This window comes from Larimichthys crocea, chromosome XIII, assembly GCF_000972845.2.
Source record: "Larimichthys crocea isolate SSNF chromosome XIII, L_crocea_2.0, whole genome shotgun sequence".
Lineage (NCBI taxonomy): Eukaryota > Metazoa > Chordata > Actinopteri > Sciaenidae > Larimichthys > Larimichthys crocea.
The window spans coordinates 40,869,893-41,446,608 of NC_040023.1; the positions used below are offsets into that span (position 1 = coordinate 40,869,893).

Below are 576,716 nucleotides of genomic sequence, written 5' to 3' on the forward strand. Positions count from 1 at the left end.
GAGACTTTCCATCTTAGCACATTTAATATGGTTTTAACTTTAGATTCAACCTGAGGCCACTCTTATCGCAAATAGTGAAAAGTGGTAGATGCAGAGCTGAGTGAGATGATCAATATTGACAAAACTGAAAAAAATTAAATAAAAAATCGTATTCATTATGCCACGAATTTTGTACAGATATTCATGGTCTCCACAGGATGAAACCAACTTGGTTATCCAAGATTATGTAGATGTTGAGATATTTCACAGATTGAAAGTAGATGTATCTGCCATAATTTGTTTGTAAACCAGCTACTTTTGAAAAATCTTTTTTACCAACTTAAAGCATGAACTATTTTCCCCTACAACTCTATTTTGAAATGAACTCTCAAAAACCTATTAACCTCCAACTTTATTGAGAATAACCTTTTCAAAAAATTCAATTTTTACTGTATTTACACCTCCCTTCACATCTCGCTTGCCTTTGGGCAAAGCCTGCTCATTTCTCCACTGTATAGGAGTCAGGGTCACAGGGTGAAATATCTCAACATCTACATAATTGATTGGAACAGCATTTGGTGTGGACACTTGATTTGATTAAAATGTCTCAACAATAGACACATTTGTGTCCCCTCAAGATGACTTCTAATAACTTTGGCGATACACTTTTTCTCCAATGCCATCTAGGGCTGGGGCTGCCATCATTATTATTTTTTATTATCGATTGATTGGACCATAATTTTTTCAATTAATTGTTTGGTCCAAAAAATGTTTGGAAAATGGTGAAAAATGTTTGTTACTGGTTTCCAAAGTCCAAGGTGACAACTTCAAGTGTTGTTCAAGTATTTTGTCTATATATTTTTGTCCACAACCCAAAGATATTTAGTTTACTGTTATGCTAAAGAAACCAGAAAATATTAGAATCTGGACATTTTTCCAAACCATTAAGTGATTATCAAATAATCACTTAAATAATAGTTTTTGGATAGTTGGTGATTAATTGAAAAATAATTGATTAATCGACTAATTGTTGCAGCTTTCGTGCCATCATGAGGTAGAAACTTCAATTAGTCCAAAAACTTTGGTTTAATTTATGAAAACATTTCCACAAGCCTTAGTTGTACTTTTGTTTGTGTTAATTATTAAATGTTAGCATTATAACATGGTAAACTAAGATGGTGAACGTGGTTAACATTAGCATGTGGTTAACATTAGCATGTTAGCATCGTCCTTGTGAGCATGTTAGCATGTTGATGTTAGTATATAACTCAAAGCAGTGCTGTGCTAAAGTAGCCTCACAGAGCCGCTGGTGCTAGCTGTAGACTCTCAAGTTGTGTCTTAATTTGGATACTTCTGTTAGTTCTTAGTAGTACACCAAGTACAATATGTACTTTGAGTAGTGCCGTGGTGCGCTAATTTCAGCAGGATAGTGTCAATTGGGGTATGGCCTCTGTGCATGTGCATTAGAAATTATAATGCAAAATTTTGCTGCTTCTTCTTCTACGCCGGCAGAGCATTAGCACCAACATTTGCCAACTGATGTATAACTAGAAAACATGTGTACAACTTACATTTGTGTGTAGCAGTATTCAATATTCAGCTCTAGCAGCTTCCTTGCCTGCAATTTTACAATGCCAGCATCCCCTCCATTTCTGCCATGTGCCAAAAATGGCAACCACCAAGGGCGAGAAGTGTCCAGCTTTCCACTCTCAACTTTTTGACGTCTATGAGTGAAACTATCCGGGTACTCACAGTACTTTTCACACTTCTTTTGACATAACTGACAGTGTGAATGAACTTATGTACTCAAAAATAGTGGGAGTATGTGAATTGAGACACAGCAGTAGTCTTGTTGATGCATCTGTCACTTTTGTAACATGGTCAGAGGGAAAGTGTCAAAAATCATGACGATGTATTCCAAACACAGAAAAACAGTTGTCAAATATAACCCCAACAGTGACTGAAATCCATTTAGAGGGATTTTACCTAACAACACTGCAATCTATGATCTAAAAAAAAAAAGATTTAAAAGTTGAATCATCACCTCTGACAGTGCAACCCCTGTAGGTGAAGACAATAGAGGTTGAGTGCTTTCAGTTTATGTATTGATTTTTAAATGCCTGCAAAAATTGGCATGAAATTGTTTCACAGCTTAGTTGCAGTATGAGACGGGCTGTACAGGATGTAGATTTATAATATTTCTGCAATACATTTTTTCCTTTTGTAGGCCTGAGTCAAAATTAATCATCATTCTAATAATTTCTGTGTGTCTGACCTGATCTGAGTGAACACAATAGGCCTGGATATACAATGAAGAAATATTAAATTCAAACAGACACACACGAGCATAAGCACAATTTCCTGTCTAGTTTCTGTCACTCACACCCTCAGTTCAGTACTACCTACTGGATGTTAGAAATGATTAGGATATAGAGCGTAATATGAGTTTTCTACTATGAGTTATCTACTCCCTCTTTGGCTCCTCTTCTTATCAATTTCAACCCTAAATCAAGCAGTCTCAGAATAAAATCAACAGTACAAATCATATAGTAGTAAACACAAAGTATCCCCTCCTCCTTACTGTGAAAGCTGGCAGTCGGCTCTGATGCTGCCTTGTCATTTTTCAGATGGTGTTCCTGTGTGGACTGTACCAAAGTCGCCCTCAGGAGAACTGTTGAAGAACGGAGGTCTGACTCCTCTACGATCAGCCGAGCCCTCCCCGGCCCTCAGGAAAAGGAGTCTGTCCCATGGTGCTGAGGTGAGAAACGTTCCTTCACTTTTTTCAAATATCACCTCTGTCTTCAGTCTTGCTCTCGCTCCCTCCAAGATCTGAGTTTATAGTGTCTCAGATGTGGGACTGAGTTGACTGTAGGGCTGCAGAATCAATCCAGGAGATATTGAACCTGAAATATTGTCTACTGTGATCTCTAACTGGGAGAGTGTTTCTGTGTGGAACAGAGCAGAACAGGGATCATTTTGCATTTATTTACTTTGCTGGCCAAATCCAAGGTTGGAGTAAGGTATAAGTGTCTAGGTGAGTAGGACATGGAGATTTTTTTATTTTGCCTGGGAGGGACACTGGATATATATATATTTATTTATGTATGCCTCTTACTATAGGTATTAGTCTACCAGAATGCCTCCAAGAACATTTAATCACATTCAAAAAATATTTGTATTATTTCCAGTGTGTAGGATTCATTGTATCTTAGTGTAGTTACTGATTGCAACTGCCTTGCCTCATCCTCTTCTACCAATCGTGAAGGATAAACTATAGTGGCTGCAAACAAAGAGAAAAATGTGAAAGGTTGTCTGTTCTGGGCTACTGTAGAAACTCTGTGTCTGTGGACATAAAAGGCTCATTCTAAGGTAACAAAAACATAATGATTCTTATTTTCAGCTGATTCTACACTAATAAAAAACACAGTTATGCATATTATATTCCATTCTGCCATATTCTATAACACATTGGACCTTTAATCTCAGCTTTCTCAACAAACCTATGGATTGTTTGACCTCATCCACCTGAAATATGTATTATATACATGCTATACCTACTGCGAACATTTTTCAAAGTACATTTTTAGATTGATTTTCCATTTTCCGAGTAGTCAGTTCAAATAATGAAGCACATCAGGGAATTTTCAGGCTTGAATTTTGCTTGCATAAGATCCATTGCTGTTTCTTTGTTTGTACATTCAAAGAAACTGTCTTGTTTTCAGACAATTCTACCAAGAGAACAAACGTTAAGTAAATGTGGACATCATTTAAATTAGACTTAAGTGCACTGGTCATTTTCTTCCATTAAAGGATCAGATCAGCAGTGAAGTATTGGATGTCAGAGTTTCCAAAAGCCCTTGAAAACACCAACAAAGACATTTTTCAAACAGTGGCGATCTTAAAACAGTGAAGCTGACTAAACATTTACTGTGATGGATTACCTATCTTTTCAAAGACCTGTAAGTTGATTTTCTTGCTGTAGTGAAGAGAATTAAAAGCAAAGGGCTACTTGCGAGATGGGAAATGGTATGAAACATCAGATTCATTCATTCATTCCCAATCCTCAAACTTCCTGTGTGTGCCAGTGGACTGAAACAAATCTATACTAGTGATTATGTTGAATCAATTTCTGCTTTGTTTTTCTTTCATTCTCTTATGTTTGCCCTTGTTGCCCAGCAAGGGAAGCACTCTGCTTCTGAAAGTTTAAACAGAGCTGCTGTCCAAAAAGTGGGTCACACAGAATAGAGCTGGAACTGAGCTGATCCCAGGAGGGGGCTTCATGAATTTCTGCAGAGAGGGGCTGTCTGACTGTCTGACCACCCTGTATCAGGAAATGGAGGCCAGGTGACACTGACGTAAATGTGTGCCAGTCGGGTGGAAAGAGAGAGAGGGGCGGGTAAAAGTGTGAAGCTCAGAGGGCGAGACATTGGTGCTTTGCTTTCTGTCCTAAATGGAAAACAGATGTCTTTATGATTTAGTTGAAAAACTGACTTCAAACTATCCACCCTAAAGAAAAGGGTTTGTATATGAGGCACTTCATAAACTGCGACTGATTAAACGTATCATAAAATATATGATTGTTAAAAAGCAGCTAATCCCTGTGTCTTACATTTGGATTTTTTATATTGATGGTGTGTTTTCCTTGTTTCCATGGATACCTTAGGGACATAGATAAAACACTATGGTAGTTTTTTCCCAGCTATCTAACATCAGCATTAAATGTTTGGTTTATTTTTAGTCTCTTAGGATCAAACAGCAAGGATGTGTCTCCATACTCGCCCCACTGATGTTTAGTAGAAGTTTTTTATTTTCCATGTAGACCACAGTACTGTAACAACAGCAAATATGAGAATCATAATGTGTAGATGAAGTATGCAAGACAGGTTGGGAGTTTTGTGGTTCACAAAAAAACATATGGACCATCGTGTTGTGACAACTGTTCCTCTTTGGTGTGGCGCCAAAGTCCAGGGAGAGCGAGTGGCTCCCGTTCTCATAAATGTGCATGGCTATTTGCCGCTGCCTTTAGAGTTGATGATAGTTTTTTCCAACTTGTTTTGTGACCATGGTAACCACAGAAACCACACTGAAGGAAATGATACAGGAGCTGATTTTGCCGAGTTCATATCAACACCTCTTCAAAAGCAGAGAGCCAAAATTAATGAAGTGAAAATGTGTTGGAGCAACACCAGCATCAAAGTTTGATTTTCAGAGCCAATGAAATACTTGCTATATTAATCATGTCATATTCCTGAATATTTTCTTCTGTGTAAGCTGCAGCCGGTTCTTTTCAGTTACCTCATGATGAGTTTTCATCCATTGTGTAAACATAGATCACGTTTCTGAAACAGCTGTCATATTATTGATCTTGAATATTGATTAGATCAGCTTGGTCTCAGTTGGAAGTGTACATCACAGTCATACTAAACATAAACTGTACATCACAGAGTAAAATATAAAAACAGTAGCCTAAATATGGACTATACTATAACAGTTATTAGCCATAAGATAGTCATTTTAGGAGCTTTATAACTTAATATACTGTATTTCATATATTCATATTTAAAATTACCAACACAAAGTAGGTATAAGACAGCTATTTTATACCTACCTACAGATAATGATTCAACAGGGTGGATAAAACATTCTCATCAAAATGTTTTCACTCTAGGGCTGCAATTAATGATTCGTTTTATAATCTGAAATAATTTTCTTGATTCATCAAATAAATATCAATAAATGTCAGAATAGTCAGATAATTGCTTCTGTTATTCGACCATTGCAGAATAATGTCATCCTCAGCTGGGAATAACAAGATGAAGATTTGTGGGATAAATGTCATCTCAGCAGCATTCACTGCCACGCCCGCTCATAACAGGCCTTTTGTCAAATGTTAAACTTGTGTCAGTGCTGGCCATAACGCCCTGTTGTTTAACATAGAGGGAACAGCCTGTTAAACACTCATGTCAGAATTTATAATGGGCTGACACTCCTTTAAATCTAACCACAAAACAAGGTAAAGAGGACAGGGCGGGATATTTTACCCTTGATGGGAGCAGTTAATCGGCACCCTGCCTAACTGCCACATGGGACTGAGCTGTGCTGGCAGCGGTCTAATCTAGAGGCACAGAGATGTAATCTGTCACGTTAATGATCATTTTCTATTGACATATGAGTGTAAAATGGGTACTACAACGTTGCAGTGTCAACCCATTTACAGCTAATTGTCAGGCTGTTCAACATACTTCATGCCATTCAATTAAAAGCAGTAAAGGCAGGGCAGCTCGTAACTGTGATTTGGCACCTTTAAAGCTGTTTCAGACAGTATTATGACAGTTATGATTCAGAGGGCCTTGGCCAACCGTGTGCACTGCCACTGTCAGTATGTTTCTGCCCACCTCAGTGTGCTATTAGGATACTGTGCTCCACCAATGAGTAATGCCAAGTCATGCCTGTCATAAAATAAGATAGTTGAAGAAAATAAGACTTTGAGGAAACTATAAAAATGAGCACCTGGGACTTGGCATGATTAGATTTTTGGAAGACCTATTTTTTGCATTCTCACTTTTTTTTTTTTTTAAACCAGCAGCCATAACAATAAGACTTATGGCCCTTTCAAATGTTCCACTGCCCTCTGCCCCATTATTTCAAATGGAGTGTGCCTGTGCCACAATGTTTTTTCACTGCATTGAGCAAAGAGTACAGTATACAAGTCCAAAATTCAAAAAAGGATCAACTTTGGCTGCAGAGTGAGCTGAACCAGCTGTGAGTGCAGCACACATACCATTATTTTCTTCACACACAAAAAAAGCTGCATTTATGAATATTTTTAATAGTGGGAAAAATGACTGGGTAATGTTGAAGGTATTGCTTGCGGTAATGAACTAACAGCGAATCATCAAACCCGAAGTTTCACGTAGTGTTTCCAGTTGCTCTGCCTTAACTCTCAGATTTACTGAGTCTCCTGATGGACAGTAAAGTAAACTGCTGTCAACTGTAGGTGCTGTTAGCTAATTTTGGCACGTCTGTTCCCACTGTGAGTCCTCTTAGCACAAAGACTTTTTTAAAACCAGTAACCGTTTTGATTAGTTCTGCTGCCCGGTCAAGCACGCTAGTGTTAAAAGGGAGAGTGATTAGTTAAAAAGGCTGATAGACAGACACCAAGCTGGGCTTCTTGCTGTTGGACTAGTAAGTAGTATTAGCTGGCTTTATTATATTCTGAAACTGAGGGTGCTAAATCACCAAAGTACTATGTGTAGCTGTATTATCAGCATCTGCAATTAAAAATGACACACATTGTGTAGGTTTACTTGACACCTCAAAAGTGAACATTATGACCGATTGGTCGATTAACAGTTTTAGTCTTGATGTAAAAAGCTAAAATTGTAGTCTTCTTTGCAAAGCACACAGTACCATCAACTGTGATCAAAGAATAGAAGATCTGCGTAGGTGTCTTTTTGTTTTAAAGAAAAGCAGACATCTCATTGTGCAGTGACACATTAAAATTCAGACTTTTTACCAGACCCTGCCACTGCTCTGTAATATTTTGAACTGTCCTCCTGCCTGTTTCTTGGCTCTGCCCCGCAGCTTGAACCAGATTTCATTAAAGCCTTTAAAGATGCTCTGGCCTACGTTTGAAGAAGAACGGCAGAGAAACGGAGGAGATGCAGTACAGACTGCCATGGCGCATTAGTCCAGCTTGACACTGACATTTATTCATCTTTTAATGAGATTCAGCACCATCATCCATCTGATTATTCCTTGTCCAGTCCAGATTGATTGAAAGTTTTGTCTTGGCATGAAGGAGATGGGAAGGTTGAGGATGAGTTGAGAGATTATTCTTGACTTGATTGTCTTACACCTCTGCACACTAAAGGTGAAGTTTAAATAATGAGACTGGGGGTGTAATAACTTATCTAATGGGGATCATTTCACACAGTAAAGGTGGATCTGGTGAGGTGGTTATTTTGCCATCTTGTGGTAGGGAAACAAAGTGCAGATAGAGTTAACTGGAAAATGCTTTGGGTCACTGATTCAGGAGGGTTGGCATTTGATATTTTAGCATGCAACCAACACTGGATACATGAATGGTACCTGCATTATTAATGATTTTAATGAAATTTCAGTATTTGTGAGTCGGATGTCATCTCACTTTAAATGATGGTCAAAATTTCCACTTCCAGTACTGCTCAAGGTCAGTTCTTGATGTAATCTTCAATTTCTCATCTTGGTCCTTAGCCAGTTTACAATTTTCCCTGTAATGTTGGGAGTAGTCTTCCGTGCAAGGAGGAAAATACATTACCCCAGAATAATAAAGGTTTGCTGTTTGAATTATTTAACACCACAGTGGCGTTTGATATTCGGTATGCAGCCAACATGAAGAAGCACAGGGCCAGTGCGTGACTGTGGGAAAATTGAGGAAAAATTGCTAGTGCTTGCACAAATCAGGTTAATGCATTTGCAACAGCACCCGTGCACTTCCTTGCCACATATTAGACTTTGTCTGTTCAGTTACAGCATTTATAAGCTGCTGCTGGAGAACAGAAAGTTAATGACAGACCTTCAATCAGGTCTGCATTAGCAAAGAAAGGCAGAGTCGAGAGGAACTCTTCTTCTGAGTGACTGTTTCTGCTAAATTTCCTTTCTCTGATGTCATTTTGTGCGTTTTGAGCTAAAAACTCAATCTCTGAGTTATTTATTGTTTCTTTATTCCAGCAGAGGGCAGCACAGTCCTGTGTTTTGCAGCTCCTCTTCTGTATGAGAGTCAGTGTGTTGCACTGTTAGAGGGAGATTTACACAAGATGAATTGTAATACTTTAACAGCAGCAATAACATCAGTGTCTTATGTTATCTGTGTAGGTCAGTGTGCAAGTTCAACTTGCAACCTGCAATCAAATCATAAACTTAAATGTTTATCTGAGCTCAATCAATAGGATTTTGCTTCCAATCCTACGAACCACAGTTAGTCAATGAAACGAAACATGTTCACGTGATGTTGCTTCAAGTCTCATTGCCAGTATAAAGGTATTGTCCATCCCAGGGTGAAAGCATCAAATAAAGAGCTGCGTGTTCTCAGGTCTCAGTTCAGCGTGGATAATATCACCCCATGACTCACTGTCTGCTCTCTTCTCCACACTCTTATTGAACTCTAGATTTACTTAAAAATAACATCTGCCTGATGGAAAATGCTTTCTCCTTTGTCTCTCTCTGCACTTCTATTGGAGACATTACAAACTTCACTGTTAAATTAAAACTAATTGATGATTTTCAAAGCAATAATTTATTGTTCTTGATTAATTCATTAGTTTTTTTGGTCTATAAAAAGTCAGAAAATAATGGAAAATGGCATTACTTGATCCCAGAGCCTGAGCTGATGTCTTTACCTTGCATGTTTTAATTTACTATCATAATGACTATAAGACTAACAACATTAACCCATTCTGGGACCTATGAATCAGTGCCCTGTTTGCTTAAAAAATGATTTTAGCTCTCTGCTTTAAGGCAGATAATCAGCTCAATGGAGTGATCCTCACTCCTGCATTGATCTCTGCCAGTAAACAAAAGCAATGACACTGAGACACTTAATGCTAAACCTGCTGGATTAACAATCTGTGCAACACTCTGAACAAGGTGTTATTGCACTGCTCGTAAAACTACAGTCTTTGTTGCTTTAATCTTCATGTCAGAGGAAGAACACTTCTGCAGAGCCATTAACTCTGATTAAACACTGCAGTGTCTCAGTATATCTCCAGTGATTACCAGGTATTCTACAGATTAGTCTATAGACCATACGTCTGCTGTTTGTCAGCATTACTTGATATATCTTAATTATTCAGGCTGCAAACAAAAGCTGAGAAAATGAAAACAGATGTACTTTATTGTGCTGCTTATGTAGGGTTAATTAGCCAGTGTAAAGCAACATTATGCATATTTTCTATCATAAAATAACAGATCTGAGATCATTTCCATGCTACATTCACTTGTAATCAGGTGTGTCTGTCATTCCAACACTGTGCCCCCGTATGTCTGTTTCTGCACTATGTAACTTTGTGCTCCACAAGAAGTACGTAATGCTTACTTAAGTACTTACGTACACCACCAACTATTTCACTCATTTTGTTGAAACTGGATCATGTTTTCTGGGAGGACAGTAAAGCAATCTGCTGAAATAAGGGAACTGTAGCTGCTGTAAGCTAATGTTAGCTCAGTTTGTTAGCCCGGTTGCCTGGACTGTGAGCTCATGGCACAAAGGGAGTGTTGTACCACAGGCATTTTGGACCACCTAGAAGTTTTCCGGCCATGGACGCGGGGGAATGCTGATGGGGAGTAGAGCCAGTGTCGTGCCAGAACCGGAGCCGAGTAAGAGGGAGGGAGTTACCAACAAAAGGCTTTAAGTTTACCTGCAATGTGTTAATATAACAAAGGTTTGACCCCTGACAACAACAGCACTGTCCTATTGTTTTAGGCTGAGTGTCCCAAAATGTAGCTATGTTCTAATGTTAAATTACACTGGCCTCAGGATGACTCACCACCAAGTCTAATGGTGCACAGCTCCTTTTAAGGATGTGTGTGTGTGTGAGTGTGTGTGAGGCAGGACTGTACCCACTATGCCTGCACCCGCTGTATTTTACATCCTCTCATTAGATGCTGTTCTGATGAATCTGCTCATTATAATTTATACATGAGGCACTGAAACTCAACATCTCAACTCCACTTGCCTCATTTTTTTTTTTTGAAGAAGTGGGAGACTCTTGGGAGGTTAGATTCTGGCACAGTGTTGATTTGCTTCTTCATTCATAAGCATTCAGGTGGTACATTTCTTTGGTGCTTTATTTGTGGCAGTGCTGTGCTGTGTGTCGCACCTGGGCCACTTCCAACCTCTTTTTCTTTTTCATGCATTGTGTCTTCTGTTTTTAGTACCTGAGAAAAGACTTCAGTTCACAGGTTTACTTTAAAAGGTCCATTGTGTCAGATTTAGGGTGCTGCCGTATTTATACAATAGCCCAAAACGGACAAACCAAACACTCTAAATACGGGGTTTTTGTGTTTTTTATGGCCGCTGTAGTTTTTCTTTCACATTTACAACTAGGGGGTGAGGCGAGGCAGACACAGTCACCAACTACACCATTAGATGGCACTAAATCCTACACATTGGTCCTTTAACTCTGTGTTTTTATAGATACAGTATATGCAGAAACCCTGGGGTGATTCATCTCTGTTGTTTTACAATACAACCTCTTAGCACAAAATGCTCAAATAGCTTTACAACCTACTGTTAATCATTTGCTCACTGTAGTGTCTGTGCGGTCCTTCTGTGCACACATATTTTTAGACACTGATGTCCTAAATTAAGAGCAATAAATGCAGCACAGTCTGTTCAGACATCTGTTGCTGTTTAAATGCCTTTAAAGCTGCTAATGAATTTTCAGTTTTAGCGGGGTGAATAAAACTCTATTCACTTGCTAAATGTTGCTTTTTAAGTAACGTAACCTTGCCTAAAGTGAGCTTTAAAGCTTCCTTTCAAGGTAAAAATAACCGTAGCTTTGAGATAAAGTCAAACGGGACTCACACTGAAAGCCCTCAGAAGCTTTTCAGTATCTCCCTGGAAGTTGACATTCAAAATATACCTGACATTTAACAGAGGAAGTGGACACGGTTATTATAACGGTTGTGAAACCAGCAATTTATTCTAATTCAAATAAAGGATAAGTATAAAGCGCACAGACAGTGATTATGTAATGACTAAATGTCAAACTTGGCAGGAGGTGTTTTTAAGTGATTTTGAACAAGTTCTGATTGTTAGAGTTACACAAAGAGACATGACTGCCTGAGGGTGTACTCTGAAACAAAACACATCCAGTGAGCTACAGACCTGACAGTGAAAATGCTGTGTTGATAAGAGAGAGGTCAGAGGCTAACAGGCGGCACACAAATACTTTAGTAGCAGTGTAATGGTGTACAGAAAGTGGCGGGGTCCAGTCCTGTTATTACGGAAAGACAGACGCTCCATACCTCTGATGCATTTATGATGCTTTCCCTTCACCTTATTGTGAAAGAGTAAAAATACGAATGGGCAAAACAAAATATCACTTCCTGTCAAGGCTGCAAAAATATAAAATATAATAGTTTATTGTTTGTAGGCTTAGTAGTATAAGAAGCAATATCAATAAAAATATGCTTTAAACAGCATCTAGTAAATTCTATTGTGTAAAAATATTTGACAACAATTTTTTACAGTATATCACTGTAAATAGAATACTGTAACTCTAGATTTTGGACTGTTGGTCAGACAAAACAAGCTATAAAGATGCCATCATTTGTATTAAGCTCATTTACTAAATTATAAATCAAAACAAATCATTAATTTGCCCATGGTAACAAAAAATATTTACTGTTAACGACAGAGTGGCCGTTCAATCTACGCTGTAATCCTGCATGTAGTGTAGTTGGTGACTCTCCACTGTTAAAACACTAAGCACTTTGAGCTTGTTCACTAAGCAAGATATCATTTTTTTATGAAATTATTCAAAAGCTTGCATGAGCCTCTTTCAATCTCTTCATCTGCTGGCGCTCCATCACCCCTCAAACACTTGTCATCACTTCTGAACATATTGTACATGTAATAGCACTAGTTCAGAAAAGGTCAGAGCACACTTGATCAGATGGAAGGACATTTAAATATGCGGACAATAGCAAACATTTTCAGACAGTCTCATCTGGAAGTAATTCATGGTGTTTCACTCAGCTGTTCACGTGGAGTGTAACAGAAGGTTTTGTGTCAACACTGAAAAAAGATGTGATTGTAAGTAGGTGTGATTGTGGGTGTCAGAAAGATGTGGGGAGAGAGGGTTTTCGAAGCTATTGAACCTTCTGACAAGTAGGTCTGAAGAAGCATACTGACTCCTTGAGGAGCACTGGGTGGCACTGGACATTTGTTGCTACATTTCCTGACGTTAAAACAAAGTTATGTCGCTGGCTTTAAAAAGCAGACAGGAATGAAGTATGGCTATACACTATAATACATGCTAATTATTAGTGTGTACTGTTTGTATATGGCACACAATACATGCAAAGTTCAGATGTCAGTTAACGAGAGAGCAAAGAAAACATAACATTTATTAATTGTTGTTTTGTTTTTGGAGTTTCCGGAGCTATTCAACCATCTGACAAGCAAGACACATACTGGTCCCTGAAGACTTCAGGGTCAGGGTGAAGTTTAACAACTAAGCAGGTGGAAACACATCCAACTAATTAAAATCTAGTTTTGAAATGAGTGAAGATAAAAAAATGTAATTTGCACAATAAAGCCCTGATCCTCCTCCCTGGTGCTGATGATGACTAATAATACAGGTTACCATTTGACTTTTTCTCTGTTGACTATGCCCAAAGGAGCAGGAGGAGGAGAAATCCTTTTTACTCTCACACAGACACTTCAAAGGTAGAGCTAGAAAGAAAGAAGAAATAGGGCACTTCTATCAGGGAATGATTTCATAGCAAGAGGTTCAGGAGTTGAGCCTTATACACTCCACACTACCCCCTCCAAAAAACAAACATGGGATGAACAGGACAACTGGTGAAGGGGGGTCAGAGTCCCTCAAAGTTTAGTCTGTTCAAACCGAGAAGGAAGAGCAGTCTCTGAAGTGGGAGCACGAGCAGACTTGGTCTATGTAAGCCTTCTGCAGACGCCCACGCACTCCCCTGATGACTCGTAAGGGATAGATGCAGAGAGAGATGCAGGAAGAAACCGAGGGAGAGGGGAAAAGAGAACAGGAAGGTGGGGAGGCACCATGTGAATGGATGAGGAGACAGATAAGGAGGACGATGGTGATGAAACAGAATAGCGGATGTTGGCATGAATGAGGAGATGAGGGAAGGGAGGGTGAATGGGGGAGAAACAATGACAGAGATGACAGCTCGAGGGCGGAGGAAGAGAGAGGAAGAATGAATCAAACATGAGATTGGAGTCAATTAAAAGGAAGACTGTCAGGCTGGAACGAATTTAGAGGAGAAGACAGTTACTGTACCGAGAGACAGAAACGCAGAGTTTGAGATTGAAGAGGAAAAAAATTTGATCTAGGACAGTCAGACAGCCACCCATGAGTTCCCCCAGAAGGAGGTGACTGCTGTAGGTTTGCAGAACTGCCACACCAGTGGTAATTAACCAAGCCGATATACACACCGCTACCACATATATACAAGCAGGAAAGGTGGAGGTGTAGATAAAGGCGGGGAAGCCATGTCGGAGGAGGACAGGAAGGGAGGAGGAGGTAAAAATGGAAAGAGATGTAGGGAAACACGCAAGAGGGATGACGGGAGGTTGCAGTGGGAAACGTCACTGGGACTTTCCCTGTGCTTTCTTTTTTTTCTCCCTCTTTCTCCTCCCTCCTCCTCCCCTGTTTTTCAGAGTGGGTGGTGGGCAGAGAGGAGAGAGACTCTCTGCAAGTCACGCACAGCACAGCAGCTTCACCACCTTAACTCAGCCACATTGTGCGTCTCTCTAACAAGACCCAGGACTCCTTTAAGAAGGCTGCTCACTCAGTCAGCAGATTCAGTTGCAGAAGAGGAGTGTTTGTTTTTTGTCTGCGGTGCATATCAGAGCTGTAAAGCTTTCAACAACAACAACGAAAAAACTGTTTTTGACAGCTTTTCCGTTGAGAGTACAAAGTCTTTAATTGGATTTTACAGTGACTGGAGCCTTGTGCAGGGACTATCCTGTTTGTGGAGCAAGAAGCTTTAACTTCTCCTGGGTGGATTTTATTGTTGCTTGTGTTTACCTGAGGCCATTTCACATTTTCTTTTTTGGAGATGAGATCCAGCTTTATGCAGGTCAAGCCTGTAGCTACACAGCAGTGCAGCGTGAGTGTTTGTACATGTGTCCCTGCATGGTGCACAGTTTGTCTTTTACATCTGTTTTGGATAGAGGTGGGGGGGGGTGAATATTGAGGTTGCAGCCTCAGGGGTTACTCAGCGTGCACTGGGTAGCATTTTAGCAGTAAACATCATTTATCCAAACTGGGAAGCGTAGTTTTCCTCCAACACAGAGAGTCTTTGTCCATAAATTATAGAACAAACCAGCCAGCAGGGCTCACTCAGCTGGTAAACATTTAAATGAACAGAACAGCACTTCAGTTACTGAAATTGGTTTGAAATGGAAACACCTGTTCTTCTTCTCATGGATAAGATGTCTAACTGAGGTTATTAAATTAACTTTTCCAATAAAGCACCATTAATCAAGAGATGTAACTTATTAATGATTAATAAATATTTACTAATGTTTTCTAGATCGTTTGAATTGCCAACTTATTAAATAGCTCCCTAGCTGCTGTTTATCAGTTCAGTGATAATGCACCTTTAAATACAGTCATGGAATGTAAGTATGTTTACTCAAGTACTGCACTTAAATGCAATCTTGAGCTAATTTGACTTTATTGAGTATTTCTAATGCTGACTTAACTTGTACTCCACTACAGGGCAAATATTATGCTTTTGACTCTCATTTATTTTAGATTTATTTTTGGATTCAGATTAATATTACAAATATAGATCAATACATTCTGATGGCTTATTATGTGTCCAATAAATTATTACTGCAGGTTTAAGGATTTTTACACATCATGTGCTACTTTTACTTCAGTAAACGATCTGAATATAAATGTCTGTGCTCATGGGTTTATCACTTTCTAATTAACCACCAAGTCTTCAGTTGTAAATGTTAATGAACTGTTAATAAATTGATTTTGGTTCAAGTGAGAGGTCCAAACACATTAAGAGGTGGTTCTCACTAACTGAAACATAAATGTTATTCTCATAAATGACTTATAAGTGATCTATAAAAGATTACCATATCATTTATTAATCTTTAGTGGAAATATTTAGTCTTTATAAAGGGAGGCTTATTAATTGGTGGTATCAATTGGTATGGTATCAAAACCATGTATCCATAACTGTATCCACCAAATGTAGAGAGTTTAGCCATTAGCTAACCCTTTAACACCCTTATTTTAATGTTAAGACATTTTTTGACAACACTGACCCAAACTAGAGGTCTGTCTGCTGAAACATGTTAATGTGTTATTTAACTAGCAGTTTTTACTTACCTGTGCTAGCATGCTGCAGGCAGGGCAGTGGGTGGTAAAATGGTTAAATATTTGATACATACAAGCATACAGAATGATGTTGAAGATGGTTTGAGAGATATACTACAAGATAATGTCAAAAACAAAAGATTTTATAGTCCCTCTGTGCTACTCCTCATACTGTTAAATCATAAATCCAAACACTCTGTACTATTTATTATTCGACACACATTATTAGCTACTTCTGGACAAGTTAAACTGCATTAGAAAGTCTTTGCTAATGACAAGCACTAAGTCCACCAATATATCCACTCAAGGGCTTCCGCAGAGATGCTCTGACCTCCTCAGCAGTAATTTCCTGCTGCTGTCAAGAGCCTCTTTAATTAGTTAGAACTACTGGAATCATAACAGACCTCCTCCCCCTCCAGTACCTCCTCTTTTCCTTTTCACTTCTATATATATCACTCTGCTCCGAGAGCCAACCAGCTCCAGGGACTCCTGTACTTGTGTGTTCAAGCATGCCCTCTCATGCATGCATGTGTGCATATGTGTGTGTGTGTGTCTTTTGTGCAAAATGTTTTGGTGCAGAGTGTGTGCTCAGTGTGGAGTTAAAGTGTGAGTGGATGTGTGGAGCTTTTGGCATGCATACAGGGAATGAAATATTCAGGTGACAGGCAGGCACTCTGGTCCTGGAAATCTCTCTCTTTTTTTTTTCTCATCGTCCCCCCCTGTTCTGCAGGAGCATGCAATTATGCTGCCAGGACTTTGAGTTCACATTCCCTCAGTATTCTTGTGTATTTTCCAGGGCTAAAATGAGACCTATACCAGCTGGGAAAAGGACACATATGCGTTGAATGTTATTGCACAGAGACACAGATAGAAATGGAGGATAAAGAGCAGCAGGGCGGAGGGGGTGTGCAGAGAGCTGTTGTTGCCCACAGGCTCGAGAGCACTTTCTGCATTATACATCAGCTTCTTTCTTGTTTTTTTTTTTTTTCTTCCTTCCTGCCCCAAGTTACTGCAGGAGATATCCAAAGCATCAGCTCTTCTTTAACCTCAACTAGATCAGTTTCCAGTTGAATACTGGAACACAAATGAAGGGACATAACTTCTGTCTGCTTTGACCAGTGCATCCATATGCCCATGAGGGCATTGTGAGGGTCCGTGCTGAAGGCTGTTAGAAAAGAACAGGAAACACTCAGGGTAATCATAAGAAATGTAGTGTTCCTATTGCCTACATAAAACAAAGAGTGGCTTGAAAGGCGGGACGATATGGCTGAATGGAGTGTTAATGGGCTGCAGTGTGCAAAAGTAAATGAGGTTGTATGCTTTGGTATTGATAGGTTGCCTTTGTAGACAGGTCTCACATGAGTCTGAATGGTTGTGTGATCTTATCGTTGGTATTGACAGTTGAAATCTTTTATTCTATGATTGTCAACAAGTCTCTCAAAAGACACAAAAAACAGCAATGAATTAATCCTATCAGCATTAAATGTGTGTTGGGGAAGTAGAGGAGTCGAAAAGTATTGAGAGACCGTTTAACTTAATATATAACATTGCTTTTGGTCTTTTCATGGGATTATTTGACAACACGAAAACTACAGAATAACGCCAACCTCATCCTTTAATCGCCCTCAGATTTATTTTGAGAATCCTCAGGGTCAGGTGTTTTATCTGGTAATTTTTGCATTTAATATCTTATTGGATTGGTTAAATCGTTCATGTCACAGTGGTTAAATGGTGCAGAATTGTTATCATGATGCTATTGTTGTATCAGAATCTCCAAAACATGAATCTGTTTCCAGCAAAACTTTCACATTTTTTCCTGTATACTCTGTTTTCATTAATATTGAAAACAAGAAAATCATTCAAAGGTTCTCTTTTCTTGTTTTCATAGCACCACACAGGGCTTGAAGACATCAGCGCCACTGAAGAGGTGACAGATACGGAAGATAACGATGAGGAGGACCTGGGTGTCCTAGACGACCAGCGGAGCATCATTCTCCACCTACTCTCCCAGCTCAAACTGGGCATGGACCTTACACGGGTAAGGCACCAAAACTTAAAATTTTTCAAATTACATAAGACTCATGAGAACAAAGATTGTGTCATGAATTGTGTTTTTTTAGTTTAAAATAAACTTAAATAAATTTGAACTTCAGGACATTTCGTTTTTTCCAGGTGGTGCTGCCTACCTTCATTTTGGAAAAACGATCACTGCTGGAGATGTATGCCAACTTCATGGCCCACCCCGACATGTTCCTGTCAATCACAGCTGGGGCCACAGCTGAGGACAGAATAGTCCGCTTTGTCGAGTACTACCTGACCGCCTTCCACGAGGGGAGGAAAGGTGCCGTGGCCAAAAAGCCCTACAACCCCGTGCTCGGGGAGACCTTCCACTGTTCCTGGGAAGTGCCTCGGGAAAAAGTCAAACTTTTGGTCAGATCGAACCAGGGGTCTTCTTGGGAGCCAGGCAGGGGTCCCAACAACACACAGCAGGGTGATGATTCACCGGGAGGCTGCTACAGAGTCCGATTTGTGGCCGAGCAGGTGTCCCACCATCCACCAGTGTCAGGGTTTTACTGTGAGTGCCGGGAGAGGAGGATGTGCGTCAACGCCCATGTGTGGACCAAGAGCAAGTTCATGGGAATGTCTATAGGAGTGTCCATGGTGGGAGAAGGTGAGCCAGAGCACAACAATAGTCAAATCAGTCTCCATAAGCCCCCATGCTAAAATATCCAACTTCACAGCAGAAATAAACATGTTTACAGCCTGGTTAAACAGTTTTGGTCTCTGTAGCTAATTTCCCCGTTCATGACAACTGTGCTGAGGGTGAATTTCTATTTAACTCAACTGTTCAAATTATATTAAGGCTTAAAGTTATGCAGAATTAAGGGCGTGGGCAGGACTGACAACACGGTGATAGCTGGAGCAATTCAACTGAGCTTTACTATGGCTCCTTAGAAACCTATGGTTGACGTCATGGCAACCACATCCATGTTTTATACAGTCTTTGTTCACAGTTTGTGATATTTGCTGAACCATACAACAAACTACAGCTCCAAAAATTACCTTTGGGTTGAAACATTGCTGACAAACATTAAACAAGAACGCTGAGATGTACTTTAAGTTTTTTAGAAGGTCGAACTAAAAAAAGGACAAACTAAATATCTATGAAAATAGCATTTTTTTAAATTTTATTTTGGCAAATGTCTCACTTTGTAGGACCGTCACAGTGACCTGTCCTGTATGAAAGAGTATGAGACCTCTCCCATGGCAATCAATAAGCCAGTCCTCTCAGTCAGCACCATTACAACATGTACAGTAGACTGTTTGAGACGAGTCACCCTAACGCAGCCACAGGAAGTCCTTGAGCCCAATCGACTGAATCTGGATCCATGAGCTGATTTCTCTGTAGCTCTGTTGACCTGTCCGCAGGTTATGACGCAGCAGTTCATCATCATGTGCGGACAATGATGCTGCCGTCAGAGAACATAGTGACCGTCACCACAGGATGTATTGACTGAAATTTTTCTTTTTGCAATGTCTGCTTTCCTGAGAGCTTTTCTTATTGTATTTTTTATGAATGGCTCAGACATGACTTGATTGGCAGTGAGTCACAGCAAGAGGAAACAGCAGGTACAGCAGCTGATGCAGCCTGAGCAGGTTTTGCGTACATGCCGAGCTGGATTTGGATTTGAGCTGTGTGACATTGTGATGAGTGGTCGCTGAGATCAGCCTTAGTGACGTCAATGCTTTTTCCTCCGTCTCTAATATTAAAAAACTCAAACTCACAACATGAGATAAGGAACAGCAGCACACTTCTGACAGTTCTGTGTCATACTGTATATTTTTATTTTCAGGTACAGTTGAGTCACATTTCTGATGGCCTGTGTCAGAATTTGTGACCTTCATGGATGTTTTGATGTTACAAATCAGGTACAGCTCATTAGAAACAGTCCATCACAAACCTTACTGTATCTTGAAACTAGATTTTTTTTTAAATGCAGCATGCAAATATTAACATAACATTATTAACAACGACCACTGCTTTGAAGGAAAATCCAGACTCGGCTGCCGTGGGCCCCTTGCCGTGGTCAGACTTTGATGTGGCACTGAAACTACGTACTTCCTGGAGTCCCTGCTGGTTGCCTGGTGACTGGTAATGATCAAGAAATACTTGTTGATCATTACCAATTGTCGGTTTCACACTTTTTCTGTAGGGGTTAAATATAGATACAATGTGTTAATTAGTGATCTTTAGAGATGTTGAGAGGTAGATTTGTTATCTTTGAACGGAGCCAGGCTAGCTGGTTCCCCCTCTTTCCATTCTCTGTGTTGACCGAAGCACCGTTTTGAAGCTCAAAATATGCAGAGCTGACCGTCGCCATGTTGAATGTACTGCTTCTTCTGCCTCCTGGCTTATCTAAATATCTGCAAAGACGTGGATCATCTGATCTAAAGTAGGCCTAACACCTGGATGCTCTTATCAGCCATCTGTAATGGCATCTACCTGTCAATCAAAGGGACCGAGCTGTTAATTATGCACAACTTTGTGTCTTAATATCAGATGAATAGGTGAGGTTAAAGAAAAAATCATCCTCAGTACAGTTGTCATGAATGGAAAAATCAGCTATCGAGATGGAAATCGTTTTGAAATGTACTGTAAACATGTTTATTTCTGCTGCAAACATTTTAATATAGACACTTATGGACACTGACTTCTGGAGCCTGTCTTAAGTGGCCGTTTGAAGAAATACAGTTTTCAGCACTTGTGCATTGGCTTTATTTCCCAATCACAGAAGTTGGTGCTTGGTGCTGAGCTGTTAGCTTTCTGCTAGTGGTAGCTTCATTTATCATACAGATGTGAGAGCCATATCAGTCTTTAAGTTAACTCTAAATGAGAATGTTGGACATTTGAACCGTTTAAAAAGGATTTTTATTTCACTTCATTTATTTGTCAGCTATAGCTGCTAATTACTTTGATTTTACATACAAAACAGATGATAAACATATTAAATATGCTGCTCATGAAGCAGAGCGGGTTGTCCACTAATGATTGTTGGTTCGATTTTAAGCTCATTAACTCTGCAAAAAATGATGGCACCTTGCATGGCAGCCAGTGCCATCATTGTATGAATGTGTGTGTGAATGGGTGAAAAGTAGCTTGAGTGGTCAGAAGACTAGAAAGGCACTATATAACTACAGTCTATTTACTATTATAGATTATAGTCACACACAATTGTTTTTAGTTATTGTGGCTGATCAGACTTCAGAACATTAGAAGGAGAGAGATGTTTACTTATGTATGTCGACACTGTCCTGAGGAAGGAAAAGGTCTTATCAGGCAGGGACATTATACCCAACTGTTAAAAAAAAATGTGCAGATTCAGCTACACGTCAATAACTTAAATTATTTCAAGCTCCTAAAGTCTTTAAACAGATTTATTTCTTGAAGTTTAGATAAAATATGTCTAAAACTATTATGCATAATAAATATGTTTGATGATTAAAGTAAAACATTACTTTACATTTTACTCTCTGAATGCAGGACATCTTAGCGAAAGGCGTCTTTAAGTGAACTATCTGGATACTTTGTCCATCATGTGTTTAGGCTTACAGAGTGACCTGCCATTCATCATCTGTGCTAATCTCTAAACATGAGAACAAACTGAAAGCTATTCACAATCACATGATGGCTGAAGGCCATCCATCGCTGCGACTGGAAAATCAGTTTATCCCTCACTATGTCGACCCTCTCTGACCACAATGGTGGCACATGGAGTTTACCCCTGCCGGCATTTTAAACATGGCTGCACAAATGAGCTTGTGTGAGCATGTGATTGTGGTATAAGAACAGAAAGCCATTCATGGACATGTGACAGGCAGGTGTTGTTTACAGCCAAATAAATCTGGTTATGCACGGACTGAATGACGCAGATGATGATGGGTTACATATATGGTGAGTGTGGATGATGAGCTTTAAGTATAATGGCCTCTCTTGTGGGTCTCCCTGGACTCGAGACGCAAACACAAAGTGCTTAAAGGAGAAATGAGCTGCTTTATATAAACTTCTTCACAGTAGGTGTTCATTGTGCTGAATATTATGCATTATGTGTAATAGAAAACAATTATAGCTGCCTGCAGTCACATTCAACACTGTAATTACAACATTACTTAAAGGTTTTCAGACTGCTGCTGCTGTAAAGTGTGTAGTCTATTAGTTACATTTAATTTTATGTATATATAGAATATCTTCTCTCTGTGCCTATTGCTCTTATCTCTACACTGTCTGCTGTTTTACAAGCACATGTGTGAAAGCATGCCACATGTCAGGCCCATAGATTTGCTTATACGTGCAGACAAAGAGAGGCAGTGTGCAGGGAAGTCAGCTGATTTCAACTTTTGAATGAGCAGCGAATTGTTACCAAATCTCATTTGAGTTATTTTGAGTTCTGGATGTCAGCACTCAAAAAATATCTTCATTCCTAACACGAGAAGATTATTTTAATCCGTTTGTGTTCCCATCATGCATTTCCCCCTCTTCTCTTCCTCTCAGGAGTCCTCTGTCTCCTGGAGCACGACGAGGAGTATGTCTTCACATTGCCCTGTGCCTACGCCCGCTCCATCCTCACCGTGCCCTGGGTGGAGCTGGGAGGAAAAGTCTCCATCAACTGTGTCAAGAGCGGCTACTCTGCCACCGTCACCTTTCACACTAAGCCTTTCTATGGAGGGAAGGTGCACAGGTGAGGGGTTCTCACTTTCTATACACTCCATTCTCACTTTGACAGCAAACATCACGGGCAGCTTCGTCTTTTTTGTTTACTTTCATTCATAAAATTGTCTGCTGGGACACTATGATTAGGATAATAAATGTGACGGGTGTTGGCCATTTATTCGTCGTATATCAGGCAGATCTGGAGCTCCTGTGATAAAGGCTGCTCTCTGACAGCAGCTGCATTAAAACAGTCTAGAAATACTTTATTCACCCAGTTTTTTAAATTCCATTTAAGTGTCTTCATGTTTGTAAGTTTTACCACACATAACGTTCGGTTGCTTTTGTCATCATTGACAATTAAACACAAAATATTTTCAATAATTTCAGTTCAACACAAACACACTAACATACATTCACAAATATTCCATCAACCTTTTGCCTTTTCCTCCATCTGCAGCTAAAACACTCAAACTCAGCTGAGCGGCTGCACACTTCCTGACTTCTTCCTGGGTAAAAGAGTAAAAATGTCTATCAAAGCCTCAAATTTCAAATATTAAGGTTACAAAATTTGCACCACCAAATTTTGGTTCTCAATTTCAAAACAAACAAATGTCAATACATGTTATTAGAATAACTAAAATGAAACCCTGTCATGTAGAAATTATGTTTCTATATTAGTACTAACTTCAATAAACCAAAGTTCGTACACCCACCATCCGCCTCATGCCTAAAATGTTGCCACTGAACAAAATCTGTGAAATAATTCTGTTTCCTGCAAAGCCTTTTGGAGGAGACGGGCAATAATTATGTTCAAATAAAGTTCACAATATGCAGGTATAAACGTTCACAACAATCTGTTTGACATCTCAGAGTGACGGCCGAAGTCAAACACAACCCGACCAACACCATCGTGTGCAAAGCGCAGGGCGAGTGGAACGGCACGCTCGAGTTCACCTACAGCAGCGGGGAAACCAAAGTGATCGACACGGCCAAGCTCCCAGTCACCAGGAAGAAGCTGCGGCCGGTGGATAGACAGGGGAGGACAGAGTCCAGGTGGAGAACTCGTCAACACTGATTTCATGCAATTTTCTAATTAGTTAGAGCTCCAGATGTCAGAGAATTGCTTCTAAACTTCATTCTTGTGTGTTTTACCTGCACTTGTAGGCGGTTATGGCAATATGTGACCAAGTCTCTCAGAGAAGGGAACATCGACGAAGCCACAGAGCACAAACACAAGCTGGAGGAGCGTCAGAGGGGGGAGGAGAAGCAGAGGGCAGCTGATAACAAACCCTGGACACCCAAATACTTCACTAAAGAGGTACAGAGGAGGGAGATAAAGATACTGTGACACACGGATGGGCAGCAGAGTGGTGTGCTGATTCAGGAATATGATCCTCAAACTGCACTTCAGCTTGTAGCTAGCCAATCTTCTCATCTATTGCACCAATAAAACGTTGTCTTTTAACAATACCACAACACAATGTGTCAGCTGGATAGAAATGACACTTGTGACGCTAAACCCGAAGAGAAGAACGATGTAAAGTGTCTACATTTTTTTTAGATGACTGCTCACTGCGGAGTGGAGCATCGAGTGTGTGACTCAGTGATGCAGGACAACAAGAAACGTTTTGTCACTCACCTCTGGTGGTACACAGACACAGTTTGGTTCCCGGGTTTTCAGATATCAGTCTGAGATTTCTGCAGTAAATGGGATTTTGTTTGTGCTGCTCACAGTGCTGAAAAATAACATGAAAAAAGAAAACACAGTATCTCTGTCCAGACACAATGTTCTTGTTATTCTGGCTTAGTCTCTATGAAAACTGTTCACAGTGAGATCTGTAAACTACTTCTTTACAAAGTGTTTCTTTTTCCGATCAACAAAGTCTGGATTATCCAGAGAAACCAATACCCGAATGAAGTAATTAAACCATAACTGTGCATATTTTGAGAATGTTCACACTGAAAATAAAAACACAGTTTACACTGTAGTTTACATTTTACATTTTTTTTTATCTTAAATCTTTAGACATTTAGTCTCTTTGTGAAGATTAACTGGCATTATTTAATATTCGTCCCAAGTTTGACTGATGTCTGACGATGTGAATCTGTTGGCTCATGTCAGCATAACATTTTGGTGTCACTGCAAAGTTTATCCAGCAGAGTGTGCTGCGATTTAAACTGTGGTAAGCAGCACAGAGTGAGAGAAGCAGCAGCTCTGACAATGTATATGCTAAATTATGTAACATGATAAAGAATATTTCACGTAAATCAAGTTTATTATTGATTAGTATTTGTCTGTATACAGGTCATATTGATGGAAAACTCACATAGAAAAAGTTTATTTTCATTCCAACTCGCCACCGCTCGGCCACCGTATCAATAACTGTAAATTTAACCCTTCTCAAAACTTCGATATCATCTGTGCTTTGTACACAATACTTATCAAAACCAGGTCCAGTATGCTTCTTCAGAACTGCTGTCAGCTCTGTGAACAGTTTCAGAAGCCCAGAACACATTTCCAACATTGAATTAGGTGACTGTGTCAGACAATTTCTGTAACTCTGACAGTCAGGTCACACCACCTTTGGCCAGCTACTGTACACAGGGATAAAGAGGCTTTGACCGTCTCTCACCTGTTTTTTTTCTTCTTCTCTCCCCATTCTTGATGCAACTCACTTGTCACTTGTGCAACACTATGAATGTCATCCAGAAGAGTTTCTTTCCCAGTATTCAAACCCTTACTGTATTATCTGAGCTGGTTTGGCCATCATCACAGCAAACCAACCCAATAATGTCTGTGCCAACACAAAGAACTGACCCCAGAGCACCAGGAACCAGATGTAGTCTGTGGTTCCTTCAGGCAAAATACAGATAAGCTTACTGAAGTCAGTACTCGATGCTGTTGTGTTAGGATGGAGTAAAATATCTTGAATTTGTACGACTTTTGGTCATTTGGGTAAACTGATTTCTTTTTGTTTGCTTCAGATGATCAAAGTTTTTTTTTTCCTTTCTAAATCATCCATTTTTCTTCCTCACACATGCAGGGAGACGGTTGGATCTACAACAACCCGCTGTGGAAGTCCACCTGACAGCAGAAGTCTCTTCTCGTGGACAGTAACTGAGCTTCTACCTCTCCAACCTGAGGGGTAGAAGTCAGGAAGTCAAATATAAAAGGAGCAGAGACCTCCAGAGACCTTCAGACCAGAGCTAGAGACTCTCAAAGTGACACACACACACACACACACACACACACACAAAAACAGGAAACAAGCAAGGTGCCAAAGGGATCTCCACTGTTCAAACCAAAACTGTGGCTGGAGCTCTGCTGGGACAAAAGTACATTTTTATATACAGTTAATAGTATTACTATTCAAAGTAGAGTATTTCTATTTTTCACCTTGCCAAGGCCTTTTTTGCACACGCACAGTAATGACGTTTGCCACTGGTGTTTGCTTTTTTCTTTTTTCAAATGATCAATATGTGTTCTCAGACATTGTCGATGTTTGGTTCAGAGCTTTTAGTTTGTGAAGCAGCGTTAGAATGAGTCGATATGAGTTCCCTGTAACACATCATACTGTAGCTGTAAATGAGTTGTTTATAAGAGCACTTTTACCATAGAAATAAATGGAATATTTTATATCTATGGCTTTTACCAATCAGGGTGGTCTCTAAGAGCTTTATGGAAAATAAGAACACCTGAGCAGATTTTAAATGACGTCTAAATCAAGAGATGAAATGAAGAACTATACTACATTAGATTATGTGTTAGTATATATTATTATACAGTACATTACAGTGAGCTACTAGAAAGTAAAGGTCCTGATTGTTTGGTCTGCACTATGAATGTATTTTGGGCACATTTTAATAGTATGCTACTTCCATCTTGTACTGTTGCTACTACACATGCTTCCTGTGTTTTACCGTCGATCCATTTACACTATTTCACCCATTGAGTGAGACGCCTCCGCATCCCAAAACCTTTTACATTTCCATTACTACCTCTCTTATTCAGCTACTCCAGTCATTAGCCACTTTCTCTTCCAAAAACAAAACACTCCTGGGTTCTCTTTTTTGTCTATCTGTGCCCTTAAGATGGCACTTGTGTAAATTAGGAAGCCGCTGCTCACCCAGCTCGTGCCTCCTCGGGTTGCCCGTGGTGATGAATATGGATGAAGATACTTGTGGAAAACAAAAAATCATGTTCTCACATCTGGAAGGGAGGTAGGGAGGGGGGCTGGAAGGTTGCCTCTGAAGAGGATCAGCTACCAGAATAACAAATCACAGGGAAGTGAGATATCCGGCCTGGTGGAGAGAAAAGGAAATGTATTAGGTCACACTGTCCAGTCCATATTTGATAATGTGGCCAAGGTCTAAACTGAGCAGAGTAAAGAGTAATTAATATTCACTTCATGTTGTTCTTCACTTACCATGGCCTTTTGTTATTTTATTTGTCATGAAATGTTCAGACTCTTCACTGCTTGCTCTTTCAGTTGCTCCTTCACTTAAAATTTCAACCGGTATTTGAAGCCGGGTGATTTTACCAGATGCCTCTTTGTAGCCTGTGCATTGACAGTATAGAGAACAACCCTGCAACCCATCGAGAGAGCCCGTCACCTACAGCAAACCACCGTTCATTGCTGTTCATGACACTCGCCTTACATAAAACCAACAAGCAGTTTTGTTTTTATATCCAGACTCACTCAAGTAGATGGTGATTGTGGATGATGGAGGGATTGTTCATTAATAAAGAACTTCTACCTTTTTTTTAAATCAAACACGTCTTGTCGTGATGTCCTGCGTCGTGAACTGTTCTCTCCACAGGTAGACGACCAATGCAGGGTGTGATTCATCACAGCAGGTCCTGTTTCATGGACTCTTTCACCAGTGCCCAAACGATGAACTCTTGACTTTTCATCCAAAGCCGTCAGCAGAAACAAACCGCCGCCACCAAGAAGTCAGCTGTCCAGAAGGAAACCTCTAAAACTAATGACCAAATCCCCATCATCAACCTCAGCTCAAGATTAATGCCAACAAATATGCTAATAACAACACATGCACAAAGAAAATTTGCATGACAACATGGTGACAAGCTGAACATTACATAACATATCAGCATACAGACATGGCAACATCTGTGGGTTAACATGCTAAATGGGTCATGCTAAAAGTTAGCATGTGAATAATGATGATCCTGAGTACAGACATGCTCTCTGCAAATATTACAGACTGCAGTCTAGACTATCCTAGGTTATGATTTGGTGCTATAAATGCAATTGCAAAAATGCCAAAATGAGCACATCAGCATGAGCGGCTGAGCCTAAACACAGCTCGAGGAGGAGCAGGTTCGTCTTAAACCCATCACCAACCATCCTCACCGGTGTGAGAGTTCAGTCAGTCTTACTGCTGAGCATTCAGGAGCTTAATGTCTTCATCCAAAGGCTAATGCTGCCATCAAGTGGTTGGCTTTCTGCTCTAAAACATGAATACACTGAATGTATAATTCATAAAGTCTTAGAGGGGGGAGGGCACACTTCAATAACAACAACTTAGACAAATGTTTGATTTAGGTGTATATTTAAAGATGGCTGAACAGAACAAGAATGTAAAAATGTAAACTTTGAAGGCGAGGGAAGGATTCCAAACAAACGGTGCACTAAGCTAAGAAATGAGGAGACTCAGCAGAGGAAGGAAGGAGCCGTTCTGCCTCTCCCAAGTGACACAAAGTGTAAGAAAACTGAAAACATAAAGAGGGCAACAAACTGTACATCACATTAAGGCTTAGTCTGAACTCTCTCCTCTCTCGACAAATGAGAAATCAAAAGGAAGTGACACAGTTTTAGGCGTTGTGTGGCTGAATAACAATGTGGCGTCGTGTCGAAAGGTCTGAAGCCTGACACGGAGAGATCAAAGCAAGAAGAACAAAGTGATTCAGACATTTTTTTTTAAAGTGGAAAAGAAAAGAAGAAACAGGTGATACCAAAGTCACTGTCTGTGAGACGTGACAAAGAAAGTCCATCTGAATGATGTGTTAGTCTTTTCATGTGTCACTTACTGGATAAAAAAAAAAAAAAAAAGTTACTGAAGCATGCACATACAGAAACTCCTCTAGTGTTCAGACATCTCAAGAAGCAGACACACAAAGAACAGTGCAGTGCCCATTGAATAACAAGTCAAAGGTAACCGCTCAGAAGAGCTGCGGCCCAACTCCTTACTGAATACTGCAGCCGGAACAACGAGGCGATTAATCGATAAGTGAATTGACAAAAACAAATCAACCATTTAAAAAGTAATTTTTTTTCTTTTTCAATTTTCCAAATTTTATGGAATCAACTGATTAATCAAGAACAAAAATGAAAACGTTCACAGGACGGACTAATGTTGTAAAGAATGAGTTTTTCATGGAGTACATTCAGTCTCCATAAACACTCAAAGATCGATCTACCATTGAAGGCTCATTTGAGCCGTAATGGTTAAATCGATTGATGGAAAATTAAAGGGCCATTCCACCGATTTCACACATGGAGCAATTTATGATGTGTTTTATCATGGCGGTGTCTTACACACACTTTGAAAGATGTCAGCGTTTGCCAGAATTGGGTGCTGTAAGACATTATTTATGTGCATCATGGGATATGTAGGGTCCAGTATTTGTGTGACCAAAAGTTAAACATGATCTCCAGCCTCACTTTTAGAAAAAAAAATCTGTTTCATGAACAAAATCTCTAACTTGCAACTACACTGTTTATCACACCAGTACACTTCTTCAGTGTGAACATGCTGCTTCTCTCTGTTTTATGTCGATGTGAATTGAATATTTTGGGGGCTTTTGGTCAGACAGAGGAAAATATCTGAAGAGGTGACTCTGGGCTCTGGGGAACTGCCTGACATTTTAACTTTAATTAATGACATTTTACAGGCAAAACAACTACAATGAGAAAATTATCGGCAGATAAAATGATCCCCAGTGTTTACTAATGAAATCTGTGGTGTGGCTGTTAACTCCAGAGGTGAAAGTTAAGTTAATTAATCGATTAGTTGATAGGATTTTGAACATTTGCTTGTTTCAGCCACTCCAACATTTCTCTTTTTTTAAATACTGTGAAGTGAATGTTTTGGGTGTTTTTACTTCTGGTCAGACAAAAAAATGATAGATCACTGAGCTCTGAGAAACTGATTTTATCGACCAAACAAATAATTAATAACACAGTTGCAGCCTAATGCTTACGGACATATGTGAAAACAACGGTTACAGTGTGAATCAGCGAGACGCAGACTTGTATGCAGTATGGGATTAGGACACAGCTCTGTCGCAGCCTTATAATAGTCGTTAGTCCAGTCTGTCAGACAACGGTGGAAGTTCTTCTCTTTCCTGACCTCTGTTGTTTTTCTAGTTTCAGTGCCTGTGTATGAACCACCCCCCTTCACAGTTCAGTCGGTTTCCGGACACCCTGAAAATGTCCAATGCCTCAGTCTGGTCGAAGCACCCAACCCACTGCGTAAAACAGAAACAAAAAAAAACAAAAAACAAAACGCTGACAAAGTAGAGACGGTCACAAATGAATGAGGCGATGATGACCAGCGATGAGGCACTAGGCTTTGCACACTGAACTAGAGAGCTCCCTCTGCAGGGAGGGAGGCCTAATTTATTATCACTACTTTTTACACACAGTTGCTTGCTTCCGTCTTTAAAACCCTAGCAGCATAAATGTACAATCTATGCAATTTATGAAAAAGAGGGGGCCGTGGGGGGGAAGAACATTGTAAAAATTCACATTCATTCTTTCAACAAAATCCTGTCTGTACAAGAATTATTGCATTCACTGTTCTATTTGCTGTCATACAAAAACCCCAAAAACAATCACATAAAGAAACGAAGAGAGAACCGAAAACTGCATATTTAAAAATCACCACAATAATCCAATATATTATCATCCTTTTAGACATTTTCTTTACATAACATATTTACATATTATGCCAATTTTTTTCTCTAAAGAATTTGTTGAAAAAGAAGGTCGGGGAGCCAGGCAGACGTAGAGGAGATGACGATGGTAAAAAGGTTAATATTACAGGTGGGCTGTGCCTAGACGGTGGCGTTCCTCCATACCGCATACTGTCCTCTGTACACGTGTCAGGAACAAGTCCTCAGCTTTCACTCCTACGCTTCCTCACTCTCAGTAATGAGTTCACATGTGCCATGGAGCAAGGTTGATGGGTCTTTGGTGCAAATGTTCCTAGTCTTCTCTCATTTCCCCTCCGCCTCCTCTCCCCAGATCATCCCCGTACTGATAAGCAGTTAATTAACGTACCACAAAAATTAAATCAACGCCGAACCAAGTCGAGCAGCTCTATGCCTCGTCACACATTCAAGTAAAAAAACAAACAAACATACAAAAAAAACAGAAGAAGAACGGAAACAGGAGAAAATAAGCGAGACAAAGATCCTCAGGATAAGACGGACAGTTCTGGAGCTTGCCAGATATGACACTTCAACTTCCTCAACACACGGGGGCGCTCTAATGAGAAGCGCTTGAGACCAAGTGACAGGCAGACGGCCCCGGTGTTCTTCTTCATTGGTTGTTCGAGGTTTCTTCGCATTTGTTTGTTTTCCTAGAAGAGTTCATCGTCATCGTCGTCATCATTATTTTTTTTGGAGCTTCTTGCCTTTCCTCAGGGCGAGCTTGTTCTTGATGTGTCCTCGCTTCCTCTTGGCGGTCTGGACAGAAAATAAAGAAATCACATGACAAACCATCCGAGTAAAAGAACTCATCTTGAACTGATGGGATCTAATTGGATTTAAATGACTTACATATCACTTCTGGCTAATCAAACCTAATCTGTTCGTGACATCTAATGACTGAAAACTGAATATGATAAATTTAGTTTGACAGAAATTGTTTTAGAGAGCTTCAATATACTTCACACACTTTATATATATTATCATGTAAATTATCTATTTCATTATTAAATGAAAGTTTTTTTGTCTTTTTACAGTAATCAAAGTATTTACAGTAAACTAATATTGTATCAAAGTTTGAAAAACTGGAATCGTGACAACCTCAAGAAATACATATAAATACAGAAATCCACTGTAACAAGTGTGCAAGGTGCACAGTTAGAATATACAGAGAGAGCAAGCAAATGAGCAGCAGGAGAAATACTTCTTTCTTATAAGCTGTTAGTTTACAGTTGATGTGTGTAACAGTGTTTCTGGCAGCAGTTAGCAGCAGTTCAAACGGTTCAGTGAAGGTGGAGTAACTTTCTGCTTAACAAGCTGTGAAGCTGCTGGCAGCTGCTAGTTGAGAAGGGTTTCTCACCAATAACCAATGATGAACGAGTCAATGAAAAAAAAGTTTCTCCTTGTTTTTTGGTATTTTTTCTTCAACTATAAAACATCAATAAATCTCTGTAAGACTGAATAATGAACAACCCATTTCAAACTTTACTGGTACCTTTTTGGACGTGTACTTCTGCTTGGGCACTACACTGCGAAGCTTGTGGTCCAGCGGCTCTCTGTTGTCCAGGTTCTTGACTTTGTAGATCCTGACCAGCCAGTGCTCCGAGGTGAACGCCTCCTCCAGGTGCTTGAACTTGATGTCCTTGTTGCCGATCTCGGCGTTGCGCGTTCGGTCGAAGCCAGGAGGTGTCCGGAAGTCCAGCTGAAAGACGGATAAGGTTATCGTTAGACTAATTAGCCAGCAGATAACTGCAGTAGGAATAGTCTGAAATAAACAGTTAGATGAGAAGACTGACACCACACTAATGTAGGTAAATATGAAGCTACTGACAGCAGCTAGTTAGCTTAGCATAAAGACTGGAAACAAGGAGGTCTAAAGGCAAAACAATCTGAAACAGTTTGAAACATAACACCCAGTAAAGCCTCATTTTTACACTTTCAATGTAAATACGTATTTTAAAAATTAGGTATAACGTGTTAGTTCATTAGCCCTGTTCCCAGTTTTTATGCTAAGCTAAGCTAACCGGCTGCTCGCTGTAGCTTCATATTTACATACATTAAATATGGTGTCAAACTTCTCGTCTCAGTAAGAAAGCAAAGTGTATTTTCAAAACGCCAAAATGTTCCTTCAGAGAGAAGGCAAGTGGGAAACTTTTCCGACAATGAACTTCACAAGGACAAATAAACAGACTGTGTGCTGCACTTTTACTAACTCAAACATTAGTGCTGAATTAGATCAAACAGAACAAACACAATTATAAAAGCAAAACAAAGAGTTTGATCGCACTTTGATTACACAGCAGTGGCTGCCCTTTGGAGACGATTACACTCTGTATGAGACACTTGCAACCTCTTACTGGGCTCTAAAAGCCTTTGAAAGCTGCTTTCACAGAGTCCTCCTCACATTTGATTTGCCCTTGTCACCTGGATTCTCTCAAAGCTTCTCTATCTACGTTGCCTCTTGTATTTTTCTCTTGTTTCTTTCTCTTCAGTCTCCACTCTCACTCTCCTTTCAAGTTTCGCATCTACTGTACCTCAGTCTCTCATTCATGCCTGCGGCAGCTTTAGAGGCCACAGAGTGTGCAATATTAAATTATTATTTGACACAAATGTTTAGTCCGTCGATTAGCACGGCTCATCTTATATAAATGTTAAGAAAAAGAAATAAATTAGCAGGATTTTGAGGAGATATGAAGTCCATGATTTGGTTCTACTATTACTTTATGTTCACATGGATTATGCATCTTCAGTATATTCCTTTAATCTCCACTCACTGCTACCTGTATGCTTCAGCCCACTCTACTTATTGTCTATCTCCTGATGTCCTCTAAGCCTCCGTTTCACCTTGTCACATCCTGTTTCCGTAAACCTAATCTACCTCCTCCTTACTCTAACTCTTTCTGTCTTCTTCCTTCGCTGGCTTGGTCCCTCCTGTCCTCCATCTGCGCCTCATTTTCTCCGTCTCTTTACCTTGAAAACAGCTCTGTGAGCTACACACAGCTTTGGCTCTCTGTCTACGCATGGCGGCTGCATTGATTCTCCCATCTCAGCTGAGATGTTGGCCGGGTTGGATACAGCGGGATGGAAGCACCTGGCAAGAGGGATCCCTCTCATCTCTCCTCTGCTACATGCCAGAAGTAGCCGTGGCACATTTCAAAGCTTCCGCCAATCCTTCACATTCCTCCTCCATCCTTTCTTTCTTTCTCCCCCCACAACATCCACCACTCCGAACCTCCCCAAGGCATCTCCTTAAATCCTCTTCCGCCTGCCTGTCAGCCAGCTCTGCTTTTAAGATACAGGAGCAAGAAGTTTTACACCTTTGGTGGCAGCTGCTTGTTATTCTCCCGTAAAGCTGCATGCTGCATAATATACGGTAGCTGTACTTTTTATACTTTGGTGATAGCAGCTGCTTGTTACTTTCTGATATTGGCAGAGAGCTGGAACTCATTATTTGTACCTACGCAAGAGATCATAACCCCCACAAAAATCACTTTAAATTCTGAGCGAAGAGTTTTCTGTCAAGCCCTGACCTCACATCTGGAGATGAAAAGAAATGTATCAAAGCAGAATTGTAGAGCTTTCAGCCAGAAAGCAACATCAAGACTTTCTTCAGAAATGTTCTCCTCACCTGCATTTCACCAAATCGATAATAGGACATCTTGTACATGAGGCAGTTGAGCAGAGTTGGTGAACCGGCCTTGTCCACTCTGAACTCTCCCTGGGGGGTAAAATAGTCGCTCTCCTGAAAAAGGCAACGAGGAAAGTCAGCAGAGGTCCAGAAAATTAGTACATGGTGAAGTCATTGTTCTACAGAACAGGTGGATAAAACCTATCCACCCCTGAGAGTTTTGTCTAGAGGATGACAGGACCTGATGATGCAGACTGATCAATACTGGATTTGGGAACAATCAAATAAAACAACATAATTATGTCTGCTAATACTCTAATAGTTTGATCATTGACGTAAATATGATGTTTAAAATCAGAAAGGCCAAAGACCAAGCTGGTAGATACAGGCGCCTCGATATCGCCGTCTTGTGCACCCTCCAGCAGATTTCCACTTCAGCAGATGAAATGCCTTAGTCACTGTGCCAACAACACGGCCGCTGGGGGAAAACTGCAATTTTCTGTGTTTATGTGACACGGAGAAGTTGGCGCACGTCAGAGACTGTACAGTTGCTGAGAAACACGCATCCATGACGCACAGGAGGCGAGGAGTGCAGATTCATCTCCCCGGGAAGGAAACGCAGCGTCAGGTGGGCAAATGCATTCACATGTGATGTGTAATTGATCCCGTGTGTGTTGTGTAATGTGTAATTAAGGGGTAGGAAATGGCCCATAAAAGGATGCATAAAAGATGATGTTGCCTACTTGATAAGAAATGGCTGCTTTGCACTGCTGGAGGACATCGCTAATGGCAGAGTTCAGGGACCACGCTGATTTATTGCCTTTAGATGATGACTGGCTTATGAGCTGATTTAGATTGCCAAGAGTTGGAACTCTGTGCCGAGCTGAGCTCGGCTTTGGAAAGGCAGACGGTGAGGAATCATGTCCCTTTGCAAGTCCTCACCACACTCAGGTTCTTTGCATCGGGGGGCTTTCCAGACACAGCTGGCTGACTGGTCTGATATCTCCCAATGATCCCTGAGCTGCACTTATGCCAGCTGTACAGGGCGGTCTCACTGTATGACGCCCAGGTACATAAAAATTTCCTTACACAGTGGGTGAGCAGACCAACATTAAAGTTTAATTTACAGTGATGAGCTGATTTCCAACTGTAATCGGAGCGATCAGATCAGTGCTATAAAGAGCACCAGAGAATGAATATGCTTATGTCAACAGAAAGCATTTTCACTCCATCACTGTGAGAGTGCACAAAAATGCCGTGGCACGGTGGCCTGACTCTAACCGTGAGTCATTCATCCTGCAGAGTTGTAGTGTTGGGAAACACACTTGAAGCTGGGGCTGTGCTGTTATTGTTAGAGACAGCACTTCGATCTCACACTCAGTGGAGTTTTTCCTCTTGCTCTGCAGCAGGACTGGCCATTTTGACAGCAGATGACAGCGGCCCCCCTGCTGTCTATTTATAGTCATTTGCACAGTAATTTATGGGAGGAGGCAAAGCAGGGTAAGTGGCTCGTTCACATGCCGTCAGTTTCACATCGATTTGCATGTGTAAGAGAAAAGTTGTGTAGGAGCATTAGTATGCCAGGTTTCATACAAACATATATACACATTCTGTGCATACGTCTTTCAGTATGAAGTAAGTTCTGCTGGCTTTTGTACACAAGGTCCCTGGAGAACACAGATTTCTTGGCCATGTATGTGTCGGGTTTCTAAGACTTGATACTTGTAAAGTCGTGATGTGAGAGCAGAGATACTGCCTAAGACTGAAAACATTGCAAGTCCCCTCTGGAAGCAGTGTAATGCTTCAAAGATAAAGTCAAGGAGAAATCTGACTATTGACTTGCTGCATGCACATGCAGGTTTTAACTCAGAATATTCTGATTTGTGAGTCTACACCTACTGAATGTTTTTGTTGCTGTTATTCAGAGATACGTGTGGTGCAACAAACAAAAAAAAAAACAGGGACATCATGAACTTGAAAATGTGAATTTGATATACTCTGAGCTACAGTTCAGGATTTTCTTCAAAGTCACGGATATCGTGTCATGAATGCCTCACAGCGGGCTAAACAGAGTCTGTCCTTGAGCATCATTGTAAGAGTGAAGAGGAAACATTGATTTCACCGTTATGTGCTAACGTGATCTCCTGACGGATGCTGCTGTCCTACAGCAGGTGCTGCTGTCTCACACTCACCCTGATGTCCTTGGGGTGCTCTCCCTCCGCTATCCTCACCATCCACAGGAACTTGTTTATGTCGTCACCCGAGTAGCCGATTACGCCTCCGAAGATGATCAGCACGTAGTCCACGTCCAGCGACCTCATGATTTTGTAGGCTGCGCTCTCGTTGGACGACATGGCTTTCCCCACCTAGAAACGGTGATAAAGAATGACACGTGCTACTATAATTAGGGTGTTCAGTTTCACAAGACACGATGCTTCAATTACAGTGATGGCAAAAAAACAGGAATTATTAAACAGAGATATCTACAGTCCCTGTAATTACATTTCCTGTGGACAGATGCTGAAGAGACAACAGTCGGTGTGCAGGAAGCAAGAGAGATGAAAGCTAGAAGGCTTTAACAGAAAACACTCTACATTCTGCAGCAGAGTGAAAAAAAATAAATCAAACCCACAGAACCTGACAGCAATTAACTGAAATCCCCCTACAGTGGAAATTCAATGGGAGAAGTTTAAACAAACAAGATTATCTAGCTTGTTGGAGGGAGAGGGTTTTATACAATGTGGCAATTACATAAAAACCTCACTCAAGAGTCTGCTAATCAGCCAGAGTCTACAAAGTAGAAATCATTTGTTTCGCTCGATGTGCATGAATCCAGAGAGCACAACAACACAGACGCAAAGGCGAGAATCAGACAGCGGGGCCTCACCAGTGCTATATGACTGTTGTTCCACGTGTTATTATCCACCAGCGTGGTCCTGTTGGCCATGCCGGCTATTTGGTAGCCGTAGTCCCACCATGACATGACGCGCGCATGCTCATCCGTGTTCTGCCTCAGCCAATAGTAGGCCTCCCTGAAGTCGTCCAGGATGTTACGCGTTCTAGCAAGGAAAAGGAAGGTTGACAGGCATACAGCTATTAATATTTCAGTTTAGACTTTGAATCAGAAGGGAGCAACAATAGCTGAAAATAGAGCATCTATGCATAATAAACTTAGGGTTAAAAAAACAAACAAAAAAACAACATGTAACACTTTCAACGATTGTGCCCTAAATTTATCTTGAGGAGTGGGAGCACACATCAAATCCAGCCTACCAATTAACCGAAGGTATGGTAATCATTTTATGTCTGTGTGCGCATTTACGCACCAGTGTGGGGGTGCGTATGTATGAGAAAGAGAAAGAGCAGAGTGACAGCTCCCTGTAGCACGGCTAAATCATTGTCTGAGAAGTGCTGTGGTATCATAAATATATGTATGAGAACTTGCGTCTACCATTTAGTCTTGGCCTTCAATGTTTCCTCCCTAATGCATAAAGAGAATAATTATGGCTGTAAAGAATCTCACAGAGAATAATATATCAGCTTTTTGTAAATTCAGTTGGTCCACAGATGTTTTCTGTAACCTAGAAACAAGTCAGGCAATCATACCAACGCTTATAGGTGCACATATCAATATTTCCACAAACCTCTTATGAAATATACATATGTTCTTTCCCGCGCTGCTGTGTGTTCGTGCATATTCAAAGTGTGTGCTCATTAGCATGCAAGGTGGAGCAATCCGTCCTTCTGCATTATGAACTACTACTACTACAGTCGTTACTCGGCTCCTTGCGGTTATTTAACATCCATTAACGCGTTACAACTTAAGTGTGCGTGCATGTTTAATTCATACCCGTCGTGGTTGTACGAGGCGAGCACCACGCTGGGACTGGAGTAGGCGTTGCTGGTGACCCAGGTGCAGTGGACAGCAAACATCATCAGCAGCATCAACATGAGCATGGTGACGATGGACTTGATGTTTGGACCCAAACCCTCCTCGGCCTTCTCCTGCTCCGACACGTGCTTTCGCACCTTGCCGGCCTGCAGGGGGAGACAAACACTATTGTGACGGAGCGTAGAGTCTGCAGCTGTTCCGAGGGGAGATTATTATTTATTAAGTGTAATAAATTATTGAATGGACTAATTGTGGAAATGTATCTGAGAGCATCCTCTGCGTGACAAGTTAATATTATTTTATACGTGGGTGGCAGAGAACTGTTACGGCTGTGAAAACTCTGGTGAGGAGGAACAGTGTGGGGTTTCTTATTTGCCAGCACCTCTAATTACTCACGCCAACACCTGAACTGTGGCTAAAGATGAGCAGAGATGGCGGGAGATGTGAGGACATCATTTGAAATCTGCCAGAGAGTGAGATGTTAAGAATCACTGATGCCAATTACAAACTGAGGGACTGTACTTTGTATTGTTGTGATGTCATATTCATGCATTTGGTCTCAGATCTCTCTTGTAAAGAAGACCTCGATCTTAATGAGTCTTCCTGAATAATTAAAGGTTAATATCACTCATAAAAATGACAAAATCAGTCAGCAAACAAAGCCTAAACATGATGTGTTGTTCCTCCTACACCACAAATTCATGCTGACCCTTCATTCCCTTCCATTACTGACACTTTACTATATTTTTTTACATGTTTTTGCCAACTACCATCAGCAGAAATGTGCATTACAGTTTGTATCACACCGTGTGCAGTTTTCATGTTTAATAACATACATAGGCAGCAGCGTGCATTAACAGAAAAGCCTTCAAGCGTAGCTAAAAATGTCCATCACTGCATTTTTTTTTCTTCCCAGCAGTGCAGTGATGCAGGAACGTGCAACGGGCACTATCACCGTGAGCAGACTTTCAGCATCGAAGTCTTCGTGTTGGCTTAAAAAAAAACTGGCTTACACGTTTCAGAGCGTTTGTCAATTTTACAAAATGGTGACAGGAGCTAAAATGTCATTTCTGGATGGATGGTTGTGGGTAGCGCATGAAATGATGTGATTACAAGGTGGACTGAAATAGACAAAGACACAGTTTGGCTGAGCGGTGACAGCAGCCAGATCAACATTCAACAAAGTGGCACAGCTGAAATTAATGGAACTGCCTCAAACGGTAGCTCGCAGAAAAAAAGGTGAGTAAACATGCAAGTGATGAATATAAACTCCTGCACAAGGTGTGAAATGACACAAACTTTCCAACTAGACTTCAGGAATCATATGATCATGAAAAACATCTTTTTTTCTCCCGTCTTGACCTTGTCATAAAGATTCCCAGAATTCCTCTTGTCGTCCTCGTCGCTGCTGTCTTCAGCAGGGGGCTTCTCCCTCTTCGTGTCGTCTCCCATGTAATGCTCAAAGACACTGGAGAAAGCCACCGCAGACAGCATGCACACCACCGGAGTTAGTGTCAGCATCAGACGCACCATCACGCCGGCAAAGTAGACGGCGCTGATGGCGTACAGGGCCACTGGAAGGAAACAGAAAAAGAAGGTGGTGGTGGGTGGGAGGGAGATGGAAAACAAAGAACAGACAAAGGTCAGGCAAGGAGAAAGACGGTGTGAATATAAAGGAGAGAGGAAAATGGGGCAGAGAGTGAGAGAAGACGTGAAAAAGAGAAATTGAGTTGTTAGACTAACACAGCATAATCAGTCTCTATACAACTCAAACCCTAAATGGAGAGAGCGCTGGACGCTTTTCTGTCCTTGAAAAGTGCCGACCTGGCTCAACAGGTGCATGGCTAATCGATAGCTGTAATAGGCTGATTAACTGAGAGCAAAAAGCAGGCTGCTGAAGGACTGTTTCCAGCGCTCAAAGGTTCTCTGCCCTTGATCTGGGCTGTCTTTGCCTGTAAACTTAAAAGTTTGGAGTTGTTTTGTTTTTAAAGAAGTTCAGCCCCCCTCTGTGATTTTCTTCCAAGAAGGTGGGATGCTAAGAGCGCATCACAGTACTGCAGACACAGAGATGCTGAACTGATGAGTGCATCCTGAACCAGGAGGCATTCGCTCACATCCAAGGATAAGACTTCTGATTCACTCCGCTCATGATCCATCTCCTGTCACTGACTCATGATGGAATATTTCCAATTGAATGCATGTTAATCAGAGCTCACTGTTAATAAAGCGGATAAATGACTGCACCGCACCGCTTCAACTGACAAATAAGCACAGACAAAATGGAGTAGTGAAGTGGAATTCACATCCATTTTCTCTATAGAGCACATCTGACTGACAGCTGGAGCTCTTCCCAGGTTTGGTTGGACAGGAAACTGTCCAGGTTGAATCAGAACAAGAAATGATCAGCTGTGTTAGCAAACAAAAGCCTGTGTACATAAAACTCAGTCAGGAATGTAAACTACACCTCCCATGGTGCATATGGTAAGAAATATTCTACATACATTTCACTAAAAACCACAAATTTGAACCTCCTGGTGGTTCTAAATAAGAAGTCGGTGGATCACAGAAGTCAGTCAGATTCACTGAGGACCATTAATGTTAAAACTTTCATGGCAATCCATCCAGTAGTTGAGATATTTCAGTGGCTAAAAACATCATTTCTGTTTAAAGTTGAAATAATTCAAATCCAAAACAAACATCTGAAAGACTGGTACAGTATCTAAGAGGACGCTGTGTTTGTGTGTTAAGTATAACACTGAGGATATCATTAAAAGAAAGAAAATCAGAGTGGGAGAAATGCTTACAGAAGCAGCGGCTGTGTCAAAAAAACAAAACAAAAAAAAACACAACACAAAAACAAAACTGCAGAGCTGTGATTTAAATAAAACCTTCGTACCGAACACTCGTTCGTCGTTGATATTCTTGATACAGAACCAGAGGCCTGCTGGAAAGGTGCAGACCAGGATGTGGAGGTCGAAGAAGAAAGAGACCCACGTCGTTGGCTGGTGCTCCGACACGGAGGCTATGATGGGGATGTGGATCTTAGCATATCTGGGGATAGAGAGCGAGGAAAAGAGGGGGAGGGAGAGGAGACAGACAGCATGTAATTCATGTCGGGTTGAGCGCGTTGGGAATGTTGAGACAAATTATACGCTAGATCCTCCCGATTAACTCCAGAACTATGAGGGAAAAAAGATAATTTACCTCCAAAGCATGCTCATGGTGAAATATGAAGACATTTAGCATTAGACATGAGTAATGTTCTTTCTTTGCTGCTATTTTGTCAGATCTATGTGCGCCCTGTTTATTCATTATAAGCTTTTACACAGCAGTTTTTATACAATTTTAAATATTTCTCTCTAAAGTGTTTTGTGATTACAGCTGGGAAACAGAAAACACACAGCACATTAAGGAATTAGAATCAGCCTCCAGAGAAAGAGGGAAAAAGCCTCTCCCATACTGCCTCAGTCAGCAAACGGGGGGCCGGCGAGGGGAGGCAGTAGATTGGGTGTGCTGAAATATCAAACACGTTGCAGTGCATTTGGAGAACACAGGGTGCCTGGTGCTATTTGGACGCAAGATAATAGTTCAACACGAGGGCTGTGCTGTTTTCCCCTTTGGGATGGTGCACAGGGGGGGAAGAGGGGAGTTTATAGCCATCTTAGAACACACACACACACACTTGATTGAACAAGTGTTTCATCGACAGTGAGGGTGTGAAGGTCAGCAGAGCTTACCCGGTGTCCCAGAGAGAGTAGAAACGACCACTCCACGGAGCGATGTATCCTGGAGAAAGAGAAGACGATCAATAAGGAAATACATCACACTTTTCTGTTAATGCATTCCACTTCAGCCTTGGAATGCGAGGACTGTGGGCAGGTCTGCGGGTGGATGTGTTCATGTAGAGATGCAGAAGATGAAGGTCGATTATCACAGGGAAATATATTTAAACAACTTGGAAATAATCTCATTAGATTGTCTTTTGTTACAATTTAATGTAATCATTCATATGGCAAACAGTTCTGAATAAATTAAATGTTTAATCTGACCCACAGGCCTGCACAAAAGTGTAGCAGCAACTGCCTGAGGAAAATACAATGGACAAAAGCTGAACTATATTGTATAATATGATAATGTGCATCTATTTATTCAAAAGCGCCTGGAAACCTGATTTCTGTTGTTACTTATTTCTCTGCAATGATAAATATTCATAATAAGTAATAAGTTCAGAAAAAACACAGATCCTCAGTTTTTATTTATTAACAGTTTAAAGGAGGCCTATGGAGGTTTTGACCAATAACATGATAATGACACCAACGAGGAGATGCCTTGCTTTGTTTGTATTCTGCATGAAGACACCAAAGGATGGGGGTGAAGCAGCACTGTTGACATCCTGCCTTTAGTTTTCATTCAACAGTTGGTGACGGTCAATGCCCAAAAAAAAAAAAAAAAAATGCAGCCAGTCACAGTGGTAAAGAAGAAGACTGTTAAGCAGGCAAACTAATCGTGATTTACATCACAACAATCTGCTTTGCAAATGAGTCGCGAGAGGAGATGCTTCAAAGATATCACACAATGTGATGTGATCATAACACTAAAACAGAACTTTTGTTTGTTTATTAGAAAACTCCTCAGTGCGCCTTAAACACTCAAAACCAAGTGTAAAGTAAGAATAAATGTGTTCTGAGTTTGTCAGACCAAAGAAGAAAACCAGCCAGCCAAATTTAAATTATTTAAAATATCAACAAGTTTATGAAATTAGGTGTCAAAATCAGGTTAAAAAGAAGCAGTATTCTCAGCTCCAGGAGTATGAGCGTGTCCACTAAAGGAGCTGAAGCCACGCCCACTGATGGGAGCAGTCAAGCAGCAATTTTGAAGCAACTGAAATGTGTCAGATGAGTTCAGAAAATGACATGACTAACTTTAAAAAACTGAGCGAGATGAATTCATCTCTCAGGGTGGCCCCAGCGTGTCATCGAGCCACCCTTTAGGACCGCCCACAAAATCCTGGACTGAAAACTGGTGAAAAACTGTTTTAACCTCTAACTCCACATTTCAGTAACATATTGTTCAAAGTCTTATCACAGGTTTTCAGCAACTATTTTCCAACATATTTAATGTATTTTCAAAGAAATGTCAGAATTGCCTTTACATGGACTTCAAATAATCTGTTGCATCAGGACTGTGGGAGTTTGGTTTGATCACCAGCCACCAGACTGACATATGTTTGGTGCATAATTTCTTTCCAGCTAAGCCCAGAAAAAAAGACAAAAAACAAGCGATGAATTGAAGGTTTTTAGATTTTTTAAATAATGTTCTTATGAAGTCCAATGACTAAACTGTAGAAAGCACAACTTTCTCTAAACTGTGCAAGAAACCTAAGAAAACCCTCAGAAGATAATGTGTCAGTGCTGGAAATGGATTCTATTGATGGTACTTAATTACTGGAATCGACTTGTTTACAAATGTAACTGAAACCTTTTAAGCTGCAAATTAGACAGAGGGCATTTTATGTGTGCATGCAAATGTCTTATTCTAGTCAAGCTTTGATCTGGAATACATTTCAGCTCTCAAGTGTTGCCTCGGGCTCTCACAGCCACTCACACACACTCAGACAGCAAAAAAAAAAAAACACTGAAGCATTAGTATCATATTTTACGACATGTTTCACAAACATATAGCTGAGCCATGTCCTCTGATGCTCTTTAAAAGAGATTGCACCTAACTCAGATGATAATGGTAATTTAATCACCGTAATAAAAAAATAGAACACCTTTTAAATAAGATGTTACAAAGCACTGAACCAAAGCCGGCAGGAAAACGCAGTAAAAGTGAGATGAAGGAGATATGCTGAGAGACGATTTAAAGGATGACACTGATTTAGCCAATCAATAGTTGGCTCCATGTTCAAGATACTGAGGAAACCCACCAGGCAACTCTGTTGCAGAGATTCCTATGAGATGAACAAGTCTGACAGGCCAGACACAGACATGCGCACGTTCACTGCAAAACTGGCACGTCACCAAACGTTTAGCGACTCCCACTGCTCCATTCAGATGGCTGACAGATCACAACTAAACAGACGTCCAGCTGAAGCTGGCTTTCTCATGAGACTGGGTGTCTGCATCGACATGAGTCGCTAATGAGTTCTAAAGCAGGCGGGCAACCAATCTGAGGACACCAATATTGCTGTTAGATGTAATGTGCCACCATGTCTTTGCACTGTGTGAAATGCCTGGCTGCAGTGGAACGACAGAATGTTAGTTAAGGGGAGTAAATTATCTGCTGCCTTAAAAGAGGTGAGAAAACTAACATATGTGGAAAAAAAGCCATGTTACTCGTGTGAATAGGTCGGGACTCCAAGTATTCATCTTAAATCTGAGCACTTCAGCAGGAGACAAATAAAATCAATAAAAGCAAGGAGGCGACATATGAGAGGTTTTGAAACCTGGAGGCCTCCACTGTGGCCCCAAACGCAGGCAGAGCTGAAAATAATGGAGAAAAACATTAACAAGGACAAAGTTCAACCAGCTGCCTGTGCGCATCAGGGTTCAGCCAGGCCAGTCAAAAACAACACAACACCACCAGCTCGGAAAAAGACACTCAGAGGACTGGTCAGAGCAACCAACGCTCGACACCTCTCCAACTAGCACATGCTGCGGTATCCATGAGTTTGCATTTGTTTATCCTTTGCCTTCCAGGTTTAAAGCAAACGTTGATTAGCAGCCCACTGGAAGGGCTGCAGGTCACACCATCGGGTAACAAACTGTAAACCTTGAAAAAAATAAAAAAAATCTAAAATGGCTCCCATCCCAGATCTGGATCACCATCAAAATCTAATCTAGTTGATCCGGCACAAAAGGCTATTAGTCGAACAAATCACAGCCAAAGAGCGGGGTAATTTCTAACATACTGTTCTAATAAACACAGAAACAGACGGGGGCGAAAACATCTACTATCATCAGTTTCAATACTGTACTGTAAAACTATGATTAGAAAGTCGGATGTTATATTATGATGAGTGATTCTGATGTGAGATGTCAGTTTTTGTTGACAGCAGTTAGGCTTTAACATTCACATGAGATGATCTGATGATCTCGTCTTCACCAACTTTACTACCCAGTAGCACTTTGTTCATTCGTCTAGCATCTTTATTTTCTCAGACATTGTTGATTTCACGTGTTGACATTCGCAGAATATCATTGCTCTATTTGGGAGACAAAAACGTTATACTTCTTGGTTTGTGCAGGAATATCTCTGTTGTTGATAACCTCGACAAATTCATGTTGTAATGGTTTACACTTCCATGGAAAGATGTATATTGTGTTGTACTATATTGTATGTTATGCTTGCAGTCGTGTGGAGAGGAGAAATAATGACACTTGTAACATCAGCGTAAACATATCAAGACCTTCAGTAGCATAGCATTCATTAATACAGGTTACAACTTCTTTTCAATTAAAAACATTGTTTGTTTATGTTCATTAATATGTATACTGATTAATGAGAAGACTCTGCGTTTGCCAAGCCATGACACTGCTTGCAACTCGTGGTAATTGCTTACAACGACGGCTACAGCTAATGATTATTTTTTCTATTATAAATGAGTTATTATTTTTTCAATTAATTCAGCTCAGAAAATGTCATAATATTCCCTAGAGCCCACGGTGATGTCTTCAGTTTGATTGGTTTGTCAGTCTGAAGCCTGAAGACATTTGAAAACAGAAAAGCAGCAACTCCTAAAAATTATGAAGCAGAAACTTTTAAAAAAATTGTTGCCATATTTTGTCTGACAAATAACTTAATGGATTATTCTGCCCTGAGTAATATTCTGTCCAACAACTAATCAATTCATAAACTAATTGTTTCAGCTCTATTTAAAAGTGCAACAAAATAATAAAGACGGCTAAATGTTGCTCTCAAAGCATGTGAGCACATACAGACCTGTGTATGTGAGATAGATTACAGTGAGGAAGACAGCGCCGGCAGCGAGAGAAACCCCGAGGAAGAAGAGCGTCTGGAACTCCTGTCTGGTCAGCCTGTCCTTCAGATACTGCAGGAAGGCGTAGGCTTGGAGAAGTGCAAACACACCTGAGAGAAGCAGCACAGACAGAAATGAAGGAATGAGCAAATATACAAAAAGAAATCTGGCGCTGAATATGTTAGGAGGCCCTGATTCATGCCGCCTCCTGCAGGGTACGAGGCAGGTTTACGTGGTTGAGAAGCGCCGCCGTGAGTTTGGCAGGATTCTCGACAAAGTGTTTCATAAAAGCCCCCTTTGGCTGCTCATGCAGATGTCAAAGACAAATACTAGGCAACATATTTCAAATGCATGAGACAGATTTGTGTGAATAAGCCCTCGCCTTGTCTTTCCTTTAAGCAGCCCCCCCTCAGTCACACTTCCCTCTGTTATTTTGCTCTGTCACCGTCTCGGTGCCATTTTCACCACTGTGTCTCTTTGTTTGCACGGTGTATTCGATATAAAAAATTGAATAGCGGCCTGGTTTCCCTGCCTTTCGTCACCTCCCATTTCTTTGACAAACCTTGTGTGATATCGCCCTACTCTTCTGGTAGCCCACCACCGCTCACGGCATGTCTCACCCATTTCCAAGGTTAAGTCCCTGCCTGTCTCCTGGAGAGCCACCATGGTGCTAACACGCTTGTCACTCTATGCCACCCTGCCTGCCCGCCTGAGGTGCTGACATCTCAAGGGTACCGACCACGGCTCTGTCACTCTCTTCCTGTCTCCCACTGTGCTCCCTGAATGCTACCGCCAGATGTTCTGAGCAGCTGCTACCCTGGCGACATGAAAACACACTCGCTCTTTCAGAAAGAGAAGGCGGGGGGCCCAAAAACAGAGAGAGGCAGAGATGATTTTTTTTGGTGGTGGATTCTTCAAAGCCTCATAATGCTGTTTGTGTTGTAGACACCCTAGCCTTCTCAAAAAGAAAAAAAAGGTGCTGCTCAGTCTTCATAAAACTGCCAAAGACAGTCCTCACCCAATCTGGATGTAAATGAACACGAGAATCGCACACATACATACGCAGCCATCCGTGCTGTCGGGCAGCAGATGGGCCCAGTCTTGAGAGGCAAAACTGAACAAGCTTTAATAAAGTACCCACAAGCCAAAAATGAAAAGTACTTAAAGTGCTAAACCCATATGGGTGGCACGTGAAGCCGCTTACTTATTATTTTTATTTGGTAAATGTATTCTGAGAAGGTCCTGTGTTCTTCTGCATGCTGAGCATGACTAACGCTGTCGGCGCGAGAGGATTCAATTCGTGCTATAGCCGAACGATCTTAAAGTGTCCACTGTGCTGTAAGGTGCTTCGGATAACAAGTGAGTGGCTTATGTAAAAATCACACCTTTAATACGTGGACTGCAGCAGTCAGCCTGAACCGTTCTCCTGTGTTTTGCAGCATGAATTTGTTGGCAGGGACAGGGCAGGTAGGAAGTTGACATGAAAGGGCTGAAATAATAAAAAAATCGCTGCACTGAATCATTGTGTCCTTGTACGAAACTGTATAAAGTCCATACAGACTGTCTGCTCAGTCACTTTATTTAATTGTAAAAAGGAATGTTCCACGTAGTGTTCAAACGAGATGCAACATAACACAAGTCTGTTTTTAGCAAAAGCTAATTTTTGGCCAGATGTGAGCAGCTGTACACACTGATACAGTTAGCTCATTGTTAAACAGCTGTCTAATTGTTAACAATGAGCATGAGTTTAAGTCCAACACTAACTTTCTAACTCCTGAGGAAAAAGTTGAGCTGTTTACAAGAGAGTGACCCAAAACGACCTTTTTTCGACATGTGGTGGGAGCGCTGTGATAGAATCAAAACTTCGGGCTGCAACATTTTTCCAAGAAACGCTGACTTCATTATCACCCTCGGAGCAGCGTTCATGTTCAAAGTTTCTAAAGTGAGAACTTGTTCTTCTTAGAGGAATGCAGGGTCAGCCACTGTGGAGGTAGAGAGAGGGTTGGACTTACCGGCAGCGGCCATGTGCTCACTGGTCCTGATTGGCTGGAAGCCGACAAAAGGGATCTGCATCGACAGCACGAGACCCACGATGTAGAAAGTGCTGTAAGCTGTTGAAAGAAAAGAGAAGAGACGGAGGGGGCGGACCAGATAAGAAAGCAGACAATCAGAATAATTCAACTATTGCACTACTAAACTCCAGTTTGATTCCCACTAAGGGAAATCAACCTCAGTGGAGAGATTTAATGTCTATTGATTTTCACTGTCGCACATCAGAGGGAGTAAATACAAAATACTTGATCTAATATCATTAACTGAGAAAATGGAGCTGGCTCGGTGCAGTGTGTCGTGGAGGCCTGGAGTGAGACGATGGTGCTGAGAACGGTGCAGCTCCCACCTTTGTAGCTGTAGGGGGAACCGATTCGCTGACACACCAGCTTAATTAAGATTTCATACTCTTCCTGAAGAGTGTGCCTCATTTTTGAAGTAGTTGTGACCGCCCTCAGCAATCCCTTTCTCACACATCTGCTATTGACTCAAGACGGAGAGAGATGAATGTGAGGGAACATAGACTGAGAGTCATTTTATTAAAAAATGGGAGTTTTCTTTTTTTCCCTTTTTGGGGTGTTCACTTGTTGTGGCAGAGAGACACCTGGCTCTGAAAAGAGGAGCTGCAGGATGCAAAGAAGAGAAGGTGAGGGGTATCAGACATTTCTGTCAACAGAATATGCCTACCAATGTGTTCCTCCATCTCTCTTTTGCTGGATGACGCTCTGGCTGCACACATCCTTGAGGAACAATGAAGGTGGAGGGAAACAAAACCCTTCACCTAACAGCATTGTCAAGTAGAATTTCATAGTTTAAGAGCCGCGTGGAGACAGAGCAGACGTAGGTCAGATCCCTCTTACTGTGAGGAGGCCATCATTTATTTTCAAAGCTCTCAAATACTTAGCTTTGTGGTTACAGTGAGTACGACCTATAATCATATGTAAACGATACTTGACACGGCATCGTTTTTCTCAGCCACAACTGGAAGTGGCTGACGCGAGTTCACAGCTAAGCCGGCGACGTTCTGTGTGGATGGAGGAGACTCTGACAGAGTGAAATCGAGTTCTGAGTAGACGGATAATGTGCCATGTGCTCGGTGAAGCTGGGATGTTCTTGTGGAAAAACAAGCCTATCCTCCTCCCCGGTGCTCTGGTATTTGTGGGGAGGAAAAAAAAAAAAAAAAAAAAAAAAAAACATAAAAAAATAAAGAGGATCAGGTAGCAGGTGGCTGCATTTACTGTTAAGTGGTGTGTGGGTGTGCGGATGTCTGCACTGCCAGTGATGGAATGCTTACGGTTGTGAGAGATAAGCACAGGCGTGTCTGGGCATTTGAGTTAGTTTCAGGGTTAAATGCTCGGGCTGCCAGTAGCAGCAATAGTGTTTGAGTTTATTGCATACATTTCTATTCTAATGGGAAAAGATCTGCAAACAGGGTCAGCTTCTATTTCAGCTACTGTATGTGGGTGAGTTTCAAACATGGAGTCACGCGCATAGTTATTGTCTGCTTTAATTGCTCGTGCTTGAGTGTGTGTGTGTGTGTGTGTGTGTGTGTGTGTGTGTGGCTTACCGATGTAGACTCTTCTGCTGAAGCGTTGCATCAGCAGCAGCACAAACACATGCAGAGGAATCAGGTTGATAATAAACACATAACCGCCCCATGCTGAAACCTAGAACACACACACACACACACACACACACACACACACACACACACACACACACACAAAGACGTGTCAGTCAACCTACTAGAACATCATCCTTCCTGAAGCAGTCTTCATTTAGAAACGACTGACCCGTGTGATTATTTATTCCACATTTTGTTTGTCTGGTTCAGATGAGGCAACCCTGCTGAGCACAGGCTTTTCTGTTAAAATGCTACAAATTAGCTTTGCAGGAAAGATGTCAAGGTTTGCACTCGGTGATGGAAGCCACTCGAAACCAACTCCAGGTGTGACAATATGTTTCCCATATTGTCACATTTATTTTAGATAAACTGAAGGGTTACACGTTCCTTTATGTGCTCAGGACTTTCTTCGCTCTCTGTTTTCAACCTAAAAAAAAAAAAACATTGAAAATGTCACAAAAAACAAGAACGTGAGTTTAGTTTTGGAGATATGTGGTTATCACAGAATTTGTTGGGCCAGCAAACCACAAACAAGCCTGCGCATGCATAAATGGGTTTTGTTGTATTTATAAATTCTTGTTTTCAAAGCTCTGTAAGGAAATGGGATTCAAAGTGCAAATTAAAATGTCGGCCACAATGCTGCATTCATGTGCAACCGCAAGTAGCTGTAACTAGCTGAATTCAGTGCTGTTCGGAGACCTTTGCTCTCCCGAATTGTGACTGCCAAAATCGTTGTTTAACCTCTGGCAACACTGAAAATGTTGAGAGAAATCAGGCTTCAACGGTTTCTAATTAACTTCTGTTTTTGAAGGCAGAAGTAGAATAAGAAACCATACACACAAGGGATGTAGCTAATTATTTCCAGTATTGATTACTCTGCCAAGTAATTGTCTAGTCAAAGAAACACCCATCTCCATGTTCTCAGTGCTCCTGATAAATGTCCACACACTAGAATATTCAGGTTACAATGACACAAAAGCAGCACGTCATGAAATGTTTAGATCTGTACCCGCACCATGATGAACTCCAACATAAGTCTCATGTTTTATCCGTGTTTTTACCCTCAGTTTTAACGCCTTTCTTTGACATCTGTGATGCGAAAACATCAGATTTCCACACAGTCGGAGAAAGCGTGCGTTCCTGCTCATAGAGTTCCAGTTAGAGAACTGCAACACACCACGCACCCTCTCCCCTGCCAGGCTGCTGACAGCGCTGTCAGACTAGGAGTCAATCACAGTGGACAGAAGGAGGGGTTTTTCTTTTTTTAACCACCATCTGAATCAAAAGCGGTTTAGTCGACTTCCCTGACAGTCATCTGCGGAGCAGAGAGTGCCTGAGAAGCCAACAGAGTGGAGTCGTGCTGCCTTGCCTCACTCTGCCCTCCGTTTCTATCACTCTTCTCCCTTTCTGTCCATTAGCTTTGTGGTTTGTGGTCATTTTGAGATGAAGTTTACAGCTTGCCATGCTGTTGGTGCTGTGCTGCTGCGTGCCTACAATGACACAGCTAAAAAAACAACAACAAAAGTGCACTTATTCCAATGAGAAAATGCAAGTTCACCCAGGGTCTTCTCGAGTGATGACTCAAGTCATCCACTTTTAGGAGGCAGCACTAGACATGGTTAATTTTTAGTTAAAAATGACTGAAAAGACTAATAGACAGTTTTTGTTGATCAGCTGGTGACTAATTGATAATAACAGGAACAGCTCCACTTTCACACACAATCTAAATTAAATTAAAAGTAAACTAATCCATATAAGCAGCCTCCTTACCTGCACATACACCACCTCACACCCCTCCAACAGAATCGCTCGATAACGGCTGTAAAAACATCTTACTGTCTTCTTCACCATTAGACACAAGCACACAGCCATAAAAAAAAGACTTATATAGAATCTATAAAAAAACTGGGCAATCATACTTTACATGTTTGATGTAAAATGTGAGATGCACCAATAACTTTAAAAGCTCCACTAAAATTACACCTTTCTCCTGGTCCTGTAATATCAGCACGCTGGATGTGGGGGCAATAAAACGGACTCTACAAAAACATCACTGACAAGTTTTCAATTGCTCGTACTTGACTACAGCAAAGGGCAAATGGAAACCCGTGAGAGCTCTAGACAGAGAGGAGAGGAGTGCGAAAAGGGAAACGATGCAGAAAAGGCCACGGTGTTCAGAGAAAGAAAGCGAGACCGAAAAAGAGAAAGGAGAGTTGTAAAGTGCTGCAAAGTGAAACAAAAGAGTGAATTAAACAGGAGAAGGGTTTGCATATATGCAAATCATTTGATCCTGTGCTCAGCAGCTTGTCAGTAAGAGCTCCATTGCACCTGCTACATAAGATAAAAGGGGCATTCATTACACTTATGCAATCAGGAAAAATTAGCACATCATGTCTAATTGATAAAAGCATTAATATGCGACATTAAGGGAGAGGGTGAAAGAAATACGTTCCTTTGCTGAATGGTTAGGTTTAATTATCTTTTGGCAGCTGTTTTGCTTCTGTTCTTTTAGATGGTGACAGCCAATTAGTATCATGTGAACCGTAACTTGAATGAATACCAGAGATGACTTCAATTTAAGACTCATTTTCAGTGTTGACACGAGGGCAGGTGATCGAGCCTCTGATGCTGACTGCCTGGGAACTAATTGAAAACATGACAGCACGTGAAGCTATTGACGCGCCAATAAAGCTGAATATGACAGGTCTGCTATGGAGATTCTTTTTTTAGTCAAGTTTTAGTCAGGAAAACAAAGAGTGCATTGAGAAAATGTAACTCTGATTCCGCCTCTGCATTTGGCCAAAAGCCGACTGCAACCTACAGGATGCATCAAAAGTAACACCGACGCTGAGCAGTTTAGCTCAGTCCAAAAGGACACATCAGGACGAATGTCTGCAAAGAAACGCTGGGCAAGTCACCCGGTTGCTCTACTGTGAAGGTCTGTGAATCGATAGGCATATTTGTGATATCATGGCATGTGTTCATTCACAAAAACTATGTCGACTGCAACAGTGTTTCTCAGGGTAAACCTAATGAAAAACGCCTCTTTAAAATATTGATCTCTGCGAGTTAGACTCCCTGGTATCCATGAGGCGCATTATTGACTCAGAAAAGTCAAAGCCAACATTATTTTTAAAAGCTTGTTTTTCCCCTTTGGTTACTTAACTGGGCAAAAGCGTAGGAGGCTCAATGTCAGAGGGATGGAGGATAGTGATTGGAAAAATCCCCACGGTCGCTATCTGCAAGTGTTCCGGTCGACTCAAAAAGGAGTTTACCAGCAGGCCTAATAACAGCTGTAATTTACAGCAACATGAATAATTATCTACTATTATGTTACACTGTTGTTGATGTATAGCGGATACAATGTTTACCACGTTCACCACCCAAGCTGTTTTGCAGATAAGTATGCTAATATTTGCGAATAAGCTGTGAACACGGCCCAGCTGAGGCTGATAGGAAAGTCATTAGATATGCAAGTATTATGACAAATTACTGGACAGTAATACATTACAATGGTGCCAGAGAACAAGTCAGAGGATCACCAAAGCTATTACACACCATACTCTGTTATCTGTGTAATGACTATTTATAGCAAACAACCCTTTAGTTGTTGAGTTGACTTCACTAAAAGCTACAAATGTCAAACCACATATTGACAGAGAAGAAAAAGTCAGAGGATCCACAAAGTCTATAGGATTCATCCTCTGGGCACCATGAATGTCTGTACAACATTTTGTGCCAATCCACTGGGCAGATACTGGGATATTTCACAGAAGAGGAGGATACTTTGACTGGCTGTGGCATTACTCAGATGGGATCTAAGTGGTGGAATCGCCCAACATTGCCATCTTTAGAAACCACGTCGCGAAGATGATAAGATATGCAGTCGCAGACCCATATTGGCCTGAACAGCATTCACAAATCAGATCTGGTAACTTGAATTTGTTAGTAAGGTGCTATCTGCATCTGTTACACAGCAAACTCTACAATGCAACTTGATTTCAGAGTTACCTCTCGAGTCTTGAGAATAAAGTGTTGTGCCAGCAGTGGGCACAATCAACAGGAGGAAAAAAAAAGAACAGGTCAAACTGGCCATCTGGTAACATTAGAAGATCATGCAAAGATGAATGCCTATGTGACAAAAAAAAAAGAAGGCTGTGCGTGTGCACAACAAGCTCCATTTGAAAATGATGGTTCTAACAGGCAACCCTGTGCCCAAGCCACAGGCTAACAGCTGAGGGCGGGAAATCACAAAATGTTTGGAGCAGCCTTTTAGCCGTTATCATGCTCTGCATTTCATACCAGGCTTATCTGGTGACTTCAGGGCCACTCTGAAGAGGATATAGAGAACACAGCCGGGAGAAAGGGTTTACTCTGTGATTGTGCGTACACGTGGATGTGCTCTTGGTGGGTACTGTTCTGTTCATTAGGGAATATTAAAGTTGTTCTGTTTATGCGTGCACTTTAAGAGGAGATTAAAAACAAAAGACACTTAATGATCAAGGGTCAACAGAAACATGGAAAAGTGGATTCCACTGTTTGGTAGCACGTCTGTATGCCTGCACATGATGGTGATCACTGCAGACCTACAGCTTGGGCACAGGCCAGACTCCGGCTTACATTTTACTCTTACTGCAATGATATTCTAGACGTGAGCTGCAGCTTCATCACTTTGTTTTAATTAAACACAACTGACGGTCTACTGCCTTGCTGGCAGTTCTGTGAGGCTGTACTTGGGCACAGCTGTTCATGCTAACTGCAGCATGCTCACAACAACATATGACAGCAGTGTTAGCATGCTAATACGCTACTGCATTAACATTCATGGGAAACATTTTGTGGGAATGCGGCCAGTAGATGTTGAGTTTCACCCAACAGGTGAATCTTGACTGGCTGGTGGCATTACACCGGGACGTCTGTAAAAAATGTACAGTACAGCTTTTGATTAATTTCAATCTGAAGTGGTGGACCAACCGGCCAACCACTGACACCCTCAGAGCTGCGTCACTAACATGGCAACAAAGTAAAACATCTTTGAAACAGTGAAACAGTCACCTGAGAAGCCTTTTGTTCTGAGCATTTAATCAATACTTGATTAAGCAAAGGAGCTTTTGGCGTGCCCTGATGGTACAGGTAACGCTGCTGGAGGGGAGAGCAGATTGTTTAGAGAGAGAGAGGTAGGCCAAATGAACAGTGCAGTGGATCCATGTATCTTGCTCCACCCTAACCTCTGGGAGGGGTTAAACGGAGGATGTTGTGCTGTGAATCTGAAGGGTCCCTGTGACTCGTGTCCATCAGTAGGTCTCCTGCTGCCCCGATCCTCTTCTTAATCTTGTCCTTCTCTGTCCTCTCCTCTCTGATTATGCCTATATCCACGCCGGGGATCTCTCCCTCTCTGTCTCCATATCTGCTTTACGAGTGTCACATCCGATTAAGCCCTGAGGGAAAAACGTAGCCTTGGCTATATCCTGATTAAATTGACAGCGTAAGGTGATGGGGTGGTAAAAAAAAAAAAAGAAAAAGAAAAAAAGAAAGTAGGGATGGGTGAACAAGGGCATGCGGTACTTTGTGTGCAGGAGGCGGCGGTGGTCAGGTGGTCGGTGGTGTTGATGGAGAGATACAAGACTAGTTTGTTCCTCACTGCCAGGGGTCTCATCTGCAACAGTGGGTGGGCTGCAGATACAGTAGAGGGGAACATCAAATCACTGAGGAGAGGATGTGGAGGAGAGAAAGACTCAATGTTCCCATCGCTGCTGACTAGGACAGTGTGGAAGTTGCACATCACTATATATTCTCTTTCCTGTCTTATCATTCTGCATTTGTCTCCATCTCTCTGTCCCCTCTATCCCAATCCTTCCACACCTCGCCCTACTCTTATCTCCATCCTCGGTTTTGTCTCCTATTCTATTCATCTTTCCATCACTCCTCCCTCCCTACCTCCCTCCCTCCCTCCGGATGCTGTGGCCCAGGGTGATCGATGAAGCTGGATTTCGGTAATCTGTTTCATTTGATATCTGTCTCACTGCCGGCCGCAGAGATTAGGTCTGAAATGAGCAAGAAGCTGGAGATTTTCATAGGCGGTCACGCTCCCACACGCACGCACGCAAACAATCTGTCGCCGAGGCACTGTGCCTGGATCGTCTTTTTATCTCGTCTCTCTCATCAAACCCCTGATGGGCTTGTGCCTGAATTCACAAATAATGCAGAAAACATTGGCTCAACTGCTCCTCCCCTTTCCCCATGCATTGCTATGTCTACGCCGGACAGAAGAAAATCGCCTCAACAGCAAGGGTCGAAGAACCAGTTCTTCATTTGATCCAAATATAAAGTGCGATTTATTGAGAAAACTGCCTTGTGTTGACGCATGTGTTGTGTTGTAGTGTTTAAAAATTGACAGACCAGAAGCAGAGCTGGCACTTTACAGATGACAGTTTCAATACACGACAACAATGTTAAAGTAGAGGGGAGGTCTGACTAACATGACACAGCATTTCCTGCAGTCCTGTGTGATAATGCAGCCTTTCTGAAGTCCACTCTTGTAATCAAAGTGCTGCAGAATCACTTAGAGCCAATGTCGAGTACAGAAGTATAAAACTGTGAAGATTCTTTATGCGTGTGCAAACAGAATATTTATGATTCTTCTTATGATTTGCATTTGAACTTAAAAAGAGTCACTCTTGTAGGCTGTGATTATTTATGGCAGCACAAATCTAATGAGATTTCTACTTTAATATATTTTGGTGTCTTCTGACTCAAATCGTTGGACAAGAACTGGTTGATCAAGAGAATCAGTTAAAGTTAAGTCAAATAAGTTAAATCCAGCCGAAAGTAAGCAACTTGCTGCTCGAGTGTGTTTGTGTGAGAAGTATTCTTACCATGTAGAAATAGGAGAGACAGCAGCCAATGGTCCAGAATACTGAGCCTGTCTTCACTGATTTCACCTGCAAGAGACGAAGAGAGATCACAGCAGTGCGTTAGCCAACATCAAATGAGACATGTAGACCCACGGTTTGTGTTCCAGGAATACTAGAAAGAAGCCAAAGGCTGCGCCATTGGCTGTAAATAATAAGTAGACAGAGCTTCCAAGTCTGACAAGTCAAACACACACATCTCAAACCTGTATTCCTAATGGCCAGCAGGGGACAGATCAATTGGCTGTAAAGAAGAGTTCTTACTGTAGCGAGTGTTTGTGAGGGAAGATGATCCTACTCCTCACTTGATTTATTACCTCAGTAAACAGTTTCCTAATGAGTTTCTTAATCTCTACTTTCAAGTCTTCTTCATCACAGTATGATGTTCATTCAGTAAATTATGGAACCATTTAGAGGTAAACAGACGATAAAGCAGGGTATGCTTCAGGGTGTGGCTACCTTGTGATTGACAAGTCAACACAGGTATTTGAGCTGGACACACTGGGCTCACCAAACTAAGATCAAACTGTCAAACTAAGCAGTGCTGATCAAATATGAATCCACATTCTGTCACTGCACTGACTATTTCTCTCCCCAGATGTTTTCTTAAACAGATTTAAGTTACCGTTTAGCTGGAATATGAGATTCGTCCATGCAGACTAACATTTTGAAAAACTAAGCGCAGGTCACGGTGGGCTGTGATAAAGATGAGGTGTTCTCCCTTCAATTACAGTTAAAAAAAGATCTGACATGAGTGCAAGCTGTCCTCTCTATTAACGATTCACTTTATTCATTTTATCAACCCACACTGCTGTAACACTAGAGCCTTTCTAAAAGCTTAAGTAAATGCGTTAAGACGTGTATTTGGAAATGTGCAACATGTACATGTAGTTATGCTTGGAACAGGTTTTAAGGAGACAAAATACATATTTGGTGTATCTTTGAAAGTAGTTTAATGATCACAGCTTAATGATCATAGCAGGCACAGAACAGCCAGCTGTGGTCAGAGAGCAGATGAGGAGAGTGGTTTAGACTAGACCAACGAAAATATCTTATAAACAAGCTCTCTTTCCTCGCCACAGGCTGATAACACGGGCAAGTGTCCACATTAACATTTAAAAACGCACAGAGACGGTGAAAACTTACACACACACAGAATAAAAGATGCATTTCACAGTGACCTTTCACATTATCACACTCTGGAAGAGTACCAGTGACAAGGGGGATGTATGGTCGGTTGTCAAGAAGCTTGATTGAATCCAACAATGCTTGAGATTTCCTGATGAGGGGGAATCAGTGATCACTGGACCAAGGTGGTCTCGGGCCAAATACCTCGCTGACATGCCCCTGGATCAGCCACCAATCAATCAACTGCACAGATAGACACATGCATACAGACACAGCTTCATACTGCAGACGCATGCAGAAGTTCCTGAACATAAAAATAAACCTTCCTCAAGCAGCACCTTCCCTATATGTGTTGAGGTGGGCCACAGTAAGTAGGTCTGCGGTGACCTGATTATCTCTCCTATAAGAAGGTGGAACTTTTGTTTGTGGAAGGAGGAAATTACACCGTGTTAGGGGCCTTGCTGCACTCTTCAGGTTGGCATAAGATCAAGTTAGGTGATTGCAATATTACCTACGCTCGTGCCTGATTTTTATACTGCCTGGAGAGCATGTCTGATTTTTCACCCTATAGCACCAATTACCTTCAGTTGTTCAGAAAACTTGCCGATCCTTTGATTTAAGTCCAGTTCAGACACTTTACTTTTTAAAAAGAGTTCTTATAAAGAAAGATATTTACTGTTACTGGGCTTCATCAGCTCAGTGGAGAGTTTGACAAGTGAAGTACAATCAGGTTTCCTAACTTGACTAAGAAAGGAAAAACAAAACCCAACACACTCATCAAATGTGTATTGATGATTCTGTCTCTGCTGGTTAAACATAATATGAAGGCCACTGATGCTGCTCGATGTGGGTTTATTTGTCATGATCAGAAAACAACTTTATTTCTTTGATTCACTGACTTTCTCAATACTGGCTCTCTCTTACTCTCATTCACTGTCTGTCACTCAACCCACATACTCTTTCATATCAACTGACACAAACCAAAAGGAAACTTCTTTGCATCTCTATTTTGCAGCATAGACTGCCAGACAGACACAGACGAAGAAGCATAGTATATGAAATAAACACCTGGGACACAACAGGTAAAGTATAATAGTTTAGTCCACGAATCCACCTGGATGGCACAGAGTGTCAGTGACATTTCAGGCTGACTGGAGAGTTTGACCATCTTGTTGTCAAATTGACCACTGTAGTGGGACATCATGTTGCTTTTCTTGTTTTCAATAGTTGAATCTGGCTCAACTTCCTCCTTTTTTTGGGCCCCCTGCAGCATTCACTGCCTTAGCTCAAACAAATGGAAAACACTGTATTTGGTACCACTGATATGAATTATATAACTGAAACTCAATGCCAACACAAACTGCAGCCTCCAAAATGATAATACAGTTGAATTAACACCCCTCTAAAACATTTTAACAACAACATCATAACTGTCATGAAGGCAGGATTCATTGTTTCAGCTAGGTGTAAACTGGCAACTGAGTGCATATTGCCAAAGGCACAGGCACCAAAACGATTTTCCCATAAATGGCTCCATGTGGCGTCTTTTGTTTACAAGTGAAAACAAGCATAATAACGGATTAGGATGACAACAGTTACTGTACACGCTGGTGCGTTCTCCTCAGACAATATACCCTCACAAGCCTGCCCAAAGCTAGCGTGCAGCCTTGTGTCGTCTGCTGGGGGGCATGTGTAAACTGTGCTCAACTATTGCCACAACCCCTTCTTCCGACTGTCAGTCTTTGTGAGGAAACAGAGTGAAGTCACACAGTGTGGTACCAGTTGAGCTAATTAAATGTGAGCCAAGAGAAAGAGTGGAATTACTGATACAACAATGTAGGCATGGAGCACGGGGTTAGAGCAACGGAGGGAGGGAGTGCAACTGTGTATGTGTGTATATTCATGTTACGAAAGCCTGGTGGTGTTAAAAAGAGCAGCTCTCCTGGGTGTGAGAGGATTCAATTATAGATTATGGGAGGGTGCATGCATTGGGATGGGGGGGGGTAAACACAGATTAAGCGAGTGGAGTTGAATAGGTTATTAGCGGATAAAATGAAGGAGTCGGATAATGAAGATTGGGCTGAGGCTTGAGAGAGCGGCTTTGTGCATTTTTGCCTTGTGGAGGAGAGGACACGGGTAGACAAGGAAGAGAGCGGGAAGACCGAAATGAACATTAATGAGATATAGAAAGAGAGTAAGGCGGGGAGAACAAGAAAGAATAGACAAAGCAGAACACGGAAAGAGCAAAACAATGGCGGGGACAAAAGAACACAAAGACAATTAAAGGGAGACGAGATGGAGGAAAGACGAGAGGAGGGAAGGAAAACGCAAAGACAAATGTGAGTAAATGAGACTCATAATGGGACGCAATGGTGCGTGGCCTGGATGACTGCTTCTCAGGGCCCTTGCCAAATAGAACAGAGGACGCTGGAGGTGGTAGGTGAGTGGGGGGGGATTTTTTTTCCCCCTGACGGCACTGCTTCGCCGATGCCACATCACCCTAAGAGGCACTGATGGCTGCTGCGAGAACACCTGCCTCACTTGAAGATGTATTGATCATTGAGCACAAGACGACGAGGACATTATAATGGCGAGGAGACAAAGATGTCCCTGATACACATTTCCTGGCATGAGACAAATGATTATGGTAACAGTGTTGATGAGTCTTAGAAGTAAGAAAAAAAATCACTTTAGTTGGATACAGATTGTATTAGGGTGGAAACAGACAGGAAGAATAAAGATACACGCTCTCTGGTTAATGTTTTAAAGTGGCAAGTGTCCCATAGAAGGTTTTTAATACCTGCTGCATAATTATGATGATTTTCATGTATTATTTCAAACAACAATTGGAGGAAACTGATCATCAAGTATGAGTGGGACTAATTATTTTAAAATCTGACTGCAAACCGCAAGGAAACTTTCCTACTTTGCAGAGCATTGTGTCACACTGCAGTTCATCCAGATGTCAGTGTGGAGAGGCACAGTTCAACTGAAGTTCACCTTTTACACAGTTCACTTATCTGCAGCGCTGTGCAGAGTGTTGCCCGTCTCTCTCAATACGCCTCATGTCAACACAGTTTTGGGACTGCATTTCCTTGCTCTTTTAGTGGCAGTATGAATTGATTTGTTTTGGTAGTCGTGTGTGAGTAGTATCACACTTTGTTTTTGTTCAAATATTCAATGTGTGCACCTTTCTGACTGTAGAGACTAAATATCAGTGAATGTTTGTGACAGTCAGTGAAAGTCTTTGTTGGTTCCAGTAATCTTAAAATCCATTCGTAGATTTCTCTGTAATGCTGAAATATATCAAGACTCTTAAGTCTTTTAAATTCTGAGTGGTTTACCATATGTGTAAATGCCTGTATATACACATGTGTGCATATTACTGCCTAAAAATGTCTGGCTCCCAAATATGAATTGTATGTTTGAAGAGGTCAACTCTTCCAGTGAGTGACACCAGGAGCCGTTTCACTCTAATGAGCCGGTACAAAGACGGGGAGCCAGTCGTAGGACTTAAATTATGGACAGGTGTGTATTCAGGCAGCCACCTGGACACTAAACTGTAGGTCACTGCCAGATCAGTGACAGTGAGTGAGTTCAAAAAAGGGCCATAGAGCTGCCCGCAAGCGTGCTCGCACAGTGACTCACGCTATCTTTAAACCGCATGTAGAGATGTAGAGACGCATCCATGCATGATTTGACAAAGTGACATGAACTGGGATGGCTGAATCCTTGGACAGATAAAAAGGTCCTCTTCCAACCCGCTGGCCACTGCACTGCCAAGCCTGTTACACTGTGACAAACAGCGACGAGGCATGGTATGACGAAATACCTGCAACAACTACTTTCACCTGGATGAAAGCCTCCACTGCATGTCTTTATGCTCAAGCACAAAGGGGGATCAACAGCTTGGAGGCAGAATAAAAAAAATGGACAAATAGCCTATGAGATACGATTACCAGTCGCCTGTGGCTTGCATAATGAAAACTCTTTTCTGTTCACTTCTGAAACACCCTTGGATGAGGACAGTTATACCAGTTTTCCTGCCCACCAGGCCATCTAACGTGGGGTGCCGCTGCTATTCAGTAAATGTGTGTCTCTGTTGGACATTTCCACTGAGCATTCAAATGACTTCAAATTATAAATGCATGAAAAGGAAATTGGAGTGAACTTGGAAGTAAACTGAACTGCAAATTAAAAACTGAATCCAAAAGATATAAACTTCCAACTGTCTTTTTACAGCTTACTAATTGTATGTAGATCAAGCAGCATCTACAGCTACTCATTTAGAGCCCTTAATTAGACATCTTTATGCACTGACAGGCGATGTGAACGACATCAAGTGACAATCTCGATTTTTCATGTTCGCTCAGTAAACATCTGTGGCGATCATCGCCTTTGCATTTGTTGTGTGCATACTTCTGGCTCAACTATAGTTGAATGAATCTGTTGCTGTGTGCCGTGCAGTAATTGACTCACCAGCTATCAGTCAAGATTGAACATTTATCCTGAATGCTGATGAGCGGCGTTGCGTAGCCTGCATAAATGTGGGACTCCTGCGGGTCGTGCAATGTTTTTAGCAGAGAAGGTGTTTTGTAAGAGCTGCAGGCGGTGAGGTTTGAATGCAGCGAGTATAAGGAAAAAATAATCAATGTAGTTTAAATAAAACTGGGTTTCACTGATTTACAACTATTGTACACTTGATGTGAACCGGCCATGAATGATACATCTCCACATAAAATACGTTACGTAAGTAACGCACATGCGGCTTGTTTGTACGCCTCTCCTTCAGTTCTAATAGATTTCAGCATTCTTTCATGCAATAAGACGTTTTCACACAGGGTGGAGGAAAGTCCTGTAGGTGGAGGCAGCTGGCTCCTTGCAGGTTTGGTTTTAATAAATGAGAGCTGTGCGAGCCACTACTTGCAAATGACTTCTTTTACAATCAATTTAGTATTTTGCTTGATATTCATTTGGACGCTGTAAACTTCAATATTCATTTGACACCCACTCGAGCACAGGTTAACTGAAATTCTTCAACAGCGATGTCTGTAACTACTTCTCTGTAACCTTTTACCTTTATATCCTATCACTGCAGTCTACAGAAAACATGAGGTCATTTGGTTGATGGAAAAACATTTTATAGACTCCATTGATATAAAAAAGAAATATGCCCACAATGTAATGACACATTCGTATAGATGCATTTAGAGTATGTACAATCTCTCTTTGGTTTCAGCAGTAGAAATTACTTTTAGCAGTGATATCATAAACTGGCTCATCATCTTCTATCATATATCTATTTATTTGAATTCTATGGTAGATGTGTGTTATATAGTATGGGCTGCGAGCATGCACAGTGCCACATGTGGTCTACAACCAGCCAAGAACAGCTCACGCTACTCCACTTCTCATCACTCCCCCCTCGCTCCTTGTTGCTGGCCTACAGAGTAGACGCTAACATGGCACCCACCCACCTGAATTCCCTGAGCGTTCTTGTTCAATACCTTCACTTCGAATGACGACAAGCCACTGCAAGGCAGGAAATCTAAAATCTCTGGAACTCGATTCGGCCAGCGCTACTACTCACATGCTCTTTCTTTCTCTATCCTCAAAACAATTGTGTCTTATAATATAAAATGTAATATATTGACAGTTTTAGTAGAATGCAACAAGACCTACATAATTTATTCATTTATACATTCATTGTTTTCATTTTTTATTTCATTTTCTATCATTTCTGTTGCATCTTTTGGTGCCATTACATTCAATTCTATCTATCAATTCTATTCTACCGCAACAACAGTGTTCTTCATATGCGTATTCTGCGGCTCTTAAGCTGTTAATGATGCATATAAATCGTATTTGCAATCCCAACCCACCTTGCTGTCAGGAGGAAGCTGCTTTAACAGAAGAAGCTGATTACTTCCATTTGCATTTAGCTGGTTACGCTGAAATATTCTGTTCTTTTCTACCTTTTCCTGGATGTTCTGGGTTTTTAGTAGAAAAATAAAAGCATGTATTAGTGAGAAGAGAGTGCTCGATGCAGAATGGAAAATCTCTTCAATACTTTCAAGGTCAACTCCAATAACAAGAAAGAAGTGGATGCCAGAAAACTGTTTGCAAAACAGAGCGCTTCAATTTCATACAGACACACACACGATGAATTCATAGCAAGATCGCTGCAGGGCACTAAGGCTGCCGCTGATGCAACTGAAAAGAGTGGACAGACTGAGGTTCAGTGAAAAGTCCGGTTCAGGCAGCTTGAAAAGCTCCTTCCTTACACTTTCTGTGGAAAACCATTTCAAGAGTCCTTTACGCTGTCGTTCCTGTAAAGATCCAGCGACATTCATATTGGAATTTCTTTGATCTGTCAAGGTCTACCTTGACACGGCAAGGATAACCTAGACAAATCACTGAAAATATTTTTGCTAGGTACAAAATAATCTGGACTTGTTGAAACACATTTGATGGAGCAAATTCAACAAGGTCAGCTGGGTAGGGTAACTCGGAATCTGCTGCGTTCACTTTGTGTATTTTTATTAAATTCTTTAATTTACAGATTTTTTCACTTCTACTCTTATTGTGAAGGTTTTACAGTGCAGAAATGTGGCAAATATGCCCAGTGTGCCTTTCAAGGCTCTCAATAAATAATTCAACATCTGAGGCCAAGCCAGATTGAAAATAAGGTTATGTTTTGAGCCACATAAAGCCCATCACCTAAAAATTAACAAGAGACTAAGGCCTCAGTATTGGGACAGAGGTTTAAACTGTCACTTCATTATAATAACCATGAAACACAACATATACATGTACATCCAAATAATAATGTTTGCCTCTATTACTTATTCATATACAGTGTTTATTTTTAGAGTGCATACCCAGAGGAAGTAGGTGAACTGCAGGGCGAAGATGGCGATGCCCTCATTGTCGAAGGAGCCAGCGACAGAGCGGGAGATGTAGCCAGGGACGATGGCAATGAAGCAGGCCGCCAGCAGCCCTGCACCCTGGTTCCACAGCTCCCGTGTCAGCAGAAAGGTGGAGATGGCGGTCAGACCACTGAACACCGGCGCCAGAAAGACACACACGTCTCGGATGTGGACCGTGATGTGGAGCAGGTTGAGCACGTAGTGGATGAGGCCAGCGGTCACCATTAACCCCGGGTACACCTGAGTGAGGGAGCAGAGAGTGTGAAAGGGTCAGGACAAAGAAAAACATGAAGGAAGGGGGAAGTACTGACACTGCCACTAATTGTGGCAGTTTATTAAATATGATGATTTGTTATTTTTCTATGTCTTAACGTTATTGTAAGATGAATCTTGATACAATTCTCTCTCATCTATCTATTCCATGTGTGAAGCAGCTGGGATGAGAGTCAGCACCTCCAAGTCTGAGGTCATGGTTCTCTCCCAGAAAACAGTAGAATGCTTCCTCTGGGTTGGGAGCGAGTTGCTGCCCCAAGTGAAGGAGTTCAAGTATCTCGGGGTCTTGTGATGGGGAAAAAGAAGCATGAGATGGACTGGCAGGTTGGTGCATCTGCGGTACTGCGGACGAGGTCACAGATAAAAGCGGCAAGATGAAATGAGCTTCCACCTCCAGGTGACCATATTCAGCCTTAGAGATAGAGTAAGGAGCTAAACTGAACCCACTGGAGGGACTATATAACTCATGTAGTTCCAAAGGCTCCATGTCTCAAATGTTATTCTCAGTCATCATTTTACTGAAACTCAAGTGAAGTAAACCTGCCATGAGACAAACACTGGGCACTGTGGTATGGTACTGAAACTAACCATTTTCATTATAACTTCATCTGCTGATTATTTGTACACATAAGTGATTAATCCTTTGGCAATCTCCCAGAGCCAAAAGTAAACTTTTTTTGTCTTGTCTGACACCAATAAATAATAAATGACTTAAACAAGTAGTGTATTTTTAAAACTTGGTGCCATGTACGATGTTGGTCCAGGGTTATGTGTAAACCTTCCATGCTGTGGAAGCTGAAGGGTCGTGCCTCCGTCATGTCTATACGTGAAAGCAGATCCAATAAGGGCCCTGTGCAGTACGCTTTCTGTCAACGACGCTGTGTTTAACGTGTGAGTGATGTCCCTGATGTGTGTTCACCATAGCCGCAGTCCATGCACTTTGCCATGCCGCTAATAAACTCAGGTCTTCACGTCTCTAATTAGCCAGTGCCAGAGACCTAAGCTTCGTCAACTAATCTACTTCAATGAAAATCAGCCGTGTCTTGCCTCTTGGCTCCGAGGATTGGACTTTGTCTAATGGAGCGATATTCTGCCATTTACAAAAATACTTTTGTAATTATTAGCCATTCTGAACTCTGTGGCAGGTCTCAAGTCCCCAAAATGTTACAGAGATGATAGAAATGGTTCAGAGTCAGGCATGAGCTTTGACTTGATGAAAATAAATCCTTGTGCATAATAGTTTAATACTTTTCTCCAGATAGGCATAGCCTGGTTATCAGCTAGAACTGACAAAACCTGTTACCCGAAATGCAGCCGAGTCATTCTCCTTATGGCAACAAAGAGTGGTTTATTGGCTTGACAGGCCACTGTTGTTATGGACTGTCACATTAGAGAAGCCTCCCTCTCCTTATCTATGGCTCAGGAGAAAGAGCAACTGACAGTCGTCCTCTGGGGAACGGAGGGAGGGTGGGAGTGAAAAGGGGAATAAAAAAGGGAGAGGGCAGCTGGACCGGTCTAGGCAGAAAGGCACTGAAGTGTCACATTAACTGATATCGGCTCGTCTGTCTCCCAAACGTGTGACCCATCCAAGTGCTTAGAGATTTAACGCTATCATACACAATTAATGAGGACTGTCAGGATCATCGGTCTGATTTTGACTTTAAAAAAAAGGAGGCATGGGGTGAGGATAAGGATAAGAGCAAAGAACGGAGGCGTAGTGGAGGTGAGAGGAGACAGTGAGACAGAGAAAGGCAGAGGCAGACAGCAGAGGAGAGGTGATGAAAGATAAAGAAGTTGGACAGACAGAGGAGGAAAAGTGAACTACAGTGGCTGGAAGGAGAAAAAGGGGGATGTTAAACAAAGTGCAGGCGGACAAAAGGTTGAATGCAGCAGACAAGAGTCGCTGTCTGACAGAGCAAAGGTGGTTTTATGAATCCTGTTTTATGAATCCTGCCTGGAGCCAGAAGGGTCACAGACCACCACTCAGTACGAGAGAGGAGACGGATATGGTTGAAAATGTCAACAGAAGGGAACAGAACTTTACAATTCCTAAACTACTAAACATGCATGGTGACTGCACTGTGGGCTCCGAAACAGTCTGTACCAATCCGAGATGAACCCAGCACTTGTCCACACCCCTGCATATTTTAAAAGCATCAGCTTGATGCAAATAAGAGCTCTCACACACTCATTTTATGATTTCGAATGCAGTGTGGGAGTAAACTAAATGGCCTTCTTCCCTGAAGCCTGTCTATGTTCTCTCTCAGTCTTGCAAACAAGAGGGACTTAACAATTAGGCTTTCTGTTACTCTAGCAACTGCAATCATGCTGCCTTTGAGCAAGGCACCAGATTATTCAGGCAGCCAAATCCACCAGAAACTCTCAAAAAAAAGAAAAAGGTAAAATGGACATGGATCTATCAGTGAACCAGCTGGTTGAACATTTGCGGGAGCTCTGTCAGGTCTATGTGCCTCCCTTGCTGCATTTTGCATAGATCTGCATGATATAGAGAGACATTTGCATTTAGGATGGCCAACAGAATGACCCAGCCACCTGCTATCCAAGTGCCTGTGAACCCTGTAAGGCAGTATGTGACTCACCATCTGGCGATAAACCTATTCCAAGTAAAATGTGGGTTGTTAGCAGACCCAGCCTGGATGTAGTTTATTGTCAACAAATCCCATGAAAAGACCAAAACCGACAATGCTGTCGTCTGTGGCTCTCAGGCCCAAAACGACTGGATTCTAACAAGGATGTAAATCTTTAAGACTGTCCCAAATATATTATTTCATCTTGAAAAAACCCACAGTAATTCCCTCAGACAGCTGGGCATTGTAATTTTCAGCAAGTGTTGCACGAACACGGGTAAACAATGCATTTGGTGAGGACCATTTTGAGCCGCAGATTAATACAAAGCATTAGTGTTCTAGTTAGTGTTTACAACAGCAAGGCGTGCGTATCAATGTGCGTTCACATGCATGTGGGATCAACTGAAAATTACCCATGATTCCCTTGTTCGCAGTAATGAAGAAATGTGTCACCTGGTGTGGCTCATGACACGTTTTTGGACAAGACTGGAGCACAAAAGGCTCAGAGGATGAGCTATATCAAGCCTTGGCTGCAGTAATTGTTCCATCAGTGTTCTTTTTTGTCTCTTAATGGGATTATTTGAAAATAACAAAAAAAAAAACTGATTTTAACAATGGCTTCTGTCTGGTGCCACAAGATTTCTTACTGCAGTCAAATGACCTAAATTAGGTTAGGAAAGCGGCATGTAAAGCAACCCAGTGGCTCCACAACATTGTACATTAGTTTATTCCAACATGAATAAGCAGCGTCTCTTGGCATTTTTTAAAATGGCGAATAAATCAGGCGTATAGAAACATGTCTTGGAACTGGTGTGGACACAATCATCAAAAGACACTGTTCAAAATAAAAACACACGCTGCAAGGACAATACGACCACCATAATTGCTTAGAAACAGTGCAGGACATCAGCTCAATTTAACACTTAACATCAAGAGAAGGACATCAGAAATCATACCTGCGCTTTTACAGTTTTTGTTTTAAAGCCATTTTAGTAATTGTGTATTATTTTATTGTGTGTATTTTTATGTTATGTATTGTTTTGAAATGTTTACTTACCCTTGTAAGGGTAAGTTGTGAGACAAAGTGTATTCCGCGCTAGAGAGGAACCTGCATTACCCTGACGCTCATCACAGCGTCTATTGTTTTCCCATCTTGTGCAGAACCCCAGCTCTGATAAAGACGACGCTCTTGCATGCCCTCTATTTGCAGACTGGTCTAGCTTGAGGATAGTCTGCTGAGCAAATCAAAAATATATGAAGTCATGTTCAACTGGAAAATGTAATGACTTTTATGCAGAACTACGTTTGAGAAGAGAAGAGAGCACAACTCGCTATAGTCTTCCTCAAATTAACCATGTGTGAATTACTCTGTAGTTATTTGTGGTTTCTCTACAAGACAATGCATCATGCAGCTCAGGGATCTTGGAAATGTCGTGAAATTAACTTGAAGCTCCACGTCTTCCAGTTCTGATTACCCCTCTAGTCATGAGCATAAAATTCCACCCTATGGCAGCTCGGCCTAACCCAGGTATCCATGTACTGTAACATACCCAGCACATCCATTATTACAAGCTAGGCTTGTCATATGCAATTGCCGGTAGCGGATGGTAATTGCATATGACAGATCAACGCTGATGGATGGGCTTTGGATTCCAGTTCCTTTTTGTCTCTTGTGCCGCAGTGAATACTACATTCAAAAATCAGCATGTAACGTGGCTACATCTCCTGCCCTGCACCATCTGTTTGGTCTGTAATGATAACGGCATCTGATAGCAATGCACAACATTAACATGCCTCAATGTCTTAACTGTGCGGAGGAACTCTCCAATCAGCCTGCAGGGCTGAGTTTACAAGAAGACAGAGGGGTAGAAAGAGAGGGCAAGACACACTACAAGCTCCAAGAGCTCGACTCCATCTTAGCCTCTTGGGGAGACACTTTCACTTTTATTTGGCACAGAGGTCCTGGATTATGTGATCCTGATGCATCATTAGCTAGTGCAATTACAGCTCAGAGAGCAGACCTGGGGGATGCAGGGGAAAAAAGGAATTGGAGGCAGGTGGGATTGTTGGGGAGAAGAGGGAGATGGATAGGTCAATGGTATTTCACTCACAGCTCAGAGGGTGCAGGGCTGAGAGGATGAGGTTGGGGAAAGAGATGCACAGAGGAGGGGAGGTGGGGGGAAATGGGATACATTGCGTGGAATCGGCACGTTGCATTTTTCACTGAAAAGGGTCAATCTTTCACAGCGATTGTTGCTGCTGTGATAGTAAACAGGGAGGCCATGGCAGCCGAGGGGAAACCGTCAAGTTAACTGTTCACTGCGGCTACTGGATTGTGCCTTAAATCCATACTGTCCAGTGGAGGTTTATGCGTTCTCTGGTATTCCTGCACTGCCTAGCCCAACTCCAGAAATCCCTATGTGAAGGTTTCCCATCTTTTCTTGCACTGATGAGGACATAAATATTGACTGCGTATTAATATCTATGAGTAATCCTGATGTGCTTGTGAATTTTAACAGTGGCCACAGAAATTCATGCTGATTTTCTGCTCATACAATGTCCAATTGCTTCCGTACAGAAATGTATTGTTGGTTGCTTTTCTGGGACATGGCAGCCTTTGGTTCCTATCATTATATGATTAAGTATGACATTAAGCATAATTCGATGCTTGACTGTACTCACTGGATGGCTGACTGCAGCCGGTTTGGTGCTAAGGTTTTTTGATTATCCTTTAACGCCTCTGAAAATGTGGCTTGAAATAGTAAAAATGCAAATATGATGAAGTTGAAAGTCTGCTCATTTTGCTCTTCAGACCATTTCGCAACACCGTAGGCGTGACAGATCACTTTTTTGATTGACATCTTCCTTATAGGTACCAGCACAGAAGCAGAGCAGTGTAGTGCTAAGGACGGGGAAGCAGCAAAACGTTTTTAGCTACACTATGTCTGAATCCTGTACACTATTTGTAATATTGTTACTTTATTTTGCCACCAGAACCAGACTCCTAACAAAACCAATATTCTACCAAAATATTTTCACAGCTTGCTCTGTGAATTGAGGATTTGTGTCAACCAAACTAGAGTTGACAATTTGTTGGATCAATGGAAAGAAAGAAGACAAAGTGTGTTTTACGATGAGCTGGAAAAGGGAATTAAACTGATCTGAGTTCAGTTAAAAAAAGAAACTTGAATTCAGAAGGTTTACACTTGCATTTTTCAGTTTAATAAAGAAAAACATGTCAAAATATTTACTTTATTTATTTTTTTTTTTTTTTTTATTATTTATTTTAGTTTATTACACTAAAGTCATTCATGAGTCTTTGGGCTCCAGCTTGCTTTGAAGCAGATTGAGTGAGAGTGGAGAGGTTTTTTGTTTTGTTTTGGGACAACTGATGTAGGCTTTTCTATGACTGGATTGCAGAATGAATTATGCAATAAACGTCTGCATAGCTACCCCAAACTGACCTTTTTCACAGCAGCCATTTTGACATGAAATAGCAGGGTAAACACAGGTGTTTCCAATGATACTAATTAAGGTTCAGTTCCATTTAGTGCAGCAGTGAGCCGACATGCACAGCAGCACCCGGACTCTGCCTGATTTGAATGGAATGGAGCCTTAATTAGTATCATTGGAAACACCTGTGATTAAATGGCTGCTGAGAAAGAGGTCGTGGAACGCCAACATTTTGGGTTGGGAACACATAAACCAAAGTGGAAATAGCACTAAGCAATCTCTACTATAAATGATGCCAGTTTTAATAAAACAAATGTATTGAGAATGTAGATTTCCCCCCACAAATTCCTGTGTGTAATATAAAACTTGCTACTTAACTGGCTCACGGTCAAAATGGCAGCATGCTAAGCAATGTAGCCCAGACTTCCTTTTTCCCAGCACCTCCTGGAGGATCCCACAGTATTCCCAGGCCAGATGAAATGTGTAATCCTTGTAGCATGTTCTGGGTCTGCCTGGGATCTTTTCCCAGGTGGACAAGCCTGGACTGTCTTCATAGAACTCTGTAGGAAGCTTTCCTCAGATCAGATTCCCTAACCACCTCCACTGGCTCTTGTTAAAAAACGACAGAGAGCTGTGGTTCTACGCTAGGACACTTCTGTGTGTCTGAGCTCTCCACCCTATCCCAAAGGCTGAGCTGGGAAAACCCTTGGTAGGAAAAACTCATTAACGCAGCTTGAATCCGTGATCTCATTCTTTCAGTCTCTACCCAGAGCTCATGACTACAGGTGAGAGATCAACTCAGAAATCCACCGATTTGCCTTCGGGCTTAGCTCCCTCTATAGACAAGTACAAGATCCACTTGACTGGCAATGCTGTACCAATTTGCCTGTCAGTCTCATGCTCCATCTTATACTCAATCGTGAACACGATCCCTAGTTAGTTGTTCTTCACATTGACCAGCAACTTACTCCCAAGCAGAAAGAGGCAATGCAGCAGAGCAGTACAGCCGCAGACTTGGAGTTGCTGACTGTCATCCCACTGCTTAATAGTCTAGCGCAAAGCAAGCCAGTACACACCAGAGGTCAGGGTCTGATTAAGCCAACACCATCACATCTTCAGCAAAATGTAGCAATGCAATCTTGAGACAACCACAGTGGAAACTCGCTACACCTCTGCTGTGCCTTTAAGTTTTACCGTGAAAATAATGAGGGCACACCATTGGCAGAGAACACTGCCTTCTGAAAATAATTTGATTTACTGCTGTGGATACATACACTGCTCTCCTTATCGCAATCAAGTATTGTATCTGTGGCCTCTAGGGTAATTTGCTTCGGCATGCCGGCAAAGGTCATAAGTCACTTTCAATGACTGCTCCACGACCCCTTGAGATTAAAGAGGTTCCACGATCAGGACAGGAGCTCCTCCTCCTCAATTTGAAGGTCATCAATCTGCTGGAACATCCATTCCAGCACCCCTGAATAAGGCTCAATTGGAAAAGCTGAGCAGGGTGATAACCAAAGAGCTGGAGCACACAATTTTACAAGTGTGAACCAACACTCACTTCAATTCATTGTGTTTTCATCTTCAGAGTCTCCTACAGAGTCTCTAGGTTGTGTTTCGTTAAGCTTGCACCAGGAAACTACAAGAGGGGCCAGAGCACTGAAGTGCACATTAGTGTGTGTGCCTATGCCAGTCTATTCAAGCTTAAGAAATCTTAAAGGGTGAATTATATCAGCCATTTATACTCCTTTACTTTAATTCACAAGAACTCTGTAAGTAGATGTGCATTCCTCTAAAGATTGATGAACAATGAACCAAATGAGCAAACACGTAAAACATGGAGCTTGCATGAATTTGAAGAGAAACTTACTGTGCCCCCAACGATCCTACCCAAGGGGTACCAAGCCCTTTCATCAAACCAGTTGAGGAACTCGTAGAAGCCATTTGTGGTGAGGTGATGCGTTGATCTGTAGTTGAACCTGAAACAAAAAGAAAAAGAGAAAAGGGCTTGCTGAGTATGAGGTAAAATAACAACCACACAGCGAAGGAACATCTATTTCCATTTATAGACCATATTTTGCCGAAATGTTGCAGCTGTTGACAGGCCTAAAAACACTTAACTCGAGGAAAGAATTTTCATTTCCAGATTTTCTCGAGGCATGCTGAATGAGTTGGCTGCAGAGACTTTGCCTTGTTAGAATAGGGGCGATAAAGCCTCCATTCACTATGTGAGCCTTTGCGCGGATGCCAACAACTCTCAGGTCAGCCCCTGGTTAAAAAAATGGATAGATGAAGGGCTCTCACACATACTGTGTCATTTTCAGAACAGAGCCTGCTTATTGTACAGATAATTCCAACTCCAATCACTGGCATGTGCTCGGGTGACAAAAAGTGGGTCTAGTGTTGGAACAGAGAAATTGCTTCCAAAAATAAAATAAAAAAATAAACAACACAGAGAATAAATACAAGGAATATCACTGCAAAGAGGCCTTGATTCACAGTGTAGCTGTGGTAAGCCGAGGGGGTTGGAACACTGTCAAGCAGCAGAAAGAAAGGGCTGACACTGTTGGGAAGACTGCTGCCAAAGAGAACGAAGCAAGTGTTCTGTGCAGCAAACAAGGTGCTTCTGAAAATGTGCTGCTCATTAATGTGGGCTGCTTTATGGTATGTTCAGACACCCATATACATGATGTAAAACACTTCATGCATAGAGAACCTGTAGGGAGGCAGAGAGGTATGCAAAAGTACAATTCACAAGGTCTCTAATATCTCTAATGGAGACATACCAGAGAGAACATTGTCTGGGTGACTTATCAGCTCTTTGATGCAGAATATATCAAGCATAACAATATTGACACAGACTGTCAAGGTAAGGTACAGCGAGGAGGTGCCTTAAATGGCACACAACAGTGCAGGGCCATGTTTGTGTGTGATTTTGTTGTAATACAGTCGTACCTGGCTGAGAAGCTTCAAAATGCTGATGGTGTAAATTTGCACTTGTACATATTCAAATCATATGCATGATTAGGGTTGTACAACAGTATTTACAACAACACTGTATAGAGTTTGTTCGAGAACATTTCAAATCCATAAAATAAATGATTGGATCTGAACCTGAACATCCTGGTACCAGAACCCTACTTTATAGTGCCAACTATGAGTAAATAAATCACAGTGATGTTGTGGCAATTAAGCTTGTGTGCTGAGAAGAAACCTGAACACAAACACACAAGCAAAAAAAAAAAGAAAAGAAAAGAAAAAAAAAAAAGAAAAAGAAAAAAAAAGCTCAGGTAAGACAGGCCTGTCAACAACTCCAAACAATATCAACAGCATTTCCACACCTCCATCTACTCCACAGTTTGAGATTCAGTGGCACTTACTCGGTTTAACTTTGAGTGTGAGTGTGTGTGTGTGTGTGTGTGTGTGTGTGTGTGTGTGTGTGTGTGTGTGTGTGTGTACGAAGACAAGTGAGACGGGAGAGGGAGCCGCAGAGTTGTCACAAAGCTGCTGAAGTGTGTGTGCCGCTTGCTCTCATGATCAGGACAGCGTGTTTAAAATTGCTGGCATGAGGCGCAGCTCATTAATCATCACAAGGTGGCTGAGTTTTCTAGCTCCTTCGGCATCGCACCTGAAGCCAGAGCTCTCGTCTTCTCATGCAGGGCCCTCTGAGTCCAGGTTGCCACACATTAGTCATTTTAAACCCAATGCTGAGAACTGGACACTGCATGCATCTTGAGAACCATGTTTCATTTATAAAAACTATTTTTTATTCCCAAGTCTGTATCTGTTTTGAGACTACTTTTTGGAATACAGAACAATTTCAGACCCTGATCCTGTTTGCAACATGAGATATGTATGTTTTGGTCTTTTATATGCAGATATAGGGCAGCTCAGTTGATATGACAGGTTGCACTGTACAAAAACACATTTCTACATACTTATATTTTGATGTTCTATTGATTGTCCAGGAATGGAAAGCAATTTTTAAATTCCCTCTGACAGCTGTTACTCAGGACATTTGAGTAAAAAAAATATATATATATATAACTAATGAGTATACTACTGAACAACCTGAGCCCCTTGGCTTGAATCTGGGCACAAACAGTCACACAAAAGAAAACACTGCCATTGTACGGGCAGTGTTTTTTTGGCAAGCACTATCCACCATTCCAAATTCAGTCCTTCCATCACAGCGTTCACTTCCACCCTCTAAAAGTCATTTTACAGCACACAATTTGCAGTGTCCAGTTGAACTGGGGTTTTCTTTTCTTTCTTTTTTTTTTGAATTAGATGGTCTAGACAATGCTTTTGTTTTTCCATTCTGCGAGTCCATTTTCTTACACACTGAGGTGTGCAAAGAACCACGTTACAAAGTGCAGAGCTACAGAGGCAGCCAGGTGTGAGAGAGTTCGACCACAGTGGGATTTTGAATGCAGGTGGAAATGGCCGGCTGCTTCTGCCTCATTGTTCTGCAGCTGTCAAGGCGGCGAGGCAGAGACAAAGAGAATTCAGAGAAAGCATTCGAAAAGACAACTTTGTACGCTGCCAAAGCCACATCCACAAAAGCCATTTTCCAATGATCACATGGACAGCCGAGCACAGAGCTTTATCTCTGCCCTTGTCACTTTGATGGGACGCATAATGTAGCACTGCCAGGCACATTAGCAATTTAATGCATAGCTGCCAATATGGTCTCAGGCCACAGAGCACATGACTACTAGTGAAGCCACTGTAGCACCTTGAACCTCTAAGCAAGTGAGCTTAAAGCTGGGCAACATAAAAAACATCACTCCTAAATTGATAGCTAGGAGGATGAGGGGAAAATGGGCCCCTAAATCAACTCCTTAGATAATATCCCAAAGCAAAAATGAAAATTAGGAGTGGCATATTGTGCACTTTAGATCACTTGGGGCGCCCTGCAGGCGTCATGATTTATTTTAATCAAGGTCCGTTTCACTGATTATCAGTTTCCTGTTGAGACCGGGCCATCATCATCAGCATGACTAAGTGGGCAAGCGATGCTGTTTACAAGCCAGTAATGCCTCATTCAGTATTGACTTCATAATCAGATGCATCATTGCCTTTTTCCCCACTGGTTCACAATACGGTGAATGCCTAAATAGATTTTTGGTTGCAGGGGTGTAATCACCACCTTGACTAATTGGCCACCTCTGTCAAACTGTGAATGCATAACCTGCTAACGGGAGCCTGCTCAGAGACCCGCAAGATCAGAGAGCGACCGCACATAAGCTTCAGAACAGGCAGGCGATAGTTTTGTTGTGTGATGGGCAGGTTTGAGCATAGCCACTGACACCTCATCACACGAATGAAGGGGTCTTCGATAGATGACGGTGCAGGATATTTACCCTTTGGTCACTGTTTTCCAAGCAGTAAATTAGAGGGCTGGGCAAAGATCCACAGTCTAGTTTTAAGGAGGCAGGACAGATCTTCACTGGGACAGCGTATGAACCACTAGACCTACCTGCAACTGTAAATTTGACTCTGATTAGGCTTCTAGACAAGCTCTTCACTTACTGTTTTACAAGCACTTCAAAAGGATTACAACGATCTGCAGCCTACAGCATTTGCCTTTTAATAGTCTCCCAACAGGATTTTCTGGTTGGATTACCTGAGGATTGCATGATGGTTAGTTTTCAGGCACATTGCACACTTTCTCAGCCTGCCCCCAAAACTAATACCTCAGTGCTGGTGGAAAAGGTCACACTAACTGGCTCACTGGACAGCTGCCAAAGCTTAAATAGTGCTGAGTGTCCGGCGTGCCTGCCATCACCTGACAAGATGAGGCATCCTGGCATATCACCTAGTGGCTGTATTACTTAATTCAAAAGGGTTGTGTGCATGTGTGTGTGTTCCTGGCTGCTCAATGACCCAGTAAGGTAATTGCATTCTGTGGATGTGTGATGGCAATATTGTTCACATGCGACAAGACATGACTTTGTAAATGTGAAATTAAACATTGGCTGTAATTACAAGCCTGCCAGAATATGTAGCAGGTTCAATGAGGCGCTGTCTCAGTTGATCTAAGGTTGTTTTTAGAAACTGAAGCAGCAAAAACACCAACAGTATCGTTAGAAGATAAACACTAAATATGCAGCTAATTATTCTGCGGGGTCAACCATTTCCAAAAGACACAAACAGGCAAAAAGAAATATATAATTATCCTAATTTTAATGTGTGAACACTTGCTGACACTGCAGTGCGCATTCTTCTAATTGAATGTTGAGTGGAGAACTCATCTTTTGAGATAAAGAGGTCCAGGAAGAGTCATTTTATTCCATTTCCAGTGCTGTTGGAAATTAGGCATTCTATTAAAATCCAACTCCATTAAAAACATTTTTAATATTAAATCTTTCTCCCCCATACTAAACCAAGCTGGAAAACTTTCTCCATTACATTATTCACATTACCATGGCGGTCTTCGTCTTGAATTATTTATTGATAAATGATCCGTGCACCTGAATCCATTCTTATTACAATACAGTTTGGGAGAAACATGTTCGTCATAGTCCGACGTCCATTAAAAGTGGGTTTTGCTGTCAGGAAATTTCCACCACAGCTGAAAAAAACAAGACTGGCTGTCAGCTGGTGGGAGGCCTACTGGGGGCTCTTGTCTTTCTAGTTGGTCACGGTGCCTGCCCGAGTAAAAGCACGTCAACAGAAGTGAATAGTGTTATCATGTGTCATGAAGGAAGCATGTAGCCATCTATATCCTCACGGGGGCCTGCAAATTGTCTTCGTAGAGGACTGGCATTGAAAATAGGTCAAAAGTGAAGACAAAGGACATCCTGCAAGAAAACACCTCAGCACTTAACATTGGGTTGAAACCCAAAATAAAAGAAAATTTGTCCCTCTAGTCTAAACTTTTCTGTATGTACCAGCTGGCAGCAGCAACACAACCAGATGGTTTCTGATGTTGTGCTTGTCGGGGGTTAAGATCCTCATATCAATGTACAAACAGCCACGCGACTGCCTGTTGAAAACTAATGAACGGAAATTGAAAAACGACATTGCGCCTCGAGGTAAAGAGACACAATGGCATAAATATTGACTTGCCTACGGGAATAACTTCAATACACATTACTGCACTCCGGCTCTTACTAGGACTACCCATTAGACACAGAATAGCTATAAACTAGCGTTGTTTATTTGCTCCAGTGCCTCCACATTTTGACAGTCAAGATAAAGATTCACACATAAAACAGTTTGGGCTGTGAAAAAAAAAAAAAGCCGTTGGGAGTACTGTTATTCAATTCAGAAATGGAGCACAGTGATAAAGACTTGTCTGTGTCTAGGTGCTATTTTGTGAATGTGTCAGTGCTGTGTCTCTCACATTATCTGTCAAGAAGCTTGTGGATTCCTCAAATTTGCACATTTGTCCTCGAACATGCTGTTTTTTTGTATAAAATACTAAATCGGAGTTATATGAGGGCAATTGCCAATGAGCTCCATGTTTCCTGACAGCAGAGAACTGCCATTGACGTCCTAATTATCTATTCACAGACGCGCACGCTCATTATTCACACCTGTGTGAAAACATCTCGGCAATACCTATCACAATGACACAGACTTATAATGCCTTGTGAGTCTAATTGAACAATCGATGTAAAATTAGGCTATTTTCTTAGCCAGCATAGACAAGATGCTTACACAAGCTATAAGCAGACAAGGAGAGGCACTGAATAATACATAATCCAAACCGGGTGGAGAATACACAGTGGTCATGCATACAATAGTAGTTCTGAAGCAGTCTGAGGAGTCTGAAGTGAGAATGGAGAACATTGTCTGTCTGATTTATCGAGGTGGCTGAACAGGACTGGTTTCAGATTGGCTGCTGGTCAACCAAAAGCAACCAAAGGTCTCTTTTGATTGGCCTGGAAAAAAGGTCTGAAGGAAATACAGCTCTAATAATGGTGATTTAATCATTATACTGGCGAGACATGCTCCACTTGAAATGGCAGATGGTGGGTGTTCAGCAGAAAGTGATGAAACTTAAAATGTGCACAAAAGTTGAGAAAAAGAGAAAATTGTCGACATTTAACCTTGTGACGTTAGCACGCCACCTTCTGCTGCTGCAGCCAGAGGAGTGGCAATGGAGGTGGAGGTTTTGGTACACAGAATCATTTCACGCTCCATTGCTTCTTGCATTTTCAACTAAACACCAGCAAACGGATTAGTGATCTAAACAAAGCAGTTGCTCAGTGGGATCTAACTGCTCTCCATGATAGGTTCATGAAGAAGAATGGGCCTGGTCAACTGAGTCCAGCGCTACTACAAGCAGAACATTTCTACCTCCTATGTAGGAGGTGATACCAAAGGAAGATGTGAACAATAGCCTTGTTTTAACAGTGTTGTGTTCACTCTTGCCTGAGGTTAAACATTACACTGTCACTACCACAATAGTCTTTTTTCCCATGGAATTGTACTTTATTGGATAGTGATATTCGGAGAGAGACAGGAAAAGGGATGAGAGAGAGAGGGAGGGTGGGTAAAATGCAGCAAAAGCCCAGGCTTTGAATCAAACTCTGACTGCTGTGACCAGGTGACGACAACAGCAGACAAAAGAAACATTCAGTAGAATGTAGGACGCATCACATTTGGTTTTGTGTTAGTAATGCAGCGCAAAGTGTTTTTTCCCAACGTGCAATACAAATAGAACTTATTTTGATGCTTATATTTTCTGTATGTAAATGAAGGCACACTACAGACCTACAGCCTGAGAATTCACCAGTACTCCCTGGCAGCTCCGCTCCTATAAAAATTCAACATAACACTGAAGCACTCAAGTTTCATTCATTGTCCAGGGAGTTCTCTTTTTTTTTGGTCACTGGGTATGTAAAAGAAAATATAAAGTCAAAGTTTTGATCTATTTTTTAACTGAGTGACATGTGCAGAGTGTGAAAAGCAGCGTAAAATAGGTTGTAATAACAAAAAGGAACGATCCCAAGTCTGGGGTCAGCTCTTATAGCCAAGGTCGAGATCATCAGCGCTCATACGACTATAAGCTGATGTGCGGGGAATCCATCAATGACAAAACCATTAGGCGATGCCGCTTTCTGTGCTCAATAACATTATACAGAGGTAGCCATGTGGCCAATTAAACAACTGGGACTAGTTTAGTATTGATTAGTAATTACAGAAGAAAGATGAGAAATCTGAAGTATTGGTTTAACACCGCAGCAATTACTGTGCAGAACGCATCGTTAGGTAAGGTGGGGGTTTGAGTCAAATGAGATGAGTCAGCCTCTCTAACACCACTATTAAGTAGATACTGTGCAAAACATGCCCCAGCTAAAGGAGAAGGTTTGACTGATATTGCCTTGACCAGTTGCTCCCTCTCATAGATTTAACATTCCACTGCACGGCTGTAGAAATGCTGCTCAATCTGTCAGAGTTCAAAGCAAACTGGTCGCCTTTTAAAAGATTAAGCTCCTCTTAAGCGCACTCTCTAATGAATTCGGCTCACAAAGCTCGGCTGCACGTCTCCCACGAAACGCCCCCGACCGGACACAGACTGGACATGAAATTAGGACTTCGTTAGGGAAGCGTTCACACACGAATAGACGGTCGGGGAGAAAACAAACTTACCTACAGCAATGGATTCTTCTCTAATTTACTGAACGTATTTGGGTCAACTTAGTATTCCCTTCAGGAAAACGCAAGATTAAGCAGAAGCGACTGAAATATCACAAATCAGCAAATATTAGAAGCAATTATCACAATATATACCTTTTTGCAGGGACCGAGTGAGCTTTTAGAATGTAAACAAGCACACATTACAATACTTTCACCCAACTCCAAAAAACTAAAATGTCAGCTGTTTGCCAACTGATATAAGAGATGAAGTGGTGCGTTTCACTGGCAATAGCTTGCGGCGTATTAACATTTCACAAAGACGGTGGTAAATCCTTGATCCTGAGCCAAAACACTACAGTTTAAAAAGACATGCAGCCATCCATCAGCATGTAACTCCTCCTAAAAAAAGGACAGCTCTGAACCATCCCGTCTGATGAACTCGTCGCGTTGACAATTAATGAGTGGACTTCAATTGGAACAGATGTTGGTATGACAGTCTCTGCACAGTGCATGGACACCAGATGGAAAATTAGAAGCATGCTTCTTAGCACTGCAGATTAAGAGTGGGTGACTCCAACCTAATAAGATGGATGGATTATAGATTTCAGCACATATTACCAATGAAGTGGAAATACGCCTGAGGGAGGCCAACTGTAAACGGCACGAAAGCCGAGTAATCATTGTGTCTGAAGAGGGACTGATGGAGGAAGCTGGTGAAACACTATCTTACGTTCACTTTAATGAGTCAATAATAGATTCCTACCTCTGAGAAATCAAACAGAAGGAGCTCAACGTTAACCACATTTTAGATTGCTGCTCACACACACAGGAGAGAAACAGTCAATATTGAAGATTCTATTCATAAATATTTACACTAGCCTGGGCCCTTTTCAAACTTGACTATCTATGGAATCTTAATCTATGGATTAAACTTCTTAAAAATGGAGCGTTCCATTTCTGTAGGCATAACAGGTATCCACGTCTCCCCAGATGGAAAACACGAGAAATTAAGTCAACAAAAGGGTTTAGTCACTCGGCTCGCTTGCTTGTAGTGATGAACCAGCAGAGAATTATCACGTGAACCAGCAGCTTGGAGCTTCAGCTCATTATTTAGCTGTCTGGCCTGAAACGCTCAATCACATTGCGTCGTTTTTCAGCCACGGCTCTAAAAAAAGAAAAGAAAAATGACCCACTGTACACTACCTGCCCAGCAACGAGTAGCAGAGAGACATCGTTAGCAACCTAAAAAGTGATTTCTTAATGCAGAGCTCACAGCTTGTCTTGTGCAACTTGCTACCTGAACCTAGTGCTTCACAGATGATTGGGATTGAACATTTTTAAAGGGATTGCGTAGGCTGTTTATTAATAAAAAGATGTACAATAGTGATTAGAATTATGATTTTGTCTGAGAGCACCTGCTCTAAGCGTTTTAGGAACTTGAATTACTCTCATTCAGTTGCCTTCAACCACATTTTTTAAGCCAGCCTTTCAACACAAACCTCCCTAAACTCTTTCTTAAATGCTGCACGGCCGCTAAGCCGAGCTCTGAACAATGCTAGTTTTAGAATTGTGTTCAACGACTTTGAAACAAGAGCGATTCAAAGGCAAGATTTGTGCTTTGAGTTCATTTAAAAAAGGTAAAGAGGGGAATGAGAAATTTAAGGTTCCCAAATGCACAGAGACAAAAAAAATTCAAAGTGCGGCATTTGAATCAAAGGGAATGGATGAAAGGCATGCCAATTCCACATTTAGCCAAGTCCACTGGGGCAGAGCCTTCTCTTTTATCAAAAACCCACTGTTCCCATCGACCAAAAATAGGGAAGGCACTGGGAGAACCAGGCAGAAACGGCAGGCAGCCGTGAATCCCAGAGATAAGGAGTAATTACTGGCACACAAAGAGCTTTGCTGTCATAACGGGCAGCTAATCAATCAGATATCACAAACACAAACACAGAGGACAAACAGCAGCAATAATTACAGGCCTAATCATCACAGACTGAGATCTCCATTGAAGGCGTTCTCAAAAGACTTCACGCCTCGATGCTTTATCGTGATTTAGATGAAGGTTTACTCGAAAGTTTATAGTCCAACCATTGATAAGGTGTAGTGAGGAAGGCGTATAAAACATACAGATACTCCTGATGACTCCTTGTGAAGGAACTCAACTCAAACGCTGTACAGCTCAGAGTACCAGTACAATTTGGAGCTACAGACAAGCATATACTAAATCCCCTACTGTGAGGCTCCAGGCTCAAAATCCTGCAGTAAAGGGTAAACTGAAGGCAGCTGGCCACAGTCATCTACAGCTTAAAAATCATCTCCTCTTCATCCGAACATCCACCTCCTGCAGGAAAGCGGTAAACTGAGAGAAAAAGCTCAATTAAGGTGCTACAATGGCCAGAAATTAAACCATAAAAGTGGATGTTAAAGACACAGCTGTGGACAATTACGCCGTCGACATGCAACCGATTCCCCTGGACAAAAAGTTGTTATTGCTCTGTCTTTGAGTGTAATGGCCTTGCTATGAGCTGTAGAGCCACTAAGAGACAGTAGAGAAAGCTGGTAAGACATTTACGCCTCATTGGCTTAAACATCAGTGGAAGCCACTCAATAACACTCCAGTCGAGAAGATACTGAGCACTTTACACACTCTCTCTCTTTGCAAACTCGACAATCATTAATACAGTGCGCCTACATCATAACGCAAGTTATTGCTGCCCCAAAGCTGCCATATCTGCACGAACGGACTTGCCACTGTGGTTCCCAAATCCTGAGGGGTCAAAATTTACTGCCAGGGCTGAGTAATTATACACCGTCTTCTGTACCGCTGCGGTCCCTTCATCATTATTTCCAAACACATGGCTGCCTCTGCCGTTTCATATTCTATGGCTATGAGATAATGGAAGAGAACAGAGGGCGAGTGCTTCTCTCTTCTTTTTTCCTCTCTTTATTTCTACAGTAGTGACAAAGCAATGTTTCATTCTTCCACAGGGGAGTCTTTGAGGAGGTAGAAAATCCCAGATCGTGTAGCCTCTTCACCGCGCACAGAGCACCGACACGTCATGTCTGCTTCCGACTCCAGCTATACAACTAACCGCCTGGCTAGCCCGAGCTTTCTTTTGTACGTGCATGAAAATAAAGAGCTGGTGCAGCTGGAGCAGCACGTAGCTGGTTAATACAGAATTAACTTTCCAGGCAAACATGCTCTGCTCTTTGAATAGCAATAAGATGTCAGGCCTCTGAGTCTTGAAGGCACCTTTCTGATAAGCAGGGTTCAGAGAGAAAACAACGAGTTCTTTATGCAGAAAAAAAAACCCTCAACTGTAGACACACAACTCATGGATGATTTCGCTTTCAGCAAACATTTCATAAGAAACTGAGCGTTCTGAAAAGCACATTAACATATACACAGGAACGAGGAGGAACTTCTTGTTTGTTCATTAAATGATAACCTGACATGATTATTTTGTTTTCATCAGATCTGACCTACCACGACACTAACGTATGAATAATACATACACTACCATTCAAAAGTTTGGGGTTTGCCTGCCACAAAGGCTTGATTCAGTGCAGTCTGATAAGAGGAGTGCTGTATATTTCTAAATGGTCTTGCTTGCTTTTTAGGTTGTATAAAGTCCCCTTTACTTTGTAAAAAGAAAAAGGGTTTGTAGACACAGAACAAATTCTGTACGACGGTTCAACCAGACTGAAAGAGCAGAAGACGACAAAGAAGGAATCAACAGTCCATGGTAAATGCATCAAAATGTGTAGATTTAAACAGAAACGGGTTTGTCAGCGTCGAGTGCACAATAACGCCTCTAACAATCTGGAATTAACTGGTGTTAAACTATTCTTAGAACTTCAAAATAGAAATCAAAGGATGGTTCACAGTTGATCATACTATACAATGACAAATCAGTTTAAACCTGTTCAATCGAACCGCTGAGCAGACTGCAGAGGGTCTAAAGAAAGACTGGTTTCCAAAATATTTAAAAGCAAAGTGCACTGTTGTAGTCCATTTGTGAGTGAGTGAGTGAGTGAGTGAGTGTCTATCTATCTATCTATCTATCTATCTATCTATCTATCTATCTATCTATCTATCTATCTATCTATCTATCTATCTATCTATCTATCTAGATACTCTGTATATTCCTAAAAAAACAAATCAGTGACAACAAAAGGGTAGAATCAGGGTCTCGTCTTCGTGCAGTCCAGTCAGCATGTATTGTTATCTGTCTGTGTCGATGAAGACCTTCTTTGTGTAGCCAATCAAAAGCGTTTATTTTAAACTTCCATAAAGCAGTAATGGTAGGTCCTCTATCATCAGGCAGACACATTGACTGACAGTCAGACAGACGCCTATGACAAACAAAGGAGGCGTAGAATGAATGATCAGTTTACAGCCACAAACTCTCGGGCTCTTTCTTCCAGACGTGCATGGCCACATTTTTGTGCTGCACCTTGGCTTAACAAACAAACTCCCAAAGCGAGGAGGCATCTTTCAGAGCAGGTAAGATTGACAGTTTGGTCATCTGTGCTTCTCTTTTTTTAGAGGCTGAATTTGTGAGACCCATTCTCCTCAATAGCATTGCTAACACTGACACAATGCACACATGTATGCAGACGGCGTTAAACTTGTGTTTGGAGAAACAGGCGAGGTATTAAGACTAAACCATTGTGTTGACATGCTCAGTATGCAGAGGGCGTGTATGCAGTCTGTTTGCTTGTTTTAGGGCCAACATTAACTTCCACTTAATTTTTATTTAACCTGACTGAACTAGTGTGACAGACTACATTGCTCATGCTTACAAAAGATACCGCCACATCGTCAGTAATTCGTGGCCCGATGTAAACAACAATTTCAGCAATTAATGGCTTTTTAGACCGATACTTGGACGGACTGATAAACAGTTGCAGGCCTGGTTATGCATTCTAAACGATAAAGAACAAATCACATCATATTATTTTCAGTAATAATATTAATTGCTTGTCCTCCGCAGCACAAGAAAAGAAGAAAAATGAAAAAGCAGCATCAAAGATCCATTGTCAGATCAGGTCTCCTTTGTGGAAGCTGCAGAGGAACATAGACAACACGAGCAACATGAGCTCAATGAATGTAACCCAAGGAGCGCTCGTTTGATGTGGCAGCCCTTAATGATCCACGCAATCTAATGAGCAACCATGTCAAATACAGATATCACCACAGGGGACTTTGCGACTTTGTAAAACACGGAAAAAGCTACTCCGTCATAACTGTGACTCTGCATGCATAATTGCACCGGAGGAAGAGGACATTGATTTGTGTGGTGGTGGTGGGGGGGGGTCAAAATTGCTGTGGTAATTTCCAGTAGAGGGAAGACAATGAGCCTTTTGTTATTCCTGCAATTAAATGTCACCCAAGACAATGGTGAAGCTTCCACGCTTTAGGGCTCCAGTGCCAAGGATGAAGGATTGCTCTTGGTTAAATGGAGAGTACTGTAGCTGCATGCGCCGCTTCTCATCACTCAGGCCAAGGCATCCCAAATGAATCCGAGCACGGGGATGAGTTTTGTTCGCTGTCTCAGACAGTGCAGAAAGTGCTTTTAAGGTCAAAACTGTACTCCGCGTTAACACAATTTTACACACTCGACATGTGCCGCCTGCTAAAACAGCTGTGTGACCTGATTTGGGTCTCATGGCATGAGGAGTTGATCGATCAGATCCACCTACATGAATGACACACCTTTCCAAACTGCTCCATTGTTCATTTATCAAACTTGTTTCCACCATCCCCCTTTCTGTCTCTGTCGAGCTGCTACAGTTGGCCTACTTCCAGGTTGTCACTAAAATAAACAAAGGAGCATTAAAATTATGGTCAACGATGATACAACTACATCAAAGCTATGCTAAGCAAGCGGAAAGTAGTAGTATGAGAAAGAACATGGTGTCTATGAACGCCATATGAGCAGAAATCTAAATCACTCATTCCACATTGAAAACACATAGTTGCCCTAATCCGACTTTGAAACTTCAGCAAAGATAAAAATCAAGCAGCACAAGCACTCAAAGATAATGCATCTGTGTGAAATGCGCAGTGATAGCATCTTAGTGGAAAACAGGGCTCCGGGCAAAGGGAATACATAAAAGGCAACAATGAGCTCATCTTGGATGAAAACTCCACACTCGATAGATTTGCAGTGGTGAATGAGAGCAAGGGCTTCCTCTCGCGTTCTTGTCTGGGCAGCAAATCTCCAAATCCCAGCCAGAGGGGGAAACAGACCCAGCACCCTATTACAGGGGAGCCTGAGAGATGGGACTGCACTTCGTTTGCAGACAAATTCAGCAGCCTTTGTCTGGCGGGCCCCATCAAATATAGCCCAGCCTTTGCTGGGAGTGTCATATAATGACATTACGCCAGCTCGAGCTGCAGCAACTGCAGGTAGGGTGTGTGTGTGTGTGTGTGTGTGTGTGTGTGTGTGTGTGTGTGTGTCTCAGATGAAAAGAGAGGGTGATGGAGAAGGAGAAAGAAGCAGATGACTCTCTCAGCCTGACTCCTGATTGAACTGAAGCCCAGAAATGCAGAAGGGAGAATCGTCCCTCTGATTTCCCTCTGCAAGTAAATGATGCTGATGCAGACAGCAAGACTAATGTCACAAGCTGTACAGCTAGCACCTCCAAAAGAGATGTGCTTTGTGCCAGTTTTCAGAGTCCCCTATTAAACCAAGAAGAGGGACGCCTTTGTTTAAAGATAAGAGTAATGTCATCCTTAACATTCCCAGCATTCTTAGAAATAACATGGTGCAGAGGTAAAATCACAGTCGTACCTTCAGAAGCAGCCCTGGTGACGAGGTGCGTTCACTCTTATTCTGGATGAAATTAACTTCTTATGAACACCTCAGCTGGACTTGTCCCAGTCTGAATGAAAAGGTTAATCGGGTTAAACCAACCGTCCCCTCTGAGGAATCTGCACAATGGAAGAACATCTGGCTAATGGCCACCTACTGGCCCAAACTATGACCTCACCATACTGCACCCTTGTGCACCGAGTTATTGGAAATGTTTGAATCACATCTTCCATCAGCTGTGTGGTGAGTTGCTGACACAGTGCTATTATCTTAAAAACAAATGAAGCTCATGGACTCATTAGCTAAATCTGTTCATAGAAAAATTATCTTTTTCAGCAGATATCTTAATCACTGCAAGGGTGAACTAGCAAAGCAGTGTTGTGTTGTTTATGTGCATTTATTCAGTTTGGGAAGCAAACTAACGTTGGCTGGGACTAAATGTCTGTGACAAGGCTATTACTAAGGTTTGGACTATTTGCTGGAGTAGTAAACTGGATTCCATAACATACGAGTCTACTGTCGTGACTGACTGTTTTCCAGGTATAGGTAAGATCCTTTGCATCTCCATGGAAACAGAGATCAGAACAGAAACAATGTGCAAAGACATTTTCATTTGGAGAGCTAATTGCCCCAAGGTATGAAGCTTTTGATTACGTGACATATTCAAGCTGGTAATTGTTGTGTAGTTGCAAGATTACATTTGAGGGTGAGCATTATCTTATTATTGGTACTTTAGTGACGCTTGCGGACCGAGGCGCCGCTTCACTTGTTCTGTCAATAATGACAGTAATGCACACCCTCCTGTGTAATGTTGGTTAATTGAGCCCTTCTATGGCTGTAATTTACCTGCAGTGGAACATATTTTTTTATTGTGAATGAATCCTGCTGATGATTCTGATCAATCAGTTTATAAAATGTCAAATGGTGGAAACGGCTCACGGTGGCAATTTGTCCAACCAACAGTCCAAAACCCTTCTGACATGGTACTGTCAAATGAGACAAAAAGCAGGAAATTCTGGAAAGAAAGTTGGTAATATTTGGCATTTTTGCTGACCTGTAATTTTCTGCCAGTCTACTAATCAATTCATCGACTAATCAGGTCAGCTCTAGATAAAAGGTGACGAATGTGAACTGAAATAACCCCAACAGTACTTCCCCACATTACAAAATCCATGCTCCTGAGAACCAGCGCTTTTTAGAAGCACTCCTATTCGCCATTTTAAAAAACAGCTAAATCACATAAAACCCCTAATAAAGAGGAAAATAGATGAATCCTGACAGCCATTTCCCATGAGATTTCACATCACATGACGTGCCAGATGGCACAGTAAGAGCATTATCAGAAAAAGAATATTCCTCAACAACCCCACTCGCACAGTGACTGGCCGTGGGGGGTTAACATGCAATCAAAGTGAAGAAACAGACTCAGACATAAGCAGAACCCTGCTTGTTTCAATACATAAGAGGGTTCCATACAGTGCTGTTCATCACTGATGCAGGGGTCCAGGTTTGTGTGACTTTTGGTAACGGGGATGACAAGTGAAGGATCTATGGAGGGCCTCTCTAAGTTCATCTTGCTTTGAAATCAGATTCTGGGTTGCTGTGGGGACCAGATGGGAGTTAGACAGATCACAGTTTGAGAACAAGACTTGCTTGCTAAGTTCCAAAGACATGCTCATGGGAAGAGAGCAGAGACTCATGAAAGAAACGAGCAAATAAGAAACCGACAGAGAGGAGAGTACCTCTATCAGTTTACCTTGTGGATTGAAAAAGTACGTTTCAAGGTCATGATAAGCGGTCATGGTAAATGGAATTCTAATGACTGTGATAATCGCCAAATTGGTGGAGTAATATTGCAAGGGAAATGTTGAAGTCTGAGGTCACTTATCTCTCCTGAGTGAAATCATATCAAGTGCCTAATGATCGCCTTCATATATTCAAATGAAGCTTTTGGAGCATTTTTAATGGAGAGGTGCGATCATCAGAGCGGGAGTCATTCCTTAAGTGTCGGAAATATCCTCTTTGGTCTTGCTAACTAGGGTGCATCTGCTTAAAGGGAAAACATGCTTTTGAAGGTCACAGGTTGAGATGAGAAACTCTGGGAGAGAAGAGGACACTGTCACAGGCCTGCATTAAAGTCACAGTCTTTGATTTTAGTGTCAAATGCAACGGACCACGGAGGCGGAAGCTGGAAGACCGTACTCACAAAAGAACAGTAACAAAAAGTACCACCATAAATAATATATCTATTGAAGCTCTTTACCTAAAACATTTACACATGAATTGAGAATTCATTATATTCCAAGCAGTGGCATCATTAGACTGAGGAGTTTAGCGAAGGGTCAAGACCAATCCAGGTAATTACCTACAGCTATATTTTTAATGGACACCGGGGAATTTTAAAAGGAGCCAGAAGTTACTTTACAAGATATTCACTCTAAAAGAGTACTCTTAAAAAAAAAATCATCCATCATCTCATATCTCATATTTCATGCTACAGCAGCCCTTCTGCAAAAGTAGCAGCTATTAGTTTTCACTGAAGCATAGCCAATGTAGAAAGGGATAGTAGGGAAGGTCCACTAAAGCCATTTTTCCACTGCATGTTACAGCTTGGCACAATTCGCTCTAGTTTGTCATTGTGAAAGTTGTAGATAGGACCTGCTACTTTTTTTGGCATCACCTCGTTTGAGGCTTAATCAACTAAGAAACCCGGCTACATCGAGGGAGTATCAACTGCGAGCAGAGTGATACCATGCAGGACATGACCAAAAAGCTCTTCCTGAGAGTGGTCATTACAAGATAGGTGAGGATGAGGCTGCACTCCACATCTGCTCTGAGGACTATTGATAACTTCAGCTTTACCCGGACTTTGCAGTGGTGGACTAGCATCAAAGGTGGTCAACTCAGCCCAGACAAGAGGGAGGGTCGTCATGATCCAGCCCATACATCAGAGACAGATCTTACAAAGCAGGAAAGTAACCATCATGATTCCTATCATCACTCAACAAATCATGAGGACACAGGAAACAAAAGATAGAAGCTAATCTTAAGGTCAATTTTAGCAGAGTGATGACTCCCATTTGTGGTTTGTCTCTATTCTAAATGAACTAAATTTGTGCTTGACCACTGGGCATACAAATTGTGAAATCACTGACTCGAGGAAGAGAGTGTAGTGCTTGTAATGCTTGATGTGCTGACATACAAATCAAAGTCCAAATCATCCGTACTCTGCCTGGTTGCATGTCATAAATTTCATAATTTGACATATCTCTGTACGTACCATCTACGTGTGACCAAAAAAAGATTGTGCATGTCCAAAGACACCAAAAGTAGCATGGACAAAGCATGTCTGCTTTGAGCATTTACACATATCCAAAGACACTGCATCGTTACCATGTTTTCTCCTGACAGAACAAGACGACATGAGAAATGTGCGGGATATGCTGGCGTCGCCACGACACCCATATGGAGGCTGACTCAGAGAAAAGTATTGAGGTAGACTGCCAAACTGCTGCTGTGACTCAAGAACCCAAGAATGGTTGCTTTACATCTCCGCCACCAAGCAAAATCACTTTGACAAAAGTGTGAACAACAAAACTAAAAAGCTTCTGAGAATGACAGCAAAGTTTTCAGGATATCAGTGGAAGGCAGGAAATGTCAGGGATATCAGTGGAAGGCTAAGACTAAGCCTCCAAATCAAGTGGGTTAGTCCATCCTGTGGTTGGAAAATGCAGACGGACCACGGTAGAGAGAAGAGGGAGTGTGGCACTTGGGACAATGATTAACATTTGGAAGGAAAGCTCCTATCCTCCTGTGGTGCTACATGTCTCAAGGACACATTAAATTGAAGAGCTGGCCGAGGGGGTGGGGGGGGTGGATCATTTTATTCATTCATTTCAGCAAATCTGTTCTGAAGACTTGGCTAGATCAGGAGGATGCATCATAAAAGGCAAAGTGAGTAGGCAGGCTTGTGTCTCTGCAGACTGAAGTGCTGAAAGATGAGACTGCAAGTGAGAAATGCAATGAGAAAACCCAATATACTGACCTCATCTTGTTGCATTAAAGCCGTGATTATGCATAATACAGCTCGATATGTTATAGTTCATCTGTGAACAGGAGTCTATAACACACGCACGTATTACATAATTGCCAGGAGGATATTTAAGGCTGATGACACAATACACGGTCCAAGTTAAGAAGGCAAAGGTGTATATAGTTTTTTCGAAGCAGTAACCCTGAGGATGTTTTAGGAGGTAAAAATGGTGCAGTAAAGCGGTCAGAATGCTTCAAAAAAGGGGGCTTTCAATGCAGTGCCTGAAGCCCCCTCCCACCACCCACAGCTCAGAAGCCAGAATTGGCAGAGCTGCATCTGAAAATTCATGCAGCGATCGGTCAGGGGTGCAGAGGACAGAGAGTAGGCAGAATTTAAAAGTCTCTCTCAAGCCCCCCGCCCCCTTTTTTTTTTTTTTATTCTTCACCCAACTACTTCAGTCACTTTCCACATGTACAATCAATTGGAACACCATGAATGGCTGCAAGAATAGATAGTTTGAAAGTGTGGGTAGTTATCTGGGTAGTGTGGGTAGTTAGCATGCAAAAGCTACAAAGTTATACTTTTGCCTGCAGACATGCCTTTCAGGTGTGATCGTTTATACCCAGAGGAGAGTAGGATTTCTTTTTTAAGAGAGGACCTTCACACACCTTCGCACACTTTTATGCCTGTACTTTATGCCACTAAGAGCAGTTATATTTGTCAAATAAAAGGTGAGGCAATCTGTGATAAGCCTATAATCATGTGCTTGAGTTGATTTCTTAAATCTGCGACATCTTAAGGCCGAAACAAACGTTTATCTAATGGCCTGCGAGTCCACTGATGCCTGCTGTGGGTTGCCTGGAGCCACAATGAGTCATGCTATTCTCAAAGCACTTCTTAGACTTTTTATAGCAGCAGGTTAGCTGCATGCCAACGATGCCCACAGTTTCCCACGGGGAGAAACCTGTTCTCAGCGAGCACTCACATTACATTGTGCCTTCTGTCACTCTGTCTGGCATGGAGACGGTAGTGGAAGGCAGGTGTTGAAATACTGACACTGACCTAAGACGTTTTGGTTGACATGAAAGCAACTCTGGTATACCGTCGATTACTGCGTGGTCTTTCATTGTATTCATACACGAATCAATCCAATGTCAAAACTAAATGTTTAGACAGCTTCTCCTATCCTGACTGAACTTCCACACATCCTTGCAGGGGTTAAAAACCTCTCACATTGGATATTAAACATCTATAATGGATTTTTAGGGGCTTTTAACTTTCTTGATTAATTTGATTCAGGTGATTAATTCCAATTTCGATTTCCCTCCCTTCTCCTGTTCAGCAGAAATCTCACCTTTGCCACGCAGAGATCCAGAACTGTCATCTCTTTTAGAGGTCAGCAAAAAAAAAAAAAAGGTCTGACAGAGGAACACCTTTATGAATAGAGTTAACATCTATTCACAATGGAACAGACAGATTTGACAAATCAAATCCATGGATAATTCATTGCTGATCATTTAAAAAGTTCAAATGTTGTATTTATCTGTCAATAAATAATGCCTTTTCTTGCTTTTAAGACATGCTCTGAATTGTTGGAGACGGTGGTGTACATTTCTGCATTAGCTTGCAACCTACCTGCAATAAACTCTACAGTCCACTGTGGTCCTACTATCAGGCCCATTACAGCCTCTCATCAGGATAAAACTCTTTACTCCATCTTGTTTCATATCTGGTGTGGCTCGTCCAGACTACCTGCCAGCTGCTCTACTTGATAACCAAGATGATATGACAGCCGTCTGACAGGCTTGTCTTTCTCGGGCAGTCATAGATTGACAACCTATTCCAGCTGTCATTCTGTCCTGCTTGACACCACTCCATTCGTCCGTCTGTCATTTCCCATCCTCTGCCCTGAGCCCCCGTCCACACACTCTTCTCTTCAACTGCTCCTCCATTCGCCTGTGCCTCACAACAAAAGAAAGCGACCCCTGGGCCGCTGTGTCCTTGCCTGGCAGTCAGCTGTTCTGGCGACCTGAAACAAAGTCGTGGCCTTGTGACCATAATGTTCCGTAATGTCACACCAGGTGTGCTTGCCAGTGGCGAGGCTGTGACAATAAAGTCATCCCCCCTCTCGATGGGCCGTCGAGAATGAACACAAACACAATGGCTGAACAAAGGACACATCTGCACCAGAAAAATACATGAGACCTTGTGCTGCCAAAATGGAAAGATGCCCCTTTGGCAGACATACAACTGGCAGAGTAATGTAATACTTACAAATAATTATTTTCAAAACACAAGCAAAATTACTGAGCCAATCAAGGAATTCATCAGGATTTGTTCTGAATATTTAAAACAGGTGACAATCGAGTAAAAACGTCTAACAGTTCATTCCATTTTTCGCTCCACTTTCCGTCCCTTAGACAAGAGGGCAGAGTTTACTGTAAACTGCACTGAATACTCCCCACCGTGTTGCAGAAATGTATTTTAACTGTGTAGGAGCCTGAAAATTTAAGATAAAGTCTGAAGCAAAAAAAAATCACCAGTTTCATCATCCCATTGTGAATATTTGTCAGGTTTCATAGCCTTATGTGCCCTCTTAAACAAAAAAAAAAAAACACAGCGAGTCCTATTTATATTGCTCCCTTTAGAAAGTCACCCTCTGCGTTGGATATATCCTCATTTTTAATAGCTATGGGAAGCCATTGCGTGGACCCTCGGGGACCAACTTAAGTTCAGGCCAGTGCATTGGTCAAGGGCAATAGTAGGAGTATTTTTCATTCCTTTGGCACCTCTCTACCGATGTAGGAAGAAACCAAAGCACTCAGAACAAATGGATGTAATCCCAGGGGAAACACGCAAACATAAAACTGAAGGGACGACATTCTGGACTACGACAATATGCTAACATGAGGATTTACTGTGGCATCCATAAACTGCAGACGTCATGAAACTGTTTCTAGGAAATGTAAAATATCTGAGATTGTCTTTAGTTTGGGGTTTAGTGTATTTGCATAGTGATAAAAGACTAAAACGGACCAGTTTGAATTGCCATAATTGCTTACAGCAGCTTAAACTATAGAACATGCATAAGACAGAATATTATGCAATAGGCTCACAGAGGTATCACCTTGGAAATGGCGGGGGAATGAAAGAGTCGCAGTGAAGACATGACAGAATGTAAAAGACAACAGAACACGAGGCATTTAAGAGGTGCCAAGCTGATTGCTAGCCAATCATCTAATCAGAGATAGGGCCAGTGTGAAAAATGAAGTGGGAACTTAAGAGATAACTGGCTCACTGAGAACCCAAATGACTAAATTATTATACCAAGAAGCGCAGTGTGGCTATTACTACCTGACCTTTATAATAACCTCTACTTTGGGATTAATTTGATTAAACCAGCTCTTAGTCATCTACCTGCTGATGCTAAACAGTGAATTCCTAGGGAGTTTCTGCAAAATGCTGGAGGGATTATATTGAAAGGAGAAAAACTGCTCAGGAATAAGCTGAGTTGAGCTATTTTAACTATTCAGTAATGCTTTAGAGATGCTTTAAGCAGCTGATCTTATTAAATGGGCTCTGCTGTAAGTAGTCCATCAGCTACAGAAGACATTCAATTTAACCCGAGGCCAAGTCGGACAAAATAATACATCAACCCTATCCTCGCTGCATAAAAACATAAGCACAGACATTACACGCGTACATGCACACACAAACAGAGTGATGAAGCTGTGTTTGGAACAATGAAATCTTTGGCTCCACCACCAAAACCTCCCTCAGATTGGATGCCTGGCAGGCATCAGTTTCTTCTCTCCCTCTCCGCCTCCTACCATCCTACCACTGTTTCTCTCACTCCTCCTTTCTTCTCCTCTCTGTATGCAGGTGCGCTCGCCCACAGAGCTGCATGCTGACTCTTGTCAGGAAGAGGACAGGGATGTATGATAAGCACAGATCCTCTCTCTGTCCCCAGCATCAAGGACCACTTTAAAGTGAGGACGAGTCAATATTCAGGAACTGTCTAACAGGCATAGACACAGCACTGGAGTGTGTTTTCTTGTGCAGGTGGAACTTCCCTCAGGATGAGCCTTACTTTAGTGTTGAGTGTGCATCATCCGCACCTGTTGAGGTCTCATTGTTTAGACTTTTATGGTGTTCTCATCCTTAAAGAACACATGCAAAGTCTGTGCAAAAACTAGGGCTACTACACACCCTGCAAACCCAATAATACTTGTCCAACATGTCACTGAGATGGAGAAGTGAATGGATGCCTGGCGCTTAGTGTGACGACTGACCTTCTGCTGCTGATGCACAGAACGCTATAAGTAAACACACGAGAGAACGCAATCGCACAGGCATCCCAAAAAAAGGCAGCGCCATCAGTTCCGGCCTTGCATTTGTTAAGCGGACATGTCGATCCTTCTGTTTTTCCCCGGACGGATGGGTTCTGCAGGCAGGCTGGGTGGGTGGTCATGGAACAACAATCACATCAAAGCGCGTATGACAACGCAGAACAAACAGCTTGACAAAAGCTGCATCAACCACGCATCTCTGCTCGGCATGTGCGCGTGCCGCTATCCGAGTGTGTGTGCGAGCACGCACGAGACAGGGTTCGTCCAGTGTTTCCTGTAGCGCTGTCTGTAGATGAGAACACAGGGGATAAATTTAGTTCTGCTACCTGGGTTTGTTTCTGGACCCAATCCAAGATCAGTTCCAGCAGAGGATACAGTGTTAGACACAATGCTATTTGGACATTTTTATCAAGACATACTAGGTCTGCACGCAGAGAACAGAGCAACTAAATCCATGTGCACCTTCTGAAATGTACTTACTGAAGCTCGCTTTGAAATTAACACTATACAACTAGGCTATATCAACACAGAATTACTGACATAATCCCTGTGTCAGAGCGAGTCTTCGAAATAACACCTTTCTTCATCCAACCTTTCAGGTAACATTTTCAAAGCTGAAAACTTGTTGTATTAAGACTCAACGGTTCAGTGCAGATAACAGTGTTGCACTAAAGCCATCGGCAGCTGTGAGGAGACTACCTGTGCTACAGGTGATTCCTGCAAACACAGACGTGAAGACCTTGAAAAGAAATTCACAGAAATCTTCTTTATCTTTCAAATTATTTTCTTGTGTGTTGGTCGACCTTCAAATCCATCTGATCTGTCATTTGGAAACAGATATTAAGCACTATACTACAAGAATCTAATGTATGACTTTTCATCTACATTTTCCTATGTGAAGAGACATATTTTTGCTATGGAACCATGGCCTTAAATAAAGTAAATATAACTGTGGCTTAATGCAACTCTGGAGACCCACTACAGCACAGGGAACATTTATATCCTATATGTGGAGATATAAGCGCCAAGCTTGGACGTAATCAGTTGGTTGTATTGCTGCCATGTCTCAAAGTTATAGGAGTACACGATTGCCCTCTTTAGACTTCAATAAAGAGCTGGAAGAGTTGGAACGCGGTGCTCACAGCCATCAGAGGACAATGCTCTTAAAATCTCATTAGCGAACAACTGCCAAAACTAGCAAGAAGACTGTGGTTCAAGAAAGGTGAGGCGGAGAACCAACTCAAGGTAATTTGCAATGAATAATAGCCGCGGCTACATTGTACTGTAGCTTATGCAAGGAGCGGGCTGTGCTGAACTTCTCACACCTCTTTGTAATTAAATGTAAAATCAAACAAGCGCCCTGTGAAGCTCATCATGTGCGGACATGCACGCAAACACAAATATTGCTCTGGATGTGCCACAGAAGCAATTCATCCCGTTAACAAATTGAGCTACCTCTCAATGCCATTATCCTCCATCAAGACATCTGTGACTCGTGTGGCCTCCGGGCTGCTGACAAGCAGCTCTTGTTAGGTGGCAATCTTGCAAATATGTTCAGAATGGCCCGGCCAAATTGGCTGACAGGCAAATTGTGGGCTAAAAGCTAGGCCGTCAGCTAGCACAATTCAGCGCAAATGAATCAACCCGGTCCCTTTCATCTCTGTAATGTACACATTTCGTCTGTTATTGGTCTCTGGGGATAGCTTGCAACGAGCTTAATGCACACATTTCTGCAGATCCTCAGACCAGGGGGGATGGAAACAGAAAGATGAAGCAATCAAGTGACATAGAAATGATCTCGATTTATAATGAGCAAGCTTAAGTATTAGCCTTTATTCAAGCTAAATGGTAACGCAGTCCAAAAAAAAAAAAAAAAAAAAAGTACTAAAATGAGGTTGCTTGGATGCATTTTATTGTGCTAGCCAGTGTGTCCCTGTGCCTACTGCTCCTTCCCATCTCAGCTCGTATACACTTGCCCCAGGTGCACTGGAACAGATCTGTCGGTGTCCACACACACACACACACACACACACACACACCTCGGATTCACAGTCTCCTCCTGCTATGCCTGACACTAGTCCGCTGGGAGGCCCGGCCTGAGAAATAGCACTTAATCATCAGGGGCTTGACATCAAGTCTACTGACTGAGGCGAAAGCAGCACATAAAAAAAAAAAAAAAGTCCTGCCAGGGAGTGCGTTAGCTTTTCTCTTGTCTTGTAAAAAGGTTGGGACGTGAGGCAGCCGGCCTGCTCTGCAAGGCTGGAGCTGAGACAAAAGAGCTGAGGCACGCTGTGAAATGGCTAATAAGTTGCCGCGGTAACTCCAATCTATTAAACAAAGAATAATGTAAGCCTGGGAAGCCCACCTTTAATGGCCCAGGATGGGCAGTCGCCAACATTTTTCCTGCTGCAGGTAACCGGACACCGTCTCAACGCTGAATATTTCATAAGCTGTTGGACAGTCAGTCGGGGGGGGACGGGGGGGGTTTAGGCAGGGATCACAGCTCCAGCCAAGAGTCTGGTAGGAAGATCAATCATGGCTTATTCTCCATTTTCCCACACTACTGCACCGGCTGAAGTGTTGCTATGCCAGCAGCCGCTCCTGGGATAGCCTAATCTACTTTGAGATAGACATCCTGTTTTTTTTGTGTGTGTGAAAAAGACAGAAATGGAGGAGGCGACAGAGGGGGGGGGTACATAGGCAAAGGCTGCTACTTTCATTAATTTTGCTGGCATTTCGGGGGGAAAAAAACACTGAGGTGGTAACGTCACTTGTGAGGAGACTTCATTTTCACAGCACTTAACGACTTTCAGCAGCTAGACTGTATTATCAAGGAAGGGTCAGGAACACTTTCTTGAGGTGTTGGCTGATATCAAAGCGTTGTTTGCGATAGCGGAGGATTGCGGAGGGCATGTGTGAAACTACTGACATTTGAGGCCGTTACATCACGCTTCTCCTGATTTTAGAATTAACAATCAAACGCAGGCGAGTATCGCTGGGAGTTTTTGTTGAATAAGGAAAAAAAAGCGGAGGAATAATTCAAATGTGCTGCGCCCAATTTTTACAGAGCACATAAGCAAAAATAAGTCCATGTGTATTTGGGTTTTTTTTTGCGAGCCTTTGCATATGGGGTGGCTGCTTAAGCTACCGAGCTAAACACCGTCCCAGTCCATGTGTTTTGATAGTTTTACAGCATGTTCGGCACTTTTCCAATGGGCTCTTGGGTTGAAAATCTTCTCTTAACCCGGTAATGCTGTTGTAGTGTGTGTACACCGATTGAACAGTCACTCCAGCAGCAGATGGTACAAACGCTACAATCCCAACTGCCCTTTACAGGAACCTGAACATAACATGTCAACTGACCTAAAACAACTTTGAAACCTCCATCTGATCTGCTCCTGAACTTGCAACTCCATCATCAATTAACCCTTGCAGCAGATAAGGTGATTCTGACCTGTGGCCCTCTGCTGCATGTCATCCCTCCTAACTCTCTCTCCCTACCTTCCTGTCACTCTTCAAAATAAAAAAATAAAAAAGGTACAAAAGCCCAACAAACAAACAATTTGCTGTGAAGTATAGCTGCTGTTAATGTTCAGTTTGTTAGCCAGGCTGCCCGGACGGTGAGCTCAGAGCACAGAGGGAGTGTTAGTGTTTATACCAGAGGTGTTTTGGACCAACATTTGGAAAGAGGGGGTTTTCAGGTACAGGCTGCAGGGGGGATGCTGATGGGGAGCGGAGCTTGGCAGGCGGCAATGTAACTAAGCTCAGCAGCATCTGTGGACATAATGGCAGAGGAGAAAAGACCGAAGAGGACGTTGACGGAGGAAGCCAAGAAGAGAACGAAGAGAAGAAAGTGACTGACTTTTAGTCGTTGGAGAGAGCTTGGTGAAATAAAAGGCTGAAAGACAGACGCTGAGCTGGGCTGACTGCTTTTAGACTAATGAGTAATATCAGCTGGCTGCTATGATGTTGCACTTGCTTCATGTTTGGCTGTTAGCAAAGTTGTCAACTTGCTACTTTTTGTATGATTATATCATAAGTAATATAATCATAACAAATACACATGTATAGCTGTCCATATTTAGCACAGTGTGATTACACTCTGAGACTGAGGGTGCTAAATCTCAAAATACCAATTTCTCCATCATGTCGCTGCAATGGTTGAAAACTAAAAGTATTCACAATCACGTGAAGCAGCAAAAAGTAAGCAAATCTAACAGTGACCTGCCAACTTATTCATTGCAAATTACTTTAGCACCACGTATGTGCAAACACAGCACGTCAGTGGACTTAAAGCTAGTAAGCCTCATGACCACACCAGACATCCATCGAGACCTTGAACAAAACTCCAGTCATGCAAAGAAGCAGCAGTTGATGTCGACCGGTCGAAGAGATAGCAGGAGTGCAAGTGTGTGTGTGTGTGTGTGTGTGTGTGTGTGTGTGAGTGAGAGTGTGTCTGTGCTGCTATATCCAAGTATCCAGCTCATTATTAGCCTGACAGAGATGCTTCTTCTTCCCTCACTCTACTGTCAGAACGGACTCTATTTCCTGACATAACAAAGGTAGATAAAACTTCCAAGGAAAGCTTCCCATCCAGTATGTACACACACACACACACACACACACACACACACACACACACACACACACACACACACACACACAAGCTTTCAGTCTAGTTAAAATTCCTCCACTAACTCAATACACTGGACAGAGATTTTGTATGGAAGTCGGAGAGCAGGAGCTCATCTTTGTCTTTGTCAGCTTGGCAAATCCTGATACTTAAAAAGAAAAAAAAAAGGATATATTTGTAGCAGCGGGGCTCAGGAGTTACATCTACGCATGGTAAAGTCTCGTAGGCAGTCATAACATTGTTCTGAGCTAAACCATCCGCTGACTCATTGACAATTACAAAGATTGAACATTAATTCGGAGTTGGTTACAGAAAGTGAAACTTTAGAAATGAGTTACTTTCATGAATGAAGACTCAAATATCACTTGAATGGCAGCCAAAGCACCCCCTCTGGTCTTCAGATAATCAGCGAGATGAGCACAGCAAGATAACGGGCAAGTCATATTAGGGACTCGCCTACGAAATCAGTACAGCATGTGCTGTTTGCATATCGTGAAATAAGCCTGACATTTTGCAGCTTGTAAATCCAATCTTGATTTTTCAAATTGCCAGCTCGTTTAATGTAATGGTTAGCTGCAGATAATTTGAAGCTGTTCGCAGAGAGAGGGGAAAAAAAATAATCAATAACAGCATCCAACAATTCAGATGACAACAGCCCTAATCATGTATATCTGGAGGGGAGGAGGCGGCCGGAAAAAGGCACGTTTTCTTTTCACATCGTCAAAGGTGAGGACGTTCGAGCACATACATTATCATGAAAACATGCTTACAGTCAGATCTCCTTTACAAGAAGGAAATACAGAATAAATGTTTGTATAATGTTCTATTAAACTATTCTCAGCAAAAAAAAAAAAAAAAAAAAAAAAAGGTGTTCACTGGGGTCAGGGTTATGTTTTAATCTATACAATATCTGGAGTGTTATGGCTGCCATACGCTCTGAGGAATTCCTGAGAGAGTTCTCAGTAAGCTGACTAGGATGACACATGGGGTCAAAAGATAAGTGGAGAGGGGGCAGATGATGCAAGGTTTAAATGTATATAGTCCACGATCGATATTTTTCATATTTATTTATTTATTTATTTATCTATTTATTTATTTATTTATAATATATATATATATATAGATATATAGATATTATTATTATAGATATAATATATATATATAATCTGTTTTTATATGTGTAAAAAAAATCATAAAATTATGACTACCTGCGGTCTCTAATGCCAATCCCAATTAAGTGGACCATCCTCAGATATGACATCACTTTGTGCCTGCGATAGAAGATCTCATCTGAGCTTTGCTTTGTTTTTAAGGTCCAAGAGAACAACAGATGTAGACTGCTCGTCGCTGCGAGGGATTCTTAAACTTTTGAATATCAATAGGGTGCTTTTCTTTTCCTGTGACATGTTGCCAAAGAGCTGTGTGCAGTTTTAACTCTGTGGAAGCCGATACTCCTTTACAGGCTCCTGCTGAAGCTCCCACTTTCACTGTGAAGAAGTGCAACAAACCACAGTTAGACATACCAAGTGTGTGACCACCCAGGACGCTAATCAGATGTAGGAAGGCTGCGAACAAAGAATGCAGCTTTGTGACACTGTGTGTTGATAACACCGTGGTCAGCACGAGGTGCAAATTCCAGTCTCCGAGCAGGATCAAGCTCTTCTGAACCGCTGGTGGCCCTAAGCCGTGGCCTCTTGGCTCTTAAACGCAATCAAGTTATCACCATAATTGAGGAGGCGAGTGTCACCCTGAACAAGACGGAGCACCTGTCCTTGGACATTAACAGATGAATGCATCAGTCGTGTTGAATGCCACAGAGTGGGATGAGAGCAGTGCACTGCAAACCAGGCAGACACTTGTGGGCCCATGTGACACTGATACAGGGCGGAATAATCCTGCATTGTGATGACAGACAGACCAGACCGGATCAGCTGGCTTCCGGGTTTTAGAAGCAGTCTAGCATGCAGTATATATACACACATATAGAAAACCCTGAACAACAAGTTATGTTAAACTCAGAGGGAGGAATCTACTATAGCAATAAAAAAAACAAAAAAAAAACAGCCTCAATCAATTCAATCGACCGCAGCTGAAGCGAGAATCCCCCACATCAAGCAGCCGCAACCATTTCAACTCGACCCGCTCCCACTGAATTGAGTTATCTCAAAAAACACGTGCTGAGCTCGGAGAAACCCGCGCGTGACTTCCTCCCGGGTCTCTGCCATCTAAACAAAGTTGTGGCTCGCGGGGGGAAGCCTCCTCCGCGCGGCTATCAGTCAGAGTTATTATTGGCTGGATGCAACATTTAAAAAATAAAAAAAACTAATAAAAAACAGAGCAGCCGAGCTAAGCCGGGTGTCACATTTTGAAACGTCAAGGTCTCTCAGACGGAGACAGCACCGTGGCTGTCACTGACTGACCACCCCCACAGAAGTGTTCGTCCCAGCGACATCTGTCGTTGGTCCGTGTGAGGAAACTGTTTGTGTTGACTGTGAGCGGCTAACACAAACCTTCACAGAAGTACTTAAAGCGGTGTCAGGAACAGTCGCTGCTGTAGTGCTGAGTTCTGGAGAGTGAAATATTACAGTTGAATTCATGTTATCTTTAATTTTTCTTTTTTTTATGACCCTCAATCTCAGTCTTTCATTGCCACTACATGCAACTGTTCCCGGGGTCTCAACCTGACCTGAGGAAACGTTAGCTAGCTTACCATGGATCAAACTCGTGGATGATGCTCTCGAACCGGATCACCGCGAAAAGTCTGGAGCTGAATCCTGCCAGGCAGGCCAGAAACAGAATGCTAAAGGAGAGTAGAGACTGCCACCCTGCTGGCTGTGTCAGTCCGCCCGACAGGCCTCCTTTACCCCCTCCTCCACCCGCGGCGCCGGGTCTGCTGTTCCCGTGCACCGAGCCCCCGGCATTGGTGGACGCTTTGTGCTTGCCGTCGCTGGCTGCGTGGTGCTCCGCCATTTCTGCGTGCGGCGTCGGTTGAAATTTGATAGAGCGTCCCTCCTGCCACGCTCCCCGTGTCTCCCTCCACTCCGCGCTGTGTAAACTCCCTCAGTCTGTGCTCCGCTCTCCTCGGGTATTCTCTCTTGCGAGTCTCCCAGGTTTGTTTTAATTCAGTATTGCTACTCCCGGAGACCGCCGTTACATCCCGAAACGCACACTCATGCGCCACATACAGAGGCTGCAACAGTCAGTTCGCTTCACGATTGAACGCCGGTGGAAAGGGGCGGGAGGGATGCGGAGGGCGGGGAGTAAGAAAGCTCCGGCGGCCTCTCACAGATCGACAGGTACGAAGGGGCGTGGGGTTGTGTATTTAAGCCAATCAGAGAAAACCAGTGGCCAGATAGACAAACAAATCCACCAATGGGGACACATTAATTTATGGCTGCGACTCATTGAAATGAGGATTATCCCCTGTTATATATATAAAATTGAGTCATTCTGGTGCTCACTATAAATAAAATCCGTATTACTCGGCTTAAAGTTGGAGCTGAATTAGTCATTTTTCATAACAAAAAGAAGATCATGTGCACACAGCCAAAATCCTAGAAGGAAATAGTTTCCATGTTGCTAAAAAGCTATAGGCAGGTGTGTGAAGATGAATGTTCTCCCTGTGTGTGCAATATTTCTGTTGCCCTTGGATGTTCTGGACTGGGTAGTGGAGTGGTAATAAAGATTGATGTGTCTCATCATTATTATGTCCTGCAGCAAAGACAGGAACACGGCATTCATCATTCTCTTAAACTCAGGGTGTACTTTCACAAGTTTCCCCAAAGCTCTGAACACCTATGCTGGAATAAGACGCCCCTTTTTTTAACAAATAAATGCTCAACTTTTTCTTTTGATTGATTGTATACATTCATTTTGTGCTTGCACAGTTTCATATAACCATGAGACAGGGCCAGGAAGCGTTATTGATTTATCTAAGATGCTATTCTCTCCCAAAGGGGTGAAAACAATAGTCCAACACTTCTCTTCGGTGTAATATTATAGAAAGAGACAACTTTGTTTTGGAGTCAGAGTGGACAAAAAATCTTTTTCTCATCACCTTGAACATTTGTTCCACATAATGCTGCTTTATCTAACGTATCTAACCTACAGCGCGGTGCTTCATCTTACACAGACGGGTGTAGCATTGTTTCCAAACAAGTAGTAACCGAATCACAGGCCTCCAGAACATCATTATAAACTCATATTATGGGTTTATAGCGTTTATGTATTGCACTTGATTTCAGTACCCATTACTTTGGGTAATTTATTCTTAAATAGATTCTGCACACTCAGGCAATAACTACTTATCAGAGTATCTATGTTTATGTCAAGGGATTGCATGCTTTAGTTTCTGTTGTCTGTTGTTAATTATAATCTACTTCTAAGTAGCTTTGACGTGATAATAACTCATTTGCTGGACAAAAATTGCACAGATTGGTCCAAATTCTCATCCTTACTTTCCATAAACAGTGTTTACATCTACCCTGTCACACTTAAGATCATGATTTAAAAAATGTAAATGAAATATTCATGCAGAAAAATTGGACAGAAGTTTGAAAGCAGCTTAGCACAGCTTTGGATCGAGGCTATCTTCTGGAAAGACGAGGAGGAGATAAGAGGCAGATGAGAATGTGGCATTGGAGAGACGGGGGAGATGGAAGGCCGATAATAAAGGAGGGTAAAAGGATGATTATGAAAATTGATGGGGGTCATCATGGAGAGTAGACGGAGTGGCAGGCGAGGATAAGAGTTTTGAGCTTGCAAAGAGATTACAGAGCCCAGAACACAGTATCACACACATGGCATCAGAGGCATATGCTACAGCTGCAAGTCGGTGCCAATTCATGCACACATGACACACCCACACACACATCGCACACAGGCAACACTGTGTAAAGATAAAATGCTTGCAAACACATGTAATCCCACACACATACAGGCGCATGCACGCTGATGAATACATGCATTCATGCACACACATGCACACAGCTCCTATATCATTCATCATAGCCTGCTTATGCCATGATGAGTACACTATCCCTTCACCCCTTCCCCTCTACCTTCAAATTTTGAATGAATGACCTTTGGGACAAATGGAAATGCAGGCTGTGAAGATTGCTTCAATCGCATCTATTGTCAAAAGGCCAAGCCCAGATGAAAGCCAGCCAAAATGAGTGCTGTTGCCAGGCAGGGCAGCTTTGCTTTCCTTCGTCTCCAGAGGCAGACTTGAATGTTTGTGTTTGCTTTGTCTTTCTGTGTTTTTTTCCCCTCTCAAGAACATTACAGACTTGCCGACGTTATGCTTGGCATTCTTAGGTGTCGGCGCTTCTTTGCTTTGCCAAAGGCCAGTTGTGCAAAAAAGAAAAGAGAAAAAAATAAGGCTCAGGATGCCTGGCATGAAATGCTCTTTGCACCTTTCTCCCTGTCATCTCTCTGTGCTTTGACTGCATGTAAGAATTGGAGAAAGCAAAACAGATAGAGGTGTTGCAACTGGTCAAAGTGATTTTAATCATTATGCCCTTTTTTACACTTTTTAAAGGTAAACTGATGTCACTGGACATTGTGCAACCGGCGAGTTCTGGTAACTATAAACAGCATCTGGCATTATCCAGGTGCAGTATTGACAGGATTCAGTGATTTGTCTCTTGATGCATAATCATGTCAAATCTCCCAATCAATTGGAAATGGTGTTATGTAAGCATTGGTAACAAAGCAGAGGATCCTTTGTGAATATCCTGTCTCCACAAATCCACCAATATAACACAGATGTGAAGTGCACATTGTGAAGGAATGTAATGTTGTAATTTGATTTTTAAGGCAAGGATGCCTGAGCAGCAGACCCATCATGTTCCCAGATTCCTGACATCCTTGCAGCACACATCAGTGAAGCTGTGTAATGGAAGCTGGAGGGGGGGAAAAATCACAAATGAGAATTATAGATCCATGTTTTATCTATACACTCTTTGCCCTATTGAGGGTGATTAGCAGGGACTGGAGCCTTTCTCAACATGTCGTCGGTGGAAGGCAGGAAAACACTAAATTGATTGCCAATCCATCACCGGGATAACACACACACACACACACACACACACACACACACACACACGGTCACATACTTATGTGATCTTCAATTCAGCAGCTTCCTGTCTTACAAACAACACATAATAATACATTTGAGACCAGGATCTGATTATTGTGTTTGTGTTGGCTAATGTTATTAAGCTGTCCTTTAATTCTCTTGGCATTGCTCTCCTCTAATTGCCTTGTGCATCATTTACATCTAACAGAGGAGGAGGGGGAGCGTTCCATTCTGTATATTCGATCAGGACACGGCACAACATTATGTGTGCTCATTGCGAGCATAGCTTTAACTCCATATAGCCTGTGCGATCCAGTGTAACAGGATGATTAGGCGGTGCCTGAGGATCACCACTGCACCCACCAATCTGCACAGCAATCATTAACAGAAATGAGGGCACTTAAAGAAAACCACTTAGCATCCCAATGAGGTGCAGCGTCCAACTGTTATGAACAATTTATTTACCTGTCGCCAACAGAGAGTTTAGACAGCCTGTTTTAATACTCTCTAAGAAGCCGCATAGCATCATAATAATTGGCTCAAGGTCAATTTGCACGAAGAATTCCTCAATTAATTTGTATTCAAAAAACCTTCAAACAGGTTTCCGTGACAACCAAGTTTAATGTCATCTAGAGTCCTTAGTGATGATGGAGTCAGAGGATGAAAGAGAAAAGTCGAGTAATTACCTGAGTTAACTTCTACTTGAGTATGTGGGGTCTTTTGCTGAGTGCACAGGGTTACCTGTGCGGCCTCATCAGTGACACACCATTTCACACTGAGCATGCCTCATTTCTCCAACAGTCAATGGGGCAACAGAGAGGCTGTTAAATCTACTCAATGTGAACCTGACCCTCTCAGTCCCAAGCAACACGTGTGGATGATACTCTACAACTACACAACATCTTCATCTTTGACTTTGACCGAAGATGTGCCGGCACGGGATCAGCCATGGGTTTCACCTTGTGTTACAGGGCTGTTAATCTTAATAATGTCCAGAGTGAGCCACACATTATCTATAAGCAAGACTGAATTACTTATCTATCCATAAGCACAATGCACAGTCAAGTATAAGCTCCTTCTTTATAGAAAATCGCTTGTTGTGATGAAAGACGGAATAGTATAAGTCCATGGTGTGTGATCTATCATCCCAGAGATCAGAGAGCTTTTGCTCAATTTCTAAAGCTGCATCTGCCTCAGGATGATATTGCATTCATTACACCCATCTGTCATTTCTCAAAACATATGAAAAGTTATTTCCCCCGTAACAGGCGGCGAGCTGCAGAAGCAATGACAGTTTGGAGTGAAAATGTATTTTCATTTTTTTATTTGATTACAATACTAACGCTTTCATCTAAGGCATCACTAAGAAGGGAACAAAGCAATCAGCTTGTCAATGAAAGCTTGTATTTCTGACAACATAATAAAAAATAATATAATAATTTATCACTCCTGTGATAAAAGTCAGAACCTCATGTCTTTATTTTACCCCAAAATCATAATTTAACATCATAAACCAGTCAGAAAATCTATAGATTGTGAATCAGGCTTTTAATCACAATAATTATCCTGCGAAATTAAACAATAATTATGCAATTATAGAATTGAAAAAAAGATCCCCTTGCTTTTGAGTGCATAGTGCAAGCCTTAGACATAAAGAACAATAGAATCTTTCAGGTACTCCTTTTCTTTTTCCACAACTCAACTCAAAAGAAAGACAAACAAACATTCACAGCCTGCCACATTCATCACGATTGATTGTGACCTGTCGACACACCTCAAAGTGCCTGCGGTGATGCTTCAAATCCTGTTGGCATGCTGCATGGAAACTTTACAAGAAAGTTGCAGTTGATAGAGCACAAGCAAGAGTGACAACCTGAACTCAACAGAGATATCAACTGTCTGCAGGCAGAATGTCAGACGCTGAAAAGCTGGCATGCATTTCCTGGTTCCTCAGAATAACAGCTGCCTTTGCTTTGGTGTGGTTTGAGCAGCCTCTGCATCTGAGGGGGCTTGCCATTCACAAATGAGAAATGCAGCAAGTAGAAAGCAGTTGAACTCAGCCTGACATTATCCCGGCAGGAGACAAAAAATATGACTCACATGTTGAAAACTGAAGCATGTCTCCCAGTTTCCCCGCTGCCTCAGCTTGAAAAATGACCCTTCTTTCACTTTTCTGAGTGGCCAACGTGGGATTGTCTCAATTCGGAAGAAAACAGATTTATGTGAGATCGCTTCCCTGACAGCCTTGGAACTGAAAATTACAGCAGAAGCATTCAAAATAAGTGGAGCACAATGATATTTTTCTGCTGTGGTGACAGCGCATGTCTCTGATTCTTTTGAAAGTTCATACAGAGAGCATGATCAAATAAAGACCCCCTGTCATTCTCTCAAACTGTAGCTTCTAACTGTGTTTGTCTCACTCTCATCTTATATTTAAGACTACAAATTTCATTTTTGTGAAACCTCTATGCTACATAAACACCAGATTGATGCTTGTACCTTTTTCTTTTAATACATTTTTCTATAACGCACAAAAACATTAAATCAAAGACCATGTCTGCACTTTTTTTTTTCCAGAGCAGGGAGCACTCTGTAAGGTGGTTCAATACCAAGTGGCCCCTCGGTCAGGACTATGCATCTCTCAGCCCATGTCCAATCGATTCTCCTCCTGGTTTCCCTCGATCAGTCATCTGACAGAACACAATTCACGCCTCCAAAATAAAGTTAAATTTAGCTGGGCTCTCCGATGAGTATGGGGGAGATGGGATGAGGTGGGGGGAGAGAGGAGAATGCTGTAGGATGAGTATGATGAATAGAGGGAGGGGAGAGAGAGACAGCCAGTCTTCTGGAGGCTGTTTAGTGCTGTTGATGCTTTACTGTACATTTATTTTAAACCTTTAAAATCCTTCAAAATCTTTTTCACACATACAATGTAACTAGGTAAAGCTGACGTTATACTGATGTTTGTTGAAGCGTAGAGATATTACCTGATAACAAAAAAAGAAGCAGGCAGCATTTCAAAGAAATGGATTGACATTTTGGGAAATATGCTTATTGCTGAGAAATTAGATCAATATCACTCTCTTAAGAACCACAGCCAGGAAATGGTTAAATAAAATGGCATAAAAACAGGAAACCGAGAGAGCTAGCTGAGCACAATCAAAAGTTCAAAACTCAGCAGCACCTCTGAAGCTAAAGCTGCACAGAAGACGATTTGACGCCATAGCATCAATGATGGTTGCATTCCACTTAGATAATATATAGCTATGGCTATATCTGTGCTAATTCACTATCACTGGGACACTTAATGGAACTGAGCCTTTGAGTCCATCTGTGTTTTGACAAGTCAAAACCATAGACAGTGTAAAGCACAGATGCCATATCCGTAACGTTGCCTACAGTTTTCTAAAGAGCCATTGTGAAGCATAGTGTGGTGGCTTTGGCTCTCTTGGCAGGTTTGCAACTGCTGCCTCTTGGATAATCCAAAAAATGGGCAAAGACGTGGATTGTCAGTGGATCCGAGGCAGACCAAATGAAGCAAGGGTGTTGGATGGGGATGGACGCTTAGTCAACCCCCCGTGTCCAGTCTTTATACTAAGCTGGGCTGAATCTGGACAAACATAAAAGTGGTATCAATGTTCGAATGAAACTCCTGTGTTTTCCAAAATGTTCATGCATTCTTTAAGAAACAAGACGACTCTGAACCTTTTTCACGGCAGACATTTTGAAATGTAAGGAGGAAAGAGCACAGGTGTAACTAATAATATTAACGATAGCTTGATCCCATTAAGCGTCCCAGTAAACCATGCCATGGAGTGAGCCTGCACAATACCAGAGCCGCGGAATGGGCTGACTTACAAATGGAACCCAGCCATCATTAATTAACGTTACCAGTTTTATTTTTCTGCTTTGACAAATCAAAATGTCTGCTGTGAACACTGTCACTAAAGCCGAGCTCTTTGCAGCCTTAACGCTAGGATGCAATGCTTGTATAAGACTGTGTATGAAATACATTTTGCTGAAGCATTTTGCAGTTTTACTGACGATGATGGGTTATCATTATTTCTGTCATACTTTCACATCACTATCATATGATAACATAGTTTTTTTTTTTTTGCTTGCCTGTGCCTCTTGTGTCTCATTACATCGGCTTTGGTTGCCCTTAAGCGGAATATTTCAGTCCATCATTTAATAATGAGATAAAGTCCAAACAGGTTTTAACAAAGCTGCAGCAGAGATTAACATCGTCACATCAGGCTCTCATGGAACATTAACAAGAACGGCAAAGCAATCAGTAAATTATTTCTAAATAGACAAATTAATATGGAACACAGATTAAAGGATATACTGAGCCAAATTAGTCTCCAGTCATCATCACAACCTACATACAACCAAGGGATGATGGATGTCGGAAATTAAGTGGAATGGCATCGTCCTTGTTGCTCAAATGATCGAATCATTACAGCTTTTGTTTGGAGGGGAAATTGCAATATAACTGCAAAGCTCTGCTCTTGTTAAATGTAAGCAAACAACACTCATGATGTATCCACCCAAGACAAACACCCTCAGATCAACATGCTGCTATTTGGTTTATCAAGGTTTGTCCTTGATAAACCTGTTTTATTATTATTTATTTTTCCATTGAGTGCTCTCTATCTGAGAATGCAATGACACAATACTTCATACATAGAGGCATAAAGCAATTAAAATAATATCGGAACTATCAAGTCCACAGCCATCAGACAAAAATGTGAGAGGACAGCAGGGGTAATGGCTCCTAACACACCTAACAATCTCATCTCTTTGTCTCTGGGCCTCGGCTGCCTGCTGCTCTTATCTTAACAGGCACATCATCCACTGGACAATTGCTGCATGCAATTGTGGCTCAGGGCCTTAAAGTTTTTTCCAGAACGTGACTCCTGCTGCTGCCACTATCTCCTGCCCATAACAAAAGCTGCACACCCCAAGTGCTGCTTTGTGATATGTCAAGGGAACATCTAAATCTTATGGATATTTGGAATGAAAAGGAGAAAAAAAAATCTGTGTAAACAACTGGGATGGTGGGGGAAATGGCCTCTGACGTTAACTGGACCTGGAGAGCCAAGAAAGGAGGCACTATCGGAGCGAGGAGTCATTTGTCTTCCTTGCCATCTCCTTACTGGAGCTCAAAATATTGTTTATAGCTCTCGCCAACCAACGCAATCCTCAGCAACTTTGATTGATGTATGAGGCATCACCATGGCAACCGGCATGTGGGAATGATAAGTGACTCTGGCAGGAGAGTATCTCCTTCTGGATTAGTAAGACCACCTAAGGGCTGTGTGAGCGTTCACCTCTTTTCATATGCGTGTATGCAACGATGAGTTTCTCCTGGCTCTGACAGCTGCTGCCTCCCACCTAAAGGGTTAATTAGGTTAGAAAGGATCATGATTGAGCAGCTGACAGAAGTACATACAGAGCCGCAGGTATGGAGTTGTACCAGCATCAGTGGAGAGCTGCACACCAGTGAGCTGAGCTTATACTTTCTGATGCTTTATGACAGGCGAGTGGATGGAAAGTGCTGTGAAAAATGAAGAGAGACAGAGTTGTTAAGTTATGCTTGCCAACAGCAGCTGTTTAAACGCAATACAAAATGACTCCAGTGTTTGGTGATTGGTTAGTATGACTCAGTAACTCTTAGGAATGGAAAAACCTGAGCTCAGAACCTCCATTTTCAGAGTGCACTGCTTTTACCCTCAAAGCACAAGCGTCAGCTCACTGGATCCTGCACTTTAGCACCAGTTGGTTCCAGAAGGCATAAATGATGTCTTTGTATGCAGCATCCAGTAGAACCACCACTCCCTCTACTGGTCAAAAGACAAAATGCAGGAGTTGAGGGCAATATTGTTGCTGCTGCTGTTGTGGTGCGGCTGGCATTGATGTAAACAAGTGTGCACAAGCTCCCATGTTGCCTTAATTAAAAAGACAAACTGGGACGGTATCACAGACAACTGACTGAGGATATGAGAGCTGTTAATGGCAAACAAATTAAAAGACATGACACACAATGCAATTTATTTGTTCTCCTTATGACGTCGACTATCACTGAATCCAGAAATGAAGTGAAGGCACAGCGACAAAAACTGGCATAACAGCTTTAACAGGATTATTGTTGACTGACTCTGTGCTCCATGATTCATGTGTAAATGCTTTACACTTGTCCCACACTGTTTAAACCAAACTGTGCAGACCTGTCCTTGTGCTCTCATACTCCTGCAACAAAAAGGTGAAAGCTCATTTTGAATTCTCACATTGACAGAGGACATTTTTTTCTTTTACTGTCACTAACAAACGCGTCAACAACCAGGCATTGCTTCAGGAGGCGTTCTCTTTCTTAAATATCTATCTCCCTCTTAAAAAAACTTGACTCTTTGCTTTGACGTCACATTATTTGATTGTGAAAAATGAAGAGAAATGTTACTTCAAACACCCTTTTGCTAATCCTTTTATAATGCAAAATTATAAATCATTTATCATCAGCATGTATGTCCCGCGGCAGTGTCCAATTTATCTGTAGTACAGCCCACACCAAGAGAGCCTGTGGCATAGTTTATGTAAATAGAGCATGTAAACTACAGGAAGGGCAATGGATGTGTCCCTAAGAGACAGCAGCTCAGCCCACTCCAGCTGATAAATCATTTTCTGACTCTTCCCAAGTGCACTGGTTTAACATTTCATGCATTTTCAGTGGTGCTGCTTCACGGCTGCAGTCTCTGTCCATGTGTTCTGAATGAAAGAAATGCAATTTTCAACTAAGAGTGTGTCTGAAACAGATATCCTCACACAGCATGTGACTTGACAGAAGAGAGCTAAATAACAGGCATGCTGACATGACGACATGCACGTTCTCTTCATGGAGATTCTCACCCTGCACTTGTTTAGAGTTCAGTAAGTCTAGGCTTGTTAACAGCACTGCAAAAAAAAAAAAAAAAAAAAAAAATTATTGGAGCCAGTGGATGACAGGCAGATGGGCAGACAGACGGGCAGTGAAACAGGTAGACAGAGAGCCGCAGACAGAAACAGACAGATGTTCCAGTCTGACTCAACTGTGGGCTCAGGATGAAGGTCTGTCAGCGTCAGACACACTGCAGACACACACTATGGCTATGCTGAACCTCTTACCTGAGCATCATCCAACACATACACACACACACACACACACACACACACACACACACATACACACAGCGTCAGGCACTGTCAATCAATGGAAAACTACCAGCGTTATGTATGACAGGACAGTCTGACAGATTTGTCATATTTTGAATATCGCCCATAATTTGATGCATCTCAGAGGCCTCAGTGTGATCATGAATGAAGGATGCACATCGGGTGAGCGTCAGCACGAGCATGTAAATGTGTTGTGTATATAGTCTGCATGATGGAGCACGCACACTTACCAGAATGATGCACGACTCGAGATAGGATTTAAGTTGGTGTCACGGTATACCAGGACAGGAACATAAACTCTGTGTGCAACTCTGAGAGCAACTGATGGGCGACTACGATCATGATTCTACCGAGCTTGTCATCCCGCGGGAGCTGGAGCTTTCCTGGTGATCATTTAGATGATATCTTTGCATACCAAAATATATTGCTTAGTGCATAAGGCGTAAAATATGGAGACTTATAATTCATCATATTATACTTACAATGTTTGTTTTTTTATTGTTGTTGTTGCTCTTTTCCTACAGTATGATCATTCTATACTTTACTTTTAAGACTTTTACTTGTAATGTAGAATTTTTACATTGTTGTATTAGTATTTTTATTTTAGCAAAACATTTCTTCCACCACTGTCAACTGAGCTAGTATGCCCACAGTCTTATATATGAGTAGGAGTGGCGAGAGCTGGGAGGACTGGAGCTGCTAAAAGCTGGACAGAACTGTTGATTCTCAGTGGGATTAGCAACATTAACAATTTCTGTGTGTGTAGTTGTATTTTGGGCCTATATATAAAACTTGAGTGAAAAAAGTTCCAGAGGGATCAATAAAGTATCTATTTTATCCTTTAAGTGTAGCATTTATGTAGGACTGTAGAGTATTGTGTTGTTGTTTTTTTGTAATAATGAGCAAAGCAGATGTCATGTTGTGACTGCTGGAGTGGAATTGAATAATGTTTCAGGCTGTAAAGAGGATCAGATTTTCTCTCAAAGTGGTTCACGATGTCAAATAAACACAACCGATCATCTCACGTAACACCCTTAGGGGAATAATCATAAGTGGCAATATAAGTATAAAGCAATATGATACTATCAAAACACAAAGCTGACACGTCTGAGTACTGTAATACTTTTAATTATGGCTTTACACTTTCATACAAAAATGACTTTGATATAGATTTTTTTCTGACCACTGGAGCAGAATTCCCTTTTCATCTACAAAGAAGCTTAGATTTGATATCATATAGGCATACAGGCACAAACTTCCAGTTTAGAGTCTTTCATACATATTTCTATTGCTTTGATTCTCTTTGTCTGATTAAACAGACTCTTTTTTGGATCAGAGTCCTCTGAGTAACACACACACACACACACACACACACACACACACACACACGCGCGCGCGCGCGCGGTATATATCTGTTCCCGTTCTCCTTTCAGGCAGGTTTTATTTTACAAATCATATTCCTTGAGATATGTTATCAGCGTTCCCTGCAGATTACTGCCTTGGATGGCTTTTCTATTTCTTTGCTGTGGGTAATTTCAAAATTATACTTGCACCTTGACATCCAATCCCACTGACACCTTGAAAACATTTTAGTATGCAGTCGAATTAACTATAATGGGGATATTAGTGTTATTAATTGTTTGAATATTTTACATCACACTCTTTTACCCCCTTTCCTGAATATGTTCGGTCCCTTTATTTCCTATACCTGAAACGTATTCTCACAACAAAAAGAATATATATCATTTGGTGTGTATAGATGTTGGTAAAGTGCAAATAGTGTTTGGTTAAAGAAGCTTTATAATGTATTTTCCCTGTTTGTTTACAGTCTTTGAAGCATGTAGAAGAACACAAGTCAAGGCAGTCGATGCTGTTTATATTTATGTTCATCCTGATCTGTGTATGGTCCACCTCTGGTGTCAGTTCTGTTTCATCCACACAAGTTTCCAGTTTGCTCCTCCGTCAGATATTTCTGACGAACCCATAGCAAACGAAGCATCCACTGGAGTCTCTCTCTCAGCCAGCTACTTGCTTGTAATTCCTCTGCCTCCCTGGTGGGGGCAGTGTTTCTGTGGAGCTCTACTTCTCATCCACCACAAAGATTTCTTCAGGGATCTTCTCCTCTGAGTCAGAGCGATCTGACAGCTTGTCCAGGTACTCCATGTCGTAGAAACGCTCAGCGACACACTGGGCTGTCAGACGGGCCTCCGGGTCGTGGTCCCAGCACTCCTCTATGGAGGCACACACCATCTGGATGCCCTGCAGGGGGAGCGGTGGAGCACAGACATAATCAGTCAATAAAACTGACTGGCGGCAAGTCTGACTGTGACAGCATGTCATCACCTCAGGCAGAAACTATGAAGGTTCATGTGTGTTTATGTGAATCTTATTCTGACTCTGTGTATCAGTGTGTTTTCAAGTCAAAACTCATATTTAACCTCCCCCATTCATATAAATGGGGTGCCAAAATAATAGAAACAGAGTGTAGATTGGAACTGGTACGAGCAGGTACCGAGTGCTAACTGACTAATCTTCTTATTGTTAACTTATCATCATTCCACCTAAATCATTTCTAATGAAATCAATGATTAGACCTCAGCTTCGGTTGTGAGTGCATGTGAGTACTACCAACACATTTTTGCAACTTTCATCTGTGCCACGATGTCACAAAACAATTTAGGCCAAATGAAATTAGCAATACACCTAATTAATGTTTCCCCCTTTGTTGGCCTTATGCCACTTTGAAAATAGTGACAATTATTTCCACTGGAAGAACTTCCTCAGGGGACAAAAAAAAACAAAAAAAACTGGAGAACTCAAGAACTTTACCTGCGTTACGACTGGAAGAAACTAAATTTAGCTTTGTGTATGATAGTTATAGTTATAGATGGTTCAGGAACCGTTAGGGTGACACTAGTATTAATATTAGGAACCTGCATTTCTTGTTTGTGTGTTTATTAATGTTAAAAATAAAGTCATAGCTTTGGCTCCCTGACTAGTTATAAAACCGAGAGAGGTGAAGTCATGAAGCATGTTGTTTTATTGTGTTTATTATGTTTTTAAAAGCAGAAATAAATAACCATTATATGCTCAGCAGATTGCCTTCTTTGAATGATACATCTGTGTCTCTTTTCCTTTCATTAAATCCACTCAAACACCAGAGGCAACAATACTAAATACTCAAAGAACAAAACCATGACAACATGTTGTTTCCTCGTATGTAAGAGTTGCGTCTCAAACACTTTGTTGTCTTTTTAATTTGTCATCAGTCTCATTTGACTAATTTCTGCCAGATGTGGCGAAAATGCAAACAGGGATGTGCAACGTTGAGTTCCTCTGGTTCTAAAATATCTGTTAAAACACCAGATATATTTGTGAAGATTTTAACCACACTTTAAGTCTGATTTTGTTTGGATAGCTTTGATGCATGTATGTGTTGCCTCTTACCGTGTGGTTGATCCAGCGGTCAGGGATCTCGGGTCTTCCTCTGTCTCGGAGAACGCTGTCCTTCATACTCTCGACACACGGGTGTTCCCTCAGGTTCCCAAAGGGTGGCTCGTACTCTTTCACTTCTGCACACACAAACAAAATACAGGTACAGAGAAAATTAGCCAGTGACCTTATTCACCCAAACCGGTGAGTTTCAGTCATTTCATACAAGCAGGATACTTTGACTTACATCTACTGAAAAATACGGCTCTGTTGAATACAGAGACTAGATCAGATGGCAGTGCCCCACAGCGCACATATCAACAACACCTCTGAAAGGATTCACTGTGCGCTCCAAATTAAAACTGCAGGTTGCAAACTTTAAATAGCAGTGAAGCAGCACAAACAACTAAAGAACCCTGTGCTGCTGATAGAGCAGGCTGAGGGGGAGATTTGCTGAAGAGAAACACTTATTATTATCACATTTTTACCCTCAGCGTCAAGGAGCTTAAAGCATCTCTCCAACACAGCTCTGGCTTTGTGTCAGCTCTCTTACACAACGAAATCCACGGTGCTTGTCAAAGGCAATTTACCAGTTGAGTTTACTCAGGGCAAGATTTCAAAGCATTGGTGTGGAGGATATAGTCTGGAAAGTGTGGGTCAAGACTTTCCCAACAGTTTATCTTACATGAATTCATGTATCCTTGGAGTAAACCAACAAATCAAATTCTGATTTGCTTTGAAGCGTTGAGGGCTCGTATAAAGAAAACACAAGTTTCAGAGAATCCGTCAAGATACGAGAAGCCTGATGAGGCGAGGGACTGTGTGAAGGATGCTGAAGTAAATAATCATCTCATGTGGATTTTCAATAATTCAAAGATGACCAGGAGATGAAATAGAATTTAAAGTAGAACAGAAAACAGACACATTTTCCATGTTTCTACTTCAGGCTGCTTCCAAAACTCTAAACCCTAAACTGACTGTTACTGTTGACTGTTACTGAACACAATCGTTCCTCTTACATAGTCAATATAATTTCCTCACCTGCAAAGACACACATGCAGTTTTCAGCCTTGGCTACAAGCTTAAACTTGACTGCAGTGCGCTCTGTGTTGTTACACAATAATGTTAAAAGCCTGTGTTTAGTCAAGAAGTGGCAAATATATCATTTGCAGTAAAAACGATGACCAATGACTATACAGCAAACAAATATAGCAGTGATATTTCAATGATGCTATAGATGCTACCAGTGCCTGTAAAATATACAGTAATGCAATATATATTTGTCTTTATTTAGATATCTTTATTTCTATTGAAGTAGAACCTCTTCAGCTATTTTCCTAAGTGATCGTATACAAACCTAAAGCTCACATTTACTCAAAGAATACACTCTAATCTAGTGTCCGTCACTCACTGTGTAATTAATGAGCTGGTGCTATAATACAGTATATCTGGCTCCGAATACACACAGATTTGTCCTGTGCTTTCCTGTCCATAAATCTGTCCCACAGAGTTTACATGACTGGAACAAAGAGGCAGCAGCAGCAGCAGCAGCCAGAGTCAGCGAGCTGTGGAGTAACCCGCACAGTCACGAGGTCAACATGTCTCTGCAAGTGAACTGACACATCTTGTACGTTGATTTCTACGTACAGAAAATGAAAGAAAAATCTGTGACTGTTTGCGAAAGTGTTGATTGGGGTAAACTAGTGGAATGGTATACAGTTTGTAGGATTTCATATTTCATCCGTACAAAACATGTTCGCAGCTCACAGGAAGTTGTAAAGACGACAGACAGGAATTGAAGGCTTCTGGGAGACAGACTAGTGCGACTGATAAACTTTTAGAAAGCCTGAAACTTCCTACTTTGTTTTTTTTTTGGCAAGCAAAGCTTCTCTGCTTTGGCATTAAAGCTTAAACATTGCCCCACCCAAGCAGCATTTAAGAGAAACTTGACAGATCTTTTTGTTTTGACAGGTCTGAGGGAGTGTATGACTGCAAACCCACTTCATATACTGTTGGGCAAACATGTTTATGTGTTCATCTCCAAACAAAGGGTCCAGAATCTATGAATCATACTACTGAGCACTTTGCAATACAAACAACAGCGTGTATTCCAGGATGGAAAGATTGGCCAATCCTGCTCTAAAAAGGAAAGATGTTTTTTTCCAGGCGAACCTTAAAATTAAACTCTGAACTAGCAAAAAGCTTTTGAAAACACAACACAGGGCGAGGGAGGAATGCTGCGGTTTGCAAAAGTCGCACACTGCATATTGACAAGATCCCGTGAAGCAATATAACAAGTTCAGCAGAGTAACAATGAGGAACTTACACTGTGTCTCCTACGACAGCTGACATGTAGTGATGTGAATTCTGCAAGGCTAGCACATATTTCATCCTTAATGTCTATTTTCCATGCCAGTTGTCAGGCATGCCCGTAGGAACTGTCTGGGAATCTACCAAGAGAAATTCTGGTAAATTTAGCTATTAGGGTAAACTGTACACCACCCTTTGTGATCTACATCCATGACTTCATCGTCATTGTTACCGCAGCTAATGACTAGATAGCCTCTTTCATGTCTTCCAGGGGTTGCCATTCATTAACTAGCTCTGATTATGGCTTGAGCACTAGCTCTGTGTTCAGATGTCAATGGTCAATCAGGTCCAAAACAAAAATCAGAAACACAAACTGTCCAAATGATTAAAGGGAAGTTGAAATAAAGCATATTTTGTTTAATATTGATGTTCTGCTGCCCTTCCAAGTGAACACTTCAGTCTAATTATGCTCAACAAAGCACAAATACTGAAAAAAAAAGAACACAAGCCGTGTCACCTAAACACATAAATAATGCAGAAAAACAGATCTACACGGAGTTTCGACATGCGCTTGCAAATAAATTAGTAATGTGATCACAAGAACATTGTCTGTTTCTCCGAGTCTGTCTGAGTTGAGCAACTAAAGTTTGACTAATCCACTCCCAGCCACTGCTGCTGGTTTTCATTAGACCGCGGTGGCTGCGACACTTGTTTGTGTTCCTCACAGGTTGTTAAAGTCATTTAGTACAGATGTATGCATGTGCATTACATGTTAGCAGAGCTTAATCTTGCACATATGGCACTGACTTACCCTGGAGGCTTACCCTACCATTAACTTGAGCTGATACGTACCCTAACCTTCACCTAACCCCATTAAAGAAGACCCAAGGACTATTTTAGCTCATGCTTGATGCAACATCAGTGAAACTAAATTGGGCACACACATTTAGTCCCAGATTCATCCACAATCAAGTGGTTTGAAATCCAAAATCTATCCCCAAATGTACATACTTACACACACACACACACACACACACACATACCATACCATCAGGCCCTCCAGTGTTGGAGGAGTTGATGGTCTGACATCTGGAGAGCAGCTGCCCTAACCTCTTCTCCTTTCCAGTCTAGCCCAACCTCTCCCTCCTGGGACTGAAGGCATTTCTCCGTCTACAGCTCCACATTCAGCACCACTCCACTATTATCCCCCTACGTAGCCCCACCCGCCTGAGGAACGCCCTCGTAGTCTTTCCAAGCCCTAAATCTGGACCAGCTAAATTATACAGGAGAGACATTTTAGGGAACAGAGGCAGAGATAAAGAGGCCTGAGCCTTGAATGCAGCTTCTCCTTCTCTCCAAGGTGTGTTGATCTCTCTGCTTCCCTCTCACTCTAACTCTTCCTCTGTCTTTATAGTCTTGGAAGATAAAGAAAGCAAAGTGATGGCTCATGGCTGGCTGACTGGTGCTGTCGACAGACGGCTGTGTTCTCCTCGCTTGGCAGATCTCAGATCAGACCACGGCCTCAGGAACTGTGACAGAGTGGCTATGTGGCTGCCTGCGAGACGCAGAATGCTGATCAGACATCTGTCTTCCACAGACACACACACACACACACTCACTCAAGTGGTATGAGAGGTAAGAGAGACGAGGAAACCAGGGCTTCACCCCAGTCATTATAATGATGCCCTGGGATGTGTCACTCTGAATTTCTCTATGTGTGCACATGTGTTTCATATTTTGTCTCAAGTGAGGTGAGTACTCAGGGTGTCATTAGTGACTCACTGAGCTCCAGGGACGGCTTGGCAACTTCGGGAAACAAAACACAGGATCAGCAGCGTGAAAGCATGAAACTCTATGAGTGCACTCTGTAAACACATCAGTTTTACTCTCATGGTGCTCTGATTCCCGAATCAATACCAGGCTCTGCCAGCACACTATCTGTAGGGAGACTTTTTCAGCTGCCAGTGAAGCAGAGCCAAATTACTGCATCTCATTTACGCAGCTTATTCTTTCCACCTTCCTGAGGGTTTATCAAGGTAGGAGGCTGGCTGTGTTTGTACAGCGTTTTAACCTTTCAGCATGAGAACGTCTCCTTGGATTTAATGAACTACAGATATGAGCCTTCTGCTTGTCTCGGAGAGATGCCAAGTCTAGAAGAAGTGGACAGATATGTACAGAAAAAATACACAAACTACTCCAGCTACTTCCATCTATAGTCTCTATTCTGGTCCGGGGTGGGACGGGAACCCCTCTGCTTCCCCTCTCTACAGTAAATCTACACTGGCCTGTCCTCCCTGTCTGTCTGTGCCAGCATGAGTAAAGCTGGATGGCTGTCTACAGTGTTACAGTGCAGTGGGAGAGTAATTAACTGCTGCCTCACCTGCCTGAGGGTAGGAAGAAAAAGACAGACAGAGAGAAGGGGGAGAACATTTTAGATAAACCGAGCTGAAAGTTTAGAAGCAGAGAGTGACACAGAGTTTCTGTGCAAGGGCACTGCAGTCAGGAAAATGTGTTTAAACTGGCTCTCACATAATGTTTGCAGCCCCGCTCAGCGTTTCTGTTTGTCGAGTTTGAAATAAATGTGAAGTAAGGGGAATGAAGACTCCGAAATGAATGAGGATGATGGGTGGGATGAATAACGCCGTTGTCCCTTAAATCCCTCAAGAGGAAACCAAGTGAAGCCATACAAACCTTTATCCAGGGAGCCTGGATTCATTTAGTCCATCTCTACCAACATGTATCCTGTCTGGTCTGCTCTCATGAGACATTAGTTGCAAAACATCCTCATAAAAAGGAGACATCCATACTTAGAACACCATTCTGAGAACAGTCTTGGGGACTGGGCTCTTTGCAAAACAGGAAAAAGTCTATTTTCTTTTCAAAAAGGTATACCCACAGGGCACACATATTCTTGCTGTTGGGAAGGAAAAGCAAAGGGGATTGTGGGTCACTCAGCCCTGCTTTTTTTTCTTGAGGACTCATGTGCGATACACTTTAAGAAGGGGCCCCCGGGAGGATCGTGGGGGCAAAACAGGAAAACGTCCGAGCTGAAGCGTTCATGCCCGAACCTGGCTTTCAATCACCGCTCTGACACAATGGAGACAGAAGCAGTCACAGAAACAAGCTTGGACCACAGAGACACTAAAGGGAAGTGAAAACAAACGACCGAGTATCGACATGAAATACTGCCTTTTGGTTCGCCTTCAGATAATCACTCATTTCTATTATTTGCACATATCCTGGCCTTGTTTTTGTAGCAGAATGACAAACACAAGTAACGGTACATTAGTAAAGTGAAGGCTGATCCTTGAGACTTCTACAAGATGAACTGTGCGTTTGACACTTTCAGATTTTGTTCCCACAGTGATTAATGGGTCGTGGATGGCACATACATAAGTCCTGTCGCACCGTGTCACACATCCAGTAAGTGAGCTCAAGGTAGAGTTGGTCACTGTGCTCCTAATCGGTGAAGTCGTCAATGTGACGCTATTCCTTAGAGGTCAGGCGAGCTGTGGAGGCAATTTTTTCTTTTTACAGTATTTCTGAGGATATTTACACAGGCTCCAAAGAGAATTCCATCAATCAGTGCTTCTATTGATTTCCTTTACACTCAAAGGCCCAGGCTAATCTCTAATTTACCAAGGAAAGGACACTTATATCCATTATTAACTACAGTAAAGGTCACAAGTGATGTTTACTATGTCCAGTGGGGGCACTGTGCCCACCCGGCAGTCAGAAATATTATGTTTAAAGCAGGTGGCCACAAAACACAACTGACGCACGTCGTCTTGCCTTAGAGGTGCTGGTAGGTGGATTTTGTTGCCTTTGGACTTAGGCAGGCTAGCTGTTACCCTCTGTTTTCAGTCTTTATGCTAAGCTAAGCTAAGCTAAGAGAGTGGTATCAATCTTTTCTGATCTAACTCTTAGTAAAAATCATACCATTCCTATAAGGAGTCAATCTTTCGGGGATTATTTTAAACCTAAAATATCAACTGCATCATCTGAACAACAACACTGACTTCAGGTCTTTTTAGTTTTTTAGTTTTCCTAGTCATATTTATATTTTTGGCTTTTTTATATATTTACTTAATCCGTCAGAAATGTTTTATATCAATTAATAATTCAGTCTAATTTATCAGTTTACTAAAAATGGCTGAAAGAGAAAATGTTTTGATTAGGTTTCAGTGGAACTTTTTAATATCTCTTGGTCTGACTGCTCTTTTAAACGAACATGATAGCATAATATTGCATAAAATGTAAACACGCCAACACTTCACATCATCCACATAATGAGCTGTCAGCATCTTCCATCAAAAGCTACAGCGTTAGCCTTCAAATTGAAATATTGATCCAGCACTGGCATGAAGTCGTTCCTCTCATTGTGGCTTCACAGCAGCTCTTCTGTAGCCTTAAAATCTGTGATTGTGATCTACCTCAGCCATGCAGTCACGGCTCTGATCAAAACAGTGTTTCATCCTTACAGTCATGTGTGTCTGATCACGTCTTACCTCCAATTGCGTTACACCTGGAAATCATCTCCCACAGTACAAGAGCCATGGAATAAACATCGGCCTGTTTGAAGGATTCAATGTTTTCTAGGTTGATTCGGGACTCCAAGACCTCTGGGGCCATGTACCTGGCTGTACCCACCTGAGGGAAAAAAGGTAGAGAAACATTTGTGTGTCGTTTAAGTCCACAGATGATGTAAAGGGTGAGGGAATGTGTAATATTGTTTTGTGTGGCTTAAACAGGGTGATACATTTAAGGGGAGCTGGTAAACCACGCAATTAAGACACTTTTTTTAACCAGTGACTGCTTTTTTATGACTAAACTGGAGTTGTTTGGTTGAAAAAGCGCAGCTAAGTGGACCATCTTAGTAGAAAGAGTTGTTTACTTGCATTAAATAAGTGACAGGTGGTAATTTTGTCCTGTAGTGAGATGTCATATCATATTTATCTGAATTAAAACCTGTTTGATGTAGAACATAATTGGAAAAACAAAGGTTGCTCTGAGCTCAACAACACATTACTTGTCTTCACATAATTACCACCTTGGAAAATGTGTTCACTGGCGCTTCCTCGAAACGCAGCGAGGACATTACAATGCATTAGGTGTGCTGTGCGGCAAAGGGTGAGGCCTTTTCATAATGAGTCATTTTCATAACAGAGTCTAATACGACTCTGGCCTGTTACAACAGCGTAATGAGTCCATCAAGAATCAATCAGGCCTGTTTGTCTTGTGAATATAATAAAACGACCAACCAAAGAACACTTACAATGCTATTTTTATCAGCATTAGCCATCTGGGGCCAAGATATAGAGCGTGTCAAATATTAAGAGATGCTGGCCCTGAGAGATGAGGATCAGAAATGAAAAGTTTGATTGATAGCACAGTTCTTTTCATGGTCTGATAAATAGCTCCAACAATATATACGGCATTTGGAATAGCTTGTGTCTGAAGTGAAAATTTATAACAGGAGATAACAGGAGGATTTTTTTCCTTTTTATCTGAGGGGATCAAAAGCCAAGTAAAACCAAATAAAAACCCCAAATATAGGATCAGAAGGCTTTACCTGCCCACTGTTGGCCAGCTCATCCACAGACAGAGTGTTGTCCAGGCGTAGGGCAAGGCCAAAGTCACACAGGCAGCAGGTCAAGTCGCTTTTCACCAGTATGTTGGAGCTCTTAATGTCCCTGTGTGCGATGGGCACCTTGTAGCGGCCACAGGTGGTGTGGTCGCTGTGAAGGTGTGCCACTCCGCGCGCCAGTGAACCCCCCAGCATCCACAGGTCGTGCCAGCTGATAATATGGTGAATCAAATATTCCTGGAGGTTCCCTTTCGGCAGGTAGGCTGTAATCAGCCAGTACTGTCTCTGTACCTTCCTTTCCTCTGCTGTCAGGAAGTGAAGCACATTGTCATGTCTCAAGTCTGCGTCTGAGAAAATCTCCTTCTCATTCTTCCAGGAAGCATACTCCTCGTACTGGAAAATCTTAATGGCCACTGTCTCAAAGCCCTGCTCCTCGCTGACTGAGGAGCCCTGCTTCAGCTTGGCTTTGTAAACTTCAGCAAAGCGTCCCTTTCCAACCTGTATGTCCAGTTCAATGGGCAGCAGCTCTGTGTTGTGGTTGAGGTTGTTGGCGTGTGTGGAGCTGCTGTCTGATCCTTCATCGTCGATCATGATGGCACGACCGTCGCTGAAGTCCAGCGGAGGACCCCTCTTGCGCCTGGAGCTGGCTTGCCTCTGGCGATAGACCCGATAACAGTAGAAGGAAGTGATGACGACAACAGCCATGACCAGCAGAGGCACTAGGCTCACTAAGATGACTGCCACCACCTGGGAATTCATGTCTGAGGGAACAAAAGAGGAGTAAGATGATGAGGGTGATGCCCATATTTATATAGTGAAGTTTAAAACTGCAATAATTTATATTAACAACTGAAAAAGAAGACAACGTGTAAAGAGTTATCCCCAAACTCTGAAAGTTCTCCTCAGCTCTACACAGCATTTTAGCATCTTTCAGCAATTTGTTTTGGTTTTATGTCTTTAATGTTTGGTCTCACAACTCATATCAACCTCATTTCAAAATACCACAGGCAGCTGTTTTCAGCAAAAACACTCAGATTAATCCACTGCACACTACCTGTGGAGCACAGTTCTTTTCATGACGACATGCTAACAAATTTAGCAACTAGCTAGTGAACAAATTGGGACATTTAGCTGGTCATTTCCCTCAGCAGTTGGTGTGGACCAAATCAGAGATAAAGGAGAGTCAATATTGGACTTACATTCATCAGGTAGCTGAATGCTAACGAGGTCTGCTGATTCTTCTGCGATTTCAGCATTACAAAGTAATAATGTATATATGTGTTGTGTTTACAGTAATGCAGTTATAAAAGTGAGTACTAGACTGTTCAAGATCATTTAATCTAATATGATCAAAAGCTCCAGAGCTGCTACTACACAGATAATTTGTGGAGTTTGAAATAGGTTTCAAAAGTTGGACATTATCTCATTCTCTCTTGGATTTTAGTGTCGTCTCTGTGTAAACAGTTGTGTCTACTTGTGCTCTCTTTTTGGAATGAGCATAAACATAAAACAATTTGTCTCCCACAACGTAAAGAAACAAAACTCAAATTCCGTCTCGGCAGATCAGCATCGGCCTCAAAGTAAAGTAATATTCTCCGAACGGCAGAGGAACCTGACCCGTCCCTGTGGAATGTCTATAAGCATCAGAAAGCTAAAGTTAGCGTCTGGGCCACAAAGGCGAGCTGCTCCAAACCGTGACCCAGTCAACCACATATTGTGTCTCTTTATAGTGTATGTCTGATTCTTATAATTTGGGACGTGGTGTGTCTGGGAGCTGCTACGGTTTGGGCAAACAGTGAAAGTTTATGCTGGTGCTGTGTTTATGACTGCAGCTTTAAAATCTGGACCATAAAAGAAGACTTGTAAAAATTATATCACCATACACAACATGCGAAAGAAGAAAGCCCCAGTTGGTCCACAGTTTGATGAGTTCTAAATATATTTTTTTACGGGTCGTCTTGTCTAGTTGCTCTGTGTGCCACACAACTTTTCTTTTTAAAATGACCTGTTTTAACAGATCTTTGTTAAATCTAGTTGAACATTTTGAGCAGAAAAAAACGCTCACATTTTTCCTCCTATTTCACTGACGAACTGATAAGAAACTCATTTTAGGAACAGAGTCATGTTGAAATAAGGGAGGAGGAAGAATGGGGAAGGCATCTAGCTGACTGCCCAGTCGAGCCCTCTGGTTCCCTCTAATTTTTTTTTTCTAAACAGGAAACCACATGTCTGAAATCCTCAACATGGCCCCAGCCAGTTTGTTTTTGTTTTCACAGAGTGAGAAGCTATTTCTCACAACAAACCTGTCACTGTGCCTCCCGGACTCACTCAGCTTTGGCCAAAAACCCTCACTTATAGTATGAAATATTGAAAGCTCAGAAGAAAAGATTCTGTGAGTGGTAAAAATGGTGAATTACAGTGAGTCATAATGGTACATTTGGGGAACTGGGATGCCATGCCCGGTTCTCATGGGTACAAAACACTCAACAGAAGGATTGTTTTGATACAGTAACTCAACAGTAATGTAGAAAAATTACACAAACACTCAAAACACACCACTGGTACTGGGTAAAAACAAAAAAAATGTGTAGAACGGTCCTTTTGGTACTGCTTATTGGCTTATCATCACACACTTCTTGTCTAAAGTTAGATTTCATTTTGGACCCTTCTTTCCATTTACACGTGTTTTTGTACATGTATTTCTGATAGCATGATGAAAAACACCATTAGCCTACTCGCCAGTGCAGCAGAGAGGTTTTGTTGCAATGCCAACATTCAGGTATTCCAGCTGGTATGTGATAAACAACTTAGTATTTCCTCCAACTTAAGTAATGGCTTTGAGATGTCTTTTGCATTGTCCTAAATTTATCTTTCAGTTATGGGAATAACAATGCCCTAAGTGAAAGCTCAGATCAGAAACAATGGGCTATCTGAAAGAGCAAGAGGTAGATTCACCCAAATTTACTGGTATTGTTGGCTTGTGGTTGTTATTCCTGCTGGAAGTCCTTCATTACACCACCGTCTCATGTTAGTCACTGAGAAGTTACAGGGAGGGTGCAGACATTCTCAAGAGTAAGAGAATGTATTTCCATTACGTGGTTTGCACTGTGCAGATGCTTTCAATTTGGCTCTCTGTGCAGAGCCAGGTCTCGGAAATGTACCTCAGTGTTATTATTGCCTGGATGCTGTAGTCAAAATACATCTGATTCCAGGGCCAGTGTTGTAACTGGAGTCTACAAGCCAATGTCTCCAAAAACCTGCTCGTAATCATGTATCTGGAGAGCATTACAGTGCACACGTGTTAGCATCCATGCATGACGCCTTACATGACAAGCTGATAGAAACTGGCCTTATATTATTAGGCTGCCCATGACTATGACGTTACCATATTATGTTGTACAGATGTAGGAAGCGATGAAGAGTTATTGCACGATTGCTCTACTGTAAAATAAAAGTATGGATGCAAGAGAGATGGGCTAATAATAAATCTGTGACAACATCCAGGCTTTTTGTTTTGCTGCCGGGCTGTGCTGGATTTTGTTATTTTCAGAGCTAAGCTAACGGTTTCAGATGCTCCTAGTTTCTATGCTAAGCTAAGCTAAGCTAATGGCTGCTGGCTGTGTCTCCATAATTAATGTGCAGACATGAGAGTGTTATTAATGGTCTCATCTAACCCTCAGCGGGAAAGCCAAAAAGCACATTACTGATGTCATTGCATGTCATGAAACATTAATAAACATGTGGTATTTCCGGTACATGGCTAATCAGGTCACTATTATTACTTTATTACTGTATTACTTTAAAAGGCACAATCAGAAAAAACACACAAAGAGTCAAAAGCGAGTTAAAATAAAGGTGAAAGAACTGTGTGTTAACTTACAGGAGTTAAAGAAGATGTGCTCATTGCACTCGTCTTCAGAGCAGGAACAGATAAAGAACTGCGAGCCCATGCCTTTCCTTTCTTTCATTTCACACTTGCTGTTGTTGTAATCCTCCAGGACCAGTCCATACAGCTTATGAGCTGGGTTGTGGCACACTGTATCAAAGGTGACGTTGTCATCAGTCTTCCTCCTTGGAAAGAGAAAGCACATAGAAAACGCTGCCGTTTACTGGGTTATGTTTGATTTGTAGTCTTTGCTCACAACTATTTTGGCAATGAAGCCCCCTTTTCAGAGATCTGTATTATCATGTAACAAGGCAATGATGGCAGGTCTACAGTTGTGCAAACAATGCAATTTTTCAGCCATACAGTGATGAAGTGGGAACTGTAAATGGCATATTTGTCTTCTTCAGCAGTCCACAGTCTCAGCATTATGTAAATGACTACAATACAGAAGTCACACTTGCAAACATTTTGAAATACCATTGCAAACAGAAAACAAAGAAAACACTGAACCCGCACTAATATACATATTTAAATTTTGCTTCCCTGCTGAGCAGCGTTACGAGTAAAATTTTTAAAGAGGTGCAGCTGTCCATTACTGCTGACCTCAGCTTATAACATACCCGCAACACGGCTAATATAATGAGAAACAGCAGCACAGCCTTAAGCTTTTAACACCAACACAAATCTGCTTCCCGCTGCTTCTCACATTCAGAGTCAGATTGGATGCTGATGGGCGGTCAGACGCTCATGTGCTGTCCAGTCAACTGTCTTCACAAGAATGCTGACTGACAAAGTGTTCAGAGTAAGAGGTCATTTTAAAGAAGAACATCTTGGGCTGGGCAAACACTGGGCCAGCATTTCCTCACTTCTGTACTTACACATGTATTATATGGGAAGTAGCTTAATCATCAACGCCTGGAACAATTTAGCATCAAAGGCCTTGCTTTTATTAATATAGAAATGTGGACACTTACCAGATACTGACACACACATCTTGTTTATCCGGGCAGATGGAGGTGATCTCGCACTCCACCTTGCAGCTCCCTTTACCCGCGCAGGTGGTTGCCCGCACATCACAGAACTTGCACAGCCGTCTCACCTTCATTATGCTGGCTCCTGTAAAAACAGAGGAGAGAGAGGAAAGTACAAAAGGTTCAAAAAAGGTTCAGTATACTTGGTAAAAACATACAACTGGACTGAATAAGAAACATTTGACCTTTAGAAATGACAAACTGCTCAGAGAAAACCTCCATGATGACTAACAGCAGGAATATTTATTAGCATTAACAGGAAAAGGTGGGAGTCTTTTGGAATGTGCCATTAAGCAGAAGAAGATATCCAACATAACCATGATAAAATCCAAACTATTTCATTCTAGACGGCCGGACAGATGTTTTCCCTGTGAAGTCTGAACAATAAGAGCAGAGCGCAGTGGCATCCACCTCCTTTGGTCTTGTTCAGACTTGACTTTGCCGGCAGGCAAGACCCATATCAGTGAGACAGACAGGATTGTGTGATGAGTGCCTGTGGGTTTGATAATCATCTTAGGAGACAACTGCCAGACAGGCAAGAACAACAAACAAAGGAAACACGGATGCATCTCCTCGCAGAGAAGTCTCTAATTTGTCAAGCCGATGAGTCGGGTGTCCATATAAAAAGGTGTTGTGCCAACTGTGTTCATGAATGTCAAAAAGAAGGAGGATGTTTGGAACGAGGCATAAATGTGTATGCGTGTGTACGTGCTGGTGGGTGTTTGTATGCGTGCAGGAATTCTCCGACTGCAGTCCGTCCTTGCATTGAGAGGATGTTCATGATAAACATCAGCGCATGCCTCCGTTTGGCACAGAAAGGAGATACGGAACAAGAAGGAAGGTGAACAATCTCTACTCCCATCTCTGATTTTAAATGGGTGTGCTCCCCACCACATAAGGAGTGGAAAGCGGATCCTGTGGCTTCAAGAGATGGAAATGATCCTAAAAGAAGATATTACAAATTTCCACAGAACCAATCTAGTACCAGTGGTTCAGGAAATAATGTGTCATACGGACATTCCTACATGATTTTGTTATGTGTGTAATGACTTTGTTTAAGTGTACACAGCGCATACTGAAAGTGGTGTGATGAGGAACAAAGTCCATTTGCCTATTGAGTAATAAAAAGGTGAAAGAGAAATTTCCACATGATAACGATTACTGACCCCCTCCAGATTTTCAGAGTTTATGTTGAGAAATTACAGAAAGCGAAACACAAACTTAACCGAGAACGGCCTGATGAAACGAAGAAGAGGAATTGAAAAGAAAACATGTGACTGCACCGTCAAACCACAGTGCCAAACTTCAACAACACTGACAGGAAGTACACCTGCTCTCTGCAAAACAGTATACAAAACCGACATACTGTAGTTTAAAAGAAGAGGCCACCAACAAACGTGTGTGATGCATCGGAAGTGGTAGCAAGCTGCCTGAAGATGGCACTGACAAGGGTTCGTGATCACATGGCCTCAAAGTCAAACATTTCAGACTGGGAAGTGAAAGCAGACCTTTTGACAGGAGACAGTGGAGAATTTTGTTCGCCCCCGACTTCACACCGACTTGAGGAAAAGGTGCTATGTGTGTGTGTGTGTGTGCACGTGCGCGTGTGCGCTCTTAACCTCCCACAAAAAGCCTTCTGTGTTATTTCACCCAATCTGCCGGGGTGGGGTTAGAGCTCCGGTTTGCAGCAACAGAAATACTGTTCAACCTGCAGTGTGAAAGAGTACTGTTACGTGGACGGCATCCTGTTCCTGCCTCTTCTTCTCAGTCGGTGTCTTTTGCAAGAAGCAAGCAGGATATTGTTGCACACAGACATTGCTGTCTGGCCTTGTCTTCAACTGACAAGACTGCCACATAAAAACATCCAAATATTATACTTCAACTACAGACTAGACTGCTTGACAGAGCAATTTAAAGCTGTGCCTGGCGGGGATGGCGAGGTGTTTTGAAGTAAATCAACACTGAGGGGGATAGTCCTCATGCCTGAGTGCTAGTGGTGGTGGGAAGGTGGTTGAGCCAGAGTAATTATATCATTAGAGCAACTCCTCTGAAAGAGCATGTCATTTAAACCCAGGAGGCGGGCTATGGAAGGGATGAATGGTAGTAATTGTCACCCAGGGCTACATATAATTGCACAGAGGGGGAAAGAGGATTAGGAGCAGCCAAAGCCACTTGGTGCCGCTGGGACTGAGTCTTGAGACGGATAAAGGTAAAACACTGTCTTCCTCAGGGGGGCTGCTAGACCTGTTAGCAGTGTGGTTACACATCAAAGATGGAGATAACCCAACTGAGTGGGCTGCAGTGACTCTGACTGACTAACAGGTGATGCACACTTAGTCACACTGGAGGTTCACAGTCAAATTGACATAACATAACAGAAAGGTGTACAGCATGTTGAGTAATAGTGCTAGAAATTGTTGAATGTAAAGCATTAAGGTTAAATAAGCCGCGCACTTTGGCGGTTTATGTACTTAAACACTTTTTTTTTCAAATTAAAAGCGACTTAATAATGTGACATAGGCTCATATAAGAATATAAAAACTAATGAGTGTAGTTTATCATAATATCCTAAATAAATGCATTTTGTAACTTTGTAGCCCTCCATAACGCTTCATAACTTCCCCTGACGCTTCTTAATAAAAGGCTTCCGCAGCTTTGAGAACTTTTCTACAAGTTTAAAGTTCAACTCACCCGCCTCCTCGAGCACAACACTGCTAAAGAATATCGTCCCACACCAAAAAGCGGAAAGCCGAAGTAGCTCCATTTAGAAACGGACTATACACTCCCCTCTTTTTCATTAATTTGCCGAAGCCTTGACAACGGGTTAATATCCAGACACGGCGGACTTTGGTCGGTCCGCCTGTTGCTGCCCCCCCTTTAAAAAAAAAAAGACGCCTTCACAGCTCCAGCTCCGGGTAGAAGAAGAAGAGTAAACACAGCGGGCAGGACTTGCCCTATATGCACTTTTCACGAAACAGGAAATCTTCAGAGGGGTTGGACAGTTTTTTCTCCCTTCTTTCTTCTACTTCTTCTTCTTCTTCTACTTCTCAGGCATGCTCATGTGGCTCACAGAGTCTTGAAACATGTCATTAAGAGGCTGAAACCCAGCAGAGCAGGACGTGAAATGACATGCTCTGAAATAGCTTGAGGTCTTCACCTATAGGCTTCATGCAAACACCCACCTTCACTTTAAAGTAGTAACACCTTTCAGATCTCTGCCAACTGCCAGCTTCTGCTCACATTTAATTGAAATTTTGACACATTAAAGTCATTTAGGTGTCCATTCCAAGTTACTAAATTACATTCCTCTGCTTCATGTTTTTTTTTTTTTTGGAGAGGCTCCAGGCTCTCAGTTAATCAAAGCTGACATTAGAAGTGGTAAGAGTCACTCTGTATCTCACAGTGTTGGTTTTTATTGAAGACACAGAGGTTAAGTCCACTGTAACACCCATAAATTACGCGACTATTGCCGGGGCTTTAGCAGACATGTGTTTTTGTTCTGCATACTGGAGGCGTGATGTCAGGTTCCAGTCCTGACACTGTGACCCTGGAGCCTATAACTCTCCACACAGGACGTCTACGCCTTCTTACACCATCTGCCTTACTGCGCTTTATTAACAGCTTATGTATTGGTTTTTTGAGCCTGTGTAGGTGTAGAAAAAGACAGAACATGCCTGAGAAACTAAGTATTCTAATGATAGTTGTCAGTAGATTCATGAGTAAATTCTAAACAGGAACTGATAATAGTTAACTCAGCATATTTTTCATAGTGCCAGTTTGTAAACATGTAAACAAATACAGGCAAAAAACACGGCTTGGTTGTCTTAATTTTGTCTGAGAGTTTTCAGACTTTGAAAGCCACTGGTCATTTTATTTAGTTCATTTCACTAACCCTATTTTACTTTTGCCTCTGAGTGGGTGTGGGCGGTTGGGTGTGTGTTTGTTTAAGCCAGTGTGTGTACCAGGCAGCTGTTTAGCACTATCTGCGAGATGGGGTCCAAGCCACAAGGTGGAGATCCGACAGCGCTGTGAGTCCAAAACAGCCGTTTCCCCACTGACCTCAGCACATGTGGGCTCCCAGAGGGTCACAACATCCTGTTCACTGACCACAAACACCCAAACAAACTCCTTTATGACTTGACTTAATCTGCTTGATTTCAACAGGAAACACACACTCCCATGTGCCCAGAAAGGCTTATTTAAACATGATCTTTTTTAGTGTTACTTCATGTGTTTCTTTAACTGTTACTTTTAGCTTTCTCCCCTGCACAAGTTTCCCAGTGTTCCCCCGCCTGCCTTTGAACGATTTCTTTTCCACCTCATCGCACAAACACAGATAAACAAGCGGCAGGCAAACATCCTGAGTGGTATTATGCTCAATAGCAGGTGCTTGGCATTCCTGTAAACCGCTCTGGTCGCGTGGAAAGGTAAACAGTGCAACCTGATGACAAATTTCTGGACGCGTGCCTTGAGAATAACACCCATGGCAAACAAGTGGCGCGTTGCAACACAGTACAAAGGCGTTCAGAGGTGTCTCTTTGCACCTTTCTCTGCACTTCAAGTGGTAACACAAACGCAATCTCTCCCACACACAGGATAATCTGCATATATTGTATGCACATTTCTTATAAAATGTCTCCCCCGCACTGAGTTCCAACTGGAGGTATGCCACAAAAGGAAAGGGCACACAGGGATATTGAATCATCAGTCAGTACTAAACTGAGACATAGCAAGTATTGTAAAGTTAGAAAGGTGCTGAATTGCTGTTAGAAACTGTGAATTTATGGTACTTACTATAAGAACTAAATCTGACAGTTCTGTGAAAGTTCAGCTCTGAATGAATTCTCTCCAGACAATAAGTCGACCAGGTTCTATTTGATCCTTTTGAGAGAGCTCCTATATATTTTAGATTTGTTGTGTGAAGTGTTCTGATTAGCAGGAAGATTGTTTCATTTTAAAGTTGCATGGTACTGCAGTCTTCCTACTGTATGAGACTGAGTTGTTTCAGTTGCACACTGTTTTTGGTATCTTAAATTATGCATGGCAGCATGTTACACAGGGGGTGCACCTCTTGTCTTTTTTTACAGGTGACTGTAGAACTCAAGTTCTGAACTTTAGATTTTCACAAGAGAAATGCAGAAAAAAATAATAAAGCAGGTTTCTTTGTGTTATTTATAGGACTGCAGATATCTCTAGATATCTTTTTGAAAGATGTTGCAAAAGTCAAAGGGGCCAGGAAACACAAAATATGAAAGCTTTATCTTGTTTTCCACAAGGATATCAGTTTGGCAGGTCAGTAGGTCCTAGCTGTTCAAGGTTGGGAGGTAGCAGTGGGCTTAAAAATTCTACTTTTGTTAGTACAGATCAGCATGTAAGAGGCTTAGTCTTAAAAGCTTGTGAAATATGATTAAGAATCCAGTTTCCCAGCTAGGTAAAAAGTGTCATATTATATTAAATATGGTCACCTATAAGGGAACAGATTTTTAAATATGCTTTGCATCCTTTCATGTATTTTCAGTCATTATCTGAACAGATCCACTGATTGCATCTCTGTTTAACCACTAATAAGTTGATGCTGTCTTTGGTCCGCTGACTGTAAAAGCAAGCAAGCTGCTGGATCACTGCATCCACTGCCAGCCAGGCAGCCACCTCACGCCGTCTGTCTTTGTAAACCACTTTCAATCAAGACTTTGTTACAGGATTAAACGCACAAATACAGCTCATGCCAAAGGAAAAACATCTTTAAACACGACTCTCGAGTCCCACAAGCTCGGGCATGTGTATGTGCACAGTAGAGAGAAATGTAATACAACTTGGAAATTGCTTATGAGAATAGTGGCACAAAACAATCAGGTAGCTTTAAGTCACTGCCTTCTTCAGTTACATTGTGCATGATTAGGGGCCTGTCTACGCAACTGGAATATGAAATGTTGTCTTTTAGATTGTGGAGGCTGTGCTTTCTTTGGATGACAGTCTGTCAGGTGATGTGCCTCTTCAATCCTTCAGACACTACATTTGCCTCAGAGACTCCACATCATCCCTCACAGTATTACAGTTACACTGCACAATGTACAGTATACTAGAACCTTTAAGTGTAATCTAAGGTTTGTAAAAGGATGGAGTGTGTGTGTCTATCTGTATATAGCAGAGTTTCAAAAGGAGGACCACACCTTAACCTTGCCACTTCAAACATTCCTATAAATACCCTCCTAACCCTCTTCTCTCCTTCGCTCTTATATTCTCCCTCTCCTTCATACTTTTCATGGGGTTTTAAGGGGGGGTCCATCATGCCTGTGTGCTACAGTGGATTACCCACCGAAGCTTCCCCACAATGCAGCAACAGATCATAGAAGTACGCGATCTGTTGCGAGAGTTCACGCATCATTCATAATCACTCATGTTGTTAATAAGACACAGCTGCAGACACAGTGGTGCTTTCATGAAACAAATGCTAATGTCAGCATGCTAACTTGCACAGGACAAGACAACAATGCTAACTTGTTGATGTTAAGCATGTATCATGTTTACCCTCTTTATTTGGTGTGTTAGTGTGCTAACATTTGCTATTCGCTCTAAACACAATGCACAACTCAGGCTAAAATCATGATAAAACAGATGATGGAGCTAGATAAAATATAAGGGGATTAACCAGAGTCATTATGATTCATCCTCAGGAAACCATGAATGTCTTTTATGTAATCCATTCAATGGGCAAGTTGTTGAAATAGTCTGGACCAAAGAGGTGGACCAGTAGACAGGCTGGTGTTAAAATTGTCAAAACTAAAACACCTAGGAGCAATATGGTTTCATATAGCATGCTTCCAAACACGTGCAGAGATCCAGGCCATGCACAGTAAACAGTACGAGACAGTATGAGTATAAACAACCTCTCGCTTTAAAGTTCTTTGCACGCACTTTTCCACAAATTCTGCCAAAGAGCAAAGCACTGAGGAAATCTGACTCAACATTGCTAGCATGTTGATTTGTATGCATACTCATACAAGAGCACATAACAACACTCTTAGAGGTACAGATGCAGAGTCATACACAATAACTCCCACACTCGCACACAATGAATTGGCACAGTTCTTGGTACCATTGGTAAACCTAAGGAAGTCAGAATGGCCCATTCTGACAACAACAGCCTGTCTCTGTCTTCTCCTACCGCTGTGAACAGGCTTTGTTACTCAGACGCTGTGAAGGAAGGGAAAATTTATCTTAAAAGTGCCAAAGGTTACAACCTTTGGTATAAGGACACTTTTAGGGCTATTGTTCTCTGGCAGAACATCGATAGGTGTCCAAAACCCTGCCAAAGTCTGTTTTAGAACAGGAACACACTGCAGTTGGGGAGGAAACATATGAGAAAATACTGCAGCATGTGACTCCCATCTCTGTGTGACAGGGAACATCTCGCTTATCGGTGTGGTTTATGCGTGGGGATGTGGGTGACAGACACAAGGTCAGACGTTATACTATTGCATGTTGACCATGCTGTAAAGGACATAAAACCTTGTCTCACAGAACCTAAACTCTTGATAAAATGTATTATCTGACCATCTGTGGGCATCTTCGCAGCTGTGAATCCGAAAGCAAGCCTTCATGCTAAATTTAAAACATTTCAAAGCAGCAGAAAGAAAAATGGAAGCAACAGAAAACTAAAAAATAGCAGTAGTATAGCAATAGCAATAGTAAAAAGCAGATGAAGTACAAAAAAACAAACACGCATCTTCCTTCACCCCCTGATAATGCTTCAAAACCATCTCTTTCCTTAGAGCATAATGCGCCGCACATCAACCATTTCAGAGAGTTTTTTTTTTTCACCACAGATGCATCCAAAGGATCTAATTGCTCTGAGGGGGATCATGGTGAAGATGATGGTCATGCCATTCACCAAGCCTAGATTACAGGGAACGGATTTATTTAAGCAAAGAGGGGGGAGATTTAGCTGCACTGCCTCCAATAAAATGTTTCAATGTGAGTCCCTAATGTGGCTGAGGATACAGTTACACACAAACCCAATCAAAGTGTTTTGAGGGAGTAGATGCAGTATATCAAAGAATTTGATGCATACTAAAAAGTACTAAAAAGGAAACATATGCATTGCATGTAATCCGCGCATTAATGAAAACCATGTGGATTATGATACTGTTTGCAGGCCTCTTCACAGTCATAAAGTGATGACGGGTGGTGGAAAGTAACTGTTGTAACAGTGTGCAGGATTTAATGGTATCTAGTGTTGTAGTTTCTGACTGCAACTCACCCTCTCCTTCCTGAAGCATGACAGTGAAACTATAGTGTGTGAAAAACAAGCGTCATCCGTAGATATAAAAAGGCTCATTATAGGGCAACAAAAACATAACAATTCATATTTTCAGTTGATAATACACTGATGAAAACCTTTTGTAAATGATATTGAGTTTCTTCCATATTCTGTAAATGGAGCCTCCTCAATCTAACACACTGGACCTTTAAGTACAGTTTTTATGTATTTTATTGTTTCATTTCATTGTTTTTATGCAGTCCTTTTTGTTTTACCTCACTATATTTGGTTTTATACTTTATGCTTTTGCTTTTATGCTTCCATTTGACGGCTATAGTTACAAGGTATTTTGCATTTTTACAGACACATTTTTGTGGTTTAAACAACTCTATAGCAAGTGAAGGCTAAAGTTCGATCCATATTTCTGTATTAGAAATAATTGTCAAATAATATACTTTATATGATTATATATACTCTGATTGGAGTTAATCTACATAATAAATACATGTTCAATACTTACAGCTGCACAAAATGACTGTTTTTTTGCGAAAGATGTCACTTGTAGTGACAAACACAGAGAATTATCATCTGACTCTGCAGCTCTACTCATCTATAAAGTGTTTTAGCTGTTATTGTTTCAGGGTTATGGCCCGCTCATCAATGTTGTTTCCAACCACAGCAGGAAGCTGTTTTTACCAAAAAAAACAAACTGAAAAATCTACACTCTACAGCATCAAACAGCAAAGAAAAAAGGTTAGTGACTAGCAGGTCAATATAGTGGAGCGTTTAGCTGCTTCAGGGTATTTGAAAAAGAGAGTGAATATTTGACTTATATTCATGCAGGCAGACACAATCTAAAAAAAATGTTGTTTGCTGAATGAGTAAATAAGCAACTATTTGACGAGAACTATAATAAGATGAATAACTTCATGCAGTTAAGTTGATCCTGTGTTAATATTTAGAGCCTGAATTTCCCCTCCGGAGATCAATAAAGGCTGATCTTATCTTATCTTGTCGCCCTGTTTCTAAGTGGCCAAAAAAAGGATCTGGATTCTTTTGACTTCCTCGGTTTCAGGGTCATGGTCAGGCATTGTGCGTGTTGGCTCACTGTCACACTGACTGGACTTACTGGGACACTTGAATGGAACATGCACATTGTTAATGTTATCAGTAATACTGTGTTTTTCCTGCTATGACAAGTTAAAATGTCTGCTGTGACAAAAAATCTACCTTTTCCCAGGTTGTCTCTAAGACTGGTTTATATGTAAGAGAAAATGTTAGTCTAATAAGATCATGTTTCTGTAGCTACTGTACTACTGCCCTCTAATTGGTAAAAAAGTGCTGCCAATATCAAGCTTTAGAAGTGAAAATGGTAGTGGTTCACTGAAGGTTGTAATACACACACAGCATCCACTGATTTACAGTTGGCTCATTGTGGGCTGCAGCTCGGTGATGGAGGGGATGGGCGTATGCAAAGAAAACCCAATACGAAAAGACATGCAAGAGGCTGCACTCCAAATACATTCAGCGAGCGAGCCCAGTGATCATGGTTTCCCAAGAAACCCACTTCTGATAAACATTCGACATCAGCGCGTTTGAAGGGCAAGTCCTCCCTGGTCTCAGTCGCCGCACGCGTATTTACAAACATCTGCAGATTCCCCCTGATGAGACCAAAGATTCCTCTGTGTACTTCCCATGGGAAAGGCTGCGCAGAGATCTGGATGAAACAACATTGCAGCTAAACAAAGTTTCCACAGTAAAAAAATGGCAGCAGGCGATATATTAATGTCACCCCTCTGCCCAGAGGGGCCTCCATGGAGTCGCAGGGACTCCTGAGAGGTTGGTACACAAAGATGCTTAATAGGAGGATATTAAGACAACATTTGAAAGATATCGTAGGCTGAGTTTAAGCTTAATTTGACATTTATCCTTTTATCTAAAAAAATATACATATTATCAAGGTGAAGCAAGGACACCATGTGAAGGCCCCTAATGCTGATGCACATTTCTAAATGTTTTATCGATATAGATATAGATAGATTTATGTATTATTTTTCTCGTTCTTTTAATCTTAATCAAGTGATTACAACTGAGCCTGAATCATTATAGATTTCAGTAAAGTGAACATCTCAGATGCTGTTTGAGTTTTTTTTTTATGCTACCAGCAATGAAATGGAATTTTTAAGATATTTAAGGATATTCACTTGATTAAATGTCAGCAGAAATTAGTGACTCTCCTTAAGAATTTATATAACTCCTCCAGTAATGACTGAGGCAATCTGTAGCTTTACTGAGATAAAGTACTGTTTTTTAACACTGCTGTGGGTTTGAGTCCACGTCAGAGCTCAGACCCCTCCCCATCTTTTTTTTGTCACTCCATCCCATCCTGTCCAGCCTTTACACTAACTCATTAACCCGGTAAAGATCAAATGAATTGCAAATGAACCCCTCTCAGCTAAGCACTGGTCACTTACATCTGCAGATGTGTGACATATTAGCTGAAAACATGAGCTGTACATTGGGCCAACAAGACAAGCCCCTCTATAATACTTCCTCTGACTGCTGTACAGGGAGGGGGGGCAGTGGGTACGATGGGTGTGCCAGCACAGGAAGCAGCACTCATCCTGTGCCACCTTCTGCTCTTGTTTCAGACAGGAAATACCACCATGACCCAACACTGATAAGGAGAAGGAGCTGAACCATGGGCACGTGGTAAATGATGCCAGACAATAGAGGAACCATATACTATGTGTTTATGTACGTGGGGGGAGAGAGAAATGGAAGGAGAGATTGATAGAAATGGGAAAATAAGGATAGATAGATTTGTTTTGTTTTTAAATGAAAGGTTAGAGTTTGCATGCAATGTGGTGACCCTCTACTTTACCTCCCACTTATCTATCAAATTTGTTTATGTTACACTATAATGTGGCTGTAAGGAAGGAGAGGTGGATGAGATGATTGATACCTCTCTTGCATCTGTACCATAAACTGCAGCAAGCCGACAGTTAGCCTAGCTTAGCACAAAGAGTGGAAACAGAGGGAAACAACTAGCACGCTCTGTCCAAAGTAAAAGTCTATCAGCAACATTAATATTATGTTTGTTTAACCTGTACATAAAATATGTAAAAGTGTACAAATAGTCTTTTTTTGTACTTATAAAACAAATGAAGATTATAATAATAAGATGAGTATAATAAGTACAGAGTGTTAAATGGAAAGAATTTTGTAAATTATACTGAGATATATTCATAACTTCTGCTTTACATTTTGACAGGAGTACAGATTACACTATAGTTTGTAATAAAGCAGTTATTAATTGTTTGTATATACAGTAGTTATAATTAGGGGACGCTGAAATCTTATATATCCAATTAGTTCATGATATGTTTATACACCTGTCCAAATGTGAATAATACGCCTGACATCGACGGAGCACTCAGCCAACATGTTCTTTCTCTTGGCCCAGCAAGAAATATGTTAAACATTTTAAGACGCAGTTGAAATGTATTGCGGTGACGTCAATGCTCCGAATGGATTTAATTTAACGCCTCATTCCATAAGCTTTTCCCAGGCCGGAACAGTCATATTCCCTCGCTGGTTTGTAAATTTACCATGACTGTGAACATGCATTTATTTTCAGCCGCTCCGTGGAAATTCAGGCTCGGCTCGGCTCTTGCGGATGACTTTGATCATGGAAAACCTGCTCGCAATTGCTTCCTTTTAAACAAACTGTGCATGACATGGAGTGAGAATGAATCTCTGTATGGTCCTTCATAGCCTGTGCATCAACACAGCATGCAAATGACAGGAAAATTACAGCCCCCTCTATTAGAGCCACTGTAGGGCTTATTCAGTACATCCACTGTATTGTAGTTGCATATAGTGCAGCAAATGAGGCTCAGAACAGACAACTGATGATATCACAAAATATCCTCCACTGAATACAAGCTGAACAGATTTACAGATGTCAAGCCTCAGTACTGTTGTCTGTGTCTTTTGAATATAGAGCTTTGGATAAAATGATTTTTCCATTTGGATGAAGGCATCAATTTCACATTTTCTCATCAGATCTAATGAAGTTCAATCCGGCTCTTGGAGCCTTCCACCTCTTTTTCATTGAAAGATCCCAGTGTTCTTATCCAAACAGAGCCACTGCCAGCTTTTCTTGCTGCAAGGAATTTCATTACTGAGCACGAGCACCACGTCTCCTGACACCATGATGATTTAGATATTTCAGGAAATCGGGCTTTAGAGCTTGGATCTGCTCCGCTGCAATTGTGAGACATTAGAGTTTTATTTATTTCATTATTATTATTTTATTTTTCAACCCAAAATATAATGTTTCTCGGACAAATGGGACACTCCCTGAAAATTTGAGTGATTAAGTTCTTTGCATTTGCCCAAAACAACATTAAGTTTTTTAACTTTATATTGCTGCAGAAATTTTAGAAAAAGAGCAGAAACAGCTCAAACCCAAAGCAGAGATGCAGTGATTCATCTTACCTGGTCCTTTGCTTCCCAGTTCCATCTTTCCTGTTTAGTTTTGCATCTGGTCACAGCTGTGAATGAGCAATACAGACGAGTGTAAGACAGTGTTTACCACATTGTAAAAAATGGGTCTTACAGCATAATCAGCTGCTGCAAGCACAATACCAACAGTGTCAGTGATGTGTTGGCCTTTGTGGATGCGAATAACAGAGCTGCTCTTTTCTTTGTAAAAGCTGCTCTCTCAAGCTGTTCTCTGTTATTGCTTTTAAAGATCAGAGCTTGAAGTGCTTTCAAATGTTTCAGACTGCTGTTGAAATTTCACTTGTCTAACAAAAAAAAGTCTTCATAATGTTCAACGCTGAATGCAAGATTAAGAAATCCATGGTTGTAAGATGAAGGATTCAAAGCTACCAATATCTTACATTGCAATTGCAACATTTATACATCTCTTTCAGGCAGCAGAGCAGACCAGCTCTCAGCCATAATAGATTAGGTAGGTTTCCCTAAATGTCCTTTCAATATGCTAAGATTAAATTCTGAGTGGGAGTAGGCAGAGCAGACACCGCGATCCATTCAGGACTATATATTCTGGCATAATGTGTTCTACATAAAAGCCCATTTTCTCCACAGCAGCCCATTTTCATGCACGTTCGCCCTGTCCTAAAAATCTGCAGAGGAAATGGACCACACTGCATCTATTTCCAGGATGGCCTCTGTGGCTCAGCCTCATTAAAATGCATGGCCATTATGGCTCAACTTATACCTCAAGCTGCTGCCTAAGCTCTTTGTTTTAAGTGCAGCTGCTAGGTGAGGTGAATTTTTCCTTTGGTAACCTCAGCACATTGTTAGAGGCACATGAGGTGAATAGGTCGAACCTTTCCAATCTGATAAGAGAGACAGAAAAAGAGAGAGTGTGCACATGTGTGTCGGTCAATCTGTTTTCATCGTGTGGAGGTTTTCCGACTGAGCATTATCCATCTGCATTATCTAACCCCTGGCCAGACTACAAGAACATTGATAGTAGTGGCTGTGTGTTGCAGGACTGTTGCATTGTACTCACAGGAAAACCGCTGCTGCTACTGCTGGCCGTTGCTGTCCAGAGGAAAGAGTGCGGTCACCTGAAATCAGCCACAAAATTACAGCTCACTTTCAATGCCCGGATTTTTCAAATTGGGTCTGTTGTGCCTGAGACAATTTGTGGTGTTCTGAAAAAGGAAAGTTTAGTGACAAAGTATTCAAAATATTTCAAAAGAATAGTTTTCAGGGCTATAAATCAGAACCTCGTAATTTGGAGCCAGTCAGTTACACAAATGGACACGGCCCTGACTGCCAGCAAGACTGTTTTTCATTTGTTTTTACAGGTCAGAAAGTCAGGACCAGAACTTCCACAGATAAATATCATGAAATGATAAACTCACTTCAACAATGCCAAGCCTTTTAAAACCACTGCTCAAATAGTGGATGTTCTTTCAGATGGCATTTAGTTCTGTCAGATACACAGAAAATAAGATTTGAAGTGGTACATTTTATCAGGCAGTGCACTGAAAGTGTGGAGCCTGATTACTGTTAAGACATCAGAGTGCTTCAAAACAACAGTGTGTTGGATATTTGGACATCCACGCACCTTTTCCGTTAGAACTGGGGGAAGTGTTACATGCTTGTTTGTGCGTTAAAGAAAATACTAATGAGTAATGGAAAGAACCTAAAGGCCAACTGGCTGCGAGTTGTTTGGAATGTACCAGGAGTTGGCAGTTTACAGTGCTACAAAGACATGTTTGTACTACTCGTACTGAATCAAGTGATAGCTCTACAGAGTTATAGATTTAGCGCATCCAGTTGTTGGTGCTGCTAGAGGAGGAGGTCGATCTTCTCATCTAATCTTCATCAAGAAAGTATTTCGACATATGTCAAGCTATTCCTTTGAGAGGACACAAAGTAAGAATGAATTTGTTTTCAAGCATACCTCAGCCTTTACTCAGATTATGTTACAGATTTCAGTAATCTGTCATAGATTTACAGTCACCTGCTCACCCCAGGCTCTCCTTGTCATTTTCCTGTTGTCCCACCAGCAGTGAAAGACTGTATTTATTCTTATTATAACTTTCATCCAGACATTGAAACTCATCCAGCACTCATCTTTCATCTGATGAGGCCCCTGACACCAGATGTTCTGACTAAAGCAGCTGCCAGCTGTATCTATCAGCCATACTGTATACTGTATAACCACCACTCTTTCCATGCCTTTGCCCTCACTCTTTTTTTTCTTTCTATCTGCCGCGTTCAGTTCCTCTTGAAGTCCTTCTGTACTTTCATGGAAAAGCAGAGAGGAATGCCCTGGCATTCGATTACAGCATCATTAGCCACAGCAGAGCCCTTCGCCTGCTCACTGCCAGCTCCAGCCTGCACGTCTTAATCTTCGCCACTGTGTACACTTGTTGTCCAGCTGGCGCTATGGCAACGGGGCTGCCTTCTGCTAGACCTCTGCCATGATATCTGGAGTTAGAAAGAAAGAGAGACATACACACAGTTGGGCAGAAAGACAGACCAACATGAGGAAAAGCAATAAAGAGTAAGCATTAAAATGCCAACCCAGCTCTGAAAGCTGCTGCAGAAATACTAAAGCAGGGAAGGTGAACAACTTCTGTATAGCTCTGTTGGTGTTGGCCGGTGTTCATCTTGCTGTGATGGCAGGCTTTCAGCTCACATTATTAGCCATTTACTGGCTTAACCAGGGGATGTACCGCACGTCAGAATGCAGGCCCAGACCTGCTTACAAAATTAAATATATTACAATTAGTGCAATTATGGCAGCAGTGATGGGCAGATGTCCAAACACATGGAATAAGACAACTACAAAACACATTTTTCTTATAGAAACTCCACAACAGAGCTGCTTTTTAGTGGTCAACAGATGTTTTAAGCTCAGTTTCTATGATGCTGGTGTGGGCAGTGACAGAGTGAGACATGGTTTACAGGACAGCTCAATCATGTCAGGATGTCAGGACCTCAAGAAAGTACACCTTCTGAGTCTACTGTATTAAATAAATAGAACCAAGTCCTTGGCAAAGCTCCATTTATTATTAAAATGGAAGCAGGCGTTATTATTATTAGTATTTAATGCCCAGTACTGTACTAGAACTTTAAAACTGCAAGGACACATGGAGTTCAATACAAATTAAAAGGTATTTCACAAGTCATACTGAATCACAGATAAAATAAAAGTAGTGTGACGTCAATGCTGGGTCCACATATTCCAAGGAAAACATTTCACAATGTCATCTCTCATTTTCATAGTTTTGGCCGTCATCACTTCAGCTTTGTTGCTACACTCTCAGGATATGACGTTTGCACTGGAGACAGCTTCACAAACAGAATACAGGGACAACCTCACAAGCCATCGAAAAGGCCACCAGTTTAAAGTTGTTGGAAAGTGAGAATGCTGATCATTAAAGTTATTACCCAGACTACCATTAGATTTTGCAGCAATAAGTGATTTCACGTGGGTTCCCTTCTGTTTTTTTGACATCCAAATAACAGGTTTAAATACTAAAATCAAAACAATAGTTACCTGGCTGTAAAGCGGTGGCTACTATTGTTGCCACATCTCCAGATCAAAGTAATACAAAAGTGATGGGTAAAACATTGTGATTGTTAAAAATCATGACCAAAACTACAAAAATCAGAACAAAAACAAGATTAAAGGTCCAGTGTAAGGGCTACGGATTACAACCAACTGAAAAGCATATAGGAGAAACTACAGTGGGCACAAAATTCGCAAAATAATACAAAAGGCCCTGTCTAGAACTACTGTTTGGTTGTCCGTTCTGGGCTACTGTAGAAATATGGTAATGCAATATGGCAGACTCGGGAGAGGACCATCTCTCTTGGTAGATCAACTGTTCATTCTAAGGTTACTTCATCAGGTGATTATACACTAATAAAAACATACAAACAGATCCTCCTAAATGTTACACACTGGACCTTTAACTTGCTTTTTTTCATCTTTCTTTGGTCTTTTTGGCTTGTTTTTAGCTGTGTTTTGGGAATCTGGCTTGGCTAAATGCCATGTTCAGCAGTCACTAACTGTGTGTTCTATGAAAATAATGAACTGAAAGACACTAAAATGCTCCATAGAGCTAAAGGAGAACTCCAGGGTTAGGTGATAAATCTATATGGGTTTGTCAGAATGACATTACATGTAGTCTTTTATATTGCATACTAAGTAAACATTAACATAAAAATATTAATCACAGCCTCTTTAAATAATGTTGAATGCCAATCTACTCTAAGTTTCTCAGGTTTTGGGAGTGATGATTCACGGTACTGTGGAAGAGTTTGATTTTTTAGAGGAAAAAGCACACCAGACAGTTCTGAGGCCAACATTTTGAGACAGCGTCTCTCTGCTCATGACTCTTCTGTTCAGACACATGCACAGACAAATACTAATACAAGAATTATGTCATACATGCATCTATGTGGTTTGACTAAATTCCTAAGAATTAAAATTTAATTACACCATAAAATGTAGAGACACATTCATGAACAATAGTTGGCACACATACAGAGTTAAATACAGCACATGTGGGAGTACTTAGGAGACTTCGGGGCCCCCTTCTGACTTCAGCCTCACCTATGTCGAGTTTCTTTGTAGTTCAGCAGAGGGTTAGTCTGCTGCAGCCATAACATGTGTAATGTACCGTAACTCTGGAGAGATTAGAAAACATTCTGGACTCAGGAAACACAGTATTGAGTTTGGCGAATAGTGTGTATGAGTATGTGAGAGCCTTTGCTGTATATCATCGTTAAGCTGAGTGAGGTGTATAGGTGCCTGGTGTATGGGCCACTGACCCAGAATAAACAGCACTCATTTCTTTCCTCTGCTTACAGTCTACACTCCTTCACAGCATCTTAAATCCAGAACCGCCGCAGTCAGTCAACGCCGACCTTTCACAGACACAGACACAGCACTTCTAACGTATTTATAGCGTGGTATTTCCCCTGCTTGTTGCCCTTAACCAAGTCCACCTTCCATTGTTATTCCTTCCAGGGAGGGCATGACATTTGTGGTATATGCACCACTCTTTCACTACGCTCTCATAACATGTAGTCTGATGAGGGCAAAGGGTTATCCAGTTGACAGATGAACCAAACACCCAATGATTTGAAAAACAGGAGGACCAACAATCACGTCCGCAGCGTTAAACATATCAAGCTTGTGTTGTTACTTATGTTCACAATATTTTTCTTGCCTATTCAGTCCACAGAGTAATTAGAAACTGTACTAGAAAATGGCCAATTGAAGAAGGTTGTATCTTAGTTTAGGATGATCAAAATCCAAAATTTTAACTTTATTCGCAACTCATAATAGACAGACAAAAATCAAAGCAGCAGAGGCTGCCCTCATATCAGTCCTACAATACCCATGATGCAGCAGAAGAGTTTCTTTCCTCCTTGTCTTTTGAATGCCCACTTCTTTCATCCCACATGCCTTTAGATTCAGGCTATCTGATGACATCATTAGGGTTTTTTGTTCAAACTTACATACTGCTTATAGACATACAGCTGTTTAAAAAAAAAAAAAAAAAAAAAAAAAAAAAAATATTATATATATATTATATAATTTTAAATTTAAAGGGGCAATTTTTGCACAAGTAGTTAAGTTAGGAGTACTACTTAGTTGTATAATATATATATATAATTTTGTAATTATTTTCTCCCTGTTTCCAGTCTTTATGCTAAGCTAATCACCTCCTGGATACAGCTTCAGAGGAGAAAGTGGTATGACTCAGTAAGATAGCAACTATGCTCTTCTACCAAAATGTGAAACTATTAAGTCATAAAGTGTTTTAATTTTATTTGATATGAACAGCATTTTAAACAATTCACCTTGATAAAAAAAAAACAACAACAAAAAAAAAAAACTTAAGGTCAACTTTTCCCAGAGACTTTAACTGCATCCCCTGTTATTCTTCACTGTGATCACGATACCAAAGTTCCATACTATACTATTTTGATATGACTTTTTCCAAAAAGTCAAAAATAAACCTAATCAATGTTGATTTGCAGTTTGTTGAAGGGGGTGTTTTTTCACAGTGTTGCTAAAATAAACATCATGTTTCTCCCCATGAACACATCAGGGTCACATCTGGAGGGAATGAGGTGTTTTGGAGACCTTTGGAGTCGGAGCTGGGTTTTTTACGACCCCACATGTCAGTAGCTTACACATGTTCCCATTACGGTCCCACAAATCTGCGGCACCGGGGGCCCAGGTCGGACCCTGGAGCATGTGTGGTCTTCCTCTTGTTACCGGGAGGACTGTTTATCCACCTGCACACTGTTGCTGTAGATCACATCAGTTGGCCTGGAGGTGATACTGAGCTATTAGGATTTCGTCTTACAGCCCTCAAGGTCCAATGGGCCGCAGGGGGAAGAAAGGAGGTGAACAATGAATCTTCTCTTTTCTTTATTTCTTGCCGTATCTTCACACTCTTTTCTCTCCATTTGTCTTTTTCTCTCTGACACTGTCTCCCCTGTCTGCTGTTTTTCCCATTCCTTGCCACTCTTTCCTTTCTATTCTCTCTTATTTTAACATAAACAAACCTGTCTCCACTCTCTAAACCTGTCTCTACTCTCTGTATACAAAATCTCTTTCTCAGTTCTTACTGCCAACTTCATTTTTCAGCCCATTTTCACCCTCCTTATCCTCGTTTTTACCCATCCTTTTCACTCACCAGCACAAGGACTTATTGAATGCCCACAATCACACTTGACATACTGCAAAACTGCAAATTCAGTCATTAGGAAGGAAGAGCTATCTTAAGTATTGTCTGAATCAGGGGGTTTTATTTGAGAAGAAATCTCACACTGTGTCTTAGAACAGGGGAACCCCTGATCGTGCACTCTGACAGGAAATTCAAAACAAAAAGTCAAATTAGAAACGTACAACGTGCAACGTTAGTTTAGTTTCAGTGTGACTGTGCTGATAATTAATATTCTAACTGCAAATAGAACAGATCACACAGTAGGTATATATTTGAGCAACAATCATCCAAAGTATTATATACTTCCGAATATTCCCTCCAAAAAGCTCTGACAGATTTTCCTCCTTTGGATCATATATATACTCTAGAGTCATACAGTATACATGTATACAGATCTGATTATATTCCCTTCTCGAAAGTCTAAAGTAGTGAGCGCGTGTTTATATTTTAAGAGCATCATCTGGGAGAAGTCGTGCTTTTCTTAGTCTCTATACAGTTACCATGAGTTTCCTGCATACAAATTATTGGTTTCTTGTGCGCACTTCAGTGCCCCCCACCTTCTCTCGATCTCACACACACAAAGACAAAGCAAAAACTATTGTTTTCTGTTACCAATTCAGCTTCAGTGGGAAAGAGAGTAAAGGTCAGCTCTTGTGTCCGGCCTGCTGGGAAGCTCCTGTCCAAACATATTCACTTGCACACTCTCACCCACACACACACACACACACACACACACACACACACACACAACTCTTATTACTTTCATAATTAAATTCGATATCTTGATTTGTTGTTTGTTTTATGTACTACTGAACTGCAGCTCTTGTGTCTATCTGTTGGATGAGTTTTCTGGTCTGAGCTCTCCCAGTCTGATAATGGTCTCTTGCCAGATGATAACTGGCATATCTCCTCCCTATTGGCCAAAACCAGATCCAATTCATACAAACGGAACCAGCAGAACAGCTTATAGCTTTTGAACAGCTAAGTGCGCTCGCTTAGTAAATACAAATCTGCAAATTGTTTGAATTGAAGTCTGATGTCTGACTGGAATTAATTGTAGATTTTGAAGAATTACTTCATCTGTGTTGCACATATTAAACGTCCGGTGTGTAAGATCTAGGAGTATCTATTGGCAGGAATGGAAAATAATATTTATTAGTATGTTTTAATTAATGTATAATCAAATGAGAATGACTGTGTTTTTGTTGATTTAAAATGAATCCTTTGTATATACAGTGAGAGCAGGTCCTCTTCCATGGAGTCCACCATGTTGAACCACCATTTCTCAGCAGCCCAGAACAGACAAACTAAACACTGATCTAGATATGGACTTTTGCTTGTTAGGTGAATTTGGCAGCCAGAGTTTTTCCTGCATGTTTAGAAGAAGAGGGTAAGGTGTTGGAGAGTATTCATTTGGTTGCAGTTTGCAACTTCACTGCTAGGTGCCACTACAGTAAATTCTACACACTGGACTGGAGCATGTAAAAGAAATCCTGTAGCTCGTTCTAAAATAACCTAATGGAATACAGAATAACCAAATTCTTAACCTGGACATGTATTTCCGTCATGAAAATGAAAAATCATTCTTTTCCTGGGCGCGTTGGTATCTGGATGGTTACAGCGGTTGCAACCGTCGGCAGTTTGAATGAAGCAGGCGACCTTTGTTGCATGTCAAACCGCTCACTCTTTCCAATTTCCTGTCTGCCTCTTCACTGTCCCTGTCGAATAAAATTACAAGAAATGCCCCAAAAATAATAAATAAAAAAAAAGAGAGAAAAGAGAAAAGAAAAGAAAAATGTATCTTCCTGGCCTCTGCATCTTTGCTGCCTGAGGAAACACATGTTTTCCTTCAAGTCACTCTTTGACTGTGAGTTACCTTAAAGAGTAATTCTGGGACTCATTTGATTCATGTTTCGTGGTCATAACAAATGGCCATTGTACTCACCAAAGTACATGTAATGAACCAGTCAGATGATCAGACAGGCTAAAATATCTAAACCTGGATAATCACGAAGAAACGTGTGTGCATGTGTCACCCTGCATGGATGAACTTAAAAACAACCTACTGTGAGTCAAACTGATAGGTTACATAATGGTTATGACAGGAAGTGGTGCATTTATGTAAAAATCATGAGATGCTGGGGTTTTTTCACATCCTCAATTAACACCTATTGTCATCAGCATATTGAGAACAGAGCTGGGCCCCTGGCACAGACCCATCGCTGTGCCACCTGGGGAACAATGCCTCCTGTGCAGCCCCCAGGATCTCCTGGGATACAATTGTTCCACTAATGTCATTGTAAACTTCAATAGGCTTTGGCTGCACTCCCAAATCCTGCAACACAATGATAGTAATTCATCATGGGAATATTGAAATGGAGCTGCTGTCTGACTGTGTGTGTTACCACAGGGATTCTATTGTAGATGTAGAGCAAGACATGCATGTTTTTCATTTGCTCTCCTGTCGGCCTGAGGAACACATCTGGTGAAGATGTTTACACTTTGTTTATCGATACATGCCAAAGGGGTTAAATTTGTTCAACAATAACCGGGCAGATTTAAAGGTGCATTAAGCAGTTTATTTGGCTGCTTGGCGACAGAACCTCCACACCAAGCTAAAATCACCTGATCACCCCATCTGATTTATGGGTTTCAATCTTCTCTGTTTTCCAGTTCACGACTTGATATGTGAGATGGTGAGAATGACACAATTCAGTTAATCTCTATGAACAGATATCTGCACATGAAGGCACATAACTTTAGAAAAGAACAAAATGCTAAATTGTCATCAGATGATAGTGATGGGTCCCAGGTTGCATTTCAACCAATGACCTGCATGCAACCAAAGCCCACTCAAATGTGATTAGTCCATTATACAGATGGTGTCTTGCCTACAGATTCTGCATTTACATCCAGATAGGGTTCAGATGAGTTTCTAGAAATGAATATAAAAATATTTGATTAGTGGAGCTTTAAACGTAAACATTTATTACACTCATTTTATAATTTTGGACAGCATTTCTGTCAATTGTGACACCACTGTACTAACAAAAGTAATTGCTGAGATCTAAGAACAGCAACATCACTACGTTGAGCTCCAACAAAGCCAAAGACGAGCGAGCAGACGATCACACAAGTATTTTTTTTTTTGTGCCAAGATTATAGACATGTTACTGATGCAATATTTCCTCCTTAGTCTAATAGACCTCGACGATGTATAAATATGAATCATGCATTTCACCACTAATGAGATATCCACATTTTCTTCTTGTATTGAGGTTTACTGGCTTAATGTTGCATTCACATATTACTAGATTAAGCGAATAATGAATTCCCCATCAAAACACACCAAACCCCTCTTGGGCATTATTTAGATTTTAGCTCAGCAGTGCAGATCCCCCTGTTGGTTAATTACGTCTCTCTTAGTGGAGTAGAAACTAATAAGGGAGCACCAGGTGTGTCTGTGGTTGCTGACGATCACAGATTCTTGATTGGATGTTAAAAAAAAAAAATGCTCGGCCTGCACCTGGAAGCTCAGGGTCGTTAAAGGTCTCAGGCCCAATCAGCCCAATTTTACTGAATCCTCGGTTTAGATTGGTCTGGAATAAAATCAATTGTGTTCAACTAGCTGGAACCTGAAACCTGAAACCTTGTCACCCCAGAGGTCTGTACAGATCATTTGTTGTAAGCAGATAGATATCCTGGTGCTTGTTGTGTGCCACATAGGTCATGTTTAATACATCTGGATGATTCAGAGTGCAGGGTTGCATTAAAGACACCCAGATAAACAAAATTAGCATCCGTTTTTCATCATTTTTCTTGCTATGGTGACCTGCTGTCATCTCATTTATTGTCCCAAAAAAATGAAACTCCAAATTTACTTTCTCTTTCAGGTCTGCGCCGTTAAACGCACATGGAACTGATCGGCCTCTATAGAATTCACAGATGTCACTGTGAAGCTCCTGCCATCAGCTCCCTTATCAACACCAAACGCTGCGTCCAGGGGCCCCTCAAAGAGCATCTTGCTTATCCTATATAAATGCACATCAATCAGACAATTTGTACTGTGAGTCAGACATATATTTTAATGCTCGTTTAAGCTTTTCCTTCCTTAATCTTCGTATATATTGAGCAGATGGCAAACGCCTGATGGGAAGGCTGGTTGTGCTGTCGTGTTTCACCCAGTGGAGATGTCCTTGATCTGTATCCAGTGGTGATGGTGGTGTGTGTGTGTGTGTGTGTGTGTGTATGTATGGCGGGGTTCTCGCTCCTCTGTGAAATAAACACACCAGATAACATCTGTGTTGGTATGCTGCACCCTTGTGGTGCTCAGCTGCTACATCTCTATAAGTCCAGATAAGGAGGCTGCCTGGCTCCGAGGGAGTGAGATTGGATCTGTGGCATTTCACTCGATAAAGGATTCCCACTGCATTTTCCCAGATTTAACAGACATAGAGTGTGTGTTGGAGAAAACCGTGGCACCGCGTCGGAGTCTCTCAGAGCAGTAAAATGTTTTAAATTGCTGTAAATGTACCACACCGGCAGTTATCTCTGTCAAGCACTGAGATACTGCTGTGTATTCTTAGATCAGCAGATGCAAAAAAAAAAAAAAAAGGAAAAGAAAGGGAGCTGTTCCTCCTGACGGGCCAATCACGCACATTTGAGTGCACATGCACACACACTCCGTCTAATCCAAGCAGTCAATTGTTCTCTATTAAGATGTCCTTTGTCTTGGAGTGCCGGCCTTGTTGCCTTGATCTTGCAGAGACGTCTCAGGCAGTGGAAACTTGGCTACTGTGCAGCCGTGAGTATTGACAGAACAGGGGTCCCCAGGAGGTGACAAGGACAGCAATTGATTGGGCCTAAATGAGAGTGAAGAGGGAAGATTGATTGCCATCGATCCACTTCTTCCTCCAGCAGGCTCCTCCATCTTTGATTATGACCACTTTACGCCCAATCAAGTGTGTGTGAGCTGTGATGTGGGAAATCCCATCGAGAGGTATTAGCTCCATTTGTGAAGGCTGTAATTATGAGAGGATGTGAGGGACCAAGGTCAATGCGCAGCAGGTGCCATCAGCCTGGATGATAATAAGGGCTTCCTCTCGCTTCCCACTACAATTTAGTCATATAGATAATAGGCTATGGGGGAAGATGGTGTGTTCTGTGTGTGCGCGTGTTCCTCGGAGGACGCTTGGTGCATAATAAATGTTTCCATAATAATGGCTTGAGGACGGGAAAACAGCTAGCTGTGATGAAACGCGATCATTTGCGATGCAGATGAAAAGAAAACAGCGCTCTTTGGTGCTTTTTTCCACATTTTTTTATTGAAAGCTTCATCAGAGAGAGAAAAAAAACAACAACTCATAAAACCCAAGTCAAATCCTAACATCCACAGATGTACAGATAGTTTCTCAAAGATCACACACACTGAGCAGCGTGTGCGAGGCGTGACCATGTCCTCCTCGGCGCTGAAACAAAGAAAAGTGAAAAACAAACAAAAAGAGAAAAACTAACAAATTAAAAACCGCTCTGCTGTCCTAATAAATAGTTCCTTTTTTTTTAATCTGGTAATGAATCCAATGCCTAACACTCTTTCTGTGCTGGCTATCTCTAAACAATTGGGTCGTCCATTTCCTAGTGACTGTTGGATTTTTGTATTTCTCAGGGAGCTGTTTGAACTCCAACAGAGGGGGTGCTGGCTGGCTGGCTGGCTGGCTGGCTGGCTGAGCTCCTGGGGTTGTGGCCAATCGATAGCTCTCATCAAAGGTGGACCGAAGCATCAATTAAAAAGCACAGGGCCTCGCTCTTGTGGGGGGTAGTTTGAGCAATTTTCCCACTGCATTATGTGTGTGGAAAGTGTGTGTGTGAGTGTGTATGTGCTGGTCTGTGATGAGTTATTGAGCCACGGTTCTCCTTTTACACTCTGTGGGAGACAGGCGGTGAAAGTAACTCTGAACTACTGTTTTCCTAACCCATGAGAATGGATGTGGAATGGCTACGACTCCGTTAATAAGGATGAATCTGTAAAAGCCTTGCGGCATCTGAGGATGACATGAAATCCTCTAATGAGTTTACTCCTGCGACAGTGGGGGAAGCGACACTGCATAAATGACTCTCTGGAACATGTCAGATTTAAGGATGGCGGCAGTGATCGTGAGAAACGGTGAGTTAGGGACGGATTGTGACAACTGTTTTTCTTTTTAAAAAAGGCAGTGAAAAGCACCTCGCCTTGAAGAACTGACACTGGAGGAAACCAGGATGTAGATAAAGTCTCAAGCTCTGTATTAATCAGGTATATCAGAGAAGGTAAACTCACAGAAGATCAAGTTTACTTTGCAGAGTGTGTGTGTGTGTTATCTGAAGAGGCCCGACAGGAAATAAAATGTTGCATTTCCCCTCATTCGCTCCAAACTGTATTCTAACATCCTCCTGCGTCAAACAACTCTGAGCGTCTGATGAGACTTTCTTGGGGCACCAGATGAGTGAGATTTACTGCATTGTGATCATTCATATTTTGTCACCGATAAATGGATAATCTCAGAAAAATATACTTTACAACATTTTAAATAATATTTGATTGCATAAACTTTTTGGTACTATTGCAGCAAACAATATCATCCTGACTTTTACTCAGTAAAATGCCAACAAAGACGTCCAACCCACTATCCCTGCTAACAGGAAATAATGAATGCAAAAGTGACAACTTTTCCAGTAATCCATGAGCCTGTTTCACAAAGATATTGGTGGCAGCGTCATGTTTCACCAAGTGGTCGTTGCTCGCATGCATGGGCCACATGTACGGCGTCAGTGTAGATTAGTGAGAAGTGTCAAAATGAACACAAGAAGACATGAGGTCGTGTTGAAGTAAAATGGTTTCCTGGATCTTCACTAAGAGTGGGTGAGATCCTTAAAATGATGAAAGAGCAGCAGACTGAAGTCTTTGACTTCTTACCTAAAGCTGAAGAGGACGCTGATGTGGAAGGAGAAGGAAGGCGATGTAGCTGAGACACGGATGGATGTCGAGTGGTGGAAATGTATGTGTGTTTCCTAATTAGCGACGGGTCAAGCTTGTCACCTCCTGGAGTTCTTTAAGGGGACACAGTGCCGCATAAAGACGGAGAATCTCCAGGCAATGACCACTTCTGCCCGGCAACAGGAGCTAATGATCCCCTTCTCCTTTCCTTACACACACACACACACACACACACACACACACACACACACTTTCTCTCTTGGTATAGCTGGCTCCTGGTTTGTGCTGACACATGGACTGAGCAGAGTGTTTCTGCTACAGCCTCCTTAAAATTGCAAGCATGCCTTCTATACACTTCCACAAAGGTATTGGTATTCTGAAAAGATACATTATGCCATTGTGCTATTAAGAAAAAAGCCATTTCTGTTTTTTTTCTCAGTCGGGTAATCTCTCAGATCTGTAAAATATTGGTAGCATACACCAAAAGCAAACACCTGCCCTAACATCTTTTTCTTACTTGAATTTCCATTAGCAAAATAGAGCTGATATTCTTTGTTGTGCAGTTTTTCCATAATCTCTTGGCTGTACCCATAATGCTATTACTATTGAATCTAGGCCATTTGTAGGATGCTCTGCTCTCCGATGTGCAACTCCTGCATTATGAGTCCTATTAAGCTCCAAAATGTCTTCTCTACTATAAAACAGCAGCTGTAAAAGTCTAGAGAACTTGGTTATAGCTATGCTGTGTTCATATCCTCACTGAAAGTTGAACCAACTCCTCACACACACACGCACACAGACACACACATACTAGCTTAAAACTGGTAAAGTTATAGTTTAGCAGCTCCATTGTTTAAATAGGACACTTGAAATGACTCGAAATGGTTACAGTGAGTTCATGTGACAATGATGAACAAATGAGTGATGAGGGGAAGTCCAGGGAGCTCTAAAACCCAACATTTGTCAGCTGTTAGAAACTGCTATGTGGCAAAGAATCATTCCTTTGGAGATAAGAGCAAATCAGAGCCTTGAGGGAAGTGAAGGCAGATGTTGAGTGTCAGAGCAGATGAAAAGAAAAGGGCAGGTGTTGATTTGATTGGACAATAAACAGCTGAACGGTCATCGAGAGACAGTTTGAATGGCACATTTGGCTTTGACTTCCGTTGGTGGGTGGAAGAAAATAACTTACAGCAGGTATTTACATTGCGACTGAGGAGAAAGATCATGGACGTATGGCTTTGATGGTGTAGTTCACTTCAGGAAGCTGCGTTTCTTCTTCTTCGTCATCAAGTGGACAGGTGGAGCGAGTTCATGGCCAAATGATCAACAGTGGCCAGCTTGTCACAGACATCAGTGAACACAATGAAGGCACAAGCCCGAGACTGCTTCCCATTTAGCACCATAGAGTGGCTTCGATATTGTGTAGCATTTCTTTAGCACAGCTGAATCAGACAAGCTTTTTCCATGTGCTTTGTTCTTTACTTTAACTATCACACAGATAATTTGGAATCATTTGGAAGCTTTGTTTCAAGGCACTCGATGTAACAATTTGATTGTTCGTTACAAACATCGCCACGCATGATGACATAGCTTGCCTGTAATGTGCACAACATGCCATCATGTCCCCCCACCCCACCCCCACCCCCCGAAATGCAGCGCAGGACTTCGATTTGAATGAGTCACATGAACTGCAAGAGCTCAATTGCAATTGTCACCAAACAAAAAGCTCCCTCTGTCTGGAAGAAAAGGGTCTTTTGAGGGACACTGGAGTGGATCCTATTGCCCCGGAGGGAGACAAATTGGCCCGTCAAGCCTCATTGCGAGAGTGACTGAAATTGGTTTGTGGTTCTGCTTCTGCACCATCCAATAAAGAGAAGAAACCTCAGAGAGTGGGGGAAGAGGGAGAGAATGAAGGAAAATGAGAGCAAAAGGAGCCCGGCTTGGCCATGGCACATTAATGGTGCCAGTGAAGCAGTGAAAAAAAAAAAAACGGGTCTTTTTAGCGCTGTAGCGCCACAGCGGGGCAGTGCTGGTGGACATGGGCGAACAGAGCAGACACAAAGGCTGCTGTAATGGGAGCAGAAATGGTCGCTGTCCCACAGGCAATTTCTTCAGGGGGACAATCCACTGAGATGAAATCACTGAAAACCTCACACGGCCCCCCAATGGAAAGACAGGTTAAGATGAGACAGGGTTGTTTGTGCAACAAATTGGGACAACCAGGGGTGTAACTGACACTCAGTGGTGGGGTCGAGGAAAGAGCTGCCATCAACATCTTGTTATGGCTGGTGAGGAGCCTAGTTAGTTCCCACAGGTGTGCTGACCTCCCCTGCTTGTGTTGGGCAAATGATCAGGGGGATGTTCAAGACAGGCCCTTTTCTAGCCTTTAAACACATCTCTTCTGTGCCTTGTTAGTGTCACAGAGTGATGGTAGTCTCGCAATGCAAACAAAGATTGCTGAGAGGTTCTCTCAGTGAGTAAAAAAGTCAATTCTGCTTCTTCTCTGATGTGTTTTAAAGGAATTGTGCCACTTTTCTTCGCTGTAATTTGCTGGAGTCTCTGGTTGCCTGCCAACCTTCACGGTGATGACAAGACTTCAGTGCATTACTGTGCCTGTCCAAGAAACAGTCTGGCACATTAACTCCTGGAAAAATATTGTATTGTTTCCACACCTTGTTTTGAATGAACAAACGAGATATAACGTGTTAATTAGCTTTGGAGGTGCTGGTGGACGGATTTTGTTACCTTTGAACAGAGCCAGGCTAGCTGTTTCCCCCTGTTTACAGTCTTTGTGCTCAGCTAAGCTAACCAGCTGCTGGCAGTAGCTTCGTATTTATCCGACTGACGAGAGAGTGAAATCGATCTTCTCGTCTCAGGAGTGAATTAGCTTATTTCTGTAAAATTTTGAATCTTTTTAAGCATGTCTATGACTTCTCCACAGTGACTAAAAAAATTGGCTGCCTGGTTATGTCAGTACCATTAAATACAATAAAGTTTATGCAATGATTTCTAAAGTCAGATTTGAACGCTTTCTTACCTGATGTGCAATATGCAGCAAACACCACTCATCTGGTATACTGGGTGGGCCACATACCCAAAAAAAGTGACCTAGGTTTGGTGATGTCCACGTGAGATTAACATGTGGTCAAACGTTGAGTTGAGTTCAACACTGAAGCTCAGTCTGCTGAGAAATGGTTGAGTTATGGTTGAATTGAATTAAAGAGATAAAGAGACCGAGGACAGAAATAACTAACAGGAGAAAGCTGAAAGCAATGTGTCGGAGCGTAGCGAGCAACATTCCCCAATCTGTTTCCTAAAGTTTTCCCTGCAGGATCTGAGAGAGAGAGATAGATAGAGAGAGAGAGAGAGAGAGAGAGAGAGAGAGAGAAAGAAAGAAAGAAAGAAAGAGAGAGAGAGAGAGAGAGAGGTGGAATGCACCCACGGTGTGTGAAAGAATCGCAAAAGTGATGAGACATAGAAAACAAGGTTGGGCTGCCAACGGTTGCATCACACTTTAAATACTGTTTGATGTGTGTACGTGAGTTTTTACAGTACGTGTGTGCATGTTTAGATGTGTTTGTGTGTGTGTTTGTGTGTGTGTGTGTGTGTGTGTGTGTGTGTGTGTGTGTGTGTGACAGCTTGGACAACCGTGGAAAACTAGCTTAAACCCGGTGAAAAGAAGATGTTAAGAAGGAAGGATAGTAAGGACTGGTCCGGCCATCAAGGTCAAATAAAAAACAACGACAACAGCAACATCAACAACAACAATATCAACATTAACATCATCAACAACAACAACATCAACAACAACAAAATCAAACTGAAAAATGAAAAGGAAAACAAAACGGAACAAAAAAAACTCTGGTTCAGAGTGTCTCTTCATCTTTGGTATAAAAATGGCCATCCATGGGCTGCATTTGATCCACAACTAGGAAAGACTACAGAAATTGTCAACAATTTCTTCTATTGCTTTTGCACTGATTGGTTTAAACCGTAAGCTCCTACTGAATCTACTGAATTTTTATTTCACTGCCAGAATTTTTTCCGTAGTTTTTTTTTTTTCATTTTATATCTATTTTTTTCATCTTCTTTTTTTTTTCTCAATTTTTTTTTTCTCTTTTTGCAGTGTGACAAGCAAAGCGGGCTAAAAACATCTTAAAGCTCATAAAAAAGGTAAAATGTGGCAGATAAAAAGCACTAATGTCATTGACAGCAACTTTGCCATGTAAAATAATAATTATGATAATAAAAAACATGTTCAGCAATTGCAACAGACTGCATCCACAATGCAGCATGTTTTTCTTATGTTTTCATTTTTTTTTCCTCATTGTGAAAAATCTCTTCAAAGCTCGCCCCCCCACCCCACTACCCTCCCCAGAGTCTTTTCCCCAACAGACATTTTGTTTTCTTCTGACACTTAGTTACCTCTGACATAATAATTATCAAAGTTTTCTTCTAATGAAGAAACGAAAAAAAGCTCTTCTCTATTAAATCTGTACAGCTTATGTGATAGATTCTTTTTTCCTCTTTAGAACAACTCATCCAGTGTCTTGTACCCTCCGTGTGGTCCAAGAGACTGATTTTGTTTGCTTTGTTTTTTGTTTTTTTTTCCTAACCAGACGTCAGACTTTAACTCTGTAAAAAGTTTCTGGCGCCCTTCAAATTAAGGCCATGAAGATTCAAGAAAGAAAAAACACTTTGTTTTCAAATATATCTAGAAAACTAAAATTTAACACTAGAACATAAAAAAGAGTGAAAAGAAAATTGTAGCTTAATATCTGAGGAAGACAATCTCTGTGTATCTCAAACTTGACTCCCCTTTTCTAATTACAAAATAAACTTCATCACCTACCTGCGCATTCAACCTTTTTTTTTTTTTTGTCATTTTTTATTGATTTTTTTCTTCTTCTTTTTTTTTTTTTTTTTTTTTACTGGTTGAGATTTTTCTTTGAGAAACTTTTCAAGCTTCAGCCCAGCCCTTCAGGCAGGTTCCCAGACTAAACAATTTCACTTCTTTGCACTGTGCCCAGCAATTTCCCCATCCCCTTCCTCAGCACTCTTTACCTCCTTCTTGCGTTTTTTTTTCTTTCTTTCTTCTTCTTTTTTTTTTACTCTTAGGCCAGGTAGGAAATGAAAAAAGTGTCTCTTTTTTGGTGCCTGGGCAATCTGGAAGCAATCTCTTTCTTTTCTCTTTTCCTCACATTCACAGTGCAGCCACCTTCTGTCTCAAGGCAACGCTGTCACAGGAACATTCGCTCAGGCCGTTGCTATCTGATGAAAGAGGAGAAAACAGAGAGAGGTGGGAGAGAGAGAGAGAGAGCGGTGTGCGGTTGTAATCAAAGCACAATATTACAAACACAGAAAAGCAATAGAGCTGACAGCTGACAGCACAGTCAGAAGACTGAAGCAAAATGAAGCATGTTAAACAGTTCTGATCGGGTCAGAGAAGCAAAAAGTGCTGCCAAAATGACAAGCGAATGACAGCAGCAGCCAGGAACTATTTGAGTCATTTCATAATGGCACTGCTGCGTCTCTTAGTACTCTCATTTAATTTAATTTCCACATAACTATTTTGCACTGTGCCGCTTAACTAAAACTATTTATCAAACAGAAACACCTCGCAATCTGACTGTTTTTGTCGTTACACAAGCAGAAAACATCTCAGAAACTCATTTGGTATGATAATATCCCTTCAGTTCACCGAATGATTCACAGACAGGAAGCTCGTCTAACACAAGTCACGCTCACTGAGGGAGAGAAAAACCTGTTTGCGGCAGAATTGATGTGTTAGACCTCAAAATGACCTGATATAAATACACAGCGCTTACCAGGAGAGACATCACATCACATGGATGCAAAGAATATATACAAATCCAATATGACCATAAAGCTGACCTGTTCATTGATTGGAATATTACCAACCACAACCATACACACACAGATATTAAAGGGATAAATACGGGATAAACGGTTGTCCCCAAGTATTTATTCCATTACACAATATATACTGCTCACAATTAAAAATATAATGATAAATAAAGGAAATAAAAACACTCTAATGAGAGAATACCATGTTCAAATGGTTGACAACAACTGCCCCTCGCCACTGTTTGACTTACTTGGACTGGTATGAGTAAGCAGGAACATGGTCGGCAGCGCTGTCCACCTGGATCTGTTGCTGCTGACCAGCCACCTCCTGTGATGAGGGAGCCACTGTCTGGGGGGAGGCGTCCGTCACCACTCCCTGAGGAGCACACAGGAGGAAATGTGTCAGCTCGAAACGTTAACAAGCATCTTGCTGTAATGTTTAGCACTTCCTGTTGAACAGTATGTGACAGAAACATGTAAAAGTCCACTTGTGTCTGCTCTGCACATCTGTCCTAGACCAGGAATTGTCCTCTGTTGCTGTTAAAAGAGCTTTTACTCAACTCAATCAAGTCTCAGTCTAACTATAAAGGATGTTGTGTCTTTAAAAGTAATAAATAAGAATACATAACGCAATAAAGCAAACTGTTTTGACAGGAAATAAAAGCAGACCAAATAAAATTATTATTAAGTTCTCAGGCAGACAGGTCCATCACTCTGAATTCATGCCACGTAGACAAGCATTCCTCATACCCACATGACTTCATTTAAAACATCAAACTTTTCCATCCAGAGATGCCAGTACACTGTATGTCAGAAATGCATAAAAAATAATGATGGAGACGTTCGGAACATTTCCATTTATGCACAGTATATGCGCAGCAAATAGCTGTTTTGAATCTTTCATTTCACTCAAGTCACAGTTCAAGATGCAGCTTCAGTAAAGCCCCGAAGAAGAAAAAGAATATTTTTCTTTTATATAACCATGAACATACTCAAGAGGAAATTAAATATAACACACGACAAAGAATGAATCAGTTACATCACCTTACTGTGATTTGACATTGCGCGGTGATTCATGTGTCAGAGTCAAATATGTCCGCATAATAAAAAGTACAAATGAGCCAAACTGCTTGGAGATATGTTGGAAGTTAAAAAACATCTTTCAAGACGACCAGGAGCACTGAATTCATCACAACAACCTCTTAGCCTTTTTATGTGTCTAGCGTTACCGATAGCCCCCATCATTGAGTCATCTCAATCACCTTTAACAAGCTCTCAAGGATGCTGCGTCCCGTCCATACATCAGCCCCGCAGACACTGGGCTGATACAGTGATATACACCCCGCTGCTGACGCCGGCATTGAGGGGACGACGGTGAGGATGAAATAAGGTAAGAGGCGCCAGGGGCTACACTACAACTACATCTCTCTCCTCCGTCCCACTTCTTCATGAGGAACTTTCTGAGGGGGCTTGGGGAGGTATCAGCGACTAATAGGTCTGTCAGGAGGATGTCATTGTCCGTGGCTGGTGGGCTAACCAGAGCTCCGTGGCTGACGGATGTGTGTGTGTTCCAGCTAGGTAGAAGTGTGTGTGTGTGTGTGTGTGGTGGTGGTGGTGGTGGTGAGACAGCACCGCTGGCACTGTGTCTCACTTCAGCTCCTGTCATCTGATACACGACTGATAGTCCATCTGAATACGACTGCACTGTCAGCCGCCAGACAGCCGGCCCGCTCTCTCTCTCTCTCTCTCTCTACACCGGTCTGCCTACTTTTCACGTTCATCATTTCTCAGGCTGGACTGCCCGAACCTGCCAGGAGCTCAGACAACCACCGAAAAAGTGACAAAGTCTGCGTCGCACTTCAAATGTCTTTCCCCAAATACTATAAAACTTCTGACTCATCCTGCTTTGCTTGCAGTTTTCATCCTCGTTATTTGCCGGTGGTGCGAGGCCATTAGTTTAGAGAGAATAAGAGCAATTTACAGCGTGTTTCAAATGCAATCTGTCTCTTTAATGACTGTTTTGATCTGTGGATGTGGCGAGCAAGTTTGGAACGGATGGAGTGAGTGGGTGTAAGTGAGTGGGCTGTCAGGAGTAATGATGTCCTCCTTTGGGTAAACACAAGCAGATTTGTTTTATTGGTACGTAACGTGTGCATGTTTTGGGGATCTTACTTCGACAGGGACGGCTGTTGGAGGCACAGGAGTGTACTGGGGAATGTAGGTCCCTTGCATAGGCGCAGCGGCAGCTGCAGCAGTCATGTACTGAAACACAAAGGAAAAACACATTTCAATATTCATACACAGAAAAAAATCCAGCTACACCATACACAGATAAATATAACACACACACATGTGACATAATATACCAAAAACCAGAAAGACTGCTGTGAACGTCACTGCAATTATCCCTGAAACCACTGGAACGGGAGCTTGCTGTGCCCTCAGCATCCTTTAGAGGGCGCTAAAAGTATATGGGTGCACTGTTAACAGAGCAAAGCAGAATAGATGTGTGTGATGTAGACAGAGGAGCAGGAGGAAGAAGAGATTTCCTGCTGTTCCACCGAAACTTCACAGGCAGCCGAATGCAGCGGACCACAGTGTGAGAAGAAGATATAAAAAAAAAAAAAAGAAAGAGGAAAGAGAGAGCAGGAGGTCTGTTGCCTGTGGCCTATATTCCTTTAGTCATGCCTGCCCTGGCTTTTAACTGGGTGCGAGCTCACTCCATGATGGCCATTTTACAGACGTGACACAACTTCGGTTACATGACAGCCACGGGGCTTTCACATGCAATATGAATGAGGACACAGCACTTTGTGTCAGGCTTTCTCCGGGACTTGCTGTGAATGCATCTATGTGTATGTGTGTGTGTGTGTGTGTGTGTGTGTGTGTATGTGTGTGTGTGTGGTGAGCACATGTGCCAGTGTAAGCCTGATTTACAAGTTTGTGTGTGTGCGTGCGCGCTGCTGTTTAATTTGCACACGTCTGTGCATAAAAAGATGACTTATCACTATTTGTCTATCCAACTGTGCATGTGGATGTACTACATGTGTTGTCCTGTGTGCAGATGTGTGTTGGGAACAGACAGTACATGCGTGTGTGTGTGTGTCTGTGAGAGACAGACAAAGACAAAGAGGCTTGGAATGATAATGCAGCAGTACAGCGCCAAAGGATGTGATCCCAGATAAAAGCCACCAGACTGCCTCCTCCGCCTCTCCTCGTCTTCCTGCTGCTTTTCCGGACCACGGCAAAAAAGGAAGTACAATCCCTCTCTTTCTGTCTAATTTTTTCCTTTGCCTCTCAGTCTACCCTGCCAGTGCTAAAAAACTGTGGCGGCAATATGCAGTAGGAGGCAGTAATGGAGGGGCTGTGCCGGGGCTGCGGAGCCTTTCTTGGCCGTGGGCCCGGCGGTGCTGGTGAAGTGTCATTACCGGCAGCGTTGCTAATGGATCGGGTACGGCTCCACCGCTCACCGCTAATGAGAGCAGCTAAAGGCCATGGACATGGGTGATTAACTCCCCCACCGTCGCTACACATGGCCAGGAGGATGCCCTGGGATAGATGTTAGCGTGCGTTCGCATGGCTGTGTGGGTCTGCGCGTGTGAATTTAAGGTTATCACACCTCCAGGGCTGTCACACTCAGGACGGGGGTGAGGTGGCATATCCAGACTTCCTGACACATTACCACATTACTTCTCTGTGTCATCCCTTCTTCCCTCTCACCTTCCTGTCACTCGCTCCCCCCCCCTTTCTCTCAACCTGCTATCGTCTAAAAGGGCCTATCAGATTGTTGAAGTGACCTTCTCCCTGGCGAATCTAAACCATGCATACCAATTTTCCTCGGGACTTTTAGTCTTGGTCTTCTCCTTCCCATTAACTTATTCAGTCGACTCACCTGTGGGGGCTGCATGAAAGCAAATGAAGGGAAGCAGGAGATAATTAGCAATATCAAAATCTCCCTGTCAAAAGGAGAATGTCCATTTGAAATGTTATATTTCTCCGCAGGACTGCAAAAGGAATTTAAATTAGATTTAACAAGAAAATTTAATAAGATAAGATTTTTTTCTTCTACCATAACCATTAGTTAACCTATTTAATGTGGCAGGTTGAGCGGGGCATATTTCTGCAGTCGCTGCTATGGCAAGTCAGTGGGATGTCAAGCCTGGCTACCGTGAATTAGGTTGCTATGGTGATAAAGATGATTTTTGTCCAATTTCAACTCTTTTAATACTTCCCTGTCCATAGTCAGGGGACAGGTTTGGGCAATATAAAGCATCCCTAATTGGCAATAAATGGTGTTTCACGCTCACAGTCACACACACACGCACACAGCCACACATATCTATGCGCACACACATACACACACCTGCGTCTGGAACAGATGGCATGTGCGTATGTTTGATGAACGGAGGCCTGAATAGTTCCTTAACGAGGCTGGTGTGAGTAGACTCCTTAAGTCTCTTCTCTGCTATCACTCTCTGTGACATACAACTATAACTACAGTATAAAGTCAGACCGCAATGCAGCAATGCAAGGACGGAAATCCATACCACAGATAGAACCACTCTGGTACCACAGTGGTTTGGGCCTCTGCACTGTGTAAAGCAATTTATGTTAGGTGGGTACAAGGATGATAGGGCTGTTTACTTTCCTGCTTTGTTTCCTGGAATGTAGCACAGCACATTAGCATCTTTAAATGTTTAAATAAATCATCCACCTCTCTGTCTGTCACTCAGTCTGCACATCTATCCATCCATCCCCTCCGTGTTGACACGTTGTTCTGTCACATCCTCTGCAAGGTGGAGGATAACAGTTGGTCAAGGCAAGCGCATACAGCTACTCAGTGTAGTTTATTAATGGCAGAGCAGTGTGGGGATGGGCTCTGATGACTATTGATCTTAGCTGTGGGACTCCAGCACGATGGGAACTATTGGAGCTGCACACCAGTGGCTGTGAATCACAGTGCTGTACTACTTCACCATGAAAAGCCGTCTATATCTTGGCCCCTAAACTTTGTTAACACCCCGCCTGCAGAGATTTGAACTGGAAAAAATCTGTCATCTTTTTAATCACTTCTTTAAACACCTTCTTCTCAGTGGGAAATTATAGGATATCATTTTACTATTTTAGTATTAAAGGTACCCTGTGGAATTATGGACCCCTAGTAGCAATGTGGAGCAGTTTTTCTTAAGAGCCCCCGTTTTTGTGTCAAACACACACTGCAGGACACTTGCACACGTGGCTGACATGATACGCAGCCCTGCCAAAGGTTTGACATTATTCCACTGATCTACAGGTGGTGATAATGTGCCAAAAATGGAAGGAAATGCATTCAACACGTTTATTAGACCTCAAAGACGCAGACAGAAGATGGAAATATTTGCAGTTGCTAGGAAAAAGCAATTTTCCAGGTATTTAAGCGTATTTCTGGACACCTCCTTGTAGGTCTCGTCCGTGTTCAGCAGCTAGTCGCTAACTTTATTTCTGTGCATTTTGGTACTGGGTAGACAGAGCATTTATTTATTTATTTATTTATTGCAGGAAACAGCTGAATGCTGCAGCTGAAAAGGAGGCTGATCAGAGCAGTGAGACTAAACCAAACAGTACAGCTGTGAACTATAAAACCAATGAGGGGAACTCTGCCATGTGTGATTGTCACTACAAGTGACCCCCTTCACAACAGTCATTTGATTGGTGATTTGAAAATATTGACTGGTGCAGCTTCAACGGAAGTTAACGTACTAGAACAGTTCAATTACTGCTGTTCTTTATCATCAAGGTTCAGGCAAACATCTGACTGCTGCAGAGTATGGTGCTTACTGTAAGCATATGCATTTAATGTGCAAACAAACTTCAAATTCAGAACATTAAAATTCTCTTAAGATTGGCACAACTCATGCACCGGAGTTCTTGGCCACGAGCCCTTAAACACATTGAAAATGTGTTGTAAAATTTTAAAAATGCCATAAAAGCTTGTGCCTCCCTTAACAATTACTTTCAAGGTCCTACAAGGACCTAACGGCTCAGTGGTACTGGGAATCACCCAGGTGTCAACATGTGTTACTGTTTGAATGAGAAGCGACAAGAGGAGAGAGTGCACGCTCAGTCGACTTTCCCCGGGTGAGTGAAGGTTAAATATAGCCATGCACAGTTATGGAAATGTAGAATAACATACTGTACTTAGACTTCCCCACAGAAAACCAAGGGGAAACAGCCCAGATAATAGAGGAAAGCGCTTCACACAAATCTGTCTTCCAGGGACAGAGAATGTGTCAATCACTACTGTCACCATGACAACAGAGACCTGGGTTCTACATGCCATGACAGGAATAGGATGGAGAACACAGAGGGAAGGTCACCTCTTGTCATGTCAAACACTGTATCTCTAACACACAAATGCTGAAATGAAAGTGCATGTGCACATCAACATGAGCGGCGGCTAACGCGACAGATAGACTCCTGCTGAGTGCTGAGAAGATCAGAAAATCAGTAACGGGACAATACGCACCAAAAATGGTAAATTAAATCAGTGAAGATAGATGCCGTGTTTTTGTGTGTCATCCATAAACAGTAAGCCTGAGGTTCTTTAGCATTCTGTAATCAAATAGTTCAAGACAGACCGTCACCAAACTGAGCTGGGTGACTACAGACGCTGTTGAAAACAGAACACTTTCTGGTTGAAGCAGCTGAATTCCAGAGCAGTGACCATCAGACGGCACTGATCCATGCTTCCTCATTACGAGGCGAGGTTTTCCTTGCCACTCCTTTTTAACGGGCTTAACCCTCTGGGCCGATTCCTCGCTGCAAAATAACACGACGTTCTCGGAAAGCTAAGGTCACCGCACCAGAGTCACAGCTTGGGCGGACCGGGAACATTTGGTTCTTTTCTTGGAGAGACGGGGAAAGCCACAGCCATACACAAACAGCCGCAGAGAGTCCTGGAGGAGCCAAGAGTATTCTGGGGTGTGGCTTCTCCTTCGACGGCCAGATGCAGTCGTGATAAGTTGTTGACTTTGGAGATGTTACTCCAGGGCAGGTGCTTGGTTCTGTAATGAAGGTCAAGTCACGTGTTATATGGGGGTAATCAAAACAACCTCACCACACTTGCGTGTACACTTGTGGAATGCGTTCTAAGAGTACGTGGTGTCAAGTCCAGTTTACTACACGGACTGTTGGTTCCTGAACCCTCCTCTCAAAGGCTTTCTCAATCAGGAATTATGAAAGGCTTTCACATCTGGCTTAAGAGTTATAGGAAGCGTGACTCCATTCCCATAGATGATCAAGTGTGGCATGGCGTGTGTGCAGCTCAGACATAGAGAAGTCATGCTACACAGCACATCGCCTCAGGAAAGGGGAGAGGCAAAGAGAGTAAACCAGAAATAAAAAAAAGACAGAGAGAGAGCCTTAGCCCACTTTCTACTATAATGCAACCCATCAAACATCAGAAGCCATCATCATAGATTAGCCTGTCTCTAATCCTGGCTGTTAGCACAGGTGGGACAGATTAGGGTAGGGGCACTCCTGACAGAGCCAACATGGCGTCACAGTCACTGACAGCTCACCTGGAAACACATGGGTAACTGTACAATACAGCACTGTTTCAATCAGAGACACACACACACACAAACACACACAGATCAAACGTAGTGCCGCTCCAAAGCTGCCTGCTTGCCTGCCCCCAGGGCAGCAGGGTTAGGGCAGGAAGTCAGGCTTCAGAGCTGTGTGACACCTCTAAGTCGACTTGATCCTGAAACAGGGGGGAGTTCCTGGTTCAGAGGGCGGCGGGTGTGTGTGTGTGTGTGGAATAAAGAAAACTGATAGAGTGATAGATTTGATGTGTGATTTAGAGAGCGGGGGAGACAGAAAGTGTGAGAAAAGAAACAGAAATTAGAGGGTGAAAGTGAGGAAGGTGGAGAATAGAGAGCTCTGTCACACTGTTAAGCTTCACGGGAAATCTGTTTAATGTGGAAGATCAGTGAGGAAATATGCTCTCTCAATATCTGCATGCAGTGTAAAACAAATGATATGGCAGCTCCATGGCAGAGCACATGTGGCGACAGCCTAAGAAGGTTTGGCTTTCTCGAGAGGAAATGTAAAATCCATCTCTTACTCAATGTGTACTTTGTTTTTGAACTAAATGAAGAATGTTCCCCAAAGATGAAAGACTTCCTCTTACTGACTCATACCAACATCATAATGGACACCTGCCGTTCTCTTTCTCAATGTTTAATTTTCTGTCTCAACTCCTGAGAGCAGACGTAGACTTTGTGTTATGTTCTGCACTGCTGGACTGGTATGATGAGAGTGAGTAACAATGAAACAGCTAGCGACAAATAAATCTATTTAAAGGGCACCTTTATATGAACAGGTTTGTGGTGTCTGAGCTTTTGTTGGTTTAGTTTCAGGCTTTATTGACTCCCACTATAAAGAAACTGTGTACATTCTACTTCCTGCGTTATCAAACTAGCAAATAACACATATTTTACAAAATATTGAGAAATGCTCTGTAAAATGAGGCGCTATTAATTCAATAAACCTTCATAAAATGACAACTAGTTTCACAGACAGACTTGATTCTTAATATTAGATTTGCACAGTCCTTTAGTTCAATATATTTGACTGTATGTCAACTGTATGTACTGTAGTCCTTTCCTCCCTCACTATATGTGCACTGTGGGTGGACAGCTACAGTATGCAGTGATACTGAAGCTGAGAAAAAATATTGGCTAAAACCATAAAAACTAGGTTTAAAATGAGTATTTATTAATACTAAAATATAGTTAATCTAAGTTGAATTAATATGGAGATGTTTTACCAATTTAGATAAATAATCAATATATTTACGTACTGTTCAGCTGCTCTGTATTCATTAACTTCCTAGCAAGCTTGTTCGTTAGTTACAGCCATCCGCCCTTTGAAAACATCCAGTCAGGCTGAGCAGGAGTCAGAGCATTGGCGATACAGCAGCAATTCTTTCACTGCCATGTCTGACAGTTAGTCCAATCTCCAGTTTCCTTGCTGAAGCAGTATCTTGAGAGAAATTCAGCAGTATCATAAAACTCAGTTGGGTTGAGTCGGTCCCATAAATTTCTCAGAGGAACTTGATTATTTTGCGCAATCCATCTCAAAAAGTTGAACGTCCTCAAGTTTATGTCTGAAGTTTTTGTGCGACAGAATAATCCAGGTTTAGTGTAAAAAAGCAAACTGAGGTTTAAAGAGAGGTCTACATTTAATATCTCTTAATTTAAGCTTCTTTTTTGTAAGTTAGAGCATTATTTAACATGCATGAATCATTTTTGGTTAGTTACACTATCCCTCACGATCACCAGTGACCAGTTTTTTAAAATTTTATATAGATCCTTAATCCTGTTTTCGGCAATTTAATTTACCACACAGTAATCAATCTAATTAACATACATACTAAAAGTAAGAAGAATAAAATACATAACAGTTAGCCCAACAGTAAATGAACAGGTAATATGAATGCTATGCAGGCAACAAATCAGCCTCAGACAATTAATATAACGGCTGCGTTTGTTAGCAGCAAAGTGATCACATAAACACTACATTAACAAATCAACAATCGCAAAACAAGTGTAATAAAGAGTATCCACACATGAGACAGCACGTTTGAGGAGTAGATAAAAGATGCCTGTAAATGTTTGCTTGTGACAAGATGGCGGCTGTAACAGCAGATTCAACTGAAGCTTGTTGCTTTTTTCAGTGTGTCCTGTGTCAGCTTGTTTGCAGCTTAGAGGTTCTCTCATCTGGACCGTGTCAAGGAAACGAGCTTGTGTTTATGTGTTTGTGTAATGTGCGTGCTTCATTGCAGCACAGCGAGGGAGCACTCACACTTCCTGTAGTGCCCAGGGACAGATGGTTCATCTGCTGGGTGATAGGGCCCATCATGCTGGCAGGCTGCATGGACATAGTGTGGTCCATGGCTGGCGTGATCACTGCACCCTGGTGGAATGAAAGAAAAGACAAAGAGATGGTGAGATGACGGAAGGAACAGAAGAAATGAAGTAGATATGCACATCTTCTGATATTCCTTATTCTAATTCCTAATGGGTGTAATGATAATCCTCCTGGAGCCCATGTGGAATATAAAAAAAACACACAAAAATAGCAGCAAAACAAACATGAATATCAAAGAAATTAGCCAGCTGATTTCATGTGGAAAAGGACATAAAGTAAAAGGGCGTATAAACGGAGCACGGAGACTTGAGGTTTTGGTAGTTAAAGGTGACCAAGCAGGAGGGCAGGGTGGAGAAAAGTTGGGGAAGAAACGGAATCGCCCGAATACATAAAAGCTAAACAAACAGAGGAAGAGGAAAAGGGTGGAGTCCAGACAGGGTTGACACGAGGACAAACCAGGCAAAGAAAAAGGAGGCAAGAAGGACAGTGTCAATAAACAAGAACAAAACACAGGGACATTTTCAAGATCAATACACACTATTGTCTTTGGACCATCAAAATCATCAATAACTGCTGCTGATGTGTCAACAATATGGGTTTGTGCGGTTCATTGATTGCAGAGACAGGATGCTTTCTCTCTGTCCCTCCCTCACTGTCTCTCACTCGCTCACTTTCCTCTTGGTATACTGTAATGCGCGGCATGTTTTTCCTAACGGGCCAATGAGAACGCTAGAAGCTTCTTTTTTTGCAGTGCAGTGGAACATGAGGGAAAGTGATGAAACCATTGTTGCTCTTTCATCCCTTGTCAGGATAGCTCCATTTCCCCAGCACTGAAACCTCGAGAGGAACGTGTTCAAAAGCGAGCCCTTTTCCTCTGCTCTTCTCACTTTGTATGTTTGTGTGTGTTTATCCGGATCGCACAAGTGTCTATGTGTGTTTGTAGCCTGCAACGCACTGTGTGTAACAGCATTCGTGCGCGAGTGTGAAAGAGACTGACAGTGTCTATGTGTGTGTGTGTGTGTGTGTGTGCATGTGAGCACCCCATTGGTGACTCTGTGTGGGCCTATTGGAGAACAAACTGTGCAGACACTGCCTGTCAGAATCGCTTGTCTACTCCCTGCATTCACGACACAGCTAACTCCCTCTCTCCTCCCTCTACCACTCGATATGCAGGCTTCATGTGATCCTTCCCGGAGTTTCACCTCGGCACAAAGAGAAAGAGCGGAATGCTGAGATCAGTGTGTGGAAGAAGTGCTCCAATTGCATGAGCTCTTTGTAAGTGAGTAAAACTAAATTAAAACCAAACTTTTTTTCACCACAGGTTTCGCATCTCAGGTTTTATACAATTTCCCTATTTTACTGGTGAATGCTGGTGATACATGAACCCTGAATGAGTACCTGCAGAACTAACCACCCACTAACTGCCAGAACAAACTGACAAAACTTGTGTTATAAAAAAGGCTATATGAACCATGGCTGATGTATCTGACCTGACACCTAACGCTGATCACATTTAACACAATTTACCTCAAATTAGTCTTGATTTGACAAATTACAAAACGTTATTAACATCAGGCTAAATGACAGTGTTGGTCAAATTAGCATAATCGGTAATCATAATCAACACAAATTTCACCATCTATGCATATTACACAAATAAACCAAGTGGAGCTCACTACAGAGCCAAATGGTTAGAGCCTGATCTAGTCCAACTCCAAATCTCTGGATTTACACCTAAATCCTACTTTGCTGTGGCATACCCTACTCATTGCCACAGTTGGTTGGATTGGTTAGGTTTAGGCAGGAGGAGTGAGGCTGGTTAGCGTTAGGGTTAAAAAAGCCAAGATTTGGACGTCACACAGACCAGGCCTCCATCAGTCTTGGGGTGTGGCTTGACAAGGTGAAGCTCTATCCACTGGCTCTGCAGTGAGCGGCCTCTTACCTTTTTAAATCAGTTTCACAGATCACATTGACTTTCTGTTCACATTGTTTGTGTCTTTTCTCTACAACACTACAGGAGGTTATTAGCAACCGATTTACACATTACTTAAGTCTTTACTACTTTACTAAAAGCCTTAATGGTGCAACCTGATTTAGTAAACCATAAGTTTGAATCTGGCCAGTAATTCCACAGAACTTAGGAAGGACTCTCTATAAGTTTTGTAGTCAAGACCACATTAACTGAGTCTGAGTCATGACCAGAACCAGAGTGTATCGACACTTAGCGAAGACCAAGACCTTCAGGTGATGAACCCAAGTTAAGACCAAGACCAAGTCAGGACGAGACCATGTTAAGACCAAGACCAGACTGACCCAGAACAGTGTCAAAGATAAGACCAAGACTAAGGCAGTGCGAGACCATGTTAAGACCAAGACCAGACTGCTAATGTTCACCAAATCTCTTTGCATGTGTTTTCTTCTAGATGTTGTTTTGCAGATGAAGTCTTTGTGATTTAGGAAGCCAAATTTTATTACAGAAGATTTGCCTGACATTTTGACATTTCTTCCAGACAGCCTCAGCTTCTTCTCCCGCATTCACTTTCTTGTAGTGTGCGTGGGTAGGAAGACGAGGAGGAGTGACAACTAACAATCGTAACAAGAATTTCAAATTAGAAATGAGTCATGTTATTGGTTCCATTTGAAGCAGGAAGCTCTTTATCCAATTACAGTAATGATGTTAATACATAAATCAGACAATGCACAGGAAATGTAGTGAAATCAGTTGTGGGAGTTTATGCACTATATGAACTGATTTCATCTTTTATCTGTTTTGTATGGAAAATCAGAACCTGTAACTGTAGCTGTCTCATAAATGCAGTGGAATAAAAAGCACAAGATTTCTTAAAGTTTAAATTAGCAAACATTAAAATACCTAGTACTTAGTTCCGTTTCACCACTGGCTGTGACGGACGGAAAAAGGAAAAAAGAAAACGAGGAGACAGACAGAAAGACTTCATGAGGACAGGAGACGGATGATTAAGGAGAGAGCTGATGGAGGTCATGAGGAAGACGGGAGCGAGAAGAGAGACGGGCACGGGAGAGGGAGGGGGAGAATTAGAGAGAAAAGGCTGAGGACACACAGGGAGAAAGCCAGAGGAGACAAAGAAGCAGAAAGAAAAAGACGAAGAGGAGGCGAAGAAGAAGAGAAGGGAAGAGAAAGCGAGGAGCCAGAGGGAAGCAGCAGGAGCTGTGGGCTACCTGTTACCGTTTCAGACTCTGACAATGCCTTTATAATGGGAAAGGGAGAGCAACGGAAAGGCTTAATTCACAGACGTGTCAGGGAGAGTTAAGCCGATTTGTGATTTCGATTTTCTGTGTTTGTGAGACTGAGTGTCTGTGAGAGAGGAGGTTTTAACGCGCATGCATGTGTGTGTGTGTGTGTGTGTGTTGCTTTGCGTGCTCTGTCCACGGACAAACCAGAGAGAGGAGAAAATGAGAAAGAAACTGACACAAATAGACAATATATGTTTTTGATTTGTCCTCTGTGAGACAGAGCAATGGATGCTACCGAAGGATCTGTTACAAATGTATGAGATGATGTTTACAGATCTCTCCAATGCGTATGTTTTGGTGTATGTGTGTGTGTGTGTTTATATGTGTGCCTGGAAAAAAAACAAAAAAACAAAAACCCATCTTGCTTAAGATGGTATTGATCCTTCTCTAGACAGGAGATAGATGATATCACCCCCCTGGTTGTTAAATACGCTGATATACACTCAACGGCCACAGACAATGTACAGTAAATAAGAAATCTTGTAAAAAATCTTACAGCCAGCAGTGTTTTTTTCATGAGCACTCATTACAAGTAATAGCAACACTCAGACTGATGGAGCACTGATCTGTATCAGCTGATATTCATTACTTAGTCTTTAGTGTTGCTGATCAGAAACAACAATTGTAAAATGGGTAAGACAAATACATAAACGTCACACAGATAGTGTTTTTACTGCCTGATCCATTACAGCTAAAGGACATCTAGCACATGAAGTGCTTCACATTCCTGTGCAACCACACATAAGCAGAATGTTTCGAGTGCTAGCACTGATTTGAAAGAACCGAGTATTTGGTTTATTGCTGCCTTTTTGTTTGTAACCTCACTGAGATTCATTTTGACATTTTGTTATTTTTTTATCTTCCCTGTTAAGAATGCTGAGTATTTGAACATGCAATGAAAGCTCTGCTCAAAATAAATGGACTAGCACTGTGTCAGTTTAGAGTGAAAAAAAGAACATCATGGAGCCTTACAAATGAGAAAACATTCTTTTTTTCCCCCCTCCTTCTTCTGCAGAGGCTTCCTACAAAATCCTGTAAATCAGCTGATTCTCACGACTTTTAAACTGTGATCAATATCAGCCCTAAAAAACCCCTGAGAGCATCCCTACAGCTAGCCATTTTGCCCATCTCTATTTCTGCTGCAGGTAATAATATCCAACTTATTGCCCATCTACATTGTTGCTTCTACCCAGTGCTGATATATCAGTACCTTCAGGCGGTGGCAATGCCCTCGCTCGGACTGAAAACAGCCTGAGGCCACAAAGAGAAGCTCACACGCCAATCCTCACCTTGTAGACCCTGATGTCTCACTTCAGGCAAGAAAGCATCTGGTTATTGAAACAGCGTACTGTACTGTTCAGACATTGTACACAAAATCACTGAAAGAAGTAAGAATGGAACATTTTCTACAGAACATTTTCAAACTGAGTGTTGCTTTCTTGACAGGTGAAATATGAAAATTGGGAAGAGAGGGGGAGACGAGAGGCAGAACATCAAACAATGGCCGAGGCTGTATTCCCGACTCTTCCACTCAAACAAAGCATCACTTGTGTCGCCCGCATGAAAGAGGACCCGCGTTTGACTCAACACATTCCTTGCTGTATTTGACAGTCGGTTTCTCCATGTGAGGTTCTGTGGTTTTGGATACTGATGCTGGCGTGTGTGTGTGTTTTGTGTTGGGGTAAATGTGACACGCACACTGGAGGATACTTGCAGAGGTGCTGTGGCTCCACGCCACGGGAGTACTGCATAGACATTTCTTCATCTCCAGTGAAACGCACACACAGACTAAGCCTGTTCACTCGGTCGTTATTGGTCTGGAAAGCCTGGTGTTATAGAACATCTGCTGATGATTGAATGGTAACTATATACTGTACAAAATGCCAGGGACCCCTAATACTGTAATACTACAGGCTTGCCCACCTGAAGGGTATATACTGTAGGCAATGAAACTGTATCCACGGAAACCACAAAATTACACAAGTTATGGAATTTTATAATATGAGTACAGATAGTGTGTGTATGTGCCACTGTCTCTATGTTTATATGTGCCTGCGTGGTCTGAATGTGTGTATGTGCTCTTCTTTATCTTGTTCTGTATTGGCGCTCTATTAAGGTTTACAATAGCCACCCATAACTTCGCCTTCACCTACCTCGACTGTGACCACGGTTTCCAGATGCCCTAAGGCACTTTTCTATTCGGGTAAGCTCTAAAAGGGAGGCAGCATCCTGGGTCTTTCACTTTAATCCGCAGCATGAATCCCTCCTTGGGGCTAACAGACTGCTAGGGCAGCCCTACTATTACCAACACAGACTCCCTGCTAGACGCAGTGTGCCATAGACTGAGGCAGGAAGGCGAACTGCTCATTTTAACTCAACTAGTAGAGAAATAGCAGCGCACACTGGTGAATGGCAATGAACAAGGCCTCACATGCTGACATTGATTCAGACAGCGGCTTATCATGGCCTTTGCCATCATGTTTGAATTTGAAAAAAAGAAAAAAAGGAGTTTAGAAAAGCGTAATAGCAAACATGACAAGAACCTACAGGGAGAACGGGGATCGTTACTGTGAAAATGAAGCAGCTGAGGGGCCACAACGATGTATGTTAACAGATTAACATGTGGAGCCAGACGCCGATGAAAGATTTCTCACCTCTGGCAAAGATGTTTATCTACTGTTCGTCTATTTGTCCTCCACAATGAAATGAAAACAAGAGGGATGAAGGATCGGTCTCCTTCCACTTATTGATTCATTTGTCTGTCAATCATGTGCAATATCTCAGAGGATGTGGACTGAATTACAATAAAATCTTTTTGGCACTCAAATCAGTATTACTGGTGCTGTAGGCGACAATTACAGGTTAAAATATGGGGACATATATGGCCAGAATTGAGATTGTTTATAGAAATGCTGTTGCTTTGTTGTGCATGAATAAGTGCAAGTGTATCTGTTAGCAAGAGGGAGATCTGACTTATTAATCTGATCCATATTCTGCAAAATATTAATGAGGTTATTAGCAAAGAGAAACAATTAACTTGTCGTCATTGAGGAGGACAAGATATCTGGATGGATTTGAAGTGTGTGTGTGTGCGTGTGTGTGTGTGTGTGTGTGTGTGTGTGTGTGTGTGCGCGTGCTTGCATACAGTATGTGTGCGTATAAAAGAGGATAAAGGTGCTAGATGAAGCATGTAACAGTATTTGTCATGTCTTCATGGGAGGTCCATTCCTCTGCACGCTCAGATCAGCAGTTCTCTGACTGTCTTTTGTGGACAAATGGATCATTTCACACACAAGGATCTCTCCAGAATATTTACTCTGGTTACCAAAGCAAAAACAAAAGATTAGAACTCCAATTAAAAAACACAGCAAGATAATAAAGCCTGTCCACCGAAGCATATCGGCTTTTGTCTCCAAATGTATTTTGTTACTATCACAAAATTATTCGAGGTAATATCCAAAAGCTTATAGTGAAAATGCAGCCGCTCAGTCTCTGTGCCAGTCATCCCGTGGCACTGCAACAATATCTCTCTTACATGAATGAAACTTTAACCTCGAGCAGACGATTTTTTGCTGGCACTGGCACAGTAGCTGCAGTTGTACTCTGAAAGGGCAGCAGAGAGGAGAGAGATGGAGGGAGAAAGAGAGGCAGGATAGATGGATGGATGGGTGGAGGGAGACAAACACAGGGAGAAATGAGAGGGAGATGTATGGATAGAAGCAGAGAGGGAGCGAGGATGGGAGAGAGGGATGACAAAGATAGAGAGTGGAGAGAAAGAGCAAAGTGAGAGCAACTCAAGGACGACTGTAGCCCCGTCTCAAATTCTGCCTCGCCAGTCAAATCCAAGAGGCCGACATAATGTTCCCCTTCTGAATCCGCGGAGCGTTTTTCATGTCAAGCGGGGAGATGGGTATCACACAGTGCACCGATTCACCTCCATCCGATGAGGGCAGATAGTTATGGTTCAATTCTAAGAGGCCTAGTGAGCGTCTATTCACAGCCGAAGCCAGGGAGAACTGGCTGCGGTGCAACGGAGAGCAATTCAATAATTCACCTCCAGCATGTAAGGGCCAGTGCACTTCAGCAAATACACACTTAAAGCACATACAGTGAGGAAAAAGAAAAAAAGAGGATGGATAAGTCATGGGGAAAGACAGCAATGCTGCGCTTGGCTGGCACTGCAGCTACTCCGGCACTGTTTGGCAGTGCAAAGTGAATTTGAGAGTCTGTGCGTGTGATTGATGATCTGTACGTAAGTGAGATTTACCATTAAGACTGTGTTTCTGCACTAAAAAAATATGTATGTTTAGGCAGTTAGGCATCTGGGTGGGTGCCGTGTCTCAGTGTTTTTCTTCTGGGGCTTTCAGTTCTACAGTTTTCTCCTCTTCTGCAAGGTCTGCTGACTGACCAAAGAAAAGAGCACCGAAGGCAAGCGGTCATGCTGTTCTGACATCCCACACCTAACTGCCAAACAGAGCAACAGCATTAGAGGATCTGAGAGACAGTATGAGAGACAAAGAGAAAGTGATGATAAATAGAGAGGGGAAAAAAAGAACAATGACTGGAAGAACAAGCTGCATCCTCATTTAGCTGTCCACTTTAAAAAAACACTGTCACTTTCGATCAAGTTGCATGCCGAGTGCATTGCACATTAATTGGGGATAAACAAATTTTGAAAACTGTTCCCTCCTCTCTCTCTCTCTCTGTCTCTTACTGCTAACAAAGTGCCAGCTCCTCTGCAGGATCAAGTCCAGTGTTTCGTATGGATGGACTTGTCAAACTTAATCTAGTCTAGATAAAAACAAACACTTTTGCCCAAAGCGGCGCATGCTGCAATGTTTTCTGTTTACTATGCAACAAGCGATCTCTCGCTCAATTTGTTGCTCAACTTCAACATAGTTTAAGTGACCAACATTCAATACATCATCTGTTATTTCCGGCAAATTATTGTTTAACAATATTTTCTAATAGAGTTTGAGTTTACAAAGGCAAAAGCAGCAGAAATAAGTCATCAAACCAATGCAGTAACACAGCAGCAGCTAGAAGCTTTTTAACTATACATACAGCTCTACCAACCCTTTACATCATTTTACAAACAAGCTGAATTTGCCCTGGTGGGAGCTGCTGTACTTAACACTATTAAGGTCAGGAAATCATTTCTTAGCGTGTTCTTTATCCCAGTGGAGGCTCTGCAACCAGATCATTTGTCATGACTGTTTTCATAGCAGGCATTAATGGAGGACGAGTGATATTTTAGGCTCAAGAAGAAAGTACAGGTGACTGAGAATACGCATAAAAAGCACTGCTGCAGTGTGTATATTAACCTGTTCATCGCTTTATTGTTTCGACTATCTATCTATCTATCTATCTATCTATCTATCTATCTATCTATCTATCTATCTATCTATCTATCTATCTATCTATCTATCTATATATCTATCCATCCTGCTGAATTGCAGTAGAGTAGAAGCAGCAGAAAAGTAAAATACAAGTACCTATAAAATGTAGCATATCTGTTTTTACATTTACTTTTGTGGACTTTAATTACTGTGTAGCAGAACTATAGTTGTTCTATGGAGACTTAAAGTTTATCTTTATTTCTGCCTGGAAGGAAACCTAATACATTTTTACAATACACATACATAGACTGTGTCTATTCCATTCTGCTGTATTATACACAGTCTGACAGGCTAGCTGTGACCCCTTCCCCTTCCATGCTCGGCCACCTCCATATTGCCTGGACACCAGGAGCGCCATTGCACAACGCTCCATTGGTTTAACACGCGACACGTGGTGGGAGCCGCCAAACTGCAGCACAATCAATTGGTTTTTAATGCTTTGAGTGGCCCCCCGAGTTCTTGGAGCTAGCACGCTCGGCTAATTTGATGTGATTCACTGAGCTGGTGGCAGGCGTGTGTGTGTGTGTGTGTAAGGGGCGGCCTGCTGTGTATGTAGCTGGTAGCGGATATGAGCGTAAGTCATAAACGAAGACAGATTGGTAGCTATCCACTGATGGTGGTGACAGCTGGGGTTAGCACCTAGCAGCCGTTTGGTGACAGAGCGCCACTGAAACACAATGGAGACGGGGCCATTGGGACGGATATTGCCACATGGCTACTGCTGGCATGAAAGCATGAGGAGATGTACACCACAGTACAATGTGGCTATTGGCTGCTGCCAATGGTTCCAAGAGGCCTCATGACATAAGGCCTGAAGATGGATGGCCGTCAGGCAGCCATACGGGCTGGTTGGGAATAACCAGTATGGACCACACATATGGACCACACATACAAACAGTGCACACAAACATGTATAAGGCAAACATGAGCCGATGGATGGCTGTGTTTGTTCTGTCTGTGTGCTGACAGACAAACCATAACAACACATGACAAGAGAGTGAGAAATTGCCAGAAGATGAAGAAAATGGTATGCACATTTAAATGAACACATGCACTGATATGGATGTATGGAGAAGCACACATATACACAAACAGACATGTTACAGTTACCATTACATATGTCATATTGTGTCATTCACCTTGAAATATTGTCTACCACCCATGACATCTTCCCTTTCACAACAGGCAGACTCCATGCAGCAAAAGCAGTTAGCCTGTTAGCAGGGCAGGTTTAAAGCTGTGTGAAACCAAGTGTCACCAGGAAAGTGCAGGCCTGATTGTGAAGGTTGCGAGCTGTGGCGAGGAAGAGGAGGCCGGGCGAGTTAAAATACTCATCGGAAAGGCAGGAGGTCGCTGTGGCTGAAAGGCAAACTGAGTGGCTTGGAGGGCAGCTGCAGCTGGGTGTGGTGTATGTGTGTGTGTGTGTGTCTAGCTGGTGGCCTGCTGCGACCAGATTACATGTTCACTGTCCCACAGCGGGAGTGGAAGTGAGACGGGAAGGACTGAGTGGTAAATGGCCACAGTGGGGAGCCACGCGGCTGGTTGAGCACTCCTCCAGTGAGTGAGTGCTGGACCATCAGCTGGAGAGTCCAGTGTTTCCCAATTTGCTCAGTCACAGGGACACTCAGACAGTTGTCTCTCTGACTCAGGCTAACAATGTTATTAACACGTGTCATAAGTTGCTTGAGGCAAAACTAAATTTATTTGAACTAGTGACAGTAGTAGTGAAGTAGTGACAGAAACAGCTCATAGAAAACATTATTTTTATTTTTAGAGTGCTTGCAATAGTAACATTTGCACCAGGTGGAAATTTTCCTTCTTGCGGCAACTTAAACTTTTCCTTATTTAAATGTTAATCGATTTACTTTCTTCCTTAAAAGTGTGTGTTCAGTGTGTAACTTTTAGGGAAATGGAATATAATATGCATAACTATGTTTTCAATAATATACGATCACCTTAAAAAATAATTGTTATGGTTTTATTACATTAGAATTATCCTTTTATATCTACATATGGAGCGGGTCCCTGTGCACGGAGTCCGACATCTTGCACCGCCATGTCTGTTACAGTAGCCCAGAACAGACAAAGGGCTCTACAGAGTGTGTTTTGCCACTACGTTGCACACAAAGCAGGAAAAGAAGTAGCAGAAAAAGAAGAAAGCAGACTTACAGAAAGAATAAGAAGTATATGCCAATTCTGGCTAGGGTTAAATTTTATTTTCTTCAATATTATCATTACAATTAAATATTTACATGCATATTATGTACTGTATTCCAATAAACTTTAACTCCTGTGAATAAAACGTTATTACAATAATAGGCTCTACTTTACTGCACAAAATACTCAAAGTGCAGGGTGCGATGTACTGTTGCAGTCTTTAAGTAAAATGTCCATTTAGCTAATTTGTGTCTGTGGTACAGTAAAACTGTTTTATCATTGTAAAGAATCTCACACACGTGCCCCTGACTGTTTAAATACAATGAAGAAAGTACACTAAATGTGCTTCAGGGGCCACAAAAGGCCTCAAGCAAACATAAAGGCCTCTGGCAGAATGATTTAAAACCTCCCAGCAACCAAATGAGAACACTCATGGTGCTCGGATCAATTAAAGACCAAGGAGCTTATCGTGGACTTCAGGAGGAAGAGGGGGAGGCACGCACGACCCCATTCACATCGACGGGATGGTCGTTGAGCGTGTCTCCAGCTACAAGTTCCTGGGGACCCACATCTCGGAGGACCTGTCCTGGACCACCAACACCTCCAGCCTGGTCAAGAAAGCTCACCAGCGTCTCTTTTTCTTGAGAGCACTGAGGAAACACTACCTGTTCTCAGCTGTCATGGTGAACTTCTACCACTGTGCGATTGAGAGTGCATCCTGACCAACTGTGTTACAGTGTGGTATGGGAACTGCACAGACGCAAGGCACTGCAGCGGGTGGTGAAAACTGCCCAACGCATCACAGGAACTCGTCTCTGAACCATCAAGGACATCCAGAGGAAGCGCTGTCTACAAAGAGCTCACAGCATGCAGAAGGACCCCTCCCACCCCGCCCATAAACTGTTTGCCCTCTTGCCCTCCGGCAGGCGCCTCAGGAGCCTCCAGTCCAAGACCAGCAGACTGAGGAACAGCTTCTTCCCCAGAGCTGTGTCTCTATTAAACTCCACCCCACGCTAACCCCCACCCTCCTATATTTGCACTACTGTCTATATTTTGCACTATCTGTACCATTTGTAAATACTGTAAAAATCTGTACAATACACCTGCACATTCTGTACAATACATCTGTATACTTGTTGCACCATTTTGCACTACCTGAACATAACAACACTGTATATACTGTAAAAATTTGTACATCACATATATATACATTACTGTTAATACTCTGCATATACTCACTTTATATTCTACTGCTTGTTTGCACTTCGGGTTAGGTGCTAACTGCATTTCGTTACCCTGTACTTGTACGTGTGTAATGACAATAAAGTTGAATCTAATCTAATCTAATTAAATAATGCTTTTTGTTGGTGCAGAATTAGGGAGGCAAATCTAGGACATATTCCAAACAATACTGTTGGTAGGTTACGGAAAACATGGATCCAAAAAGCGAATATAAACACTGGGCTATTTGAGTTTCTGAAAACATTCTTGAAACATTAAGTATTTGTTGACTGAAATGTGATTTTACCAGAGAAGAAAATATTTAATAACTCATTAGTTGAGATATTCTCCGGAGACAGTGTGACCTAAAAAACAAAGTTTTGGACTCAGAGGAAACCAATGTTCTGTACTCTTCAACCGGGATGACTGAATACAATTGGATGCAATGTGACTCCATCAGCTGCATGCGGTAGCCTGTGTTGTTGTTCAAGTAAATGTAATTAATATAAATTTTTTCCTGTCTGCTGTCTGAGTTGGTATCCAGGAGCAACAGTCTACAGTCTGTATTGTGCTGTGGTCTGGTAAATGACGCTGAATCGCTTCCTGGCACATCCAACACCTATAAACTCCCAACCAAAAAAATAAAACTAAATGTGTTTGTATACTTAGGAAAGATGGAAACGTGTGGTTATCAGAATGGGATAATGTGCTTTTATAGAGCTGTGTATAGTAACTGCAGGACAAAAGTGGTGTAATCATTTAGCTATCAGAAGTTTTCATGTGGTGCTGTAATGGTATGTGTATGTATGCAATTTAGTTGGTTTAACATTTGACCTGCAGCAAAAGAAGAATGTGCCTTGAGCGTTTTTGCAGACAATGCATTTTCCTGATCGCTTGTATTGCCCTAAATAAATATAAACGTTGTAAACTATTTTCAGAATGAACATGAAATAAACGACTTCCTTTCAACAACTCTGGCTAAACACGGCAAAATGAGAAACTGGAGGCAACCCACAGACTTTCAACTCAGGGTGCACTCAAAGGAAGCTACTGCAGGTGAATGGTAGAGTACTTACTGTAGGTTGCATAACATATTGTTGATGAGGCATCCATGACGTACTCTGGACCTGAGGAGAAACACATAAAGTGTAAAATAATAGTGGCAATAGAAATCTTCCTCAATCTCACTCAGATATGACTAGTCTCCCACATAAAGAAATAAATGCTGTTCAAATATTCACAATATGTTCAAATACTCTCCAGTCTGGAGGTTTTTAATTGATTGCGTTGGTTTTAATGCATCAAAATGGCTGAATTTTACACAGATTAAGTTGTGCCAAAGAATCACAAAAAAGAATCAGAAAGTCTGGAGGCAGCAAATCTCTCTCTTGCCTTCTTATTATTGCCAACAATGAATAGAGCCCATAAATCAGAGTTCCTTCTCTATAACAACAACAACAACAACAATAATAATAATAATGCCAGTGCTGTTGCAAGAGGGGTCAAATACTGTGGAACTTTGAGGGACAGGCAGCTTGTTTTATAAAAAGTGCAAAGAAAAATAAAAGGATTGAAAGGAGTGATGGACAGAACTACTACTACTATTTTTGTGAGCACATCAGAGATATGGCAAGTTGTTACCAGAGGAAAACATATACAGACATGCTTATTTACTAATGTGGATGAGAAAGTTAAAGAGATGCTGAAACAGTGACAGAGACAATGATCAAGAGACTAGAGAGAAATGGAGAAACAAACAGAGCTTTTAGATGTGCTGGAGAGAGGAATTAGACAGCTTGTCGCAGACAAACACACAGGCTGGCCACTGATCCTGCTAAAATGATTAGATTAAACAAAGGCAAACATGGAATAATCTGCTATAAGGGCAAGCAATCCTCAGAGCCAACCCAAATGCGTGATTTGGATCCACACCTAAACAAGCTTGATATTCTATAACATGAAGCCAAGTCTGTTTGTTTATACATGGCAGTATTTGTTCTCCCCGGCTGAATGCAACAGCAGATAGACACAGGGAAAGCTTATCTTTAATCACTTATCTTTTGCATTTTCTAACTAAGATACTGCATGACCATCATGTGATTTATTTAACAGAGAACAGAGCTGTAGTCTTGAGACTTGAGGCCCCTTTACACTGTGTAAATTTGGGCTATGACTACAGATGAGACAGTATCAGAAATTTAAAACCAAAACCCCACAATGTGACTACTGCTGCAAGCCATGTTTGCAAACAAGCCGATCAGAACATGAAATTACACAGTATACATTAGACAACTAGTGTAATGCTAAATTATATGCACATTTTTACCGTTTGCAAAATCATCATTCTATATAGTTCCCCCTGGTCATGACTGGCCAAAGCTTGTTTATTGTTTTGCTATGGATGGATGGATGGATGACAAATTGATAGTTTGCACAGGTAGAATGCAGAATAAAGGGCAGCACAAAATACTTATGTTGGATGCTAGTATCCCAGTACAGATTGTCCCTATATTCTCTGATATATTCTGCCACGCTTGAAATGTTTTATTTAAGTCCCAGAAGAATTGGAGAGAAGTGTTAGAGACCGCTGGGAATTCAGAGATGATCATTTAATTTTACACCATCGTCTTGACTGTTACATTTTTGCTGTCATAACTTCAGCCTCCCCTGATGCCAGAATCTTACTGGATGTGTGTGGTGGTAAAAATGAATTGTGTATTTGGGTTCAAAGTTCAAAGTAAAAAAAATCCAAAACAATAATAAAAAAAAGGTCTACTTCATTTGGACTTGTCTAGGCTAGTGGATTCTCCTCAAGGACCTAAAAACAGCTCTGCTTTTTCCACATGACAGAAGCCAGTAAGGTGCAGCTATTCTGAACCTGCAGCAGGTGAGGTTGAGTGTGAGTAAATGGTATAATGTGGATGACCTAAGAAGCTCCCTACCTCTGGCTGAACTTTACAGCTTGTGTAACACTTAAAACAGACTGTCAGCCAACGAGCCAAAAAAAACGATCAGTGAGTCGTTGAGCCGCATGGTCAGCCAGCTGGCCACCCATCCAACCAGTCATATGTAAAGCCAAACAGCCAGCCAGTTAGCTGGTTAGTAAGCCAGCCAGCCAGCCACACATCCAACCAGCCAGCCACATATTTAGTCAGCCTGTGAGCCAGTCTTTAGAGCCAGTGATGTAAACCAGGCCATGGCTGGCTGGCTGTACTAGATGAGATCTTGGTAGTGATCTGGTCTGGACTGGCTCCTGTCATGTGGATCATCAAAGCTGTTTTTCCAAGAAACAAAGCCAATCATTGTTCAAGGTCTCCGGAGCCAGGCTTATAAGGAACACCAGGACACACATGTTGGCATGGGTCATTTGCAGATTTGATAAATCAATGCCATCATACTAGTAGCTCATAAAATATCCACTTAACATAAACATAAAAGAGGGAATGGCATATACAGACATTTCTATGCACCTTAAGATTTTCATTACAAAGGCGATAGTTTCTATTATGAAAGGAAGTGATTTTCTTTTGTCTGCTGTATATGGCTGCCTGGCATGTCTTCTCTTTTTCTTTTTCCTCTGTCTCTTTGTACTTGAACAGAAGATGAAGGACTCACCTTCCTGCCGTGACTGGCTGAAGGGCAATATTACAGGAAGCGATGGCAGAGCTGCCCGATATTGAAACTGTGAGGATTAATATTCCTCAAAAGCCTGGCCATTGTTTTTGATAAATCAATTTGGGAAGCCTTCCGAGAGCGGATTAGAAACGCGCCCTGGCCCACTTTTCTCCCTCCTCCTCTTTCCCTTACCCCTCCACCGCAGGTACTGGACCAGAGTTTTAATCAAGCGTGCCTCAAAGACGGGCACAGCAACCTTCAGCAACACCCCTCTTCACCCCTCCTCCACCTGAGCCATCGCCATCACCACCACCCCTATGATCCTTCCTCCTCTCCCTAGTTGTCTTTCTCTCCATCTGTCCCTTCTATTTCCCCATCTATCCTTCATCTCCTTTCTCTTGCTAACTATCCTTGTCTGTCTGTCTCTGCATACCAAACAGAGTCGATGTTAAACGATGTGTCTAAGCGAGAGGGCATGGTGGCAGTGCCTCTTGATGTTTAGATTCGGGCAAAGGGTGCTGCGTGAAATGTGCAGTGACGGAAAGCGGTTAACGCTCTTGACATCTCACACAGCCAATTTTCACGTTACTGTTCTGTTCTGTTTCATTACTCCACAGATCACAGCCGTGAGGAATGCTGAAATTCGCTTTGGAAGAGGAAGTGATTGTATCGAAAATAGTAAAAAAAAAAAACAAACACACAAAAAAAAAAGCCTGCCTTCATCGCATTAGCAGCCGAGGGAGCACAAAAGAGGTCAGGAAACTGGGAGGGAGGGAGGGAAGTGTTTGTTTTCCTAGACACTTTCATTCTTGATGGGTTCTACTTTTTTTTTCTACCCTGTCAGCCTTTTTTAATCCTTTTTTTGTGTTGCTTCTTTTCTGATGCCTGTTGTGTTTGCCGCCTACGAAACAGATGTCATCGAGCACAGCTGGAGTGGCGAAGAAACGATAAGAGAAAAAGAGCAAACCTCACGCTGCTACGGCAGCCTGCCCTCTCCCTTCAGTCCCCCTGCACGAAGCAAACCCTCCTATTACACATACAAAGACATAGCAATCTACCCACAATGCTGTGCATTATGGCCCACCTGATATGTGGAAACGGGGGAAGCAGCGATGAAGGGCGTGATGGAGGTCTGTGCAATCATGCGGTTGGTGGCGATGCTGTAAGGCGAGGAGTAGAACCTGAGAAGGGACAGAGATGGAAGAAGAGGCAGGGAGAAGAAGAAGAGAAGGGGAGAGAACAGAAAGAGGAGAAGCAGAATTATTTGTCAAATTCATATTAGGTATATAGAACACAACATAATTATAAAAATTCTATCTTAAAACAAAAATTGCGTGTTAACCGACAGATTTTTGTCTATACAAAGTAAGTCTATATGAGAAAGACACATACAAACACACACACATACATAGAGACACACAAACACACTGTTTTATCCTGTAGCTTGTTCAGAGCAGACTCTTGGCCATATATTATATTTCGAACACCACATAAAAGTTTCATGAAGTGGCTTATAACGTCCTCAATTGAAAAGTCGGGTTTTATCACATCAAATTGAGCTTTGTCATTGTAGGAGGTTGTCTGTATTTTTTTTTCCAATGTGGATTCTAGTATTAAGGCTCCACTGTACTGTGCTGGCTGGCTGGCTGGCTTAAGTAGCACACTTGTATGCTGAGGTTGGAGAAAACTCAATGCATTTCAAGAAGCTAAGGTTTGACATGAGCTGCAGAGAAGCGAGGTGGTAGGCTTCGCTGCTTTATCTCATTGCTGAAGGTTTATAGCGACCGAATGTTGCTGTGATCCCCTGGGAGGCAAAGTGGAATGTCCAATAGTCTCTGTCACCTGAGCTGAACATCGTATTACTGGCCGAGGATATTTGACAAGTTATGTACCAGGTTTGACGACTCAACGTTCTATTTCAAGACACAGCATCAGCTCTTTATGTTGTGTATTACATTATATCTTTACCAGCTTTAAGAACATATTTAACATTGTTTAATCAGCTTTATACTTTAAACATAATCATTAAATGTGATTCAGAAACGATGAAACATTTCAGAAGTCTGCTACAGAAAATGCATTTACGGGACCTCAAACATGAATAAAATCACAATGTCGTACAACGTATTATAGATTTGTATTTTTGTCAAAACAAAAGAAATATATACTTGTTTATTCATAGACCCAATTACTTAAGATGAAATACTCTATATACTTGAATTTACATATGTTGTCACCTTCATCAAATGTGCAAGCTCAGTTTGTTGCAAAGGAAAGCATTACCAATGCTGGGTTTTAATAAGGTCATAAGAAAAGAAAAAAATACATTTGGATAAAAATCAAGGGGTGACTCTTAACTCTGAAATACCCTTTGTGTGTTTATGAGATGATGGAATAGCTTACAGTGTCTTTTTAGACTGAATTTTGTATTAACATTTTTCTCTTTGTTGCTCTCCTGTGAAAATATTTAACAGTTTTTTTTTTTCAAATATCAATTCAAACTAGAAAATGTAAATACAGTCCGACAAAGCATAAATATTCATTATATACAGGTAATTCACAATATTTCAAATTCACTATTATCCCATTTGCTGTATGGTCCCACCGTCAACAGGGATAGGCATTGTGGTTCAGTACATAGTAAACCAGGCCGCAGATAAAGGTGGGGTCCTAGGCTTTGCAGACCGGTTCTAGCTAGTGTCGGAGGTGGAGCGGTACCATCCAGATATAGTTGGGCTCACTTCTATGCATAGCACTGTTACAGTTTCCACCATAGCATGTCTGTACTCTGAGATAGGGTGAGAAGCTCAGACATCTGGAGAGAGCTAGGAGTGGAGCTGCTGCTCCTTTTTGTCAAAAAGAGCCAGTTATGGTGCTTCGGGCATCTGATCAAGATGCCTCCAGGGCGCCCTTATTTGGAGGTTTTCTGGGCATATCCAACTGGTTTGAAGCCGCAGGGAAGACCCAGAACACGCAGGAGAGATTACATATCCCATCTTGCTTGGGAACGCCTCAGGATCCCCCAGGAGAAGTTGGAAAACATTGCTGGGAAAAGGGACATCTGCACTACCTTGTATAGCCTGCTGCCACCACAACTCAGCCCCAGATAAGTGGCAGAAAATGGATGGATGGATATATGGGTAATCCAATTTGCACTTGAATTTTGATGCAGCAGTAAGCACAACGTGGCAAATGTGAAGTGGCATTTCTGTTTTACATGTCTAGTTTCAGTTAAATTGTATTTTCACTTTCTATTTTTTTTCTAATTTCCTCCTACTATCTGCAGCTGATTCACTTAACTGTATACATTGCATTAACAGTTGACTATTTTTACATTTTCTGCTACTTAATTCACCCTATTTCCCATTTCTGAAACATGTTAATTAGGCTACATTTTTTGGATGAATGTATTTGGTGTAAATCATCCCTTTTTCAGCAGGTCTGTTGCTTTACACAACTATCTGTGGGATTAAATTTGGTGGATTTGCAACAAATCAGGCTTTTAGATTGCAGTCTGTGTGCAATGAGAGATGCTATTCATACAGTTTTTGGGTTGAGATTGACTCCCAGTCACTGGGGATAAGTGGTTTAGGAAGCAGGGAATGAGGAGCTTCCTGTGAATGACTGAGGCCAAAGGGAGATAGAGGGGAACCTCACCACTCTCCTTCCTGTCTCAGTACTGCAGGGAAAAATAAAACCCCTTGCTGGGTCATATATTTCCACAGCATCATTAAGTCATGGCATAAAGACAGAGGAACACACACATACATGAAGACCCAAACACACACAAACACACTCAGCTACCATTTGCCATTTCTCACCTGACTCAACCAGTAAAAACCGATATTTAAAGTCTATATAGATTTCCTTAATCAAACAGTAACAAAGTGCAGACACTACATTAATCTTTATGTATGGCAGGGTTATAGACTGAGGTCCTATGAGCCAAGGATTGATTGACTGTCAAGCTCTTACCCATTCTGCATTGCAGCGGGATCATATGTTAACGCCATGCCAGTCTGAAAGAGAGAGAGAAAAAAACATACAGGATTAATCACAAATTAAGTTTAAACAGCAAAAGAAAATATGACATTTAAAAAGACATTACAGAGAACACACTGGGCACAAAACAACAACTGGTCTGTAGTTTTCATTTTGGCACACCAGTGGTGGAACGTGCTGTACTGAAATGTGTTTATTAGCTTTTGGCCAAGAGTTAAGAATTATTTTTATACTTTGTTTTTTTGCACAGATTAAACAAGCAAGATTTAGCATGTTAATCAGTGAGCTGTAGAGCTTTTACTTTTTAAATAAAAAAGAATAATAAATTAACCTTTAGACAGAACTAAGCTAGCTGTTTCTCCTGTTTCCAATCTTTATTGTAAGCTAAGTTATGAGAGTCATTTCCCAAAATGGTGAGCTACTAGATTATTATAGTATTTTAGATTATTGTCTCTTACATGTTACAGTATACATAGGACACTGCACTGCATTCTGTCACTGTCTGTTTTGTATGTGTGCATCAATATGTTCCTGCATCAATGTCACCAAGATAATTCGCTGTACCTTTATTGTACTTGGGGAATAACTTAATTTATACCCTGATTCTTTTTGTTCAAAATAAATTAAATCAAAATCTCATTTCAAATTGGAAAAACTGACAAGTGACAAAGCCAATGTGGGAAAAAGCTTAGTCAATAGGACAAAGTGAATTGGTATTGAGAACACCTCTTTTTCCATTTCAATCACGTACATCATGTTTTTATGAATGACAGAAAATGAAGAAATGCCCTTTGGAGAGGAGTGAGCAGAAAACGGGGTTCTTTGTCTGCTGATGGTGTATGTGTGTGTGCGTGTGTGTGCGTGCGTGTGTGAGGCCCTCTTAGAGTCCAGGAGAGAAACCTGTGCGCCACAATCCGTCATCTGCATTCCTGAAGGTCCTCTCCCGGAGGAGAGCTAATCCGATTTCTTTTAACAGGAGGCTGCTGAGGACGGCAGATTTCATCAGCATACGCACACACACACTCCCTTTTCTTGCCCTTCCCCTTTCTCACTTTGCTCTCCCTCCCTCTCCTTTCTTTCTCCATCATCTTGTGTTCACTTCCTTTCTCTCCTTACCTTTCTCTCTCCTCCTCTGCTCTGTCATCTCTTAATCTACCCTCCTCCCCTCTTTTTGTGCCACTTTTTTTGCCCTTGTCCCTCCAGAGGGCTACCTATGCCGAGCTATACTGTTAAGGGAATAGTGGCTCAGAGGAGCAGAGGGGATCAGTGAGCCTAGACCAAACCCATGAGAGTGAGCAAAAACAGGAGAGTGAATGAGCCCTCGATGGCACTTGGGATGTGTGAGTAGTGATAGGCCTTTATGATCAATTTGCACAAATAGTCAGAGACATTTTATAGAACGCAGCTGGATCAGCCATTGCTTTTTAATCATCTCCCACTTCATTTGTGTGTTTTCACCTTCAGTGTTTATGAATGTCTGGTCGTGTGAGTCCATATGTGCAAAGGTTAGACACTAAATGTAAGATCAAGATAGTCTCACTGCATGTCTGCATGTCCATTTGTGTGTGTGTGTGTGTTGTTATGCACGCTAATAGCAGTGGCAGACATGGCCAGCTGTCTGGTGAGGCTGATAACTCCCCTAAGTGCTGCCCTTGGTTCCATGTGCAGATGAATTCCACAGCAGAGAAGCTCTGTCCGGGAACCCTGCATGGTCAAATGACTCATTACTGATGCAGTCAGCTGCTGGCTCTACTGCGACGAGGAAGAAGGAAAAGACAGAGACAGTTTTTGTATGTTTCTGTCTGAGCTTAATTACAAAACCTCATCTATATACTGTACAGACCTTGTGAACAATGTTTGGCTTTGAGAAAAGCTGCCACAGAGAGACCCAACTTTTAAAAAAGCAGCAGCGATGTATGTTGATTTGCATGCTAAATGAAGCCCAAATCCAGTTATGATTCTCACATCGTGCAGTAAATATGATGATTTTACAGAATATCTCTTCTCAAAGAGTATGAATTTTAAAAATCTCCATCTGTAGCTATGGGAAAATGCCAAAATGTTTAATGAAAGCTGGCTCCAAAGCAGCGGAGAATGACTCAGTTGCTTCTTCTTGTAGTCACTCATTTGTTCAGGTTTAACAAGTTGTGAATAAATATCTTAAATACTTTTTTTCCCCTTATGTTCACTTGGGAGCACAAAAGGCATGTTGTCGTACTAAAGCATTTTCATTGCAAAGGTAAATGCATTACACCTTACCAATAAAGCTGCCTGGAAAATGACATGTCCACATGTAAGCATCCATGTGTTTAATACACAGATCTTAAAAAGGGTCAGCTGAGGACAGACTATATTAGGCAGCTGTAAGGACACCTGTGCTGTGCTGTTCTTATAAAGGAAAACCGAGCCGAGCCATCATCTCTGTGTCCTCACACACACACACTGACCCACTCCCTTCTTATATTTTTGCAGATGCACACACACACACACAAAAACACACACACGGACATCTGTCAGGCTTTCACACAGAGTGGAAAGCCGGATGTTTTTTTCATCTACACTCATTCCCCTAGAGTAGGTGCTTGAGAAGTGTGACTTTGAAAGTTTTTGTGTGTAGGAGTGTGTGTTGGTGAAAGAGAGCCAGGAAGTGAGGAGAGAGACAGAGAGAGAGAGAGAAAAGAATGAGCACCCATGGTGCTTGTGTCTGTGTGTGTCTGTGTGTGTGTAGAAAAAAATGCAGTGACTAATATGTTTGTCAGCATGAGACAGCGAGAGACAGCACTTTCTAGACTCCCACTTTGGGTAGTTTTACAAGAAAATCTGTCATATATTTCTCAATCCTCACCACCAGCCACCCTGCAGCACTCAACCCCTTGTAACTCCTGACTGATCATGCAATGTGTTCCCTCTCTCTTCCTTTCCCTTAGTCTCAGTGAGTCACTCACTCTCTCTCTCCATATGTTGCTGTGAGATCTGGGAAGACTTCAAACACAGCAAAGAAGAGACAGAGAGACAAAGTGGGAGAGAAAGAAACAGCAAGGAGGAGAGAGCGCTTAGCGATAAAAAAAATAGCGAGAGATGAAAAAGAGTGAGAGAGAGAGAGAGAGATACGAGATATAGCGGAAAAGATAGAGAGACATGGAGATACAGAGAGAGAGTCATGGTGACGTGGGCTACTGCTCCCCCTCATCTGCCTGCCACAGGGAGCGAGGTGAGGAATGGCCTCGGCTCTGATAAACACACTAACATGTGATGCTATCTCCCATCTGCCACTGCCTCCACAGCTGACCAATGACCATAAAAATGCAGACACACACGCACACACACATATGGCATATTATACTTTCTAGTGAGAGTGTAGGTGCAGAATGCATTGCAATCTAAATGGTATCCAATGAGCCAGACCATATCTGGAGGTGGTCTGACGATTGGATCTCAGCCAAAAAGTAAGAAGAAAAGATCTGTTGAAAGGTCACGTAACTCTGCTTTTTCTTGCTCTCTCAAGCAAGCACGGCAAAAAAAAGCGACAGATGACCCCTTCCTCTGCAAAGGACATTAAGTAGTCCGCCAGCTCTGCCTGCCAAATTTGCATATTGAGATCTGATCACACTGTGGGCAGAATGGAGACAATGAGGATGATTATTAATACCAGGTGTGAATGCAAAGGCCTACTGTGTGATCAGATGTCAATATCCAGATAACGTATCAGACTGCATGTGAAGGGTAAATGCTCTGCTACTTGTTGTTAAGACTTCTTTTCTTCTTTCTCTCATATCTCTCCCTAGATGAGCAATGCTATTTATTTATTTATTTAATCTATTTCTTTTTTATATGCTGAAAGAACTTTGAGATAATGAAATAGTCCAATACAAGTAGATAAAGCTGAAGCCAATCAGTACAAATCCCAGAGCTCATAATGACATCAAATAGAGTACACCTACTTTTTAATGTAAGTACACACAGGAAAATGCAATTCAGAAAGAAACACACGATGAATCAATACAAACAGCAACTGAAGTGTGCAAAGAGACTTCTTTGAGCTGGATTTGGTTTTTCAGACTTTTTCAGCTATCAACAATGCTTGAATAGAATTGCAAGCATTAATTATGTTTGCGATTCAAAACTAATTATTCTAACCTTAACCCTTAGGCTAAGCCCTGAAACTGAAATATTTATAAGCCTTAACTCAAATATTTCTCTGTGAAGATAGGGAGCTAAAATGACTTCAATTTGCAAAAATTATGTGTGAAGGTCTAATTCTCAGACCGGCTCCCGCAAGTATAGCAAAACAACACACACACATACGCACACGTGTTCTATTGAAACACAGAGTTCTGGACAACAGTGTGTCAGAGTTCGGTCACCTGAACATCAGATTCTCCAGAGAACACTACAGAGAGGTTATCTGCCTTAAACTACAAACATTCAGCCACAAAGCTCCCCACTCCAACTGAGCAAACCTGAAGACAGAAAACTCAGATGAAGAGAAAAGAGAGAAAAACAAAACAGATTTACCCAGCTCGTCTGAAAAAAAATTCTGCACAGAGACAGGTAAGTAAATGCACCATAGGAGGCTTAAGCACTAAATTGGTTTAGAGATGAATTTGCACATTTTCTAAAACATATAAAATGGTGATGAAAGAAGTTTTTAGTGAAATGTATGTGCACAATATCAGATAATGTGCTGATGTAGGGCATATTTAATTACAGACTTTAATTAACTTGTTTTTTTACATTGAAAATTCTCAGTACATAATTTCTAACTAGTACCCCTGCTTCTGTTTATGTCCTGTAAAGTCCTTTTCTAGTACAGCTTACAGTTTACCAATGTTTGTGTTTCTTCACTGGAACATGGACGAAAGGTCCAGCTCTCCTACTTTTTCCACAGACTCAATGACCACCGAGATCAACAACACCCCAGTCTCAGGGTTCATCGATCATACTGCGGTGGATGATGATGAACTCATGCAGTGTGATGACGTCTTAGATGAAGAAGAGCTCACCTGCCTTTCTATCCACACAGACATAAGCTCGCAAGGCGTATCATTGCTTCCCGGCTACTGGTCTTGCCACAATGATTCGGATATCTCAGAGGTCATCACTTCATTTGATCAGGATATCAATGAGGTGATTAAATCAGTATGCCAAAGCCTTTTTGATCCTGAGAACATGGGGATAGAAGCAGTTGACTTTAATGTGAAAGTCCAGACCACAGCGGGAACCTCAAGACTGGCTATCAGATCAGAGAAGAGTGCAGGACCTGCCTCTTGTGATTCTTCTTCCTCCACCGAAACAGCCATCACTGAGGCAGCAAAAATGCTCGTCTCTCTGGTGGTTGACAAGGTTGAAAAGGCCCTGGATGACACTGGTTCTGAAAAGCCACTTCAGGGGGAGAGGTCCGAGTGGAAGAGGTTGAAGAAAAAGGTTCATCCAGCTTATCCAGCTCAGGATGATGCGGGCTGGTCTGCCACCACTGAGTTGACATTTGTTACCACTGAAGAGAGCAAACAGGGCTTCCGTGGTTCTCAAGGGACAGCCAACACCTCGTTCAGTGCTGCTGTAAGAGCAGACATGAAGTCCACTCAGCAAGAGTTGGAGGACTGCACGGCGGATGAGGACCAAGCTGGTGTTGAGAACACCAAAGAAAAGAAAAGCAATTGCTTTTCGAGCTTCTTCAACAACATCTTCTCAAAGGTAAAGATGCATTGACGTGGATGTTTGAATCAGTCAGATCACTTTTAAAGTACACGAGAATGAATCAGACCAGATCTCAGGTGTTCTGTCAAGTGTCAAAAGTGAAGATTGAAGATGTTTAGTCCTTCTCATTTGTATTTCTGTAGTGACGTTTTCCTGTTATTACTTCCACAGAAAAATGAGAAGAAGATGAAGGTCGCTTCAGAAGAGAATCATTTCCAGTGGCCTTCTTTTTGGATGCACGTGGTGCTTGTGTAAATAAGAACGATAAAAAAATACATCAATATGATGTGTGTTTGCCTAAAGAATACTTCAATATCGATGCTTCTACCTGTTTGGTGGACACTTGCATTATGGTTTAGAACCTTCTCTGTTACTGACCAGACCAGCACAATACACACTGCCTTTAGCATGTCAGTTGATGCACACACACCCACACATGAGGAGCATCGTACAGACAGTCATTAGAGATGGGAACAGAAAGAGGTTCACACAGCATCTGAGTTTAAAGCTATGTTCAGACAGAAAGCAAAGCAAGTCGCCTATATCTGCATTTATTTTCCCCAAACAACCAATATACTGAGCCAACACTACAGAGCGTTTGCATGTGTTTATGAAGTGAATCCATAAAGCCCTGTGATGCAAGCGTTTCGCTCAAGTTGAAAAAGATTCTACTTGCACATATGGTTCTTTTTATTTTCAATTCATGCCAGCCTGAATTTCCATCAAATTGCATCTTTCTATTGACTTTGTATACAATCATGCTGCATCTTACAATTCGCTTTGCGTTCTGCCTGAACACACAGTAAATGTGCTTTTCTGCCTTCTGGAGGGTCAGCTTGTAGTTTCTTTTTTCATGATGATTAGAGCTGAAGTCATATTGACAGCCAGTGAATATATGTATGTGTCTGTGTGTGCCAACCCACGTACATTCATATGCAATTAACATGCGTTAGAATATACCTTATTATTTCCTGGGTTATGTTTTTTTTTTTTTAACATAAAGAGGAAACATTTATATTGAGTGTGAAGTATATCTTCAAATCAGAGAAAAAATGTCATCCTGATCCATCCCAACATGTTTCAATTTTTTCAATATCCTGCCAACTAAATCATGATTAAGAATTATACATATTTAAACTTTATAATTAAACTCGAGGCATGTGGTAACGTTGGGGAGAGATTGTGTTTTTTTAATTAAAATATTAGAAAAGTTGAAGATGACTTGCACCAGAAGACTGGATGCATCTACTTTTTAAATATTAAACCAAAATCACGTTTTCCCTAACTTTACAAAGTGTCTTAGCTGCTGTAACCCAACAACATATAGGAAACAAGACACAAACCCTGGTCTTAAGTCTTAAAGTCTTGTTCTTTATATGCCAACTACTCAGTGTAACCTCTGCAGTATGACTTCAAAGTTGAATAGACGATTATGTTTCCCCCAGAACGTGTTTAGAACGTCAAATTAGCAATATTTAAAGATATTTTACAGTAGGATTAGTGTTATGACATAAGCGGCTGTTTAAAGCTCAGGTCAAAGATTGTGTGTGTGTATAATTTAGTGGAGGTTGGGGGGTGGAGAATAAATACAGTAAAGGGACAAAAGGGCTGTTTCCTACATTTTAGCAGTATAGGGTTTTTATTACACCTACACACACACACGCACACACACACACACACACACACACACACACACACACACACACACACACACACACACACACACACAAATACATACACAGTCATCTCACTTTACCTCAAGTCAACTGAGCTGACCCTGTCAATGTGTGGAGGATCTGTGAGGGGATGGAGCAATGTGATTTAGGTTAAACACGCTTCACTGGCTTATAGGTGTTAGGGCCGCTGAACTTGTGATGGACAGATACAAACACACACACGCATGGCTAGTGTAATACTCCAACAAACCCTTCCCACCACACACACACACACACACACACACACACACAACACATCTACCACCCACGCAGACACACAGAGAGCATGTGTTTCCTGAAGGACAAACATTTCATCTCTCCTGGTCTCCACTACCTTGCCGTTTCAGCACAACTGTCAGCCTCACTGAACGTGTGTTTGTGTGTGTGTGTGTGTGTGTGTATTAACTCTATTCTATATAGTCCGGTCTAAAGCACTCCTTAACCTGTCTCCTCTGTGTGTCCTTCCCAGTATAGCAGGCTGGTAGCCTACAGTATGAAGAGACTTTAACCTTGTCTCCACATGTTGCTGATGAATATGTTTCCAGGCGCTGTATCCAATTTCTGATTTTCCAGCATTCTGATGTATAGCGGGAATATGTGTGTTCAGTGAGGCGTTAGGCTTGAGATGCAATTTACGTGACAGCGCCTATACATCCGGGGACAGTTTGATCGATATCTGGGGTAGTTTTCTGTTTTTTCTTTTTAACAGCTCCATACCTTAGAGTAAATACAAATGACAGGCAGCAATAGTTTACATAAAACCAGATGTCGCAGCCGACTTCTTGAGGGGCGTTGTGAGCAGGGTGGGGCTTGCTATTAGAAATACCATTACACCATTACATAAACGCCTTGTTTAGTATGTCATTATGCTGGAATGGAGTCGACTCACATTTTTTTTTTGGCAATTTGTGGGTCTACTAGTTATTAATTCTTAAAAGAACAATCGCTATACTCAAGGAAATTATGTAAAAATGTCATGACGCATCTATTTTGCACATTGCTGTTGTTATTCACTGAATTTGTCAATGTCAGCATTAAGGAATGAAGACAAATAGCAGTCACAGAAGCATGCAGTCCTCATGCTGGATTGTGATTCCTGGTTGATGACTTTGACCCCTTTGGAGTCAGTGCATGTTTGGAGAAATATCAATTTGGCCATTCATATTCAACGCTGGAGAGCGTCCTGAACAGAGACTGGAGTTAAATGGACTTTGTGATAACAATGTTCAGCTATGATTTGTCCTTGATGAATATCAGTATATATGTGGTGTACCACATGTCAGCAAGTTTCTACAGCTGATAATTTAATTATATTCTTGTGAATTTTGTAAATGTTTTGCTCAGGTGATCCCATTTCTCTATACTTGGCCCCTCTGGTGTCTTGACAGCTTGATCAGCAAATCTTTTATCTCATGTAGATATAAATATAAAGTCCTAGAGAACTAGTCTGGAGCTAGATCTGCACCCCCACACTGATTTGTTCTGCACTCTGCCAGCACCCTGTGAAAGATTGTTTTTCAGCTGTGTGAAAGTAATTAGACTCTTTATACTTGTGGGACATGTATAATGCTGCTGTATTAGCCGTAACATCTTACCTCGCCTTCTCTGTGCCACGGCCTCCCGTTCTGAGGGTACTTGCTCTGGCTCTGGCGTTTCTTCTGCCCTCCGTCGGCAAATTTGCACAGCAAAGGCTCCGTGGGAGCTGCAGAGAAAAGACAAAATCATGTTAGGAGGACTGCATCCTGTGACCCCCCTCAGAAGGACAGAAGTCCTTGTGAACTGTGTTACATTTCCCTTATTCTATCATCGCCTCTGTCTCTCCCTCCTCTCTCCCTCCCTCTCTCTCTGCCCTCCTATGGAGCTCCTAGACAAATTCCCAGACCAATGATGTTGGCAGGCCCTCCCTACCCCGGCCCAGGCTGGCAGCCCATGAAAGAGCATTGCAGGCTATTGTTGAAATAATAATCACAGTAATCGCTCTTGTAAATACCTCTGAGATGGTAATGCAGGACCGCTCTGTCAGCCAAAGCTTATTTCTAGAAGGCGTTCTTGTTCCTGATGCGTTATCCCTCCGTGTTTTACTTTAACAGCCATCTTGTCTTTTATTTGAAATTTTATGCCATTTTCCACTCCGCAACCATCAGTGCGAGCATCTCGCTGTGCCGTGTAAAGGCCGTTATGGATATTAATGTCGCTGTTCTCTGAGCGAACACTTGGGGCACTCGAACCATTTCTGTTATCAACCAGCAGGACAGCATGACATGAAATAGCTGTTATTAATCCAATTAAAAAAAGAAAAAAAAGCCTTCTGTACTGCAACCTCATCTAAGCCGCCTCTCTATCAACAGCCTTTTGTGTGCATAATTGCCGATAAAAGGTTGATGAAAGTGTTGCGATGACCTATGTTGCTATAAAGATAACTTCTTAAAGGGCACTTTCTCACACTTGAGCTGCAGGTGAGCACCAATAGAGACAAGAATGGTAGAGGAGGAGGAGAGAGAGAGAGAGAGAGGGAGAGAGAGAGACAGAGAGAGAAATCTGATGAAAGACAGGCTCAATGAAGGAAGAAAGTGAAAGTTCTTAGTGAGCTTTTCTCGTGAGAAACGGGTGGCTCTCTTGGCTGGGAATCTGGGGGTCTTAACAGTGTCCGTCCCCTTTTCAGTCTGCGTCAGCGAGATCGGAATCTCTTTGGATGCAGTAGAGATGAGAGAGGCGAATGGAGACAGTTGGATCAACTAAAAGAAACACAAGACTAGAGAGTGAATAAGAAAAACAAGCCACACACACAGAAACAGATAAGAGAAACAGGTGGGAGACTGAGGAAGAAACAACTGGGAAACAGACGTAGAGAGAGAATCTAGACCAGGATCAAACGCTTGTTCCCTGGGAAGCTTGTACAGATCAGCAACAGTACACACTGAGCCAACAAGCTTGTCCAAACACTGAAGCACTGCTGCCCTGCACCTGGTGGCTTAGAAGGGACCTGACGGCTCTCCTGTCATCGCATTCACATTACGGGCCTGGCAGCTCATGACACGGCCGCTCTGTGACGACACAGGGCAACGACAAGGCTGTCTGAAGGAGGTGAGCAACGGGACCTTTCATCACGTCATGCCAGAGATGACACCCACCGAGAGAATTGTTGATGCTTTAATCTCCGCTCCCAGATGTTAGAGGCGCTCGGGCCTTGATAATAATGCGCCATCACAAGACAGGAGAGAAAGAAATGCTGTCAGGATTGACAATGCAGTGACAGCAATAAAACAACTCAAAGTGAAGTCATGACGAAGGAGTTTCCAGTTGAGTGAAATGATGTGGATGTTAATGAGCAAACATGTTGATTCGTCGATTCATTTCTATTTTCTAACATGTCACTACTGTAAATGCCGTCACACTTTGAGGTAATTATTTTGTAGTTGTTTGATGAAGGAAATGAGCAGAGGGCTGTGGCACTGACAAAACTGTGTGCGTTGGCTACAAACACACGCAACCAAACTACTGAAGAAAAAGAGTGTGTTTACGTGGCTTTAGGGGTCTACTATGGTACCAAACTTTTCAGACAGGAGAATGTTGCCGGGAAGAAAGAGTGAGAGAGGCGCTGCAGAAGAAAAACAACAAAAGCTCTTCCAAACCTCTCCTCTGGCACTCTGGGAGATAATTAGCTATCGGAGAGATTTGGAGAATCTGACACAGAGCACGCTGACGTTACCCCTGTGACTACATCCCCAGTTCCCACAGCGAACTAGCCAATTTGTTTAAGACTCCAGCCCAAGATCAACAGCCCTCACACCACCCCACCCACCCTGTGATCACACTCACCCCTCTATAGCCCTGGCACACACACTCACACACCAAACAGCCTCCTTCTGCCCTTAAAGTCTCTTTGCTATAACCCCTCGAAAACACTCAGAAACACCCACAGACGCGTACACACACACTCAGTACAAACTGCTGCCAGCCTAAAAACCTTTCTGAGACCTCTCACCGCACACCGTCATCACTGGCACAGCCCAGAGTAAACTAGGCCACTGGCTGTACATACTAGCTTGCTGATACTGCGTCTTTAGGTCACAGGCTCCAAGTACAACACATTTCTTACTGGCTTCAACTCTGGAGTATGTGTTGTGGGGGGCCGCTTGAAAAAAATAACTTCAGTTATGGACCAATTTGCTTGCCCTTTAATGATCCTGAATCATGGGAAAAAGACATAAAGTACTTTTGGTCAGAGGTCAACAACTGCCGCTAACAAGGTGCTCTATGGGAACTCCTAATTGTTTTTTATGTGGGTTGCTGTAGGAACTGGTAAACACGTTAACGAGGGCTAACCGCAGACATACGCACGTGCATGCGTGCCTTGGAAGTGTGCACAGCGACACCAATCACACTCGTACACACAGAAGCAAGCAGTGGTAAGACAGTAAGATGTCTGCGCTGTTGGCCTCATTTGATCACAGCCATGACTCAATCATACTCCAGACTGTGCATTTGGCTCTAAAGAGATAGTCATGGCTTTCTGCTCATCAATAGAAGCATTACCATCCAGTAAAATGAACCAATAAGTGCATGCAGATGTACTTCTGTATGAGACAGTGAAATTACAATAGCCATTTAAATTGAAGCTTGTTGCAAGGTTCACTTATTAGCACCGCATGCATAAGTAATTATTGCTGTTACTGATGTTTCCTATGGGCCGGCATCTGGGGGAAATCAGCCCTTTGTCTGCAGAATAACAGCCAGCACAGCAAGAACACCACATCTCACCATTCTTTTCTTTCCGGTGTCTATAGACAAAGAGAGCATGCATGTTCCAGAGGGTCTCACAAGACCAGCTGAATAATATCTTGATCCATGAATGCAAATCAGCATATGTATTATAATACATCAATGTCAACACGTCATACATTTATATGCTGCTCAAAATTGGACTGTACATCTGTTTGGCCTAAATGGTGAAATCAATGCAGGAATGCCCACAAGCCCGCAGAGGGGCTGGGTAAAAGGTTTTGCTCAGTGAAACAGCCAGTTTTTCACCATGAAGACAGTTACAAAAGAGGCCTCTCACAGGGGCTTGGAGTCAAACTGGGTTGGCCTTGCTTTGCTCTCGGTGTGTGCAAAGCCCTAAAGAGGGCGAACAGAGGGAACTGTTCAACCACTTGAATCAAAATATGTCACTCTGAAAAGCTTCAGTGAAAGGAAGCTTTCCACTTCTCAATAACAACTTTTAGTTAAAGGTTCCTACAGGTTCTTGGCTTGAGCTAAGCATCTCTGAAAAGTCATTTGGATGTCTCGCTGTGTTTTACCGCATGTTTTCAGAGAATAAGGAAAGGATAGAAACTGGACAGTATTATTGGAATTCTGCTGTTCTCTGACGCTGCTCGGGGGGATCTCTAATTGGATCAACAACTGTCTGATTCCCATCAGCCAGCTCGACCTGTCTGCCCAGACTGCAGAAGCTATGTCTTATGGGAAAGAGAGAAAAAAGAGTGGGAGGGAGAGAGAGAGAGTGAGAGTGAGAGACAGACAGATACATGAAGAGAAAGGGAGAGCAAGGGTCATAGTTCTAGAAATAGATTGAGATGAAGAAAAACAAGGAGTAGTTATGAACAATATGGCAAGTGTACAGGACAAACGAGAAGACACAGGGACCAAAACTAAAGCGGAGAAGCATATATGTCGCCATTTTCAGAGCAAAATGGACAAGCTCGGAATGGCCGCCAACCAGGAAGGCAGGCGACAGCAGCTTCCCTACAGGGAAGGCTTTTGACGGATCCCAGTCGATAGCTCTCACAACTGCCACGCCGGCCTCGCATCCTTCAGCGTGGAAATGAAGACAGTCTGCCAGCCGTTTTGCTGACAGGGACGGCACACATGGCTCAATGACACGGCCTGATAAATGGAGCGGGTGCTGAGAGGAGAGCGCGGCAGAGAGCGAGACAAAGAGGAGAGGGAGAGGGAGATAGATGGAAAGACAGATACGGTGTCATAGAGAGACAGAAAGACACAGGGAGACTGTGACAGAAAGAGACAGAGGAGAGAGGGGGACTCAGTGACGCTAGGAGTGACAGGAGCAGTCCAGTTTCACCCCCCTCTTCTGATCCATACTATATGGATGAGTAAGTGAGATTAGTATAGGGAGACGGATGTCAACAACGCCTTGCGTCTCACCCTGCATCCTCTACACATGCTCTATAGCTATTGATCAGCCCTTGCTCAGACTTTCCCATAGAGGGCTCCTGCAGCACGGCAGCCAGTGCAGCCTGGGCCGGAGATGATATTATGGATTACAGGAAGGGAAGTGGAGGGAAGAGCACTGGATGCGGGCGGTAGAAGCCTGATCGATGAGCTATTGCGCACTTAACAAGAGTAATGTTATGTAGGGAGTCTCTGACATGCTAATCCATCTCTCACTCTCTCTCTGTCCGTCTCCCTCGATTGCATCTCTCTCTGTCGTGATTATCTCCCTTCTGCCCATCTCTCTCCTCTTTTCTTTCCTGCTTGTTTTCTATCTATCTATCTATCTATCTATCTATCTATCTATCTATCTATCTATCTATCTATCTATCTATCTATCTATCTATCTATCTATCTATCTATCTATGATGAATGACATGAGCTCCATGTGAGTCTGTCAAAAGCATCTTGTGGGAGTTGGAATACTGGAATATTAAAAAAGTTTTTGTGTTCAAGAATCTGCAGAGTTCAATGTTAAATTGTCTAAAATAAGAGGTGAGGATGATTCTGCACAAATGCAGAGCTGTAATTTTTGCACCTTTGAGTACTGACTCTGAATTAATCTGCTCTTACAGTTAATGTGAAAGCAGCAAGTGCAGCGCCAAGCAGGCGAAGGGTTTCCAGCTGCTAGCCAACTCCTGTGAGACAAGCTCTGAGGTACCGGTTAACGAGAACTTAATTTTAGCTTAATCAGCTAATTCCATTTGCCATTCCCGACACTAAGGTTGCCATGGCGAGCAAACAAATAACTAAAAAACAACAGAGACGTGTGAGTGAGTAGAAGTTAGAGGGTGTTTGTGCTTGCCAACTCTAATGAACGACTCACAATCCTCCATCCATATATTAAAATAAGATTTATACAAGCAGACAGTCCTCACCACATTCATTCCAAATGGCATAGTTTGAGTCTTGCTGGTTCCACTAGTCAGCTGCATTTTTAAAGTGGCAGTGGCAGATGTTTCTAATGCTAAATCCACACATGCTGCTCCACACTGCCAACATCTCTGTTGCTGCAGTACGTCTCAGTATCAGTGGCCGCTTTACACAGCTGGCCAGGGTGGCAATTACAAGCGGCCACATTGTGGTTGCCTCTAAATTGTAAGAGTATAGTATGAGATTGAAAACACTATTTGTAGAGTGGATTCGAAATAAGATCCCAGCTAAGAAAACACTACAATGTGCAACAGGCGACTTGAGTCAGTACGTCACAGACAAATCTGCTGCACAAGTGCTGAGCCGAGTGGACTTGCGGTTTTTGGTTTGGAGACTCTTCATCAGCGGACTGATGAAACATCTTTGCAATGACTCATTTTGAAGCTGGCAACATTCATGGCAAGTTCAATATGCTGTACTGTCGAACAGTCTTATTTCTCATGTTTCATAGTTTGTGAAAAGCAGCAAATGAAATGTAGCACTTGATCTGATTGGATCAGTGAGAGGAGAATATTCTTTTTCAAGAGGACAATTGTAGTCTTTGCCCTCTGTTTGCCTTTAGTTTTGTTCTGGTGCTTTCTTTGTCTGTGTATTATGTATATGTTTGTTAACATCTTTGTATTCATGTATGTACTGTACACTTGTACTTTTCATGTATTTTATCCCATATAGTACTTTGTAAATGTGTATTTTTACAAGTGAAATTTAATGTTGTCAGTCATGACGCAGACTCTACAGTACACTAACTGCTGTACAGGCTCTGAATGAGCACATTTAAGACTGATCATTCTTGACACAGTGAATCCGTGCTGCTGCCAACTATCCTAATGGGCAGATGTCCACAGTCCTCCTTTCTGTGACGCACTGAGAAAAATGAATGAGACATCATGGATTGTACTGTTGTATAAAAATTCACACTGGGAATTGTGTCCATCAGGCAAAATTGGACAGTCAGCTAAGAAAACACTTTTTTTCCCGTCATTCCATTAACAATACAACAAAAACGGTGCATTGCAACGTAGTATATCTACAACAGAGTAATGTTTCAATAACACAATATGGTTTTTGACAGATATTAGGAATGCAGTATGATTTATGATTAGTGGGAGTTATCACTTTTGATTTCACAAAAAAAAAAAAGGGTTTCGTAACACATTTTAGTTTCATAAAAAAAAAAAAAAAAAAAATCATGAAATTAATAGCATCTAAGCCCTTAATGGTTCTTTTTGGCCCTGTGGCATTAATCTGCTCGTGGTGCTCTCTTTTCATGGCAAACAGTTTTGGCTTCGACATGCCGACTTAAGAGCAGCTGTTGCTGTACTTTGCCGGTGGGGGTTGACCTCTGTTGCCACCGTCTGTGTCACTGCCTGTGTGGGCAGACAGTGAAGCTAGCTCTGTCCCTGTTAGCAGAGTATTATAACACTGCCAACGCCTCCAGTGACCCGTGAAACCTCCCATCTATAGAGATGAATCATACAGATGGGCGCTTTGTAATTCAACAGAACTGCCCATCCACCAGACCTCCAGCAAATATTTCTCAGTTTATATGACACTGTATCAGAATCAGAATAAATCAGTTTTGACCTCTGCAAGTACAACTCAGAAGATGGAATTTAGTGTGTGTCGCATAAGCGTGCTTTTAGCATATTGTGTAGGCTTCATCATTTACACCAAGAATTCACACTTAAGAGTACCCAGCCTTACACAGCTTCCACATAATGTTACAGCAAAAATAATTTAGGTTTATTTATCAAGGGGAGATTTTGCTGAACATGCATGGTGTTTTCAGCGCTGCACTGCTTGACATTCATTACACAAATTCACACTCAGAGCGCATTGCAAACAGTCCTCTATTGTTGGCCAGAATGGAACTCAAAGGAAAAAAATAGGATGTCAAGGTGTCTTGCTAAATGCTACGTTGCCTCTCACAGAATTCCCCAGATGGTCCGGGGATTCAAACATATGATTTTCTTGTTCCAAGTACGGTTATTTAACCTTTAGGTTACCATTGGCTGCAAATTGATAATGACATTTGAACAGAGGCGGAAAATATGCTTCAAGCTGCAAACACAAGAAAACCACATCAGTTTAGAGTAGCATGGTGAAGCGTACAAAAGGCTGCGTGCGTTTGTTAACTAGGTTTCCACCGTAGGGGCTTCCAGTAACAACGGCATGGACAGGAAAGAAAATGAAATTACAGCACAATAAATGAATTATCAATAAAGGGCCCTCAATACTGTATCTGAGGGGGATCAATACGCCACAGCCGGGCTGCAATGTGGGGCGAGGGCTGAGGGCAGGCCTGTAGCTGAGGGACAGGCCAGATAAATAATGTCACGGGGAGGTGATTGACGATCAATGCAGCCAGTGACGTTGATTTATGATCAATGAAAGCGGGGCACCTGACTAATAAGGGGAGAAGGGGCTGAGGGGTGTGTGTGTGTATGTGTGTGTATGTGGGGAAGGAGGGGTTTTCACAGCCTCCCCCTTTACTGTAACTGATTGGGGATCGATGAAGAGTGGCACCGTGGCTGATTAGGGATCAGGCGACTCTGTGGCAGAGGAAGGCAGTAATGTGTGAGTGGATTCGGTTGGCTGTGTGGAGACCAGCCTGTCTGAGCCAAGCAAAGCTGGAGACACTGTAATTAAGGCTGTGCTGAAAGGAGCTTTCCACTGGTTGATAGAAGCTGCAGGTGCAGTTGTCTTTGCTCTTTCACTTTCAAAAGAGCCACACACACAAACACACTCTTATTCACAAGCACAGCCACAGACATACAGGCCTACAGTAACACAACCAAAGAGATCACAGGAAGGTCGGCACTCATTTTCTGCCATTCTCCGTCATAAAAGTCTATTCTATTACTCTGGTCGACATCCTCATCTCTGTTGGCTTGTTTTCTCACAGTCTTCAGGTATTTAAAGACAATCTCACTGCTTTTTTGGTTTCCTGCTACAAGATTCACTGTTGGACATAATGTTTCAATATCAACAGATTACTTCATCTTGTTTCATTTGACTAATCTCATTACTGAACTAACAGATGCTGCATTGTCACTTGTGTTACATTTAGGTAGGATCAGATCATTTAGCGACGCTTGTTCTTGCTCAGTTGAAAATGAATCTCGCACCTGCATCGGACAAACAGACGTCATCTCCCACACGCTGTCAACACGTCACAGTTCTTATATTCAGAGCTATGTTTTGTTTTCATCACGCATCTGGTGTTAATGATATATGATCAAAAAGTCAGATGACCCCCCCCCCCCTTTAATATTCTGAAAAAAAAAAATGATACTTGATCTTAATATATGGTTATGAACTGGCTGGTTTTAAGATTAAAAAGCCAAAGTTAGGCCAAAGTTGGTGAAGTTAGATGGCTAACCCACTCATCTGAACTTCCTCTGACAGACCTGTGTACTTAACTTCAAACACAGCGTCAGACATTCCCACGGCTCATGATTCATTAATTTCTTAGGTATTCTCTTTGTTCTCGAGCAGCGTTGACATTAATTTTCCTCTGTCTTTCCCCGACTCCCCAAAAAAAGTTGCTGACAACAAAGTGTCATCTTTTTTTTTTTATTGCACATCGAGTATTTCAACTTTTTATTTCAACAGTCAGGAAATTGCAACATTGTAAATGTGTAAATTGTCAGACAGGAATGGCCTAAAATAATAATTTGAAAAATGATTAAAGGTTTAAATCCTTCAAACTAAACAATCTCTGACCAAAATCTGACCCCACTTCCTTCCCATGTCAGCGCTTCGCCGTTTCCCTCTCATTCTTCCCACTCACTGTTTCAAAGAAAATAAGAAAAACTAAACAAGTATGAAAGGAGGCTGATAGCACATTCCTCTCCAGGGAAAAAAAATACACACTTAGCAAACTCTTCAGCATTATTTATACTAGCTTCAGGAGCTATGTACCTTCATCTCCTTGGAGAGAGGGATAACCAGAGAGAACGGCTGACCTGTGGAGAACACCTTTGAGCACGTCCTTGCCTAAACATCTCAGAAGTGATGAAGAGACTTTGTTTTTCTCAGTCTGCGTTAATGGGGCCCAATCGATGTGGGAGAGCTGTGTTTTTTTCCCCCTGACCCTTGGGGAAAACACCAGGAGGTTATGTGGGAGGGGAGAGATATTGACACACAGCATCGATATCACTAGGAATCACAAGCACCAGCACGGTGAAGGTAACTCCTTTTTACTTCTAGTTGAGGCTGGCTATCAGGGACTCATCAATGCAGCATCAAGGACACAAGAAGTACAGCAGAAGTGGAGAGAAACAAAACAAACACTGGTGTTATACTGATGATATTCATCAGGACTCTCCTCCAAATGAACCCTCTCTCTTTCTTTCTTTCTCTCTCTGTCACACACACACACACTCACACTCACCAATGCTTTCATTTAAACAATGTCAGGAATGTGAGGCAGCACAGCACTGTTGCAGAGGCGAGCACACCGCTACGCAGGCTCTCATCTGTCACCAACGGCAACCAGCCCGCCAGCCGCCATGATGTGCAGCTTAATTGGGGGAGCTGATGAGGTCTGATGAGGCCGGTACTTATTGAATTCCCCGGCCTGTTATTTAGATAATGCAGGAGAGGAACGGCCTCCGTCATCTTTCCCATTCTCATCCATTCACTGTCCCAGCAGGGGGCTGCTGGCTAATCCACCCTTGTTTGTAATGGCTGTGCGAACTGAGGGGATTTGGACAGGCTCTCCACTCGCTAGCACACATCTAACACTCCCCACTGTTGATTCTACCCCATAATGGGTCTATTTGACGAGTTAACCAGATCCCAACACCCTTTTGCCAGTCTTTCTATTTTTCTGGGGGGTGCATTGTTGAATAATTAGACTTTGAAGTGGGTTTTTTTTTTCTTAGATTTTCCAAAAGCAATTACCAAACTTCAAATATGTGGCTGTACAGTGTTCACTGGTTTACAATGTGTGTGAGTGAAAAAGAAAGAGAGAATGTGTGAAAGAGTGTGTGATGGACAGAAAGAAAACAGCAGAGAGAAGCGGAAGATGCACAACTGATGCAAACTTTTAATTCCGCGTCTCGTACTGGCAAACGAGATGGAGAAAGTGAAGTCGCAGGGGGGTGCCAAGTGTGCTGCTCAGTGTGGGACAGTGCATCAAAAGCCATTACGAGTGCTGAAAACCTCCTGTGATTAATACCGCTGCTGCACAGAAGTGAAAAGAATGTGAATTTCTAATGTAAAGAGTCTACGGAAAAATTCTGGGTGGTCAGAGATTCATCAGTACCAGCTGTAGTGTGGAGAGTCTCTAACATAAAGCTGCCAGAATAGCAACAAAAGAGTAAATATTGACGATTATCCTCACGAGCATGTGTAAAAAAAAAAAGTCATACACAAAAGCAGTCATATTTCTCTAAAAAAAAAAAAAAAAAAAACTGACTGCTTGTCCGATGCATGCAATGAGCTCTCTCTGCAGACTACATGAGCTCTTTGTCTCCAAGAATGTGCAAAACAATAAGCTGTCAAAATCTGTCAGACACTGTCATTAAAAAGTGCTTACCGTGTTTTTCCTCTTTGAAGAAGCTAATTCTGTGATTTCAACATATCCAGTAACACTAGCTGGGGAAAAAAAAAATCAAACCTTATCCTGAACAAACCTTAAGCACATCCACGGCATATTCAGTAACATCGAGAAAAACAAAAGGCCAGATTTATAAGGGTCAGTTGTCGTGGCCTTATAGATCGGGGGGGGGGGGGGGGGGGGGTGATACTGACGGGGGGGGGGGGGCATTAAGGCAGCAACATTTAAAAGCTTACATGGAGAAGGACAACGAGGAGTTCACCAGGGGCACAGAGAATCAATATCAGCCCGACTTAGAAATCTGCTGTAAATTCCTTGATCTCCAAGGCCATTTGCTTTGCAGCCTGAAATGGTATACACCCTGACTGCACCACCCCCCCCCCCCCCCCCCCCCCCCCCCCCCCTGCCGCCACCACCACACCACACACTCATCCCCGCTGCGGCGAGCCCGCTGCTCACTCCACAAATAAGACATCCTGAAAAATTGATCTGGATGCATCTGTGGCAAGATTACGTCTAGGGCCTAAAAGAGAGATATGACTAGCTCAAGGTAATTCATAAATCTGTGTGTCTATGTGTAAGAGGATCAAGACGGGCCTGGTGAATGGGGAAAACCTAGTGGTAGTACTATCATAAGTACATCATTGCTATCTGGAAGACTGCTGCACCAAAGAGGCCATTAAGTCAATACCTCTATAAATGCTAAGGGCTGGTAAAGGCCACACATTGAAAAACACTATTATATACTTCTATACAGCACATACTGCAGGTATGATTAATAAGGACGTAAGGAAAATAACTCATCTTTGTTTATTTTGCCTGTAAGCAACAATACCTTTTGCAGTATAATACCATTTCTTTGATGAATGACTTGAGTAGAACAGAATGGAATAGAATAGAGTAAAACTGTACTGTTCCACCACATCTGGGAATTAATCTTTTAACTATAAATCCTGCATATTTCACATGCCAGCTGAGCATTTTAGCTTCAAAAATCAACATGCATATGATGTTCTTAAGCAACTTTTGTAAATTCTAACTCATTTTAGAGCTGGGTTTAATAGAAGAGGCACCAAAATCTGTTTAGTAATGGTTATGTTTGTCTTCTGGAGTTAATTTTGCATTCATTCATGGCTCACTCAGCCTTTATTTATGCACAGCGGCTGAATGAGAACAGCTCTTTTGTATGGGCGCCCCGTGTACAATAATCAGACACACTAAAGCTTGCAAATAAAAGACAAGGGTAAAAATGTGACAGGATAAAAAAAAGGGCACCAAACTAAGCATTAAATAAAACGTGAACACAACAATAAAAATCAAATCTACCCATTGCAGGTACAGGAAGAGCTGATGCCCACAGTAAACCTTGTGAATGTAATGATTTCCAGAGCAGATACACAGATGTATCACAGATGTCCTGCAAAAATACATTTAAACTGTCTTTATATAGGGTTTTGATCACTGATGACTTGTGCTTCCTTTTTTTATATCTAACATTCACTTAATCAGATCGTCAAGGTCAACAAGAATATGATGAGAGATAATTCAATTTCGAGTCAAAGTATTTTACTCTCCACAGATTTACAGTACAAGCAAAAACTGCAGCTGACAGTTGAATGTTTGATTCTGATGACTGCCTTATAGGGACTGGCATTGATTCCCACCAATAACTTCTTTACTATTGAATGTTATTCCATTACACATTTATGTGGGAGTCAGCTTTTACTTGAACTTCTGCAGATTTTTGAAATGTTTTAGGACGTCTGATGTTTGTTGTTTGACCCTTCCTTCTGCCTTAAGGCAGGTGAAACAAAACAAACAAAATATTCCACTTCAACACTAAAGCTCTACTACAGTAAGAGCACTCACTACTGTATAGGAAGCAAGACATAAAAAGTGAGATTTCTAGGGAGGGTATACAGTATCTTTAGGTGCCTCTCTATAAGCTATAAGCGTGGCCTGCCTGTTTTTTTTTTTTTTTTTAATTCCCAGAGTGGCATGTATTGTTAGAGTGGCAGTTGTTGGACTCTCTGAGGCCTTTAAGCTCTCTGTTTTCCCTCTATTACTTGTGCCCGATGGGGGGACAGACAGTTGTAGCGAGATGTGGTGCAGCGCAGCAGGGGTGGTCCCCAGATACCACAGATTCATACTTTCCACCTGACGCACAGGATAGAGAGAACAGAGAGCTGGCAATTACCAGACTTCTCTCTATATATACTGCAATCCTGGCCAGCTCTGCTCTGCTGTACTCCGCTCTGAAGGCTGTCTCAGGGCCAAGCTGGAGGTAATGAAAGCAACACACTCCTAATGGACTATTGATGTGTGTGTGTGTGTGTGTTTGTGTGTGCATGTGCGTGGATGCATGAGAGGAAGACAGGGAAAGAGAGTGAGAAAGTCTCAAAGAACAAAGGAAGGAAAGGAGACTGTAAGAAATCATTCTGTTGGCGTGTCGGCGTGTTTTCCTTTTCTGCATCGTCTATGTTTTTTCAATGGCAAAAAGTGTGATATATATAGAAGTATATTATATAGATATATTATAGAATAATATATATATATATATTGAGGCAGAGTAAAGAGCATACATAAACCACAGCTATATATATATATATATGAGCAGAGTAAAGCAGCATACATAAACCACAAGCACGATCCAATAGCCATGATGCGCTGTACTGCCAGCCATGGAAACAGAGACAGACAGAGAGGCAGTGTGTCTGAGACATGAGGTCACTCAGAACCACCAGGTGTGTTTCCATCGTCCTTCAGCTCAAACACCAGCAGGCTGCTATTATATAAATACACTCATACACAAAGAAAAAGACACAAATAGCCCCAGGTGACAAAAAACTTTGGCAACTCGGGACGCCATCGCAGTAAGTTTTCACCAAATGGAACACGTCCCACTCCTACAGATCGTCCATTGGCAGAGCTCGTAGGTGTGTACGCATTTTTTTTTTCGAGTGTGTCTCTGTGTGTGTCCCCTTCCCTGCTGGCAGGCAGTCGGATGAATGAATGGGCGTCAACTCCTGGAGGTCCGGTGGCGCTACAGAAATAACTTCGCTGACCACTGTGACCTCTGCTTGTTCCCACACAGCCTGCGTCCTGTTCTAATGGAGGCCCGTGCTCTATTTTGGGGGCAGCAGCTAGATTTATCTCACTGCCCTCTGTGTCCTGGGACAGTGACAGTGACGTGGCTGGGTGTAACTGATGCCTGCTTTTTTTTAATTTAATTTTTTTTATTTTTATCCTGCTTCCCTGACGCAAGCACACAGAGGATACAATCAGTCTTGGGGTCAATTCTGGTCAGTCAGGTGATCTGGCTAATTTGGTTCAGGTTCAAACGTATACCACAAAACATGCAGTAGTGAATAGAAAGCAGTAATATATCAAACTCATGTGAACTCTAATTTAATGAAAGGTGGAGGAGATACAGAGGAGATGACCAGTGAACGACAAAAAAGCAACCCTGCTTCATTGCTTGCATACCGCAGAGACCTTGGAGCATGATCATGCTCCTCGGCAAACTCAATCTTCATTCTGGAGGACGGGCAAGCCGGCCGAAAGGCTATGAGCTCAGTGACCTACTGTATCTGCTGAGAGGATGAATATTATTCTTTGCAAAAGAAATGCTTTGCCTCGGGTCCTGAATTAGATTAAGTTGACTTATGGCTAAAACCTAGAATCTAGGGATCTGTGAAGATAACGTATGCATTTCAAGACTTCATTTCTAAAAGTGGTGGAGCACCCAGTTAGATCGAGGAAGAAGTATAAAAAGAAAACCCTGGAGGTTATTGCTTATGACTGCAAAGTCGGCAGTGTCATTCCTGAGCTTGCCAAAATAAGATTCATGGGAAAAATGAAGGCTGCCAAATTCTTTGACAACTACTGTGCAAGACATTTAACCAGCAACTGGGTCCCAAACAAAGCTAGATGTTAGCAGAAACAAAACATATATGATTTGGCTCCAAAACAGATACCTGTGATTGCTATATATTGTTTAGCCTCAATTTTAGTGAACAACAAAATGTTACTGTACATTTGCACTGGCTCAGTCTGCAGGGACTTGGCTTGGGGAACCGAATGGTTCCCTGGCAACATTTTCATCTGGCATTGAATTGTCACCTTGCAATCATCGCAGCAAAAGATAAAATGATAAGCGTTGTGCCAACTTTCTAGAGATGTTAAATCCTGAAGTATTTTGGGCATCTGATAAACCTTTAAACTCACTGATCTATCACTCAAACTAATCTTGGATTTCAATGTCTCTCTGGTACCTGAAACAATACACCCCAACCAACAAGGCCCCTTAGATCTGGTCTGTACATTCAATCCACTTATTTTACTCAAAAAACACAAAAGCTCACAGTGGCAACAGAGGATCAACAAATATCTGGACCATGAATGTCCAACTTTGCCAGTCCTAAAACCACAAGGTAAAACATGAGAGAATGTATTCTTAATTACTGAGTGTGTTAAAAATTAATATGAATAATATTAGTATTAATATATGAATAAATAATAATGAAACAGTCACAACGGTCAGCTGTTCATGGCACAAAAGAAAGGGGAACACATCAATGAACAGGCCGAACACATGTCAAACAAAGAGGAGGAAAAATGTTCTTGATAAATAAAAGCAGCCTCAGGTGCTTGTTTTGCTTGCACAAATATCGTGTTCACTCAGCTATATCCAGCAACATAGATGAGCATTAGGGAGGGATGAGCAGGGAATGTGTGCGACGCGTAGAACAGCGAGCAGAGAGGAGGGGAGGACGAGCAGATAAAGCGAGGGATGAAAGACCGTTGCGGTGGAGAAGATGAGAGAGCGAGGGATGGATAAGAGAGAGTATAAATGCAAGGACAACAAAATGTGCAAAGGGAGATGTGAGTGGGGGGTGAGAGGGGGGAAAGATAGAAGGGGATCAACATGGTGGACAGCTGGGCTGGGGGCACGGGGGTCAAGCTCAGGATGCGGTCGTGCAGTCAATGTCATCCTTTCATCTCGTCTGGTGCAGATGCAGCAACCTAAACTTTACTCAAATTTAACCTTCCAAAAGCACGGGTTGATCCAACTTTCACTCCTCTCTCTTCTGCTTTCCTACGCCACACATCACTTTCTCCCCCCCTCCTGCCCTTTTCCATCTGTTCTCTTTTATCTGCCTCTTTTATTCCTGTCACATTTCCTCAGCTCCTAATCTATTTCTTTCCATCGCACTCCTGCTATACTTCTCTCTACTGCTCTCCACTCGTTATGTATCTTTTTTCTCATAGTAACTCTCCTTCTTTCTGTCTCTCTCCACATTAGATTTGGTTGAGTGGAGAGCAAAGTCAATTGTTCCTGCCTAAACCCCTGCAGGAGCCAGAGCTCCTCTCCTCTGCCTAAACAAACTTTGAAGCCAATCAAAGAGCTTTTATATATATATATATAGATATATATATATATATATTTTTTTTTTTGGAAGGGGACTACAGCAGGTGAATACTTTAAATTTCAGTGACAGATCCATTCAGAGCAGCTCCTCTCTCCTCTCTTCTCTTCCTCCTGTCTGTGCTAAGCGTTGGTTTCGCTCATGATTGATACAGTTCAGCGGCAAAACAAACAAAGCGTGACAAATCCAGATTATTGTCTGTGGGCGAGATAAGGTTATAATGAGAAAGCGCATCGGGGGAAATTGATCCTTTTTTCAGGAAGCTGTCTGATTTACTGGGGATGCCAATAATAACTTCCTGTGTGTCCTGCATCTAATGGGAGGCGGGCGAAGTCAGGGGTAGGGGGTGGGGGAAGGTTCATGCAGAGAAGACTGATTTCATTACGATGCAATATCCTGAGAAGAGCATTTGAAAGGAGGTTTTGGTGGCTAATTATTATCCGCGGCAGTGTATATCGAAAATCTGTCTGATTGTCATTGTGTATCACAGACAGAGTCAGAAATATAGCCGGTGTACAGTGGGTGACAGCGGCAGTAAATGAATTATCAATACGTAATGGATCTGACCTTTTGTTTCTGTCAAAAAACAGGAAGGGAAACATTACATATAAACAATTCACAGATCGACACCCACGCGTGACAAACATAGGCATCATGGGGAAGAAAAAAGAAAACGTGCCTTGGCATGCTTGGAGAGGCAGCCATGTCTGAGACACACAGACAGCCAAGCCACCAACCTACTTGGCTGCACGTTAAATCTACTCGCCATAGGGGAGAGAAATGGGCCTGCTGACAGGCCAGTTATTAGCCAGGGGAATGTGGGAGGGATTGCAGAAATTAACATGGATTACTCAAGTATGACTGACAGTTTCAGAAGGGCTTTTTGTGACTTACCAAGTGATTTGGGACTTGCCTTAATTCAGCGAGGGACGTTTTAATACCGTGGGCTGTCTCTGCTATCTTGGCACCGTTGCCTTGGTGAGGATGCCAACAGGGAGGGAATCTTTTTCTGCAAGAGCACCCCCAGCAACAGCTCCCTACCCTCAGTGGCACAGGCCTTGTGTTGTTGCAAATAATGACGGGTAGTGTGTCGGAGGGCCAGCACTTAGGGGTTCAGAAATGTCTTTTGTTTTTTCACTGTGCTTAGTACAGTACTTTAATAGGAAGGGGGGGGGGGGTCTTGCCAAATAGTGACCCTTATGAACTCTGCCTGGCGTTAGCCTTATTGCTGCAGTCTCTGATATCCACCAGAAGTAAATGAGAAAACAGGGATTCTAAAATGTAATCACATCCATATTCACATTCAAAAATATGGCTTTTACTGTGGGGAACAATAAACTTTTATATGTATACACTTGAATATGGTACTTTTTAATGGAAAGAGAGAAACAGCCACTGCGGTTTGTAAAGAAATTGTGAAAACAGATAAGGTTAGAGAGAGAAATACCAAAGTGTAGTTAAAAAAAAAAAAAAAAAAAAAAGAAGCAGGAAAGCTTGTACATATTGCATGTTTCCGTTTGGTTCCATCTCCCAGGGCCACTGTGGCTGCTTCCTGATGTGGTTTCCATTATTTATCCAGCGTCTATTGGACAATATTGGAGCCGACTCTCAGCTCTGCTGCCATACTGGCAACAGGACAACGGAGCGAGCAACAACAACGGAAGTGAGAAGGAAGACGCTGCAGTGTTACAGAACATTGGCTCTCTGTTTGCACAGTTAGACATTCATGAGAAGACTGGATTCATCAAAGTCTGGTGCTGTCATTTGGCAACGCTCGGCACTACCTGTACACAGCCCCTTTGTGAGAACACACCTTGTTGTTTATTTACCTGTTGTCTGACTGTTGTCAATGGATTTCAGTTGAATGGGACGACGAGCAGCAAGTCGCCCGAGCAGAACAGCACATGCAATGTATCAAATGTTATCAATTTCCTTCCTGCCATGGAGGACACACAATATGGCATGTATATGAGATTACTCATCTGCCAAAATCAAACAATAGCTAATGTATCTCCGGTTCAAATTACATTTACCATAGGGTGTCATCTCTAAGCTGTTTAATACATTGTGGGACGAAGGGCTTTAATCAGCAAGGCTCAGTGGAGCCACCGGATTAAATCACTTTTTATCTGCGCTTCCTTTGACTTTCCCACAGCTCAGGGTTGCAGTGTAAATCATAATGCGTCCCTGTTGGGCTCACTTCAGTATGGTTTATTGCTGTAGTAACATTTCATAAATTTCATTTATTTGTGTATTGAGTAAATCCACATGCACTGAAAAACAAGGAGAACTCTTCATTCTCACCTCCATCGACAAAGCTGATCATTTCTCAGAAACGACTTCATTGTGTCTACATGAGTGTGTAAGTGCATCTATCTGCGTGTGTGTATCCCATGTATGTTTAATCACATGCACAATATGTATGCATATGTGCACAACTGCATGCAAATATCTATAGGTGAAAACACATAGACACATATGCACCCCCGTGCATGTTTTAGCATACATGTACTTTATCTGTGTGCAAGAGTGGAGCATGTGAATGACTTTGTATCTGTGTGCCGATGTATGCACACTCACAGCCGACAACAGCGACAGGGAGAGCGGCTGCCGCATTGCACAGAATAGCTAAACAGCTGTAGTGCTCCATCAGGGCTATCGATCATGTCCCTCTCTCTGAATCACAATCAGACGTGGGCAGAGCAGAGCGGCTGGAGCAGGCCTCGGTGACTGGCTTGTTGGACGAAAGCTACGCACCTCTCATATCAACCAGGCCTCACCAAACAAACCTGACCTGGATGGCTGATTGGATGCATTTTATATGTGAGCGCCGTACTTGTTTCTGTAGAACTTCTAAATTCCAAAGTTCCTGGCAAGCACTGTCTTTTTCTTCTTCAGTTGTGTTTTATTGCTTTTAAAGAATATAACAGCATGTGTACTCATGTTGCAGATGTCTTTAGTATCAGTATAACTGCTCACATGCTGCAACCAACAGTTACATTAATCAAAAGTGCATTAAACCATATATTGTGTCTAAATAACACATGTAACTAACAGAAAATCAGACATGCTTTCATTAAAAACTTAATAGTAAGAATAGGGAAGTTGTTTAAGTATCATTAGCTGCCATCTGCTACCATCTCCCCACACTGTATCAACTCAACATCTCATGTAATCACAAGGAAGTTAGATGTTATTACATTAAAATTTAAACAGGAAGTGTATGGAAGCTGTCTATGGCGCCATTAACTGCCATCTGTTAGCATCTCCACAGTCTTCTGCTCTGTATGTTCCTCTTCTCTGTGTCGCTACGCTATCTGCAACTGAACGCCAACTTCCTGCCAATATGGTGACTTCTTTTCCGTTTATTTTCCCATGGTCAGTTGAATTTAACAGATGACCTGGCACCTTACATCCGCATATTTACTTCCTGGTACGGGACGGCAAGGTTACAACTCAATATCCTTCTGTATTGCCACTGGACACACCTGAGTAGAAGAGGGCAACTATAACAAGACCAAACGCCATCACACACACACTCATAGTCATACACACACATCTCTTGACACAGTGTGATTGAGTGGCTAAGCTGGAAATGCAGAGGCTTGTCAGATATGGGCTTGAGAGGATTGGTGAGCAAGCTCGGTACATTTAGAAGGGTGAGTGCTCGTGTATATGCAAGCATGCATGTTGAGAGTGCTGTGGTTCATGTGTGTGCGCTCCCACGGCTACTTTGTGTGAGTTTGTGGGCTGTGTTTCAAACGCTAAATGGTGGGAAAAAAAAGGATTTTATTAGCATTATATGGATGTTGACATTCCGTTCAGGTCAAAGTTAGTAGTGCGTGACTGTATTTGTGCTTATGTGGTTTGGGCGCGTGTGTGTGTATGTGTCAAGGCTCACACAGTGTAGCTGTCACAGAAGCATTCCCACGCACATGCACACACACAAACACACGCACACACACACACACACACACACACACTCCAGTGTGTGGCAAAGCCCCCCTGGGGGGTGCCGCTGAGCTGTCAAAGCAGGATGGATGAAGAAGCTGCCCTGCATAGCAAGGGGCTCTGGGGAAATACCACCAACATGACACACACGCACACACACTCTGTCAGCACACAAATACAGTATGTATGTATTCCGGCTTTAAAATGCATAAATTTGAATATGCATGCATGAATCAGAACGCAGAAACAAACACAAATGTAGTGTGAACTTTCACACTTGTAAACACACACACACACACACACATACATACATGTACAATGGTTTATTCACTGCCTGTGTGAAAAACAGAAACAGCCCTGGGGTCCTCTGCAGAGGAACATCTTAGTTTGATAACAGAGGAATGTCCTGAGATCTCCATTTAGCAGACAGAAAGTCAACATGGAGAGTGTCAAAGAGCAGAAAAAAAAACACACTTCCTGACCCCACACCCTGTTATGAATTCTAAAACTATGAGAAAAGTATTAAACAAATGACAGTGGAGCCTTCAACCATCAGTGTTCATGAAAAGAACATCTAATCTAATCTAAACATCTAATTGAAAGCCGCAACACATGTAAAGAACTCTTTTTATTACAATTTGGGTGTCACTTTATGAGTTTTGGACATCATCCCCATTAGTAACACTAACAATGTAGTAGTCACAGAGTTCATTTCTGAGATCTGGAAACAAAACGTCATGTCTTCTGCAAATTTTATTGACATTCTGGGTGCGCTCCGTGTTGGTTTTCCTCCAGATAAAGTGGTTTATATAACCTAGACAGACTGCTGGCTTGTTTACAACCTGTCGGATCATCTGGCTGCTCGTCTTTCTTGCACTGTCAGGCTTTTGTTCTAGCAGTGTCAGTAGGTTTCCAAATCTCAGCAATTACTTTGGTGAGTACAATGTCATCATAAGTGATAGGGATGGTGGACAGAATTACAAAAATAAGACCCATGTTGTAATAAACCACGGAACTGACTGCGGTATGCAATACCTCATATTACAAATGGGCACGAGCATGAGGAACAATAATAGCTTTTGCAACAGACAGTCGTGTGTACAAACAGACATGCATCAGCAGAAAGGGGAGATTTCATGGACCCTTGAGAAGGGACTGTAGTAGCACCAGACCAGAGCAGACCTTATAAACTTAACCATTCTTAATTCCACAGAAGGATTTCCTCGATCAGGGCAGTAAATCTCCATGCTTGGCACAAGCCTGAACAATCCATTAACAATAATAAAGCCTGAGCGGCCGGGAGATAGACCCTTAAAGGGGAAGGTCAGCCTGATATTACAGCTTTAAAGGTTTCCTATTACGGCTCAACTTCAATATAACCACTCACCTTGCCTTTAATGGCTGCTGGCTATGCAGTGGCTGAGCATATATGGAGATTCTAAATCCAGACTCTCTGAGATATTACTGGATAGTGGAGAGCGATTTATGGTTCTGTTTCTGTGCTGCTGGTTGGAGGTGTGAGTATTGTTAATAAAATTGCCACAGGGGTGAAGGAGATCTCCTCGGCATCGCCCTGTCTGGCCCCCACGTCCTGCTGGGACACATGGGAAGCTTCAGGCGCTGCAGCACCTGCCCCCAAAAGTGCTTAGGCAGTAATTTTTTTTTCTCATCCTGGCCTTTCCCACTGACTCCTTCTTTCATATCTTTACTCTCCTTCCACCTCGCTTTCCTTTTTGCTACAACCTTTTGTCACCCATAATCCCTCAGAGACTTGCTCTGTTTCCAACAATTCCGATGCTTTGTCTCTTTTTGTTTTAAACTTTTGGGACACCGATGTCACTTTGGACACTGAATAAAAGAGGAACCTCTGTGCTAAAACACAGTGTGCTCCAATCTTGTCTCTACATCTGTCTCTACTCTGTGACATTCTTTCTTTCATCGTCTTTTCCCTGTCTGTTTTCTCCTTGGCCAGCTTGTTCCACTGTCTAGGGTGACTGCAGAAGAGAGAGATAGGAAGGCAAGAGGACACGGCAACAGAGAGCACGAGCAGGAGAGGAAAGAGGGGAGAGTGCAAGCTCTTAAGTAGATTGCAAAGAACAGCACAGAGGCATGAGTGTGAATATTAAGAGGGTTTTCTCCTGCCCGAGAAGTTCCAGCCTGCAGCAGCATCAGCATCACCAGGAAGGGAGAGTGTTAGAAAAAGAGAGAGAGAGAGAAAGGGAGAGGAAGAGTCCTATAGAACCATCAGCTATTCAGCCATAGCCACGACAGCTAGCTTCAGGTGTCAGAAACAACAGTGTACACAATCTATCAAGCTGTCCGGCAGATCTGAGATGAGAAATTACCATAATTGAATTAGAAAAGAAGTTTCTCATTTCAAAGGTGATGATTTTCCAAGAAAGAAAGTAAAGGGGTGATGTGAGAGCAATGTAAAGCAAAGGAGGGGAGACTCACCTGGAATGCCTGGCGGGGTTTTCAGGTATTTTCCATTGAAATGCTGTATCACTACTTCACATTTCTCTGTGGACTCCATCCTGCAACAACAACAACAAAAAAAAGGCTTGAATTTAAAAATATCCACTATTCATTTGCGGCATAACTGACCACTCTGGAGCCAGTGGAAATAAAAGTATTTAACCTCTGCACAAAATTATGACTCAAGGTGAGCACTTATGAAAAATATACGGCATTACTTTATGGCGCAAAACAGAAAGAGACAATAGAGCTGCAGTCATTTCCATTATTGCTTTAAACAGCTCATCATGACTTGTTTCCATATAGCACTGGAACCCTTCACACGTGGATCATGAGGTCAGACAATGTTGACACATATACAATAATAGGTGTATAAAAATACAAATGTTAACTCATGTAAAGTACCCTGAAAAGAACTCTATAAATAAAATGTATTATTATTAGCGTTAATAATGAGTCACCCACTGGACTGTGTCCGGCTGGCTGAGTACTAGCACTCTGTTCATTCTAAAAAGTCCAATGAGGCTATCCAGAGTCTGTCTATCTGCTGCAGAACGTCGGCAACTGCATGAGTCACAAGTTCATAATGGAATTCAGGGTTTGTAGGGAAAGACTTGTTATGCAGCCTTTCTCTCAGCCTGATAGAAAATACAAAGAAGAGAAAGACGGAAGAACAGGTGAAAGGTATCCAGAGGTGTAAAAGAACAAGTAGAAGAAGGGAGATAAGAAGGTATGAAAAGGTAAAGCTGACAAATTTCTGCAGAGCAATGACTCGATTTGATTTCAAGAGTGGGAGAGAGAGAGGGAGAATACAGGAAACTGACTGGCACGACTCCCCTTTCCCAGCCACTGGATCAAACATCTATGGGCTGCATAGCTGACCAGCAGGGGGGCTCTGATCTCTCACACAAACAGTAATGCTCAGACACACATCACACCAAAACACGAACTCAAGTATATCAAACAAATAGAAAATGCACAAATGTTGATGTGCCCTCACATATCTTCTATCCTTGTGCTGTAGTGGGAGGAGAAATGCAAAACTTTTGAGGAAATTTGAGCAAGTTGCCATCTCAAATCTTACTCCCTACCCATATATACATCATACAAATACATATCACCCCCATCGAAAACTTATAAACTTAAAATGTCCTAGTCCTGAATTTAAATTGCAATCTGTCAGCCATGTACACCGTCCCAATCATCCCAAGAACAGTTGCCAGAGCAGATGTCACCCAGCCTGTATCGCAACGCCTCAGTTTCCTTACCTTGCCGTTGTATTGTAAACATGAATATGGTGCTTTAAAATACCTTTATTCCTAAAGAATTTAAGTCCTCACAAATGACATCTTGACGGTTAATACCAAGACAAGGCAGGAGAATTCTGTTGGCTCTGTGAGGCTATACTTTGACACATGACTGTGATAACTTGCTCACAATGACAGTTAGTGAGTGAGTACAACTAAACAGGAATATCATAAACTGATGTCTTGGACAAATTGAAATTTTGACCTGATGATGGTTCTAAATGAAAAGTTGAAGGAACACTGAAGTTATTACAATTCATCCCGGGGGGAACATGAATGTCTGCACAAACTTTCATAGCAATCCATCCCATTTTTAGTTGTGATTTACTAAAAACTGAGTGTGCAAATGTTATGCTGGAGAAAAAGCCAGGGGATCACCAAAATCATTAGAATAAATCCTCTGTGGAACACGAATATCTCCAAGACAGAACAGTAAATGCTGAGATATTTTCACTGCATAAGTTAAAGCACTGACATGCTGGTGGTGCTACAGGAGTAATGAACCTGTATTCATAGTGATTTATTCAATAAGCAACCTGCTGGTGGTGGTAAAGGAAAAGTCATGCGATCATCTCACAAGTTAGTAATATTAATCCTGTTGGGACCATGAATGTCTGTACAAAGTATTTCAGTCAAGTGGCAGACCGCCAACCCTAGATCCATGCCTCTAGCATGGCTAAAAACATCAATCACAGCCTTCAGTCAGTGGCTATGATTTGTGGAAGTGAAGATTTCTATATATCAAACATTACCGTGTTAAGTTACAGTAATAAAAAACACATGCGTGCTGCATGTCTTCACACATGTAGGCCTACATGCTACCATGCGGAATATTTAATATATACTCACAAAGGACTCACATTAAAAAGAGACAGTTTTTAAATGCAGGCTTGAGTGATTGCTATGCCTATGGTAATATCCTCTTGGAATGAGCAGAATCCATTGCTTTCCAGATTTTTATGCTTTATTCACGCTCACCTCCAAGAATACTCATATCATCCTGTCAGCCTCTCACTTCTCTGTCCTCTGTCTCTCATCCTTTTCCTATCTCTACCTTCATCCTTCTTTTTTTTTTTTTACCATAGCTTCTTTATCGCTCTCTCCGTCCCATCCATCTTACTCCTGGCCCGTCTGCACCTCTTCTTTTTGACGTCTCTCTCATTCCTCCCCGTCTTTCAACCTTGGTTATTTCCTCCATCTTTCAGTGTTACCCTCACTCTCTCAAGCCACATCTCTCACACTTTCCGTGCCCTCCTTTCCTTCCCTCACTTTCCATCCTTTTGTTTTTATGTTATGCCCCATCCACATCAACATCATTCTCCCCTTTCTTTTCCCTATTCTTTTTTTTTTTTAGAAAATGGAATCTTTCACACTTGCTAGCCTTATCCATCTCTCACTGATCCACCCCTTCCCCATCTTTTTTCCTCCTGTATTTTCCCTGTGTTCAGGAAGAGTGATATTAACCAGCCAGTATTATTCAACTGATCACTGGCCTTAAAAAACATAAAGTAAACTGTGCCTAACATTGGTTAAATTTCATTTTAAGGCAAAATTATGTAACATTTCTACCATGAAATAACTGTTTCACTGATTTTGTTGAAACTGGATCATAATTTATGGAGAAATGTTTTATGATATGTTTGTTCTCCGGCTGCTCCGCATCAACTCCATTTACAGTTTCCTGATGTGAAGTGTAGCTGCTGTTAGCTCTTAGCTGCTTTGCCTAGGCCTGGTTGCTGAGAGCATTGGGAGAGTGTCAGGACCAAGATGGGGTGTATACTGAGGCAGGGTGGCTCTGGTATCAAGCAAGAACAAAAAAAATCTTTAAAAAAAATGACTAATTTTGTATGTTTCATTTTATGTTGTTATACATTGGGAACATTTTTTGATTAAATTATTATGCCAACACAGCTTCTGAATTTAAATACTTAAACAGTGTATATAATTGTATTATCAAAACAAAACAATAAAATACAATTTGTTGGGATGTCCATTTTAAAAGAGGGACTGAAAGTCAGGTTGAATGCATCACACTTCTCCAGAGTTTCAAGTGTTTTTCTGACGGGAAGTGTTGATGCTTAGCTTCCCTGGCTATTCCCTTGTGCTCTTGATCCACCCCCTCTGGCTATTCATTGTTTGCTTCATCCTCAACATGTCCCTTCTTCCAGCAGGCAGGTGGACATGGTAAATAAGGCAGACAGGCTGTTAGGCAGTCACAGGGAAACAAAATGGTCATCCAGATCAGTCATGCTTTTGGGGCAGCCAGACAGTCAGTCAGTCAGTCAGTCAGTCAGTCAAGTCAAGTCAGAGAACCAGCCAGGTAGGTAGTGAGGCAGGCTGGCTTTTCTCTGTGTGCTGCTGGTTAATGGCATCAGGTGCTGCTGTCTGCAATGATTAGTGCTGGGGCTGGAGTAATGGGCTCTGATAACAGTAATGGATCGGCCCGCAAACACTTAGCTCAGTTTACTCTCTCTAATGCCCCTCATGGCCCAACCCTCAGCAGCTGTCTGTCTGTCTGTTGACACAGCTAACGGAAGCCCTACAATTCATAAAATATATAGATTTCTTTTTTTTTTTTTTCCTTGCTGTCCGAATCTCTGTCTGGCTTCTTTTTCTGACCCCGCACTATCAATTACGCTTTTATTTCTTGATCCATACACAGACAATAAAACTGTCTGGGCCTCTCTCATTTTTTCCCCTTATCTAACCAAAACACCACTCATTCACCTCTCACATTTTCTTCCAGACACCCACACTCACTCGTTTCATTTTCTATCCCTCAATATTTCTCTGCCTCATACAGCCTCCTCCTTCCCATCACCTTCTCTTTCTCTTTATAATAACCTCTATGATTAGTTCTTTTTTACCTGGCCGTTGTTTCACACTCCTGTCCCTCTCTCTCCAGCAGTCTCACTCTCCCTTTCCATCATGTCTCTTCCTCCTCCCACTGAGGACTGCTTGAACAGGTGGCTTGTGGCAGGTTGTTGCTGTGCTCTGCTTGTTGGCCTGCAGGAGGCTGCCTACCTGTCTGTGTGTGTACGTGTGAGAGTCTGCTCATGAATGTGAGCGCCGTGCACACGCGTGTGCGCATATGCTCATGCACAGGTGTGTAGGCATGTGTAGAGGTCTGTCTGTGCATATGCTCATTTTTGTGCATAAATGCCTGTTTGTGTGTGAGTGTTTGTGCTTGTCTGTCCTGCTGTAACCCTCGGTAATAGAGCAGGGAATAGGAGAGGAGTTCAGCTAGAGCAGGTGATTAAGAAAAATCCCTGCAAGATGGTGGTTCTGTGGCCGTCAGTGGCCTCCTCTGGGTAAACAAGGGAGGAATGTGTGGAGAGGAATGAGAGCCTGGTGGCTGCTGCCGAGGACAAGGACAGAGCGGTTTATGACTTTGGGGGATTAACAAGCTGAAGTGGAAACTTTTATAAGTAGAAAAAGAAATAAACTGTTCAGCGGTATGCCTGCTGGTGGAAAAATAGCAGCCCTGACTATACTGTAAGGACAAGTGGGTAATTGCTGGTATCCATGAATGTACAGGCACGTGTGCACACACACTCTGATGCACAGGCATGAACAAAGACAAACTCATCCGCTGGCAAAGGCAAATCCTTCTTTTAAGGTTTCTACCTCCCATAAGCAGGATTCATCTCAAGTGTGTTTCAGAGTGAATGTGTGTATGCACATAGTAAGTAGTATGTGCATGTATGCCAGTGCATGTACGTGTTTGCACAACTAACATAGTCCTAACGATATGCAAATTATTCCTTTTTACTGCTGCAGCATCTATGAAGTACCAGAAGTGTAGCTTTAGGTCACTTGTACTGATAATCCATGACTTCAAAAATCAATTATTGCTTTCATAGTAGCAGGATTGAGTGCCTCTGTGTCACATTAGTATTATTATTATTATTGTCTACCTGGCGAAGCCGACTCCTCTGCTGACCCCGTTGGCATCCCTCAGTATCCTCGTGGAGATGACGTGACCCAGCGGCTTCAGCATGTTCTCCAGCTCCTGCTCATCCATAGACACTGGCAGGTTGGAGATGTACAGGTTGGTGGGGTCCTGCTCCTGTTGCTGCAGGGCCAGGAGGATAGAACAGCAGGTAGAGCAGAGGTGGGGGGAGGAGGGGGAAAGGATAGAGGAGGGGGGAGGAAAGAGAAGAGGAAAAGATGAGAAATAATGTATCACCAGCAGTTGTAGGAATAGTAAAATATGCATCAGCTCTGTGTGGGTTGCCATCATGTAACACGTCATAGAATCAAACTCTGGCTGAACTCACATGACGACTGGCTTTATTGACAATCACACGTCCATAAGCTCACATGCAATAGTCATCAGTAGTTCACTCTGCCTCTAGCTGTACGTGTGTGACAGTGAGTGGAAAGTATTACGCAAGTGAAAGCTTGTATTAACATGTTGCGCGCTGTACATATTTACAGTGTGAGGTCTGGCTGTTTCTTTCTACCCGATTTGAAGTGTTAAGTTTCAAAATCAGGAGAACGAGAGATGAAAAGCTGTGTCGTGTGCACTGTACAACAGCATTTTCTCTGTAGTGCCCAGAGGCAGCTGCCTGCTAGGTGAAGCTGCACAGCTGGCAGTGGGCTGAGCCCGAGGTAGCACAAGGCCCCGTGAGCTCTACGGTAGAACAACTGGAAACAGCAGCCCAGCCCCAACAGCCAATCAGTCACTGAGCCAGGCAGCCGCTGTGTAAGGCAAGCAGATATCCATCCATCCATCTATACTACGAGTCAGTCAGTCTCTAAATTAAGCATGAAACTACATTATGTCATTCTTATCTCTAATTATGCATCTTTTTGATGCTGTATGCACCTTAGCATATTATTTTCTAACATATCAAATTACCATCAATCCATCCTCCCACTCAGGTGCAGAGTAAATCAACTAGCCAGTCAGACTCTGATGTATTAGCTGCTCTCATTCATCACGTCTCCTCTTAATCCAACATTCACGTCTCCAAACCTTTCATCCAATAGCAGCCAGGACCGTCTCGGGTTAATGCTAACGAGCAAAAGCAATATTACAAAAAAGGCATCTATGCTTTGATTGGTGGCCAGCATAATGTGATGAGTGAATGAGATTGACATCCACTTCAGCCTACGACAGACGACGTCAGGAGGAACTGCAATGGGTGTTCTCACAATCACTCACTGGAAGACGTTACCTCGTTGAAAACACCAAAGATGAATCTTCTACCGTTTATTTCAAATGGGGGTCAGTTGATTTTCAACTCACTCAGTTAAAAGCATTCAACTGGAAACATTTAATAGATCTTTTGAGGCTGCCTTTGCTGCTTTAAATTGTATTTAATGCAACGAATCCAAAGTATATTCATCATAGAGCTACATTGTAATCCAGTTTAGATCAATAATATGAGAGAGCATCGCCATGTGGACAGGCCATCATCTGTGTGATGGTCCTATGGATCTATCGTGTAATAGCCTAATAAGGAAGACTACTGTATCTATCCTTAATAACAATAGCAATTTAGCAAGACATACATCTATAAAAAAATATGGAATGACATAAATGGTACAGAAAAATGTTAGTTCCATTAGTTCAGGAGTACTTGGCCAAGTCTGGACTCATAAACCTTAAGAACTGGCAAGAAGTCAAGAGAAGAAGAGAAGCAAGGACAAGTAGAACAACTGACTGGCTTTCACCCAAAGAAATTTAAGACAATCTCCACATAACTAAATTGTAATATAATACATAGAGTTTCCTTTCATGAACTACAAGGAACACTGTAATCTGTTAAAAGCACCTCTTTACTTTGAAATAAGTCCATCTGGCTTCAAATAAATGTCCCAAAAAGATGAGAAACGTGAAGTTTCTGTGATCTCTTTCACACATATAAATGCAATACTGTAAACAGCAACTTAAGTACAGAAGTCTGTCTTCTCCACAGTCGAGTGCTGTGAAGACACTTCAGTTGCCTGCATGTAAATACTGTCTTTTAGAATCTTTACTGACTCTCTGTGCTTCGCCACAGGCAACACTCTCTCGCTCTGTGTTGTTTTGCTTTCTGTTGATGGTGGAGGAAGAGGTTAAGGAGGAGGAGAGGAAATGCCTCCACCAGTGTCGTGCCTCCATCTTTCCATCTGTCAGAGGAGAAGACTGGTCCCTCCTCTGATTAATTAGCCGTCTTATCTGACAGGACATGTTTGATCTGATTAAAGCCTTTGGGAGAAAGACGGTGCCCGGCGTGAAAGCAGGGAAAAAAATTGAGCTCTTTCACGTAACCAAAAAAAAACTGAATTACCTAAGTTTGGGAGAAAACTGAACTCCTCCTAGTTTTATCACATTATGTGCTTCACAGCGAGGGGGAAAGGGTTCACAAGCATTTGTGTAACACAGGATTTGGCAGTGAATGAGGCTTAATTAAATCTGCCCGTAAAAATCGACTGTACACGTGTCACTCTCCTGCTAAGTCCCTTTGGTGTGTGCAGACGTGCAGCTGTGCTTTCCTTTGAGTTTCACTGGTTCTGTGCTGCGATGTTTTTCAGGATTATGTCAAATAGGCTTCGTATTCCAATGCAGACAGGAGGTCTGGATCAAAGAGTTAACTGACTGACTCACTCACTGGGCTAAGCCAATGATATGAAAGTTTATACGTGTGTGTGTGTGTGTGTGCACACTTTTGAATGAATGCACTTTCTCCTAAGCATGTGACAGTACACCCGGTGAAAGAGTGCGATAGAACGTGAAGCAGTAATTTATGTGCGTGGGCTAATAGCAGAGGACTGCGTTTGCTGGGGGATTATCACGGGGAGGCCTCGTCTACATGCGGCTGCCTCGCTAAGTTTCCTCTTTGATGACGTTCCGCACCACAAAGCCCTAAATACCCAGATGAGAAGGTTACGGGGACGAGTGGAAATGGGAGAATTTTGACGTGAGGTGAGATGGGCTGGCCCATTCCACAAGGAGATTTAATTTCCTTTAATGTCAGCCTTCGCACACGCTCTGCTGTCAGGCTATGAATGAAGCGGTAATTGAGGTGTGTGTGTGCGCGTGTGTACCTGTGCATATATCCTGTCACTAATAGTGCGCTTGTTCGATCAGATACACATACTGTAATGCTGCGCCTGTGTATCTTTTGTGTATGTCCCCTCGCTATTGACCAGTGTTGTAGAAGGCTAATGGAAAGGCTCCGGGCTGCGCTGGGACATTGATGAGCATAATTCCTTCACCTTGCCACGAGGAGGACAGGGAGGAACCCAACTGTGTGCGCGCAGGAGGAGGGGAGGCAGACAACGTGTCATTTCCCGCTGACGGATGGCCCCCTCGCTAGAGCTGACAGGCCTGTAGCTGTTATTTCATTTTGACACCCTGCTCTGTTTACCTCGCTGTAATTTCTGAGAACATTACCATGCTAGAGGGGGGAGTGGGGTGGTGAGGATCTGGGTTAAGCAAAAAAAAAAAACCATAAAGACAAAGAAAATTGTTATAGATCCTGGTGTGAAAGGTGAAAGAGTAAAAAGGTAAGAAAGGGAAATGCTGGAGAGATGCAGGCAGCTGACATGACAGGAAGATATAAGACATTAAAGGAAGCCCTTGTTGCTTTCTGACAACGCTTGAGGGAAAAGAGACGTGAGCCGTTAGAAGTCTCACGTTCCGCCTATGGGGTTCTCAGGGCTGTATCCATTTAACTGATAAAAGTTAGACAGATAGATATGTATCCTGACTGGGGGCACAGCATCCAACGGCATGTTGAAGCTCGGTGCTGCCCTCACTCTCCTGTCAACACTCTTTTCTCATACTACATCTCCCAGATTCCCTTACCCCATTCTGTCTTCCTCCACCTTCCCTTTCCTCATAGCACTGACCTCTCCACAGCCTCTCTTTCACCACGTCTTCTTTTTGTCAACACTTTTCATTTCTTCCTCACTTCAGCAGCCTCCCGCTGTCTCTCTCCCATTCCTCCTACTACTTCCCTTACATTTTCCATCAATCCATTCCTGCTTGTTCTTCCTTCAGCCCCCACTGTTGTCATCTCCGATCTCCTCCGCCCTTCATCCTTGCTTCTCTCTTCTACCTCTCTATTCATTCAGCTAGCTCAAGAGATTAGAGCTGTATGTGTAATTGGCTCTACAGGGCTTCTCAGCTGCTCCTCTATCAGCGGTACACACTCTACGAGGGCATGTATGCAGTGTGTAAGCCAATCTCTGGTTTTAACACGTAACTATTCACTTCCCGTAGGTATGCCACTCTGGCCTGTTGTGTGACTAACCGGCAGCCTGAAGGAGCACAATTACAACGAAAGACAATGGGGTTCCATGTTGTCTGGTTGGGGAAAACTGCAAGGAAACAGTAGTTGCTGTGTTGCTGCTGCTGTGCGGATGTGTTGCTGACAAGTTTGCAGATGCCAGAGGGAGTGTTCCTGTGCTCTTGTATATAGGCTGAGGAGCTGCCCTCAGATCTTGCTGTGGGAGCCTGAGTCTGCAGAATGCATTCAAAAGACAAGCAGGCCAACCAAGTGGAAGGAAAGAGTAGGAGGGAAGTGCGATGGGGGAGTTGGAGAAGCATATGAGCGCATCAACTCACTTCAAAAGCTCGAGTTTAATTTGTGAGGAGCCTGAAAATTCGGAGACAAAAAAGGTGGCACTACAAAGGAGCTATCATTCTGTCAGCCGACTAGTCAGCTGGTCAGACAACAGCAGGCGAAGTCAGGCGGGCAGCTTACCGCCTTTTGATGAGCGCTTCCCAACATTTTTCTGTTGCCACTGATGAGCGGATGGCAGGATCACTCTACATTTCCCTTTGTAGAGGATGTTGTCAAGCGATTCGTCAACACTCTGCCATTCTGTCTGTTATCAAGCCCCTCTGTGACACTCCACTTCAAACCACATCCACATCCAAGACTTTGCATTACAGCATGTCCCCTTCACAGACGGTCTCTGTCCACTGCAACCATTTACAGGAGATTCACACCAGGTAGGTGTTGGCAGAGCCAAGCTGCGGGAGACTTTGGCGTGGAGAATGAGATTTTGTAAGTTGCTGCCCATTAAACAAACATTAGCTTGTTTATATATCCTGCATTAGCGCAGAAGCATTTTCCAGCAAAGGAAAAATGTCAGGTTCAAAGGGTGTTTTCTACAATGGCTTCATGTATTCATCAAAGTCAGACTCTACAGAGGGATGGTGAAACTTTGAAGGCTTGAATCCTCTCCCGTAATCTGACACACAACCTTAAAGTCATGCTGGGAAACACAAGCGCATATTACAATCCGACGTATGCACAAATGTTTCCGACCTAGACGCGCTCAGCCACAGAACAGCATGTTATGGAGCAAAAGAAAGACGGCGAGAGCGCAAGCTTGTAATGCGCGAGGTCCTTCTGCTGCTTACCGGGGGGGGGGCTGACGAAATCCACATTCTTGATTCAAACCTTCTGTTGGAAACAAAGGGCTGCGAGGCGGAGGATTTGTGTCTTCACCCAGGGCTGCCATTTTCAATCCAATTACCATATTATGTCTGAACAAACAGCCTAAAACACCTTTCACTTAAACATGGTTTCAATAGCGCTACAATAAACGGGTATTGGCAAGGGTTTAAGATAAAATGCAAACATACCATGCAGGCTTACAGCTGTCAGTGCTTAAGGAAGTGAATTAAACATACTTTTCTGTTACAGATAACATCATTCACTCCAATTCATAATTTGAATCCCTTTTTTATGGGAATATTGCTGTAATTACCTTGGCATATACACCTGCAGGTTTAGGAGTGATGTAGGAAGAGGCTTTCTGGGTTTATTTTGGGGGATTTCTAGTGTATTGAAGGCATGTAAATGTGAGAAGCAGCCTGATATGAATTCTTTGTCCATAGTAGAAGAAGCAGAAGTGGGTACTGCAACGCCTAAGTGCATTTAAAGAATGTGTTTCTTCCAGTCCTTGTCGCCTTTCTTATTTGAAATGCCAGGTGCTGTACCTCGGCCAAACCTTTTGCAATATGTTGGCCTTTTTTCAAATTTCTGGCATTTCCATTCAGGTTTTTATAACAGGTGGATAGAAACTGGGGATATACTGATAAAACTTTTTCTATCCTGAAACTGATTCATATACCTCGACTCAGGGTGTCTGCCCATACCTCGTACTGAGCCACGACAAGTGCTCTCTTTTTCCCCAAATTTACAATCTGTATTCCTCAGCGCATGGAACTCATTTTTATGTAAGGTAACACAAGGCCAGAGTGTTATTAAGGAAAAAACCTTGTTGTAAAAATGCAAACGCTGCATTTTATGATTTTTATGATATTGAAAAACTGTATTTATTTATTTATTTGTCTATGAAAGCTTGTGCGTTTATTTCAAAATATTACTGTAACATATTTGGGACCAAATAGGTTTGAATACAGCAAGTCTGATGCTTGGAGATAGTACATGCTATACATCAAGAGTTTGTTGTTTACTTCTACAGCATGAGCCTCTCTATGTTGTATAGCGACCACCATGTATTACCTCTATACCTGTGCAGTGTGAAACAGTTGAGAGGAGTACCAGCAGCCAAAAGTGGCATCCACATGAAACATCAGTGTGTCTCTGATGGAAACATATCTTAGTGTAAAGCTCTCAGTATGATACCTGATGCAGTAAGGCGTATACAGACAAGAATCTGCACTACACACATACTCTACACATGCCTCTGATTGAAAGAATCTATCTTCATGTATCAAAAAATGACGACCTTCCTTCTCCTGTGTATTGACATATTGACATAGTCAGTCTGCTTCCCTGACCTGTTATCATCCTGAATGTAAGCCACCAAACCGATCAATTACTTCATACACGATTCATTGTACGATTCATCAGTCTTTGCGGCTGCAACAAGATCATCCACTCACCAACAGATTGCTGCTTAACCTCTCATTTTCACACCAAAAACTAATTCCAAGTTTATCACAGGGCAAAGAGTTTTTTTAAATATGCCTTTTTCATAAGATACAAAAGATAAAAAGAGGCGAATATGAAGCTCAGGAGCAAAAGATTAGAGGCTCACCTTGCTCACGCGCTGTTCCATTTGGCTGGAGTACAATGTTACCTGATTAAATAAAAATCTTACAAATTACCATACGTTGCTGCAGAGCACAGCTTAATACATCACATTATTCAGCTACAGAATTCTTCCCACGAGGGCAATCCAAGCCAGTGACAACTAAGTGTGTCCTAGCAGCCCAGAGGCTCGGAGGTGTTTAGTTCGGTTTCAAGATCTACACTCATTCACTCACATATATGTGATTGTACACACAACCACGCACACGTTGTCAATCTTTGTCTTATTACTGCTTATGGAAAATGGCTTTGTAGCTACTCTCTATTATGCTGGGATGATAGATGCTGTGTAAGGAACAAAAGTGGCTGATACATTATTGAGCCTTTGAGTACGCTAACACAGCGGTGGGGCTTTGTTTTACTAACTCTCTCAGCCTGGCCTTCTCTCTGCTGGCGTCGCTGGTAAAATATTCATCCAGCATAAGGCACGGTGAGCGCTTTTGCACAAAAGCGGCTTTTGCTATGTCCCACCATGTGCCGTTTAACTGTGCTGTTGCATGTAAATTCGAACAGAGGTACAAAGCGAATCCTGTAATTTACAGAGAGCGTTGAAGGTCAAACTAATATGAATTTTCATTTAGTGTGACATCTGAAATACATTTTGTGTGAGTCATGACAACAAAAAATACAGATTGCTACTTAAAAAGAATTTACATATAGCTCCATTTTCAAGAAAAGGCAGCAGTGCAATGTGTTTTTAAGCAAATGGGACTCAAATAGGAGCAAATGGCACATTTGTCGGTGACTGTATTCAGCTGCTGATTAATACACATTTGGTGCTCTAGTGAGTTTTTACAGCACCAGAACGGTGGACGTGGGATTGACTCAAAATTAACTGCAGTGCCCGTGTTCATCATAATGAGGGAAAATGTCAGAGTGCAACGCTGTGGCTCATTGAAGTGTTTTTAATAATTTATTTTTTTGACAACAATGAGGGTGTTTATCATAGTAATAAGCCGCTCTAGGTTTATGCTACCCAGGTCTGTTTTTTTTTTTTTTTGTTGCTCTCAAGGGATTTGTTGATAAATACAGAATATTGCCAACTTTATCCTTTAATATTTCTGAGTAGTATCATCTACCATATCAAATGTTATTTTTCCTCTTTTTTCCAGGGATCACACCTTTACTTTGCAAAACAGACATAACACCACTAAATTATGTCTGCCATCGATGTCATGGCTCATACATTTTGATGCCGGGTTAATGTGAATTTAAATGGGTCGATATGCGCTTCACCCGCTTAATCACGACCCCCTGATTTGATTTTGTATCTCCCTCGGTGAGCTAATATTCCAGAGATTAAAATTTCATGTGGAGCTCATATCAAAAATTCATTATTAACATGGAAGATGGGCACACCCGCCTTACCCCTGTGCTCCAGCAAAAAGAGGCAAAATTCATGCATGCATAGTATAAGTGGGCAGGCACACACGCATGAAAAGATACTCTTTGCCGCGCGCCCCGAGGACTTCAAGACAAATTCATCCTGCCTTTGTAGAAATATTGAGGAATTTCCCTATAAGCTGTGGTTATGTCCTCGGTCCTGCTCCCTCAGCACAGGAGTAGACAACATTCACAAATGTCTTCCCGGTTTCATAATACATTTTCATCAGCGTAACCTTCGTATTTTTCCATTACGGTGTTTGCAACAACAGCTCATTGTGTTGTTGCCAGGGTAAATGCATTTTTCCTTCTTATGCATCATTCATGATATAATTTCTGAGATTGAATTCCTCCTGGCTGACACCATGTGGAGGTGGAGAGTGCCGGTGATGGTTTTTGGTTTTGGAGAAGAAAGGTGGGTGGAGGGTGTTAAAAGGAAATGGTGGTGAGCTATTTGATTTTCAGGACTGACCAACATAAGGACCTCTGTGGACTGATGCAGGAAAGTGTATCTTTAAATTATGGGTGACATTTCACTCTGTGTAAGAGCTCTCCCTGTTTCTTTCCTGCCTCTTTTATCTTTTCTCAGTTTCTCTGTTAACGCAAGAAAATTTTTTTTTTATTGATTTTTCAATTCACAATTACAATAATTCATAAACTTTCCTTGTTCTATGTAGTCAACATAGCTGACAACACTTTCATTTACTTTGGAGAGAGATGAGATAGAATACTAAACTGAACACATAACATCCTGTAACTGTTTTATAAGGCATTATGCCAAAATGGGGCTTTGATATTTGGTGGAGAAGGCTTTCCCCAGTCACCCAAGAAACATAATTTAAGTCCACAGACAGCCAAGTGGGCATGTTTCTTTCCATGGTGGCTTTGTGGAAATTAATGCTTTGAAAAGAACAATGTGCTCGGCCACTTTTGTTTCAGCACATTGATTTTATCACGAGGCAACGAGCACAAACTTGAATACATTTTGTGTTCAAACACGTTTTCCTGGTGAACACACACACCGATTTTCTATGATGATTGTGCACTTCACACCTAACGATGTTATGCACGTTAGATTAGGCTTTTTCAGTTAGTTACTGTGTGTGGAGTGGTCATTTTTATTCTTGAACTATAAAGTGAAACTCGTGAGTACCTAATTGAACTATTCAAAACAGTTCCACAAATAAACATTACACAAAGCGGAGCTATGACTTTATAATTTCACTTTTGTTCTGTTCTTCAGTGGGAAACTGTGAAATTCAAAGTGGTAGACCACAGACTATTGTGTCTGTGTTATTATGGTCAATGGAGCTGGACAGCCATGAATTTTAAGAGGGTCTCCTTAAACCCTATATGTGCTCTAAGTTAGTGGTTTGTGTATCACAGGGTAATTCCGCTGTTGTCAGGGGATCCGTGCAAAAAATGGTGGAATAGCTCAGCTAGTTTGACAAAAAAAGAAACGATTTGGAGAGAAAAGCCAGTATATATCCACACATTTGTATTTAGATGGAAAAGCACACGAAGCTATCATAAAAGTCAAAGCTAAAAGTAGCAGATACAGTAGATGGTTGAAATATGGTGGTATAGGAATAAGAAAACCAAATGAACCAAATTTACTGAAAGATACAAAGCCTAAACACCACCAGTTGCAGGATCACTGTCTTGTATGGATTTACATGTGTAAGGAATCCACCACAGCCACTTTGTTCTTTCGAACATTTCCCTGATCTAATCTATAGAAGGAGCACAATGTGTGGGTACTTGAGCCCTCCAGATAAAGCTATAGGGCAACAACTAGACAAAAAAGGTTGGGAACAACTCCTCCAGGTTCCCAAGATCACAGATATGCTACACAGTGGCCTACACACTGAAGAAAAGCCTCCTAAAAAGCCCATGTGTCTCCAACATGTTCTCGTTTCCACTTCAGAGCGACTGCCTCATTCAGTGCACGCTGTTCTCAGAGCTTTCGCCACATATGATCCTCGGTGCTGCCCTCGACGGGGTTCACCGCATCATAAAATCGTCATGCATGTTAACGTCACGGTGCATGGGTCAAATGAGCCGTGGCAGTGGATGTTAAGTGACTTCAAAAGGCTGCATCCATGTGCCCCTCCCCTGGCTGGTCTCCACAGCACATGTCTGTGTGAAGAATGTGTGCACCAGACCGGCTGGGTCAGAGGATTGAAGTTTAAAGATCGAGAGGAAGGCAAAGTCACATGCATGCAAGACTTTCTCACATGCTTAAAATGCTCACAAATACGCAAGCACTTGAACACAACGGTGAAGAGTCATAGCTCTTTTTCAGTCTAGTTTAAAAAGTGGATGCATACAGTATGATAACAAGTCCGATTTGGTGTTGAGATGACAAGCAGGATGTGTGAGCCTTTCAGCAGAGTGGTACAGCATCATCAGAAACCAGGAGAGTGACAATCTCTTTGTTTCCCTCCACACTCCATCACCTGCTCTCCAAATGGAGGCACAATGCAATTTTCACTTATGAATCTACTGCAAAGCAAATAGCATACGCTGTTTGCCTGCTGCACAAACACACCCTGAATAACTACCCCGGGTCATGGACTCATTTGTTATTCCTTAATGTGCCACTACTCACCAGGGAACACTAAGGCTGCCACGTGAAACTACACTGCGACGTGAGCGTCATGTGTCTAACTGCAGCAGAAATACCTCGCCTTAGAGCTCTGTCACATCTGCGTAGAGAAATGACAACACGGTGAAGGCGAGAGTCGCAGAAATATTGAAATATATATTAAAGAATTATTTCTCAATGGAAAACAGCAACAACAAAAGTAATAAAAAAGCAATAATGGAAGTGTTGTGCGGGGAAAGCCACTCAGAACAAATCAACATTTATGTGACATCAGTCAGGTTCAGTGGTGGAACTGATGCAACGATTTTCAATTACAAAACAGTGATGTGGAGTATTAGTTTCCTTTCCCTCACAAAAAACAGAGAGCTGCTATGAAACAGGGTTTAAACAAATAGGCAGCAAGAAAAACAATACATATACATACATGCATATATAAGCTGAGAACTTCTTGATTTTTTCCAAATTTAATCCGCATTCATCTCCTTTTTTTTTTTTTTTTTACAGCTGCACAGATGATATGTTCAATTGCATGTTAAATGTTGAATATGTTTCTTTGGAAACAATGCTATATGTTGCCTTAAAGCCAAGTTATAGAGCTGACAGACAAATCATGTATTAACAAGGTGTTAACATGACATCCTGACTATATAATTGCATGACATTTACAAGCAAAGCAATCTCATAACTCGCAATAAAATTTCATCGAGTGAGGTTCTGCAATATGTGTTTAAGAAAATGTGTCAAAAATTCATATATGTGTTATTGAAACATGCCAGAAATGCAGACAGTGTTAACAGAGCAGTGCATAATTATATAAATCCATGTGTTCTACACAGGAGCCCTTTTGTTTCCCCCTTTGTTGACAGCTGCCTCTGGGCCCTAGTTAATATGCATAGATTTACACGCTGACTTCGACATAAATATTTCCATTATGTTGCAGTAGTCATGACACAATATGGTCTTGACAGAATTATTATCAATATCACATGTCAAAATTAGCATTAACAATATGCCACATCTGTTTGATCTCTGTATATTAAGCACAGGTAGAAAGTGTGAGAGTGCTCAGGGTTATTGCTGTTAATGTGGTGACACACTATGAGGTCCAGCTTTGATTCTTGAAAAATGAAATTACACCGACGCTGATTATTCGGTAATTAGATAAAAGTGTGATATAGTGTGAAATTTCATATCATTTGCATGCTTTTGTCTGATATTAGTGCTTATCTTTTATAATTACATTCCAAATAATAAAAATCCCACTTAAGAATCAGTGCAGAGATATGTCTGTTTGCCATACAGCCACAACTACCAAAACCCCATGTAGGTGATAAAAGCTCAATCATATCCACAATTCTCTGAGGTAATCTCCCACTGCTAAGTGATTCTGTTGACCCATCAAAAAAGTACAGTAAGTTTTCGAACCCCAAACCAAATCACCCCAGTGTGTATTTCAGTGAGGGCGTCATTAGCACTAGATGACCTATATAGAGGGGACGGCAGCTTGTTACAGTCTAATTCTCATCCTAAATGGCTTGGAAGAAGGGTGGTTCAGCGGGAGATAATGTGTTTGTTATGGACACTAATGACACAGTGGAAGCGGACTAACGACCCCCACCCTGGGTGTCCCACCGAGTTCAACAGCTTTATCACTCCCATTCTATGAAAACTCGGAAAACTCTTATGGGTTTCCTTTTTCCGGAGAGAGAGGGAGGGACGCAGAGGCTGCCCTTTTTTTTTTTTTTTTTTTTGAAGTTTGTAAAAGCCATGATGAGAGGAGGCATAAGAGAGGAAACACAGAAAAAGTGAGAGAGGGGGAAAAAAAAGCTGGGAGGGCAGTAATAAAGATGTAATAAAAACAACAACTACCCTAGTGCTTTTATTGATGCTCAGGTGGAGTTGGGACCCAATAAATACGCCTGTTAACACCAAAATGACGTGGTGACACAATGCTGTCGAAAAAAAAGGTTGAACTTGTGCATCAAATTAGTGACTGCGGTTAGAAGATGTGATGTGATGTCCTCTGGAATGAGAACACACTGAATAAGCAAAATAATTAAAGGTCTCACGTGTACAAAAGGTAACAAAATGTGTATATCTGTGGTAGAAAACACATCTTGAAACATTTTGTACATCAAACACATTTATTAATTTTCACATCTCTCTGTTTTTGAAAATCCAACCATTTTCTATGATGCAACTACACATTAAATTACCCTGCAGGGCTCTTTAGTCCTCTGATATACTTTCTTTCAACTTTACTTTAATGTGCACATGATGCTACTTCCTGCAGAGCTTTGGTTGTGCACGAGATGTAATTAATCCCATGAACAGAAGGGGCAGGATGTAAAGTCTGACTCTGAACAAACAGCGACAAGAAACTAATCTACTTTTTTTTCTGCTGTGATCATTCAATAGTAACTTCTTCAAGTGTTGCCACGTTTGGGCAAAATCCTAAATTCTTATAGATGATCTTTGGGTGTGGTGAGGGTGATTGACTCGATCTGCCGCTTAGTGGTTATACTTTTAAATCATTCAGGTACACAGGTGCTTGTGCATTACTAAAAATATGAGCAAAAAAAAAAAATGTACGATGCACAAATGATGAAAAGAACGAACACAGAATCTGACTGCACCGAGGTGATTTTAAGCATCACAATAATGATTATACCACAATGCAAACAAACAAGAGAAGAAGTCATTCGAGAGTACAGGCGAAGGATAACAGGAGTCATGATGAAAAGAAAGATGAGAGATGATTGCTGGGTAATCAGGAGGGGAAGTCCCTGGTTTGTAAGCCAGCAGCATAGATGCGTCTAGACAGATGTCACGGGTCTCGGCAGAAGAGACAGGGACATCAGTGTCCACATGACAGCATGAGAGAGTGAGTGAACGCTCCACTCTGGGGGAACACAGAAAGGGAAATGCAGGGACGGACGAACATCCTGCAAGATGGAAGAGGGTCACCTTATCCAGAGGTCATCATGGGTGGAGAGCGAGAGGAGAGTGGAAAATCACATGTGAGGTGACTTTGAATAAACATCAGTCATCTGATGTCAACACCTGCTTTATGTCTCCGGATAATTAACTGCCACGTGTGTCCCCCGTGGGTTTTGACATTTCCATAATCACTCCATCATTTATCATCGCCATTCAAGAGGACATTATCACGGTCAATGCCGTTGTCAAGATCTTCTCATTTGTATCAGCTCGCAGGGAGGCTTTGTCTGCAACTTCAGAAAAGTTGAGCTGAAAGGTACTAAAACACAACAACCCTCTAGGAAGTGATGTTAAGGCCCATTGCACAAGACTGCACAATAAACACACCAACATAAAGCAGGAAACACTAGCCTACTTTATAAATCCTCCAACATATCGTCTTGGCTCATCAGTGTGTAATCTGGACGGCATCTAATGAGCTCTTAATTTGAGAGTGTCTGCATCATTAACCAGGGGCCCGTCGTTTGATGCCACAGCTGTCAAATAAGACTTTCATCCTAACACGATGACAGGATCTGTGTGGCGTTTGTGTGTGCACTCGTACACTCGTATGCATACGTTAAAAGGTTTTTGGCTTGCAACAAACATGATGTGAGAAACGCATGTCCCAGATGAGATCAAAGGAAGCTAAATGTAATGAACGAGTGATTCCATGCTGTGTTGGGTATAGGCAATCGGTGGAAAGGAGGTGTCTGGAGAAGGGAACAGTGATGTAGAGAACGAGAGACACAAAGGGAATTAGAAAGACTTACAGAAGGAGAAATGTGTTTACCATCCCAAACAGCTCTTTAAAAGCAGGGCAGTCCAGCGCCTTGGCATCTCCTCCTGGGCAGTCGGCTGTGAAAACAACCACAATGACCCGCAGCACTGGCAGCTCACTAGCGTATGAACGGTGTCATTCTGTGTAACAACATCAGAGATTGCTACGGGGGCCTGCAGGTGTCAAACATGACTTCAGACAGGGAGGAGGGATTTGTTATTACGCTGTCCTTTAACAAGACAAACCAAGGGGATTAATGTTCATCACGTCATAGTGTTATTAACGAAACCCATGTCCTTCCACAAGCCTGACCTTGTTAAGTGTGTGCTGCATGATTACACGGTCTGTCACCATCATGTGTTCGCACCATTACGGACTACAGCGAGTGTTTGCTGGAATCTTTGCAGCTGTTGCCGTGATGTTGTAAGCCCTTTTTGTTGTTGGTTACTGTTGTTGTTGTTGCCATTGGAGTGACCTTAAGGCTGCCCGGCTCCACTTGCATTCCTGCTCTCTTAAGTGTGAAGACTCGCCATGTTCTACTCTCTGCCTCTCTCTCCTTCTCTCGCTCACATCCCTGGCTGCTATAATTAGAGTAATTGGAATCAGATGATGCTGGCTTAATTGGAAAGGAATGCAGACGGGGCAACGGGGCTTTTCCGCACGGGAAAATCGGCTGGAAGAGAGTACACGAGACGGGAGGGAGGAATGGCGGAGGACGAGGTCCGCAGTCATGCATTTGGCTGTCCTGGGTCTAATGAAATTGGCAGGATTCTGCTGTAAACACACAAACAGATTACCAGACCTGATGGGAGTCTGAACGCTGTCGTATGTTGGAAATACCAAAAGTATGATGTCAGGTAAGGCAGTGCACTGAGTTTGGCGAAACACTGAAATTACAGGAGAATGATGAGTCAAAGTTGAAATTCAATCCCCTCATCTGAGGGCAGCTTGGGCTTTGGGTAGAGTAACGCACAAACATTTCATAGTTAAGGTTAGGGGGCCACAGGGTGATAACGATACATATTGCATGATGAAAGTTGGATACACACTCGCCAACAAAAGGGCCAGAATATTAAAGGTTAGAATCCATCGGTAAGAGGGCAAGTTTCATTTAAACTGTGCCAGAAGCAAATTCTCCTTCCAAGTTGAAAGAGAGCGTAAGAGAGAGGGTGAAAGAGAATGAGAGCGCAGGAGAGAGACAGCGAGGGAGAGAAGGAGGCTTGGCTGCTTTCATTCTGCTGAAAGTCACAGTTGAAAGTCAGCCTGATTGTTTGCTGTTTGTGCACTGTGGCCACTGATACGTGGGAAGAGTGTTAGATTCCCCGCAGGCACTGGCAGCTTAATGAAGGAAAAAAAGACACACACCTGCTTCAAGAGCTGGGACTTCCTCATCAAACGCGACAGTCGGCCTCCTAATCAAAAGGGGGCAGTGTTGCCTATAATGCGTGTGGTTTTTCAGAGCGAGAGCGTGCGCGTGTGTTCTTTGTTTATCTCATTAAAGAGCTAGAACTGCATGAAGTCAACAGAGGTTGATTTGATTATCCTGACCGTCTCTGCACAACTCGTTCTTACCGCCAGAGTTTGAGCCACGTGTCTGGCGAACCTAACAGCGAGGCTCGTTTGTCAGGTACGAGCTCTCTATCACCAGCCACATCTCATTACCCTTAACATGGGGGTGGTAACCAGGGAAGGTTAGGAGAAAAATGTAAGCATGCCTCCATCTCTCTGTCTCTCGCACTCGTTCTGTCCATGTGGGCTTGAAATGTGTGTATGCAGCTCTTTTGTTTTGCCTGCCGCTCGCTGCCGGACTGCTCAGAGCCTTTGTCTTCCTGCGATGCTCCCCAGATCTCAGTTCGTTACAGAGCGTAATTAGCGTGGCGCGAGCGGGCTCCCCAGCCGACACACAAAACTCATTAAATTCCACTAGCCTGCTTTTTTGCTGGCACACTCTCCTCGCCCCATATTAATCTTCCTTCCAACCCAAACTTTAATTCTCTGAGAAAATGTTTATGGGGGGAATAACTGCTTCCGCCCTCATATGCAATAACAGTGTGCCTGTTTATTGTGTTTTTTTTCCTCTTAAATTCACTGCTGTTTTGTAATGTGATCCAAGGTCAGGTCTAATGAGTGTCTGGCTAATCAGATGCAGGTGCCACAGTGCCTCCCCGATGAGTGCAGCAGGTCGAAGATGAGACCGGGGCACTTTCTCTCTGTCCCTCTCTCCGTCTTTGTCTCCATCTCTCTGCGTGCCCGCCTGCATCTCCAGACAATGACCAGACTCATTTCCAGACTCCCTCCCGCAGTCTCCCTCACTACTAACAGGGCCACACAAACAAGGTCATTCAGACTGCTGTAAGAGGAAGATGTATCATTTACTAGGAGATGGATGACATGATGTCTCCGCAAAAAGCTTTTATTTTGACCAGAAGTATTACTGCAACCCTCCTGCTCTCTTTACCCCTCCCCTCTAATTGAACAAGGAGGCAAAAGACAACTGCCACTTGAGCTGCAAAGGAAATTGCCTCTTCAGTATGATGGAAAATACACAAACCACTGTTGAAAAATGGGTGTATTGGTTCAACAACCTGGCCTAAGATGGCTGAGACTGAGCAGATTGGAGATGGCCATCCTTGATGACCTCTGTGGCCAATGGTGCAAAGGGCAGTAAACCTCCCTCCATTACTTTCCAATAAAGTTCATATTTGGCACTATTAGACTTCAAATTTCCTTTAAAAGACGGACAAAAATATCTGTTTGAAAGCAGGCTTAACTACCACACTATTTGCATCAAATATCTTGCTGTTGGTCTCTGCCAAGCCGCTGACAGTGCAATGCTGTTCAGCACATCTGACAAAAGACGACAATGTAGCACAGTGCAGCTCGGTAAAAGTACATTGTCTTTTATTGTTATTTCATTGTTTTACTGTATATTTTAGCCACGCTAAAAAAAAGCAGCCAGCGGCATGGCTCTCGGGATAACTGACAGTTCGGGTAAGAGTTACAGCAGCACAGCCAGAAAAACACAAGCTTGCAACATCTTTGAAACCTTTAGAAACATGAAGTTTGATTTCAGTCTGATTTCACATCTTTCTCACCCAAACAGCTGATCTGCAGCATAGTTGGGCTCATGCGCAGAAATACTGAAGTTCTACAGTCAGTGCCAAAGTGAAAGTCTGCCTGACGGCAAGGTAGAGCCGTGAAAATATTCTTAAACACTTGCACAACAGATATTGATTTTTTTTGTTGTTGCGGTGAGACTTTATGCAGCTTTTATACGTTTTTCTGCTGACCATGTCCACAGCAGTCCATAGCTCTGCTTCTGTGTCGGATCCCCGTCTGCTATCTCCAAACAGAGGACACGCTGATCTCATACAACCCCACTTCAAAATAACCAAACTATCCCTTTAAAGTCTAGTTATGAATATAAAGGTGAACACTGTAATGTCTTTTCAAACATTTGCACTGAGTATACTATAGGTCATATAACTGGTTTTAAGTAATGATATAGTATTTGAAAAGATAAAGGTATATAAAAGGTATATACATCATAATTATATGGTAGAATTTTTAGATATGCTGTATATAATTGGCCTTTGACACGTGTCACACATGCAAAGATATCTTCTCACTAATAAGTGCAGTAAATATAAGGAACTTTGATATCAAGGACTTAGGATTAGTAACCCTAACCCTAACCCTAACCCAGATAAGCGACTGTAAAATTATGTTGTGATTTCAATAAAAAGAGATTTTGAGAGCCAGTGTAGTACAGCAGAGTACTGCAGCATTGTGTGTGGTATGACTTTCAGGTCTACATCAGTGCTGTTGAGGTAGAAAGAGCAGTGATGTAGGCCAGCAGACTGACAGCTCCTGCAGAGCTCTTGGGCCAGACGACTGTAGCCGACGCTCCCGTGGGTCCGACACCTGCCAGATGCAGCGGGATGTGAGCGGGTGACAGCGGGGGTAACAGACCCCTCGTACCCTCCTCAGCCATCCCAGAATGAAAAACCTAACCCGGGCTGGCGGAGAGACGGCTACCACTGGGACTTCCACATCTCTGTCTAGCATTAATTTAACCTGTTTGATGGGTGAGCGGCTGCATTAACTTGACATTTGCTTGCGCACATCATGTCAGTTGGCAGAGGATACCAGCAAATTAGCAGCACCATCATAGTGTCACAGAGATTTGCAATGAGTTTTTATAGTCTATGTAATTTTTTATTTTTTTTTTTAGCGTATTATCTTTTCATCACAGAGATGATGAGTTTTTAATTAGCCATAGAATCATCTGCATCATGAGTGGTGACCTTGAAAGGGCAGAGGCTGATAAGAGAGTTGAAAAATGAAGTAGCTGAACTGTGTCGAAACAGAAGAGAGGAGCAGAAAGTAAACACTGCTTAACAATGTTCTCAGAGTACAGCCTATAATCATCTAAATCTACATCAACGGAGACATCAAAGCAAATAACAAAGAAAAAAAAAAAGAAGTCCAGACTCCAGGATATGAACCTCCACAGCTCCCACGGATCCTGTTCCCAAGTCGAGTCCATTCAGTCCCATTAGTAAACTGCAGGTTTTCTAATGTCTAAAGCTATCCAGGCAGGTAGCAGTCCCTCAGTTATGGTAATGGTTCCACCCAACTCTTTTGAAGACACGCTGGCCGTAATGGCGCCTGAAGAGAGCGATTGCTGGGTACAACCCTCCAGGGACTCATTAGTGAGGAGCGGAGCTATTTGAACAAGGCTGCGTATGGGATAGGGAGAAACAGTGTGTTCTTTTTTTTTTTTTTTTTTCTTGGACATGCCGTTTCCTACTACTGTTTTCCTGTCCAAAAAAACAAAACAAACAAAATACACAGGGGTGTGGAGGAAGCTGTAAGAGGGCAGACTGGGACAAACTGGTCGCCCGTGCTTGTTGTGGGCAGCAGTAGTTGGCAGGGATGTGAGAGAGCTGAAGTAGCACCATAAGACCCAGGAGGGAAGCCTGGATAGAAAGAATGTGATGCGTTGGCAGGGTGCAAAAGAGACAGAGAGACAGCGTGAGTGGGAGTGGGAAAGAAGGCTAGCCATGGGATGCCGTCTTTTAGCTCCAACAGAAGCTCACAGCAGGATCGAGAGCAGGGTGCCATCACGGATGCGCTGGGACTGCACATGCTGACAAGTACATTAGACTTTGACTCCTGTTACGTCAATCTGATCTGTGATGACACTATAACCGTGACAGGAGGCTGCTGCCTGTCTGAATAGGATGAGGACATCTTGAAATATTATCCCACTGGACTGCAAAGAATTTGAAACGAAAGCCACAAGAGCTCGAAAAATATTGGTCATGAGCAAGTTCTCTTCTTACACGTCTCAGGGAGGAACATGGTGAGTTCACCATTGATCATGTGGTGCCTAGAAAGAAGATATCATAACCAGATGCTCACCCCCTACACATTTTTCAAAAATCCTACACCGCCTAAGATTGGACATAACGTGTGCCAAATGTCCCACATGAAATGCTAATTCCAAAAAGCAGTTTAATACAATGATTAAAAAGCTCTACTTGCTGTTCAGATTACCTAAGTTAGAATATAGTTCAACATGTACCAAATATCTCTGTTAAATTGCAATATTGTTTTTTTTGCCTGTGACACAATATTTCATCAGTTTCAATTGACCCAAATCCATACAAATGACTAAAAAGACATCCGTGAATCCATCTTTCATCCCTGTTTTGTCACATGCAAAGAAAAAAAAAAGAAAAAAAAGAAAAAGAAAGAAGAAGTCAGCAGTGCAGAAAGTGCCGGAGCGTGAGGTGTTCGTTAACTGGAAGATCTCTTCCTTTAAAAAGACCCCCAGCATTTACATTCCCCTAAACCCCAGCCTTTCATGCCAAGCCTGCTTTCAATATCAAAGCTCCTTTTGAGAGCCTCTGGTGGAATGATAACAGAGAGAAGGGGACTTTAGTGAAAATGTAAGATCTTGAAAAGAGAGAGAGAGAGAGAGAGAGAGAGAGAGAGAGAGAGAGAGATGAGGAGAAGAGAGGAAGAGAGACATAGAGGGGAGGGAGAGAGCCGGGAAGACAGCATATCAATCGTTCCTTTAACTGACACAAGTATTCTGAAGTGAGGTGGGTTTTTTCTTTTTTTTAAAAATCTTTTTTTAAACATGCAGGGAAATGTGAACATGATGCCGAGAGCGTGATACAACATCATTAGGCCTCCGCGAAAGAGGTTCAGAGATTTTGGTAACAATGGGATCCTTCTGTCAGATATGTTGAGGATTACACACAGTGGCAGGGTGAAATGACTTGTTAATGTGTGTGTGTGTGTGTGTGTGTGTGTGTGTGCGCGCGCATGTGTGTGTGTTTGCGTCGCGTGTGTTTGTGTGCTGGTATATGTTCTGTGTCTTGCAGGAATGTGTGCCAGCCGAGTGCACCTGGAAGCTGTTTGAGATAAACTGAGGCTGTTACGGATTACTTGAGACAGAGCAACATGTTTGCCTCTCCGAGTACACATGTACGCATTTTGTGTGCGAGTGTATGTGTGAAAGTGTGTGGTCTGCAAAACTTCATTTATATGTGCATATGTTCAGGTATTTAAGTAGATGCATGAAGAATATAAAACAAGGCACATAACTCTTACAGAAAAACAACGTAATTGCAGGCTGTAAATAAGGCAAAAACATTCCAGTGAAGACTTATTATTTTTTGAGACGGGAAAAAAAAAAAGAATCCATGTTTCCCGCCTACACTGATGAAAGAGATTTTTGCTTTGTATCATATTACAAATGTGACTTAATTTGTCAGGCTGTTGGAGCACTGTTCTCTGTCTCTGTATCCTCTGAGTCAAATGCAGAACAGGCAACTGCTGTTAGACAAAAGCAACCATGCAACCATGTGGCTGTGTTTGGTTTTTCTGGCTCTGTTTTGTTCTAATCCACTTTGTACTACTCGGTCCTGTCCATCTTGTTTTGCTCAAATCTGGCCTACGCTTCTCGTTGCTCTCTTATTAGCCAGGTTCAAGTCAAATCAGTTTTTTATTTATAGCCCAAAAAACTCAGTGGACATCATAATCTGTACAGCACACAACATTTCCTATCCTTCGACCCTTGGGTCGGATCAGGAGAAAAAACATGAATAAAAAGGAAGCAACCTCAGGGACAGAGGAGAGATAGCTCTTCCAGACATGTAATATTGTAAGTACAGCATGAGCAGTAGTAGAATTGCAATATGGAGAAACAGAATTACAATAGTGTGCCTGCAATAATACATTTTCTCGTGGGTGGTGGAAACAAGTTGCAAACAACCATGACAAACATTGCTATCAAACTTTCTGTGCACATGGTGAACTTTTGAGCAAACACTTCCTTATTTACACATCCGGCAGATTAAAAGCAACATTAACAGTCCTTTGAAGTCACATCCAATATTCATTTTTTTGTATTTGGCTCTTTAGCCCGATGCATCTTTGGTGGTCCTGTTACGTCAGTCTGAAATGTGATGACGCAGAAACCACGCCAGGAGGTTGCTGGCTGCCCGGATTCCATGAAATATCTTACTGTGTCCTGTTGGACGCCAATGGACTTGAAAAGAGAGCCACTTCTAAAGAAATTGGTCATGGACAAATTATTTTCTCTCTAGTAGTGCGAACATGGTTTACCGTGGATCACATGGTGCTTTAAAAGAACATATCATACCCAGATGCTCACCTTTTTAGAATGCGCTTTCACAAAATACTTGCACAGTTTCAGAAAAAAGCTGATTCCAAGCATTATTTTACTATAATAATTAAGGAGCTCTACTTGCTCAGACAGGTTGCTAACTTGCCTCTGCCATTTGGTGCTGAGCAGGTAGTGTGCAGCGTTCAGTGAGAACAGCTGCCTGCCGCAGCCTAACACGACACTGATGAGTGGCGAGAATCAAAATCAAAGCTGCGGGCTGGAAAACTAAAACAATGAGCTGAAAGATGCTGAAAGCCTCTGTAGAGCCGACGCGAAACAGGCAGAATCATGTGATGCTTTTTGATGGGTTTGTCACTACAGGTGAGCCATGACATGTGCTCCGCTGTCACTTTAATACTGACTGTAGCTGCTGTGTGATATTAAGAAGAAAAAAGATTTATCTTTATCTTGTTTTTACTAAAATGTAACGACATGTTGGGTGTGAGTATTTGCGGCCGTGTGACCTCTCTGTTGCATTGTAAGCATCAGGGGGCACGAGGGTGGAAATGTGCCCTCCCTCCCTGTCTCCCTCCGTTCTTCTCATCATCACTCACTCCCACGCTGTAAACATCACCCTCCAGGTTGTGACACCGATGGGGGGAGGCCGTATTCAACTGGAGGAAGTTCACCACAACAGGGGGACTGTATGTGTGATATACATGAGAGAGAGAAAGTAGAAGCACAGAAAGCAAGAACACCTCCACCTGGCCTTGAGTCTCTTTCTTTTGAATCCACTGTTTGGACAAGGACAAACACTCTACATACATACTCTACAACACTCTAAACACAATAACAGTTTATTAAAAAAGGAGAAAAATAATGAACAGAAAATAAATGCCCTGTGTCAGCAGTTTGGCTTACTTTTCTAAACCAACGAATGTAGCTCAGCAATACGCTGCTCCTTCCCAGCCGTCCAATCCTCCCTCTCCCCTGGAGAGTTCTAGATAGGACCTCCACACAGATAATGACTTCTCCTGCTTCTCTTTTCTTTCTGCTCCCTGTTCTAACAGTTCCTGTGCCAGCAGAGGTGGTTTGACCCCAGCATGGTCTCTGGCTTCCTGGATTCTTCCTGGAAAGCCCTGGATAACATGGCAGGTCTGAAGGGCTCCGGAATCAGCGGGGGCACAGCCCACCATGAAGGACTTGCCTTACACTTATGGCCTCTGAGATGTTATCTGCAGCTATTTGGGGACAAATCTGTGAAACCTTTCCCAGCACTTTTAAAAGGATTAATCGTATCTTTTCTCTTGCTTAACTACTTTTCTTGTTATGTTCTTTCTTCCTGTCTTTCTGCGATTACCTTTCTCTGTTATTCGAGCCATGCTTGCTCTAACGTTGAGAGACTTAACATCTGATTTTAAGCTCAGACTATTTCAGCTTCTGTTTTTCTCCACCCTACATCTACCGCTGTGCACATACGCAGTCAGCAGGTTGAGAAGTGAAAACCAGAAGTCTGTCAATTTTCTACAAAAAACCCACAAACAACAAACAGAATATCAGAATCAGACACCGTACCTCCTGAAGCAACGCAATGGCAATTTTCTTCCTTTGTGTTTCTGACAGGCTGTATACCCTGAAGGGGAAAAGTGGAGGTTTCCCTTCGGGAGAGAGTTAACGACATGCTGAAGGCTTTTCAAATGGAGGGGAGGCTTGGCATGTGCCACTGTAAACAAGCTGAAATGCTGGGAAATACAGTGAGTGAGCGGTGCCCCGAGTAAAGCCGCTCCAACATGACACACTGCTTTTGATGTGCCGGCCAAGTTTGTGTTCTCAACCGCTACGACACTTAGCCAGTCAGTCGCACACAAACGCACTCACCCACACAAGAAAACACACACACACACACACGCGCGAAACAGTATGTAACATGAACATGCATGCTATGTAGTTGTACTTTCGCAATCGGTGTGGGTTCCCTCACATACAGTAAGACACGGTATTGGCATAAACACACACATCTCCGCCCTGCGTAATCACTGTACGGTTCCTGCTTCCCCTTTAGAGCCATCAATCAACACTATTTTCAACTATTTTGCCACCACTGGCCTGGCAGCCCACTGACATCCAGTGTTTTTCCATGGTGTCACTGCTTCATGCTGCACTGTTTCCATTAAAGATTGGATGGTGGAGTTTTATAGTAGTGACACATTTCATTCATTTAGTGGTTGGTGGTGAATATTAAAAAGTTGGGAATATAAGAAAGCAATCAGAAACATAACAAATAAAGCTATTGGATGATTCTCCTGATGGAGGAATTGAGCAAATATATCACCATGGCAGGTACCAACCACTCTGGGATTTGTCCAAACTAAACAAGGGGGCTAAGAAAACTGCTGGGGGTTGCATTTAATACATTTTCTCCACCATCTACACCATCTCCTTCCATCCACATCCAATTCGCCTCCCCTCTGGCAGTGGGTATATAGAAAACTTGCCTCGACCAAAACATGATGAGCCTACAAATCTCCTGCGGCTGACGGAGGGAGATGTCTGGCGTCCTGTGTAGGAGGAGACCAAGATTTGATTATACTCTGTCACAGAGCGCTTGGATGAAAAACACAGACCTCTGCCAGAGCCAAAATGGCGTCTGGGCTGACAGTAGAGGCCTCACACTGTGACTTGGAGTGTAATCCAAAGCATGGTGATGGATAAACCAAGGAACATGGGCATTCAAAGACGCCACAAAGTGAAATACAAAAATACCATATATCACCTTTATGCCTACAGCTGGGGTATTGTGGACTTGACATCAGTCAACTTTCGCTTCTTTTTTTTACTCGGATGATGCTCACACAAGACACCATGGTAAAGTTCACACTTGCATGTTTATGCATGTGAAATGTTGTGGGAGTGATGCTTACATTGAGGGCATTCTGCCAGCAGAAGTTTGCTTATCAGTCAGCAAGTATAAGATCGAGGCGGTGAAGCAAAAGGAAATCAGAAGTGGGAAAAGGTGCATCAGCTTACATGGTTATGCATTAAATGTGAAACTGTAGTTCTGTATCATTTATTGAACCCCACATCATAGATTTTTGAAGAAATGCATGCACGACAAGTTGCATATATTGCATGGAAAGTCAAAAGTAGATCTAAGAGCATCACTGAAAATATTTTACAACATAAAAGGATCATTTTTCAGCTCTGTCAGCCTTGATATTCACCCAAACAGTTTGCTAGCCCCCAAACTCTATGAACTTTTGTTTGTTTATAACTTCTGGCAAACTCCTGCCACACATTCCTAATCCTTAATATCCAATACCTAACATTTCAGACAGACACACACACACACACAGACAGACAGACAGACAGACACAGTATGTAATTCATTTCTGCTTGCTTGTAAAGATCATTTTCTGGCTGCCACTGGCAGAGCTGAGAACAGTGACCATCTGGTTTCCCTGTGTTTACTTCTCTCTGAGTTCAGTTTAAGTAGTACAGCCAGATTTCACTGGGAGACACCACAGACAGCCCGGCTTTAAATCTCCACATCCGAGCCTGTCATGGACACATGTGTGGGTGTGTTTGTGTGCGTGTTTGTGTCTGTGTTGGTGTCCATCTGATTGTATTTAGATCACAGGAACCAACGAAAAACCAAATTTAGCTTTAGGGACATCCTCTTTTCTGGTTCTGCTCTGCGTGGTTCAGTCCCACATCCTTTAAATGTGACTCCACTCATATTTCTGTTTAGATATAAGAATTTTTAAAAGCAAACATTTCTGCACACACATATGCACATAAATAAACCATCACTGCTTTCCATCGTTGGATTGAGTTAGTGGAATTAAAAACACATCATTTTTGTAATTAAAAAAACAGATGTTTCCTCAGCCAGCCACGCTAGCTTGGATTAGCCGGGCTGCAGTTTGGATCCCAGGAAGCGCAAGACAAGGTCAGCCTGCCGACCTGCCGTGTGATGTGATGCCTCTGTCTGACAGCGGATGATACACACACTGAGCTGTTAGGGTGCGGCAAGCAGTGGGAAGGTGGAGAGGGATGGATGAAGGGAAAAAAAAATGGAGAAGGAAAAAAAAAACAGTTCATGAATAGAAGAAGGAAAATTATAAAGATGAAAGTAAGGTGCAGAGGGAGGAGTTGCTAGTCTGTTTGAGGCTGTGGTATAAGTCCTTGGTTGGAGGCCAAGGTCACAGTACAGCATCACTGCTGAAGAGCAGTGCAGGTGCAATGATATGGCGTTAACAGTGTTGGTTTAATGACAAGGTCACTGATAGTAAGAACCTTGACATGATAATAGAACGTGTTGAAAATTTGATGAATGAACGCATCAGAATTCATGAACCTATTAAAGCAATGTCTGTAACACTTAAGTGGGAGCGCGGCACTTCATGGCAGCTGCAATCTAAAGGAATGTTAAGGCTTCTTCGCTTTTTAGATGAGAACGAGATAACTGTCAATACAGTTCTCCACTATCAAAATAAAATGTGCCTCGATTAAGTGGTACCTGAAGGATCTGCTCACTTACACCGTGTTGACATACTGTAATATTATGCGTGCTGCCTGGAGTACTTCTTGTGAGGAGAATTGAAAGCGTATCTTATCTCTTATATCTGATTCCTACTTTACCTTTCTATAGATACAAGATTATCTAACATGACATGACCTCCATCTCCCTGCCAGGTTGTCCTTATTTGCTGTTGTCATTAATCATGACTGGTTGGCAGAGAAACACACTGTTCTTCACTCAGGACTTTTATTTTTTTGAAAAGTTGAACCATTTCCAACTTTGGGGAGCAAGTGATCCTGACATGTTTAGTCAATCAAAGAGAATGAGTGACACAAGAAGGAGACAGACAGAAAAAAAAGGCAACAGGAAACAAATTTTAGCCACCAGAGTAGTACCAGAGGGCCTGGTATGATGACATTGGCCACGGAGGCCTAATAATTGGTTGGGCATGACGGAAAGTCAAGACTCTGCCAGCCTGCCAGTGATGAGGTCATGGGATTGGGGAACTAGTGGGCAGCCAGTTAGTCATGATTTTGGCTCATCCATCAAAGTTGTTAGGAGAATAAATCTAAACTGACAGCCATCATAGCAAAGATTGAGCACTGTGGGGCTGGTCGGTATAGTCCAGGCAATAAGGTGTGCAAGGTTTAGTGTGTTAAAGGCTTTCTGAGCTGAGAGAGTGAGAGTGAGCAAGTGTGGCCAGGAATGGTAGTATTTCAAATGGAGCAGTAATTCCAGCTAACGGCAACCATTAAGATTCTGTTTATTTACTGAGAAAAATTAAGATAAGATTAAGAGGCTGCAGCTCCCTCTTTTTTATAGGTCTTTACCATCTGTCTCATACTTTTCTTTTTCTCTCAATCTCCTTTACTCTTGTTGCTTTTTGTCCTTTGGATGAGCCCGAGGGTTGCTATCACGAAACTAATATGGCTGCCTGGTCCTCGAAATCATGACAGAAAAACATGGAGACATAATCGCTATAAAACTCCACTGTCTAAAGCGTCTTTTGAGAGTTCATCAGCTTCTGTGCATTCAAGTGGAGAATGTATCATTTATAGATGGTGCTTAGGAGGCGTTGAAGTCTCCCAAGGCCGTTAAAGTCCAAACAAAGAAGATGAGGTGCTGGCGTCCCAAGGGACATATGGCGCCGGCACCAGTATGTCATCCAAGTGCAAAGTGTTGTCTAAAAAGGTTGAAGGCTCTATCAGCACAGTCTGTGCCGAGGGAATTGAACTCTCAACCCTTCTGATAATTTTGTGAAGTATGCAGCACGATGACTGCAGTGCGTTGCTGACCAAAAATGTCATCCTGCCCTTTCCTCTTGTCAGAAAGAGCGTGTCAGAGTCCTGAGGGCACTGACTAATTACTGTTGCCTGTGCTGGATAGGGGATGTGGAGGGGGGGTATATGCCCCTGTGTGGGTGTGTGGTGTCTCTTGAATGTTTTGTGTAAAACTGTGTGTGTGTGTGTGTGTGTGTGTGTGTGTGTACTTCTAAATGACAAAGCACTGCTTCTGTAAGGTCAGCCTCAACTTGTGTATCAGCTCCTTAGTGAGATGACAAGCAGATGTGCAACAAACAAAACAAGCAGCTAACCCTCTCTAACTATGACAGGTGGAGGAAAGTGGAGGAACGGGAAACAAACAAGGCTTATTTTTGTCTGATGAGAAGAACTGGAACCCACACCTGTACAAACATAGACAATTAATTGCCATCTTGGGACTTTAATAAACTTAAACTTCACTGAAAAGAATCTATGAAATATCATATAATATATGAAATAATTTGCCTTTAAGGGAAATTGGAAAGAAAGCATCTTGGTGGTGGTTGTGGTGTATGTGTGTATGTATGTGTGTGTGTGTGTGTGTGTGTGTGTGTGTGTGTGTGTGAGTGAGTAACATTTTACTCCATGTCTCTGTTTTAAAGATTAAGGCCAGACAGACTCCTGTAAGAGCATCAATCATTGAAACAAAAGAGAGTCTCTTAAAGGTTCCCAAACAACTTGACCCCTTAAATTACATTGGCAACTTCCCTAGAAAGTAGCTTAAAGGTTAAAAATATCCTTACATGGACTGAAATGTTCAGCATTTATACACATTTCTATCAAATCCAGCCTGAATAGTTGATATTGAAACAAAGTGTGGTGGCATGGCATGGTTTTGATCGTAATATCTTAGTGGCATCTCAAACACGTGTTCTTGAGTCTGATCAAAAACAAGCTAGCTAATTTTAGTTAAAAAATGGCAGGGCCACTTCCTGTTTAACCTGCCAGTGCATCCAACTAAGGTGGTGTCACAGTGATCAGTTGTTAAACTGAGAAAAAGTACAAGATCAAATTTTATGAAAGGCTTGCCAATAACAATACTTGTGGATTAGGTTCTGCATAACAACAACTAAACCACTTTAGTCTTAAGGGAAACCAAACAGGATGACTTGCTTGTATTCATGCACACCAATATTAAAGGCAAAAAGAATAAAGAAAGAAAGAAAAAGAAAACACCCTCAGCTAATAATACACAGCCACCACAGGCTACACCTGCTTCAGTATTCAAACTGTGCTTCAGACCTCTCTGGCAGAAGTATCGAGTCATCAGCAAGTTATCAGCCTATGTGGACAGAGAGCTTCATTAGCACAAACACTGCATGCCAGCTAACGCGGCATAATTTTACACCCCCGCTCAACCCCTGTGTGTGTGAGTGTGTCATGGTGCATTTTTTTTTTTTTTTTTAAGTGTGTGGGTAGGGATGAAGTGAATGGATCTAATCTCGCCGCATCTTTATATGTGTGGATGAAAAGAGTGAACCTTTTCTTTAAGGCTGGGATAAAGCGGCACACAATGTGACACCAAGAACACGTAGGCTGTGCTATGTGGAACCTTTTTATTATCACTTTTAGATTTGTTTACACTGTTGCCCTGTTGCCTCGTGATAACTATTTTACTTTATTTGTCTCATAATTTATGCAGACTGACATGTTTGAACATGACTCATTTTGTGTTGGTGTGCAAAGCTACTGTATGTGGTACTTGAGCTGGCAGGCCAAGATGATTTAGGAGTGTTTGTGTGTGCTAAAGGAGGAGAGGCATGCTAGTCAGCAGAACAGGGCTGTGGCTCAGAGTTTGCCCTGCAATGTGTTTAATGGGCCCTCCACACATAGCGCCTCCCTGGTGAGAATGATGCTAATTACTGTACAGCACCATGCCACACTTTCCTGCTACTCTTCGCACACGCACACGCAAACACAAACACACCTGCACACAGATGTGCGTGTGCATATACGCACACGTCGACATACAAAGAGATGCACACAAATAGCAAGGAAGCCTGCAAAGATCCACGTGAGTAAGCAGGCAGAATGCAAATGCAACCACAAGCAAATAAGCTTAAACTCGAGCAGACATGCACATGTATTCATAGACAAACAGGTTCACACACAAACCACACACACACACACACACACACACACACACACACACACACACACACACACACACACACACACACACACACACACACACACACACACACACACACACACACACAATCCAGGACAATACTCAGCACATTTCAGCCCTCAGCCCACTCTCCCATCTCTCTTCACTGTGAGCTTCTTTTTCCTCTTCACCATCACACAAACCTCCACTTTTTCATCTCTCTCCGCCTTAATTCTTCTTTGTTTCTTTTCCCCAGAGACATATTTGCCCATCGTCTCATCTTCCCCACCCTGTCTCCAACATTTGATCTCCTACTCCTTTTCCCACAGTTTGCCTCCTGAAGATGACTCTTTGACCCATCACGTAAACATCGCCTCATCACCCTGACCCCCTGACACTGCTTCCAGGATTATTCTGAGTTCACGAGTCACGCCCGCGCATTGATCCAGAGGAAACGGATCGACATCTTCAGTCATGCTAACTCGTCTTCACCACAATGACTTTGCCTTGAAGTCGAGGCAAGCAACCATTAAAAGCTTCTTATTCAAATGGATGCAGCGAGGCAGACTGTGGGCTTGTGTGAATATGTGTGTGTGTTTACTGTAAATTGTACAACCAGCTCTGTGTGTGTGTGTGTATGTGTGTGTGTGTGTACGTGCATAAAACCTGCCTGTCTGAGTGTATGTGTTAGAAAAAGAGATACACACACGCGCACACACACACTAATAGGATGCAGAAAGCGATACAAGCCTTTAAGAGAGGGTATGGGTGAGTGTGTGCTGTCCACGACTGCAATCAATTACAAAGCGTTGGGGCTGCATGTTCTAATCAGAGGCATAAATGTCAGCTCCTTTCCCCCGCACACGCCTCCACTTGCATCCATTAATGCAGCGGGAGAAAGAAAGAGCGTGAGAGCAAGTGAAAGGGAGGGAGAGAGTGTGTTTGATATGGAGGAGGTGAGAGCAGGCAGGATGGTGGAAAAACAAGGCCGGAAAAAAAAGAGACAGTTAATCAGCATCACCAGTGATAATGTGTCAACCAGGTAAAATGGAGGTACACTATACTGTACGGCCAGGAGCATGTTAACACCTTGTGACACAAAGCTACATCAGAAATGGTTTTTCCCAGTTTAATTTCGAAGGACTGGTCTGCACAAAGCACTGACCTTAACCCCATCCAACACCTTTGAAATGAATTGCGATTGCGATCGCGAGGCGACCTTCACTAAAGCGGTTTATGACCAGCTTTTATACAGGTCACAAATGGCGGCGGTGACACGTTTTTACAAATGTTTGTCGCTCGCAAATTGCAGATGTATTTGTGAGTCCTAAAGGGGTCTGGCATACGTCATGCAAGGGTCATGAGTACGACATGTGTTTTGATTGGGGGATGGTTGATCTAATGCAGCAAACCACAACTTGTATGTTACAAATTATGTGAAATGGGCTCTTGGCTCGTCAGTGCCCCACCTCATTAACGGGTGAATGGAGACAAAATCTGGTGAAAGACTTCCCAGAAGAGCGGAGACTGTTAAAGTAGCACATCAGTGCCTATGTTATTTGAATGAGAACAATAAAATATGAGTGTAATGTTTGGGTGTCTACACACTTGATAATGTAATGTATCTGCATGGCTAGACACCACAAGAAGTAGGAATTTAAACTGTAGTAAGTGATTATCACAATAAACAACATCTACAAGATGGGAGGGATGAAAAAGGACAGAGGGATGAATTATTGGAAAAGGAATAAAATACACAGAGAGAGAGAGAGAGAGAAAAAAAAAAGGAGGTAAAGCCTGAAGGCAGAGGCCCATTACGATGGCTTCCCTCTCTTCTGGAGCGTATGAGAAGAGGGATGTACCAGCGCAAAACCCAGACAGACAGACGATGGAGCTGCAGCTGTGATAGCAATTAGACCTTTATGTATTAAACATACCTTTGTAGAGAGGCAACGGGAGGAGAGAGAAGAGGAAGGGAGGGAAATGGAGAAAAGGAGCAGAGTGAATAGTAGCCAGCGGAGCATCTGAATCATATCTCTTCCTCTCTTCCTTCCTCTCTCCCTCCTCCCCTGCCTCCCTAAACAGCAAAACAGTGAAAGCTATTCCCCTTGCCGCTGTACAGCATCTCAGAAGGTTCCAAAGTGATTAAAAGTCTGACAGAGGACACTTGTATACATCCGCACAGCATGTAAACAGCTAAACCCTCCCTGGTGTTGGCTACTGTTCCCTCTCTTCCTGCCTCTTCCCATGCCTATAGCCAGAGAAGAGGCAGTGGTCTCGCATGTCTCTCAGCGCAGTGCCTCTCCATCCTTTTGAAGACTAATCGACCCTTCACTTGAGCCTAATTGATGTTGCATCGGTGAGCACTGGCTCTTGGATTATTCAGTCAAACATGTTTAACTGGTTCCCAGGCTACAGACTGGAAAAACATCTTGACTGTAATATATTGCCAATCTGCAGCAGACGAGCGTTTTTAACATGCGTCATGTAAAAAACATAAGGTCTTAGCCTGTTGATATACAGCGGGCTCCATATGTACCGCACACATTATGCTGCCCAGGACTGAGAATAAGTGCTGAAACCCACAGTGAAGTATGAGCAATACAAAGGTGGTGGTATAAATAATACAATGAATAATACACTAGCTGTAAGTTATATTTGTTGTTTTATTTATTGATTTATTGGCACTTATTGGTCATAAATTTCATTGAAATGTTGTTAATCCTGATAAAAGCCAGCGATTAAAAAAAAAAAAAAAAAAAAGAAATGTTAGAAAATCTTTTAATCCAAGTCAGATATGTTACTGTTATTCGTGGCTCAGACAATATAGACGTTGATATTCAGGCACCAAAGCATTGCCACTATTACCTCCATTTTGATTGACACCCTAATTCACATGTGCTGCCTTGTTTGCAGAATGCTTGATGGAAGGGCCATATGTTTTATGAGATGAGGTTATTCATAGGTTGTTGTGTTAACCAGGAACACTGTTGAACCTGTCACATCCTCTTGAGCTGACAAGCTTTATTAGGGTAGGCTAGGATGCTCCTGTTTATTCATCCTCGGGTCTACGGCACGTGGCGTGTGTCAAAGTAGATCCACCATGCATAAGCTTGTTACATTTGTTCAACTGGTGCTGTATTGGTACAATGGCTTTAGTCAGTCAGTTGTGATGGAATCAGATTTGTTCCTGAGAATAAGTGTGTGGGAGAACAGGGACACATGCCACAATATTGTGAGGAGGCAGATTGCCAGCGATCTAAAAAAAAAAAAAAGGGTGATTGCTCACTTATGGATACTTGCTGTGGTATCACAACACAAGGCTTTTTTTTTTTTTCCTTTTTTATGGACGCCTGACTGTCACCAACAAATAAGCATATGGCTGAAATGAGAAAAATTTCAGCACTCCCAGAGCACAGTTGCACATACACACACATACAGAAACAGGCACACTTGAAAACCCCATTCTGTTTGGCTGTTGTTTTTGTCAGTTTACGACCTAAACCCCCCATTGTTGAATTAACCGCGAAGAGAGGGGTGGGTGGCTGGAGCCACAGTGCCAGGGCTACGCCGGCCCAGAAAAAAAAGCCACAACACAAACTAACTCTTGGCAGGGGATGGAGAGGCAGTATTTTTCCAAAAGCTGATTACCTTCCCTCCCCCTAGTGCTCCCTCTCTCTCCCCTCTCTCACTTTCTCTCTCTCTCTCCGAGACAAGCTGTTCCCTTGGCAGCTGTTTCGACAATGCAGATCCCCGAGCTCAGGGGGAGGTTGGAGTGTATATGTATGTGTATGCGTCCGTGCAATGGGGTGAGGGGGGGTTCACTAATTCAGGAACCCCCCACATGCAAATCAGCACTGAAACATGCCAATCTTTTTTTTTTTTTCTTTTTTTTTTGTCCTTTGAGACCATGGGATGCTGAAACTGAGCACGATTAGCACTCAACACCAATGTCAGATGCCGGAAACCCCGCGATTTCTGGGGGCTTGGCCTTTTGTTGGAGCCCCCTCCGTTCAATGGTTGGCCCCATGGTTATGTTTTTCCAGGTGTAAGCTCTCCCAGTGAGCTGCTTTTACCCCACCAGTTACACCAAGTATTTGTGGGCCTCATTGACATCACAGCGGAGGGTGATTGGAAAATCCTCCAGACTACCCGGCACAGCCTACATGCAGATGTGGCGCAATCTTATTATATTTTATATATTACGTATTATGTGTGCTTAAAACGCTATTAGAGGCAAAAATAACAATATGGTTTTAACTCTGCTATCCTGGCAGGACTCATTAGAGGATAGATGATACTTCTCTACCTAAAACATGAGTCAGATGTGGCCAGGGAGCCCATGGGCAGGAAACAAACACATCATAATCCTCCTCTGTAATTGGGCAAATGAGAGATGTTGCCATTGGACAATGGCATTGAAACAGATGGCAACAGAGAGGCGATGCAAACCTCCCACTACCACTAGCCTGGCGTTACCTCCTTGATAATATTGCTTCAAACAGTGGAGAGGCATTATTTCAACGACCAATACAGATTCTCAGTCTCACACACGCTCTTCTAACAAAAGTGAATCCATCTCGTCTCCCATCAAAGCACCTTTTCCTCCACGACCCCCCACCGAGCGTGCTCGCTAAGAGCCATCCTTTGAGCCCCTAATGCAAGGGCAATCAGATTAGGGCCGTCGATGTAAGCCTTGAATTACTCACATTATGACTTGATTGGCCAATAATTTGATCGGAGTCACATCTCTGCTTCCCCTGGTCCTTCAGATGCCATCTTCCCCCGTTCCCTCCTTCTTCTCCCTGTCTCCCTCCTTTCTCACTCGAGGCAAAAACAAGCCTGGTTGTCAGCTTTTGAGGCAGTGTGTGACCGTTTCCATGGGGATCACAAAACTGACTTATCAAAGGAAAAGAAGTCGTCTTGCCATCAGTCAGATGTAACATTGTAAACCATGAAACAAAAACATCAAATTCTCTCGTGACTGCATGGCTTTGACTAACCTTTAGAGTACTATACAACAACACTTATGAATACTTAATATTGATATAAAATTGATAACAAAATGGATATTTATGTACCGCCGGTGTTAAGTTAAAATATTCTTTGACTGCAAATCAAATCAAAAGTCAACAGGAGGGATTCACACTAGTTAATAACTATTGTATAGATTATGGGTTTGTGTTGGCCTCCATGGAAAAACAATGCAAACGCAATTCTCATAATAATGACAAAGACAATCTTTAGCTCAGATCAAATAATTATGTGTGATATTAAAGTATAGTCAAACCACACTGGGATCAACACCATTACAGATGGTAGCAGGTAATTTACATTTTTATTCAGAGTTGACAGACATACTGCGAATGTGAAGCTCGTGTAACAACCAACAGTGGGTGTACAAGCACAAACAGTGGTATCAACATCTGTAGAAATCAGTGCAGAGGTGTAAACGCACCTACCAGATGAGTAAGGAAGGATGAACGTGAACTAAATTGGATTAAATGTTACACGGAGCAAAAGTATGAAGGTTTTTCAGTCAATCAGTGATTCAGTTCATGAATAATAACAACTAGAGCATGTGGAAAGAGCTGTATCACAAGAAGCAGATGCGCGAAGCTTAGTAGAGATTAAAGGTGTACATTATCTGTTATAAAGCAAGTAACAAGGAGGACAATATCATCCAGGACCTGACAGACTGTATAAAACATGGATGTAGTGTCCATTACATCACCAACAGCTTTCTGAGGAGCCATTGTGTAGCACAGTGCGGTGGCTCTGGCTGTCGCCAATCCATAAACTGGCATAGACAGCATGGGGGGTGTCAATTAAAGCAGCTGTGCTCTTAATTGTGTGTAATTTTAAGTCTTAAAAAAATTTAAAAAGGTGATTTCTATAAAAATTCACCCTCAGTACAGGTGTCATGAACGGGGAAATTAATCTTGTCAGCTGATTTGGCACAAAACACCAATAAACACAAGTACCTACCCTTCAGTTAATGGAACCAAATGATATACTAACACTGTTGTAACCCTCGTCAAACCTCAAATAAATGACTTGCGACCATGCATTACTTTTCCCAACAATCTTACATTACCAATTCCTAATTACAAATATTCACGTTTTCCTGGGAAAACCATTTACAAGAGGCGAAAGTTCCAGGAACGGCCATTTCTTGCCCTCTGAAAAATGAAAACCATACTTCCTTTTGAGTTTGAGCTGTTTCCGAACACAGTTGGTTCAAATTAATGTGCAGTCAGTTCAGATAGGGAGTGATGTGATGTAGTGAACAAAAGCATCCCTATATGTTAACTTAATCTCTCAGTGGGGCCTCCGTGAAACTGATCATTATTCAAGATGGCAGTGCCTCCCCACCAGCCAGCTTGTCAAAGCTGCCTCTTCCTTTTCCTGACAGTTATGAGGTGTACATACCCTGTTAATAAGAGTAGTGACTCTGTGCTGCGGTTCAGTGGTTGCTATAGTGTGGATCGTAACACTGCTATGAAAACATATGGCATACAAATCTCTGGTTTGTTCACGAGGCCTAGCAGAAGAGACCAAAGGCTTTTCTATTGAGATATCTGGTGAAATAACTGCATAAAACACCAGAGAAAAATGTAAACTTCACTGTCAAAGATTTTGCATATGAGAAGCAAAAGGGAAAAGAGGCATTAACAGTTCGACTGATGCGCAAACAGCCTGGAGTACATATTTAAGGGGCCTCCAGTCTTATTTCACTATACGGAGGCACAAGAGCTGATTCTGTTTGACTGCTAACTTCAAAATGAATCTGTGAAGAGTGTGTATTGCTCCACAAATTAGCCTGGGAGACATTTTGTATCTATGTCACATACCAAGCAGAGAGAAGGATGTGGATGGATGCTCCCTCTACTGAGCGAATGGTTTGATGGTAATCACATCCCTGGTTTTTCCTCTCTTTTCTATCCTGTCTACCGCTCTCAGTTTTAACTTTCTTCGGCTGTCATAGTCCTCTCGAAGAAGGCAGCCATCTGCTATGAATCATGCCATGCTCTGAATCAAATGTAACAGCACAGGCTTGCAGCCGTGTAAACACAGTCATACGCAAATGAAGTAGACAAATCGCAGTCACTGGCAGAAACAAAGACATCCCTTAGAGCTAAGCGTGTTTGACGCACACGAAAATGTATACATCCAAGAGAAAGCTATGAAGCGTTCATGCTGGATAAGAAGCGTGAAAAGTCAAACAAACGTGGAAAATCAAATATTTTGACATTGAGCATGCAAAAATTTCAAATGAAATCCAAACAATTCCCAATAATTATCCATGAAAGTCAGAAAACACGAAAAGGAATGGCCACGACATCCACGGGAGCATTTTAAGATGCTGAGAGAGAAAAGAGAGAAAAGGTCACCACCTTGATCGTGGTATACGATAACACGGGGGACAACAGCGCTTAGATAACCTGAAAGATAATGCAAAGATAAAACCACGGATGGCGGAAAGATAACCATCGTACAACATGGCAACAACACTGAAAAGGCATGAAGAATACTGAGATAACACAAAAAAACAATACAGGAGATATCACACAACAAGACCAGCACTAGGGGGCCAAACATCAAACATACAGTGAGCGTAGGAGACAGAATAACAGCTTTTAAGGGTGGATTGGAGGAATAGAAAACAGCGACAGACATAACAGAGACAAATGGAGATAACAGGGCCATCGGAAAACAAGAGAGAGAGACAACACAACAAACCAGCATGCAGTCGCACAACAGACATCACCACGCATGCAGACAAAATATTGACACTGTGCGGAGACAAAAAAAGGCAGCAGAGGATTTAGTGACTTCCTCATGAGATATAAATAAATGTGCGGAAAATGCTAAATCTGCATGACAGACTCTGTCTAAAGATGTTCTCTAAATAAACTGCTAGATTATTAAAACACACAAAACCGCGCAGACTGTGTGACAACTTCAGTAAAAAATTAAAAACAATAAGAGCTCGAGACATTTCAAAGTTGTTATTGTGAGTTTCTCTGCCTGCTAGAAACAGACTTGAAACCAAGGAGTGGGTTTTAGGAATGTGCTGATGTTTTGTTTTTTATGTACAACACTTTGGAGAGGGGGCTAAAACACTCGTGTGCCATACATCTCGCTGTCTCCTCTCAATTTCTACTTCCGAACTGCTGACCATCTCTTACTCCATCCAGACCCTGGAGGAAAAAATACTGTGCAGGTAAAAGATCCTTCACACCAACCTTTCTTAAGATCCATTCTTTCTCTTTTCTCTCCCCTGCATCCATTTCCTTTCCTCTGCTGTAAAGCAACAGTCACAGTGTGTATGTACACACAGTATGTGTGTGTGCCCACAGGACCTGAAGTCCTAAGGGCAAGGCCCCTTCTGAGCTTAGATAAACTAAGCTGACCTTGAGGTTTTAGGCCGCTGAGACAAGGCAGAGATCCGTCCTATGTTTCTCAGCAGAGAAAGAAAGGTCAGAGAAGCACTTCTTTCTTCTCATCGTCTCATTATCATGCAGTGAAAGATATGTGTCAGAGGAAAACCTACAAAAACACACATCATACCCAATTCGCGCATTAAAGAATGTTTGACATTTTGATGTGAAAGTCTCTATTTCAATCTCTTCCTGTCTTCTATCTATCTGCAGCACGGCCCCGTCCGCACACTCACACAGAGACTCATGGGCGCAGTCTCAGTGACATAAAAAGAATGAAAAGAGACAAGTTGCTCTGGCTCCTCTCTTCCTCATTAGGCAGAACGAGGGACTGTGTTGGTGTCAGAGAGCCGGTTCATCAACCCTCAGCAGGACAGAGCCCCAGCCCTGATCTACCCCGCTCTGCCTGGACTTGATGCTCCCTTTTCTTGCAGAACTCTCACATATGACTGCCACCGGACATGGAAACAGTCAGTGTAATTCAAGATGTCATGCCCGTAGAACTCGTTAAAGAGGGCGTAATAGAGAAAGAAAGGTAAGGATAAAGGGAACGAGGAGTCGTGATACTTGTAATTAATGATATGAAGACAGCTGGCTTAAACAAAAGGAACAGGCATGTCTGATGAATTTTGAAAAGAGGCTATTAAGTGAATAAAAGGGCAAGCATCTACAGCATTATCTGGAAACTGCTTTTATCACCTTGTTTTTATTGCTCGGAAACATATTTATTATAGACACACCGGTAAGCTTCTCAGAAATAAAAGTAATTGGAGTGTCCTTTCCAAAAATATACAAACAGCTGTATATCGTCTTATCTGTCTATCTGCAGTAGAGTTGCAAGGTGTTAGGAGTTATTCTGGGCGCCCCTGGTTCTGGAAGTCTTTTTCATTTTTCCCATTGACAATCTTACATGACTCACAGATTCTCTCTCCCAGTTAAATAATTGGTCCAAAAAGTAATGAACTCTGTCCACGTCTGTGTATATAAAAACTTTGAGGTAGACGTTAATTATGACTATGACGACAGTGCATTTCAGCACGAAACATTCAATCACTGAGCTTAAAATAAAAAAAAAAGTTACATGCACTAAATACAAAAGTACATTGAGTTAAGAACTAAAAACACAATCTGCAGCTTAAATCAATTGACTTTTAAATTCTGGGTGATTTGTGAGTGAATTTACCAACTAGTCTTTCTGATCAAATTATAATTAATTAAAATGGATAACAAGGACATAAACCTGTAGGATTACTACCTAGGAGAGTCCTGAGTTTCTATGTTCAGTGATATCGAGGACATCTTTAAGAGCATTTTCAAATGGGGAAGACAGAATGAGGAAAAACACTTCCAAAACCAACACCCCCTCCTGCTTCCCAACTCTATTGAAGCACAGCTCTGTCTGGCAAAACTGTCTGGCAAAACTCTCAAAGTGTTAGCGCTGATACAGGCTCTAATCTGACTGTGCCGCGGCACCCAGAACTACCATTAAATATGATCTATGTAGAGTGACTCTCAGTGGGAATGTGAACTCACACAAGCGTGCAACTGGATGTAAGCAGTAGCTTAAAGTTGGCATGAGGACTTAAGCTGCTGCAGTGGAAGGGTTGCATTAATCAAATGACATTTTCTGGTGAATTAAAGATGCATTTAAGACCCTATGTTTAAATGTATTAACTCTGTGGCAGCCGCACATAATCAGAAAGCCTTGTATGGTTTTCACAATGGCATAAAGCCTCAAACTGTAACAATATAACATCTAACAATCCAATAAGAAGATGATGTGTTTATTCTAGTTTCATCTTATCTTGTAAAAAGTGAAACAGCTAATAAATGAGGCTTCCCACCATGTCAAACTTAATTCTGGGGTATTCTTTGTAGGCATTTTACAATGTTTGGCATCTTTGTTCATTTGTCACTGTTGCTTTTGAGTTTGCTCTGTCCACTTTCAAAGAATTTTTGATGCCTTGATCCAGAGTATTAGAGATCACACAGAACACAAGTCTTTGATATAGTAGGTGCATTTTTTGATATTGTGTATTTAGAATTTTTTTTGCTGTGTGCTATGTGCTGTGTGCTACCTTTGGACACGTTTATATCATACAAATGCAACCACGATATCAATTGATTCTGCAGTGCATGCTCTACTAAGACTCTACTTGCCAAATCACTACATTAGAAATCTACAAATATACTGCAGATGCTGCAATTTTACATGAGTAAAATTATGCATGCATGAATAAGGAAAGAAAATCCCTCGTGTAGTGACCCTAGTGTTGATCATTGTTACATAGGGGATCATAAAAATCGTACAAAACTATGCAAAAGCATATTGATTGTCATTTCTGTGTGAACGCTTGCAGAGAGAGGAGTCAAAATATTCATCACCGTGGCATTCATGCATGCACTCACTCTAACTCAATCAATGCAAATGCAGAGTGTAGCGCACGCTTTGTGATACTGCATGTACTGTATCTTTCCTCATAATCTAATGATTTACGTTGTTTTTTTTTTATTGTTTAGAGAAGCTGTGTGTGTGTCATTGTCTTGTGTTTGTTATTTTGAGCCACTAGCTATAAACCTCAACCAGTTACTTATAGACGCACTAGGCTTGTATTTTTTTTTTAAATACTGTAATGATGTCAAATATTAGCTGCAGAAAGAAACTGATATATAAAAAAGTTTAATGACTATCGCTCAAGGAAAAATTACAGTTCTTCAGAGGATAGCCTTGTAGTAGTCTGCTACCATAGCCGAATCCTGAGGAACTCAGCACTGTCCTTTAGAGCCTGCAACAAGAGCACTGTGTGGCAGAGGTAAGTAAGCATGGATGGAGGGATGGATGGAGAGATGGTGGGATACAGGGAGGACTGAGGGTGGCTGGCATCGAGGAATCTAATCCCCGAGTTAATTGGTATGACTGATGAAGACAAATTGAAATGGGTCAACTGAAACAGGCAGGAGGGGACGGGTGGGAGAGAGGGTTCATTGTGGACGGAGCATGCGTATTTTAACAAAAAAAGGATATCAGAAGCACACAAACACAAACAGTAGAGAGTGAGGCAGATTGGTGGTGAAATGGCAGTTCAGTGAAATCACAATTAAATGAACTCACACTGGTTTAAAAAAATATATACAAACATTCATGGCGAAAGCTTTCCTTAGTGCAGAAGCTGCGCCATTGATTTTCCAATATTCACATCTATTCACAGGTTGTCTTCTCAGGGGCCAGCTGAGTAATTGAATGCAAAGCGTTTCACCTGGTCTATGTGTGTCAATGTTGAGTGTGGAAGCCCGGTCCTTTGAACGTTGTCTCTGCAGGCCTGCTAATTGAGCCAGATCAATTCACAGAGACAGCGAGCAGGTTGGCACAGTTGCCACATCAAAGAGATTCTAATAACTGCACACTGTGGCCATTACCAAGCCTGAAAAAAAGCCATATTTATGTTTGCTTCAAAGCAAGCGTGGCAGCATTGAACACACCGAGAACGCAGGCCTTCGCTATTCTTTCACGAGAACAGAAAAGAGGCTGCTCACACATATATAAATACAACCACTCCAAATTGTACTTTAATTACATCCTTTTTTGTGCTGCTAGAGTGGAAACCAATAAAAAAAACAGGCAAATGCAACCTAATGGCAGACTGTAATTGTTCAGAAGAAATTGCAATAATACCCAAAGTTTCACACAGCAGCAGTCGTGCTGCTTTGCATCTACAGCAGGATTGCTTATGCTGATGCTGTCTACTGCTTGTTATCCCTTACCTCCCCCCGTCTTTCCATCTTTCTCTTTCTCACTCCCCTCTCTCTGCCTGATAAGTGATAAGTTTGTAACTTTGTTCATTAGTGCTGGCCTGTCTCCTGCTGTACGGGCTGTCTGAGGTGACATTATGGTTGGCAGGCCTCTCACTCACGCCTTCCAGCCCTCTCCTCTTTCCGCAGTGTCTCTCACTTTTTGCCTCCCTCACAACTCCATTTTTCTCACACTCATTCCTACCTTTTTTTTTTTTTTGCTTCATCTCTTTTTCACCCTCAGCTCTTACTGATTTCTACTTAGTCTCTGTGTCTCGCTCTCTCTGGCGCTCGCAGCTCGGCACGTCTCCGCACTGCTCGGCGAAATAATTTACCGCACGCAGCGCTCCTGTGGATGATTGAAGCGTAATTAGACAGCAGAGACAGTGGAAGCCAACGGAGGTGCTTGGGAGCCAGTGCTCGTCAGATGGTCCGTCTCACTCTCACTGGCTTTGCCCTTCAAAACTATCACTTCCGCAAGAGGAGTAGGGAGGGGACGGCGTGCTGAACCCCACCGCAGCTAACCACACTGCAAAAAAAATGACACGTTGGCAAGTGATTCTACCTTTTTTTATGAGTCAGATTATCTCACTGCACTGCAGATATTTCTACTACCTTTATTCGACTTAATGTAGTTTTCTTTTCAGGGAAACACAGCAAAAAGGTATCATTTTAGGACACTGAAACACACAAAGCTTTATTAAAACAGGCACACTTACAATATTAAAAACAAAACTGGAGAAAGCTCAGTTTAAAACTTAAGACAAACATGAAAAGGACATAGGGAAACAACATGATGACTACGCGTATCACTATACATTCAGAGAGAGATGTACAGCACTGAGTAGGGTAAATACAATTAGCTTTGTGCCATGCTGTCTCTGAAAGTTATACTGTCCCATTGGTAGAGCACATTAAAGCTCCAGGAAGTCGCTAAAGGATAAAACTATTCATAAAAACAAACTACCGTAGTATATTCACCTTATGCTTACGTGAGAAATAGCATCGCTTATACTCCAGTATTCAAATGTGCAGCATGGCAGACAAAAAAACTGTGGAAGGAAATGAGCTGCTGGTGAGTCACTAGAATATTAAGGATGCCCTTGTCGTTGGCAGCTTCAGGGGGAAAGTGCTGATCACTACACTGCGTTCTGACACCATATGCTTTGCGAACAAACACCATGGTGGATGTCTGAAGAGAAATGACATCGCATTCAAGGTGGCGCACATCGAATGGAGAGGTGAGCCATGCTGCTGAGTGAGCGCCTCTATACCAAAAGTCTGTCCAATTATCCCGCCGAATTCACGATGCGATGTATTTCCCCATACATTCTCCCCAGATTTAACCCATGCTTTCAGGAAGGCAGGCTTCGCTAGGCTAGCTGTTGTCAGCAAACCAACTGTAACAGCACTGTCAGCCATCCCTTTGATTATCACCCAGAGGTCACCCTGTGTTGAGCCGAACCGCGGGGTCCTGGGTGTCAACGGAGCTAAGACGTCAGAGGAGTCACCTTTAAAGCATAATAAGAAGACTGCTGACTGACTGCAGACCACCCAGAGGGGGATCCGTGCTTTCCACATGAATATAAATGTGATATTGACAGGAAATCTTCCCCAGGAGAGAGAAAGAAAAAGACAGCGGAAGAGGCAGAGCAAAGGGAAAGGGAGCGAGAATAAATGAGAGCGAGAGGACTGAACACTCTGGTTCGTTTCACGCCGTTAAACCATCTGAAGCTGGTGACTACTGGTTGATGGGCCGGTGCGAGCACCGTGTTATCATAAACATTTGGGATTCACTTCATGGAGGCACTTTAACGATGCTTTTAGCATAATTTCCCAGCTGTAATGTGAAGTGAAGGGCAAGCAGCGCCTTTCTGTCTGCCTGTAGCTTGGGTGAACCTTATAAATACTGGCTATTGGAACAAGGGTAGTGATGAAGGCACGGTGCAACACGGACTGCCGACGGACGCTGCTCAAACGAGGGCATCAGCGAAAACTCTTCAAAATCAATACCATTGCTTTGTGTGCGCTCATTGTGTATTGTTTTGAAGTCATAGCAGTGTGATTTCTATTTTTCCCTAAATAAAAATATTATTGATATGCCAGAATCCAAGAATAGAAACTAGCTTTACCTTTGAAGGATAAAATATGCACCTTCAGGAGCATCATAGAATTTCTGGTCAGATCCAAAGAAAGCAAATGTCAGCTCTAAGTTTATATTGGCCCTTAGAATGTACAACTTCAAAGCAGGGTGTATGCTGTCAGACTCCATAGGATGTTTTGTGCTAATTCTAGGCTGTCCACACGGAGAAGAAAGACGTAAGTTCTAAAAAAACACAACAAAAAAAGAAAGCGGGAAAGGACAGCTTTGTTTTCATTCGGGCTGTTATCAGCAGAAGCTGACTGCAGCGAGAATAGGGAGGGATGATTTCCATAAAGACTGGCTGTTGTCTGAAAGCAAGCAGCTGTCAGGCGGAATTACCTCTCCGACACAGACACCACAATCGAGGGTGCCCTTCCCATAATTCAGTCTGATTGGCTCAAGGGGAAAATGGCAGCCTGTGGAGAGTGAGGCCAGCGGCTGGTTGACAGGTTTGCATCTGTGAAGCTAGACACGCCGTTTACCTGTTATCATTCTGTCTGCTTGACGTGTCAGTTTTCTCAGCTCGGAACGCTACCTGAACAAAGTGACATAGAGAATAGAGTCTATGGCGTGAAGAGACAAATATGTGCCTGTACTCAATATCTCTCTCTCCCACACACATACACACACAGGCATACACACAAAAGAGTGAGACATATAATTTGTGATTTTTGTAAATAATTATTGATATATTCTCTTATGATTGACTATGTTTTGGATGGATTATGACTTTTGTCATAGCAAAACATGCAATGCTCTTTGATGTCTTGATCTATTATCCTGTTATATAGCAGGTCAAATAGTTGCTTGTATTGAGCCACTATTGTTAACTTTTTTGGTAATACACTTAATGGGTTTTTAGATATCACTCTCATGTGTTTGCTCTATGTATGGAGCCAGTTACATAGCCATTTAGCACAGAGACTAGAAAGAGGAAGACACAACTAAGGTCTCTGTAAAGTAAAAAAAGTTATAAATATTTTCTTTGTGTTTGTTTCCGCTTCTAGTCTTTATGTTAAGCCATGCTAATAACATCCTGGCTTTAGGTTTATATTTAGCAATCATCAATCTTCTCTTTAAATGCAATTAAGTATATATAAATTTAAAACAATTATTTTGACTCTATATAAAACTAAATATTGAATTACTTTAATTATTTTGTAAGTTTAAACAACATTTTTTTTATAAAGATAATAACACAATGTGATCATACTGTCACAATATGATTGCAAAATAATTATAATAACACAGATACTAACACAGATGTGGTTTAATATGCACAAATACAAACATTAATAGCCACACATTAAGATTTATGTGTATTTGTACACATTAGGACAATCACGTTGACACAGACAAGTGTGTATTTGGTTGTGTGAATGCACACAAAAATAATAAAATGTGATGTGTATACAAGCACACGCATAATATATTCATCAGCACAGGCAGGCGCGCGCGCACACACACACACACACACAGCTGAGTTCACACAGACTTGAACCCACACAGACTTGCACCCACACAGATGTGCACACACACATACTCCACACCTATGCTAAGTGCTCTTATCTGTGACTTGCGTAGAGGTGAGTGACAGGAAGGGAGGCGCAGGGGGGAAGTGTCCTTTAGGTGTCTTAATTATGGCTCCTCTCCTCCCTCTTGCTGTCACCATCCCCAGGGGAGGGCAAGACAAAAGGAAGCCAATGTTTCATCTCTGCTGCCTTGGTATTTCAAATTCCAAAGGGAGTAAGAGGAGAAAGACAGCGGGCTGTTACATTGGAGGAGGAAGAGGAAATCAAGTGACGCTTCCCTTTTCCATCCGTTTCTCTCTCCTTGCCTCTTTTGCAGCTGTGTTTAAAATAAGGCACCTTAATAAAAGCGTTTTAATGGCGTCACGGCACGGGAAAAAAAGGCACAACTTGATTACTGTGACGGTTTTATTTAATGAGCTCAAAGCCTCTGGCTCTGACTTGCTATTCGTTTATTACTTTGTTGTGGGGAGATATATGTGTGACAAAATGGAGCAGGGGGAGTGAGAGAATGAGCCTGGATGCTCTTATTGTGGAAGTCGTCTGTGGCGTTACCAATCGTCTTGGTGATTTACACCTTCCACAATGTGCACCTGGGTTTTTCATCCGGCCTCACCATGGGAATGCTGCTCTGCCATGATGGAGCGGAGGGTGTCGGAGACACCTTGGCAGGTAGGCAGACACAAAGACAGCCTGCTGTTAATTATTGATGGGAATAAATTGCACTCATTGGATGTTTGGCAGGGGAACACATGGCGGATGTGAATACAAATGTGTTTATGAATGTGTGAGTGTGTGTATGGAGGAAAGAAAAAAAGATGGCAAGAGTATAGAGCATTAAGCAAAAGACATGGGGGTTAGGGAGAACTAAGAGGAGGTGAGGTGGAGGAGGAGGAGCTGATAGAGTGATGGGAGTGATACCTGGTAAAGAGACATTAGAGAGATGGAGAGGGAGTCTATAAAAGCAAACTACTCCTTAATGTCTCTCACAAGTGTGATAAAAGCACAGAGCTGAAGCGCGGAACGCTGGCCTTTCCATTTGTGTGAGACAGAACAAGAGGACATTCAAAAAACAAACTATTATACACAAATGCTAAAAGGAAACGATTTTGTGGATGCGCACGCACACACACGCAAACAAACATTCTTAAAAAGGTCAGCTCTTTTGTTTAGGGACACAAGACCCCTCTCATGAAAATATTGACTGAGGAAAAAAGGGGAGCAATGCAAAGTGTGGTCTTAAAATGAGATGGGCAAAGAGCACGGCTTCTTATCTGTATTCCGAGAGCCTGCCCTCTTATAAATATTGGAAGAAGGACACTGGTGGGGAGAGGAAACGGCCAAATGGTGCATTTGAGAAATGGCACACCTGAGCACCGCACAGAATATCATCTCCTCCTGTCAGATCTCATCCCATTTGATCAAAATAATTGCCACCTTCATCGTTATCATCAATTCTGTCATCTTCACTGGCGCCATCGCCATTCTCCATCTCATCAGGGCTTCCTTGGCTTTAAGGTGTGTGAGGGGGGGGGGTTCTGGATCAGATCAAATGCGGACCATCACGTCTGAGAAAATCACTCATAGTGTACATTCATAGTAATCACCATATTCATTGCTTTAATGTTACTGACATTTTGTTCACCTATTTAGATATTCTGACACCAGCAAATCATTCGGCTGGTACAAAAATAGCCCGGTTCTGCTATGCCATCATAGATGTCTGGAGAGAGGGCACTGCTGTGCTTTAGTCTATGATGATTCACTGTATAGTCAGCAAGGAAATGATATATTTGAAACTGAAAATGAGAAAAGAACAGCATGATCACTGCTCGCCTGGACCGAGGGGTTGGCATATAATACTAAACAATATCGCTGATGTTGTCTGTTGTTCTGGCACCACCGTTGTTTTGTGGTAAACCTAACGAGCCAGATGACAATCTGCTAAAACTGACGGACAGCCAAATTCGTAACAATACAAGGTTCTAATGTTAAATGGTGAATAACTACAAACCCCGCTGGTGTGTTTTTTTTTTCCCCCTCTAAGCCATGTGTGTCTATGTCTGTCAACCTGGCTCCAATGTGCAACTCACTGGGGCCCTTTTTGTACTGCTGAAACAGCTTGTCTCATCTGCTTCCACTTTAGCGGGCTAATAATACTGCACAACGTAGGACAAGCGGCTGGTCAAACTTCAATTAGAGAAGGGCCAGCTTACACACTGGAAAGTTAGTTTGCTGTGGAATAATGCGCGCACACACACACACACCCACACACTCCAACACATCACTAATAAGTCCACATAACCACTTAAAACAAGCGACCCACACATGTACAAGGTCTTACTACTGGATTATATGACAGTACAGCTTTGCCCTGTCACAAAGTGTCAGTAAGATAAAACAGACCTACATGCGCCACAGTCTCCTCCAAACATGTCATATTACGATATACAAATGTAGTTACAAGCCCACATTTGAAAGTCATCTTATATTAGAGGGAACAAGTTTGTCATTAAACAGCAAAGCACTGTGGAAAATGACTTTCTATAAAAGTGTGTTTATGGACGAAAACCAGCTTGTATGTGGGAGCTTTCGGATTCCATCAACATGTATTAAGCGGGTTAAAGCGTATGATATTAAATCCCTGAAGGGAGCTGAACGCGCAACAAAGTGCTAATAATAATGCAAGAGGAGGCGGCGGCGCTAACTTGTTTTTAAACACTCCTTACCTTTGCCATTTGGGCCTGCACCCCGGTGGCTTTGAGAGACGACACGGCCTTCTGTGCTGCAGCTGGGCTGTCAAAATCCACAAAGCCATAGCCTGGAGAGAGAAAAGAAGAGCGGGAGAGAGAAGGGGGAGAGTGAAAAGAAAAAAAGACGGGCATTAGTAAAGAAAAAATGAAGGCAGATGACTAACAAGGAGACTGACAGGCACTTGGTAATTGTAGCAGTAATAGGTTGGTAACATGACTACAGAGGCTGCCAGTTCTCATATCTGGTGAGCACTACATTGTTTGATAATTAGCGACACTGACGTTCATAGGGGGATGCTATGCATCTTAATTAGTAGCATGGATGAGCGATTTAGTAATAACAAACCCCGGCACCCTGCCCACCTCCACCTCCACACACGCACAAACACACTGACACATATGCAAACACACACGTTCGCGCAAACACACACACAAACAAAAACACACACACGCACCGAGCGGCGTGCAAATCAAGAATACAGACCATCGCTGTTGCAGTTTCGTTGAAGAGACACTCTTATTTGTAGTATAATGACAAGTCATATACATTCATTTCACCAAGTGGAATAATTCATGTGATGGTAATTTATGAAAAGTGCCTGATTAAAGAAATTATACACACATGTGCACACACACTCTCACACACAGAGAGAGAGAGAGAGAGAGACGTGTCGATTAATTCCTCAGAACATCACTGAGTCATTTTTTCCCGGTTTCACTTGTTCTGCCTTTTGATTTTCACACACTGTGAAGTTGGCTGGCCCACATCGTGTTCCTCAACACCCGGCATATTAACACAACCCCATTTCACAGTCTCCATAATCCTCTCCCCGGTAACAAATCTCTCAAAGGTTGACAGAATACCAGAGATGCTGCGATTTCTCTCTCTCTCTCTCTTCAACTTCGTCTCTCTTAACACATAAACGCTCAATTATATTTCTCTCAAATGTAGCCTTTCTGTCCATCCTCTTTTTGTCTCTCTCGGTCTCTGTCTCTCTCTGCTTCATATTTTTTATGACATTAACAGCCACCAGCCCCCATCTGGAAATTCATCACCGGAGGAAAGCGGAGGGAATGAAATCTGCGGCTGTGATTTATGAGTTATTGTGATCCCGACGTTCTCCGGGATGTATCGGAGACGGGGGTCACGTCTGTGTTAATTAAAATTTGGCGGCAGATTAAAAGCAGTCAATGGTGCCCTCTGATCCACTGTTTCAGAAGGAAAGTGTAATTAGAAAAGGATAATGGGTGTGAGGTGGGGGGAGACTCGCCGCTGTGGTTACCCCATCACGTTACAAACGTTCATACTAACACAAGTATGAGCGCACACGCTCAAACTCATAACACCTTATTTTCTCACCATGCATGGCCCGTGAGGCGTTTGCTTCATACAAACGTCTCACTTTCTAAGACTATCGAGGTGTGTGTCGATGTGTGGTGGTGGTGGCAGTGGTGGTGGCGGTGAGGGAGTTGGGGTCATTTTCCTGTCGGATGGCTGTGAAGGAGTGTGGGGTAATGTGAAAATCATAACCTGTGGCGGAAGAGAAATCGAGTGCGAGGACTGATTAATGGCCAGCTGTTCGAGCAGGGCCGGGAGGGGGGGTCTTTAATTGTTGAAATATGAAGAGCCAGAGTGGAAATCTGAGAATCAAATACAGGCGACAGACAAAACCATACCCTTTCTTTGAGAAGTCAATGCTACCAATGATTAGTATTATCTTTAAAGAGGAAACAATGAGACATCCAATGATTTCTTTATATTAAAAAAAACCTATACATTTGCTACCGAAAGCAACTAAAAATGCATTTTAATGTAGATGGTTGGTTCAAACCAATGTCAGTGGTCAGTGGTATCTAACCATGCACATACTGTAGGCAGGATTTCTGATCTGGCTGAGATTTCTGCCTCCTCCTAATGGAGGTCAATTTAATTTTGGTTGTTGTGAGACTGACAGCAATGTGTCTGTGTCTTTCATGGAAGGACAGTAGGGTGACAAACAACCAACATTAAGTGTCATTGCAAGGCCAGCACATGCTACCCTCAATGTGCCTTTGTACAGACTACACAGTCTATGAAAATGTACTGGAGGGATGAACACCCTTCTTCCAAAATATGTATAATTTAATGTGATATGTGCATGGCACGATGGTGCAGTGGTGAGCACTGTCGCTTCACAGCGAGAAGATTCTGAATTTGAACCCATCAATGGGACTTTGCATGTTCTTTGTGTGGTTTTCCTCCGGGTACTTCAGCTTCCTCCCACACACCAAAGACATGCAGATTAATTGGTGACTCTATTATTTGCCCGTAGGTGTGAACCTGAATGGCTGTTTGACACCATGTGTCAGTCCTGTGATGAACACCAGGGGATCTTGGCCAATGTCAGCTGGGATCGGTTCCAGCCACCCGCAATCTGAGAAAGCAGTTAGAGATAATGGATGGATAATGTCATATATTTGTGTAGGGCCTTAGTTTTGTTTTGAGTGTTTCACCATAGGCATATATTAAATAAAATCTGTCAATAAATTTATCAAAATATGTGGTGTCCTTTCTGTGAACTCCTCATGGACAATACTTGGAAACGTTTTTTGTCCAGTCAGCTTGGGGATGAAAGTTTGATTGGCCACTATCCAACCTCGCTCCAAATATTCCCATAGGTTTTCAGTTAGGTGTGGTGACTGTGAAGCTTTCTATAATAATAATGCTCATTAAGCTGTCCGTAGTCATTATGTTTATTTTATATTCATGGTTTTCCCTTTTAATTCATCAATGTCTTTCACTGTGTCTGTATTCCACGGTTCACAGGAAGGTGGAAGATACAGGAACAGGGATGCGTGGGGTGGACATGTGGATGTTTAATTTTTTAAAGGCAGTTTTTCACTGCTCTGGGCACAGCTAACAAATTCCTTCCACCTCAGTTATGCTGGGATGGAGGCAAAACTCAGAAGATGGATCTCTCCATATGAGGGCAAGAAAAACAAAACTACCTGCATGGATAGATACCACCAGGAGTAAGTGCTTTTTTGTAATTTGGGTGAACTAACCCTTTAAACACAGTAAAAAAAAAAAAGATACTTCTCTTTAGGTCTCAGAACATATTAACAGCACATTAAAGAAACCACACAGAATGTTACTGAGGCCCTCTAGGCGATGGCTCAGTCTCTTAAATAATCAGAATATTCCAGTGGTGGATACTTGGGACCCTCAATTACAAATATAATATTCAGCCCACTACCACCTGGAGTGCACTTATCAAACTTTCAACAGGATGAGGAGTTTAGAGAATGCTGACCTATATTCATACTCTGAATGGAGAAAGAAGTGAGGGGGAAGGCGGAGAGAAAGGGTGTGTGCAGAAGAAAGGCAGAGTGAGGGAAGGGGGTTATGTGGGGTCAGCCGAATGCGCTGAAGAAGACTGAATTGACACTCTGCAAGCTGCCTCCAGTAATAGAGCCAGTTTGCTCTTCCACTGTGCAGTTATTGTAGATGATATATGCATAATGATTCTGTAATGTGGAACGTTTGATCCGTAGCCGTGGGGTAAAACTGTTAAAGGCTTGTTTTGTTGGAAAAGAGAATCATAATTGAGGGACATGGAAGCGTCTCAAGACTCTATTTGTGCTTTTATCAGGCAGAACGGTTGTAGAGGTTATGGAGAAGTCAAAATCTTTGTACATGTGTGAATCTGTGAGCTGCTCTGCTTCAGTACTTGTGCCAGTCACTTTCAGTATTAAGACCATTAGTTAAGTGATTCATTCTGGCTCTAAATCATTGTTTAAAGAGTAAAGTCTAGATTTATACACTATATTTAAATTTCTAACTTCATGGTGCACGACTGACTCAAGAATGTGTAGTCCTACCAACATGTTATTTCCTTTTTTTTTTTTAAACAAAATTACATATGTTTGTTTTATACTGTAATTAATTAAAGATAGTCCCTTCAGTATTTTGAAGAACCGCTTTTAAGTTTGCACTTAAGTCAGAAATTTGACTTGAGTTAGCCTAGCTTGCTAAGCTTAGGACCATAGACAGTAGAAAACATGGATGTAGCTTTCTGAGGTGTCGTTGTGAAGCTGGGAAGTTGGTCATTTTAAAATGGGGGCTTATGGAGACTGACTTGGCTGTAGCCAGTCTCAAGTGGTCATTCAAGGAACTGCAGTTTTTGCCAAATAAGTGTAGGGGCCTAGTCAGACCTAGTCAAATAATACTAAAAATATCAGCGTGGCTAAACAAAGAAATCTTTTTTTTTTTTTACAATTTCATTGAAGAGATCCTTTAAGACTTCATTTATAGACTATTATTAGTATGACTGCAAGTGAATTTCCTGTATGTTACATAAGCCTTGGTCAGTCACTGAGCAGGTGGAAAAGTCGAAGCAGCAGGCTCAAGAAACACATACATCACGTCTCACACACTAAAGCAACACACACCTACACACAGATGCATGCAGATATTGCTTAAAGACTGTGTTTCTAAAGTTAAGGACACGCTGTGCTGCTGCTGTATTCAATGCGGGTACTCTAGAGTTACTTTCTCAAGAGGGATGCAGAGGGCAAGGCGTTACTTTGAAGCCTCTGCAACAACACAAACATCCAATCGATAACTGTCACTTAAAAGTAGCTCAAAGTGACTGACTACATGCGTACTGGCTGATAATGCTGTGCAGCTGCACGCTAATATGTACACGCACACAGATGGCTCAGGTGCACAAGAGCACACTGACAGGACGACACATACACACATACGTACTGTATGTTCAGACACACAGACTGTCTCTCTGAGAGGAATAAAGAGAACATGAGCTGCCATATCATATTTCCTGGTCTGGCTCTAACAGGGAGCCTGTCAAGATAAAAGGACCATCTTCAATCAGTTACTACTGGATGGTGCTATGCTACCACCGCTTCAGCTCTCCTGTAGCCCAAGTGACTGTGCTTGTATGGGTGTGTGTGTATGAGTTCTCCCTAACATAGTCCCCCTGTGGAGGTCTAGAACTACAGTAGATGGCACCTCGGGCTGCGCTCCATACAAAAGTCTTCAGTGGAGAGTGGAGATAAGGGACTCATTACAATGCGTGTATCGACATATCAATCATCCATGCATCATTCATGCACCGTCAAATTATGCTAATCCTAATTACTTCTGGGGAAATTACTATTCTTTATCTGCTAATAGTCGGGATTGTTTGGGGTTTCCTACCCACTATATTCACCACCATTTTCCCCAATATTTCCATTTTTCACATTCTCATATTCAGCGCTAATGATCCCATTTTGCACTGCATACAGTGGAATAATAATGCCCTAAGTATGAATAATGAACCAACGACAAGTCACAGAGGGTTACAATGGTGTACGGAGCAAACAGCGTAATTGTTTACGTCCTTGTGAGTCATCAAGAGGAGTTCTGAAGCTGCTGTTGCACATGGGCGATTAATCATTGTGGTTACACCTATGTTAATAATCTGTACTTTGCATGTATGCAAGTAATTATGGTTAATGGAGGAGATAGATGGGCCACTCTATGGACAAATATGCATAACAATGTCTTTAATATGATTCTTATGATTCATGGTACCACCGTAGTACCGCATCACTTTCCATCCTGCAGTACGTGCGTTGTTCTCACCTCGCCCTGCCTTCAAATTGCACATTTATGTGTGTACAAATGCCTGTGTGTCAGTTCTCACATTTTGTGTTCATATTTGTTGATCAATAGTTAATTTAAGGTATAGCAATTCTGTGAATTGCAAAACAGTGTGAGATGTATCAGGAAAGAAGCTGATATATATATTGACTGGTTCTTGCTTCTCAAAAATGATACAGATTCTTTCTTGATTGTTTTTTAAGAGCTGAGAATTGTTTGGTATATAAAATGTCAGAATATAGTGAAAAAATGCCCCATCATAAATTTTATGTGCAAGGTTGATGTCGTGAAATTCTTTTTTCTCTGATCAATAATATAAAACTCAAAGATATTCCGTTTGCTACGGGAAAAAAAACAACAACAGAAAAACAGAAAATTCTCACTTTTGCAATTCAAAAAAATATTACTTTTTTTCCAGTGACAACTGATCAATATTGTTTTTAACTTTTTAAATGAAATATTTAAAGTTTTTGACAGCTGATTATACAAAACAAAAAATCAGAAGCAGTCAACTTAGGTTCTGGGATATTGTAATATATTATATTGTAATTTTTTTTATCTATTTGTGACTTCTGAAAAACTACATGCATGAATGAAAAGGAGCTGTTGAAACATTTTATTGCTTGTACATTTAAAAATGTCTTTGGTTCATTTGGGGGTTTGACCAAACCTTTTACCCTGCAGGGAGGGTGGGTGGTGGTTTTGGGAGGCTGCGGTGAGCTGTGCAAACACTGTGGGAGAGCATGGGGGTTTTAAATAGCGAGATGGCATCCATGACTAACTGCGGCCAAGTCAAGACCGCCTTGGTCACACTCCAAACCCAGAGGAGAGCATCCTCACTGGGACTGCATTCCTCTGTCGTCCTCCATTTATCGTGCACCACCAGCGGCTGACTTATGATAAATTTTGTGGCTACCCTCCACTAAACCATGTGGTGCGTGCATGAATGTGTTGAATGGGTGTGTACAAATGCTTGTGTGCAACCTTCAACTTTCTTGTTTGTGTGTGTGTGTGTACGTGTAGATATGCGAGTAAACCGGGGGGGTCATAAATATATGCTACAGCCAAAGGATCCCACAGAGAAACATCTGCAATGCATTTTTTTTTTCTTTTAACGTTGTGTATTAAAATGTTAGCTTTGGGCAAGAGACTTGTGACCACATCATTGCCTCCAGAGCATTAACACCACAGGGAAGTGACAAGTCATAAGGCCACACTTCCCCAAAAATACTACAGTCTCATTCACATCTGACATCCTATAAAATCAACAACTGTGATTCCATCTGCAATCGTAGCTCCAAATCTGATGTTTGTACACACATTGACCAAAAGACACATCGGGGAGATGAGGTAAAATTAGCCAAAACATGCACGCACAAAGCCATGCAAAACACAGTGTGAAATCATGTCCTTGCACCCACAAACTGCAACGCTCAAAATAAAGATCCCTCATTTAATTCTCCAGTGTCACCGTCCTCCCTGCCTTGCGCTTGGAGACAATACCCATTTGTTGTAAAATAACTCTCACAGAGGGCTCCTCTATATTAGACACAAGCGAGGAGATAGCAGTACAGGCAATTAACTTATCAACCCTGCAACATGGATTTATAGCTAAGGCATTCGTCTCGGCTGAAGCTGCCAGCCTATTGGCTGTATTGTATTTCTTGTCATCTTCTCTCGCAGGTGTAGGAGTGTCCTTGTCAGAGAGCTGCAGTCTGGATCTGCAGAGGGCAAAGTGCCAGGGCTCAGGGCCAATGGGGCGACTGGCAGCTCATTGTGCTGAAGACAAACTGAACCGGAGGTTGAAAAAACAAATTCCTCATCCAATATCTGTCCAAATATTATAGATGAGCTCTGTATATGGTTGTAAAACAGATTACATGCGCGTTGGGGATGAAGCTGTTTAACATTCATGTAACCCTGACGCTCCTGCAGCAACACGGTTTTTCCTCTTTTTGCAATATCTTTAGAAACTAATTCTATTGTGACCACAATCATCCTGTAGAAAGTCGTCATGAGACTATTTTTGGCAACAATGAAGCAGAGATGAATTGGAAAAACTGTATGTTTTAACATATGGGTTCACAGTAATGATTTCCTCTCTATCTCACCATTCCTTTCTTCTTCATTTTACTCTTCAGAATTTTGCTTCTTTTTCTACTCTCTTAATTATTTCATATCTATTCACACTCATTAAGCTATAGCGCAGCACCATATGGCTCCTACTACATTTTTCAGCTCTAAATTCAGCATGACAGTTGAGACTATTTAAAATATGTGTGTTTGTTAGAGGAGGGAATATAGTTATGTTGCAGTCCACACTGCAGTGCTAGGAAAAAAAAAATGGTATCAAGACAAATGGGGGTCTGGATTCAGAAGACTTAGCTTCTGCTGTAGCATTACCTCTGAACTCTCTGGAGATACAAGATTATCTTCACAGACCTGACATTCAAAAATAAAGTATCTAGACATTTTAAGAATATCTACCCGCTGCTGCTGCTGTTTACTGATTTAAAGTGGCAGAACATTATGTAAAAGACATAAAAAAAAACATCAGTCACATCATCTGTGCAGACACGCTTTTCATTCAGATATGGAAATTACCGCTCGGGTCTCTGATAACTCCATCAGCTTGCTAGTTTAATAGCAAAACGGCAACGTGTTTGGTGCAACATGTGAAGAGCACTCGAGAAAGGTTTGAGAACCTGAAGGGTGTTAATTACTTGTCAAGAGGTTGCTAAAATGAGACCTGTGGCAAAAAAAAAAAAGAAGAGTGGCTGTACAGAAGCTTCACACACTGATATCTCAGAGAACACACACACACTCGAACTAGCATGTATATTATATTCACACACATGCACTAACACAAACTTGTAAATGCCAGCATACACGCACACTGCAGCACATGCATAAACACATGTTAATCTAGTGTATATTCATAGCAAAACAAGTGCGCCCACAGTTGCAAACACACACACACACACACACACACACACACACACACACACTCTCAGGTTAGAATGTCAAACATCCTTGAATAGCAGCTCATTATGGTACGGGTTGATGTGAAAATGCCACAAGCAGTATAAGCACATCCATACACAAAGAGCAGGTGCAGTCTGTCTTTCACACATCTCTTTTATATCTTAAAACACCCAGTCTGCCATCACTCCAATTACACCTGGAGATTACTAACTTTGGTATTCATGCTGGGTGCCATCTTGTACGCGAGCATGCTATCCCCATTTGAGCAGCAGTTTGTTATAAGCAGTGTAATCACGTCAGGTGCTAGGCCTGCAAGCACCGCCAGCGAGACGAGACGATATGCCAAATATTTAAACTGAAGCTGGATCAATAAAGATGAAGCGGACAAAATCCAGGTAGAGAAACATTAAAATCTGGACAGAGACAGAGTGTCTCATTCCTCTGAACAACTACGCAGCCCATTTCCTTTGTCTTGCATCTGTTAGTCATTCATGAGGAACGGCCTGGCCGCCCCCAGCGAGCCTTCTTCTTCATTGCAGTTATGATTTATGCCTTCCTTAACTAATCAAGGGTATGATCATTAGTCAGGGGATGTGCAAGGGGCCAGGGCCTTGGCAGGTCAGTGGAAGGCCATTTCTTGCATTGTGGTTCCCCTGCTTTCCACGGGTTAGGTCCAGGATAAGAAATGACTCGGGGTACGCCCCCTCACCTTCCTCCAGTGCCTTCTGAGGCATTTGTCAACAAACAAGACAAGGAGGGGAGCTTTGGGCTGTGTTGTAAATGAATTGAGCCAATAACCAGAAGGGACAGCCATGGTGGTGACAAAAATCTGCAAGATTCTCTAGAGTCTGTTTGTGCTTTTGTGAATGTTTGTCTGTTTTTTTGGGGGATCCAGAAGACAGACTGTCAACAGTAACACTTCAGTGAACAAATTCCACGAATTTGCAATGGATCAGTACAGAAATGCTCTTGGGAAACCCTGGTCTATTTTGATCCATGATTCTCTGGCTCCAGGATTTCACCTCACACGCAGTCATTAAAAATACACACACATACACAGGCGACGATCACACTGCATGCAAAAACAGCACAGGAAATGGAAGGGGGTACAAAAGGTCAGAGCTCATGGAATGCAGCGTTGATGGCTCGGGCTGCTTCTATTTATGACAAACTTGGCCAATCAGATGCTTACGCCGTGAACAGCCAACTTGGAACTTACTGGAATGGAGATTGAGGGGTGGGAGGGTGGAGGAAATGAAAAGGGATTTGTGTGTGTGTGTGTGTGTGTGTGTGTGTTTGTGTGTGTATGTGATTGTGGGGTGCTAACAAAGGCTGCGGGTGTTATCCAATGCGGGTCTGCATGCTGAATCTGTCCAAATCAATGTGATTATCCCTCAGCTATTGCTAATTAGAGTCATTAATACACAGTGCAAGCAGGAAACGGCACACACTTTCTCTCCCTCCCTGCTTCAGCCGATCTCTCCTCTTTCTGGAATGGCTTTGAGGGAACAGAGGCATTTGGAAAAGGTCCGTTGTTGGCCACACTTCAGTCGAGATTCTCATCTGCACATAATTCACTTTCAAAAGGGCAGAGGGGGCGGCAAAGAGAATCCTTAATTGCGCCGGCACTATGTACAACATAGACAAATGTTTATATCTCAGCCCTCTAATGAGAAACCAATAACGGATGCAAAAAGCACTCTCTGCTCTTTCTCCCTCCTCCCAGCCCTGTCCGCTCGTCCCACCCTACCCCAAATACACAGATACACATGGACATGACAATGAAAAACAGGCCTTTTTGGAGAGCGTCACCTCATTCATCAATAGCCCTTATGCTCGGAGTCATGCAATACTCCACTCAGGCACTGATGCAGCAATAAATCTGTTTTTATAGAATGTAACATTGCCTATATTTCTCCATTAGGCTGATCCTGTGGTAAGGGCAAGGGATGCTTCAGATTGTAATGGTCAAGCTTCTGACAGGCTTTTAAATTGCACCATACGGAGGCTGTATATGCAGCTAGGCAGAATTAATTCAGTATTCCAAAGCAAAGGAGTTCGGTTATGTTCACATTTTAGATACAGTATGCAAGGACAATCTGCTGGAAACTCTTTATATAGATAGATCAGAGAGATATACAGTATGTTGCTTTAATCTTCACAATCAAATGTTTGGATACGTAAACGTGATTTTAATTTGTTGGGACAAAACAGGAAGTTAGCTTGTTTTACATCAAGTCCCACGCAGTTGAGTAAAGGCGACAGTAATTCTTTCAAGATGCGAGTTTATGTAATGCCCTTGTGAGTTTTTTAGCATCCTCATGCAAAATGGATGGCAAGTTACAGGGCAAAGAAATGAACAACAACAAACTGCCAAACACACAGCCACAACAGACTATCTTCTCATCTCATCTATCTCCCACAATTCAGTGCGGTGGTCCGTCGCGGCAGAGCGCCAGTCAGGCCCGCTGAATCTCGGCGCAGCCTTATCTCCCCGCGGCTGAGGAGGAAGCGGAGGTCCTTTAAAGGGCTGAGGTCATTTCCTCTGCCTCCGGGTTTTGGCAGGAAAAATAAAATGTCTCCATTCGGTCAGCCCTGCTTTATTTCAAATGCCGCCGCTGCCTTTTAAGAGGCCCTTGTGGGCATGGATGGCAAATGAGCGGTTTTGGGTTCTCGCAGTCTATTCCTTTTCTCTCTCCCTCTGCCATCCTCAATCCCCCGCTCCATCTGTGATGCAAACCCCAAATCTCTGCTTTATTTCTACAGTAAATGTGAAAGTGCAGAGACAGATACACAGATAGACAGAGTATGAGTGCGAGGGAGAGAAAACAGAGACAGAGAGGGAAGGAGAAGCAGTGTGAGAGTGCGGAGGAGCATGAGAGCGAGAGAGATGAAGAGCCCAATGCCTCCTCTTACCCACAGCGCTCGACAGCCCCTAAAGCCCTTTCACAACTTCCTGTTCCTGTTTCTCTCTGAACTGGGCTACATCCAAAACATGTGTGTGCGTACTGGCATGCACAGTTTAGACACTTCTGTTGTGTATCTTTGTGAGAGTGTGTGTATGTGTGCCTGGAAGCCTCTATGTGTGTGTGTGTGTGTCATAGACTAAAGGTAGGGAGCGAGGGAGTGAGTCAGCGCTGGGAAGATAGAGAGGCTCATTGAAAGGCCTGCGTGGTGCGGTGGTGGTGGAGGAGAGCAGCCGGAGCAGGCAGACAGGCAGGCGGGCATGCAGGCACACATGCTGTGATGTTAGAAAGAGGATTGATAGATCTGCTGCATGGCCACTGCTGCTGCAAGAACCTAACGCACCTCAGGCAGATGGATGGGGAGTGTGTGCGTGCGGGGGTACGATTAGTCTTTGTGTGTGTGTGCGTGTCAGTGTGCCCTTTGTGTTTGAGTGCGTGGGAGAGGTGTATTACATGGTCTTAGAGAGTAGTTTTTGTGATGTGGTACTTCAAACGGGGCTTTACAGCACTTGCACACACTCATCCACGGAGAGCAATAGATGTATGGTAGAGGGGAAACATTGTGCGGCCATGTTTGTCCGTGGGCGTCATACAAGGTGTTGGTTTATGTTTATATGAGCAGTAATATAGGCTTTCTCCTAACACCTGACCTGTAAGTACAGCAAGCGTCATCACTGTTTTTCTGCTTTTCCACAGCAGACGGCCTCCACTCCCACGCTCACTACTCCATCTCACATTATCATCAGCTCTCCATCTTCCTATCATCTCTCTCGCAGTCGATTTCTTTTCTTTTTACAGGCGTTTTATCATACATATAAAACACTTCTGTTATGAAAGCATTCATCAGCATATACGTGTTAAAGAGGGAATAGAAAAACGTAGTGTAGATGCGTGTAAAGGTGCATTCCTGCAGTAGCTTTACATTCATCTGTGGTGGCAATTCACTTGTAAACCAAAATAACGTGATACGATACGTGGATGTCATCATTTTTGTACAGCTTCTGCTCTATGTTGAAATCTAGTCATCAAACGCTGCCCAGTTCACCCTCTTCAACAATCAACTTTAAAAAAAAAAGAAAAGAAAAATCTACGAGCCTGTGCTCCATGAAGTCATTTTAATTTGAATTAATGACATACATAATGTTTTTTATAAATTATGTATTTCGTCTGATTACGATGCAACAAATCATGGATTGACATTTTGCTGATTTATAATGATAATCAAATTTGGAAGCCCAAACACGACACACGAGGCAAGATTTGACAACTCTGGAGAGTTATTACAGACACAATCAGCAGGTAATACAACACTGTTACAAAGTAATCTACCAGGAATGTGCGCTTGTATTTGACGAATGGCCAATGAAGCTCCTCACCAGATGTCATCATATTGTGGAAAAAGTTAAGAAGTTTTGATTTATTTTTTTTTTTTGCCGGGTTAAGAACCATTTGTGTCTGCATCCCCTGCTGCGTCGACACAATAGACATATTGAAATGTCTGTCTCTAGTTGGATTAAATTCTTGTGGATTTGATCCTATTGTCAGAATAAATCATATCCTGCCAGTAACAAATGATGTTCATAATAAAGGATATACTGAACCAACAGTATAATTACACCATTCAAATCCAAAGTCAAGCTAAAGCAAAGGTTTTTAGAATTCAAATGAAAGGGATGAAAACTCTAAAAGCAGCAGTCAGTGCGTTAGAGATTTGTTACCCTCTTGTTTTTCCTGAGCTGATTGTCGATCTCTAACCCTCTCGCGGAGATGACTGGTCCTGACCTCGTCTCTAGCCTATTTTTCTCACATTGTTTTGGCAGTGTGTTCACTGAGCTGAGCTAAACACAAATAACGCAAAGGCGGGAGGGGGAGGAGGAGGAGGAGAGGAGTCGGAGCATGAGAGGAGACAGAGGAGAGGGATGCTCGCTGTGTGATGGCGGCACGTGGTGATAAGCTGCCGCTCTGACATTTAAACAAGTGTCAGGGTCAGGGGGTCAGATGAGTGGAAACAATGCGTGACTAGATCAGGGCGATGTGCCGATTCCCCTTTGTTACCACGGACGCACAGCAGTCCATCAGGCTTCAATACACCTGCTTGGGATGGTTTATGCTTTGATAGCTGCTCACCTTTCAGGAGATAGTGAGATATTCACGTCGAAATAACCTCTATGTTCTCCACAACTTGTCATTAAACATACAAAGTTTTCTCTTCGAGGTCACTCAGCCCTTTCTTCTGGTCTTCGCCTCTCCCTCTGCCTCACTGGTTGAAGAACAGGACCATCCTTTCCACTCATAAAATACGTCTGCTTATATTCGCCTCTTGGCATCTTAGCAGCGCGGCATTCCACGAGGATGACTTATGTGAAACATTGTCTTCCACATAACACAGTGCTAAGCTGATTTTTTTTTTGTTCTCAGTTGAACACGGGGAGGGATAAGCTGTGAGCTGTGTGTGCACAGTCTATTTCTTTCATCGCAGAAATTGAAGGAGGTTTACCTGTTCTTTTTATGTCCTCTTTTTCTAGTCTCAATGTGCCTAACCTCCCTCGATTCCTCTTTAATCCACCCCGTGCTGTGTCCCGTGACCTGTGGATACATCCTTCCCACTAACATGCCTCCAGCCTTGTCTTTAATAGCTAGCTAGGACTCACAAAAAAGGACCTGTCAAGTTAATCAGGCCTTTTCCCCCCCCTACCCTCTAAAAGGCAGAGTTTCTTTCCCTCAACATTTTGACCCAGAGCATGTCTGGCAGGATAAACTCAGGTGCGGAGCAGGGTTAAGAAGGCGGCTTCACCTTGAAAGGCCACACTTCAGAGCCCGGGAAACCACAAAAAGCAATTAAAAGTATTGATGGAACTTCAATAGCTCTTAAACAGTGCTGCCAGACACCTCGGGGCAAGTGGCACACTAATCTTTTTTTCCCCCTCATCTCTCCATCTCTTCATTCTCTCCCTCACTCTCCCTCTTTCTTCACTGAACACTTGCCCGTCTTGATTATTACCAACTGATTGAAATACAAAAGATGAGGAGCGTGTAAAATTTATTTACAGCCTCACAATACAGGCGGCTGAAGTCAATATGGACACGGGACCCCAAGAAGGCAAGTGTGACAATGATAGTAATTAAAGTTTATCTAATCCAAACTAGCTTGTTAGCCCTAATTGGTCTAGTACGCGCGTATGTTAGAGCATGTAAATGTGTGCAGCGTGTGTGCCGTGGAAACAATTTCAAATGAGTCAGTAATGTCATCGCGGCATGTGCGCACCATTTACTGTGCAGACACTAATGGACCTTTCACAGGAACACACTTTCCCAAAGATTGTCTTCCATATGACAAAACAGGAAATCGAAGAGGAGATAGGGAGGGGCTGAGACAGTGGCTGGCTGCCTGCTTATCCTCTGAAGCAGGGCAGCGCCATCCAAAAGCAGGTTATTTACCCGAAGCCTTCCCGCAGTGTTAAGCCAGCTACTCGCTAAATCAGTGATTTACAGCACAAGGCTTCCTTGGCTGATGTCTAAATTTACGGCAGGGCTTGGATTGTTGCTCCTGTGACAAGACAAGTCTAAAGAGTGATGGCCGGTGCACTAAAACAAAGTGGGTGTACAAGACAAGACAAACTGATGACTTACCTTTGCACTGGTTGGTGTTCTTATCCAGAATGGCCTTGGTTGACACTATTTTTCCATACCTGTAAAGACAGAGAAATTAAATTTAGTGTTTTTGACTCAGAATGACCTACAGGACCTTTGACTGGTGGGGAAGTTGACTAAAATTGCTGTGTCGTGGTTAAAGTAGATGTATTTTCCATACTGTCTGCCATTTAGTTGCAACTAGCAATTTGCAAAGTGGCACAAATGTCAAAAGCCATTGGAAAGAGAAATCACTTGAGGTTAATAACATTATGTTTATGGCTGACTTCGAATGAATGTGGAGCCCTTTGACATTTGAGAGAGTCACTGAACATTTTCAAAAGGTCTAACTGCATACGAGCACAGTGAACAATCTCAAAAGTTAAGTTGCATTATTAAATTTCGATGAATTCCTTTCACATCTGAAAACCACCCCATGAACAAAAAGGCCTTTCTCTCACCAGCAAGAAACTCCAACATTCATTTATTCTCTTGCATAATCATCTGGTTCAAAAACTTTTGAAAGAGCGTGGCAGTACTTCTGATAACCCAACATATTTTGGCGATTAATTAGCACTTGAAAGAGCAAACTCATTAATGTCTACTGGCATTTTGACAATTTCTATGAATAAAACAAAAAGTGAGCATTTTTAATGTAGCCTATTTGGTAATAAGATTAACGATTAACATCTTCTGAAAAGACAGGAGGCATTCTGGATCTTTAAAAGTTACAAACATTTCATTGAAAAGCTTAAGCATTTCCCCATGTTATCGTGAGTGAGATACCTTTAAAGGTCCAGTCTGTAACATTTCGGAGGGTCTACGGGCAAAAACGGAATATAATATTCCCAAGTAAGTTTTCATCAGGGTATAAGTATCAGTGTATCACCTGGGATTAATGCACTTCTTATCTTAGAATGATGTTGCACCACCATGTTCCTATCCTAAAAAGGACAAACTAAACAGTTGTTCCTAGGCCGTTTACGTTTGTCAGTAGGTTTGTGTGCAACGCTTGGAAGGGAGCAGTATTCAGTTGGTTGCAATCTGCAGCATCAGCAGTAGTCACTAAACACAAAACACTGGACCTTTCACTGAATTCAACCTTGAACACATGCATACATGGTAAATGGACTTTACTTATATAGTGCCTTTCTAGTCTTCAGACCACTCAAGATGCTTTTACACTACATACTGTACCTCATGCATCCATTCACACATAACACATTATACTGATGCCATTGACTGCCATGCAAGGTGCTAACCATTCCTACACGGATAGTGCAGCATCAGGATGGACACTGGACACCAAGGATTGGACACTGATTATCTGATTGGTGGACGACCCGCTCCTGAGCCACAGTCACCAACCTACATACATACATCTACTTTATACATTAACATATTATTAACATCAACATATTTATTACGTCTAATCTTGTTTTTTTGACAATGTTCTTCTTACCACAATGGTATTTTTAGGCCTAATAAGATGTTCTTTACATTTTCCATTGGATGATATTTAGACACTTATTGATGCTTTGACATTTATCCTGTCCTATCATATCATATGATACCATCCTATCATATGATACGTATTATTTCTGTCAATCCGTTGATACTGTGGTTTTCCTATATTATTTGAATCAATTTGTTTCAGTGTTTTAGATTGGAGCATTTTATTAGATATTTATGAATTTTATACTTTGATACGTGTAAACATATTATTCTTGTTTGGGCAACAATTAAAAGGGGGCTGTATTTACATTTAAATCTTTCTGGTGCCGTTTCTCTATATAATGATTAAGGTCACAACATATTGAAAATATGAATCCATGTCATAGCAATATAGGTTTTTGGATCTTTCACTTTTTAAAAAAAAAAAATGTATAAGATGCAGTATTCAACTGTGAAATCCAGCACGTAACCCAAAATTGTCCACAAAAGTCCACTGTTCTCATTATGTCATTGGTGTAGCTCCCTGAATAATAAACTTCTTTATTCCACAGTTCTGTATGCACAGTATGTTATGTTTAAAGACCTTACTGACTGACTGACAGTGAGTTATTCTATCTGCTTGTCTCAGCTAAAACTGCAACATGCTGCATTGTGTGCAAGACGAGAAGCACTGTAAGTACAGTATATGTATGCATATGTGTGTGTCAATCTGAATGCATGCATGCACTGTGTGTATTTGTATGAGGGAGTGTATGCGCAGTTGCGTCCTCCCTTGTACAATTACACTTCCCTATGTGATGCATACATGTCTGTGTATAAATACATAAGTGAGAACAATTCCCTGTGTGTTCAACGCGCATCACGAGTGAGCAGAGGAAAGGCGGCTATGCTCTGCACGTTTGCACACACCCGCCCACGCACACACATAAACACACACGTACACACATTCTGTAGGGAAGAAGCAGTGGTGCATCCTGGCCCATATTTCACCAGCAGGGGATAATTGTGCCATTTCTCAACGAGTGGCGGAGACTCTATTTACTGCATGCTGCGGTGGGGTGGGTGGTGGATATGAACTGATGAGCTCCAAGAGGAAAACTACCAGCTCACACACACAAATACAGATACCGCATGAGTACACACACACACACACACACACACACACACACACACACACACACACACACACACACACACACACACACACAGACAGCACTCACCAATCAGTGAATTGTCTCTCTTCCGCAGATAAACAGGCCGTTTTAGCTATAGGGATCCATAATCTGCTGCAACAGAACAGGACTAACGTGCAATGTTTGATCACACTGAGACACTCTCAAGCATAAGTACCCGAGATGAACATGGAACAGTGAGTGTTCATTTGATTAGAGGACATGCAGAGCTAGGTTACCAACTGCAGTATTTCAGTGTTTGTTGAGAAACAAACTAAAGCGGTACTTAGAGGTATAAACTGGCAATGAGGGTATATAATGCTCAGTCATAGTATGTGTAATAAAGATATACATATATTGAGATTTAGTTTTATGGAAAAAGTATTCATTGTTTAACTAGATAGGAAGCAGCACCGAGTGCCTGGAAATGACACAATTAAAGATATATGTCAATAATAAGATGACGAAATCAGAGATTATATTGAATTATATCTCACAATATTTCTGTATCCTGATTTGCAGGCCACTGGTCTGTTCCTGTATGCATATCTGTTTGTTTGCACGCAGGTGTATGCCCTGCTTCAGTACTTAAGTGAAATTTTTTGTATGCTTTCAGTCTGGGAAGCAGTTAAAAAGCTCAGTGCTTTTGGCACAAATTGGGGGAAAGTTCTCATTAAAACTTTGTTTGGACTCTGGGGAAGCAGGAGACAGTAGCTTTCCAATGCCAACTCATCACTGCTTGCCTCATTAAATGTTAAAGATGGCTCATCAATGCATCCTTCGCGTGGTCCAAATGCACACCACAAAAGACGCTGCAGCGAGATGAAAAGGCAAGGTGGAAGGAGCCAGCTTTGTGCCCATAATGGAGACATATTGGAGACGGATGGAGAATGTGATCAGCATGTTCATGTATGTGTCGTGTGTGTGTGTGTGTGTGTGTGTGTGTGTGTGTGGCTGTGGACGACCCTGCTGCCGGCTCCTTCGCCTCTCTGCCAGCCAGGCCTGGGGAGGCTTTGATGTGACAGAGGCAGTCCCTGTGAAGCGCAGGTTTAACACTGTGATGCTGTGGCCGGGATGCAGAGCCTGTCTCCACTAATCCTATTTCAATCACTCTCGCAGCCTCTTATCTCTGACTCCGCTGGCCCTCGGCCCTCCCTCCTCCTCACAAATCTTCTCCTCTCTCTCGCTCTCTCTCTCTCTTAATGTCTCTTTACCATCCTCTCCATTTCTCTTTCCTGTACTGTATCCTTCATTTCTCTCCTTTTGTCCTCTCTCTTCCTCCTCCCTCCTAATAGGAATCCCATGGCAATCATTCTGATGCAATATCGGATCAACCCGAAGAAAAGAAGACGCCAGATATGAAACCGACTATGAAAAAAAAAATAGAGGCTTTATGAGCTATTTTAGGCTGATGAAAATACACAAATTGTGGTGGATGTAAAACATGTCATTCGTTTGACAGCTGTCTGGGCACTGAAATGTGATAAAATTGAAGCGAAGCCGAAAGCTTCAGCGACGTTTTTTTAAGAGGGCAGCTGCATGCACACGGGTGACATCCCCGCGTTGCATTTTCTCTCGTTTCTCGCTCTCTTGCCGGATGAAACGATCCAGGCGTATTCCATTTCCGTCATCAGAGCCGGGAAAGTGAAGTGGCTCTTTGCTGGACGTGGGCAGAGAGACAGAGAGAGAGACAGAGAGAGAGAGAGAGAGAGAGAGAGAGAGAGAGAGAGAGAGAGAGAGAGAGAGAGAGAGAGAGAGAGAGAGAGAGAGAGCTGGCCAGAACCACAACACGTCACTGTGGTGTTGCTGGTACACGGGAAAGCACAGCGCTGGAAAGACCACCCAAGTGTTGTGTGCTGAGGCCTTGCCCTCAGCCTTTAGACACACTCTCCAAAGGTCTCTGTGTGAGTGTGTGTGTTTAATGGTACAACACAGCAATGCCTTGAACAGTATGTAGTTGAAACCTGAACTAGAATCTAAGACCACTGCTCTCCGGAGGTCTTTGTAAGGCGTTTGTAAATGTACTGCAACTGTACCTGCAGATTAAGACTTGAATTGGAGAAAACTGCTTCCCACTGTTTGATGAAGTGAAAAGAAGAAAAGAAAAGTGAAACACATGCGGAGAGGGTTAGGCTTTACTGTGTTTAGCTGTGAGACTGAATTGGATAAAAGCAGAGAACTCTGCTTCAGGCGTGTTCAGCACCTTTGGAGCACCTGTGCAGGGGGATGAGGCAGGTGCGGAAGGCACACTATGGAGAACAATAACTTCAATTTATCACCTCTTGTAGGCTTTTAGGCAAAAATAATTAGCAGAATGTAGATACTATAGGTGGAAAAATAAAAAAAGGTGGCGCACTAAAAGTTCGACTCATGAACTGAACTGAGGAGCAGGTGCAGCAGACACCCACCACCCAGATTTACCATTTGCTCTGTGCAGCAAATACTATCTGACTTAAGAAGTGCATTGTTTTAAAAAGAAGTGTGTAATTGTTATACCATTGCTCTTTAACATTAGAAAAAAAGCATTCAAATGTATTTTTTCTATCAATTATATCAGGTAGTGACACCAATTTCCCAAATATGAGCTGACGAAACAGTATTGTTTGCAGGATGAGCCAATCTCCAGTTAAGACATCATTTGTATGAAAGAATGCTTCAGCACAGAGTCACTCTTAGTAAAATGAACAGCTGCAGGCTGAATGTCGTCACAGATTAGAGCTGTTTTTCTTGATTTTAGATTTGGAATATGCATGGCCGGGTCACCAATAGTAGGTAGAAGAAGTAGTTTGTTTATTCCCGTCATCCGTCAAAAGTATTTGCGCAAGCTATTCTAGTAACACTCGAGATAACCCACAATTTTATAGGATGTGTTTTAAGTCTTTGATGCTAATGCAAGAGACAGGTGTCACCGTGGTAGACGCATACAGAGGACAGAGCAGGAGGAAGAAAAAAAGAAAAGGGATGGATAACAAACACGACTTCTTTATATTTTTATATCAAGGATTAAAAAAAGGAAAAACAGGATGTAAGAAAGCAAAATCTAAAGAAGATGACAGGCAGGAATGAAAAATTTCAAGACAAACAGTACGTACAAACAGTCACACTACAACACTCACACAATCGAGCGAGGAAGAAAATGGTGTGTGATATTTAAATGTGTGTACTATATACACACTAAAATATGCTGGGTTATTTTCATAACCCATCCTCTGGATAGCTCTGGATTTTGAGCTGATTGGGTTGTTTTTACCCAAGGTTGGGTTAAATATTTTGATTCAGCAGATCCACTGGCAAAGAAAATCCCCACACTACATAAAGTTATGAGTTACACTGGCAAAGAAAATCCCCACACTACATAAAGTTATGAGTTAAAGGATAAATTCACCCATTTCAACCCGTGTCTTTTGATATAATTGGTCCTCACTAATGCTCACTAAAATATGATGACATTTCTGTCTAATCTGTCAGAGGAGGACTTTGGACAGTTCATTTCAAATTAAATTTACATTTTTATTCAATATACATGGCTTCTAATAATTTTTTTTTTTTCAAGTTTGAAATTATGTTTGAAAAGACCAAACCTAAAAAAAATGTGGATGTCACTGGCTGTCAGGTTTCTCCGCTGTTCACAGTCCTCTTCTGAGACTTCTTGGACTCAGACTCCAGATACAGTGTCTGGTACATCACCGTGGAGTTGAACCTAACCTGTTGTACAAACTAATTGTTGAAACTTGTTTTTTTTTCTTTTCAGCCTGGAACAAACATGGTGCAGTACCTGCCCAGGTTTGGGGGTTTATTCAGGCATGCATCTTTGAGATCCCAGGTCATCCAACACCCCAGCTAGTTAAGCTGTAAGTTGAGCTCTCATCAGCTTCACCCCGTTAAGTTCAGGTACCAAAAACTGATGTTTACTTTTATTCCAGTTTTAACTGACTGTTTGATTGTTCTAGTTTTTACTGACGTAATTTCCCAAAATATGTGGACTGAACATGTGAAGGGGGCAAAAACCTATGAACGTTGTTGTTTTTTTCCTTTTCTTTTTCAATATTTAGGTTATTGTATGTATGTTTAGCACTTAAATCGATGGACTTTGCATTATGTTTATGATGCAGCAATGTTAAAAATGTATTCCACTGTTTTAATGTGAACTTGAAATGTCCCAATAAAATAATGGAGCTTATGTACTTGTTTCGTTGAATAATTTCATGTTTAATAACAATTTCATTTTATAATACTAAGGTTAATGTTCATTAATTAATGCTAAAATCATGGCTGTGTTTTAGCCCATTTATTAGTTAATATAACCCAACAAAATGATTCTATTTTAGCCCATTATTGGGTAACATTAACCTAACAGCAGAGTTGTTTTTAACCCATTTTTGGGTAAGCAGTCTCAACCCAACATGCTGGGTCAAGCCCATAACCCTGCTGGTCTAGAACAACCCAGCTTTGGACCAGTGTTGGGTTACTCAAATAACCCAAATTTATATATATATATATATATATATATATGTGCATACGACTAAATGCATGCTTTGTTACTACTGTAGTAGAAATCATGCTGTCTAAAAGCTGTGTGTGGCAGCTGCCCTTGACTGTCGTCTCGTTCCTGTCTTATACCAGCTAACATGTCTCACAGCTCACACGTCTCTGTGGCTCAGACACAGGTCAGGTCCGGTCCACCGGGCATCGTTTTGGATAGAAATATTAAACAGATGCTTTTGTGAAATGTTGTCACTGCTGCAGTTGCTATGCGACTACAGAAAATCTGTTTGGATGTAGCCAACCTTAAGCTTCAGATATATCTGGATACATTTTTTTTTTTTTTTTTTTTTTTTTAATGTTTTGCACAGGGCGAGTGGGAAACAGAGATATACAACAGCAAAACTGTTTCCAATCTCAAGCTAAAATGATGTGTTTTGTATTGTGGTTTAAATTTCAAAGCTTGAGTCCGGGTGTTTTTGTGCAATTAACTGTTGTTGATCAAGAATCTGAAATTCATTTAGTTAAAATTCAACAAAGCTGTTTATGATCAGTTGTAGTAGTAGTAGTAGTAGACTGGAGCACTGTTTGTGCTGTAAAATGTAAAAAGACAACTTCCCCAGAGGAAAGAGTGTTATGACAACAAGATGTGGGAAGGACAAAATGCAGAATGAGGATACAAAAGGATACAAAGCATTCATAAAGGAGAGACATTTTAGAGACAGGTAAAAAAAGAAGCAGCAGCTGACAACAATAATAAATGTGTATGATAAAAAGACATCGAGCCAGATGAATCCAATGACACAGAGACACGCAGTGAGAGAAATAAACAGAGGAGGGTAAAACCATCCTGACGGACACCTGGCAGGGAGCAGAGCAGCTGTTCCAACACCTCTGAGTTGATATCAGTGACTTCTTCTCATGACCTCTGGGCCTCTGAGCTGACAGTTTGGTGGTAATGGCCTTTATCTATATCCCAGCATGGTACTGCATGGAAACTATGACGTGTTTTAGTAAAGTGAGTCCAAAGTCAACCTTCAGTCCTCACAATTTCTGTCTTAAGCACTGAACCTCTTTGGATCAAAGCTAAAGGCTGCTTGGCTCGATTAATCAAATTAATAGTACTTATTTAACGTAATCTATTTTCAAGTGTTTGTATATTTGCTGTAAGATTATATAAATCTTTCCTGTGTGAAAAATACCCCATCCTTTTGGAGAAGTATTCCACACTTTTGTTAAAGTATAATGTTGTCTTAATTATGAAAGCATTACAGTATAAATATCAAAACACTGCGTTGGCAAGGATTAGCAGCAATGAATCAAAAAGCTTCAACAAATTGGATAATTCCTTTTTTTGGCTTTAGCACTCTATCTTTTTCTTGGCAGGATTTCATCATGTCTTTTTTAGGTGCTGGGATTCCCCCGTGTTTTGTTGGAGGGTTTGCGGTAAACTGGCAAATGCTTACTTTCAAACCTTTACCGTCTCTGAATGTGGGAACGTTTCTTGGAACAGGATGGTAATCCGGCCTTAAGTGGTTGTTCGTTCTTTTCTTATTTCTTCGACAAATGTCACAACTACGGGGCACATAACAAACTGGCGGCACTGCAGAACATCTAGTGCATTTGGGCATCATAATAGAAAATATAATCTAGTAGACAAATAACAACACGCAGCCTGAAGTCCATTATTTTTCTACAGCTTTGAGTGGCCACAGCACCATGGCCAGTGTGTCATCACGCCGTCTGTTGAAATTGGCTGTGGTCAAACTCTCTGTGGTCATTAGCTGTCATCAACTATTCTGATTTCAATTTTTCCTTATTTCCCCACTGATGTGATTTCTTTTCATGAACATTCATTTTACCTGGCAAATGCGAATGGATGACAAGTTGATTAGAACCATTCAAACTTTCCCACCTCCCCACATAATAGAAATAGATTATAGCTGCAAGCAGAAATACAGCCACCGGGCTCCAGTCAGGTAATTTATAAAAGGAAAAGAAGCTGATTTAAAAGTTTAAGCGAGTGTTCAGAATTCACTTTTAGAAAGATAAATCTAAAACAATTCATCTTTGCATTAAGGCATTTTCAATAAAAGAAAGTTTTAAAATTCAGATAGCCATGGAGCCTCCATCAGGTAAATTGTTCCCACAATTTAGTCTGTGTCACTTTGGATGAGACTGGATCAATCTGCTTTGTCTGGTCCATTTGTATTCCTGAATATATTCCATTTATGTCTCGCGGTGTAACTTTCTAATGAATAATCCATCACCAACTCTTTTTTATTTTTATTATTATTATTATTAAATCAATACATCTGAAAAACTCAAAATTGATCCAAAGTTATACACTTTAAGATAAATGAATTCATTTACCACACTTCCTCCACACATGATCTACTGTGTAGGAGTAATTTAACACAGATCAGGCCTACATTTTTTTTACAATTTTGGTTCACTTGGAAATTATGTTTTTGCTAGTGGGAGACTGATTTAAAAACAAACAAAAGAGAAAGAAACGAACAAAGACAGTGAAGTGAAGAGAGAAAAGGAGGTGAAAATCAACATCCACTATTTTCAAATACAGTCAACGCCAACCACACACGCAACTGGAGACTCCAGCACTGTCTTCACAGTCGTGAGTCATCAACCAAAGTGTGCACACGGGTCAAAATAACATGAGCACAATGCTAAAACTCTGGTACATAGCCAGCAGTGCTCCAAACAAAAATGAACTTTGACAACTGTGTGTTCTCAAAGGCTGTTGTACTGCACATGTACAGCAACTAAAGGTCTGTTTGTTTCCTTAATGAAGGCTACTTCACCAGCTGCAGGGACACAACAACTTAAGACTGGTTTAGATAAGATATGGATAAGTTTGTGCATTAACAAATTGGTTTGTTAATGCACCATACCTCTGCAGCGAATACCAAACTGTCATCTCAGCTGCCTGGAAGAAAAAAAAAGCACCACTTGTCTTTCGTCCACTGTGCGATGATGACGACGCAAAACCAAGAACAAGAGACAGCTTCCAGCGACAATCACCGGCCAAATCTGGCCACACTTTTTTATACCAAAATCTAAAAAAAGACAACAGTTACATCCAGAAAAAAAACAACCAAACACTGAGATCTCAGCTATTTAAAACTCCTCTTCTAACCTCTGCAAGCTGTGGCTCTTGGAAGTGAACATGTAATTAACTAATGTTAGCTATTTTAATTTTTAATGTGTAAGGTTAATCTTTCATGTTATGATAGTGACATTAACTTTGAGCTAGGGGACTCTCGAGCCTTTAAACTGAGACATAACGCCATCTTCAATCTTACATTCATGACAGCGGTAGTAATCACACCCTAAAAAAATAGTAAAATGCAAAGTAGCTTAAACTTAATGACATTAAAATTTAAAACAGATTCTTTTTTTTTCTTTTACTTCTACCCACCCCTGCAGTATATGTACTGTAAAATGTAACCAATCACACAATAGTGTTGACTGTTGTAGGAGGAGGTTGAAGCCTAAGCACACTGCAGCAACTAAAGCTCTGCTTTGGTTGCATACTCACAATTCAATCTGTGATAACACAAAAAACTGACAGGTTGCAGTTTTATGAGGGGTTATGTGTCTGACTTTCTTGGCCAGGGGCAATGACTTACTGGAATATCCGCTGGTTGCCTGGCAACCTCAGAGTGATGTCAAAACTCAAGTAAGTCCTTGCTTTCAGCCAAGAAAAAGTCCCCCTGTAAAACTGCAACTTGTTGCTTATTAAGCGGACAAAATGTAACATGTTTATCAGTGAGCGTTAGAGGTGTTTCCAGACTTTATGCTAAGCTATGGTAAGCGAAACAGCCGGTTGATGTAGCTTCTTGTTTGAGGGACAGATATTAAAATGGCGTCAATCTTCCTGTCTAACTTTTGGTAAGAAAGCAAATAAACCTTTCTCCCAAAACAATTCTATGAAAATGTTTTTCTCTTAAATCCAGGTTAAAAACTTTTCTATTTTCACGTGCTTATGGCTGAGCTCTTTTAAAGAACTTTTAAAGAATTTTTAATCATAATCCAGTGATTCGTTTAATGTTTTAAATTGTTTTCAAATTTGCTGTTTTAATGATTTTAAATGACATTCTGATGTTTTTAATTAAATTTTCTTCTCTTTTTAATTTTTTTATTTCTATTGCTATTGCTTGTCTTAATGTCAAATGTTTTTCCTTGCCTCTGTAAAGCACTATGAATTGCCTTGTGTACGAATTGTGCTATACAAATAAACTTGCCTTGCCTTGCCTTCTCTGGTCACTTCCAAGGGGTCTAAGTGAATGCTCAAGAAGATGTAGATTTATGTGCCATGTTTGATTGACTCTGTCACCCATTAGACTGAGGATGTCCTCATCTGTGTTTGTTATTGTAACTCTTTGACTCAAAATTGGCTGTAAACAACTTATTTCAAGGAAGAGGTGATGGTATTTTCTTCTAAAAAAAACGCATCTGCAAAATGCAATCTACACCCCAGGCTCAAGGATAGTGGATTTATTTTAGAGGATGTACAGACAGAGACACCATGTCCAAAAAGTGCCTACGACTGGAGCCTGGGAAAGTGAACTATAGCCTGGTAGAGTTTGTGTTAACCGAGAGGGTGCATCAAGAGAAGACAAGAGCAACAGTAAGTGATGGCAGGAAGCATTAGCCTGTTGTTCTGAGTGTAGCTAGTTCCAATCTCTCTCCTACACAAACCCACACTACCACACACACACACACACACACACACACACACACACACACACACACACACACACACACACACACACCAGTCTTCTTCAGATGCAGCCTTGCAGAATAGCCCCTGTTTGTTTGGAAGTGTCCAACCTGTCAAACCCACATGCCATGCACTGCTGTCTGACACGCACAAATGAACACATCTCATCTGTGCTGGGGCTGCTTCTGCTTTCTAGATACTGCTTGAAGTGAAAGGAAAAGTCAGTAGAAGGAAATGGGGATAAAAGAGAAGAGAGGAAGGAGGGAAGGATAGAGAGTTAAAGCCAGAGAGTGCAGAGATCTCAGGTTTTGTCCCTCACGTCAATCAGTCTTGTTGTACCAGAGACTCTGCTGTCGCTTCTGTTGGAGCTTAAAACTTGTCCTCTGCTGTACGGCTGTAAGGCAGATAAAATGCAAAACACAGTTGGGGGGAGCTACAGAAGACTGTTGCACACTGGCTTCTATGTTATGGTTTTTTTTTTTGGTATGCTATTAGTTCCTGGAGGCAAACTGAGGGCAAGCACCCGGAAAACTTGACTGATTTTAAAAGACTAAGCGTGTATTTTCTGCATCGAAGCCCAACAAAGCCATGCTAAATAAGCATCTGATACACTTAAAATGCTATTCATTAAAATGAATGAATTAATGTTAACAGAATCAACTTCAGTACAAAAGTGGAAGAGAAGCTCTTTCCAGCCTCTAAACAGGCATACTGTCTACGTGTCATGTATACAGTAATGGTGGAATAAATAATTCAAAAAAACAGCCTGAGGCCAAATCAGCTTCTCCGCTCTAAAATCGATGTTTGGGAGAAGAAAAAGGCATAGCGTTTTAGCCTGTTTGACCCGGCCAATGAAATGACTGTGTCACTTCTGCTGGAGCAGAGAGGGGGAGAGATTAGCATGATGAAGAGATGTGAGCGGGCACATGGAGAGAGGAGAGAGTGCAACAGAGGATAGCAGTGCGAGAAAAAAAAAAGAGAAGAGAAGAGAGGTGAGGGGGATAGTGAGAGAGCGAGAAAAAGGCGTTCACATGTAGAAAAAGTGTCCGTGAAGAGTTCTGGTTCCAGGAATAGCAGATGCTTCTACTCAGCATGAAGCTGTAGCTGTAGAAGTAGTTTAGTTTGGACATTCCTGTGGCTGTCTCGCTACTCTTCAGAGGTCAAGGTCACTATCTCTTTATGCCCTGAATGACGCACAACTTGACACCACATGGTCGACAAGAGATGCATGTATTAGTTAGTTGGAGTGGGAGGAAGACAGGTAGAGACACATGTTCAACAGAAAGATAAGATTTGGAGAGAAGTATCAGCATGCAGCTTGGATTGGATCAAGACCAGTACTAGATTTTTGAGACCAACGCCAATACACTGTAGATAATTTAAAAAATCTGGTTGTGATAGTTGATATTCATTTTTATTGCAATTAGATCGCACAAAGAAACATTTTGATGGGATCTCTAGATGTGGTTATTAGAGAGCAACTTACTGTAACACAAACTGAGAAGCAGTGTTTGATTATCCTCTGTGTCACCTGGGTGTGGTCAAGCTAAGCTAAGGTGCCCTGCCACTCTCTGTATCAAACATGGAAAGCAGTTATAAAGTAAAAAAAAAACTATTTTCCCTAGTCTGGGTGAAGATAAAAGCGGCCATAATGAGCTTCCTCCGCTGGGTGGGCTCAGCCTTAGAGATAGGGTAAGAAACTCCAACATCCAGAGCAAGCTTGGAGTAGAGCTGCTGCTTCTACGTTGCCGCTGCGTCAAAAGGAGATGGCTGAGGCGGTTCAGGTATCTAATTAGGATCTGGATCTGCCTTCTTTTGGAGGGGAGATCCAGATTACATAGCCCCTAAGAATGCCTTAGGAGGACCGGAACCAATGTGACCTAACCCCGGATAAGTGGGAAAAAAAAGGATTTTAGATTTCGCAATTCTGTTTTCATGTGGAGAAAGCGTGTTGTTAAAGACGGAGCTAACTGAATGAAGATGACACAAGTTAATCAATCGCAGATGGCGTAATTCTGATTGTAGATGTGTTTTTTAATAACTTAGGTGCTTTACATGCTATTGAATGTGTGAATAACAGCGAAAGATTTAAAAATGTGTTATCAAAAAAAACATTTTTATATATACGTGGATACTTTTGACAATACTAGGATCACCTGTAGCTACAGTGATGTCAAAATGTGACACAACCTACACTCTACGTACACTTCTGCATCACTGCTGTAAGGTGAGAGACCCACCTTGGAAGGAAAAAGGTGTTAAGTTGCATAAATCTGACTGATCTTTGGGAATTTTTGTAATGCAACTTCTTGTTACTCATTAGAAAGTGTATCCCTTTAATGCAGTTCTACTGCTGGGAGGGGGTGATGGGATGTTTGGTATTTTGACGCTGGACTGTAATGTTCTCCCCTCTGTCAGTTTTCTGAAACAGAACCATGGGACAGGTCGGCTCTGATAACTAGGCAGCTAATGTCAACACTGGACCTCAGAGAGTCATTAGGGATAATGTGGCGCTGCTGAGTGCCCGGGCCTCTGTTTCATAAAAACAGGTGGTCCCAGGGTCACCCCTCCCTTCTATTCCCCACCTCCTCTACTTAGCATACCTTATGGCTCCCTCCTCTCCACTACCCTCATTCTCCAGCTCTCCCTCCACCATTCCCCTCAGCACACACGGGAAAGGTTATTTGGACAATTGGTGGTGATTAGCTCTTGATTTGGCTCACGCTGTACGTTTGATCAGGCCGTGGCACGGAGGCGAAAGCCAATGTAACTGAGGGTGCAGCTGTGGCTTGGCCATGACTGGAATTGGGTGAGGAGAAGCAGAAGGAGAAGGAGGGGACGAGAGGAAGCACATGAAGGAGAGAAGGAGGTAGGGTTGAAAAGGAAGAAGAGGAGGAGTGAGGAGTTGGGGGTTTAAGGACCTCCAGGGTCCTTTGCTTTCTTGGCAGTTTGAGTTATGGATTCGGGCTGCTGGCAGAGAAAATGTGAAATGCTTTGTCCATGTTATTCCAGGTGTGGGCCCTCGTAAAGAGTGTGTTCCTTTCAACCCTTCGTCCAACAACCTGCTTCCATCCTCTCTATGCCTCTCCTGGGTGGTGGATTGTAAACACAAAAAATGTGGGTGCCTAATAGCTGGCTTGTGAATCGGGTTATAAAGTACTTTGCCCTAAAGTGTTTGGGGGGCTGTGTTGGCTGTGTTGGATGCACTGGCTGCACCAATCTTTGGGTTGGATGGGGTTGGTGTTGGGCTTAAGGTTGGCCCAGTGCCTCAACCTGGTTGGTTAGGCCAAGGAATTTTTCTCACGGTAACGGCTGTTCTAACCATCCATCCATCCATCCTTCCTTCCACTCGCAGAGCCAGCCAGGCAAGTAGGAAGGCCTCTCACTATCTGGGTGTTTAGCCAACAAATCCCCACTCCACTCCTTTGGCCTCTTCTCTATGTCCATATATCAGGCTGACGGCTGCGGAGAACCCGACATCCAGCCAGCTGAATAAAACAGAGATTAAGCACCCACCCGAATCCATTTAATTACTCATTCAACAGCTCTCGGCATGTAACTCCAACCGCTGTGAGAACTTTTGTGTTCTTCGGTCTTTACTTTTGCTCCCAGTGACCGCAGGGAGGTTGTTGGAGGTGGCTGGTCACAAAAGAAATCTTGGCCTCGGTAACTTAAATAATCTCATATTCAGATGTTGTTAACTGCATGTTTGTATGTCCGCAATTTAAGGCTTGGTTACCAGGGTGTGTAAGGCTGGGGGTGGAAGCCAGCTGAACTCTCGCATATTAATAATGACATCACGTAACATCTGTAGACATCTGTAGATACAGAACTTCTACATTTAGAAGTATAGTAAATATTTGAAACCAGACAGAAAAACAAAAATTGGTGCTAACACCAGTTCAATATTGTCGCCATATAGAGCAACGTCCTGGTGCTAACAGGCTAATCCACGATCCTCCCACTCTAATGTTTTTGTTTAAATCTAGAAATTCAATCTGTATTTATAAAACTGTGAACTTTGGGAGTTAGTGAGGCCTTGATGAGGGTGAGTGAAAATGTGACATGATCTTGGCAATAAAATGTTAAACTTCACAAGGACAGGGTTACAACCACAGTAGACTGCATTTATTTTTTTGGCATCTCTCAGGCGGTGCGCAACAGCCTCCAATCAGCAGTTACGATATGGCTTGTTGTCAAGAATGTATCAATTTGGCGGCAGCATGTTTGCTTTTGAGATAGTGGTGAACCAGGGCGGCAAGAGCTGCTTCTTGATGTGTATGACACAACAAACCCAGGCCCAAGAATTAGCTTTGATTTGCCACACTGCCAGCACTCACAAGGATCTGTGCAAGAGTGTGTGCACGCAAAACACATTCATGGCTACATAAAGTAAGGCTTGAGAGAGCTTGTGATATACTGATGATGAAAAATTGCTAGGCAAAGCTAATGTGACACAAACTCCTCCAGTTTTGCAATTTTCCAAAACTACCGCATTTAGTTAGAGTTTATGTTTGACACAGCCCTCAGCTCACTCTGATGGGGTCTGAGGGCCAGGAGAGGAGGCACTGGGTGCTGGAGGGGGACTGGGCATCGGGGAAAAAACCTGAGGGGGACCCAGGGTGCTGCAGACTGCAGAACAGTCGCATGACCTTTTCTAGAATGCTGCCACCCGCCTGCCACTGAAACACGGTCTGGCTAATTAAAGTTTCAGTGGCATTGGATTTTCACTGGCACAGCACACCTCGGGCAACCTTGGGGGCTCTTAGGCAGGCGATACACACAGAGGGAAGGATGGGAGATATAAGACAAGAGAGAGAGGAGCTGCGGAAACAGCTGAACAAGAGCACAGCCACTAGAGGACAGCACGGAGGATCCAAGCAATAACAAAGTCGGTTTGCATGGGAGAAAAGCTGTATATTAGAATGCAAATCTACAGTCACAAACATACACACAACTGGAGTATTTTACATAAGCTCTGACATGGTTTGCCCTTCCAAATAGTTATGCTCAAAATATTCAAGATCATATGGAATTAGAAATGAAATTGAAACTGTCCAACTCTGTTCAACTGGGTGAATGCAAGAGCTAAGCGTGAGATATGCAATGTCAAAATGCTGAGTGCTTTTCCAAATCTTATCGGGCCGCCTCTCAGGCTAATGGAATTTTGATGGGTCAGTATCAAGAATAAATACATGACTTATGACACGGCTACCGGGAGCATTACCAAATATACTGGACAGCATGTTCCCGTCTCTAAAGGATCATTGAATAATTGGCCACGTTTGACCAGGACATTTCTGGAAATATGGCCAAGAAAAGGTTATGCAACCAGACAGACTCGCTCATGGCCTGTATTTCACAATCTGCTGGCCTTGTCTCCATTAATGATCTTGACCCCCTTTTCACCATTTTAGAAGTGAAAGGGCCTAATGGAGCTGAACAAAGCTGCTTGTGTGTGCAAGTGTGACAGAGAGACAGAGACACGGAGCGAAAGAAAGCCCTGGTGACTGTTTGTTACAGCTTGATGAGGTCTTGGTCTGTGATTCCTGGGGGAGGTGGTCCAATCTGAGCTTTATTAGGCCTTATTGAGCTGTGTGCAGGCAGGTGTGTGTGTTTTCTCTATCAAGAACATTTGGCAGGGCTTTATGAGTACCTTTGTGTGTGTCCCTAAAATACGCTCAGTTGGTAGCAGTTTAATGGAGTGTGCGAAGCATTGTACATGGCCCCTTTTTCATGCCTGTAATTTTCTTCTCAGAGGGGAACTTTTTTAGTTTGATCAGTTTGGCATCTGATATATAATTTGTGTACAAAGCCTGTCTACCAAGATGGCAACTGTGGAGTCTAAATATTTTCTAAATCTGTAGCAGCCTCTTAACTTAAATATTTCACAATATCTCATTTAAAATGTGTGCAGATGCATGAGCAAGCCCATGAGGTCTCTTGAGTACACAGTTGTATGCTATGATCTTAATCTGTGATCTGACTGCAGACAGAGTGTGGAGTTTTGACCAAGTGGCAACCTCCATGGCTGTGAAATAAAGCCAATGAGGAAGTGCCAAAAACAGAAAGAAATAGAAATAAACATGTTTACAGCCTGGTACAAAAATCTGTTTTGGTCTCTATAGCTAACTTCCCCGTTCATGAAAACTGTACTGAATTTTTATAGAACTCATCTGTTATTATATTAAAGCGTGGCTGCATTGATTGACAGGTGATGCTAACAGAGGTGGCTTGTCTGAGTAACCAGGTTTCATTCAGCGGCCCCACGCTCCATCTCTTTGCCCATTTTTGGATTAGGATTAGGATTGGACGTTACGGATACTCGGTCCACGTTTAATGCTGTCCGTGGCTTTGACTGACGTTTGCCTCGACTGTTAGCTTTGATGGCTAAGAACTACAGAGACTGTACATTCTTCAATGTTTCTAAAAGCAAATTGGTTTTCCATCTCGTCTAAGTACAACATCCTGAATACAAGATGTCTCCGGTGTCTCCAGTCTGTCAACTATTCATTCAGTTAGTCACTGAAATACGATCAATCAGGGTTAGACTTATTTGGACTGCGGCACAAGCACATAAAAGTTTTCCCTCCGCATGAAACATCTTTATCATATTCAGCTTGAGGTATTGTTTCCATTAAATGCTTTTAAAGATGACAGGTTGAATTAGAACCTCTATTTATTCAGGATGGATTTGACTTTTCACCCATAATGATTGTATACCAGAGAGCCAGAGTGACAGAATCATTTGTTCCTTGAGAGATTTACATTGAAATGAAATCTATGGAAAGATTAATGTGGACACATCAAGTTTCCACATTAAATGAATTAAAGTGTATGACATTTATGTAAGCTATACTAAGACTATGAGCTGGGAGTTGGAGAAATATAAGGAGGCATACTGCTAAATACACACAGCCATGAAAAGCACATCATGGCCAAGTACACCCCATAGTGGCGTTGGCAAGTGTGACAGAGAAACCTCTGTATTCAACTGTAATTGTTCTCAGTACTTACGGTTGGCAGAGTTTGATGAGGTCCTGGTCGGTGGTCCCAGGTGGCAGGCCTCGGATATACAGGTTGGTCTTACTCAGCTGCTCTGCCCCTCCCTGGCTGCAGCTGTTGGTGCTTGGGCTGGGAGGAGCCATGGGATGAGGGGGTGGAGCATAGGGCTGCTGGGAAAAGAAGGGCAAAGAAAGGAAAGATTTAACATCTAAAATAAGGGTTGAATTTCTTAGACGCGGAATGATGAGTGAAAAAGTTAAAAACGCAGAGAGGTGAGGGGTGAGAAAACGTAAAAGCTAACATTCATTCATTGGAGTGGAAGAAAAATCCGTCTTTTGAAGAACCAGCGGGCACTACCACTTCAATATCACTGAAATTACGAGAGTAGACATTTTAGGGCAGCTGAGACACAGAGGATAAGATCGGGGTCAGTAAGAAATGAATATATTGAACCAGGCAGAAGATACTAATGAGTAAAATCTCAAGAAAGCAAAACTCTAACCTCAGTCTGAAATAATAAGAATACACAGCAGGGAAAACATTTTCAAGGAGAAAAAAAATGTCTGCACAATGACCAAAAAGTCAAAAAAAGCTCCTCAGATGAGTTGGCACTCACTTTTCCCACAAATATTTAACTATATGTCACCTTCCTTCAGTGTACAGTATAGCAATAAACTGCATCTGAAGCTCTTTGTGAGTGTGCCGGTCTTTTTTCTTAACACGCAATTGAAGTCAAGAGTGCAAACTTTTCTACAGTTTTCTACAAACTTTTGTATTTTAATTTTAAGTCAACATTTCACCAAGGGGACTCTCTGAAATTAGGGTTCATAAGGCTTCCAGCAGCTTATAACAGTTTTAAATGGCGGCAGGTTCCTGCTTGCTATTCATACCCTTAAAACCAATCTGACTGTAAAACAATTTACACCTCCAAGGGTGTGATATTCTTACAGAAATCCTCTCCAGCCGATTTCATAAACATTTCAATGTGAACTTTTCTCTATCTTCGAACATGTATTCAAAATGTATTAATCTGAGTCCCTCCCTTTCGTCTCTTTCTCCTCTCTTGGCCCTCCCCTGCTCTCCTCCTGTGTCTGTTGTGCTGTTAGTGTAGATTTATGGTATAGGAGTCAGGGCCCCCTGCTCACAGCCCATTTATATCTCTATTGCAGGGACACTGCACATAGTGACAGAAAGGGAGAACCAGGGCCCTGTGGGCATAAGCAGAAAGAGAGAGAGAGAGACAGAAGAAGAGAGTGAGTGAGCAGGGAAGAGAGAAAAACACGAAATAAGTGAGTGATGGATGAAACAGAAAAGAAAAACTGGTCAGAGAGGGGGGGGCATGACTAAATACCACCACCAGCTACAGTTAACCACTTATCCTCCCCAGAGAGAACCGAAAGACCCCATACCATGCCGTAAAAGCACATACACATTGACACACGTACACACACACACACACATACACACCATTAGCCCTCCAATCCGCCCCACACGTTAGCGGCGGCTGCCGAAGCATGGCAGATTTGATGCACTATTTTAAGCGTGTGTGCCGTGCCAGCGTGTTGCCTCCCACTCCTCAGACAAAGAGCCGGGGTCCCTGGAGCGTGAAGAGTGAGCCATGTCCATCAATGGACGGCCAATTACCACGCTGAGCTAAGTGGAACTGATGGGCAGCCACTCGCTGGGCTGGACACACACACACACACACACACTGTACATATATTTATGTTCGGGCACACACACAGACACAAATGCCACGTGACAACACAGAAACACTTTTTTCAGAAGGCAAAATACAGTGCACCAACCCAAGAGCTGTTTTAAATCCTCTGGGGCGACTTCAACTGACAAGTTTCATGTCAAGTCCTGAAGGGCTTGTCCATGTTAGGTCACAAGTGTTCAGAAGAAAATCCAAAGTGATGACGAAAGTCTTTCAGCTCTCTGAAAGGCGTCTATTAAAACGGCATGTGAACATTTTGCTTTATAGTTCATAGTGGGGTTTTTTTCTTTCTATGCATATGGCTAATGATTAGATAGGCATCATATGTGGCTGTGTTAAGCCTGTTGCTGTTTATTTTAACTGTTCTAGATTTTTACCAGGTCCAAACTTGAATAAAGAAGGACCCCATGTGGATTCAAGGTTAAGATGAACCACAACATCCTTGGTTTGAATCCTGCCAGCCTCAGTTTTATCTTTCTCTGTTCTAATAAAGGCTACTCTTACAGAGTCAAATCAACTTTACTCAGGTGAGTTATATCCCACAACTGTAAAGCGGCCACTTAAGCCAGACTCGAGTCCAAGTCCAAATCCATTAATTTTCCCCCTGCTTATTCGGCGTTGGGTTGTGGTGGCAGCAGGGCACTCCAGATGTCCCTCTCCCCAGCAACACATTCCAGGTTCTCCTGGATCTTGAGTCATTTCAGGCTAGATTATGATGATAGATTAGATTACTATGAAAGTTCCTCCAGTGGGTTCTGGGTCTGCCCTGGAGTTTCCTCTCAGTTGGATATGTGACTGGAACACCTCAAAAGGTAGGCGCCCAAGGAGCATCCTAATCAGATGCCCAAACTACCTCAAATGGCTCCTTCTGACATGAAGGAGCAGCGGTTCTACTCCAAGCGCTCTCCTGAGGTCCGGGCTCTTTACCCTATCTCTAAGGCTGAGCCCGGCCAGCTGGCAGAGGAAGGTCATTTTGGCAGCTTGTATCTGTGATTTGATTCTTTCGGTCACTACCCAAAGCTGATGACCCTAGGTGAGGGATGGAACGTAGATGGACTGGAAAATCGAGAGCTTTGCCCTCCGGCTTAGTTCCCTCTGAACCACAATGGTTCATGCTCCATTTTCCCAGCACTTGTGAACAAGATCCCAAAATACTTGAAAGCTTTCAATTGGAGCAACAACCAAGTCCATGTCCAAGTGTCAGGTCTATAACTTCAATTCCACTTTACCCCCTCCTCCAGCAGATTTTGCCTCATGCTGCTTTGGTAGCCGTGGTTACATTGACTAGAATGAAAAAAGCATAACTAGCGTCCAGTCACTCACGTTTTCATGCAGTGGCAGTAGTATAGAAGGATCTTAATCTCTTGAGTGCTCCATAGGAGTTATTTTCTCCCACTCAAAGTCACTGGAATGTGCACAGCTGCAGTTCAAGCCTCGACTTTGTGGCTTTCACCTTACATCCCTCTCCCCTCCCCTCCACTATTTTGTTTTATTTTTCCCAAGTCCACTGTAGCTCAATTTATACACACGGTACTTAACATACTGTGTGACGCATACAAATTCACCCGCACGAACACGAGACACTACACAGATTTGCTGTCAGTGCTGAAGGTTAATTGAAAGCCTCTCTCTCTCTCTCTTTTGTTCTTTGTTTTAGGCCTTCACTAATACACACGGCTCTCCTTTTCCTCCTCCTTCTCCTCCTCTCTGGGCTCCAGGCTTGGCTTGCATCCTGGGCTTTGGAATTCATGTGTCCCGCCCTATCGATTTGCTTTCATTTTTTAAGGTCAGAAGCTGAAATCTTACACAATGAGGCATAGAGGGTCAAAACCAGCCCATTACTTACAATGTTGGGCGAAAAGGCAGAGAGCGAAGTTATCCAAGGGGAAAGAAAAAGGCCGGAAGAGTCCCTCGGGATGAAGAATGGAATGGGTGCCGAAGGTCCCAGAGGATTGGTGACTGTTGGGTGGATGGAGGGACGGGGTGAGTGGGTTTAATGTCCCATTCTTGAGAACTTGGTGGTGTTTTGTTTTTATTTCATTCATGGTAAAATGTATAAAGGGAGTCTTTACTATTGTATTCTTGAAGAGTTCCAAAGTTTAGATGTGAAGGATAAGCAAAATGAACAAGTAGTGACAAAAGAGGAGGCTATTTACATGTGTAGTGTATGTATGTACATGCATTGGGAGAAGTATGTGAACTTACAAGTGTTGGAGCGAAATGAGCAAGCATCGCTTCAACACACACACACATAGATTCCCACCAAAAATGTCCCCTCCCTCCGTTAAAATCAAATTCTCTCTTGGCTTCCGCTGGTCGTCGAACTGGAGGTTAATAACCAAGCTTGTTTCTGTTTCCGGACGATTCCGTGACTGCCGTTTACCCTCAGCCTGTCAGCCTGTAAGATCCGGCTTTTCAAATATATAATAAATATAGGCCTTGTGTGTCAGAATGATGAGGATTGAATACAGCACTTGACAAAGGGTATTACAGCAAGAGAGGGAAGGCAATGAAAGATTGAGGGAAAGGGAGGGACAGACGAAGGGGAAAAAAAGCAAAATAGTGAGCTAAAGAGAGAAATGTGTAGAGAGAAGAGTGTAGGGGAATAGCTGGTTATGACACTTCAAAAACCTCCAGGTGGTAAATGAGAAAAACCTCCATTCTCCCTCCTCCCTATCCAGCTGTGACATGCCGCTACAGCGGCTTACTGGGGATTTCAATTTGCTGCACTGTATTTTAGACGAGCAGAATGGTTTACACAGGCCCAATTTACCGAGCCAGCCGTGCAGGGGGGTTCACAGCCTCTGTGACATGCCAGGGAATGTTTATGAGTGTATTAAGTGAGGATGATAAATCTAGCGTACGTTACATAGGGTGAGGGCAAACTGTTCTGCTCTATATTCACACACCCACACAAGGACAACACATATTTTTATTTTACAGACCAGAGCCCTAGCCTTCTCTGTCACTGAGAGTAATGTAGACCCGAACCCACTGTGTGCACTGTTATTTACATGTCCATGTAGTGCATATACAGCATCCTTACACTGGAAGAAATCTTATATTTATTTTGCACATTATGTAGATGTAATGTGTATGTAACCTTATTTATGCTGTATATGATCTCAGTTTTAAATAATAACAAAAATAAAAAAATAAAATCAGAATTATCAAGTTTTGAGACTTTTTAAAAATAATAACAGGATAAAAGTAACATTAATACATTTAGATTTAAGCAAAAATTGCAATTTCATTACAATAACAATAAACATTTCAATTTCAGAAGTGTTTATGATATGACATCCCTGCAGATAGCACCCAGAAAGTTTTTTTTTTGTTTTTTTCCTATTTCTGAAGCTGACTGCATCTTTACATGAGGTGGTTCCCTTACTTCTATAAAAAAAATAAAAATGTACACAATGTCTGGCAAACAGAGAGGAGCAGCAGTAATTGGAATGAAAGCAGGGATGTGGCTTCTCTGCCTTTCTCCCTCTCCTCCCTGCACTCTGCAGGGCAGGGCTGCGACTGGAGGAGAGGCGGCTGTGCACCACCGTGGTAATTGGCCCTGATTTATAGGAGGCCAGAGCAGTCAGAGAGAGCTAGCTCAACACTGGCAAGAGGCCAGACAAGGCCACGCTGTCAATATCAGTAAACCAACCCAAACCCAGCCCAAACCCCCCACGGCAGGGACGCCGCTACCCCGGATCAGCTGTCACCATGCAGAAGAGGTGCACGTGTGTGAGTGCATGTTCGTGTGTATTTCCTGTTCTGTGTGTTCATGTATTTGTGTGTTTGTGTTTCGATGAGTCACTCGAGTCGCACACAAACACAGGCGCACAGACACACATACACACACGCGCGCGAAGAGCTGCCACAAAAAATGACAAGCAGTCTCCTTAAATTGAAGAAAAAAGCCTCTCAGCTCATCCTCCATTAATTCATGCTGGCAAAGTCTCTGCAAAGACTCTTAAAGACAAGCATAGTCCCAGAGGCATCCCTTCCAAACTGCCAGAACTAACAGCTAACTCGGCGATCGGCTGCATTCACAGCAGCCTCTGAGCACGAAAGGAACACAAATCCCCCATCCATCCTGGGTAGCGGCTTCCAAACCTTTAGCCCTTAAACATGTGTTTTGAGAACCGCCGCCGCATCTCAATGTCGAGAGAAGAGGGAGGGACAGAGATGGAGGAGAGCTATTGCCTGTCCTCCTTTTGCCTCTGCGTTTCATGCCTCGCTCTTTCTCTCTTTGTCTATGCCTGTCGAGGTAAACCCATAGCCAAAGGAGTGAATAGCAAATCATCCCCAACTCACCTGGGAATGCAACGCTGCTGATGCTACAGCCAAATGTATCCTAATAGGGAAGAGCGAGAGCTCTCTGTATGAGGGGGGAGGGGGGGCGTTTAAGCGTAGAGGGTGCATGGGAGAAAAGAAGCGATTAGAGAAAGAAAAATAAAAGAGAGTTGTAGTTATAGGTATGAAGGCATTGAAGCCAAGGCCTAAGAGAACAGCCAAACCAGAAAGTAAGGCGGAAAAAAAGAAAGAGAAAAGAGTGAATGGGAAAAAGACAGAATAATGTACAGGAGTCATTGTGACTGTCTCATTCTCTCTGGGCTTCCTCGATCCTCCAGGTCTTCTTCCTCAGTAAAAACAAAAAGCTCTTGGATCTGGGACGGTGGTAAGCCAACACTGCTGTGGACAATGACGCAAGGGGCTAATTTTAAATATGCTGATTGGTCCATCTCCAGTATCCTTTAAAGCAGGAGATGGAGCTCTTTCTCTCTTCCTGTTTCTCTGTCTCGCCATTCTCATTGCGCACTGCCTTATCCTCCAACTTCCTTTCTTATTTCTCCACCACCCTTTTTTCCTGTCCCCTGACTGCTCTCTCTCTCTCTCTCTCTCTCTCTCTCTCTCTCTCTCTTCTCACTTTCTCTTTGGGGCAGATAAGAGCGGGATGTTGTCTACCGTGTCAGGACCCATGTGTCTGGATACAGAACCCTAGAGTTAAAATAAGGGCCATATCTTTCCCAGGGGGTAGAGATAGGATGCATACATATTATCTGACAGAGAGGACAAGAGCTATGGAGGTAAACAAGGCGTGCTTTATGTAGCATCACTGTTTCAAAACACTGAGTCATCTGTTTTAGCTGCGAGGAGGTGACATCATGGGAAAATAGTATTAGGCTTTTTAGAAATCAATCAGAAATGGTGTTAGAAAATAAAACAAGCATATTTAATATTAAAACTTGATTGCAAAAAAAAAAAATTCTATTACCAATTGCAAATATGGCATCCACAGATAGCACAAGGATGGAATTGGATTTACATTGCATTTGTAGAATAAACATTTTTGTTTTTTTTGCTGTTTCATTCATTTACTTTTTTGCTACTCTTCTCCAGAAAAGTACTGCGGGATCAATAATTAGTCACGAATCACCACAGTTTATAAGACTAAAAATAAATATGTGCAATGAACAACAATGCAAGCGTATGACCCAGAAAAGAGATTTTTTTTTTCTTCCCAATAAGGCTTTTATCAGGAGAGAAGCACTAACAAGAGAAGGTGAAGGGCAAACAATGGAAATCATCAGATCACGATGCCTCTATACTGCATGATATTATTACAAAATAACAATGGGACCTCTTAAACGGCCTTTGGTGTTCAAATCCATTTAATTCACATAAAAAAATGTGGTTTCTCCAAAAAGAATGTCAAAGAATTTGTGGTATCAGAAAGTCAGAGTTAAGAAACTGAGTCCTGAAGGTCAGTTTTCCCACTAGTGTTTATCAAAAGCTTTTTACATTATCAATCATCCTCTCTTAATGTTACTCCTCTGGCCCAGGGGTCGTGTTATTTCCTCTCATTGACTTTTTTTTTTTTTTTACAATGATGGAAAAATCTGAAGGCTGTCATTTTGACAGATGAACACTGAGTGCGATCTACCGTTACCGAACGTGATTCACATGCAACGCTGTCAACAGCACACGTGGACCACCTATAGTAGACCCCCTGTCCTGTTGGTATCGAGTCTGCGTATAAATTAGCTTTTGTCTAATGGTCTCGTCTTTGATCTCATATGCATGACCTTGTTTTCTAGTTTGATTCTGGTTTAAGCGTCACATTGGTTGGCTATTTAGCTATATAACTTAGCTATCACTAAATGTCATGTCACATTGATAAACGGGTATGCTTGTCAACATAGTGCAATTATGTAAACAATTTAATAATATACAAACAGAATTTCTGAAGCAAGTGGCAGCAAGGGGTACAAATCAGTCATCTGCTTTTTGTGGCGTTCACATGAAAAGAGACTGCACAGTCTCTCCATATCCTAATAAATGCATAATCTGTAAGTTCTTAATATTAAACGTTATTTTTAATCAAGTTGTTCTTGAAAATTAAATGCTACTGAATGGGTTACATGTCTTATTATGATTAAAATATTAAACTGACAGGTTATAATAGATTATGATGGAATTTTTTATGACCCTGTCTGTCAAAATGACAGACAACGAGAAAATCTAATGCAATCTCTGCTCTGACCTGCAGCGTTAGTTGAAATCTGTGTAGATGCACTGCATATTGCATAAGGTATATGTCTTTTGAGCATTAATAATTTGACATTTGATGGATATAACATAAATGTTGAGCTGATTTAATTACTGTGCCGTGTGTTAAGCACTATCTTTTTTTGTTTTTCTTTAAACTACCAGCCAAGAAATGTACATTTGACAGGGATTCTCACAGTTATGAATTCAAGCAGTAACAAAGTGCCTCATGTTACTACAAGCTCATACTTCTCTCAGTGAGGCCCCTCCATCACCTCAGATCCTTGTTTAGTTTCTGCAAAGTGAGTAGGACCTGGGACAAACACACATTTCCCGCTAGAAGATACAAGGAACATCTCATTTACAGAACAGGTTGCTCATCGGGCCCACACAAAAATCTACATAAGCCCCTATGTTTATACCACTCCTCTGACAACCATAAACCGAGTCCTCTGCGGACATTAACAGTCAGTGGTGTTTAGGTGACATAATTGGGGCTGAGAGGTGTATGTGGAGAGCGATTACGATGGTTTGGCTGTGAGAGCGGTGACCGGCGCAGGGGGATCCGCAAGGAAAGAAGCAAAAGAGCAGAGGGCGAGCTGTGGGCAGAGCCAAAGTGAAACTCAATGGACATAAATATTTGGGTTGATTTGTCATCATTATGGCCAGCTGGGTCTGTTTGCAAGCTAGTCGGTGTGGGAGTGGAGAGTGCCGGATGGATGGAGCAAGTAAGTGGGAGGACAGAGAAACTCGTTTAAAGAGCAAGAAAGGGACAGGGGATGTTAGAGAGTGTGGAAAAAGAGTGAACTCTGGTCTTAAGCTGAACATGAGCTGGTATACTGATATACTGTGGCTGTGATCCATAGAGGAGTAATGGTTACAGATTGGTCTCCAGGGCACTAATTGAACCAAATCCTCAATTTTTGAGCAGGCAAGTGTGGGAAATTGATTTTTTTTGATTGCTCAATTTATCATTTAGTGGATACGATTTCTTAAAGAAGTGATATATTTATGTCACAAGTTTTCAGAACCCATCTTCAGACTACTTGCCTTCTCTAACCAAGAGTCAAAAAGAAATGTATTTACAGTATAAAACAGAAAAGAGAAGCAATCCTTACGTCGACAAGGTTAAACCAACAAATGTTTGATTACCAGAACTGTTATCTTTAGTTATGCTGACCAGCGTATGTGAGTTAAAGTGTTCTGTTCCATTTGACTGAGCCTTACCCGAGCATTTCAGTGCATTTCATGTTTTTGAACACTACGCTGCCTGGAAAGCTTTCCCTCCCTAGTGCTCTGGACCCAGAGGATCCTCAGTGTAAAGCTCTATTTCTCTGTAAAGCAACACCAATATAGAAAGAGACACCAACCAAGCCCCCACAGCCCCCATCCCCACTCTCTCTCTGTCTCTCTCTCTGTCTCTCTCGCTCTCCCCATCTCTAATTGGGCACATTCTTCAGGAGTCAGTTATGTTTTTCACAGGAAGTGTAAGCACAAACAGAGGCCTGTGGTAGATGTGGAGAGGGAGGAGAGAGCCGAGTTAGACCCTTTTTTCAGCGTGACCTGTCTCTCACTGAGACAAATGTCTACCAATCCAGTCACGCACATGGGCTGGCACCCTGCCCTGAAAATGTTCTCATAGACTGCATAAAAAAGGATCGAGAAACAAACACACAACTGTGAGTCTCTTTCTGTTTTTGCCTCTACCTCAAAAACACAATATATAGTAAGATATATATCACATCTTGCACATTTCTTCTAGGTCCATTGACCTTTGTTTATCAGTCCAGGAAGAGAAACTTGTTGACTGACTGTCATTTCTAAATGACTGACCAGATAGCTGACCGGCTGACCGACCGGCTGAGAGAGAGAGAAAGAGAGAGAGACACACAGGGGACAGATTGATAGAGAGTAAGCTTGAGCTGTCCCAGAATGCCATTTGTTACGCCGTTCTCCAGACAAACAAATTTACGTCTCCTCTTCCAGAAGGTCAACTGTGCTCAAATTCATAAATAAGGGCGTAATTGGAGCAGGAGCGGCAAAGAGGCTCAAAGGTCCACAGCAGCCCAGTGCATGAGTTACTGCCTGACACTGACCTCAGTGTGTGCGCTTGACTGTGTGCCCGCAGCCATATGTTAAAGGTACTATGTAATGTTTGCATAACTGAGCGATGTTAACATCGCTTTTACAAATAGCAGACTCACACGGAGTATTTATGTAAAAATAAAGACTACCACAAGCGGGTACGGCTCCATAAATGCTATACACTAACACCAACAGCAGACGTAACACGGTGCGTATGTCTGTATACGCTGTGCTTTGTGTATTGAAAGAAAAGGTTCAACCCTGACAGAGTCTATTACAGGTAAATCCACAGGCTGCAGCAAGAATTGACAACTGATAAAAACGTTATTTCGATGAGACAGACAATAAATAATGCCAAAATCCACCGAATACAAATGAAAAAGGAAAAAAAAAAAAAAAGGATAACGGATGAATGTATCATGGACAAAATAAACAACTGTTATCAACAAGAACCAGTTTGAGTCTAATATCCATCCATTTTCTGTAACTGTTTATCCTCATCAGGTTCACGATGGGCCTGGAGTCTATCCCAGCTGACTTTGGGCGAGAGGTGGGGTACACCCTGGGCAAATGAGTTCATCACAGGGGACATAGAGACAAACAACCATTCACACTCACATTCACACCTACAGGCAATTTACCCAATCACCAATTAATCTATTAAGTGCATGTCTTTGGACTGTGGGAGGAAGCCTCTGGAGAGAACCCACACAGACACAGGGAGAACATGCAAACTCTACAAAGAAAGGCCCGAGCCGAGGTGTGAACTAGGAACAGTGCTAACCACCATCCAACCTGGAATAACATTGAAGATAGCCAGATGTTTCAGATGTCTTTTAATGAACACAACAGAATTTACTGCTCAGGAAATGTGAAGCCAAATATTAGACTATTTGCTTTCTAATGTCTTTTTTCCTATTTCAATCTGTATTGTATTGATTTTGAGATATATTATTTCCCTGAGGTTCAAGGTTGTTGTTTTTTTTGTATCAATTATTGATAATGGTAATTGTCTCAGGTGCTCTCATTTGATTGGTGCAGCCAACAACAACAACGGCCCATGAAACATATCTCTAATGAAGTCTTAACAGTCCGCAGCAATTCAACTTATTCTTTCACATGATCCACTCACACACATCCTTAGGTGTTCATTTAGTCACTTCACTGTTTTGTGCCTTGGATAATTATTTTCCAGCACCTTGTTGTGTGCACATATGTTAATGGCTTCTCTGCGCGAGCTGAGAAATTCATCTCTTATACACTTTTCTTTCTCACACTGCCTCTAGATGTGTGATGCATCCACGGGGATGCATCACACACACAAACAGGTGGATTAACACACACACACACACACACACACACACACACACACACACACAGAGTACAAAAACAAACAGATCATCTAAAGCAAACTGGCACGCAAAATGAAGAAGCATTATAGACGGCGACTGCATATATGAACGCAACCGTACAAGGATAAAAAGATAAGATCAACACAAATTCAGATATGTATATAAATATGCACAGGAGAGAACGCACATCCTCTTCTCTTTGAATATTCATTTTCTTTCACATGCAAAGTAGTTGCACTGGGTCTGGAATGTCACTTTTGGCCCCCAAGGAATACACTCAGTGGAGCGTCTCTGACAATTGCCAGACTAAATACTGGCACTAAACACCAGCCGCTGTTGTGGCAGGAAGGCTTGAGACAGCCATAACAAATCAGCTAGGGAACGGGGAACGGTCGGTTTGTGGTAGTTTATAGGGTTATTTTATGACGTACATCTGAAAAACATATCCAGGGATTTCGCACAGGGATCCTAACCGACCGGGCTGTATTCCTCCTGTAGCCAAGCCAGGAGTATCAGGTGTACAAGCAGTAGCAGGAGGACGGCAGTGATGCTGATGTTTAAATGCTTAGAAATGGACTGAGCAGATTTGTAATACGAAATAATTAAATGACTCTTTGGCCCGTATTATTTTTGATTAATGCCACAATATTTCGACTGTAGAGATGCAATTTAAATGAGACACAAAGCAACTCAGGTATTCAAGTTATTTGTCCATACAGTATGACGCCTGCAAAAAACATTATCGTGTAAAAAAAAACAAAATGGCTTTGAAATGGTACATTATCCAGCCATTCCTTAATTACGAGGCAAGCTGTAAATGAGATTTTGATGGATGTGAACTTCTGGATGAGTTGGAGAAAAGGTCGCGCAGCAGCGAGCAATCACAGCAACAGGAATGTTTAAAAAAAAAAAAAAAAAAAAAAAGGTTGAAAAACAAAACCAGCAGAAAGGAAAAAAACAACATCTTGCATATTGTTTGAAAATGTTTTCAATTAATTGCACCACAGATGTTCGACTCTACAAAAAAATGAAAATATAAAGCTTCATCAGCACCTTAAAACACAATCTACATGAGTTTAGGTAACAGGATTTGAAATGATCCGTTTTAACATCTGTGCAAATAAAGTTGTGAAATCATAGTATGTATAATAGCATTCAAGTTGTCAGCAGTCACTGGTAAACAGTAAATTGCGTGCTAAAAAACAGGCTACACCAATACAAATGTTGTTAATCATGAGGTGTTAAAGCTACGTGGAACTTACGGCATAGTGATGTCTTCATAATTAGCCTGTTGCACTATTTGTCTTCGAACATCCAAACTCATACTGTGAATTCAGGTATCACAAAACCTGTCCTGCTATTTTCACTTTTTTTTTTTTTTTTAAAGGGTAATTTGAGATGAAACTATTTTTGATTCTACATCTTGGCAGAGAATGCTCCCTCGTTTTTGTCTCCGTGAGTCTCGAGTGTCTAAAGCTCCCATCTTTCAGAGGCTCCAACCTCTGATTTGGCACACGGCTTTCTTTTGATGAATGCATTCCTACCTGGAGGCATTTTGTCGTTAAGTCACTTCGTTGTGGCCCTGGATGAGATCTAATTTGTCACAACATTATTTTCTGCAAGTTTATACTTTGAAGTGGGCTGATTGTGTACTTTAGGCACTGACTCATCATCTTTACGGAGCAAGACGCTCTTTGTCACAATCTAACTAATATATATTTCCATTCAGTTCACCACCGCAGTGCAAGCACAGGGTTCTGACAAGGTATAAAAGATTCTTCACAGCCTAAGTAGCTTGTTTTTTGTCCATATATTGAACTGTCTTCACTGCTAAACTAGCGTACAGTGGACCATCTTGCCCCCGCCCCCATTTCCCTCTCTCTAACTCTCCATAACTGAATCCATCCCCAGCTAGTCTTCCCTTCCATCCTCTCTTCACCTTCTTCAATCCCTTCAGTCAGCTCTCATCTATCCCTAAATCCATAGCAATCCTCATCTGGCTGCTCGTCCTCCATTTCTCCTTCCTGCTCCTACCTCTCTCTTAGATTCTCTTTCGAGCCTCTCTCCTCCTTCTCTCCACCCCCTTGTTCCTCCCTGTCTAACAGCCGTTGGGGAGTTTTTACATAGTGTTGAGCAGAGTTTAGTAGGCCAAAGAAGACGCTGTGCCAGATTCTGCACAGTGTGTTAAGCAACTAGAAGGAATATCAGCATTACTCAACACAAAAACCCCTGTATCCACCCGCCTCCTCGGGCCTAAGCTCACATACTGCAAGGCTGCCGTCAGCAGCAGACGGAGAGGCTATGCAGGGGATTGTTTTACTCAGGGTCAATGTGAGAACAATGCCGCATTGTAACATCATTGGAATCACCGCTTGCTATTCTGCCTCTGTGCACCTGGATATGTCATACCAGATGTGTCGAGAGTAGTAAGGTTTTCACATCAAAGACAAAGATCAAATCGAAGTCCCCCCCCCCCCCCCCCCCACGCACTTATTTTTCAGATTTTCCTATCCATCGGTCTATTTCAGTTCTTATTTTCAACATAGGTGCTTTTAGTATTTCTGTTGGTTTGGCATACTGGCATGACCACAGAGTTAAGGACCTTTCAGAAGCGCCTCTCCGAGTGATTTAAAAGGAAGAGAGTCAGCCTGTTCTGGGCAGACCATCCCGGGCTGTCAATCCCATGACTTACTGGAAACCAAAGGGGAATGATCTGTGCTTCCCAGCTCTCACAAGCAGAGTTCAATCAGTGCGGGTGTGGAGCTTTATCCAAAAGTGTCACAATCGCGTGATAAATAAAGTGAGCACTGTCGGGCAGCCAGCTAGAGCGAGAGATGTAAGAAATAAGACGGTTAGGGAGGGGGCAGAAAGAAATCGAAAAAAAAAAGAAGTAACAGAGAGTGGAAGATAGATAGGGATGCAGACGTCTGCCAAAAGAGAAGAGGTGCAGTGTCGGAGTTGTCCGGACCTTGGTAGTGTGATTTATTCATGAGATAAGTCACCATGGCTGTGGAACAGGTGAGTGTAATGGTGTAATGTTTCCCCCTTGCCTGACTGCTTGCCTCAGTGACTCTGGCCTGCTGTGCTCTTGTCGGTCTGCTGGAAGAGTTTAATGCAAGCAACACTTGGACACGGTAAGGGATCACAGCCAGTATAGATAAACACAGGACATCTGGGTTCAAGCAGGTTAGAACAAACTCACCAGTGACACTATCAGTCCCTCTGTATCTTCAAAGGTAACTGAAGTCGTTCGTTCTTTCCACTTAGTGGTAGGTTGACAGTGAGAAAGACATGGTTTACAGTTCATTCATAAATGTTTCTGTCTGGCTTCAATGGGAACATACAACTGTTTCCTTCAAACAGCGTCTTGTTCACCACTCAGTCCTTCCTTATATACTGTATCTATTCATAAAGCTTCTCAGGGGTCTTATTTAGCATCACAGAGCAGGCTGAATGGCCATAAATCTCAAGAAAAGATGTGCAATTGTCCCATATCAGCAATCCTGTTGCAAGCCACTTTATGAATCAAAGCCTGGGATTATAGTTCTTTCCTCTGACAATTACTCCGGCGTTTTTCTTTGTTTTTTTTGTTTTTTACAAGGATCCTTTACTGAGCTGCACTCACTCAAAACAACTGAAAACACAGAGTAGCAATTGCAATAAAGTCTCCTTTTTTTCCGCTTTTGCAAATTCAAGAGGCTATTTGGACTTTCTGTTTTTATTCCTTCCCTTTATGATGTCACCCCTGAGTGTGATGCGCGCACATTTGCGAGCAATTCAAAGATAGTTAGTGGAACACAGAGCTTAGACTCCGGAAATCCTCTCTCAGCTAATGAATCTGGCAATTGGTTTTATATTTCATTTCAAATTTAAATCTTGCATGACGGAAATGATCCCAGTCCACTTTTTTTATTCATCACCAAAAAAAGCTCTCCTTCAAGGTAGAATAACAATTGAGAGTGTACATTCTTTTCAGCATTCTGTTTTCCCAGTCCGACATAATATTTTCATAAGTCGGGGCAAATTGTGAGGAGACATCAAAGATGAAAATCAGCGGTGGTCTGGCCTATTGTGCTCTCTAAAAGGTTTCTAAACTATTTATTTACCCTCCAATGGAGACTTTTCATGAGATGATAGCAGTGGACTGTTATTGTTGTGGTGTGTGGCCCTCCATTCTCTGCCTCAATGTGTGGGGCTGGGCTCTGAGAGAACAGCGTTCGCGCTATTGTACCACCGCACAGATTACCACATGAACAGGAAGCTCCTCAGCTCAGTCGTCTGCCAGAAGCAGATCACCTCTTAAATACCCAAGACAGCAGAGGCATTGTGGGGATGAATATGAACGTGGGTCTGCTCAAAACCATGGACAGATATTACCATCACAATGATCCCCATCTTTTTTTTTTTCTCTTTGTATAATTTCAAAGACCCAGCGGATGACAAGGAGGTGAGGCTTGCCACACACAGAAAGCATTCGTCGGGCCAGGGCGACATTCCTTCATTTTTTAGTTCAGACAGAATGTGCTGGAAATGCATAATTAATTAGTTACAGGCTGTCACAAGACACCCAACTTATCTTTCTCCAATTCCATCGGTCTCAGCATATTTTAGGACTCATCTCGAGGCTCAATGATCTGTTACAGTCACCAAAGCAGAACTAACTCATGGCAAACTGCTCAGCTTCATACAAGTAATCTCACTGATCTTCCATTAAGGGATACAGAGTTACAACTTGGTTCTCTGAAGGCACAGGTTGAGGTAATTAAAGCAAACATTAAGAAAAGCAGACAAAACGAAAGAGCCTCGAAAGACAGTTTGCTGTTTAGCGTGTAGTGAAGGCTACAGCTGGATGGCAGGTGTAGAAGGGACTCAAGATAATGAGGCTGAGTCACGATTTGGAAAAGTAAACAACTCCCGACTGACTGACAAGGAAACGGCACACTGCGGCTCCATCGGGCCCCTTCAGCGTCAAGTCTGGTCCCACTTCTGGTCAACTTTTTCCAGACTTGTGTATTATTGTTGAGAAAACATAACAGCTGTACTCGATACCTCCAAATTGTGGTTTGGGGGGCAGCACAGGAAAAAAAAAAAAAATGAAAAGGCTACATGAATCCACTCAAAGAGAATGTAAGCTGCTCATGAAAACTCTGCAGCAGCTGTCTCTGACACTGAGGGGTCGAAATCTTTAGACTTCTAAGTGATTCTATTTTTGCACCGCACAACTAAATTTAGAAAAAAGATTTAGCCAAAACTTTGATTACTGATGAAAAAAAAAAAAATCTGCTCTCTGCAAACACTGTCTTATTTAATTTTCTATCCTTTTTAGAAACCGAAGTTAGTTTGGTATCTTTGAGATACTACTGACTTCTGTCCACATCCCCTTTGCATTAAATCTACATCTCATATAGTGCTATGGACAGGGCTTCCTTATTTTTAATCATTTCTAAATTCTCTACAATTATCACTTGTCAATATGTCGCAGCTGCTTGTTGCAGACTGGAATTTGTCAAACCCAGAGGGAGAAAAAAAATTTACAAGGGAGAGGAGAGAAGAGAAAAGACAAAAGAAGAAAGACAAATTGAAGGACATCATTTCTGTGCAGTTTCTGGTTCGTAGCCCGAGCTTGGTATTATGTGTCATTGCGTACGCGTTTCTCAGACAGGGAGGTGCACTAATAAATGAGCAAAGCGGTGCTATTGTACGAGCATTAAACTATTTCAGCCCGGTGGTTTTTCAGAAACAAGGGAGCAACAGAGAAGAAAACACTGAATCTAATGCCAGCTAAAGGGCACTTCAGCTATTCCGGTGACAAACAGGACCATGCCTAATGTATATTACCAAACAGAGATTGAAGCAGCCATTTCTGAGTACAAGCAAGCGGGCAAGGAGGCAGTCAGGATCTCTATTTAAAGACATCTGAGAGATCAGCATTCTCTTCTCGCCTCCTTCCCTGCAGCAAAACAATAAATAACTAAATCACAACACACTTAAAAGCCCCACCGTGCCACAATATCCACATATATCCTTCTCTCCACAGTCCCACTCCTCTCTTAACTGCTCTAAATTATTTCAATTCTGCGAGAGAGAGAGAGAGTAAAAAAGTCATTCACATAAAGTAATCAGTCTTGGCTCCCTCTTTCTCCCTGCGACAGACTTATTTGACAACTCTGCTACATTAAACAGCTCACTGGTGAAAAGAGAGAGAGAGAGAGAGAAAAAAATATATAAAAGGAATGCATCCAATTATTCATGCATAATGATAGCTCTGTTATCCAGTGAGGCAGGGGCTCCCACACAAAGCAGTTCTAATACATCTTAAGTACTGACAATCGCCAGGAGTCACATTTGACGGGCACCTAATTTTCGCAGCGCTCCCGTCATTCCTCACGAGTTACGGCCCATTGGCGTCGTCTCACAGACTTACAGTATTTATGATGAGGTGATGGTCCCGAGGAACATGAACTTAGTGTTTCCCAAAAAAGAAACAAAAAAAAAACAGCAACATTAGCAGGCCTTGGCCGGCCGGCACTAACATGGGGTCATGTTTCAGGCACTGGAGCTGGCTGGAGCTCTGAACGGACAGTTAACAAGCAGGATCTCCCTCCACAAAACCCACCCACTCCCCAGTATATGGCTGTGAAGACCTCCTATATAGACATGAGCTCAAGGTTCACAGCACCTCATTGCCTTAGCTACTACCAAGCAATAAATTCTAGAGCAGGAATGAATTGGTTGACCTTGAGGGTAGCCGGTGTTGCAAGTTGCAATCTAATACCGTACATTATCCTATCTGTCCCCGCTGTTCCTTTTCTATTTTTCTCAAACATGCTCGTTGTTAAATAAATTATGCATTTATCCCATTTTTAGATTGAAAATCATTCGAATTGCCTCAAAAATCAAACACCGGAGATCGCAGAGGTTATTTGTGCTTAAACTGTAACAGCGCTGGTGCAGTACACAGACCGTTTAGACTTTAACAAATGCAGCAGTGGTGCTCAGGTGGCTTGGCCCTCTCTATTGCCCTCCGTCACAGCTCCTAGTCGATGGGTTGCTCTTAATAATTCATGGGCTGTAAGAATCGGCATGCCCTAATTGGTGGGCAGGCTTAATACTCTCAGCAGGGACCAAAAACAAAAGCAGCTAGCAGCTTTTTTTTTTTCCCTTTTCCCAGGCACATCGAGGAAAAAAATTGACTTGCCTCTCTTTGGTTTCAAGTTAAAAGGCCCCTCCTGAAATCCAAGAAGCACCTTGAAGCACACCAGCTCATGCATGCGGGAGCAAACAGCGCAAGCAGTCGAATCAGGCTACCTTTTACATGCTTTGAGAGTGAAGTGTGGCAGGATGTATTCACCCTTCAAACCAGACCCACTCTCCTCTCTCTCTCCTTCATAGAGCAAGGATGAAGTGTCGCTGGGTGCCGGGATAAAAAGGACACCTCAAAAGCGTGTTCACAGGTGTCGATGATGCCACTGCATAATACATTGACGTCTGTTCAGCAGTCAGCAATCACTGGGTGAAGCTTTAGGGAATACGTTTTGCGTTGTACGTATTATGTAAATGTATTCTACATATATTTATTAGTACAAGATGGTGCGCTTTGCATTAGATCTGAACAAAAAAAAAGAAAAAAAAAGTGGTGAAGGTTTAGGACTGACACATACTGACAAAACATCAGAGGACGAGGAGAAAAGAATAAAAAAAAAGAGACATCTTAAGGGCTGTAATAAATTTGTCAATCGCTATAACCATAACACAGAAGCTAATTTTTCAAAATATATGGTTCTATTCGCTGTGAAAAATATTGCAAAGTCAACTTCTGCTTTGCGATGTGATCAATGTGATATAAAGTATTGTCATTTTTCAGGCACTTCATTTCATGGATTAGCCAAAAACAGACATTCACATCTGATTGTTATCCCAATTAAATGACTGAGACACTACAACATCCATATGATGTAAACTTGATATGAAAAAATGTAATATACTGTGCTGTCTTCACAACTATCTGCTCTCTGAAGACTCTCAGCAGGTTGCTGATGTCTGATTAAAGTCCTCAGATTCTTTCCTCCTTAAGATCCAAGCACAATTTCTCTAACTCGCGTTTAATTTCACTGCACTGGTGCCAAAAACTCTCCCTCTGCGCTGCTTTGCATCCTATTCTTCAACCTTTCAGTCAAACATTTCCCTCCTTCCGACCATTTTGTCGGTTACTGCTGTGGCAACACTTGAATCTTTTCCTTTGTATACTTTTTAGAAACTCAAGTGCGTGATCGAGTTCTGTTTTGCCTGGCTGCAAAGGCACAAGTGAAGAGATACTGTTGGGCTCTTACTGAAAAGAAAAGAAAGGAACGTAGAAATGTGACGGTGAAAAAGACAGAGAAAGTAAAAGAGGGACCTTCGGCGGATGCTTTTCACCTTGAGAGGCTGCTGACGATTTGCTCTCAAGCTGCTTCGTGAGCCTGCTGTCCTCCCTCCCTCCTTCCACTCCCTCCTCCTTTGCTTCCTCGCATTCACTTTTATCGAATTACAGGGGCGCAGTCTCACCCTGCGCCACGTTTTAAACGCCACTAATGCATCCCAGCATGAGGTAGGGTAGCTGTGTCATACTGTAGCCGGTGTGTTCCAGACAATTACCACCAACGAGGACGGCAAAAGGCCCTAATGGAGAGGAAACAAATAGGTGCGGAGAAGCACTCCTTTGGATGACTCATTAAACAACAAGGCTATCACGCCCTGTGTGATTTCAGTTTCCCTCAAAATGCCTTAACGATGTCACTTGTCTGTAGCCATTGATTCCTCTCTCCCTGGCTTGTAATTGGAAGAAGAGTAAGTGTGGTCTGAAGCCGTGAGATGAGGGCAGACATTTTTAGATAATATAATCATCCCTCTTCCAGGGTCTGTATCTTAAATGATCATTTATGTATAATGTAGTCCTATTGATTTAATTGTATTTTGTTGAAGCAAATATTCCGATTGATTTGCCATGGCTTCATTAACCCCTAAAAACAATCTAATAATACACAATGTGCCAGAGAGTGTGATTGGCATTTGATATTACCAGCAGTTACCTTTGTATATTTAATATTTCTTTTCTTTTCCGAAGAGAACAAAGCTTGCTTCCAGTTTTCCTGTCTCCACCCAGTCTAGGCGCAGGGGGGAAGGAAGGGTCTGATGCGATTAAACAAATGTGCCACCGCCGCATGTGAGCCGAAAAAAACCTCCCTAACCCGGGTCATCACAGGTGAAAACAAACCAGGTTTTATTAGAGGAATGATAGACAGTTTGGAGAAGGCAGGGGGGCAAAGTTTTCAAAGCGGGCCGCTAAAACATGCACCATATCCCAGCAAGGAGATTGGATTCCAACTACAGGCTCGGGGCAGCATCACTGGGGTCACTCCACAATCTGCACGGGTCAGAACCAAGGCAGTGCTACAAGCCAGTTTGACGTTCTCCATTAACTCACCCTCACTAACCCACAACACAAACCTGTGCTACTAAACAGAAAGAATAAGAGAGAAGAAAAAGGGTAGGACAGAGTATCTGGAGAATTGTGTGTAAAAGAAAGAAAGATTATATTAAAACAAACAAAAAAAATGTTCAAAGAGTGTCATTATAAAATGAAAGACCCACAATTTGAAGTTAAGAATAAACACAAATAAATGTACTGAACGTAGTCTTATTAAATGACTGTCAACATTGAAACCGAAGCTGTGCAATATCATTTAAATTACAGGCTCAAGATGATCCTCTGCAAAATACAACATATTTGAGGTTAGGATCATCTACACTGTTAAAACAGGCTTTTGGTGAAATGATGTTCTTTCAAGTAAAAGTCTTTACGTACACTGACAGCTGCTGTTTTCCCTCACATTCTGTGGTTTCGGCTTCATATTTTTTCAGCTTAAACATTTACATGTAAGCATTGGGGACTGATGTAAATTCTCCAGACTTGCATACTGTTTGGAAACATGATAGCAAAAGAGCTTGTTTGGCACAGGCTGTGCCGGGTAGCATATACAAAGTCTATAGAGTCAGCTAGCTGCCACAAGCCACAGCTTTATTTAAAAAATTCACCCAACCTCAAATGACTTGTGGAAGTCAGTTCCTGAAGGAAGGTTATTCAGGGTAGTTGAGCGCTCAAAACATCTGAACCAGCATTACAGCTTACAGAAATTTCATGCTTACAAGCAGGAAAATAAAAGGCCCACACATGCAAGCCAATCTAGTATCGACTCGCTCTGCTTTGTGACCGGTGGGAAACAGAAAAGTGAATGTTAAACACCGGTGGTACTGTAAATGTCTCGCCACAGTGATATTGGCAGCTGCAATGTCATTACAGTGTTTTAGTGTGTTTAGGTCTTAGAATAACAGCGCTTGTATTCTGGCATAAGTACAGGTGTAGCTGTCTCGCATACCCAGAGTCCTCTCTACGCTTCATTTCACCCCATTTTACCACTAGGCCTGTGTAAATGGTTACAATAAGTACTAACAACTGCACACTATACAATAAATGTCATCTTAACATTTACCTTAGCCTTGAAGTTATTCATTTTTTTTAATGATATCTTTAAAACATATGACCCTCTGTAATTATATAATTCAAATTACAAAGCAGAGCACTTCATCTTGACAATGGGACCTCACAGAAGCAGCATATTTGCGAGCCCTGTGATATAGATTTGTGGTGCCTGCAACAATGATCGCCTCTGTCGGAGACATCATGGGAGCTGTTGATAACCGCCAACAAAAACAACAAACCACGCCAGCGTAATTATGCATGTCCACTTTAACATAATATGGGAAGAACATGAGATGCGTGGGAGCGAGGGGTGACTGTCGTGTTGCGTGGGGGTGGGAGGTTTGTGCGCGTATATACGATTGTGTCTGCATGTATACGTATGTATGTGTGTGTGTGTGTGTGTGTAAGACTGACTGAATGTGTGTCCATGCTGGATGATTGTGTGACAAGAGAACAGTAGCCGGGATCTAAAGAACACATGTTCAGGGTCCTTTTGAGAGCCGTGCTTTGAGTTGACAGTATTGTTTGGGTTTGGGTGGATGTTTCAAAGGGCCGCTTGGGATAAAAGACTGTAGGGCTTATGGTCGCTGCACATTTTTCCATCCCAACCTTTTTTAGCCATCAACTTTGACAGATTGCAGGCTGTATTGTTTTTCACACTACGACAACAGGCCAACTACATATATGTTACAGATTTGCAGACTGAAAAATGATTCATAATGTGGTGGTGAGTATGAAATGAGTTTAATCTTGATTTGTTTGTCATTATTTCTAATGTTACTGAAATATCATCCAATATAATTCTCTGGCAACGGTAAAAAGTGAAAAAAGTCTGTCTGTGGTATGAAAACCTCATAAAATTATGATATAAATGTAGGTTTTTTTTCTCCAGTGCAGGCTTTGGTCCTTTTTGTTTTTGCCATCATTTCTACCAGTTCAGACAACACAGTACTCAAGTAAAAAAGACAGAGCAACAGCGTGGCAGATGATCAGACAGGGTGTCATCAAGTTAAATGTCCAGTGTATAAGATTGGGTCCTTTCCTGTTTTGTTTTTTTTTGCACGTTTTGCAGCCACTGTGGTTTCTAGATTACTTTATTGCATTATTTGGAGGTAAAGCAGACGTACGAATATGCAGACTGCACACCCAAAACGTCCGTAATAATCCCCCATTGCAAAGGAAAACTGGAAAGCACAAAAAAGCAATTACAGTAGATCAAAAGTTGAAAGTCAGTCTGGAAACTCTGACGGATGTTTACAATCTGCACTTTGGGTAATAATTTATTTTCTCCTACAAAATAAAATTGGCCAACCTGGAGGTTTGTTTTAAACCTGTATGCCCGTCTGACGGCTCATTTGCCAGCACGTCTGACGTCTTTGCAGGGATGTCGTCATGTTCCCACTCTCAGCGTTCACTTGGTGAGTACAATTACTGACGGCCAAAATTATGGAAATCAGACCTGAGCTGTAATAAACCAGAGTATCTTTAAAGTCTACATGGTCATTTATAAAAGCTTTATGATCCTAGAGGGCGCATAAAATACTTTTTGTAGTTCCACAGATCCATGGGCCTCAATAAGGAAATCTCTTAAATCCCACGTTTGATTTGTCAGAGATACAAGGTTTTAATCTGACAGCAATGGAGGGATGGAGGGAGGCTCGATGGCTGGCTGGCTGGCTGGCTGGCAGGCAGGATCAGTCAGTCAGGGTGACCTCATGTGTTTGGCACAGGGAATGCCTATCAGGTTTCCCTCTGTGCAGATTCCAGTTTGCTCACTCCGCACCAGCCCCAGGACCCAACCCCCTGAGGCATGTGTGCATGTGAGTGTTTGTGCGGATGGAGAGATAATTGCATGTGTGTGTGTGTGTGTGTGTGTGTGTGTGTGTGTGTGTGAGTTTGTGTGTGAGGGTGAATGAGACAGAGAGGTAGAGAGATAAATTATATGAGATAAATTATTCAGATCAACCATGGAGGAGAGAGAGAGAGAAAGAAAGAGAGAGGCAGAGAGGGAGAGACTGCAGGAGGGTGAACAGTGTGTCAGTCCCCTCCAGTGAACTCTGTGAACTCAACAGGGCTCCCACCCTTCCTCACATACCCTCCCACCCCCCCTCCGCCTCCTTCCTCTACGATTAACGTCCTGCTCTCTCATGTTTCCTCTCAGGCTGTTATGTATGCACATGATAATGTGGGTCATTGTGTATGTTAGGGTTCTGAAAGTGTGTGAACCTTCTCTCACATGTTACGAGTGTGTGTGTGTGTGTGTGAGGAGTTCAATGCTTGATGAATATGCAAAGAAGAAGAAGCTCCTTACTCACTGAAATCCGGCGATATCTATTAGTTTAAACATTTTAAAGGTAAGTGATGAAATGTTCGGAAGGTCAATTTTGGTCAGGATTTTGTGGACCCATTTTTTAACATTGTAAACACTAGTTCATACTATTATTCAGAGCTACAAGACAAGTTGGAAGAAGTCCTGAAAATCCTATGGATGAAATCATAACAGCTCCTAAGCTTGGATGTCAACACAATGGAGCAAACTCCATCTGCTGATGAAGACCAGATGATACAGTTCTGGAAAAGCTTCGAGTTGGGATTGTTTTGTCAAACGTTTTACAACAAAAGGACTCAATAGGAAAGACTATTTATTCATATTAATGGAAATAGAGCGTCTTAAATTCCCTTTGCCGTTCATCAAAATCAAAACAGACATGAGATAAATATTTTGGTAAGACATGAGAAAGCTTAATGAATTTTGGTATTTTACCAAATTAGAATCTATGCCAAATAATCTTCCACAGGAACCCCACCTTTGCAGCAGTTACCCTACAGTAACCTTGTCTGACCCGCTGTCAAACAATGGGCTTGGTAAGTGCACACTATTGGCAACTATCACTATGGTAACAATACAGCACACACTGCCAGCGATCCTCTTAATAAAGCCTCAACAGGCTCAGAGGCTTCCCATTTCACAAATCACTGTGGCAACCACCATGCAGTCACACCAGCAGAGAAACGTACGATGCCAAACACACACACCAATCACACACATGGGTTAAACAGATGCGACATGCTAGTTAATGCTGCCACACATCAGCCCATGAGAGCCAAGCGTCCTCCATAACCCTTGAGTGGGGAATGATGGAGCAGGGGCCGCCTGCTGTAGCTCCGGCTGGCTGTTAAACTGCTATCTATAACTAAACAGATCAGCAGATCATCCTGCACGCCACAGGAAGTCTACATAACTGGGGCACAGAGTTCCTAAACATTTCAGAGGGAGCGAGCGTCAACAGTCGTCTTAACGATTACACCGGGTCTGTGGCGGAGGAACGTTGGCTCAACATTGCAAGAGTGTTTATCCAATGTTTGCAGTAAGGCGGGGTAATGTCAGCTTAGTGATTAATTGCAAGCCCAAAGTGCTGAGGACACAGAATCTGCTCTGAATGGCGCCGACTGCAGCTCCTACAAGGGTTTATTGCTTTATCGGCTGAATCCTAATGTGACCCTCTTCCCTTCCCTCCCACTGACTGTTCCAGCGGTGCTCGAGCATCCCAAAATATTCGGCAAGGTGTCTCGGTGCTTAATTGCCCGATATACTTTAAGTTCTCACCGTTGAGGAAAATTTCTCCTGACATTTACCATTGATAACCTGAAATAAAATGAGCATTTAAGAAATATTTCTAGTGCAGCATGTCTGCACTTTATACACATCTCTATGGGTTGATAAAAAAGTTCCCTATATAGCACGATTCCTGCCAATATGTTGGGAGAAGCATAACATATGGCGATTACACAACCATGCAGCTGTTGTTTTTGGGGGCTAGAGATAAATAATGGATACAAGTCCTCCACAGGGTACTCAAGACAGCTAATGAGAGAGAGAAAGCAGATAGGGAATTAGTAACTGTTTTTCAAAGCCACGGTTTTTCTAACATTTTCATAAGAGCCCAAGGACAAAAAAATACAGGAGGACAAAAAAACATCAGTATTCATCATCTGTAAAAGTGCTCAAATGCTAACATTTGCATTTATTCAAAACTTGTACCGCTTACATTGTGCATTTTTAATACAGGCACAAAGCAGGACCATTTTTTACTTAAATGCATGTGAAAGCATCGATTCCTCCGCGCATTTCCTATCTCGCGCACGCTCTTCCTCTCTCCAATGTGGGTGACCTTAATAATTTAGGGGGAAAAGGGGAGAGAGCAGAGATAGCATCTGCCTCCGTGTAGATTGTACAGAGGGAAACTAGTGTTCTGCATCAAACCCTCCAGTAGGTTTGTCATTTTCAGGCGTTCACCCGCTCCATACTGAACCCTCTCGGTGTATGCACAGGGGGTGTCTGCAAGGCAACATGATTAACTATTGAAAAGGAAGAGAAGCGGCATCTTGTATGGAGACTACATATCATAATGACACTTTTTAATTCTGTTGCCAATGGCTGTTTATGTGCTACTAATTACTGGTGAAGAATAATAATCTCTCCTCCAATTGGACTGTATCACGCCGAAGGCTTTTCTCCTCTTCTTCTTTCCATTTATCCTGGTTTGTGACTCCGCTGGCTCGGCTCACTCCCTGCATCAGTGTCCTTGCGATCTAATTCATGCCGCCTACCTGTCCCACTCGGTGTTTTTCCATACGCTGACTAATGCACACACATTATGGCCTCGGAATCGGTTGGAGCAGTGGAAAGAGGGTTTGCCAGGCAAACCATTCAGGCAAAATCTGAGAGGGTGGCTTGAGTCATTTAACTCAAATAAAGCCGGGAGAAAGGCCTGTTTGCTCTTGGTAATCCCCCACTTGCTCGACAAGGCTTCGCAAGGTTCATCTGCTGCGCTAAATTGGTGCACGTATCCTTATTTGTATAGGAGCTCATTGTGGCTGGGTGAGAGGGAGAATCTGACAGGACTGGCAGTTATTCAAGCCCTCATGCCTATTTGCTTATCCTCATTCATGGCAGAATTGGCTTTTTCCGGAGCCATTTTTCAAGCTATGCGTGACATGGTATTTTCATTGAGCCTGCCACTACTAATGCAGCTGTGCAGAGTAAATATCGCAGGCAGCAAGTATATGTGTTTAGGAGAGGGCCAACCTGGGCCTCCCTATAGCAATCAGTGGCAAGGCTACACTACAATTTGCATGTCTGTGGCTGGTGTCTCCTCGGGTTTCCACGTCTGAAGGTGAAAACACCAGGTCATCAATTTGTGCTGCCACGGTGGAAATGCAATTCTAATTCCTTAAAGTGCGACGCGCGCTGGAAGGCATTTTCTTTGTCAGACTATGACGTCATTAGGTCAGTGAAAGACCACTATGAAAAATGAGACTGTTGATCTTTCTGTGTGTCTCTTTTTCTCTCCACAGGTGGCTTTCCTGATCCCCCTATTCTGGCTCTCGGCGCCAAAAAAAAGGATCAAACTTCACACAATACGGTGCACAGCGTATAGAAACATTTTACTCCCTTCTGTAGGACTTTCCAGGAAAACTGTTTCATGGATTGCACACTGTCGCCTATAGCAGACTGTTTTGATTATGAGCTCATCGCTATTAGGCACTCGCAGTTTGACATAATTTGTCTGGTTATGGGGCTGATCACAGAACAAGTCTACAACCCAATAATAAGCTGAAACTAGCAGAGAATGACACAACTGTCTGTGCCTCTCTTTTCTCTAGAGAGTGCAATCAGGATCAGCATGGGGAAATCGTCTTTACAGCACTTCACAAGTACAAGGGCTTCATTTGGTTAACATTAACTTCACAACACCACCACTCGATGACGTTGATGAGACATTTAGTTGTGATCATAAAGCAGGCCTCTGCCTCCCTCAAATGCCCTCAGTCAAGAAGGCAAAAAGGCAATTCTGCCGCAGTGGGAGCCATGTGGAGATCCTCTGGTGCGCTGCTCCTCAAAGCGTACGCAGCAGCCACTCGTTAAAAATGCAGGAGCAATTACTCTGGCTGAGTCTGAGTCAGTGAACGCTACCAAGCCGAGCTGCCGCCACCTCCTCCTACCCTTCCACCGCCGCTGTTGCTACACCAGCAACCTGAGCATTCTTCATGTGAACTGGCATGCCAAAGGTAGGCCAGCAGACGCAGCAGACACCGAAAGCTTCAGTTACACTAGAACAACAAAAGCCCTTCTCTGCCTGACTGTCTGTCTGTCTCTCACGAGGTGCAGTCAACCCCCCCTTCCACCCTTCCCTCGCCCTTCTCGACCACGTGACAGCCTGACGTCTTTCACCAAGAGCTCAGTGTCCTGTCCTGACCTAACTCACCTCCATCCTCTTACCCTCATATGGGGCCAAAAAACATACTATCTGCCTCTTTTTTAAATTTCAGGTATGCTGTTCACATAAACTTGGGAAACTTGGGAGTCTATTCATCACTTCTGTGGCTCCGGTTTGAAAACATGTTGCATTCCTTTTAATTTGTGGACGGAACGTGCCTCACGGATAAGTCAAACATGCTGTAAAACATCAAAACCAGACACAAATGACATTATAAATGGAAACAAACACACATAACTTTCAGTAATATATTCGGCTGTTCACAGGTGTTGTTCGTGCTGTGTAGAGCAGTGCTATTCTCAGGATAGAGAAAGCACACACTGAAGGATTCGTTCTTGTTCAGACATATTATTTGGTATTTATTGAGCAGCAACAAGAGCCAACAGAAGTTTCAACAAAGTTAATAATCCCTTTATCTCTTTTTCAACAAAGTTGATAATCCCTCACTAAACACATTCACTCAAATGTGTTCCCTTCATTTGGAAAATATTAACTATAATGTTGCCAAATGTTGCCAGACAATTCTACATTTTTAACATTTACCATTTTCACAGAACAATTCCCTTGAAATGCTAAAATGTTTTAGGTGGGTTTTGTTATACCCCATATGCTCTTCTGTATGTTAATATAGGCTGTGTGTATTAAAGGGGTCTACACAGGAGGTGTCTCTCCAACCACTCATGTCATCCTGCACAGATGGCAGGACACCATGCCCAGCAGACAGCGGGGGCTCCCGGAAATAGAGAAAGAGGCACGCAAAAGCAATGGAGGATGGGAAAGAGTGATTACAAAGAGGGGTCAAGATGAAAGAGAATTTAAAGATGAAGGGAGTCTTGGCAAAAAGTCGAGCAAGGAAGAGCGACCTGTGCAAAAGTCATACGCGAACAGTCGAGGATGAGAAAAGACAAAATTCTGAGACGGTACCCCACCTTCGTCAGAGGCAAAAGGGGAGACGGAAAATAGAGCATGAAAACGCCAGGCGAGGCCCTTGCCAGAGCGACAGAAGAATGAAACAGTGGGCCAGGGTAGACAGCTCCAGGCAGATACTATGTTACAGAAAGAAATGCTAGTAAAAACAAGAAAGAGGGGAAAAGCAGGTGTATTTGTGGAGTCCTGCCACGTTGTTGGGTTTGAAGGGCACATCATGTGTCTCGTTTCATCTGGCTCTAAATCTGAAGCAACATCTTTCCTGTCTCTCTCTGTCTCGCTTCATGTTGACTCCACATGCCTTTCTTGCTCTGCAGGTAGACTCCAAAAATACAGAAAACTCAAGAAATATGTGTTTCATTTCAGGTCCAACATCTAATGCACTTAAAATTGTTTGTAAATTTAAGTCATTCCTAATATTCACAGATTATAAAGACCACCTGTGGTCCAAAGCTCACATCCACAATTTATTAAAACTCACAAATGATCCAGGTTTAAGGGTGTGTCTAAGTGTGTGTGCCTCGTTTCAGAGCAGTGCCTTCGGAAGCTGGTGGGGATTGAGTGTCTTAACCCAGGTTTTTTACGGTTGGAGGAAACTTGCCCTACTCACTCCACCACCAACCTCCCCATATGCCCCATTTCACCAAAACAGGTAGGAGTTCCTCTTTTCTCACAACATAGGCTAGAGTCGCCTGTTATCTCCAGATGGTCCGGGAAGGAGAGTTCAGAGAGAAGATCCCCCGGGGCAAGAACTCCACCACCAAGCACATCATTTTATATTTTATGCATTTATCTCAGAGGCTCTTTTCCGCAGCGACCTCCGGTGAGCGAGCAGGTACTTTGTTCTGTGTCTTGCTCAAGGACACTTCAATGGCAAAGAAAAATGTGACCTGGTTTTGAGACCTTCAGCCTAAGCGTTAGGCCACTTACCAAGCACACGCGTTATGTTTTTCCACAACTTCATAAAGTGCAAACGTATTCATAGACACACATTTGCACATAGCCATACACCATCTGTGCTCGTAAACCATACAGTGCAATGTAAGCACACACGTTAACATTGCTGCTACATTTATAACCCTGTGTGTACACCAACATTAATACAAAACAGGTCCATACCTCTATAAAGATGTTGCAGCCTAAAAAAAAAAAAAAAAAAAGAAGCTCTCTATGTTATTTTCCCGCTCCTTTGTACGTGCCTCTTTTGCTCTTCTGACAAAATTGATATCAATGTTGAGAGAGAGCACTCTGGTAAAGCAGCTGTAATGAGATGTGCATAAGGCCGGGGTCTCAGCACCGAGCTCTGTGGCTTATAAGGGAAGCAGTAATGCTCGTGCAACTTTAATGTATGTGTATGCAGATAGGCTGAGCTATGTCAGCTGATAGATGAGAAGAGTTAAGAGTACAGCCTAATGTAGTGTGTGTCTTGTGTGTGTGCGCGCGAGTTTGCGCATGTACACACAGGCCGTGTGAATGCAGTCGCCTGCCCCACTGACTGACAGTCACACATAGGATAAGATTGCCGTAGGCATGGGCAGATAAAGGAATTAGTTGATTAATGATCAAAAAGCCTCCTTTTGTGGTTTGATCATGTGAGGAGAAGGATTGGGAAAACATGGAAAAAAAAAAAAAAAAAAGCTCTCGCTAAAAAGCCTGTCAATCTGAGCTAGCCAAGAGAGAACGCTAAGATGAGTTAAGATTTACAGCCAGGCGGGGACAGTATTTTGTTTCGGGCAGTCGGTCGTGAAGCATGTATCAGGAATTACAAGTAGGGAAATGAGTTATACTACCCTTGTCTTAGTATTAATAAGAACATATCGTCCTCGATACGAAAAAGGGCCGGGCTTTACCAAATGTAATATAATAAGTGTATTTTTCCAGCCCTAAAAGTCCTTGATAAACTCTTCAAAGTAGATCCACATCAGTGGAGACAGAGGGGACTAAGCTGCTAGCTGAGTTTTATGCCACTGATAACTAATTCAATGAAAGACTTTGGAAACTGATCCTTTTTCCTTCTTCATTTTGAGTTTGCTTGCCCTCCGTACACTAAGTATGTATATCCGCCTCTCCCTTGTTGTCTCTTTGCTTCTCTTCCTCCTCATTCGAGGCATTAAAGGAGGATTTAGATGACTCCGTTATTATTTCTGGAGCACAATGGATCACCCCGTGTAATGTAGCCAAACCCTTTTCCTTGCTTTTAACCAGCCCCTCCCTACAACATCCATCCGTCTTTCTTCTCTCACACCCGTTCCCTCCATCTCTTCCTCATTTCTAAAGAATTAGACAGAGTATAAATGGTGCCTATGGCGGGGGCAGACACAGGCACAGATCCTCTCAAAGGGCTCCATTGACTGGTGTTTACTTAAGGCCAGTGACATTAGCCGCTGCTAAATCTACCTCAATCTGCCCCTCTCGGCTTCTCGGGTTCACTGTGCACTAGGTCTGACTGTAACGCAGGCGCCTGGCCGCTGCTAGATCACAGCCACAGAGCGGGTGCATGCGTGCGCGTGCATATACCTTTGCAGTGTATCCTTGTTTGCGCGTGTGCACGGTTTGCCTGTGTGTCAGATCGCTGACATTAGGCCTGTAATGACCTAGCCTATCAGTGGTGTAACAGCACAAGGGTACAGCGGTGTCAGGTACCTTGTGTTCATACAGTAAGAGCAGCAGTAAAGCCATCGTAGATTTCACAACACAGGCAGAATTTAGTGCGGATATTCAGATCGGGCAAATTATCAGTAATTTGAGAGTTCCTTCTGAGAGTTGTGTGCGTAATAATGAAACAGAGAACTGAAAATTCCTGTCATTGAGAGAAAATGGGAAATGAAGCACGCCAACAAGCACTTAGTGCACACAGTTAGTTGAAATTCATATTCTTTCCCAAACACTATCATGAAAAAACAATAATTGATCTGTGTGCTGTAATTGTTCTCTGTGGGCGAGGGGAGGGACGGGGCCAGAGCAAGGCGTTTTACTGTAATTTTCTCATTTATGATGCACGTCTATTACCTATCATTAAAGTTGAATGCACAGCAAGCTGTGAACGGCACTAAACATCAAACTCGGAACAACACAGGCTGAATAAAGGCCGAATTTCAGCAAATGACTCGATGGACTGATCATCTGGGGAATAGACAGAAATAGGGCCTTTTAAAGGATCCTCTCATCAAAGCAGCATCCTGCCAGCTCCCCCCAGCCATAACCCCATATAAAAGCCGCACACACACGCACACACACACACACACATGCAGACACACAAATCCTCCTTCAGGAATCAATAATTCAGCTAAAGAGAAGCACATGCTACGCCCCACCGCACTAATCAATAGAAAGCCAAATGTTATTGTTTCATCTCATTCTCTGACTTTCACATTCTAATCTGGGCTGACTAGCACATGCTGGACAGCATCAGAGAACTCCATTAAATTAGAATATAATACACACACACACACAAAAAGGGGATTAAAGGGACCTCGAATTTAGAAGGCGTCTCAGTTTGTTCTGCCATGCCATTACGACAATGTTAGCTCCCATCTTTACAATGAAGTCCTTAGTTGTAACTGAGCACAGATGTTCTATAAATTTTCTATGCATAGAATCTCAAATATGCGTCATAAAATGGAGGCGAGGGAAGGAGAATGGCAACACTTTGGTATGAGTTACGCCCCACTACCCCTCCCTATCCCTCTAAGATATTTATGCCCCCCACCCACATCTCTTGGGAGAATGAGGCCATACATTGAGAATGCAGCAATGAAGATGGATAGAAAAACCTGTGTGATTTGACACTGATGCCTGAATCTGAACGGAGTGTGTGTGTGTGTGTGTGTGTGTGTGTAAAAAAAAAAAGGACTAAATAAGAGGACTTGCAGTGAGAATTATGAAATGTGTGTGCTCATGCAGTGCCAGGGTGACTGCCATGTGATTCTGTAGACTGTGTGGACTGAACCTGCCAGCCAAGGCCCTTCTCCCCTCTCTGTAATCGAGCTATCAATGATCATTAATGAGAGTGTGAGATAGCTCTCCACAGCCCTCCAGGCCACATTGCCCAACACTCGGGCCTCTCTCCCAGCCTCCCTTTCTCCTACTGACCCTGTCTGTGGCTCTATCATATCAACCCATGAGGCCATTGGCTTCGCTAACTAACCATGAAAATGAATAAGAATGTTGGCTGCTGATTTAAAAACGGAAATGTACGCTCCCGCGCACGCGCGCGCACTCCGACCGTGGGTCTCGTTTGCATGACACAGGACCCTAGTGGCTCGCTCAAGGATACATCAATCGCTGACAGTGGCAAGATCGGATCTGCGCTGACCTTGGGAGTGAACTGCAGCACAGGCGAAGGAGGCAGGGGGCCCTGTTGCAACAGAGCGGGGAGGCAGAAAGCGAGAGGAGGGGAGGGCGAGTGGAAAATAAAAGTGGACGGGAGGGAGGAAGGGGAGAATGGAGGGGCAAACCCTGATTGAGAGGCCCCCGAGATGAGCAACTCTGAGATATGTGAAGGGGACGGGAGGGAGAGGGGGATGATGGAAGGAGTAGTGGAGGGGGGGGTGAGAGGGAGAGGGAAGCCATATGGCAGCAGCACAAATGTATTAAACTATAAATCAGGGGGTGAGCTAGTGGACTGCCAGGTGGGGCTGCAAGCAGGTCCTCCCTGCTGGAAGCGCAATGGTCCACGATCCAGCTCCACATTCAAAAGGATGAAAACACCACGGGAATTCTGCTTTATTGTAATCTGTCAACTTTATTGATAGATTAATTGCCTAAACAAATTAACTTAGTGTGTTATTTCCTTGTTATAAACGGTGGAAATTCGCCACATTTTAACTTCTGTTTCTCAGGCAGAGTATTGTTGGTCTGATACTAATAAAACAGCTGAGTTTTGGAACCAATGTTCAAACAACTTAAAAATAAAAAAAATATTGTTTTTATGCTTCAGTCTTAAATAAAGAACTCTGACTTATTGAAATAAAAACCAAAGTTAGAAAACTCCTCTAATTGAAATCAGGAAACATCTGATTAGGGAATGAAAAAACATGCCTAAAAATGCATCCACTATGCTGAAGTCCAGTGCCAAAAGCTAAGAAGAAATTTGGGTATGTACTCAAAAAGTATTTAAGATCTATTACTCAGTGCATGTAATGGGAGATATTTTAGCATTAATGCATTAACAGTTGAATTAGAGCACCAAACAAACAAATTAATTCAGGAAGAAAATGACAATATGTGTAATATTTGTGTTTAATAGTCATAATATAAAATGCTATAGACCTTTACCTTTACCAACAGAGGCTTAAAGTTAAACTGCGCATCTTCAGTATGTCATTGTCATTGCTGTGTACCACACAACACAATGGGCTGAAATTTGTGCCATGCATGTAGAAGAAAAACAAATAGAGTAATCCCCAAAAGGCTTCCATTTTAATCCCTTGATGATGTCTGGGTAGTGTGCCCAGCCAGGGTCCTGGCAGACATCAGGGCCCAGGCCTGGGCTTCCATCCCAGAGGCACTGATGCATACTACAGCTAGAGCAAACACAGCGGCAGCGTTCCTCATGCCTGCTCTCTGTCTGAACCATACCGACCATCAGCAGAGAAAAAGAGGGGTCATAACCCGTTTGTTCCCTCGTTGTGGAGCACTGCGAGATGTTTGTGCCGTTTGGTGAGTTAGCAACTTCATAATTAAATATTGCGTTTGCCTCTTTACAAAAGTGGCATTAAAGCATTTAGACAATGACCCACATTCAGCCCTGCAAATACTTCATTAGTAAATTAAATCTGGATCCTAACTGTCATTTGTCTAATGCCTGACAGCACAAAAATAGGTGTCTCGGAGCCTCGGAGTCTGCTATATAATGTTATTTAACATGTTACACTTCATGCCATTGCAGTGTATAGCGTCAAGAGCCAGATCGGTTTGCAGGTGAGGGATGGATGGCCGTTACTGGACAGCTTCCAGTAACGGTCTAGTAGGTTGGACTAACATTGGCCCAAAGCCTCCAGCCTTGATCCTTGATCCCTTCACTCAGACACACACACACACACACACACACACACACACACACACAGACACAGACATTCAAACTCCAACAAGGTACCTGCCATCTGAAACCATCACGGCCAAGGCCAGCTATCCATCAAATCCCATCTCCACTCAGGGATGAGAGAGAGGGGGGGGCAAGGAGGGTGGTGGAAGTGAGGAGGTGGGGGAGAGAGGAAGAGGTGGTGAGGGTGAGGGTGAGCGAGAGAGGCAGGACAAGAGGAGTAGGAGTAGATGAGTAGGCTTGAGGAACAGAAGAGCAGAAGAGCGCCATACCTTGGTCTGGAGATAGTGGGGGTAGTAGTAGGTGTACTGAGGGTACATTGGCTGCTGCTCCAATCGCTTGCCCATGTAGCTGGAATCCTTAGCACTGAGGCAGGGAATGGTGACACGGGGGCGGGAGCTGCCAAGTAGCTAGCAATGGGATAGAGGCAGCGGAGGAGCTGTGTGATTCCTGTCTTTGCTGTCGGGGCACCACTGTGCCGCTAGCCGGTCCTCCAGGGAACAAGATAGGTTCTGCACTCTGGACAGCAGCTACGAGAAGATCTGCCTCTGACGGGGAAGCTCCTGACAAACGGTGCCTCACCGGTCCAGAGCCTCAGAGTCTCGGGCGGATGCTCAGTCTCTCACCGCTGGATCAATGGAAATATTTCCACAAGTGCTAGAACCGAGGGCAAGCGTGTCCGTCAGTGGCCGGTATCGGATAGTAACGCGCGATAAGGGTGAGGTAGAGGAAGAAGAGGAAAGAGAAGACGTGAAGAGGTGCAGGTGGCAGTAGCTCTGGCAGTCCTGTGAATATTGGAAAACGGGAGAGGAAGAGGAGGAGGAGAGAAGGAGGAAAGGGATGGCAAGGAAAACGGGAGAGGACGTATAGGTTCACTTCTCTATTTAAGCTGTTTCACTCCAGTCTTTCGGCCGGGCTTTAATCTGCCTCCCTCTCAAACACACTGTGAATCTGACTCTCTCTCACTGCCCCTCTCTCTCTCTTTCCTTCTCTTACATACACACACCGTCTCTCTCTCTCTCTCTCTCTCTCTTTTTCTCTCTCTCTCTCTCTCTCTCTCTCCTCTGTAGTCTGATCCGACGGTGGCTGCGCGCTGTCCTGTTTGACAGAGGAGGGATATCTTCAGCACCGGTTTGCCGACAGATGCACTTTGTGCACGGAGCAGGATCACAACAACACGAGAGTCGAGCACAGAACTAGAAAGCAATCTCAGTTTGTAGCGAGTCGAGCCGGCAGAAGGGCTGATAGCACAGGGAGATTATCCCAGTTTCTAAATGATGTGGCACAAGCAAATGTAACAAAAAAAAATCCACCGGTTGGTTAGTCAATCCACTGGGTTCCAGCAAAAAGATGAGTGGAAAAAAAAACACAGTGACTGTGTCCCAGGTGCCCAGTAGAGAAGGAGTCCCTCGTCTGCGATCCTCCCTCTTCCTGCTCTTGTAAAATGTGTTCCTTATTTCGTCCTTGGCTCTCTCACTCCTCTAAGCAGCCTGCCTTGTTCTCTTTCCCTCTGTCACACAGTTGCTCTCTCTCTTTCTCTCTCGCGTGCGCTTTCTCTATCACTCAGTCTCTCTCTCTCTTTCTCTCTCTCTCTCTCTCTCTCTCTCTCTCCTTCTCCTCCACACTGACAGGGCGGTAAAAGGGGGCTCGTCCGAGGTTGCGAGCAGAGCAGACTGCCTCCTCCTTCCCAAGCCCAGCCAGTAGGAGGGTCTTGAGCAGCTCTGCGCGAGAGAGGGACCCAGACACAGACCAGCGGGCTGCAGCGTTTCCACAACCTGGGAGAACGCAGGGAAGAGGAGGAGAGGAGTGGAGACGAGAGGGGGATGGCGTCAGTGCGAGCAGTCGATTCCCCCTACTGGCTGCACGTGGAGCTACCGCCTGGAACACACTGTGTCCTCAAACAAATATTTAGTGTACCAAATTAGGCTGATTTCAACTCAAAGCAGTAAAGTCGAATAAAACACCTTCAATGTGCGACTTTTTAGAAGCTGTATGTATAATCTGTATTTCCTTTAACTGTCACCTGTGGATCATGTTCACAATCCTCTACCTTCTTTTTGTACTTTAACCAATCACAGCTCTGCTTTTCTTTGTAAATCATTGTAAAAGCATGAATTAGATCATAGTACAGTCATTGGATTTTGTGAGACCACTGAATATCTCTCACCATGCGGTCAACAAAACAGGATGTACAATCGGTCTTCGCTTTTAAGAGACATAATAACAAACACGACACATAAAGGCAGAGGGCAACAATCGCCGAGCACTGACTGAGGAAGAGAAGAGTTTCCTGTGCAACATCAAAAGATGACAATGGATGAAATAATCTCTTTTGATCAACCGTAACCAAAACGTGACAAAAATGTCTGTCAGTGCCTAATCACAACTAACCACAGCTAAACTCATACTTCTGCAAACAGGATCAAACACGTGTTTCAAAGACTTAACACTCAGACGGTCCGACTCTTTTTACTTTTAGTCTCAGGCACACGCGCCCGCGTGCGCGGATAAGTACTAACCTCAAGTCCTCGTGAGTATCTCGGTGACACAGAGGCCACAAGTTCAGGAGCCTCAGTTTTCACTCAATTAGCAAATCAACTTAGTTTTCATTTAAACGGCCAGACGCACGTCCTGCAGGAAACCGAAGCCAAAGACGACACCATAAAATCACCAGGCTGAAAACAGTTATACTTAGGCTATTTCCGCATCTAAAAGTAGACATCTGACTTTGATGAGTTTCGTTTTTGACACTAAAACTCACGAGGCTGAAGTCTCCTTCTCAAACTATAATAACTTAATTACATATTTCCAGTGCAACACTCCAGATAAGTGAGCTCAGCTGTCTTCACCTCTTATAATGCTGATAATTACTTTTTTGCATCAATATGTATTAAACTGTAATTTCTGCGGTACAGCAATGATTATTTGATGAATTTGTAGAAAATGAATCAATGGTAATTTTGACGATTTTGCATTACAGATTATTTTCAGGCATAAGAGCTTGTCGTGCAAATGCCACATATTTTCATCAGAGTTATGTATCTATAGCGGATCAGTACATGTGGACATACTGAATCAATACCAGAAGAAGAATCCCCGGACCAAAATAAATCTCAGTGGGAAAAGGTAGCATTTTACAGACATACAAAGGAAAATATACTTATCAGATCAGGCCATTTTTTTATCTGCAGGAAAGAGATGAGGCTGATATTGATTGTGGATTACCAGATTAACAGCCTCTGGATCAACTAGACACGTAAACTCTCAGTATCTGGGGAAAGGCAGAAAGCAGAGAACAAAGACAGACAAAGGCAAAATGAAGAGAGCAATAGAAAGAGAGACGCGGGGAAAAAATAAGGTGAGACAGATTGGGAGACAGAGCCTGAAGAAGGCACGGAGGCCGAAAAGATTCATACGTCTTTCTAACACTGCGTGTCCACTGAGCGACCATGTGAGGTCATCTCTGTATTTCATAGATAAGACTCATCATTCATGGTTTTCACCTGCAAAGAGTGAGGATTAAAAAAAAAAAAAAGATCAGTCTGTGCCACACAGATGCTGCAAATTTTGCCTCTATGAATAGAAAGCGGGAACAAGTAGAGCTGCAATGATTTGAATAGTCAACTGACTGGAAACTATTTTGATAATCGATTAATTAAAGTATTTTTTTCAGGCAAAACTACAGGTGTACAGTGCCCCACCGTGATAAGCGGTTACCGAAAATGGATGGATATTAGCTATATTAACTATTTAGGACTGCAACCTAACTAACTTTTTCTCAAGTTTATTCAGATTAGTCGACACAGAATGGAAACACAGGAGAGTACTATTTCACAGACATTGGTCAGCTAAACCATTAATATTCATGGGTACAACCATTAAGAATTAAGAGCCGGGAATTGAGACTTGACTCTTGAAACTAAAGAACTTGACCTATGGCCCTACAGACAACACTAGAAACTATCCTGAGAACCAGCTGACGTGAACTTCCAGCCTCTACCCCCACGGGTTGGCAAAGATTAGTTTATGAAACCGAGTTCAAGAAATGTGACTGGAGAGTAGTAACGCACGTTGTGTGTGTAAATAAACGCCGGCGCTGTGTCTCATTCTGCGGAGGCAGACCTTGAAGATGGGATGTGTGTGTTTGGCTCTGGCGGTGATGGAAGCGCTCTGGTCTGAATCAGTGGGACTGACGTCACAGAGAGGTGATATGCAGCCAACTATTTCAAGGAAAGAGAGAAAGAGTGAATGAGTATCTCTCTGTTCTTGTGTTATTAACAATGATGCAACATCTAGTCGGGGCGTCGTGTAGGAGGAACAGAACATAGGGATAAGTCTCATCATTTTTTACACATTTGCACTACAAAATATCCAGAGAGAGAACATCAGAGAAGCAGATAGGTTTGAAGTGATTTCCACAAAGACTACTTCAAAGTGAATTCAGTGTTGTTGCAGTGTCAAGTGAGAGCTAATGTGATTTACAAGCTGATTTGTCAAGATGAGGCTAAAGCGATGCATCTCTGCTGTTTCACATATTTAAACACCTACACTCAGAAATATTTGCTAATACTTTGCAGCCGGGTCTGTCGAACATTTTCAGAAAACAAAGCCGAAGCCATCTGCTGCTCCTCTGTTCTGAGGTCTTCCTCTGATGCTCGTTGATTCACTTTCTAAATTGAGAGCATGAGTGAGTGAGTCATTGGCGGCACTTTAAAATAGAGAAAGAGAAAGACAGCTGGGGGTGTATCATGCCCCTGAAGGTGTTAACTAGTTACAATTCCCCTCTAAAGGATCAGACACGTCCAGTAAAGTGATCACAGTGTGGCCTCTGCTCAGAACCCGAGCAAGTCTGCATAGCAGCTTTTTTTACAATATATTTTAATTATATTGACATAAAGATATTAGTGTCCTGAAGAGGCACTGAAAGAGCTTTTGTTCAATGACTGCTCCGACAACAGCAGTTATTCTGCTAATGTCCTGAATCTCTGTTAAAAAGGGAGAAAGAATGAGAGAACTGAAGCGAAGACATAAATGCACGTACATAAAACATAAGAAATCTGAATCTTGTCTACTAAAACACAAAAATAATGGCGACCAACACAATGTTCTCATTCAAATAGAATTCCTAGAAAGTCCACAACCACTCTGCCCTACTGGCCCACCCCTCCCCGAAGGTGACTACTGGCTTTCCTCAAGTTGCTGCAGAAACCAAGGGGCTTTGTTTCCTGTGGTTTGCTGGACAGTCCTGTCATGGGTGTTTCCCAGAAATGACCAGATGCGTGGAATTTGAGGGAAGGCTGGCACAGTGCCAGGGGAGGGGTGGTGGGAGCAGGAGGAAGAGTGGAGGAGGAGGGGGGCTGGAATGGAGGCATAGGGGAAGAGGAGGGAAGTGGACTTAAGGAACAGCAGGGCTTGGTATTCCTGGAAAAACCCTTTTGCTTTTGGCAGTAGTTCTACTGGGAGATACCCGAGCACCAGAAGATCATCTTACATGTTTTATACAAACCTATGATGTACCATGACTAACCAGCTTCCCTGAGGGCTTTTCTACATCATCAAGTGAAAGATGATCATCCCAATCCAACTATGGTTAATGTGCACATGATGTAGCAACACAGACACGAACCGACATCAAGCATCTTACTCTGTGCTTGTACTATGGATTAGAGCAGAGCTCCTCTGACTATTGTTCAGAATAATCTAAGAAAATGCAACTGAGTGTTTATGATTGCTCCTATTAGAAACAGACTGATAAACAGATGTTGCTTGATTCATCATACCACAGAAGATCACTGTGTGCTCAGTATGTATGATGAAGTTTGTATGAATCTGTAGTACTGTACTGCTATAAAAATGTGTTTCTTTCATTAAAGCAAATCTTATTTAGCGAAATCTGAAGGCATGCTAAGAAACATTAATGCCAAAATTCATCTGCAAAAAAAAAAAAAGATAATTTAATAACTTCAAATATCTCAGTGTATGTGGTCTACTAGAAAACCAGATTTTGGCAGTTTTGCTTAAATTGAAAAGCAAAGCAGAGCGAACCACAGCTTCTGGTGTGGTTGTGTTGTGTGCTGAATGAGTTTTCAATTTGTCGTCATTCTGTTTTTTTGTAGTTCATTCCCATGGGGTGACAACTTATTTGATTATGTGATTAACGACATCTGAATTCAGGAATCCAATTAGATTGGAATTGATCTCCAAATGCTCACAATGACAAATTACATTTGCCAAAAGTAGCCTCTTGAATTTTAATGATAAGATTTGAATAAATGTATATTTTTGTGTTTGTAAATATAAAAGCTTAGTCAAACACCCTTGTACTCAAATACAAAATAACATTTACTCACCGTTTATGATCACTCACTTGTCACTGCGCTATTTTTAAAAGGTTGAGGCAAACACAACAAGCACACGACCTCACCTGCCCCCTCTTCTCTCCCTCCTCTCCCCTCTCACCCTCCCCTGAGTGGACAGCGTGGCCTCTGTGCTTGCAGGCTAATGACATTAAAGTGCTGGGACATGTGCACACACCCATTGGCATGGACATCCATCAGTTTTTCAGAGATCCTCCAGAAAAAACACAGCCTGAGGTTGCAAATGATAAGTACCGGTTGCTTGTTTATCAGTTAATATGATTAAAACAGACATATGGCCAAAACTAGTTATTATTACTGAATGTGCAGTTTGATGAGTTCAATAAGGCTATTCATTTGCAAGATACAGTTCGCTTCTGGAGGAATAAACACTTGGAGTTTATTTTTTTTAACTTTTGGAAATAAAATGTGGATTTATCAGCCTGTACCTGCCTGTGGACACCCAGAGCTTTAAGATACTGTTTTATTTATATAGAGGATCGAACAAATCTTTGAGAAAAGTAACAAGGAAGTTTGACTACCTGCTAAGTGCTGAAAATGTGTGTCTGTTGCCTGATTCTAGATGTCAGTTATACAGAAGAACCAACCTCCAAGACTGGAAAATGAAGCCAATGCGGAAGTGTGAGAAACTGCAATTCCTCAAACGTCCACTTGAGGCTGGCTACAGAACAAGTCAGTCATGTTTACAGCCTGGTACAAAAAAAACAGGTTTGGTCTCTATTGCTAATTTCCTGTACTGAGTTCTTTTTAAGTCACCCTTTCAAATTATATTAAGGTTTCAAGTTAATGTATAATGTATTACCAGCGTGGCTGCTTTGATTGACAGGTGGGTGCTGTTACAGATGGCTTGTTTGAACACCGAGACGTCATCCAACCTGCTTTGGGTCTGCCAGTGATCAACATCTTTGCCAGGAGGTGGAAGAATAAAGGATAGCCATGATGGTAGCAGCCAGAGCTGCATATTCTGAGCTTCAAAAGAGCTCTTCGGAAACCTATGGGTGACATCAACGTCAATTTTTTTTACTGTGAGTGGTTATACTTTATACTTGCCCCGATGGATCCGACGGAAAAATCACCATCATAATGTAGTTATTTCAGCTTCCTTTTGCTTTGTTTATTCTAGTCTCATACATGGGCAACTGTAGCTCATAATTAACCAACCTATTGTTGTTTTTAGCACTACAGCCTGCTTGCAACGTAACTGGCATCCCTTTTTAAACTGTAAAGCTGACCCAGACACAACGTATACACACTGAACGGCATACTTGCTACATCCACCTCCCTCTGTTTCTAAACTAGTGAAGAGATATTTTAACAATATGCGCGTAAGTTCTTAATACATTCTTATGAGTGCACTAAGAATGACAGCCTGTGGAAATTCAACACATTCCCCTTCTGAGAGTATAATTTTCCACAGTGCAAGGAGCAGAGTGATATCGTGGAGGTATGATTGCAGAGTGCTTCTCTTTATATGTCTTTATATATGATGCTCTCACCTGCTTTTGGCTTTAACTTCATAATAACATAAAAAAAAAAGGGCAGACTGAGTCCGGACCACCAGCTCTGCACTGAGACATTTGATAAACACCAGGCAGATTTCCAGTGAGTCATTAGCCTCTATCACAACACAGAGGAGAGCAATGCAGGCCTAATGGGGAGGAAATATGACACCAGACATGCATGAGTAAAAATGACTCACAGCAACTCTTACTACACCCAACGAGGGAGAGGCAATAGACCTAAAAGAGCAAATTGCACACGCTTACTAGAACTCCATTCCAAATGTGAAATGTATATACAAGTCATACTGACCGACTCATTTCCTCATTAAGGTGATTCTGAGAAGAGAGCAGACATGTTGCAAATGATTTTGTGCTGGGAAAAGAGGCCCTCAGACAGGGTGGATGAATGTATGTCTGCATTTTGCCTGGGCATTAATGTTTGTGAACTACATTTAAAGTTAGGTGGTCTACGGCTGTGGCGTTCCTGTGTGTGTGTGTGCTGGCATGAGCACCGGTAAGTACACTGTTTGTCTGAGTAAAAAATAGTAAGTAAAGCAAAACGTCTCTGAGGAAAACCGAGAGATCACAGGAGAGTCAAGGTTATTCTGACAGCGAAGGTGAAAACACTTGAGCGCAGCTCCGACTTCAGCCTTCCTGTGTGGCCTCATGCTAACCCCCAATATAACATATGAACTGCAACTGAGAGCCAGCCATGTCCTTTTGTGAACCAGCTAGACACCCACCGCCAAGGACAGCGTGGCTACATTCATGGAGATGAGAAAGAGATGATGCCAAGGAAATCTCTGCATAATAAGGAATTAAGTGCTGCACTAGGAGAGAGAGTGTGAGTTTAAACAATAGATATTTCCCGTGTGGATGTGCTGAGCAAAAATATTCAAAATCCACATTGTTTAGAATATGAAGAAGGCCGCAAACCGCACAGAGAAAGGGCAAAAATTACTCTGAGGAGAAATGGAAAGAGGCCCAACAAAGCTGCATCACAGCACTCAGCGCCTATCATGTGCGTTTTGTTATATCCATTGTGTAAATGCCCTAAATACTGTAGATCTAAGTCATTCCTGTCAGTGCTACTGTGTGCTACTTTTTTCTTTGGTCTTTCTAAGAATGCTTATGTATAGAATAATAATAAGATCTGTTAGTATTTGACAGTTTTATACAGAAATCCGAAGCATAAACCATACATAAACATGAAGATCCTTGTGCACTTGGCTGTGTGTGTGTGTGTGTGTGTGTGTGTGTGTGTGGTAACTTGTGTTAATGGGCGATCATGTCACAGGCACGCAGGTAAAAGAGTAAAATAGTGAAGCAATAGAGGAAGGTGCTGAAGGTTCTGCCCACAGCAGATAGAGACTGGAGATTGGTAAAAGAGTTATAGCTCACAGGAACAGATCTGTATAGGTCTGTGAAGCTCAATGCTGCCTGCAATTGAGCAGGATGGGAAGGGAGGACAGCAGCAATGTTTTAAAGCACTGCTAAGCCATTCTGGAATGAAGTGAAATGACCAAATGTCACACAGAGATGAGAAGTGAGAGGGAGGAGACGGGAAGAGTGAGAAACAGTGCAGAGAGTAAGGAGAGAGAGAAAACAGAGTGTGTCGTTCTAAGAGGAATATTTCAGGGTGGTAAATGGAGCAGAACTCCATTCCAGCTCCTCTCTTAACCTCCCCCGGTGTCTCATCCTCTGCATGCAAAGCATGAAGCCCAGGAGACAAAGAAAACAGAGAGAGAGAGAGAGAGAGAGAGAGAGAGAGAGAGAGAGAGACGAGGAAACGAGCTTCAGGACAAAATAACACTGAATTAATAGACAAGACATTTTGCTCATGCATCTGTTTTAACCGAGCAGAAAACACAAAGAGGCGGAGAATAGCAAGTGGTGAGAATTTTATCTGTTCATTATTGTCATTCTGATTGTTTTTGGTTTTGGTTTAAGCGGTGAAAAGGTGAACCACCTGGCATGTCGACCACAGGGAAATGTTTCTGCCACATTACAGCTCACTGCCGCGAATGCAACAGCGGAAGGAGGCTTCTCGCAGTGATGAACTCAAGAATTATCACTTCAGTTCTTCTCAGCTCTATGGAGCTTTGCAACATCTTTTAACTCAGTGTTTTGGTTTTCTGGCTGGTTTGGTTCACTCTCACCACTCTCACAGTGTCATTTTCAGGCACAGCAGGCAGCTCCTTTCAGAGAAAAGGCTCTGATAAACACACTGTATGCTCCCTGCCCAGCACCAAAGAGCAGATCGACAAGGTTAGCCACTAGCTGGTAATTATACCGGAGCATTTAGCAGCTAAAGAACCAGATATTTCCCTTTTGAGTTGAAGGAGAAGAAAAAACTGCTACTAGGGCTGAGAGGACAGTGAATTATGGACTAGATAGCTGTGAAAACACTGAAGAAATTCTAGTGTAGCTCCATATATGCTGGATGTGTTAATAGACAACTGCTTGCTAACAAATTTACCTTACCGTCACATTATGAAGGGACAATTAGTTATCAGTTAGTTAATAATAATTAGTTAATAGATTATATAGTTTAGCTATTGTAAGCTGTTCTAAGAACATAGTGGGTTAACATTGCGGACTTCGTGGAAGAGGACCGGTGGTGTCTGTAGACATGCGGCTCATTCTAAGGTAAGAAAAACATAATACACTAAGAAAAACATAGTTAGGGTTATTATATTCAATTTCTACCATACTCTATAAATACAGCCAGCTAAATATTGCACTCCAGGTATTTGAGTACCATTGGTTTCCAAATTGATGTTTTGGAATTTTGGCTCATAATCCTGGAAGTTACTGACCCCTGAAATGTTTCATTGATGAAACAACGGTTCTCCAAATTGCTAGAAGTGATTCTGTGAAACTAGGTCATGGGAGCCTGATGTCTTTTCATGGAACAAATGCAATATTAAGGACTCTTACACAATTAATGGGAAGAGTAGTGTAAGCTAACTAACTTTAAGCATACTTGGACAGTTTTAATTACACACATTATAGTGAAACTCAGAATAGATAGCGTATCACTGATACACGGTACTTTGTTTAAGAACATTATCATGGGATTTGTATGGTGTAATACTGCCAGATGGCACAGAGGTGCTAGAAAGCATATAGTAGATGATTAAGAACATTCACATTATGGTGCAACTCCACTGGGTAACATTTGGATATCAGTGTATGAGACTTTCAGGGTGATGCACTTTGAGATTGCCTCCTTGGCGGCGCCTCTATAATTAGTAGTACTGAAGTCATCAAAGAGCACCAACTAAATGGAGCAAAGCCGGTTCCAACAAACGTTCCACCTTTCACACAACCATGGCTGACTGCTGGGAGAGGACAAATACAGGGAGAGTGTTATACACCGGTTTTATCTTTCACACAACAAACAAACGTTCACTGTTGGATGGAGGGACAACACAGAGTGTGATACAATTAGAGGAAGAGCGATAGAAAGTAACAATATGAAACAACACTTTGAGAGCAGGTGAAGGAACACCTGACAAAGTTCCACACTTGTCAATACACTGTGGGCTAGACACTTTGTGGTTCTTGTCCCATTAAACTGGACTATTTTATAGCAGTAACAAAGTGTGCAATAACATATGTGCCTTTACTTTATGTGTCTCTGTATGCGGCTTGACAGAAGCACCAGAGAAGTGAGCCATCAAGCTCTTTTCTCCAGCGAGACTTGTTCAAGCGCTGCGTTTGTGCTGCCAAAACAACACGCAGTGGAACTTCTCAAAAATGACACTGCTGTTAAATAAATCAAAAATAACCCCCCGCAGCTTAGCTCAGCGGCAAAAACTGACACAGTAACAGAATCATGGATTCAGCCGTTCTGTCTTTTTTAATTCAATTTTCTACCTGTTCTTGAAATTGTATATATACATAAACAAAATAAATAAAAGAAGAGATGCATTGTTTCAGGGGAAAAAAACAAAAGTTGTACAGCCACACCAGCAAAATACTTACAGCAAAAACATGTATTTGAATGAACTGCTAGATCCTTACTTGTAGCTTTATAGTAACACTTGATGACAACTTGTTTTTTTTAGTCTGAGCATGTTGCTGAAGGAAAGTTGATTACAGTAACTCAGCTTATGTCCTCCTCTGTAAGTCGCTTTGGATAAAAGCGTCTGCTAAATGCAAAAAAAAAAACGAAAAAAAAACGAAAGTTTGTGGGATATTGTACAGTTTGAAACATCAAGGTAAAACCAAATATATATTTACATTTCTTTGCAGCAGACATTTTGAAAGTTATAGGGGGAAAAGAACAGGTGCAATTAACAACACTACTAATTGCTGGCACTGTGCATACTTGCTAAAGGCATGGCTTAATGGGAAACTCAAATGGAGCCATTCTTAATGTTCTTTGTCACAACTGTGTCAACAAATCCCGATTTATATTTCATTTTTGAATTGCCACCATGGGTATGGCGTAGCTTTGCAGCCTAAAATGCACAACCCCAGAGATATTACACGTCACAGCAACACAGACTGCACAGGGATTGGTCCACTTGGTGTGTGTGTATTGCCTGAGAATGGAGGCAACCATGGATGTATTAAGGGGGAACGCAGGCAAAACCCAGATGAGTTAATAATTCTAATTTTAGAGTCCCTCTTTAAATATACACACATTCACAGACAAACAGGCACACGTGGGACGCTGCCTTGCTGCAGGACATGTTCTTGTCTGTCCCCTTGTATCCCCTCGTCCTTTTGCTTCACAGGCAACGGGGGAATAAAAGGAAACAAGGGAAACGCATAGACAAGACAAACTGAGGAGATAGACGAGGGAGAGTTTCAGTTTCAGTCGCCACTGTTTGAAGTACACGAACAAACCCAACACAGTGGTGTAGAAACCCCACCACCACCTAATATTTTGGCTATTTATATATTCAGGACAGCATAGGTCACTAGGCTGTGGTGTAAGCTCTACCTCAAGCCCATGTACAACTATAGATCAGCATTAATTAGTGAGACTGGCAATGAGGGAGATTTAAGAGATGAGCCACAGGTGTGCTGGAGAGGGGAGCACACCAATGGCACCTGGTGGACAGGTGCAAAAATGCACAGTCTGAAAAAAGAGATGGCATTATAGGGAAGGCACCAGGTAGGAAGTGGAGGATGGCACTGGGCTTGTATTGGGAATAAGCAAGAATGACGGGATCAGGAGATAGGATGTGGGCGTCGCACAGAGAATGATGTAATTTATGTCATTAGAGTCCAAAAAATACAGGGTGATTGTTACAAAAGGAAGGGACTGAGGTAAGATTCACTGTACCACTGTTATGGGTCGACTAGTTCTCCTGTTAACTGCTGACAAGATTACTAGCCAAGTTACAACAGTAACTTTGTTTATCGCTTAACTGTCTTGTACCTATACAAAGAATATAACCAGAGCCACTCTTGGATAATGAAAAGATCCAGGGCAACTCAGACATTTTGTCAATGCCCTTGCGACGGCTAAAAGGAAAGTCAGACAAAACATTAGAACCAGTTTGAACAGCAACACCTCGCTGAAAAGACTACAAGGCTTTTGTGTTGCATTACATTGTATTGTCCAGGTGTTCCTATTATCTGATATGTCTCATACAGTACGGTACATTTTTACCATACTTTAACAATCTGTCTTCATAGTAGTCATTGTTTTACTTTATTTTACTATATTTACATATATTAAAATTGTTGGTTTTTCTCTGGATTATCTACCTCATCGCCTCTTGTTCATTTAGGAAAATAGCCTATTTCCATGGAACCTGTTGCATGTTTAAATTTACTTTTCCATTGGGAGGCAGAGAAGGAGAATTAAAAAAGGTTCAGCACTGTATGTTGATGTCTAAAAAAAAAAACGACCTCCAAACAGCTGTAATCACAAAGATATCCTTAACTTTCAGCTTTGTGTTGTGGCATTGATACAGCAAAATAAAATGCCACACTTGACTAATTTGATAGAGACTAGAGGCAGACAGTATTTGACTTTTTTGTCATACTAAGAAAATTTAATGGCTACAGCCACTTACACTCAAGTCTCCAGAGTGCATTGCACGCTGGTCCAAATTAATGTGGATAACATCATTTAAAAGAGTTAAGGAGTTGTACTACTTCAGCAGCAAATTACTGCATGTGCCTGGAAAGAAGCATTTCTGTGTAACTAACACAGGATATTTTTATATATAGTGTATATAGACTAAAGTGAACCAATGTAAATGTAAGGTACATCACAAGTAGCTGTGTCCAACTATTTTAGGGATTTTTAAGGCTAGAGTTATGGGTTAAGGAATGAATGTAAGGTACTCTCGAGTACATAAATAATAAAATCAGATTTTGTGAAATTAATGTGTCAGGGTGTGTTCCTGTGTGCATGTAGCCATGGGCCTCACATCTTCTCCAGAATAGTAGAGGCCTCATCATCTCTTTCTTTCCCATACGGTTCATGTTCAACCATCACTCATGCCCATATTACATGATTGCACTGAAGGACCAGTATAATCAGCCATAATGCTTTACAGATGTTATGGGTGTTTTTAAAGCCAATACTACAGCCCCAGGCAGCCATATATGAAAACCCATCTGTGCACGGATGTCAGTGTGTGTGAGTGTGTGCGTGTCTGTATGTGTAGCTGAAAACCAGGGCATGATCGGTGAAACATTATGAATTAAGGTCACATCTACAGCTCAGGATGTGTGATTTATGTTCCCTTGCCTTGTCCTGTCATTGACTAATCACCTGAACAGAAAGTAACAGGTGCAAACTGATTTGCTGAAGAGCGATTTCACAGATGAGACGCTCCGAATTCTGCCTTTTAACATGGCCAAGAAAGAGCACTAAGCCAGCAATGACATGTAAATATGACAGTCCACGTGATTTGAACAAGAGAAGACACCCTTTTAAATCCCCCATAAGATCTGCCAGCACCGTTCCTAATCCACCCTCTAACATCTCCCATTGTGTCCGACATCTAATATCAACCACGAACCACTGCTAAATGAAGTCTGGTGGCATACCGCAGTCAGGAATTTGCATGGACCGCCCGCTCTTGTGAAATAGGAAATGAAACATGCGGAGGCTTGGAAGCCATGTCAGATTCTGGATATTCCTGTGGTCTGGCACTCAGGATCCTGTGGCCTAGGGCCTCTGATTCCTAATGGTGGAGGACGCCAAGCTCTGGTCACGACAGGAAATGCCTGATAGGTGAAACATCCGCCCCAAAAAGCATTCATTCAGAAGTGTCAAATACACAAGGTTTCCCCATGAATCGGTTTGGGGCACTGGTAAACAAAGTGCTTCGTCATCATGACTATGTTAAATTTGGTTAGAATAAAATCAGCTGCAGGAATATATAAAGGGAAATTCATTTTTTTTACAGCCTGGACCTGGGTCTTATATTTGCAGTTTCCTCAGTTAAAATATGGAACTTTTGTGTATTTGCATTAAAGATGTCAACTGAAGGTTCTGTGGAAAGTAGTGATTTATTTGAATCTCTGCAAAAGCTGAAAAGTAGTTCACCAGTACAAAAAGTGTGATCTACCGGGCTTATGCTGCTGATTTCAAAAGTGTAAAAATACAAACATGGTGTCAAACATGTAATTTCCACTTCCACTAACAGTATTTGCCAGATTTCACTGCCACTTTCAAAGAAGGACAGGTGTATCCCCCCGCAAAAAAAGGGTGGAGACGAGATAATGTGACGGCTCTGTGTTACACAACACTGCATAATAGTGACAGATATATTAACAATATTTAAACTGACAAGCATTGGGGATATCAGCGTCAATTTACCATAGCAATGCCTTCTAATGCAAAGATAATTGCTGTTGTTTACAAGGTGCTCCTAACAATTTACAGAATATACTGACTCAGAAAACACATTAGTGTTGGCAGGAGTTTTAATGGTTTGATGCATTTGCAGAACAGAAATTGGCCATTATATGATCATTCCAAAGTAAAAATGAAGGCAGATATATCGCAGCGATTTGATGGTGTTGATACCGTTAAACCGTGCGTGTGTAAGTGTTGCCGTGGAGTCGGCGAAGGCGGTGAAGAGGAGTAGGGGTTGTTGAGCTGAGGAGTGTCAAAAGAAGAAAATGCACATTTGTACACAGAGACACACTCACGACACTCAGTCACTCTGCTTCAGTGTACACTGTTGAAGCAAATTAAGGAAGCCTTGGCAGCCTTTTAATGGTCTGTCACAGTCTAACAGGTTTAGAGCGCTTACAATGGACCCAGGCACTAAGCCCGACAGCTCACGCTTAATTGTTCAGAACCTGCGCGCGCGCGTGTGTGTGTGTGTGTGTGTAAGTGTGGTACTGTTAGAGCCATTCTGTGCCTGTAACTAAAGTCATTGATTCTCATTATGAGGACAGATAAGATAGACACTTCCTGCCCGTTAGTCTGTCGGTCTGACTGGTTCAATAAAATGAGTACTCCAGCTGATATGTTATGATGAATGCAGTGCCAATATCTCTGTTTCCAACCCCAATTTGTCTGTTATTTTAGAGAAAGTGATCTTAAACCCAATGTACTCATGCACAGTTAGATCCTCATTCGGCTGAGCATGGGAAGTTAATTGCGTGGCTATTTTCCACAAAACGGAATCGTAAAATTTCTTAGCGATTTCAAATAAACTATCCTCAGACAGACACAAAGATACGCAAGGCCATGAATGGATTGAGATATTGACTCAAGCAGCCAATAATAAACAAAACATCTAGCATCTCAATTTTCAAGTGGTGCCTGAAGAAATCAACAAAACAAATAAAAGCGTTTGTTTTTCACTTGGTAACCCACACTCCAGTACCAGCCAGTAAAATGGTCCATGAAGGACGAGGTGGCGGTGCCTAAAAATCCCTTTTAAATGGTTGGAGATTTTGAGCTGGGTGACCTAGAATATGTTTGACAATCTTCTTTTAATTAGGCCTTGAAGACACGACTCATTCCAACTGCTGTCCCGAGAGCTAAATTAATTACTGAGACAAAGCCCATTCTAGCTCATGGCAAAGATGAATCATTGCAGTATTTGGGGAATGAGCAATGCTCTTCATTCAAGGGCTGATGAAAGAGACCCAGACTCTAAAATGTAAGCTAATGTGCCTTATCACAAAGTCTCCAAAAGGCTCCACCTTCAGACACACACACACACACACACACACCAGCATGCGCCGCCTCCGCTCTGAGGAATTCAGCTTTCATTAAATCTTCCCTTGGACAGAGTATCTCTTCGAAACAACGCAAACATCTTCCTCGCATCTTTACTCTCAATGGTCCGACCATTTTGCTTTCCAGGGAGATCCACGGATAACTAGCCTCAACTCAACTGCCTCGTGTGCGCCATCAGCCAGCGGACGCACCCTCACCCGCTGCCAGCAGGCAAGGCCATTCATTCAGCTAAATGACTGTGTCATCTGTCAGCCTGTATAAATGAGTGTTTGGGAGTTATGGCTAATTAAGCTAATCACAACAGAAAAAGGTTGTGCCAGAGCCCAGGCCTCACAAAGAGAAACAGATGAAAAGGTGACTCGGTAGGATGGAATTATGTCCCACCTACACCTGATGAATATGTGAAGATGCAAAACAAGATTTTTCAATGATATTTACTCAATCTTGACTAACAAATAGTTATGTTACTAAAGTTAAATCCTAGTTTTGGTTGCTATAAACCACAGAGTAGAGGAGCGAGCTGCAATCAGAAATTTTATTGTAATATTTTGCCTATTTGTCTCTTTCACTCTGTCTTGTTATTTCTGTCTACTCCTCTCTCTGATTATCACTTATTTTCTCACACTCTTTGTCAGTGTCCCTTTCTGTCACTTCTGAGTTTTCAGAGACCTTGTGAATCTGGAGATGTGACGGGAATCCCTACTAGCAGGTTTGTATTGACTGAATGATTGGCCAGTGTGTGCTCGGCAAGTCTAATGAGGTAACAACCGGAGTTTGCTCGGACGACACCTCCCGATTAAATTCAAGGGTTCACGGGTATGTCCGTGTCCTCAGATAAAAGAGTGATAACCTGCTCAAATGTTTTCATTAGGGGGGAAATATGTCTTGTTATCTATGCCTGATAAGATGAGAATTCCCCATACAGAAAGGATAGCATATAGAAACAGTCGGCCAAGCCAACAGATCTTACACCACTTCCCCCAGCAGTGATGTATTTGTTATCCTACAGAGGGGGAAAGCTAGTTTTGCCCTCTGCAGCATGTGTGTAGGTGTGTGTGTTTGTGTGTGTATGTGTGTATATGTGTGTGTCTATCTGTATGTTATGAAGAGAGATGAACTCTGCAGCAGTACATAGACGCAATGCGGGCTGGCCCTTGAGTTCAGAATTCCTCCCCAGTCTTACCACATAGATCTTGTCACAACAAGACCAAAGGACTTAAGCGCTTGCTTTCTCTTACATAAACACACCCACATCTGCATGAGCATCTGATTAACTTGGTTTTGGAGCACACTATATGGATGCAATTAGCTGGAGTAGATCACGCTGGTCACGAAATTCCTCCCAGTTGTATACAGTTAAATAGTCCAATACGACTATTAAGCCAGGACAAATGCAAGGCCACGATTCTCAAGCATGCCTAACATGCAAAATAAATGAAACACTATCACAAACATGAGTAATATCTGGACTGGGGAAACTAAATGATTGATGAAATGTTGGAAACATCTGGATATTAAGCACTTTGGAGATAATCTATTGAAAGAGGAAGCATACCATAAGAAATGAAACAGCTCAGGGGTCACATAGAAAAATGTGTTTATAAAAGCAAAGAGAGTTGCCTAAGAACACATGCTCTGTTTCAGCAGTTTCTCATTGCTTTGTGCAGTCACACACATGGAAGAGTCACAGAGATAAGTGGCTTGCTCAAGAACATCTTAACTTTAAGAGTTGAGGTATGCAGAGAGCATTACAGTCAGTCAAACTATTCAGTGCAGAAGCCAATGCTAGCTAACCAACACCTCCATCATTACAGAGTTCATTTTGGCATCTATTTTAGATTTTAGATGATATGCTTATTAATCACAGTCACATTTTACTCATTTATATCCTTCATACTTTTTAGTCAACATTGCCAGAGATGTTTGGAACAGAAATAACAATGCATCTGTTAAATTAGCCTACACCTTCCTAATGCTGTAGTTCAGTGGTCGTAGGAGAGCACTCTGGACAGCTTCTAGCTGCTCACAGAAGCAAGATTAGCCCTTGGGGATCATTGCATCATTCAGTCCTGACAATTGTTCTATTGTAAGGACTAAAGTTGGATGCTTGCGTGTTGGATCGGGTCATTGATTAACAGATATTTTTTCAGGTTGGGCGACGCAGATCGACTCAGGTAATAGGTTGGGCGGGTCTTAGAAATCCCTGACCTACACACTACTATACCATTGTTTTCTCGTACTTATTTAAGGAAAATGTCATGCACCCAATTTGCATTATCAAAGACGTTTCTAGCTTGTCATCTCCTCAAAAACATTTTCTATCATAGTTTTTGTTGATAAAAATTAACACTGCGTCATCGTCCAATTTAAAGTGTTTGAGCTCCTGCAGGTTTCTCACAGATGTGTGATTATTTTTATAGCAGTACCAGTCACAATGAGGATCAAGCATTATGCAGGCACAATACAGGTATATCAAAGGAGGGGAAGTATAGCGATGCAAATCTGAATAGAAAGAAGTTGCTGGGAAGAGAATGCAGAGCCACATTTGTGTTCTTTAGCAAAATCTAATGAAAAAAATAAATAAACCTCCCACACACAACTTACACAATAATAATTTGGTATGTTACAAAATTTTAAGCTGATGACACAATCAGGAGTTTAAGCAAAATTACAAGTTTTCTTCTTGACTATAGAAATGAAAAATCCTTGAAAAACAAAGCTATTTGGTAAAAAAAAAAAAAAAACAATCCAGAAGTACAATGACTATTATTGAAATTCAGAATAATTGCTATGGGGTTGTGTGCTCTGCCATATGCACTGCAAAGAATTAGCTCATTAAAAGTATGCTTTTGGGAAAGAGAGAGAGAGTGTGTGTGAGGGAGAGGAAGAGAAAAAGAGAAGAGAGAGAAATATTCTTAAAGCTTAAAAGCTGCATATCAAATATCCCAAAAGCAACACTTCATGAGCGAGAGTAGAAACTCAATTTACAATGTCCACACTTTCCCTGACATTGTATGTCCACCCATATCATTACCCATAAATGGACTTTGTCACACCAATTAGTGCAAAGTACCTAACACAGAATGTTTCCCTTTCTTCGCCATTGTGCTTGTAATCAATTCTCCATAGACAAGAAAAATCTATAATGTGACGCTTAGGCTATAGGAGTCGTTGCAGCCCTTGTGGCTTTAAGTACTATAAAGGAATCCAATAACACCAAGTGCAATCATTAGCTTGTCAGGTTTTATTACACTTAAGTACCTGAAGGCGGTTATCTAACCTGTTTAGCTGTTTGGTTACAGTACACAGAGAGAAGCGAGGTAACTCGGTTACTTTATAGCTGAAGTCAGATGATAGATTACTAAATATGATGAACAGGAACATTTCTTTTAAAAATTGAATATGATTCTGTGAGAACATGTTTAACAAGGATTATATACCATGTTCGCTATCTTAATTAAGCATGTTAACACCTAACACAAATTACAGGTGAGGCTGATGAGATTAGTTTTGTAGGGTTTTGGTAAAATCTTTTACTTAATGATACTGGTTAGGGTTAGGGTTAGAGAAAAGTCAAGGGATTAACAAATTAGTTTCAGTCTGTTGATCCTATAGTCACCAAGACATTTTACTAAAGTAAAGAAGAAAGTCAAACTCAAAATAAAAAAAATAATAATAATAAAAAAAAACAGAAGATCACAAAGCAACTGGGTTTTATCTTCTGGAGACCACAAATGTTTCTCTAAAGTTTCATAAAAACACAACCAGTAGACCAATAATTGATATGTCAGTCTGATCCCAAGTAATGGAGAGACATGCCCATCACTACCATTAGAGTCAAAGTCATTTCATCAAGTCACTTTCAGCAGTGAAAACAATGTAGAGAACGTAATCCATGCAGCAATTCCATATGTTTCCACAATGCATTTGGCAACAGAAAGGTGTAGTATATAAAAGTGTTTTGTAGGAGTTAGGATTGCATGTATAGAAGAAACAACGCGCTCTCTCTCTCTCTTTGTCTCTTTCTAGTCACATCTCCTGACTTTTACATGACTTTCTCTGCTGCTGTTTTGTCATACCATCATCCCCCCTGGGGGATCTTCATCCCACCATATTAAGAGTGGAAATGTATCCGCTTCCATTGTAATTACAAACCCACTGGAGGCAAAGCTTCTTGATCTCTGCTGGATCCTCGCTTGCTTTTCTTTTTTCCTTTATTTACTCACCTCTCTCAGCCGAGAGGACGGACACATGCTGAGCTATCAGTTCTGTTTTTCTTCCCATTCTGTTGGGCATTCTTTGCATCTAATATGCCTGAAATTATAATAGCATTTAGGGAGGCAATAAAAACAATGGCATATATGGGGAGGGTGTTTGAGAGAAAGAGATTGTAAAAAGATTTGTGGGGATTTCTGTTCCATATACAGTATGCATTGCACATGAGAAGCTATAAAAATGCATGAGGCACACTCAAAGGCTGAAATCATGCCTTTGTTTACTGTTAGTGTCTGGATTACCCATCTCTAGGCACTGTGAATCGTCCTCAAGGCCCAAGCGTTGACTCGTAACAGCCAGGGACGAAGGCATGATAGTGGGGGAGAAATTGCTATCTGCAGGGATGAAATGAAAACTCCTGAAAGGAAAACAACTGTCCCTGCTGTCCCATGAAAATAGGCCAGTTAAAGCCAGTGGAGTCTGCTATGGTTCGAGGCTAGAGGGTCAACATGAGGGCAAGCGTTTGATGACCCCGTGGTGATCTGTAACCAAGACTGGTTTACGCGGGTACTGTGTGGGAGGTGTTGCCTACGAGCATTCGGCACAAACAAAAACACAAAGCGGAAATTCAGGATAAAAGAGAAGAGAAAAAAAGAAGACAGAGGTATGTCTGCTGTGAATTGCTCATTGTTTACGGAGTGTGTTGTCTGTTTCAAATCCATTCAGGGAATTTTTTACACTATCAATCTCTGGCCTGCTGGCTTTGTGATACACCCAGTGTGTATTTCCTGGAAATGGTGATGCAATACAAAGACAGATCAGCCCACTGCAAATTGATTTACACACTTTTTTTTCTTCACACTACATAGTTAGATCACAGGCTACGCAGATGAGAAGTCATTAATTCTAGCATTTCAATCCAATTACTTTATAAATCGGTCCAAATTCCACAATACTGTCCACTTTAATCAGGCAGAGCAAAGTTTGAAATCACCATCCTTATTATCCTTAAAAGCATTTAGCTGGTTTTCATAATTTTCCTCTAGTGCTCATATGATTTCGGAGTATCAGGATTTTTCTTCAACTCACGATGAATGTCTTAGTACTGTATGTGAATGCAGAATATGTACAGTGCTGATATTTGGAGTCTAAGCTTGTCATTCCCCATGAAGGAGCATCAAACTCAGCACTGCGGGAAATGTGGAGTGACGATAATCACCCCCCACCCAAGAGAAACCTACACTTATAGTACAGGTGGCTGCTCGGTGCAGGTGAGACTTCTTGAAATGTGACAAGAACAGCAGAAGCGGGGAGACATAGCAGCAAAAGAGCGAGCCGAGCACTGTAAGGATAAATACACTGCCATAATCGTCACCATACACTGAATATAATATATTTTGCAGTGAATGCTGCCTGAACTACTCAGGGTTCGCTTCATTTAACAAAATAAGCTTCTCAAAACTGTTGTTTTAAACACACAAATCCATACAATACTGTAGCTTATCTAGAATTTGTAAAATTATTAACAAGTCATAATCCTAAAACTATGATAATATTTTTAAGCACTGTGGACTTTTTTCAGTCATTACAAAAAGAAAATCTAGCGGCCCTATTTAACACAGCTACTGTATGTCTGGTGAGACTAATGTTAAAGTAATTTTCAGTATAGGGATTTTTTATTTATTTTTTTATTTTTATTTTTTTTGCCATGCTTAGTCAGAAGATGACAAAAGTGGGTTCATTCAAGTTCAGCTTTTAGACAAAAAAAAAACAAAAAACAGTAAAGTGAGGTCAACAGCATAAAAAAAATTCAGACACTCCTGGGTCCCGTGCACGTGGATGTTGATGCCGATGACTGTGCTCCCTCGGGGGTGTGGCAGCGAGGAACTAAAAGGCCCATGATGTTCCCAAAAACATGTGACAGAGCCTCACCACAGCTAGAACCACAGCCACAGTATTTATGTCTGTCTTTGTGGAATGCTCTTAGTTTTTTCGCTTCCTGTTTGTGTGCGGTTTAAACCCCCCCCCCTGCTCCTCTTTGCTTTAGGTGGTGTTGGTAGAAGTGATGACAGTGTTAATGGTGGTGTTTGTTAGTGATGTAGTGATGGTGAAAACACACAACAGTTAGAGCACTCAATGATAATTTCCTTCTTCCTTACAAAATAAAGAGGCCAATAAAAGTTTACGTTGATATCACCGGAAGAACATAAAAGGAATGCTGTTTGCAACCAGGAGCCGACCTACAGTGATGATTATCATGTCAAAATCCAATCCAATTTCTTCACTCGTTACATGCGAGCGCTTCAGGGGAGTCTCAACATGTTGGCAAATAGGCAGCAGGGAATTTAAGTGGTGCGCATGTAAGATGAGAGAATATCAGTGTCGTAATGGAAAATGAGGGAAAGATTTGGTGTGAAGTCTTGTAAATACATTTATTAGAGGAAGAAATGCAGAGAAATAAAAGCCTGCCAAATCTTTGTTTCCAGCTCTGTGACTGTGACAGCAACATGATGATAATAAAATTCCTCAATTTGGCTCATGCCTGAGTTCCAGTCACACCCTGAACGTTACATTAGAAAACCAGATCGCACCAATAAAGTCAAATCAAACGGATTGCAGAACAGCAATTAATTCCAAGGATAATGACAAGGGAAGCCGTCCAAAAGTGTCTCTACCTCAATTAGTCGATGCAGAAGATGGATGAAAGAAAAACAAATTAAGTTGCAGAGAGGAAAGAGGGAGAGAGAGGGTTAAAGGCAGAGATAAAGCCAAAGAAGGAGGGAGGAAGTGATACACACAACGAGGGCTTGAGAGGAATGAGTGTGGGAAAGATTAAAGGGAGGAGATGGAGAAAGGAGGGGCTGGAGGAGAGGGAGATGGAGAAAGAGAATGTGCTGTATGCGTAAGAGCTGATAGGTACCGCCACTAATGGACACCAGAGAGGGTGATTTGAATGAATAAGAAAGACGACGAGAGCTATGAAGTATTCCAAGAGATGGGAGCGACAAACACACACAGAGAAGGTAGAAATCTGCTGTACTCACAGCTGTGTGGGCTGGGCAGTAGGCGTAGCTTGTGTGCATGGACTGAGGGTGGTGATGCGGGTGTGGTTGGTGGTGGGACAGGTAATGCTGCAGACTCGCACGGGTGAAGGAAGGGCCACTCCTTGTAACTTGAGCACCACCGCTACTAGTGGTCCAATTGGAGCCAACGCTTGGACTCACGGGTGCTGCCTTACTGCTGTGGTAACCTCTCACCGCTACACTGGGCTGATGGGAAGGAAAGAGGGGAACAACATGGGGAAGGGAAAGGGAAAGAAGCAACAAGAGGTTGGGGAAAGGGGAAAAGAAAGAGGTTAGTGTGGGTGAGAGGCAGAGAAGAAGAGAGAAACCATGAGGGACGGGGTGACAAATGTTACTGCAAGAACATCAGTAGCATGACTGCGAGCAGCCTCCACTCTGCAGCGGGCAAGTACTGACAACTGACTGCCCGCTCACTGACCTGTATCGAAAGAGAAAGCAGGACGCGGTGTTGATCTAAAATCTCCATACCACAGCACTAAGATTGTTCTCACACTTTCTTTTCACCCTAACTCATTTTCCCCCCGCCTTCCTCTCCCCGAGCCCCAGATGTTGTGAAACCCCCTCCTCTGTCACGGTCGAGATGTGTTCTTGCTAGAAAAGTGCTGATTGGTTTGATAAGATCCTTGGATTACAGGATGGCAATGGGCTTCCCAGTGTGGCATTATGTATTGGGTATCAACAGGGTCCAGGAAACACAGGGCTGAAACTGCTGACAGGCTGGATTATGCTGCTCTGAGATGGGTTACCTGGACTGTCATGGCCACTGGAGCACAGCAAAAATACAGGACACATGGGGGCACACGTGTGGCATTTTAACAAGACTGAGGAACAATATTATAGTACTATAGTAATAGTATATGACAAACTGTGTTCGTCAATAAAAGAGTTTGTCTGAACCTTCATTACGTCTCCAGTCAGCAGATATTACCGCACTGGGCAAATTCAGATAGTGTTTGCTTGCTTGCAGATCACAGAGAGCTGTCCAAAGAGGAGAATAAATCTTCAAATGTGGTGATTTTTAATTATTAAAGAAATCTAGAAAGTGAGTCTTGGCTACAGTGTTTATCTTATATCAATATTTATCTAAATAAACCGTGTAAAAACTTGTACAATTAGCTGGAAAAAAGATCATCTTTGTGCAGCATGGGGACCATCATGGAGAAGAGCAGATGAAGAACATCATTTTGGAGCAAAGACAGCGAAAAAATTCTCTCAATTTGCTCACTATAGTAAAATGTGTTTTATACTGTACTATAAAATAATGTTGTGATGAAACCACCGGTCTTTACAAATATACTATTTGTAATTTATTTAATGATTTATACATCAATCAACAGGAAAATGAATTGACAAAAATGTTAATGAACAGTTCATCCTTTAAATTAACAATGTGTAGAACTTAGTGGCATCGAGTGATGTAGTTGCTGATTGCAACTCCCTCGCCGGCTCCTTTTTAAAACAAAAAAACTACAGCGGCCATGAAATACACAGAAAAACAAAAAGAAAAAAGAAAGGTCCTATTGAGAGCCTGTGTTTAGTTTGTCCCTTCTGGGGAGAAACTAAACACTTCTAGTTGTCACATATGTCAGTGTCCATGCCATTAGATTGCATTATACTGTGAAAAAACAATAAGATATTATTCAATAATGAAACTCATCATTAATGACACACAATCATTAGTGTATTAAAGAGTGAACTTAAAGAATATAAAAATGATCATTATTCATGCTGATGTGATATTTCTGGTTCAGATTTCACTCTCTCTCTGAAAACATATGAAGTACGAAGCAATCTAAAGACCATTTTGCAATGATTTAATTTACATTTGTGAATGGTGTGCGGAGCGAAGACAAATTAGCTCGAATGAAGCACAGCTGTACATTACTAGTGAGCATTAACAGTCCCCTTTAGCCCCTGTTGGATTTTCACTGAGGTCAAAGGCCATCCCACACAGGGGATCCTGAGACAGAGTGCTGGCAGCCATATAGACTCACAGCTGTGCTTAGAAAAATCACAAGTCTTCTTCATCACGAAAGAACCGGAGGGGGAAAACGTAAGCCAAAGTTCAGCCTAATACATACAATATACAGGATAACGACAGGTTTAGGGTTGATGTTAATATAAAACAGGAGGAGGCCGTTTCCCCCAAAGCAGGATAAAGGCATTTATACACTACAGCATAGAGTCCACAGAGGAGCACGAAAGAGGCCCACTACTGTATTGAAACTGTAGGTTCTGGGGGAAAAAATAGACAAAAATGTGAAGCTCTGATTTTGAATCACCAGGTTTTAAAGTGTCACGAATGCGAACTTCACTTACAAGAATAACAAAAGTAAGCTTGTGTATTTTTTCCTGCCTATGTCAAACACATCAAACACACACACAGTTGTTATTTTCTCTCAGGCTTTAAACGACGAATTTAGTCATAGGGTCAAAATTTGAGAACTGTGTGTGGGCAGGATATATTGTTCTAACAACACATCAGCATTTAGAGCTATGCCTCACTGATGCAAGTTATTGAGTGCTATAGAGACGTTCTCGCTCTATTATACAGCCGCTGTAAAAGCCAGAAGGGAAGGAACAGCCCCAAGTATGGTACATTAAGCTGCACGGCCAAAGTCGCTACTTTAACGCAAGTATTCACCAGTTCATAGAGTTTAAGTGCTGCCCCAAGCAATGCAACAAACTCCATTGGCCTTATAAATGAGGATTATTCAGGCAAAGAGAAGACATTTGGAACCAATGCATCTATACAGGGGTGTTTTGTTAAAGACCCATGGGAGAAATAACTTTTAAATTAGTTTCATACTTTCATATAAGTTACACGCGATAACAGAGTCATTGATTAAAACGTTTTAAGACTGGCTGCTACTCTGCATGACTGACAAGATATTCTCCCATTATATCACAGGGACAGGGCTATGTTTTAACATGAGGCTGAGATCTAAGGGTCTTGACATTCCTCGCCTGGAATGCATGATTGGTCCCCAGACTCAGATTCATGTCACAGACTTTCAGCGGCTCGTCAGAGAGCTACACTCTGCCCATATTTCTCCATTTTATATAAGAGCCAATCGGATCTGGTTACACAAGGCTTTTCCTCCTCTGAGGGGGAATGTTTTACATGCAGGCAAACAGATGTGTGTGTATGTACTGGCTGGTTTTTGTGTGTCTGTTTGTGAGTGTATGCATGTGTTTATGTGTCTGTTAGTGCTGTAGTTGATTTGCTTAAAATTTACCAAGGGGGGTGATGAAGAAAAATATTGCTTTCACTTTTTTTTTTTTTACAACAGAAACTCATGTCCTCTGTGTGTGTGTGTGTGTGTGTGTGTGTGTGTGTGTGTGTGTGTGTGTGTGTGTGTGTCTTCTTTTCAACATTCAACATTTTGAAGTTGTCATTTTATTTTGTCATTTGTTTTTACTCAGCAAATCACATCCTTTGTTTCTGTGTGTGTGTGTGTGTGTGTTCTTGTGTGTCTACCTTTGTGAGGACTACTAAGAGTTCTAGACCAGGGGTCCCCAAACTTTTTTCTGTGCGGGCCACATCAACTTGCCTTTCTGTGATGGGGGGCCGGGGTCAGTCCATTGCAATGCTTTTTACATTTTTGTTGCGATTTTGTTGCGGGAGGAAGTGAAAGTTGCGATAAGTTACGAAGTCCACGGCCCCGGGAAGCGGCGAGGTCTGGGCAGGAGGGCGCTGTAAAGCTCGCGGTGCACCGCCGCGGAATAAATGCGTCCGGTGGAGGCCAGCCAGGGGAGAGGTCCCACGAGGGGATCCTCCCGCACCGTGCGGCCGTCCCTGACCCGCTGAGTTGAATCGGGCAGACCACGCGGAAGATGATCACGAGCAAAGTCACGTCAGAATATACCATTGTGTGAGGGGATGAAAATTAGCTAGTCCTGTAAATAGTTCGTAAATAAGGTAGATTTTAATTAGAATGCCAAGCTTAATCATTAGGTGTGGATATTTTATAATAGGAAAATGCAATTTTGAAAAATAGGCCATGTTTAGAGGGATTGTTTGGGATCGTTAAGTGGGCCAATCCAATTGTTTAGGCGGGACGAATGTGCCCCGCAAGCCGTAGTTTGGAGACCCTTGTTCTAGACTTTACCATAGAGGACATCTTTGGGGAGCGGGGACATTTTGATGTTGTTTTATTCTCGGTTGAAGGTCAGGACTTTGCTTTAGGCTTATATGGTTATGGTTACAATTACATTTTGCCAAATTGGCCAAGTTGACTTATGAGTGGATTTATGAAATTTATTCACGATGACCATTGGAGATACCAATATTCTCCCATACACTGATCCAGACTGAATCTTAACATATGTGTATAACATTCGTGTATTCAGATTTGATAAAGTTATGACTCAAGAGAAGGAGTATGAATTTCAGGCGCTAAGGGTTTCAAAGTGCCTTAAACACATGTGCTATGTGTCACAGACACTGCTGCAGTTCCAACTGCTAAACGTGATGAAGAGCAGACCAAACTACCACAACTAACTTCACACTGTTTGTAGAAAACCAGCATGCACTTGGTGCTTTCACCCCACAGAGCATAACAGAGTAAAACCTCTGATCTAAAGTAAGAGGACTAGGTTTGGTACCCAGTGTAGGTTAATTTACATATAATAAAACCTCAGCAAAAACTGTCAAGTATGAAAAGTTGGTATTGAGATCTATTAAGATCTGTTTCAGACTTAATTTAGCTTTTTAGTCTATTAATTTTTAAGCAACGGCTTATGTTTTGATAAGTTTAAAGTTTCAAATATTTAGCTTCTGTTGTTTAATCAAAAAAGGTGTAGTTGTAAAAAAAAAATTATAATAATAATAATGTAGAAAAACATGTCTATATTGCTCAAAACTTAAGTATTGCCAAAGGAAAAATGTTTTGGCATGCATAACAAACCTCAGCTATTATCAACACTTGGATTGAATAATTAAAATGCAAACCAGGCTCCGGTTAAATTTTAAAACCGCTGCATCTCAAAATGTCTTCCAGCATGTTAACCTTAGATCATAATACATGTCAAAAATAGAGGGGTGTGTATTATTTTCTTGATATAAGATATTCATTTGGCTTAACAGAGAAGAAAAATGTAACTACTTCAGCAAGCCAGGACGTTATCAGCACCATTTATGACTAAACATGCAAGTTGCGGCGGGATAATGCTTCACCTTCAGCTATGAAAAAGTGAGTGGAGGTTGTGGCTCCATTAATACGCTGAGATGAACCAGAGCATAGCACCTCTCCCGAGTCCATTTTTCACCGGTTAAGTGATTTCCTTCCCTCTCCGCTCTCTCCCAGGTGACACTACGTGGTTAAAGGTGTCAAGAGGATGGACCTTTGTGAATTACAGAACTCTTGTGCATCTCGCTCCTCGTATATGTCTTTATATAATGCGCAGCACTAAAAGGTATAAGACCACAGGTCAACCTTAATTCCCTCAGCTAAAAGTGTTTTTCTTGTCCATAGGCGGATTTTTTTTTTATTTAGAAAACAACTGCATATTTCATATATTGTCACTACATGAAATAGCTTGCCAAATGAACTGCAAATGTATTGCTTTAGAATGCATTAAATTAAATTCAGCCTGGTTTCAGTGGTAATTGTAGTGTCAAGCCCTTGAAGATGGAAGTAAACAAAGTTAAACTGGCCATGATTCCTGAACGGCAAAAAAAAAAAAAAGAAAGACACTGCTTCGTCATTTGTAGGAGTCATTTCTCTGTGAACACTGTGTGACCCCATAACTTTGATGAAACCTCCCCATGAGGTTCCCTCTAAGGAATAATATGGTCATACTGAACAACTCCTTGCTTTCCAGGAAATATTTCCTCCATGAAATCTTTAACACAATAGAACAAAAACACACTCTGGTAAGGTGTTGAGGAAGCAAACTGTGGCGAGACATCAGATTGCTTTTGTATTACAGAAAGTTTAACAGGAAAACATCTTTATGGCTGTCTGTGAAATTCTACTGTTATGGTCTCAGCTTGGTATATTGACTTTTTGCAGGATAAACCTAACGCACTAAGGTAACAGATTGCCTTTTGTTATTCATTTATTTCCCCTCACAATTTTTTTAATTTTATCTTAAGGTGCAACCTTTATTTCTTTATCAAGCTGATATAATACTAAACATTGTGACTAATAGTCTTGCCTGTGCCCTCTCTCCTTTCTCTTTGCATGTAATAACACTGTACTATGAATATCTGATCATCATGAAGGCACGCTGCCCCACAGCTGTTGTTGGATTCATGGGTACTGCAAGGCAGAAATGGTGATTTCCCACAACACAGATCCAAATCAAAATGTCTTGGTTTCCTGTTGGCCTAACTGTCTTATCTTGGCTCAGCCCTTTTTTTCAAATAGACTGGACTGCTGCCAAAAAAAGCCCCTTTTCCTCTCTGAGAAATTTCCATATTCCTATTTCACACAAAGCACATGCAGAATAACAGACACACTTGTGTGCACTGGTGTAAAACTGGCAGACTCTTATTCAAAACCTATAAAATGAACAAAAACAAGGTCCCTTAAACATGATAACAAATGACTAAATAACCAAAAAGCATTTTTGGAATGGATGTTGAAACGACTGGTTTAAGGGTGAGAAGCTTCAACACAAGGAGCAGGAAAGTCATCCCAGATGGCATTAGTTAGGGGATATTGTCTTCTAAAGGGCCCTCCACGCCTGGTTGCTCCGTTTGGCTGGCTATGAAAGAGATGCAGCTTTCCTTTGGCATCCTGATGACTGACTTCCTGGAAGCTGTGTTGCGTGAAATGGCCTCCTCTGAACCAGCCGCTCTCCTTTGCCAATCCTCATCCCCTCACAAAAGTCAGCTTCCCGCCGCCGAACACGCAGGCTGTGACTGTCACTCCTGGCAAAATGCAGCAGACGGAGGTACGACGGCCTCTGTGGGTCACCGGCAGTTCCACCTACAATCCCAATCGGCACCCCTGTCCACCCACCCTCATCCTTCCTCCAATACTCGAGGATCAAGTTCAAGCGTAACCAAGGCAACGAAGTGGCAGGGCATATGTGGATTCTGGCGCGTGGGAAGTCTGACAGGTTTCAGGCTGCTCTCAGCTGAAAAAGTGAAGAAATGAGCGAGTGAGAAGTTACCCCGGTTCTTCCCCATATCCTCTGATAACACTCTAAGAAAACACTCCTGCGATCTAAGATGAAAGTCTGGAGGGACAAGGAATAGGTGGTAACCAAGGTAACTGGGTCAGAGGGTGACATTATATGCAGGATGGCTGACAGCCACTCATACACGCAGTGCAGTACTGTACTTGGGGTCAGCTGTGCTAAGTTTAGAGTGTAGTGTATACTGTTACGATTTCTGCACTGACCTCAGTGTTACTGTGAAATTTCTATTGACTGGAGTCCCCATACAAACTGTTGTGACCCTTCCTGTCTGGAGCCTCTGCTCTAGTCTCGAGAGATGAACAGGATACACAATGTACCCATCCTCAAGCACAGCTATTTCAAGGTATTAGCTGGCATAATACACCGTTTATATATTACAGCTCAAAGAGAAAGTGTTTACTCCTTCACGAAACCTATTTTTCATACCAAATAGTGCTCTCAGACTTTCAAGTTTAGAAAGAAAAGGATGGATGTGAAGTTAGGGTGCAGAAGGGCCAGTCAAAAAAAGAAGACAGAAAGAAAGATATTTTCTCGAGTGAGTCTTTGACCTCTGAGATTCTTTAACAATAATATGACCCTTCCACACTTGGAGCTCTCAGAAAACCTCACAACTTTCTGTGTCTGTTATCCTTCTCTCCAGATATTTTCCTTGGCCTGACACGTGTTTATGCTCTGATGAACCGTGTGCCTGGGGGCTGCTGCTGTGAAGCGGATGTAGAGCCTCAAATTTGCATCTTGACATCCTATGGGAAGCAAATGGAAAGACTTGGGGGGGGAAAAAAGGACATTATTGCTAATGTTTTTATCTGCTGATGCTCCAAAGTGGCAGCACACAAAACTGGAAGTGTAGGCCTCATTTTAGACCGAGTTTCAGTCATTTATCACTGAGTTAACTTCCTCTCAAACACTACGAACATCAAATGTACGTTCTGAACTACAGGAATCCAGGGTGTGCTGCACAGTACTTCAACCTGTTAACAGCAGTATAGACAGGCTGTTAATGTTTGCTCCTGAACTATGATTACAGCTGTTTACCAACTGGGGCAGCTGTGCTGCGTCAGAGTGGATCACACCTCCAGACAAATGCTTTCACACTGACATTTTAGTCCTCTTCTTATGTATGCTTTTTATACACCCACTTCTCTGGCTCTGTCAATTTGTCTGTTCGTCTCGCTCTATCACTGTCTCCCTCTGTCTCTCACTCTCTTTGTCTTTCCACCTCTCTCTCTCTCTCTCTCCTTCCATCACTCTATAAACTATGGGGATGATGGATGCCTCTGATTGCCTGAGGACTCCAGTATCCTGAGTGTTGTTTGGAGCTCTGTGCCATTAAAACAACACCTACACAATACAGAAATAGCCACACACAATCACTTAGTGAGAGGTGGTCTGTATGGTAAGCTTTGGTAAAAGAGTGCAGAACATATGTGCAGTGCTCTTAAAGAACACTAAATCTCTAACAAATCTTTGAAACAGAGATTTACCAGACCAAATTTTACAAGCAAACTACTTTTTGTTACCTAATTGTGTTATTTCAAAGGCTCCATGAGAAGTGCAAACTAATAATAAACGACATTAGTGCTGCCCCTATAACAGTACAGGCTGCCAGCCCAACAGGGACCCCCACTTGGCCAAAAAAATAATTTTCTAAATGGTAAAAATAACACCAAATATCCATTCTTTTGGAAATCAATGCTTTTGTAGGCTGTAGATCTGTGCAATTTGTCAGAGGTGGAAAAGATACCTCGATGCTTTTACAGAAGTTAACTACTAACGCTACAGTGCAGTCTGCAATACTCAATACAATCCATGTCCAAGAGTCCATTTCCCCGGATAAGATGGGTTTTATTCGTTATTTGCCACTATGAACACACTCTGACCTCCTCGAGCTTTTATTTTGGCACTTCCTGTTACCGGCATTTGAATTTGCATTTTAGCTAAATATTTAGTTTCACCCGAAACATTTAGCTTCAACATTTATATTTATATTTATATTTAACATTTATATTTAACATTTAGATTTATATTTACCATTTATATTTAACATTTATATTTATATTTATATTTAACATTTAGATTTAACATTTAGATTTAACATTTATATTTAACATTTAGATTTAGATTTATATTTAACATTTAGATTTATATTTAACATTTAGATTCAGATTTAGCATTTAGATTTTACATTTAACATTTGGATTTAAATATTTAAAATATCTCTAAGTTCACAAATATTGTTCTAAATGTGCAAAGAAGTGACTCAAAAATTCAAACCAGTTTTTTAAACATTGTTTTTAGCTAAATGTGACAAAATGTTGCTGTTATTTTCAGAGCGAGATGCTTTACAAACGGCACCCCATACTGATCTTCAATCATAACCCTCTTTATTTGATCACTGTGTTTTGAGGCTGGAGTATAATGAACAAAAAAAAATTATGAACGCAAACACAAATTCGAGGGTGTATACTCGCAGGTTTGATTTGACAAATTTACTTATAATGCAATTTTTAACAAATAATAAACTGATTTCTTACCAGAGAACTGACCAACAGTCCAGTACATTTAACTTGTCACACTGCAAATTAGCAGGACAAACACAGTATATCACAAGTGAGCCATGAGCCATTTCCCCTTCAGGGGAAAATGTTCTGAAATGCAGTGATGTATAAATACGACAGTGTGTTTAGACAAAATGCAAAATTTAGAGGCAGCACGATGCATACAAAGCTGATGGAAAGCCACAATTAGACGGAAATCCACAGAGTCGGTACAACCTGAAGCAAAGATGCGTCTGAATCCAATATAATTCAACTAAATCAACAAAAAAAGTTGTGCTTATCTCAAGACTTTATGAACGTGCTTCGGAAACATACAGAGACGAGAGGGGAAAGGAGAGAGACTAGGGGGAAATCACAGGGAGAACTGAAGTTTCTGGTGAATTCATTGAGAGCGTAAGCTTCCACACAAACATACACAGATATACAAACACACACACACACACACACACACACACAGTCAAGTGTGTACATCACTAGTTGGTTTACCTACAATTGTGCAGCTGGTAGATTAGCTGTTTGGAGTCAATCAACACAGACTGCACCAATGAGGTTAGGTAAATCTAGAGTTGCACGATACCCACGGTACCCACGGTATACACGGTACCCCGCGGTGCCAAATCGCAACGGTTCCTACTATACTAGAAATTCTACACAACGGTATTACTGTGGATTACTATACTACCGGTGCCAGTCTCCGCTACATAGCGGCCGCCTCTGCTCTCCTCTCGGCTTCTCACTGCATGCTACTCCCTCGTAAACAAACCAACATGACAAGTACTGCAACCGAACTACGCAGCTGCTGAATGATTGGCTGTTTGCCTGTTACCGAAGAAGCACTGGGCCCGAGCGGCGAGTCTACCACGGCGTCATCGTTAGTGGCTCCACTAATTTTGCTCAAAAAAACCAAACTCGTTGTTTCAAACTTTTTTCAGTCTAATTTTTACTTCACCAGTATTTATCATGTACCAAACAACATTAGTAATTAATAAGGCTTTATAACTTGTACAAATACATTGCAGTTCATAAAAATAATAATAATAAAAAAAGGCTGCAGTATCGCAATAATACCCGGAACCATGATACTTTGTCTGGTATAGTATCGTGGTTACTCATTTTGGAATACTTATGCACAGTGCTGCTTTAAGGTGAATTCTAACATGCACTAAAGTTACTGCAATTGATCCTGAGGGGGACATGACTGCAACATATTTCATGGCAATATATCTAGTAGTTGTTGACATAACAAAACCACAAATGTGAACCTCATGGTGATGACTAAAATTTCAATATATTCTATTACTGTTGAGATATTTTAGTGTGGGCCAAAATGGTGGACTTCTCTGAGCAACACTGTCATGCCTAAAACCGCTCCACTATCATGGCTGAAAAGTATTTTATCTAGATATTTTTACTAAAACATACAGCCCCGCCCTTTTATTCAATCATTCCCATATGTAAGCCATGTAAAATGACAATTAAATGAGTGGTGGTAACATGAAAACAACAGATATCTACACAGTGTAGCTTGCAGCGGGACCAGGCAGCACTTAAGTTTGGCTGTGTTTCTGTCCCAGTGGCTCAAAGTGAGAAGACGGGAAGAGGAGGGAGGGGTAAGATGAGAGGAGATGAGCATGGCTTTGAGGTGACGTAGAGTCTTCCATTGCAGGCTCTTGTCTGTCTGTCAGAGGCTGTTTACGTCTGATTCCCTCTGCATGTCAGCAAGAAGGAATGAAAGGAAGAAAAAGACAGAAATAAAGAAAGAAAAATACAGAACAAACAAATCAAAAAAAACAAATAAAAAAAAAAGAAGCAGGAAACAATAATGTCCACTGACAGGGCCAATCAAGAGGGCCATGCATTGTATTCTCCTTCCCTCTGCTTCTGCAGTGTCCTTGGGTTTTTCCTGTTCCCTCCAGATGGGCCCGAGTTGCCGCAGCATCTCTCAGGATGACATGGACCCCAGCTGCCTACTGTTGCTATTTCTAGGCCTGTACCCCCTTCCCACCTCAAAAGAAACCTGATACCACCTTCAAACGCACGCACATCTGTCAGGCTTCAGTAGAGCAGGTACTGAGAAAAAAAAAGTTGTTGACTTATCTAAAAGATAAAAGAAGATGGGTAAAAACAGCTCTTAAAGGACCGACACGTAGGATTTAGTGGTATCTAGCCGTAGGATTGCTGATTGTCCTCGTCACTTCACCCTCTCCTCCTTAACGTGAAGGAGAAACAAGCTGTGAAACTGGTGACAAACACGAAAAGCCTGAGCCTCTCGCGCCTGAGCCTGGGATTTGTTTTGAGCACTCAACGGTACTTTTGAGACTCTCTCTGTACTGTTCAGCATGGTTTTTGTATCGGTTGTAAAAGATGTTAGTTGTGTATGATTCTGTTGCAGGGACTGATCTGCGACATAATCGGTTTACTGGTTCATACTCAAAACATCTCCATGTGACAGAAGAAGTCCCTCTTTTAGGTACAAGCCCCTTGTTTTGTCTTGTCTGGTCAGAGTCCTCTTGTTCATAATTAGCCCGTTCTTTGTCACGTTCACTCTCTTCAATGTTTGATTGTGTTTGCAAATTGCCTGCCTGCATCTGTGTCGTGCGTTGTCTAAATGATGGGAAATGCTGCTGTTGGACGTTCAAGTGTAACACTGTTTGTTCATAATGTATACGGTAATGTAATATCTGTCCTACTTTTTTTAACAGATGGACTGCTGAGCATGAGAAACCACACACAAACGGAAACAAAAGCACACATACACGACTCATATGAATGACAACCCCAAAGGGTCGGGGTCAAAAGATGCACAGAAAACGCCATTCTCCTCCACACAGTGACTCTTTTCTCCTCTCAGGCTTGAAATCTCTTTTTTTGTTTTGTTGTCTCTGTCAGATCCCCGTGGAGGCTGGAAATGAAGAATTAAGACAAGAGCACGAGAAAACAAACCGAGTTGCAACCAAGTCAGCGAACACTGCAGTCCTCCAATAACAACACTTCTTGATAAAAGTCTATTTTCTCAGCACACTGTCTCCACATGATGTTATCATTTTTCTTTAAATTCAATAAAGCCTTCTCTCTCCACTCAGATGAAAACTCTATAGTTTTGAGATGAGCACACAGTTTTGTGCAAGTTTCCCATATGAGGCCTGCCTTCTCTGCAATATGACTTGCTGAAATGCTGAGAATGTACTGCTGTGAGAAGCTGTTATGAGCACAGATCATTATTAAACCTTGGGCTTTGTTTTGATTTCCACTAAAGAAGAACAGACAATTATCCGCTGAGGAATGGAGACAAAGGAAGAGGGTGATTATAAAAGCTTTATCTACCTCTTAACCATAGGAAAAATTCTATTTGTGTAGGATGAGGGTAGATTTGTCCTCTGCATTCACAAAGTAAAACAACTTCTAGAGGGCACATGTATACACTTTTCCCTGTATTAGCAGCCTTGGGTGAGAACCAGGCGAGTGACCGTGACGAAAAGGCAGAGAAAAGACTTCGCCCCTCAGATGTTTGGGAAGGACATCAAGAGGCCAGCTTTTGTCTTTGAATACAATGTTTCACAGTATTTTTTTTATTTATTTTTTTTTACAAATGATGGTACTTGGCAATGAGAGAGTATTGTGTGAATTTTTATTTTCCTGATTTGAAGAGCAAGCCACTTTACCTTTAGTAAGGTACATTGTGTTCACATTTGGCCTTTGTACATCATGGCAATGAACAACTTTAGAGTGGAGAAAGGTTCCACGATGCATCAGGTTACGTGATCTTCTTCCTGCTTGGCTATCTCTCCATCTCAAGTGTTAAACATAAAAGACAAGGCATGAGAGACTGCAGTGCAAAAAAAAAAAAGACAGTGATCCCACCACTTTGCACCCCAGTGGAGCATAACAGGGTACGCATGTAGAGTCATGAACACATTCCACTTCCCCACTAGACCGTTGACACAGGGACATGTCGAAACAGTGGCTCTTGGCCCCCTGAGAAGAGCAGACAGCTATACTGTCACTGTTTTGAAAGGACTGCACTGGGATACCAATGCACCGCGGCCTGTCAGAAAATGTGTGTGGGGGCGGGGGCTTCATTGGACTGCAACTCACTTCTTCTCCTGTCACCCTCCACACTGAAAAAAACGAGATCAGCCATTTAGAAGTGCTGGTGGAGATTTGATAATTTGCTCAGAGACACTTCAGCATGAAAACAGGGGATTGTGAAGAGGTGAAACTCTGGTTAAAATAGTATCTCAAACCACCAGGGACCCAAGTCCCTTTTTCACACCTTTAGCTTTACTGACACTATGCAGCGAAACATTTTAGAAGACACAGTTAAAAGCCCTTAAAGCTAAGGTGAAAGAAGCAACTGTGGCACTTGAACTTGTGTGCATTCACTAATTAATTAAGTTAATGAAGTGCAAGCACTCGTGCGCCTGCCCTGCAGTGATGGAGTGCAAAGCGAATGTTTGCTACTCTTGGTGTTAGTGATAGACCTCTGTACCAAGAGGAGCTTCCTGCTCCCCTGGAACACGTAGATGACGGGACGCACGTCCCAACAGTCGCCAAACACAAATCAAAGGACACGAGAAGATTAATGGGAGCTAAAATGTCACACAGGACACACACTACAGCAGCCAAAGATAATGTATAGACTGTGGCTTCTACACTTTGTTGCTTGTTGCCACTCCTCACTGGACAAACACCATTTGGACAAGCATATTTTGGTCATGAGCTAATTTCTGCTCGGCACATAGTGCTCTATAGTACTGTATAAGCCAGTTGGCAGATCATGTGAAGTGAGCATCATGTCATGCGCCGTGTGGGAGAGAATGAACATCACTTTCTGCTCCTATCATCATTTCTCAGGGGCCAAATGATTTGGTGCACACTTGAGTGCTTACCAACATTCAGCAAATGGCCAAACTAACAATAAATCAGAGAACAGCAGGGAGGGTACACCCACGAACACTGAGTCAGCTCAAGAAACTTTATGATTTATGCTCATTTGAGCTATCAATCTTTGTAATTCCGTCAGAAAACACAGTAAGTGCTTCCAAATCCACACCGCAAGTCTTCTTTAAGATCATAGGGTCTAATGAAACTATCATTTCAGGCTTTGGTTTATGTTTAGTGGTTAAAGTTTGCAGTGGCAAGATACTATTCACTGCACTGCACAAAACAAATCCTCTTACTGCAGCATGTGTCCTCTGGGGCTGAGAGAGGCCATGCAGGCAACTGTAGTTCCACATGTTCCACACCCTGTTTTATATAGGCTCTCAAAACTGGAAGGGAGCAGAGGAGCCTGCTGCCAGGCTGAATTTAATTACACATACTACACATACATAGCAGGGATGACGTACATGTGTAAATGTGTGCATGTGTTTATGCGGACCCCCCATCTGCAGCAAATAACAAGACATGTTGCAATGAGGCTTTTGACTCTAAACCCTGTTTTTTCCATCTTATCATAAAAATCTGACCACAACACACACTTTTTGCACATCCCATCACTTAGGCAGGGATAGATGAGAGCGATTTCTTCTGACAGCTCAGGTATGGAAATGTAGCCATGGCCACAAGAGTGGTGTCATGATATGGACAACAAAAAGGAGTAACAAGGAGCCCCTACTGTGAGATCTAAAAAAACATCCAATACAAACAGGTTGTCAAAGTGCCAAAGGAAAGTGACTTCACAAAGAGGTAGCCTATTAGAAAATAAATAAATCAACTGCCGGTGGAGCGAGCACCGTACCACCCCTCCTTTATATAACGATTGACATATCCTAAATACAGAAAAAGCGTGCGGAGGATTGCACCTTCATATTAACATGCAACCAGTCCAAAAAACACTTACACAGTATGGCTTGAGAAGTTGAACTCGACAGACTCAGGAGGGCACAGAGGAGCACATGGCGGCTACCCCAGACCCACCACAGATGGATACCGCAGCTGAGCTAACGAGCATTAAAATGCTGCTACAGAAATTCTTGAGTATTGGGAATTTCATTAAGGGTCAACTTCTAACCCAGGTCTAGAATGGGATGCATTTAAAGCCTGCTTGAGGGGTCGCTTAATACAACACAGTTCTTATTTGAAAAAACAAACCACACTTGAATTGGAGAAAGAAATTAAAGACCTTGAAAAAATATATGCATCCTAATTAGATCCAGCAGTGTTTACACAATTAAACAAAATGAAACTGGAACTAAACTCTATCCCACAGAAGAAGGCAGACTATGCATTGTTTCAGTGTAGACAGAGGTACTACAAGCAAGGTGAAGTGGAAGGGAGATTTCTGGCCCAGGGAGTAAAACAACACTATAATCACACTTTAATAACCTCTGTGGAGAATGAAAAAGGGACCTTAGTGACAGACAGGGGAGGAGATCAATGAAACAATTAAAAACTGTATTCGTCACAGGGTACAACAGACCAGGAGGATATAGATAAGTTTTTGTCACAGGTGCATCTGCCGACCTTGTCCGAGGAAAAACAAAAAGAAATAGGGGGAGATATCACATTAGATGAGGTTCAGCAAGCCATAAAAACAATGAGCTCTGGGAAGTCCCCTGGGGATGATGGGCTACCGACAGATTTTTATAAAGAATTTGTGGACCTAATAGCACCGAGGTTAGTGAGAGGGCTGCTAAGGGTGTTAGAACCCTTAGCAGCTGCCTTCAGAAATAACACAAATATCAAGAGTATCCAAGCTGAAAAGATGGAACACAAATTACTTTTGTATGCGGATGACATTATGTTACTGACCTCAAATCCAGAAACAGCTGTCCCTCAAATTCTGTCTTTGATTGATACCTTCTCCCATATCACAGGTTACAAAATAAATTGGGGAAAATCAGAAGAAATGCCCCTGTCTAGATTGTGCCTAGCTAGTATTAGACAGAAACGGCAGTTTAAATGGCTTCCTTCGGGTCTAGTGTATCTGGGGATAAAGCTTACACCAGGTTTAAAAGACATAATGACAGAAAACATCCTCCCCCTACTTCTGAAAATCGAGAGCACTCTGGGCTAAAAGGGTGATCTCTGCTGGAAAAAATAAACATTCTTAAAATGATGGTTGTTCCACAACTTAACTATATCATATACCTATTACCCATGAGCTTCCCTCCCTCACTACTTAAAAGATTTAATGCGGTCCTTTAAAATGTATGCTACAAAGGAGGACGGAGGCCTCAACCTGCCAAGAGTGGACTGGTACCACTATGCCTTTTCTCTTAATCAGCCGGCCAAAATATATATTGCAGAGGAGCAAGCTCCGGGTTTTGTCTGGATTGAAAAGAACTTACTGAACCAATCTCATTACAGGCTTTTATTTCACAAAGTGGGGGAGAAATTCCATCTAGGAAGCCATTATTGTTGTTTGCAAGAGAAACCTGGCAAGCATCACATCGTCTTATTGGCCTAAACCCTTCTTTTACTAGAAGGTCATCTCTATGGCATAACAAACTACTGAAAGTGGGTAAAAAAAAACTCATGCATGACGAAAACTCCCCCTGTTGCCTCAAACAGAGTTACAAAAACTAGTGCAGGGTGATCAGGGGGCTAGAGGTTATCCCATTTAATGAATGGTTGGGAGAAATGACCAAAATAGCCAGCTATGAACAATGGATTTTCAGGCTGAACAATAGGGAGGAGGTATTTATTAAAATATGGGGTCCATACATGAATCTAATAAGAAATAGTTGATTGGAGAAGCTATGTTGATGGATTTTCATGTAAACAATAAACCATGCCTTGGTTGTGACAAAAGTCTGATATGTTGTGGGGTGGAGAGAGTTGAGAGCAACTGAACCTTGTGCATGTAGACATATGTAATTATTTCTATGTTCGTATTAGTTTAGTTTATGCAAGTGTCTCTTTGTGAGTCATGTCAGGAACTGTTGTTTTGTTCTTGTCATTGTTCAAGTTCATATATGTTGGTCCATCAAAAAAAAAAAGAAAAAAGAAGCAGATAGAAACAGGGTACGTACCTTCTATAGACATGGATACACAAAAGGTGTGGATTTCGACATGTTTGTTGTTCGGCGTTTCCCCTATAATAGTACGACAAGAACCTCTGCCAGATATCAATTCAACATTAATCTCTATCCTTTTCGGAAATGAATGCATTTGTGTTTGTGTCTCTGTGTGGGGCTGTTTTGAAACATGATTTTATTACGAAAAGTATGTCACATGAACTGACAAGGCTAACAACTGCAAAGTAAAGCTGCTCATTAAAAACAAAATTTAAAAAATGAACGCATACAAGTTTTTTTTGGGACTGTGAACTTCAAATTTCTATAACTATAAATGTGAACTAGTTGTTACTTTGAACTAACTCTTAAGTGTGAACTTGCACATCACAGGTTTGGTCTGTGCATGTGATTTCTCAACCAGGTACCGGGCTACAACTCACAGCACTGATGCTTTTGGTAGAAATACAACTCTATCGTAAAATATAACATTATAAGTTATAGACAAATCTGTTTTCACATACTTTTGGTATGTGAAAACAGATTTCAGGAGTAGGCTGTAGGGAGAGCTCCTGGAGGTCTGCATGAAGAATAACTGAGCCTCCTGTTGTTGCAAAATCATGATGCCATGGCGAAATGTTTCTCCAAGCCAAGGAGGATAAAGTCCAGCGATGAATCATGCACATTGTGTTCATAATGTGCTAATGTTTCGCAAAGGCCATCGGTTACACAGCTTATTTGAATGCTCTTTGTGATGACTTTGTTTTCTGTCTTGGATATACAGAGCAAAAATATGAACCTAAATATAAATCGCAGACCAACTCCTGCACCATGTCAATAACCTATGCCACCCACGCGTCTCTTAGGGATTTTTAAGGCGCATGTCCTGAATGAAATTCTAGGGGAAGCACTGATGTTCGCACAAAAACACCCAACACAACTTTGCTGAGCTCAATAAAAATCTTAAAAGAATGAACTCTGTTTTTGGGAATCACCGCTTGACAGTTCAGCAGCAGCTATTTGACAAGGAGTTCAGTCACATGCCAGAAACAGCATCCAAATAATGCTGTGTGAGCTTTTTGCTCTGGAATTTGACCTTGTGTGGCCAAACACTGAGAGGCTATACTGTGCATTAACTTCCACCATGGAAGTACGACTATAGCTTTTTTTTTAACCAAGTACATCAACTAAAAAGGAATTTGTCAGAGCCACAGAAAGTCACAAGTTGGCAACTTGAGCTGGCCCTCACAGTGTGAAGCTCCCCCTGAAGGGCAAAGGTCTGTGAGACCAGGCTGGGCCATGACTCTGTTAGGCATTCGAGTAAAGGCTAAGGTCACAATGTGAGGAAACCTAAGACATCCATCTAATCTTCCCTGCATAAATGTAGGAATCCATGACCTCTACTACACCACACAAGAAAGCTCTTGAGCAACGTAGAGGCATAAACATCATGAATCATTGAGGACAATAATAGTGAAAGGCATGGGTCAAGGGAAAGGGCAGCAGCGGCAGCAATTTTTACAGCATAGATCAGAGTGAAACCAATCAAGAGAAAACTGGGAAAACATAGATAATGAAGAATGAAAATTTCCAGCATCCTCTTTTTTTCTTAAACATTCTTAAACAGAACACAGTTGGGACTTCCACAGCAGCCAGGGCACATTAAGCTTTGATAGAACCAGTAGGTATCAAGCCAACAGAAGTAGAGTTGAGGAGAAAAGACATCTGTATTGGATACAACAACATGCTGAACATCAGCCTCCCATGCAGCTATAAAACCTCCTGCTGGTTGAGCGGGATGACTAAGGATGACAGGGATGCCTAATGTGACTTTCATTAATGATGCGCTACAGGCCGGAGGCTGAAGTAGGCCAAGACCAAATTGAAAAGTGCTGAAGCATAACTGTGTCAGATGCCCAGTTTCCTAGCCCCGTGGTCCAACTGATTGAATTCCTGCCTCGACCAGTGAAAGAATTCCTTAGCTTCGCTTATTCCCGTATCAAGTGGATAGGGTTTGGCTGGTTGACTTTCTAAGTAACCCGCCATGAACTGCCACTGTGGTTTAAAAATAGCCCACAATCCATGTCAAAAATATAAGAAATGTTACTTTTACCTCAAATTTTCTGTGTTGAACAGACAACACGCCTTTAATTATATTTTATATCAATGCAGTCTTACTTTATTAGCCATGCCAACTGTCAGAGGAGCATGGATATAACACCTTTGACAAAATACATCCATGATATATAGTTACAATTAAATAAATGCATGAATGAATAAATAAATAAATGAAGTAATTCTATGGATCAGGATCAAATCATGCTAGTATTTTACAATTAAGTGGGATTATTAATTAACTGACTGCATATGTGGAAAGTTTTGATGTTGAATAACAGTGGAACGCAGTATTTTTCACAGTATATTGAACATCAGGTCAATTAGCTTATAATTGCTCTGCTGTATATTCATATCATGAATTTCCATCCTCAGTTATCACTACTGCTTTGTACCTTCACACACTGTTCATACCACCTGCTGTTTTTTGTAGCTTTTCACACATCAGCTTTTGACGGGAGTAAAAGGTCAGGAAGTCGAGGTATTAAGCTGTAGTGTGTGATGCACATTGGAATAAAGGAATTGTTTGCATACATGCATGATGGGATGATTTGAGATGTCAGGCTGTAGGGGAAGAACTGCAGCTGCTAATTAGAGGTAGATTCTAATACAAAAGACTTTTGGAGGGCCTTGTTAGCTGACAGGCGAACCTGAGTGCTCCGGCTGAGGGGTTGGCTGGCTGCTGCGGAGCTGTCTTCCTTCACTGACATCGATAGGGGCTCCACAGGAGGGTTAGGAAACAATGGTGTTGACAAGCAGTATCAGGCCTAGCAGCATGAAGGCAGGGCCAAACGATTCCATTTCCCAGCCAATTCCATTATCAGGACACACAGACTTTACTAATGCCTGAAAACAAACAATACACAAGCATCCTTCTAATTAAGCCCTTGAGTGGCGCTGCTTAGTGCACCAGCATATCTGTGTTGGATGCCTGCGAACAGGCTGATTGGATTCATCAGTACTTTTAATGTGCTCCTGTTTCCTCCCATAGGCCTCTAAGACTCCTGGCTGAATTCAATGGCCCATCCAATACCCTGCATGTTTAAAGCCCTGAGAGGCAGATTGGGGTATTGAGGCTGTCATTTATTTCTTCAGGAATACACAATCTGACAACAAGCCCACACCGACGACAATGCAGACTAAGGCTGAACAATTTTGTCAAAAATCACTATCTCTATGTATTGTGATGCTAAATATTGGGATCATTTTTAGCAAACGGCTACACAATTTTTCATATATATTTTCCCAATACCTAAGCTTAACGTGTATTTTGTCATTTTTGATTTCATATTAGCTGATTAGTTTTCCGCATTTTCCTAACCTTGAACCTCACTTTGGATGACCCTTTGGTGTTTTTGCACCCAGCAACAGGGCGCATGAAACAAAACCGGGAGGACAGGCTGCATCATCATATGAATCACGCGCATGTAAGACAGCACAAGACCAAATGGTGGTGAATACTGGCTCTTTGACTTGCAGTAAGATTTGACATTTAGGGACCAGAGCAACATTACTCAATAAGAACACTTGGTGGAAATGTGCACTAGCTACAGAAGAATGCAGAAGAACCTCAATAAACACATTGAGAACCAGGAGGAGTAAACAAGAAGTATGTCATATGGACTGACAGGTAACTCATTCACTGGACACTTTTGGTGACTGTCATCCTGCATTATCAGCGCTACATGGACTCACTGGGGTAAATCAAATTCTGGTGACTGACAGGAAGTCATGCAGCAACTCAACCTCATTTTATGAAAATGAAGGTAGAACAGGGGATAGTTTGAGACGTCTGTTATTTAGTCCATGCCACAGTTTAATTGGCAGCTTTCATAACAGCTCAAACTTACTGAACGGGAAAATATATTTGAACTGATTATGTTTATCACAACTGATCCATCCAGGTTAGGTCTGAACGCACCCTGATACAATTTGAATGTAACTATTGTAGTCAGAGTTGTATTGAGCTAAAACTGCTTCCCATCCGCCATCGACAAATGTTTTAAGACCGCAAGAAAGCCTTCTATCTGCTGCCTATAGGCCTGTAACTTGAAAAAGACGAGTGCCAAAGTGCAGCACCTATTACCACAATTATCCATCAACGTTATTTATTATAATTAAATTGTGCGCAACCAACACCATGCTGCAAAATAACCTCTTAATCCTCAGTGCTTCTGCAGACGTGTACAGGTTATTAGAAACAATGTCCACAACTCAACAACAACAGGATGATTACGGACAATTAGCAATGCTATCTGCAGTCAATTGATGAAGGTTGGGTAGTTGCAACTAAAAACAAGCAAAACATTAAGACAACAGAGTGGAGAGAATAAAACACCATCATGTTAAAGCACCTTCTCACATAATAGAGATGTGAATTCAAGTCCCACTTTTATTGCATTCTCAAGAGGTTAAAAATGAGAGCAACAAGTTATCATTACAGAGAGGCTCTCGGTGTTTCCACAAAGATAAAGATGTTAATAACCAAAGACAGGGAGAGAGCGAGGGGCGGGAAAGAGAGATAAACAAAGTGAGTGAAATAGCCCAAAAATGGTCATTCAGCAAAGTGCTTGAAATAGAAGACCCTGAGGTGGTCCAAATTAATTAAATGTTGAATGGCGACACGCTCATACTGTCTTTTTTTGGAATAAGGCAAATTAATGGGGTGATAACCTATCCTTGCTTTTATTTTGAAGATGAAGATGATGTTCTCTTTAATGCTTCATTTGATGAGGGTGATATACAGCAGTGTGGATTCATATCTGCTCTGCTATTATTCTTCCCTTTTCAGTTAATGAATTGCACAGCTACAGGTCTGACTGAACTGACAGAATGAGGTTTCACTCTATGGAATGCATTTTGAGTCAATATCCTGAAATAAATAAATTAGGCAATAAAGGTTCATATAAATATAGAAATGAGTCACTATAATTCAGTAAGTAAAAAGGTTTTTATTTACCTGACTTTTATTTCCTGTTTTATCTCCTACTCTTTTTATTGCCACCCATTAATAGGGCGTTGTTATTTCACAGATTCAGATCACAGAAGCCAGACAGAGCACGACTTACAGAGGCTACTTTAATGACACAGGATACAGTAGGCTACTGAGGTGGATTTCATGCTGGATTTGAATCCTGGCACCTCTGCTGTTCTGCTGATTGCCACTTAGCCCATGCTGTTGAACCTGGTTCCATTGGCCGCTCGCCCAGATGTGCGGCTTTCCAGTCCAGCCAGCTAATACCACTAACTGAGCTAACTAGCTAACGGCAGCTACCATTAGCAGCAGTTAGCAACAAGAAAAGCTATCTGTCCATCAGGAAACTCTGTGGAACACTGAGACATGAGACATGAGACAGAGCGCGACGCCAGCAGTGCCGGGAGCCAAACCTGGCATGAAAACCACCTCTGTACTGTATTCCCTGTCATCAAACTGGCTTCCGTCGGTCTCAGAGGCCGTGTTCAGTCTTGCTGCTTTGGTCTGAGGCTCTGAGATAAATGCTCCCCATTCATCTGAATATAACAGATGGAAATAAAAAGAGCTGGAAAATAAATATGCCATTAGGAAGAAAAAGTCCCCTGAAGTAAATAAACGGGTAATTATTAAATAAGAGTTCTCTGAAATAAATAAAAGTAGGTCCTTTGAAAATGGCTGTTTTAAATAAAAGCCTGTTAATTTGTAAAACAATATTAACAAGAACTTATATAATTAGTGCCTCACTTATTTATTCCAGTATTTATTTCATAGGCATATATCTATATTTTAAATGGCATTCTATAGTACTCTTCTTAAAGCATATTATTAAGTATGTGTAAGGATGAATACTAGAATACATATTTCATAACCATCTACCAATGAAGTGGTGTTTAATAAAGGTAAGACAAGAAAGGCATCTTGAAAACGTTTCTTCTTCTTTTGATGTTGATACAATTATTGTTATCACACAATGTAAACTGTTCTGAAGTATTGGTGGAATGCCAAGACAGCCAATGTTAATATTGGACACTATATTGTAAATTGTTTTTATGATGACATATGGTAATCTGGTTATGCACTATTGATCAGAAAGTTCTAAAACTCAGTGATCCGATATCGTTGAACACTCTTACATCCATTTCTGGAGATGGATTAGTTGATGCTTAAATGGATAATGTTGGATACACAGCTTGTACTGCGGCTATATCTTGCTTTGTTTTGTATCTGTTTTCATTTACTTTCTTTCTTTCTTTTTTCTTTTTTCTTTTCTCGTTCTTAGTTTGTACTGCTGACTGTCTTGTAAAATTCCTTAGAAATTAGTTTGAAAAACTGTGTTTTCAATGCACCTTCAGAACTACTGGAGCTGTCAGGCATCCTGAGCGTGTACTTTATATAAAAAGACCTCCATCATCTATTTAAAGTCATGTTATTGTAAGTACCATTGACCCCCATCAAGTAGTCCAACTTCTGTAATTTTATCTGAAGTACAATGAAGCAGATTCCACTTCCGCGCACGTATTTTCTCAAGGTTTGCCCTCAAGTTCAACAGCCCTCTCCAGTACATCTTTGCAAACAAGGCTGAGCAGAGGAGTGGACTGAGTGAGTCTTTGGGAGTACAGCTATTCTTTAGTGGAAGCACACACTGCGTTCAACTTACGAAATGCATCCAGCAAACTGCCTCACTATAGTGCCTTTTACCAAAACAGTTTTTAATTGCCCACAACATTCCACTGTGGGATAGTAAAGGTTTGGAATGAGGTGATCAACTCACAAAAGCCATATAATTAAAACAAATATATATATATATATATGCATGATTGGATGAAACAAAGCATGTTGATCAAAGAGAAATCCAGTATAAAGAAAGAATAAATCTTTTCAGTTTAAAAACATGCTGTCCAAAGCCTCCACAATAGATCCTTTTTCTCTCAGCCTTTCTAAATATACCAATAACACTTACTACGTAACCTAACCGCCCATACAGGGTCAAGGTGTGAGTTTTGCAAGCATGTTTGTGATGAGAAAATTGCCTCTGAATCCCCCTCCTCATTTTCCCATCATACAAATCGAATATAAAATGAAGGAATGTGAAGCTCTGGCCAGAACCTGCCCCCATCAAGACTTGTGGTTAAATTAGAGTTCCGTGTTTTAAGGGGCGTCTAAACCGGTTCCCCTGCGTACACTGGAAAGCTACCAATTTCCTGCACAAGAAACAGCAACCTTTTCGGTAATGGAGTTGCCTGCTGCACGCTGAATGAAATGCGGAGGTTGGATTTAAGTTCTACGTAGGTGAGCCAAACTTTGTTGCATTCCAAGTGTAAAACACAAATTCAAACCAATAATATGTTTTATTACGTCTATTGACTCTCCCAAGGTGCCTGTGGAATGCAGGCAGAGAGGGATATGGATACGCCTGTGCTATGTCAGACACTGTGTAGGTTAGAGTGATTACATTAAAGGTCAGGGGCTTTTTGCACCTTGGTGAAGGAGGAATGTGATAACAATACTAATCCCTTACAAGTCCGCACTGGCCATACCAATGCTGTGCATTCCCCCTAGAAACAACAGGGAAAAAAAACGGCACAAAGTAGAGAAGGTGAGGAGGAAGAACAGAGATGCTATTCTGTACTCGTGTTTGAGCTAAATAAGTCGCAGAAACACCATACACATCTCTCTGTCTGAGAACAGCTAGAAGGGATCAGGCTGGCCCTCCCACCCTCCCTCCCTGCTCCTCCTCGCCTCACTAGGGGAGAGATAGTGTAGATAAAAGAGGGTGTTTAAGCTCTGCCACTTGTGGAGAGGTCTCATCTCCAGCCTCAGGTGGTGTTCAAGCGCACAGCTAAGATTGAAGGCGAATCACAGACACTGCTCAAGGCCAAGCTGCTTTTTACAGCAGTACCGGTGTTATACACTTCTATGAGCGCAGGCACACAGGGAGAGGGTGAGAGAGAGAAAGGAGACACACAGAGGGAGGACGGTAAACAGAGAGAAGAAGAGTGGGAGTTTAGGGAGGAGGAGGAGGAAGGCAGGGGAGGACAATATCTTCATCCATCATAACAAAGGCAAAAATGCTGAAGGCTTCATAGGATGCCTCATAAGAGGGTGAGATGTGACACACCGCCTGCAAGCAGCAGAGCAGAGCGTCAAAAAGATACAGGGCCGATACAAAACACACAGGCAAAAGGCTAACTCCCTCACATTCATCAAGGGCTTCAGATTTGATTTCAAGCCAAACACAAGTCTCTATTCCTTCCTTCCTCGCTCGTTTCCTTCCAGACAGACAGACGCACAGACAGATACAGTCTATCTCTTCATTCCCGGACTTGCATCCTGCCGGCCTCTGTGCTCTCTAGAAATCTCAAAAAAAAAAAAATAATAAAGTGCCAGCAGTAATTCCATTGCTCATTATTCTTCATTACAGAAAAGAAAAGCACCCAGGGCTATATCATATTTGCTGTTAACTAAAGTTTCGGAGACAATTAGCTCAGGTTGTTAAAATTAATCATTGTTACAGCCATAATCTCTGAGGCCAGCAGAAGCCCGGGCATTTATGGTTTGTTTATTTGAGCACCTCCTGTGGATATCGACCGGGCCCTGTTGTAAACAGTAGGATAAGACCTTCTGCGATCGTTGGGTGGATTTACTTTCTGCACAGGGATGAGCCATCCAATTGTGACCTAGATTAGAAGCACAGAGAGGGAAAACACAGGCTCTCTCCATTTCATGATTACACTAGATTAAACGTCTTATTATTTCTAGTAGTGAATCATATCTATTTCAACATTTTTACACGAGGATAATGGTTATAGCCGATATCAAAATGGGGGGGATATGACTTGGAACTAGTTAGTTTCCTTGCCTTGAAAACCCTTACAGCTGCATTCATGTGTTCTGCTGCTTGCTGTCATTCCATTGATGATTGACTGTAAACATCGGAGGCTCAAAGGATGTGATAGGACGCTCTGTTATGCTAATCTAAGCAGTCTCTTTTTCACAATGTTGCTGAAACAAGCTGAATAAAACATGCTTCAATCTCCGGAAAATGAAGACATGCTTTCTATGCATTTCTTTTCATTTCATTCCCTCAAACTACATTCTGTAGTGATTTGTGTGCAACTGGATCCTATACCCGGTTTAAATTAATTGGCTGACTTCCTTTTTAATAAGCCTTGTGGTCTGCGTATTACCAGCGACCAGAAACTAATAGGCCCGGTCACGCTGCATGAAAACCATATAAACATCCCTGGTCTGTCTCACAGAAGTATACACTTGCAGTCCATCACATTGTTTTGTTTTTTCTCCTCGACTTCCTCGAGTCACGAGATGAGTACTCTCTCTTCGGAGACGTGGTACTGCAGTTGAGCTCATGATACATATTTATGCTGTTACACTTGGCTGTTTATGGTCGGTAATTTGCATTAAACCTTTGCCTGGTTTGTGTTGAGACAGGACACCTGAGAGACATATGGAGGGGAGCTCCGCAGATATAAGCATGAATATCCCAAACCTGTAAAGCCATACCACACATGAATGTGCAGACACACACGCAAGTAATTCCTGGGACCTGGGTTAGGCCTCTGAGGACTTTGGTAATACCCTGTATAATACCCCACATCACTTACCGAGAGCATCTGCAGCAGACGGACTAATTTAGAATGGATGTGCTTCAGGCAGCTGTAAGGAATTCTATTATTGCTCTCAAAAAAAAATCCTAGTATCTATATGGAAATTTTCTTCCGCCCAGTATATGGGCCGGCTGGATAGCTACATGATAATCCCAGTGTAATTAATGCTTCCTCCAGCAAAGGCCTAACTAATGCAGAGGCAGGCACTGAGCACATATGGATTTTTCGTGCTAACTATTGGAATATTAAACGGACATATAGATAAACACACCTGTTTTCCCACAGGCATTAGGAAGACCCCACACAGGATTTCATTGTTGCGCTTTTTGTTTTGTGTTTCAATTTGATTGTGAAAGTTTCAAACAACTTTGGACAAAATGGCAAAATTCTCCATGAATCAACAATAAGCAATAATGAATCATGTCATTAATACACTTTAATTTGCCTTAATTTTTGACAGCTGCTATACAAATACACATGCTTCGCCTTGCCATTAAGGTAGTTCTAGTAAATGGGGTCCTCTTGTGGTGAGGGCAGCCCAGAATACCCCTCCACTAATATAGAGTGGTGAAGAAACACATGAAAATTAACTTGATGTACTGTAAATCTAAAAAAAATATGTATAAAGTACATTCTTTTTGGAGAGCTATTGTTTAACAAAGTAAGTCTTATTTAAATGACGTGACTGATATTTCATATTTAAGGTACAGGAGCAATTCCAGTACAGACAAACAACAGAGGCACACCACTCGAGTGTCCACGGTTTTCTTTAAACCAGGTAGCTGCCTGGTAAGAGTAGAAGAAGGGAGCTACAGTTTGTGAAACCATATTTGGGAACAAAAGAGACTGTGTGTCTTTGTTTCTTCGGAAAAAAAAAAATCACACTGCCTTAGCAGTTCCTCACCCCCCTCATTCCATTCTCTCCATTTTGTCATCTCACTCAACTCCACCTCTCCATCACTTCTCTTTCCCCGTCTGTTATTAGCGGTTCTTTAATAATGAACCCAACAGGCGTCCTCTTCATTAGGCAGGCAGGGGGAGAGAGGCCAGCGAGCCAGGCTGACCCTGCTACACTCTCCTCATTGGGGATCTGGCACAGGAATTTTAATAGGAGAGCAACGCAGGCAGGCAGGTCAGTCCAGGAGACACACTGTGCATGCCAATCTGAGCTGACCAACCGGCGTGAACACACAGCAAGTGTGCTGCGCTGCTAGCCTGACAGCCTGTAACAAGCGTGGAGGAAGGGAAGGGAGATGGGGCAGGGATGACGGCAAGCGGGAAAGCGGTGGTAAAGGGGATCAAGAGGGACAACACTGAGGTATTGAGCAGCTATTCAGGTGAGAGGAGAGGAGGCGGATGGAGGGCCAGGGTGACAAGAGCCTGGTGGCAATCTTGTCGTGCTTGTCATACTAATAAAGCAAGCAGGATTCTTGCTAATGGCACTTTATTTATGCTTAAAATAACACTATTTCTGAAATCTAAATATTTGAATGCAACATGCGTGCTGTTGTGAAGCCAGTTTAATCGTAATCTGAGACTAAAAATGCTAATATCTCCCTCAGGAACCTGAATGAGCTGTATTTCATGTCTCCTAAACCAGCCACATGAGTATAAGCTAAATAAAATGCGTGAGCTTGCAGTGGGCTTTTAGAGCTACTCTGCTGGGCTGGGTAATAAACCATTCACTCTCTTCCTCCATGCTTAAACAGTCTGCCTTTGAGCTACACTTTATATCACCCTTTTAAAATTTCCCTGCCCTGAACAGCACAGGTGATTTGTTGTATATTCACCACTGGGCCAGTGGATTTTCTTTTTTAGCTTCTCCCCGCCGTGGTAATTGCCATGTCGACCTTGATGCAGATAGGATAAATGAAACATATCCTCTGTCAAGACTCTGCCATTAGTAGCGCCACAGAATTACCTCATTTCCTCTGTGATCTCTGTAAACATTTCTGATTCTGGGCATGCCTGCCCATTCTGCAGTATTTCCCACGACTATCTGAGAAAGCCCTCACACCAGCACCCCATTCCAAAAGATACTGTACGTGTACCTAGCCGAATACCTCAATCCATTTTCACCATAAATTGTGCACACGCAGCTTTCAGCCAAGAGCAAAACATCTCTACTGGGGAAAGCTGAGACTGTTTGATAAACCAAAATAGAGATTTTGAGATCAGGCTTCAGGAGAAGAGAAATGACAGGGTAGAAATACATCTGAATTTTGAAACACAAAATAAAGTGTTATATAAATTCACAGGAATTGGGAAATTATGCAGCACATCTTGTTAAAAAAAAATCATTATCCCAGAGAATAAATGTCACTCTTTATAGGTTAGACATTAAATACAGTATCATGAAAGACAAAAGGCAAAAAGCATACACTGAAAGTTGAAGATACAGTATATGTACATGCTCTGCCTGACCAAGTCTTTGTTTTCCAGATACAAATCAAGACTTAAGTCGCTTGTTCCTTTGTTGTTTGTGATTTACAATCCACTGTCCATCCCTTGATTACTGCTGCTAAAACTGTCAAACCTTCCGTTCTACCCTGGCAAATATACCATAATTTTTTTTTAGAAACAATGGGTCTTGATTTCAGACATAGAAGGACAAAAGCAGGCTTCTCATTCCATGTCAACGGGCATCAACTTTACTGGCCAAAAAAAAAAGAATATTGCTCATGTTAGCTCCATGATTTGTTTGAAAATGTCATCAGCGTTTCCAAATGTAAATCTTGATGGCCAGATATAATGTTAAATGCTTCAAAGTCACAACCCTCAGCAGTTAGTGATCATTATAAAAAACATTGAAATAAGAAACAGCTCTGTGCTTGTATTGCAGTGTAAAATCCTCTGACAGTATAAAGAATGTACGGCGTATGTGTAAAGTCACCCACAGGTTTCTGAAGGGCCGTTTTGAAGCACAAAATCTGTAGCACTGACTGCCACCATCTTGCCTCTTCTGCCTCTTGGCTTATCTAAAAATCGGCAAAGACGTGCTATTGCTCGTTTGTTTACGATTATTTAAAGACTAAAAAATGCACCAACCTTCCAAACTCTTTAATTACCAAGTATCTTTTGAAATCATTTCGACATTTCGAACTCCAAAGCTAGACAGACCTTTTGAGCTCAGGTATGGTTGCTAAGCAATGACTGAACAATTTCTGTTCAGGGTAGGGGTTAACAGTCAGTTTTCATGACAGAATTATGTTTTCCAGCTTAACAATATTTCTTTTTCCAATATCCTTCTTGTGCATTTCAAAACAGGATGCATTAAGAATCTCCCAAAAACCATATGCCACAATTTCAAATATTTAGATTAAGTCAATAAATCTGCAGGAGGAACAACAGTACACACAACCAGAAAGAGCTAATAAAAATAAATCACTCCTCTGTAAACAAATTCTCTATTCCTGAGTATCCGCTGTGGTTTTCATATAAGGCCTGGTTTTTCATACAAATAAGTGGAGTTGTGGTAATGCAGTTCTATATGGAGTGTTTTTAGAACTTAGACAGCAGCTATATTTTAGACTGAATCACACTGAAAATCTATAAATACATCACTTGTAATTGTCCACAGCCTGTCAGTGCCATAATCACAATCTGCTTTGTCATGTGTGGAGGACAAAGACTTTAATGAAGAGCATAGTATTGGGCCTTTGTATTGTTCTCATTTCTTGCCCTGTCAGCTCGGCAAATTAAGAATGATGTTCCTATTTGTCTTGCAGTTTATTTGTTGCAAAACGGTTGATTTGGCTCAAACTAACACATGGTGCACGGCTCCTCCTATTAGTCCCAAAGTACTGTCATGAGAGCTGTTTTTGAAAGTGAGAAATGAGAAGTGGGTGGAAAGAAATAAAAACATTTGAACGGTTTCATTTTTCATGACATATCTGACTTGTGATCAAAAATGACACCCTTCTCTGACTGAAAGCTCCAAAAAACAAATTACAGTATTTTGAACGGAAAATAACAGCACACTCAAACAGATGTTACCAACCATGCATTTTAAATGTATTAAGTGGGACATTTGCCTGCGCACTTTGTTGTACAGGTGCTGCTGAAATCCCCCCAACTTATGAATCACCCAAACAGCGGTATCTTTGAGCAATCAGCGATGTGCTTTCGTTGACAGACTGTGTATTGGTGTGCCATCAGAGCCTTTGAAATTGTATTCCAAAAACAAACTCTGTCTGGCCCAGATGATGTAACTGCAAATTAACCATTACAAATTGACGAGGCCCTCATTGCATCACCAGCAACACACAGAGCACGTTTCGCCTTTGATTCCGAGCAGTAGTCTGTAATGTTTGGACAGATGGAGAAGTGGGAAGACAAAAAAAAAACAAAAAAAATCCTTCACTCATCATCCTCTCATCGGTTCAAACCAACACAAAGCACAGTACTTAACTTGAATTTCCTCTGACATTATTTATGGTATAGACAGTCCATGATTGACTTCACTGCCACTTGAGTAAGCTCTACTCTGCAAATACATCTGTGCACATTCAGATGCCTTACTTCCAGCTAAGCCGTTCATTTATTATGAATGCCTCAGAGCACAGTTTTTTTTACAAAGGATTCATAACTACAGTATTACGTATCCAAAAAGAGACCGTCTTCAATGACATGCTTTTCTCCAAAGCGACAGCAGAAGTGAAACTTGTCGCTCTAAGTGCGTAAGTGAGACTGTATTTATATAAATAAAGTGTGCGCTCTCATACGTGTGTGCACATGCATGAAAGTGCATGGGTGTGTGTTACATATTGTCCATGGGTCTCATCCAGGTCTCATATTGGTTCTGATGCATCAGATTACCCCATCAGAGCGTGCTCGTCTAGCTAGGCCATCAGCCCGACACTAATCCCCCTTTGATGAGTCTAGCTTCACAGGAAAAGCACTGACATTTCGCACTAAGGCCTTCTCCCTTTCCTCCTGCCACGCACGGACAGACCTCGGCTCCGGTGAGATGCTCTTTCATCCCGACCTTGGTGAGATGAGGGTCTGGATTCAGATGACTGGTGGATTAGATGGCAGCTCACAGGAGACTCAGAGACTGATGTCTGAGAGAAAGACTCAGGAGACACGGCCTCGAGAGACACCGGGTCCTGGGTCAGGGTTAGTTAGGCAACTCGGAACAGTAACAGAAAGTAAAGGCACTTGTTTCGACTCCAGCCTGTAACCAAAAGGTTTTTTACATTCAAACTGGAAAAATATAGACACAATTATATGCATGGGCTTTTTAAAACAACAAAATACACCAATAAAACATAAGTCCTACAGAAAAGCGGAAAGGTAAATGCTTAAATAAACAAGTCCATCATTTTTATTTAGTGAGTTAGCTTTGCCATTTAAAACACATTAGGGAGAAGCACTTAACATCAACATGCATGGCACATTAAATTACCATCAAATGGAGTTCTATCAGCACAGTGTTAACCAGTAATCACTGCTGAGTCATTACATTGAGGGTGAGCAATTGTTCGAGTAAGTCATTAATGTACAACCTATGTTGGCTTCCTGAGGATACATCATGTAACCAAACTTTCACTTAGTCTAATTAAATGAAATGAAAAAAAATTTTTTTTCCCATTTGTATGCTTAATGTGGCTCTTTTAAATGTGCCCAAGTAAACCACAAATGCAGCTTTTATCCTAACAAATACCACACTAAAATATGCAGTCAAACTCTCACAGAAACATTTACAAACATACTGGGAAGACATCTGTGTGACTGCTGCCAGCAACTTTCACCCATTCCAGACTCTCGAAAGAGCTCTGGTTGATGCTTTTATCTAAAAAAAAAAATCAAAAGAATGAAACTGTGCGTTGTAAAATATCATTAAGAAATGGATTACTTTTCTCATGCACTGTAGCATTATCCCATCATTATGTTTCTGTTGAATATGGAGCACAGACAAAATGCTGAGGCTAGATTTTTAACTAGAACAGAGGAAGAGAGATCATATATCCCAACATAATTTGCACTGGCTCTCGGTGGATTTTAGAGTTGTTTTTTAAATGTTTGCTGATTACTTATAAAGCACTGAATGGCCAATTTCCTGTTTAGATTACTGAGCTTTTACAGTGCGTCTCTGCTCACCACTGTGAAATCTGAAAACCAGACTACAGATGAAATGTGACCAAACATTTGCAGTTTAAGAGCTGGAATTCGTCTGATTCTTTGAATCTGTGCTGGATTCAACATGTTTGTTTGAAATGTGCTTTTTGTCTTCGCCTACGCTCTGTTACACTGAACAGTAATTGTTGCCCTGTTGCCCCTGGAAACCAAATCTGCCCAGTTTAGCTCATATTGTTTGGAATAATGGCTTAATGGATGCTAACAGCTTATGTCCGAATGATTCAGAATTAGTTTATCAAAGTAAAAAAAAAAAAAAAAAAAACTCTCTCTAATCATAATTAGTTTGTCCCTGTAATCTATTATTGGATATTTAAATCTACAAAAGATATCGGTACAGAAACTTGATTTAATCATACACCTTCCATTTTCTCTTGTCAAAATATTATGTGTGTCACAATATAAACTATGTGTAGTAACTGTGGACTGATTCTTAACTGTCAACTGAAAATAAAAAAAATAAAAACAAAGAACAGCCTAAGAAATAAAATATATAAAAGTATAAAAATAAAACAAAACTAGAAAAATAGATATGCCTAAAACTAGAACGGTGCACTCAGCAGGGATCTCTGCCAGGCAACAGATGGTGAAGCACGTACTCCAATATCAGTACAGTACAGAAGAAAGTTTTTTTTTGTATAGTACAGCTTAAATTTTCTTTCATGCATGTTTGCAAAGTTTTGAATAAAGTGTTTTTGTGCAGTGTAGACTATATTATACAAAAACACATATTGTTAATAGTGTAATAGTGTCGTGACGGAAGGTATAAGTATAAACGTAATAAGGAAACAATAAAAAGTCCAAACTTCTCATTTTAAACATTACAAGGAGCTGATTAGCTCTGCCCCAGTAACTCAATTTTCCCAAAGTTCAATTTCTCACATTTACAAACAAAAAATAAACAAATTAAAGAGTTATAGTCCATGTTGTATAGGAGTCTGCATCTCTACACATTGTGTTTGTTTAGTAGCAGAACTTGATCTCTTGCATGCATTATGGTGGCAGTGCAGTGGCAAATCAGGTACAGTACAGTTGTGTCTAACGGTGAATCATAACATATCATCTGTACATGCTCTAGTTCAAGATGACACCAAACAAACCAAATGACAACAAAGGCCAAAATGCATCCTGCAACAGACTAGGGAAGCCTTGTTTCAATCTGGGGGCCAAGAGGAGTTAGAAGTCAGTAGTCGGTATAAAACTGAACAGTAGTTATGAATCACTGCAAACATGAGACGCCATTGAGCATACTGTCATCAATGTGCATAAAAAGTAGGAGGCTGACTGGTTCAGGAGTATGCGAGATAAGCTGCAGACAGGTACGCACACTGACACAAACAATCTTACGCCTGTCAAAGATAATAAATGTTTTTGCATTTTTGAAGGAACAACAATTTCAGCCTTAAACTGATATGAGTAATGCAGACATCTCATGCTGTACACCCACCAAGAATAACCAGGTAGTCACACTGGGCTAACCGCATTACATAGTAGCATACTGTTGTGGATACTGTAATACAAGGTGAAAAGCCTTTAGCTTTCAGAGCACAGGATCAATATCTTCATATACAGGCTTCAGAGCCATGCTAGTTTTATGAACTAAAAGCTCTACTGTTGTTTCTGCCTCCACTCTGGTAACTTTGCGCTGCAGACTTGACTGATTTAAGAAATAATAAAAACCTAACAGCTGGCCCACTGGACAGCTATTGATTTCCCTCAGCAGAGGCAGATCAAGAGGTACATTTATGATCAGGCAGGGTGCAAGAAATTATACCACAGCACAAACCCGCTATTGATTGGACAGAACAGTGTGAACTGTTAAAAAAGTTAACCAATGCGAATATAGTTTTGCAGTGTTGGTGGCAGGAGAGGAGAGGAGAGGAGAGGAGAGGAGAGGAATTAATGTGAATAAGAGCACATCTGCAAATTACATTTTATTGCACACACCTCCACCATCACGCTCAATAACGAGATTTAGTTTTTAAATTAGCAGACAAATCCACACTTTAAAGTATGTAGTTAGTATGTGCAGAACACATTAAATATACTGGCTTCAACTTAAAGTGCAACTGAGTGAATCTGTGCATGTTAACCCCCTGTGGGTGCCCATGGGGAAGTCCTGCTGGAAGACTGCAGCACTGCATCTGCATGAAGCTGTAAACATGCCAACTAGGACATTACACAGAGAGATGCAGGGACAGGCAGAAGGACACACGGAGTGAGAGGTCAAACTCCAAACGGGGATAATAATAGAGAATATCACGCGCTGCAGTGCTTCAGTTTAAATGTTTTATCCAGAGTCTTTTCAAATACATTTTAGACTTTTACTTTATTGCATTTTGTTTCCTCTCGTGATGCTTGCAGTATTTAGAGCTGAAAGACCTTCCTCTCATTGTTCAGAAAAAGATAATAAGCTATAAATGGTCATGAAAGCGCCATGTATTTTTGTTCACAAAAAAAAGGCCATCATTTCTTCCATCTTTCGTTTAGCACTCCTGTTCTATACACATATGTATACAAACATATATATATTGTTGTAACAGGTGATTAGATTTAAAACATTTTGGAGATCAGATAAAAAATAATAATTACAGCAGATAGTTGAAAATATTAAGCTCATTGCTTGTCCTTTATTGTTACTAAATGCCTCATATTTACACTGCTTTTCTGCTTTTTGTGTACAAACACCAAAATTACATCTTCTGTAATTGCAACATGTTGTACCAAGCTTAACAACTAATATAACTTTTTTGCATTAATCATTATAGATTCATAGAGATATTCTTACAAGTTAAATGAAAATGTCTTTATATTCCTTTAAGACTTTTGAGTAGTAGAGTTTATGCTTTGAAATGTCCTGTTTCAACAGAGTACAGACCTGTAAAATTACAAATGCTCCTAAAATGCCATTTCATTGTGACTTCAATGTTTGATGAAGCACCAGATGCAGCAGCCTGTGAGGTATGAAAATAATGATGCAGGACCTCTACAACGACGACAAGTCAAATGATTTTTTTCAACTGAATCACCAACGTGATGAACACAAAGTGATATTTTGCATAAAACAAGATTGACTTGTTTGGTTCATTAACAAAGTGAACAGGTGAGTAGGTGATTAATTGAATGAACAAACGACTCAGTGTTGTGGAAAGCGTGCACGCCTCCAACCCCTCCTGCCACACCAAGGTGTGTCACTGCCTCCCTCTGGTACTGCAAGGAAGCACACACCTCATTAAGAAGCAGAGTGGCTTCTACACCAAGCACGGCTCTTTAATGGCCTTTATCACAGCTGCACTGCTCTCTATTGCTACTTCAGTTTCAATAAAGCATGATCAAGAGTTTCCCTTTTTTGCATATCCAGCTGTACTAATTCACCAGTAGAGGTCAGAGCACCAAAGTGACTCCGCTGCAGCAGGTGAACTCTCTGTCTTGCTGGGACTTCGTGGCACCCGGACAGACACAGAATTGAAGCTGTCTGTTGTTTCGACAAACTATCAAGTGTCTGGCAAGATACTCTAAGGAGTGCTCATCTAGAACTGTAGCAGAACCTCCTAATCAGGCAACTGGAGTCATTTGCTGCATAGTAAGCTGAGAGGAGAAAGTGATTGTATATCAGCGCTGCCTGCCTTCTCTGTGCTATCTGATGAGTGATAATGTGGTAAAAGGTCCCATTTATCCAAAACATGCATTACAGCATGCAGGCATGATGACGTGAATCGGGTATCAGATGCACCAGGGAGGTCCGAAAGCAGTTATGTAAGTAGGATATAAAAAAAAAAAGGAAGAACCCTAATGATATTTGCTGCGAGCATCAAAGTGGTGTCTACGCCATAGATATGATGTCACTGGGTGGAGCTGATCTGATAGAAAAGATGAATTTACAGGTTGACTGACGAACAGGTTGGAGTACTGATCCGAACGCAATGCTTTTAAAACAAAGCTGTTTCTCACCAGCCAACACAATGGTGGTGGTCACACTATTCTCTCAGCCTTCTGTCTGTGTGCGTTTCATAAGAAGGTCCTGAGCATCCTGAAAAATCCTTGTTCTCGCTGTATCACCCTCCCTAATCCAGCCCCTCCCACGTCTGTCCCCCGCTCTCCCCGTCTCCGCAGACTCTATAATGACATTTGGTCACTGTAAAGAGCCATGATGGTGCTGTTAACTGTGAGGAGGGAGGTGGTTGTCACGGTTACCTGATGCAGCATGGTGCTGGACCATCTGCCATGCAAAAGACAGCTCCCCGCTCACTGCTGTAATTACAGAAAACCCCAAGCAGCCAGTGAGCCCTGGCACACATGAGGACGCAAGGTCTGTGTGAGTGACAGAAAAAGAGAGAGAAATAACTGGGAGTCACCCGTGTGTGTGTGTGTGTGTGTGTGTGTGTGTGTGTGTGTGACAGCCAAAGGAAAACAATGCTGAAACGGAATAAACTGAGCTATTACCCGATGTAAGTTTAAACAAAATGGTGACACTAGCGCCCAACAACAGGATGTCCCATTCCGATCGGGGCAGATCAAGGCATGTTTTTTAATAGATCCATCCGTTCCCGCTACAGTACATCAAGTCTGTTCCATTGTCGTTCCTTTGTTTGTTGTAACCCATTGTGCTCCACATACACCAGCTGTCAAAAAACACCCCATTGTGCTCCATTAAAAAACTGGAACTGTTTCCTATCATACAGCGGAGTGAGCAAAGCAACCATGAAGCGCACAAACAAACAAACAGCAGCCAGAAGTTTCAATTAATGATATCCACACCGACGGCGAGCATTAGTGAGCAGGGCTGCCTAAACGGTCAATTTGCTTCACTTTGCTCACTGACATTGTGCATGTGCGCCACATCTCTGACGGCTGCTGTTGGCTGAAACCTGCATGTGAACTTGTTGTTGTCATTCATGACGGGAATGACACTGACTGTGCAAAATAATATAGAAAATCTGAGATAAAGGTTAAGTTTTTAGGGATTTTTATTTGTCACACAACTGTAAATTAAAAAACACTTTTAATGTTGGTGAATCTAAAATTAAGATGTCACCCCATTAAGGCTAGATTCATTGATTAATAATTTGGTCTCTAAAATAACAGAAAAAAGTGAAAAATATCAATCCCAGTTTTTCAGAGAACGACTTGATGTCTTAGATACATATTCAAGGTCAAAAATCTAAATTTTACCTTGAAACTGGGAATTCTCTGTGCTTCTTTTATGATGATATATTCTGTGCAAAATTAACATTCATAACCTCGAGGTTTGAATATATTATTATGGTTCACAAATGCATGGTTTGCAATTTGAACAATTAAACTGAACCATGAAAAAGCCAACAGCAATGTTAAGAACATACAGAACAAAAAATGAAAAATATCTTGGATCAAGGCATAGAGATGCAAATAACACACAGCAAAGTACAACCTTGTGTGTATTATTATTGCAACATTGACGTATAAAATTAACTTCTACAGCCAGTTTTCAGCTATTGCAGAGACACACGCATCTGCTCTGAAAAATGTCATTTGCTCAATATGTTTCATTTTAATATCATTTGGAGGTAAACTATTACATTTATAAAACTGCTGCAGCTTGAGAACAAGCCTCATAATAGACCGAGCCTTTTCATTACACCTCGACTTACAGTTATGACCGATGCAGAGACCGGACATTATCTCTTTGCTCCTGCGACAATAAAAGCTAGTTTTCAGAACTGTGCACAATAACAATGGGAAATGAAATCAGGAGAGAAATGTGTTTTGTTTTTTATTTTTTATTTCTTCGAGCATAGACTAAATAGAATAGCATAATCATAACATAATCCTGTTGTCATTTGTGCATGTGAAAACCAAATCTCTTTTGATTAAAAAATGCTGTGGAATAAACACTGTGTTTGATTTGATGTCGTATTGTTTAGTTTTAGTGTTTTATGCTTCATCTGTTATTTATGTAGATTATTAGACTTTCAGCACCACACCTTTTCTACAGTATGATCCATTCAACCTTCTGGCACATTTAGCACAGAATAAGGCACACAATAAGTTTGCATGCCTCTTTCCACACTGGGGAAATTCATCATTTTCAGAAAGATGTAGATGGGCTTGATAGTGTACTTATTGTTATCATCTTGTATCGACAGTTATAATGATGTCCAACAAATAAAATGTTCAAAAACCTCCCCTGACTAAGACAAACTGAGCAATTTGCCAACTTGATTTTTTCCCTGACATAGTGAGGTGCTGCTCTGATTAGTTACTGCAAAGCGAACACACCAAGCGATCATCAATCAATCGATCGGTGTACCTGAGCTGAATCAGATCCTCAGACAGTGTCTTGTCTCACACTCAGTGTAGTGGTGAAAACATGTTCACAAGTGGTCATACTGATAATATACTGTATGACACTGAGAAGATTTCTTCAGTATTATCATAAACAATATATCGCCCACACCTAATTAAATCCATCGACTACTTCAACAGCAGACTAGAGGGTCATTTCTATTTATTACTATTTTCTAAAAGTCCTCTTTTGTTTTGTCGACCATGTTAGAGTGTGTGACTGATGGAACAGTGGAAGGACTAACAAAGATGAGTGGATTTTATTTGGTTTGTGTCTGTTTTGAAAGTATGCTTCATGTTAACAGTAAAAGTGAGAAACTTTGGGAGAGGTACGGTTGGAAAAATGTTTTATTTATTTATTGGAATGCAGCAAACTCACCGCTCGCACACATCTCCCAGCTGGGGTTGGAGACACACATGGCTGCACAAATATATAGACAATCACTGATTGGTTGCTGGGATGACGATGAAAATTTTACCTTATAAATCAACTCTTGCTCCTACAGTCAACATTCCTGTGCAGCAACCCTAATGAAACAAGCCCCAGGAGGATGTGACTCAGCTGTAGCTGAACTTCTGGCCTTCTCGTCTCTAATCCCTGGCATCAGCACACAGTGAGGGTGAGTGCACCGGACACTTTGGAGGAAGGATCACAAAGTGTCCCTGTGGGTATGGTTACCAAGGGCAGCAGCATAGGTCAGACACCGGTATCGCCACGCTGCAGTGCTCTGGCAAAGAATTTGGTGAGTGGCAAACTACTGCTGCTGTACTTTTTATAATAAAGTGCAAAAAAAGCAATTAAGAACCAAATGTGGTTTAAATTGATCCAATTAAAACCAAAGCCCTGCAGATAGTAGCCTCTAATGAGGTAAAATTAACAGCATTAGCTTGCCTCTTCTGGACTGTCTCCCATATAAGAACTTCCTTCTTTCTACATTTTTATATTTTTCTTCCTGTGGGCATGTCTTGTTCTGAATGTCTGTGGAAAATAAATATGTGTATTTGGAGTTATTATCGCTCTCTAATTTACTGTAATGAAAGTGCTAGCCTGCGCTGGCGGATGAGCCATTTTAATTTAAGCATCGAATGCAGGCCTGCATATTAATGACCTTATTTGCATAAATCATGTCACTCCACTCGGGATTCCAATTAAACCCTTGATTAATTGCTCGGCTGACCCGTTAAATAGAATCCTTTAAGTGGTTCAACAGGCCACCAAAGACTGTTGACACGCACGCACACACGCACAAACACACGCCTGTAAACTCACACATGATTTACTCTGAATAAAATTAATCAGAAGAAAGGGATCTACCAATTTTGAAATGTGAACATCCTCCGGGAAGTGTGAAACCCTCGGGATGAAATGCAGAGTGAAAAGCCCAACTCACCGAGTCAAAATTCACTTCTGGAGGAAGACGCTTTGTCCAACAAGATAATGATATCAATGTCATCGGTAAAGATTAAAAACCCACCAGAGGAAGTTGATTGAGCGTGTGTGAGGGTGAGACAACACGTTTTATTTTTATTTCATTTCATCTAATTCCCCGTTTTGGATAGAAATATCAGCTCTTGGCTTGCAGTGCAGGGTAATACAACAGAGATCATAAAAAAAAAAGGTTCCACTTCAACTCTTATTATCCTCAACAAATTAAAGATGATGTGAAAGAGCAATGATTAAACATGCACACATGCATGTCACACATTTTGTCACTCTTCTCCATTTTGAAAACAGCTCTGCGGTCTTGTTGAGGCTGCACTGTTGTTTACTGTGCACTCCACTGCTGGTCAGTGAGGGGTCAGACAGGTGTGTTTGTATGTGCTCCTTATTTTCACTTAAACCCTGCTGCTGGGACATAGCTGCACAGCTTAACCAAAGCCTACGAATGAAGTTTAATCATATGGACTGCTGTTTAAGCACCCGCCTCGAGCTGTAAATAATGTGCAGGAATTGGCAAAAATCGGCACCACGTCAACAAAAAAGCACCACATTTCAGAGTGATGCTCAAAGACCTAATGAATGTAGAGACGGAGCATGACAATGATGAACTGACTGGCCAATCAGACACACAGGCTAACAACAAACAACAGTTTTCATATCAATAAATTACATTTTAATGGCACGATATTCTTAGACGGTACCATCAGCTCCCTGCCGTGCTCAAAATGATGTTTACAGTTGTTACCATGGCGACAACAAGTATATGGGAGTGTTCTAAACTGGCTCTCTGTTGGACGCTGTGCTCTCAGATTTCAGCACTCCATGTTGTTTACAACTGAACAGTGTTTCTTCATGTTGCATGTAAATGACAATGCAGAGCATTAGACAGAGGTGACTTGAACACACCGATGAGGAAGACCACTGCTGTCAGCCACATTGACATGAACTGATTGCAGATCTAACGCAAAAATAAAAGTGGCTAAATGTGATGGATTAAGCTACAGCGCCTCCTGCGTGTTTTCAAGCGAGTAGTGTGTTAATCTGGAGGAAGGGGTCGGTGACTGACACAGATCAGCCGTAGCAACTCGGCGCTGTCAGCTCTGCATGCCTGCTGTCTGTCACTGGCTCTCAGGTCACAGAGCTGGCCTATGGCAGTGTGTGTGTGTGTGTGTGTGTGTGTGTGTGTGTGTGTGTGTGTGTGTGTGTGTGTGTGTCTGGCCAATAGGTTAGTCGTAGGTCATCAACTGATACTGACCTATCACAGATGTATCAGAATAAACATTGGCAGATATTTAAAGAGAAATCAGTACATGTGTAAGTGAGCTGCACATTTTAGATTTTCATACATTTTTAATGTAGTTGTTAGGGACAGTTAGAAAGGGAAAGAAAGGGGAAAATTAGTTAGTTTAATTAATTAGAGCTTATTGTTAGAAAATTCACATAATCGTGTTAGTCTTTTATCTTGGAAAATTCCAAACAATCTTAAATATGGAAATTTGTTGCTTTTCCAATAAACTTCTAGTTCACTGATGATCATTGGGAGTAATATGAAGACCTAAGCTCCAACTTCAACTGCAGTGAATGTTGAATGTTTCCACGACAGGTAATATCAAACCTAAAATCGACTAAAAAGGTTTTAATGCAGAAAATAATGACAGATGAATCAATAGTGAAATTATTCTTTCTCAGCCCGAGTTTTTATTCATCAAATTACTTTTTTTAATACTCTCCCAGCTCTTCAGCAACCCAAGGCAAGGAATATTTGACTGTTCTGTGCTTCTATAAAAAAACAAATATTGGCCGATAAGGCTTAATCTAATCTCCTCAAATATTAATATCAGTATTTGCATACAGTATGTGTGTGTGAGTAGGAGTGACACAGATAGACAAACACACAAAGACAGAGAGACAGAGAGAGAGACAGAGAGGTGGAAGATATGTGTGCCTGACTTTATGATGTACCTGCTGGACTTGGCAGAGACAGGCACTGTCATCTGACCCTCTCCTCTCTCTCGCTGGCCTAAGGCCAACGTGCCCGGGACGAGTCAGGCACATCGGATTAATATCTGCTGGCCTGTTACACGGCTCTGTCCTTACATCACTGTCCTCTGCTGCTGTCTGTGCATTGAAACTGAAGCAATGGACAAGTCGAATGTCAAAATACACACAATACTCCGGTGTTCACACGGAGGCTGCAGGGGAGAGGTGTCACTGGTGTCGTACTGGATTTCAACATCTTTGAAAAAAGGAAAATTCCAGCACACTAGTCTTAAAATCACAACATTTAATAACTCAATGCATCAGTCTAATGGTCAGGCCCATTCAGACTTTCATCACCAAATGAATTCTCCATGAATTGCTCCTATTTTCAAGATACTGAGCTCCTTTCCAACGCACCTGCATGACAAGTTTTTCCTAATCTGCTAGCCGTACTGGCTCTCAGCCATCAGCCGTAGGGTGCCAAAGTGAGAATCATGGAGTGAGAGAGGCTGGTGATTGTGGAAGCCTGCAATACAGACGGGACTTTTTGACTTCAGTCTTAAAGAATTTCAAGTTTAGCAGGAGTAAAAGTGAGTAATTGTATTTTTTCAATTTTAATGTGTTAAATCAAGAAAAGATAAGAAATATTATCAGAATAATTGCTTGTGATGAGCTATGAAGGTAAATCAAGTTTGGCATGAATCGCTCAAGACAAAAATCAAAAAGATACTGCTTGATTAAAGGACAGGAGGAAAATGAGTGCATTAGTACAGTCTGTGTGTGTTGTGTTTCTGTATATTGGGTTCACAGAAAATGTCTAATCACTATTTCTTGGCTTCGTTCGAGTCGCAAGCCTTTCATATTTTCTTACATGATGTATAAAAGGAATTTCTTCAGTGAAGATACAGAAGATTTCCCCAAAGAAATTGAGGAGGAAAGTGATAAAAAAAAATTATTATTTTGGAATTGTCCCTGAATTTGCTTTGCTTGGCTTCGATGTAGTATCTTCAATATCAAAACCTCTACACAAAAGCGGTACACTCTGAAGTATTAGAGGATCTCCGAGTTATCAGTCTACATACAGGAGCCTATAGCTTGCCAGCTTTTACTCTGGGAATTTTATCATGACAATAGCGAAGCCGCCTCAGGGCCCTTTTAAGCTTCCCTCATTTCATTTCCATCTCTATTGCTCTCTGAGTTCAGTTACATTTGGCTGTGCATCACCATGGCAGCGGACACTGGCCCTTATGTCTGACTCAGACACCATCCAGAGCATTTCAGCTCTGAGTGAGTCATAATGAGTCCTACTCTCCTTTGCTACGGTGCTGAAAATAGGCTCACTTTCCTCCTTAAGATTTCTCTGTGGAGAACGTCTGTGATCATCTCTCAAAACGCTCCTTTCATTCCGTAACAAACATGTTCCAAACTAAGAAAGAGCTAGGAATGTTGGGATGCAGCCAAGTCGATAAAGACAGTGAACCGGATATGCACACAGGAACAGAGAGCACGCAATATTAACACACACAGAGACTGTGCATACAAACTGACACTGGTGCTCTTTACTCTCTACCTGTATGTACATATTATCTATAGTTCAGACATGATACACTTCTATGTTAAACTTTTCTATTCACATAAAGCCTTGCATAGGTAACTAGATTATGCTGTTTGTTGTTTCTATATGCTAATATTGCCTATGTGCCAACTTAAAAAGCATCTTCTTATAAAATATTTTCATTCACATTTCAAGATTTTCCTGAAATACAATATTTAAACAAGAATCCAAATTAAGTGTTAACAGTTCTCGTACCACAACTTTATGAAGAAGAAAAAGATGATCAAAGAAAATCTTGCGCAACAGAAATGAAATTCATTTAGTTTGTATGCTGTGTGTGTGTATCACATGGTTTCTGTGACAACGCCTCCAGGCCCGCAGTTTTGCTAAATGAGAAGCTTCCTTTTTATTGTGATGGGAGGGGAGGGGGGACAGAGGAGGGACGAATATTTCCCCACCTGAAATTTGTAAATGAGATTTTCTAACCCTGGGCACAACATTCACTGCGTGTCACATCTTTGGAAAACAGTCATTTCTGTCTCTGCATCTACACTACACTCCCCTCTGTCACTCATAGAGACCTGTGGGTCACTTAGCTTACTGTGGAACACTGCCTCCAAACAAGTTTTAGATCTGTTTGTAGTCTACTGGGAAAAAGCTTATCATATATCAATTAAGATACTACCTGATTACTTTTATCGAATATTTTACTGTGACAAAGCTTAAAGGCGCTCCATGCAGCAAACCCTGCCCATCGAAGAGCGAGGCAGTGATTCCAGTCTTATTCCAGTGTTATTGTTAGTCTAGTATTTTATTGACATTTTAGTTTTTCTCAACAGATTCATATTTTTTTATATATTATATATAAATACCGTGGCAGTCAGCATCATTAGGCGTGCACAGGAGAAACTGAAAATAAACAAATAACTGAAGAGTTTTAAGTTGTTATGAAAAGTTCAAGTGTGTTTGCCAACACTGGATGTGAGATTGTTTTTAACAATTCAATACTGAAACATAAAAATGTGGGCTGACTATACCAAAGAATAGTGATGGCAAATGATGAAATAATTATGTAATTAATTAGCTGACAGTAAATTAGCAATGATGATTTAATTAATTGCTGTCTTAGTTTAGTCTTATTAAGCAGACCTGTAATTTATGTATCTAGCTTTTGGTCATTTGGTAAGTTAGTAAGATGGGTGAGCATGACAATCATGGTTTGCATTTATGTTGATATTTAAGAAAGAACTAAGCAACAGCACATTTTCATTGTATATGAAGTCATTCTGAGTTTTTTTTTTTCTTCCATTCTATCTTTGAGATGAACATCATATGGGTTGTGGGATGTGGCTAATGTCAGTGTGACCTTGAAACGTACACACAATTTGTAACTTATACTAACTCACTTCCTAATATTATAGTTACGCTATATTCTCTCACCCGCAGTGTACAAAAGATATTTCAGCACAGTGTATGATTTAATACCACATACGTTTATTTTAATATTTCTGCTCCATCATATTTAATAGTTTTACTCTCTTGAGTCGTGTTTCCACCTTTATATTTCACACCTTGTTTATGTTGTTGTTTCCGCCATCTGTAATTCTGACTTGGCTTCACATTAGTCTCCCTTAAACCTGTGGCCTACAACCTATCTCAATAAAACAGCTGTATCATCCAACAGTTCAATATGATCCATGTGAACGCAGTGCACAGGCTCAAAGATCCATACAGAATGAATGTGGGTAGCCACACAGCACAAGTGTGCAACAAAGATTTATCTATCTGTCCAATAAAACCACCCTGTGTGCTAAAAATAGGCCCATTCAGTGTAGAAAGAGGATCTCCTGCAGCTCTCTGGGCACAACAGTTTGTGCTCTCAATCCACCCCGCCACCCTTCCAAAGGGATTTGCTAACTATGTGCAAATGTGCAAGTGACCCAGTCTACTAGCTTTCTCCTTCAAGGCTTTTTAGGGTTTCCTAAGACAGTGATTAACATCATTACAAGTGTTACTTAAATCTGCTGGTGGAGGGACATAGGAGAGAGACAATATGAATTTATATACAAAGATGATTAGTGAGTAAAGGTGCCATCACATCTTAGGTTCTAGGCATGCAGTGATTCACTAATTTTACTATTTACTGTAGTTTTGTGATCATAAAGGCTCAACTACACAGATTGTTATTTACAATCAATGAAGCAGCAGTGAGTTAAGAGTTGGGCTTTCAGTGCGACGTAAACCAACTGCAAAAGTGCAAGAAAAGGAGCACTGCACCCTCCTAAAAATGTACCACGTAATCTCCTCAAGGGCATAACAACTGCATAAGAGATGTTCTCAATTTCCTTCTTTCATTTTCTTTCATTCATCTCACCAAAAAACAACAAACAAAAAGGCTCCTAAGGTTTTATGCATCAGTAATGCAATGAAATAAATTAATGCAATATAATCATTAAACTATTTTTGATTTTTCCTCAGACTATAATAGTAGCATCACAGCTTACAATCATTGCATCCCTGATCTCATATCGATATTAATCTAGTATTTAAGGACTCTGAACATTTGTACTTGATAAATGGACAACAAAATTAACAGGAGACTGAGGGAAATCAACTGAGATGAATCAAGCACACTTGAGGGTATGGCCTTTACCAGTGACTCTTTACATTACTAGTTTAATAAATGAGTAATCCTCACCTTCACAACAGAAAACAGGGCAGTGGTAGTTTAAGAAAGAAGGACATTAACTGCACTGACTGCTTGAAAACCGCAGAGAAATAATGGAGGAATCAATGGCAGGAAGAGGAGAGGGTCACCGGGATTAGAAGGCAATCTGGATTAGTCGGAGGATCTGGGGCGCGCGCTGCTGCCATGCGGGCGTCGGATGACACATGCACAAAAATGCCAAGTCAGGCTGCGAGCCTGAGACAAGAAGTGTGTGTGCACACTCATGCGTGTAAATGTTGTCATTCGCTGTGTTTTTTCCAGCTCACACAAGCGTTTCTGCAATTTTACACAATCACGCATTGTGATGTTTTAATTTTAACAGGCAGAAATCGCCGACAAGATTTTGCCATGCACTCTAATCATGCACTGTGTAATAGCTCTTTTCTTTAATATCTATAAAGCTAACAAAGCACTGGCACTAAGTCAAATATGTATTCTATCCGTTTCAATAGAATTGGCTCATATAACAAGCAGACTAATAATACTTGAGAAATAACTTAATTACCGCTCACTCTCCACGGCGCTCTAATTATAGCCTTTACAAAAGAGCAGCAGTAATGCACTTTTAAGTGTAATGGGAGTTTACCTAATTAGGCCTATCACACACAGACATAAGCATACACACACACACTTACACACTGGTGAGAAAACTGTCATTCAGTAATTAGTGGTGGTGATGAAACCCTCTATTACCATTTCATTTACACACCATCATGGGGCACTGTCGGCTGACCCGTGTGCTTGCATACAGCCAAGCTTTGCCAACAGCTTTTAAAACAGTAATATCTTTATGACAGAGCTGTGGCACAGCACAGCGTGATACATTAGCTGGTTTGCCTTTTCATTTCCACAATCAGTTAAAAGCCAGTACTGTATTTTAGCATTATCTACTCCAGTAATGACTGCCTTATCTCCACCGCTGGTGTTAATGAGTGGGCAGGAAGGGTCTAACTGCTGCAACTAATAGGGTTGGTCACACAGTGTAACTAGGTGTGAATATATATATATATATATATTATTACAGGCCCCAGGGAATAAAATAGAGGTGTTTGGTCTTATTATCACAGAGTTAGTGGGGTGCTAGATGCCCCTGTAAGCTTAGCAGCCAATCAGCTGCACAGCCAGCCATTACAATGCTCAGCTCTTTGTTTTAAACCTCAGCAGATGTACAAATGTACCTTACTTGGCCTGGACACCAGTTGTGTGTTTAAGTGTGTGTGAGATCAGAAACTGGACTCCCCGCTGCTTTCGCAGGGTTTATGAGATATGGAAAGCCTTTATTTACATTTAAAAAGGTTCTACATCTGGTGCGGAGGGAAACCAGGGGCCTGAGGTTCCAATGAGGTCATTTCAATATATCCTCAAGAGTTTTGCCAAGATGGGTTGTTTGCTTTCTCATTTTCGCCCGGATAAATGGCAAACGCATTTGCTGTTGCCAAATCTCCAAACTGGATACATGAACTACCTCATTAAATAATTTTCACATGTGGCCAAAAGTATCATGGGACATGGAAGTCATGGGGATGGTGTGTTTATAGCATCCACAATAACCGCCACTGCTCACTACGTGAGGCGCCAAGATGGCACACGCCCATCATTGTAGAGAGCCAGAGTTATTCCCCTGTAGTGCGGTGCTTCTGGCTTGGCTGAACACAGTAGCCAGTGTTAATGGGTGGGAAGCCAGTGAGGGATCCTGCTCTTTGCATTAATATCTCCTACTAGCAATGTGGAGGACCATAATCATGGATTTTTTTTTTTTAAGTAAACAAACGAGATCATTACACCCCTAGAAACAACAAATAACAATTAAGGAAAATAGCAATTGACTCCTGAGTGTTATTGTAAAGGAGCAAATGCTTATAGCTGCAGTGTATTAATACACTAACTGTGGCTAGTGTTGCTCTTAACAACAGTTACTAACTATAAGCAGAATAATGTTATCGTATTCTATTATCAATTATCAAGTGAAATATTTATTTTCTAACCCTCTCACTGTGTATGAAAAATAAGAAGTCATTTTGTTTTGTATTCCACAATTTATGAATTCATCACTGATTTATTTCTTACATTGTTTAGGTTGACTAAAACCAAAAAAATTAAATAAACATTTGAAGTGTGGCCTTTCTTGGTCAAGGGCATTTCTTTACCGCCACACAATTGTGACGTCAAGTTCGATAGAGGATGATTTGTAAACTACCGTTACATAAAAGAAGAAATGTTCAGATGGCCCTCAGATCGAAGATTACTGTTTGAATATAAATAAACCTCATCAAGACTTGAAAGTAAACATTGTCACTGCTGTTTTTATGTGTATTTTTTATTTTATTTACAATGTGCACCCTCTCCTCATATCCCATCACCAACACTTCTCAGCAGACATTTGTTTCCTATCATGACACCCTATTAAATGTTGTAAATGAGAGCAGACATGCAATTTTCCAGCACACAATAAACATTATCAGATTTAATGCATTTCTTTATAGTTTTATATTACATTGTATATCCTGATGTTTCTTTTTTAGTTTTTCATATGTTTTGCATTACATGAAGCAATATTTTCTTATTTGCAATAAAACAGTAAAACAGAAAAAAAAAAAAAATCCAACATATAAAAAATCATATTGCTCTTTTGCTTTCTCAAGATGTCATGAGGATTGCAAGCCAAGTCTCATCTAAACACTGGAAAATATTGACGCTAAGGGCTTGATTATAATTAATCAAATGACATTTCCGAGTGGAAACAGATTGTGCAAATGGAAATATTTGAGTGCATGTGTCACGACTAAACAGTGTAGCATCTGTCAGAGCAGACAGAACAGAGCTGAGGTCATCCTCCCACGTGAATGCTCTTGTACCGAAGATGTCCTGCAAAATACGGCCACTCTGTGTGAGGACACCATGTTCACAGTGCCAACGCTATCGTGGCTAAATCATTATCATTACGTAATAACAAGACATGACAACCAATTGTTGTTTGAGGCTGGAGCAGAGTTGAGGGCTCTGTGGCTGTGCAGTGTGCTGTTTTATGGAAAATGAGTGTGATACGTGTAAGAGATATGGTGGCATAATGACCCAAATATAATGAGGAGTGTACAAACTATTGCCACATGCTAGAAAAATAAGAAATATAATGGCGTCATCTGAATCTGATCTAGCCCCAATTTCCACACTTACTGGGGTTTGACTTGAGCTAGAAACCGGGCACCAAGCGGAGGAAACAAAGCAGTATGTTTTTGTAGGCAAATCAAAAAGTACAAGCAGTTTGATAGCATGACTAATAAGAAAGAAAAATCTTCCTACAGTGTGCAACTGCTTGGAAAAAATGTTGTCCTTAAAGTTCTTTCTAGTCATTTTTTTTCGGTCTTGTGGCAGACACAGTTTCCTATGAGTTTCCATATTTAGCATATTACAAACCAACACTGGCTGTAATGATGTCATTCCTGTATAACGACATAAGCCTAAAAATGCTACATTAAAATACACATGTTTTACCGTGATGCCCGATATAATAGCTCTGTTTTTCCACCTTTTCCACTGTATTTGCACTCTGAAAGTGTCTCACCTAAAGCAATTACCACATATACTGACTGTGGGCCCCTTTGAATGTAAAAACTACCTAATAAGATCCCTTTTGTGATGCAGATGGCCACATACTATTTAAGTTAGTAAAACATGTAACGCACTAACATTCCCTTTAAGGCAGTGCTGCATACACAAACAATCGCCTATTGAACATGTTGTACAGATTTATGACTTTAAGAGCTGCATGATATGCAGTCTGCAGCCAGAAATGAGAACATTAAACATATTTTCTGGCAACATATAAAACTCTCATATAAAAATTCCACCCTGTGAAAACCGGGATGGACTACTGCTAATCCAGCACTTTTGGCAATTCTGCACAAGTCTTCCTTGACCTTTCCTTTGCTGCCAAGTCATCACAAACACAGAGTGAACAGTTCCCGGCCTTGACACTGAGTCAGACACAAACCCCTAACAACACACATGCCTCTCCACAGCCTCAGTGTAGCAGACGCACAGCAAGCATCCACAGGGTGCACAATTCATTAAAAAATGAAAATGCAAGGGGCTGAAATTTTTTTTAATCACAGCGAAAGGATTTTCCAGATGGCCTCCAAAACAGGGTATTCTCATGCTTATGTTCCCATGCCAAATTACTGGCCTACAAATCAAGATACACGTCCAACAAATCTCATTATAAACCAACTAAATGCACAACAACAGCAGTAGTGGGGTTTTTTTTATGTAGTTTATGGTTTTCTCAGGAAAAATGTCTGCTTTGATGTATCCTAAAACATCTTGCTGCATTATTTTTAGAAAAGAACAACAATGTGATTTCTGTTAACACATAAAGTGCATATTCACATGAAAAGCAACCTCGAGCACAAATCCCAAAGGAGACACCTGTCAACCAAAAAAGCTGAATCCTGTTTATATTCCATTTGTGAGCGTTAGGGCTGAAGGTCAGCTGGATCGGATGCTGAAGTCAGGCAGGACTGGAGTCATGACTGGTGACTCTGCTGAGTCCAATGAGCCCCTTAGGTCATCTGTGTCGAGGGGGGATTAGGAGCGGTCGGTGATCCCATCAAAGCAATGTGTCACCAGCGCCGTGTCTTACCGTGGAGCCACACACTCCAGCGAGCACTGATCCCCTTAACTGACTCTCAGCGGGCCCGGCAACTAAAGCGAGCTGACAGCAGGGCTATTTTCAGGCAGAAATCACCCCTGTTTGGACAGGGCCACAGATAGAGATGGCCGGGGCCCATGCCATCGCTCTCCATTAGAGAGAATGAAAAACACAGTGAGGAGCCCACTTTGCCACTTTGTAGCAGAGAGCAACCTTTTGCTCACGACAGCTCCCAGAAACAGATGAGGGATAAATGTGTTGTGACAGCAGCTAATAAGGTCCCTGTGATCTGCTGGTCGGTGTGTCAGTGTTAGTGTGTGACTGTGCGTGTGTGTGTGTGTCAGTGTGCACGCCTGAGTGGCCATTTGTCGTCTATGTTTATACTAAAACTATGCTTTGAACAAAGGAGTAAAATGCACTGATGACAGATAAATAGAGCAACTAAAGAAGGCTGTGTCTTGATACATGACTGCAAGATACATATTTGATATGCTTGATCATCCTCTCTACTTTTCTATGACAGATTAAAGAGCCAAAGGACTAAAATAGTACGCAGGAACACAAATAAAGTCTCTACAAATAGCCAAAGTCAGACATAAAACACAATACAGTATACCAGTCACAGTGATTAGCATTTCCTACCATCTATTCTGCTGCTGTTATTATGTAACAGTTTTGTGCCCCTATTACAATTTCTGCAGAGGTTTGTTCTTTTGACGTGCGTGGTAAGTTTACAGTAGCCATTCATGCAGTGATCACAAATAGAGCAAAGGATTTTTAAAAAATCAATCTGTAATGCTCTTTCACCTTCCCTCTAATGAGCATCCGTTCCTAATACACAAGATCATGAACTAAGGCTTGACCCTGGTCACCAAACCAGGAGCTAACCCAATTACTTCCTGCTCTGGACACTCCAGAAACAATATATTTACCTCACGTCACCTGACAGGAATACAGTACGTTCTTTTCAGTGACGCACGCGCACATTTTCTAAAAATAGTTATAAAAATAGAGTTATTTTTTTTAAGTGACACATCTCTTTTTTGCTTTATTTAGAACTTATTAGTCATGTGATATGGTTGGTAACTTTTTGGGTTCAGTTATGGCCGGCCAGTAACACTCAGTTGTTTCCCTGTTGAGTGCTGATTTAAATGGCGCATCACCTCAACTCGTGGCTTTTAGTAGTGCTGCAGTGCTTCATTACAGTTTTGCCAAATTAGCACCCTGCAGAGGTTACACCAAGCTGTCTGTTGAAATGTGGCCATACTTAGGATCTAATGCTCAGGGGAGCTTTGAACATCCCCGGTCTATGAAAAGCAGTATAATGCGGTATGTTTCTAATACTGGTGGGAAGAAACCGCCAAGACCCAATGATAGAGTTGAGCTGCAGTTGATTAAAATATTGGCCCTTTTCACAGCAGACATTTTATCTGAGGTAAGAAAAGCACAGGTGTTACTAATAACAATAACGATGGCTTCTTTCTGCTTGTGTTCAAGTGCTCGAGTAAGTTATGATGGTGAGCCAACATGCACAAGACCAGGACCATGAAATCAAAGCAGCATCATTAACATGATCATTTAAATCTGTGTTTTTCCTACTGTGGAATTTCAAAATGTTCCCTAATCATTGTCACTTAATAAGTGACAGCATCATTTATATGTGATGTACTAATATACAGACAGTTTGACTTGTTCTGCCAGTGAGAGGTAAAACCGATTTTGTTCATGATGGCTCAGTTCCATTAAGTCTACCAGTAAGGCACGCCAGCGAGCAACTAGGAGCTAGTTGACCTGTATGGAATGCAGCCGTTTTATCAATTACACCTGTGATTTTCTTCATACGACGTGCCAGAGTTTTCTGCGAAAAATCTCCAGAGCCCCGGGAATGGAAAACCAAAATGTAATGAAGCCATTACTTATATCACAGCTATTACTAATACAACCAGCAGACACACGTTTGTTAGGTCAACCTGTCAGCCGTGATAAAAGGTCTGTTGGTTGAAAATGTTGCATTAAGGTTCAGTACTTTATTGGTGCTGTGGACAAACACAAGCTCTTTGCAGCTTTCCAAACTGCCCTGACACAAGTGACAAGCCGTTCTCAGCACATTTTTCTAAAAACTACAAATCACATCTTTTTTAAATAATCACTTTTTTTATGGTTACATGCCATTTAGTTTTCAAGCACATGTACTTAAATGGAGTGGTTTTATTGATTTAAAAGGTCCACTTGACCTCATCATTACCCCGAAGAATATTCAACCGATTTTTTTCAGATCATACTTCATCATCTTCCATAAATCAGGATAGCAATAAATACAGTGATGAGATTATATGCAGCTGTACTGTATCTGACTTCATTTCTTTGCCGTAACACTTTAGTTACATATCACCTCTCTGCAAAGCAACCGCCTCCAAAGGCACTTCCCTTGAAATAGTCTGGTGCGTGGCACTGAATATTTCTGCTGTCAAAGGATTAAGACATCACAGCGTATCTAAAACTATTATAGCTACAATTTATATTACTTTCCTGACACAGCTGAGCAGAGAAGCCATTAATTTTCTCAACAGTGGTAAGGACTTTTTAAAGGTCCCTACTGTGGTGGAGGTTTTGAACCGCAATGCTGAATGCCCCACACACGCACACGCACACACACGCACACGCACAGGAAATCATTTGATTAGGTTCAATTTGTTGCACTGAAAACCAGGCAGGCTTTTGAATCTGTGAATGTACAATATTTGACAAAGTGCCAGTTAACTTGCAAAGACCATGCTCGGCAAAAAATATGTTGTCATTTGCAGTTTGATGTGCATATTACAGTAATTTGTGCATTGTGATGTTTCCATGATCAAGCACACTGGAATATTGATTAACCTTTGCTTTAAGAACCCTGCAGAGGTTTGGGCCAGACTCCTGGGCTGCTTCCTCCACAACCCACCAGCCCACTTCCACTACCTATTCATATCCGGAGGAGAGGTGTGGGATCGATGGCATGCCGGGACGCTATTAGAGCTGAGGCAGCTAAGCAGCCAGGCAGCCACGACTTCAAAAGCAAAGTGTGGGTTAGGGACGAGAAATAACACAAGGTAATTATCTGGGCCCCGCTAGCTACCACCAAGGTAATCTGTAGAGTGGAGGACAAGGGGGGCTGTGGAGGTTGTGTTCAGGATGTCTGTCCATATTTACCTCAACTCACTGCACTTTGCTCACTCCAGCAATGCTGAAGGAGAACACAAAACTTTTCCTGGCACACATTCTTGTACATTCTATCCTTTTAAATACCATTTTTACAAATTCAGTGGTTAAACTGCTGACCAGTTTCCAGAGCTTCCAGAGCTGACCAGAGTTTACAGGCAACTTGGCTATGAAGTGACAAAAAAAGTTGTAATCGCCGTGAATCACGTCCCAACCTGTCACACTGCTGCTGAAGCCAAATTGCCTGTCAAGGTGAGAAACCATCTGCTTTTCCGGTTATCTTAAAAGTCATGATGAGTGAGAAGCCATTAGGCAAATGCCCCGAGAGCATCTGGACAACAAGTCATCACAAAGTCAAGAAACTTCCACTTAACGAACGGCAGCTCACACAAGTTGATTTTATTGGTTAACAAACATGAAATTCATTCTAATTAACATCTGCACGGATTTCAATTTTCTGATCACTCATTTGGAAGTGTAAACAAAATCTTCAGTCGGAGCAATTTAATATAATTTGCTTCCTCTGTTCCTGAATGTTTTGTGTAATCAAATATAACAGCAATAATCATTGGAACAACTATTCCACTCCGCGCCTAAAAGCTCAATCCACTTCTTTTCTAATGGAAAGAAAACACAAATTACCACAAATCAGTCTGTTTTACATACATATGAGAAATAAAAAAACAATCATGCACACAAGCACAGACAGAAACACACTCATACACACACTTAAAATAGAGAACAATTATAAAAACTGCAAGATCAGCACGCTAACTCTGCATGTGCAGTCATAGGCTTTGTACTTGCTGACTTATTTCTGCTTCCAGTGCAGGTAATGAGTTAAAGGTCAATAGGTTGTTATGACACCAATTAGTGCATTACTGCAAATCAGCATTGTAGCTCATCATCAGCGGTGGTCAGCTGATGCTTTGAGATTTCAACAAAGCTAATTGCAGAATAATGAGCGCAAACCGATGCCACCGCAGTGAGGGAAGCAACCAGAAACAGTCCCTTGGGGTGGTTTATAGGTCATGTACTGCACTTCAGTTGATGTCACGGATCAACAAAGGTGTGGCAGGGGTGATGTTGAGGTTTAAGTGCAGGGTCAGCTTTAAGACCTTCTGCTCAACCCTTGAAATTAAAACTTTACCTTACACCTGATCTTCTCTAAAACACATGGGGATCGAACATGATGTGTGTTTTTTTTTTTTAATTTACACTTAAGAAGCTGATCAAATTAGTTTTAGTTAAGAAATCCTCATGTCGCATTTCAAGTTTTATTCATTTTTCTGCAAGGACAATGACAGTGTTGCAAGTAGTACTGTTATGTCATGGTGAAATATCTGTGTGGGTGCATACAGAAATGGTTTGTAATGTCACCTCAATGCAAATGGCCCCATGGGCAGCGAACCATCTCGGTAGCTGTCACTATAGTCTTTGCTTAGCTCCATCTGTGACCCAAGCATCACAACTTGTGGTACGAGCACTGTGCCATCTAGCAGAACCAGTGCCAACCAGCAGCAAGCTAGGCTAATTACCTCTCTAAATGAATGCTAGTTAGATTAGCTGGCCAAATTAACAAATGACACTGCAGCTTGGCTTTAAAAAATGTTCATACTTTATTTTCATTCTGAATCTTGTTGCTGCACAAATGTCACGGAACAACAAATGCTGATACAAGATTAGCCTGTGGGTGATGTCGTGTCATATACAGAATCTAGAAAGCTCAATTGTGACGTGCTGTAAACTTCAACCTCAATACCACAGTTTCTGATTGATCAGGTAACATCAAGGTGCTGACAGAAAACAACTATGCTCAACCTAACCACAGTATGAACTGATTCTGACATGGAAAATATGAAAAAAATATATATCATACCATTCATCACCAGCTGCTTCACAGGAGGTGAACTTCAAAGTCCAACACAGCTGATCACAGTCCACAGTCAGCACATTATATCACGTCACTTTAGGTGCGCGCTGAAGTGTACTTACAGCTGAGATTAAAATTATTTTCCATTATTCAGACAGTCTGAAGATTCAAACTGGATTTAAAATTTACTTCCACCAGCTTTGAGCAACAGCCGACTGGACTGTTAACAACCTCGTATGCCACAGCGGTTTTGAGCCTCAGCCCACAGGTCAGAGTGTGCCACCTCATTCTCTGTGATGTATCACTAATAAACAACAGGGCAGGCCAGAAGCAGGCACCTTTCAACAAGGACAAGAACACTGGTCCACTTCTACTGATGACAACTTGATGAATAAACTCTCCAGACGAAATCAATGACACCGTGGCAGCAGAAGCCAGCCTGCCAACTGGTTGGTCAGGCAGTGTCAGAGGTGCTCACACTCTCAGGGCCACTTTAAGTAAAATGCAGTAGGTGTTGACTCAACTGCTAATTAACCAACAAAGACACACACACACACACACCAGCTCCTCTTTTGTATTTTTCTTGCACGCCCACACAGGTGTATTGACAGGGACTGATGTCTTGTTACCCAATGTCACTTGTGGGCCACCCGCTGTAAAATTAAAAAACAATGTCTGATGTTAAGCTAGTTAGGAAATCTGAAAAGCTTTCATGCCTCATTGCTTCAAAACACTGCACCAACAAAAACACTCAAGCTTCTGCAGTGACAACAACCATCATGACAGCTTTCATTGTCAGTTGCACACAATAAGAACATAATGCGCTGACACTGATCAGTAGACAATCCAAGCAGACATGTAGCCAATTGTTGGAACCAATTGTGTGAATGCAACCAGGAAGCCCTGCTTAAGTGTGCGTGTGTGTGTCTTTGTGTGTGTCCTGCTAGTTTCATTGAGCCAATTATGTCTGAGAGAGGAAGTGATTTTTTTATCTAGCCTTGTGGAGAGTGTGTATTGAACCTGGTATAGAATTTCTATGACCCCTTTTAAAAAGATAAAGGCATCCAAGTTCTCCTTTAATTTGCACGATCACAGTAAGTAAACAATATCTGACTAAAGGCAGACATGAAAAGCTTAAAATGTTTTATACTCATCTAATTAGTACAACAAATTGTATCAGGCAGGGACAGTGGAGATAAAATGAGTATTAAAATCAGCCATTGGTCATTTTTTTACATCTTTATCGCCACATGAATAATGAAAATGTATCATACACTTGAAATGTAGCAACAAAAACGTATTTCAGTATGAATGGACAAACATTAATACCAAGATACAAAGACACATTTTTAAGGGTCTTTTAGTGGGCCTCTCATATTCTGTATCTGGATAAGTGGCTTCTGGCCTTAACACCACACCTAAAAGATTTACATTCCTTTATATTTTCAATAGTTTTTGACGTTAACTGAAAGCTTCAGAAACCCTTTTACCTCACCAAGAAGACCCTAAAGGGTTATGTCGATTACTGTTTGCTCAAAGTCTGCTAAAAGTACTGAAAATTGATACAGCAAGCCATGACAAGCATCCCATTCAGAGCTGCCAGTAGCACTCAATCCAGTCATCTCGTGAATGTTTTCATATATCTGTTCTGTTTATTCTCCCGCTATCTCTTCCCTGCTCCGAGGCCTATAGAGCCTCTCAGGCTGATTGACGGAAAGGGGTTCTGGCTCCTGCCAGAGAAGCATGATTGACGTCCTTGAGATGGAAGAGAGCCAGCAAGGATTTTACTGTCATTCGTGGACGTGCAGAGGGCTCCAAGATGGCAGAGTTAGAGAATCAGCACTCACAAGTGGAGTCTGCACAAGCCACTAAGGTCTGTACATACTAATAAGTGTGTCTAGATGCATGTATCATAGCTGTGGTTTCTGCTATGCGCTGAACGGTTTTCATGGCAACAAACAACACATTACCTACTTCCTTTGAAGCCGCTGAAGCCAAAAACCAAAAGTACCCATAGTTTCACTTTTTCTTGCAGCACTGGTGAGCAAACAGGTTCTTCCAACACTGGATCACACATCTCTGCAGCTGTTAATGCTTACCAAACTATACAAAACAAGCAAAATGTATTGCAACTTTGCTTTTTAGTACTCCATGAGATAGCACAGTGAATGAGGAAGTCTGTCTGTGTGGAAGTACAGGACATATCACACTGAATAGCTCAACAGACAAGCAGGATCTCATCACTCATCACACACATGTACAGACACACCCAGACACACAGCGCAGCAGCTGCAGATGTGCAGCAGTGGGAGCCTGCGACTTACTTTTTTGTCATCTTTCTGGCTTGCTGGCTGCGCATCCTTACTGTGGTTGTCAGCGGAATGCCTGCCGCTTGCATCCGTTGGTCTGTCGTCCGTTTCGTTCTGCTGATTGGCCCCTGACCGAGGGGAACCCAGAGGGCGGGTCTCCGGCTGTTGAACGCCACTCTGGACCTCCATCTTCCTCTGCAGTGCCTTGAAAAGGAAGGTGGTGGAGAATAAGACAAGACAAGGGGGTGGGGGGGTGAATCAGTGAGGCAGTTATACATAGATCTGTTCTCACAACCATCTCTCCCAAATACACACTGATCTGCGTGTGCTTCCATGACTGCTGGTTTCTACTGAGGTGCTGATGAGCACAGGGGGAGATAATAAGGAAATTTGGCCTGAACTTTCACTAGATGATATTAAGATGCAGCGAAAGTTAGAAACACTTTTGAGTTATGACTACATCAAGCACTTGCGTGCTAAACAGTAAGCTGTCTCATTGCATACTGTATGTATGTAGAGGAGGATTCAAAGTAAGACTAGATAAAACCGTAGAGATGAAGAAGACATTGGTTTATTTTGCATGTTTGTTTTCTTTTTATTAATGTAGGGACTGTGCATGAAGCCTCAGAAGCCTATAATAATATTGTGGCTTTTTTTAATGGAAAAAGTGGATATGTTTGGTCATCATTACTGTATAACCAAGTGCAAGTTACATTTTGACAAAGCTTTCTATTTGTGAAGAAATATTTCTCGGTTTAACATCAATATTAACAAACCTACATCTTTATAATAAAATCAATTAGACAGATGAAAATCAGCTGTTCAAGAACTGCACCATGACTCATCTATCACTGACACAGGGAACGGTGGAACAGCAATATTCTTTCCTTTAATAAAGGATGATCCCTGCCCCGGTACAGGAAAGTATGCACTGAAGACTTTCTAGCAAGTACAGACCGTACTCACACACACACACACATTTGGAGACGTTAAAGCAGGGAATACACGGGTGTAATTAATAACATTAATGGCTGCAGTCCATTTAGACGAGCTTGTTTGCAGGGTCCTGGCACCGTGCACACTGGCTTACTGGAGCCATTGTTAACTAAATTTGTTTCACCTGTGCTTCTCCTGCAATGACAAGTCGAAATGTGTGTCATGAAAAAGGAATTTAACCATCCGGGATTCACTCAGTTCACAGCAGAAACTTTTCTAACCCCAAAAAAGTGCACAAAATGAATCCCGAACAGCAGCAGCCGATCCTGACCTCTGACCTCATATTCGTCTCTGGGTATGAATGATGAATGACTATATCATTATCTAAGCCTGTTTCTGTTGAGCAACCCTGAGGGCTGGATGCAAATAAAGATCCATTAAAAAAGTTTTAACCTGATATTTAAAAAAAAAAAAAAAAAAGAGAGAGAGAGAAACAAAAGATATGATGAAAAGAATCCCCTCAGGTAGTTGTGATGAGTTTGTATAAGGACGTTTCACTGCATCATAACACCAGCAAACTCCCCGAACAATAAAGGAGAGACAAACAAAGTAAAGACGAGCCACCTCCTCTCAAGGTCACATCAAACACTATCTACCTGAAATCAGCAGCCAGGTGAAGTTTAGCACCGAGCTGCTTCATTCTGCATTCTGAGGCCATCAATAAGTTATGAGGTCGGTTGGTTGGTTCTCACAAATGAAATGAGCTGCCTCATAAATACATGTCCTGGAGGACCTTTTACCAAACATTTCACCGCCTCGGCTCGTTGACAGCAGCGAGACAGGACGCACAAGTTGGCATGACAGGTGAACGCACCTGTTTGCAAATGCCAATCAACCCCTGTGACGTACGGCGTGACGTGCGTGTTGCTCATACTAGAGAAGAGTGCTAACAAAAGCCGCTAATTGAGCCCAACAGTGTAAAAACCCAATGGTGTAACAAGTGTAAACCTCTCATGTGTTTGTAATGTGACAAGTTACCTCGCAGGTAAGGCCCACGAACGGCAATAAATGTTATGACGACTGCTTAAAAAAAAAAAACTTCAAAGTTGTCTCCTTCCTGAGTTGCTCACATGCAGACGCCTGCTTTGCCTTCAAATGCAAATGAAGCTGCAGTTACCAGTGGACGTTTCACTTAACAAAGATAAAAAAAAGAGCATATTTTCTGACGTTATCCCGGCTTCGAGACACTTCTAAACATCTTATCACGGGGCTGTCCCCGCTGACAGGACTTCCAGCGCGTTATTACGGTAGCGTCTGCAGCGTATGGCGGCGGAACACTAACATAACAAGTCGCAAAACAATGCCGAAATACCTCTGTCACTTCTTGGCTCCTCGTTACGTTAGAAGCATATCAAGAGGAAGATGCGGTAGTGCAACTTGCTTTACATCTCTGTTCTGACGTGGGAAGCCACGGCAGTCTGGGGCGGAACAGACGACCGGTTCATTTAGTTATATGAGAAGTTATTCCGTCAAAAATAAAAAATAAAATAAACTGACTGTGAGGCTGTGAGATACTTGACTCGCCGCTGAAGAGGCAAGGCACGGTGTCAAAGCTACACAAGCCGCCGATGTGCTGCTGCTGTCACGGCGGGCGTGTCCCCGCGAGCTGTCACCAAACAAACCCTCCTCCACCGAGCGCGTGTCAAAAATGGTGCCTTCAGGTGCTCCGCGAAAGATCCTGATGTTAAAGCAAAGACATCTAATTTCATGCCTTAACCTGCCCACAAACACATTTTAAACCTCTGTGGCTCTGTAGTTAGTAGTAATAGTTAATTACAATTTGTCATAAACTTAAAAGTCACCATAAATAAAGTTGAACTATTTGGATGCAGCAGGAACTTAACAGTTTGACACATTGTTGGAAAATATAATTGACCCTTTTATACTGAAAATTAATTTTAGGTGGTAGTAGGTGCAGCCCTGCATGAGGCTGAAAAGAAGAAAATATGAACAAATGGTGCATTTAATGTCATTGTGTGATATTTGTTTATTTGACACATGTGAGTTACTGTCAATGAATATTTCATTTCCAACTGTACAAGTGAAGGGTCAATAGATACAGGAGGCAAAACACACACACACACACACACGCGAATTAAAAATCAACAATGATGGTAAAACAAAAATGTTGTGTGCAAGTGCAAACTTGGCACAACTTAACACAAGTAAGCCCTTAAACTAGAGTTTAATTAATATTTCCTACAGTACTTGAAAGCAGCCAAAGCTTTGCTAGGAGGAGCCGACCTATCGTGTTGGAGGTGAGGTGAAGCCAGGCCGGTAATGGAGAACAGGCAGTGCAATTTGCCGAGTGAAAATAGATTTATTGTGTAACCTGCACGGTGTGAAGAATAAATTGTACTTGTCGTAATAGCATAGTGATCCCGTCATTCAGCTTAATAGCAACAAAATGTCTTCTATGCCGTGTCATAGCTGTAATTTGACCTCAGTGATACTTCCTTTAGACATTTAATACTTAAAAAAAAAAAAAATTAAATCTGTCATAGAATTTAATTAAAAGTATATCTTTATTTATTTGTTTATTTATTTATTTTATGATTTTATTTTACCCACTGTGTGTTTCCCATGATGCTTGGCTTCAGACAAGATGATGACAGGTTATGGCCATGAGTGGTGAGTACCAATTAAGTTCTTATCAGATTGTTTAATTTGTAGGATTTTTTGCGGCTAAAATAGAAAAAAACATATCCAGTATTTTACAAATAGAAATTCTTATCCTTTAAATGGTCTTCTGTCTCCTGATTTCTCTTGGGGGTTTACTCCCTTGCTGGGTTACAAACCCAAAGGTTAGAAACCAATTGGCAGAGAATTGCTGTAGATACATTATAAGTAGAGCTCAATGATGGCCACAAGGTGGCAACATAAACCAAATAAACACTGGGTAGAAGAAGGCATGTTTTGAACTAACTCAGTATGGATTTATGCAGATATAGTAATACCCACCAAACCACCCTCTTTAACTCTTTCAAATGCTAAAATGTAAATGGACTCTTGGTCATGTGACTCCTCTGTGACTGTTGGGTATATGTGTGTCAGGAAGAGAGAATGGTAAGACTCCAGTAGGTGTCATACAGCATGTAAATTATATGTTTAATCTCCAGTGTGCAGTTATTTATAGCCGTTCTCTGCCCTTTCATCATTATTAAGCTCCCATCATTATTAAGATATCAAGCTGTGTGTTGTGTTTACCCTAAAAATCAGCCCTTCCAATCTGCTGAGCTATAACATGAACAAGGCATAATATGTGCGTTGGCCCATTGTGCCATTTTCACCGCCTTCCTGTCTGCCCCAACTTAGAAGCCATACTGGTGCACCGTCTCATTCCAAGCAGAAGGGAATGCACCCAAACGAACAACTGCTCCAACATGCGGGCCCTCATCTGTCTGGCTGCCAATGCCAGAGAAGGCAGACAGGCAGTCAGAGAGGCAGGTGGGTCGACAGGCGAACAGACACTGCGAGGAGGAACAGGAGACTGGGCCCTGTACACTCGGGCCTCTCAGCGTATCCAGGCAGGCATGTGTCCTTTTTGCAAGCCAGCAGGGACGCACAGTCAGGCATGTCAGCGGCCCCAGCCGGCACAAGCAGATGTTTTCTGGGTATTGTTGTTCCGCTTCTCCGGTAATTGTTTTCCTTCAGGGCCAGCCAGTGGGACAAAGTGCCAGGTTGTGTTGTGGGAAGGAGTTATGGAGAGATGGAAAGACAGAGTGTATTAATCAATGGCTTTGGAGGCTGTTCTACACAGACGGTCCATCTTTTTCCTTGTGCTCCATGTGGCTTCAATTACAGCAATACAAGCTGGGATATCACAATCATAAGGACACAGCTTTAATGTGATGGCGAACTGTTATTTCAGAGCTGTAAAGGTATTTAATGTTTATTTGGGAGTGCATTAGTGTGATACAGTCAGTAAGAAATCCAGTTTAAAGTCCTTTTGTCAACACCTTCCCTGTTGAAGTATCTTCCTTAAAGACGATTTACCTTGAGATCAATAATTCATGATTAAAATAATGTCTTTGCAGATGTATTGCAGTTATATTGAATGTATTTGTATCACATTGTGAGGCTAAATATGTATTTCAAAGTTTGATTTCTTTGTGTCATGTTGTTGCAGCAATTGTCGGTGTTTGACGATTTTGCGGCATCTCGGTATTGCAACGTCAGTTTACCCTGACAGACACTTAGCAGTTTGTTATGGTACAGGAAACAGCTAATGCACTCCAACTGTGTTAGACAGTGAGTGTTATCCTGTGATCCCCTGTTGAAAATGCCCTTTTAATTAGCAGAGTGAACTGCTGAGACCTTATTATAGGGTCAAATGTTCTCCAGACCTTGTTTAGAGCAGGCGCAGAAAAGACCCACTAGGGGGCACTTTGAGACTTTGGATCAAAAGCACAAGCAACAGAGCTTTCTTTTGTAAAGTCAACTGTTATACTACAGTTTGGAGTTCATGCCTTGTGAATTTGGTGTACATCAAATAAAAAGTAATACATTTTTGATTTTTAGATTTACATGCCACCATCCCTTCTTCCCCTCTGCAGTCATCCGTTGAGCTTCATCAATGGAAGTGTTGATTGCTTGCAGAGGTTTTATTCTCCGGCTTCATGGATGGTTTTATAAAACCGACTTCTCATCTCCCTCAAATGGTTCACGCCACTCATTTTGAACTCGAACATTTCCAGTGTCGAACCCAAAAGCTGTTCAACATCTAAGAGAGGGGATCTTGAGATCTGGTGAAGGTGCTCTCATCTGTACTTGTGGCATGCCACACTCCTGGGAAGCTGCAGCCATCACTAAAAGCCACTGTCATGATGTTAAGCTTTTTACAGACTGACGCAAGATGTAAGTAATTTGGTCCAATCGTGTTTTTATTTTATATATATATATATGTATGTATATATGTATGTATATAAATATATAATTGTAGGTGTTAAGAGCGCTGTTAAGAGCATGTGGGGAAGGCAGACAGAAAAAGCTTCAGCCATGGAATCTGCTGTTCACACGCAGAGCATTGGATGAAGACGGTATTTCATAATCTGCCTTCACTGCCAATAGATGCAAGTGAAAATAGAACAAATGTCACATCTGCCTTTTCACAATTTTTGACGCCGTGCAGCATTGATTTGTCCAATCCAGTAGTGAATATCGTCCATGTCAGACAGAGTGTTTAGACCTTTTCGCGTGCATGCCGTGTGTTTCTGTGTGCTTGGTGTTTGTTGAGCCTTTTCTCTAGCTGCTCATCTGACAAATGAAGAGTTGTCTAAAGGCCCTGTGGCTACCGGGTCACACAGCAGCCTTGTGAAGTTGTGGCGGTTACCAGCACGCCTCGCGGTACGCTGGCAGGACAAGGCGCAACAGAACAGTCTGATTACAGAGTAGCACCTTTGGCCCCCATATTTCTCACACCCGGGATGAAGGAGTGACAGCATCTGTGGGATAAGCTTGTTTTGGATGAGATGGATTTACACAAGAGAGGTTGGGTTGCATACCTGAACAGAAAAGAATAAACACGCACCAGGTGTTTTTGATTTGTACTTAGGAAATTTAAATTTAAATGTTACACGAGCTGCATTTTTGATGAGACGAAGGACAGCGGCACATTTTTTTTACCTGACCTGAAAATTATATTCAGTTTAATTATTTGGGTCTCCATTTTAATTGTTGTTTGTGTACATGCCAACTCTTTGCCACTGAATCACCTGTCAAAATCATATCACCCATGACTCAAACCCCACCCACTGTCTGACATGATTGACAGTTCTGGCAAAGTTCAAACACCACGCTCCATCATCACTAAAATACAGCTGCTGTCGGATGAGATAAAAAAAAACAACTTCTGAGTCAGAGACCAGGCCACTGAACAATATTAGTCACACATTTATTTTTGTCATCATTGTCAACTGGTTAATGGAAAATGAAAAAAAGAAAAAGAAAAGTGTGCTCTTCATATGTAATAAATAATAAAAGCCTGACCGTGACTAAAATAGATAAGAATAAAAATAGATTTGATAGATTTTTTTGATATTTAAATAGTCCTAATAAAGAGTCAAATTTAGCTTCTTTCACATTAAACTCCATCTCTGTTCTGTTTTTACATTTGCATCATACATGTTCAGGACAAAAGCACGATGTGAAAGGAGTGGTGTTGCTAAAACTAGCAAGAGGACAAAAGAACTGCGCCTGCTGATATACCATGTGTCAACTGCCCTGTTTGTGTGTGTGTGTGTGTGTGTGTGTGTGTGTGTGTGTGTGTGTGTGTGTGTGTGTGTGTGTGTGTGCATGGATTGCATGCACAAGTGTGTGCGCATGTGGGTGCTGATGAGCAAGCACATGTATACATTTGTGTCAGCCACAGTGTGTATAGAGGTGGCTCTTTTTTTCTTTTCTTTTCATGGGTGCGACCTGTAAAAGTATTACAATCCAATTAGATTTATGTTGCTGTCTGGGTTTTTTTTGTTGTTGTTTGTTTTGTTTTAAAGAGCAATAAAGGAGTCTATGAATTTAACTTGATGACTTGAAACATAAGAAATTAAATATTGAATACAACAGATTTAGTATCCGAGAAATCATCTCAAAACATATTTACAGAAAATCACATTTCTTTCTCTTAAATTATAGATTTTGGCCACATAGTTCTGCTTTGTGCTGGACAAATATCTCCACACCAACAACAGACCTCGATAGATTTCCTGATTTTATATTGACTCTAATTTTAGTTTTGTAGCTCACCAGAGCGTCATCATAGCAAACTGCACATCAGTGGATCCAGTTAACCACAGTGACTGCGTGTGCGTGTACTCTGTGCTACTTCATGTAAAACTGCATGCCCAGTGTTACTTTGTGTTGTTGATGTTTCCAAGCTGGGTTGAATCATTAGGAAGTGATTCTCTCTAACAAGGGCTAAGGAGCTGTCAGGAGACATTCACAGGCAGGTTCCGCCATGGAGAGTGTGAGGAGTCTTATCAGGGTCTTAGCTGTTTTGCTGCGCCTGTTTATAAAGAGCCTGCTTTATTTGGAGTGAATGCATTCTAGCAAGGTCTCTACTGTTTCTGTGCGTTGATTAAAAGTGTTTTCACGATTACCCGTAGTGAGTGTATTCCAGTCTAACAGGGTTACTAGCAGTTTTAATGAAGGGGGAATAATCATTACATGTGAAAGGGGTTTGTTGGGGTCTTGTGCTGTCTTTCTCGGTCTGCTTGTTGTGAGTGTGACGGGGAACTTTGCCTCGGCGGGGCTAGGTTGCCACTTGTTTGCTTGTTTGTTTGGTTTTTATATTTGATCAAAAAAAAAAAAATAGAAATATGTCAGATTATTCTCTTCTGTTACTGTTATGTCATTATCAACATTCATAATAACACTTCCCTCCTCTGCAAAACATCTCATTAAATCAGTACAAAAAAACTTGTAAACTGTGATGAGAGTCATATATCTTTATTTCTGTCTCGCTCCGCGTGTTTGGGTGTTCTGCATCTCCCTTCCTCTTCTTCAGTTACAGTTGCCTGCTCGCTAATGTGGCTTTTTTGCTCTGCTCCTTTTGTTGGCTGTGGTCAGCTTTTGCATTTGCTGGTGTGAGTGAATTTCTCACAGCTTCTCGTGAATGTGTTTTTTGAAAGTCCTATTCAACATTTGGTGCAACTATAATCGGCACTAAGCCACTACGCTCATGCAGACGTGTCTGTGGCTTCACACATTCAGGCCTTCAGAAGTGTTGTGCCATCTCTTTTTATTTTATTTTTTATTTTTTCTAAGTAGCTACTAAAGAAATGTTTTAAGTTGATTAAAGGAATTTTGTGTGGAGGCATAGCCATTGGATTTTAATGGCTTCATCAAAGGAAATTTAATTACAAGAGCGGCAAGATGGCTTCCCTCACTTGTTCGCCTCCTCAAAATACAGTGCATGGAATATATTAAATAGTTTAACGGGCAATGTACACAGAAAATGATGTTTCTAAATAGTATAAAATAGTTCACACAATGAATGAACATTTCATTTTCAGTATAACCGAAGACAAGACATTGCAAATTTCACTCTTTTATTCATTCCTTTGACACTCTTGTTAGATTAAATAAAAAAAAGATCTACTTCATGCATATTTGGTAATTATTGTAGAAGTGTGTTTTAGCACCCCTGAGGTTCCCCTTATCAACAAAACTCCAATTTTACTTCCACTTCTCTTTTTTCTTTTTTTTTTTCAAAAGAGAACTGCCTGTTGTCTTAAATTTAAACATTAGTTCAGGTCGGAGCTTCAACTATTTGTGTATGCTTGAGAATGCATCCAGTTCTGCCTCTAGGTACATTATCTACTTCTGTTATCAAATCAAACAATTAGATCTCCTACCCTGCAGTAGAAAATTACATTTTGACACAACGGTGCATCTTTGATTAATATATTGTAACATCTGACTCGGTGCTCTATCATTCTCTGATGGGGCCAATAGATAATAAATGGATGACTTGTGAAGCTATAATGAAGTGACTGTCTTGTTATCGACAGGGGAGCCTCCAATGCTTTAGTGCAAAGTAGAGCTTCCAACGGAGGCCCTCTGGTGCACAGATTATTACACTGGCCGTTAAAATGAGCTAATGTTCTGCTGCCAGTGCTTCTCTCCAAAGGGACAGAAGCTGAATTCCCCTCTCACAGCTGCAAAACAGAGGTGCAAATTAAAGCCAAACAAAGTAAAAAAAAAAAAAAAGAAAAGAAAAAAAAGAGAAAAATTTTAAATCTAAATCCAGGCTACAGTATTTCTATGATTAAAATTTGGGATTTCCTCTGCTTCTGGTGGAAACTGATGTGGGTGTAAGGTTTTTCTTATTGTGTTATGTGTGACAGATGATGCTTGTGTGGCTTCTGTTGTTGAACGCTGTGCGTTTGTGTTTCTTTCTGAAACACATTTCCACTTAAGGGGTACATTTTTAATCTGCTTTGTTTTTCTTTTTACAAGTGATTTATTATTTTTATTTTTTTTACAATGGCAGCTTTATTCTGCCATTATAAACAATATCGAAGACGTAGTCCAAAGTGTGCGTGTGCAGGTGGAGCAGTCTAAATGAGCAAAAAGAGACTCGATTTGTTGCTGTTGTTTATTTTTCTACTCCTAAGGTGCCACTATCCCCAGGTACTTATTAGCAATAACATGGGATGTCTGATTTGACAGTGTGACAGGTGTAAATTTCACACACACTCAAGTCAACTCCACACATTAATCCAATTAATTTTGAACATGTTCTCCTCTCCTGCGCTCTCTCTGGCAGCAGAAATGAATCAAGAAGGCTTTGAGACGTTGCTTTCATAAAGCTAGTTATTTTCGTTTCAGCCAGATATTTCAATTTTTGATTTTTTATTTGTGCCTACAACACAGGTACCCTTTCCAAAATTATCTGTGAATTCCCAAATTTCAAATTTGGAATAAAATGCACTGACATCATGACAATATAAATAACAGGGATAGATAAAAAGAATATTACAAGAGCAGAAGAGACAATATGGTTGTTAAAGGGTAAAAAAAAAAAAAAAAAAAAAAGCACTTCACAAACATCAAGGCATCTTCGGGGGGGGGGGGGGGGGGGGGGGGGGGGAAAAACAGTGAAAAAATATTCCACTTTGAGAATGTGCAAGATCTCATGCAGTTGCCTCTCTCTCACTCTCTATCCCTCCTCTCTGTTGGCGCTAAATCACACGTTAGTACAGCCAGTGGATGTGTTGACAGTTTTACAAACAGAAATGTAAAACGCCATACTCAAGGGGGCCTAAGAGATAAGGGGGGAAGTGAACAGGGCAGGAAACAGAACAAACATGGCCCAGCGAAGCAGAGAATGCCATGTTAAAACACCTTGGCAGGGTTATTTTAATTACATAGAGTATGCAACACTATCAGCTATAGCCATGAGCGGTGTCGACGTACAGAGAGGAAGCACTGCTGCCTGATACCGCTGGGATTTCTTATAGCTCATTGCTTCTGGATGTAGAAAGAAAAAAAGAAACAGAAGAAGCGTGGTTAACATATTAATGGATGATGCCCTTTGTTTTGTACAATGATAGTTCTCTATTAACTGCTAAATCAAACCACAAGCTACACAACAGCACAACTGTCAACCGACTTAGCATGTTTCCAAACCCTGCAAAATGAAACTTTTGCTATAGTGATTCCCTGCTGTCTCGAGCTCACTTTGAATAACTATGGCCTGCAAGAAGTGAGAGACATTCCCAGTGGATTGTCTTAGCCTGCTGAGCGCAGAGCAAGGAGGTTTAGGGACATATAGACACATCCAGGGGTGCATTTAAGGGAGGGTGGGGAAGGATTCAGGGGGACCACAGCTGGACAAAGACCCTGGGGCATGCTGCGGATTACAGATATATATACAGTATACAGATATATATTGTGTCAGAGCTGTTGAAAATGTCTGGACCTGACATGTGTTGACAGGTTTGCATGAGCATGTCTTTCTTTTATTTTTCTCACGATAGACTGGAAAATCACATGTTTCCGTCTCAACTATAAGTGTCCTTTTTGTCCACAAAAAGTTATTTTTGAAACTGTTGGACATTGCCTCTCTCTCATTTTGCCTTCAGTGAAGTGATTAACGTGACGTTTGTAGAATAAAACAAGTGTGACTACTTCACAAGCAATCTTGAGTGTAGGTTCAATACGGTGTGATTCTCTAATGAGGAAGCCGTTGAAATGGGTGAGGTGATGGAGAACATTCGGGTTTATTAAGAATACCTAGAGACAGATGAGGGAACCTACATTTTTGAGAGTCACACAGCGATTGCGTTTTGTGTGTGTGTATATATCCTGTGTATCTACGTGTCAGGAAGTTTGCTTATGGTTAAAAAGCTTTTTTTTTTTTTCTTTTTTTTTTTTTCATCAGATGGAGTGAGGTTGGCGTGAAGACAACGATTGGCCCCAACTGGTCCTGGTGCTGGTAGGACACAGGCCTTGCCTCTCTGAAAAGGCATCATTAGAAAGTGACAAAACTGCCAGGGGCAAAACTGGCCCCACACAATGATCAATTCGGCAGACAGGACTGAATTATAAGGGGAGGGCGGGCTTTAAAGAAGGGGAATTGGAGGGAGTTGGTATAGTACAAGGCCCCCTACTGCTTTAATTACTGATGTGTGCGTCTCCCAATTAACAGCGCACCTATGGTCCACTGGCCACTCCGGGCCTGCACAAAGCTGGAGAGGAGAAAGAACATTCTGCAGAGAAGCAGAGAGAGGGAGAGAGAGAGAGAAACGCAGAGACACACAAACCGGGGTGCTCATTAGCGAATGGTAATCAGCGGTCGAGAGGTTGGGCACTCACCTCACAAAACACCACATGTCAATTTGTCCCCTTCCATTCATGAGCCCACTCTCATTTTACCCCGCTCCCTCATGTTCCCTTGTTGAGGAGAATTGGATGGAGCGCCGTGGGGGGAAACACTCGAAGGGCAAACGTAAACACGGGCCCGGAGTAGGGACTCCTGCTTCGTCAACAAGGGGGTGAACACACTCCTCAGCTGGGGCCCCTTTGGCTTCTTCTCATCAGTCTCACACACTTGTCTCGGCCTGCATCACCTGCATTTATATGTTTTTCCATCTTTGTATCCCATGCATATCATATTTTCATATACAGCCGCGGCTTGCGATCTGTGTAATGTACAGTATATAAATAAAGCACTTTACTGTCTGTGTCATTAGCAGTTGTGCCTGTATGTGAGTCACAGTGTGACTCTACACCTATCTGCTTTTTCATAGTCACTACTGTATGTTATATAGTAACAGTAGTGATTATATGTTAAAAGAACACTGTTACCCGCTTCAGATAACTTGACATGATTTCCTTTACCATTAACAACCACAAGTTTGACATTTTGACTTCTTACAGTTAGAGTTAGAGAGTTCGATGAGAAGGTGGTACATATTTATATTTAACAGACAACTATGAGAGTTAATGTGCAGGAAAGTGAATACAGTCGTCCCTCGCTATATCGCGGTTCACTTTTCATGGATTCGCTGTTTCGCAGATTTTTTTAGTGTAATTTTGCATGCTTTTTTTTACAGCGTACTGTACAGTATGAATGCGCATTGTGTTCTGCGTCCTGATTGGCTAAGTGAGAACCGCACGTGTGTTCTGCGTCCTGATTAACTAAGGGAGTACTGTACTAAAATGTGTGTAAAAATGTGTATAAAAGTGTGTGGTTAGGGGTTTTACGGCCTTAAAACATGTATAATAATTGTAAAACTTACTTCGCGGATTTCGTTTATTGCGGGTTATTTTTAGAACGTATCCCCCGCGATAAACGAGGGACCACTGTATATGTATTTCCTAGAATGTGAGAATAGTCCTTTTCCTTTTTTTTAAGCAGGAACAATGCACAAGAAATGTCTCTTTAGTGAGAGATCACCTCTTCATAAAAGACCTACATTTTGTAGGATAAATGTCACAGCTTTTTCAAGCTTTATTTTTGATAGAGACAGCTGAAGAGTGACAGGAATGTGGGGAGAGAAAGAGATGGGGAATGACGTGCAGCAAAGGGCCGCAGGTCAGATTCTAACCCTGGGCCTCTGCGGCAAAGGCTGAGCCTTTGTACATGGGGCGAATGCTCTACCAACTGAGCTAACCAACACCCCAGTGGATAGTTTTTGATATGTGATTGTGTATAAGGCACAAATAGCTGGAAGTCCAGCTCCTGGCTGAGATGTGATGTTATCTGGGATGACCAGCGGTTAGGGTTTGCTGCGGCATCATGTATGGGCATGCCCTCCAGCTGTGCAGGTGCGTGTAACACCAACCCTGTATTCTTTAGCCCTCGTAATGTGATAAAACACTGCACCCAGCACGGTCCACTGGGCAGCAGGAGAATATCTCATGCACCAAACCCAATTTCATCTGAACTGAAATTGGGGAGCTAGCTCACGCTCTCACATTCAAAATTTAAATCAGATCTCCTCTCAGTCGAGTGGAATCAATGCGACCCTCCATCTTACTTTGAAATGAGACCAAGTCGTCCTCATGGATTATAGGTGGCTCATCACCGTATGACAGCGTGAGTAGATATCTCTAGAGATCCATCTCCATCCGATCCTTCTGATCTCAATCTATCTATCAGCCTACCACTCAATCTCCCTGTCCCCGTATCCACCGCTTCCTCTCTTCCTCTCTATTTGGATGAGATCTAGCGGGTTAGAATGAAGTACGATAATCCATATTTTAATCAGAAGTATCATTTCAAATGAAAGCTCGAATCCTGTGCACACATTCTCAACAAGGAATTTGTCTTGTTAAATAAAAAAGAAAAGAATCAATGGTTCTCCTGGTGGTACAGTAACACACTTGTCCCTCAGCATATTGCTGCGTTCACGACATCCTCAATAAATATCCTAAAAATGTGATGGTTCTAATGAACATCCCTAAAAAGAAATCACATAAATAAGAGCGGAGCATGGCTTTGATGCGTTTAGCTATTCCACATCCTTTTGCACCTCCATTTTCTCATCATGGCAGCTTCAACAAGGTTTAATTGGTATGGAAATAGAAGTGGTAAAACATGACAGGAACTTCTCAAGCCTGGCTATTTAGACCCTTTATTACTGTATACTGTCCTTCAACCAATTATCGCCAATCCACTGCTCTGCAACCCCCTACCAACCTCCTCCCTCATGATTTAACCAAGCTTCATGCAGCTGCAGAGAGAGCTACGGGTCGATAAATACAACTTGTAATCCAGTGTGGTGCAAATTGAGTTTCTATTGCAGAATAATAGTTTGAAGAGCTTATTTGAAATTTCAGGCCCCCTACCTACAATGACCCAGCTACTACACAATATCAGACATGCTTAAATAAACCAGCAGTACTGTCCTTTAATCATAGATTCATGACACCTTCATCCACTCACTAAAGGTTGGAATACTTTCCTACAATTTGTACCTATACAACTCAGTATTTAATAAGAAATTATGTCATCTCTTGCACAGAGAGCCACCTCAGTCTTTCTGTGACAGCGTTTCTGTGTGTGCTTTATTTGCACATAGCCAGGAAATGTCACCTTGCAAAGAAAATTCACAGCTCAAGCTGTGTGTGTTTGCCACATAACGGAAAATGACTGGACCTCCAAAGCAGCAGATAAAAAGATGAGAAGTTACATCTGCATAAACAGATTACTCTTTCGCATTCAAACAAATGCATTTACTGACATGTGAGTTATGTTTAGACAGTACCGCCGCAGTAACCTTTCCCTGAGGTGAAAATAGGATAACATGGCAGCGAAATCTTGAACACACAACTGCATTGGTGCGGTACTGTTACACTTCCTGCAAGAATCCATCCCTGGCACATTCATTTGGCATGGACTTCCCATGGACCAGCTTGTTGTCTGGGCCATTGTTAGCCCAGGAGGCTGGCCTGAGCCCTGAGGGCTTGGTCAGCGTTTAGGGTGTTTTGCAGGGTGGGGTGGAAAGAGAGGGATGGGTGAGAGGGGGAGGGGGGAGGGGGGGGCTATAGAGATGGGTGCAGGCCAAGGCTGGGCAGGGCTCAATGCCAGGGTCTCAGTGGGACACCCTCCTTTCTGGGAGCCTGCTCAGCCCCCTCCTGGGGCCCCAGCAGGGTGTAGGGATACATGGTCAGTGCAAGACAGGTCCATCTGCCCCACTACCTCTGTCCCGCTCATGCCAGCACCCTCCTATCACCTGCTCCATCGGCACCTTATGGAAATGACCTACTGCTGCCTGACCTAGCTGACACGCATGGCTCACCTTCAGCATATGCCACCATGGCTTCTGTGTCTTCCGTGCAAGGGTTTATGGACAGCTGAAGCCAGATTAAGTCTTGGTTTTATTTCTCTCACAACAAACTATTTGCTATCGCAAGACAACAGAAATTCAAATGGTGTTATGAGGCGAGAGCAAAGTACATCCAGTTCACAGCCTTGACTACAATGCAAACATCACTATTATTTGCTTCCTTTAGCAGAAAAGTGAGAAATTTCTCACATTAGCTGTGTCTTATTCTTTTGTAGTTCATCAGTAAAGATAGGACTAAGTGAGTTTATGTGCGTATATATTAAGTGAAGTGAATATCTGATGTGGTTCAGTGGCAGAGTAAAGGGTTTGTAGATGCAGGGTGAGGTGTTGGCCGTGGCAGTCCCATATACAGCAGGGCTCTGCCTGTGACTGCTGTGCTGTTTCACTTTGAACCCACTGAAATTTACAGCACGAAAAAAAAACCCACCAAACTCACGAGCAAGAGAAAATGTGGAGTTGAATTCTAAAAATAAAATGTCCTGCATTTGAAAAAGCTAACACCTTCTTCAAAAAAGCACTGGTGTGAAAAAGAGCTCGGTACGACTAAAAAAGTTCTGAGTTGTAAGACATCAGCAGCAGTTATTGAGGACGGAGACAAAGCCTTCGTCTTTTTAAAATATCAAGCAGAAAATCCATTTTCCAAAAGAGATATCGTAAAAGTTTTGCTTTTTGTTCAGCTTCACAGCTTTGATGTCATACATAAGAGGAGAAAATGTCTTTTTTAAACCACCTATGCTTGGAGCCAAATGGGCACATTTATCAAGTTAACATCTCGAGGGCATTTCCCTTTTTGGGTTGTGTTCCTGTTAAACAAAAGTGGTCTGAAAAGGAGAACTTCGTTGCTGTCTAGAAGTACTTTTTCCACACTATAAAAAAAGGAAATGTTGGTAGTGTTTTTTTAGTTATAGTTTTAGTTATGAAACATTATATGCTGGAAGTGGATCAGTGGTTCAGCTATAAAACTTGTCTATGTACTGTAAGTGCTATACTATTGGTATACTACTATTAATGTTTAGAGTAAATAACTAACAACTATTTTCCACATCTAAAGCTGAAATTATCCGGACGATCAAAGGCATTTAAACCAGCAGCAGGCTCAGCTTCTGCTGACTCAGTTAAAACTACAAAAAAGAAGGCTGCAGCAATGTCAGCACCCCATTTCCTGTGCTAATATGCACTCTCAAACACACTCTTAGCTCAAACTTGTTTTTGTTTTTTGTTTTTTACTTTTTCCTTGTCAGCTGTTGTCATATACCACATTATGAAATAAACATCTCTGTTATTTCTAATGGTGAAATGAAATTTCTCAACCTCTAATGAATCCTTACAATCAGAGAACTCATTTTAAAAGCGCAAACAAAGTGAGGTAGTTCTCCCGCTTTCGAATGGGGCAGGCGGTAGTCCATTGTGCTGCGGTGGCTGCCACCATGCTGAATGCGGTGAATAGGGAGCAGTCGTGCCCTCTGTGCAGCCCCAGCTGTCTTTGACTGATAGGAGGGAGGAGGGGGAACGGTGAGGTGTAAGGAAGTTCAGGAGGCCTGTAGATTTACAACAGAACTGAACAGACTGTCGCGTTAGTCATCCTAACTAACCAACCAACCAGCCAAGCAGTGGGCTGCCGCGTTAACATCCAGCTCGGCGACTCAGAGCAAGCTAATTAATGCATCCAAATGAGATCAGCGATAGAGGCCCGGGCCAGGGCCATATTGCTAAATAGCTTCCTTCAGAACAGGCCTGTGTGGTGTAATTACCACCAGGCCACCTCACAATGCCGCCTTTATGTCCCAGTGAAAGTGATTTCATGTCCCTCATTCCCCCATTAGCAGCATGTTTTTCAAATGTGATGAGAGAAGTCTGTCAATGGTTATTGTGTGTGTTTGTGTGAGAGAGTGCCAGTTTGCTTTGAATATAATGGACAGCTTTGTGAACGTATTGAAGTAGGCACATGTTCATTCGACGCAATGAATCCGAGGCTGCAGCCCACCAACACATCATGATAGACTGATAGGCATTAAATGAGTAAAAACCTGCAGTGATGATAATGTCAGCGCTTAGAGAGCTGCGGGGAGATAAAAGAATAAAGAATGCTGCTGCAGTAACACACGTTCCTCCCTGCAAATAAATATATGCTATAAATACAACGCTGTCACATGACAACAAATCCCAATATCATCATCACGGGTCTTTTGTTCGATGGACGTCTACAATCGTTACTGTGCTTTGCGCAGGTTAAGGTAGGACGTGGTGTGTTTGAAAGGTCGAGGAGGTGCACTGCAGGGGCTGAAATAGTACAAGACAAGTCATTATCTTAGCAAGATCGGTCCCTAAGTGTGAAAAGTTTGGTGAAAAAGAACTGAGCGGATAGACAAAAGAAACTGACAGCCTCCTTCTGGGTTGAATGTCAGTAAGTTCACAGATAAACCACACGTGTGTCGAACCAGCAGAATGAATGTAATTGTAAACGATCATGTGCAGCATTATATCTAAACGCTAAACCTAAAAGAAGAGACAGAGCATGTAGACTGCATTCATTTTATTTACTCATTCAGTCATTTATTATTTTTTTTACAACATAACCTATTAAGTCTTCAAATATTAGAGGAGGGAGCCATCAGTCACGCTCCTATCAAGGCGTCGGTGACACTTTTATTTTTGCGTGTGTGTTTTACAAGAAGAACAAGTCTTTTTTTTTTTTTTTTTTTTACAGTTTTACAGTTTTGAGTTATGTCATTTCTTCTAATAATTTAGAAAATGAACCTGTGATGAAAACTGAATTGTAAATGATTAAGCAGAGGTAAACTGCTAGGATACGCAGTGCGTCAAGAATAAATAAATTGTCCCAGCTTTTTGTTGTGTCTCCCTTTTTTTCCCCCCCATCCATATGCTGTGGCTGTCCTCCATCATAATCCCTCAATTCAAGTCAGCATGAATATAGACACCAACAACCGTTTGGTGTGTAATGTAGCAGAAGCATCTAGCTGGCCGCCGCTATAGTGCCACCCTGACACTGTCAAAGGTGCCACGTTTAGCCCCAGGCTCTACTACTCAATCACTGCCTGGTTCACAGGGGCCAGCACACCAGCAGGGCCCACTAATGCTTTACTAACCCTCACCACCGCCGCCCTTCCAGCCTCCCACCCCTCCTCCCCTCCTCGTCAGGACAGGCAAAACCAGCGTCTCCCTCACCCTCAGGTCCTTGTGGATGGAGCTCATCCCCCTCTGCAGTAAAGGGGCAAGAGACAGACGATGTTTTGCTGTGTGCCCGAGCAGCAGCTCTCTGATCAGGATCGAGAGTCCCGAGACTGAAACCACACCGATCGCTTTTGGACCCTCCCCTTCAACTGATAGGACATGTGTGATAATGGGTTGCTATGTCCCAGACTTGTAGCTGTAGAGACCTGGAGGATATGCATACATACGCTTGAACTGCATCTGTGAGGAAAACATGTATATTTAATTAGGTTTATTAAAGTTAATGAGGAAAATAATTATTGTATTAGATCAAAATGAGACGACTATGACTTAACTACTGCTTTTGCAATGTCTCTTTCATGGCCACATGTAAGCAATTCTGTTGGAGCTAACAGAATTTAGTCATAGGCAGAACTAATATGCAATATTACAGTGAATTTAATAATCATGCCTTTCAATTTAAACAGTGAGTAGATGGAAAAAGACAAAAAAGAAGAGAGGAACAGAAAAAAAAAACATTACACTGTAGACAAATGACAGTAGAAAAGTACGAAAAGATAGTTGACAAGAGATAAAAGAAGCATGGCCGAGCTATATAGATCAGATCCAGTATTCACAGGTCCAGCTGGATAGGAGGTGAGAATCCAGGGTCAGGCTCCGACACGACTCCCTGAGTCCTAATTTGGAGATTCTCATTTTCAGTTTCCCAACCGAGGGCAAGAAATCGTACCTGTGAGAAGCCTTCAGGCAGAACAGGGAGAGGTGTGGAAGAATCTGTTTCTGTCAGAGAGGAGGCTGCTCAACTACTTGTCTTTGTTCCATCTGTATTTCAACACACAGTTGGGAGTTGTAAGATTATATATTATATGCACTCGGAAAGCTTGTGCCTGAAGTACTGCACAACTTTTTAATATCATGCCCTTATATATCTTGTCGTATACTGTATATCTGGTCCAGTGTGTCACATATATAGAGAGCTCCATTTACAGAATGTGGCAGAAATTGATAATGATATGCATAACGATGTGTTCATAAGTGTAGAATCATCTGAAAATAAGAATTGTTCTGTTTTTATGACCCTCCGAGGGAGTCCACCATGTTTCTACAGTAGCCCTGAATGGAACTAAACAGGTGCTACCATAGTTTCTCCTTTATGCAAGGAAAGCGAGGGTGAGGCAACAGGGTTGCAATAGGCATCAGATGCCACTGAATCATACGCACTGCTCCTTTAAAGTCAGTCAAACAAACATCACCCTTTTCAGAAATGACATGACTTCACCTCATTTAAAATGACACGTATATCTTTAACTGGTTTTTAAAGCTTCACTTGAGGATGACAGACAGAGGGAAGTCAGAAAGTGTTGAGAGATAGACTGACACACTGTTGGTTTTGTTTTATTTTCATGAGGTTTCATCTGCCTTAATCTTTAAAACACTTGGTTAATGTGAAAATTCTGGTTAAGATTTCGAAAACAAACACAAACGTAACATCCCCAGTACTCATTAGATATACTGGAAATTTTCTACGACTGATGCTCAGCCTCTTTGTACTGATCCATCCTTTTAAGCCATAAAATTCAAATATTGTGTGTGTGTGTGTGTGTGTGTGTTTATATATATATATTAGGGCTGTCAATCGATTAAAAAAAATTAACTAATTAATCGCGATTAATCTATCAATAAATGTATCAATAAATTAAATGCATTTTTCTGAGACTGAAGCTTATAATGAATATTTATTTATGTAAAATGATCAAATTAATGTAGAATAAACTCAGATAAAGTATATGAAATTCATTCATGTTATTGGCTTAAGGTGCACATATGCACAGTGCAAACAGAAAAAAGCCAGAATGAGGAAATATACTGAGGAGTGCCACACTCCTGTAGTGTAGACTGGGTGTTTTGCTTTGAGGTGATATGTTAAAGTCGTGGTACTTCTGTGGAATTTAAATTCGGCTTTGCAAACTGTGCATATTACCTTGTTTTTGTCCAACGAGCCGTGGGGCAACTTTTTAAAATGAAATGTTCCCCCTAAAAGTCCTTATCCATCTTTACGCCATAGACTCTCCTTTAGTTAGGATAGATCATAGACATATATGCACAGACTCTCCTTTAGTTAGGATAGATCATAGACATATATGCACAGACTCTCCTTTAGTTAGGATAGATCAAGACATAATGCACAGACTCTCCTTTAGTTAGGATAGATCATAGACATATATACACAGACGCCTCACTGAGCAGGTCGGTCCTTCGCTGCGATACGTTAACGTGTCCGCCATATTGGATGTGGCAGATCTGCCCGTAAACTAAAACAAGCAGGGCCGGTTTTAGCATGGGCAATGTGGGCGACCGCCCAGGGCGCAGCTCCTGAGGGCTTTAAGTTAATGCCTGTATACACCCATCACACACACACTAATATATCTGGGAAACAAAGCTCTACTTGCCACATCCCCCGCTTAATTGCGTTAATTTTTTTTAACGCGTTAATTCTTTAAAATTAATCGACAAAATTAACGCGTTAATTTTGACAGCACTAATAATATATATATATATATATATATATATATATATATATATATATATATATATACTGTGGTCTGACATCAACATAAAGTAAGCTTTTTGTTAAGAAGAGAGTACATCACAGTCACGCTATCAATCATCAAACTGTGTTGTTGCTGACCACACACAACCACACACACACTTTGTCACGCAAACACAGATTTTCTCATCATGATTGCTGCATGTCACTGACACATAGAGCTCTTGCAGATGACCACCCTCCCAACCGCCAACCTCCGACCCCCCAACCACCAATAGGGGCGCCACCCAACCCACCTCCGCCCCCGACGCCCCACACACCCCCCGCAGCACCCTTGCCACCCCCCCATCAATCTACACTCCTACGCCCCCTCCCCCCACCCCCCCCCCCAAGCCCCCACCCCCCCACCGCAGACCGCCCCACCACTAGACCCACCCCCACCAACCAACCGCCCCCCTAGACCCTAGCCCCTCCCAGCCCCACACATACCCTCATAACCCCCCCCCCGATTATTTCCCGCCCCCCCCAACCCCCCGTCCACCCCCACATCCCCGCCCCCACCAGACCCGCCAAGAACCACGCCCCGACCCTCAGGACCACCCCCACCCCCCCGTCTTGATAAACACACACATACTCACTGCTCAGCTCAGCGTCCTAAACCTCTGACACTGTCTTCTCAGGGTTTCAACGATGAGGTCAACTTGTTACAGCGATGAGAGGGACCTTTCTCACGATAGGCTCGCTCTGAGATGATCTGAAGACCCGGTTTCACTACTGCATTTTAGCATCACACATTCATGTGTAGTTGCATGTTACCATTTAGTTATTTGTCCTTTTATTAGCATAGCAATCAAACACCTATTCAGATTACGAGAAGCCTGGCTTCTTTTTCATAATGATAAAATGCCTGGTAGAGCGAACGTAGAGTCCTCACTGCAGCTTTCTGTCTCTCTGTGTTTCTGCCAAATGAAGGCATGAAAAGTAAACTGCAAATCTTAAGCTCTCTAAACGCATTAAAAAGGACATGTTCTTTTAGACCTATAGTATATGTAGTTTTGCACTGAATATATTAGGCCACGCAAAGCTGCCTGATGCTGTCTCATTTACCACAGTCCTGATCAAATAGCTGAACCTTAGTAGTCAGATGAAAAGAGGTGGTGAATTTGAACCATGGTCAAAATCAGTCATGATAGCATATGGGGAGAGGAGGAGTCCAAATATGTAAAAGACATTTGGTTTGATGACTTTATAAAGAGTCATCTTAAACAAGTAGCTAGTAACCTGGCTACATTCATTAAAAACACAGAACAGAAACCTAACATGAATGAGCTCTGTACAAGCTGTAGAGAAACAATATCTCTTTGTTACAAAGTTACATTTAGGAGGGTCTTTTGGCAAAAATGAAATATAATATTCACAAGTATGTTCTCATTAGTGTATATTCGCCTGAGTATAAGAATTGTTATGTTACGTACCGTAGTACGAGCTCTCATGGAGTCTGTAGCTCAGGACAGACAAAGCAAACATTGCCTCTAGATACGACCTTTCGCGTTTTTTACAGTTTTGCAGTCTCCTGTTGCAAAGGTTGAGGAAAAAGCATGTTGTCACCACTAGTTGGCAGTGCGAGTAGGATTATTAGACAGAGTGTAGTTACTCTTTAAATCTGACTTGAGTCGAAATGTCTATCTTCAGCTTTGGTAAATGAAATTCTTGCAATCAGTGCAGTTATTGAATATTTTTTCATTTATATTAATTCATCTGTTAAGTTCCAGTGAGCATCCATCCCCAATGTGCATTCTCCTGCCCAAAGCTTCTTTTTTTTTGTCTATTTGCATTAGTACATATCTTTTTTGTCCCCCTATATTATTCTCACTACCAAAGCTGGGGCTTATTGTCTGAGCAGGTGTCAAGGGATTTGGTTTGTCTTATGCTTTGAAAAGACCCTCCTCCCTCTTAGCCCTTTCGCTTTGCAGGGCTACAGGGTTCACTGATGCACGGAGATGACATCTTCCCTTTCCACAGAGAGCAACATGTCTCTCTCCAGAACCTGGCAGAGGAGACACAGTGTGGAGTCCCTAGTCACCCACACACTCTCTGACCCCACCACCCCAAGTCCTGCTCCTTGTTCCCCCCTCTTCCCCCCCTCCACCTTCTCCTCCTCGCACCCTCTGAGGAGAGGAGCTGTATTGAGCGGGAGCTTGAAACCATGCTTGTATTGTCAAAGGACTTACCGGCACTTACCTCCACTTGAACATTTAGTGCTGTCTTGCTGGGCCTGGACAGAGAATAGCACTATAGGGTCACTGATGAATTGCTATTTGTGGACAGGGATAAACACACTGCTTTGTAGGGATTATCTCTCAAATCTGCGGCGGCAGAGCTCAGATTTTTAACTTCGGTTTGGAGAGTCATGGAAGTCATGCTTATGAATTTGAATTTGTAATGTTGTGCACATGATTCAGTGTGTCGAGTCAAGACCTATTTTGCCAGGCAATAATTTGAGTCAGATAATTAGTCATTTATTGCCACTGAAATGAATTGTTAACTAAGCAAAGCACTTTCCTGATTGTGTAAACTGACCTAAAATGTCAGGCTGTATTGTTGTTGTTTGATGATCAGTGTTAACATGATTAACACATTTTTGTTCATGTTTTTCTTATTATTACATTTGGTCTAGTTGAGATATAGTTAAGACTATAAACTCCACTTTGAATTAATTCAATTACTTTCGAGCTATAGGTCATACAAATGCACAGGGACATCTTCCTCTGTGTAACTTGGTCACTTGAATGCCGCTTCAACGGTAGGACAACTCAACACTGACCAACAATGTACATATATGATATACAGATTTACATATATTGTGCCATTGGAATTGTATCTTCGATCAAAAGAGTTTTCACCGCCTGCAGTTGTTTGTTTTTTTTTCTCCAAAATTTCTAAATGAAATTCATATGTGGGCCTGTAACCTATGAGATCCTGGGAGTGTGTGAGACGCCCTAAACAGCTGTCACTGTGCATGCGTGTGTGTTATTCATGTGTGTGTGCACATGTGGGTGTCTGTGCATTTTAATAATAAGGTGTCGACTCTGCCCTCTAAGGCTCACCTGTGGGGATTCCCAATGGTGTGTGTTTGGACTTATCTTCATGTATGTGTGTGCGTGTGTATGTGTGCGTGTGTGTCTGTGCACATATGTGTGTGTGTGTGTGTCACTTTGGGAAACACATATCTGTGCACCACAGCGCAACACCTGCCAGAGGCTGTGACTGTTTATGACAGAGGCTGTGTGAGCTGGAGAGGACACGGTGGAGCATCGCCAGCACACACACACACACACACAAACACACAAACATGGCACACAAAAAAATGCTGTGATTTTTATTGCAATAATTCATATTGTACCAATACAAAATTCACACAAGCAAACACTTCTAAATGGCCAGACATCACACCTACACTGTACAAACTACGGAAGAAACACTGCCCTTTACACACACACACACACACACACACACACACACACACACACACATGGGTAAATGTAATAACCACAGGGCCGGTGTGATCTGTGTCTCTCTCCCTAGGTCTTGCTGGCTGTGCAGGTCCCCAGCAGCTCCTATATTACAGCAGTAGGCAGGGGAGCCTGGCAGAGGCACCGGCCTACAAAGTTCAATATAAACGAACAGTGGGATCTCCCAGGGACCTGGCAGGAAAAAGCTTAGCAAAGTTAAAGCCTCACCAGCCCTTCCTGGCTGCCCATGCCAATGGAACAACACACATGTACAGTACATATGGGCATACAAGCCTGCGCACACTCACACTGCTCTCTCGACAGCCCACCTATTTCCAGTGGAAGTGGGAGTAGTGGGACGCCAATTCTTTGTTATTATTTGTACATTTAACCATCAATTTGAACAATTTGATATTTAAAAGAGTGGAGCAGCAAATGGAATTTATAAATAAGTGAGTATAAAGTGATTTGTGACACATAATGTGACACTTTAAAAATGACAAGAAGTCCTTAAAGTGCTGAAAAAATGGAAAGTTGAACAGTTCCATGACTCCATCCTCATGATATGATCACGTGATATGATGAAAAGCCCCAGAACACCTTTAAAAATGTATCTTTATGGTGAGATTGTTTCCTCGAACGCTGTTTCCAATGTCAAGAATGAACCTTAAAATGACATTTTCTTTACAGTGTTTCTATGTATAAATATATATATATATACAGTATATATATACAGTTTAGAATTATGCATGATTTGTAAAGCGTAGAGCAGAAAAAGGGGAAAGAAGTTGGGCAGAGGCGATAAAGATGAAAATGAATATACAGTGGCATCCATTTGGTCCATTTTGAATATTTAGATTGCAGCAGTAACTATCGTACACCTTAGTCCTTGCCTCTCTTTTTACAATATAGACTAAAACTGAGCTTCATGTCGAATAAATCACTTCTTTTGTTGGATGACTTTCTGTAAAAAAGGACAGCCAAACAAAAATAACTCCCTGACTCTATTTTGTCCTCCTCTCCATGCGCCTGAGCCTCCTCTCTGCCTGCTTTGCAGGGTTGCTCCCCTCTTCAGATGGCTGTGGACGCAATAATGACCCAACAGATGGGTTTATTAGAGGGCGGTTAAGGCAGCCAGCGGGTGGTTCGTTCAGGGGGAACCAAGAGCCGAAGCGCCGGGAGCTCTGGGTGAAAAGGAGAGTGACAGGAAGCAAGTGACTCTGCCTCTCTGCTCAGTTGCTGATCCAATAGGCACAATCTCTTTGCTCGTAATGATGTCGGCCTCTAGGACTGGAGTGTCCTTGTGTCTTGTGTGTGTGTGTGTGTGTGTGTTTTTGTGTCACACCCACACACATGTGCACTCTTGCTTACGTAATGCGTCCACGCTTTCCATTTGTACATTTCGGTACATATGTCCCCCCCCCCCCACCCCACTCCCCCCGAAGCATGTGCACGGCTTTTGACATGCAAATGAGATGGAGCTGGCTTTGTTAGCTACCTGTGTGTTAATGCTTGTTTAAGATGTCATCTGTCTCTTTTTGCCTCTCCATTCAGTGGGGCGGGTGGCACGCTTTGTGTCTCCAGCCCCAGGTGTCAAAGGAGGTTCTTCAAACCCTCGTTAGTGTCCTAGTGTGTGTCTGTGTGTGTGTGTGTGTGTGTGTGTGTGTGTGTGTGTGCTCTGTTGGAGCATGCCACTCTTGATCACAGGACAATACGGACCACATCAGATCATACAGAGGCCTTATTATTCTCTCTGCACTTCCAGGTCTCTCCGACACTTGTTAGCTCAATAGAGTTGATTTAGCGAATAGTGGGACATTAACTCCGACATATGGATGTGATTCTGCCAATCAATGGAAAGGAAATTAGCAAATTAGCCTCTGATTACCCGTTAAAAAAGAAGATCAGAGGTTTTTCTTTCATAGATAGTAGATTATTTATGTTAGAGAATCAAAAGTTAACTTTTTAAATTCGTAGACAGTCAACAAAATTCTTCTTGCTGTGCTCTCTGAATGAAAGAGATGTCTTTTTAAAGATTTTTTTTAGCTTTATTTGACAGATACAGCTTGAAGAGTGACAGGAAATGTGGGGAGAGAGATGAGGAATGACACGCAGGTTGGATTTGAAGCCTGGGCCGGACTGAGCCTTTGTACATGGGGCGGATGCTCTACCAACTGAGCTAAACAACACCCCAGAGACGTCTTTTTTTATTTTCTTTTTTAAACGGTAGAATAAGAGAATATAAGAAGTAAGACTAAAAGAATGAGGAAGTGATTAGTATAGGAATCTAAAAAACAGAAATGCAAATGTGTACAGTCCAAAGTTTAACAGTGGTGCAAATCTTTACTGTAACCCGGCTGTGCAACAGTAGTATACTTTCACCAAGTCATTCACAAAGAAATTAGTGTAAACGCTTAGTTATATAATTCAGTTTGCTAAAGATTATATTTACTATATTTTTGATTGCACTGATTATTATGTACATACATAGATATATATTTCCATCAGCAACTTTGAAATAGTTTCCATAGTCTGCTGAATATACCACGAATGAATGAAGTATCTTCCTCGCCTCTTTGATTGTTCAGTCACATGTGAGTGAGTCAAAGAGAGAATTGTCCAAAGAGAATTGTCCCAATCATTATTTATTATTTATTTATCATTTATTATTTTTTTATTTTAACAAGTTTATTTGTATAGCGCATTTAACTTTGTTTGGAAACGTGCATTACGAATAGGTTTATTACAGAATATGTATAGCATTTTAATGTTTGTCCAGTTTACTAAAGGACAAAATCATCATCACACCATGCACAGTCAAAAGGATTTCATGATTGTTCCTCCATGCTCAGGCGACACACAGAGGAATAGCCTCAGAGGATATTATGCTGCTTCGAGACCACTCATCTGAAGAGTGTAAGGCACACGACACCTGGAGGGAGAAATCAAATGCTTGTTAGGGCCCGATGGAGGGCCCTTCACGGTCTCTCACCTCCGAAAACCTCAACCCAGGACTCCCCCTACCAAAACCCACCCGGATGTTGGTGACCCCCCTCTCTTGTATCCTCCTCCCTTCTCCTCCTCTTCAAAGGTCATCCAGTCTTGGCCAACGCCCCACTCCACCCCCAAAACCATGGAGAGAAACAGAATGAAGGTTATGAACACTGAGCTTTTAGCCTCTTTCCCTCTCTGGGGGTGTATATGTGTCCTTTGTTGTCTCACTTGAAAAATGTATCCTACACCTTCACTTCCATCCATCATTTATTGAGTCACTCTTTATATATAGACAGCAGTCAGTCTGTCTTTTACATTGTTTTAGAGCATCTTACTGTACTGTTCTCCAGTTAAACTTTGTAGCACTTGTACATTTGAATACAAACTGTGTATCAGTTTTTAAAGCATTCCTCTAAATTAACACATCAAATGTAAAACAGTCAAAACCTTCACCTGCTACTACTAAAATATGAATAATCAAATTTTATTTTATTTTTTAAATTTTTTTATATAAAATTATTCCTTGTAATGCAGATACTTTAATTGTATGTTGTAGAGAATACTATAGTCACTTTGACTTAGTGACACATTTTTAAAAAAAATTATTTATTTTTTATTAGCTAAATGGTTGTAGATCTGCACCAATGGCAGGAATGACAATATCCGACCTTGGACCTTGGAGGCTGCAGCTATCAAAGCAGGTTTCCTCCTTTCTCACTGGTGAATCTTTCTTAGCTCTTTTTTTGGATGGCACTCACTGCAGGACCAACAGCAACAGCAACTTATCTGCAAGGCCAAAATAATAGTTTGGGTAGCTGCACGGCTGAGAGCTGACAACAGTATAGCAATATTTCCCTTCGAAGCTGAGCAGCTGGAGGACATCAGAGGGGAAAATATGATACAGTTTCCCCAAAATCACTGAATAACATTAAATACTGTGTGACCCAGGAAACTCCGGCTGCGTCATAGGAGAGAACGTGTTTCATTGGATGCAAAAGTAATATACACCCCCGGGTGCAGGATGAGTCATCAACAACTTTTTGTTGTTTATCAGGAAATAATAAAGTCTAAAATATCATGAAGAATACTTGAAAATACATAAAAAAATGACTTTTTGTCATTGTTGGTCCAGATTCTAGAGTAAGCCACAACGACATGAGTGTAAAACTAATGCATTCAAAACTTACTTTCATGAGTATTAGCAACAAAATGTACTATTAAAATATAGTAAGAGTATCCATTATGTTATTAATGTTGTTATATATATCATCTGTATTACCTGACAGATGTATTATAAGCAGATGTTTAGTCCTTTATAAACCGTTGGGTTAATTGGGTTAATATGAATATTAATATTGGGTCAATATTTCCCTCTGTAAGTGTAAAGCAAAACTAATGTGCTCAGTAGATCAAAATCGTACTTACATATATTACCTGGGTACATCTCAGGCCCACAGCAACATTCTTATCCTCTGCATATGGCAAAGCAGATTTGTTCATATTTATGTATTACTATTCTGTTCTTAAGTAAAAACTCTGAGTACTCCCACACATGAATACAGACACACACGCATTCATGCTTCCAAAACAATACACCTTATGGCCACCCCTGCGCAGACACAATTCACCCATGTATCTGTCACCATGACCCAGGGTAATGCAGTGTCACCACAAGTGTTTGGCTTCGCTCTCAACTCAGCCATGTTGACACCCCACGTCTCCTCAGAAACTCTCCCTGACCCTGGCTACACCCCTCTGGCCTCCGCGCCCCCCGTGACACCGCGGCTCCTTCTGCCCTGTCTCAAGCAGCTACCATCGTCTCAGCCACATCTTGGCCTGGAGCCGACACCACGGCACACAGCGACCCTGATTCAGGTGGCGTAAATATAGCCTGGCCTGACACTGAGTAGACGCTACATGCACCTGAGATGTAAACAAACTTAAGCATCAAAAAAAGCAAAGCGCCCAGCCTGCAGCATCACTCACAAGAGCTTATAATATCCACCCCTGACAAAAGACGATGCCAGAATCTCTCGCGTCTCACTTTTGCCTCTACTCTTTCTTTGCATGACATGAGCGTTTGCACCGAGCACCAATTGGCATGACAGTATGACCCCCAACCTTTTTTTTTCTACTTGTCCCCACATCCCATCCCTGCTCTCCTTCCTTTCCTTGTCCCCTCATCATCCATGTCACCCCTCCTATCTCTCACCCACACCCCTGCTCTTCTCTCAATGACAATATCCTGGTAATGGTGGCCTTTGTTTTTCTTGGCCCGGGCGCCTGGATTTGTCAGGACGCATTTCCTGCCCGCAGACTGAGGGGGCTGCTGCTGCGTGGCAATCTGGGCTCACTTCTCAGGCAGCTAAACCCTTTGACACTGTGCTTTTTAATTAAAATTACATTATGATTAATCAGGCAGAAGGAGGGGCCCTCCCCCTCACTTGCACTCCCTCCACCTCCTCCTCCTCCTCCTCTCCTCCCTCCTCCTGCTCAGTTTCCAGGCAGGTTTGATTACAACCTGTGACGGACGTTCCTCACTGCCAAGCCGCTAAAGATGTGCTGGCAGATGCGGCGGCCTGGCCAGCTTGTCAAGCCCCGGGGTTGCAGGCAGCCAGGGAGAGAGGGACGGAGCGAAAGAGGAAGGGAGAGAGAGGGGGGGAAAAAGAACAGAAGGAGCAGAGATAGAAAGAATATGGCAAGGAGAATGTGTGTAAAGAATGGCCAGGTATGTGACAAGAAAGGGAAATTAGGAGAAAAGAGAAGCCAGGAGAGACAACTAGAGGCTTTAAATCCTCCAGACACTCCAGAGACTGCGACAAGCCATCAGGCAGACTGACAGGCAGACAAGCAGAGCTCCTGGATGGCAGTATTGATCTGGAAAGCTCTGTTGTGGCACAAACACTCACTCCCGGAACAGAGGAAGACACAAGAAGTCACAAAGCGGGGAATCATTTCTCCATACAGCTGTACAAGGTGCCTGGATACAAGAGCCTATACTTAACTCCGGTGTCTAGTCGGGTACTCTGGGTCCTTTATATCACAGGTGCAGTGGTAGAATGTAACCTGGAGCTGTGTGTGCGCTCACATGTTTGTTTACTCAGGCTGAAATAGTCATGTTCAAAGTATGTAGAGACATAAGAGACAAAAAGCAGAGCCGAAGAAGAGCATGTCAATGAGAGACCACAACGGACACTTAGTGACACGAGAGAAGAGTCTACACAGAGCCTCTGAGCATTTTCATGTTGTCATGAGTGATGCTGCAGCTTTTTATTAATGTGTGCATTGGTTCTCTCCATGTTGCAAATTCATAAAAGGGGCTGCATTACACTCGCTGCGAATCAGGTAAAACGGTCGTTATCACATCACATATACTGCCATGACCCTGCATGATACACAGCAGCTGTGAGCCAATCATCATTTTGTCGACACTTGAGTGTTTGAGTGCATATCTTTGTCTGTGTGTGTGTGTGTGTGTGTATTTGCGCGTGCTCGTGTGTTTGTGTGTTCGCATACTTGCGTGCATGTTAACAAAATTGGGTGGTGGTGATGACGGGGTTGAGCGGGCGAGACCACAGAGTCATCAAGCACGTTTCCATCGGTCACAGAAGTGCCACAGAGTTCTGAAAACTCAGAGAGGATCTGGAGAGAGATGATCAGGGATGGCGCAACATGATTTAGAACATATGACATACTTTTGTGAGCACAAATCGAATTAAAACTGACAATTTCCACCTTAAAAGTCTTACATTTTTTTGAGCTAACCTGATAATCCACTGGCTGGAATCAAATCTGCATTGAACGGTTTGGTTTAACCAAACATATCAAATGACAAACATCTTTTTTAGTTAGTTTTTTTTTTTTTTTTTGCACCACAGTTTTTGCACAGAGCATTAAAGATCATTTTATGGATAATTACATCATTCCTGTCTTGCATTCAAATTAATTTTTCCTTTTTCCTTTTCTGCGCCTGTCTCTCTGCATAGCTCTCACCCATTCAGCCCCCCAAGCTGAAACAGGCCTGTATTGAGTGTCCTGTGGCCACATTGACAGGCAGTATTAAAAGCCAGTAGGTGGTCTTTCACTGTCACTGGGCAGAAGCCCCTCTTCACAGCACATTAATTACACACTCTTCACCAGCTCAAACAAGCCATGCCTGCTCACGCATGGGGATGGATTAAGAACAGAGAGAAGTGAGCGTTTATAAAAAAAAAAAAAAAAAAAAAATTAATTGCGCTCTTGTCCTTGCGTTGCAACAGCTGAAAATTTTGTTGCAGATTTTGGTGATAATGGTAACAAAGGGAAGTGAGGAGCCACTATTTTAAAATTTTAAAATGAGTTGCATCAACTTCAGTGGACCTTGGAACTGTTCTCGCTGAGTGGACTGAAACGAGTGAACAATCTGTTTGACTGCTCTGAGTGCCTTCTGTCAATCCGTCCGTGATGTCGCTCAGTGTGTGCACAGATGTTAGTGTGTGTACCTGCACATGTATGTACAGGTATAGTATGTGTACATGTATGTGTCCATATTGAGCGCAGGTGGTTGCATGCAGGTGTGTATGCATGGGTTGTCACAGGATCCAGGACCATCGACTTCCCCCCTCTGACCTGACCCAGCCATGAACTCTGTTGCCCTTGCGATCCATACGTATCATTTACCCAACGCCCTCCCTGTCGTCTCGCCTAATGCACAGAGGCGTGAAACACCTCGTAATGCTCAATCACAGCGGGGCACAGCATGCTAGGAGCCATCCAGAGTGACAGCACAGGGCCGGGGAGGGGTGTGGGAGGTGGGGGGGGGGGGAAATACCACATCGCCCTCAGGGAAAGGAGAGAGGGAGGTGGAGGGGTGAGAAGGGTTCGGGGCTAGAGGGGTTTAGAGGCAGGGAGAAAAGGGGGAAGGGAGTAGGGGGTACAAGTGGGTCTGGGTTCACATCAACAGAACAAGGACAAATTTGAAAATGCTGTCAGTCCTGTCATGTTTTCAGGTGTCCATCCACCAAAAACACCAAAGAGAAGACAAGAAGGAACATTTTTTCTCTCTGTTTCATCTCTTAAGGATGATGAAGCTGAGTGGACAGACCTCTTTGACAAACATGCAAAGACCCTTTGCTCCCAGCAGGCTCTTTTCTGTCTCCTTTCACTTATTTTGTTTTGTTGTCTGAGATCTGCTTAAGCACAAAATACCGATCCGATCATCGGATGCTACATGATACTTTGTGGACAGCTGTTTTTTGAGGCCTTGACATTAATGTAAAAATACCAGTCAGAGGCCATATGTGATGGCTGGTCAGCAAAATGAGTGATCATCACTGACAAAGTTATTGGAAACACTTTTGGGCTGTTGTGCTCAAGCATGTCTGGCAGTTGACAATCTTACATCAGCACTTTTGAAAGCAGTTTCCCCTAAATTCACGCTACAACATGAGATCAGCATTTTTAACATGTGGTGTTTGACATTCTCCGATTTCTGATAAATAGCAAGGCCAACAATCTTTTCAAACCGCCTTAGTGTAAACACGACCTGGAGGCTGGAAGAAGTTTTAGATGGTCATGCTGATGACGAAGAGGACACAGTTTTCCTGCGTACAGTGAGTGCAGTGCTGGGATTTGCAAGTGAAAAACAGTGAAGGAAAGAGAAGAAGAGAAGGAGGGAGGGCAGGAGAAGAAAAAAAAGATGGAGTGAGAGAGAGAGAGACGCAACAGACGGAAGTCACACTTGTGAAGTTGGAGGTGTGAAGGAAAAAGACTTGTTCACGTTTAAAGGCAGCTTTTTTGGACTGCTGTTTTAAAACCCATCATGTGCTGCTTAACTCTTTCTGTTCTAAAACAGGATCCGATTTTTACACCTTAGCAGCAAACTCTGGTGCAAATATTGAAAAATACAGCACAGGGTTGTGAATATGTTTATTAAATTGTGTTAGGTAGTTAGTTTGGAAGTGTTTTACTTTAAGAATTTAAGAATTTAAATTGGTCTTTTAACAGCAAAAAAAAACAAAAAACCTTCATGACCCATTTATTCTATTATTTTAGCAAATGTTAATAATGAGTATACACTAAACATGAGACACCTCGACCATCACTGGAGACACATTTTCCTCACTCACTGGCACCTTCTCTACTTGTAAAAACTTGACTAGCTAGCATCTGAAGAATTTTACACATACATACATAAGCCTCAGAAAGTGTGAGACACTGATGTTGGCAGAAGGGTCCATCTGATGCAATTGAGAATATTATTGCTTTTCGCTCAAAGTCAGCACAAAAATTTGGTGAAAAAGGAAACGTAAACATGAGGAGAGATCTGCTTCCACCCTGGCAGAGCGTCCCTTGTCCTTGCCCGTGCCCTGTGGACTCATGCCCAGGACCTGGTCCTCTCCCAGGCCAAGCTGCCCAATGGTCCAGTTAATCATATGCAGCGCCACGAGGAAGCTTATGCTGGCCTATGCCAGTTTATGCCTCCATAACTGCAGGGTGTCGAGGCCAGAACCGCAGCGAGAGGGGGGCCTGACAGACTGGCTTGGCATACGAGGCCTTGGCTTGGATTTGAAGATGAGTGGACCCCTTAGAAACTGAGCTAGTACCCCCTTCTGCCCCCCTCCCAGTGTTTCTCCCAGTGTCCAGGTCCTGCTGCGGGGCTGCTGACCCCGCTGACTGTGTGGACAGAGACCCTGCTGACCAACACAAACACTGACATTACTGCCTCTCAGCAGGGAGACAAAAACTCTGAAGGGCAGTGTGTGTGTTTCTTAGTCATGCATGTGTCTGTGTGTCACTTCAGAAAGTAAAGGATGCATCAGGACATCAATATATCCACCGCCAGACCCTGCTAGCCCTTATACTTTGACTCTTTAAACTGAGAAATGATATCAGTTACTATTTTTAAGCAATACTCATTCATACTGTTCATTCATACTCAGTTAAATTTGCATTTAACTGACAACTTTCCCACATGTGTATCTAAATGACACATAAGGCATTCATAGGAAAGAATTTTATTTTAGTTTATTGTGTTAGTATAGCAGTTTTTACAATGTATTCTGACAGGGGGATGAATGTGTTTGCCAAACTGGAAATCCATCCAGTAATTCCTGAGACATTTCACTCAAAATCTCCATCACAAAGCACATTGGAGACCTAAGCCTTTTAAATAAGGAGACACAGAGAGCCCAACCTGCCTATAACAAACTAGTTTAACCACTAATGTGTCAAAAAAGGGTGTATGAGCTTACATGAGTGCATGCTGCGGTGTATATAAGAGGTGTGGTGTAAATCACTGGGTGTAAATAAAAGCGTGAGTGCATTTTTTTTTATATCTGTGCGTTCATGTGTGTTTTGCATCAATGAGCGCCGCCACAAAAGAGCAGCATGGACTGACAGCGTAGATGGGGGCTGGCCTCTGGCCGACTGTGACCTTTGACAAGTCTCCGTCACTTCTCACCCCTGCAAGACGAGCTCTGTCATACCAACGCACACGACATCGCACGCTCCCCCCATCCTACCGTCTCTTCGATTAAAAGCTTAATGGATGTTTTAGTACTCTGCCACTTTGATGACAGCATGCTAATCTGCCACCGTTGGATCTCTGAGAAGCTATAGGAAGGGGGTGGAGGAGGAGGAGGAGGAGGAGGCGGTGGAGATATCTTACAGGTTAGGAGGAGGGGGCACTGACAATACAATCATGGTGAGACACAGTGTGAGGATTTTTTTTTTTTTTTTTTTACAGTTTTCACACGCGGCAGACCCAAAGGGGTGGTCCTGGTCAGGGCATCTAGCCGGAGAGAGTCTAGTCTCACCTCACTGACATGGAAGCCACCCTGGCTGTCACTTTACATCTCTAACGCCTAGAGAGGGAGACCAGGACCAGCCTGACAGGGGCAGCAGAAGGTGAGGACCCAAAATGCTTAAGACACACTTGGCTCAGAGCCAAACTCTGATCCTCCTTCGCCTTTCAGCCGCCCACCCTTCTACCCACTCACCCACCCACCCTGACACTTCAAAGTGTTCATGTGAACTTTTATACTTTTTGATCTTTCTAACCTTTACATTTGGTTCCTTTAAATCTGAAAGGATCTGAAAGACCTATTAGTTTATCTCCGGAGAGCTAATCAGGCTTTTTGACACTGACAAGTGAGAGAAAGGTTCACTGCATTTTGTCCCTGCTTTGGAAGACGAATGCCAACCAGAGCTGAACATGATAATAAACATTTTTTTAAAAAGCCTCCTACACAAACTTTGATTCAAATAATAATTCACACTGGATTCACATTGGCATCAACAAAATACAGTTCAAATGTGGCTTTTAATGATCTGCAGCTCGAAAAGAAATGTAGTTTTGTTATGAGTGATGACTCCACTTATAGCTGTTTCCATACTGTCACATCGTTCCCGCAAAACCAAACCTCATATGTGGCGCTGACAAGATGTGATTTATAATGCTGCAAAGACATTATCAAAGTCTTTTGTACAACTTTAATGCTGTGGTTTTACTGGTTAATTATGCATGCATAAATTAAGAAGATGGCATTGCATCTGTGAACATAAAACATGAATTAACTTCCATACAACAAAACATATGAAATGAAATATACAAAATAAAATGCAAATATTTCCCATTGTCTTTTCTAATGATTGATTGAACACTTCAAGTTAGGTCTGGCTACAGGACTGTGTATGGTACCCATAACAAATTCCTGCTGTCAGCATCCAAAAGTACTTGACTGGCAATGCTTGACTTGGAAATAACATAAAAAAAACACAAGTGTATGTATTTCACACTTTTCATTGCAGTAAAAAAAACATTTTGGACTTTGGTGCAACCCCTCATGACGGACAGATGACACACCGATGACTAATGTTTAGAGTCCGTGTGGGCGTTGCAAAGCGAACAAGGGATTCCACATCTCTTTGCAAAACAATGTGAACGCTGTAGATGCATCAAAAAAACAGTTTCAGTGGTCTTCTTGGTTTCGATTTTTTTTTTCACAAGTACTGACGGGGGCTTGTTCTGTAGTATAGTATATGCTGAAATAAAAAATGACTTGAGGCATTTGCAGAACTGCGATTCATGTTTTCACTCACATAAAACAGAAGAAAATAACATTATCTACATTAGCTACAATAAAAAAAAAAAAACACTACTCAAAAGACTCTTTTCCTCCATATGTTTTCAATACTTTTCATGTTCTCTTTGGATTCAGACATTTGATATAAATTAGTATTCTTACACATGAGAAATAGTTTTTCTTGTGAAAAGTGACTTGTTTCCTGAATTCGACTCACTCATCTGTGAATAAAATTAATGGTATGAGAAAAAAGTGTGACTGTTGCCTCTCAGGTCCTCACACTAAGAGGCCCCTCGAGACATCAAAACTTAAAATAAGAAGGAACACTCTGATATACTGTTACCGCATATATCATCAGTTTGTGCTCTTCGGTGCATTTCAGGTGAACAATATGAGATGAAATAAGACAATTTCATGTTTTCTGCCTTATCAACATACCTCTTTTATTTCTCAGATTTTTTTTTTGATAACATCCAGAGAACCAACTTGCTCTTTTCAGTTGTGGTTTTATAAGTGAAGGCGGAGAGACCAACGGTAATAGTGGGGGCATAGTAGGAACAAGAAAACACCACTTGTTCCAGCCAGTCAAAATGCTCTTTTTTGCCCTTCACAACAACAATATAGTCAGCATGGCATTTTTTGGTTCATTGACGCAGAAATGAGTATCTTTGCCCCCACACCCCTGTAATTGATTTTTCCAAGTGTGGTTTAAATTTTGAGTCTAGCAGGGAGCTTTTTCTTTTTTAATTCTAAGATACTGACATCAATGACATCTGAAAAACACTGTACTGTGAAGTGCTATGAAACCCTTATTAAAGTGTGACAGCACCATTATTCTGAGTCAAAATCACGGTTGAGAACATCGTATGCATAAGAGGCAGCTTTGTAGGGTTTCCAAGCCTCGGTGTAGTTTCTCATAGTTTATATTTTCGTTTGACACATTATTACTGGGCTCTTTGTTATGAAGCGATAAATGAAATGCAGAAATCTGACAGCTAACGAACGCTGTTACTCATTAATACCACGCGGCAAAGAGATCGCATTGCTATGAATCTACATGTAACCGCACAGAATGCTGCCAGGTTACTTATTAAGAAATTTCATATGAAAGTGAACCATGAACTGTGATCTGTGATTTTTTCCCCCCCAACAAGTCCTCAAAGTGACTCAATACGCTTTTTGTATCTGTGCTTTATGTGGGTTACACATACCCAGATTGTCCCAAAATTACTCATACGGGCCTTTATTGCTACGTTCTAGTTCAGTTACACATGTGGCACCCAAAAACACCTGCAGAGTCAGGAGAAGGCTGAGAATTGCTGTTTTCAAATCTGACAATGTTAGCTATAAGGTTTGGTCACGGTCACGGCTTTGTCGCTGGAATGCAAACATATGTCATATGTCATGACTGATGCGCATTTTTCAGTAGACGGTAGTCTCTTGCATTTGAGCATAAGCATAACAAGCTTTGATCTATCCATCTCATCTGATCCAACCTAACCCAAAAACATAGATGTGGCCCAGCCATCCCCTGTCCATCCATCCATCCATGTTATCACATTCATTCATACATCTGCACCCTTCCCCTTCCTGAGCCCAGCATTCTGTGTCACACAGTTGAACTTGTGCCCCCTGCCTTCTTGTTGACCTCCTGTGTAGGGTGCTGTGAAGCCACCACTGCCCCCTCCCTCCATCTACTTGTCGTTGTCCTCCTCCTCCTTCTCCTCCTCCTCCTCCTCCTCCCACCCCTTGTTCCAGCTCTTTCAGTACGGCAGTCTGCCGATCCCGCCTGGCCGCCCCTTGCCGTCTCACAGAAGTGCGAAAATAAGATGGCATTGGATCTATTAACACATTGGGCTGAGTGTTAGTGAGGGGGCCCCAGCCGAGACCACTCTCCCAAGGTCCACCGACCGCCATTCTGCCCCTGCTCTGGCCGGGGGCATGGTGGAAGGTTGTGGAGGGGGTGGGTGTGTAGGCAATTAGAGATATCTGAGCGCCATAGGAGGGGGGTAACGAAGAGGTAGCAGTGCTTGAGTGTTCTGTCTGGGGCATGCTGACACTTGTCTACTTGAAATTTCACCTGTTCATCAACAGCACTTATTGCAATTGATGGATTGATTGGAGCAGTGATCGATAGCTACATGTCAGGACTTGAGGCAAATAGAAGCCGTGCACTCAGAAAACTCTGGCGCTGTTCACATTTGTAAAGAAAACGGGTGCGATTTTCTGACATTTGTATTAATTTCAAGGTGTTTAGGGTGTGTTTTGCATCAGACTGTGTCAGGGCGTATTTGCATTTGTGTGCTTTGTTCACTTGCACACGTGTGTTTATGTGCGTGCAGTGGCGCATGTGCAAAAATCCTCCCAATCAGTCAGCATATTTTCTATTCATGAAGGTAAAACATAAACTGCCACATAAACTGCCATTTCTCAGATAACCTTGTTCCAATGTTATGATGACTTTACATGTGCTCGCATCCGCAGGATTTCACTCCTGAACTTGTTGGCACGTCGAGATGTAATGTGTGTCTCTCTCCGAGTGTCTCTACCTCGGTGCGATTACACGCCCACAGATCTACCAGCTCCATCACAACAGCACCAAAAAAAAAAAAAATAAACCTCACAACTTTTTGTCACACTTCAATCACATAACATTAACCGACCGCATGTTGGGAATTAATAGACAGTGTTTGCTGCTATTTATTCGACTTTTCTTTTTTAGCAAAGGATGAATGAATACGCTGGCGCGCACAATTTGAAGACAAAGAAGGAGCAACGCAGTTTTCATATAGGTTCGCCCCGATATTCTGTTCTGTAATTTACAGAATTACTATGTAACATTATCGTCTGTTCTGTTTCTCATCCTGGCAGAAGAAGCAAATTCCACCATCGCCATCTCTGCTGTACAGCATGTGGCCCTCCCTCAGAGGGGCTGGTTACCAAGCAGATTAGACAAGATATTTACAGGTGTGAAAAGATGCATTCTTCTAATACAGTGTGAAATTCTTCTGTTAAGTGCGCTCTTTCCAATAAGCCTGTTCACAATGGGATGAGACAGAGGAAGAGAGAGAGAGAGAGAGAGAGAGAGAGAGAGAGAGAGAGAGAATCCAAGAAGCGAGTTGTCTTGTTTTTTGGCTCTGTATTTTAAAAGGAGCTGAGGCGTAGCTGAGCGCAAGTCTTAAGAAAAAGTGATAAAATATACAGTGAGAAAAGCTTTCAAAGTGTTGGGAAATTAAAGCGCAGTGCAGCAGCAGGGCGGGGGACGCGGGCGGGGGGTTGGTTTGTCAGAGGGTGGTGGTAGAGCAGTGTTCAAGATGACTGCAATCTGCTTATGTGACTCCAGAGAGGAGTTAGTCCTCAGCGGCCTCAGACTTCTCCTGTGTTTGTGACAGCATATCAGCCGGACTATAATTCTCTGAGTAGAGTACATGTGGTGTATTTGACACAATCTGTAACTTTCTTTTTTGTGTGGTTATGCTGGGAAACTAAAGCAAGTCCTCCCTTTTTTTTTTTTTTTTTAATTGTTGTGTGGTGTGACCCTTGCAAGCGTAGAGAAAGTAAAAAGGCAGAGGAGGAAAGTGCACTCAGTCAGTCCAAAAATTCAGCGGAAGGAAAGAGGCTGGAGCTGGATTTGGATTTGGGTGAAAGCAATGGAGTGTGTGTGTGTGTGTGTGTATGTGGGGGGGGGGGAGTTGGTTTGGGTAGGATGCGGGGCGTAGGAGTGTTGTGACCACACGCCCTCACCCGTAGAGCGTGGCTTGGAGCCCAGACAAGTCTGCGCTGGGCCTGCCCACCTCGCTATGGAGAGAGGGTCATTCTGTACAGGAGTCAGGAACAGCAGCGCGGGGATCAAAATGCTGCAGTGCCAACTCTCCACCCTGTGAAAAACAAACAAATTATCCTAGCTGGTAAATCACAATGACTTGAATTTGCATGAATGAGTCTCAAGGTAGAGAATGGAATACAAAGTGTAAACTAGGTGAATTTTAGGGTGAAAAATATGATTCATGACGAAGGAGTGTGGGAAAAGATGAAATCGTGTGAGTTGGAGATCTTGGGATTATTATGAATCAGTGATATTCGATTAAATATTGATTTAAACAAGCACAAAATGAGTGTGACATAGAAGTGGTTGCCTTAAAAAAAAAAAAAAAATTCTCAGCACCTCCTTTATACTTCCCTATTTTTCAACTGCAAAAACACCTTGTCCTCATCTCCATTCCTACCAACAACTGTGAGATTTCACCAAAGAGCAGAATGCACTAAAGCTTCTACAACCACGGTCTCTTTTGATGCCTCGCTAAATAAAACTCTGGCTCCTCTTTTATCCATTTCTGCCAGTTGTATTAGTAGTTTGTACGGCCGCCGGCCTCTCTTTCCGCAGCCCTCTCCCACCGTTTTAAAAAAAAGGTGACACACGGCTTGGTCGAGTAATGGGGCAGAGAGACCCCTAAATTAATGGAGGCAATCTTGCCGCTTTCAACCAGCTTTACATGTCTTTTAATGGAAGGATTAACGCAGTGCTTTAAGATGTATTTAACCTCCAGCGCTAGCTCTGTTTCAATAAGTATTAAACAGGCCATTAAATGGAATGGGGGGGGGGGGGCTCAATTAAAGCAGACAAAGGCCAGTGTGCTGAATGTGGAGTGAGGGGTGGATCCAGGGAGCCGGGACAGAGTATGTTGTTCGCATTTAGCATCTGCCCAAACAGCTCATGGTGAGCTGGAAGAGAAAGAGAAGTGACTTGATGCAGCCTGCAGATATACAGACACAGATTGCTGAAGGCTTATCGTGGGTGATGAAGAATACAGAGCTCAGAGAAGTATATATTTAAAAATGAAATAAATATAACCTTTATTTTTTTTTTCTCTTTAAACCATCATTTTCTTCCTGCTTTCAGCTTGCATGGTAAGGTGACATTGTTTTTAAAAGATGCATGTAGTCAACCCACATTGGACACAGGAGCCAGAAATCTTAGAAATCTATTTTCTAAGTTGTTGATTTTACAAAACAATCAACCGCCACCAAGTAAAGCCGTGCCAGAGCCCCTGCTGAACAATGATGGTATTGTTCACTTGGAAAAGAAAACTGGCGTGGGCTGCTGCATTTATCAATTTTCCCTTTCTCTTTTTCGCCCACTACTTGTTTGTCGTGGCATGGCGAAGGCCCATTTTGGGCCCAGCAGGTTGTCCTGTGCGCATGGCATCACCTAAAATTAGTTCAAGTCAGCGGTGGCCTTTTTGCAGCTTTGCCACTGCGGATGTTTGCAGATCCAAAAAAACAGCTTTGTCTCACTCGCTTTTCACGTTTGTGACAAGCCTTGTTTTCTCTGGGCTTTTTTTTTTTTCTCTCTGAGTGGAAAAAACATTAATTGAAACAAGTGCAAATTCCAAAATAAATACAGCATTTATTACATTAATACAATTGTTTCAGTCCTAAATAAAATATGAAAAGACAAACATCATATTCAGTACATATGTCAAAGAAAATACAAATTAGGAGTCTACGGAACTGAATTGGTAAACTCCTCAACATAACAGACATGACAGTCTTGTCATGCACTTAAGTGTTAATTAGTTTTCAGATTCTCTGCTGCCTCCCCATCTATCATTCTATCATGAGTGTATTGAGAATGACGTGGCTCAGTAGTTAAATACATTCCCTATCGCATATCATTAACCCCCTCCTGCTGCAGGATGTGGTGGAACAGCTTTTCTCGGGTTGTCTTCCATTGAGATGATTAGCCTGAAACTGCATTTCAAAAGTGTTTGTCAGGGCTCGTGGCGTGCTACAGTGAATCCGGGTAATGGATGGATTTGCTCATGGTATAACAGGGTGAATATGGTGTGCCTTAAACAAGCTCGATGAAACCGTGACGAAACCTTCAGTCCATATTACCGTACCCTTTAAAAACCCCCAGCGTTTATAGTAGCCTGCAGGCACGCATTATGGTGTGCCCTGTCTGCCACTAGAAAAAATAAGACTGACATCTAGCAGTGAGAGTGAATTACAAGGGTTACGGTTGAGCAAACATTGACGGGATAACTCCAAGTCATTTTGAATGTCTCGTTTGAGAGCTCTTTTTTTTATGCTGGTGGTTTGGTTAGAGCTCAAATGATGTTTGTGAGCACGGTAAAAATGAGCATGGCGTTTAAAAGTTTGACAATAATTACCATAACTAAGCCAGATAGATGACAAAAATAAAAGCAAAAGGCTCCTTCTCATTCAAATTAAACAACTCAATAAGTGTGCACACTAGAAAAGCCTGAAAGAAGTACACAAGGAAGCATCATCATATGAAACCTCCTAAAACTCTTAACACATATCTTCTTTTCAGTTTTAAAAATTCTTCAACAAACCAGATTAAATGAAACGGCTGAATGACAACAGCAGTGTTGATGAGACCCACTTTACATACAGTACATCGTAGCTTAGGACCATCGATTCATACCAATGGCATGAAGAATTATCAAGTTACATGTTCAAGTATGTGCACCTGCTACTTGTTCTCAACAGATATAGTAAATAAGCTGAGTTCAAAATGTTTTAAACACTATATGTTCAAAAACTCAGTTAAATCTCTGTTGTGTGTAATTATTTCTGAGACCGGAGGTGTTATTTATGTGCATTTGAAGCACTTACTTTTTCCTAATATGTGATCTGGCAGCGGCCTGGGGTAAGGTTGTTGGCATGTACTTTGTATTGTAATTAAAGTACCTGTTGTAACTGTTAGAGGATTCATTAATTGGTATCACTGAGCTATTTTTATTCTGAAAGAAACACGTTGTGTGTTCTGGGATTACGACATACTGTGGAGTCAAGGAAGCTATGGTGTATGGTGAGAAATAGGAGTACCTTGTTTACTGACGTGTGGCAGCGGGATGTTTCACTACATCTTTTCTGTCATTATTAGTATTACTTCTTTTATTTGGGAGATATTTTTCATCATTGAAATTGTTGCCAAGTGGCAGATACAGAGATTTTTTATGTACATTCATGCATACATTCATGTCAAATAAATTGCTTTAGTCATGCTTGATTGGTCACTATAAAAAGTATCTCTTTGAATCAGGATTACCCAGAGTCCTGCTCACCTTTGCAGCGTTAGACCAGAAGGAGTAATATACGAGGGGCCTTGGAAACACATCTCTTCCCACAGTAACCCTCAGCCAGCTCCCAGCAGGGAATTATTGTAAATTGTATCGATCCGTTGCAGTTTGATTTCTATCATGAATTCACAACTTATGTGTTGCTTGACACATGTTGATCGGGGACCTTAGACCTAAAACAAGACAAGACACAAGACAAGTGCAATAACTCCATGTGACAGGAAAGAGAGAACAACGTGTACAGTATAAATGAGCTCTTCATTCATAGTGATGGTGTTATGATTGTATAGGTCATGACCAGGTCGTTAGCATCACTTTGAGCAGGTTATGATGGTCTGATTCAGTTAAGCAATTTAAGATGCACTGAGCATGAATATGCTTTCTATGGGTTACTATTGATATCATTAACCATCTTAACCAACATTAGACCATTTACAACCAGAAAAATGAGGCCTTCCTCCAAAGAAATATGTTAAAATATCATATTTGAACTTACAGAATTACTTCATGGTGGCGCAAAAAGCCCAAAAAGTGTTTAGTTTGTCCATTCTGGGCTACTGTAGAAAAATGGCGGACTCCATGGAAGAGGACCTGCAGTGTCTGTAGAAATAAAAGGCTCAATCTACGGACTCAAACGCATAATGATTCTTATTTTCAGATGATTATACACAAATGAAAACATGGTTATACGTATTATATTATCTTCTTAGTATATATTTTGCCATATTATATAAATATCAGACACACTGGACCTTTAACCAAGCTGTTTTGTGCTTAAACCTAACCAAACCTTAACCAAAGTGTTATCACATCATAAAACTTATGCTATCTAACATTAGCAAGCAACAGCTACCAGTCAAGTAAGCTTGTAGCAGCAAAGATTGTGTTGTTTCTTCTCCTCTCTAAAGTTATATATTCTCACTTTAAACTGGTTTACATTAAAAGATGGATGCATGGCCACTCCGGTCTATGGATTCCGAGCAATAATGCTAAAAAGGATAAGTATTTCATTTAACATCTAACAGGTCGTGTCATTTTTCAGACACCATGAAAGAGTTTCAGAAGTTTGAATAGACAGGGTTTTCGGAAGCACTTCAGAAGGAGTATATTCAGGCTTTAATGGAGTTGGCTGGGAAAGTGCCAAGACTGGCAAATACCACTCCTGCTGTGTTCTTTGCACCCCGGTCACAGCTCTCAGAGGTATTCCCAGCCTGTTGATCCTGTGATGGAAAGAGAGAGGATCAAACGAGAGGAGAAGGAGGAGAGAGAGAGAGAGAACATATGAAACGGTAGAGAGAGTGGGTAAGAGACGGAGAGGAAGATATGGAAGTGTAAAACAAAGAGATGAGCGATGAGGTGAGACGTGCCTTGTGTAATGTTGCCTGCCGTAGAATCACAGCTCCAGTCCTAAGGTCTGATTTTTTAGCTCTTTCTCTCCTTCTTTGAGAACTGTCATTAAGTCATATGATCGAGTAAAGTGTAAAAAAGCAAGTGACTCACTCAGCAGAGTGCCAACTGTGTGTGTGTGTGTGTGTGTGTGTGTGTGTGTGTGTAATAGGGCTCTTCTTCTGGTCACACATGCATAAATATATTTTGACTCAGTTTTTTTCTTTGCATATTCCTTCAGTTTGGTTACACTTTACAACATGGAAAGAAACTCAATTGTTTGTTATCATAGGATCCCTCACCTGCTTCCCACCGGCAAACACTGCCAATCATGTTATTTGGCATGCACAGCTAAGCCAGATGTATCGAACCCCGGCTTTTGCAGTGGTGGGTGAGAATTTTTGCGACCCTTCCGCTATATTTAAAGGACATTTATGTTAATATTTACATCCATACTGGATATCCATATTCTTAGCTAACAGGCACATTGGATTCTAGCCTATTACATAATCAGAATTAATTAGAAATGTGTGTTTATTTAAGCATGTGTGAAAGAGGGCAGAGCCCAGTGATTTTGGTGACATGTAGGTTTGCAGCATCTCTGCAATCAGGAAACACAATAAATGATATCAGGTACACGCAACATGTCGGCCAAACTGTCCCATATAAACTGAGTATTGAGTTACTCAGTGCAAAAGAGTTAAAGGGGGAATTTACATCCTCCACTATAAAGTTCTATGAACTCTGTCAAAGCTGCCTGGCTTCTCATTGTGTCACTGTGCTGAACTGTAACAAAGTTGAAATGGCCCAAGCCAAGACTGGAGGCCTCAGCTGTGTGTGAGTGGAGCCAACGCATGCTGAAGGCCTTTACTGGGGTGACGAGAGCAGGGAGCAGGGAGCCAGTGCATGTTAGCTAGCTAGAGCGTTTGGTAAAAGTGCAGACAGCTTGGGAGGTGCTAATGAATGCCGGGCATTGCTAACCGTACTGTACCCAGGCTCCGGGCGCAGCCTGGCAGCCTCCTGTCCCTCCTGCCCGTGCGAAATGTGAAAGATCAACCGGTTGGAGGGAGCAGACGGGAGCAAACACACACACGCACACACACAAACTCTAGTGCACGCACACACTTGTTCAAATGTGTGTGTGTGCACGTGTAGATAAGTACACACATCACTATGCATACACACGTATAGTCATACACGGAATCCATGCACGCATGCACTCGCAGCCACACAGACAAGCACACCCACACTCCGGCACGAACACACTCAGGCCTGGCTGACTATGGTATCACATCATGAGGGCTCCAGCCAGGCCAAGCCATGAGGCCTCAGCTGAGATGATTCAAGACTCCCCGCTGAGTCGTCACTCAATCAGCCAGGTGGAGCTCCGCACCAGAATGACAGCAGAACTCCAACACTCCACGCTACAGCCTCTAAATGTGGAAATGAATCTGTGCTAATCAAAGTAAGTGGTTGTATAAAGAATGCATATTTTTTTAAGTTGTAACTACAAGACTACAAGACTACAAGAATTGTTTGTAGTTTGTAGTAAAGAGACACGAATGATGTTTCATGAATGTCGGAGGAACTTGGTCTTCTACCATTTACTTCTTTTTGTTTAGTTCCTTAAATACAAATATTCATCCAAATATTCATGTAAAATCTGCTACTTTACTAAATTACTCTCTATTAAACATAACTCTTTGGAGGACTTTCAAGTCACTTTAGCCACCAAATAGAGAACGAATCGACATGAATATCAGCACAGAAATGAAAGACAATTTGATTTAATAAGAAGTTGCTTTTAAGTCCCGAAGCAGTTTCACAACTTCAAATACTCAATTTACAGCACTCACAGCCCTGATGATCCTGAGTCTGCACATTTGGTTCAGCATCTCTTTTGTTACACATTTAAAAAATCTAAATGCTCTTTAATATCAACAGAATATATCTTTTCAAGCCTTAATATTAAAAGAATGACAGAAATACTTTCAGAAAGCACCCATTGCCTGCAAACTTATTACAAAGCAACATGTTTCCCCCAGAAGTGTCTAAAATCAACTTAGTACAGCAGGCGAGGCCTCTCTACTGATGTTTTAATCATTTTACTTTTTATTTAAATTTCCCACAGATTTGTTTCTAATACAGACGATCATTTATTCACATTTTATTACGTCGGCCCAAACATAATACACTGATTTACTTTTACAACTTGTTTCATATTTGATTGACATAATATTATAAAAAAAGATAAAATCAAAGATGGATAAGTATTTATTTGTTAATTAAATGCTGACTAAATGACACTGATCATATATCACAGATCTAAATGAAAGTTAGGTAGAATTAAACATTCTGTGAAACAACTACTCTGAATATCGACATGATTCAGTGTCTGTATTTCGCAAATTTGAGCATGAATTTATGCCGACATTATAAAAAGACGTGTGACAGCTGTGGGGCCGTACGGCAGACTTTCTGTGTAGTTGGTGTAACTATCAAAGGAAAGCAGTCCATATATTTAAGTATTGTTAAAATGAAATGTAACATTTAAAAAAAAGGTGAGGAACTAGTGTCGGGTTCAAAGTGTCTATCAATTTTGATCCGAGCAACGAAGTTGAAAATAAAAAGCCTGAAGAGCAGTGTGTTAAGTAGTAGGAACGTACCTCCTGTGGTGACCCAGATCTAAGGCGTGTCGCTGTGAAAGCTGTGAACTCTCATCAGGAATACATCCTGATAATGGAGAGATCAGCAGCTCAGATATGTAAGTGCACGCAGACGTTTTATTTTTTATTTTTTTCCTGTTTTGACAACCTGGCAGAAAGACTGCTCTATGCTACACATTGTCTCTGTGAATTATACCCAGCTGTATAAGATGAATCATATTTACCATTTTCTCCCTTATGAATATTCATAATGAAGTGTTTTGCATATAGCTTATCTAAACAGAGATAGATGCTGTGGATTTCAGAATCACTGTTATAATCCACATCCTGCCATCTGTACTGTCCTCTCATATTATCACAAAAGGATGGAGTGATGATTTTTTAAAACTTTTCATTCAGTGTGAAAAGAAAAAAAAACGTGAATAACTGATGTGTACAGCCAGCTTACGTGTATAAACCCCATTTACAGCAGGTGTATGAATTTATTATGTTGCAGTATTACTGCATTATCAAGTTTTAATATTTAACTCCCACCTGACTTTTAGGTACAAAATGTAATGCCTCTGATTTTCTTCCTCAACTTTCTTTCTCTTCACAGTAACAGGCATTCTTGAGTAAGTTGAGTCTCATTAAATGCTCTTTGCGAGTTGTCTGGAGATGTATCTATTCATTAGCTTCAAAAGGGTGTCATGTGTATGAATTATGCTAACAGGATCTAATTAGCAGATGCAAATGAGGTTAGTCAAAATTGTACTGAAAAGACAGAAGAAAAGCTCCATGGGATAGTTGGAGCTCGACAGCTCACCAACCGCCCCCACGCTGGGCACCAAATGTGATGGTTCGCCCCTGCTGCTGCTCTATACAGGAGGCAGGACTGAACCATAAACACAGACGTGGGGAGGACAGCTGTTCAGAGGTGTTCGTGTCAAAATCATCGGTGTGTTTTTTATTTCAAAATTCAAGAAATCCAGCTCAGACATGGCTAAATTATTCATTCGTATTGCTGATATTGTGTCATTATTCTGGATGAAGGTCCACTCAACTCACACTGCTCTGCCCGGAGCCAAAAGTTAGCCCCCAACTCCTCACACCTCCCCTCTCTCTGGACACACACACACCCAGAAACACAGACATGCATCCCCCTCCTTGTCCCACAAGAAACAAGTTACACAACCAGCTGATGGAACTCCAGAATCCGGCGTGAAGAGGACTCACTAATAGCAGCCGCCTACAAGCTCCTGCCATTCTGACATCAGTGGCCCCAGACTGTGGAGAAGCTGGCAGGACTCGGGGAGCATGCCTTCTGGCCTCGGCAGGGAGGAAGGCCAGCAGGCTTCAGCATAACACACATACAGTAAACACATGCACACACACACACACACACACTTCATCCTGCAGTGTGAGTCATGGGTAAGATAGCTAGCTCACATGCATGCAGGGTTAGAGAGGGGAGGCAGCAACTGGTGACCCTGTTTATGGTAGGAATCAGAAAGCCACAAAGAGCAGAGAACGGGTGGCTGTTAATTGGCAGGAGTCATTCAATGCCTGCCTACCCTTGTGTTGAACCCCGAGTCACGTCGGCCCTGCCAAGACTGGCAGAATGTTGGTCGAGTGAGCAATGCAAACTGGGATGAGTTTCAGCTCAGGTTTTCTAAACTGTATGTGTATCTGACTGCATCTATCTATCGAGAGGAAGAACAGGATGGAAAGTCACAGGATGATAAAAACAACAACAGATGAGAGGTGACCTGGTGTCCCTAGCCAGGGACCTTTGTTGCAGCTCTCTGCACTAATTTATTGTCATCTCTCTGCTGTCTCCTTGAATATAGTAGTTTGTTTGAGGAAGCTTGCATATATTAGGTCATCTTTGTGCTTTACACCCTGATGATCTGCATCATTCCTGCATCAAGCAGGTTCAAATTGTTGCTATGAGTTAACAGTGGTGGAATGTAAGTACATTTACTCAAGTATTATTATAGTGGTAGTAATAGTAGTATTTAACAAATACATTTTGTGTGACCAATTTATTTTAAATGTTTTTTTTCACGAAGTTTGCATCAACCACCTCTATCAGTAACATGATATAAAGATATACCAGGATATTGATGGGTAAATAAATAGAACATGAGTCTTTTTCTATTCCACTATACAGGCAGGACATTTCCTAACAGTGTGCAGCAAAAATAAATAAAACAAAATAGAAATAAAAATGTAAATCTTGGTTCTGGCTGCACTGAGTCTCCTTCCCAGCCTTGAAATGAGGCAGAAGGTTAGATGAAACTCTATATCGCTCTCTATTAAGAGTACACCGCGGTTCACACTAATATATTATAAGATGGTATTGTAGAATATGTATATTAAATATGCGTCTTTCTAGGCTTCCACTCAAGACGCTTTTTACACTACACATCACATTCACCCATTCAAACACACAGTCATACATTGACGGCAGTGGCTGCCATGCAAGGTGCCAACTGCTCATCAGAAAGTAACTAATGACATTCACACACTGATGGCGCAGCCTTCAGGGGCAATTTGGGGTTCAGTTCATTGCTGAAGGACACTTCGACATGCAGAGTGTTGGAGCTGAGGATCGAACTATTGATCTTCCGATTAGTGGACGACCTGCTCTGAGCTATCCAGCAGTATCCAGCTGCAACAGTTCAATAATATATAATAAATATCTGAAATGGATTCTGCATCATAAGTACCTTTACTTACTTATACTTATGTACTATGAGTATTAAGAGTTTGGATGTCTGTCCTTGTATTGTATTGTATTTATATATTTACTTGTATGTATTGTAATCGTTACTTGTTATTTTTACACTGCTTACTTGCACCAGTGGTTCCATAGCCTCTATCACAGGAGGTTAGGAGCACAGATTAAGCCTAACACCAATAGCTTAGCACCAAAAGTCACACAACCTGCCAGAAATGGACTGGAAACATGTGACGACCCTCTCCAACCTGTCTTTCTGTTTCGTTTGTGTGAAGGTAGGTGTTGCTGAGGGTCATCATCAGCAAGCAGACAACACCTGAGGCCTGCAGGCCGTGACTTTTGTTATTGCACCATACAACCTCACTCATGCATCCACCGACACTGCTGACCTCACTGATTACACATGCCACCGTCACTCTCTTCTTAGTTTATTGTTTTTCTTTTTTTAAATAAATCATTTGTTAATTGGCTTGTCTGTGTGTGTCTCCCTTCTCTGTATTAAGTTTCACAGTGACAGTGTACCTGCCGTACTATCAGTGGAACCAGCATGCAACCTCCGCTAAGTGTAATGCAGCCAGTCTTAATACACCTGTGAGTTTCCTGCAACCAGTCCATTCGACATGTCTGACAGATGCCATGTTGGTACACCAAGAGCCCCATGAAGCCTCTGTGTGCCAGCACATTGTCTAAATTGGAGAGACCGTATGAAACGTTAGTTAACTCAAAGTCTTGCAAACAGTTAATGAGATGTCACAGGAAGAAGAGTGCGGGTGTGAATACTAAAATTAATGATGGCTGAATTCCATTTAGCTGAAGAGCCTGGTTTCAGGCTCCTGTTATTGTACGTGTTGGCTTAGTGAAATAAAATGGACCTATTGTAAAAAATAAAAAATATAAAAAAAATAATGATCATATCAGACCGGTCTGGTTCTCGTCTAAAAGAGAGATGGATATTAACATAGGTTTCTGTAAACAACAAATGCTTCCATAAGTAGACATGTATAACAGAAAGTGGAGAGAGTTGATGAGCCTTTTTTCTGCACCTGGCCAGCCGCCTTACTTATAATGTATAATATTTACACTTATTATCTGACACTACATTGGCTACATTAACAGTGTCAGTACAATTTCAACTTGAAATATGACTCCTCCTAAGTGATTTTGAAAGTGAAAGAGAAAAAAGCTTTACGGCGGTGGGAGACCACCCACTCACATCCTCTGCAGCTCTGGGTGACTCACTATGAACCACGGCGAACCACACAGGTGACATAAACCCTACGTTTTTACCCAACACCTACATAGATCGCTTCAAGCAAATAAAATAAAATAAATAAATAAAATGAAATTGCTAACGATCTTATGGGTTATACCCTGATTTGTCCCCTTTTCTCAGTGTTACCTACAATGCAGTGTTCTCTTTTTTACACTGAATTTTTGTATTTAAGCTTTTTGATGTAGGCTGTGTAAACCAGGCCTCAGTGCATGTTAATGTGGCTGTGATTGTTTCTTTCCACGGAGAGCCACTTAGTATTTATAACATCTAATGAACAACAATTCTATAGGCAACTAGCAGAACCAAAAAAGCCTAACAAATGAACATAATTAATTGCAATTTCACAAGATGTGAAAACAAAGCAATAGCAGTTTTCTTCTTTGTTCATTTTGACTGCAGCAGATACCCTGTCTTCACACCTCCCACATTAGTTTAACGTGTTGCATTGTCCCCCACACAGCTATTCACATACACACGCAGGCACACGGCAGAGACCCACACACACACACACTCAAGACACTCACACGGCTATATGAAGACCACATCAGCCTGGGGCTCCCCTTTTGTCTCTCTCTGCGCAAGGTGTGATCGCTCGTTGTGCTGGTGAGGAGGTGGGGGACATTCTTCCATTGGTGGAAGGTATTAGGCTGGTGTGTCGTCCTCTGCCTGATTTTGTACTGAAAGTTGGGCATCATTGGGGATCCCCTTGGTGCATCAGTCAGACCTGTGAAGGACAGTTACTGTTAGGATTTCATCACACAAACATGTGGTTCCCTGCACTGTCATTTGTTTTATGTCTTTGGTTGCATCATCTCATGAAAATATGTCGGTCTGCTTTAGATGAGAAGATTGAGGCCACTTTTATGTCTATACAGTAGCTGGAGCCAGCTTAGCACAGTGGAAGCATTGGGAAACAGGTAGCCTGCCTTGGTTCAAAAGTAGCAAAATCCATCTGCCAGCACCTCCAGAGCTCACTAAATAATGTGTCATATCTTGTTTGTGTAATGTGTATAGAACCTGGAGTTTATAAATGAGAATTTGTCTTTTTATTTTTGTGCTGTGCTGTGACTATTATTGGCCAAGAGCTGTAACTATAGTCTTTCACATACTGTAAGCCATCATATGATAATGAATTTAAATTGATCTTTAAATGTAACTTTTTGTACGTGTTTTGTACTTATTTAAGAAACAAGTAATAATGTGTTAAATAGTGATTTATGGGTGCTGATGGTCACATTTTACCAGTTTTCCGGTTAGTATATGTGTACTTCCTAAAATGCCAGATTATTCCTTTAAACTCAATACCAGTTTGCCAAATACTACTTGTGAGACATGGGACTTGACATTGAACTTGTTAGCTACTATAAGTCATTGTGAGCATCTGTTTTCTGTTGCCAGGAAATCAAGGCATGCCCCCTCTCTCTGACGGGGTCGTGAGTTGAATCATCAGTTTGCAAACCAAGTAAATAACACCTTGCTTTTTAATTTCTTCAAGTTGACTGCAGGTCATTCAACTCCAGCAGACACTAAAACATTATTCATTTCATACTGTGTGCCTACACACATGAAAGAAAGAGCAGCTACAAGTCTGAATTTTCGAGTAGCTTCAGTAGCTCAACATACACCAGATTTTTTTTTGAAGTCTGGACCATTAACACTGCGTGTGCGTCCAGCCTGTATCGGCTGGTCTGTTCTATCAAGGTCCACAACCATCAGATGAACCTCGAAACAAGCGCTCCCCAGTCAGACAGAATGTTTGGTCCATGTGTCTAGACCTCCACCATATCTGACCCGCCAGCACAGAAGGACACACAAACACTCGACAGACGATCATAAGGAACAAATACAGGCAGGCTCCTTCCCTCCACCATGTGACTTGGATATGCATGCTCACTGCTGTTCGTAATTTCTTATCATTGACACCCACCCCTCCACATCCACATATACACTTGTCAAATATGACACCTCTACCCACTAGGAAGAGACAAGGTTCTCAGCCCCCTTCTAGAAAGCCTGACTAAGCTGTCCCACCTAGTCTGTTTGCAAGCCACATGAGTGGGCCTTCCCTTAAACGTAAATGAAGTCTGCTTTGGTCTCAGACGGGAAGTCCTTTTGCTTAATCCTTTACATCTCTCCCCTGATCTCCAGTTAGAGATGGAGACCAAAACCATGGACCACTTCCATGATATGTGGGAGTCCCTGCTGTTTCAGTGGCTGCCAGGCAGGCAGCCTCTTCCCTCTCTCTTTGGAGCGTTTGGCTCCATAACCATGGGAGCCCATCTGATGTGGTCCCCCCATCTGACTAGCAGGCTCTCTTCCCCAGGCCCAGACGGCTGGAGGGACAGAGCAGACGAAAGGGGCCGCAGATTGTTGTAGACCATTTACATGTAAATACAGAGACCAGGCCTGGGTCTGGGTTCAATATTGAAGGTGTCCGCTGCACTGAGGTCCCTCTGTGTGTGCATATATGAGCGTGTGGCAAGCGTATATGATTGTGTGTGAGCACGCGCATGCACGCCTGTGTGTTTCCATGTATGTGCATGGCATGATCCAGTACATCTAAAATATACAGCTGCCAAATTGCTGCAAATGTTTTAATACAAAAGCATTCTGTGGTCTCTAATTATATCTAATGGCTGCTGGATGCATTTCTCCAGAGCAAAAATAGGAGCCTTTTCAGTGAATAATTTGGCATTTTATCAACTAGTTTAATATCTAATTGCACAAAGCAATGAAGAGAAATAATAATATTGACTTAAATGTGTCCAGTGTTCATATAAATGAGGCCTTAAAAGCGGCTATGACGATATTTTGTGTATGCCAGAAAGAGGCATCTGAGGGCCTCCGAGCACCGCAAATGTAGTCCCTACTCCCCAGAGGAGACCGAAGATGCCGAGGCAACATCCCCGCTTCACTGGGGAGGGGGGGGTCAACCTTAAACCATTAATCATGTCTACATAACCTCCCTCCCACTAGCATATGCCTGTGGTTGGTAGACAGTAAGTCAGTTAGGGCTTTCCTCTGTGTCGCTCTAGAAGCTTTTATACCGGGAGAGAGAAGTGTTAAAACTCTACATTCTCACTTCTGACTCACTGATTTAACCACATTGAGGCAGGAGCAGCAGCAGAATACTCCTGTGGTGTAAATCTGTTAGTGTTCCCTGTCCAAAAAAAAAAAAAAAAAAAAAAAAAAAAAAAGGCAAGAGGAGAAAAAAAATAAAGGGTCCTCCTGAAATGCAGTTTCTGAGTCAGGGTTAGCAATGTGATAAAAGCCCAGCTTGTTTGGCAGTAATAGTGCTATGGGAAAGGACAGAGAAGCAGGGGTGAGCTGGGTTGGGTTGCCGTGCCTTGGTGGACGTGGTTGGTTGGTCCACGAGCTCAATTGTGGGACCTTCTCCCTCTTCCTCCCCCACCTTACCCCAACTATCCTCGGCAAAGAGAGTACGCCTCTTGGAGGCTTAGTGCCGAGTCGATACAACTGCGCCACCCTCCCTTACACCTCACGTTCCAGGGAACACGTATATCCAGTCTACGCTGTCAAACTTTTAGCACCTGCTATTTTCCTTCTGTCCCTCATGTCAATTACTCCGGTGTTTCGGGAGGCTGGGCTGGGAGAATTGGGTCAACAAAGGTTGATGCTAAAATGGGGATGAGGGTGAGACTCAGGCCACTGGACTGCCATCTACTTTTGGTGTCATTTGGCTTCACGTTTTTTCCCATGATGACACAGTGAGTGAAAGTAAAAAGGTGGATGTTTGAGAATCAGTTCAGTGATCTGCTTACCCAATTCAAAGAAGAAATCTGTAGTTGACCCTCTGCTTGCTTTTATTATTTTTAAAAAAGAAGAAGATTTTTAGTATTTATTCTACATTTTCTCAACAGCTGGAAAACATTACTAGACTTGACTTCAAAACTGCGATAAGCATGACTGTACCTGAAGATAATTTATTTGTGAGAAGGGATAACAAGTCAAATAAGAAGAGCACAGATAGCTCAAACACCCTGTTTCCATACTGTGTACCTGCTGCTTTCCCCAAAGGCCCTGGGTGACACTTTCTATAATGCAGTAATCCAAAAATCATGTTATCATGCCTTGGGGAATGAAATACAGTGAGTGCAGCTTCAATCCTATTTCCCTGAATGCAGTCAGTACACCTTATTTTTCTAAGATTTGTCTTAACACAGTGGATTATCATTGCCCCCTGAAAACCTGTGCATCACAAAAGCACTGGGCTCACATATCCCCAGATACGTTTCTGCAATAATCCACCTCTGCTTCCACAGGCCAGACACACAGAAACAGGCAAACAAACACATATACACATGCATGCATGCAGCAACATGCTGACATTGAGACTTGACGATATGACGCAAAGTAGCATCCGATGGTTTAATGCAATCCGGTGAATTTTAATGTATTTTGCGGAATTCAAACATGCTGCATATATATAGAGAGAATTCCCGCGGGTCTCACTCACTGACTGGTTGCAGATGGGGAAGATTCCCATTTCATGATAATTTGCTCTGCTGGAATGACATCTGAAATACACGACATCAAACATGAATATACTTTACATATTCTAATGTTCTTTGAGTATAAGTAAAAACAAAGAAGTACGGTGATAAAAATATGAGCCTCTTATTTTACACAAATACATTTTGTCCAGTCTGGAGGGAAAACCTCATGCTGTTTAAATCATGCCGAAAACGGTGGAGACAAGGAAATAAGAAAAAGTAATTGATGAAAGCAATATGTACCCAAATGGAAATTCATGAAAGCTGTCACCTTTGTATCTTTGAAGACAGCAGCATGTCTGTAACATAAGCTGTCCTCGTGTAAAGACTACTGCTTTGATTAAATGTTAGCAATCCCCACGCACTGGAAAATATACTGAGGGACATCTTTGATAAACTTGTGAAATAAATTCTTTCCAATAAAAATGTTCTTGAGGATGATGATTTGCGGAGGAGCGCGGCGCTGACATGGTGCACATTGCACTCGGTTCTTTTCCCAGCACCCCTCCCTCCAGGGGTCTCGGTGGCGAGGATCTCTAATGAGACTTGCGTTATTAATCCTTGCAATGGGGTACATGAATTCACTCCAGAGCAAAGGCTTCAGCAGCCACCTTGGCCCATAAAACCTGGAATGTATTCCTTTCATGTGCTCTGTTGATGATCTACTCTGACAACAATATGGTAAGACTTCCCTTCCCCTGTCGTGCGGGCCCTCGCCCGGGGCCAAAGAGGGTCATCTCAGACACACTTGGACTTTTATAGGTGGTCAAGAAACATGCTGACAGGTCACAAGTGGGAGCTCCTTTATGAGTAGGACCTAAACATCCACCTCATTTGGAATTAGTTTATTTATAGGTGGCCTGTAAATCACATTTATTTTGTTTTCTAGCTTTCAAATGGCAACTGAGTCTTTGGGGTCATTTTGGAAAACTAACATACTTTTAGACCACGGCCGTTAAAACAACAGCATTGAGTTTGTTTTGCCAAGATTTTCTCTCAATGGGCTTGTAATCATCTGTGAAACATAGCCGTAAAGTACAATGATCAGTTGTGAAATAATTCATGCAAAGAGAATTTAACGTGACTGATATCTTAATGAGACTAAAGGATGGAAGAGGCTGACCAAATGCAGGTGGCACGAAAGCGGCGTTTTTTTCCCCCTTAACATCATTTATCAGTCGTTTGCTGATCATGCAAGGGTCCATTAAATAAGAAATGCTATAGAGCAGGATTGCACTAATGAGGTGTTGACAGCTCAGGTGTGAAATGTGCGACTTTGGTTCTAATACAAATGCAGCTTCCTTTGATCTACAGATTTACCCTCTAACTATAGAATGACAGCCTGTAGCAACAGTGAGTCAAGGGAGCAACACCTCTGCTGTGTGTATGTGTGCGAGAGAGACGGACTTAACCAAAAGTATATTATGTTTAATCCTGGATCACGTTCACAGGCCCACAATGATCCTTTCGATGCTTGTACATTCAAACATATTCCCCTTACAAGCCTCTGGGATTCATAGAAAATTGACTTTCGCAACAGTACTTCTTCCTGATTTTTACAAAATGGCATTAATAACTTAGAGTGACCCTATTTCACAAACGCCAAACCTGCTCCAGCTGCATCATTTTACAAGTTTCCCCCGAGGAATTCTACATTTGTCACAAAGAGCAGAAAAAAACAGAGGCGATTGGTTGAAAATCAGGATTTGGTTATGCTGCAGATAAGTGAGATTTTCTGTTCGCACGGGGGTCAAAATGAATTATAGAACTTGTTTAGAGTCATTTAAAAAACAGAAGCTTGATCTCAGTTGTCAGATGTTTGCTGTTTCTGTCGCCGTGCAGCAGTCTGGGAAGGGTCTCGGTCTTGACTGACAGATTGTGTGCTGTATGCATGTAGCTTGTGGTCCCCTGATGGCCCAGTAGCCAGCTTTACTGTCCCATTTATGACACGAGCCAATCTGCCTCCAGCCGAGACGCTCCCTCAGCTTTTCACAGATTTGTATCCCCATTTTCCCCAAATTCATCTCACCCCCTACTCCCTCCCTCCAGCTTACTTTAAGACTCACGCATGCACAAACTGCCCACACACACACACACACACACTCACACACACACACACACACAGGGATGCAAACACAGACACAAGCTGAGTTCACTGCAGCTGAAGATGATGTAAAGTGAGATACAAGTGGAAAGAGTGAGAGTAACTGCCTGCGTGTGGCTCTCTTTCACTGTTAAGTTACTTTAAAATAACCAATGATGAGAAAGTTATCCTGATCCGTCACTAGAGAGCGCTGTGCCGGTGTCAAACCTCTTTATGATGAGGCCTGCAGACTGCGTGGACGACGTTTGTTGTGCGAGGATTATTTCTGGTTTCGGGAGTTTCTCGAGCTCCTCGCACTCAGTGTGTGTGTGTGTGTGTGTGTGTGTGTGTGTGCGTGCGCGCAGAGGTTCACACAGACATGGAGATTTTTTACATTTATGTACATGACTTTATTTACAGTAAACATGTTATTTGATCATTCTTTTAAAATTAAAATACACAATAATAATTGTGCTCATGTACCTTTACTTTTTTTATTTCCATCCTTCCTTCTGCGGTTTGCATGGACACGTGTGCAGTGTCAGTGCATCCTTTCTTCCCGTTCAGGCAGAACTGTACCGTGCATCTTATTTCATTTTCTGGCTTGAGTCAACCTCCATTTAAACACTACAATTCACCATTTTTTAAATTTTTTTAAATGCAAAAATAAATAAATCAAATGAAATTAGGCCTTTTGTTTTGTTTTCTGAAACGTCTTCTCCATCAAGCACCCACCCAATATGAAATATGAAATCAATTCAAATATTCCCTGAGCCTGAACGCTGTCACATTTTTTCACGAGCAGATAAATTAAATGTGTTTGTTTATTCCTAATTCCTAATATCTAATAAGCTTCATTTAGTCATTAATAAAGCATGCCTTTTGTTACCTGTCAATTACTGAACAATTCAAACGCTGGATATAAAAATAAACTCCGATTATAGAAAATAAAACCCCACACATTTATATTTTAATTTGTTCAATCTCTGGACGGAAATAAAACCCCAACAACAAAAAATCTATTTGTCACACATCCTGCGGAAGAAAATGGAATAAAGCCTGGAATTAAAGTCTAGGTAAAAAAAAAAAAAATCTGTAAAAACAGAATAAATAAGATTTTTTTTTTCAGCCCGTTTTTACAGTCGATGGATTTATTAGAGCCAACACTGAAAAACCTGGAAGTGAAAGAGGCGACGGAGGCCAATTATAGGAAACAAGGTGCACATGTGATTTTTTTTTTCTGAACGTGTTGGAGTGTTTGCAGAGAGAGAGAGAGAGGGAGGGGGGAAGAAAGAAAGCTCTCACTGTTTGCTGTTCATCGAGGATTAATCTTGTTGTTTTTGAGTGAGTGAAAGTGATCTGACAAAGCCATCATATCTCACTGTGTGTGTGTGTGTGTGTGTGTTTGTGTTTGCCTGATGACCTGAAGCCGGAGCTGAAAAGTTTAGATGTGATTGTGCGGTGCGTAATGAGGGAACGCAGAGCTGCTCAAGTGCGACTAATTTCGGTCTTTTGGTTTTTAGTCTTGTCTGTACGATGTGAAGAAATTCAACTCGTCCTTTTTATCCTCTGAGAAAAATTAACATTCACTAATATTGTACAAGAACCTGGAGATTATTTGCACCTGTCTTATCGTAAACCCATAAAATATTGGATTTGCGGTGCGCGCAGAGATCTATACTAAAGAACTTAACGACAATCATGACACATTTTCTCTTCATATTATTTCCACCAGACGCTTTCTAATTGAATTAGAGTAGTGCGACCATTGGCTACAGAGAGGGCTGGTGCCCCCGCATGCTGCTCCAAAAGCTCCTCCCCTATCTCTTACAATCACGGGCGTGTGGAGAACTACATCTTATAAGAGCCGCTGATCATCTCATATCCAGCCCATAATCTGATCTGAAAATCCGTAGGTGAGGAGAAGGTTTTACTTCCATCATTCGAAAGGGAGGGAGGCGTGCAGAGACCGAAAACAACCCAGGGCGTCGGTGGTTGTGTCGCCTCCTCGGCTGAGATTCACTCTTCTGGACTCCTGAAACTCTTCTTATTTATTGCCAGATCTTAAACAATGCAGTTAGAGAACATCCTTCCCAGCGCTAGCATCAATTTACCCAAAACCTTTTTCAACCTTTCCTCGTCGGACAGTGCCAACAACAGCCCGAGGCCATCATCGCAGCTTGAATATCAAGAAGTCGACCGGACGGAATCAGAGTCTAGCAGTGCTCCTAAGAAATATCTGAGCGGGGTGGGAAACGGGATGCTGGGTGAGGGAGAGGGGGACACTTTCGCTAAAACCGGGCCCGATGGGAGGAAAGGCTCCCCGGTGCTCGGTGAGGACGAGTTGACGAGCGGTCGGCGTTACAACATAGACGAACTTGGCTCTGACAGATACTTCATCTCGTCGTCCCAGGCGAGTTCCGACATGGCAAGCCCCTGTTCCCTCTTTCCTTATGCAGGACAGACCGGGTCAGTGTACTCTGGGTCCAGCAGCTCCAGGTACCCTGCTTCACTTCATTACGGATCCGTCCTGCCGCCGACAGGCTTCTCCTCCTCGTCCGTGTGCACCGGCCGGAGCCAATTCAGCAGCGGAGGGTATCAGTTCAGCCAGGGTCCGGGCTGTTTGTACCCCTCCTATCCTGGTACGGGGACCGGTATTGGCTCCATGTCTCTGCCGGGGTCAGCGGCCGGAGCCAGAGCGCAGGTCTATCTGTGTAACCGTCCTCTGTGGCTGAAATTCCACCGACACCAGACCGAGATGATCATCACGAAACAGGGCAGGTAAGCAGACGCGCAGCCACAGACTCCAAAGGCCCATTCTCAACATAGAAATCGGGCCTTTCTTGTGCAGAATATGAAATTCGTTTGAATATTTCCAGCTTAGTATTTTATTTGTCTAAATATATATAATTTTTACGCACGAGCAAAATTTTACGCATACAACCCACAACTTCCTTTAGCGCGTTTTTCTGGATTTTGGTGCATTTTAAATTGCACATTTTCGTTTCTGGTAAATTCTAAATGCACATTTACACAACAGGTTAAACATGCCACTGCTGTAATTTGCATTTATTTCAAATTGAATGTGAATATAGTTATGTGAACATGTGAAGACTGCCAGTGAAGTTCTCTGTGTTAGTTTTTCCTGCTTCATAAGTCACAGCTGTTTTAATTATTCTTGTTTCCTTCCCTTTCTTTTCTCAGACGGATGTTCCCATTCCTCAGTTTCAACATCACTGGACTCAACCTCACGGCCCATTACAATGTCTTTGTAGAAGTTATTTTGGCTGACCCGAATCACTGGCGCTTTCAGGGAGGAAAGTGGGTCACTTGTGGAAAAGCAGACAATAATATGCAAGGTGAGTTATAGATTTACAGCGCTGGTGAATTTGTATTTCGTGTTTTTTTTTAAATAAATGTTATAAAAAAAATAATTCTAGAATATAGAAATGATGCAGAAATGTTAAAGGCCTGTTCAGTCAGCTGGGGGACGTGAGAATCAAATCAGGATGTTTCTGTTTTAGAATGAAGCACCGTTTTTTAAATGTAAATTGTAGCGGGGTGTTTTGACAGGTTGCGTTTTGATGCAACAATTTAGGCTCTTCAGTACAATTTTAATTTGAAGTGTCAAATCATCCCCGGGAACCAAATAAAGTGTGAAATTGCTTAAATATCCTTTTTTTTAAATGACTGCTGATCCAAAGAATTCCAACTTTAAACACTTTAAAAATGATGAATTTGATCATTTAATAAATGATTTGAAGGAAAGAAAAAAAACATTTTTCCAGCTTCTTTTAAAAACAGAACTTTAACATTTTATTTAATTCCATTCCATTAGTCTCTCTCAAATATACTATTAATTCATAATTACTTTTATTAAAGCTAAAAAAAAAGAAAAAGAAGAAGGAATTGTGTATTTTAATTGAATATGACCAATATTTTCCCAAGAGTTTGAGATTATTAAAATCAAATGTTCGGCTACATTATCAGTCAGTAAAAATTAGGTAAAAAAAAAGGGATTTATTATGTTTAGACATCGGTTCTAACAGGCGCATTGCTCTCTTCCTTTCTGTTTCTTTTCACTTACCACTTATTTTTTTCTTTTAGGTAACAAAATGTACGTTCATCCTGAATCTCCAAACACTGGTGCTCACTGGATGAGGCAAGAAATCTCTTTTGGCAAGTTGAAGCTGACCAACAACAAAGGAGCCAACAACAACAACACACAGGTTAGATATTGATCTCTGACACGCTCAGATTCATTAGTTATTGATAATTGTTTCTGAATTTTATTCTTTTTTTTAATTCTATTTTAACTTTCAAGCACGATTGCCGCAATTTTCCTTTGAGGATATTTAGTAACAGGGACTCTTTAAAAAAAAAAAAAAAAAGAATACAGATACATGTATGCAGCTTGTTTTGAAATCTACAGCATTGCACTCATCACACATTGCTCCTCTTGCAGATGATAGTCTTGCAGTCGCTTCACAAATACCAACCGCGACTGCACATTGTGGAGGTGACAGAAGACGGGGTGGAGGACATGAGCAACGAGGCCAGAACTCAAACCTTCACCTTCCCAGAGAACCAGTTTATAGCCGTCACTGCTTACCAGAACACAGATGTAAGCACGTTGATACTTTTTGTTCTGATTTAGAATTTATTCAGCGTTTTAGATGCAACAAATCCATCTAATTTCATGCAGTGGAAATATGCTTTCTTTTTATTATTACGTGACACAGATGCACATTGTTTATGCCAGATTTCCTTTTTCTGTTTCAGATCACACAGCTGAAGATTGATCACAATCCTTTTGCAAAAGGCTTCCGGGACAATTATGACTCGTAAGTGTCTTGAACTTGAAATTGAACTTGTGGTTGATTTTGTTTTTTCCTGTGGTACATGTGGTATGTTTAATGCAACTTATTTTTGTGTGTGTGTTCATCTGTTGAACAGGATGTACACGGCTCCAGAGAGTGACAGGTTGACTCCTTCGCCTACAGACTCCCCTCGCTCTACTCAAATTGTGCCCGGGGCCCGCTATGCCATGCAGCCTTTCTTTCAGGACCAGTTTGTCAACAACCTGCCTCAGAACCGCTTCTACACCAGCGAGCGGGCTGTTCCCCAAACCAACAGCCTTCTCTCTCCACAGAGTGAGGACACCAGCGCTGCTGCCTCTGCCCAGCGCTGGTTTGTCCCCCCAGTCCAGCAGCCGGGCTCCAACAAGCTTGATCTGTCGTACGAAAATGACTATTCCACCAGTAGCTTGCTGTCCTACGGCATCAAGCCCCTGTCCTTGCAGACGTCCCACGCCCTCAGCTACTACCCAGACTCTGCCTTCGCCTCCATGGCTGCAGGCTGGGGAACCAGAAGCTCTTACCAGCGCAAGATGACCACGGGCCTTCCCTGGTCCCCTCGCCCAAGCCCCCCAGCCTTCCCGGAGGACCAGCTGGGGGTTACTAAAGACAAGCTGCCAGAGGAGAGCGCACCACCAGTCTCTACCTGGATCGAGACGTCCCACTCACTGAAATCGGTGGACTCTACCGATTCTGGTGTGTACTCCGTGGTGTGCAAGAGGCGCAGAATGTCCCCTGGGGGCTCAAGCACAGAAAACTCCCCCACCATCAAGTGTGAGGACTTGACTACGGAGGAGTACAACAAGGACAACCCAAAAGGCATGGGTTATTATGCATTCTACACAAGCCCCTAAGACTGTATTTATTAAAACTAAATATAATTCTTTTGGTTTTTATTATTGAGTGCTCTCCATTCCTTGTTAATGTCTTTTTTCTCTTTTCTCTAAAGGTGCCAAAGCTTAGTGTTCCCCCAAGCAAGCTGCACAAGGTTATTTTCCCAGGCCAGACCCTCTCACATACCTGAGCAGAAACATGCATAGTGATTGTTGTTTTTGAAAAAAAGCATGTCCCTTTTTATTCATTTATTTTTACAACTTTTTTTAAATTTTAATTTTAAATTTTTACGAATGTGATATTTTTTTTTTCTCCCTGCGTATTTAAGTCCTTTTCGTTGTACAGTATTCGTGCACTTTAGAATGTGATGTATCTTGTACAAATTGTCTTCATGGAGGTGTTATTAAATGGATAATAAACAGCTTTTCACAAAGCATTGTCCAAATGTCTTTCTCGGGTATGTTTTTATTCACATTATGGCCATGTGACAATAAGACAGGCCAGCGGCAGATCTTAAGATCTACTTTGATCAATTGTAAATAAAAATCTACACATGCGCTTTAAAATCTAAAATAGCTACTGTAGAAACTGAAATAATTGGATCGGATACATTTTCAGTTAAATCTGAATAAAGAAAGGTGTTTTGTTTGGCAGTAATGTGTATGAGCAGGAAGACCTGTAACACCAGTGTGCTCCGCTTTATGGCTTCTTACAGAGGCCATGAACGTTGCTGCCAGCAAGTTGACATTGCAACAAGTGATATAAAAACAATTCCCACATCTAAATAATACAATGCTTTCCAGCAGTCAGGGAAATATAATATAGATATTTATGTCTTATTTTGTGTTCGTTTAAATATTTAACAATATTATGTATTCAATGAGCTTCTGCTGCTTTAAATGTATCGTCCTCTTCCAGTAATGAAGCATATTTTGTACCACAAATACAAAAATAAATGACAACGGAAAGAAGATAAGTGCATCGGACAGCATAAAGTGTGAAAACCATTTGCTGTTTCAAGGCCACAGTTTGTAAGCACTAAGATGTACGATAAGATACGTTTTATCATATTGCTGAAGGATAAAGGATGAGTGTACTTGATAGAGATGAACTGTATTCAGAGACTTATATACAACATGTGTTAATTTATATTTCAGATACTTAATCCAATAGAGCAGATATGAAGATATTGAGTTTGAGCTTTGGAGTTTTTTTTTATTATTATTCTGTGGGGTGAAAGTGTGTGGTTGTTGTATGTGTTGTTTTCTAAAATGTAGATTTTATATCTTCGGAAATCTAAATAAATAAATAAAAAAACATGAATAAAAGATATTTTTGTCATGTTTCCCTGCTCCTGGAAATAGAAAGCAGAATTTCTCAGAAGCCGTGGCATTTATGCACAAAAGAGCTGAGCAATCCTTTTCAAGATACAAATAAGTGTTACAAGGTAGCACCACAGCTCCCAATTCAAGTGAGCGAAGTGTGATTTTAAATATGAGATTTATATGTCTTACATGACGTGACTCACAACATAGACCCAATTAGGTGAAAAGCACACAAAAGCACATAGTCCTACTATTCCTTCTGTTGTTGCCATGGTGTTTTCACACATTTTATCATTTACCTAAGTAATGCAACTGCATGTGAGGCACTTAGAAAATATGAAAACAGGCTAAATGAAAAATGGCCCATCAACCATCCAACTAAGGCCAATGTACAGCTCAACACCTCTATTTATACTGTATATCTATGGCCTCTCCAAAAGTGGATTAGTGGAGATAAAATCCATGAAAAGAGAAGTCATAATATTCACACACATACTTGGCTCATCTTCTCAGCACCTGTTTTTCCTCAGTGAAAATACTTCAAATCCTCCCCCATAAGGACCCCAATTTGAATTGATTTACATATTCGAATTCTAATTAATTCTGTTGTCAGACTCCTTGACAAAGTGAGGAGTCTGACTAACTCCAATTAACACCTCCTAACAAGGTAGAGTGCTTGATTGCCCTGGCCTCTCAGGAAAGCTGTAAGAAAAAGGCTCTTGAGGGGGGGTTGTGTCTGGAGAATAAAAATGTTTGCACTTGTGCGTGTCAGCAAATTGTATTTCAGAGGATCTGATGATGTTTTTTTCTTCTCTTTTTCATGCTGTCTTGACCTCTGCTCATCAGTGGCTGTGCGGTAGAGAAGAGCTGTCAAAGCTATGACTGGACAACCACAGCAACAACAGGAAATAGACAAGAGAGTGGCAGAATTACAACAGACAGTGTAACTGACAGCTCATGAAGTAGAAAGAAAGAAAATTGCGCATTTCACGCCGCCAATAATTACAACTCATAACTAACTTATAACTTGCAGTTGCTAACTTTTTGAGTTATCCCAAATCTGGTGCTTTGCAGGGGTGATTAAAAATAAACATTTTTTGCAGTTTAACTTCCCAAACCCAAGCACAAATACATGCTTAAGGGTGCAACCACTGTCTTCAACAGTGCAGTCCTTTTAAAATGCCATCTCAAAAGCATGTTGGCATTGATATTGGACACTGGAATCTCTGCCATCCTCCCACTGAAATAAATACAGCATAATTTGGGATGCCTATCTTGTGTTTTAAACCACCAATATCTATCCAGTACAGCTCTGTAAACAACCTCCCATCATTTATTTGATATTCCACGGCTTAGTAAGGTGATTCTTGCAAGCTCCTGACAACTCCAAAAACCTAACAACAAGTCGATAGATGTGTATTTCCCAACCATTCATGCAAGAAGTACAGTAATCAATAGACACCTCTACAGCATGCTTCCACAAATTCCGACCGTGTTGACTTACAGGAGATATGCGCATTGGGATAAGACCTGAAAAACTGACTGACTGCTCTACTGCTGTCGTCACCATTAGCTACAATCTCAGTAATTGACTTTGTTTTGTTGTAGTGTCAGTGATACAAGGCCAACCAGTGGTTTGTAGTATTTATAGTACATTAGTAAAACTTAAGTTCTTGTTTCATGTCTTGTGTCTGTGCCCTTCCCTTAGGCTGTCCCTGTTGAGAGCTCATGTAAGAAAGGCCAAGGAGGCTACGAAGACGTTGTACCCAAGGAGGGCTGACATCTAAACACATAAGAAGGCCTGAGGCTGTTTCCTCACCTTCAGTCACACACTATTACTGCTCTCACTGGCTAAATGCAGCCACAGGCAGACATGTATGTCTGGGTCAAGATTTTTTAGACGGACCTTTTAAAAAAGTAACATACAAGACGAGCGAGACTGAGGCCGTGGCGGTTATGGTTCCTCTTCACACTATATTTCCTCTTTTGATGTGCTGATAAATGTCACCTCTCTTAAGTGATTATCAAGCCAGTTAGAATTACTGCAGAATTGTTCCCCGGGGACAGTTTGAGTGTCCCGTGGTCACTCATGTTGTTTTCTGATGTATTCACTTGTGATCTAGTTAATCGCTTTCATTTCACAAAGGGTTTCTGTGTTTATATCTTGAGCTCAATGTCACTGGTCGACATGAATCAGATCCAGTCTTTATAGATGTATCTGAAATGATGGGCACAGTTTTCTTTCCCGTGAATACATGCTCACCAGAGCCCACAACCAGGTCCAGTGCACTACATTATATTGTACCACTGTTGGGGATAAGTATAAAACACATTAACACATGTAGATACCTTCTGGCGCCTGTGCATGTCGCGCAATATTCCTATTCTATAGTAAGTCAATGAACATATGTTCTTTGTATTATTAAGTGGAGGTCACCGGCACTGACAGTCCTAATGATGCTGACAAAGACTCTCCTTTTAGCTCACCCCGGGTGCTAATGTACACAACACAATGCTTTATTTAGTCTCACTACCTCCTTTGGACCTGGTTAATCAGCAGTTAAAGTGGGGGTGGGTTGACTACAGTATGGGTGTAATGCTCACAGGTCTGTTGGAGTGAGACCCTGGTGTGAGATGAGTCTCAAGTTAGCAGGGCCACAACTGTTTGGAGAAGGGCGTTGAGTGTTGGCAGAGAGCACGGAGGTGAGAGGAACTGGAGGCGCGGAAGGGCCTTGTGTCGGTGCCCTCAGACAGCGTGTGCAGCGTGCAGTCAAGGCCTTGACTCACTGGTGCATGGATAATGTTGGAGAGAGTATCCCGCGGCTAAGCTGCACTTAACAGCACATTGATTTCAAACCCCTGTGTTCCCTCTGGAGGGCAGTGGGACGCGACTCAACAGGCCATACCCCTGCTTTCCCCCTTCCCACCTTCCCCTTCTGACCACCACCACCATTTACCATCCCCACAACCTACCCCTCCCACCATCTACCCACCCCTGAGTCGATTTGGGTACACCATGCTGGTCACTGGCCTCTACCCACCCACCCCCGCCCCCCCTTCTCTGAGTGTCCCGGAGGAGTTGAACAGGATTCAGGGGCACTAAGGCTCCCATAAGACTCAGTTCTTGAGAGCAATGTTTTGGGTAGGGCATGCAGAGGCAGCCGTGCGTAAAAGATCTGTGGTCAAAATCAATGCATTGGCACTTTGATGGAGCGCTCCAACAGATTTGGGAATTTCACATTCTCTTCTTTCTCTCCTGGCACCATCAGAAGGCCTCACCACTGGAGGGAAAAACAACATCCACTAAACCTTCTGGGAAAGAGGGACTCTTAATTTCTACAGCTTCTGGGACAAAACATGACACTGTCAATATTCATTCATTTTGGTGGCTTGCGTCTACCATGTCACACTCTCCAAATGGTCAACTCTCCCTGCTCAAAGCTAAATGAAAAATATCATCATATGCATATTCTTTGCTATAATTTCTGCAGCCACGCTTTTACATTTGACATCAAGAGACAAGGGTTGTAATTCTTCCATTACAGCAAGTTCAGTACAGCTATACTTCTTTCTGCTTTGAGGGAGAAAAACTTTCTTTCTCATCATCACCACACCTTGTAGTCTGCATCTCTTTACGTGCGTCCCAGCACAGGTGGATGCCAGTGTGGTGCTTCTTCCACTTGTCTAACTTCTGACTCATCTCCCAGCTGCATTATGCGAATGCATGTTTCAGGAGCAGTACACAGCGCTCTTCTTTGTGCGCTAATGGGCTCTCAGCATCTTTAAGACTCAGGGTACAATTAAGAGGTGATAGTTTGATCTCCCACCTCGCAGTTCTATTTCTGAGCTGCCGCGTGATTATGCCGGAGGTTGATGGGCGGGTGAGGAACGGGCTCTATTTAAAGGAAGGCACCAAAGAACTCTTTTGAAATAACAGAGTACTTTTGCTGTTTGCACCTGACTGATTTCTGTTCTAACTGTATTGACTGCAGTAAAGTTTGTGACACGATCACAGCGTGATTTTGTAATAATGCACATGACTGAGGGTGTTGATTATAAATATGGCAGAAGTTAACTTTTTACTTAAGCCTAAATCTACGCGGTTTATGATCTAAACAGAGGATGGTTGTCCTACAGTTGTTTCCTGGGCCATGGCATTAAAGGTTATTGCAAAGGCCATCATGTAGTTACACCAATCAGACTCAAGGCTCAAAATGCATTATTCCATTTAAAGCTTTGTTCGTGATGCATCAAACATTTTTGTCAATTTAAAAGTACCTAGGCTATTACAGGAAATTCTACTTTACCAGTTATGTAGATGAAATTACCACAAATAAAAGGAACTGAAAGTATTAGATATTACCTCTAATTAGACACCATATCCTGTGGCCAACTGCTGTCTTCCATGGCAGTAGAGAAATGGTTGATACAGCATTGCCATCTGCTGGTAAAAAAACATTATTACACTGTTGTTGTATCAATTCTTAATACATGATAAGCAATGGAGGTTTTATGGAAGGTGGACAATAAGCCTGTGTCGAGAGGCTTATCGAGGGATTTAATTTCAAATTAGTGCAAATGCTTTGTATAACTTAACATAATAATCATCATAATCAGGCTTGTAAACCAGCATAATCTCCACAGATAAAAGGTTGGACAATTGATGTTGATCTCTCACTTTAGGACAAAGGTTTAGCTTTCAGTCATTCTTTTAAGTTTAAAAACTATACTACTTAATGTATTTTTTAATGTATATAACATAATATGGTATATAATAGCAATACCTGAGGATATGCTTGCATAGACAACCATCTTTTGTCACAATAAGGTGGCACATCTACACTTATACTTACACTCTGTACTGATACTTGTAGTTTAGCCATTATCACACATTATTGCCCTCTCTCCTGTCATTTAACATTTGTTATTTCATTCTATTTAGTATTTAATAACTCCAGGTCATAAGTAAACACCTTAAAACAATGTGCAAATAATTGTGTTAAGCTGGTTCTCTCAATTTGTTAACCAAAGTATACATTAAAGGTCCAAAGTGTAACTTCTGACCATAAAATGACCAGTATCACAGGTTTTATATAAAATGCTGTACATGACATTTTGTGTTTGTCACAAATGAGAATACAGATAGTATTGTATTGCTGTATTAATACTGCTGCAGTAAACAAATCTCTAACTTTAAAAACATTACATTTAGTTATTGTCTTGGTCCCGTCAGACAGTTATAGTAGCAGATTCATTGTTTTTCATTGTTTTTTAATAATGGTGGTAACTACTGGTTTACATTTCCATTACAACATTGGCTAAAAGGTCATTTAATACCTAAAAGGTATGTGATATAGCCTAATATTAAATCCTGTTCATTCAAGCTATACATAAGCAAAATAAAACAAACGTTATACAGAATTTTCATACCTCGTGTATATTTTCATATATTCAACTTGGGGATATACACTATGATTTAAAATAAAGTTTAGTGTATGTTAAAACTTCTCGTCCGTCCAACTTACATTTAAAACGTCGTCCCTGCAGGTTAAAGAGGTTAAAAAAAATCATAACAAAAAAAAAAAAAGCCCGCTTGGGACTTTAGGCGACAAGGAAAATAGCCCCCGCCCTCATCGTTACGCCGTTGAATGTGAGTGGCTGAGAACGTCTGCAATTGAATGCCAATTGGCAATCAATCACTGTCAATCATTTTAGAGGCGTGTCCTTTCAAGCGTCGTTAGGGGAAGCACAGCTAGTCCCCACAGTTCACACACCCAGTGTCACCCAGTCCGGTCTCCTCCACACATCTACTGACAAAAAAAAACAAACTCCCCCCAAAAAAACAGACGGTGTGCAGAGGACCGGCAGCAGGTGAAATGGACGAACCTTCGGAACAAATGAGGCCCCTCTTGAGAACAGTAAGTACCCGCCCACCACAGTTAACCGTTGGCCCACCATTATATTGGTATGGCTCTTTGTCCGTGCTTGCCCCCTTGTTTGCCAAGCAGCCGTGGAAGTACGAGGGATGCTTGGGAGTCAGACTCTGTGAGGCACCATCCGGCGGCCGCTATTGTTAGCCGGCTTCTACTTCTGACACGTGGCATGGGTACAAGTTGTGTTCCAGGTCTCTTGTTAAAGTCAGCGTTCTCTTTGAATATAAATATATTTTTAAATGTATTTCCCTGGTCAGTTTTTTTAAGTCGGCGGTTCACCTTCATTTTTTTTTCAGTTAGTACTTGCTAATGTTAATGAATTAGCCGGGCACGAGCAAGAGAAGCCCGGACAGAGGCGTTACTGCCGTTAGTAACCGTAGTTACTTCCATTCACGACCCGTTAGCGTACAAGTCTGGACACTATTGTATTTTCAAACACGAAACGTAACGTTACACACAGCCTGTGTTGGATATTATAAACCTTCGGTGTTGTCTGAGTGAGTCTCAGTCTGTAACGCCTGTAATTAATGAGCGGCTCGTACCGGCTTTCTAACATTTTCCCCTCGCGTTCAACAGGTCTACACGTCCGTTACTCGATAACGTGTCCCGGCTTCTCAGTGGATAAGATCTGCGGGTGCATTTACAGAAATAAAAGGGCATCATTTGCATCTCAAATGCGCCCAAAATAGATTCTTGTGTGACATTTCCAAGTGAGGAAATGCTCCTAATTTTACTGTGAAAGCGAGAGCAAAAAACTAAACATGGTACTGGAAGGCAATTTATTGTGCACACTGCCAGACATGTGTTTTACAGTAGTTTACATCTACCAAACTCTCCTCAGTGTGACGTTTTAACAGACTTGTGGGTGTGGGTAGAGACCCACATCCTGTCTGCTGGGTGTAACTTTACAGTCACAGATGGGATGATGAGCATCAAACAACAGGGTGACGTTTACAAGCCCCAAAAAAAGAAAGTGGCTGCAGTGCTAAGTTTAAAATGCTGTCTGACATCAATGCTGGTCTATGGTTATGGTATGGTGTATGGTATGGATGTCCACTACTATGTTTGTGTGTGCATGTAATATGTGCTTGCGCATGAGGAAACATGACCCCCTGGCTGCAGAATGAAAAGGAGTTGGTGGATAAGTGTGCGTCTTTCCCGGACGTGGAAGTCACAGTGACCTTTCAGACTGTAATTCAACTGCTCCATGCTTAATAATGGCCAAATTACCAGCCTAAGTAACCCTGCACACGCACATCCCAAACAACGCACGACTGTTGAGCTTGGAGTTGAGACATTCAGACTAGTGTGTGCAAAAACATGAGTCTGGTTTTCAACAAGAAACTCTTGTTATTTTCAGGCTTTGGTGGTTGACTAATGCTCTTGTTATAGGGGCCTTTTAAAAATGTCACGATCAAAGTGAAATTGTCACTGACCTAAAAAAAACGCGTGTGAACAGTGAGAATCTCACCTAGAAAGTGTTTGAGAGTCATACTGACAGTCTTTATACCACTGATAAGCATTTCAGGCTGTTTGTGGCATCTTCTAGACGGATACATAGAACTTTAAGTGAGCTGTATTACTGTTACCAGTGTTAGAGATGAGTATAGTTTTATAGCAGAATGATTTGAATGAATTTCCTTCTTCATCTGTGTTTTGCATCTTTTTACCAGAATGGTGGCTAAATAAACGACTTAGTCTATTTTGGTGACAAAGTGCTATACCAGCAAGTAACTTTAGGTTGATAAATATGTGTTCTATTTAAAAACGGCAACAAAAAGTGGTTTAGCGATGACTTTCAAGACACAGACAGTGGAAGCTTTCATTGAATTTCACCACAGGTGTTTGCCGGCTCGCCGGGAGAAGAGTGATTCTGCTTTCCCACTACTGAAAGAGGGTTTTGGTCTAGTCAGTGTGGGCTCTATGACCTGGACTATTATTGGCTTGGGCACTTACTGCTGAAGTTAGTGAGTGTTTTATGAAGCTTACTCACTGTATGGCATCGCTTTTGAATGGGTAATTACACAGAACGAGCCTCTTTGCCAGTCTGATGGTGCTCTGTTCTGTCCAGCTATACTGTACCCAGCTATAAGCTAATGGGCGTACACAACAGCGAGCTTGTTCGTACAGTATACATTGTACCCGATCTACTTTCTGTGAGGATGAAATGTACTTTGAGAAAGTAGGGTACGATTAAACTGTACAACAAACCACAAGCTTCTAAGTGCTTTTTGAAGGCAGTCAATAAGTCCACTACATAAAATAGAAACAAACAGTCGGTGACATTGCCATGTTGTTTGTTTTTGACTCTTGTGAACAAACTGCTACTGTGTAAAGCTACAGCCTTCCGCTCGCCATCCACAGTAGCCGTGGAGGTGGGATAGATTGTCACTCATTTCCTTTAGTCACAAGGTTCAAAGCAGCAACATTTGGATCACAAACCTACTTTACTAGCTTCTAGATTACTGCAGGGAGATCTTTGATGTGAGCCCACCTGACTGTGACTAAAACACTGGCATTTTGAAGCTTGTGTGTGTGTGTGTGTGTGTGTGTGTGTGTGTGTGTGTGTGCAGAACAACGCCCTAAAGGTCATTTGGTGAATGTAAAAGACAGAAAAGCAGATCAAAGGGACCAAGATTGCGTTAATCTAAATAGCATTATGCCTCCATGTGTACAGAGAGGATTTAAAAGTGCATCCAATTCCAGGAAAGCTCATCAACCCCATTATCCTGCTAAGTGTGGTCTGAATCTTGATGGTCGTCTGTAATGGTTTTCTGTTGGGTGGTGATGCAGACTGGGATGGATAATGGATCTAAGACACTGAGAAGCTAATCTTTGTTCCATAAGCCTCTTTCTTGTGTGTTAACAGCGGGAGGTGCACACGCTGCCCAGTACCAGGAAAAAACTCTCTTACAAGTGGAAATTATTGGGTGGCTGACTGTACGTATGGATGGCTACGTGTAAAGCCGACACAGTTGGTCAGTTGACGAGTTGAATCAGACATTCACACTCACTTCACACGGAGTGTAACACTATGAGCGTCATCCAGGAAACACTGTCTGCAAATGTGCGCTGTTCTCCCCATATTTAAGTATCCCCCCCCCCCCCCCCCCTCAATGATGACCAGCTCTTCACCCCGCCTTTGAGTGTTTGGAACAGCTATGAACATTTCTCACTTCTGACGTAATCTGACAGCACGTCATACAAACCAGTTGTAGTGTAGCACAACTTGGCCCTTCCTGTCTTGAACACTGTCATGTGGTTTGCATTACAAGCAATGTTATTGAAGTAATTAGAGTTAGGAATGCATTTGCTTTGGAGGCAGCATATTTTTTGGCGGTTTGCTGTTGTTGTCTGTGGCAAACCAGTGCAGAGAATGTAACATACAGTACAGCTTCTTACCCATTGAAGTTGTACATCATTATTCATTCATTATACTTTGTATAGTACAACCTCTATTTGAGATTTAGTTAACTTAGGCAGCGCTGCAAACCATTCCAAGAAACAGCTCATGTACTCATCAGTTTTGGATCTGGATGTATGTAACGTTGAGAATATGAGTGATTAGTTATTCATATTGTTTGTCGTGAAACTGAAAACACACAAGCCGGGATTTAACTGAATCATTTGGGGTTTTTGGACTGTTGGTGGTCTGGAGGGAGGAAAATCTTTTTGGAGACGTCACCTGTGACAGGCCTTTTTCTTCCTTTTATTTATTTGTTCTTTTTTGTGTAGACCAAACAATATTTGATAAATCTAGAAAATTCTTGACAAACTAGTCAACAATACAAATAAAAATGACTTGCAGTCCTAGTATGAAGTTAAAGCTTGAAATCCTTAATCACTTCAACATTTTATTATGAGAACAATAGTTTGCTGCACGGTTCTCTTTGTTAAGTCTGCAGAAGGTTTCAGGTCATTCAGTCAAATCTTCCCGATTCCTCAGTTCCGCCTTTAGATGTCACTCTTTCGGTTTAATGTCATACACACTTTACATCCCTCATGACCAGAGAGCGTATTAGTCTGAGGATTGGTTTCACCTAGCATCTTTATGATTTTGTGGTTCGTCTACTCGGAACTGACTGGCACTGTTACGAATGCCATGTCTACAGGGTATATCTGGACTGGACAGGGATCCGCAGTGTCTCCTTGTATTAAATATTATTTAGTGCTTAAGTTTCAGGGGTATGTTCTTTTTGCCCTACTCATATGACAGTTCTTGTTATGGCCCGGAGACAAATGACCCACAGTTCTGTAAAATTACAGGTTGTTGACTGACATGTCAGACCTTCAGGCTACAATGAGGACTCCAAAGTCAAAGGCGCAGAGGCATCTGGAATCTTAATGAATACTATTCAATTCATTGCACCCTTTAAGGAATGACACGTGTGCTTGTTTCTATTTATCCGTGTTGGGGGTGGGTCTTCATTTGTGACCTGAATACCTCAGCGGGTGAGCATTTGAATGTCCTCCAAGGGTGTGTGTGTGTGTGTGTGTGTGTGTGTGTTTTTAGGCTCTTGGCTGGTCACATGAAATATTCATGGTGGCATGGTGGGATTGGCTGCCGAGCAAAGAGCGGGCTGACAGGGTAGAGCGGAGCACGGTGTGTTCTGAAGCTGCTCGCTCCCTCTCTCTCTCTTCTTCTCTCTGTATAAAGAGATGAGCGGGGGAAGAAGGAACAGAGTGCGACAGTGTCTATATTAGCGTTTAGCTCACAACACACACCTTCCACAACAGACAGAACCGTCGGAAAGAAGGAACTGGCTAACGACCCCGCTGCCTTTTGCTTGAATGTTTTAGTCTAAATGGACGAACAGAGCGAAGGGGAGCATGTGCTTACGGTACGTCTGGTCCTGTGTGTGATTTTGTTTGTGCCTGACTGTCATGGTGCACTTCAACAGGATCCAGTGACTGTGTGTGTGTGCAGCTTTATTGGTGTGTGTTTGTCTTTTACATTGGTTTGTCCTCTTGTGTTCTTCCATGGTAGAGTGGAGTAGTGGTCTGTGCTAATGAATGGGGCAGGTGGTCTGTACGTTTGCCCAGGCAGAAAAAAAGGTGCGAGGATGAGGGGGGGATAAGGTGAAAGACGGGATGAGAAGCTGTTGCCTTATCGGACATGCCTCTTGAAATGGAAACATTTCCTTTCTTACTACCTTAATCGCCTCCAAGGAGCAGGACTGAGAGGAAACCGACACAGACAGTTATGGCTGCTTGAAGGAGCGGGACAAGGAGAACAGGAAGGAAGAGAGGGAAGGAGTGTCAGGGAGAGGAGGATAAAAAAAATTGGTCTGCCAAGGTAGCTGAATCCAAACAAGCATGTGCATGCTGTCAACAAAGATGATGTTATTGACTGAAGTGAAATGAAATGAAATCCTTGTTTGTATTCAGAACAAGCACAAAAAATACTCTTCCCAGAGTGGGAGCACTGAACAAGGACTGCTCAAATCAGGTGCACGTATAAAGAGGAAAATATTTGACTCACAGAGAGGCGATGGTTTCCATCTTTGTGTTTATGTGTGGCTGTCTGCAAAGTGTACCTGCATACATTCAGTGGGAAGTGGTTAGCATTTGTTTTTTAACATTTCTGCTAAGGGGAAATATCTCACTATAATATTATAGTGCAGCAAGCTTCTGACTGCCTCCTTAGGTCAGCCCTGTTTAAACATAGTGAGGCTCGAGGGAGTTGAATCAGCAAAAGTCAACAAAATATAGCTGCTCAATCAAATTATATCATAATTACCTCTGTGTTTAAGTTTGTTGCCCAGCACCTGCTAAGCACTATGGCTGTATGTGCCTTCCTCAAAGACTTGTATAAGACACACAGTATCATGTAATGTAGATCACTTGACCAGCAGCCAGTTTCAATTATCCGTCCCTATTATCTTTCTGTTTTCAGACATTGTTTAATTGGTTACATAATTTAACCTCAATTGGCAGTAAATGTATGTCAATATTCTCATCCGTTATATACAATTGTGCATTTGGCAGTGTGAGCCAGAGAGATATTCAGTAATCTCAAGGGACAGGTCTCTCACTATGTAACACATCTCTTACGTCAGCCTCTATTGATTGGACCAGGTCCCAGTAAAACAAGCCTGGCAAGTAACTGAGATTAGAGGGAACCGGGCCTGTTGGCTTGTTGGGCGGCTGGTTGTTTCATTCACTGTCTGGTTGGCTGAAGAGGTGTTTGGCTGCTGCGTGGTTAAATCACTCCCACACAAACGTGCATCTAATGGAATTGAGGCTAATGTACATGTTGTCAATGAATACGAAAAATGCCAAACATTTGCTCGTTCCAGCTTCTTAAATGTGAAGACTGGCTGTTTGTCTTACATGATATTAAAAGGAATATTTGTGAGGTATGAACCCTCGGTCAGACTTTTTACAATTTAGTGTTTTATTGAGAAGAAAGATCACAAGTTCCCTGTGGAAGGTCTTCATAGTGCTACATATGGAGTGTTTTTTTTCTACGTGTGGGTCCCTTTTTAGTTTGTTTCATGCACTTGCAATAGGACATGGCAGACGGGATGCATATTCCTGCCAATGGTGTCACACTGTTCGGCTGATCTACAGGTGACAGTAATGTGCCAAGATATGCAGCAACATGCTGAAAAATGATGGAGAGAACAAGACCGCTTTCTCTGAAACACGTAATACGTAATTGCTGTCAGATTGTAACTTTTAAGATCATTTGGTTTGAGCTTCAGTGTTCAGTGAAGAAGGAAATGCATTCATCTTATTTGTTTCACCTCCTCGTGGATTTACACAATGCATTTTGGTGAGCAACAGTGAATGTAAACACAGCTTAGGTTTGTTTACAAGAAAACTCCACAGGGCATCTTTAACCTAATATTCATTAGTTGCCCTAAAAAAAGACAGAACATTACTTTTTGGAGGCACAGGTGTTAATTCAACCCTCTGGTAATTATTGAGGCACTAGTGTGAAGTACTGTTAAACATAAACAAAAACATGAAATCATTTGCATGCACCATAGCATTAGATGTTATGTTCATGCTTTGATGGCCACACCTCTGTATACATGCATTAACAATCCTTACATAAAGTTCGATGGTGGGTTCAAATGGAGTGTTTTCCTTGCTATTGGATGAACACATGCTAAGCCTTGTGTTTACTCTTAAAGGTTCATGTGAACTGTAAATCCCCAGCCCTGCATAAAACACAACACATTGGCCACCTAAGCTGCTGTAAAAGCCAGAGAAAATCCTAATGTGCGGACATACTTAACACAGTAGCCTAATGTTTGTACCAGCCCTTTATTCATCAAATAACATCATGGTGATGTTAATGTGCTTATTTCTGATTATTATAGGTTGCTACCTCAGTGTATATCTCAATGTATGTTTTTGTGGTGGAGCCCTCATATTTATAATTTAAAATCAAACAAATTAGATGATCCTCTGGTTCTGGATCTTTGGATAGTGACTTTGGATTTGTACATGCTTTTTACACTGTGTTATATTAGTCAATATTGGAATTCATTTGAACTTCTATAAATCCAAGCTACAGCTACAGCTGTAAACTATGCAAATTATAACATTTCCAATCTGTAGATTGTGTGTTTCACACACTGTTTCAAACTGACTCTTTATCTGTATAACTAAGAGCAGCTGAGGTCATGTTGGACTGTGTGCTGATTGACGTGCTTGGGGGCCAATAAGTCGGAGGATAAAAATCCCATCACTGAAAGGACAGTGTTTGATATCGGTGATGTTTTTTTTTCCTACGGATTTTCACACTTTTTTATTACTGTTGTCTGAGAACAGTAATCCCACAAGGCACCCATGTGAGAAAGAATAGAGGATGACGAGGCCTGATTGGAGAACAGAAAGCTGAGAAATGATGAACAGCGGCACTTTTTATGGTTTTGCTTTTGTTGGCACTTGGTAGGTTGCCTGCTGATGTTGCCTACCTCCCTTCGATTGTCATTTGGAACCCACTCTGTGCTCGTCCACATTTGTCCTCACTAAAGCGTACCGAGCAGAGCAAAGCCAAGCAGAGCTTATCATGCACCAGACTCCACACATGATTTCTGAACTCAGACTAGAGGTGACGTTATGTTCCCTCGTGACATCGGGGAGCTTCTGATCAGAATTCCCCACCGTGTTAGACATCTGTTTTGTCAGTTGTCGGGGACCAGAATGTGGCACATCCCATGAGTGACGTTTCTGTCATGTGGCTGAACACATTTCAGCACTGACACGCCAGGAAACACTGTGCTTACATTCAATTCCACAGAGCTTTTTGGATTAATCTCATAACCGTGGATATGTCTAAATTCAATGTTTCCATCTTTGTATGTTGATCGGTAGTTGCTATTGTGTAGTCTAGTTGATGTACTTTTGACCTGCAGGTTTGCTTATCACTCATTAATTTCAGTAATTTGGTAACACATTATAAAGTAATAATGCTCACCACGACACATGAATGATATCTCTGGATCACATAGGAAAGAAAACAGTCCTTGGCACGCATAGTCTGGCTTTATTTACTGCGTCGATGTAGCCAGACACTCATCTGCCTTCTGTCATCTGCACTCTATTGATGTCACTATGACATCTTTCCTTGCGCTCCAAGCCCTACCCACTGGTACGGCTCCTGTAGCCCCAACCACAGCTGTGCTTTGTGGGCATGATTGACCCTCCGTGGCCTGGGGGCTGCGGGTGATATACCGTGAGCTTATTTTGGACAGCTATGTGACAGGTTGCATCATGTGTTCTTAAAATGTACCAAGCAATGTGAGGTCGAGGGCACAACAGACCGCAACACGTGCATGGGTCTCACTAACAGTCGTGCATACGGATACATGATAATAGATGTTTGCAGGTGAACAGGTGTTTATACAGTGAAAGTAACAGATTTGTTGAAGTGGTATTTTAAGCAGCTTAAGATTTCATGAAGCAGGACTAGTTTAGCTTTGTGTGACCTGCTTGCTGGTTCATGTGATTCCTGCAGAATGGAAACTGTGGCCAGTAGCCAAACTCTGTACAAATACTAATAATTGATTTGTTTCAGAGGTCTTGTCCCATTTAAAGATTGGTGGTATTTATGCACCACAAGACATTTAATCTGGTTTTGACCCTGAAAAAAGACCTTTGTGTACATACCCCATTTCTGCTAGCTAGCTGCCCTCCTCCTTCCTGACAGAAAGATGCAGAGGAGGAGTGCATAGGACTACCACTGTAGACGACTTGGACTTGTGGCTACATAGTGTGGGACACCAGAGACGAGATGTTTCATTAAGTAGCCATAGCTCTGCTGTTGGATAAATGCAGTCTGTTAGTGCTTCTGCAGTCTGTCCTACAAACACCAGTCTAACCATTGTGCCTGATAAATACTGTAGAGAAACACTAGGATATATCAGCGAGTATTTCAAAATTAGCACAGCTCCACACACTCAAACCTGAGGGTCGGGGGCTGGGGCGAGGTGGCCAGCGTTGATTGTTTCATCAAAATACAGTCATATAATTTTACAGCTCAAGAAACGTGTGCAGAACATTTCAATTAAAAGCAATTACACTACACTGCAATCAGGTAGAGATGTTTATACTTCAGCAGCAGAAACACTACATATTTATCCACTGGATATATTCCATCACAAATTATCACAAAGAAACAGTCCAGTCAGTCAGTCACCCTTGGTCAGTTCTACTTGCCCTTGTTGTGCTCTGGGGGGGTTAGATGGATAGAGGGGACTCTAGTTACTGAAGATAAATTTATTTCTTGCTGCTCTTCTCCCTCTCTGCAGCTGAATTATTACCGCTCCTCATCAAGGCACTGTCAGAGAGCGACGCAGCTCATTATCATGCAAATCCACCAGCAACTGAGAAACACACACACACACACACACGCACATGCAGGCTTACAAGTGCACACACAAAAACATCACAGATGGCATCAGTCATTGTAGGTGGGGTTCTAACAAGACTATGATTATGGTAATGTGTGGAAATCTGAATGTCATTCAAGACATATTCATAGTAGTAAGGCAGCAATGTAAGAGGGAGAGCAGGGGATGGACACGCAGTGTGTGTTTTCCATCAGAATAGAATTTCACTGCGGTGAGTGGAGGTGACTGGCATGTCTGGGCTAAGACACACACAGCGTCGATATCATCCACATATCACCTGTCCTTTCAGCACAGGGCTAACATCATCACCTTTTGTCTCCACTCTTTCCTGCTTGGCAGCAGTCCCTCTCTGTGATTGGTTAAAGGAATTGAAAGGATCCTCCAATGGGGATTATGTTGCCTGAAAAGTGTTTGTACGTGAGGCAGGAGAACTGTGTGTTTGTAGTTGTTGAAATGCGGTGTGTGATCATATTGTGTGGCCTATGTAAATGACTGAATGTTTGATATGTAGTCTTTGATCATTTTGGGCTCAGTTTAAAATATGCAAAAATGTATTTGTAGTTTCATAGCTGTCAAAAAATGGACCATATGAAATTGTATCGTTATCCCCACTATCGGTTAGATTATTACTATATACTCCTTATCAGACTGGCAGTCTTTGAATGTTTTATTTCATGTCATTTCATGTATTTTTTTTTTTTGATGATTGGAGGGCTGGTGTTGGTGATGGGGTTTAGGCAGCATGGCGGATTCTGCTTTTCTCATTATTTCTGTGGTTGTGGCCTGGAGTAATATTGGTATCAGTTGCTGTATAGACCCAGTGACTTCTCCGAGCATATTTAGATCTGTTTTGGCTACACATGCAGCTGTAATTGGAGACTCTCTGTGAGTCTCTGTGGCTGCCTTAAATGTTCTGGCACTTAAAGGGATAGTTCGGTGTATTTTGAAGTGGGGTTGCATGAGGTACTTATCCATAGTCAGTACCTACAGTAGACAGCAGTCGACACGCAGGGATCCCAGCACAGAAGCAGAGTTATCCACTGCAGTCGAAAGGGTCAGTAGAAAAATGAATTTTAGCCACATAAAGAAAACAAATATCTCTTGTGTAATTATATTCAGAATATTTACTTTTACCTTGTTGTCCAACAACCCTTTCTTTAGCACTAACTGTAGAATTTCCGTAATCCTGCACGAGCCCAGCTGCACTACTGTATTACACTCGTTAAATGTGGAGGTTAAGCATGTACTGCTGATGGATGAGGCTATGGTTTGAAGCTGGGGGGTGAGAGTCCTCACAAGTATAGCAATCGTATGTCTGTGTTTGGCTACTCCGATTGTTTCAGGGCGATATAATTTGATAAGGAATATTAATAATACTTACCTGGGTGCTGTGTATTCTTGTGACGGCTTTATGTGTCCTCTAATTGGATCTTTCCATCTCTTGATGTTTCCATGACATTGATATCGGGCTAATTATTTCCACTAAGGTCATAACCTCTTCTTTAATGAGCATAGCCGGCCTCTTGACGTTGCCACGAAACTCAACCTTTATCACATGGGCCTTAACAATGAATCTATTTTCCAATGCAGACTAATTAGCTGATGGAAGGTAGCCCATAGAAACCCTCATAAAGTTCCTCGCTGCATTATTACTTCACTTGTAACGAAACCATCAGCACTTAATATGATAGTTAAACTATGTCGTTATCATTGACTTCTTCTGCCACATTAACCCTGGGTGTCAGAGGATGTCATTTTGTTCTGTATTATATTTAAACCAGACAAATGATCACAGACAACTAATCACACTTCATTATATTTTCATCCAGATCACAGTCTGGGCTTTTTTTTTTCTGGACTGCCATGTGTAACAGTTAAACACGGAGCAATGGAGTGATTTGGGTAAAAATAAAAATGAAGAACAAACAGGACTCCCTACATACATGTTCAACAAAACTACAGGTGATTCATTTATTCGGAGTGGAGGAGGAAATTGAAGGATCTCCATGCTGTGTTCCCACCAGTTCACAGCCAAGCTGCTCTTCACCAAGCTGCTCTGTTTAGTGCCAGCACTATTGGAGAAGCTGCAGTCTGATAGAGGCAGGGTCCTTTTCTCTGCCTGTTAGTTCTTCACATTCTTTGGTAATGAACAGGCTCGATACATCTCTTGCTGCCTAGCCAAAAGGGCCTGTATCTATACCTGTGAACAAGATGTCCTCAACTCACAGCAAACTTAGCAACTTTCATATCTATTTCTTTGTAACAACAGTCTGATGGAGTTCCTAATCCAAAGATTGATTTAAATATTAATAGTTTCAGTCTGTCATCAGTTGTCTGTTGTTTGATGTGTCTGTTATGATTATAGAATAAAAGTCAGACATGCTTTTAATGTTTTCTTTTTTCATCTGCTGGTTTCAACAAGAATGGCAAAATCTTATATTGTATATAAACCAGTAAAATGATGACGATGATAATTGGAATAATAATAAAATATTTACATGATAATTAATTATATGATCATGTTTCTCTCTGTCTGTCTCTGTTCCTCTTTCTCCTCTTGTTTGTTTTCAGGGTCTAGATGAGGAGGCATTAGTTGATCACGGGAAGTCCAGCTTCACCACTCACACAAACTATGAAACGGAAGATTTGGAAAGTAAGTTTAAAGTCACGCAGGCTGAAAGAATGTTTTCTGTTCCTATTCAACTAATACTTTTATTTTATTTCATGAATTATTTCTTTGCTGCTGATCAGGCTAAATCAACCTCTATGCAGCGCCCTGATGATGGGGTTTTGTTGCTTTTGACTTTTTGTATTAGAGCTAAGGAATAATTTAATATCTGTTTGTATGTTTCAGTACAATTACATATTGGCAATTAATTACACTTAATGATTGTAAGAAGAGTGTAATTTTAAAAAAACAATCAAAATAAGTTGTTGAGGTTCATGATTTTAACATTTATATATTTGCCATATTATGTTGCATATTGATAGGGAAATATTCTTAATATTGTGATATTGATTTCTAACTACTGTATTTATTTCTAACAATAAAATAATTGATAGGATCAGATGGTAATTGTAACATATAATCTTTACATGTACCACTATATCCGTCAGGTGTTAGCTACGTCCTCCCCCTCCACCTCACTGTCTTAATGTGGGTCCACCACTCTTCATAGCCTCCATCCTCCATTCAATAATATCTTCTTCTCTCTGCTTTTTGTCCAGTTAAGCTGTGAGGGTTTTTTTCTTTTCCTCCACCCTCTTTCATCTCCGGTTTCTTTTCTCCCTCTTCCTCTTTCTCTCCGTCTCTGTTTCCCTCCATCTGCTCATGTGCACATCACTTATGTCTTCCTCCGAGTGCCGCATCTTGGTTTCATTGCTCCTGGGTTCTCTGTCAATTCAAAGAGAGATGACTCATCTGTGAAAAATGAGTACTGGCAGAGAATGTAGGGCGAGAGTAGGGCGTTTACATCTCAGAACCACGGTTCCTGTGTGGCAGCAACAATAACGAGGGGAAGTGGATAAAACATTAGAGGGGAAACAGAGGGGTGAAAAAGTTAAATGTTGTACTCTGGTTTTCTTCACGTAGGTTATCTAGAGCACTCAGATGAAACGGAAAAAAGTTATTTGTCTTCTGTCTCAAATGTTCGTGTGTCTGTTTTTTCCTTCAGTTATGTCTGGCACTGCGGTACTGTGCTGTATCACATTGTACACTTTTACAATGTTTTCATGAAATGTCTTGGATTTGGAAATTACATTTTTCCACTGCACTGAATTCCACTTGTATTCTTGTCCTATTACTTGTTTAGTCTATTAGTTTTAACAGTTAACAGAGACAGACGATATTTGTCTCTTTAGCTAAAGTGAACATACAGCATAAAGACAAAGTTTTGGTGTAGGTCCACTTTTATTTTATATGAATATTCACTCTGTGAATATACACTGGTTGTGTCAAAAGAACATGCTAAAGATTCATTTTAAATAACATTTGCATCACAATATTGAAGATGTAACTGAAATTCCTCATTTTATCCTGTTTTACCTTTTTATTATTTTTTACAAAATATTATCGCACCTTTTTACTTTTTCAGTTTGTATGAAAGAATGTATGTAGAAAAGGTGTCTGAATTGTGATTGCACCTTTCTTTTGTTCCCAGGCCACAGAGCGGTGTATGTAGGCGTCCATGTTCCTCTTGGCAGGGAGAGCAAACGTAGGCATCGCCACCGAGGACACAAACACCACCGAAAGAAGAGAGAGAGAGACTCTGAGGAGGGGAAGGAAGATGGCCGGGAATCCCCCACTTATGGTTGGAAATACTGATTCTGAATGTCTTAATTGCTCCATTTATTAGCAGTCCACACACCAAATGTTTTTATTTTTCTCTCTACATCCCTCTTTACTGATTTTCTATCACACTGCACTCTCTAACCTGCAGTGAATGTCTGCTTTTGAGGGCTTTTGCAATCCACCTCTATCCTCGAGATAGATCTAGCTTAGGTTTTGTGTATCTTTTCAATTTCTTTTTATCAGTGGGATGATTCTGGTGCTGTATTTCACAGTACGTTTAAATGACACGAGGATTTGTTGCAAATATATAGTTATAAAGCTAGTTTGATTTGCCAATCTATGATGCAGTGGTAGAATGTTACGAGACCACAAAACATTAAAAGACACATTAAACACATTAAAAGCTGAGTCTGCTCTGTAAGGAGTAAATGTCATTTCTCACATTCAGCCATGGCTGGTGAGGCAGTGACAGGAAAGTGGAGGGTGACATTAAGGTGTGATTTGGAAATAGACCCCTTTAACCATGCACAGATTGCCAGCACCACGCTGCCTAAGCCCTCTGTGTATCTCCACCTTTCAAACAGCTCTGAATAAAACATTCAGCTCTTAAAGGCATTAAAGGCCACTGGGATCCAGCCTCTGACACTGATTGAAGGCTGTGGCATTTTAAGTGACGAGTGCGTGTGCTTGTGTGCGAAGTTGCTGCATCACCTCAACAGCGAGACTCATAAACTCCCAAATAAAGCTTTAAACTGCGTGAAGGTTTAAGCCGTCCTTTATGACAACAAACAACACAGAAGAAACACCATCAGTCCTGCTGTTAAGCACAGTCGGCGGCCACAGAGCATCACAGTATGTTGGACGGATATTCTGAAACCGCACTTTGCTCATCTACACAGTTGGACCTACTTCTGGTGCCTAAAAATCTGATCACATATTCCACTTGAGCAGACACACTCATATCTCTTCTGGCTGCTGAGTTGGAAGATTATTCAGACTCTGAGGATGGCAGATGATAGAAGATTAATAAAAGAAGTCCTCAATTTTATTGTTTAAAAGTGATGAGCGGTGCATGAAAAGCAAGAAGTGTGCAGGTTTTTCCAAATAGCTTCATATACACCACCATTATACATCCCATATGCTAAATAGCAGCCTGTCATCCTATATATAGTCGCTCAGTAGGTACAGCAGTGCATGGGTTTAACTGGATTTTCATTTACTCTAATGCAAAAATGCATTGTTAAAATCTTTTGAACATATCCCAGAAACTCACTCATATCAATGTTAGCTGTTCATTTTTCTATTTAATGAATACCACACCTTATTTATTTGTATTTATTATAGAAATTAGAACATTATGTCAAAGCTATGAACTGAGTTATCCATCATCATTATAGGATTAACTATAAGCAGCAGCAACATCTATATGAATCTACTCTCATGTGCGTAACACACACCAGACCACCATCCAGGCTGTACCCATGTGCTTTCAGAAAATAACTCTCCCCTTTTTGCTCCCAGTCATCCCATTTCTTCCTCCCCGTGGCACTCAGTCTTGTAATCTGCCATATCTATTTCCGTTTTTCTCTCTGGTTCCAGATGTCCTGATATCTGCCTCTAATTCAATCAGACATGAAAGGAAAATTGCTGGAAAGCATTTAAGTTTTCATTATTGTCTCTTGCATGCTTCTACTTAAGATTTCTCAGTGTGCACGTGTTCTTTCTTATGTGGCACAATGAAAAGCAGTTAGTGATTTACTGGTCTTACTGTACCCTATTGGCAACACTGTGTATTGCTGTGCACTTTCACGTGAGAACAAACAAAAACTGCTCTGTAGCCCTGCGAGAGGTCCACAGGTCATCTTTTAAAACAAATAAAGCCTTCAGAGTTTTACTGTTGTTGTCATAGTAAACATTGTAACTGTGGCCTTGTCCACTCTTTGTGCAGACACACCATCCCAGCGGGTCCAGTTTATCCTGGGAACAGAGGACGATGACCTTGAGCACGTCCCCCATGACCTCTTCACTGAGATGGATGAGCTCTCCTTCAGAGATGGCAGTGCCACTGAGTGGAAGGAGACTGCCAGGTCAGAAAGCAACTTAAGAGGCAACGAGCATGATGACAACCACATAAAGTGAAAGAAATAGAGACCTCCATAGATCTGTTCAGTTTTTGCAAAAATAGTATTCTTCATTATCCTTAATGCATCTGTTTGTTAGTTTTGTAGCATAATCATAATATAAAATCATTAGGAGTTAAGTAGAAATGTGCACGTTACTGTGAAACTGGCTAATAAAACGAATAAGGCGACGGTCCATTTGAGCCTCACATTTCCGCGATTTTTAATCAGACTTCCTTTCTGTTGATTAAAGTGCTTTATTTACTTCCTGTCGTTGGAGAAAATTGTCTAAATCACTCAGTCAAGTTTGGTTTTGAAGCTGTGTCTAATGTAGCTCTCAGAATTTTCAGCAATCCTGAAACATTTTGCTTCCTTGTTTTCACAAGTCGATCCCTGTTAAAAAGCCGAAGAGACACAGACGAGGCTCATACTCAGCTTCTGGTTGCAAAACTTCAACGAGGATGTGGAGTTTGAAATTGTAATTGTGATCTCACTTGGGTCGCATTTCAGAGATTGTTCCATCTCTGATAAAACTTGTCCTCAGTAATGGCACAGATTTGGAGTATGACTCACTCAGCTTGCAGTATGCAAAGTGAGATTTGAATTTGTCGAAGGAAAAATGGAGCTGAGAGATATGAGCAGGAGCAGCGTGTCACTGTGCTGTAATGTGATCCAATTTAGTGTGTGTGTGTGTGTGCTTTTGGGTTTTGTCCACAGATGGCTGAAGTTTGAAGAGGATGTGGAAGACGGTGGGGAGAGGTGGAGTAAGCCCTACGTGGCTACGTTGTCTCTACACAGTTTATTTGAACTACGAAGCTGCATACTCAACGGCACAGTCATGCTGGATATGAGGGCCAACAGTATTGAGGAAATTGCAGGTACATTTTATAGTATCAACAATAACAATAAACGAATCTCTTCCAGTGCTGCATACATAATTTGAGTTCTTCTTTCTGTACGTTTTGTCCCTGCTCCTTCCTTTGTGTGACTCAGACATGGTGATAGACAGCATGGTGGCTTCGGGCCAGCTGAAGGAGGATTTGCGTGCCAAAGTACGGGAAGCCATGCTGAAGAAACACCACCACCAGAATGAGAGAAAGCTCAGCAATCGCATCCCTCTGGTGCGGTCCATTGCTGACATAGGCAAGAAACATTCTGACCCACTCTTGCTTGAAAGAAACGGTGAGATCCTGTGCACTCGCATTTCTTTTTCCTCCATATTTTTCACCACTGGGGAGCTGTTTCCTAAAAATCCACTGTTCAAATCCCTCAATGCCAGCGTAGAAGGTGGATGGTAAAAGTGAGTAAAATCTAGAGAATGATCTGTATTGAAGCAGTCGGTCCCCTTAGTGAAAGAGAAATCTGGGTGCTGATGACTGCGCTAACCTGTATGGCTGGCCTGGCTTGGGGTTTGAATTAATGATTGTTTTCCCTCCATAGGGTGACACTGGAGTCAGCATTGCGTGTTGTTTGTTTGTTGTTTTTTTTTGACTGGGCATGCCCACAGTGGTGTTAATGTATGGTGTGCATTTTAAGATCTTGGGTGCCAGCCTGAGGTTTTAGGAATGAAAGAATTATCACGTTCTCCCTTTGTGCTTGTGGTTCTTGTTGGGCTTGCATTTTCATATCATTAAACCTCAAATGCAAATGTGAAAGATGAAAAGTATATTTATCATATTGATGGTTGCTGATGGTAGTAGTTATAGTGTGAAAGATGTAGCCTACGTCCTGTGCCAAAAGAGTATGCACTGTGTAGGATTTATGACTGGTATGTTGTGGTGGAGCACATATTTGCTTACAGTGCACATCGTGCTAACTCATCCTCTCCTGCATGCGAGCCTCTCTGAACTCAGAGTTTTTTTCTTACCTCAGTCCTGTTGTGTGATTGGTTTGTTTGGTGTTGAATGTGACAAGTTGTTTAGCCCCTGCGGACCCTCCTACATGCCTCACTGAATCGTTCTTCTGCACACAACCATGCTTTTCGCTCACGTCTATGTAAACACAAATCTCTCTAACGACACCTCTGCCACGCTCTTGCTGCCCACCCCTTTCTGGCTGCGTCTCCTCCAAATACCATCCCTGTGATGTACTCCTACTTCATATGTTTTTCTTCTCTGCTCCATCCCTTATTCCTTTTCCTCCTCCTTTTCCTTTTTTTGTCTCCCTTCTCCCCTTTTTGCCTTTGTCTCCTCTAATAGGAGAGGGCCTGTCCTCTTCACGTCTCTCTCTCCACAAGCCAGGGGCAACCTCCTCTGTCTCCAACCTCTCCCAGAGACGAGAGTCCAGAGTCTCCATCCTGCTCAACCATCTCCTGCCCTCTTCTTCCAACAGTGGGCCCTCCCCAGGCCCCTCGTTCCTCAGCACCCCTCAAAATAGTCCCGCTTTCCATCGGTCATCCTCCCAAAGTCCACCTCACACCCACGGTGTAGGCCTTGGTCCTCAAGGCATCCCAGAGGTGGTGGTATCGCCTCCTGAGGATGACGATCCACCAAACTCTGCCGAAGAAGAAGACGCGCCATCGCCACAGCTCAGACGGCGAGCATCCTCGGCATCCCAGGGCCTCGAGCTGCTGCCCTTAGAAGGCAAATATCTGTGTAGCCTGCCAGTGTGAGTCACGGCTTGAACAGAGAACACTAGCACTAGCATGAAAGCTCTGCTCCCTGTTAACTACCAACCCTCCAACCCTGCGGCCATCTCATCAGTAACCCACAGCAAGGCTCACTCGCTAAGATGCTTTTCCACTGTATTTATCCACAACGTTTTTGACACTACTCTCTTTTCCGCCTCATGATTCTGGCTTCTTTCCCTTCTCTATTCTCTCCTTTCTGTCTATTTCACTAACCCATTCTTTTCTACTAATATCTCTGTTTTTTGTTTTTTTTAACCACACTTTCTACACTTCTTTTGGCCATTCAAACTCTTCCTCTCTGTCTCCTTACACATTTTCAAGTCATTCCTCAGCGTCTATGCCTTGCTTGGCCCTGTATCCCTTCACACCGCCTTCATTATGGTTTTAATGGCTGCCTTTCAAAATGTTTTGTCTGTGTTTCTCCCATTCTGCATCATGTGTTCTATGATGTGTTATAGTGACGTTTAGTAACTCACCGTATCCCACTCTTCTCTGTTGAGGCATTTCATGTAAGACCTGTGAAAATGAATTTTTTTACTTTCTTCACTGATCATACTCAGTCTGTATCTGCTGCTATTATTATATGAAAAAGACAGCCACAATATACATTTGCACAGCATAAAACCTAACCTTAAGAAAGGCCTAATGTCAAGTGTCAGTATTATGGGTCTGTTGCAACAATCTGCAGAACATCTCTATATACAGTATTTGATGAACACAATACGGACATTTAAATGCTCACTGAGGTGTAATATCATACACCTATAAAATGTCACACAACTCACAACATTGCATTAGGAAAAGGTTCCTTCTGTTTAAGCACAGTGCTTTGGATAGGTTGCACATTCAGAGCTTGATTTATTTTAAAAAAAAAATGATGAAACTGGATTAGACTATGAATCACTGATTGGTATCAGTGATTCATAGTCTAATCCAGTCACTCCATAAATAACAGATCTTGCAGATAAACTCAGGACATTCCCATCTATTGATTTATTATGTTTTTGTTATGTGTATGACGTAGAATTCTGACATAATACGTCCTAAATCCTTTCAGCTATGTGTTTTATCCCCGGGTGACCTCCACATTTTGCGACTTGCGCTTTTCCCATTGCATCACTTGGCACCCATGCTCTTCCTCCTCATCAATCCCTAAGTATAAAAATTCTTTTACCGATGAAGAGAGGGAAACATGTGCCAGCAGCATGGCTAAATATAAGCTTGAGACCACCGGGTGGGTGGTTTGGTTCTCTATGTACTATCATGTTGGTGCCTACTGTGACTTTTTGTTCTTCCCAAACCAAGCCTTATCAGTTTATTATTAGAGTGTGTGTGCGTATGAGTGTGTGCGTCTGTGTTTGTCTCACTCTGGGAATGGCTCCATTTCAAAGTATGGGTCATTAGAACCAGCTATCACTTGGTGGGAACTGAATCTGAAAGGTTGGGGTCTTATTATAGCTGACGAGCTTCTGTAATTGTACCCCCTTCTAGGAAAATATACAGTATTTCCCAAGAAGCAAGTGTCTTGACATCAGTGTGTGGGTTATTATTCTAAAGGGGTTTTCAAGCCTTCATCACTACGGTTTAATAACCCTGCCACTTGTAGAGACTGCACTGTTGTACAGCGTTACTTTAAAATAGCTAATCATATAAGTGTGTATTGAACGCAGAGGCAGTATTAGAGTAAAATGCCCTTTAATGTGTCATTTAGAGTAAATTGTCAGGATGCCAGTAATGGCCTGGCTCACACGTTAATAAGGAAATAATTATAGTCAGAGATGTACTGATATAGATGTTTTCTGCAGACTATTTATATACCCATTGAGTATGAAGTCATGGGTAAAATACCTGTACACAGGGCATGCAGGGAATCACTGGTACACTGTCACAGGTTCCACAATGTTCTAGGCCCTGCTTAAGAGATTTTCATTTCTTCTCGTCGGTTAGCTTCAGTTGGGCTACCATTGGAGTGTTTTATGAACCAGATGACATTTTAAAATAGAAATGGTCCCAGCTAGCCTCATGCTAACCTAGTGTCACATAACCCATATATGTATATGTCGGCTTGTAATCTCAGAGTCTTTATATAGCACAATTGTAATGTAAATTCTGGACAGAACTGTAGCTTAGCAGCACTAGTACAAGTTCATTACATCGGTACAGAAAATATAAATACATCTTCTTTTTATCAGTGAAGTCCCAGTGTTCCACATAAATCAGAAGATCTGTGAAATTTCAGTTATTTATGTTACTCTTTAGCATATGAATGAGATAGCGTTGTGACGCCACTGTTAAAAAGACTTGTTTGGGGGAGCATTCCAGAGCTTAGTCTTCCTGAATGAAGTGTGTTGGCGGCTGCAACATAAGCTAATCCCTCCCTTATTCTGAGAGGCTTTGTCAGGTATGTAAGCAATCATGCTCCTGTACTACCCTGAGTCCACTGGGGGGGTAACTCCAGGGTACAGTTCAAGGGTATGGACACTGGCTCTACTACACAGTGATAGAAATTAATTTGATTTGGAGTCGGGATTGTTGTAGACAAGAATATAGCACATGGCTTAAGCACCATGTATTTTGTTTGTCGTTGGCCTGACGGTGTAATAAAAAATTGTGTTGACATGGATGAGAAAAAAAAACCTGGTAAAAGAAGTGCTGCTTCATAATTTCAGAGGATAGTATGCATAATGCTATCCGTTGATTCAACCACATTCCTCCTTCATTTCATCTCCCACTCCCATGTCACCACAAGTGCTAGCGTTTCCTGTATCTGGTATGGCTCAAATCACATAAACAATGTTGAAGTGCGGAGTCAATTATGCACAGAAATACCAGAGCTTCAACACTCAAAGGTGCTGAAGTCTGAGGAAGGTGAAGTGTCGGGCATATCAAGCACATCCACTCATCAGCTCAAAGCTGACATGAATTCAAGCTAAGCAAGACTGATTTAAACCACAGAGTAATGAGCTCAACACACGTTGAGTAACCAGCAACAGTGCTGTGAAATCCTGAAAGTCTTCCCTGTAGAGAGACATCCATGTGTTGCAGCTCTATACCAAATCGCCACATGTAGCAAATCCAACTGTTAAACATTTCAGCTATTATATTCTCAGTTTGGTTGCCTTTCTGTTGTATTCTAATCGTTTTAGACTTGTGTTGGCAGAAGTGTGACTTTGGGAATTTGAGTCAGGTTGGTTTGCCAAGAGCTCACTTCTGACCAAAAATGAGTAAAACTTAAGTGAAACTGCCCCTCGTTTATGAGCCCATGCCATGAAGTAGCAGTCCGTCACAGATAAAAATACTTGGTTATTCTGTTTTAAAGTAGCAAGAGAAAAAAACAAAAGACAAATAGCATTTAATAATGACATCACAAACAGCATTTCATGGCTATTTTCGACCAGTCTTTGATTCCCAAGTACTTACACGGTTTCCTTCACTGCTTCATTTCCCCTGCCCATCCTCTCCCCCCTGTCCAGGACCACTGGTGTCTCCGAACTCTGTCCCAAACAACCTGGACGGCAACAAGACTGTGGAAAGAAGGCCGTCCAAAGTAGGGGTCAGTAGAGAAAGCAGCAGTGTCGACTTCAGCAAGGTAACCTAAACACAGTACTGAGCACAGAAACAGTCAGTCATGGTGGAAGGGCCCATGAGTTCATCAGTGTTTCTGGATTTCCACGGACATTTCAGCCGTCTGTGTTGAAAACCACCTGAATGAGAGCCACCATCACATTACCCATCAGCCCTTTTGTTCTGGGCTTAGTAAGAAGCCCATTCAGTCATTGTTCCACCTCTGAAGGACTAAGTGCTCTTAAAAGTTTTATGAAGTTATGTAACTGTGCTCAGTTCTGAGAATTCCTCCCTCGCATGGCCTTCATTCATTCCTACCATTTTGTACTTACTGTACTCATCCAATAAATAAAATGGCAGGCCGCCATTAGTAGTTATCATTATAAAACCATCCATTATGACTGCCAAAACCTAAGGTGCAGTGTTTATATGAGTCATAGGATGAAGGCACTTTTCTACTTGAGCACAAAGAAACTATTATTTTCAGAGCTGTATTGATTATTGCCTATAAGAAATATGTATTCAGGTACATGATGAAATGCTTCACAGTAACAGACATTCTTTGCTCAGTACCTTGTAGTTTATGTAGCTTTCAATGGTTATCATAGCATCCAAACGACCTGCTACCATCTCTTTCATACACTTTACTTCTTCATCTCTGTTTGCATGTGTGTCCTAGTAAACTAGTCTGTGATTCTTGTTTGCAATTTCCTCCTCTTTCCTTCTGTTTTCTGTTTAATATTAGCACTCGTCTGTATATCTGATCTTTTTTTTCCCGTTTTCCATTGGTTTCAGGTGGACATGAATTTCATGAAAAAGATTCCTCCGGGTGCCGAGGCTTCCAACGTACTAGTGGGAGAAGTGGATTTCCTGGAGAAGCCCATAATTGCCTTTGTTCGACTGTCCCCTGCAGTCCTTATCACAGGCCTCACAGAGGTGCCTGTGCCCACAAGGTATCATTAGGAATTGAATCATATCACGATAAAGACACTGCTTCCAAACATTTTATATTTAATAAAGATCATCAACTCTGACAAGTTATTATACTCTGGCAGCAATTGAAAGCAAAAGGTCTATTCACATGAGACTAATATTCACTGTGGCTTTCATTGTAGTTGTGTGTCAACGACCCTGTTTTCCATGTCTGTAATCAATTAAGACTAACAGTCTGTAGCCACGCAAGACCTGTCAAGCTCTAAGCTTCATTACACTCCAGAAATCAAAGTAGTGGCTTTAAAAATGAATATAAATGAACAGGCAACTTTGGTTTTCTTTTATATGTACAAATCTAATATTTAGAATATAGCGTGGCACGTTTAAAAAAAGAAAAAAATTGGTCTCAATATGTAGTACACATTCTTGCTAATGGTTTCACTTTATTTCACTGATCAGCGATGGCAGTAACATGTCAAGAAACATAGAAATGTGTCAGGAAAGGCAGGAACACACACACACACACACATACATACACACCACACACATACATACATACACACACACACATGCAACCATGAATGTTGATTTAACTGTTTACAAGAAAACTCTCTCAGGAGTCAGCTTTTTAAGTGAATTCAGTTCATTGAGGTCAGTGTTATTCATAAGTATTTGTCCCGTTCAAAGGTTTCTTTTCCTGCTTTTGGGTCCTCATGGCAAAGGGCCTCAGTACCATGAGATTGGCAGATCCATGGCTACACTAATGACAGATGAGGTGAGAGAAAGAAAGAGCTTTGACATGTCCTAATTATACTACGCTATATCAAAACATGAACTGGTTTAGTTTGGATTTAACATGCATGCTGGGCTGGTAATATTCCATCTGGTACACTGCCCTCTCCTTGAACATAAGGTGAATTTTTGAGCCTGCTGTGAACAGTTGAACATCATATTGCAAAGACATTTAATAAAATTCATTATATAGATCTTCCATGATGTGGCATACAAGGCCAAGGACCGAACAGATCTCCTCTCGGGGATTGATGAGTTCCTCGATCAGGTGACTGTCCTGCCTCCTGGAGAATGGGACCCCACAATCCGGATTGAGCCCCCCAAGAATGTCCCATCTCAGGTTAGTGCTTCTCTATGTCAGAGATGTGTACATAGTAAATAAACCTGGTTTAAACTTCAACCATACCTCACGTATTGTATATGTCTGCTCCTGCATACGGTCTCCAAGAAGCTTTTCTGTGTGTTTTGTGTACTACCATAATCACAGTTAGAGTGCCCCCTCATGGATGTAAAGCATCATGACACCAAAGGAATTGAAACACATACAACTATATTTTGTTTAAATGTCCTTTTGACCTGCAGATGAAGAGGAAGAGACCGTCTCAGCCAAATGGTACCGCGTCTCCGGCCGGAGAGCTGGAAAAGGAGGACGACCATAACATAGGGCCTGAGCTGCAGAGAACCGGGAGGTGAGTTTAGCACCATTACTTCCTCCAGGAATCTATTAATATTACTTGTGTTAGCAAATGTGTTGACAGAGACATATTTGATAATTAAAGTGTGTCCTAGTTGAATTAACAGCTTCATTAGCACAAGCAGCCATGTTTAATATATCACATTGATTATGTTGAGACAAGTGCCTCTTGTTAACAAGAATCACAGGAGAAAACTCATCCGAGAAACAAGGACCTCATTTTATCCTCTTCAGGAGTTATTCGTGGTGTGGATTTCCTTGCTGCAAAGGCAAAATAATCTGATGTTCCTCACATGTCAGGTAGACTACAATTTGAAATAAAATCCTAATACCTGTTTTAGCTGAGACACATTTTTGCTGTACACTGTGAACCTCAGGTGCTGACATTTATGGATAAGTCATGCTGGGTCTCGAGAGCCCGAGCCACGGCGAGGAGAATGTGTTTATTTGAAGGCTCTCAGAGATACACACACACACACACACACACACACACACACACACACACTCTCTCTCTCTGCACATATACACATCAGCTGTGAGGCACTGTATTATTTACAGATTCACCCTCCTTTTCACTGCTACTATAAAAGGCTCATGCTACGAGGGTGCGGCCGGGTGACGGGAGGGTATGGAAGTGCAAGAAGCTAATGTAAAGAAAGCGTTCAGAGGCACGGGTCGTACAGAAGAGACAGCGGGGGTTGTGGATGCAGGCAATAGAGGTTATTCCAGAGGTGTGAGAGAAAAGATAATGAAAGGAGACCTCACAGCAGAGGAATTGGACAGGTGTCAGAGAAAGAGAAGGAGATATACAAAGTGAGAAATTGAATCCCTCAAAGGCAAAGTGAAGACAGACAGAAACAGATAGAAGGCAGGGAGTCATTCTCAACAATGTATGAAGACAAGTTCTGCTTTCCTCCTCTTTCCTTCTGTTTTCTATCTGTTTAATATTAGCACTCGTTAAAATAATTGGGAGCAAGATCACAGTGCCATCTCGGTTTTGTGTTTGAATATTATAAAGATACACACTCCGAGCTCATTACACTACCTCAGCATTAACACAGCCAGTGTTTAGGCTAACAACAACAACAACAACAACAACATTCCAGTTAACTGAATAAAGATGGCTTCAATACAGAGGTAATAACCAATATTGCAAAATTGCAGGTTTAATCACCTTAGATTAACAAACACTTAACAGGAAGATTCTGTTAGATGAACACATAATAAGACTGGGAACTGAGTGTTGTGAGACTTTAATGATTATGAAGTATGTCATTAAAAAAAGAGAAATGTTTGCACCCATTTACCCACAATTAGCTATACCGCTGTTGTCTTTGCGCAATTCCTTTTATGTCCTGAGATTGTCTTACTTTAATTGAAAGACAAATTAAAAGATAAAAAACTGCATATTAATAAAGTTTATGTGACACTAAATTAGATGTGTTCCCTCAACTCTTCCTATTCCCCTTAAGTAACTCACTGATGTATTATTAATCATTTTAAAGTAACTATGTATCACAGCTCAGCTCTTAGACTGCAACAAAGATGGGAGACCAGACGAGTTGACAAGATGCAAGCAAGCATACAGTATTTATTTACAAAGTAATAATAAAGAAGAGAAAACAACATGGAAGTCAGTAATGTAAGCATGTGTAGATGCATGTGAATGTCTGCACTACAAAACGAAACAAGCAAAAACAACACCGCGATGGAAGAGGGAGAGAGACAGAGACTCTTGTGGAGGAAATCTCCAGTGAAGGACAAATAATGAAAATTACTCCAATATTGTCCATGTCTTTCTTTTATTCAGCAGAGTAAGAACAAAATGAGTGAACATACAACTGTAATAAGTATGAAACATCATTACAGTGAATACCACCCAAGTGTTTCAGTTGGAAAGTCAGACAAACCAATTGGTTCAGAGTTTGACAAAAAGTAAATCAATGTAACATTCATTTTCTACAGATCTTGCCCTGCACCTGGCGTGACCAGGGAGAAGTTCAGTTATCTCTCAGAAGACTTCCAAGAAATCTGACCCTTATTTAAGCCACAAGGTTGTCAACAAAAACTCCTCACAAAAGTTCTCATGACTAGAGACAAAGAAACCTTTTGAAGAAACTAACAGTTATTCACGGCTGACTCTTGTAACGGGTCACAGCTGCAGGACAACAAAAGCTGCAAACACTTTCTCAAAGGAAAATACAGAGTAGAGCAAAATTCAATATGTTAGGTATGGTATAGTGCCATGGATACATTTTGTCACCAGCTGGAGCGAGCAAGCAAGACAAGGACACCTAGTGGAGCAGAGGGGTCGTCACACATATCAGATTACTTGAAAATTCAAACTACCTCTCTCCTCTTGCAGGATATTCGGAGGTCTGATCCTAGATGTCAAGCGGAAGTTTCCATTCTACTGGAGCGACATCAGGGACTCCTTCAGTCTGCAGTGTCTAGCCTCCATCCTGTTCCTCTACTGTGCCTGCATGTCCCCCGTCATTACATTTGGAGGTCTGCTCGGGGAGGCAACAAAAGGCAACATAGTAAGTCTGAAAGCTTGGCACCTAAAAGTCAGCACTTGTGCTTTTCATGAACCCAATGGGAATCAAACCCCTAACCCTGCTCCTCTACAGTCAGTGCTACATCATTCATTTCATTTCATCTCCTTTTTATAAGCGGGTGATTTAGTGCGTCAAGAAACGACACCATAATCTTTCTCCCACTTCACCCTGCTGTTGTATACTAATCTGTGTGGATCTCTCACTGTGAGGTCTTTCTTCACTGTCCACGATAAGATCTGTTGATCATTCAGCCTCCCATGCTCTAATCTGTTATTACACTACAAGCTATTCTATACGTTGTCCCTCTCTTTATCGCTCCGCCTCTGTTTGCCTCTCTCTCCTTTTTAGCCAGATGTCCTTTCTAGGACAGGAGACTGTCGACATAGGCACAGTCTGTGTGCTGGTCTGTGTGATGAGTCTAAGTAAACTTAGCAGGCGGGGGCAGAGAAGAGATATGCCTTTCAGACAGGTCAGCAGGGTGGAAACATTCAAACAGTTTATCTAGCCTCTCAGACACAGCCCAGAATGTCTGTTTAATCAAAACTCTGTTTTCCTGTCAGGGGTCTCCTCTTCACCTCGCTTTTTTTCCCCTTCAGCCTTTCCCTCTCCACCCTCCTTTGTGTGCTTTTGCCTCCTCTACCCGCCCTCACTCCTTCCCTCTCCTCTGTGTCTACAGAGTGCCATAGAGTCTCTATTTGGGGCCTCACTGACGGGAGTGGCATACTCCCTCTTTGCAGGCCAGCCCCTCACTATTCTTGGCAGCACAGGCCCCGTTTTAGTGTTTGAGAAGATCCTCTTCAAGTTCTGCAAGTAAGTTCAAGCAAGTTTAAAAATAATACATTACATGTGTATATATAGCACTTTATCATTGATACTAAAAGTACTTCAGACTGAAGGGGGGGGGGGGCTGACCTCAATCACCACCAGTCATTATGTGCCAGAAGCTATATCCATTCTCCTCCATGTCACTGTTGTCTTTCCCAGTGACTACAGCCTGTCCTATCTGTCACTGCGGACCAGCATCGGTCTGTGGACGGCCTTCCTGTGTCTGGTCCTAGTGGCCACAGATGCTAGCTCCCTTGTCTGCTACATCACCCGTTTCACAGAGGAGGCCTTCGCTGCACTCATCTGCATCATCTTCATCTACGAGGCTCTGGAGAAGCTCTTTCACCTGGGAGAACTCTACCCGGTCAACACGCACAATTATTTGGACAACCTTACTCTGTATTCGTGAGTACTCAGACACAGTATTTTTGTTCAGGTCATATTAGTTGTTCCAATTACTACCTATGTTCAAGTAATACTGCATTAGAAGTAAGTGGGAGTTTTTACTGGGAAGAAACAAGGTACCGTTGTTGTTGCGCATCAACAGTGTTATGAACTCGGCCATTGCAAATGAAGTAGTTGTCTAGTGACTTAAAACAGAGCTGTCGTTTTGTCGAGTAACAACCACGTGAGCTACCCTGTGCTCTGGAACAAACCCAGAAATCCTGTTTGCACGTTTAAATAGGTCATTTGTCTCCTTGTAGTCAGACGTTACAAAAATATTTTCTTTATGAGACGCCAACCACGAGCCAAAATGAATCATCTCTTAAACCAAGAATCTTCTGTTTCCGTGTGACTCCAGAAGTGATTTATCTGGATGACTTTTTATAGAGTGTGAATATTAAATCATTTTGTAATAAATCATCTTTCAGTGACAAAATAGCTGTTTTATTTTGAATAGATTTCCTTGAAAGGTACTACCAGAATTGGACAAAGTGTTCCTTTTATAACACAGTTTTCAGATCAGGGTGTTGTTGTGCCAAAGGGTTACATAAAGTTGTGTATTGTGGACATAAATAGCACCCTGTTAAGAACACACGGCTCTTTTTGCTGAATATTGTAATTGTAGTGGTCGGATGTGTTCCCAGTACACGTCTTCCCCAGAGCTGAAATGAAAATTACCCCGTTGTAAAATAACATATTTAAAAACAAGTGATGCTCGCAGATTCACTGCACCATGTGATTTGAATTCACTTTAAAATGAACCAACTCCTCTTCACCTTACATACATACTTTGCTGAGCATTTGTTCTCTTCTCCTCAGGTGTCAGTGCTCTCCTCCAGCCAATGTCTCTGATAAGCTCGTGCAGGAGTGGAACCAGACGGGATACAGCCCCGACTCCATCTCCTGGAGCAGCCTCAATGTTTCGGTGAGAGCAGCACACAGCGATCTCCAGCATGATATGTGGGAATCACACCCACACACACATGTGTAGGATGTGTTCAGCAAACAGACATCATCAGCCAGCCATACATTCTTGCTCAAAAATCAACTCACTCATTTATACAGATGAGTTCAGACACATATCACTGCTTTAACCAGGACCAGGCCAAAACACCCGATACCAGTACTACTGACATTACTGGAGCAGCTTCTCAAAGACACTACTAACCTCATACTCATTTTTCTCTAGATGTGTAAGAAACTCCACGGGGAGTTTCTGGGTCCTGCCTGCAGCCAACATGGTCCCTATATTCCAGATGTTCTCTTCTGGTCCATCATCCTCTTCTTCACCACCTTCTTCCTCTCCTCCTTCCTCAAGCAGTTCAAGACTGAGAGATATTTTCCCACCAAGGTGAAATGTTCACTGGAGTTGTTTATACTACTGTTTGCGGCACAAACATGTCTTTTAACAACATAAAGTACAGTAACACTTCATATTACGGGTTAAAATATAAATATCAATTAATTCACATCTGCACCTCTGCAGACTCGGTAAGTGCATAGATCGAGCTTAAAGCTACTTGCTCTATGTAAATGTTTACATTGTGTCAGTCATTACTATGCAGGAGCAGAGTCATGTAGCTAAAGAAAAGATCTTCTTGCATCCGCCCACACAGTACCTGCTGTCTGTTATCACTTGGTGTTCTGTGTAGGCAGGTGCTGTTATTGTCTGAATTGTTATGCTTTTACTGTTGACACAAATGTAGTTAGTACTGTGGTAGATCTCTGACCTTGACCTGAAAGTTGAAGACTGTGGTTGTGTTTGAGCAGCTTAATAATAAAGCTGTGTGTGTGAGTGCCATTAATAAATAGCAAATCATGCTCAGCTGCAATTCCTAAATAAATCAATAACCGTGTTTTGTAGGTCCGATCCACCATCAGTGATTTCGCTGTGTTTATAACCATCATGATCATGGTGGCGGTGGACTATCTGATGGGGATCCCCTCCCCCAAACTGAATGTCCCTGATCGCTTTGAGGTAGGTATTCCAACACACGTCCTCTCTCTATGGATGAATGTTCACACGGCAAGGTGACATCAAAATAATTACATCCTCTATTATTCATTTGTAAGCAGCGTCTAAATGTAGTAATTCATTTCCACGTCATCATATCATCAAATATTCTCTTATAGTCTTTTCATGCCTGATATACCGTACTAAAGTAGACCATCCCTGCCTTTCCCCTGCAGCCGACTTCAAAGAATCGAGGCTGGCTGATGGACCCATTAGGAGGAAATCCCTGGTGGACCCTGCTGGTGGCGGCACTTCCTGCCCTGCTTTGCACCATCCTCATCTTCATGGACCAGCAGATCACAGCAGTCATCATCAACCGCAAGGAGCACAAGCTCAAGGTCAGACCTGCCTGTGTGCCTATGGGGGATGTCTTTTCTATTTTTTGCCTGTGGTGTCTTTATCTTCTTTAATGTCCAGCAGTGCAAGTAAAGCTGTGCAGCTAAGAAGATAAGACAAATCATCCAAATAAATATCATTCTAAATACAATAAAGTCATATTTTCCTATTTCTAACATACCAAATGTACTGTAGAATTCAAGTTTAAAAGTGATCTGCAGGAGCAGAATGGGCCTCCTGCTGGACTGTTTCTTTACTTACATAGAGAAGAAAGATGTCTGGTAGGGCTGTCATGATAGGTTTTCACTACATGATTATTGTGGCCAAATTTATTTGATATTATAATTATTATATTAATAATATATTATCACAACTTAATGACTTTTATGGAGTGGTTTCTCTGTTTTTGGCAGCTGCTCTGTGAATAATGACACAGTGTAAATCCGACACAGTGGAGCTTTTAAGAGGTGCTGGATTATTTACACAATGTGTATTATTAATACAATATGTTTATTTAATTTTTAGTCTCATTAGTATTGTTATGTAACACCCTTAATGTAAGTATAAAGTTACATAAAGGAGTTGTTGTTTTTTCAGACAGAACTCAGTGTCTGATTGCATTGTTAATATCGTATATGACCATGTATAATTCAGTCACCTGCATGATTTTGTTTTTTAAAACATTATAGATTCTGAAACTAAAGAATTTCTTCTTCTTCTTAGTTTCTGTTTTTTATTATCTATTTCCTCCTGAAGTGTTGCTCACTTGTGCGCCTCCAGCTTCCTCTCATTTCTATCTGAACACTCACTTCTTTGCTCTTTTTTTCAGCTCTCTGTTCGTCATTAGTCTCATCAGTCATCTCTCTCCCTTTCTGCCATCCTTAATTATGGTTGAAGCTAACATATTTTCTTGTCTGTCTCTGTTCTGTTCTGCTGTGCTTCAGCTTGAATCTCTTTTCACTTTTTTCTGAACTATTTTTATGCCTCAGGATTCTGCACTGCTTGTATTTTTAAAATAAATTTAGTTCACCTTGAAAATTCAAAATACATAAGTCAAAGATTCGAAGTGAATGCCAATTATGAAATGAAATTATCCAAAGATGATGCTCCTGAATTTTTCTTTCTCAGTGCTTCTTGGCTGGCTTTCTCAAACTTACTTACTGTCTCTTGTCTGCCTGTGTATCTTACAGAAAGGTTGTGGCTATCACCTGGACTTGCTGATAGTGGCGATCATGCTGGGTGTGTGTTCCATCATGGGCCTGCCATGGTTCGTGGCTGCGACCGTCCTTTCCATCTCCCATGTTAACAGCCTGAAGGTGGAGTCTGGCTGCTCCGCCCCGGGAGAACAGCCCAAGTTCCTGGGCATCCGGGAGCAGCGGGTCACTGGATTCATGATCTTTGTCCTCATGGGTTGCTCTGTCTTCATGACGTCAGTCCTCAAGGTGAGACACAGATTCACACATTTAAAATCAGCTTAAAGGAAAAGTTCATTAAATCAAATGTTTTCCTGAACTGTAAGTTTATTTATGCTGTTGTTATACTCTCTTCTCTTCTGCTCCTTACAGTTTATTCCTATGCCAGTCCTGTACGGAGTCTTTCTCTACATGGGTGTCTCCTCCCTCAAAGGCATTCAAGTAAGACTCTACTCTGCTGCTCTTTGAAGATAGCATGCCCTTTTATTTTGAAGTCACAAGCTGTTGAGCAAAGTAAAGATTAGTTCCAAACCTTTGATCACAATTAAGAATCCTCAACGGCTTGTGTTAAATGTCTGTACATGTGTCTTCACAGCCATGTTTATTTGCATTTCTTATCTCTCTAAACCTCTCTCCCTTTTTATTTTCTCTGCAGTTCTTTGACAGAATCAAGCTGTTCGGCATGCCCGCCAAGCACCAGCCTGATCTCATCTATCTGCGCTACGTGCCGCTGTGGAAGGTCCACATCTTCACTCTGGTGCAGCTCACCTGTTTGGTGCTGCTGTGGGTTATCAAGGCCTCTGCAGCAGCTGTTGTGTTCCCCATGATGGTACCGACCTCAGACCTCAAAGACTGTCACACGTTTTGTCACTTCAAATCTGCAGGAAATGTTCCAGACACACATTCAGATAACTGTCACAACACAGTAGCAGTTCAGCTCAAATAGGATTAAGTACAGTTTTCTAATATCGCCATGATGCATAATTAAGTTCATTGTGGTGATAAAAAAGATAGTAAATATCCTATAATGCATGTGTTTTCATCCTGTTTCGTGATGTTACGTCTGTGATAATAAGCTCCTTGTGTGTGTCTCCAGGTTCTGGCGCTGGTCTTTATCCGAAAGCTTCTCGACTTTTTCTTCACCAAGAGAGAGCTGAGCTGGTTGGATGACTTGATACCGGAGAGCAAGAAGAAGAAAGAGGATGACAAGAAAAAGAAAGCACGTGAAAAGCTAGTAAGACTCGTTTCATTCTGAACAAAACTGCTTCTTTTGAGATTTTTGTTGTAGCGAAATGACAGCCACGAGTCAGACTGTAATTACAGCAGCCATTTCATGTGAAGGGTTTTTTGTACTAAGAAAGAAACGACCACTTACATCTTCAAATTGGAGGCAATCACAGCCGAACCAGCTGAAGCTGTTCACAAATTCAAACAATGGTTCTCTGATTAGTTTTGTATTTAGTGCTAGATCAGTCAATGTGACAACAACAACACATATGCACACAAACAATACAAAAAGCATCAAACTGCTCCATTCCTCTTTATCTGAGTCACAGTAAACAAAGACGCTTCACAAATCGTATCGTTCTCAGTGTGGTGAGTCAGATTTCAAGTCAGCGTGATAATGCTCAAATTAAAGTGATTGTGTATACACAGAGGATGTTCGGTGAAAAAAAGAAATGGTCAGATGGCAGAGATATCTGTTATGCAGTAATAGCCATTCAAACATTTCTATGTAATAGAAAAGAAGTGAAAATATATTTTTGAGTAAGATTTAAAAGAAATAACAAATGGACACCCTCCTGCCTAAAGAATAACGGCTGGTATGAATAAGAAGATCTGAATATGACAGATGTAACCCCATACGATATGTTTTTGTAATTAGACTTCCAATGCTGTTTTCTTTCAGGAAGCAGAGTCCAGACTGCACGAAGAAGAAGAGGAGGAGGTAGGACTGAAGGTCGGCTTTGAAGGCTCGAACCTGCTCAACATCCCAGTGAAAACACTTTCAGGGAGGTGAGTGGTGGAAATCATGACACACACTTTTATGCCCAGTTCTAGGATGAAAAGCAGCTTTTTATTGGGAATGTGTAAGGCGACACGTATATTCTATTTTTAAGTTGTGTATCATGGCGAATCTCTGATGATATTTTATGAGGCAACACAAAACACATTTTCATGACGGCTTAAATGCTTCTTGGACTTAATGTAAATAGTTCCCCAAACATTCGACTTCCTCCCAGTGCCGGAACTTGAAAAAACTATTTGGATGTAGTTGACAGTAAATAATAATTTATATGATTTTATTTTCTGATGTTGTCATGTACAACTTGGAATGGTGGTATTGACACGAGTAGTCAGCTGTGTGTTATTATGTCCATCTTGAACAGATCATACAGAATAGGACTAGTGACCGAAAGCCTCCCAATGGAAGAAGAGGTAGCAGGGCTGTGTGTCTGATGCAGAACATCTGACCCACATGGCTGTGTTCTAACTCTGCTCACTGATACTGAGACAGTTAGCGCATGGCCCAAACTGTCAGCCCTCGGCTCTTTAAACAACAGAAACACTGGCTTGAAAGCACACTGCTTCGTGTGTCGTGTTGTTTTGATTTGAAGGGTAAATGTCTGTGATTTTAAAAAAAAGTGTTTGTCATGTTGAAATAATCAGATCTTTGTCTGACTAATTGACGTGTACACAATCAACTCATGACAACTTTTGCTTCTAATGCAAAAGGCCCACATTTGTTGATCCATGTTAACGTGAACATACTGCGTGTGGCCTGTCCGGTCAGCCATTTTGTGCCGTGACTTTGTTTTAACCTCTGATTTATCTGCATGTTTGTGTTTGCCTGTTTGACCTGTCCTGCACTGAATCTCTCCCGCTGATTTGACGTCTACATGCCTGTCTTTCTCTTTGTGTGTTCTGTTCTTGTTTGTGTGTGTGTGTGTTTGTGTGTTTTGAATTTTGGCATGTAGCTCTGATTCTGATCCCTTGGTTGTAAATATCTCTGATGAAATGGCCAAAACCGCAGCGTGGAAAGCAGTGAACTCGAGCGCAGAGTCATGTGCCCAACCTGTGAAGCGTAGTCGAAGGTAGCTATGCCATCTCCTGGAGTTCTCCAGAGCCACTGCTCCCAACTGCATCACTTTAATACGATAATATAACGTGGACGGTTAGAAAAAGACAGTTTAAACAAGAATATCTTCATACTTGTAAAATAAACTGAAGCGTGTTGCTGCCTGGAGGCCATGACATCAGTTTAATATTTAAAATATAGAAACTAAATAAGCAGTTTTCAGTATAAGTCCATAGAAACAGTCGGGGGAGTCACACTCTAAAAATATACATGCAAAGATCTGACTTCACTCTTGTCTCCTTTAGCACATTAAGCTGTTAATTTCAGTGTTGACAGGATTAATTACAAAATGTGATTAATCACACTAGTTTGACTTTATAAGCAAATTCATGAAAAGTTTAACATGAGTTGACAAATTTGATTCAGAATCGTCACATTTATGAGCTGCATATTTTAACGCAGTCCTCACATAAGTCCCCATCATCAACAAGGTGGGAAAATCTGGTTCTAAGTCGAGCACCGTCAATCTCACATTTGCAGTTGCGCTCCACCCTCAGTGTGCACAGGGCCTCACCACCGTCTCTTCTCTTCATCTCTGTATGACAGCCAGGAAAAGGTGGCCTGTGTTAGAGTCGACGTCAGCCTGGATGCTCCAGGAGGGGGTTCCACCGCCGAGACCTTCCTGTGATAAAGCGAGGCCCTCCCCATGCTCCTGCCACCTTCTCCTCCCGCACAACACTTTACCCCGCTGACGGGCACCATTTTAGCGGCAAAAGGGGGCATAGGACTGGAGCAGCACAACCTGCCCGCAGTGTTGCCTTCTTCGGGGCAGCAGGCGAGCTCCCACAGGGCTGCGAGTCCTACTCCACTCGAGTCTTGAAGAGTGCAGCACATGTCCAAATGGCTGCCATGACGTACTGTAGAGAGCACATTGTCCAAGGAATGAAAGGTTTCTGCTGTTACTGCCCACCGACACTCACTGTTTCACTCTCGATCTAGCAATTTGTCAACCATTAAAACCACAGATGCCAAAGGAACAGGCCTCACTGGTGGAGATTTTGGACTGTGCGAAGTGAATTTAGCTTTTAACCCACTGTACATTTTAATTTCAGTTTACTTTTATTGTTTTAGCTGGTCTCAGTACTGTACATCTTTGTTTCCATGTGTTTTTTAGGTCGGTATTCAGACCTCTCACCTGACTACACCAGCTTCAAAAACTCATTTGATTAAAGCCATTCAGGTACTGTCAGTGGCAGCTGATTATATATCATAATTAGTCTGACACAGTAAATGACACAAACCAAAACAGAGGTAGATTCAGATACTACTACCACGCCACACTACTACTCCTACATAGATCTTCTGTCGAATTAGCTCATGAATCATCTCTGCTGTCTGCAGGGGAACACTCAGTATTGATATTGCTGCTCATAAGTTGGTCAGTTGTTTTCACTGTAAACCTCACTGTTCATATTGTATGTGATATAAAACTATAATTATATCTGTCTGTATGTATGTATGTATGTATACTGTGTTCTTTTCATTTGTAACATTATAGGATACCTACTTCAGAGGCCATATGAAGTCTGTACTGTACAGTAAGCACTTTGCCAGTATAGTTTCTTACCTAAAATGGATGATAGCGTATTAATAAAAAGGTTATGTCTCCTCCCACCATATCTATAACGCTGTTGTTCAAATGTCAGTTAAACAACTCAGGAATCTTGAATGATTTCTGACCGTGGTCACTTGATATTTTTGTCACCAGGCAGTGATAATTAACTGTCGGCTGTATTCCTTTCATCGCTGGTATCACAACTATTTTAATAAATGCTGTAAATCATAAAGTATAGTAAGGTGCAAAATAAAAAAAAGAATATTTGTGACCCCAGTTAACTGCACCTGTTTTTATACTGTCTGTATTGTTGTTGGTAATGTGTGTACGTGTGTGTGCGTGCGTGTGTGTGTGTGGTGTAAAGATAAAATTGGTATGTTAAGCATTGCAAATCATTTTATGCAAAATATTTCTACAGTAAATGTAAAAACTATTCTATTCTATGAAGTTGTTTTTATTTTGCTAAGTGCAGTTCTGTTTTAGCAATAAGTATCCCATACTGTGCAATGTATGGACTCATGAACCTAGCTAATATTCAGGCAAAGACGACTTTGTGAAATGATTTTTATTTTTTTTGTTTTTGTTTTCTCTCGTGTCCGTTTCATCAGCTCTGTCTGTGTGTAGCTACAGTGACTATACGGACAATAGCTTACGTGCCTTGTCAAAGCTCTTTATGTGCAAAGTCTTGTACTGATAATTTAAGTGTTCAGAACATATGTACAGGTGTACACACACACACACGGTGGCACACAAATGCCAAAGACGGACCATCATTACTTTACAGAAGTGAACCAGTACGCGGCTCATCTGCAGAGGCTTCTGTATGTCGTAGAGTTATCCCACGTCTGTGTGAAGGTCGTGGCGCTCAGTTTATATTCCATTCGCAAATGTAACTCTGGATACTGTTTCTGTTCGTGTGTGTTCTGCTGTCACAGCTGTAGTATTTGCTCACGACATAACAGCTCTGTAATCTATGGTCTTTGAACACTGAATGTCAAATTATTGTACGGTCAACATCAAAGATGTCAGAAACATTTTGCCAAATTTACATTTACTAAACAGAAAAATCTTACAATTTGAATTCATTTACAAATACTTTACGAGTTACTTCCCTGCACAGATGTTTGATATACAGATGAGAGTTCAGGTGCATCGTCACAATAAACTGAACATCTTCTGTCACAATTTATTTTGATGGAGAATACCCTATTTTCACATAACATCAGTTCAATATAAGTATATATATATACGTGCGTGTGTGTGTTTTAAGAGGTGGATAAACTATCAACAACAAAAAGGTGGAGATTTTATCCTCCGTCGTCACTCCAACGTCACTAAGTAAAAATGCATTGTTCTGATGTACAGACACAAAACATCAGTGAAGCACACTGCTGCCTGTTGTTAGCTTGAAAGATGACTCCTTTGTCATTGCCGATTGATGCAAAGCAATAAAAGTGAATACATGGTGATTTTTCTCCTGTCGTGGTGTCGTGATCTTGTTCTCAGGGGGTGTGTAAGTAAAAAGTGAGCCGGAAGACTCAAAATTTTCTGTCAAACTATCTGACTCTTTCTTTACCTCCCTCATCTCAGATAGACTGTATGGTCAAGCAGGAGCAATTCATTAGGAAGTGATGGAATGTAAGAAACTATATTAACTCAAGTCCTGTATGTATGTATGTATGTGTATGTATGTGTGTATATATATATATATATGTATATGTATGTATATATGTATATATGTGTATATATATGTGTGTGTGTGTGTGTGTGTATATATATGTATATATATGTGTGTGTGTGTGTGTGTGTGTGTGTGTATATATATATGTATGTATGTTTTTATACTTTTTTACTCTGACAGTACTCTCACTACAATTTAGAGAGAAATATGTTGGTTGGACATTAACATTGTGAAGGTGTCACTTTGGCCTCCTGGCAGTTGTGACTCTCATGACATTTCTCACTATTTATTTATTTATTTTTAATAAACCAAACAATTAAATGAGAAAATAATCAGCAGATTATTTTCCTTAGGCTGTTATTTACAGTTTCATAATGAGCTCCACCTCAACCAACAACAGCATTAAAACTCTGCTTTCACATGAACATGCATCAGTAATAATAATCTAATGATAATATGTAATAACAGTCACTAGGGGCATTTTCTGCATTGAGTACTTTTAATACTAAGGTCTGTTCACTTCCACTACTGTCATTAACCAGGCTGGTATCTCCTACTGTAGTTTAGCTCATCACACATGTTATCTGCATCAGGTGTTGGCCAATGAGTAATGAGAAATACAGAAATATAAATAAAATGTTTGTGAAATTACAGACAGAACATGGAGGGTTTGTCCCGCAGGTGTTTTTCATTTTCCAGGCAGGAGGTGGCAGCACAGCTCTGTCCTCACTTCATGTGCATTGATTGCCTGGAACAAATTTTGGTTTGATTCACGTAGAGCTTTTTTTTTTTTCTCCACTCGCCCTGTGGACTGAATGGTTGACGCAGACACACACATAGGTGTATTCAAGGGTGTATCTGAGTCATTAGACCTTTTCAGGAGCGTGTGGGCATGTGCGGATTGTGTGATGTGACATTGTTCTTTAGTTTTGTTTGGAACCTGTTGCAGCAGGAACGTTCTAATTAAGCCTGAGCAGAAGTCGAGTAAGTGATGTGCAGGGCCTTTAAACATTACCTTTAAGTCATTAGATTAATGTACATAGTATCAATTCATCTTTATCCTTATGTGACCACAGTCTTATTAGAAATAATGTATAATCCAACCTCTAAATTCTTAAACAGATTATGACACAGTCCATGAATACATCCTGTGTGAATAAGTGGTGCATTAGCAGCCTGTGAATGGTGAAGGGATCAGAAATAGCCTGTCTTCAATGTCACAAGATAATGAATACTAGGGGAGGCCTTAGTTTAACAATGAACCTCCATAGAAAGTAACAAGATGACTAACATGGTCAGTCAGCTTGAATGTTATATTATATATATATATATATATAGGGAACTGCGTCAGCATGGGAAGTTTCCAAGTACAGGTCATATTCTTGTACTAATGCACTGTATGATTATTAGATCGGTCTGTTTGATGCTCTTTCATTGCTCATTCATCTAAAACCACATGACTACATTACCATGAATGAAGTTTTAATAAACATGAATATTATTACTGGTACACAACATTTTAAAAGGTAACAGCGTCAGCCACTTTCACAAACTCAAATGCTGAATGAACTCTGAAGTGTGGCAGTGCTTTATTCAACAGTAGGACATTTTAAAAGTGTCTCTTTGTCCGCTCATTGCCATATGACTGAACATGTCGTCACACGTCCTGTTTGACGTCGTCAACGTGGAAGATCGCTCACTTGGTTCAGAGAATTAGTGGTATGTTGTTTCACGTTAGTTAAAATCACACTTCTGTCAGCAGACATCACTTCAACACGGTACACAATGTGTTCACACACATTTTTTTTTTTTTTTTTATCAACTCTCAGGCCAAAAAAATCACTCATGTTAATGATCGCACGCTCTACAGGATTCAGGGTGGCTGAAGTTCAGCTTTTGGACTAATGTGGCCCTTTTTAAAAACGTCTTATTTGGATACAACCACCATTACAAAAAAAAAAAAAAAACTATTTCAACAAGTATTGCAGCTTCTTACAAAGAAAAAAAAAATAGAGATTCAGGTTGTTAAACACAAGTTTTCTTTAGAAATGTGTCCGCTGTCTTTATTTTATAAATTACATAAACAATGCACTGGCAGACACTATTATTATTCTGACTATGTTTACAAGGCATTACTAGCAGTCCTTGTATACAGCAGTTAAACTAACGTTACTGTCATTTGATAGTATGAAATTTTTGTCTTTGTCAAACAAACAAACAAAAACCTCAGTATGAAATGACCACCTCTCTCTCTCCAGCTTTACTCAGTCATTTCTGTTTTGGCTCAAAGTCTTAGATATGTAGTAAAGTAGACTAGTGGGAAACTATAACACTGCATTGCAACAGAAAGAGCTTCCCTAAGCAGGCAGGACGTTCGCCCTCCTCTTAAAGAAAAAGAGTGTGACCCTGCGCAGAAATGTGGCTCGTGGTTCAGTTAGCAGCGTTTGGCGGTCCCTCTGGGATGAGTGACATGAAGAAGGTTATGATGAACGACCAAGTGGAGGACAGGAAGCCTGCGTGGGGGGCGCTGTTTGGATCTTCTGCTCCTTCCTCTCCACTTTCTCCATCATCGTCCGAGCCGTCATCAGCCACTCCTTCCTGTGCAGGGTGAAGTCAGGTTGGAAGAGGACAATGGAATGAGACACTATTTGAAGCTAACATGCTGCGCTACGGTGTGTGTGTGTGTTTTTCAATGGATGGCCAATTCAGACTTAGATGAAGTATTTTATTTAGAGTCCCTGCAAGCTGTCCAAAATCCTGTAGAAATCTGGACTGGTGCATCAGTGAACAGCTTGTACTGCAGACACGTCACTTCTGCAGATAACGTCAGTCCATCAGCCCTGGGCAATGTTCTTGGTAGAAAGCAGAGACGGACGAGAGGCACCTACCATTTCTTGTAAGTCGTGGTTTTGCAGCTCTCCCTCCAGATCGTCCTGATTGGCTCGGTCTCCAGGCAGCAGGAGCTCATTTTCCAGGTTGAAGGGGAACCAGCCGGCCTGATGGCTGCAGACGGAAACAACAAAAAGGGACATTACACTCCATTTTACCCTGTGCTGATAACAATTGTTATCTATCTATAATATGTAAAGATATACAGGCAAATGCATGAGAGGCCAGAGCAACAGCTTCAAAATGACACTGACCAGCTTAATTTGTTATGATCGAGAGAAATCAACTAGAATAGATTAATCTTCTCTTGACTGACTATTAAAGCACTGCCTTCCTGTAATATTAGTTTGATAAATCATTATTGAAGGTGGATGGCATCATGTACAAAATCAACCAAAACTATATATATAGCAGTGTTGACTTCACTTACAGGTAGAGCACCAGCATGGCCATCATCACCATGACAAAGCGGCTGAAGGAGGAGTAGAAGTAGACCACGCTGAGCAAGATCGCGGCACGCGAAAACGTGTACACCCAGTCCAGCCAATCCCGGTTCAGCTCTTCCTCATTCAGGATCTCCCCTCCCTGGGCGTTCATCTGGACTTCCGGGTTGCCGCGACGATCTGCCTGAGGCCGCTGGCTCAGAGGATCGGGCTGGTTAGGCTGAGCCGCTGGCCTGTCTGGCCTGAGGTGTTGAGAGGAGGCAGCCAGTAACTGACTGGAGGTAAAGAGAGGCACAGAGAGGACGGTCACACCGTTAGATATTTAAACAGCTCATTATAAATATTTACCAGGGAAACATGGAGGGACTTACTAATGCATGTAGTACTGTCGGGCATACAGCTGTTGCCACCACATTAGAGTCATGGGGTTGTAATAAGCAGGCATCATGTTTGTGGGAGGTGTTGACTGTGGGGAGTATTGATTCCAGCTGCAAATATATATAATATTTTATTACAACATTTCATTTTAGAACAGGCATGCATGTAACACGTATAGGAAGAAGTTCTGGACTTCAAACCGAACTAACTATTTCAACTCTTCAGGAGCTCTATACGTTGAAGCCATGACCTTTTGCCTTCTCATTCAGACGTTTTACATTAATGTTCTTTACAGCTTCACGCAGACATGACGAGACCTCTGGAGGAGAAAGTGGAAGTGTGAAAGCTGGTGTGATATTTGGCACTCTATGCACAAGAGGGTGCGAGTCAAAAATGATAAAATGATGATATGAGGAAGAAGAAGGAAAAAAAAGAGTTTTCTGCTTCAGTGTTATTTTACCTCGTTTTCTGCTTTAACGTGCTTGCATGCTCGCACGCTCATCAGTTAATACTTGAAAATATTTTCCCATCACTTTCCCCCTTTATTAAATGAAGAATCCTGCTGCATATTTCTTTGTTTTAAAGATATTTGGGGCTTGTTGATAGAGACTGAAGAGTGACAGGAAAGAGAGCCACAGGTCAGAGTTCTGGGCCACTGTGACAAGGACTTTGTACGCGGGGTGCACACTTGACTAGGTATGCTGGCACCCCTGCTGCGTATTCTGTTATGGTCCCACCGTGCACACTCATTACAAGACATTTATTTGAGACTGTCATTTAATTCCCCTTTACTCACACACTGTATCAAAGTGTTTTGCTGGTGCTTCACAATATCGTAACACTTGTGCTGGACAAGAAAAAGAAAGTTAAGGCACAAGTGTATTTGTAAAATCCGGTCCAAAAAGCTTACCTGTGCATAAATTGTGAATACATATGGTGGTCAGGGAAGGGTCCAGTTCGCTGTCTGAGTCCATCACTGCTCTCTCCTGTAGACGACTGACTATGCTGACCAGTGGAAGGACTATTAGAGTTTTGAAGGGGCTGTAACCAGACAAAGTAAGTTCTGAAGATTAGTCACGTGTTATGATCCATCTCCAAAGAAAGACAAACAACGCTTTTCTCAACTCCTCAGGGAGGTGTAGATTACAGCGGTGAGCTGGATGATGAAAGGAAACGTGCTGCTGATGAAATAAATGGAAAGGTGTGAGGAGTGTGTGCTTGACCCACCGTGGGACTGGCTGAGCTCTCCTGAGGCTTGTTGCCATGGCTGCGGGTGGGCTTTGGGGAGCTGGGAGGAGTTCTTGAGGTGCACACCAGATGGAGCATATGGTACTCGTCCTGCTGTAGAAGCCAATACAGCTCATTATCAAACAGAGAGCAAGTATTGCATGTTCAAAGAAAAAACAAAGATCAACCTCTGAACAGTACAGAACACACAGAGACGTTTCCACTTTATTTTTTGGACATTTGGTTTGTACGTTCAGAATATCTGCACAGCCTGATTAATTTTCTGAATAAAACACCACCTAATTACAGGAAACCTGAGATAACCTGATGCTGCTGTGGCAAAACAAACAGCAAATTAGGGAATGAAACACACTCAAATGAGTCTTCATCAATTCAAAGAACAAAACAGAAAAACACACTCTTCTCATTATGGCAGCAAAACACTCGTTCGTTAATGTTGTCTTGGAGCTGTGATGCCGCCCGCCACACGTGTGTTCAAAGTTTTATACACGTGATCCATCAAAATACTTCAGAGTAAGAAAAATCATCAAACCTTTAGGCTTCACATCTAAAAACAAAGTGTACAGACACCTAAACATTACATCCTGATGTAACTAAACACCTGCTTCTAAAAACCATAGATATGTCTGTATGATGCTAGAACAGCCTCCACTCTTCTGGGAAGGCTTTTCACAGATTTTGGAAGCAGGCTGCGGGGATTTACTCCCGTCCAGAGAGCATTAGCAAGGTCACCTAGTGTTGGATGATAAAGCCTGGCTCACAACACAGGCTGTAGTTTCAAAGGTGTTGGATGGGGTAGAGGTCAGGGCTTTGTGCAGTCACTCCAGAGCAAATGGGGGGAAATCATTTCTTTCCAGATCTCACATTGTGCACTGGAAAGGCCTTTCCTCAAAGACAATTAGGGTCCTCTTCCTCGCTTCTTAGCATTAAAATGATTAAACTAGAATTTGATTAATGAGAGAGAACATACCTTTCTGAGCACGTCTTTTAAGGTAAAGTGATCCAAAAGCAGTTTCCCAGAATACACCAGCCTTTGGTCTTTGGAGCTCTAAAAGATCCAAATTTATAATAATAATGAGGTCACAAGAGAGAAGTGTACAGCAGCATCAGCAAAAAATGTTGAAGAATACAGGTCGTCCTTCTTAAACATTTCCATTTGAAACAACAACACAACAATAAGCAGAAAAAAACAGCTAATCAAAGAAATGTAGATCACCACACCAAAAGGCAGAAACTTTGTGCGAGTGAGTAACGAGGATGAGATCATAGTAACCTCAATCGGGATAAGTGGGTCTTAACGGTGGATTAAACCGGTCGTACAACAAGGTCAGAGTGTGTCGTCTTAAACGTTACATTCACTGGACGACCATTGAGGAATTTAAACGACCTGCTTTAAATCCTGACCCACTTGCAACGGAAGAGCTTTTTATTCCGAGTCTCATTGTTTAATATGCCACATTTAACGGCCCCTAGATTACACTAACAACCGTGCAGTCCTTACAGAGGACTCTGCAGCTTTACAAAGGTGTGTGTGTGTGTGTGTGTGTGTGTGTGTGTTAACAGTGATTACATCAGAACAAGTCAGTCTGAGCAGAGAGGGAACAAAGTCTGATTACGAGAACAATACATCAAGAATTCTTCCATTGTGACGTCACATCACAAGTGACTCTTTTCAGTGACATGGACCCAACTTCTTTCACTTCAGAGGACACAACTTAATGTTCTGTGTTACTTTTAGAATAATTCTACTATTACTGCTACTAATAATGATTATTATATATGATCCTATCTTACAAAACTCACCCTTTGCGTTTAAAGTCTACAAACGTTCATAGACACAATCAGATGCGAGCGTCATGACGGTAACTGATATTGTCACACGTTCATGTCATACGTTTCTCATCGGACTATCACCAAACTGCTCAAATCCAGAACGGACGTGATGTAACAGTTTGTGATTCATACAAATGTGATCAGCTGGCTGACAAAGTATTTGAAGAGTTGAGTCGACGCCAGCATCAATACTCACAGGTTTGCTCGGGTACACGTCTGACAGGTGTGCTTTGAGCTTCTCCACGGTCCAGTTCTGGTAACAGTTGATGGTCTGGTCATCGTACTTCTGGTTGGGTGCCCTGATGACGAGGGTAACAGGACTGTCCACAACACCTTGATCCATGACTCAAAACCATTTGTCTCAGGGGGGGAAAGAAAAAAGAAAAAAGAAAGGATGTGGAGTACTGGGCAGTCCTCTGAACAGATCTCTAGTGGCTTTCTGGCAGCATCTTAGCAAACACTTGGAAGCTATGCAAAGCTGAATGTTGCTGATCTGCAGCTGGAGTGTGTTTCCTGTTGTTGTGTACAGACAGAGAGAGGAAAACACGGGGTTAGCACGACCTCTGCAACACATCACATGGATACATTACGCAGAAATGTGCCACTGCGTGTAACGTTACGACAACATCTGATCCAACACGAACTGAGCTTCACACACTCTGACACGTTTGATGACAGCTGCTGTAACGTTGTTATAACGTTTTAACGAGCTCGTACATGTGTACAAAGACCTAACGACGTGTGTGAGATAAATAACATTAGCTGGTTAGAACAACCTGCTAAGCTAACGTTAGCCTCGGTAGGTTTTCTAATGCCAGTCAACTCAACCAGGAAACTAAGTCGTTCGCTAGCACACCGAGCTCGGCAAATGAAAAACGATACAAGACGTTCGGCTCAGACAGAAGGGGGTCTGTCTTGTTTACCCACCTAGATTTACTCCCAGTGAGCGACACAAACAGCTCCCAACTCCACTGGACCTGCGCTCCTCTTCTTCAGCCGATGTCAGCACGGTGTCAACATTCAATGTCTGTGACTCATTACCGCCACCTACCGGCGGAAGTGTCAGCTACAGATAGATAGATAGATAGATAGATAGATAGATAGATAGATAGATAACTTTATTTATAAGGAAAATTAGGTCGTCATAGCAGTCCAGTATATTTGAATACAATAAAAATACAATAGAATAACATACATACAGCAGAGGTATGACAACATCCACAAAGATATCTTTAAATGCAGTCTATGAGCATGACTAAGTATTATAAATAAGTGATTACATGAGTAAATGTAAAATAATTTAAATATGTTTCATATTCCAATATACCATTATCTGCACCCGTGGACTCATACAAATACATACATTATATTAACTGGTTGGAGAAAACACTACAAACTTTATGCAACTCAACAGAAACCACAAACTATATGCCCAGTCATCATTATCCTTCATCATTAATCATTATCTTTTCTATCTGTGATTATACGTTATGTAATAAAGTTTTAATCATTGACTGATTGAATGAGTGATCGACTGATTAGCATTGGGTGTGTCATGAAGAGCCTGGGTCTATTTAAATCGAAGTGATTCCATGTGACTGCCATCTGGTGGTGGCACAGCTTAACACCCCCTACCTCTCATTTCAAGACAACTTTTGGTGTCCTTGAGCAGATTTGTTGGCTTTTTGTTGTTGATTTTTTGCCCAAATGATAACTATTACTCAAGGCCAGCACTGCAGCAGAAAAGCAACAAAAAAAAAACGATTTTACAAATACAATAAATCAAATACAAGTCCCAAAATTGGAAATCAGTCAGCGTTATGCCTTCATATTTCAACAGACAGGTGACTTGTAAGTCAGCATTAGTATGGCGAGTGTACTAGATGCATAATTTTTTGTTTCATTGCAAACTGTTGTACAGATGGGTATAATAATGATATGCACTTAAATATTCAGAATTATGATTTAATTATCAGGTATATAGACACAAAACATAGATTTATCCATCACCTAAAATATATCTAATACATCACGTTACACCTATACTATTAAAACTAGAAGAAGAAAAAAACATAATATGTAAATTGATCACGCACAGGGAGAACATAAAGTCCAGAATATAAAAAAACATAACCTAACTTAACTAGCGGACTATTATGACCTTCAGTGAAAGACTGAGTATACATGTGCTCAATCTGCTCTAAAAAATGGGTTAGCCCACTTCTGATTGATAAAACTCAGGAGACCTTGCAGAGCCTTTGTGTAAAACAAAAATTTCAGGCTACGATTTCCTGAGCAGAGAACATTTTTCATCCGGTTTTAAAGCCATTGTCATGCTGCTTGTGTGTGTGTGTTTATGTGTGTGTTTAATCACAGGCTGTCTGTGTTTTTAGGGCACACGAGGGTAATTGTTTTGAAAAAAATCATAAATATATCAAACCACAGGAAATTGCAGCAGTAAATCTATGATGTCTACTCTTCCTTATGATAAAGTTCTGTTTTTTTAGTTGTTTTTTTTTTTTTTTTGCCAAGCATTCTTTTGAAGCTTGCTTTTTATAATCAGTTTTTACAGATTATCACTATGAATCATATCCTACTGCATAATTGCGTTCTCATTCTTCATGAGTTGTACAATCACAAGGACTTCCTGCAATAAAAACACCTCTCATCAGGAGGGTGAAGCACTTTCCTTGTGACGTCCTTCATGTTTGTTACACAGTGTTAATGCCTGTAACATGCGCTCACTCTCAGATGATGCTACTTGCGAACAGGATAATGGACAGTAGAACAGCAGAACACATGTCTCCTTTAATGGCACCGCATTAGAGATTTCACTTTCTTTCATTTGCCTCTGCCTGTGTGTGTGTTTGTCTGTTACCTGCTCCACAAAGGATCACTTTTCACACCCTGCTTTAATTTAGCAGTTTTTGAGATTTTAAAAGTGGATGGAGCTGAAATGAGGTCAGCATTAACCTGAATTCTGATGTCATTTCCATCCCCATAGAAAAAATATGTTTTCTAATATCTTAATTAGTTGCATCATTTGATTCAGTGGTGTGTTGTTTTATATATTTTTTAATGATCCATACAAACATATTCTTAATCAACACATTTGATGCACTGGTGTAGAAATCGTGATATGAATACATGTAAGTACTCATAGCAACCACCCGGAACACCGTATGGACTACCTGTTACTGACTTGGCAACTGCTTTCAACATCCTATCAACTGCCTAGCAACCATTTGATGCATGTTAGCAACCACCTGTCACTGAACTAGCAACCACCTAAACAAGACCAAGTACTACATATTTCTATTATCTGTATTCATTAATGACATATTCATTTATTCATGAATATTTCTGAAAATCTATACACTGATGAAGGCCATGAGATGTAGCTATTATTGTATTAGGTAAAAATGAACCCTGAATCCCAAGACATGATTTCATTATGATTGTACCTGTATGATTATGTGACAGTTAAACTGAACTGTATTAAACCGATATTAGAACATTTTATTCATATTAATAAACACTTAAAAATATTTGTGTACCTGCTTACAAATGTATTAGTGTGCTAAAGATAGTTAGTGTTTATGTACTTCATATTGCATATTAAAGTGTTATCAATGTATCCTTTTGAGTTGCAATGATAATAATCATTGCTGTTAACATGCAATGGCAAGTAATTCTGTAATTCCATTTTTCTTATCCTGTGAAATGTCAGACTGCTCTTAAAACTGTGGCCCGCTGTGACAGGAGGAAGCCACTTAATGCAACCTAGAAATACCTGGAAAGCTTTTATGAATCAGTTGTGATTTCTTATGCACATTACAAGAAAAGCAAAGGAAAGATGAAATTTGCCTTTCAACACAAATCTGCACTTTGAACATACTTGCCATGAAAGTTTTCACACTTGCTGGGAAAAAAATGAATCTTTGCAAGAAACAGTGTCATAAATAAACAGAAATCAAACACATGAATCCTTTCACATCTTTCTTTCATTCGCACACACACTTACAGTAGTCTAACTGCTCCTTAGAGGCCATTAGGATCCGTGCTACACTTGGAGCATCTTCCTCCTCCAATACAAGAAATAAGTCGTGCTGTTACAACCTACAGGTTTCACATTAATAATAAAAGAAACAGCTGAAAACTTGCATCATCCTAAACCCTGAAAGGATTTAACTCAATGTTGCGTCTTTATCGCTTTTTAAAACTCATGCATTTTGAATCAATACTGGAATCAAATAAAAAGCTGTGATTTATCTGACAATGCTGGGAGTTATCCTTTTCTATAGAAGTGAGTAAACTCTGAGGCCCTGGTGCCCTCTCTGTTCATAATGAGGGCCTACATTAGTGACTCACTGGTGTGAAAAGGTCAGTGTCTGGAAGAGGTTTTAATTAAGCAGTAACAACTAGGGGTGTAACGCTGTTTGTTTTCGAGGTTAGGGTACAATTTGGTTTTCTTTGTGTGTTAAATTACATTGATACAAAGTTCTATCTATATACCTATCTATCTCTGATCTATATAAAGAAAAAAAATCCCCTTTCCCACTGTGATATACAAACGTTGTTATTCTACAAGCATACACAGCAAACTTTCTCAACTCAGTGTATTATTAAATGCCCACAGACATGGTAAACTCACATGGGTGATTTGAATTATTTTGCCTGATTAGACTTCCTTTCTCAGGGCTGCATGCAGTGACATTACATAACTCTCTCTATGGCACCACCCAGATCCATCCTGAGCCAAGGTTTAGGCAATGTGTGAACATCTGAAAACACCTGTTTGGGTGAACACAGCCTTCAAATTTGAAGGCATCAGGATCAAAAGAGAAAGAAATAATTTGGGTTTCCAGTGTGAGGCTTTCAATCAATTTAGACTTTTATGTTGGAAAAGAAACTAACAGAAAATTGAATGCATAAAATGTTAAGAGGGGGCCATGACCTCAGTATTTCTAAAATCCTGCTGAAGCTGTAAGGAAGCTAGATTGCAATAAAACAGTTGGAATTAATGCTGGACACACATAATAAAATATATGAAATGTCAACATTTATGTTTGATATTGTACATGGTAACATACAAATAAATTGACAAACAAGTAACACCTGAAATATGCTCAGTAAAAGCCACGTCCTCTTCTTAACACTTGTTTCACTGCAGACATTTTGCCTGACTCTAGCTCAGAGCTCATGTCATAAAATATTAAACAAGTAAGGCTGACTTACGCAGGAGCTTTAGTTTTTTTTACCTGCAGTGGCTCTTTTAAGGTCAAACATCTCAGTCATCCTTTAGCCCGATGATGTGCTGTATGACAGAGATCTTACACTTACACTGTCGTAACTGATACGCTCAGGGTAACTCGCTTGTACGTCACTTTTATACGACTTCAGCTGATGTCAAGGTCTATCTATTTAGAGCTGTTTGTTTACAAGCTCCTCTCTAGTGTTTGTATTAAAGGAGGAGTATACAGAGGCAGAGGATAAGATTCCACACTGTGGAAATTCAATTGTTACAGCGAGTCATATATAAGAAAATACATGTAAATTATATATAGTGAATATAGTGAAATCACAGATATACTAGAATTTGGATGTGTTAGTAATCAAAGCTTAAATTTTTTGAATGGATGGTGCTTATTTTATATCTGTAGGGTTATGTATGGCTTATTTAAATGACTGAGATTTATGTTTTACTGCTGGGGACCATGGAATTGAATTTCCTGCATCTACTCATGACCTTTCATGGAAGTAAACCATCTCTCAGGGTTCTGAAAGCAAAATGAAATTAATAAAACATGAAAAATATGCAATGTTTATACTGTAACTCTGTTGTTTCCCTTGCCCTTTAATATCATTAGTCAGAATAAATAAAATCATGCTGTCAGTTTGTATTACCATTTGCATTGTGCTGAATGAATTCTGAAGCTCTTGTGCCCCCTCAGCGGGCGCTTACAATTAGTTACTCATCGGAGTGGAAAAAGTCACAGGCGGAAGGAGGAAGCTTTAACTCCAGTTTTGACTGTGTTAAAGACCATGTCAGGCTCATTTAACCCTTAATTATGCCATAATGATAAGTAGAGTTTGTTTGCTGTTTGAAGCCATTAAGTGCTGCCTGAATGACTCACTATATCATTTATTATCCAGTCTTTACATTCAGTATGCATGGTGTAGTTCATCTGCCACGTATTTAGAATAGTGTAAACACACATGAATGTAATCGGTAACACACTAACTACATGCATCCTAATGTATGCATTCTTACCGTGATGTGAAAGCATCATTTTACAAGCACTTATGAGTTACTTACACTTGGTGGCAGTATGCATTCAGTTTTACACTAAAGCCAAGAGGCTGATTAACATGTGACGAACAGCATTTTATGTTCCCTGCACATAAACCTCAGTTTAAACAAATATATATTTAATGCTAACAACATTAAAAAACACGTTTTCAGTGCAATGACATTCTTGTGCACAGAGGACCATAAAATGCGACTCTTAGTGTAACTTTTTGCAGTCTGCACTTTGAAAGGACCAGTGAGAGGGACAAGCAGTGTCACTGCTTATGCACATTGCAGTATTGTTTTAATACACACATTCATGCATAAACCCTAATCCACACCAGTGGGTTTACAGAATGAAAGCATCCACTACTTTCAACGAAAAGACACTTTGCACATCCTTGAATGGAAGTTCCGTTAACACTGACTGTATTTACTGTATCTCTCATGTAAATTCTGGCTTAACCTTGTGCACTTGGCTCCACTCTGCAGCCCACTTGCAATAACGGTTTAAACTCTGCTATTGGACTGTAATAGGCTATTGATGAAATGAAGTGAAATTTGAAGATTACCCTCAGCAATTCAGCTTGCGTCAATACCAAACTGAAAACTTTTCTTTTTCAACCACATGACTGTCTTACGCACACACGTCTAGCCAGTCTAAAAGACAGCAGTCCCCATGGAAACAGGCTTCCTATCTGCGGGAGCTCCATAAACAGATTTCCTGATAGAGAAGGAAGGGAGGGAGGGGTAAAAAAAAAAAAAAAAGGAGAGAGAGTGGACAGTACTCAAAATTTGAAGTCTGTAATGTCCATTCCTCAACTATATGCAGTAAATATAATATATCCGGACATACATTGGGAGATCTTCATGCCATTTGTTCTGGTTTCACCTGATGTGTACTGCACAGTGCTTATGACTCACCTAAGTTGACGCATACTGAGGTATTTTCCGGTGGTGCTCTTACTAAGTTTTCCTAGTACCCCAGCATGAACTAAAAGAACGGATGTATGACAGCAGCCAACACAGAGATTCAGAATGACTCAAACCTTTCTGTATATATGCACTAAGTGCTCTCTGTCCACAGGCAGGAAAATGTGCAAATTAAGAAAGGCCAATTGCATTATTTTTGGAACAGTGAATCGCATTTGAAGGTTCACAGAAACAGTATCTGTCTGCCCTATCATCTTGTGGTGGGTCATTTGGTTGCACCACAGGCATGATGACCCTGTCTCCACAAATGGCCTATCATTGATTCGTGCCAGCTGTCGACCTTCGTAATACTGTCTTGTGTTCATTTTATTTCTGGCTCCTAATGGTCCCATACGAACCATGAATAGCATACTCAGCAGAAACTGGGCGTGCACTGTTCAGACAGAAACATCTTGGCAGAGGCATTGTGATCAACAATAGTTCCCCCGCGCGGGTAAATTATTAGCTGCACTAACTAAAAATAGTTCCTTGAATCCACTCCCAAGCATTAAGGATAATTACTGGTAGTGTGCAACCAGTGGCTCATTTTGAAGACATGTATTTATAGGAAACTGTGATCTAAAATGGAGCCTGCGAGAGCTTGAAATAGTGCTTTTGGAAACCAGCGTTTCAAAAAAAGAACAACTTGCATCACAAGACGTGTTAGAAAAAATATACGGGAGGAGTTTTGTTTAAATTTAGCAAGTAGAAAAGGAAGCCTCCAGCAAAGACAGGTCAGAACGAAGTTTACACGATGAATCAGATGAGAAAAATGATTTGTTCACCTGTTTTTGTCTTTCTAGCAGCACAAACGATTCACCCAGTGTTTAGTACTTTTACAATTGGCTTACATTTGTGCTGCACACTATTCCCTGTATAATTCATGCTTTGGTTACACTATACCATTTCCAAATTTATGATTTAATTCCGTTTTTCAAATGACGTACATTTTTTCATAACTTTTTTTGCAATTTGGTATCAACATCTATCAATACGTTACGGATCCCATTCAGGTTCCCTCGGGGGAACTATTTAACTATTTAACACACAGTATGAAGGACTTTGATTTGATAACCCTAGTTTTGAAGTACTACATCAGTTAAGTTTGACTGACTTTGTATGACTTACAAATGTTTATTTATTTAGATATCTGATCAGTGTTGTTTTGACATATTTTAAGAGGATTGAGGGGGAAACTTTTGACAGCTCAGCCCACTGAAATACAAAGAGATGTTATGTTCCATCAAAAGTGTCAACTTTTGTTATAACACCCACTTCAGAACAAAATCAACAGCAAAACTCAACTTTTTTGACAGACTTATTGATGGCATTTAACTTATTCTCGATTTATTTTGGGAAGCAAATTATAAAGTAACAAATTTAAACTATCCTTCAGTCAATACTGCAAATGTCAGTTACGGTTCAGGTTTAAACTCTGTGGGCATTTACATGGTGAACAAAGTTTCAGCAGGTGTAACTGCACAGTTAGTTTCACACAGAAAGCTGTATCAAAATAGTGTTGTTTGTTGTTGTGTTATTTTAAGTTGATTTTACTTGCATATGTACTTTGCTGAATGTGACTTTGTACCTCAGTTGAGGGGCAATTTGTCTGGAATAGTTGCTCTTTTGCTGAAATCTTGGCAAATCAGTGTCTCCAACGGTATTTATGTCCTCTAGAATGGCCAAAGTAAAATAGCATTTCCTTTCCAGGCCTCATTAGTCCTCAGTAGGAAGCACAAATCAACACTAAGACAACACACCAGTTCCCCAGGCACCTGTAGAGAACCTGGTGGTTAGAGAAATGGGGACTGAGCAACAATATAATGTATAATTCGAGATTATATTATATAGGAAGTAAAAAAAATAGCATTGCATCCATCATAATTTTTTTTATTCTCACTTTTCATTTCAATACAAATATTCACACCTTTTAAGAGAATATTATAGGTACCCAGTGAAAGGTGTCATGATGTCCAGAGGTTGCCATGAGCTGCAGTTCTTGTATAAGAACGTTATTTGTCAAGTCACATCCATTCATGCTTTCCTCCTACAGTTTGACTTAATGAATAATATTATACTGGTAAACACGTTTACTGCCATCCTACTAAAAGGCAAAAATAAATCTTTAATTAAGCAATAAGTGCGTTGGTTGTGTGAGGCATGACAGCCAGTAACCCACCTCCTCCTTCTTACAAGCCAAGAAACAAAACATGAATGGTGGTACAGACTCAGGCATGTCAGCACTGTCAATGGAGTTGACTAAGTCATTCAGAAAGAAAAAGAAAAACTCAGCGTATACAAATTGTTGAAGAACAAATTCTGTGTCTATCATTTTGCTGTCTATCAACACTGGGATAATGGGTGCAAGGCCTCTGCAAAGAGCGAGTCAAGCGGAAAGCTGCACTTAAGTGAAAGTGCTGGGCAATGCTCAAAGTGTGTTGTATTGAACAAGTTGGCTCTGGAGGACGAGTTTCCATAGCTACGGGTTCATCAGAATGCAGGACACGTAATAGTCTAACTCCACTTGAGGTGTGAGAGGGGGGACAAGCAGGTTAAATTGATGCACTGCAGAGTCACAAATGGTACCATTAAGTTCAATTAGCAGGCGTCCATCCGATAACTTTAGGTTGTTGTCTGGATAGTTATTCATAAAGACCTCTGCATAACTTGTGTCTAATTACAGTTAACTACATGCTATATTACTGACATGCAGCCACTGGTGAAAGAAGTATTCAGACCATATACCTTTATACTTTATATGCACTCATGTGCACTGTACAGATAATGTACTCAACTGCAAGTAAAAGTCCTGCATTCACCCTCAGTGTTTCACTACGATGTTTTTGGATTAATATTACTGCTGCATTCATGTTTCTGATGCATTTTTACTGCTGTAGATGTTTAAAGCTGAGCTAATGTTAACTACTTTATAGACTGTTGTGTGGTTTAATCTGCAGCAATGCATCATTTTCTGTTCATTATATGTTTGCAGCAGTTTGTTTTCTGATTTGTGATATTTTTCAGCTGATCCAATCAGGAGTTCATTTGGCTTAGAAAGTAGTAGAGTTTTCTCAACCCATAAAAGGAAGACTTGCTCCTTCAGATTATCAGAAAAAAATCCCAAATTTAGAGATAAAGACTCTGTTTTAAATCATGGTTATGATTTTAAAGAAGACCGCAAACAGTTGCACATCTATGATTGGACACCAACTCGTGTTCCAACTACTCCTGGTTTCCTGCACAAAGGTCAGACTTGCAATCACGCCCATCCACCACTGTGACATCTACACCCTTACTTTTGTATTATTACTTCCTGCATTGGCTTTGACGGTTGGCAATAAATGTAAATTGTGAATGAATATACCAGGCTGAATAGCTGCATGCAGCAAAAGCTGTTTGCCTCTTAGGTTGCTAGGTAAAAAAAAACCCACAGTGTTACTCCTGGATGAACACTATTCATGCACACAATCTTTCTTGTTGTTAGACTAAATATTCTGAATGCAAAGGCAGGGTCAGGGCGTGCTAGGGCAGCATTTCAACATAAGTGGCTTTTTTATTGATTGTCAGGGACAACCTGCAATAACCCTGCAGTGCCTCAACAGATCCCTGTAACCTCCACCTCCTTGCAGCCATGTCAAACCAGTGCACTCCTCAGCAGTGCCCTACTGTTCCAGCCTTCCTCTCAGGTCCGGGCAGAGAGCATGAGCCACCTGACAGCAGCCACTAGAACTTGTCAGTATCAGAGCGATGTATTCAGCTCCATTCTCCCGTCTCCTCTCAAGGGCAGCCAACTTCCTGTTGCTGGGTTACACTAATTGCAGCATTAGTATTCCGTATTTGAGCTGCTGCCGGAAGCTGAAGCTTCACCAGACGCCGATGGCCAGTGCAAGCCATTGTAATTACAACACCACAGAGAACCTCTGTACTCTTTGTCTGAGACGCTTAAACTCATGCAACTTCCGTTTTTCGTGTTCATTTTGCTTTTTTCCATTTCAAATACTGACCTTTCAGTTACAGGGGTACACTTCCTATTTCTCTCTACAGACCACAACTATAATGGAGTTGTGCCTTTTGATGCAGGGCCTCCTGTTGATCTTGCTAGTCATAAGAAATGACCCTTGAAAAGTTATTGCAAAGTGCTGTCAACCAAGGAAATAGTCAGTTAGACTGAATGTAAGTTCAGTTTTTTAGCTGGATTAGTGTGTGCAACAGGACACTCACAGCTGTTTCATCTGCAGTATTAAATCAGATGCATGTTCAGATATTTAGTATAACTGATTAATTATCAATTCTGCATGATTATCCCTTTTGTTACAGTGATTTGCATTTCCATTTTATCCTATCATCTTATGCCATCATACGTTTATACCTAAACTTGTGTTACTTTTGAAATTATGTTATTAAATGTACATTTCAATGCCTTGCTTTGTTCACAGTTGACATCCCTCCAGTCAATTTTAATGTATTCTGAGGAAAGAAATCACCACAGCAACAGGGCTATCACAAGCTCAGGGTTCCTCCATATGTCAGACTCAGTTACCGTGACAACATGTTTCATGGTGAAGTTCCAGCACAGAGGAGCTCCCTGCATCCGGATGATGATGAACAATACCTCATAACTGAATTTAAATTAGACAAGAGGAATTACCTTTTGTGCAAAATACCACATTATTCTTCATTTGGTGTTTACTTCCAGGAGTGATCTGTTGTGTCAAACAGAACATGCACGTGCTCATGCAGAGTGTGTGTTCATATTTGCATGTATGTGCCTCATGCAGAGTTGTGGGCGGTCATTGAAAATATCAGAGTTGTTGGTGCTCACTCAGTGACGCAGAAGATCTTTCACTGACTGCATTTATCCCTGACCTGGCCAAAGGCAGATGGAGGATTTATGTCATTCTGAGAGTGAGAGATTTTTCTCAGACATAAACAAGCCTGTCTCTTTTTTTTTTTTCATACTTGACGATGTGCACAGAATTCATGCAGCGTCAAAATCTGTTGCAGCAGAAGCTAAATAAATTTGGCTTGAATAACTTTGCATGCAGACCATGATTATGTCCTCTTGCACGGATGAAAACTGAAGAAAGCTTTACTGATCCAGCATAGCATGGATTTCACATTCCTGCTGTTCACCTACGTTTCTGCCTCACCAAGCGTGCGTTTTTTTCAGCTTGATGTGCGTCATTAGACCTGTGTGAGGCTAATCTCTCTGCAGTACCATCTTTGCCTCTATCAGGTGGAGTCGTCAGGTTTGCATGACTAAGCCATACAGTATGATTCTGTATCTCAATGTAAATGAAAGATCCATAGGTGAAGAACATTTCTATTTATTTCTGTTATGAAGAGAAGAGGAACAATTATCTTGTTGACAGCTGGAGGCAAATGCAGTAAACAAAGAGGGAAGTCATTTTATATTAAATACAGGGTCTTTTATGTTATGAGCATTCAGAGGCGCCACTTAAAACCAGTTGCTATAATATGGTACAAGTGGCCTCTTACAGTATAAACATCTCATATTTTCAAAGCATAAATTGTAACTTAGTGTCAAAGTTATCAAAAGTTATAAACCCCTCATATGTTATGGTTATTTACTGGAGATTTTAAAGTAAATCTGGGCCATGGGCAGTAAGCCGAATTAATATTTTTGATGCAGCCAAACAACAATGTTAAGGCAACAACTGCAGAGTTTATCTTGATAGCTTATCTTCCACTTGGAGTACAGTTTCTTATCTGTTTGTCCTCATCTTGCTGCATAACATATCAAATGAAATTGTCTGGATGCCTTTTACAAAACACTCCTGCAATCTGTGGCCGTTTGTGCTAATAGTATGACCGTTTTAAAGCTGCAATACTCAATATTTCTAATATTAACAATGGATCAAACTACTACGTGCCATGTGAAAGGTGCTTGTAGGGATAAACTTTACACTTCTCACCTGACTTTGCAGGTTCTGTCAGTCCTATGTAGTGCTTTAACATCTTTCTTTGTTATGGTTTTTAAGGAGCACAACTTTACTGTTTTGATTTACACAGTTCTTCCATCAACAGAAGTCAGCAGGCAGCTCTCTTCAACAAAATAACTCTTATAAAACCCATGTGCATTATCTGCCCAGAAGCAAACGGCAGACAGAACAAGTAACAGCTAGAGAGTCTGATATTTCTCTCAGGAGATGATAAAAGGGACTGGATGTTAGATGGAGATTGGATTTGTTTGTCAGGTCACTTCAAATGAATTATAATGTTGCCTCGTGCCTGCAGGATGTGTTCACAGTATAAGCACCTGTTTGGCTGCAACGACTTTATTTGGTTAAAATAACAAATTAAAGCTGCTTTACTGACAACATATCCCAGTCAACACAGCAGTTTTGAGAGGGATGACAAATTCTCTCTAGCATTCTAGTTAAATGAAATCTAGTTTATTTGGCTAATTTAGCGCTGAAAAAATGAATCAGGCCAAGTGCTCTTAAAAACCTTGAGAAAATTCATTCAACCTGCAGGTAGGAACATTGTTGTCAGTAACTGAGTTAGTACAACTGTAATTACAAAAAATGTTGGGATGCTTTATAAAAATGATTATGGCTGTGACATACATGGTCCAGAAACTAATTGAAATGCGAATGCTTTAGACATTTCAACTTTCCATTAGTCTATCTCAGATGAGCCCAGATAAGTCAGCTGTGTTTCTATTCTCATCTGCCTTTCTCTTTGTATGGTAGAGTCTCAACTTAACTAAGCCTGTGTAATAATATCCTTTATACACTCATGATAGCTTTTAATGCACCGCTCCCTGTGGGGTCAAAGGTCATAGACATTCATTGTTGGTTTTTGGCTTTGCCCTTTACATGCAGAGATATCTTGGAATCTAATGTTCTTCTTACACAGTTTTTCACAAACTGGTGAACCTTGCCCCATCTTTGCTTGTGGACAACTGAGCCTATAATAATATTTTGTCTTTGCACTGTATTCAGTTCAGTATAGGTCAATATGGATTTTCAAATCATTGCATTCTGTTGTCATTTATGTTTTACACAGCGGCCCACGTTTTTTAAAATCAGGGTTGTAGAAACACAAAGTATAATCCTAGAAAAGGAGTCTAATGTAGTACACCTAATAACGAGAAACACTAATTAAAAGAGTTTAAGGAGTAGGTTTAATGAATTGAATCCAGTGAAATGAAGCACACTTTTTAAGTAAACTTTGACTTGAACATAATTTTAAAAAAATGTAAATTTCCGTAATTAGTCAAACAACTTTTGGTCAACATTAACTAATTAAAGTTTCTGTTCTGTGTGAAAATGATTTCACTGCATATGCTGTGAAACTATCTGAGCCCGAGTCAGTAGCAATGATAACAGTGATTTAACAGAAAGGATAAAGTTACTTGGTTCTCACATATCTGCTGTTGCCCTATGCGAGGAAGGTACCATGCTATTAACTGAAAATTGAAAATCCATCTGTTGCCTCAAGCATGTAATCATTACACAATCTGGCGGCACAGCGAGCACACATACACATCCTTGCCCCCTGGAGACTTTCCCATCATTTGGACAGACACACTCCACACTCACTCCATAAACACCTTTTTTTGCCATTTTTCTCAGATCTTTGAAAGTTAGTGCAACTCCATCAGAAGTTCACAGGTTCTCAGTCCGATTGCATATTGGAGGTGAAACAGCAGCATGTAGTCTTTATTTCAGAAAGGAAATATAATTCATTTTACTCTTTGAATAAACCTTCAGTCGGTGTTACTGGCATTTACTGTGCAGAGTGGCAGCAAGACAACATTTACAAAAGTCATGCCTATTGTGAGAGTGACACTTAATTCTTCTGCACACGTTCTGCACACTCTTTGAGTTCGGTTCAATACAATTTCTTATTTTTGTGACAGTGGTGTGCATCAAACTAAATAATAGAGACTAAAGAGGGTGTAAATAATGCATAACCTTTTCTTTTGAGCAGCACTTCCTGCAGCTTAAGGAGGGCAGCTTCATTGACGACATTGTGCATTAAGTCACTGATCACCACTAGGTGTACATTTCATATTATTTAAATTTCTCACTTTCATTTTCTTTAATTGTTTTTTTCTCCATCAACACCATCAGTGTTCAGTGACGTCTGTGTCAGCTCAGGCTGTTGAAGTGCTGTCATTCATATTGTCATTGTGTTTAAAAACTGCAATCAGCCCACTCGATTCTCTCTCTCTCTCTCTCTCTCTCTCTCTCTCTCTCTCTCTCTCTCTCTCCCGTCTGTGTGTGTGTTTGTTAATTTTCTCTCTCTCTCTCTCTCTTCCTCTCTCTCTCTCTCTCTCTCTCTCTCTCTCTCTCTCTCTGCTGTGCATGTGTGTGTTAATTTAATTTCTCTGACTAGGAAGGGAAAGGATCTGGGAGAAACTGAGGCTAGCCGTTTCTTTTACACCAGTGACGTCAATGATATTTTAAGGGAGGCAGCAACTAGAGAAAATTAACACCTATAGCAATCATTTACTTGGAAGTGTCAGCTCACCAAGGCAATTAGAATGAAGTGTTGAGTGATTAGACCAGACCTTTAAAAAAATTAAAAAAATTCTCAGTAGGCTTTTCCGGACAACAACACCTTCAGTGACTTTCTCTCTGTTAAAGGATTTCCTGTCAGTGAGGTGCCCTAGCTCTGGCTGAAAATCTGTGCAACAAAACAACATCAGCTGCTTCCTGTCTGTTCCACACATACTGACAGGTGAACTGAGATCAAGGCTAAATTGTAAACAACCATATTGGGCCACTGAACGCTTCAAACCACAAGCTGCAGGCGTTAACCTTCCTGTCGTGTAGACAGTGTGGCCCTTAGCAATATCACCCACTGTGCAGGTTTAGTATTTAACCCATCTGAAATTGAAGGCTTTCATTCATATCTTTTTGGTGTTGATGGCTGGTTGTTTGAAGCCTTTAAAAGCTTCACAGAAACATTGTTGATTTCATCTTTTTATCTGTTCTTGCTATGAGTAAAACAACATCATCTCATCAAATACTTCTTTATTGCTTTATAATTACCTTTATATGAAAGGGACAATATGTAAGATATTGCCAGAAATATAGCTAATGAATGTTTAAACATTCAAAAAAACGATTATTTGTCCCTGTCCTTAGCAGCCCAGGGGTGCTATAGAGAAGAGACCCGGAGGCAGAGCCGGCGCTTCATAAGGAATTAACACCCAAGTTATGCTGGATTCTGCTTGGATCTGGAGCCAGAGAGTTTATTTTAATTAGAACTATGATTAAAAAGTGAATTTATCTTTATTCTCACTTCTCAACCTGGTTGCAGCACAGTATTTACAGTGGTGATACTGCTTTATATTTAGACCAGACAAAAAAAAATCTGATTGCTTGGAGAAAGAAAAGTGTTGGAGTTGGACTACCTGGTAAGTGCTGAAAATATATTTGTTACTTGATTGCAACTATCAATTGTGTTGAACTAAGTTAGCATTACAAACACCTAAGCTAATGTTAGATAATATAATGTTAGAATATATTTAAGTTCATCATACATTTATCATCTAAAAATTCTACTCCCAAACCACTGAAATGTAAATCAGTACAGCTAGTTTTTAGTATGTTGCTGTGCTGTTGAGCACTGTTGTACTGTGTGGTCTAATGCCTCATAGCTCTGCTCAGAGAAAATACTAGGACACCTCAATACCACCTTATAATTTCATTATATGGTGGCATTTGGGAGGACAAATGACTCACAATGCAATAAAGCTCAGTTATTCATTTAGTTGAGCTTTACAAGAACTTCTAATAGCTATATCTCATAATCTGGGTGGCGATAAACGTCTAAAATCCTGTTATGCCAAGAATGCAAATTGACACCTTGTCGTGATGACATCTCCTGGCTAATTTAGAGTTGAACTCCAAACTCAGCTCTGTTTCAATTCTCATCCCAATAACTCAGTGTCAGAGCTGCAGCCTGAAGGCAGTCATTATCACAGCAAACAATACAGACCTCAACAGAGATACTATGTTGGTTCATCTTAGAACAACCAGCTGATTCAATCAACGTGTGCCTCCTGAACCTGAACATTGACGTCAGCACCTTTATTGGATTTCTATTTCGGCTTTAGTAAAACTGATATCTGTCACTGCCAGCCATCACCTCCCCTGTATGCCCTCACTTCCTGTGAAATAGAAACAAGTTCACAGATGTCCTTAAAAAGAAAAGCACAGGAGGAAGGAACAAAAATCCCACAGAGAGTTCACAATTGTGACGTCATTAGGTGGTAGTGCAGCTATGCAGGAATATTCCCCAGATGGAGTGTACACAAGGTGAGTTAAGAGCAATGGCTTAAGCTCTGGATGGATGTGAAGCTGAGTGGAAGGACCCATGGCTGCTGATTGTGATGAAAACTGGAGGTAAATGGAGTGCAGTAGGGTTGCATTGATCTGACAGCAGCAGAAAGCATGACAGTTTTAAAGTCAATCATGTCACGAATGGCTCAGAGAAATCAAGATAGAATCTGATTGAACACCCTCAGTCAGCTGATTGGGTCTGAGGCAAAAGAGAGAAATGAGTAGCATTAAAACAGCTTCATTATGACAGAGTAGAGAGTGGAGGTTAGTCGAGCAGAAGCCTGACTGCAGGTGAGGCAGGATTTTATCCGATTTTATTCATTAATTTATTTTTTGGAACAAGCTCCTAAACATTGAACCAACAACACTTATTTCCTGCTGTAGAATTTCTCATGGGAACCGGAAATACATTTTAATATTTCGTGCGATTGCCTCATATTAGTGTATTAATATGAATCTCCCCATCTCTTTGCTGGAGCCAATTAAAACTTTAATTATGCATCACTGGATCTCATAATGAATATGGAGGAGATGTTGTTGGGGAAGGCCTGTGCGTCATTATCTTCCTCATGCTGTTTGGGTTAGATTGAAGACATGTGAGGTGGCAGCCACTTGCACTGTTCAATTTAGATCACTGACACCAACGCCTATGGCTCTATGATAGCTGTCTACGCACACACACACATACAGACACATTGGGTAATACTGACTCATTTTTAAGCGTAAGAGCAATGAATGTAGTCATAAAAGAGATGGAAAAAAGGCAGTGGGCTATGACACACTCATCTAATTTTGGATCTAAATTTCTGCTCATTTTGTTCAAATGATCAATTTTCCCAATAAAAAAGACCCCAGAGCACAGTAGACCTATAGTATTCTTGAATCATCATAATAATGTTTATTCCTCTGAGGTGTTTATAAGATTGAAGTGAGACAGAAGATGAAGCTTTTTGCCTGCTTTGATATTACACAACAGATTGCAACAAAGGGAGTTTTTCTGTATTCCTGGAGGTTAGGGATATTTAATCTGAGTGGGACCTGTTTACAGTATTTGTTGCTCTTGAGGCAACTCCTTGAATCTTTGGCCTGTGGGTCAACAATGCCTGTCTTGGGTGGCAATTCAAGAAACCACTGGTGTATGCGGAAGAGGGGGACCGTTTGGCTTTGGTCAGTTCAGGAGTTTCTAGAATAATTTGGCCAAATGGATTGCAGCTTCTTGTGTGCCCCACATGAAGCACTCAATCTGTACTCCAGTCCTCACTTACTGGATACTCATGGGTTCTGATCGGTAAATGAAAGGGTGAGATCACAGACATGAGTGGCTAAAATCTTTTGTCTTTAATGAATCTTCCTCAGAGGGACAGGGTAAGGACCAGTCAAACTCTAATTGGCAATTGGCAACGCAACTAGCTGTTGTGGATCAATGGTCAGTTCAGTCAGTCTAGAGAAAGTGCACAGGAGTCTAAGATGTTTTATGCTGAAAGGTTTATTGAAGCTTGGTCAAGGAGAATGGACAATTCGTCAGTACAATTGTTATGACATGATGCCGCCTCAATTCTGAAGATGCTGTTGTCTCTTGTTCGTCTACATACCTTCAAAATATTACTCTTTGTCCATAAATGGTCAAACTTAGTGCATCTACAGCAACTGGTCATTAGTCTACAACTAAAGAAATATGTTTACCATCTGTGGTCTGACATAGTTATCTGACTCTGTAGAGGCTTCTATGTTATGTACCTATCTCTTGTGTCTATGGAGTGAGACAGCTCTCTCCTCTGACCTCAGTTACTATAGAAATGATTAGAATGTTGCTGCTCTGTCCCTTAGCAATCTGTCCCTACAGTGACCTCAAGACACGCTTGTCCTTGTGTAATCAACATACTTGGCGTGCTAGAAAATTCCCTCACACTGGAGACTACCACATTAAGATAGTATGAGCATAAATAACTAGAGGGGAATCCCTGGGCAGACTCAGAAGTCAGTCGGGGGAATGTATGGTGTATTCCCTCTGGCAGTACAGTATATAACCCTATAATAAATTGTGTTTTTTGCAGAGATAATAAACTTTCTTTCTGCTCCCACTATCTCAGATTAATGTATCTAGTCTGGTAATAATTTTTAAAAGATTTGACCTGATGATGACTGGGAACAAAACAATCATGGAAATTAGGAGACAGTGTGAGTACATTTGTTTTTCATCATTATCCATGGGAAGTAACTAATGTGAATATAACAGTCCCTCTGGGTGTGTAATAATTAATTATAATTCTGCAGTCTTCCTAACAATTTTACCTGCATAATGAGTCACTATATTGATTAACACAGAGGCTAACACTGCATCCTCAAAGACACAAAATGTCAGTGGAATGTCTTTAATTACATTACAGGTACATGTAACACAGCCTGATAAAATTCCCATTGTACACACAGTTTGCAGGCAGCATGAGTTCAAACCCTTAGCCTACCCTAGAATGTGTTTGAAGGACACTGTGTCAAATGAAAAGAGGTCTGATGTACTCATTTATAACAGCAGAAAAGTGTGCACATTAATAAAGGAAGAAAGGGGCTTTTAGGCATAAAATCTGGACATTAATGACTTAAGTGGTTATGAAAGTGCTTTTAACATGTTGGGTCTGGGGCTGACAGGAGAATCCTTTTATTAATTGCCCATTAAATTGGATGGTCCCTAAGTTGCATTATTCAGCTTAATTTGTTGAATAATTAGCCTTACTCTGGTTCAGATAATGGATAAAATACATATCAAGTACAAAGTTTGAAATAAAATCAGTAAATTATGTAGTGGTGGAAAAGTTATGATCACAACAAATAAATAAATATTACATATTCACCTTCAGTTTGCGCCCTCCTTTCTAAAACCTACAGCATGCAGCGCCATAAGAGAGAGCTGTAATGGTTCACTAAATGTGTCATAACAGGTTACATGACACAAGGGAAAATTATCACTTCTCTCCATGATGTCTAGTGACACCAAGTTCTCATTTCCTCTGTAATTGACTATTTTCAAAAATGATATTGGTTGACATGAAAAATGATTTAATATGATATGAATATGACTCTGCTGGTCCAACAAAAAAACTATGATAAGTAATGAATGTTTTCATTAAAATTAAAAAGTCATTAGCCAGGTTTACATCTGAATGTGGTGCATATCTTAAATACATTTAGAGAAAACTGACGAAAAAAATGACTCATATTTGTATGAGTGGATGTGTCGACATAAACAATTGCACAGCTTTGTTCTCTTTTCCCTCTGATGTCCACTGGCTGCTCTGCCTCAACTCTCTGTGATTTACAGAGCTTCCTGATGGACAGCTGCAAACTGTAGCTGCTGTTAGCTAATGTTAGCTCAGTTTGTTAGTGGGGCTGCCTGGACTGTGAGCTTAGAGCACTGGTGGAGTGTTGGTGTTTGTACCAGAGGGGTTTTGGACCACCATAAAACCACCATGCAACAACAGTTTTTCAGGCCTGGGGAATGGGGTAATGTAAAGTGAGAGTGAGTGGGCAATGTAACTGGGTCAGCAGCCTCTATGGACATAATGGCAGAGGCGAAGAGGACGCTGATGGAGGGGGCTAATAAGAGAAAAGTAGAGAGCAACTGAGAAAGAAGCTGCTGGACAAGAGTAAATCTGGGACTGACTTTTAGACATTGGCATTGGAGAGCTTCAGAAAATAAAAGGCTGAAAGACAGACAATAAGCTGGGCTTCTTTGCTGTTGAAGTAGTAAGTAATACTATTTGGCTGTTATATGCTTGTCAACTTGCTGTTATTTAAACCTAAATAATATAATCACAGCAAATACAGTACAACTGACCACATTTACAACAGTGGTATTGTATTCTGACACTAGGGGAGCTAGAAATGGACAAAAGTACATTTCTATACACAATGTCAGTTCAAATAAATAATGAACCATTAACCAATTACTGGTCAAAGTGTCTAAATGACAGCTTTGGTTGTTTGTTAGAATAATGTACACCAACCAGCATGTATTTTTTCTTCTTCTTTCTATTTAGAATATTTAGAAACAGAAATGAAACAAATATTATTATTATTTATTGGCTGCAGTTCAGTTGCAGTGCAGCTGTATTTTTGCTTTTCTTTTTGACAAAGCAATCATACTCCACTTAATACCCAGCTGCTAAACCCCTGAGGGCGCTGGTTTAACCATGCCCATTCTAATGTGCAATTAATGTAGACTCACAAATACTAGCTGATTAACTTCAAGAGAAATTCAGGAAATTAGATAATTAGAGTTAGAGTTTGTTTGTTTTTCCAATTTCCTCTGGTATATAAGAATATTTTTGTATATTATAAAGAAACCTCTGTCTCCTAATTCGGGTACGATTTGCAGTAATGTTCTTTTGTTGATGGATGATGTGTTAATGTAAATGCAATAATTCTGTATTACCTTCTGTCAAACATAAGTCAACATTATGTAATTATGTAATTGCAGCAGCAACCTGCCATTCTAACTTCTCTGTATTAATCATTAATGCATTCCTTTCCTCACATTTCTTGCTGGTATTTACAATAACAGCCTAAGCATGCCTTCTTCTCAAATGTCTACATTTTGGGTTCAGCTTTAAAATTTGAACACTGTGTACAGAATAGGCCAATGTAAAATTACAGGATGGACAAACAGGACGGCACCAAACAAACATAAGCCACACAACTTCCTCACCACCATGGAGACCTCTGGAGACAATCACTTGGAATTCCAAAAGTGTATTGTGTATGTGTATTTTACTGTATGGTGGTTTTATGAGACTGGAAATTGTATATTTTAATTACACTGTACATATAAAACTATGAACTCCTTGTGGAGCACATAAGTTTCATGATTTGTATTAAATAATTCCAAAATTAAATTCACGCAGATAGGAGACATGAAATTATGCACAAAGGAAGAGAGGCACAAGAATAACATGCATACCACAGAGAGAGATTGAGCCAAGAGGAAGAGATCCAGAACCAAATATCTGGGAAGAGGCACCAAGAACCAGGGTAAAAGGAGAGGGCTCAGAACAGCTGATGGTCCAGCATAGAGAAGCCTAAGTGAAAAGACACATGGAAACTATGCGAGAGACTTTAATTTAAAACTTTAAAAATTCATTTTAAATTTTTCCATTATTCTTCTTGTTATTATACACTGGCTTTGATCCAAGACTCTGCAGTAAGCTGGTTAGTGACAAAGTAAAGGGCCCAGCAGGTTTTAATCCTTTTAACTGTGTGGTTACACTTGTTAAAATGTGATTCATACTTGAACCTGTAAAGTGTGCCTGTGGCAAAGGGCTAAAAACGGAGTTCTTATTATGGCTTGAGATGCTGTCCGACCATGATAATTGCCTAAGCACCACAGTTATTGAGAATGCTGATCAAACGTTTTAGCTTTAATTAACAATGCCAATGACGTCCTATAACAAAACTTTGTGAAAGAGAAACTGTGGTGGCTATGAAACATGTAGAAAAAAGATGTAGAGGTTCTATCTAAAGCTATAAAGATATAAAAGGCTCATTCAAAGATAACAAAATTAGAATGATTCTTATTTTCAGGTACACTAATAAAAACAGTTATCCATATTTTATTCCATTTTGCCATAATACAGCCCATTAAATGAAGTTTCCGTACCTTAAAGTTACCTCCCAGAGAAGGTATTATGAGAGAAATTCTCATTTAATGAGTTTTTGTAGGAATAAGTGTATTTTCCTCCAAAATAAATAGTTCATATTCCATAATATTTTCCTCCATTGATAAAATGACATTCTTTCAAAATGTCTCATGTTATTCTTTCATGGTATTTGGTAATTAGTTTTAGGGGGACAACAAAAACAGAGGCAATCATTACATCTTATTCTTTTCAGATAAAACCAGTTTTATTTCTGAGTGGTTAAGCGTCTCGACATCTATGCTGTACGGTGGCCAGGACACGCCATTGCTGCAAATACAGTAAAAGAAACACTGCAAACAAAAAGAAACGCAGCTGCAAATAAAAGAAACACTGCAAATCAAAAGAAAAGCTGCTGAAAACAAAACAACAACAACGATGCAAATAAAAAAGCCACAACCGAAGTGAATTACCAGGGACTGTTATTGCCGGTGCACTGGTGTCTTGAGAGAAATAAGAAAAAGACAGAAAAAAAGAAGAAAAACGAACAAACAAGTAATTGAAAAGGTTAGTGTTTACTGTCGTTACGTGACGTATTGCAATAAACACTAACCCCTCTTCTGAAAGCTTATGTTGATGACAGATAGATATTTTAATAAAAACGCCAGAACAAAGATACGCAAGATTGCAATACGTTACTTGTACTTCTCTCGCTCAAAGCTAACAATACACAGCATCCTGCAGTTCAGCTTCATATCAAACCTGGGGCTACATGGCCTAACTACACATTGACAAGTACACTCACGTAGCTGGCAATAATAGTCCCTGGTAATTTACTTCCGTTGTGGCTTTTTAATTTTTGATGTTTTTTTAATTTTGCAGTTTCTTTTTACTTGCAGCAATGGCAGGTCCCGGCCACTGTAATGCTGACCTGGAGTTTACTGAATGCAGTAACAGAAAAGTTACATATAAACTGTGATTGCCATTCGGGTGGTGATGGCTGTGTTATTCAGGAATCACCTGAATTTGTGGAAGTGCACAAATAAACTCGAGTTCTGTTCTCTGTATAAGTTGTAGGCATCAGCCAAAGGATTGGTATGTGATATCACTGTCATCTGCACATACACATCAGTGTGTGTCGGTGGTGCAATATACTGAGCTTTAGCAGTTTTTTTTTGTCAGGCTGCAGCTGAATGCTTCGCTGTGCATGAGGTTCAGACATGCTTTAGCTCTTGTGGACACTACTGCACTACTGAATCAAAAGAGCTGAGTTACTGAAAAGCTTTTCATTGAGGAAACAGCGATGCTACCACAATGTGTAGATTGTGTAGAATGTGAACCATCAAAATATCTGAAAGTAGTCCTTGAACCCCGGTTGCCTTGCGACATCTGCATTTTTAACATACTAATTTAAATATATAAAGAAATACTCTTTGTCTAAGATGAATTCATAAACATGTCATGCTCTTGAAGCAACTACTTTAATATATATTCAGTATTTTAGTATAATGAGGATCTGGATTTTTTAAGCATAACAAATACAGCATTATTAAACTTAGAAGGACATGAAGGGCTCTCAACATGATCAAAATCAGCAGTAATAATATCAGTTGTGCATGTTTGCATCTGTGCATGTGAAAGTGAGATAGAGCAATGAGGTATTCAAGTGTTCAGTGTATTTCTTTGCTTTCTTTTTGATGTGTTTATTTCTCCTGGAATGTTGTTATTGTAGCCAAAGGTTCTTTTTATTATTAACAATAATTCACTCAGCCAGCTCACATGAAACATTTCATTAGTATGAATATGTCTTGATATTTATCATCCAAGCTCCAACCTTATAAACTCCTGCAACATAAACTTTAAGATATCCGTGTTGTTGATTCAGGCAAGTTCATTTTGTTTACATGCAACCATTCTAACTAAAGCACAAAGATATGATGAGTGCATTTCACACATGAATGAAGGACGAGGTTAAAGGCTGCTTTTTGCATGACTTTGAAGGTGGCTACTGTTTGTGTGAGTCTCTCAGAGACACTCATAGACATGTGAGTACTATGGAATTTCTAATTTAATTCTCTACAAGGAATTAGCGTATTTTCTCACAAAAAGAGAAAATATTTAATTCCTTTGAAAACAGAACAAATTTAATAATAAAATGTCATTCATCTGAAATCTCTTTGTATTCTTTTCATTGTATTTGGTTATAGGTTTTCGGGGAACAACAGTTTCTGTCAAATTGAAAAAAGAGTGAATCATTTCATCTTGAGTTTTCCAGCTGAATAATTGTATTGTATTGTAGAATGCAGGAAATTGCATCTAAGAAATACGAAAATTTTCTGGGGGAGGACCCCCAGACCCCCCCTGCTGGAAAATATGTCACATAAATGAAAAATTTCACCATCCCCCCTGGTTTCATTTTACAACTCAACTACTGGGTATGGCATTGCCTACCCCTATTCTGTGAACATAGTTATTGTTGTCCCACCACTCTATCCATAATACACAAATTCAACACTTATTTGTTATTTATTAAATTACTATTTTTTAGTAATTCACTTCCGTTGAAGTCCCGCTCCGCTAACTTGATGAGCGGTATAGAAAATTGGCGAGTTTTTTATTTTTTTATTTCATTGCCCATAGCTAGAACCGGCCCTGCCCGTTGCCGTGGTAACTCGAGAGCGAAAATCACCTGTTGTCATGTTAAACGTTTGGTTCAGATTAAAAAATAATAAATTGCCACAACACGGTCCTGAAAAAAAAGCAGAGTATAACAATGATGATGATGAAAATATCATACACTGAACAAAAATATAAAACTTTTGCTCTCATTTTTCATGAGATGAACTCAAAGGTCAAATTTTTCTATATACACACAAAATAACGATTTCTCTCAAATACTGTTCACAAATCTGTGTAAATCTGTGATAGTGAGCACTTCTCTTTTGCCATCCCACCTCACAGGTGTGGCATATCAAGGTGCTGATTAGACAGGCTAGCCACAATAAAAGGGCCACTCTGAAACGTTCAGTTTTATCACACAGCACAATGCCACAGATGTCGCAAGTTTTAAGGGAGCGTGCAGTTGGCATGCTGACAGCAGGAATGTCCGCCAGAGCTGTTGCCCGTGAATTGAATGTTCATTTCTCTACCAAAAGCCGCCTCCAAAGGCGTTTCAGAGAATTTGCCAGTACATCCAACCGGCCTTACAACTGCAGACCACATGTAACCACACCAGCCCAGGACCTCCACATCCAGCATGTTCATCTCCAAGATCGTCTGAGACCAGCTACTCAGGCAGCTGCTGCAACAATCGGTTTGCATAACCAAAGAATTTCTGCACAAACTGTCAGAAACTGTCTCAGGGAAGCTCATCGGGGTCCTGACTCCAGTTCGTCGGCGTAACCAACTTGAGTGGGCAAATGCTCACATTCGGTGTCTGGCATGTTGGAGAGGCGTTCTCTGTTATGGAATTTTCTATCCTTAGGTTACACAAGGTCACGTGTGGGCCTTGAGGTCCTCAGCAGTATTAATTCTTTGGCTTTGTTTGGGAACAGTAGGTGCCAGTCTATCTCAACACTCAACACTGTGGTGGCCAGGGTCGAAGAGACCTAATGCGGCCTTCCTAGACATAATAAGCTTGCTGTTGACTGTTTCAATGTGCGTAAACATCTGTGTCTCCAGACTAGAATATGCTGACAATAACACCTGCATGAATAAAAACATTCTCTTTGACTAATTCTGGGCGTATAGTATTTGTGGTGTTATCTTGGGGTTTAAAGTCTATCCACCAGGATGAGTTGGGCAGAATGTGTAACCAACTCAGACAATTTTGATGTACTTTGAGAGTGTCACTAATTCTCCTTAGCCAAGTGTCAATAAATATTACAGCATAAGACATCAAAGGCTCCTGGGTGAGCGGTTTTCTGATGTCTATGTTGTGGATCAAGTGGCCCATGGTGGCGGTGAGGTTATGGTATGGGCAGGCGTATGTTATGGATGAAGAACACAGGTGCATTTTATTGATGGCATTGTGAATGACAAGATCCTGAGGCCCATTGTTGTGCCATTCATCCACAACCATCACCTCATCTTGCAGCATGATAATGGACGGCCCCATGTTGCAAGGATCTGTACACAATTCCTGGAAGCTGAAAACATCACAGTTCTTGCATGAATAGCATACTCACCAGACATGTCACCCACTGAGCATGTTTGGGATGCTCTGGATCGGCGTATACAACAGCATGTTCTAGTTCCTGCTAATATCCAGCAACTTCGCACAGCCATTGAAGAGCAGTGGACCAACATTCCACAGG

At 41.7% G+C, this 576,716-nt stretch overlaps 8 protein-coding genes across 31 annotated transcripts in view; 4 read left to right on the forward strand and 4 right to left on the reverse strand.

The window, feature by feature from the left end:
- The window catches only part of osbpl10a (oxysterol binding protein-like 10a), an 84,094-nt gene extending 56,555 nt beyond the window's left edge, over positions 1-27,539 (forward strand). For all 3 annotated transcript variants that reach the window (XM_010735345.3, XM_010735344.3, XM_019264333.2), the window contains 7 exons: positions 2,607-2,737; positions 17,950-18,099; positions 18,234-18,732; positions 22,612-22,798; positions 23,641-23,823; positions 23,935-24,088; positions 25,815-27,539. In XM_010735345.3, coding sequence (XP_010733647.1) covers positions 2,607-2,737; positions 17,950-18,099; positions 18,234-18,732; positions 22,612-22,798; positions 23,641-23,823; positions 23,935-24,088; positions 25,815-25,859 — 1,349 coding nt within the window. In that variant the 3' untranslated portion in view covers positions 25,860-27,539. The remainder of the gene's footprint in view (positions 1-2,606; positions 2,738-17,949; positions 18,100-18,233; positions 18,733-22,611; positions 22,799-23,640; positions 23,824-23,934; positions 24,089-25,814) is intronic.
- A 793-nt stretch (positions 27,540-28,332) lies between these two features.
- LOC104922533 (dolichyl-diphosphooligosaccharide--protein glycosyltransferase subunit STT3B) lies at positions 28,333-103,872 on the reverse strand. The gene is made up of 16 exons (XM_019264225.2): positions 103,324-103,872; positions 73,051-73,159; positions 64,819-65,106; positions 56,774-56,839; positions 49,842-49,941; positions 48,238-48,336; positions 46,189-46,335; positions 41,982-42,030; positions 41,141-41,295; positions 39,607-39,818; positions 38,203-38,390; positions 37,240-37,411; positions 36,545-36,718; positions 34,353-34,466; positions 32,220-32,426; positions 28,333-31,483 (listed from the first exon to the last, which is right to left on the reverse strand). The coding sequence occupies exons 1-16, from the start codon at positions 103,581-103,583 to the stop codon at positions 31,409-31,411; spliced, it is 2,415 nt and encodes an 804-aa protein (XP_019119770.1). The 5' UTR covers positions 103,584-103,872; the 3' UTR covers positions 28,333-31,408.
- An 11,137-nt stretch (positions 103,873-115,009) lies between these two features.
- tgfbr2b (transforming growth factor beta receptor 2b) lies at positions 115,010-133,248 on the reverse strand. Its single transcript, XM_010735343.3, has 7 exons — positions 132,839-133,248; positions 130,091-130,232; positions 129,111-129,301; positions 125,216-125,991; positions 124,152-124,293; positions 117,349-117,473; positions 115,010-116,160 (listed from the first exon to the last, which is right to left on the reverse strand). The coding sequence occupies exons 1-7, from the start codon at positions 132,909-132,911 to the stop codon at positions 115,981-115,983; spliced, it is 1,629 nt and encodes a 542-aa protein (XP_010733645.1). The 5' UTR covers positions 132,912-133,248; the 3' UTR covers positions 115,010-115,980.
- A 23,010-nt stretch (positions 133,249-156,258) lies between these two features.
- Positions 156,259-434,590, reverse strand: rbms3 (RNA binding motif, single stranded interacting protein). 8 transcript variants are annotated; one of them, XM_019264208.2, is made up of 16 exons: positions 434,262-434,590; positions 431,969-432,157; positions 372,339-372,563; positions 312,559-312,713; positions 293,689-293,747; positions 278,437-278,528; positions 229,301-229,467; positions 224,056-224,135; positions 201,087-201,193; positions 192,053-192,096; positions 189,162-189,258; positions 185,539-185,589; positions 172,347-172,457; positions 164,670-164,759; positions 162,749-162,873; positions 156,259-161,900 (listed from the first exon to the last, which is right to left on the reverse strand). In XM_019264208.2, exons 2-16 carry the CDS (start codon positions 432,140-432,142, stop codon positions 161,897-161,899), a joined length of 1,581 nt encoding a protein of 526 aa, XP_019119753.1. In that variant the 5' UTR covers positions 432,143-432,157; positions 434,262-434,590; the 3' UTR covers positions 156,259-161,896. The 8 variants fall into 8 exon arrangements, with proteins under 8 accessions (XP_019119753.1, XP_019119752.1, XP_019119754.1 ...); XM_019264207.2 differs by having other exon boundaries at positions 312,559-312,716; XM_019264209.2 differs by having other exon boundaries at positions 229,301-229,458; positions 312,559-312,716; positions 434,262-434,589.
- On the forward strand, positions 196,444-199,472 carry LOC113747284 (uncharacterized). 2 transcript variants are annotated; one of them, XM_027286470.1, is made up of 3 exons: positions 196,444-196,630; positions 196,942-197,773; positions 197,948-199,472. In XM_027286470.1, exons 2-3 carry the CDS (start codon positions 196,973-196,975, stop codon positions 198,029-198,031), a joined length of 885 nt encoding a protein of 294 aa, XP_027142271.1. In that variant the 5' UTR covers positions 196,444-196,630; positions 196,942-196,972; the 3' UTR covers positions 198,032-199,472. The 2 variants fall into 2 exon arrangements, with proteins under 2 accessions (XP_027142271.1, XP_027142270.1); XM_027286469.1 differs by lacking the exon at positions 196,444-196,630 and having other exon boundaries at positions 196,883-197,773.
- Positions 434,591-492,043: 57,453 nt separating the features above from the next.
- Positions 492,044-496,946, forward strand: eomesa (eomesodermin homolog a). 4 transcript variants are annotated; one of them, XM_027287466.1, is made up of 7 exons: positions 492,044-492,155; positions 492,547-493,592; positions 494,016-494,170; positions 494,919-495,040; positions 495,277-495,435; positions 495,594-495,655; positions 495,768-496,946. In XM_027287466.1, the coding sequence occupies exons 2-7, from the start codon at positions 492,883-492,885 to the stop codon at positions 496,519-496,521; spliced, it is 1,962 nt and encodes a 653-aa protein (XP_027143267.1). In that variant the 5' UTR covers positions 492,044-492,155; positions 492,547-492,882; the 3' UTR covers positions 496,522-496,946. The 4 variants fall into 4 exon arrangements, with proteins under 4 accessions (XP_027143267.1, XP_010741002.1, XP_010741000.1 ...); XM_010742700.3 differs by having other exon boundaries at positions 492,045-493,592; positions 495,768-496,486; positions 496,617-496,946; XM_027287467.1 differs by having other exon boundaries at positions 492,046-492,155; positions 493,271-493,592.
- A 6,629-nt stretch (positions 496,947-503,575) lies between these two features.
- Positions 503,576-542,184, forward strand: LOC104928411 (sodium bicarbonate cotransporter 3). 10 transcript variants are annotated; one of them, XM_019264268.2, is made up of 26 exons: positions 503,576-503,744; positions 516,200-516,281; positions 517,789-517,938; positions 519,868-520,006; positions 520,757-520,917; positions 521,033-521,221; positions 522,238-522,621; positions 526,142-526,257; positions 527,028-527,185; positions 527,853-527,940; positions 528,151-528,297; positions 528,540-528,646; positions 531,017-531,191; positions 531,886-532,019; positions 532,194-532,439; positions 533,298-533,403; positions 533,668-533,829; positions 534,343-534,456; positions 534,669-534,830; positions 536,019-536,270; positions 536,394-536,462; positions 536,677-536,850; positions 537,118-537,255; positions 537,931-538,037; positions 538,412-538,460; positions 539,707-542,184. In XM_019264268.2, the coding sequence occupies exons 1-26, from the start codon at positions 503,703-503,705 to the stop codon at positions 539,728-539,730; spliced, it is 3,675 nt and encodes a 1,224-aa protein (XP_019119813.1). In that variant the 5' UTR covers positions 503,576-503,702; the 3' UTR covers positions 539,731-542,184. The 10 variants fall into 10 exon arrangements, with proteins under 10 accessions (XP_019119813.1, XP_019119806.1, XP_019119808.1 ...); XM_019264261.2 differs by lacking the exon at positions 538,412-538,460 and adding an exon at positions 539,000-539,116; XM_019264263.2 differs by lacking the exon at positions 538,412-538,460 and adding an exon at positions 539,000-539,116 and having other exon boundaries at positions 526,142-526,221.
- A 1,677-nt stretch (positions 542,185-543,861) lies between these two features.
- On the reverse strand, positions 543,862-550,240 carry LOC104928410 (homocysteine-responsive endoplasmic reticulum-resident ubiquitin-like domain member 2 protein). Of its 2 annotated transcripts, XM_010742692.3 has the most exons (9): positions 550,115-550,240; positions 549,384-549,700; positions 548,325-548,402; positions 547,334-547,447; positions 547,017-547,147; positions 546,100-546,216; positions 545,716-546,003; positions 545,285-545,399; positions 543,862-544,994 (listed from the first exon to the last, which is right to left on the reverse strand). In XM_010742692.3, exons 2-9 carry the CDS (start codon positions 549,528-549,530, stop codon positions 544,827-544,829), a joined length of 1,158 nt encoding a protein of 385 aa, XP_010740994.2. In that variant the 5' UTR covers positions 549,531-549,700; positions 550,115-550,240; the 3' UTR covers positions 543,862-544,826. The 2 variants fall into 2 exon arrangements, with proteins under 2 accessions (XP_010740994.2, XP_019119712.1); XM_019264167.2 differs by lacking the exon at positions 548,325-548,402 and having other exon boundaries at positions 544,827-544,994.
- Positions 550,241-576,716: the final 26,476 nt, after the last annotated feature.

What these genes read in the sequence shown, in the direction of transcription:
- tgfbr2b (XM_010735343.3), bottom strand. Translation starts at nt 132,911, where the DNA reads ATGGAGCTACTTCGGCTTTCCGCTTTTTGGTGTGGGACGATATTCTTT. An exon ending in GATGTGTGTGTCAGTATCTG is followed by an intron (nt 129,302 to 130,090) that starts GTAAGTGTCCAC and finishes TCTCTTTCCAAG; the next exon opens with GAGGAAGACTGATGACAACG. An exon ending in GCACATCTTCTTTAACTCCT is followed by an intron (nt 125,992 to 129,110) that starts GTAAGTTAACAC and finishes TTGTTCCCTCAG; the next exon opens with ACATGAATTCCCAGGTGGTG.
- LOC104928411 (XM_019264261.2), top strand. Translation starts at nt 503,703, where the DNA reads ATGGACGAACCTTCGGAACAAATGAGGCCCCTCTTGAGAACA. An exon ending in TGAGGCCCCTCTTGAGAACA is followed by an intron (nt 503,745 to 516,199) that starts GTAAGTACCCGC and finishes GTTTGTTTTCAG; the next exon opens with GGTCTAGATGAGGAGGCATT. An exon ending in GCAGTGTCGACTTCAGCAAG is followed by an intron (nt 526,258 to 527,027) that starts GTAACCTAAACA and finishes CATTGGTTTCAG; the next exon opens with GTGGACATGAATTTCATGAA.
- LOC104928410 (XM_010742692.3), bottom strand. Translation starts at nt 549,530, where the DNA reads ATGGATCAAGGTGTTGTGGACAGTCCTGTTACCCTCGTCATCAGGGCA. An exon ending in TAAAAGACGTGCTCAGAAAG is followed by an intron (nt 547,448 to 548,324) that starts GTATGTTCTCTC and finishes TGGCTTCTACAG; the next exon opens with CAGGACGAGTACCATATGCT. An exon ending in GCCATGCTGGTGCTCTACCT is followed by an intron (nt 545,400 to 545,715) that starts GTAAGTGAAGTC and finishes TTCCGTCTGCAG; the next exon opens with CCATCAGGCCGGCTGGTTCC.
- eomesa (XM_027287466.1), top strand. Translation starts at nt 492,883, where the DNA reads ATGCAGTTAGAGAACATCCTTCCCAGCGCTAGCATCAATTTACCCAAA. An exon ending in ATCATCACGAAACAGGGCAG is followed by an intron (nt 493,593 to 494,015) that starts GTAAGCAGACGC and finishes TTCTTTTCTCAG; the next exon opens with ACGGATGTTCCCATTCCTCA. An exon ending in CTGCTTACCAGAACACAGAT is followed by an intron (nt 495,436 to 495,593) that starts GTAAGCACGTTG and finishes TTTCTGTTTCAG; the next exon opens with ATCACACAGCTGAAGATTGA.
- LOC104922533 (XM_019264225.2), bottom strand. Translation starts at nt 103,583, where the DNA reads ATGGCGGAGCACCACGCAGCCAGCGACGGCAAGCACAAAGCGTCCACC. An exon ending in CAGCAGAAGAGTCTACATCG is followed by an intron (nt 48,337 to 49,841) that starts GTAAGCCACACA and finishes TTCTTTCAACAG; the next exon opens with CTTACAGCACTTTCTACATC. An exon ending in CAACGACGAACGAGTGTTCG is followed by an intron (nt 39,819 to 41,140) that starts GTACGAAGGTTT and finishes GTTTCCTTCCAG; the next exon opens with TGGCCCTGTACGCCATCAGC.
- LOC113747284 (XM_027286469.1), top strand. Translation starts at nt 196,907, where the DNA reads ATGTTTGTGTTTCTTCACTGGAACATGGACGAAAGGTCCAGCTCTCCT. An exon ending in TCAACAACATCTTCTCAAAG is followed by an intron (nt 197,774 to 197,947) that starts GTAAAGATGCAT and finishes TTACTTCCACAG; the next exon opens with AAAAATGAGAAGAAGATGAA.
- rbms3 (XM_019264207.2), bottom strand. Translation starts at nt 432,142, where the DNA reads ATGGAGGTCCAGAGTGGCGTTCAACAGCCGGAGACCCGCCCTCTGGGT. An exon ending in CGTGGCACAGAGAAGGCGAG is followed by an intron (nt 192,097 to 201,086) that starts GTAAGATGTTAC and finishes TCTCTCTTTCAG; the next exon opens with ACTGGCATGGCGTTAACATA. An exon ending in CAACAGCCGTCCCTGTCGAA is followed by an intron (nt 162,874 to 164,669) that starts GTAAGATCCCCA and finishes TGTGCTCCTCAG; the next exon opens with GGAGTGGTGACGGACGCCTC.